The following is a 457,364-nucleotide window of genomic DNA, read 5'->3' as shown; positions in this document are numbered from 1 at the left end:
GGATTTCAACAAAAATATCTCAATTTGTGTTCCGAAGATTAACGAAGGTCTTACGGGTGTGGAACGGCATGAGGGTAAGTAATAAATGACATTATTTTCATTTTTGGGTGAACTAACCCTTTAACCTTTATATAGGCTAGCGCTTTATACCATAGACTGTAAAAAACAAACAAAAAAACAATACAAATTGTTCCAAATCAGATTCACAATAGTAAACACGAAAGGCACAAAGTGGATCCTTGTCAGGGAGCAGCGTTTTTAAATAAAGTTCGACAGGGTAAAATCGGTGAATACAATGGAATCGACTACATTACCCATAATGAGCTGAATGGCGTCATGTGACTATATCTGTGTCAGCAGCTAATGGATAAACCAGTAGATAGAAATTTCAGTGGAGGCAGTCTTTATTTCAGTTCCTCGCTGGAAAACATCTTACCTATGTTCTTCATCACGATGCGGGATTAGCGAAGAACATACACTTGAGGTGGGACATCTGCTTTATCACATCTCTTTCATATCTGGAGTGTTTATTAGCTAAACAAATTCAGTGTTGTGTGAGTCACGAGTATTCGTGTCATGACATGTTTTGTGCCTTTCTAAATTGTGTTTTTGCTCTCTTAGAGTAGTGAATGTAGAGCTCATTATGTGTATGATTGAAAGAAGTCGTGCCTTCCAATAGTAATGTCTGATCGGTGTTAGTTGCCTTGACTTGGCCCGGTGTTTTGATTTAATCTCATTGTCAATGATGGTTAAGGATAATCACATTACAGTGTGTGGTAATGTCACTGCTATAATGTCCAACAACAATGTCCTAAACTACCACCACACCACTGTATTTTCTTCGTCCTTTGACATTTAGGTTAGAGATTTAATGAAATAATCCATAATCGATACGCTATTGATCAGCTTTTAATCGAGCTGTTTTTAAAGATAAGGTTCAGACAGTGCTGCATTCTTTCTCTTGTGGACAGCATGTTTCATTTCCTCATCGCCTGTCTGTGATTTCTGCTTACTGATCAGCTGAGAAATACAATTATGTCCCGTGACTCCCAGACTTGTCAAGTGCAAACCAGTCTGTCATCAAAACTACCATGTGGACTGGTGATCTTTACGTATTGTTCTCTAGTAAGCAGAAATAAATGTCAGACAAGTCAAAAGCAAATACACTACCATTCAAAAAGACTGAAAGAAATTAATACTTTTATTGAGCAAGGATACAATAAATTGCTCAAAAGTGAAAGTAAAGACATTTATAATGTAACAAAAGATTTCTATTTCAAATAAATGCTGAACTTTCTATTCATCAAAAATATATATATATTAAAAATAAATAAATAAATAAATAAAATGTATCATGGTTTCCACAAAACTATTAAGCAGCACAACTTTCAACTGTGATAACAATAGGAAATGTTTCTCAAGCAGCAAATCAACATATTAGAATGATTTCTGAAGGATCATGTGACACTGAAGACTGGAGTAATGATGCTGAAAATTCAGCTTGGCCTTCACAGAAAATAAATTAGATTTTAAAATGTATTGAAACAGAAACCGGCTATTTTAAATTGATCAGCTGAGCAATACAATCATGTCCTATGACTCCCAGGCTTTAAAAAAGTGCAAACCACACTGTCATTTTATGATGCTCATAAACTGTTTAAGTCAATTTGTGAAAACTGCCATGTGAAATTTGTCCCTCTCTGCTCACAGATGACATTGAACACAAACCAGGACTCTCTGTAACTGTATGGACCCTGTGGAGGTGTGTTCGCACGTTTTCGCCCTCAATGGTGGCAGCTCTGACTGACAGCACAAGTGTGTTTACGTCTGCTTTTACCCTATGGTGTCCTTGTAAGTTTATCTGAGGGTGTGTGAGAAAAGCAAGCGTAATGTCGAGGGCGGACAGGGCGATTAACAGTGAAGTGGGTGATTGGGGCTACAGTGAGGATGCTGGTGAAAGGGCGTGGCTGCTGCAAAGTCCCAGCGTGGACTCCATCCAACTGCCTAACCAATCAGACAACAGAAGGGAAGGGACATCTTCACTTGGGGCTGTTTTTATTGTGGTGAATGCTGCTCTGGGAGCCGGACTTCTCAATTTTCCTGCTGCTTTCAATATGGCTGGAGGCGTCACAGCTGGAGTGACTCTTCAAATGGTGAGACAGACTTACGGACTATTGTAAATAAAACCATAAAGTGTTCACTTTGTCCTTTTTAAAGTTAAATGTCGTAAAATTCAAAGTTTGCCTTATTCTTTTGCAGTGCATGATGGTTTTCATCATCACTGGGCTGGTGATCTTGGCTTATTGTTCTCAGGTAAGCATATATATGTATCAGACACATCAAGAGAAAATACACTTCTGTTCAAAAAGAAATTAATTTTTGAAAGAAAGTATCATGAAGGATCATGTGACACTTAAGACTAGAATAATGATGCTGAAAATTCTGCTTCGTCATCACAGGAATATATTACACTTTAAATATATTTTTAAATAGAAAACAGTTATTTTAAATTGTAATATTTTTATTAATGTTTTTATTAATGTTACTGTTTTTACTGTATTTTTGATTAAATAAATGCAGCCTTGGTGAGCATATGAGATTTCATGGAGAAAAAAAAAAAAAAAACATTAAAAAAAATCTTACCAACCCCAAACTTTTGATCGGTAATGTATTTATAGGGATATAAACATTTTGGCCAATACCAATAACTAATAATTCTTTATATTTGAAAGCTGATAACTGATATATCGGGCGATAAATCTAAATCCAATTTTTTATGTAATTTTTGAGATCCTGATTACAAAAACAAAAGTCTCACCGTTAAAAGCCATGTCCCAAGCACACAATTTTAATGTTCTTGTTTTAATTTTATGTAGCCTATATGACAGACTTGCGCTTCACATGTTGCACTTAACTGTATTTTACTTTCTGAAGTGATTCCAATCATATTTCAAGCCATTAAAAACCATCATGGCGAACAGTGTGCATCTGAAATGTCTCAGCGAAAGGAAATAATCCATTATTTATCAGCTATATCAGTCAAGTTTTCTTATCAGGCCGATAACGCTAACATTAAAAATGAACATATATCAGATACCAATATGGTGGCCGATGCATCCCTAGTATTTATTTAGTTTTCTAAATAAATGGCACAAAAAAAAACCTTTAAGTAATTCGTTACAAAAAAACATGAAATTAATCATCATTAATTATTAGCTACTTCTTTAATGCATTGACAGCCCTAAACTTTGAATGTTACTTTGACAATAGGGGACCTCAAAATTACTTTCAGGTGGAACATCTGACAATGGAGTTCTCTGTTTACACTTTTCTTTTCTTTTTTAGGTGAGCAATGAAACAACTTATCAGGAGGTGATCCGAGCGGTGTGTGGGAAGGTTCTCGGTGTCATATGTGAGCTGGCCATTGCTGTTTACACTTTTGGCACCTGCATAGCCTTCCTTATTATTATAGGAGATCAGTTGGATAAGCGTAAGTATATTCACATATACAGATATGTCAAAATAGTCTGAATAGAGTTGTCTGATATTCTTTCTTTCTTGCTACAGTGATTGGTGCAATAAATCATGAATCAGAGATGACGGTTATTTCACACTGGTACACAGATCGTAAGTTCACCATCACTTTGACCTCAGTGCTGATCATTCTGCCTCTGTCCATACCCAAAGAGATTGGCTTCCAGAAGTATGCCAGGTAGAAACTGTGTAGTTTTGTTTTATACAATGCAGTGTTATATCACAGCTGTGATGAGTGCAAATGTTTTTGTTTAAACACAATTACCATTTGATTATTTAAAATGTTCCTAAGTATTTGCTGGTTAAATCATACATGCATATTTGCACTAATTGATATGTAGCACCCTGAGTGTTATCGGCACCTGGTATGTGACAATCATAATCATCATCAAGTACATCTGGCCTGACAAAGAAGTTTCTCCAGGAAACATCCCAATCAGGTCAGAAGAATATATTTTAAATGTTTTTTTGTTTTTTTGTTGTTTTTTTTGAGGGACACAATACACAATACAGAAGAAATTGTGATCACTATTATAATGTGATGTTGGTGTCTTTCAGCCCTGCATCCTGGACCGATGTGTTTAATGCTATGCCTACAATCTGCTTTGGTTTCCAGGTGTGTAAGTAGACTTTACTAAATTTTTTAGACTTTTCAAAAACTTGGGGTTGGTGAGGTTTTTTTTCCTCCTAGTGTCTTTGAAAGTAGTCTTTTTTTGCTCACCAAGGCTGCATTTATTTGATTAAAAAAAATACAGTGAAACCAGTAATGTGATATTTTATTACAATTTAAAGTTTGTAATAAATAAAAAAATATAAAATATATATTCCTGTGATGGCTAAGCTGAATTTTCAGCATCATTACTTCAGTCTTCAGTGTCACATGATCCTTCAGAAATCATTCTGATATGCTGATTTGCTGCTCAAGAAACATTTCTTATTATTAGAAATGTTGAAACATTTTTGTGGAAACTGTGATGCATTCTTTTCTGGATTCTTTGATCAATAGAAACTTAAAAAGAGCTGCATTTGTTTGAAATATAAATCTTGTAACATTTGTCACATTTGATCAATTTAATGCATCCTTGCTATATAAAAGTATTAGTTTCTTTAAAAAAAAAAAAAAAATACAGACCCCAAACTTTAAATGCTAGTGTATCTGTCTTAGTCAGTAAGTTAATGTCTGAATTCATTCTACTTTTAAAAACTAGCAACTCTTCATTCTCCTCACACTCTTTTTCCCAGTGTCATGTCAGCAGCGTTCCTGTTTTCAACAGCATGAAGAAGCCAGAAATCCGGCCTTGGTGGTCAGTTGTTACAATCAGCATGATCATCTGCCTCTTTGTGTATACAGGCACAGGTGTGTGAGCTTGATTTTGCTGAAATATTCTAATGATAAAGCAGGCCGATCAAGAGATGTAATATGAGCTGGTTATATAAGCTTTGGGCTTGTTCTTCTCCACAGGAGTCTGTGGCTTCCTGTCATTCGGCTCAAGCGTGAGTCAGGATGTATTAATGTCATATCCATCTAATGATGTTGCGGTGGCCATTGCTCGAGCCTTCATCATCATCTGTGTTGTTACCTCATATCCAATTCTGCACTTCTGTGGAAGGTAACAGGCTTTTGTGGTCTATAAACATGTGTCAATGAAAGATAATATAGTCAGTCTATAAGGATATGTATATTTGTTTGTGCTTTAGGGCAGTGCTGGAAGGTTTGTGGTTGCGTTTTAAAGGAGAGGAGGTTGAGACAGATGTGGCTAAGGAACAGAGACGGAGGATACTGCAGACACTCGTCTGGTTTTGTCTCACACTAATTCTTGCTCTCTTCATCCCTGATATTGGACGAGTCATTTCACTAATTGGTGGTTTGGCTGCATGCTTCATTTTTGTTTTTCCAGGTATTAAAATTAAAATATTCTCAGACTGTACTTTTTTTCTTTTTTTTGTATCTCATCATTCTTTCCAAACAGTGACCGTATTCATTCTTCAAATGTTTGTCTATAGGGTTGTGTTTGATTCAGGCAAAGCTTTCGGAGCATGATGTCAGATCAGCCAGGTAAACTGATTTATTACTTATTAAAGGGATAGTTCACCCAAAAATGAAAACTGTCATTAATTACTCACCCTCATGTTGTTCCAAACCTGTAACACTTCTATTCATCTTCAAAATAGAAAAGAGATGTTTAATGAAACCTGAGAGATTTCTGGCCCTCAAATGAAGGACCATTTCACCAAAAGTTTATATAGAGATTGTAAAAGTAATCCATATAAACTACACACACACATAGAGCACATCAAATACGGTAAACGGATGTTCCAACATACTTCCCTACTTTCTTGCTTGACCTTAGAGCTTCTGTTTACCACATTTGATGTGCTCTATGTACTTTAATCAATGTTTCTCTATGAATAAAAGCCTAAAGGCAGGAACACACCAAGCCGACGGTCATCTTACACAGGCGCAGAATGGACGTGCTACTTGGCCGTCGGCTGTCGAGCGTCGGTTTGGTGTGTCAGGGCAACTTTGGACCCAGACGCTGCCGACGTGAGCCAACCCTGCAGTCTGCTTTCATCGCCACTAGTTCGTCGGTGTCAGCTTGGTGTGGTGTTCCTGCCTTAAAGTTGATGATACACGGGGCAACTTTTTGAGCAATGTTGCCAAGCGATGTTGCTTGGGCACTTTCCCATTGAGAATGGTCAACAAATTTCAATTTGAAGTATCCAGATAGAAATTTGTTGACCATTCTCAATGGGAAATCTCTCAGGTTTTATTAAAAATATCTTAATTTGTGTTTCAAATATAAACAACAGACTTATGGGTTTTGGTACAACATGATGAGAGTATTTTTATCTTTGGGTGAACTAACCCTTTAAACAATATTCAGCAATGCCTAAAGTTTTGTGTATTAAATGATAAAACTGATAACCTAATTATTTCTCTGTAGTTGGAATGGAATGGTGGCCTATGGAGTCGTCATGGTTACACTTGGCGCATTCATCTTTGGCCAGACCACCACGAATGCTATCTACAAAGACATCATCAACAGCCCATAGGGGGGATTGTTGTGACCTAATGAATATATGGCTATGAACCAACAGAGACAATTAAAACATGGGAACGAAGACTGTCCAAATCATGTCTACCACTGACTTCTATTATATCTTCTTTTAAATTGCTCATATTTTAAAGCATGCAGTCCCACAGACGTCTGTACCTCTTGATGTAGTGGATCAACCACCAGCATGCAACATCAACCTTTCTGCTCTGGCTGTTTGTGAATGGAGGACTCCTGTAAAAGACGCTATATTTCTCTATTCTAAATGGATGTGGACATTATGTTAAATCCTCCAATGTTAGATCTTCCAAATATAGTCAGTTTCTTTTAAAATGTAACTTTTTGCCCATTCCCTTTTTAATTTTTATACATTTTTTTTTTCTTAAAAACTGATTTTATGATGGCCTTATATACTTGACATTGCATTGACATTGCAAATATGGTCAGTATTCATAATGTTTAACCTTAAAATCTTATTGCAAACTTTGTTTTTCTTGATTACTTGCACTGCCAAACATGTAATTCTACAGTTCCATAAGATCTGAGAAGACTGATAGTGTATGTCTGTGTGTATGTGTATATACTGTACCACTTTAGACTGGAAGTGACAATTATTTAAGAAGAATTTCAGAATATTCTTGAAGAATGTTTTTTATTTTAATTTGATGCGTTGTTGTTGTTTTAGCTAGATTTTCTAAATGTGTTTTTCATAAAGTAGTTGTTTTGGCCAAGGACGCAACAGTCTCTGGTTTTGTACATTCGCTGATACTTGAGTAAGTGTAGTGAAGACTTAATGATTGACTTGAAAACTTCAGGATTAATTTGCATTTAATTTTGTTTTAGGGGGGAATCATTGGTATTGGAAATAAGCATTTCTCTAGTAAATTCCTTTGAACCATTCTCCAAACAGTTGAATTGTGTAAGTCACATTGGTGTGCTGGTGACCCCTTTTGCACCACATGGTTCAGTTGTCAATTGTGTATGCATATTAGGAAAGTTATTATGTCATATCTCATGGATTTAATCAGTAACACTATCATGCATGTTTGCCTTTTCCACAATCATTTATTATTGTATGTTTACTGTTTCAGTGCAATGACTAAAGGGATGTTTCACGTTATACTGCTGTTGTGCTCTTTTCTTCTCTTCAACTGCAAGACACTGTTAAACTCTCATGCATTCAACTAAATACAAAAAAAAATATCAATTTAAATACACAGAAAATATAAATGGACAAATATCAAAAGCTCGGTTTAAATTAGTCTATTGTTTATACTATAGTGACAGAAACTACATTTAAAGACTTATTCATGTCATTTGGGGCAAGAGATGTCGGATTTTTCCAAGTTTCTTCTGCAACACTTCATCAGGATGAATTAGATTTATTGTGTTTTAATGATACATTTTGTGGTGAAAAGAACTCATCCAACTACAGAGCTGTAAATGATCCATGAATCTTTTTTTGTTTGTGTCTGTCTATACATCTTGATCATGCTTGGTCAGTTTGGATTGATGAATTATAAATATTGCTAAACTATACTACATTCCATGGAAAGAAGAAGTTAAACTTAAAACAAAATCCGTACTGCACTTTATTGATAGATCATGACATTGAAAATGCATAGAAATTTGAAAGGGAAGTATAAAAAAAAAAGTGAAGTATATAAAAAAAGTAAGAATAATACAGTATATAGTAACATATTTCTTGGACATTTCAAATTTTACTTTAATTAAAAGCTTTAATGCTAGTAAAAAAAAAAAAAAAAAAATATATATATATATATATATATATATATGCTGATACCTGTCCATTTCCCCATGCATAGTTTGTTGTTTTGAAGAAACGAAAAATATCTGCAAATAAAAGTACTGTTTTAAGCTATAAGAGAGATAAAGTGAAATATGTTGAAAAATATTTTTATCTTTATCTTTTTATCTTTTTTATCCTCGGTTAATGAGGGGTAGATACTAGTCTGATCTTTCTACACTCAGCTAAAGCATGTTTTTAATAAAAAATAATAATAATAATAATAATTTTAAAAAGCAATAATATTTTATACAAATCCAGTAAAGATGTCAGTGAATTTGCTATGATGGTCCTTAATACTATAATCTGATAATAATCGATAATCTGAGGTTGGAAAAACAAAATAAGGTAATAATTTACACACAGACGGCGAAAGAGTTTGGTTAGGCGGAAGTACTGAGCCTAGTTGATGTTTGTCAGCATCACCTGACGACTGTAAAAGTCATATGACCGTCAGAGGAAGGGAAACTCAAAGCCCACCAGAGCAGGTTCGCAGGAGTCTTCGGGTCTTGTGTGCAGGTCCATGATCATCAGACTATGTAAAATGTTTTCTCTGAGTTTCGTCTTCTGTCTTCTGTCCGTGTCCGTGCATGTCGTGAGCATGTATGATCCAGATGAGGTGCTGGATCTGCCGGGCATGTCTTTTAAACCCAATTACCGTCAGTGGTCAGGATATCTGAAGGCCAGTTCTGGCAAGTTTTTGCATTATTGGTGAGTTTTATTAGGCTTTTTTTGTTTGTTTGTCTGAGCTTTATCAGACCTGAACATGCAGCATGCTTTGTTTGTGATGAGGATGTGTTTAGGCGAATGGCGTTTCCGCCTTCACACCAAATAAAAAATGAAGACGTTTTAAATGCAAAATAAAAATGACATTTTAATCTTTTTGTTTGTTTGTTTGTTTTAAGTAGTTCAAGTTTTTTTTTTTTTTTTTTTTTTTTAAGTACTATTTTTATTTTTTTTAATAAAATATTTTGACGATATCATGTCCATTGAATGTACTGTGATATAAACTAAGACACAGTAGTGTATATTACCATATTCATATACCATATTATGTATTGTGCTGTTGTACATAATTGTAAATCTAAACGTTTTGGGTTTTAAACTCTTAAGTTCAGTGTGCTTACTAGTCAGCACTCCTCAGTAACGCATATCAAAGAGAATTTTTGTGTATTAATTATTGCATTAAAGATAGTGTGTATATGTTACAGGTTTGTGACGTCTCAGAGGGACCCGCTCAAGGATCCAGTCGTGCTGTGGCTGAATGGAGGTCCTGGCTGCAGCTCTTTAGATGGGTTTCTATCAGAGAATGGCCCCTTTCATGTGGGTTGATAACTACTTCCATTCATTTTAAAAATGACAATGCATTACTCGAGAGCTGATTTCTCAAAAGGACTAAGAAATACAGAGCTGTAATGTTTAGAGAGGGGAAAAAACATTTATGTAATCTCTTTTGTTGAGTTCTAAGTTTCTTTTCCATACAACGCAAAACCATAAACAGTGTGTGTGTGTGTGTGTGTGTGTGTGTGTGTGTGTTTATCTGTGGTCCTTAGGTCAATGATAATGGAGCCACCCTTTACGAGAACGAATTCAGCTGGAATAAAATTGCCAATGTTCTATATCTTGAGTCGCCTGCTGGAGTGGGTTACTCCTACTCAGATGACCAAAAATATGAAACCAATGATGATGAGGTAAGTATGTAAACATTCATTGACATTCATAGCCTGTAAAGACTTCTGAATGCCTGAAAGAATATGTACTTTTCTTTAGGTGGCGGACAATAACTACCTGGCTTTGCAAAGCTTTTTCACCAAGTTCCCAAATTTCACCCAGAATGAGTTTTTCATTTTTGGTGAGAGTTATGGAGGCATCTATGCACCCACACTCAGTCTGAGAGTTGCCACTGGAGGTCAGCTTAAAGTGAACTTTAAGGTAAGTTAAAGTATGCTTGATTCATTTATAAAATGTAATTTATTTATGTTCTAATATATGTAGAAAAATTATATTTAAAGTCATTATTTTGTCTGTTGAAAGGATTATTTTTAATTTCTCATTTATTTATTTTTTTTAATTCTTCTTTTGGTTTCTTTTGCAGGGCTTTGCTGTTGGAAATGGCATTAGTAGCTTTGCACTAAATGACCAATCATTAATCTACTTTGGTAACTATCACGGCCTGTTCGGAGAACAGTAAGCTAAATCAATTACTCCTACAGTATATGTGGCCACTCGTGTGTGCATTTATATTACAATACTGACAGTGAATATTTTGATAAATGTGTTTTTTCTGTGTTATTTTGCTTGTAGGTTGTGGAAGGATCTGAATGACAACTGCTGTCAAAATGGAGTCTGTAACTTCTACAACAATTCTAAAGAGTCCTGCTCCGTTATGGTAACGTGAATACATCCAAATGCTCATTGCTGTTGTACAACCCTGCAAATGGTTAATTAAAGTCACCATGAGATAGAGCTGCACGATTAATCGTTAAAAGATCGTAATCTCGATTCAAACACACACTCAAACTTATTCCTAAATGAGAATGATTCGGCTATATCTATTAAACCTTTGACAAAATCACACCAGAATATTCAAATCTGTGTTTGCGCTGACCCAGAGAGAGCAGTTATCATGTGTAGGTATGAAACAGCTTCACAAACAGTCTTTTGAACCACACAGTATCGTTATTTTTGTTACAATAATTCAAAATATCACAGAAGTACTGGGATCATTTGAATAAACACTGATGTCTATGGTAGCGATCAAAATAGAGATAACCTTTTGCACGTAACTTGCAGCAGGTGGCGACAAGGGACTGTTAAAAAAAATCAAATGCTGATTCATCTGGTAATGAAACCAGTGAAGTCTTTATGAGTGAGTCATTGAATCATTCGTTCAAACTGATTTTTTAAAATAATTCAGATTAATTAAATGTTTGAAATAGACTGTGGCAATAAACATTTTGTCAGAATCTGTAGTAAATTACATGTTATTTTGTTTAGTTGTCCATTCAGAATCATGGGAGAATCGCAATCTCTATTTTTCTTGTTTTTAATGGAATATTGCAATTTTTATTACAAATTATTTACTCGTGCATCATATTTTTTAAAAAATGCTTGTGCCCTTCGTAATCTTTAATGAAAATAACTTCCCCTCCCACTTGCAGCGACTTCTCTTCTCTTCTCTTGAAATCATGAGATCACAGCAATAGCAAATCACAATAATTCAATCAATTCCCAATGGACAAAATCAAGTCCCGCTCTACATTTTTTCTTGTTCGAGAAACCGTTTCAATCGGATATACGTCACAAAAAGGAATAAAAGACTATCGCAACTTCCGTTTCATGCCAACTTTGTGACTAGTCTTCTGTGTTTTGCAGGTATCGCATGCATTTAAAATAGTCTATGGCTCTGGGTTGAATACGTATGCGCTATATCTTGACTGTGCTGGTGGGGTCTTATCTCAGAGAGCCATGAAGCACCTTTTCAGAAACTTCAGGAAACATTGGGAAGCTAATCAGGTGAGGCCTGTTTGCTCTACTCATGCAGCCTTCCAACATCCACTTTAAAAAAACTAGAGAGAACAAAAAGGTGAATTGTGCACTTGTTTGTTTAGTTAGTAGGAAATACCCCGAGTGTTCAGGGAGTTCCTCCATGCATCAATAGTACTGCTCAGCTAAACTGGCTTAATCGAGGAGATGTAAGAAAGGCACTGCACATTCCTGATGTCCTACCACCATGGGACATCTGCAGGTATTCTGACGGCTGGCCTCGCTTATGGTTTCAGTGTGTGTGCATAAGATCATGTGTGCATACAGTGTTCTTCCTTTTTTATGCAGTGATGTTGTGGGAAGCCAGTATCACACCACTTACGAAACTGTGAAGGACGTCTATGAGAAGCTGCTGGCTTTGGGTCTTAGAGCTTTGGTCTATAATGGAGACACCGATATGGCTTGTAACTTCCTTGGAGACCAGTGGTTTGTAGAGCAGCTTGGACAGAAGGTACGTTTTTTTTTTTAAAGATTTTTAAGATGTTCAGCAGAATTTATAGCATCGCCTAGGGTTAATGTTGAGTTTTTCTTCTTTAAGGCAAGCACACAGTACCAGTCCTGGATTTATGATAAGCAGATTGCTGGATTCTACCAACAATTTGGCAACATCACTTTCCTCACAGTCAAGGTAAGTTTCTGGCATGTTGTTGGAGTCCATGCAGCCTGTGTTGCCCTTTTCTAAGGTGTAGTAGTACTTTACTTACTTCCAGCTTCGATAAGATCCATTGATGTGCAACCTCTGTTTGTAATCTTAATAGAGATTTCTTTGACTGTCTCTAATCAGTTGGACATTCAGGCTAAACAGTAAAAGCTCCAAACTGTTATTGTAATGATATGCCTAAAAATGTAGCTGGTTTCCATGTTATAAATTTTCTCATTAGCAATAAATGTCATAGGCTGCAAAGTAGCCTGTATACAATACCATACCATTGAGAAGTTTGGGGTCAGGAAGTTAATTTTTTATAAGTTTATATTATTATTTGAAAGAAATCAATACTTTTTTTTCATGAAATCTGTAATTTTCTGTTCCTTTTTAAATGTATTAAAACACCCACAGATGTACAGAAGCAGAAAACATCTGTGTCATGTTTGCTTTTTTTGTCACTTGAAATCAGGATTTAGCATAAAATAATGTCAAACATGTGAAATTCTCAGCTGATTTTAATAAATAGTTGTAACCTGGCTCAGAAGAAGATAGGAAACATGTCTTTCTGGCAGTTTTTCTAGTGATTTAGGGATAATACAAGACTTTATTTATCTTACAAATGGTTGTCAAAAGCAGAAATGCTACGAAATGCAAAACAGGCACTATTTTTTGGAATCAGCAACCTAAAACTAGTAAGAAACAAGTATTGGATTTCATTCATTAAATATGGTTTTGTGGTGTAATAATAGTGTTTCTTGAGCAGCAAATCAGCATATTAGAATGATTTCTGAAGGATCATGTAACACTAAGGACTGGAGTAATGATGCTGAAAATTCAGCTTTGACATCGCAGGAATAAATTACATTTTAAAATGTATTTAATTAGAAAACAAATTGTAATATTTTACAGTATTACTGTTTTACTGTATTTTTGAACAGTCTTGGTGAGCATAATAGATTACTTACAAAAACAAAACTAATCTTGCACACTCCAAACTTTTAAGTATGTGTGTGTGGGTGTGGGTATGGGTGTAAAAATTTTTACCAAAGCTGTTATGACATACAACTCTGCTTTTCCAGGGTGCAGGTCACATGGTTCCTCAGTGGGCTCCTGGTCCATCTCTACAAATGCTACAGAGTTTCCTGTCCAATAAGCCTTACTGATCTAGACCGAGACCATGTCCTGTCTTAAAGCACCAAATCTGAGTTTTTGAAGTTAACCTGGATGAATTTTAAGAAAGTGCGATTTTTATCCTTAACTTTTGAAATTTTACATGCAGCTGTAAGACAATATTCTCAGGGACTGTTGGGTGGATGTGTATTAGCATATGTTTGGAAATTTAGTTGAAAATGGTTTTTATTTTGTTAATTGTTTGAATCTTTTTTTTTTTATGCCTTTTTCCTTTAACACAGGGGTGGTTCTTATGGTGAGATTTCTAAAAACATGCACTTTTAAAAATCACATAATCAGTTATAGATACACACTAGAGTTTTTTTTTTAAACAGTATTGAAGGATATCACATTGTTTTAAAATGCTCAAATGATGTCCTTGCATTATTAGTTACTATTATGAGATTTCTGATAATTAAATGTGTGCTAAGATGCTCTTTTGTAAGTTGTCTAATAAACTACTAAGAAAAAAAAAATTAGTCTTCATTTTGTTTATACCCTTGAGACATTGAAACTGCCAAGTAAAATAAAACCAAAACTGAAAGCAAAATTATACTATTTTTAATTAATCTGTATCTATGGTTGTAAATGGTTTACAAACCCACCTGATTCTCAAATCTAAATCTAAGAATTGTTACATGGATGAGAACATAATACTACATTGGACAAAGGAATTTTCTTGAGGTGCAGTATGTGGGAATTCAACCTAAAACAAAGTTTCAAATTTTAAAGTTTTCCACATGGAATTAGAAACATAAACTGAGAAATAATAAAACCCTTTTGTAGTGTAATTTATCTGGAAAACAATGTATCTGCTAATGAACCAACTGAAAAGTATGAACATGAAAAGTATGAGCATGTACAGCACTCAATACTTAGTTGGGGCTCCTTTTGCCTGAATTACTGCAGCAATGCGGCGTGGCATGGAGTCGATCAGTCTGTGGCACTGCTCAGGTGTTATAAGAGCCCACATTGCTCTGATAGTGGCCTTCAGCTCTTTTACATTGTTGGGTCTGGCATATCGCATCTTCCTCTTCACAATACCCTATAGATTTTCTATGGGGTTAAGGTCAGGCGAGTTTGCTGGCCAATTAAGAACAGGGATACCATGGTCCTTAAACCAGGTACTGGTAGCTTTGGCACTGTGTGCAGGTGCCAAGTCCTGTTGGAAAATGAAATCTGCATCTCCATAAAGTTGGTCAGCAGCAGGAAGCATGAAGTGCTCTAAAACTTCCTGGTATACGGCTGCATTGACCTTGGACCTCAGAAAACATAGTGGACCAACACCAGCAGATGACATGGCACCCCAAACCATCACTGACTGTGGAAACTTTACACTGGACCTTAAGCAACGTGGATTGTGTGCCTCTCCTCTCTTCCCCCAGACTCTGGGACCCTGATTTCCAAAGGAAATGCAAAATTTACTTTCATCAGAGAACATAACTTTGGACCACTCAGCAGCAGTCCAGTCCTTTTTGTCTTTAGCCCAGGCGAGACGCTTCTGACGCTGTCTGTTGTTCAAGAGTGGCTTGACACAAGGAATGCGACAGCTGAAACCCATGTCTTGCATACGTCTGTGCGTAGTGGTTCTTGAAGCACTGACTCCAGCTGCAGTCCACTCTTTGTGAATCTCCCCCACATTTTTGAATGGGTTTTGTTTCACAATCCTCTCCAGGGTGTGGTTATCCCTATTGCTTGTACACTTTTTTCTACCACATCTTTTCCTTCCCTTTGCCTCTCTATTAATGTGCTTGGACACAGAGCTCTGTGAACAGCCAGCCTCTTTTGCAATGTCCTTTTGTGTCTTGCCCTCCTTGTGCAAGGTGTCAATGGTCGTCTTTTGGACAACTGTCAAGTCAGCAGTCTTCCCCATGATTGTGTAGCCTACAGAACTAGACTGAGAGACCATTTAAAGGCCTTTGCAGGTGTTTTGAGTTAATTAGCTGATTAGAGTGTGGCACCAGGAGTCTTCAATATTGAACCTTTTCACAATATTCTTATTTTCTGAGATACTGAATTTGGGATTTTCCTTAGTTAGTCAGTTATAATCATCAAAATTAAAAGAAATAAACATTTGAAATATATCAGTCTGTGTGTAATGAATGAATATAATATACAAGTTTCACTTTTTGAATGGAATTAGTGAAATAAATCAACTTTTTGATGATATTCTAATTATATGACCAGCACCTGTATAGAGAGGGAATATAAAGGTGGTATTGGATATGGAAATAGAGGACAGTTCAATGGCAAACGTGTTATCAGTTAAAAATGTCAGTAGGGGGCGGTATATGCCACTTTCACTTGGTCGTATTCACTCAAGGCAGACGAAGGAGAAAAGCATAAAGCCAACAGTCTTGCGCACGTGGTTGGCACATGTGTGGCGATGCAGCAGTAGATGAGGCTGATAAGCAGGTAACAAATTTGTTATTGTCGGTTAGGCAAAGAGTTATTTTACTAACCTGTATAGGGTGTATCGATTGTAGCGCAATTGCTATCTAATTCTATGGGAAGTGCACCGTATTTAAGCTTCCGTGTCTGTGTGTGACTGTGGGAGCTACGCTGCGGTGCAACAGTATCTCTCTTTCTCTATCGTTTGGGCTTTATCTTACTGCTGGTTCTGCCCTTGTAAAAAGAGAAACACAATATTGTATGTTCTGAATATGAGCTTGAGATACAAGCTTATGTGTTGCTTAAATTTCCAACTTTTCACTCATGTGGTGTTTTTTCTTTTTTCTTTTTTTTTTCTTTTCATGCCGAACAGCAGCTGGAAGAACACATCAATGTACAAGAAGATGGACCTTGCCCTTGGATATTTTGTCATAAATTTTATATATAATTTAATTTTTCTTTTCTTTTCTTTTGGTAGTCAGTTTACATCGTACTCAGTATGAATGCCGAGCTTTCTAGCAGCACACAATATTATAATTGGGACATTTTTAATGGTATTAAAGTGCGTTTTAAAAGCAAAATAAAAATACTAAAACACTACCACTGGAAGTGTCATGATTGCACAATAGAACAGTTGTGAAGAATTGTTAAAAGATGAATGCAATAAAGCTGCCAATCATTGTGATCAAAGTTTCACTATTAACACATTTAATGCCTATAAGAGGCTGGGGCTAGTTGTCACAAGAGCTACAGTCTCAGTAACTGGTTTATTTTTTTGTATATTGCTTTAAACACCATTAAAATTACAATTTATTTTTTTTCTGCAGGCATTGGGTAAATAAGCAAATACAATAAAACCACACTGTTTAACATCTTAGGACAAAGGTATTTTTCATAAATGTCAGTGCAAGTTGTCACGTGTGCTTTATATGTTGTAATTACATAGTTTAGTAACTTAGAATATTTGTTGGTTTAATGTCTTGTGCGTTTATACATTTGCATGTTTATATATTGTGCGTTTAAATGCGTTTGAAAAGCTAAAAAAAAAGTTTAATGGCAGGTGCTATTGGGATAGTTTACCCTGTAGTAGAGTATGATGTGATAACCTGCTACTGGGGCATGTTGTCACTGAAGGGCAACTTATGTTCAATGAACAGTTTCACAAGTCTCCCCAGGTGTGCGTAGTTGTACAGTCAGACGGTAAGGTTTCACTGACTGTGTCGCTCCATATATATATTTGAAGTCCGGCTCTCCTGCATCCTTTGGCCAGATCAGACGGAATCGTCGCAGCACTGTGACCAGGATGAGGAAGAGCTCCATGCGGGCTAGATTTTCTCCTAAGCACACACGAGATCCTAGGAAACAGAAAAGTAAATGTGCATAATACAAACACAATTTGTTCACATTCTACCACACGAATGTGCTTTCTGTTTAAACCATGTATTTTAATCATACTAATGAGCTTGTCTATATAGTGTGTGTGTAATCAAACAGCTCAGGGACCTCTGTCTGGACTGCATATAGAATTACTGATAAAATAAGCTAAATGAGTGAAATACCCACTATCTCAAAGATGTCATTGCTGTCTAATAAAACATACAGAACATACCAGCAGAAAAAGGCAAGAATGCATCAGGCTTCACAAACTCCCCCTTTTCATTCAAGAAGTTTTGAGGGTTGAATTCATGTGGAAACTTCCACTGACTTTCCTCTCTGAGAGCAGATGACAGATAGGGGATGATAACTGTTCCCTGTAAGAGCAGATGTTTTTAACAAGATTAGCAAATCTTCCTTTCATAGTAAAGATGCTGTTTAGGAGTTGCATTAATAACAGTTTGGGTGATGGACTGATTTGATAAGATTAAATAATGGATAGTTGTTTTTAGTTGCTTTTCATTTATGTCAGTTTTATGTGCCATAGTAACTCTGCAACTCTGATGTAAAAAAACAAACAAAAAAACAAAAACAAACAAAAAACAGTTGTTGCCATACAGTATATAGTAAATGCCACCTTTGGGATGCTGTAGCCCTGGAGCTGAGTGTCGGTTCTGGCGGTGTGAAACATACTAAGAGGAACAATGTCACCAACACGCTGACCCTCATGAATCACTGCTTGTACGTAAGGCATGGCATTTCTGTCCTCATATGTGACATGTTCACGAGTACCAAGGACTTCATCAATCTCCCGCTGACATTGCTCTGAAGATGTATAAATAGACATTAAAAGACTATAAAAGCTACAAATAATTCACAAAAATAAATTATAAACAGTTGAATTAAAAAATGCATTTTGCTTTTTCAATTTTTAGAAAAATAAATTCGCAATAAAACACACGTTGGGTTTTCATTCTTTATGGGGACTTTCCATAGACAATGATTTTTATACTGTACAAACTGTATATTCTATCCCCAATACTCAAACCCTACCCCTAAACACCCATCACAGAAAACTTTCTGCATTTTTAGATTTTCAAAAACCATTTTTTTTAAATTACACACACACACACACATTATCCCACAGCTATAATTTTGGAAAAATGTTAAAATGCATAAATATTTAAATATTTCATGACTAATCTTAGTCAAAAAAAAAAAAAAAAAAAAAAAGGTTTTATACATGGCAATTTCACCAACGTACAGTTGAGCTCAAAAGTTTACATACCCCTTGCAGAATATGCAAAAATGTTAATAATTTTAACAAAATAAGAAGGATCATGAAAATTGCATGTTATTTTTTATTTAGTACTGTCCTGAATAAAATATTTCACATAACAGATGTTTACATAAAGTCCACAAGACAAAATAATAGCTGAATTTATAAAAATGACCCAGTTCAAAAGTTTTTTTTTTTTTTTTGTCTTGTGGACTTTATGTAAACATCTGTTATGTGAAATAGTTTATTCAGGACAGTACTAAATAAAAAAAACATGCAATTTTTATTTTGTTAAAATTATTAACATTTTTGCAATATTCTACAAGGGGTATGTAAACTTTTGAGCTCAACCATATAAAATATATTTTTGACCTGGGTAAACTTTTGCTATGTATGATAATTTACTTTGACATGCACAAGTTTTTTTCACATTCCTTACCCTGTATATGAGTGTACTTCATCAAATAGAGTGTTAAAGTTCGGAGTGTGTTAGAGGTTGTATCAGTTCCAGCCGCAAACAGATCAAACAGCAAAGTGACCATTTGTGAGTAATCAAATGTTGTGCGTTGATCTGCTCTCTGAAAATAAAATGATATACTCACAAACCATTTTAAATCTAAGAATATTAAAACGTATATGCTGTTGATAAATGCAGGGATGGGCAGTATTTATGATACATGTATTTCAAATACAAAATAGTATTTTGTAATTTGTATTTGATAGGGTTGATGAAAATGGCTTCGTATTTTGTATCAAAATACTTTAGTGTTTTGTATTTTTGTATTTTTAAAATACTGTAAAATACTTTGTAAGAAGTCTACATGATGACATCATAAAAATGCGGCCTCTGATTGGTGCCTACTCAGTAGTTTGTAGAGACTTGTTGAGATCAGAACAGAAAATTGATCCATATGGAAGAAGGTGGTCAAGGTAAGAAACGTGCAGGCTGCCAGCTTTCCATCAGTTTTTTTGCATAAATTGCTATAATTTTTAACAGCTCATGTTAAGATTTGGTGTTCGTTTTAGTAGCCTAGGCTAAATAGTTTACCAATTTACATAATGTTCTTGAAAACTATTATACCTATATTTATGATTAACAATCAAATGATTAATTAGTTAGAAACTAGTTGCTATGAATACAGGTGCCATCAGTTCTCTTCTTATGAATGACTTGTTTGTCATTGAGTCAGTGTTGCTGATGCAAAGTAGGCCCTTCATTACCAAACACCAAGTAACTAAATTAGGATACAATTATGAGTCATTCGCAAACATTAAACTGTTGGTTACTGTAAAACCTTCATCTGGGAGATCACAGGGATATGTGAATATTTGATCTGTTAACAATATGTAGATTTTCGCCACTAGAGGTCGCTCATTCAAAACAAAGGCATAGTTTGATGACACCTTGATTTCACGGAATCATGAGAGGTGCTGTCTTCACATCTACAGCTGGTGGAAAAGAATTGGGATGGGACTCGAGCAGAAATCATGTTCACGGATGAGGTTATTAACGTTACTGTAGTATGAAGCAGAGCATGGCCGAGTGCTGTAGGAGCAGTAACAAGGCCGCTGAAGCGATTGCTAATGAGAAACAAGCGTGACACACGTCTCGACAGCAGCGGAACTTTTATTATGCCACAGTCGCTGCTTCCGCTTCTTCCGGTCATGTGCATGTGGGGTAAAGCAGCGCTGTTTTATCATATTAGATACATTTGTGTGTTGAAAGTTGTTATAGTGCTACTCTGTGCGTTCGTTCGGCGGCTGCTATGAGACACTTGTTGCACACTGCAGTAAGCTAGATCGATATTAGGCAGAGTAAAACATGGTACTCGTGGTAAATCAAGAAAACGAGATTCAAACAAAGACTTACTGTGTTGAGCTATATAACAATGATTAGTTTTCTGTCGATGAATGTATCCAAACCTGTCTAATAAAACACATAATATACTAAAGCGTCTTTGATGTTTCCATGGTTTCTACAAAATAAAACCGGAAATTGAGGGTAATGATGTCATTGATAGGCGACACATGGACACGGTCTGTGTCCTGGTTAAAATAGCTTATTTCTCTGGATTTAAACATTCTTGGGAACATTTGGGATAATGTAAGTACACAAGTCAACAAAATATATAACATTGTTCTAGTGGTTTTTGGATATTTTAATGCAAAAATCCTACATATTGTGCCTTTAACTGGTTACATATGTCAGATTTATTGCATGACTCGGGCAGAGAAAAGCTGTTGCTATCAAACATTGTTTACTTAATCAGCTGAGTCAGTGTAATGGTGAAGGGATAGATCAAATAGGCCAATTGATGGAAGGTTTGCGAAATCATGCTCCCTTGTAAAAGTATTTTTTAGTATTTTTAAAATACAAAATTACAGTAGTTTATTTTGATACATGGTGTGGCTGCTGTATTTTGTAGTTTATTTTGATACACTTAAAATTAAGGTATTTGGTATTTTATTTTAAAATACATTTTGATGTATTTTTGCCCAACCCTGGATAAATGCAATAAAAATATATAACACACAAACACTTGTGAGTATCTTACCTTCTCCATCTCCTCCAAGTAACAGTCAATCACGTCTCTGGGCTCCCCAGTAACATGTGACTTCCTGTGCTCATCCACAACTTTGAGAATGTGTTTTCTGATTGTCTCAAAATAGTGAAAAGCTTTCCAGAATGGCAGTGGGAAAATCCTTAACACTGGGGATAATTCATAGAGCTGCAATTCAAAATAAAAGCCTTTTTAAATAAATAAATAAATAAATAAATAAATAAATAAAAATGTCAAGTCACCTTATTTATACAGTAGTAAACATTTGAAGTGGATCAAAACCTTTCATCAAAGTTGTCCTAAAACCTTCTTCTTAGGAAAACTTTGATGAACTTTTTTGATCCACTTCAAATGTTGACTGCTGTTTAACACTTTATACAATACAGATTGTTTCAAAGAAGCTTTACAGTGATAAATAGGAAAATAATTAAACAGGAAAATCTGTGAATGAAATGATAAACGTGTGTACAATCGTACAATTTATTTTTGTGGCGGCTATTTAAACTAAGTGTAAACAAAAAGAGTATAAATAGCAGCTTGCTTACACAAAGTGTAAACAGATGTAATGTGCCTACTCAAGATAAAATATCTGACCAATAGTGTGCAGAGTTTGTGAAAATAGACTTTGACAACAAGGTTGGCTATTTGCATGTAAATAGATGCTGGCTTTATTTTTCATTGTATTTACCATTGCCCATGGTCCAATGGCAATCTTAGTAAGTTTTTCCATAGTTATGATCAATGTCTGGAAATATTCATCCTGATAATTGAAACGTGACCCAAAAATGATCGAGGCAATGATGTTTGAAGCAGCATGGTGGTACAGATGTTGAGGGTCAATTGACTTTCCTGGTAGAGTTGTAGAGATATAAAGACAAGAAATGTTTTCAATTCATGAATTTGAATGTTCTCTGGCAATTTTGAGATCTTAAAAAATGTCTATATGCAAACATAGGACACTGAACACGTGATTAAATGAAGATGTTATGTAATGTAAAGATTGAAGGTGTCAGTTGAGAAGACTGAATATACCAGCAGATTCCTCCAGGTGTGCACAGATATATTTGACCTCCTCCAGAATCCTCTGCTCCATACTTCTCTTTCCAAGGCCAAAGTTCCTCAGTGTGGTCAGAGCAAAGCGTCGATGTTCCCGCCAGCTGTCTCCGTAATCTGCCATGATCACCCCTAAACACACAAAACAATCAGGGAATGCAATGCACTTGTCTGTTATGTGAGTAGTAGGTTGGCTGCTTGAGTACTCTACTATTCTGTGTATGCTGCATTACCTTTGCTCCTTGTTACATGACTGACCATCATGTTCTCTGCTCTGCCAGCAAACTCCACCGCTTGTGTGATCAGTGCCTCCCTGATCATTTTCTGTCCTGTCAACACCACTGCTGGCTGCCTACCAATGTACAGTGCGTAGATTGATCCATAGCGCTGAGCAAACTGCACAAAAACATTCATGTTGAAGACCACAGACTCACAGCAGCATTTTATTGCTGTGTCATGCTGTATGAATCTGATCTCTTTTCATCAGTTAGTTTTATGTATTTAGTATTTTTAATGCAGCAGTCTCCAGTGTGTGTTTGAGACTGATGTGCTTACCTTGTCAAAGTCCTTTAACGGGTTAATGCGGTCAAATTGTAGCAAATTTCCAAAAAATGGAACAGGAGTGGGTCCAGGGGGGAAATTTTTAGGTCGCCGAATTCTGAACTGCAAGAACAGAAGAAAGGCTCCGAGACACAACAGAACCAGTGCGGTCAACATAGTTACTGATCTACTGGACAGCCCGTCTGAAACCTGCTATTTAAGGCAAACAAAGAACTGATACGCATGCACACAAAACTACTTCTTCAAACTCTGCTGAACTCTTTAAACTTTGTTGAACTGGAGTCTGGAAACATAGACTATATAGGTAAAAAGTTAAACTGTGATTAATAATATGAGTGGAGAGGTATTGATAGTCCCACCAGAGGTCAATGTCACCATGTACTCTTGATAACGTTGTTCCTGAAGGTCCATTATGTATAAATATGCCCTATAACATTGTCCAAGTTTACGGATCTATGACTGCAATTTTGCGCAGCTTTAACAAGTTCTTTATTACGTTCTGATAGTCAAAATATTCTAATGAACAAACCCAAGTTGTATTTTCAATCAAGTGTAGTTTCTTAATATGACGGAAACACTAAATGTGTGTTTTAGTGTATTATCAGGTGGTGGATAAAGTCTATGATCACATGTGCTCGTCGAAATGCACAGCAGATCTTAAACTCAATTGTCTTTTCATAGTAGCCTACAAAAAATGAAATTATGCTTATTTGTTTCTTTCCTTTCTTATTCAGTGACTCACGTCCATCGAGGCGCAACCTCAATCACAACGGGATTAAGCCCATGTTTAGTTTTCAACATCAGGTATTCTGAAGACAAAATGAACTGACAAAATTTTATAGAGCAAGCATATTTTACAAATGAACAATGATCACTCAGTTGTGATTGATGCAGTCAGTGTGGGCCCATTTTGTGCTTCATTCACACACACACACACACACACACACACACACACACACACACACACACACACACACACACACATAAAAAAAAAATAAAAAAAAAGGACTCTTGATCTTTGGCGTTATGTCTTCCTTTTTACCCCAAACATCCTTTTACTTACTGGGCAGTAGCTTGAAAAACTATTGATTTAATCATACCATAAAGTTTTTTGTCTCAAAATATATGCAGCCATTTCAAGAATCCTCATTAGCTAATTCTGCAAGATTTTAAAAATTAAGTTACACATTAGATCACCTTACCTCAAAACAATCTTTAGACATTGTAAATGACCTCTTGGATCAGGAGGACAATTATGCAATGCATAGTGACAAACAAGTGTTAGTGGTAGTTTCGTGTGTTTTAGGAGAAACAAAAATCTTAAAAGGGCCTTTAGTCCTGTTGTAGCCTATCTAAAAAATAATTGTGGTAGGCTAATTGGTATTTTGGAGGAGAAAAAATACAACCCCTTTTAAGGTCTAATAGTCTCGGTTGCTGTAAGCTATTGTTACGTTTTTATTGCTCTCAAGAATCTAAACATTTAATATTGTACAGACAATTTCAAAATAAATGCCCTAAAGTTGTTTTTGCATGAAATTAGCACGAGGTGGCGTCAAGTTCAGTTTGCTGCATCTGTGACGCATTTTCCAAGCGCCGGAAACGCGTTCGCGAACGCTGATGTGTTATTTTGCAGTATATGGTAGTTGTTTAGTATTGAATATTATTGCTTAAAAATTGAAACTGTTAGTTTTTTAGATGCCTAAAGGGAAAGGCGTTACCAGGTGAAAAGAAAACAGTCACACGAGAAGGAGAACTCAGGGAAGATGCCGGTATGATTCAAGCTTAACAACTAGCTATTCAAAAAGAAACATGATTAATAACTGTTTGCCTTTTAGGTTTATTCATATGATAATTGTAAATTATGACTGGCTAGATTGAGGTTTTCTGTGTGTCAGTGCTGTCCTGTGAAGTAATATATTTCTCGTTAGCCGAAAGGAAAAGTTGGAACCAAAGGCAAAAAACAAATCCACGAGGAAAACCAGGATACTCTAAAGTTCTATAGCAGAATCATCCTGGGAGCAAACGTAAGGCATGCATCTGTGTTTCAGTATGCCTTTTTAACTAACTAACTAGCTAACTAACTAACTAACTAACTGTCTGTCTGTCTATCCATCTTTTTTAAACAATCATCTGATTTTTGGTGTTCTTTTCAGGCTATTTATGCAGCAGTCAATTTCTTGCTCTTTTACAGCTCATCTACATTTTGGACATGGGTAAGTCACAGTATGATGTGCATATTTTGTTTTGTTGTGCTCAGTGATGTGTATGAGCAAATCCAAATTGTTGCATGCATATCTACACGTGTCAAATGAATATAGACCAGTGGTTTTCAATCTCTTAGATGCCATGGACCCCCAAAATCTAATCAGTTATTATCATTCTCATGCAAGGGGCCCCGACCCTAAAATTTATAGGGCAGGCAGCTATATATTTTCACGTATAAAGACCCAATATGTACTGTGGAAAAAATAGTATTATGTGTAAAGTATTGTTTGCAAAATTTAGTTTCTATTTTGTTACATTGTTACATTTTTTTAATACTCACTATAGTACTGTACTGTTAGATTTTTATTTATTTTTAATTACTTATTTATTTTACACTTTTTAAACTGCTTTTCTCTCAACTTTTCCACAGACCCTCTAGCACTCTCTTGCAGACCCCAGTTTGAAAAACCCTGATGTAGACAATATCCATCTCTCCATATTGGCTTAGCCTCTAGATTACCATATGTGGGGTTTTTATTCAACAGTGAGATAATGAACTGTTGGCGGTTTCCAGCTTTTTGGTAAATGTTATTCACTCATAACTCCCCTTCCAGTCTGGTGCTGAATCCCTCTTTGTCTCTTTTGTTCCAGTTCTTGCTACTGTTCGCCGTAGCGGTCTATTTTGGCAGCTACAGATCTATGTCAGCAATGGCCAAACCTGCATTTGCTGAAGATGGTAGCTTGCTGGATGGAGGGATTGACCTTAATATGGAGCAGGGCATGGCAGAGTGAGTTGGGTGTTTTATCTGTGTATTCATTTCCCCATTATATTTCCAGTTGGTGATAAATATTCCTGATGGATATATTCATAAGTGACTTTTTTCTTATATTGACATGCAGACACCTAAAGGATGTGATTATCCTTACTGCTATTGTTCAGGTCCTCAGCACTCTGTCGTCCTACTTCTGGTACTTCTGGCTCTTGGTGAGACGGTGGAATTGCTCTGATTGTAACATCATGGAAGTTTCCCAATTCTATTTTTACTGTAATCATATTATTTGCTCTCTTTACACCAGGCACCTGCAAGGGCTTTGCATTTATTGTGGGCGAACTTCCTGGGCCCCTGGTTTTCTGCTGAGTCACAGGCAGCCCCTGAAGAGAACGAGAAAAATGACAAGAAACAGAGGCGACAGGAAAGACGACAGATGAAGAGATTCTAGACACTGTGTTCAATTTTTTTTATTGCACAATTACAAAGAACATGCAATCTAAATTATTCTGAGATATTTGATAATGACGGGTTAGTCCAGACAATAGATTTCGCACTGTAAAGTGTCTTTGACTTTTTTCTCACTTGTCATCAACTGCTCCGTCCTTTTCAGCATTCTGGATTCTTTTTCTTTCTTAATGTCCGTCTTAAAATCTCTAGCTCAGGTGCGCCACAGTCACAAATCTGCCTTTGTTTTTTTTTTAATCATAAAGTGAGTTACATGTACACAATGTCTTTGCTTACTATAGTGAGCTTTCATATCAGTTGTTAATGAGGACCTCTCAACAGATGCAGCTACATGGCCAATTGCTCTTAGCAATTTAGACCTGAGGCTGTATGAGCTTCAGCAACCACATGAAATTTCACAGCACTTGAGTCCAGCTTTTAGAATTCCCTCTTTAGGCCTTTCAGAAAATCATGTGCTGAGTCTGTATCAGATCAAGTCTGTGAGATGTGGTGTTCTGCTGAAGCTACAGGTGCAGCCTGGTGGGATTGTAAGATAAGAAATTTACCTTGTGTGGAAACAAAGGACTTTCTGGTTATATACATTTTAACTGTTCAAATGAAACTATACTGTTTGTAAAAAGTTGGATGGGTTAGTATAACACACATGACATCACAGTATTGACTGGCCCCCAACGTCAGTTTAACATTTCAGTGGACTAACTGCGTCTTGACAACCTTGTAAAAATAAGTTGCTTCAGGTGAAATTTATGAATACCCAATGATTATAAATAAACTATTATAAAATGGTGAGTTTTCTTCTTAAAAGTACAACAGTGTCCCAACCTTGTTCCCGACGAAGACCCTCCCAACAGTACATTTTGGATGTCAAACACCTGACTCAACTGGTGAGCTTTTTAGTAGTGTACTTCAAGACCTGAAATGCATGTTTTAGATTGGGGGTCTTCAGCAATTAAACAAGTTGTTCTCAATCCTTTTTCTAAAAGCCCCTGGTGCTGCACATTTGTCTGACCTTCAGGTTGGGTCTTGGAGCCTCTACTAATGACCTGGATTAAATCAGATGTGTTAATTGAGGGCTACAGCAGAATCAGGATTGAGAACAACTGTGGTAGGCAGACAGTTCCAACGCGCATGCGCACTCTGAAAAATGCGTGTACACGGATCTTTTCTTTGCTCGTCCTAAACTAATCTTTTTCTCATTAGTGCTGATCTGATCTGTCTAACGGCAGACTGCAGCCATGAGAGTCGTTATTTAACCCACATTGACCGTCACCAGAACAATGAAGGTAAGAGGAACTGTTGCTAAGCTACAGATAGTTAGCAACCAATCAGAAACAACATGACAACAGCAAAATTTAAGCGTGTAAAGTAGGTCGATGTTTGTTGGTCGAGTGTGTTATCAACTTTCGTCATATAAATACATGCCAACGTTTCGTGGACTTTAAGAGCAGCAGAACAGATAAGACAATGAGGTAAATAAGGTGATTTGTTAACAGTTCAGATGAGTTCGCTAGCTACCTTGCGATGCTAGCTAAAAGTTATCCAGCAACAACAAGTTTAAGACTCTAGCTGTAACTGCTTATTATTATGGTTAGTTGTTAGAAGGCTTTTAACAGAGAAAAATAAAGACAAAGTTGATTTTATCGCTTGCGAATTGGTCATTTTCGCAAATAAACTGTTAGCTGTGGTATACAACCTCGCGTGGCAAAGTGATTTGAACTGGAAATGCCTCGACGATTTAATCGAAATCACTAGTCTAGAACAAAAGTAAGAATATGTGTTTGTTTGTGTGTGTTTTGTTAGTTAGACTAATAAGGTAAGGTTTCAGCCAGACGTAAAAGATTACCGCTTAAAACGGTGATACCTGGCTGCTCTTTGTTTATAAACGTCTTTACTTTGACCGATATCTACGCTCTCCCTATAAAACTGCTTTGACATCGAATACCTGCTTCAATTGGTGGTAAAAGGGTTTCACAAGATTAGGGTAAAATAGGAAAGATGCCCCCTTTAAGAACAAGGTGCATTTACCTTTAAATTGTAACATAAAGATATGTGTTTAGCATGTGTAGGTTGAAGATGCATCAGCCAGTGTGTCAAAGGAAAGTAAATACATTTACTAATTTAGTTGTCATAGCACGACATTTAAAATTATTAAAAGGGACCACTATTGGGGGGAAAAAAACTTTTTAAACAAATGCAAATACACTGTGACCACAAATCCCTCATTAACAAACAGACAAATAAACTTTGGTATTCAACATACTATGTTAGAGATCAGAGACAAAATTACATAAAATAACTAGGTACTTTAGCTAAATTTCAAAATTGTTGATATTCAGATGAAATGACTAAATTAAGAAGAGCCTAGCCACTCATTAAATGTTTTGAGATTTTGTGCCATCTATGGTCAAGAGAGGGGGGAAAAAAGGTTCTGAGAAAAAAAAAAAAAAACCCTCCCGGTAAAGAATAGGCTATAAATACCAAAAAAGTGTTTTGTATTTGAACCAGGCTTTTTGACATTATCAAGAATATGTAAAATGCAATTAAAGCAGGTTTTCCTTTTATGAAAATAATGACTTAAATTTTCCATTTGTATCGCTATTTGACCTGTATTTTAAGAACCAGTCATCACAAGTCAAAGGTGAAGGTTTTTTTTTTTTTTTAATCTGCATGTATTCATTATTTTTCTTAGGTTTAGCTCCTCTAATATCTGTAACTTTCTCCTAAAGCAATAAAGGCAATGTGGGCATAATACAACTATAATTGAAGCTTTAAGAAATGGACCATTCATTAACAGAACATGAGATTTATGGATGATATTGACCTTAGTGTTTGCCATGTAAATAGCCATGATGCTAACATGGCGTAAAAACGTAATAAACAATCAAACGGAACATGAGATATGTAATGCAAAAAAGTGATTTGAAAGGGACACCTTTTGTCATAGTTGTGTGTCCTGCAGTTGTTTAGAGAGTAATCTTATGTTCTTATGTACTCTGCTGTCTGTCTGTATTTGAATAAACTTTTTCATTTTGACAGATGGACAGAGAAGATAAACTAATATCGTTGAGTCCCTAACATTTATGTGTTGGTGAAATGAGCAGAGTGAGTTGACTCAATCGCACGATCATCACGATGGCTCTCACCAACACCACTATAATAGCATGGAAACTGCGTGAGTACAAAGTCCCTGGTCATGACACTGCAGAATGTTTTAAGTAGTCAAGATCTGTTTAAAGTTGTTGGAAATGTGACTGGCTTTTATTTTGTCATATGTATTGTTCAGAGGAGATTGTGGCTCACTCCAGCAATGTGTCTTCACTGGTGTTGGGGAAATCATCTGGTCGTCTACTGGCCACTGGCGGCGAAGACTGCAGAGTCAATATCTGGGCTGTCAGCAAACCAAACTGCATTATGGTAGAACCCTCTCAGTTATTTGTTTGAGAGAAATAAGTATCTCACAACCATTTAATAAAGTGTTTATTGTATGTTCTGTAGAGTCTGACGGGCCACACCAGCCCTGTGGAGTGTATCCAGTTCAACGGTTCTGAAGAGCGTGTGGTGGCTGGTTCTCAGTCCGGCTCTCTCCGGCTTTGGGATTTGGAGGCTGCTAAAAGTGAGTGGTTTGTGTTGCACCTTTTTCACTTTGGTTAACATAAAATCTAAAATAAGAAACGCTTTGTGATTGTCTTGAAACCTGTAAAGAGAAAGTCCAGGTTAAGTTGAACATCAAAATCAAGAGAAAGAAAATTAAAGTTCAAGACACCAAATTTAAAGTGGGATCCCATGTACTTGTCAAAATTAATTAAGATGCCGTGACTTATTGAGTTCATGTTGTTTTGCAAAACATGTTTGCTGTTGTAGAGGTGGGAAATGGTTATGGTTGAGGTAAGGTTATATTTAAGGGTTGGTTAAGGATAGGTGCAAGTACAATGAAAAAACACATGGACACAATCGGTGTGTTGTATCAAATGTTAATACATGATAGTTAAAGACACTTAATAAAAAGTGGGTCTGAAGTTAGACAATTTTTAGCTCATTACCACAATGTAATTTACCATACTGATAAATATAATACATTTTAATGGTCCTAAACTAGGAAAATAGTGCCTTTTCTTTAGGAATATAGGATGCAATATGATTAATTTCTTGACATGCTTTATGATATTCACCCAATCAATCTTAATTGACAAGTCATAGTTAAAAATGTGCTTGCCTATTTTTGGATTGGTGTTCTGCACACTGACGGGGCACCAGGCCAATAATTCATGTAGAGATGGATGTAGAAAAATTAATGTTGTGAAATAGCATTCCTTGTGCTTTCTGGGATGATTAAATGAACCTGTTTGGTGGGAGAGGTCCTGTAGTGACCACTTCCACTCTGAACCCTGAAGACATGCACAGGGGCCATCTGACCAGAAACACTCTTAGATGGACAAATTGTTCTAAGTATATTTGTTATCAGCAGCTGAGTTGATTTCTTTGATTTTTAAGTTCTGCGCACTTTGATGGGGCACAAGGCCAGTATCTGCAGTCTGGACTTTCACCCCATGGGAGAATACCTGGCATCTGGCTCTGTGGATAGCAATATTAAGGTCAGTTAAATGCATTTTCCTTGAAGGTCTTGAAGTTTTATAGAATAATCAAAGAATTGGAAACTGATGTTGGTTAAGATTTGATGAATGAACTTGCGCCTCAGTTTGGCTTAAGTAAATCCCAAACATTGGCTCTCATTCACTAAATGTGCGAAATATTTATAAGCACAGCAGAATTTCTCATGAAAGTTGTCCGCCTAATTCATTACGCTTGTGTATGCATATGAATTTATTCTTAACCTTGTTGTTGAGTATTCTAAATAAGAGACCATGATGTGCTCGAGGTCAGTGATTTACATAAATGCGCCCAAACCATCTCCATACAAAAAGATGGACTCTCAAAAGATGGGCTCTCGCTTCATAACATGCACAGCAAGATCCTTGAGCAACAGAAAGTGTGCCTTCCTCAAAACCAAAAACTTACATATACATAAATCATATCTTATTTAAGATGAAATATGAATGTGATAAATTTGTCTTATTTCTTTTTATTGTTCCTAAGTTTTTGTACATTTTAGAACTAATTTTAGTACCAAAATTTTTTTACAACTTATTTGTGAAAACGTTCGTACACAGATTTCACACACATTTAAGCATGGCTAGTGAATGAGACCCACTGTCTATGTAGCTATGTTTGTATGTCTTATCTTATCTATCCTAATTTAATTTTCTTGTCTTATTTTTTTTTTTTTCTAGTTGTGGGATGTGAGAAGGAAAGGATGTGTGTTCAGATACAAGGTAAGTACTAGACTAAAGTAGCATGTGTGTGTGTGTGTCTGTACAATCAGAAGCCAGGCTAATCACCCTTAACACTCAGTTGTGTCTGAGTACATGATTAATCTGTGGATTAGTGAGGTGCTCTCAATCTATCTTACTCTACTGTTTTGTGAAATGGTGTATTTTTCTCTTGTTGTAAGATTCAGCCATTGGTTTATCCCTTTTTTTTTTTTTTTTTTTTTTTTTTAAATCTCTGGATATTAATTTTGCTTAATGGCACTTAGCAAGATGTTTTCAGTTTAATGCCATTTAAAGCACTTTATTTTGTGTCTGTCTGGTACACAAGCTCTCAATGAATGTGATATGATGGACTCGTTTATTTGGTTAAAATGAATGTGTGTGTTATTTCAGGGTCACACTCAGGCTGTACGCTGTCTAGCCTTCAGTCCTGATGGGAAATGGCTTGCTTCAGCTAGTGATGACAGCACAGTAAAGGTAAGAGCTATCCTTTAAATCTCACTTTTGGAAATTGTGTTGCCTTGTTAAATAAAGAGGGAAACTTAGTAAAATTCTCATTCTGCTCTCTATCTAGCTGTGGGATCTCATAGCAGGCAAGATGATCACTGAATTCACATCGCACACATCAGCAGTCAATGTTGTGCAATTCCACCCCAATGAGTACCTGCTCGCCTCTGGGAGTGCAGATCGGTACTGAATGTTTTTGTGTGTGTGTGTGTGTGTGTGTGAATGTGAATGTGAATGAAGGTTGGTGTCGGTCTATACATAATGAGGCTTGAATTGAATGTGTTCAGTGCTGCTTTTGCCCAGATTTGTTACTTCTGGCACCTTCTGTATTTTGTATATTTGCTGCAGGACTGTTAAGCTGTGGGACCTGGAAAAATTCAACATGATTGGCTCGTCAGAGGGCGAGACGGGAGTTGTGAGGTGGTTATCAGTTTTATCAGTGTTTGTTTTTCTAGTTTGACCCTTAGCTGAATTCTCTGCCTTTTTTTTATTTTTTATTTTTTTATTGCAGAAGTATATTGTTTAATCCTGATGGTGGCTGCTTGTACAGCGGCTCAGAGAACACACTACGAGTGTATGGCTGGGAGCCTGACCGCTGCTTTGATGTAGTCCATGTAGGCTGGGGCAAAGTGTCTGACCTGGCCATCAGCAACAACCAAATGGTTTGTACTTCATACACAAAATCTTTTCTTTTTCTTTCTACTTGCAGACATGAGTGGGTGCTGTACTATTTGGTGAACTAGCATTCCTCTTGCTTTCTGGGATGATTAAATGAACCTGTTTGGTGGGAGAGGTCCTGTAGTGATCATTTCCACTCTGATGTGTGAAGACATGCACAGGGGCCATCTGACCAGAAACACTTTTTGAGAACATAGAAGATAAATGTGGTAACTATTAAAATGCCTTTCAACAATTTTCATCTGTCTCTTGAATAGATTGCGGTGTCATACAGTCAAACTAATGTGAGCTGGTATGTTGTGGATCTCAACCGAGTGAAGAAGTCAGGATCTGTGATTCAAGGGTTGATTCAGGACAAGCCGATCCCAGCTCCCACATCTGCACTTGGAACAACACTACGGCGGAATTACGAGCGGCCCACTACATCTTGCACGGGACAGGAGTGAGATTCTTTCTGTCTTTGTCTCACACCTTTACAACTTATACTTCATAAAGTGTAATGTATACATTTTCTAACTCTTCTTAATCAAACACGCCTGAATCAACTAATCAGCTCTTTAGCGGAAACTCCAAGACCAGAAAATGATGGGTCAGATAAGGGAGGCATCCGAATGTGTGCCTCCAGAAACAGGGCTGGGATACACTGGCATAAGAGACTTTCAAAAAAAAAAAAAAAAAAAAAAATGAAACGGTGCATCTTTACACCATATGATACCAGGGGCCGTATTCACAAAACGTTTCATCTTACCACTAAGAGTTCTTCTAAATAGCAGTCAGAGTTTCCTCTTAAAGCTGCTGAGACCAACTTTTACTAAGGAATAGAGAGAAGTCTTAAACTAAGAGAAATGGTGGGGTTGACCTCATTGCTATGGATGATGTTAACACACTTACTAGCTTTACCCACAGTGATTGGCTGATGGGGGAGGGGTCTCTGTCATTGATTTACTCATAGAAATATTGTAGAATGAGGTATCATGTTCCCATAATCAAATAAAGGTTTTAAAATGTAGGCTAAGTGTCACTAAACAAGTATATGTTCAGCTAATTGTAAGCCTCTTACATGTCTGCATCTTAAGAGATTGCAGAATTAAAGTGACAAATGTTTTATAAACAAAATTCCAGAGGAGTACATTCAAATTATCTATCCAATCAGCTTGAGAGAATCAAGGCATGTTCGTGTATATGTATATGTATGTATGTGAACTTGTGAAACAATTGCCACAGCTAATAGCACATTTTCTTATTTATTAAAGATTTATTTTGGGCTTTTTTTTGCTTTTTTATTATGATAGGACAGAGTAGGCAGGAAGGGATGTGGAAGAAAGAAAGGGGGACGGGATCGGGAAGGGTCACCCGAGCTGCCCGCAAGGCTATCAGAGTAGATGATGGGACATTATTTTCAACTTGACCGCAATGTTTTATTTTCCGTCATTCAATGCATATTGCCTGTACATACATGAACCTTTGTCATCGCAGATTAAAATCTGTAAGTCAAGATATTTAGGGGAGAAGTCTTCGCAGCCAAGGCTCTATGGCCTATTGCCTCAATGGTGTACGTTGTCTTTGGGCAGATTGCTGAAGTGGATTGCTGGCAACAGCCATTTTAGGATTGTTTGTGATTTGGTCTTAGTGACTCTTGTCTACCCCTAACTTTTCACAGATTTAGGAGCTAGTTTTAGTGCTAAAACGCTTTGTGAAATACTTTTAGAGCAAAAATGTAGGAGTCCTAAAATTAGGACTGACACAATTGGGACCATTATTTTTAAGAGTTTCTCCTTAATCAGCAAATTAGCTACTTTTAGCCTTAAGATGTTTTATGAATACAGCCCCAGTGCAACAACCAGCTTATGTGAGGATTTTGTCTGATATAGATGGTTTTTATATGCATTTAAACATACTTGTGTAGGATGAAGCAGAGTTCAGAGGCTGATCGCCGGAGTCCAGAAGGAGAGCGGAGGAGTCCCAGCAGTGAGGATGAGAAAGAAGACAAAGAAAGCAGTGCAGAAATCACCAACCCAGAAGATTATAAAGAGATCTTTCAGCCCCGCAGTGTCATTTGTGAGTTTTAGTTGCACAAATTAAGTTAAAAGGTTAGTTCACCCAAAAATGAAAATTCTGTTATTAATTACTGTCATGTCATTCCAAACTCTTTCTAAACTTTTGTTCATCTTCGAAACTCAAATGAAGATCTTTTTTGATGAAATCTGAGAGCTTTCTGTCCCTCCATAGACAGCTATGCAACTACGTTTTGACACTTCAAAATGTTCAGAAAGAGATTGTAAAACTAATCCATATGATTTGAGCGGTTGAGTCCAAATTTTCTGAAGAGACAATTGCTTTATATAATGGACAGATTTAATTTGGGCTTATATTCACATAAACAGAAGCTCAACCCAACCTGATTGATGCACAAGAACAAACCACTTGTGGAAGCTCACATGTGCTGCGTAACACACGAGAATGAACCTTACTGGTTCTCGCACACGTCAAACAAACATGCTTAAGCTTCCATTTACCACAACTGATGTGTGAGTTGATGAATGTTTATATTTGAATAAAAGCCTAAATTCAATATGTTCATCATATTAAGTGATCGTGTCTCTTCAGAAGTTTCAGTTGCATAGCTGTCTATGGAGGGACAGACATCTCTCAGATTTCTGAAGATGAACGAAAGTCTTACAGGTTTGGAACGACATGTGGGTGAGTAATGAATGACAGAATTTTCATTTTTGGGTGAACTAACCCGTTAAGCAATTGTTCACACATGCTGCTTCACATGCATCATGGTATAAAATTTTTCTCAAGAACAAATTTTCTCTTGTGTCTGGGCGTTTCCTTTCCCTTTTTTCCATTCTGTGCATGCAGCGCGAACGCCACCTAAAAGTACCGAACCTTTCCCAGCACCGCTAGAGCACTCTTTCTCAGAGAGTGTGCTGGAAAAACCTAGCCCAGCGGTTAAGATTGTAACTCCAGTAATAGACAGGGTAGGTTTTTCCATTTCTTAAGTGTCTTTTGACAGAGTAGGTGTATGCTGTGATTTGTGTATAATGAATGTTTGTGTATTTTCAGGCAGGACAGTTGAAAGGTCCTATTACCACCTCTACTCCAGTACAAAGAGTGGAACCGACTGTGATCGCTGCTGCTCCCCGTCCAGTTGCTGTGGTGACCACATCAGTGACCTCTCCTTCTCGTCCTGTGGTTACTACTACCAAACCTAAACCCTCTACCGGGATCATTCTCTCAACACGCAACGAGCCAATTGGCCTCAATGTAGGGAACTTCCTTTCTGTGAGTTCAATAGATGTTTAACATTACTGTCTAGCACTATTGTTTCCTTAAGATGACTCACTTTTGTATTATGCTGCATTCATGTCGTGTCAGAATTGCTGTAATTATTAGATGGAGATTCTTGGAGCTGTTCTTATGGTGATTTTCTGTTTCTATGGCAATGTTCATAACTCTAAATGGATTGCTTTGTTGATAAAGATAGCAAAATACTTCATCATACTAATTCACTTCTTGCAAAATACTGAAGAACAAAGACAGACATTTCTGTTATTATAGCCAGAGACTGCTACACTCACAGAAAGATACAACAGCTGTCACCAGGGCGGTACCCTTTTAAATGGCTTTTTGGGATATTACCTCTCATGTAGCATGTAATATAGCTGTTTGTGAATGTTTAAGGTCTGCAAAGTTTCAATAATCTCAGTTTTTGTCTCCCAAAAGAAAGAACCGATTCTGAACTGCCTGAAACAGCTCGCCTGTAATTCTAGCCTTACTTCCTGCATAAACCTACATGGCAATTATGCAAATTTGTTACAAACCCAACTTGTGGTCTTCATTGGCTGCCGGCAAACATCTACTTTGACCCGACCTCAAACACTGTAGTGGTAGCTGAGGCCTGGAAGAGTTTAGGTCGTGTTGACACATCTGTTTCTGCACTGCGACTTGGGCTTTAATTTATGCTGTAAAAATGATGCCATCATTACTGTTTGTATCACTGTGTGTACAAGTGCTGAGGAAGCCTTCGGAGCTGAAATTCAGATATGGTAATGGACGTTTCATTTCTGACACATGCTGTAAGTGGTAGACCAATCACAAAAGACTAGGTCATTTGACCGATCAGAGCATAGCAGGCTCTCGGAAAGGAGGGGTTTAGAGAGGTCTGGGGCCTCATTTATAAAACTTTCTGTAGATTGCATCATAAAAGTGTACGTACATGCAAAAGCTAGATTCTGTGTACGCACAATTTTTAAAACATGCGTACGGCAGAACCTGCGCAAAAATCCCTTTATAAATCCCAATCAGTGGAAGAGTGTGCGTAAGTGCATCTCCACCCTGTCTCCTCCCTGAAATCACCATATGTGGAGCTCACGACGGCTAGTTTTACTATGCATAACCTCATCTGCATATCATTTCCATGCATATTCCCATCCACGTGACACCTTGGTTAACACCGTCAAAGGTACAAGACATTGGAAAATATTAGATACTGACTATAAAATGCCATTTGTGCAATACACATTACATAGATAAAAATCATCCAATATCCTCTTTGTTTTAGAATAAATATATCAAAATATCCAAAAAAAAAAAAAAAATTGTATAAAATACGTCCGATTAAAGGTTTTAGAATAGAATTGATTCATTCATTTCCACTGGCCAAATAGTATTTTAATTGCTTTAAACAATTTGAATCAAATTTATCCAGTTTTACTGATAAGGTGAACATATAGGCATATTTTAGGATTTTCATAGGCTATTTTAGTGGAAACAGATCTGCCTTTTTTTTTTTTCTTGATTGCAGTGTAAATAATTGTCTGACTCAGCACGTCACTGACAAAGTATTTTAAAAAGGAAACGTGCAAAAAAAAAAAAAACGGTCTTCAAGTTGTATCCTTCAAATACAGTGGTATTTTTCATAATTGTTTAAAGATGCCTTCACATGACATCAACACATCTGTGCAGCTGCGGTTGTACAGTAAGCTATTATTGGACCTATTCAAACTGGACAACGGACCGTTCGACCACCGAATCCAGCAGTGTCTTCCATAATATCGAAGTTAAGTGTGCATCACTGATCATCGTTTTCGCTAAAATATTTTGTCATAACATGAGATCTGCAGTTTAGTTTAAAGAGGAATTATTGTGCTCTTAGCACTGTCATTAAAACAGCGTGTCACAGGAAAAGTGATCGAAAGTAGCACATCTACTATCTAAATTCATATCATTTTTGTTTAACTTCTGCATAATGACTGTGTAATGTAATGTAATTTCAGTGCTTATCGCCATTAGTGAAAGTGTAATATTAATGTAAATGTGTATATCAAAATGAGAATTTGAGTTTCCACACGAGTTTAAATCATTCTTTTATTTATTAGGGCCTGAGCACCGATGGTGTGAGGACCCTATTGGAATTTCTCGGCCAATTATTACTATTCTCCAAAATGAATCGCATGAGACATGCTCAAACTCATGAAACTTTGCACATGCATCAGAAGTGGTGAAAATTTATGTCTGTTATGGGTCTCAGAATTAGGCGTGGCAAAATGGCTCGATAGCACCACCTACAAAATTTCAACGAAGTGCCCCTTGCACCACCTTTCACGTACAGGTATGAAATTCGGTAGACACATGTAACAGCCCAATCCCTACAAAAAAGCCCCTGGGTGCAAAATCTGTAAAACCAACAGGAAGTCAGATATTTTGAATTTTCTCTGCAAAATTTTGTCAGTTTTTGCCATTTCGACACGTTGTACTTTAACAAAACTCCTCCTAGAGCTTTAATCAGATCAACATCATATTTGGTCAGTCCAGTCTAAAGGCCTTAGTGATGTTAAATTGCGAAGATCTAGAGTTTTCACTGAAGGGTGCGTCTGTGGCGGCCGGACAAAGTTCGATGTTTCGCCATGAAACAGGAAGTTGTTGTAACTCGGGCATACAATGTCCGATCTGCCCCAAACTTCACATGTTTTATTAGAGTCCTAGCCTGAAGACATCTACATGCCAATATTCAGTTACAGTCATAGCGCCACCTGTGGGCAACAGGAAATGACATGTTTTATACTGTGATTAACTCCTCATAGAGATTTAACCAGAACCACATCAAATGTTGTCAGTCTAATCTTAAGACCTTAGCGATTGATAAATTGCAAAGATCTTGACTTTTCATTGAAGGGCGTGTCCGTGGCGACCGACAAAGTTTTGCCATGAAAGGGGAATCACATTTTTGAGGGCCTAAACATGCTCAAAAACTCATGAAACTTTGAACACACATCAGAAGTGGTGAAAATTTACGTCTGATATGGGTTTCAGAATTAGGTGTGGCAAAATGGCTCAATAGCGCAACCTACAAAATTTCAATTAAATGCCCCTGACGCTACATTTCACGTACAAGTATGAAATTGCACACGTGTACACACATGTAACAGCCCAATACCTACAAAAAAGTCTCTTGGAGCAAAATCTGAAAACCAACAGGAAGTGAGATATTTTCAAATTTCTTTGCAAAATTTGTGCAGTTTTTGCCCTTTCCACATGTTGTACTTTAACAAACTCCTCCTAGAGCTTTAATCAGATCAACATCATATTTAGTCAGTCTAATCTAAAGGCCTTTGAGATGTTAAATTGCAAAGATCTAGACTTTTTGCTGAAGGGTGTCCGTGGCGGCCTGACAAAGTTCAGTGTTTTGCCATGAAACAGGAAGTTGTTGTAACTCGGGTATACAATGTTCGATCTGCCCCAAACTTCACATGTTTGATAAAAGTCCTGACCTGAAGACATCTACATGACAATATTCAGTTACAGTCATAGCACCACCTGCTGGCAACAGGAAATGGCATGCTTTGCACTGTAATTCACTCCCAGAAACACATGCCATGAAGTACCAAACATACTAGAAACGCGTTAAATCATGCAACACTTGGCTAAGTGCTAAAGTATGCGTTTAACGCCACAAAACAGGAAGTTGTTGTAACTCAGGCATACAATGTCTGATCTGCTCCAAACTTAACATGTTTGATAAGAGTCCTGACCTGAAGACATCTCTACATGGCAATATTCAGTTACATTCAAAGCGCCACCTGTTGGCAGCAGGAAGTATGGCACTTTGAAATGACTTTGCCATAATGTATTTACTCGCTTACATGCATGTCGCCCACTGTTCACTGGGCCCACAAGCCCAATGGGTGGCGGTGAGCCCGGGTGCAAGGGCCCTTTCATTGCTGCTTGCAGCTTTTAATTTAAACTGTTATTGTGAACATGTATTTATGATTAGGACTCCTAATGAGGATTTAAAGTGGTTTTCCTTCATCTGCTGTCAGTCCCTCAGCTCACCATCGGTGTCACCAAACTGCTCTCTCAAATGTTCGTACGCATGGGTCAGAGTTTGCTTACAGGTGCGCACATTTTCTGTTTGTTTTTATAAATCGCAACTTATGCGTAGAAACTGGCGTACGCCTCTTTCAGGGCCTGATTTGTGTTTGCGCAGCGGTTATAAATGAGGCCCCAGATTCTTGATCAACACTGTGTGAAAAGAGGTTATGCTGCAAAGTATATTAAAGAAATATAAATATCAAATAATTTAATTTTTTTTTTTTTTTTTTTGTGCTTGGATGCATGTAAATCTATTGTAGGAGACCTCCAAAACAAAATTAGGAACCTTAAAGGGGTAGTTCACCCAAAAATGAAAATTCTGTCATCATTTACTCCCCCTCAAGCTGTTGCAAACCTGTATAAATTTCTTTGTTCTGCTGTACACAAAGAAAGATATTTGGAAGAATGTTTGTAACCAAGCAGATCTCACCCCCCAGTCACAGCTTTTGTACAAGTATGTAAAATACTGAATGATTCTGAGCCATTTGTCTGTTTTAATAGCATGCACGAAATGCTAAAGCCAGCGTGATGGGAGATGAAGAGGCGTTAGCGCAGATCAGGAAAGGGCATGACACCATGTGCGTAATGCTGACCAGTCGATATAAAAACCTGGACACGGTACGCTCCGTCTGGGCTAGTGGGGATGTCAAGGTAAGTGCAATAGCACTCAAGCTGATGAGCTTTGATAAATTGTAGGACAGACCGATTGTAATGAGAGATCTGTTACTGGCTGATGGATACATTTACTGCTACACATCGAAAATGTATTTCTAATGTAATCTAGTAAATGCTGTAATGGGCTATTATTGAAAGCAGCGGTACACTAAAAGCAGTGTTTGCATTTCCCTTCATGTTGCCCAGACTTCCCTGGATTCAGCTGTGTCTATGAATGATCTGTCTATTGTAGTGGACATCCTTAACATAATCAACCTAAAACCGTAAGCATTCACGTACATAATCAGTCACATTAAATGCTTTTGTCCCAACTAGCTTTATTTTAGCTGAATTCATTAAAAAGTGGAGTTTTAATTATCTTTCAGATCACTGTGGAAATTGGACCTCTGTACATCCATCTTGCCACAGATTGAGGAACTGCTGCAGAGCAAGTATGAAAGGTGACTCATTCATGCTTATGACGTTGACTGTGCTGCAAAAACTTGGTTAGCTGTCTACTAAGATTTTGATCACCATGTGCATTAGGGTGTCACTAACGATTATTTTGGTAATCGAGTAATTTTGTGGGGGGGGGGGGGGGGGTTCTGTTCTGTTCTTTCTTTTGATATATTGCATGTTCAGATATTTGTATTACAAAATATTCTAAGGCCATTAAATTTGTGAAAATGATCAAAAATGCTGGTGGTGACTAGCAACTTTTCAAAAAAAAACCCTGACGGGAAAGAGTTAATGTAATGATTCGTGCAGCCTTTAAAAACAGTTTAATAATGTAGTTCATGGATTCTTGGAATGCGCCACTTCTGGTATTTTGCAGTTTTATCGACACAAGCTAATTGCAATCTAGGATTTATTTATTTATTTATTTTTTTTAAATGGAGTTCTCAAATTTAATCGAGGAATTGTTGGCCCTACTGTGCATACTACCTTTCAACTTGACTCGGGTTGGTATTTGAGGCATTATGTAAAGCTCTGAGGGACAGGCCTGTTTTTATTTTTTTATTAATAATAATAATAATAATAATAATAATAATAATAATAATAATAATAATAATAATAATAATAATGATGATAATGAAATTGTAATTATAAATTTTAGATCTTATTATTGTGCTTTATTACTTTAACTAAACAATTTTTAAATAATAAGGCATTAAATGGGAAATTGTTCTGTCACACATGGGTGAAATATTGGATTTATTTACTTTTTCTTTCTTTTTTTCTTTTTTAATGCTTCGTTAACATCAGAATCAAGTGAGCGTTATGTCACTTGTGCAGCTCATGAGGAGTGCTTGAGTGGCTGTTAATGAATTTTCTGCTTATGAAGAGCATTTCAAATCAGTCGCTTAAGAGGATCCATTTTGATTGCTTGGGCAGCAGCACATTAAGGCAGTAAACAGCGAGCCAGTTTACAAGTGTTTGAGATGGCCGTTTATCAAAGTCATAGCCATGTACAGACAACAGCGATCAAGTAACACAGGCTCACTTTTCCTTCTACAGTTATGTGCAGACTGGTTGTATGTCTTTGAAGCTGATTCTGAAACGTTTTTGGCCGTTAATCTCGGACACACTGACTGCTCCTCCATCTGTAGGGGTGGACATTACTCGAGAGGAGAGGTTAGTACCTAACAAACACTTGTGCTGTGATTTACCTTAAATCTGTCTTAATTATACACTGCTATTGATTCAACATTTTTCTGTAATGTTGGTTCGATAATTGTTGTTTCTTAACCATCCAGGGCACAATGCCTCTTTACAATACTTTTTTTTTTTTTTTTTTTTTTCTTTTTTTTTTTTTCCCATATAAATAAAGTTCTTAATGCATGGTGATAATTCAGAATCTATTATAATTTCCAGTTTGTGCACAGCAGTGACTGTTGGTTAAAAGAACTTAAACACATACTCTGAAGTTTAATTCAGCGTTCGCAGCGCTGGCTGATCTGCCGATGATCCTCAATTATTTATTTATTTATTTTCCTCCCCAAACATTCTTCACATGACCAACAGTGTAACCAAACAAATTCAATTCAAACAATTTTGTATTTTCTTTTTTTCTTTTTTCCCTCATATGACTTGAATGTGTTTTTACGGGACTGTTGTAATGTGTTTTTCAGGCATCGGAAATGTAAAGCGTGCTATAAGCAATTGAAAAATCTCAGTAATGTAGTGAAGAACCGGGCGGAGCAGGTTGGTCGTCATGGCAGCACTTTCAAAGAGCTACAACTACTTATGGCCCCATTGGACTACTGACACTGATATACACTCACAGAGACACACACACACGCCGAGAGAAACACTCCTCAATCTCCAAACACAAAGCTCAGTCAGAAAGAGTCAACAACGGGAAAAGTACCATGACTGAGCTCCGTGACTGAACAATTCACTTACGCGTGTGTGTGTGTGCGCTCAAACAAGCACACTTTTGGAGTGAAGTATTTATAGAGGCTTTTGGTGGATCATTTTTTTTTTTTTTTTAACTAATGCACAAGTTGTTTTTCTAAACACTGTCAATAATAAAGATGAACTTTCATATGAAAGAGATTCCCAAAAATATTTTTGTGGTCTTTGGACAAATCATTTGTATGCTTTATTCCAGTGCTAATAACTGCTTTTTCATTCATAGATTTACCTTGAAAGTGAATCACTTATAACTGCAAAAGAAAAACACTGTAAAGGTGCGGGGGCAAAACCCAGTTATTCCAATAGGAGCAGTTCCGTGTGAGGACAAAAGTGTCAGTCTGATTTTGCTGTGTTCATTCAAATTCTCCGCATTGGCCACCAGAAAGCTTCCTGGTTTGTAAGTGACTTCTGAGAAAGCAGTGCTGCATGGATCACTGCACTAGTGACAATGGACAGGGTTTCCCCCGTGAACTTATGCCAAATTTTTGCCAATGTGACTTTAAGCCTTAAGGTAATGAATCCAGACAGTAAAAATCAAAAATATTTTTACTCTCTAATCAAAATCAACATTGCAACACATTTCCATGCTTAAGCACATAAAGTATAAGTAATGAATAATTAGGTGTTTTAGAGACCCAAATGTCTCAATGTATCTTTAAAAGCCATTTTAAATTCTTTTTTTATGCTACTGTGAGCTTTAAAGGTTTTTTGATGTCTGCAGATATTTCAGATCAAGCTTTTTAAACCGAACACAGACTGAGTAAACAAATCAGTTGTAATGTTTTCAATCCAATATGTACTATTTAATAAGAGGCTAAAACATTGAGCTGCATAAATGTGAACAATGTACTGATGTTGGGGTTAAAAAAAAAAAAAAAAAAAAAAAAAGCCTGCAGAAATTGTCTTATTTGCCTTGAGAAGGAAAACAAATGTAAAATGCATCTTAACATGTAGTGAGGCATACTAAACACTCTGAAGTTACACAAGATAACAGCCTTCCAAATAACTTTATGGTAAGTTTGAAATGAAGAGCAAAGGTGCTTGGAAATTGTTGTTTCATAGTCATCTATAATCATGTTTTGTGATGAATGCTTTGTGTTGAGACCTTGCTTGGTCAACAGAGGAAAATAATTTTAGCTTCAATTTTTGAGCTTCAAAATAAAAATGCAAGGACAACGTTTTAGTGCAGATAGTCGTTCATGTAATAATTTTTTTTTTTTTTTTGTACACCTTTTATGGTCATTACACATAAGCTTCGTAATACAGACATGGGTAGAAAAATATACCACAACATTCCTCTGTAAGCATAACATAATCTCCATCTGCATTTAACAATAATATATATTTTGTCCAAAGTTAAGACTTGTAACATCGCCTGTAAAAGCCTAAAGCATCGCTATATTCTACATTCTGGAGAGAATAGACTTAAATGTCACTATGTACAAGGTGTAATGGTTGCTTAAGATATCACATATGTCTACATACAATACAATAAAGCATCTTGCGGTCATATACAATTCCAGCATTATGAAGAACTGCCTCTGAGAGAACTGAGAACACTTAAATGGCATCACTTTGGCACTTTTACGGCAATGAATTATCTATAGAGAGGAATGATTATATAAACAATGACATCATTCTTATATCATCCCATTTGTATTGACACCAGCCTCAACATTCAAGCAATCAAGCGTTTCGGCGCATATTGCAATGCATTAAAATAATGTGCTTGGGAAGCCATTTACATGAAGGGTGATAATGGGTCTGGGTTTTGCCCTATGTGGGTCTCTTCAGTGTACTTGCATCCAGTAAACCATCTTTGAAAAGCAGCAGAAACAAATAATTTTCCTCTATAAAAAGCATTTAGCTTTGTTACATTACCAAGGATCCACCACCTTCCCATCCTGCATTTTTTTTTTTTTGTACTTTTTTTTTTTAATTTATTTTTTTAGAAAAAGCATAGAAAATAATTCATAAGTATATGAAACAAATTCTTAGGTCCAATGCCATACAAAAATGTATGAATTAACTCTATTTTTAAATATTTGTTCATATAATTATTTAGTGTCGCTCAGATTTATATTTTAGTAGTTCACAAATAATTTCCTTATGTTTATTTCCTTGTTTTATATATTGCAACGTTTGCTAAAGGAAAAAAAAAAACATGTTTTACTATTGTAAAACTTTGTTAATCCTTGTATTTGGTCTTCCAATCCGTTCAATATGTTTAAGGAATTCGCTTGGAAGAAAAAAAGTATACAAGGCGCCATAATGCCATTAATAACTCTGCGCACACTGTATAAAACACCATTTAAGAAGATGCTGGAGTAATAGAAGGGAAATGTCTACCTTCTCCAAAACAACGTATCCCCTAAAATTCCCATGCGCCTGTTCTGATGCATCAACATGCAATGCAACCTGCATGCATTGAAATAAATCCATCTTTCCGTCCTTCAGTGTCCTCTGCTTGATAACAACTACTGATTAATGTTACATGTTGCTTTAGATGTTGCTCCAGGACCACTGCAGATGACAAATAACAAGGCATCACAAAACTAATGAACCTTTTGTCTATTCAAGCTATACATTTTCACAGACACGGGCCTAATATGTTCACTATTATGCATTTAGGTTGATTATTAGGTTACATGACTTGTGTGAACTCTGCACTTGTATCTATGTCTTTTATAGTCTAATGACTGTACAGAGGAGAGATTGAGTAATAACATCAAGCTTTCTAAGACCCTCCATAAAAATAGACTGATTAGAGCCTCACAATATTCAAGTAAACAAATTAGCTAATATTCATAGAACTCATATGCTAATATTCTTTACATTTTTTAAAAAAATACTAAAAAGACCATCCAAAATGAAACCTAAAAAAGGTGCTTATATATGTAAGCTGGGGCTAGTTTTGACTGATGGAAGATTAAAGGCTCGTTCACGCCAAGAACGATAACTATAAATATAATACTATATTAGCATCCACACCAACGCACGATATCGTTCTGTTTATTCTAAGCGCACGCTGCAGTTTTGTCGTCTGCCGCTTTAAACGTTTAAGCTCTTTGAAGCAGGATGGATGTCAGTGTTTTTATCATTCATCAGCTGGAAAACAATCGCTCTGACAGTGATTCCAACGATATCGTTTCTAGTTATCGTTATAGTTGTGGCGTGGACTCTGCTGACGATTTTTAGAACAATGTCTTTTTCATTATCGTTATCCTTGGTGTGAACGGGCCTTAATTGTTCGGTTTTAGAACTGCAACCTAATACGTCCCCTAATATGATAAATGCATTTCATCTCCGCATATCATATATCCAGCATATACAAGTCCTGACTACAGTAACAGTCAAATTCATTTGGCTCTGTTTAGTTAAAACACCCTGGATACGCTAAAAGAGTGCCCATTTCTCCCAAGCGGGAATGTGCAGAAATCGGCTTACATGGACTTTCTTTTCAATAAAAGCATTATGAGACTAAATTAGCATGTGCATATAGGCCAGCTGGCCCTCTTTGGGGTGGGACTATATGGCTGACTCCATGTTCTCGCTCCAGGCATGGTCATCCAGGTTGTAAATGAACTTGGTGCGGTTGGAAGGATTCTGTACAATGTCCTTCCCCAGGTTGTCCAGGGTGAGGTTGGAGGCGAACAGCTGGCTTGGGGTCAGATAGTCCTCACTGTTCTTAATGTACCTGGAGTAGTTCTGACGCAGACACTGCCAGGTGATGGTGTAGAGAATGAAGGCGCTGGATTTGAGAACGATGGCGATGCTGACGTAAAGGTAGCGGTAGGTGATGTTGTCGTAAAGCATGCAGGCCCCTTTAATGCCGCACACCGAGCTCCACAGTAGGCAGGTGGAGTCAATCCCAATGCCAAAGATCAGAGGTGGAGGAATGAAACCTGGGACATGGAAAACGGAGGTCAGTATAATTGTACAGTACTTGTTTTTAATACTTATTTCTAATGTACAAATAAGATTTTTACGAATATGCCTTTATGTGCTTCACAAATTTGTAGACAACAAATTTATTTAATTTAAAACATTAAAGGTTTAGTTCACCCAAAAATGTCATTAATTACTCACCCTCATGTCGTTCCAAACCCGTAAGACCTTCGTTCATCTTCGGGACACAAATTAAGATATTTTTGATGAAATCCGAGAGCTGTCTGACTCCTCCATAGACAGCAATTTAACCACCACCTTTTAAGGTCCAGAAAGGTACTAAAGACAGCGTTAAAACAGTCCACCTGACTACAGTGGTTCAACCTTAATTTATGAAGCGACGAGAATACTTTTTGTGCGCCAAAACAAAAATAACAAATCTGGTATGCGTAGAACCTGGAAGCGCTGAACGTAAACAGCGTATGAGAATAACACAAGAGAAGATATTGTTGAATAAAGTAGTTATTTTTTCTAGGGCTGCACGATTTATCGCACGATGCGAAAAATAACATTAAACGATAATCGCTTAAACGCGATTCTTAGTGCGATCATTGACAAGCTGTGCATAAAAAAATAAAGTATGGCTCCAAATGCTAATCCATCTGAAAGCACTGTTTGAGTCGCTTATAATGTACATTTGAAAAAAGCAACATGCGTCAAACATCTTTCCAAACATGAGAAGCACTTATTAACATCTTGTCCAACAAAAGACAACATTTAATAACATGTTTTTACTCCAAACTCACTTCATAACGACAGTTGAGCATCCTTCTGTGAGATGATGTGGCTTCTTACACAGAATAAGGCAATCGTGTGTTTATTACTCATGTTTAATCAAAACGTTTCAATCTTCTGTTTATTCAGCTACAGCGATATGACACGTGTTATCTTCTTCTGCGGCAGGGCATATTTAGAGTTTTTGCGCAAGAGCGCCCTCTGGCTTTCATATGAGAAGCATTTACTACTGATCACAGAGCCGTACAGCTCTGACAAGCTGCGCATAAAATAATCGCAGCCTTTGCCAAATCGCGTGCGGTCTAATCGCGATAAATCGCCCTATTATTTTTGTTTTGTTTTTGCACACAAAAAGTATTCTGGTCGTTTCATAAAATTAAGGTTGAACCACTGTAGTCACTTGGACTATTTTAATGATGTCTTTAGTAGCTTTCTGGACCTTGAAAGTGGTGGTTAAATTGCTGTCTATGGAAGAGTCAGACAGCTCTTGGATTTCTTAATCCTTATTCGTGTTCTGAAGATGAATGAAGGTCTTACGGGTTTGGAACAACATGCAGAATTTTCATTTTTGGGTGAGCTAACCCTTTAAGTAGCAAACCTATCTTCAACATTGATAATGATAAGAAATGTTTCTTCATCATCAAATCAGCATATCAGAATGATTTCTGAAGGATCATGTGACACTGAAGACTGGAGAAATGATGCTGAAAATGTTGAAAATGCAATATAATAGAAAATAGTCACTTTAAATTGTAATAATATTTCACAGTATTATTGTTTTTACTGTATTTTTGAATGAATAAATGCAGCCTTGATGAGCATAGGAGACTTTCAAAAACATAAAAAAAATCTTACCGACCCCAAACTTTTGAACAATACTGTACATGTAAGTTATATAAGCTAACTGACATCCACCAAACCATATTATAAAGATGCATGTTTAAAATACTTGGACAAACTGTAAATTGATAGCTGGAGAGATGCTGTATATGTCACGTTTCATGCAGATATCTTACCTAGCAGCCGGAGCAACAGGAAAAGAACTCCAAGGGCGTAAGACTTCAGCTCTGGGCTCACAGTTCTGCAGACACCAATGAGTTATAGTTTAGTACTAGTTCATTATGATATGCTGATGACAACCATGACTGATTAAGACTCATGAAACCATTGACATGGACCTAAATTGACTTTTTTGTGTGTGTGTGTGTGTGTGTGTTTTTGGAAGATTTGAATGGTGTCAGCAGAATTACCTGATCAGGATGATGACGGATGGAGTCTGAGCCATGGCTCCGATCATGCTGCACAAGCACACGACTGCTAGGAACGTGAGGAAGGCCTGCTGACAGCCTGGGCTGGAACACTTCCCCGGTGTGGCTGTACCGGGCCCGTCGCCTTGGGCGATGCACTTACAGCCTGTCAGATTCTGAGAAAGGGAGGGGGGAGAGCAGAGCTGAGTGCATATTTCATGATGGATCTTAAGTGCTGCTCTGGGGATTTCCAGGCGACCATCCAGAGGAAAAAAGAACCGAAGATTTGAGACAAAAGGCACTGATGTATCTAAAAGTGGGGAAAAAAAGCATTCCCAAAAGAACTCTTACACTTATGACTTTAGGAAACATTTAAGCAGATGTGTGCCTGAGTTTATTGATCTGTATGAATTGGGGAGCGTGTCTTATGAATGGTTGTGGAAGGAGACTCACGCCTCTAGTGCAGCCAGCCAGGCAGGCTGAGAGGTAGGTGATGCCGTTGGAACCGCAGACGGGGCTTAGAGAAGACGTGTAACAATTACAGCCTGACAGACATGCGGCCTCCGTCCGCTCCCATGAACCTAGACTCCTAAAAGGAGAGAACAATTATGGGATGAGCAAAGACGACACGTTCCTTTCAAATTCACAGTTTAGTGAGCTGAGTTATAAACATGATCCTCTGTAAAAATTAATGCTACAAACATCTCGGCTTAGTGCTTTTGTGTTGTGAACACAAAAGTCTTTATACTCTAAGTGATTGTATTTATTGCCAGTTGTTGTGGATCATTAAAAATTTGTTTGAGGCTTTTATGCTGTAGCGCTCTACTCACTCGTTGCCATAGGCAACAGTAACCCCGGCGACTGGGCCTGTATCACAGCCAAGGAAAAGGAAGGAGACGTAGCAGGCCGTAGAGATGATATTGACTAGCATGGCCAGACGAATAGCCCCTAATGCAGACAGATCCAACTTTTTCACCAGGAGGCCACCCAGGAAAATACCCAGACAAGCACAGGGGATTGCTGTCATACCTTTAACACAAGCATAAAAAAGACAAGCAGATTTCAGGTACGTGCAGTGATTTTATTTTAAACTGCATTTTATGACTTGGATGTTTTTGTGGACTTGCCTACCTAGGAGCTGATTGGCAGAGGACGTTGAGAGGTTGAACTGCTGTTCGAGATATTTCCCTAGGAAGGCAGCAAATCCAGCGACCACGCCGATTTCCATACAGGCAGCGAGAATGACACAGGTGAAAACCGGGTTGGACAGCAGATGCTTAGTCACCTTAGGGATAACTGAGACGACATTAAACTGATATTAAATGGATGCTCAGATGAAAATGTTGTTGAAGAGAATGTTGTAATCCAGGCGTTTTTAAACTTTTTGATGTCAAGGATCAGCAACTATGATGCCCCTTTGAGAGGTCCTCTTACTAAAATGTGAAGACAGCTGTTTATTTTTATATGTAAATATCCATTTATACTGTATAAGAAAAAAATAAGCATGACATTATTAAGACAACACATTTCTAAAATTAAATAATTCATTTATATTGTAATTAAAGCCAAAAAGTTGATTGTATTATTTTAAATTATTTATTTTACATACTGTACTTTCGCAAGGCACTATATTTTATATATACAGTGCCTTCTGAAAGTATGTAAAACTAAATAATTTAAAGCATTTTAGCATAAGATTGCAACATAGGAATATATATTTTAATTTTTTTTTAATTCAGTTTACATTATTCATTTGAGCTTTTCACAAAAGAAAAAAAAAACTTTGTGTTAATAGGTGTCTAATTCCTTTATAATTGCCTTGTGATTAATTTCTAACCATTCTTTAGAAAGCAGAATAAAATAAGGAATATACAATTGGGTTGTGCTAAAAAATATTGTTACACATATTAATATCTTGAGTTAACATGCTAAGTTTGACAGATACATTTATAAAATATAATTTTTTTTCTTCAGCATCCTCCACCATGAAGTTGGGCTTTTATTCACATATAAACATTGATCAGTAAACATAAACAAAAGCTAAAACGTGCTGTGTAATACTTGAGAATGAACCTCATTGGTTCTCGTACGTCAAGCAAACATGCTTGAGCTTCCGTTTACCACAACTAATGTGTGCGTTGATTAATGTTTATATGTGAATAAAAGCCTAAATTCAATCTGTTCATCATATAAAGTGATCGTGTCTCTTTAGAAAATTTGGACTAAACCACTCAATTCATATGGATTAGTTTTACGATCTCTTAATTAACTTTTTGAAGCATCAAAGTGGTAGTTGCATAAACTGTCAATGGAGGGACAGATATCTCTCAGATTTCATTAAAAATATCTTCATTTGTGTTTTGAAGATGAAGTCTTACGGGTTTGGAACGACATGAGGGTGAGTAAAGGATAAAAAAATGTTGACAGTTGAAGTATCCCTTTAACAGCGTTTTGAGAGATGAGTCTTGTTCTCCACACTGAAATGAAACCTAAAACTACTACAAGTAATGAACTGACAACAATGATGAATCAAACGAAATGATTATTTCATGCTTATAAAACCTCTGGGTGTTTAGACTCTCTTTCTCACCCTGCAGGTGCTGGCAGCAGGTGAGGCCAGTGCTGATCTCTGGGTCATCTGAGGCTTTGACTCCTTCATACTCCTGCACCAGCTCAGCAGGCAGCATGGCCTGTTCGCTTTCACCCCCCGGACCCTCCCCAGGCTCGTTCAGCGACTGCGGGAACCCAAACATGAAAAACGAGGAGAGGAAGAGGAAAAGGCCACATATGATAAAGCCGCCCCACCAGGCACCGATCCAGCGTGGATCGTCAGGAGTGATGTCCAGCGTGCCTGTTAGCAGTAAACAGAAATCTGATGACATATTACTGAAATAGTGTTACATTACATGCATTCACTTACAAATGCTTTTATCCAAACCCATTTACAAATGAGGAAAAATAAAAAATAAAGTGATTGATTTTTGATGCCTGTACTCACTTGTGTCAATGAAGACTGCATCAACATAAACTTTGGTGCACAGAGAGCCAAGAATAAAACCACAGGCTGGTCCAAAGACCAGTGTAGAGAATAAGATACCTGTAATGCAATACAAAAGACAGAGTCAAAATAGTTGTGTAGGAAAGTTATATTAATTCATGCAGAGTTTTGGCTACCCTTACAGAACAAAAATATATGGGAATATACTGCAAAATATAATGTAATATATTACATAATACATTTCCATGTATAGGAAACTAGTGCTTATATTTTTCTATGTACTGCAATATTTACATTGACCATGTATGGCTATATATTGATATATATAAAATATTTAGAAATGAAGACAAAAATAGCATTACATGTAATACTCAAAGTTTTAGCCTTTATTGTGTACATATATTGCACATACATGTTCCCATATAAATGTGAATGTATTGTACAAACATATATACACACACATTCACAGAATGAGTTACAGCAGATTTCTAGTTCCCAGCATGCTTTGCTTCTGATTGTTAAAGGAGAGTAAATGTTAAAACTAAGTGTTATTTCATGTGTTTTGTTCAATATTAATATAGGGGGAGATCTGTTAGTGTTTAATGTTCTATTATTTTGGAATTTAAAATGGTTTCTGGTATTCTGAGTTTTTGGGGTTACCATTGTGCTGAAGAGTAGAGCATGTGGCTAGGCTGACGATTGGCCAAACACCATTAAGACGTTCTTCAGCACAGTGATAGTCTCTTTTCTAAATATTATAGTACATGCAGGTGTGCTTGTGATATTGTTAACTAGCTTGAAAATATGAAACATTTATAATGTAAATAATTATAAAATATAAGAAATATATTACATTATTTCACTATGTTTATGTTATACTGCATGAGTAAATATATCTGCAATATATTATACAGTACCATATCACATGTGCATCTATATATTATGAAATGTATTACTGAATATAAAATGGCATACATTATGATATATTAGTAATATATGAAAAGCGGCAATTCCTTATGTATTATTCAATATATTGTAATATATTAACACAATATATGATTCTGTATATTTTTAAATATACCGTTAAATCATTTAATATATCGATCATTCATATATAGTAAAATATATTTTCTTTGCGTAAGGGTAGATTGTTGTCAATTCACCTAAATGAAGTTCATGTAAATCTTTCACAAGTTAAGTAAGACGGCACTTGGGCTAATGATCTAGATTTTTATGTAAACAGCATATTTTTAGGGAAAAGTTTTAGTTTATTATTATTATTGCAGAAGGGGAATTATAACATATTACCTTCTGAGACACAGCCTAAAGTAGCCCAAAGTAAAGAAGCTATTTCCTTAGTGATTATGTACATTTTAAATTTTCTCTGGGGAAAATAGCTAATTTGCATAATCTACATCATCACTGCAATAACTACATGAACTAGATAAAGCTGATGAGCACACACATTTCTGTGTTGATTATTATATCTTTTAGGAATAACAAAAGGGTAGTAGCCAACATATAGATTGTGCATGTACGAGTAAATATTGTACTATCAGCTGTTTTACCATTCGGTGAGTGACGCAGCATAATCATTATCAGAGAACACTAAACCACAAATAACCATAAACAACTATAAATGAACGTGTAAAAGATAATGTACAGTCAGACGCAGCTGACAGGGTGATCTTGTATCATCCTGAAGGGGTTTATTTTGTAATGACTGACTGACTGTACATTATACGGATGCATTTATTTGATCAAAAATACAGTAAAAACAGTAACATTGTGGAAAATTACAATTTAAAATATCTATTTTCTATTTTATAAATCTTTTATTTTTATATCTATTTTAATATTTTTGAAACAATTTATTCCTGTGATGACAAAGCTTTCAGAAAAAAATCTGCAAGGACATGAAATATTGGTTTGAGTTGGATTAGGGTTTAGTGGGCTGAACTTCCCTATTCTTATAGAATTAGAATGATTATTATATTGTATTATTATAAATATTGTCCTTGGTGTGAACGAGCCTTTACTATGGAAAGAATGAACCTCACCTAATTGCTGTAAAGGGAAGGGGGCAGAAAGGTCTGTAACATGACCTTCAATGTTATATTTGCTCTGATCTTTAAAAAGTGTTAGTTTTATCCATTAGCCTGGATGAAATTGATTAAGCATGTCAGTCCTAATGTTACCACTCACAGGAGAATGTAATCCTAGATCAGTTCTCTTACCCTAGAATTCTGTATGAATACAACTGCTGGATAATTCACTTTAAACAGATAGGCCTTTCTGCTTGTGCCTTTGTGAAAGACGCCAAATGCATTTCTGTTAACCAAAGCCTCTGTGATCAAACAGCTAAATGACTGATTCCATTATGCCCACCAGCAATGACTGCCTCCAAAGAGGACGTTTATGTCTGTGCTAGTTTACATTATGCATAACTGAGAGATAGGTCCAGTTTTAAAGGTTACAAAGGATTAAAACACGCAAGAGGGAGAGAGAAAGAAGCTTGCATGGGTTGCACAAACATTAATGCTCATAGACAGACAAGTCAGCTCAATGCAAAGACGTCAAACACACTGCAGAGAAGGAGACACAGCAGAAATGATGTGAAGCGTGCACACAAACAAACCCACTGACATTCACACAGAATCTTCACATCCGGACCTTGAAACTTGCATCCTTACCTGTGGAACGCTACTCAATTACAATAGTCATACACTGATAAATTTGCATGCTAGGATTATATTTCGGGAGCTTTCTTAAGACATTTAAGTCTGGGGTTGATGATTTAGTCTTTATTTGTATCAAATATATGGAGAATCATTGTCGTAGAGCGAGAGAAAGAGAGTGAGAAGAATAGAGAGAGAGTGAGAAGAATAGTGAGAAAGAGTGAGCTGCCTGAGGGATGACAGAGCAGCCAGCACACATTAACTTCACAGCAGAAATAACAGGCACTGAAGGCCATCATTGCCTCTTGTTTACCCCTTAAAAACATAGCAACAGGAGATTAAGACAGTGGTGCACTACACTAAACCAGTGGGTTTAAGCTCAATTCTTGGAAATTTCCCAAGTGAGTTCACCGCAAACCTAAACCAGCCACATACAATAACTATGCTTTTCTGTACCTTCATACAAAAGCTTTCTGTTACTAGAGAGTCCTCCAGGAAGCAGTAAAGAGCTGATGCGCAAAGCATACAACATTTTGTGGCTTATAAATCATTAATAATAATAAGTGCTGTAATTGTTTCAACGTCAGGATATTGACGGTACTGCAACACGATATGCCCTAAAATAACAACAACACTCTGTAGTGTTTCTTTAGTGCCTGACCAGCATGTTTTACAGATGTTTTACTAGGGTTCAAGTACTGCCATTTGAGGACATTTAAAATGCAGTATTTATCATTAACTTGCCTTACATTCTAAAATACAGCAAAATAGCATCTAAAACACACTGAGCGAGATATAAAATGAGCTTTTCTCAGGATACTGTGGTAACAAGCAGAAACTTTCTAGGTCCAGACTCCAGTTCACTGTTTCCTATTATTTGCTGTAGTAGACCATAGTGAATGTGTAGCATTGCCATGGCACCTGGTTCAAATGCAAAAGGGAAGCATTTAAACCAGACGCTGTTGTTCTCTCCTGAAGTGGATTAGAATAGATTAAGGCAAAAAAAGTCTGTTCAAAACAATTAATCTGTAACATTTCACAATAATGTTCTATGTTAGGTATTATATACCAACAATGAACAATACTTTTACATTCATTGGTAAATGAAAAATACTTCTGAACCATTTAATAATCTTATTTAATGTCAATTTCAACCTTTACTAATACATTATTAAAATCAAACATTGTATTTGACAACTACAACTAACAATGCACAGTTGTTGATAGCAAAGATTAATAAATACAGTAACACTTTATTTTAGGGTCTTTTAACTAGTTGCTTATTAGTATGCATATTAATAGAATATTGGCTATTTATTAGTACTTATTAAGCACATATTAATGTCTTATTCTGCATGACCTTATTCCACATTCTTAATCCTACTCAATACCTAAACTTAACAATTACCTTACTAACTATTAATAAGCAGTAAATTAGGAGTTTATTGGAAAAAGTCATAGTTAATAGTTTATATGTGTTCCCTCTACTAAAATGTTACCATAAATACTGTAACAAATGTATTGCTCATTGTTAATGTTAGTTAATGTATTGACTAGTCTTGTTGTAAAGTTTTACCCATTACCCAGAACTGAACCAATTAAATAATAATAGTTATTTTTTATTTTATTAAATTTTACTTTCAATTCAACAAAACACATATGCGTTGTGGTGCTATCATGAATGCGCGTTGGAGATTAATATTTTGTAGTTAAAGTGTTTTTTTTTTGCACAAACAAAGCACTCGTGTCGCTTCATAAAATCTAGGTTAAACTACTGGAGTCACATGGATTATTTTTATGATGTCTTTACTACCTTTCTGTGGCTTGAAAGTGGTAGTTATATAGACTGTCAATGGAGGGACAGAAAGCTCTCAGATTTCATTAAAAATATATTAATTTGTGTTCTGAAGATGAACAAAAGTCTTATGGGTTTGGAACGACATGAGGGTGAGTAATTAATTTGATGACAAAATTTTAATGTTTGGGTGAACTAACCCTTTAAACCCTAAACTGAATCAACAAAAAAAGTAAAAATTAATAATAATAATAATAATAATAATAATAATTGCTACTTTATTAAAACAACACATTAAAATTATCAGAATTAATAATAATAATAATAATAATAATAATTTATTTACCATAATAATTACTTAGCATTTTGATTATTTTAATAAAGGTTTTTAGCAATAGGTTTAATAAAATAAAATCAAAATCTATCTTTAAAATCGGTCTATAAAATCTAGATACCCCTAGTCACCCCTTCACTGTACTATTATTTCTATTACTATTCTGTTTCATTATTAAGGAAAGAGAACAAAATAATGTGTATAATGTTATATATTTGTAGTAATACATGGTAGTAAAAAAATATGTGCTACTATCACCCACAATATCTCTGATTAAGCCTTACTGATGGGGCTGGCGGTGGTACATAACACAATAACGGCTGTGTAGATCAGTCTCACCAATATAAAGGGAGGAGTCTTCACGCCTGACATGATCATCGATGTAAGACACACCCAGCGGCTGCAGGGGTGTCGCTCCAATCCCCAGAAGCATTTGAGCTCCGATCAGCAGCAGGTACATCATGTTGGTATTGGTTCTATTCCCACAGATATAACTAGGATCAGAGAGATCTGCTCGACTGTTATTGGAGCACACGTTCTGTCCCTGTCCCACAGGTCGTGACTCTCCAGACTGATATTCATACTGGTGGGTCAAGAACTCAGGCAGTGCTGACAGTAACGCTCCCAGCGCCATCACGATGCCCCCACAACCAATCAGCCGCGGCCGATGCGCCCTGGCCCCAAAGTAGCTGACGAATAAGATGAGGGCAAGGTTGCCAATCTCAAAGCTGCTGGCGATCACACCCACGTCAGCGCTCTGCAAGTTGAAGCGTCGTTCTAGCGTGGTGAGGACACTGACCTAAAATATAAAGAAACAATACACTGTTACAAAGCTGTGAGATAATGAGCAATGACCACGTGCCATTTTCAAACTGAAAATATGTTGTTTATGCTTTTAATGGCTTGGAGATCTTAAGCAACAGAATAGACTGATGAGGTTTTGTTGAGAACATGGATGCTGTGTACTGTCCTGAAGAACTCGCTTACACAATATTGAAGGTATAAATCAAATATTCATATGAGAGCTGACAGACTGTGTAGTTATTTAAGTGATTTATACATGTGCCATTCAGGTCACAACCTCACAACATATGTTGGTAACACTTTACAATAAGGTTCATTGGTTGAACATTAGTTAATGTATTAACTAACATGAACTATCCATGAGCAATACATTTGTTACTGTATTTACTAATCTTCGTTAACGTTAATTAATGAAAATTCATTTTGTTCATGTTAGTTCACAGTGCATTAACTAATGTTAACAAGATTTTAATAACGTATTAGTAAATGTTGAAATTAACATTAACAAAGATGAATAAATGCTGTATAAGTGCAGTTCATTATTAGTTCATGTTAACTAATGTATTTAACTAATGTTAACTAATGAACCTTATTGTAAAGTGTTACCCATATGTTAAATACCTCAGATAAAGCACAAGGTAGAGTAGATTTGTTCATCAGGCACTTTCATAAGTCATCACTAGGGAACATAACATATTAATCAATAGTTAATTAAAAATGATACTTGTAATAACTGGGTGCTAAGAAAACTGGAATACCGATAGCTACTTTAATAGTTAAATAATAATAAATAATTGTAAATAAAGTGGTAAATTATGTTTTTTTGCGCAAACAAAGCACTCGTGTCGCTTCATAAAATCAAGGTTAAACTACTGGAGTCACATGGATTACTTTTATGATGTCTTTACTACCTTTCTGTAGCTTGAAAGTGGTAGTTATGTAGACTGTTCATCAGGGACTTTCATAAGTCATCGCTAGGGAACATGTATCAATCAATAGTTAATTAAAAATGTTACTTGTAATAACTGGGTACCAGGAAAACTGGAATACCAGTAGCTATTTTAATAGTTAAATAATAATAAATGTAAATAAAATGGTAGATTTTGTTTTTTTTGTGCAAACAAAGCACTTGCGTCACTTCATAAAATCGAGGTTAAACTACTGGAGTCACATGGATTGCTTTTATGATGTCTTTACTACCTAATGTACGTTAATAGTTAAATAACTAAAGAATAACCACTAGTATCTTGTTACTAGTGCAACTGAAATAAGTAGGCCTACCAGCAACAACTGAAATTGATCTAGTAATTGGATGGAATCAGAAATAACCATAAAATTTAATGGCAATCCTTTCCTTTCCCCCTTTTTTTTTTTAATTAATTTACTTAACAGGGATAGTGCACATTAATAAACACTATGGTAAATGCGCCAGAGTAGGTTTTTTTCATCATCCTTGGAGAGAATGTTACAGTCACCCTAAAAACAAAACAAAACTGAAATGACAAAATTATTAAAATTATATATTACCTAAGCATGCAAAAAATGATAGGTACTCATATTATAAGTAAATATGGAATAGTTCCTTGTCTCTATGCAGTGACCAGCTGCAAAAAAATTACTAGTATGTAATGAATACTAGTGAAAAGATAGGGCCTACTAGTCACTACTGGAACAAGTACCACCATCTAATGAATAGTATTTATTGAAAAGTTAATACTGAAACTGAAAACGTACTAGTGACTATTAGATAACTTTTAGTAATTAGTACTACTAGAGTAACATAAAAATATATATATATATATTTTAAGGAATAAAACAGCTTTCCATAGAATGTCTGATCATTCTGACATATTTTTGCTTCCAACCTTATATGCATGAGTGGCTCAAGACAAAATAAGGTAATCGACCACTGGGCCACTCACTAGACTGATGATCATTTTCCATTATAGCGCCTCTAAATCATGTGGAAATAAAGCAGTCGCAATAGCGCGCGCAAGAACCCCTACCTCATGATGTTGTTTATTTATTTTGCTTTAGGGAAAAAGGTAAGCGATGCGTACCGGACACCATTCAATGTCATCCACATACATTGCGTACGTAGTATGAGCTGCCCGTGTTAACGGCTCGACTTACCAGATAGGCTCCTACAGTGCCCTGTGCCAACATTAAGGCACATTCTGATATGAGGAATATTTTGATGTTGGAGAAGCATGATGTCTTCTTCTGGCACGCGTCTGGCTCAGTGTCTGGCGTGCTTCCCTCCGCGTACATCCTCTGATGCGGACTGCAGCAAGCAGAAAGACAGGCTCGGACAGAAGGTGACCATTGAGGACGAGTGCAGATGGATCCTCAACAAGACGTGCACGGCTCCATTAATATCGCCTCCGGTTCCGGTCCGCTTTCAAATTGAGCCGTATGAATTGAATCTTGAGCGTTCTTAGTACTGTCACCTCAAAAACTGCGCACTCGCATCTGATCCGGTGATCTGAATGGTCCAAAGAAACTGACGGAAGACCAATGCAGCCTATTAATAACCATGAACATCACCGACACGCGGAAACTGCGATACAGTATTACGTGAGGCGGTTACAGTGAGTCCGCTGCTCTTCTGTGAGGAGAGTTTGCCGGTGTGGAGGACTCAGCTCATGCGTGTCCTCATCTACACAACAGCCTGCACCAAATGATGACCTCTCTCTCTCCTTTTCCTTTCTACTGCCTCTCTTTATTTCCTCCTCCTCCCACAAACACATCTTATTAGGTAGGTAGGAAGGTAGGTAGGTAGGTAGGTAGACAGATAGATAGATAGATAGATAGATAGATAGATAGATAGATAGATGGACAGAACAACAGACTTATTAATAATTTTATCAAAAAAAAAAAAAAAAAAAAAAGGGCTCAAAAAATAGCTTTTGTGTGAGACTTAGTGCAGTTGTTTCTGAATTGTCAAAGTGAATTTTATTCCCAGACTAAAAATAACCCTCAATATATGTCCCCTGAGAGCAATGTGCCAAACTAGGGATGTATGAGCTGCTGACCGAATGATCACACAGGCCTTTATTAAAGGTACAGTTCACGCCTAAATTAAACTTCTGTTATCATTTACTCGTTGTTCCAAGCCTGTATCTGTGCAGAAAATGAGATGTCAGGCAAAATGAGAGCCTCAGTCTTTTGCTTTCATTATAAGGAAAAAATGATTAAAAAAGTAAGGAAAATTAGGACAGAAATTGGTCACAGTAATTGAATAGTAACATTCTTCTTTATCTCCCCTAGTAAAAAAAAAAGAAGGTTAAATATTAATCATGTATCAGTATGGAATCATTGTCAGTATAAGCCACTGCACTGTAGTTCTATAATTAATATGTTCTTGCTGCATTTGGAATACGTAAAATAGTCCAAATACACACAATAATTCCATCAGTCCTTCGGATAAAAGACAATACTGTTGACTGCATCATGCAACAGTCATTTAGTGTGGCTATATTCACAGCAAGTGTGATTGTAGGTAATCACACAGTCTCCGTACTTCAATACTCTGAGGCAAAGACAATTTACTGCTGCCTGGAGAATGGACTCAGCAATAGCATAACAGTATATCTCAGACTGTCTTTGGAGGCAGGGTTGATTTACACACATAAACACACACACACACACACACACACACACACACATATTGACTGGTTGTTTTTTCTTTTTTTATCCATCCTACAGAGCAAGACTCACCGCTCCTTGTGTTTTCCCATCTGTCTATGGCTCTGCTGGGCTCTTACAGTGATTCATATTGAGCCAAACAGCGCTGTACTCAATTATAGCATAATAGACCCCTCTCTTTTTCCAGCACTTGCATCATCCCACCATCTTCTTGTCTTTTTCAATTAAATTAAACAATTCAGCTAGTAGGTAAAAGTACCAGTTAAAATTTATCTGGTGTTTCTGGTTATAATTCAGTTTTGTATACGTTCGATCAAGGCCATTTACTGAATTACACTATATGCTTTATTTCTCAGTTTTAAATAATACCAAACACTAATGTTCATCAGTTGATAAGATGTAATGCAAAATTAAAGGGTTAGTTCACCCAAAAATGAAATTTCTGTCATTAAGTATTCACCCTCATGTCGTCCCAAACCCATAAGACCTTTGTTCATCTTCGGAACACAAATTAAGATATTTTTGATGAAATCTGATGGTTTCTGAACCACACAAATAGGCAGCAACATCATTGCACTTTTTGAGATCCAGAAAGTTAGTAAAGACATCGATAAAATAGTCAATATGACTACAGTGGTTCAACCTTAATGTTATGAAGTGACAAAAATACTTTTTGGGCGCAAAAACAAAACAAAAATAATGACTTTATTTGATTTGAACTGTTGTCATATGCAGTTGACGTAGTAAACACAGTGCAGCGCTTCCGTGTTCCATGTCAGAACGGCAAATCATTATTAGCCGGCTCCTGCGTCAGCATCACATGCGTGTGTTCGGACGTAAACGCGGAAGCCTGCACTGCATTCACTATGTCAACTGCGTATGACAACAGTTCAAATTGTTAAATAAAGTTGTTATTTTTGTTTTGTTTTTGCGCACAAAAAATATTCTCGTCGCTTCATAACATTAAGGTTGAACCACTGTAGTCACATCGACTATTTTAACGATGTCTTTACTACCGTTCTGGATCTCAAAAGGGATAATATCGTTGCTGCCTATGTTTGGTTCATATACCCTTGGATTTCTTCAAAAATATATTAATTTGTGTTCCAAAAATGAACAAAGGTCTTACAGGTTTGGGACGACATGAGGGTGAGTACTTAATGACAGAAATTTCATTTTTGGGCGAACTAACCCTTTAATTTGCTGTAGTGGGTTGATCCATCACAATGGTGAAAAAAGGTATGAGGCAGTGGATATGAAAGTGTTGCTGCAGGAACAATCTGACACTGAATGTCAATAAAACAGACTGGTTATACTATTGTACATAGAGACCCAAGGGAACTCCACAGAAGTGGTCTCCAAAAATGACCTTTTAAACAACAATAACTATTTTCCATGCAAAAAAATCAAGTATGGTACATTTTCTAGAATGAACAATCCCACAAAATAAAAAATGCAGCATGCCGGTTATGGTGTACTGTTACTTTAGTAAGAAAGTATGTTTTATTGCATCATCCCAAGTAAAGTGTTAATAATGTAAAGTATTAATATTATGGCCATCTACTGGTCTTGGTCTTGACTACAATATTCAGCAACCTTTTATGGTCAACTTAATGGCTCCAATAATCTTTGCTCTCATTAATTTTTCGTAAGCTACATTAAAAAATTAGAGACTGACACACTCTAAACACTGCTGCTTTGTGCAAGTTTGTATTTACATTCTAAGACTTAAATTATTCAATGAATAGGCTATAGTAATTATATTTGCTAATATATAAAAACAGTAAGCTACAAATCGTCGAACGATATGATGAGTGAATTGAAGGGCGATAAAAGGCAACTTGGTGCACTTCGGGTTATTACTGGTTACTGGATCAAAATATTTTATTGATCCTAGAAACAACATTCCTGTCTGAAAATGTAGTCCTATGAAAATTTAGAAGCACCTAAACCTGATTGTAGGCCTAAACTTGACAAACTGTAAACATGTCCATGAAATCTGATTGGTTGATTGGAATGTTGTTCCAGGAACATGTTGTACTTTGTGTAATCGCGTTCACCTATGGGATCTACAGTGCAGGGGGACATCTAGTGGTCTAGTGGTGTAGTGCACTGCACTTAGTGAATGAATGCAAACATCACAAAGTTAACAACAGAAGAATCAAATTATTTATCTTTGAACAATTTCTATAAATGTGACATTGTAAGATAATCTAGTTCATTCATATTGTGCAACTGTTCGAGCTATGTTTACTTAGCTTTCAATTTTAGATTTTAGATTAAATGGATCATATAAATTTTGATCAGTTTCACTACTGGAGCTTTTATTAGTATATCATTATTACACTAGTGCTGCTTTAGACTCGCATAAAATCTGGATACTATGATTAAAACATTTATTTTAAAATGTATATATTCAATACATTGTAAGAAATAAGTCTAAATCATTGTATTGCCAAGTTTTGTTTTGTTTTTTATTTAAAAAAAATAATAAAAATTTCTAATGTGTGAATGAACTGTTTTCAAGTTTCTCACTGCTCAAGCCTGCAGAAGGGAGGAGAGAGAGAGAGAGAGAGAGAGAGAGAGAGAGAGTGTGTAACTGAAATATCTCTGACATTAAGGATGTGGTCATTAAATGTGTTACATCTTACAAGTAACAATTACGATTAGAGAGCTCTGTAATTAAATTCTTACTAATAACAATTATGGCGCTCTGTAATTGTAATTGTTACTAGAGAGCTCTTTTATCCAATTCTAGTAAAAATGCAATTACGACAAGTAACGTTGAGAACATTAAAAGCTAATCTGGCTTGCCATAAATCGCTCCACTGCTGTTCTGAATATCAGCACGAATGTGTCTGCAGGTAATCACAGGTGTACTGATTTTTGATCTGATCAATGTGTGATATTGCTTTAACAGTTTATACAAGAAGTAAATATAAGTTTCAAGTGAGTCCACAGCCATGAATCAACCATTGTGTCTCTGAGCAGCGCATTGTATGTTTCCTTCCTGAATGAATCAGTGTTTCAAATGAATCAAAGGGATAGTCCAACCAAAAATTTAAATTGTCAAATTCTGTTCCAAACCTCTTGTATGACTTTCTTTCTTCTGCTGAACAAAAAAGAAGATATTTTGAAGAATTTTGACAACTAAACAGTTTCAAACAGACTTTCACTATATGGACAAAAATACAATAAAAGTCAATGAACAGAAACTGGTTATCAACAGAGTAACATTATTTTAATTTTTGGGTGGGGTATCCCTTTAAGAGCAGTCACTTGTTCTTTGAACAAATTGGTTAAATGAATCATTAAATGACTCACTCATAAAGACAGTCACAATTTTGCACCTACTGGTGTAATGATGTATCCTGTATTCAAAATATTCACTGAAAAATCTCTACGTTCATAGCGCACGCCGACAGCCTGTTTACAGACAGTGAAAAGTAACAGCATATAATCCATATAGGAACCAATCAACACATATATAAAAGAATATAAAAATGTGTGTAATTTGAAATAGAACCAGGTGTGTTACAAATACATATATGGTTATGGAATACTGTATTCTCAGTTTTTTACGTGTTATGTGTTTTTGAAGCACTGCAAAACAACATTTATTGAACTTGAATCCATGATTGTGCAAATATTATCTCATTTATTTTCTACATTAAATTTTATTTTTTAACCACACCTACTTATATGAAATCATCAGTTCCGTAACCTATGTATCATTACTGCTACAGGTTTTCATTGAATGTTAAATTAATAAATGAGAAAATAGTACTTTGCTTTTAAATGCATGTGCAGAATCTATGTTCTTTTAGGTTTGCCATATAATTCTGAAATTATGTCAGGTTTCAATGAAATATAAAAAAAAATAGATTGTAAATTGTGAAAGTTGGTGTGGTAATGAAAGAAATCATTCAAAATCAAATAAAAATATCAATTTACAAATATATATTATTTAATAATTTCAAGAAACTGCATGACTGTTAATAATCCATTTTTAAAAATGTGAAAATGTATTTGTTTTTCTAGCAGTTCTGATATTTTTAGACTGTTGCGGTAATTCGATTTTTTACGACATGTTTTGGGAAATGTTTAAAAAGGTGTTAAATTGTCAGTAAATGTTTTTAAATTAATACTCATAAATAGTTCAGGCCTTGTTATTAATGCATGAAAAGGAAAATTGTTAATGTACATGTTTTTAAACAAACTTTCTAAATTAATTTCATATTTACAGTAAATAAATTGAAAAAGATGACAAAAGGAGACATGACAAAACCAGTGTTGGAACATTTGGATAAAAACAAAGGACTTGGATTTCATAAAGATGCTCAATGTTCACGTCCCTGAAACTGAAACCGTTTTAAGGCTGGGAGGCTTTCAGAGTGGAATCAGTAGCACTTCTGAGCTCAGCGTTTGTCCTGCTGTGGGACACATTGACCTTCCTGACAACACTCTTTCACATCACATGTGTCTCTATTGCCTCTGAGCATGATATTACTAAGCACATCACAAACCAAAAACAAAATCACACACACACACACACACACACACACACACACACACACACACACACACACTTGTATATGTGGTTTACGGGGACTCTCCATAGACGTAATGGTTTTTATACTGTACAAACTGTATATTCTATCTACACCACCCCTACACTCCTAAACCTACCCATCACAGGAAACTGTCTACAAAGTTTTGAATTACAGTTTATAGACCTTTAAATGACCCAGTCAATGACAAAAAGTGTCCTAATCAACCTGAATTCACCCTATATTTTATCTTACTTCAATCCCTTCTTTAAAATGCATTAGCAAATTAACCTTAAGCCTCCATTAGTCACGAGATAAGGGGTCCTTTGATCACATTTGGCTGTATCTTCATTAACCACGCCCCCGGTGATGCTGCTATTCATTTGGACACTGACAACTGATGGTCAGCACATTAAAATAACCACAGATCTCAAGGGTCACCAACGAACAATCACCATCTAAACAAGGGGAGAACATTAAGATAATTATTTATTTACGTTACTTGTAGCCTAATTGAAAAGTTTAGAAAAATAAATTGAGTTTATGAACTGTCATTTGAAGTAAGTAGGCCTATACAGTTTCTTTTCCCGCTTCCACGTGTTTATCAGGTCTGTACAACCGCCTCACACTGATTTAACTACTGATCTGGCCATTAAAGCACAAAAGAAGCAGCATGAACTCAACTCGTCACACCGAGGATCTTTTTCAGAAGAATTCCACCTGTAAATATGATGTCAAAAACTTTAACTCGAGCAGCACTGAAGATGTTCCTCATCCTCCTCATCTTCCGCGCTTCACCACCGCAGCTCAGGTCCGAGTGACGCTCACCCTGATCCTGTGCGCGTTGTCCGCCTGCTGCAATCTCGCCGTGCTTTACTCAGCCAACCACAACCACAGAAAACGGTCCCACGTTCGGTTGATCATCACCAATCTGGCGGTGGCGGATTTACTGGTGACGTTCATCGTCATGCCGCTGGACGCGGTGTGGAATATAACTGTGCAGTGGCTCGCGGGGGATCTCGCGTGCCGGACGCTGATGTTCCTCAAACTCGTGGCCATGTACTCGTGCGCTTTCGTGACCGTGGTGATTAGTCTGGACCGACAGGCTGCCATTCTCAATCCTCTGTCTATCAACAAAGCGAGGAGGAGAAGTAAAGTTCTGCTGAGTGTAGCATGGACCATGAGTGCCGTGTTATCCATACCACAGGTAAGTGAGGTGTACGGGGGAGAAATTTTGAGGTATGTATCGTCCCCAAGATGACCCCACAGCATTTCTCTCTCACTCTCTCTCTCTCTATATATATATAACCTAAATAGGCTGGCTGAGTTAAATCATCAAATGTGAATTAATATTGTTACTACTATGGCATATCTTCAATTAAAAATGAATGCAATTAAATATGTAGACTATGTTCATACAAATCATAGAATAAATTTACCTTTTAGATTAATCTCATTTACTGGGATTCTGCTTTGTCTGTCTTTTATTGAATTATTCAACTAAATTGTTAAACACAATTTAAAAGGAATGGAATTGTTGATTTAGTATTTTACATTGATATCATTCCTATTATATAGGCCTATATAATATTGTCATTAAAGGGTTGTTAAAGTCATTTATACATTCTGTAAAGTTTAGCCCGATTAGCTTTTTGCCCCAGGTAGAGGGTCATCTTAGTGGCCTCTTTGAATAATTTTACATTTTGTGCTATAACTAAATTAGCAAATGTTTCTATGTATTTTCCTTAATGACACATTGGCTGATACATCTTCATCCTGCACATACTAAACTTATATCTAAATATGCACAATTTAAAAGTAATTGCACCTCTATCTTACCATGTATGAAAGTGATGTTTTGGATATTCATTATTTTTTTATAATGCCTTTCCCTGCTAAAAAATGCCTAACCTTCTTTGCTGGTCTGAGCTGGTTTAAGCTGGCCTAGAAGCCCGAATAGTTGAAAAGCTAGTTTAAGCTGTTCAATTAACTGTCGTCTCATGTAAGATGTTTCAATGAGAAACAGCTATTTATTGAAACTGACTTGAGATGCTCTTTTTGAAATATGTCCTGACTTGACATTTATTAAAAAAAAAACAACTTATTAAATCTAGATTCATAAAAACCTTAATGTATTCCATTGTATGTGTGTTCTTTTTTGATGTTTATCAGCTATTATGTAATTTATGTTTATAAATATATTTATAGAATTTTTTTTTTAATTAAAATTTAAATATATAACCTACAATATACTACCATTTATAAGTTTGCACAACTGTTTACACCACTGATAATAATAAGAAATGTTTCTTGAGCAGCAAATCAGCATATTAGAATGATCTCTGAAGGATCATGTGACACTGAAGACTGGAGTAATGATGCTGAAAATTCAGCTTTGTCACCACAGGAAGAAATTATATTTTAACATATATCCAAATAGAAAAGTTATTTCAAATTGTAATAATATTAGCATGAAAAAAAATTTAAAATATGATTTACAAAATCATACCGATCATACATATAGTGTGTGTATTTATATACGATATACATTATATACATATATATATATATATATATATATATATATATATATTAAACTACTCACATATTTCAAAACAAAAGGAAAAAGTAACCTGTAACCTTGCACCAGAATATCTGTAATATCTATGCCTGTAATATCTTCTTTTTCCAGGTGTTTGTTTTCCACGTTGTGGTGATTGATTCCCCCAAGCGGTTTATCCAGTGTACGACCTACGGCAGCTTTAACTCACGCTGGCACGAGACACTTTACAACATGCTTACCTTCACCTTCCTCTTCCTCTTTCCACTCTTCATCATGATCTCCTGCTACACCAGGATACTGTTTGAGATCTCCAAGAAAATGACCGAAGACAGCTGTAAGTTTTTTTTTCTTTAAAAAAGAAAGATACCTTATTGAATCAACAGTAGTGCGTCTTGATCAGTTTGCATGTGACATTACCCTGAGGTGTTTTTGCTCTAACTGTCAAGCTAACGTCTTGCTTTTGTTGTGATCTTTGTCACATCCAGTGCTGTCTAACAAAGTGCAGCTGCGCAGGTCAAAAAACAACATCCCTAAGGCACGCATGCGCACACTGAAGATGACTGTGGTCATCGTCCTGTCATTCATGGTTTGTTGGACACCCTACTACATGCTTGGCCTGTGGTACTGGTTCTGTCCTGCTGGTCTGGAGGAAACAGTGTCCCAGTCCCTCTCACACATCCTTTTTATCTTTGGCCTATTAAATGCTTGTGTGGACCCCATCATCTACGGTCTCTTCACCATTCCACTGTGCAGAGACATGAGGCACCGACAGCGTGAACATAACGTTGTAGCTTTTGAGCTGGAGAACACTAATAACTCTTTGATGACTTCCATCAGAACTTCCACCTCCTCTCTCACTTTAAAGAGGCTGACAGTTCAGCAGACTTCTAGAGAAAAGCTAGAATGGGACGGAGAGTATGCGCACAGGATTGGAGATGATGGGCCAAAGAATGGTGTGGCTTTTACAAGTTATTCCACCTGTATAGACTAAAGGCCAAAACACGAGTTGTCTATACGTATAATAGCTTTGCATTTAATTACCATTAAAGCAGTTATGGGCACACGTGTAATATAATTACAAATTATTCAAAAATATGTTATTTACTGTAATTAGTATATTAATACTGGCTAATGAGGTAACGCTTTTGCAAACTGAGCTTTCAGATGCCCAGACAATGAGAGTCTGGGCAATGAATTTCATTATATGGACAAAATCAGTAATAATTTTATTCAGCAAGGACACATTAAATTGATCAAAAGTGACAATAAAAACTTTTACATTGTTACAAAAATATCTATTTTAAATAAATGCTTTTAAAGTTTATAGTTATCAAAAAGTCATGAAAAAGTGTATCAGGGTTTCTACAGACATATTAAGCAACACAACTGTTTTCAACATTGATAATCATAATAAATGTTTCTTAAGCAGCAAATCAGCATATTAGAATGATTTCTGAAGGATCATGTGACACTGAAGACTGGAGTAATGATGCTGAAAATTCAGCTTTGCCATCACAGGAATAAATTACATTTTAAAATATATGAAAATAGAAAAGAGTTATTTTAAATTGGAAAAATATTTTATAATGTTTTTATTGTAATTATGATCAAAGGTGCAAGATGAGCAGAGATCTTTTTTATGTGCAAAGTGATTTAAAATTGTAACTTTAAGGGTTGATATTGAGTATTCAGTGTTTTGTCTTGTGGCCTAAATGTTGAAATCACAATAAAATTAATTTGTAATCAATGGCTTGAGGGGTTTGGCACAGATCATTAAATTAATAAAACTCAATGTGGATATGGGTTGTGACTCAGATCATGTTAAGTTCCATTAACTCACAAAAACCATGTTACAGCCTCTGAACTGCCCATGGCCAGTCCAATTAAAGAAGAACAAGTAAAAATGTGACTAAAATCAGAATAAACAAAATGACATGAATAACTTGGAATGGTAGAGGTTTTTAATAAGCCTGAGGAAGAAAATAACTAGCTACATTGATTAATATTGCAGCTCAAGTTCAATTAAATCGATGTTCAGTACAAATGACACTAATTGTGAAAAGATTTGCTTGCCAGAAAAGACTTAAGTGGAGCAAAGCTAAAAGCCAGTGCCTATGGCCTGTCATATGAAATGAATAAGAACAATACAACCAGGAAATGGTGCTGACATTCAGTATAATAATGTGTGGGAGATACCATTAGCTGTGATGCTATGTACATTTTCTTCAGAACAGGCTATGAGATTGTGCAGAACAGTCAGTTTTCTATGGTCTCTGAAACTGCCCAGCCAACAAATATATTGAATTTTGTTTACTTGACCTTTTGTTAAGTAGATAACAACTACTAACTGCATTTGAGCTATAAATCAAGTCAGAATAAACAATCAAATGCACAGATTACTCATGCATATATAAACAAGTATATTAAGGCATGTGCAGATATAACACATTTGCATGTAGCAAAAACTGATGTGTACCCTCCTCACAACCCTGACCTGAAATTAACTTTCATTATATCATTTTTTAACTTTACAGAATTAGATGGTTAAAAAAAGATGTCATAAAAAATTAAAATATACTATTTTCTCTGGCTGATGGCATCAACATCACCAAAGATAAATGAATGAATGCATGCATGTTTTTGATCCACATACATACAAAAAAAAAAAAAAAAAAAAAGCTCTCTTTGTCTGTCAGCATGTTGTGTCTGGTTCTCTTCTTATTGTGTGAAGTTTCATTTAATAACATGCTTCGGTAACTGCTCCCACTGGAAAGGCAAATTTCTGTTCCTCTCTTTCCAAGAGTCAGCTCTACACACAAAGACATTGCACATATAAAGTATACTCTGCGTTTTAGGTTAGAGGCCAAATCACTGTTAAAATCGCTATGAAATTCTTTCAGTTGTGTACACACATAAAATTGTTTTTAGTTCAATCATTTAATACTGAACAGTTCACAAACCTTTCCTGGAAGTAAAAGTTGCAGGCCTCCTCCAAACCTGAAAGTGTGGCTCTGGTGTCTTTTTCAGCTACAGCAGGCGTTTTGACACGGTACAGATCCATCAGTGAACATTCTGAAAAGCTGAAAATGAAGAGAGAGCTCTCATCCTCTCCCCTATCAGTCACCTTTGCTAAAGGTGTTTTTCTGTTACCTAAAACACAAATCATGTACGTCACCACACAGTCCTTCTGTAGCTGACACTCAATAACAATATGTGCCACCTTAGATGCAATTCATCACAACTTGAACAGCATTCACACAGAACATGTTTTTGTGTTGAAAAACATGAGATGCAGGGCAATGGAACAAAAAAAGAAAAAAATCAATGTCTAGAGACGTAGGGTTCTTTTTATGTAACGGATAATCCATGGCTTGCTATGCATTAAACAGTTTTAATGCATGACGTGGAGGGAAATAACCACCCGACGCAAAAAGAGAGTTTAAAATTTTTTAACTTGATTTTTTTTAAAGTTCTTTTAACTTGACCCTTTGCGTTTTTAGAATGCTGCGTCATGCGTGAGACACTGCAAAAGACACGAGGCGCAAGCACAACATGTTCGTCAAGTGCATATTTACATAGACAAACAAAGGAAAAGCAGTGCAGTAGAATGCTGGAAAAAGTGTCAATCAAATAATAGCATAAAAGCATAATTGAATGGTCTGTTGTTTTTCAATTTACCTGTAATATACAGATTTTGTTGGATTGGCTCGAGCACATACACAGGTTCCCTGAGTGAGCTGAGCACATGAGTGTGAGGCAGATTTAAGATGAACATTGGTGCTCCATCCTCCATTTCCCATATAGATACTTGCCCATTTCTCTGCATCAACAAAACCTGTAAACAACTTCAGGAATTACCATATAGTCACATAAAAAAAAGAAGAAAAAAAGAAAACAATATGAAATCATTTAATTCGGAATCTAAAGGGTGTTTTCACACTTGAGTCCTCTTTAAAAGAACCAAACTCAGACCCCTTTCAGTGGACCAAGAGGTGAACCAAGTGAAAAAGGACCCAGTTCTCTTAACGTTCACACTGTCCCTGAAAGAGGACTCGGATCCTTTTTTGGTCCTTTTTAGGGTTAGTTCACCCAAAAATGAAAATTCTGTCATTTATTACTCACCCTCATGTTGTTCCACACCCATAAGACCTTCGTTCATCTTCGAAACATAAATTAAGATATTTTTGATGAAATCCGATGGCTCAGTGAGGCCTCCATTGCCAGCAAGACAATTAACACTTTCAAGTTAATTAATTAACACCACTAACACAATTAACACTGCTTCATGAAGCTTCAAAGCTTTACGAACCTTTTGTTTCAAATCAGTAGTTCGGAGCGTGTATCAAACTGCCAAAGTCACGTGATTTTAGTAAACGAGGCTTCGTTACGTCATAAGTGTTTCGAAATTTCAATGGTTCACCACTGGGGGGCGTGACTTTGGCAGTTTGTTACATAAAAGATCCATAAAGCTTCGAAGCTTCATTAATAAAAATAAAATCTCCCATCTCTTTGTAATACAATCTCCCATCACTAGATATTGTTGAATAAAGTCGTTATAAGTTTGAGCCACTGTAGTCACATGAACTGTTTTAAATATGTCTTTAGTAGCTTTCTGGGCATTGAAAGTGTTAATTGTCTTGCTGGCAATGGAGGCCTCACTGAGCCATTGGATTTTATCAAAAATATCTTAATTTGTGTTCAGAAAATGAACGAAGGTCGTACGGGTTTGGAACAACATGAGGGTGAGTAATAAATGACAGAATTTTCATTTTTGGGTGAACTAACCCTTTAATTAAGAATGTGGTCTCAGACCTCTTTGTGTTCATACTGTTGCTTTTTGGATCTAGTCCAGTTCAGTATTTGATGGCTGACCCTATGGCCTTCAAAATTTGATCCCATTCACTTACATTGTATGTGCTTGACTAATCAAGAAATTTGTTTGTAAAGATGATTATTATTATTAATTATTATTTTGTAAAACGACATTGCTACAAATGCTCTTGAATGAGCTGAAGTTGTTTATCTTTTGCACAAAAATATACATTTTGTTGCAATATTACTCTGTATTCTTGTACTGAAAGGCCCCTGAAAAGGACCAAGTGTGAAAACACCATAATGTGTGTCGATCACGTTATGATGTGGACTTACCTATTCGCATAACATTAGAGCAATTATTAAAACTTTACAGTTATCGTTATCATCCTTGCTGTGAATGAGCCTTAAAATAGAATTATGCGTCTAAATTGTACTATACCAGACACTTCAGGAAGGGCACAGGTACAGCAACAGAGACAGAACTGCTTGGGTCCGCGGGTCTGATGGGAGACAGTCATTGTATTTATTTATACACCATGTTCAGAATTTCTAAACCTTTTATAATAGCTGTGGATGTTTAGTACCTCTCAATAAGTGGAACAGTGCACGTGTCTTCTCCTCTGCTCGCAGTCACACTGTAGCACTCCCCACTTCTGCAGGTGAGCACTAACTGGAGTGTGGGTAAAAAGGGACCCTGAAGAAGATGAGTGACCGATAGTTGACTCTGCAAAAGAAGCTTCATCCTGCAAATGGCGCTGTCTCCTGGGATCACAATATTGGCAAATGGACACCCTGCACGACCAAAAGAGAATCAAGGGTGAGATTCTTTCTCTTAGTATAATATCCATATGGCATTGTGCTATTGTATCATTTTATCATTGAGAACCACATAATATCTATCATAAACAATATCTGAAATGACTAAACACTGAAGGAAACTTACCAAACCGTCTGTCCCATATAGTAACCAGCTGACCATCAAGCCCTAGAACAATGAACCGTGTGCAGGCACTGACAGCAGAGCAAAGGATTTCCTGAGAACTGGGCCACAGAACATCCGGTCTGGGTTCACTGTCTGATTCGGGAACAGATTCAAATATCATTTATAAACATAAACAACTGTGTCCGTGAAATGTGAATATACTGTATTTTGCATTATAAATGTATGGCTGGAGTACCTTTGTCTTTCTTCAACAGGAGATACTGTAAGAGATTATGACTGCCATTCCACCACAGGCACATGGCAATGGGAATATCTTCAAAGATAATCCGAAGAAATATCATAAATGCGCATTCTGAGAGAAGGCGTATATCTATCACTGAAAAACCTGCATGTAAAATAATCTCTGGAGTTCATGACTCACCTTTAGCTGCCTTCATTTCCCCAGGGATTGAATAAAACCCCTCATGCAGTAAGAAGTGACAAGTGCAGTTGCTGTAATAAAAAAAGACTTGACACACTGTAACAAATTTACACCACACCAAATCATTTCACATGTGCTCAGTACTGTCGTTCCCAATATGCAACTTTTTTAATTTAATCCCTTGTTTTACTTAAATCGTGGCCACATATTAACCAACTTAAAATGAGTGAATGAATTAGTACAACATGGCCATGATATACCTAAAACAAGGGAATAAATTAATCAAACATGTCCATGATTTAACTAAAACAAGGGAATGAATTAATAAAATGTGGCCACAAAATGTATTTTTTTATTTTGCATGTCATGTGTGGGGCTCCGTATTGATTTGTTGTTTACATATGAGTGCAGAAATAAGGAATTTATCTTTAGATTTATTTTTGACAAATGTTTTGTTGATTTGTAAGTATAACTCTCACTGTATGGAAAATTCTTAGTTCATGTTAACTAATGAATTGCGCCAGAACAAGATTTGTATGATTCAATGGATTGTTTGTAACATCAGGCTTATCTTATTAATATTTATGAGGCCATACTGACTTTGAAATATAACCTTTTTGGACTCTACTTAATATTCATGAGACAAATCAGATTAAGCTTGAGTTGTATGGCCATGCAGATGTGCCACACTATACATACTTTTTTACATAAATGCAAGCTAAATATGCTCACATTTATGCATTTATGACAGAAAACATTCTTTTCACTCAATTCAAGTACACATTTATTTCATATACAATTTAAATACAATTAATTTCCAAACTCCTTAGACCTTTAATTTTGAACAACACCTCTATAAACCTAGCAAATTTCTTGAGTAAAATATTTTGGTTAAAAGTGTGTTTGTGTATATATATATATATATATATATATATATATAAAGATACACAAGTACAGTACAAATACAGTACTGTGCAAAAATGCAAAATGAAAGAAGTCCAGGAGGTCACACTAAATACTGATTTTTGTTTAAAGAAGCCATTTTTTTCTGATTTTTTTTTTTACATTTTGTGTACATATTTCCTGTATTTTCTGTTTGTATCGTAATAAAGACCAAAAAATTAATATGGATGGTCATTAAACATTTTGAAGAGAATTGTGATACTTTTTGGGGGCGACTACAGTATCTATCTTCTAAATGAAGTAAAATGTGGCTTCAAAAAAACTTTAATCAAGCCTACCTGGGAACTTCCGCTTTCTGCTGTGATGGTCTCATAGAGCTGGAGCTGAGGTACTTCACGAACATTTTCCTAAATGCCACATCCTGGTTTTCCCATTGCTGACTACTAATGAGGTGATTTTGGCCTGAGCCTATTATAGTGCCTTCCTCTGTCTTCTGCAAGACCTCAGATGGACTTTTCAGAGAGGTTCCTTAAAGACAAACACTTCAGTGAAAGAAATACATAACACACTTCTAAAAGAAACATGTTTGCCGCAATGCTTTAAACTGGATACCTGCAGGGATTTCTGGAGGTTTGATCTTCATGAGTAAAACTATTGGAGACAATTTGGCTTCTGTGGCCCATGGGGATTGTGTAGCCTACAGAAGAGACAGGGCAGAATATGATGTCTCATTGCAGCAAATTAGCAAACACTGCCAGAAAAAAAGCAAACTTACACATAGGACAAACAAACAATATATTTTATCCTGAAATAAATAGATAACAGTTGTGCCTCCAAGAAAATTATGTGCATTTCGAATTGATATCAGTTTTAAAACGTTAACAGTAAACAAGAATAGATGGTTTTCCAAGTAACTTTCCAATGTAACATAACAGTTACCTGTTTTGTTTCCAGCTCTTTGAACCACACATCTTGTGGGAAGCGATAGACATCCAACCAAACAGAATCACTGGCTTCAGTGACATTGACAACATATAACAACAGCATTAATAAATCAGTGCTTTCACAAATAACTGTAACCCATATTTCAATACAAAATTTACACATCATGACTGCAGCTCCAAAGTCTCCTCTTCTAGACACTTCAAATTTTGCACAGATGTTTCTTTGGTTTATATCTTCCTGTGAGAAATATAACACAACGTAATTCATTCAAAGTCATTTAAAACCAACAGCAAACATAAAAATAACACTATTATGTACTCACAGTTTCATTGATGATTTTTATTAAATAAATATTCTCCATGTGATGCACAAAAAGCCGCGCAATACCTTATGAGACAGAGAATAATAATGTATAAATAAATACAGAAAATATAAATTGGAGAGATTTGAATGCAAACTGTCTCAGGAAATTACCCATGTCATCCACTGTGCATAAGAGGTGTGTGACGTTTCCCAGAGAGGCAAAAGAGATGCTGGTAAGCTCCACTCTTTCATTCTGCCATGTTTTTACACAGGTGAGAGTGGATGTACTGATGACTGACAGACCATGAGCATGACCCAGAAACAGGTAAAGGCCATCCTCAGAGCACACAATACAATTAGTTCTGGCTGGAAGCTAAGAACCAAAAAACAAAAAAATCTCAAGTATAAAATGGGCATTTTGGACAAATGCACCCAAAGCACATGTGCAAAGGAATATGATGGGGCTGTATGATTGTACTGCACATGTAAACATACCTTCATTTCTTTAGTAGCATTCAACACAGGAAATTGTCTTGGTGATTGTGCATCCTTCTCAATCTTCTCCTGCTTTGATATAACTTCCCATGCACTGTCAACATGGTTTTTTAACAGCTTATCGATCGTTCTTGCAGGCTCAGGCAGATTATTATCAGGCTGATGCAGATCTGTGAAATAAGTCACATCATGGTCATCTTCACAGCTGCTGTAGTCTGACGGCTCTGGGATCTCTAAACCTGGTGTGACATTCACAGCCATGTTGTGTTATTTCTGGAGGGAAAAAAAAGAATATTGAACTGAAATTCCCATTTGTCAAATCACATTTATACACATAACGTTACCTAAAAAAACGTGTCAGTCATATAAAATGGACCTGAGAAAAACATCCAAACAGTAACAGTAATATCTTCAGAAATAAAATGATAAAACCTTAAAGTACCATGTTGTTATATTTTACATGGCACTACTGTAATAGTATGTTTCTTGGCCATGTACCATAATAATACCATGGTATTTTTGGATTTGCAGGTGTACCAAGTAAACAATAATGGCGAATAAATGCGATAATCAAACTGTCCCTTTGTATATATCGAAGTTACATAGCATGGCACCGCCATAATTGTGTAGGCTATATTACTAACGTTACTGCAAGAGTAAATTACCAGGACAACAATTCGTTGTAGCAGCAAGTGAATTTTATAATTGTTTGCTAGTTTGCTATTTCACATAGTGTTGGTCGGACCTCTTGACCTCCATAAAAATGGCGATAAAACTGTTGATTTGGATGGTCAACAAGATATTTTTGTGAATACTTAACATATAATCAGACTGTAACACAACAGTGATCTGAATGAATAATAATATCATTATTAACACAAACGCTCACCGCTGACGCGCTTGTGGAGTTCTTCCGGATTGTTAGGTTGTCATGACTACAGTCAAAGAATATACACTAACAAGAAGCGACACTCAATAGAACGTTCCATTGAAACACCGGCGGCCAGCAGCGGCCCTGCGTTTCCGCCATTTTGGGGTGAAAGAGAGTCGGCAGTCCACTAGTTCCTATGGCAATATCAGCTGCTTTGTTAAAAAAAAAAAAAAAAACATACATTAAAGTTGAAATCCAACCTGAATGATGACAACACAGAATAAAATTCTATCACTACTGATCATCAAATCCTTTTTACAGTTTATTTTACAAACTTTGTGTTTAAGTCTTCCACTTTTTTTACAAAACCTTTGCTCTCTAGAAACCCAGTCAGTTTGGGTTAAAATCCTTCAAAAGGCTTATAAACACTGAATTATTACCAACATATGAAATGGTTAGGGTTAGGGTTAGGGTTAAATTAAGGACATGCATCAAAAAAATTGGGAATGTTGGACAATATATGAATATAACAGCTTGATTTTGCAGTGTTGTCAAATGTCCATTGAAGCAAAAGTGTCCAAAAGTGGGAATTATGCGATAACGGACACAGCAATGCATCATGTATTATAAGATGATTATGTTTGTAGCGTGATCCATTAAAACATACAATATACATATATTTCAATTCAGACCTAGATATTGTTACTATTACTCCACTAGGTCTGAAATATATTGTTCGCTGCAAACATGATGATCTTAAATTTATTAATAAATGTGTAAAGTTGCATAAAATGGAAATACTCAATAAAGTAGGCTAACTACGTTACCTCAGATGGTTGAATTCCACAACTGGTAAAATAAAACATATATAAGACAATACAACATTTACTGTAGGAGCCATACAATTTACTGGTGACTTAATTTAAAAAACTGTTCTATTGCGCTTCTGATTTGGCAGTGAAATTCGCCGATTTTGGGTGCGTAAGATGTGAAGGATTCTATGGTCCAGTTAGTATTTTCAGCCCATAATGGCGGCCGCGCTACCGGAGCGCCATCTAGTGGCTGTTACCCAAAAAGTATCAGAGTGTCGCCTCTTGGGTTCTAAGCTCTTTGCTACAGTACAGTCTGTGGTTGCTTTGAGTGGGGCGGTGCGTTCCGACTCCTCCGGTGTGATAAAAAAACAAAAAAAAACAAAAAAAAAAAAAACAACGTTTTTTTTTTATGATAGAGACTGACCGAACAATAAAAATACCTAGCATTTTGCATAAAAAGTTACATTTTACATTAATTACATATAGCGTCAATAATTTATTTAGAACACATAAAAATTACACTCGTGATTTTCTGTTGCTGACACGACTCTGACCAAGCAAATAAACAATACCTACAGCACCATGAAATCTGCCCCAATACATTCCTGTCAATAAATAATTCTATTCTAATACTATTATTATTGTACTGTTCAGTAAGCTTTTTTGTTTTTCAATTTTCACTCAGTAAAGCCTGAGACATAAGAGACATAACATGCAAGCACATGCTCAGCTGATTATTATAAAGGAAGATTTTAAAAGTGATCTCTCACAGATCAGGCCTATAACATTAGTTTAAAAAAAGTCCAGTGAGAGGGAGGTTTAGACATTTTATTTATTGAACAATATACCCAGTTCTGTGTAAATATAGTGGTCAGTCAGTGAAAAATATTTAATACCAAATATATTTTAGAGTTTTGTATGACAGGTAAAGACTCAAATGTACATTATAAAACTTCATTTGCACACATCATAAATCGTGATGTGATTTTGGCAACTGAAGCGAGTCTTTATAAGTGCATTAACACATTAACGCTCCAGAGAGCCCTGTTTCCTCTCAGCAATCTTCACTCTGTGTCTGGGTAATGTCTAGAACAATGGGGATCTATAATCAACACATTTTTTAAAACTGGCATTCTGAATAAGTTTAGTTGAGCTGTAAAAGGTGAATAAGCTGGAGTCTGTGCATCAAGCAGCTCCAGGTGGAAAGTGCAAGAGTATGAGGTCATTGATGTCAACAACTCTCTTTGTACAAATAAATGGATCCATTAAACATGTTAATACACACTGAAGTGAAAAAACATCTATTAGAACTCAAGTACTGAGCTTTGAGCACAGCTGATACCCTAATTTTTTTTTTGCTGAAAAAATCCCTCATACATAGAGCCTATTATTGAGTTTTTATATATAACAAAATAATATCCGGGTAATACACTTTAGAAAATAATCCAAGCAAAAAAGGGCTCAGAAAAATGGAAATATAAATAGATAACTGTAAAATATAGAGGGCTATCACATAAAATCACCAGATTTTTGGTAAACAAAGCAAAATAGTGTGCATCATTAAAATAAGTTATTCACAGATCTTTCGGTTATTTACATATACTGTAATGTTACATGAGCAGTAACAAAACAAAAATACTTCATGTTCCATCAGCTTCCATTTCAGTAGAACTTCACTCAATCAATGCTCATCTTGGAGCTCATCTCCATCAGCCTCATAAAAGGAGTGTAGATCTGTGACGGGCTGGTTCTCGCTCTAGGACTGGTGGCAGAGGACAGTTCTGGGGCTGTTGGAGATTCAGACGTGCCATCTTCATCGCTTGTGTGAACATAACTTGAAGATAGAGTTGCAGTTTGAGTGGTACTGGTTGTAGTTTCTTGTGTATGTACTACATTGGACCGCAGCATTGTGGTGTACTGGCCAGGAGTGTATTTAAGTAGACTATTGCTCAGTCTGCTAGAGGATCTCAGGGTTGATGAGACAGGGCTGGGTTGGACAGGAGCGACATACAGCAGCTCCTCGGATCTATGAAAACAGGGAGAACATGTGTGTAAAGACGTGGCTTCGAAAGCAGTTTTAAATTTCTTATGGCAAGGTGAACTTGCACTCATTACCTAACAGGCAGGTCACAGCCAACTCCAACATCCCTGGTGGCTACTTTAGTCTCAGATGCTCTCTGTACAGACATAAAATACTTCAACTTGTCTTCTAACTCATTATTCTAGGAAAAGAAGCAAAGCACAGGACAGAGTCAGACCAGAGGCAATAGGAAATTAAGTAGAGAATTGATTTCACAGATATATAAAGATGACACTGGAAAAAGACTGATTCAAATGAGATGTCTGAGAAATTTGAATGACAACCAAAGAGACTCAAAGAGTCCAGCTGACAGAAGAGCAATGGATTCTGGAATAATCACATTCAGCATGCTTATTCCAACCAATCTGCGGTTTATAGATTGGTAAAGACAAGGGAAAGGCAAAAATCACAATTTGCTGCTTGGAAAACGTTGGTTTTTACCTCACACTCCACAATGGCAATCCTGTCCAGCAGCTCAGCGATGAACATATCCTTCTGTGCAACTTTTTCTCTCAAGGTTTCAACCTGCAGAATTGTTGGTTTGTTTGTTTGTTTTATAATTAAAACAATAATGGTGTCATGATGTTTGGTTTTGGTTCATTTTGTGTACATGGATCACTCTTTATTAACAGGAGAAACAGTCTGTGTAAATCCTCACCTCCTCTATCATGGCCTTGACCTTCCTCTGTTGAGAGAACACCATGTCGTTGAGGTGCTTTATTCTCTCTCGCAGTTCTGCTGCTTCCCCTTTCAGCTGCTCGGCCCTGACAGGGAACACACGGCTTATGAGAGATACAATATATGCAATAAAATATTGAAATAAAATTATACCATTAGAATTACTGGTAGCATTTTTTTTTCTCTGAGAGGGCAATATTAAGACAATTTTAGACTAATTAGTTAACATAACTAACATAAAAATAACAAAAATTTGTAATCAATAAATTTTCACACTGAATCCCCAACATAAAGATTTTAAATGATATTTTAAATATTTTTTTAATATCATAATTTAACTAAGTACTATGGATGAAGGCGATTATCGCAGATACCAATACTGATACTGATTAATTTCGATTTCTGAGCATAAATTAAGTAACTATAGCCACATAATAACTTAAAGGGTTAGTTCACCCAAAAATGACATTTCTGTCATTAATTACTCACCCTTATGTCGTCCCAAACCTTTAACGCTGATGGTTTTAACGATGTCTTTAGTACCTTTCTGGACCTCAAAAGGTGCAATGTCGTTGCTGCCTATGTGTGGCTCAGATACCCTTGGATTTCATCAAAAATATCTTAATTTGTGTTCTGAAGATGAACGAAGGTCTTACGGGTTTGGGAAAACATGAGGGTGAGTAATTAATGACAGAAATTTCATTTTTGGGTGAACTAACCCTTTAATAACAGTATAATTGAAGGCCAGACCTTATTTATTGTTTATTAAAAAATACAGAACATTAAAAATATTATAACAACTTTTAATTTAAGTGAATCTTAAACAAGTCACATAAACCCATTATAACAAATGCCATATTTAGCTGTGCCTTTTATAAAGTGTGTTTGGTGGTGTTTCGGTCTCTGTCAATACTCCTATCAGTTATCAAGGATGTGGGAAAAAGACATTAGCATAGCTACTTTAGATGCTGCATGAATTGGTTTAACTATTTAATGCATTAAAATGCAAATATTAATTTCAGAAATTAATGTATTCTTTTTCCCAGGCCTACTTGAAATATAATTATCATTATGGTAATGGTATCTGGTTATTACAGATCTTAGGCTGTCTACTGAAACCATCCTGAATTAAGAAAACATGACATCACCACTCTACTCAGCTACAAACTCATTATAGGTATACATTAGATGTCTTACTGTTTGGCCACAGCTTTGTCTGCATGGTCAGTTTGGTCCAAACCACGCAAACGTTGTTCACATTCAACAAGTTTTTTTGTTAGGTCACCCTTCTCCTGTTATAAAGAGAGAAGTGTTGTATAAATAGTTTCCTTCAGGGGTAACAGGCAAAGACTGAGCTAACTGATATTATTTACCTGAGCCATACAGTTTAGTAGCCTTTCCACCTCTGTAATTCTTTGGTCCCTTTCAGCGATCTTTGCCTCAGCTATCTGAGCATTCCTCTCTGCCTCCTCAAGTCTCCTCATGTAGTCATCAAGCTGTGCCTGTGGACATACAGGTCATATATTTTACACTCTCGAAACGACAGTTACTTATTTGCCTCTGTCCATCAGTCAGTTACCATCATCCACACTGAAATCTTCACTATCAACACTAGGTGGCACCCTTACTTAGAAAAAACAAATGGACATTTTTCTCTCCTCCCTGGTGAATAACTACAGATGTTTCCTGTTATGAGATTGGAATCCTCATGCACTGCTAGTGAAGTATAATACAAAAGTAGCCTTTTTACGTAGTCTGTAGATAAGTCTTTAAAAAGTCACACATATAAACTAACGCATTTTTCGCATTATCATGCAGTGCAGTTCTTGCTGAACTAGCTGGACAGTAAGGCATTGTGAGAGTGTCTGTTTGTTTGGTTATATCTGTACCTGCAATGCCTCGATCTCATCTCTGTACTTCCTCTGCTGTTCCTGCAGCTGTTCCTCATATTCCCTCTGTAGCTTAGCACTCAACTCTTTCAGTGCTTGAGTCTTTGCCTCCTGAGAAGTCTCCACCTACACACACACACACACACACACACACACACACACACACACACACACACACACACACACACACACACACAAAAACAATTTAGTTGTCAAACAGCATGGATATTAACATGTAAAAAAGTGACATTAGCATTAATCTGAATGTAAAAATCTGATGTTCTTGTTTCCAATTAAGGACATTTTTTCATCTACCCTTTTCATTCCTCTCAAATTATTTTTTTAAAACTATATTTTTAATTTGAACCTAAACACTGCATAAAATTGAGTAAAATTGTACTTTTTGACATTCATTTTTAATTATATCAAATACATCATGCAGAAAATGAAAACATCCAAGTACAATGGATAATACAAAAACCCCACTGTATATATGTAAAAGTCTATATCTAAGGTTTTTGAACCATTTTAAATAACCTTTTAACAGTAAGGTTCACATAAACGGTCCTGTAGTATGACACGTTAATTTTGGAGTATTAACTACACTGTAAAAAATGATACAGTATGATCAGTAAGTCATGGCAGCTTATGTTTTTACATCAACTCATCAAAATAATTTAAGAAATTTCAACTTTTTTTTTATAAGTTATACGAGATTTAAATCAATTTTTAAATCAGTTTAATATAATTAAAGTTGAAATGACTTGTAAAACCAAGTTGACCATACATAAAAATGTAAGTGCAACTGAGTTAAAAGGTGGAACAGTGTACTATTATTCCATGTACAGAAATCTCTCAATTAATACAAGGTTTAAAAACTGTATATGTAATAATTACAAAAATGATAATCTGAAAAATCTTTTGAAGACTTTTAGATAAAATATAGAATGTCACACTCATGTCAACATATCTCCTGTTGTATATATTCCTGTTGTAATTTGTGCTCAAGTCTGTATACTAGCCAGTAGGTGTTCTCAAAAATCTACTATGTAACGTTTCACTAACAAAAGAGAGGCAAAGTCCATGGAATTATGATGTTCATACCATTAAGGGTCTGCCCGACAATAATAGCATTGTATAATAGCTGTTTGTGTGTGCTTGCAAGTGCACCTGATGTTTGAGAGAGCGGTTTTCAGCCTGTGCTGCTGCTAGTTGTCTCTCTGTTTCCTTGAGTTTCTCTTCTGTCTTCTCCATCGAGCTGCGCAGAGATCTCATCTCATCCCTGTTCCCCACACGGTTATGACAGCTTTCCAGCAATGATTTCTAAAACAGCCATCATCAACAAAAGCAGCAGCAGCTCATAAGCATTATAACAAACATATGGATGAATAAAAAGGTAGTTTCTAAAAGCATGCATTTCTGCTGGCAGTAAAGTTTTTGTATAATGTGACTTTTAAATGACCAGTTTAAGCAGTTAAATTGACCAGTTTAAGCAGTTTGACTACAAAAACAACGTCAAGAGCTTTCTCTGAACAGAACAAGCCTTTGTCAAGTGGCAATGACCGCATTGATCGTGTACCTGCAGATCAATGTTTGCTGATATAAGGGAGCTGTTCATCTGGTCAAAGCTGTCCATAGCTGCCCTTCTCGTCCTCACCTCTGACTCTAGGAAACGCTTATGAGAGTTGGCCGCCTGGTACGAACACAGTCAGCACATTGAGAACTTGTCATACCACTATACATTTTTTTTATTATTTTTTTTATCAAGTCTGACAGAGTAAGGCTTTGTGGTAGATAATATTCTTTGGTATTATTACACAGCTCTCTGGAATACTGATTGGTTAATCGTGACATCAGGTAACTGAAATAAGGCCCTAGGTCTCTCATATCACGACTTGATCTCTTTCAATTAATACAAATGCAACTACCGCCATTTTCGGTCTAGCTTAAGGCTGGAATACATGACTTTTGAAATCGATTTTATGACACTAGTCATCATGCACTTGCTGACTTTGTAGATGGTTACAAAGAATAATTGTACATAATACATGATTGAGGGTCACACACTACAAGACTTTAAGTCGTTCTGAAAACAAACTCATGCACTGTAAAACCCGATAAGTTACGATAACTCAAACCATTTGAGGAAACTGATTGCTGAAACCATTTAAGTTTTAAAACTAATAAGTTTGAGTACTGTAAACTCATATACATTGAGTTAAATTCACTTATATTTTAGTGTTGGTTTAGTCAATCATTAGAGTAAACTCAACTTAAAGATTTTAAGTTTATTTTATTCATTAATTCATTAGTTTCAATTCAGGTAACAAATCTAAGTCTTAACAACTATGTGAACCTCGTTGCAAGGAAACACATGACAAATTGAAACAATGTGTTCTAAATTGGCTCAAAACATCAAACATGTTTTGTTTTGATGGAATCAAAGTGCGAAGCTAAAAAAAAAAAAAAAAAAAGTCTGTGCCGAATGTCACTATGCAGTTTTCTGTGAAATCTGTCAACTCTGACAACCCAAAATCTGCAGACTGGCTCTGACTTTCGGCAACTAGTATTGACTCGTCCAGGCTGCAAATCGGGGCAAAAATCTGCACAAAAGTCATCTAATTTATTCCAGCCTTTACCGATTGTAGTAAAAAAATAATGTTTTGTACATTGAAATGGACTGTTTTATTTTGAATTATAAAATAATTTTTAATTATTATTACATAATATTTATTACTTTTCTAATTATAAAATAATTTCAACTCAAATATGTAATGTCCACACATATTTATTTGTTGAGTAGCTGTACAATAATGTGCAGTCAGCCTGTCACTATTGCTTTATTACAGGGCGATCAGGGAGATTGTATCACCCTAAACAGGTTTATTTTACTGGTACATTATAATCCCTTCCTTAATCCCTTGTCATGTTGCAATTTGCTCACCTTTAATTCCTGAGATAATTTTTGCACTGATTGTTGCATCCCTCCAAACTGGCCATACATCCGCTCTCTGACTTTTTCCAAAGAGTCACGTACCTTTGAGAACAGAAGGATGATTTTGAGTAGAATAAATACATTATCTGCTTGGCTGTACATTCCTCAAGAGTATCAAGTATCTGCTAATAACTAGTTAACCTTACAGTCAGCTAGGTACCAAAAAAAAAGAAAAGTCTCTGCACTTACCTCTCTGATGTACCTCATCTCATCCCTCAGGTGACTGACAGACCACTCTCGTGCTATCACTTCCTGTTGGTGGTTGGAGCCTGTGCTGTGCACCACGCCATAAACTCTGGGCCCGTGCTGAGCGAGCTGTTCACTACCGATGCCATTGGTCACAAGGTGCTGGGGGAACAGGACCACAGGGGTCAGATTTCAGCTTGTGGATGTGTTTAAAAGGAGAGAGTGTCTCTGTTGTGTTTAAAGGCGTGAAGACCAATGTCATCGCTGTGTATCTGAGTGTATGTATGCCTACTGGAGCATCCTGCTTGACAAATAAGAGCGAGATTTTGGCTGTTATGGGTATATATTTGTGATATTTAAGCATTGCTGCTGAGTGTTCACAATAAGAGGATGGGATGCAGACAGTCAGAATAGTCCTAGATGAGGGTGTCGTATTTCTGCATGCCAGTCCGAAAGAATTAAAAACCCAAGTCCTTTTTTTTTATCTGCAGTTTCACCAGTAATATGAAAAGAAACATGAAACTTGGAATGCTGTTGTGTTAACATTATCCAGTGAAAGTACATAGAGAAAATATTTCTTTCATGACAGTGACAAGGGAAAGGAAAATGCATAACAGCAAAACCCTGGGCAAACTACAAGTGAGAAGCTTTCGCTCAAGGGCAAAGTGCTAGCAATCAATGACCTTGCAATTCATTCTGATTCTGCTGCAGGATTCTGGGTTCTGGGAACTTTTCAGACTGGGTCTTTAATGTCTCTAAGATATAGTGTCTAAAGGAGTCATATTTCATGTTTTGCATGCCTTAAGAAAGCTCCTTTTGTGATATGTTTAATAAGTGAACAAGCATTTTACTGTGCAAAGAAAGCCCTGAAGCCATACTGTACAGATACTCATGCTTGCTTCGCAAACAATAAAGCACCAAACTCAAATATCTTCTGGGAAACTAGCAGCTGTGTTTTGAACTCCATCACTATCATAGATTAAATTACTCAGATTATATTACCAGGTGGTACAAAGACATTCAAACATATATAGAAAATATATGTAGCCTATTATGTTTGAAAAGCACAGAGTTATATAATGAATCCAGCAGAAAATACTGTCTATACTGTTTTCAAAAGACAATTATTATGCTCACTAAGGCTGCATTTATTTGAACAAAAATACAGTAAAAACAGAAATATTGTGAAATATCACTATTAAAATGTCTGTTTTCTAATATATTTTCAAATGTAATTTATTCCTGTAATGACAAAGCTAAATTTTCAGCATCATTACGCCAGTCTTCAGTGTCACATGATCCTTCAGAAATCATTCTAATAAACAGTTGTGCTTTTAATATTTTTTTATAGAAAACGTGATTCTTTTTTTTTTTTTTTTTCAGGATTCTTTTATGAATAGAAAGTTCAAAAAAACATTTTTTTTTTTTAATAGAAATCTTTTGTGACATTATAAATTCCTTTACTGTCACTTTTGATCAACTGAATGTGTCCTTGTTGAATAAAAATAGGCCAAAAATATTACTGACCCAAGCGTTTGAACAACTTATGATGATCATAGATTAAAATACTACAAGAATCATATGATTAGTCTTTACACAAGTGTGGTTAATAGACATTTGGGTTTGTTTGTGTTCCCTAAAGCTGTTTTACCTTGTCTTCTTGTTGAGGTGATTCTCTCCCAGGTGGTCTTTCTCTCTGCATGAGCCCATTTTTCTTTTTCCAGGAACCACTGACCAGTTTCTCCCCCTGCGATGTAACACATGCTATCTTTATGTTTTATCAAATGTTTTAGACATATTGATGCTTGGGTTGTTATTTTAACAAACCAATATTGTGTTCACACGCAGACAGCAACATAGTGTCTGCCCAGATCCGACCCACATCTGGTCCGTGTGTAATCCACATGTACCAGATGTGGGCCGGATCTGGGCCACACTATGTTGCTGTCTGGGTGTTGAGGAGAAGGCCTTATCAGACATCACAGGTTTTTGTGCAACAATTCTAAAAAGGCTCTGTCTTCCCGTTTATAAGAAACCATTTTCAATAGTTTACATGGTGCTGTTTTCACATTGTACTGAAATGAAACAACATTAATGAATTCCAGCTGAAATCACACTCAGGGTGTGGTGTTTCCCTTGCTTTTCTCAGGACATAGTTTCTTAGAACTGTAATCTCATTCATGTAATGACCACACCTCCTCAGAGCACCTCTCCAAAGCAAAGCGCAGAGCTTCAGTCTCCTCACTGACAGAGAATGAATTCTGTTTCAATTTTAAGGGCGAACATGACAACAAATCTTCATTAGCAAAAAGGATCAGATGTTGAGAATGCAGGATTAATGTTTTCCTTCTGATTCTGACTGAAGGGGAGAGATGTGTGGGAGTGCATGGAGATAAGATAAAACAATGATGCCAGTGTTGTTCATGGCTTTCTGCATGGGACTTCATAGAACTTGACAGATAATCCACAAAAACACAAGCCCATGAGAGTAAATTCCGCCTACGTCACGAGTGACCTTTCCAACATGATTACGCAATGCATGTCGCATCACAGAGCTAGTGCAAGACAAGCATTTGTGGTTAAAAACTATATAATTTTTTTTTTTTTTTTAAGAATATGACAAATTGTTTTGCTAGATAAGACCCTTATTTCTCAGCTGGGATCGTGTAGAGCCCTTTGAAGCTGCACTGAAACTGCAATTCGGACCTTCAACCCGTTGGTAAGTCCACTATACGGAGAAAAATCCTGGAATGTTTTCCTCAAAAACCATAATTTATTTTTGAAACATCTTGGATGTTTATCAGGAAATTTTATCAGGAGGGTGTAAACTCAAGTCTAGCCTCTGTGTTTTACACTATATCTGTTTGCATGCAGTGGGCGGTGTTGGTGTACAGCTGCCCACCCGGCTTTGCTGACCAGTTATGTTGTCATTGTTTGTTGTTTAGCTGATTGTTTTTATGAGTAATACTGGTCCTGGATCAGTCTAAATTTCAAGCCTTCCTGTAATCCAACAGCTGTAACTCGGGCAATCCAGGCCTCAGGTAAACTGGTATAAAAAGGAGGATAGGATTACCACACACACCCATCTTAATTTTGCAGTGGATTTTTGTCATGGGTCTTTGTTATGGCAGTAATAGAATATCTCACTTAATGTCCTCTAGTCTTCACACTTAACTATCCCGATTCCTACTGTCCTCTTCCCTCTCCTCATTTAGTCTTTCTTTGACCTTGTTTCACTTTTGTACAGTTATGTCACCAATTATGTTGTAAAGGATTACATTTAAAAAGGCTTTATATTGAAAGTCAAAGCAAAATCCGGATGTAAAACCTGACGTTTCCCAGATACTAGATACCTATAACTGGTTAATATGAACATAAAGGCTAAATAAAAGTTTAATATTCTCCAATATGTTGACAATGAAAAAAGTAGCTTTCTGTTGGCCGGCGTGACCAACTTGAACACAAATCTGTGTGGGGAAATCTTTTGCCCTCACTTGAAATTCGCAATCGCCAAATTCCCAAACTAGCCATTGGCAACCCATCAGGCAGGCCTGGGTTTTGTGTATTGATGCTGCACACAACACAAAGGCCACAGCTGGCCCTTCCCATGAGACAGACACTGATAAGGCCATCAACAGGTTTGGGTTGGCTGAGCTCCTGGATTTCTATTTCTCATGAGTATCTGGCTAACGAAAGTGCCTGATGTTCCCAAAGCAGCTCCTATCAGAGACCAAACAGGGCGGATATCAGTTGAACTTCAAGGACTAAGAGCTGCAGGGTGCAAGTTCCAGGCCAAGGTACAGATAAAAACTCTCATGTACATGCAGACACACCTCTCTTGACTTCTTCCTCAGTACACCACTGTCCGTAGAAGGCTTACAGCAGGTACTGTCAAATACACATTTTAATTTGTCACACAGACTAACTTGTATCTGTAAACAAGCTCAAAATTAACTTCACCTCCCTTGGTAAATATGTGTTTCAATTTCATAAGCTTTGTTTCATGTGACTCTGAACTTTGGGGGCAGCTCAAGGACATTTATAAGCCTAACTTGTTTCTAAACACATTATCTTGGTAAGCAAAGTGACGTTTATTTATGAAATCTTTGCATGTAGTTCCAAGAATGGGAGTAAGTGGCAAATTGTTTGTGGATTCTCATGTTTGTGTGCATATCTCCATGTGTTTTTATCAGTATAAATACGTAGCATGCTACTGAAAAGATGGTATGGACCTGTGACACACAAAGGAAGTGACGGGCCCAGAGAAAAGACACGGTCTCTGATTTATCTCTCTGAAACACTGATCCAACATTCATAGACTAAACAATGTTGAAAATTTCCCCTTTCTGAAATTCCATCTGTCACATCCTTAAAAAGTAAGGCTAAAGGTAAATCCTTTACACCATAATTGTTTTCTATTCACTTTCTGTCCCCTTTTGTCAACCATCTTCTTCTATATTTAACCAATATATCTTATATGTATTTTTGTTTTGAAGTTTTATGCTTACCAGGGCTGCATTTGATCAAAATACTGTAAAAACAGTAATATTGTGAAATATTACTTTTTTAAAATTTTAATATATTTTAAAATGTAATTCATCGCTGTGATGGCAAAGCTGAATTTTCAGCATCATTACTCCAGTCTTCAGTGTCACATGATCCTTCAGAAATCATAAAAATGTGCTGATTTGCTGCTCGAAAAAAAAAACATTTCTTGTTATTATCAATGTTGAAAGCATGATACATTTTTTAGGCTTCTTTGATAAATAGAAAGTTCAAAAGAATATAATTTATTTGAAATATAAATCTTTTGTAACAATTTAAAAGTCTTTACGATCACTTTTGATCAATTTAATGTATCCTTGATGAATAAAAGTATTAATTTCTTAAAAAAAAAAAAAAAAAACCATACTAACCACAAACTTTTGAAAGGTAGTGTATATTAATTTTTCATAGTACATGTCTATAGCTGTAGTTGCTTTGTTTGTATTCCTTACTTCGTATATAATGTGAAAAACACAAAATAAAATATTTTTAAAAAAATATTAAATATTTTAAAATTAGTAAGAATATCATGCAAATGGAAGAAAACGTTTTATACAACTTTTCCACTGATCCCCTGGAGTGCCTTCAGGGACCACTATGGGACCATAGGCCCCCGAGTTATAAACCCTATATCTAGAGTATCTCCAAATGATGTGTCATAATCTGAAAAAATCAGTCATTTATGTTATCTTGTTGAGCTTATCCTGTTATCAGGCCATCATGCCATTTGTGGGGCTATCCAAACAGACTGAAGATGTCAAAGTCAATGAAAAGAGGAAGTGTTTTATTATGATGCAAAGAGACAGCTAGCGCCAATCTGTCTGGCTGCAAGAAGTTTACTGAAAGATGCTAAAATGATACTTACAGAGTTGGCAGTTTCATTCTGAGTTTTAGCACTGTCCTCAGGCCGGAGGGTTAATCTGAGACGTCTGATTCTCCTCTGGTGGACATTCGTCACAGATATACAGACATACACACACAGCAGGATGCAAAAAAAGGAGAGACATACAAACAATGATTAGTCACAATCTGGGTTTAATTATGCAGCCAATCTGATGATTGTTATCTCAAGATTAAACACAGCAATTTCACTGAAACCAAAACAAAAACTTCAAGTCAAAGATAACACTTATCTGATACGAGAAATGTCACGCATGAAAAAGAAAAAAAAACAGGCTGCTAAGATTAATAGAATAACAATACTGTAATAAAATCTAACTGTCCTTATAAATGCTTCAGTGGTTAACCACTTCAGATGTGGCCATCTATTCGATTCAAATCAATAATTACTACAGTCAAAAATGTGGTTCTCAGCGGTTTGATGCCCTCTCCGGTGGTTAGCACCATCTGAGAGGGTGTCAGTTGATTAGCTGTAAGAATGTCTCTGAATGGCAGCTGACCACAGCAACAGCGGCTGAGCGCCAGGCCCTGATAAAATAAACATGACAGGGCCCTGCCTCCCAGGACAGTGGCTCTTATTACAGGCCCCTCTCTGAACAACACAACGCTGCCTCACACACGTCAACAGCGAACGATTAGCCTGGATATGGACGAGCCTTTAGGGCACAGTCCAGAGCATGAGAGAGGAAGAGTGAGGGACACAGAGGACTGAGAATGAACAAAACACAGACAAACATAAACACCTCTTTGAGAATCAGTTATAGTCGAACATTCACAAGGAAACAAAGTTCATAAGAGCAAGAAAACATAAGTGAGCTGTATGTACTATTCAGTTTCCTACCTCATTGAGGTCTGGTATCTCTGTAGTGGTTGTGGTGCTAATGGCACCGGCCATGCCATTTTGCAGCATATCTCCTTTTCACTGTCCAATTCACACATCCACACAAACACTAGCAACGTCTGCGCCCACCACTGCAGGCGACACACCAAAAGAGGATAAACGTGGTGTGTGTGTGTGTGTGAAAGAGAGGAAGAATGGAAAAAGTTCCCTTCAACAGCTTTGCCAGAATTCCTTCCCCCGGATGAGAACAGAGAGAGAGAGAATCAGGGGGGAAAAAAGAGGCTCAGTATTCCAATGTGCAGAGGTCAGTAGAAACACAGTCCTCCAGTGTGCAGACAACTCCAGAGTGACAGCGTCCCATATAGACTCCTCCTGACTGAGAGAGAGAGAGTGAGAGAGAGAGAGAGAGAGAGAGAGAGAGAGCTGTCAGTCTTTCAGTATCTGAGCTAGCTACGTAAGCCTTGTTTCCCATCAGACCCGTCGAGTCACATTTCACCTGTATGTGTTCTCCAGCTACCATGTACCTGTAGCCAGCTGCTTTCATAGGGTGGGGTTAATAGTACTGGGGTGGAGCCCTCTTCATTTCTACACGATAAGGTGTCACACCCTAGGTGGGTTACACTGCTTTTGATTGTAGTGTGTCTTGTGTTAATATGCTTAGAATAATAGTGGTGGATTTAAATAGAATTTAATTTAATAATTGGATCATAACAATGAGAAGTGGGAACAAAATGAAAAAAAAAATCATTGTATAATTGAAATAATGTGTTATTATTGTGATTCATGAAGTCACAACTAACATTTTTAAAGTAACAGGTAACACAAAAAAGAAAATTCTGTCATAATTTACTATCCTCATGTCATTCCAAACCTGTTTGACTTTCTTTCTCTGTGGAACATTTTTGAGAATTTTTTTTTTTCTCCATACAGTTTTGTTTTGTTTTGTTTTGTTTATTAAGATCCCCATTAGCCACTGAACCAACAGTAGCTACAGTTGAAGTCATTGGTCACCTAAAAGTGTTTGGTTTCCAACATTCTTCAAAATATCTACTCTTGTTTTTTGCAGGAGAAAAAAAAGTCATACAGGTTTGCAATTACATGAGGGTGAGTAAATGATGAGTCTAGTAGGTACTACATTCGATATAGTATAAATATGGGTATGACAGAAATTCAGACTACTACATTGACCATGTTGTCACGTGACCTACCAGCAACAGTTGCGTCGCTTCATTGCCATTTACAACTTCTCTCCTTTGGCATGGGATTGCAAAGTGTTCATTAAACGTTCACTTCAGAATCCCGCCGTAAATAGTACTTTTCACCTACTGTTTTATAAATACTATAAAAACTACTCTTCTCACATAGTGTTTTACACCAACTGTATAGTAAGGAAGTAGGCATTCATTTTTGGGTGAACTAATCTTTTAATTTGTTAAAATTCTTTTCTAATTTTGTCCAGACACCAATTGATGGCACAGACTAACAAACTGCACTGCAGACGCCTTGAACTTTGCTTGATGAAATCTTTAGTCTATGTGATTTTGTTTGCTTAACATATTTCAAAGTGCGCAAGTTGTAGGTCAATCATTAATTTAGGAAGCAGATAGTCTACAACATGATCCAATGTAATCATTAACCCTCCATATTTGTGAGATTCACCCCTTGGAAAACACATACAGGCTGTAAATCTCACGTTTAATGGCTTTTTTCAGACCTTGACTCAGTTTAATCTTCATCACAGGGATAATTGGGTCATTTTAGTGACAATCAATCTTTTGAATATGACAAAGGTCTTGACTATCTAGAAATCCACGAGCAAGACGATCAGATCAAGCTGCATGTGAAAGGTCAGAGGGATTATGTTTCATGCCTTTCATGATGGAAAATAGGATCCCTGTTGGAGTGGTATCCTACTGGAGAAGGTTTGCTAGTCCCATTCAGTCCTAATGCTCAATAAGGCACTGAAAAGGTATTATTATACAACCATTCAGCATTGTGTTCATCGCTGTTTCTGCGAGTGAACTCTGCCTACATTTTTCTGCTGTTGTTTTTATAACTCGACCACTGAATGAATGAATGAATGAACATATATATAAACTAAGCAAAAAAACAACAACAAAAAAAAACATCCCCTTTTCAGGATACACTGTATTTTAAAGATAATTTTGTAAGCTTTACATATTACAGATCTTTATTGGAAAGTGTTTAAACAATGTTTTTTATTTTTGTTCAATGAACCATAAACAATTATTGCATATGCACCTGTGGAACAGTCCTTAAGACACTAACAGTTTAATTAATGTCACAGTTCCAATAACTTAGGACATTAAAAAGACCTTTCTACTGATTGTGAAAGAAAGAAAAAAAAAAAACCCAGTTAGGACTTAAAGCAGCTGGTGGCCACACCAGATACGGACTGCTACTTCTACTTTTGATATTGACCCCCGGTCTGTTCAGGGACTAATTTTTCCGTTTCTGTTTGTCAAATGCCTATGAAATTTGTTCCGTTTATGTCTCACCTGTTGAATCTTTTTATGTTCTTACTACAAATTAAACATTTTTCTCAGAAGAGGTGAGTCGTGCACCTAATATGTAGGAGGATTGATTATGCTGTTCTCACGCCAACAATTTCTGTGTACGGCTACAGGCGGCAGGCCCATATTTGTCTTTCTTCAAAATAATATTTTATGGTTTGGATCCCTGAAATTGTTTATTTGCTGTTGTTAAGTTTAAAATCATGAAATGAAATGAAAACATGAAATGACTCCAGTCATATTAGAAAACAAACGCTGGGTGACATGACATGACCGAATGAACTGCTGACATGACAAGCAGAATAATGCCATTTATCACCGCCCTATTATCAGACACTTTCGCTCACAAAATAAATTCATTATTGCGGACAATGTGAGTATTTATTTTTCCTACTATGGTAGTAAATGGTGGGCGAGATCTGTTTGGTTACTGACATTCTTCCAAATATCTTCCTTTGTGTTCAGCAGAACAAAGAAATTAATACACGTTTGGAACTACTTGAGGGTGAGTAAATAATGACACAATTTTCATTTTTGGGTGAACTATCCCTTTAAGGCATTTTGCAGACGCTCCTATGGCAAGTGCTTTAACTTCTAGGAAATTAGGTGCTATATACAAATATAGATAAGACACTTCCTTACTACAAATTAAACATTTTTCTCAGAAGAGGTGAGTTGTGTGCCTAATATGTAGGAGGATGGATTATGCTGTTCTCACGCCTGAACGTGTTTGTGTGTTAGACATAAGCTTAAAATCATCTTCACTCACATTAAATGACTCCAGTCGTATTAGGAGATAAACGCTGGGTTATTTAACAAAGTTGGGCCACACTGAATGCGTCGTGGGGGCCTGACCAGCCGAATAATACTATTTATCACCGCCCTATTATCAGACACTTTCGCTCACAAAATGAATTCATTATTTCGGACAGTGTGTGAGTGAATTTCTTCAATGGTATTAGTACCTGAAAACAATTGAGGAATCGACTCCGAAAGCTATGCGTGTTCGACTCGAAGCGAAGCTCAGCGCACCTTCAAGTCGAACACACCTACTGACGATTTTGGACTCGACTTCCCCAATTGTTTTCAGGTACTGATGCCATCCTACTATTATAATTGAAACTTGATTCTTTTGTTTTAACGGCTGTTTCTGAATGATTGGCGTTCCAATAAATCACACAGGCCTACCTTACATAGAGACAGCGTGCAACGCGTCATAATCTGAAAACCACGCCCACCGTGGGGGAAAACAATCCAACCGTCTACATTGACTTGTATTGCGTGAGGCTGCCTCCTTGTCATTTCCGACTTATGAAAAAAAACAGAACAATGTCTAACTGGAACTACGCCCACTGGAGGGGAACGTAATCAGCGACAGGAAATATAATATATACAACTGACATTTGGATATTTGACTCAACAGTGACAAAATGTTTACTGCACACGTAGGCATACTGAGTGTCAGGATCCCAAAATGTACCCATTCTTCCTGCTGATGCTTCACTTCTTATGGCTTGTATCCACTTTTGTCTCCTTAAAGGCTGGCTTTTACGGTTCGATAGCTTATAAAAACTTAGTTCTGTTTCTTTTTAGCTTGTTTGCTGTACACCTTGTCACATATCAGTGTTTAGACATTGTTCTGTTTTTTGTTATAAGTTAGAAATGACAAGGAGGCAGCCTCACGCAATACAAAGTCAATGGAGATGGTTGGATTGTGTGTCCCCCCCCCCCCCCGGTGTGGGCGTGGCCTAAATGCGCCATGTGGGTGGGTGGGACACTCTGTTTAGTCCAGATGTAAATATCAGTTACTGCTATGATGCTTTGCTGACAAATTGTTCCTGGCTTCATGGATATTCAAGATGTCTCTATTTCTTATTGGACAAGGACGTTTTGTTTTTCTTGACCCAGCTGTTTCTTGTGACAACCCCTTTTAAAGTCAGCATGAAACAGACTTTGTGATAGTTTTTTTCTTCCCTATTGTGATGTAAAAATAAATACTGCAATATTCCTTAAAAAAAATAAGAATTGTTCATTTTGATTTCATGGTGACTTTTACAGTAGGCTGGATTTAGTGTGATAACTGTAATGTTGTATCTTTAATGCTGACCGATCTTGAATTGATTAAAAATAAAAGGAATCACGGTATTAATTTAGAAACGTGAATAAAAACTAAATCAATCCCCCGACAACCTGATTTTTTTTTTCCGCAATACTGCTCGTTGTATAGTATATGCTCGAATACTAGGTGTCAGTCTAAGTCCAGGGTGAAAAATCAACACAATATAAACAAATTACTGATTACAAATTATTTAATTTACTATTTATGTTTTATTTTGATATAGCAATAATTTGTCAGGCATGTTTAAGATTTAGACCACTGAATGCTTTACTGTCAACAGGCTCGTAAACAGTGCTCATGTAGGTACTAAAGCACACAATACCTGCATAAAATTGAATGTAACTACATCAATTATTCAAAGGAAGTATTGACTGTTTTTAAAGAACAACACATTACACCATTTTCCTGGCTGTGGAGCTTTTCCACATGAATGCTAAAACAGGATGTAGCATACGTCAGATGAATTCTCTCTCAATCTGATATGAAGATATATCTGCACAGCTATTTTGTCTTCCTTATGTGACATATTATTCAAGTTCAAACCCATCATTACTCAGTCACAGCACATTACTGGTAAACACTGTTACATCCATCCATCCAGCTCACCTCACCTACAGTTATGCCTGACTGCACCCAGTTAACAAGGAAAAGAAAAAGTGAGCTAGGAGCCTACATATACGTACCTCCCTCATTGTGTTATTTCTGTATTGTCACCTTTCTTACCTGGTCTTACTAGACAGGCTGGATTCTCTGAGGTGCAGATCAGGCACATTTCTAAGATGAGATGAGGAGTGACAACAGGAAAAGGAAGAAAAACAGAGAGTGGGAAAAAGAGACGACTAGAAAAACTGGCAGAAATACAGTCTGCAAATAAACTGTTTGTAGAGGTTATGTACAGAGAAGGGGAGTGGACTTAAACACGAAGTCACTTATTACAGAAACGTTTACATTTTTAAGGCATCTTATTCAGAGAGACAAAGTCAATCAACAAATACTAACAAATAAAAGGCATGACATTTATGATTTGACCATAGAAAGCGGTCTAAATCTGTATATTAGAAGCAATTCTGTTCTGTTACATTCTGTTGAGGTTGATTCGACCACTTAGGTTTGGTGGGTGAGCGGTAAGTTGGTGCAATTAAATTTTGCCATAATTTTTTTTTTTTTTTGGCAATTCAACACAAATGGCAAATCCTGCCTGAAATAATGGCAAAGTGCTTTGCCTTATTGTAGTGTTCCTGTGGGTTTTAACATGGATTGTGAATAGCACATGGTTGGCTGAGCTGTATTACAGAAGCTAAACATAGTCATGGATGTTATGTAATGTGGCACTAAATTCACTTTCAAACCCACACTATAAAAAAACGTAAACTAAAAACAACACATCTCAGAAGGCACCCGAAAGATCTCCATGATGTTGTAATCAACAACATGTATTTTTTAGCCAGCACTGCTGTCTTAGAATAATTGCCTTGTTGTCATTTGCCATGACCCGTACAGCAGCTTCACCTGCGGCTGACAGGTGAGTCATTACAGCAGATTGATTGTCTAACAACATCTTATTCTGTGATGTCCACACAGGAGACAAAGACTGAGCTCTGAGAACTGGTTATTTGACATTTATAAGTAACACTTAGGAACATGTTGTCTGTGACCGTAGTGTTTTAGATGAACACCCACTTGTGTTTTCTGTCACAGCAGATGTTTTTTGAGTCTGCCTACACAAAGTCAGTTTGACAAACACTACTGTTGGGGTCAGTACGTTTTTTTTTTTTAAAGGAAATGAATACTTTTATTCAGCTACGATGCATTAAAATGATCAAAAGTTAGAGTAAAGATGTTTATCTTGTTAGAAAAGATTTCTATTTCAAATAAATGCTGTTCTTTTGGACATCAAAGAATCAAAAGAATTCTGAAAAAATGTATCACGGTTTCCACAAACATATTAAGGAGCACAACTGTATTAAATTTTTCACCAAATCAGTATATTATAATGATTTCTGAAGGATCATGTGACACTGAAGACTGGAGTAATGCCATCACAGGAATAAATTACATTTTAAAATATATTAAAATAGAAAACAGTTATTTTACATTTTAGTAATATTTCATAATATTGTAAAATGTTATTAAATACTATATTTATTATTATAAAATACTTGGTGACTTCTTTTAAAAGCATAAAAAAATCATACCAACTCCAAACTTTTGAATGGTAGTGTACTTACCATTTTTACTGTGTATCTTACTACTCTGAACAGTTTAAATCAACTAAGAATCGATGGATTTCTTTTAAATTAACTTGATTGTTGGGTTTAATTAACCAGCAGTAAGCCAAGAGTAGCTCATGGGCATTTAAGGGTATAAAACAAAAGTTATAAAGGATAATGGCATTAGATAAACTCACATCAAATGCAATGAAACAAACAAGTCTCCCAGAAAAAGCCAAGATCTCTTAGAGATATAGAAAAACGTGTTGGTATGCAAATACAGAAGTAATAAAATGGTTCAAGAAGAATGCATTAAAGACAGATAAGAATGAATGTGGTGAAAACATGATAGTGAGGGGAAAATGGAAAACCACAGACAGAAACAACATAAAGGGCAAGAGAAAATCCTGTGCTCTGTTTACTCTCTCTTTGTGACTCACAAGACACAATAAGACGAGGACATCCCCCAGAATGAGAAAACAGTGATGTGAATAGATGAGTTTGAAATATGAAACGAGCTCTGGCGGCCAAACAACTTCCTGTTCTCATTCAGACCAGTGATGGTCCAGCCCCTAGAGCCTGTCTGTTAGGGGTCACTGCACACCATTAGGATTCATTAGTCTGCTCATCATAAATTTTCACTCCCGCTATAGGAACAAACATGCCCAAGATGATTGTTCAATCAAACATAACTAATCTTGTTTATCTCTAGTCTATTTATTAGTAATGTTTGATATAGTATGCATACAATTGCAATTGCTCATTCTTAGGGTAAACTTACATATGCATACTTTTTTCTGTACGTTTGGTGCACAATTGACACAAATGATTGTGTGGCTTGTTGAGGAGACGTTACTTTTCAAAGACACTGGACTTGTGGCAGTGAGATTTCTGAAAAAGCACAATTCACTATTTTTTGTATAATTTTAAAAGACTGTACAATCTGCTTGCGTTTAATGATCATGAAAGTTATGTAAGTATGTATTTTGTAAGGTTGTCTGACTACTAGATGGTGTCATTATAATCTGTTTGTTTGAGTCAGTTCCTCAATTATACTGTGATTAATGGCCAGTAGCTGAGGTCATAGTCTGAGCAACAGGGTTGTGAATTTTTAATTCAATGCCACAAGAACAAGAGGTATTACATAGTTACATTATTTACCACATTAGCTGCTAGACAAAAAAAATCAGTTACATAAACTTCAGTGCTTTGAAAACATTAGGCTACATGTTTTAGCACATTTTTTAGTTTATTCTAAAAGAGATAGGCCTAATTCAAATTAAACGATTTAGTTTGCAAATGAATAATTGCAAATAAATGCATAATGTATTGTTTTGTTTTAACATTCAAAAATGTGATGGGTGTGAACTTCGGTACTGTGTTGACATCGTTTACATTTTCAAACCTGCAGTACTTCTAACTAAACGGAAGAGGACAGTAAAGAGCTGTAAATCACCAAAACTCAACGTTCAAAAAGTAACTGGTTTCTAATATTCCTGACTAAAAATAATTTACCACAGATATAATTGTATAATAATAATAATAATAATAATAATAATAATAATACTAGTTTACCAAAGAAACCGTTTTCATCACCAAAGCACTCTGTGTGTTTGTGTGTGTGAGGAGTGGGCTTGGAATTTCAGGAATGGATCTTCACTGTACAGTCCCCACCCTGACGAGTCTTGGTTTTGCCAAGAATCTCTGCTCGTTAGGCTAAGATGCTTCTCTCACATCAGGAGGTTAGTTTGTTTTGTGCTGCAACAATAAAGATCAGACCTAAAGACAATAGCCTAGAAGATTTGTTGAGGGGCTCAGGCCTCTCCTCCGGTGCTCAGCTGTAAAGACATTCACAGCAGCACACATATGCAGTCCTCTCTCAACACTGGGGGAGGCATTTCTTTTTTTCTCTGCTCTTCCAGAAGAACTATAAAAGTTTGTTTTCTCTTTCTTAAGGCACAAGTGGACCAATATCTAGACTTGAGCAGTGGTTCTTCTCAACTTTTTGACTCCAAGGATCCCTTTTCTCAATATTTCAAGGCCCTCCAATCTATACTGATATTTACCTGTGGTACTTCTGCTGTAATAAATAAATAAAAACTTGTCAGTTTGATATTATACATCTTTATTTTTTAGGGTTTACACTTTAAGATTGTAAAATAAATAACTACATTATTTTAAATAATATTGGTGCTCCTTTTAAGTTTGCAGAGGCCCCCTGGTTGAGAAAGTCTGGACTAGAGTAATGACAAAATATGCAAGGCCAGAAACTCATTTTATACACATTAATGACACTGGTGATTTACTTCCATTATATGTTAAACTATACACCATGTACACAAATAAGAAAAGCAAGGAATGGAAAACAAACATTGAGCATCATGGGAATAACTGTTTATTTATTTTTTTTTTTATGTAGATGTTTACAAAGAGGTAGAAGCAGGATTCATTTTTGAACCTTAAAAAAGATGCACTAATGTCTAATAATAGTGCTTTTTGTTTCATTAAACAACATTTAAGCACCAGACACACAAAGAGTTCACTTCAACATACAGTGCAAATCATCACAGTGTTCTCCAAAGGGTGATTGTCAGAACAGTAATATACAATGTTTGCATAAGGAAGGACATCTCTTCCACCTCTCAAACAACAGGCACACAAATGCTTTCACATTTGAGCAGGTACATGGCAGCATCCCATTAGTGGCATAAAGGTTTAGTGAAACCAGTTCTAAATGTTTTCTTTAATACAACAGGCTCATACGATTTGATCCATAACACTGTTTTGTGTTTCAGAAAGGAATGAAAACTCCTGGAAACATAAATGTGTCAGTACAATGTAACATTTCAGATGTACAGATTGGTGCAGCCAGTTGCAACAGAGCACCTCTGCACATTTTCAAGGCGCTTATGTCTGGAATAATGTTGAAAATGAATTGAAAATTTACAGAAGTGAAAGCAGCTTCATATGAATAGAAAAATAACATTATATCTGCTTGTTCATTAAGTAAAAAAAACAAAACTGTTGGCCATAACTGTATGTTTTTATGTATAAAAATTCCCTCATACATGCTTCCCTTACTATGTATTGTATGAATTTCCTTGAAAAAGATCTGTCAGTCCTTCACATTCCGGATAGTTAAATAACAAATGGCATTTTTGCATCATTAAAAGGCAGTTTATGTCAGTGTATTTCGTGGAACTGTGAAGATGTTTAACAGTAAAAATAAAACTTGAGAAACATTGTATTTAACGCAGATATACAGTGCTATACAACTTCCAATAGGGTTGAACACATAATAGATTACTTGTACAAAAATCTACCAAAAATATATAATCATGGGAAAAAGGCATTGGGATTGGGCTCATGGTTACATGAAATTGTGGCAAAGAGTTTATAACAGAGCACAAATATATATTTCCATCTTTCTTTATATTTCCTTCACATTTTCCAATAGTGTTTTCACCGAGAGAAATTGGAGATGAAGGCAGGACTGTTGGAGCGCTTGTAGCCAGATGAAGAGCTGAAGTAGGTCTCGCCATCAGTGCTGATATCATCATCGTCTTCATCATCATCATCATCATTGGCGTTCAGGACTGGTGCAGAGTTGTTCTTACGCCTTGTGGGTTAACAAAAATGGGCATTTTTAGTTAGTCTAAAGGACGCAAGTATAATTTTCTATATATTAAAGTGTCCTATTATGCTTTTTTACATTTTCAACTTTTCTTTAGTGTGTAATGCTGCTGTTTGATCATGAAAATGGTCTGCAAAGTTACAAAGCACAAAGTCCACACCAAAGGGAGTGATTCTCTATATCAGTAAGCACAGTTTCTGAACTCCCTGAAATGCCTCGATTGTAGTCTTGAGTTTTTTCCAGGAACGTACACATCGTAATTCAACATAATTCCAACATACACTGTAATTCCTCACAAGGCATATAAAAAAAAGGAGCGAGGCCTGGTTGTGTTGCGTTAGTAGTGTGTTGAAACTCACGGTTATTTGTAAGGGGATATTGTGATATTAGTCTGACGTCTAATGTTAAACAGACAACAATTGGCTTTCATTATGTGCTTGCTCTGTATTTAATCCTTCAAATATTCTATGACACATTGGCCACGTTCACACAGCAGCAGAATACAGCTGTCTGTCCTGTATTTGAGTCCTTAATACAGTTACGTTCACACCCAGTTCAATTATTTACGGGAGTGACAACCAGAAATTTTCAGGACTCACAACTGCATTTTTGGAAAACCTGTGCTGTGAACGGAACCAGACTGGACAAGTAGTTGTCTTCTCATGTCACACAGTGCGAGAGAGACGCTTTGCGCTGCACAAATGCATGTCTACCTTGTGTTTTCATGTGTAGTTTTGATACGGAACTTACAGTGACAGAGATATGTCTCGAAAACCATAAGGATCAGAATTTGTGTGTATTGTATGGTTACTGATAAGAGAATATGTACTCGACTCCCATTGCACATTCATACAGACAGTATTCGTGATACTAAGTTGCTGTGTGAATGAGACATTTGGAGACTCAAACCTCTAAATGCGGTCGTCAGTCCCATAAACTGACAGTGTGAACGTAGCCATTGTGCCATATATACTTGGACAGACAGCGTGATTTCTACCGCACATAGTCTGTGAGATGACATTCCATCAGTGGTAATGAATTGCTTTAGCTGACATCCTGGTGTTCAGAGTTAAACCCAGATCAGCAGTACTGTATTTATCTCAGTAAGGTTTGAATCGTTACCTCATCTCACTGCGCAGTGCTTTGAGCTGACTCTGGAGTTGTTCGTTGGCCTCCTGCTGCTCTTCCAGTTCTCTCTGCAGTTTCTTCTTGTTGTGTTCCAGGCGGTCGATCTCCTCCTCCGCCTCATCCATCTGCCTCTTCAGAGCCTTCAGACGCAAGTTCAACTACACACATACACACCACAACAGAAAAGTACAATATTGAGTACAGATTCATCACAATTCAACATTGTTGCACAGTGTTGCAACATACCTAAAAAGACCCACTGAATATTATTTCCAAAATTAGTTTTTGATTTTAGTAATCCATCTGTGCAATAAAATTGACTCTTTTAGAGAAAATGCTTTCATAAAATGTGCAAAAGTGGGTTAAAAAGAAAGTTAGCTTAGAAGATTTTCTCTTTTTACGTTTTCCCCAGTGGAGGAATGTTTACTGACCTGATCTTTCTGATCCTGCAGTGAATGATGCTCTTCATCTACTTGCATCATCATCTCCTTCACTTTACGCTCTAGCCGACGATTCACCAGCTGCAGGTTAGCTCGTTCCCTATTAAATATTTAATGAAGTTAAATTTTTTTTCTTAATACCAGACATTTCACACAAATCAACTGATTTGATGTCTAGTACACCAGTTGCATTCGTTTTCTCATTTACCTCTCCTCTCCTTCTACTCTTTCCTCCAGCTCCTGGATGCGGCTCTCCAGCTGGGCCACCAATCCCTCTTTACTAGGCTTGTGAGCTCCCTCCAGATAAGCAATCCTGCTCTTCAGATCCTTATTCTTGACACAGAAAACAACAGAATGTATAATTATATGCAAAGAAGGTTACTGCTTTGCAAGTTGCAGAGGTCGAAAGCAACAGGAGCAGATGACAGTTGGTTTAAGGCATCGATCAGAGTCAGACGGGTTTGTTTTTACCTGTCTCTCCAGGGAGATTTTGTCACACTCCACATCCTGTCTGCTGGCTCTCTCCTGCATCAGCTCATTCCTCATCTGTTCCAACTGTCACACAAACAGCAACACAAACATTAATGGCAAACCTCCCTAAAGCAACACACCAACAATAACAACCTCCTCCCCAACTAAAAACATGCCAGATTGTGAATTTTTCCCTGTCTTGTCTGCTCCTTACATTTTGTTTCACACAATTTGGAAAAAGGAGCCCTAAAAGGCCATAAAAGATGTATATTTTCATGATAATTTATAATAGTTTTTAAAAACCAAATCATTTGGTGACACACTGCTGTTCAAAAGTTTATGGTCAGTATGATTTTTAAAATTTTTCAAAGAAGCCTCCTTTGCTCACAGGACTGCATTTACTTGATCAAAAACACAGTAAAAATAGTAATATTGTGAAATATTATCACAATTTAAATTTAAAATAGTTGTTTTCTATTTGAAGATATTTTAAAAATGTAATTTATTCCTGTGATGGCAAAGCTGAATTTTCACCAACCATTAAGGACCGTTCACACCAAGGATAAACGATAACAAGCAGAGTCCACAAAACTATAACAACGGCACAGAGAAACAATATTATTAGAATCACTTTCAGAACGATTTTTTTGATAAACGATAATAAATGTTAAAAACATTGACAGCCAATCAGAATCCATCCTGCTTTAAAGAGTTAGCATTTAAAGTGGCAGATGACAAAACTGCAGCGCACACTTAGAATAAACAGAACAATATCATGCGTTGGTGTGGATGCTAATATAGTTATTATCACTATAGTTATCTTTATAGTTATCATTCTTAGAGTGAACAGGCCTTTACTCTCGCCTTCAGAGTCACATGATCCTTCAGAAATCATTCTAATCTGCTGATTTGCTGCTCAAAAAACATCAATGTTGAAAACAGTTAAGCTGCTTAACATTTTTTTTGTGAAAGCTGTGATGTTTGTTTTTTTTCAGGATTCTTTGAAGTCTTTTGTAACATTGTAAATGTCTTTACTGTCAATTTTGATCAGTTTAATGGATCCTTGCTGAATAAAATATTAAATTCTTTTTAAAAAATTACACTGTCCTCAAACTTTTGAATGGTAGTGCACATAGTTTTACCTTTCTAAAGGTTTTTTTTTTCCTCACATTGGAACGTCGAAACATCATAGATGCTGATGGATAATATTTGTAGCAATAATATCACGTACAGCTGTTTACTTTTTCTATAATTCCTCCAAAACATTTACAAAGCACCTGCCTGAAATTCTCCAAACAGACGATATTTTTCATGGACTCCAGTCTTCCAAAGCATAAAATGCACAAAAGTTGTTAAAAACATAGAGAGAACTTGCCTTAAGACAGTGAAGACAGATATGAAAGAAGGGATAAAAATTGAAAAGAAGAAATAGAAATCGATCGAAGGAGAAAAGATGGCTCTTTTTGTCTGCTGCCAGGCGCTAAGAGTGGATGATATTTTATGCCAATTAGCGTGTGACAGCGGGGCTCAGGGATGAGGGATGGGTTGTGTGTGCCGCTCTACCCTGCAGGGCGCTGCGTCAGCAGAGCAGAAAACACACTGAAACTAATCAAAGCACGAAAGCGAGCGAGAGCAATACAGACAGAGAGAGAGGGAGAAAGCCAGAGAGCATGTGAGCAAAGAGCGGGAGATTACTCTCATTTAGACAGCCGCTCATGCACCTGCTGCCATGGACGCAGGTGTGCCCATCCTGACACCACCCCCCACTTCTGTAACCCACCCCGTCTCCACAGAGCCCTCTACTGTTTCCACGGAAACTCACCTCGGCCTTAGTGTAACACTATTGTGTCATTATGTTTGCCTCGATTCTCTATTTCCAGACAATTAAAAAAAGCTCACACGCTCCTCTCCTTCATAATCTATTAATCACGTCTTCAGCCCTGGTCTAGATTTGTCGCTTTTTTTAAGGGGTCTAAATGTAGTGCGACAGGTGCAATCGGACCAACGCGCCAAATTAGCTTTTGGAAACAATAAGCAAGGGGACAAATTTGGGCTACTTGTGAAGAAAGTTCAAGAAGTCATGGGTTCAACCAAATGATGCATGATCCTGAAATTAAATGGCTTGTTTTAAAAAAAAAAAAAACTTTCCTAAGTACACATAAAAGTCATAAAAAGCAATGAAGCAACACTTTAAGACTGACATTGTAGAACAGACTTTGTTTCTCAGGAAACATGTATCATCTTTGCCTCAAATTGCGAAATGTTCCCTTTACCGGCCTTATCGGTCAGGAAGGAAGACTGCTCTCCGGCCCCTTGCTTTAAACTTCTGCTTGGGCGATTCTGGACGTTTCACCAAAATGATTTCAGAGTGAGCTTTGCCACTGGCCGACTTGAGATGCCTGGCCGCTCGCATATTTTGTCTAGAGTGGAGCTTTAGAGAGAACTCTTAATTGATGCCTGAAATTCAGACAGGCACTCTTTCACCAAGAGGCAGGCTGCCAAAGAGAACGATTACGCAAGCTCTTTTTACAATGCACTCCCACTCCATCTTTCTCTCACTCTGGTGTGAATTAACTCTGAATCTTGAGTGCAACTTTTAAAAGAAGAACCCAACAGTGGATCAAGCGTTCAAGTTTAATTCCGTCACTTGTAATTTACCAGGATTGAACAGTGTGTGTGTGGCTTGTAACAAAGTACTCATGGAGAAGGAGAGCTTGAAAATACTTCAGTCTACATTATGAGACATGATTCAAAATTGTATTCATGCATTGCTTTAGTTAACTTTAAGGTAAATGCAAAAAAGCCAGCTTTTTAAGCCAGCTTTCATCTCATGTGCATAGCACAAGTAAAAACCATTTAAATGGACGAGATAGTGAGGAAAAAGTGCCCAATATTCATGTGAACCCAGGGTGCACCTCATATAGAATCCATAATATAAGATAGTTTTGGTCACTGCATAATTTCCATTTGTGTCATTTCATAGTTGTAATAATTTCACTATTTATTACTGTGAAATATTAACAACAAAAGTGAGTGTGTCAGAGGGAGCTCACTTGTTCTCTTCCTCTGTCTATTCTCTCCATCAGCATGTCTCCACTCTGTCTCTCCTCCTCCAGCTCAACCTGTACCGCAGACAGACGGTCCTATTGATAGATAAAAGCACGTTCTACATTACAACAAATTTACATTACAACAGTCAACGGTTCAATAAAAAGTTGATGACAGTAAAAAGAAGACATTAGTGCTGCACCTCCAAGACTTTAACTTGTCTGGTTTTGTCGTTTGAGTGGGCTTTGGTCTCAGCCTCGACCTCTAGTTCATAAACCTTCTGCTCCAGGTCCTTCACTCTCTGCAGCGCTTCTTCTCTGTCTGTCTGACACTGCCGCAGATCCTCCTGTACATGAGCCAGCTGAAACACACAAACACATTCACATTCTAGTCTCTGTCAAACCCTTTACATCTACTCGGATAGCTGTAAACAGGCCTGGATGAAACAAGTTTCACATTTTAAGAACTGATTTAGGGAGAAAATGTGCAGAATTCTGTAGTGTAATTTGGTAAAAAGGTGATCAGACAGAATTACACTCTTATTGGTATCTGAAAGCAATTAAATATGCCAATAAACAAATACATAAGTGGTGAGGGATTTAAAATTTTAGATAGACAAATAGACAGACAGATAGATGGACATTGCTTTTCAAAATTCATGAAGATTTTTTGATGTTTTTAAAATGTTATGCTCACCAAATCTGCATTTATTTGATAAAAAAAAAATATTGATGAATAGAAATGTCAAAAGAACAGAATTTATTTGAAATTAAATATTCAAAAACATTATAAAATTATTTGCTGATTATTTCTGCCACTTTTGGTCAATTTAATAGATCCTTGCTGAGTAAATGTATTATTTTCTTTAAAAAAAAAAAAAAAAATCGTATTGACCCCAAACTTTTGAACAGTAGTGTAAGTGTTGAAGGATTTATAATATATGATATTATAAACAATATTTATTTATAATGTATATATATCATAGGAGCAGAAGTGTGATATGGCTCTATATCAGATGATCCATGTGTATATATATATATATATATATATATATATACACACATATATACATTATATATATATATATATATATATATATATATGTATATATGTGTGTATATGTGTATATATGTGTGTATATGTGTATATATATATATATATATATATATATATATATATATATATATATATATGTGTGCATGTATATTACATCATTACCATTTAATTTGTACCATGATATTCATGGTGTGCTACATGTGTGAAATGAATCTCTCTTTTACTTGAGTTCAACTTTTTGCTGTTCTGTTGCTGCAGTTACATTTTTGGCCACAAGATGCTGCCTTTGTCAAGAGTGAACTAAACCACATGTGAAGTGTACAGTTCAAGACGAACAAATGATTTTGATCTTTACATGTGACTTTGAAGAAGAAACTGGGTAACAAATACTCAGGAAAGTAGAATAAAATGTGTTACTGTGTATACTACATGTAAGAAGCATACAGCACATTTTGGTGTGTCTGATTTGGTTTTATAGAAGCTAGCAGCAGAGGTATATCGCTCCAGAGGAAACAGCTGTAGGAGTGAGGTCATGATATGTATTGAGGAGAGTGTGTCAGAGAGGAGAACATGTGCACGATGGAATTCTGGGAGGATGAGGTGTCAGCAGGTCATCGCTCAGACCCAACACTCCCCACAGGAACACAGCATCCTTCTCTTCCTTCACACACAGCTGTGCAGAGGAGGATGTCTCACTGTTCCATCTCTTTTCTTCTTTTTACTGTTTGCTTTTCTTTGTATCTTTCTTTCTGACGCTCTCTTCCCTTCTCCGCTCATGAACCGATATTTCACAGGCAGCAGCACAGAATGACAGTCAGTCAGTGACTCGGTGAGTGCTGAAAGTGGGCCAGATTACACTCTCGTTCTCAGCTCATAAAGTGTTAATGAGATTGGGGGGATGGGTCCAGTCTCCACTGTTCCACGGGACCTCATTCACAGGGCTGACCAATAATGCCTGATTCCCATATCAAACAATAACATTCCTCAAATGCCGCAGTGCTGTGACAGGGTTAAATCGCATAACAGCAGAGGTCAAAGGTCAGTCCCACTTGGAGTTGTTGAGTACATAAACTGAAAGACAGGGACTGCGAATAGGAACTGAAGTGATTGGAAAATGTGATCTGCCAAAAGAATGTCGGCCGATGATTAATGGTGGCAAGGAACATTCCAGAGGTTTAACACTGATAGAGTTGATATGATGATATTCATCTCCAGAGAGACGGAGATCAACTGAATAACACTGAAGTTATGCAAATTATGTTTAACATGGCATATGATGAATTTTACATTAAATTATAATTCAAGCTTACTGTTATGCTTCTTCAGAAACTCATAGTTTTTGAGAAATGCAAACTTAACTTTGGCTAGATACTCTTCCTATATTTACATGATTTTTTTTGTGCTGTTGGATAAATAGACCATAAACTCTGAGCATAAGGGCTTAAACACTGACAGGCTCCTCTGTGTTTCGTTTTCAAATGTTTAGCAAAGATAATCCTACCAATAAAATTAGATTTTCCTATCTGATTTCCAAATCAAACAAACTGCATAATGTACCATGGTAATACCGTGGTTTTGGACATTTATACATGTTTTTGTAGCACTTTCCTTCTTTATATATGGCAATAAAGCTCTTTCTTTTTCTAATTTTCTGAGTAACAAAAGGACCATGGTATTACCGCCTAATATCATCAACAATAACACAACGACAGTACTGTTTTAAGGGATTATGTCAACCAAGGACTTTAACGATAACTATAACGACAACTATAAAATCTTTAATAATTATTCTGATTCGATAAGAAGAGGGAAGTCCACATCAAAACTATAACGTTAATAACACAGAGGTACAATATCATTGGAATCACTTTCAAAACTATTTTTTCCAGCTGATAAATGCTAAAAACATTGACAGCCAATTAGAATCCACCAATTTTAAAGAGATTGAGCTTTTAAGGTGGCAGACGATATAACTGGAGTGCACACTTATAGAAAACAAAATCGTCCATTAGTGTGGACACTAGTTATGGTTATGGTTATCGTTCTTGGTCTGACCGGGTCATGATAAAGCAGTTGTTGCTCAGACCAGCTGGTTTAGTCCAGTTGACTTTGTGAACTTGTGTGTGAACTTGTAGGAATGATTTGCTTTGTTTTTTAGACTTGGCTTCAGGTTGGTGGTTTTTGCTGAACTCTGTTGATATAACTGCTCTCCCCCACCCACCTCCTCCTGAAGTGTCTTGGCAGTAAGACGGGATTTCTCCAGCTCAAGTCCTCCCTCTCTTAGCTGTTTCTGCAGCTCCGCCATCTCCCTCCGGTTCTTCTCCTTATACATGTCTATCTGCTCCTGCAGCTCCTGAGTTGAGCTCTGAGATGCCTCCACTATCTCATTCATCTACACAGAAAGAGAGAGAGATATTGAAAAACTAGTAAGACAGAGGAAAACAAAATTTGTCAATTCCTCAAAAATTTATCGGCTGCAGCCCAGGTGTCTGTGACACAAATCACACTAAAGTTGTATAACCAGCTCAGGTTTTGTATTCCTCAGTGAATTCAAAAGAAAGCATGTACTGAATGCAAGATTAAAACCTATTACCGTTACATGATTAAAAAAAAAGCACATTATCATTCAGGGTTAACTCCAGTCTCTCACCTCCCGTTGAAGTTTCTCCACTGTTCGGTCCAGCAGCCTCCTCTCATCTTCAATCTCATTCTTGGTGTTTTTAAACTGCTCTTTCTGACTTTTCTCCTCCTTTAGCCGCTCCTGAAGCTCATGGTGCTCTTGAGTCATTTTGGTCAAGTTTCTCTATGGATGGCAAAGTATCAATTAACAAATTAACACATGATTTCCTTTTGGCTAATTATTAAAACAGTAATGCTACTCTGATTGTCAGGTTGATGTTAAGATAGTTTTAACACTGTGTGACCAAAATGAAACATACATTTCTGAAGCTGTAAATATGACATTATTTAGAAATATTACTTTCACCTCTTATTCACACTTTTCAAAAGTTTGGGGTCAGAAAGATCATGAAAGAATTTAATACTTTTATTCCACAATAAAAAATTGATCAAAAGTGACAGTACGACTTTTACATTGTTACAAAAATAAATTTCTGTTTCAAATACATGCTCTTCTTTTTAACTTTCTATTCATTAAAGAATCCTGAAAAAAATTATCACAGTTTCCACAAAAATATTAAGCAGCAAAACTGTTTTCAGCATTGGTAATAATGATGTTGAGCAGAAAATCTTGAGCAGAAAATCAGCATATTAAATGATTTCTGAAGGATCATTTAAAATATATTAAAATAGAAAACAGTTATTTCAAACTGTAATATTTCACAATTTCTTTAATCAAATAAATGCATCCTTGGTAAGTATAAAAGACTTCTTTCAAAAACATTTTTAAAAATTCTTACCGATCCCAAACTTTTGAACGGTAGTGTACATAAAGCAACAAAATCATAATAACACAACCAAACATGATTCGATCTCAGCTCCTGCTCAGAGTTGGGCTTCCCAGGTCTCACCTGCACATCCTCTAGGCGAGTGGTAAGCGCGTGGTTTGCACGGGTCATTTCCTCTTCCTGTTCCCTGACCTCAGCGAGAGACTCCTCCAACTGCCTTTTCTCTTTCTAGTTACAAATAAACACATTACAGATGTTTTACTTCTCTGTGTCTGCTTTTCTAGACACAGATTAAACCTTTCCCCCAGACTAAAGGGGAATAGTTAATGGGGAATCAGTGCTGATGGAATTCCAGACAGGACAATTTTAATCTTTATCTGTGGAAACTGCCTTGGGTTGATGTAACCATTAGAATGTAAATATACTAATACCAATATAAAACTAATCGATATAAATGTGTATAAATATAAGTGTGTTTCTTTTTCACACTCAAACCAAAGAGAGGATTGAAAGTACCTCCAGACGGCCAGCTCGCTCCCCCAGCCTGCTCTCCTGCAGCTTCGCTTCATCGATGATGCGGTTGAGTTTGGCCACTTCGTTCTCCAGCTCATGTGCCCTCTTGCGGAGTCTCTCCACCTCCTGAGACAGTCGGCCTGCCTGGCCTTCGGATACCTTCTTTGCTGCCTCCACTTCCTCCTTCTCCTTATTGGCTGTAACATTGTTCTAGAGAGAGAGCACAAAACAAAGAGAGAGAGTGTTACATATACGTATATTACGCACAATTATCTTGAAAATCTATATAGTTGCATTCAGTCTCCAAAATTAACACCAAATACAAGTAAAATTGGTTTTGCGATTAAATAAAACTGGCAGTTGCCCAGTAACTTTTTTAGAAACTGCAACACAACATGGTTAACACTGGACTGTAAGAACAGTAGCCTGATATAAGCAAGCAAGGTGGATGATTCAAAGTTTCACAAACTGTATACTTAAGAAAATTTCTTGGTCATAATATTGAAGGTTTATCTAAGCTTTCTTTTCTCTAGAACTTCCAGTAGCGACACATACACTACCGTTCAAAAGTTAAATTTTTTTAATGTTTTTGAAAGAAGTCTCTTATGCTCACCAAGGCTGCATTTATTAAATACAGTTAAAACAGTAATACTGTGAAATATTATTACAACTTAGAATATCAGTTTTCTATTTTGATATATTTTAAATTGTAATTTATTCCTATGATGGTAAAGCTGAATTTTCAGGATCATCACTCCAGTCTTCAGTGTCACATGATCCTTCAGAAATCATTCTAATATATTGATTTGCTGCTCAAGAAACGTATTAATCTTAATATTATTTAAGTATCATCAATGTATTATTTAAGTATTAGTTAAGTATTAATCTTAAACTTATTATTAATCTTATTATCATCAATGTCAAATACGGTTGTGCCGCTTAATATTTTTGATCAATTCAATGGATTCTTGCTGAATAAAATTATTAATTTCTTATAAAAAAAAAAACCCCAGACATTTCAATGGTAGTGCATGTGTAAAATTCCTGCATTAAGTCATCAGAACGAAATATGAGGAAGAAAAAACAAAAAACAAGCTTGCCACAATGCTGCAAGCAACACAATCACATGCACTGTTTGTCACAAATATGCAAGACAAAAAAAAAAAAAAAAAAAAATACAAAAACAAAACAAAACAAAATTATCACAGGGAACAAAAATATTTAATCAAGTCAAGTCAATGAACTCCGACAACTGAATGTGACTAATGGAAAAGTGAGTGTAGTGCAACAGGCCTCTAACCTCTGACACCCTCTTAAATGATGTGGGCCAATATAAATGCAGTGAATCACAGGCAACAGAGGTGAGGTTAAACTGAACGACCCTGTACAATTTATTAGCGTCATCCATTCAGAATCAGCTAAGCATGTCTCCTTCAGTTTCTCAATGACTCAACCTGACACATATACAGTTTCCTGATTCCTTAAGCCTTTTGACAAGTTACGGTTTCAGCAGCCGTCTCCGAACGTGAATGAATTCCTTAATTAGGCTGTGCTCTGTTGGTGGCTGCTGCTTTGTCTGGTTTGAGCTTTTGCTCGGCCAGTATTACAGAGCACTCTGCGTTCTTCTTTGCCAAGTTTGATGAATAAGCGAGACTGTCCTGTAGAGCTGCCTGTATGTGTAAATGCATTGTGCCATTTCAAACTCATTCTGCAATTTAGACACCCATGGACAAAGACACCTAAAACAACACATACAGAACTCCTTGTGAGGCTTTCAGCTAACAAACCGAGACAGCTGTCATGCAACTAAGGATCAACATATCCCGTTGATGACAGCTCAAAGATTACACACAACACGGATGGTTCCAGAACTGGATGAGCAGGTAGATCGTTTGCTATGAGAGAATGTCACCCAACTGGTTTAACCATCTACTGTGAGCAACTGTGGAAAAAGATTATAGCTAAACAAAAAGCCAAGTCCTAGTCAATGTTATTTCACTATCACTGAGATACTATTATATATTTTTTTTATTAAATTTGAAATAAGTTCTTATTAATATGTTTTCCATTTTCATTTTCATTTTGTTGTGTGTTTTTGTCATTTTTAGCTTTTCTTTTTTTTTTTTTTTAAATGTCTATATACGTTTATTATTCATTTTTACTATATATTATTTTATCACCTTTATTTTATTTCAATAAATGTAAATGTTTTTATCTGGTTTTAGTTAACTATAACAACAAAATTTGTTCTGTCTGATAAATGTTACCTGTAGTCAAAATTTTATGTTCTACAAATTTCTAATGTGCTTTTTAAAATTCACACAGGCAAATGCTTTAGATCACAATTATATATATATATATATATATATCATGCAACAGCTAAGAGACACCAGATTCTTCAGACAGTGTCTAAAATACCTGTGCCCTAATGGAGTGGAACTACAATTGAAAACCCTGTGATTGGTGAACATCCGGAAGAAAACACACAGCTCTTTGTGTGTGTTAACAAATTCATTCCAAGCCTAACACAGGAACTCATAACACAGTGACTCATTAGCAGGGTGGATTTATGTCAGTTCTGCTTGCAGTTCAAAGTCCTGAAGCCCCTCTAAGAATCTTTCCCCCTCTCTTTTTCTGCTGCCCTCACTGGTCAGTAATTCTTAACTCATTAACTACGATACCTCCCAAAATAACCATGGCCACCCACCCCAAAACAAATCCAAATGTCTGTTACGCCACACCACCACCCCTAAACTACAGAGGCCAGAAGGTGGTGCTTCGCTAATATGTACCTAGCGTAAGACAACATACTCTATGCTTGCAAAACTGCAGAAGATAACATAAACTGACAAAGTTTAGTAAGCAGTGAACTTTAAATATTAACATTTTTATCTTCAGAAAAGCTGTGGCACAACATGAGGTGGCTGTCATGATGTCTGTGTCCTTCAGAGAAGGTTACAACAGTTTAATTGTGGCAATATTCTCTTCCCTTTACTTGGAGTGAGACATTTTACCGCTGATAAGCTACAGGACATGGGAATGGTGCTGAGAAACTGTTGCATTGGGGAAACTGTTCAAACTCTTTTTTTGTATGCATACGTTCCCTTTCCCTGCATGCCCCAGTTCCCGCAGTCAGGGCTTTGAAGAGCAGAAAGAGAGAGAAAGGAAAGGGCAGAGACGAGCAATGTTTGTTTCTTGACAGAGGCATTACAAAGACTCAGAGAGATTTGAGAAAGCAGTGTGCTCTGAATGGTGCTCCAGCTTGCTCGGGCTGTTTATGTATAGTTGGGCATTAACCAGCATGGAGCATGAGAGTGTTTAAAAGCTCAAGCATAACAATGGCAGGAGAATCACAATCAGTTTATGACCTCCAAGCAAGGACACGGTGCGTCCTGAAGCTTTGCGGCCCTAAATCTTCACAGCCTAAACCATCAGTGAAACTAATAAACCTGCCTAAAGCCATCCTAAATTCACCATGATTTTCTCCTTCCCATGCAGCACAGTACTTCCAAAGAGCTAAAACTCTCTAATCCACTCTCAAATCATTCAAGTTTACATGTCAAATTTATAATCCGATGGGGTACAACATAATCTTAAAGCCATCCAAAATTTAATCACAGGTCAACCGTAGCACCAATTGGACTGCCATCGTCACACCATTTACAAATATAGCCTACTGCTATGCTCTGGAGGCAATATCTGGAAGGAGAAATAATAAGTCAATGCTTTTGCGTTTGCAATTTTTTGCATTGAAATCTATTTTTTCCTCCCCATCTCAATGTCCCTTTACGGGCATATAATATATAATTATATATAACTTTTTAAATATATATATTTATATTAATATAAATTAAAAAATTAAAAATAGAAACATTTAAAAAGGCCTCAATATTTGTCCATTGACTATGTACACTAATAATATTTAAAGACCTGTTAAAACTCTTTAGATTTAGAGAAATTTTCACTAGAAAAAAAACATGTTATTTCCCCTTAAAACACATGGCCATCATAAATGAATCAAAAGAATAACTGTTACAACAAACCATAACTGTGCAGTGTTTCAATGCCCACACAGATGAAGTGCATTTTTTCCTGAGATGATCACTGCACTGATACTTAACTGGTGCCTCAGCAGTGATTTCATTCACATTGTACTCAGAATGTGCAAAACCACAGGAAATCCTGCTTTTCTTTTGTCCAAAATTCAGCCCTGTTTTTACCTACCACAACCAAGTTTGTGTATTCACTGCAAGAGCCAAGACCAATTAGTCATCTATTCCTATGGTCAACCTTTCAATGTGACCTCTGTTTACATGCCAGGCACTTTTTTTTCTCAATAAAAGTGCTGTGACTCAACAGAAAGATAAGAATACACAACCACAGAAACATAAGCGACAGGTCATCCGAGGTACTTGAAACTTTATCAGCCAGGCACAAAGTGTTCAACCTTTGAATACCACAGCAACACCAAAGACTCAAGCTTCACTCTGGCTCCAAACAACACCGGGTCTGTTTCTGCATCCTGGTGGTATACGTTACAATAGCTTTGCTCCTAAACAAAGAGGCACATACACATGAATGTGCCGAAGCAGGACGAAATGCTAAGGACGGGCGAGAGGTGCTCAAGCTGGAAATGAAAAAGTGCTGCTTGAAAAGCACTGGCTTCTTTCCAGCTGCATAAGACGCCTGTAATAACCTCCTCTCGTCCTTCAGGGAGGGAGATAAGAAAACATACTGTATTCTTTGAATGTGGAGGGTGGCTCAAGTACACACAGATTTCAAAAGCAGAGAATGTAAGAAAGAGCAAATTAAATCTTGTGCATGACTTTTTGACCAAGCAGTTGTAGAGCCGTGCTTTGTTCACAAAGGTTAAAACTTTTGTTGTGGTGAAATGATTGTGTGTTAGAAAAGTATGTGGCCCGGGATGCATTAGGACACATTACACTACAAATGTAATCATATGAGTTTCTGGTGATCAGAGTGGCCAGGTCCCAGAACTTTTTGGAATGTGTTCTACTGCCAAAACTGCTAAGGAGGCCATTGACAAAAGTTGTTGTATTCACAAATGGTGGGGAACAGCAACACAGCAGATGTCATATAACAATGCAAACATGGCGGATGTGGTATATCATGATCATATCCCATGAGACTTATAGCAGAACCAGGGTATTTCATTCAGTTTCTATGTACTCTTCATACATGTTACAATGTTCATTTGCTTATTGTAAGCTACCAAAAGTTTGGGGTCAGTTTTAAAGAAACTAATACTTTTATCAGCAAGGACAGATAAACTTGATCAAAAGTAACAGTAAAGACCTTTATAATGTTACAAAAGATTTCTATTTTAAATAAATACTGTTCTTTTTCTTGCAATTCCTCAAAAAATGTGAAAAAAAGGAAACTGTATCACAGTTTCCACAAAAATAGCTGTACAACTGTTTTCAATCATAATATTTAGGGACTACAGATGAAAATTAGCCTGTATGGCTAAATCTGGCATATTTACATGATGGACCCAGTGCTCATGTCAATTATTGTTCATTATTCCTTTTAAAATAAAGAATAAGAAATGTTTCTTGAGCAGATCAGCATATCAGAATGATTTTTGAAGGATCATGTGACACTGAAGACTTTAGTAATTAGGGCTGCTTGATTATGGCAAAAATGGAAGGAGTTAATTTTAAATATCAGTGAAATTTCACAATTATTGATACTTCAGCAAAAACTAATTCTAGGTTAACTAATGTAAGTAACGGACCTCAAAACAGTTACAGAAGACAAGTAAACAGTCAGCAATACAAAACTGACAAATACAATTGAACAAAAATACAAATTAAATATTAAACCGTGCTTTAGGTTTTTCAGGAAGATGTTCTAACAGTGGTATTAAGATACTGTAAGTAATGGACAACAGAAATTGAATAAAGTAATCAAATGTAAAATAACACTACTAAAATTAAATATAGACTAATCCTTATTAAAAGTACAAAAGTTATTCATTCAAGAGCAGTGACTGATTTTATCTTTGTCTTTTGTTGTTTGATTAACATTAGTGATAGACTGCAGCAGATTTATTAGGCTGCTGTCACTTTAAGAGCTGCACGGATCCAGTATACTGTTACACATGCGTTTTCTTTCTCAACTGTTTACATTCACTTAAGGCCCCATTTACACTAATGCGTTTTCGTTTTGAAACATAACTTTTGCTACGGTTACGCCTATCGTTTACACTACTCCAGCGTTTTCGACCCTCGAAAACAGAAACTTTCGAAAACGCTGCAGAGCCCGTTTTAGTTTGAAAACGCCAGGGTTGCGTTTTAGTGTAACTGGACCAAAATGGAGACTTCTGAAAATGATAGCATGGCTGCCCACGTTCGCTCTGCGTATCCTTGACAACTGTGTAAACAATAACATGGAGACTGAACTTTTGTCATTTTTAGCAGCCATTGTGCAGTTAAACATTTTTTTAAAACATGCACAAGAGGCAACTGTTTACACTTGTATGCGCATGCTTAGTGTGCATGAATGGTCATGTGACATGCGTTTTTGGTCGTGTAGTGTAGAGAGAGATCAGTTCTGAAACGCTGTGGAAATGTCAGTGTAGACGTGGATCGTAGACAAAACGGCGTAATTAATGACAGAATTTTCATTTTTGGGCGAACTAAGCCTTTAAGTTTTGCTGGAGGAATGAAAGCGCACCACTGTGAAGGAAAGAATGGGATGCATTTTACCTTGATTATCTTTTCATAATTTTTTCATAATCATTGGAAGCCAAAATCGAGAAATCAATTTCGCACAGCCCTAGGAGAAATGATGCTGAAAATTCAGCTTTGCCATTACAAAAATAAATTACATTTTAAAATATATTGAAACATCAAACAGTTATATTAAATTGTAATAATTTTTCACATTATTACTGTTTTACCCTATTCTTGATCAAATAAATGCAGCCTTTGTGAGCATAAGATACTTCTTTCAAAAACATTAAAAAAAAGCGTACTGACCCTAAACTTTTGAATGGTAGTGTAAATAAATAAAACAACTCCTTCACCATGTAACTATGACACTAGAACAGAAATGAGAAGCAGGTTGGGCAAATAACTTTCCCAGCCACCTCCTTAATAAAAGCCAAATTCAAAACACAATTTATAAACACTTCAGACATACAGATGGTGTCATGAGACTGGGTGTGATTGTAACTTAAAGCGACTCATCAATTGTTTTCTACACACAAAGACACATGCCACTAACTTCAATGAACATTACAGATATCTGCCATCATGCTCCACTCTCTCTCATCTTTAAAACCACAGCCAAGAAGTTTGGACTCATTTGGAGCCCGGGTTAAATCCTTAGCTTTGTGCTTCTGTGTTTAATCCCATAAAGACTTGAGGTCTGAGGGTCGGACCCCCTCTGCTGAGCTCATGGTGGGGGGTTTGTAGGGTTTCAGGACGTTACACTTCTTGACAGCAGGGGACTTTGGCTCTGTGGGACAGTGAGAACAATGGCAGAAGAATCCAGGCCAGTGCTGGACTGAGCTCAGCCTGTAGTGAGGACCCTGCCATGGCCTAGTTACATGTGCGTCACGCGTGAGGGCTGCTGTTTATATGTAGTCTATGAACTGTCACAGTAATCGCTTATAATCATTGTCACTGTCCATCAAGACACTGAAATGCTGCCGACTGAGCTTGTTGTTATTAGGCTAAAGGGTGAGATGCAGACTAATGCAGATGCACATAATCTCTTTGAAGATCATATTTGCTTTCATATGGCTGTTCTTCACTGTTTTCGTTCTTTTTTTTTCAATGTTACACTTCCCTCTGTGCCTCTATCTCATCCTCCACTTCCCCTTTCCCACTCAGGCATCCAGCTGAATCACCACAGAGCAGGCCGGAACAGTTTGCTATCATCACCTGAGGAAACACACCACGTCCTGTGAGACTGTCGGCTCCCCAAACAACCCCAAGGAGACGGTTACCGCTCTGTATCAGCCACAGCCCACAAAACAAACAAATACAGCACAGTGACGGCGCTGCACTCAAATACACCAAAAGCTATACATCCTGATCCCAGCAACCGATGCAAGATCTGTTTTGGATTTTCAGTAGTGGTTCACTGATAGGGGTTGCTCAATGAACAGTACCTGTATAACTATTTCTATTTCAAATAAATGTTTTATTCATCATTCTATTCATCAAAGTATTCTAAAAAAAGAAAATAACCAAAAATTATGTGAAACTGTTTTCCACATTAATAATATTAAGAAAGGTTTCTGAGGAGCAAATCAGCATATAAGAATGCTTTACCAATACAGGAATATATTAAAAATATTAAAATAAAAAACAATTATTCTAAATTGTAATTTTTTTTTTTTACAACATTACTGTTTTTACATTATTTTTTGATCAAATAAATGCAGCCTTGATGACAGACTTCATTCAAAAGCAAAAAACAGTGGTAAAAAAAACTACTACCTGCCATATTTTGATATAAGAAACATTTAAATGCACCGTAAAGTAAAAAAAAAAAAAAAAAAAAATTAAAGGATTAGTTCACTTTCAAATGAAAATTACCCCCAAGCTTTACTCACCCTCAAGCCATCCTAGCTGTATATGACTTTCTTCTTTCTGGCAGTATGCGTTACCAAATGAGTATGAGCTGAAGAAAGTGTCTCCATCCACATCCATCCAATATAAACAGACCGCCTTCTGTATTTGTCAAATAGCTTATGCTTTACGTTCTATGACGTCCCTATACAACTTACGGAATTGACGTGACGCCAGTTCCGTTTTTTCCGTAATTTGAATACGGAAGGCGGTCTGGTGGAAGCCAGATATATTATTTCATAACTTGTTTAATATGGATTTTTTTTTTTACACAAACGCATCGCTTCACTTCAGAAGGCCTTTATTAACCCTCCTGAGCCGTGTGGAATATGTTTATATTGGATGAATATGGATGGAGACACTTTCTTTGGCTCATACTCGTTTGGTAATGAATACTGACATTATAAAGCTCGGATGCCTCAGGATATTTATTAATATTTCTACGATTGTGTTCATCAGAAAGATGAAAGTCATATACGCCTAGGATGGCTTGAGGGTGAGTAAAGCTTTGGATAATTTTCATTTGAAAGTGAACTAATCCTTTAATAGACTTATAATGGAAAAAAAAAGCTAAATCATGTCTAAAACAAAAGTTTGTTTTGGTCTGGTTTTTGTGAAGAAATCCAGTTACGAATAAAGGCAAATTCACACTGCACCGACTGACGCCGACCAACGCAGACAATCACCATATTCACAGTATGTCACTTCGCAGATATTCCACAACCAGACAAACAACACACTGATCTGACAAAACCCGTTGAAGTGTCAGTTGCCGGTGGTCGGCGTTTGTAGGTGCAGTGTGAATTGGCCTTAAGAAAACAGGGAAAGCTATTGGAGCAGGGAGAGAATCCATTCACAAGGATGCCCAACCGTTGAGAATCAGGAATCTCTTGATGAGGGGGGGGACACTGTGACCCTCCACTCCCTTTCTGTTCCCTCTCCTGCTACGGGGGCAGAGCAATACCTTTATATGCAGCAGTAAAAGTGGACAAAAACAAACTCAGAGTTATATTGACCATCTACATTTTTACATTGCTGGTAGCAAAAGCCTTATAGAAATATCCACACAAGGTGCACTGGGAAACCTGGGATCAGTAGTCTGAACTTGTAGAATAACAAAAGGCAAACAAATCAAACTAACCTTTTTGTATAGAGCTCCTCCCATTGTGTCATCTGTAAGACCCCTTGTCTGCACAGTGACCCACTTATTGGCCATGTGCAATTCCCCCAGCTATTTGCATATGAAACAATCCCATCATTCATTTTCAAAGAAAGAGAGAGAGACCAGCTAACCACCCCATCAGAGCCTCATTAGATTAGTGACGGCCTGCCACTGCAATTAAGCAGCGCTAAACTCCATTTAGTGCTTCACCCTTCAGTGTTCCTCCACATGGGGCCTTTCTATCAACACTATCTCCATAAAGAAGGTGCACACGATAACACTCGTTCAGCCTGGTGGCTTGGCCGCTCACTAAAATATCCAGAAAGCCAACATCTGTAATCTGTCTATTTCTCCACTTCTCAAATATCCAACAACAAAACCATCTATTATTCTTCTGACATCCGTTCGTGCAGCTATTTGAACAATAAGCACAATGAGTGCACAAACCAGGTTTACTGTGGCACCTGACCAAGATTAAACTCTTTGTCTGTTTACTATTTTAAAATGCATCTAAACTGAGACAACAATGCCTTCCTTTGGACAGGAAGTTTCTTTGTTGGAAAAAGGAAGTGAGCTAAGAGGGAGACTGAAGGAGTTCCACCTACTTGTGGACACCTTTCAGTCCTCTTTCACTCCTTCTCTTCCCGACTGTTCTGTTCTATTGAGCGCTTTCCCCTCACCCGAACAAAATCATCATGATCAACTACTTTAAGTCACTAGGAAATTAATTTCTATATATATAAAAAAAAAAAAAAAAAAAAAAAAAAGGTCCGATACTTTGTAAAAAAACAAATCAAAACATGCAAATCATAATATTGTGACATAATATTAAAGTTTAACTGAGTTTATAATTTTAAAAATATATTATGTACGTCTTAGCATATGCTATGATCGTGCATTAAAATACTTTAAACATCACATTTCCTTTGTTATATGCCACTTTTAGTGAGGACAGGAAATTAAAGGAAGATATGGAGAGGAATAGGATCAGGAAAGGTTTCTAACATCACACAAGCTGTATTTGTAAGCAGTTAAAATGTAAAAAAAAAAAAAAAAAAAAAAAACAGATATATAACCTGTTTGGCTTCCTCCACAACTGTTTGCAGCTTACGGATCTCCTTTTCATACTGCTCCCTAAGTTTATCCACCTCCTGATCGTGAGTTGCCACCTCCTCTTTCAGAGCTCCTTTAAGGGCGGTCAGCTCTCTCTCACGCCTCCTCAGCAGATCCTCCTGCTCCTCTTTGGCAAGAAGCAGATCCTGGAGGTCTAGTTTCAGTTGCATAAAGTCCTAGAGAGAACAGCACATGGTTAGAGGTTCTGTCATCAGTCTCAAGTATTAATTACTTTGAATATGTAAAGTTATGCTACAGATTACTGCAGTGTAAAATTTGCATGGGAAATATACAGCTTTCCATGAAATTTCATGAGCCACAATAGAAGTTATACACTACAGTTCAAAGGTTTGCAGTCAGTAAGATTTTTTAAATATTTTTGACCAAGGCTGCATTTATTTAATCAAAAATACATTAAAAAAGTAATATTCTGAAATATTTTTTAAAATTGAAAATATTTTTTTTTCTCCAATTTTCTATTTCAATACTTTTTAAAATGTAATTCCTTCCTGTGATGGTAAAGCTGAATTTTCAGCATCATTACTCCAGTCTTTAGCGTCACATGATCCTTCAGAAATCACTCTAATATGCTGATATCCTGCTCAAGAAACATTTCTTATTATTATCAATGTTGAAAGCAGTTGTGCTGCTTAATATTTTTGTGGAAACAGTGACACATTTTCAGGAATTTTAGATAAAGTTCAAAAGGATTTGAAATATTTTGTAACATAAATGACTTTACTGTCACAATTTAATACACCCTTGCTGAATAAAAGTATTAATTTCTTTAAAAAATAAATAAATAATCATACCGACCTCAAACTTTTGAATGGTAGCATATTTATGCAATGTATCTTTTGACATTGGTTTTGACTTTTTAAGATGATAGGTTTTGACGCTGTACCTCCATCATGGCCTCTTTGTCTGTGCTGTCTGTTTGAGATTGCTTGGCTCCGTCCAGCTCATCGTGCATCTCCGAGAGCTGGTCCTGCAGGTCTCGGATTTCAGTCTGATACTGCTCTTTCTCCATTTTTACCTGATAGAGTCTGATACACGCACAAATACACTCAGAATACCTGCATTCTGAAGAGTAACAAGAGCCAACGCAGACATGCCTGGTAATCTGCTGAGCTCATGTCCATATAAACTCCTGCCAATTCAAACCGTGATGTCACAGAGGATAATTTACACCTTATTTTGACAACCTTAGCTACGGGATGGAGAAATCCCAGAAACTAGCACATCTGATGGTAGTGTAGACTTTCACAGTGATTCACAACAGGGCCAACACCTGTATATTGTACTTTTGCTCCGAAGTTTGTTGGCTCAAAAATAAAATTAATAAGCAAAAGAAGAGCCAGGCAGACTTTACCAGCATTTTCTGCATTGATTTTGGGTGCAAAATCTGCAGAATGGATTTACAAGACAGTTTCTTACTCGTCCACTGTAGTGCGCAGGTCAGCCTCTGTTTTACTAAGCTTGTCCCGCAGTCTGCTGCACTCGGCTTGACTCTGTTCCAGCTCTCTCCTCAAATCTTTCATTCCTTCTCCCGCCTTCAGCTGAGTCTCGCTCAGATCACTGCGCTTCTGCAGGAAGAGACATAATAAGAAATGACAGTGAGGACATGAAATGACAGTAACCTTACTGAACCTTCAAAATCATTGTCTGTCTGAGAGACTGGGCGTCTTTTTTTGGATTTAAGGCCCAGTCTTTCTAATAAGCCAGTAATTGGTTAATTTGATTATTGATCTTAAGGGGTGATAGGAGTGGGATTTTTGTTCAACACGGAAGCTTCTAACAGACTGACTAAACAGACAGAGCAGGGGTCCAAGGTGCAATTGACGAGTTAAAGCAGTAGAGGTATTATTAGAGAGAGAGAGAGAGAGAGAGAGAGAGAGAGAGAGAGAGAGAGAGAGAGAGAGAGAGTGTTTTACCTTGCTTTCATTCTCAAGCTGTTTCTTAAGATCAGCAATTTCTTTTTCCAGTTCGGTTTTCTGCTCCTGAAGGGCTCTAGCCTGGGCTGCAAGGTCTGGAGCCTGAGAGAGAAACATTTATATACAACAGAGCTCTTTTCAGCACTTTATGATAAGGATTAGATACAGTTTTGCATTTTAGCAGAACAAAAACAGCAGGTTCTCAGGCATAATCTCTATTCCAATCAGAAATATTTCAAAAGAAGGGAATTTGTAATGCTTATTCATATGCTTATCTTTTCATGTACAAGATTTTATGATTTTGCAGACGTGTTTATAAAAATTGAAAATAAATTAAATAAGTAAATAAATAGAGTGAAAAAGAATAGGTTCTGGTCTGATTTTGCTTGCAAATGTTTAAACATTAGCCATGACTATGCTGTTTGCCAAGTAAATAACCCCAGCCAGCCTTTATACTTTCTCCAAGAGATAGACTAAGTCCCTCTTATAAGAGGCTCACAGTCTTAGCTGTTTGTTGAACTCAATTACAATGCCACAACAACGGCTCACTTTGTTGTCGCCTTGCACGTTTCCAGCAGCCCGTGACTTCAAGGTCTGGATTTTTTCGAACACCAGGTTGACCTTCCTCTTGGTAGTGTCATCGTTATCATTGCTCCTGCAAAACAAAACACAAGTGCTCCTAATTCACTTGGATGGTTTGAGAGTCTCTTTCTCCCAGCCAAAGTGTGTGCTGATAGTGTGTGTGTGTGGACTGGATCAGAGTATAATCCCTGACATTTCTGGGAAAAATCAGCCTGGCTCTTTGCCTGTGTGGAGAGTACAGAGTACTCAAGCTTTGATGTGTCACCTTATGACCTGCCCACCCTAATTATTGCCTTCTCTTTTAACAAGTCACATGTCTAGGAATGTGTGTCTGAGCAGGGACACGGATGCCCGCATGTTCTCAGGGCACTAGAGTGATGCATCAGGGAAAAGCACAGAACTTTGGGTTTGTGCCATGCGTATACAGCAGACTAAAGCTTATCATTACATTTCACACAGAGTGGAGAAACCAAAAGACCAGCACCGCCTCTCCTTCAAACATACACACACTTCCCACAGAGCAGACTGTTATTAACGGTTTCATGACGTAAGCTGATGCCGCCATGTCAGAACACTGACGGCGACAATATTGTTTTGCTCCAAAACAATCACCACCACCCTATGGCACGTGCCATTGAACGGTAACTAACCATTACCTCAGGACAAGTCTTGTCTGTAGGTCTGGTTAATAATGGTTGCTATTGACCAGAAGATATCTGATCCTAGATCTGCAGGGCTTCAGAAGGTTCAGAGATACTGGTGAATAATCTGCTCACCTCCCTCCACGCATCACATGAGGAATGCAGAGAGGGCGGAACATTTGACATCAAGAATATGGAGTTCAGAGAGGGCACGGTTTCAGCTATTCACTAGAGCAGGTTGGGCTGTTGGGCACCTACAGCATGCCTTTGAAGCTGTGCAGTGATCATGTAGGATTAGACGAGAGAAGGAAACAGCACTGCTTTGGGTGGAAATTTAGTCCTTCAAGTAAAATAACAGATTTTAGTTGTTGGCAATGGGCTAAAACCATTTATATTGCGTGAAGAACGGTCTAAAACATCTAGCAAGCAGCTTTTTTTGAAAGTTTATCTAAATAAATGACTTGTCATTTGATTGTTTTGAGAAATTATAGGAGGAACATTAAGAACCTGTTTTTTCCCTGAAAGAATAAAATAGATGTGTGTGGGTGGTGTTGTGAGTGGATGATTCTACTGTACACAAATGAAGAAGAAATGTAGGGGAGGTAAAATTCTTGTACTGTTATCATTTTGTGTCAGACTATGTGGAAACTACTTCAAATTCCAAGTAAAATCTCACTTCTAAGCAGTGGTGGATAAAGTACTTGAAAGCCATACTTGAGTAAAAGTATAGATATCTTACCAGAAAATGACTTTGGTAGAAGTTAAAGTCACTGTTTTAAAAAAAGTTTTAAAGTATGTGAAATTTTTTTTGTACTAAAAGTATTGTATTAAAAGTATTTTTTTGATATTAAATGTACTTAAGTATTGACAGTAAAAGTACAAGTAAATGTAACATACAAAAGGAGCAAAATACATTGGTCATTCATGTTAATTCATAGTGCATTATAACTAATGTAAGAGACAACTTTAAAATGTTAAAATGTAAATGTTGAAATTAACAACGAACAATACTTTTATTAACCTTATTTAATGTTACAAATGGACTCTTATTGTAAAGTGTTATTTCATATAAATCCAAACAGTCATGCTTAAAAATTGCCATCTTTACACACAAAGGCATAGCATAGGTCTATTATATGTATACTTTCACACATTATTAGCCTCTATTTTAGAAAACTTGATGATTATCTAATCAAAATATGTTACAGTGCCGATAAAAAAGAACTGAAATCGAATACATTTCTGATTTATGTTTCTGTCGCTGCATGATGAGGACACAGTTTAAATACGCAGCTTCGCTAGATAACGAATGCATATACTGTAGTGTACACTGTATAACATACCGTTTTGTTGTCTATGTTTTAAATCCGTTTTTGAAGTGTCCTGCTCTGTGCAGCGCGCAGCCTCACGTCACGTGTCAAAACAAACTCTACGAGGCATCAGTGTTAGTTTTTATTTCGCCTCTAGAGGTCGCTCTCGTACTGTATAATGACCGCGCACTCTTATCAGCCGCTCCAGCAACGGACGCTACCCGGAAAATGAAATCAACCGCGGTTGCGCGAGCACTTGTTTGTACGCTTGCTTACAGTCTGTGTTCTTCCGACTTTATTTTGTAGTAAGTAACGGAAATGCTTTGGGGAAATGTATCGGAGTAAAAGTATACATTTTATTTAGGAAATATAGTGAAGTAAGAGTAAAAGTTGACAGAAATTTAAAAACTCAAGCAAAGTACAGATTCTCCCAAAAAATACTCAAGTACTGTAACGAAGTATTATTACTTAGTTACATTACACCACTGCTTCTAAGAAAAAAGATTGAACACTATTGAGTAAGAAACAACCCTAGACCAATAAGGACACAAAACTAATTGCTACTGTTACAATTTGCCATTAGGATCAAACATTTTAGTGTGCCAAATTAAAGTGGTGAAACTAACATGTGGCAGAAAACAACAGAGGAAATTATATCATATAGAGGAGCCCTGCAGACCTTCATGACTGTTTGTTAAGGTCAATATATTAAATCTCTTAAATGATCAAATAATTCTAACATTGAGATAGAATAAGGCAACATTTTAAAATGTCATTTTGTGGATTTTGCTCAGAAAAAAAACTTAATCTTTATTAAACAAATATTTATGAATTAATAATTCATATTTGTTAAAAATATATATTTTTTGAACAATAATTAAAAAAAATAACGTTTTTAAAGAAATGATCAATATACAGTATGCATGCTGACATGACATTTTTAGATTTCCATAGACATCAAGTCTAAACTTTTTTAGAAAATTGTATATGAATACATTATATTATAGATTTTCCCTTTTCCTGATCATGGAATCACATTTGTAAGTGACCATTTAAAAAGCAATGAAAATTAATTATTTTAACAAAAATAAAGCAAATCTTTTTGAAATTGTGGAAATTACAAACTCCATACAAAATTATTTGTAAATTGCACTCACCCATCTTTGAGGTAACTGAATAATATCTGCTTAGCAGTCTCTTCATTTGTTTGTTGTGAAAGCTCTTGTTGACCTTTCAGAAGATCAGGTGTCACCTGAGCAAAAAAAAAAAGAGAAAAAAAAAAAGAACGAAAAGAAATACGTGTCATTATATGCATACATACATAAAAACAACTGACTGGTCCCCCATAATGGTGGGAATATATTGGAATAACAGAGGAAATCCATCCTTTCTTACCTGGGCATCCACTTCAGTGCTCGTCGATTTACCATTGACAGAAGGACGAGAAATTGATCCTGTTTTCAGACTTGACATGCACTTCATAGTCTGTGACGTTTTGGCCTCTTCATTTTTGTTCTCTACAGGTGCTACAGAGGGACGACTCTGAGGATTCTTGTACCCCAAAATAGCAGCTGAAGAGTTGGAGACTGTCCCCTGAGGAGAGCCAGGAGCACTTTTGACTTGTGTTGCATTTCTTAGGCTTATCCTGGGTCCAGTAGTGGAAGTTGGCGACATGGGGGAGGTCTTCACTCCAGCACCCTTCTGCAGGAGCAGTGACGGGCGAAGAAGATGCTCTGTAGATCTGCCCCGATTCTTGCTAACCTCATCCAAGTAGTCAGAGTCACCCCCAAGACCAAATGGCAAGGCACTATCAACACTACGGGAACGTTTGCGGTCTTCTGGGTTAAGTCGATTCCTCCGCCCTGACCGACCCCTGCGTTGTTGAGTCTCTTTGCTGTCAAACTTCTTGATAAGCTCATCCACACCTGGGATGGAACCAGTATCAATGTCACGCCCTGTGCCAGGCAAGAAAGGGATGTAGCGCCGGTTCTCATGGCGGTTGATAGTCTCTGCATAAAGCTGGTCCAACTGGTCTTCCTTTGTTGGTGTGGTAGAGTCCATAGAGGAGTTACAGGAGAAGGAAGACTGTAGCACCGGGCCACTGGAGTCCATACGCCGCAAGGGCAACACATCTGGCTCACGTCGACTTCGTTCCAGACTGGAGTTGGTGCTACTAACTGAGCTGGGAGGTCTAGAAGAGGCCTTGGTCTGGTCATTGGGGTTACTGGCTTCTGTAGATGCCTGAGGAACTGGAAGGCGTTGTGAGGGTTGAGACTGACTCTGGTAGGGCACTGGAGTCTTAAAAGGAGGCTTGACCTGAGGTTGCGCTTGAACTTGGGGTTTGACCTGAGGCTGGGCCAGAACATGTTCTTTGGTCGGACCGGTTTGAGGTTGGACATTGAACGGGAGTGTCTGGGGACGAATCTGAGGTTGGGCGTGTCCCCTGTCATCTGGAAAAGATGGTTCTGGAACTAGGCTGGAGGATCTGGCTTGGCTCACAATTGGGGAGTTGGCTCTGGGTAGGGATCCTGGGTAGGGATTTCGAGTCTCAACTACAGGTAGACTTCGAAAGCTATCGAGAGTATTGCTCTCAGGATCATATGGCTTGAGAATCTCTGGATGCTTCTGGAAGTTTAAAAGACTGGATTGCTTCTTAGGATCAGAAGTCCCATTGTGAGGACCTCCATGAAGCTTCGGAGTCATAAAATCCACATATGGGCCTTCAGAAAGATTCTTCCTGGTTCCTTTGAAATCACATTTGTCGTAATTGTTTGGGCTTTCAGAATCCATATATCCATTATTGTTTTGAGGGTCCGCATAGGGATTTGGACCTCTATCCTGGTTATTGAGGACCACATAGGGGTGTCCATCTATGCCTTGAACTCTGATACTGAGGCCGTAAGTACCATTGCTCTGGCCTCTTGTGCGGGAAGGCTGTGTATAGCCTTGAGATAGTCCAGTGTTTGGCATGCCGCTAACTCTGTAAGACTCCATCAGGAACACTGAAACAACCAAATCCCTCTTTGTGGATAAGGCTCACCCCTGAAAACAAAGCCATAATCTCATTATTACACAAGAAGTTTGTGATTGCTTACAGTATCTTTGCATCTCTAAAAGATCCTAATGAGACAAAATTGTCCGACAAAATGTAATTATGCCATATAGTTACCTTTTTCAAACCTGAATTAATGTAACTGGGCTAAATTTATGTGGCAAGACCCAAAACCAAAAAAGTCAAAGTAAAGTGTTTAGCATGATCCCCCACTACAAGCAAAGGTTGTTTGGACAAAACTGGGACCTTAAAAGCTTTTTAAACAGACCCTTTGCTCAGGTTTTGGAATTTATTCTGAGACAAATATTGATGTTGGCACGTGCTACGATCTTTGTGGTTTTTTCAATTAACTTGAGTTATATGACAACCTACAGTATTTGACGCAATTACATACAGTACAATAATGACCACTTACTTCATAAGAATGTGCCAAGCATGCAGACAGCTTCAGCCCAGCCGCAGACTTTATAATCTTAAGCACATTGACATTGCTTACTAAAGCTAAAAGAGAGTGCAATGTGGGTTATATAAACACAAACAAACACTAGCAAAAAAAAAAAAAAAAAAAAGCAAATGATGTCTCTGTACAGTATGGGGGCTGTGTTAGATAAGCAGAAGAAAAACAGAGAGGAAGTCAGATTTTGTATTCCATCGTCTTGAAACAGCTGGTGACTAAATTATATCTTTTATTGAAAATAACCAAATTACAGCAACAAAGATGTTTTCATGTAATTTGGTTCTTCAAATACAACTGATTCAAAAAGTTTGACAGTAAACAAATCAAAAACACCGAGTTGCTCTCATACTGTGATCGTCAGTGTAACCACGTGTCAATTAGCCTAATTCCAAAGAATTTCATTGACATGCAATGAGCAGCAGTATTGTGCCTCAGGAATAGCAAAAATATCACCCCACTACAGGCTTCACACCAGGCAACAGGCCATTATCAGTTTCCTCTGGACCCCACTGATAACATCCTTTCACCTCAAAGCCAACAAAAGATTGCATTGGTCATATTGATGTCTTTGTTGCAACAGCAAATGGTATGACCAAAGCATGCAGTGTATTACGGTGCATGCAACCTGTGAGATCCCCGAGGGCTTGACAATGAAGAAAACAAAGACGGCATTGGTTCATTTTCAATGGGCAAGTAAGGAATCCGTTCAGTGAAGAAAGAAGGCGACACTAGAAACTTCAGGTTGAAAGCATAAGATTGGAAGACCTAAAGTCTTGAGGCTAAAAAACTACTACAAAAGCACAAAATGAACATCATATTAAAGCAAGTCAAAAGAAAAAGTCCTTCTCATCGGCCGCCACACTCAAGAGAGCAGAAGGGACTCAAACTTTCCAGCCCCATAGAGGGGGATGAGAAAGAACAATAAGGGCGAGTTAAAAAGCGGCAAGCCCCCTTATCCATAAGGAACAGAGCTCTGGTGCTGAAAAAAAGAATATGACACAATAGCCTCTTTCAGCTCCTGTATCACATGAACTGTACTATGTGCAGAGGAACTCAATTGTGTTAATGTAGCTCCTTTCCTCTCATTGTGCCAACTGGAAATGTGTAGCTCTGACAGGGAAACTAACACAGGCTGTGCAAGCTCTTGCAGCATGGCCTCCACCTGCATTCCACCTCCAGGGAAACTCAAAACAGTTTCCTGGTGAAACGGTCTCTCACTACCAACTCGTAAACTTTGGCCCTGATCCAGACCAAAAACATGGCTACAGCTACAGTATCAACAACAAAAAAAAAAAAGTTCAACAAAGAGGTTTATGGATAATCATTCTCTAGATGACAAGAGCAACCACTATAACTCTGTCAGGAGGGATTCAGGAATACTCCGTCATCTTACAGTGAACTTTCCTTTGCTTTTACATACTGTACATCAGGCAGAGTGCATGGGTACTATTAGACTAGATTAGTTTCATATATTTTTATGTAGTTATTTACATAGTACTGATTATATTGAATAATGCAACAATTTATTTTTGGGGTTGCATTTATATGAACCATACAGCTTAAAACACGCACATGATTTAGCCAAAAGTTTGTTTTCCAATTGCTTTCTGTGCAATAATTAATGTTTTGCGAAATGAATACCAAACATCATCCCAACAGATGCTCCAAACACTAGGTGCAATTTTAATAATATAGCCTGTTTTCCCTATATAAGAACATTGCCTGTTTGGGTGCTTTTTAACTTTACTTTCAATGTTTAAGCTGACCTGTTACAATGTCGCCCAAATGCCCCTAGAAATTTCGCACACTTTTTTGTAATAAAAATGAATCCAAAAGAAGCACTTACCGCTGTCTGTCGTTTATCCCACAATATGCGTTTATTTGTTGATCAAGCTCTATAAAAAGCTATGACACAAAGAGAAAGCACCATCTCCTCTCAGCTGGTCAAAGTCACTTGTTGCACGTCTTGTTTTCAGACTAGTTTTACTTCAAACACACGGACTGTTGAAGAGCGTCAAGCCCCGCCCACATCCCCATCCCTCACTCCACCCACCCAAAGCAGCCTGATTCACGATCAGCTGATCTGCTCAACACCACTGCCGAACGGAGCTCATTTCGCATTTTAGCTGATCTCAAGACACAAAGGCGCAGCCAGAAACTGGGTGTAAACCTTTCAAGTACTTGTGCTTCCAGTATCGGTGAAATCAAGAGTTTTCATGTGATAATGAATTATAAGAGAGGACAGAGAGACTATGGGTCTTTTTCAAAATGGTGACACACCATTGATTCCCTAAGATTTTAAATACTGAAGAAACCTGAAAGGACATTCAATATCCTAACATTTAGATATATATAGGCTAGCCTAGACATAAATATTTTAAACGAATAGTTCAAAAACCTTTCATTCGTGCTAAAATCCACGTAACAGCTTTCACAGCAACCATAATCGTTATTTTGTGTTACAAAGCAGGGACTAAATCTTCTATCGGAAGGATGCGCGTCTTTAATATGAAATGGTTTGAATCTATTTTGTTTTGAACATTGCTTTATTCACTTGAATTTGTCAAGTGCCTGAAAAAGCCCCTGTTGACTTCATCTGGTGCACGCTACTTCTATGACATTTATTTATTGATTTATTTTTGTTTTCCCGGGTTAAGCATTAGAGCAAGGTACAACAAAAAGCAAAGCAAAACAAAATAATATGAAGCATAATAATAACTTGCTCATTTACTTGTGAAATTCAATAGGTTAAATAATAAAAACATGAACAAAACTTGAACCATCAACTTCTTTATGTTTAGCAATAATGTCAAGAAATACACTTACCATCTGCTTTTATGGGGGAATTCAAAGCAACATTTTTGACAATTAAAATGTGTGTTTACTGATGCTTTGGCAGAGCTAGAGAGAATCCCGTAATGGAAAGATGTACAAAACAGTAATATAAAATACACTCTCTGCGCGAACTGAACTGCTGTATTAGCTAGCATCACATACAGGTTAAATGATGGCCTGACAGCTCTTTAGACTGACAGCGCCATCTAGTGATAGAACACTGCATATGCCAAACATCCTACTGTGTGATTCATACAGTTGGACAACTGACAGAAAATAAATATATTAAGATAAAAAAAGGTGCCAGTAATGTTAATAAACTAACGATTATAATAGATCTACAGAATATCAAGTAAAATACAACAACGAATAACGTTGTAGGCTACAGACAACAAATAACTAGAGAGTAGGAAGATGCAGTGGCTAAAATAAAAGCTTTTCCAAAGTGTTCCTACTATATCTCTAAAGTTATTACAGCGAGTGAGAAAATCTGCCTCTGCTTCAACTTCCTAATATAATATGAGATAGGAAATAGGTCACCGACTAGAGGAGCATTACAGGGTGAAAACTTCTGGAACAATCATTTATCAACCATGTTTGTTTATTTATTAAGGTGCATAATTTTAGTGTCCGCAAAGGGATATCACCCAAAAATGAAAATTCTGTCTTCAATTGCTCATCCTCATGTCGTTTCCAAACAGTAAATTAGTAACAGAACTTAGTAACAGAACACATTGCATTTGTCCTTACAGACCAAGACGACTTGGATCTGTGCGAGTACTGATGACTCCACCCTTGGTTTGGGGTCTGTTTTCATTTTTATGTGGGTGCACTTGGTCTTAGCTGTGAGGACTGTGGATTTACCAGGAAACACAAAAGCAGCTCTATTTGAAAAAACCCAGCAGCTTGTTCAGCAGGGAGCGCTGTCTGTCCCAGTTTGGGAATCCGGAGGTCCTGATGTGAACAGAGATCCAGCGATGGAGGCGTTGCAGTATTTTCTACAAAAGACTTAGTACTTTCATTCATCTCGACGTCTTTACACATATTGTTGTTGTTATACTGAATGTTGTTATACAGAATTTATGTGGTCCTGTCTTGATTTTTTTTTACTTTAAGGATGTAATGCAAACCTAAACCCATTTTCACAAATAAATAAAATAAAAAATAAAAATTTTAACGAATCAGTTGTTTATATATATATATATGCATTATTAATACATAAAAAAAAAAATCAAGAACTGTCCATTTTGATTTTGTGGTGACTTTAACTTGTGGGCTTCTTCAACCCGAAGCGAGACTTAAATAGAAAAATGCGACACAAAGTAGGCCTACATCTAGCGCATATTTATTGAAAATGTATAAAGTCCCTAATTGTTTAAAAAAAAAAAAAAAAAAAAAAGTGTTTATCTGTGCACTGCACATCATCATCAAAATAGATTTGTTTAAGAGTGTACCGTTGCGAGGGCGGGATCTGTCACTCATCACAGCGATCCAACGAAACAAACAATTTCCGATTAACAAAATAAAGTCTCGCCCAAAATGTTTTCTTGTTCGAAAAGCAGTTTCACTCTTAAGTTAAAAAACGTATAGGCTACAGCTACTTCCGTTTTCAAGCCGACTTTAAAAAGAGTTTCCTTAAAGAGCGCGTCTCGAGACACGTGCGCTGTCTTCTATTCCGCTGCTGTGATTTACCTCATATTGTTACATAGGCAAAAGATTTATTTCTTTATTTACCACTGCAAACAAGCAGAGAACTGCGTGTGCGGCTCCTCATTTACGAGAGAGGCTGGTGGAATTATGAGGTTTGACTGACAGTTTGAGGATCCAATGGAGTTACGAGGTTTAATCACAAGCTCTTTTCAATTCTTTTCATTGGTTAAAGGGTTAGTTCACCCAAAAATGAAAATTCTGTCATTTATTACTCACGCTCATGCCGTTCCACACCTGTAAGACCTTCATTAATCTTCGGAACGCAAATTGAGATATTTTTGTTTAAATCCGATGGCTCCGTGAGGCCTACATAGGGAGCAATGACATTTCCTCTCTCAAGATCCATAAAGGTACTAAAAACATATTTAAATCAGTTCATGTGAGTACAGTGGTTCAATATTAATATTATAAAGCGACGAGAATATTTTTGGTGCGCCAAAAAAAACAAAATAACGAATTATTTAGTGATGGCCGATTTCAAAACACTGCTTCATGAAGCTTCGGAGCGTTATGAATCAGCGTGTCAAATCCACAGTTCGGAGTGCCAAAGTCACGTGATTTCAGCAGTTTGGCGGTTTGACACGCGATCCGAATCATGATTCGACACGCTGATTCATTACGCTCCGAATCTTCCTGAAGCAGTGTTTTGAAATCGGCCATCACTATATAAGTCGTTATTTTTGGTTTTTTTTTTGGCGCACCAAAAATATTCTCGTCGCTTTATAATATTAATATTGAACCACTGTACTCACATGAACTGATTTAAATATGTTTTTAGTACATTAATGGATCTTGAGAGAGGAAACGTCATTGCTCCCTATGTAGGCCTCACGGAGCCATCGGATTTCAACAAAAATATCTTAATTTGTGTTCCGAAGATCAATGAAGGTCTTACGGGTGTGGAACGGCACGAGGGTGAGTAATAAATGACAGAATTTTCATTTTTGGGTGAACTAACCCTTTAAATATTTGCAAAACCCACAGACAGTCGTAATCATGGTCATAAATAGAGTAAATGGGTTTTTTAAATGGGTTTTTGCTAAATCGCCTGAAATAAGGTCTGTGGTTAACAAAGCCTCTAAATATTTTCACGTTTTGATCTATGACATAAAACACACCAGTTATAACCCGCTTGTGATTTTTTTAAACCTTTATTGTGTCTTAAAAACGGCAGTTGCTAATAAATTGCTAAAATGGACTACTTCCTTTGGCGGGGACTTTAGACGTCATCATGACAAACAGGACATTTGGACAGCATTTCTCATGAAAAAGTGGATAAGCATTCATACACAGCGCAGATCATAATCAGCAAGCATGTTTTTAAATAAAGTTGTTTTTTAAATATAGTTTGAGGAAGCTTGGTGGTGGTGACGTTGATCCGCGACATTGGTGTGCTGTAGTCTGTTTATAGCCTACTGTTAGCTTTTTATATCTGACGACTTTAGGCTTCAAAATGTATAAATGTTGTGTTAACTTGTAAAGATTATCTTGATAGACAAATCGTGTCATAACCCTTTGTTAAACACAGAGCTTATTTTTTGCGATTTTCCAAATGTCTATGGGAAAAATGCATAGGCTTTCGACCGAGGGAACCCGTGTGCCGCTAACTTCCGGGTTGGCCTAGAAAAAGTACTCTATAGTGACCAATAGTAATGATTTATGGAAAAAAAGTTAAAAATGACGAAATATATGGAGATACAAGCTTCTGTCTGATAGCAACAATACTATAAATTGTATTAATTAATTTATAAGTAATCCTTACAGGTTTTTAGCATTAGGGTGAAATACACCCTAAGGGCCCTAACATACAACGTGCAAAATGCAAATGATCCACTATTTTAATGGCACTTTCCACGGATAGAGTTCAAAATAGGGCTCACAAAATAAAGCTTTTTTTTTTCTTTTCTATCAACCATGGTGTCAACGACGTGTGTAGAAAATGTAGATCATCAGCCTCAAACTAAATGTTATGAGCTGTGTATTGTCTGTTAAAACTACTAAAAATAATACGAATAAACAAATAACATAAAAAACAACGACTAGGCCTACTGTATTCCCTTAGCTTGCCTGGTTAGGGATCCAAATGAATGCTACTTTTTTGTTATTAAAATGAGTTCATAATTAAAAATATTTTTTCTTAAAGTGAACTGAATAATAATACTATAAAGTAGGCAAATTATGTATGTTTTAATTTTTGGATACTGCCTCGAGAAGGTCAAGAACTCAGAGGTTGGACAAACCAAAATATCCATTTTAAGGGGCATATATCAACATTTAAATATAGCTACTTTTATAGTTTTATCTTATGTTAGATAATAATGTATCAAGTATATTTATTAGGTCTCACAAGAAAAGAAAAAAGAAAAGAAAAGAAAAGAAAAACATCAGTAAAAGAAAGTCACAGAGGACACCAAAGTGAACTGGTTTTGTGGAATGTGACCTGGTCTTTGTTTGGCTGATTAGCACTACCTTAGCTCTGGTTTACTGTAATATAAGGAAGTGTAAATAATAGTATTGCAGTAGTAGCTATTTAGAAGAATTCAATGTAAAATCTGTTAAAGTGTAAATATAAAGCCATTAAGTATAAACCCAATAGCAATTTCACTGAAAGGAAGAGAGTCAGCAGGAACATTATGATCAAATGCATGTCAGCCTGAGAAAACCTTGATTGTGCTCCAGCAGCAGAAGCCAAGATGCTCCTGTCAGCAAGCCCACCATGACACTCCGTCTCTGGGCTGTCCTAGGCAGCCAGATCCACAGGAAGTTAGCTCGCAAACACGGTGGTCCCATGCTTATAAAACACTGCCCATTTTTCTAGTTGACTGCAAGTAAACACTCCAGGGCATGGTTTTGATAAAGGCAGGAAGGAATATGCACACAGTCGCACAAACACACACACACACACACACACACACACACACACGGAGGAAATGGGACAAAGCCTAGCCTTCCCACCCAGCCAGCGGAGTTGGAGCGTTCTCCAGATGAGGTGTCGTGTTGGAAGGCTGACAGAGTCGGAATTGGCTGAGGTCTCTCCAGCATTTAGCAACCTCTTCCCCAGTGCTGTTCCTGTCTCAGAGCAGATCTGGGGCCCAACCTGTCAGCACAGGACAAATCCAATGAGAAAGCATCTCTCACACACATGTACAGAGACGTAATTTAGGGCAGATGTGTAAGCCAGGGAGATGAGTTCTGGGATTTAGTTTAGTCTTTTAATTGGACAGCCAGGACTGATGTCATTGCATAAAAATGTACGGATGAGATGAAAAATGAGAAATAAACAGAGCGAACTGTTATTAGAGTTTCACGAGGTATTGTGGAAGTTGCATTGCGCAGAAAGACTCTGGTCGTAAACCATTCACCACTACTGGGACAAAACAGGTGCTCCCATATTTCATAACTGACATATAAATGGGAAAAACAAATAATTTAATTAAGAAGCAAAGTCAATTAAGACTGGGAATACGTGGGAATATAGACACACCCTGCAATGAAAGAGTGACAGTCAAGAGTGTTATACTCCAATGTTATTTTCCCATGATCATTCACAAGAGACGCAAAGTATGTTTGTCTTTCGGTCAAGTTAAAGACAGATGTTGAACTCCTATAACAGAATCTAAAATACTCCCAAAAGAAAAGGGTTTCATTCAGTGCAAACACAATTCTTCGGAAACAAAAGGGAAAAAAGCCAAACAGACTATTTTACAAAGGCAAAATAATACTTTTTTTCCATAACATATTGCAGTGAGAGTTTTCACACTATGCTGAAAATTAAAAATGGCTCCATAATACTTTTGAAAGAAAATTGAAAATATGAGACTGAACGCAGAGTTTGTGCAGTTCTTTAAATTGGCTTAAAGAGATAGTCCACACAAAAATGATCATTCTGTCATCATTTACTCACCCTCATGTTGTTCCAAAACTGTATGTTTGTAACCAACGTTTCGGTTCCATTTTATTTTTTGGCCATACAATAATAGGAACCAAAACGGTTTCTTTCAAAACACATTCTTGAAAATATCTTCTTTTATGTTCCACAGAAGAAAGAAAATCAGAGGTTTGGAAAACATACAGGTCATAAAGAACAAATCATAAAGAGAATACAGGTTTGGAAAAACAGTAAATGATGACAGAATTTTCATTTTCAGGTAAGCTAACCCTATAAATGTTATTTGTATATGTATGAAAATCCTTTGAAAATCCCAGCACACTGACCCGTCGCCGGGAGTTTGACTGACAGGCGATCTAACCAATCATAACGCCGAATTCATCGTTTTGTCCGACAAAGCAGTCGGGGGAGTTCGTAGATGAATGTAGATGGACTTGAACTTGAAAAATGGTGTGTACTGATTTCCTTCCGCGGTTGAAAAAAAAAAACCATTCCTTCATGTTCATTCATGTTTATGTGATGCTATAAATGAACTAGTAGTAAGAGATGATCGGCTCACGAGCAGCTTGAACTGAGGGGCTGCAGCGATCTGTCACGACCTATGGTCACGACACATTAAAGAGCCACAAAACGGTATTTAGTGTTTAAATGTCTTTAAAAAATACAAAATTCGAAACTTTGTTTCATATCAAAAGTAACCTGCTGTCTTGTCTGTCGACGTGTTGTCGTCTTTGCTCCACGATGTAGTTTTCACTGCGTGAGAACATGGTATGGCGTGAGAGCGACATTGCTTGTCAGACATAGCAACAACAGTAACTAAAGGGGCGGATCTTTATTAGTGAAATTTACATATATTTTATATATATTTTTATCCAGATTCGCTGCATTAAGACAGTTGTAGATAAAAAAAAAAAAAAAAAATGCTGAGATGATAAAAAGGCACATACAAATGAGTTAAAAAAGATGGCACATTTATTGCTACATAAATGTTATATACATATTGTGTTTTCTGTTACAGAGACAGAAAAAAAAAAAAGAATTCAACTTCTTACTGCTGGTTTTCTGATGTGCATTGACAATACCTTGAATTTTGACATGGGTACAAATCGTTCATCAACCAACAATGCAGACTGGAGACAGAAATGGAGAGCACATCCTCTGGAACATTGAGCTCGTACAATACCCCATACGTACTAGACTGCGAGCTACAATCCTACTTATGTTCTTAAGATGCTATCGATAATCTTTTTTATAATAATGGACAGGTTATGGTAAATAACCGTACATTTTTTTACTATCTAATATAGTAAAATAAAGTAAGAAACTTTTTACTCAAAACTTTTGATTTCAAAAATCTAGAAAGAGTAATATTTAGAATTCAAGAAATGTTCTTACAATATTATTGTATAAAAGACTAACTATAGTGAAAAATAAGCCAAATGTTTTTTTTTTTATCCTTTTCATAGATTTTTTTGTTATGAGGGAAAGCATCAGGGCATACAGCAAAATCTAACATATCCAACAGAGGAAAAACAGAACACAGAAAAAAAGAAAAAGGAAAAACAGGGAAAACAAAACAACAGACAAAGAGATGACTCAAAACCTCGATTCATTTTCAGCCGGCAAAAATACAAGCTCTTGAATACTGAAATGTATAACAAGGCCACAAAGACTAATGGATTTCACGATAATTTTAAGGAAGGAAACTCTCCACAAAGCAAAGAAAGAGAAAAAAAAAACACAGAAGGAAAATAATGCTGATATTCTGAAACGTATATCTTTCCTTAAGTTTTTGTTCTTTTGACTTTGTAATGGAGAGAGTGATTCATATGAGAATGTGGCAGTCTTGTTTCAATGGTGTGAACGCATGGAAGACAACAGACAGGCTAGAAAAAGAGATCCAAAGCAAGACGGTTTAAAAAAAAAAAAAAATTTTTGGTCTTAAAGAAAAAAACGCATACATTATAACATGAAAATGGTGACTGCTGCTCTCTTCAGATTAAAAAACAAAACAAATAATGGCAGAGAAAATCCTGATCCAAACTGGCTTTGTTCATCATTTCCACTGTTTGCTGATTTTGATGCTTCACAGCATTTGAATTCATAGAGCTTCTCTTTTTCGAACAGACATTGCGCTCACATTCTGCTGATCAAGTATCAAGTACTTCAATGCATGAGGGGAAAGACAAAGCCATTCTAAGTAACTTAGAACACCCTTCTATTTTCACACAACAGAAATACGCTTTACTATGAAGCCTAGAGAGATGCTTTGTATACAATTACAAATAAACATATAACATGTGGTTACTTTGAGTACTTCTTTTTTTTCTCTTTTTTAAATTGTTAATGGTTTTAGAAAAACAAAAGTACATAAAACAAAACTTCAATTCAGGCCAGGTGAATTAATGGTCTTCGTTTTAAATCCAACTCTTTTCCAACAGTGCCATGTCTCGCAGTATAACAGAGATTCCTCAGTACAGATGCCCTCGGCATAACCACGGCTGTTCGACCAAATAATGTAACGTTTGAATACAAATAAACTGTATCGGAAATACGTCTTTCTCTTTACCCTTAACACTATATGGCAAAGGAATCAAAAGGACGAGACCGCGTCCCCTTTCCCGTTTAAGACACTAAGAAATATGTAGGGAATGCTGGGGTTTTGTAACGTTCTGCTTCCCGTATCTGTACTGCTCACTAATGAGTATAAACATGTCAGCTTGTGTTTGACTTTTGACCTTTCAGTAAAGCCAGAGTTTGCCGTTCCACCATCGTCTCCACGACACAGGGAATCCGGTCAAAAACGCACAGGCTGATCCCATCATGCCTCACTCATAACTTTCTGTCTGTGACGAGGACTCTGAGCTACACTATCAACATACATCATAAAGAATTAGGTAGTTTTGGTTTCTCATGCTGTCATTTGCGGAATGAATGTACGATAAATATAAATAATATATTATTTCTTTTTTTCTTTTTTAGACACAGGGATCCTTGAGTCTTTGAACGTTCAAACACCATCAGATTCTTTCACAAAGGGTGCGGAATTTGATCTGAATATATTAATCTCATGGAGTGGATGTTTGAGCGGAGAGGCCCTTCCACAGACTGACGGGAGAGAGGCTCACGACTCTGATGTGAAGGACAAACTGCAGATCTACTGAAATGCCACCAGATTCTCATAGCAATGTCAGAATTTTCCCTTTAAACATAGACTTACAGCTCAGTAACATAATAAATAGGAAAAAAACAAACAAACAAACAAAAAAAAGGAAAGAAAAAAAATTGCTGTTACAATGCATTCGTCAATTCAGTTTAGGCACAAGGCAACTTCCACGTACAGGGTGGAGGGGGTGGCGACAGTCTCTGATTGTACAGCTGCGGCACGCGGCTTGCAGACAGCGATATGTGCTGAGGGGCTTTTATGCTTGATATTTTTTTCTCTGGTGGGCAGAAAGTTGCTTATCGATATGGGATGTCTTCACAGGGAGCTGGGCACTTGCCAGTTTTCTTCTATCTCAGGATTGCTTAACGGTGGAATTTTGCTTCGAGTGGTCTGTCTTTTCAAATTTGTGTCACAAACTGTGAGTCCTGTCCGCCCGTGGAAAGCAAGGTCACCGACTCTGTCTAACACACGCCATCGGGATCCATTTGATCTGAAAGTGAAGGAAAGATAAGGACATTGCTTATGACCCACTGTACTGACACTCAAATCGCATCCTCATGTGTATCGTATAAAAAATGTATTCCAAAATTTAGGTGAAAGGCATAGTTCACCCAAAAATGCAAGTTCTGTCAATAACTACTCACTCTCATGTCGTTCCAAACTCATAAGACTTTTGTTCATCTTTGAAACATAAATGAAGATATTTATAATGAAACTTGAGAGATTTATGGCCCTCCATTAAAAGTCCATTCCACTTCAACTTTAATGCTAATAAAAGTTTATAAAAACATCATTAACGCAATCCATATGAATTGAGCAGTTTGATCAAAGTCTTCTGAAGAGATGTGTTCGCTTTAAATGATGAACAGATTTAATTTAGGCTTTTATTCATATATAAATATTGATCAACACACATCAAATATTCTTGATATGCCTGTTTGCTATATCGGGGGCCAGATTTACTAACAGCTTGAGTCAGCGCAAACCCTCTTTTGTTGTTAAAAAACTACTGTCAGGATTCACTTAAGACGCACAGTGAAAAATTAGCGCCGAAAAGCTGCGGACACAGTTATTTTTGCAGCTGACCTTATTGCATACGCATTTGTAGGAGTTTCCCTTTCAGACGCAAAATTTATGGTAGGAGAGTATTTAAATGAATCATACAAAGTGATTTACTAAGGTTTATGCTAATCAATTTACTGGTATTTGCGGCATTTTTTACTGCCCAAAAAAGCATGTCTTAAAACAGACCCTAGATTGCGTTGGTCATTATAGAAAATGATCCGGCTGCGTCTGTGTTCTGTAAATTGCGCGTCGTCGTTAGATCATGTGCAGAACTTTCCACTCCCATTGGCACTTTTACGGGATTGCGCTCTCACGCTAATTTGCCCTGTTTAGTAAATCTGGCCCCAGATGTTCTATATGTATGTGTGTTGATCAGTGATTACTTTTGCATTGTCTTTATGAACTTTTTTGTAGTGTCAAAGTTTTTGGTGGAAAGGACTTTCAATGGAGGGACAGAAATCTCTCAGGTTACAATAAAAATATCTTTTTGTTTTGAAGATGAACAAAAGTCTTATGAGTTTGGAACAATATGAGGGTGAGTAAATGACAGAATTGTCATTTTTGGGTGAACTATTCTTTTAAGACATTGGGTGTAATCCCAATTTAAATACTGTTCCAAAAGGAAGGTAGGCAAGGATGCAGCTCACTAGGTTTTGGAACAGAGCTTGTGTCAAAGCAATAGCAAAGAAAAATCTTGCTTGTGGTGTTGTGTTTTAACCACCTGCCTGTTTTACATCTCTGTGTGGAGCTGATCGTGCTTACCTGGCTGTTCACAGATGGCCCATGGGGTTGGATGTGTCTGTGAGGCCCGGGTGCACAGGCGGGTGGGCTTGCTGGGGGTCACCTGAAACCCCTGACACCTTCTCCTCCTCCCTCCTCTTAAGGCAGGCTGCTTTGGGGTTTAGGTTCCTCTCTGCACACAGGAGAATTCACATTATCTCACAGAGAATTCACAGTTTGTAATCAATGATGAAAAAAGGAATCACAAACACCTTGATCTAGCTTTTATGGCCTTATAAAACCAGCTATTCTGAGATCTGCTGAACTGATTAACATAATTTAGCGCTGTTGCAAAGGGCCCAAGTAAAATATTACTGATAAACCCTTGTCTGACAGGGGAGATTACGTTAGAGAATCATTTTCCCTGATAATATTTAAGTAATTACGTCCTGTGTGTTTTCGATCAGCTGTTTAAAATTAGAACTAAATGCCAGATTCGGACGAGGATGCTGGATGAGGTGGATATTTACCAACAATGCACTGTATGAAAAAAAACTTGCAAATGTCTTCATTTGTTTGTCAACGATGAAGCAGCTCTATTGTGCGTATAGCTTGTGAACAACTCTGTACTGCAGTTAAAGGCAATATATCATATTTTACATTGAAAAACCATATTACTGTACATCATGAGCCCAAGATTTTATTACATTTTGAGAAAATTATTATGAACATTTTATTACATTAATAATGTAATACTTATTACATTATTTGCAGTTATTAAACATCCATAACACTGTCAAAAAATAGGTGGTCTGTTTTTTTTTTTTTTTTTTTAACACAGTTAACACATTTTTTAGATTAATCTCCTGGATTAATCACGATTAAATATTTTAATTGACTGAAAGGCCTTATATAAACATGACAATTGCATTATGCAGGACAGCGTCTGACCTCTGACTTGCTGTTCGAGGCTGAGAATGACGGCGACGGCCTGGTGAAGAATGAGCAGTTTGGTCTGGGGCTTCTCACTCTTCAAGTGCAGCTGACACATGCGGCCCAGCTCTTTGAACGCTTCGTTGATGTCCCGGACTCGCAGCCTCTCGCGAGCGTTGTTGGCCATCCTCCTCTCGCGCTCGCGCTCCGCCTTCTGCTCGGGGTTCAGGTCCTCGTCTTCATTGATACTGCTGCAGAACAATTCACAGCTGTCAGACAAGATGGAGGGAACAATGTGGCCTCAACACCTGAACACTACATCTGTATGTGCTTGATGTGACATTGGCCCTGTTTGCCCCCTGTACACATGGTATTAGGATGCGTTTTGGTCGATCAGATCACAAGTGGACGAAAGAGACAATTACCCGTCTACACCTGGTGTTTTAATCTGCGGGTAAATGTATGGGCTTCTTCAGAAGTTTTGATTTAATAGGCAAAATAATCGCACACAATTTGCATATGAACATGACTAGACACTACGGAAAAACATACAGAGAGCATCAGCTTTCGTTTCTGCTCTGATAGTCGCAAGAGCGCGCATGGTAAGTGCATGTTAGAAAACGGAAATGTTTAGAGAACATTGTGCTTAGTACATTTTTTGTCTTCAAAACCAAACTTATGGCTTCAGCCGGCAACGTTTAAATCATGTCTGACTAGCAAGCTTCCCATAATGATTGCGTCAGTAGGCGGAGAGTAGGCGGTCTTTAGCGGCTGTTCGAAGTACACTTTCGACCATATGAGCATCTACACCACGAACGCAATTCGGTCTAATGTGTTTTCGACTACCTCTGGAAGTGGTCGAAAGTGGTCAAGCTCAAAACGTTTTACACCTCGCTTACACCTGTATTTAGCGTTGTCCACTTGTGACCCGATCGACCAAAAATCATCTTAATACCAGGTGTAAACAGGGCCATTGATGTGACTTCAGGCATTAAGGAGTAAAACTTCAGGCATAAAAAGTAAATTGAAGCGGTGTTCTATACTAATATTTAATCGCACTGGCTTATCTGAACATTCACTGTCTCTAGGTTCAATGCTGAAGTGCTGAAGGACACTTTTAGAGGCAGTGCTTTGATGAGCGGTTGCCTTGCCTTGGTCGAGTGCTTCCTCGATTCTGCTTTAAATCCCTTTTATCACTCTCGTCGTCTGATTTGAGGTCGTCTGAGGAGTGGTTATCATTCATGTCATCCTTTTCTTGATTTTCCACCTTCAGGTCCAGAGGAGGAGCAACCTGACTGGCCAGAGCGCTAGCGATTCCTGTCACACGCACAACGAAAGTACACCGATTGGGTAAACACTTGTTTTATGACTTGTATATAAATCATAACTGAAGAAGCATACACGCAGACACTGGTAAATATGACCAATACATGTTAACAAGTGCCAAATGGACATTGAGCTGACAAAAACAAAACAATACTTGAAAATGAAGTGGTGCAAAAAAAGCTTCCCAACCTCTGAACGTGTCTGCCTGGTGGTTGAGCTCCGAGCTGGAGGTGGGACCAGCGCTGGCCTGCAGGCCGCCGTGGTTGTTGTTCAGGCTGACAGTCTCTTCGCGGTGAACAGAGCCCTGTCAGAACAGATAGCCATAAATACATGAGGCAGAGAACAGAGCAAAACATCAAGAGTCCCTCTGATCATGAAGCCATCTGATCAGTGCCGAGAAAACAAAAGTGATTTACATTAAATCGGGGAAGAGACAGATCTTGGACTTCAAAGCTGAGAGAGTCTCTGTGTTCCTACTGTAGAGTGTGACCTCCCCTCTGAAGAACTGAGTGGTGTTCATACTACAAAGAATGACCTTCACAGCCCCAAATTTGTGCTCAGAGAGACTCGCGGCACTTCAGTCCTGAGTTCTGACTCTGTTCCACCAAAAAGCACTCTCATGTTGTTTTCAATTTGGAAGCGTGTGTCTATACTTTGAGAGGCAGGTTGATTGTAACATAACATCGGACTTAATGCTGCACCGTTTCAGACAATATTGGATTTTAGGGGTAGTGGTAGAAGGGAAGCGGCAAACGTCAGGTCATTTAAAAACATTTAATCAACATGAAGCACATACAGTATATGTATACTGTATTGTTTGAATACTGTGTATATATACAATATGTTTTTATAGTATGCAATGTTATATAATAAGTAACTAATTAATTCATATTAACTTTCTTTTTATAAAACATAAAAACGGTAGTGTAGTGGGATGTGAAGGTCAAGTTTACACTTGATATGATCTAGACTTTTTCTTAAATGTATTATTATTTGCTATTATTGTTGTAAACAATTATTACATTAATATTTACTACATATTAAATTACTACTTTAACTATTGACAAGAATTTAGGAAGGCTGGAAAACAATAGCCTAAAACAATGTCTACGCTACTATTTAAAAGTTTGAGGTCGGTAAAATTCTTGTGATGGCAAAGCTACATTTTCAGCTAATATTATGTAGGATCCTGTATTGCAAAGGTAATGTCTGTTATTTAATTGTGAAGAAAAAGTTTTTTTGTTTTGCTGGAAGACAAGGAATGCGTATCAAGAAAGTCTCTGCATTTTGATTTCAAGCTGAGAGATTTTTTTATTTTTTATTTTTTTTAAATGGACACTACACCATTTGTCTGCATTTATATGTAGTAAAACTTTCCATCAAAACAAAATGGCTTATTCACATGTGGATATGGCAACAAACAATCTGCCCTTTCATGATGAACATCAAATGACAGTTTGACCAGCATTCATCACTGGTGGCTTCCAAACGCATCTGGATTTGATCAACATCTTGCCATGCGATTAGCGACGCAGTGGAATAGAAACCGCCGCAGCCCCCCTCTGAATCTCTTCCTTCCACCCCTGCCACAGTAGGCGGGAGCACATGTTTGCCCGCGATCTAGTTTCCTTTCTGAGCATCCGCGGGATTGGGAGTCACGGAGAAGGAAGAGAAAGGAGCAGAAACGGGGGGGGGGGGGGGGGGGGGGGGGGGGGGTCTTTTCCCCCTTTTCCTTTAGGAATGCGTTCCTAAGTCACTGTTGGCCTCTGTTAACCTCCATGCCGCTCAGGCACGAACCCCTTCCCCCAAACTCTAATCTCAGCGCCACTCTCAACAGGTGTCCAAACAACTCTTTGTCTGTGGCAGAAGAGGGGCGGAGGAGGAGGGGTGCTGACCAAAGAAGGCGGCCATTTTCCTGTCTGGGCTTGATTACCATACAGCTGAGGCGCTCAGACACACACGACTAAAGCGTCAGATTTCCTGAGTTGTTAAGAAAGACGAGGGGGGGGGGGGGGGGGGGGGGGGGGGGGGGTGATTTGGTAAGAAAAGAGTGGAGACAGAAAGAGAAAAGAGTGCGCCAAAATAAAAGCATGCTGGCTGTGCTGAATCAGGACCTTGTCTGGGTGTGTGTTTGGGTCGAGCCTGGAGCACAGAGCTCTGTTTGTGTGTGTATGAACACATAGTCCACTGACAGCAGTGTGACAGCTCCCGCGCAGATGAGGGGCTCTGTCACTCTGCTGCAATCTCCTCTCTGCCTGAATAAAATGCACCTCTGTTCATCATGACTGAAAACATAAGCCGCACCAAGCCAAAAATTTGTGAACATCACTTTTGTCACTGTTGCAAATGAGAGTAGTAAATTGTTGTTGTAAATTACAGACTTAAATGGATAGTTCACCCAAAAATTGTCATCATTTACTCACCCTCATGTTGTTCCAAACCTGTATGACTTTTCTTTCTTCTGTGGAACATAAAAGAAGATATTTTGAAAAATTTTGGAAACCAAACCATTTTGGGGACTATTGACTTTCACTGTATTGAAAAACAAAACAAAACAAAAACAAACAAACACTGTGACATTTCTCAAAATATCTTCTTTATGTTCCACAGAACATCTTACAGGTTTGGACCAACATGAGGGTGAGTAAATAATGACAACATATTCATTTTAGGGTGAAATTCGTGGTGTCTAAATCTAATTTTCAGTGACCTGCAACTTGAACACATTGAGTGCGAAATGTGTTCAAGTTGATGTGACCCAATCAAAGGCAATCAGAAGATATCTGATATACAGTTATGTCGAGCAGAATTTGATTTGGACCAATGAGATTGCAAAGAGGGTGGGGCTACTCTACACAAATAGTGATTTACAAAAAATGTTGTGCATTGCTTCTTGAAGTCAACTAGGACAAAACTCTTTAATTATATGGACTTACACAGAAAACATTTTATTTTATTGCTTTTATTAAACTGTATCATCTTATGTATTCTCTTCTCATTTGTTTTTAATACATTTTAAATCAAATTATAATTCATTTTTATTGTCAATTATATGTCTTATGCATCTGTTACACTCTGTGACTTTTTTGTGTGATTATTTTTAAAATCCTTTTTATGAATTACCATTGTGACATTGCATTGTCAATGCGAAACTGTTGCATGACATGACACAATTACAGTACGTGTTGTTATGTATGTGTATGTTATGTTATGTATGTTATGTGGAGCTGGATTTTGGACCAATGAGATTTCACAGTGGGCGGTGCTACTTGATTGCAGAAATCAAACCAACAACTGACAGCATGTCCTGATGCTTGTTACGACAAAAGTTTTAAACATGAATTTATATGTTTCACAGACAAGTCTTAAGCCTAGTCCCAGACTAAAATGCATGTTTAAGCTTTAAGTTTTAACTGAAAGCAACTTGGCAGTGTCATTGTTTTATCTTATTTTTCTAAGATAAATTTATAAAAGCTACTTGAATGCCCTAATTGGCCTAATCCTGGTTTAATCTAAGCCCTGTTTGTGAAACCGGGCCTTATTGTTTTATTGTCAGACCAGGTTAGGGCACAGTCTTGAAGTTTGTGTTTCATTTAGATTTCTAAATGTGCGTTTTATTTTTTTGGTTGTTTTTTTAGTTTGGGCTATGAAATATTATTGGCACACATAGGCCTTGTGTGAAGAGGGGAACAAACTATAAAAAAGATACTTATTTATACAAAATGATTTTTCTAATTGCACATGCTGAGTATGTCAAATTTTGTTTGACTTGAGCTGTCAATAAACAGTTCAATAAAAGCTTTTCTAAGACACAGCAGTCCAGACATTTACTGCCTGTTTGAAGCATTAAATAAAAACAGCAGATAGTTCATCAGGAAATTTCAGATCTTCACGGTCAGCTGGCCAAGGCTAAACTTTCCACTCTGTAGTGGTCATTCACAAAAACATTTTTGAGTGTTGCTTTAGTCTTTGGACAAAAACAAAGAGGTCAGTGTCAGTTCATTTGAAAGTTGAAATAAAATCCAAAGAAAGAAAAAAAAAGGCCATGATTATTTCCTATTATTGGGAAACCATTGGGAAACACCTCCCTTGCTTGTTCCATCCATTACAGCTGTGTGCAAATCTTTCTGTAGAAAGGGAGTGAATGCCGTGGGATGGTGGGGGAGATACAGAGCGTTCTAGTTTCAGCGGGTCTCACATCATGCGGGTCCCCACAGCCCCAGCGAGCTACGGTGCGGAAATGTCTTCCAGACCGGCACTGATCTAGTAGATTCTACTGTGACTGCTTTTCCCATTCAGCATGAGGAACGCAGCTCAAGGAGGGAGAACAAGCTTCAGTCCAGCCATTACGCTTATGGAAAGTATGTGGGTTTAAGTTAAACTGCTCTCAGTGGAAAATAGTTCAGTTTCAGCACATGGCCAGGCCTTCATTTTAAACAGGTGGCTTAACTCTGTTTATTAGCCTATTTTGGAGAGGCACAATGAAGAAACACACGCGTTTCTCTCCCTCTTGCCTGTAATAACTAAGAGACTTTGACCTCAAAAGAAATGAGACATTCAGGAAACTCTGAAACACATAAGCTAAAGTTTCCTTTGTGACAGTTTTCTTTACCATTTGCGCTGTTCGGTTGGTGACCAATCCAGAAGCAGGGAAACTGGTGCCGATTGCTGAAATTGGCCCGTTGTGCGCTTGTCCCAAAAGGTTGTGGATGTCGCTAGACAGGGCGGCAGTGGAGCCCACGGCGTGATTTCGCAGGACATGGATAGCATCGTCCAGCCTGTCCAGCCGGTCCTCCATCCGAGACTGGAATTAGCAATGAAGAACAAGGAGAGGTAGAGGGAGAGAAAGAGAAAGGGAAAACAACATAAGGTTAAATGAAAACAAACATCAACACAGACTTTGATGACATGGAATTACAAAATGGCAAACCTTGTAAAGCAAAGGAACATTCAAAAACAAAGTAAAAAGGAAAAAAAGAAAGAAAATATGAAAAATGTGAAGGCTGAGAAAGTTAAACATCTGCTGGAACAACAACAACAAAAAAATCTATGACAGTTTTTCACTAACTAGCCGCAATATAGTGATTTTCATGTATTAATATCATCAAAAGATCAATAAAAGATAAAATGGCAAAACACCAAAAGCACAAAACAGAAAAAGCATGACCAAATCAAAGGAAAGCTGATGGCTGAAAGGAAGAGAAGGACAGGACATGACTGTCTGAAGAGCGGGAATACCTCACAGACATCCTTTAAGAAGGACATGGCATCCTGCAGATGCTCATGAAGCTGCTGGTGCACACGATTTTTCTACAGTCAGACAGGAAGAGGAGAGACACGTACAGTGAGAGATGAGACAGAAAGACCGGCAGAGAGAAGCAAGCAGAGTTTACGAGAGATCGGCAGAGAAAGACGACAGAGCATCAAAGTGAGGCTCCAAGTGCTGAGATCTTGGTACTTGTTCATGCAAATAATTATGATGAACCATGTTTCACTTTGGCTCATTTCTTGTTTCGTGGAGAGCCGCTGATCATGGACAGTCCATAAAAATGCACTTGCAGCAGGCATACAAAGCATTAGAGTAAATATTTATCTACACACTCCATTGTGTGAATGTATGACGTGGGAAGGAAAGTGTGTGTTTCTGTAAACTGATCTCCTGTTGTGGCTCAGTTCACCAGTCAGCCCTGGAATCCCGCGGCAGTGGTTGAACGCAGCAGCTGCCAGCACCCCACCCCCATTACACACCCTAACCAATCCCGAACCACCCCACCTTCACAGACCACGGCCAATCTCCATCCACCCCGGACAAGAGAGGACAGATGGCAGGAGACACGCCCCAAGGGATGGGTATTGTTCGGTCCACACGGCCCCCTCCCTGTCCCGCTTCTGACATTTGTCAGCCAGGAATGTCCATGTAAAGCTACCCCCTGCCCTCCAGGAGCAAGTCATCTACTGACACAGTGTCCATTAAAAAGTGCTCAGTGCCAGAGGGAGGGGAGGAGGAGGGCGCTCTTACCAGAGAGTGGAGGGAGCTCTCGTAGTTCGGAGAGGAAGGTGCCTGTCCAGCTGCGCGGGGCCACTGAGTTGTACCTGTGGATGGAGGCAGGAGCTTTTTAGTCACATGACACATAACAACAAGCAGGCTTCATTACAACAACTGAAAAATGATGGTCTGAAATGAATGAGCAATGGACCAGTTTTTCCTGCACCGCACATTATCAACAAACAAACAGCGTGACTAATTGATTCTGATTCATGAAAAAATGACTCATGATTCGATTCTTTTAATTAATTCATGAGTTATCAGTTAAGGAGCACCTTTGCTGTAACAAATGTCATTTAAATAAAAAAAAAGTAAATATAATATAATATTTTTTTCATTTAGTGTGTAGTGCACATGGTACAATGGACTGATGCACATACACAATAGACTAAAACTCATTTCCTATCCTGGCTGATTCTAGCTATTCTGAATGTGGGCTGTTTTCCTCTAGGTCTCCAGACACATCATTTCCTATGACTGGGTCATATCCTGCAATGTGAGAAGGGTTTGAGGACGACCCTTACACGCATACATACACAAACCAGTGCTGAGGGACATCTCCTACTTCCTGTGATTAATGAAGTCATGACTAAAAAAGCTTGGGAGAACAATGCAGGACCCCGATAAAGGCGATGACTTGGACCCTGAGCGTCTTCCCTTGACTCTAATACTGCATGAGCTCAACAGAGGAGCTCGATATTCTAGACGTAACAGGATGAGACCACGACTCTCTCTTAGATCTCAACTCACACAAACAAACTACCGGACGGTGAGCAGAGATGTGACCAATCTCATGTCAGACTCTGTCAGGGAAAAGAAAAAACACTGTTTTGCCACATTACTCAAGTAGCAGCAAAAGATTTCATTTGGCTTGGCCACATTCTCTGCCCCAGGGATTCAATGTTTCACTTTTTTCCCTTCATAATTCACTCCATCGCAGGAAGAATTCAGTGAATGTGTTTTTGTTCTGTGGCGGTGTGTGTGAGGCTGAAAAGGACTTTAATGAGGATGTAAATGACTCTGGTCTGGTCTCGGTCTAAACGTGCTGATTCTGACTGGCCATAAATCAACACCGCTCCAAAAGAATTCACATCTGCTAATCACAAATCAAAACTCTGGTAGTGGGGGTCGCCTTCACTCCCAAGTCTACTTCACTCCAACTGGCAAACAATGCACTACAAAAAGTCTTCCGTGAAAGCTATGGTGTACAATAAAACAGGTCAAGTACCCTCAATGTAGCATGACCCAAAGGAAGCCCTTTGGCTTATTTACAATACTCAGTTTAGGAGGGAGATCAGCAGTCTCTGTCCTTCAATCCGAAACCACCAGTCACAGACCCAACCATTGACCCTAGCTGTTTTGTTGACATCAGAGATTTCCTATTTTGCCGGTTGTTATACTGTAACTGTTGTAATGGACCTGGCGTGGTCATACGTCTAGCTCTGCCTGCGTATCGAAACGGTCAGCGAATGCAAAGATAATTTAACCTATTGTGCGACAGGAAGTTGTTTAGGCAAAGACTTTCCAACCATTCATCCTCCCTAAAGCAGCTCTAATTTGAAGGAATTTGCTTCTTAAAACCGCAAAGCTCTCAGATGCAGACTTTCATTAAGGGCCTATTAAAAATTACTTTGTGGCTACGTGAAGAGAATGCAGCGTTTAATAAGGCCTCCTCGTCGGCGGCCAGTTTGACAAATGAGCGTGGGCCTGTGCGGCATTCCACACGTGGTGCCGGGGTCTAATTGGCTGGTATGGGCAACAGAGACCCGACTATGAGCGGGTCTAATGGCTGAGTTTAAGTTTAATCCGGAGAAACAGATGGATGTGCTTCGGCTTAATCATAACATCATGAAACAATGTGCACCAACGTCTAAGAACAGTCTAATCAAAAAACTTCAATATATAAAAGGCCGCAGATATCAAAGGGCCTGCTTGTGAGTGTAAATCAACTTAATGATGTGATAAAATTGCAGGCAGACAGAATGACAATAAGTGTGCCAAATGTGACTAAATACTACCAAAATACCAATATTTTAGCCAGGCCAATTAATCAGTATATATACACAACACTTCACAAGTTTGGGGCAAGTAAGTTTTTTTTTTTTTGTTTTTTTTTTTAAGAATTTGAAATTCTTTTATTCAGCATAAACATTAAATTGATAAAAGTGTTTTCAACACTGATAATAAGAAATGTTACTTGTTCGCTATATTAGAATGATTTCTGAAGGATCATGTGACATTGAAGACTGGAGAAAAGACTGCTGAAAATTCAGCTTTGCCGTCACAGGAATAAATTACATTTTAAAATATATTAGCATAGGAAACAGTTACTTTAAATTGTAATAATATTTCACAGTATTACTGTTTTTACTTTATGTTCAATCAAATAAATGCAGCCTTGGTGAACAAAAGAGACTTCTTTCAAAAGCATTAAAAAAATCTTACCAACCCCAAACATTTCAATAGTACATGAATCGATTTTTTTTTTTTTAAACCCAACATATTAAAAACATAAAAAAAATAAGCACATTATTTACTTATATAAATGTACTACATGTATATTATAATTGCTTTATGGCAAACTATTAAGGAATTCTTTAAATAATAAAGCATAAAATAAGGTGTGCCGGGATAACAGGAAGTGACATTGTGAGGTACAGGCTGCTAAGTGGAAAGGAAGGCTGTCTCTGAGCTGAGTCATCCTCTCCCTCCCTTCCTCTCAGTCAGTCATGCTAATAAATGAGGATCTTTGCAGGCCGGTCTGTCATGGGCAACAGCTGTGTGAGGAACAGGGCAACAGCTGAAGCTGAGGAGTGGGACAGACACCGACACAGCTGCCACCACTATATCAATGAACACACACACACAACTGCCCACTCACTGAAACAACATGCGGAGAAACTGCCATTTGTAGCACCTAGTATCTCTGTCTGTCCCTTTGAGCTTCAAAATATTTTTTCATCAGTCTTGTAAGACGCAGATAAAATCTTCACAGTGGTGGGTTATCTATCCACCCCTAACCAGGGCATAACTCCCTCGACACCATCTCCAATCTCATCGTCTGAGGGACAGTGTGTTTATACTCATTTCCGTGAAGAGGATGGAGTTGGCTGTGTGTGTAGCTACACCGTGTCAGTGTGACATTGAGACAAGGAAAGAGCTGACATAATGCATTGTTTGAAAGAGGGCAAAAGGCCTCTTACAGTGAAAAACACACCACACTATGACTGTTCATTAGACAAGGGCTTATTCTAGAATCTCAGATCAATGTTTTTTAACCGATCATGTTTACATATACAAGACTAGATTATTATGGTTGTCCATTAATGAAATCGAAATGAAATGATGGCCTTCTTGCTTCTTCTAAATGAAAAACCAAACAATATGTTAAGAATGTGAACTGTTGAGGGTCTGTCGAAATGTGTAAAATGAGTTTCAGCCTGTACAGTGGCCCCAAAAACAATATGACTTTTTGATGTATTACATAAACCAACAATAAAAAAAAGTGGACAGAATACAAGAAGTCCTGTGTGAGCAGCCCATGAGTATACTTTAGACTGACTAACAAACTTGTAAAATGTATTGCTGTGTAGGTCATTGATAAGATTTTGTCCAATGATATTAACAATATATCTAGCTGGGTGGCAGGCTAGATATGAACAATATATTAAATAAAACAATACTTTTATAATGTACACTACCATTCAAATGTTTGGGGTTGGTAAGATTTTAAATGTTTTTGAAAGTCTTATTTGTTCACCAAGGCTGCATTTATTCCATCAAACATACAGTAAAAGCAGCAATACTGTGAAATATTATTACAATAATAATTCTTTTTTTCTATTTTAATATATTTTAAAATGTAATATTTATTCCTGTGATGGCAAAGCTGAATTTGCAGTATCATTACTCCAGTATTCAATGTCACACAATCCTTCAAAGATCAGCTCAAGAAACATTTCTTCTTATTATCAATGTAACCGTCACATTTGATAAATTTAATGCATCCTTGTGGAATAAAAGTATTTCTTACTGACCCGAAACTTTTCAAAAGTAGTGTACATTCAATAATTTAGTCGTCTGCCACAATAATGTATTTGCATTATCCTCATTTGACGGCTTTTCTCAGTAAATATTAATAAATGCTATTATACTAGATTTGATTAATCTGCATACCATGTAATTAAATCTATTCCTGCAAATATTTTAAGCAGTTCACAGCCCTTTTAAAATATATGAATGTAAATTTAGTGGAATATGTACATTTATGTGTTTACTCCAAAAGGACACCTTTGTGATGTCACATTTATACTGAAAATGGCTTTAGGACTGATTAAAAGGAATTACAAAAGTGTTTTCAAGCACCAATTTGCTTACAGATACTTGTTATATGATCCACATATTTATACATTTTTAAGTGTGACCAAATACTTCTGAGGGCCACTGCATGACTGCCCAGTGAGGGTGTGGTATATGGAGAGAATGTGCATGTGGGGTCAGAGAGGCAGACTGGTGCTCTACCTGCCCTTCCTGTGGGGCCGCTGGCCGTCACCACTGTACCTGCTGTGGCAGCGCCCGCCTGAGCCGTCAGAGGAGAGGGAGAGCCCACTGGAGTGGAAGGGTTTGAGGGGAAACTACTGCTGGTGTGGTCAGGAGAATAAATCTGCAAACGAGAGTGAGAGAAAGAGAGAGATCAGTCAGTGAGGTAGCTTACTCAACCTTTTAAACCTGCAACTTGTCATTTCCCTCTCTGGCTTTACGGCCGCGGTTAGCATCCCTCAGTCTGTGCTCAGCCAAAATTGGCTCATCAATTCTGCTGATTTTACAAGCAGAGCAGCAGTAAAAAAAAAAATGCTCACAGAATACATATGGGCTCTTAACAGCCTATGCCGCCCTTTACAATGTCTGCAGAAAAAACAACCCCTCCTGCACTCTAAATGCTGTGTGACACCTGCAGTACAGCCAGCGTTCTCTGGCTTTCTGACACATCTGTGGTTGTTAATAAGTCAAAGCCTGGGCCCACGCCACACACCCGCTGCATGTCGCACATCACAAGTGAAACCACATGAGCACAAAAGATCAGAAACCCTGCAAGAGTGCGTGAAAACGGCTAAACAAACAGTGGAGGTAATAATTCACATTAGAGGTAGACAACATGTCCAATATCTTACAGCACGTTGACAGTATATATCACACTTGTTTTGTTATCAAATGTTTTGTATATTATTACATAACCATGCAGTAATGTCTGTTTTATTTCATTATTTTTTGTTTTGTTTTATTTTGGTTTTACTGGTGAAACCAAAACATGATTGGACGCGCAACATTAGAAGCCGTAGTAAAATCTGATATATAAAAAATTGGTTAATATATTCCTACAAGAAAACATCATGATACAGCCAGGCCCTAATTCAGATCACCCTCAAATTCTGCTTACATGGCGTCCATAACGTCACTTCTAATACATAATAGAGAGGAGATGGAATAGAGAAAAGCAGCTGGATGATGCAGAGAAAGAGAGAGAAAAGACATGGTCATTAATCTCTCTTTTTGGAGCTCATTAGAGCGAATGAGTCTGGCCCGTGGCTGTGTGGATGGGCGTCTCGGGCTCATCTTCAGTTATGGATGAGAGGTAATAAAGCCGCTCCCTGCCTGCCCAATAAACAGCGGCTGAGACAGGCACAGCCCTGCCCACATCACAATAAACAAACCAAAGCCACGAAGGAGAAAGGCCTCCAGCCTTTGCCTCATAGTGCAACACTACCCATAGTTTTTTTTTCCCCCCCCCACCTGACTGATGTTGTTTGTGCGAGCATCTTATCATTTTCAGAAATTTTGTCTGAAAAGGGATTTTTTGGTTAAGCCAAATGTCAAATGAAAGTAAACATCCAAGCCATACTCTGCATTCTGCTAAAATGGTTTTCGGTCCCATAATGGAAACCACTATGAAATATTCAGGTTTTGATCCCAATTATCTGGCAGGATTTGAGGAAAAAACAGCTCTAAAGTTGTGGGCCATCACTTGCGGGGGATCATGAAGTCCATTTGACTTAAAAACACATCAAAATGCGGATACTATCATTATTAATCTTCTTATTAAACCCTGAATGCCACACTTTTGTGTTTCAATCAACTCTGCAAATCCTGCCTGGGGCTTTAGTACATTCATCTCTCAGAGTAGACAGAGAGAGAGAGAGGAAGAGACAGAGGGGGCAAGTGATTATAGAGTGAGAGTGATATCCAGAGAGATACAAAGAAAGAAATACTCTGCGATATTAACTGATATTGAAGATTCAAACGTGTGTAATATACAAGGCTTTTATATAGCATTTTTCTTATTCAGTGCATTTATTCTTCACAAATTAAAATATCAGCATAACTATTTTAGTGAAAAGTTGACTAGAAAATGAATATGAATTTGGTTTGTCTATCTTCCCATTTAAAATGACAGAAGCACTTGAGCTGCATAAGCTCCACAAGTTCATTTAAAACCTGATGATCATGTTCTCCATCTGTACAAAGAGTCACATGATCAGTATCACATATTTCCTTATTTGATTAGTGGCATAGCGTACAGTCTGAAATAATTATTACTGCTTTGTTTTTAAGCTGTCGAAATCCTAAACCTTTTTTTCCATGTCGTCTCTACACTATTGAACCCAACTGTATGTTTCATGAGAGTTTTGTCTAGATGATTCTTAACTGTTCACCAGTAAAACACAGTATCTGATCCATCATGACGACCATCTCCTCCGCCCTCGTGCTTCAAGACCTCTTACGGTTGCTGACCTAATGAGTAAAAACCGAGCCATTTGAAGGGGTCCTGGCTGACTGCTGTATTTCTAGTGTAACACCACTCATTTTACAAACAACAAACGGATCTCCGCCCCCTCATCAGTCACGCTGCTCTCCGCCAGCGGGGGCCCAATGAGCACAAACCATCCAAAAGGAACCTAAACAAAAGTGGCACAATGGGCGGCCCGCAGAGCCGAGCCGCAGCAGTTAGGACGTTTCCCCCTCCCCTCATCCCTCCACCCCAGCCCGACCGTGTCCGTTTCACCGCAGCTTTATCATGCTAATAGAATTGAGTCTGCAAATACAAAAAGACTTAATTTGTGATTATCTTTCAGCCGCACTGTCTTGTGTTTGTTTGTGTGCCAGAGTGTGCACTCGTGGCCTCACCCACAGTATCTTATTACATTTTTTCTTCTTTTCTTTCTTTCCCCAATCAAAGAGCAGCGATTAGGCGTCTAATTTCTCAGAAGAGGAGGGCGCTACAACCGTTCCAACATCAAAAGGTTAGAAAAAGCTTGTCCTTGTCCTCGGCTGAGAGGTGAGTCTACGGCTCCAGTCCGAAACAGTGCTGAATCAGTCCAGATGTGTTCCTACTTTAAAAAAAGTCTTGTTGTGACTTACTGTAGGATAAGCAAGTCGGCAAGATTTTTTTTTGGAGTAAATAAGTCTTTAAGTTAAGCTCGGCAAGTTTTAGAGGTTATTGTAAGCTCCAGTTTCAGGGACACATTAGGAACTCGCACGAACGCCAGCACTCATTATCCAAACCAACGTATAATCCACAGGCTTTTATGTACAGCTCCTTTTCTTGTATACTGCGAGATTAAGAGCACAATTATCCGGGCTTAGGTCCAGCAACATCCACAAACAGATCCCCTGACCTTATTCAATCTCTTAACCTTCTGCACTGCTACTAATACCCAGCCTAAGAGCACAAGTCCTGTCCTTTAAAGAATTAACTGCACCATTATGATGGGTAATCTTGCCCGCATCTACAACACGAAGATCCTGAAAGCAAGTTGGACAACACCGTATACCACTGAGTAGTTAAAATAATAACGCAACATCTTTAGTCCATTTCACGGTCTTTAAAAGATGGAGGGATGTATATGGAGAGAAGTCAATCCCTGTTCTCTGAAATGGTTAATGTATAGATTAATCGGTCTGGTTGAATGGAGAAGGATCTCACCGAAGCCAGGGCTTTTCCCAGCGCGTCTCCAGTCTGAGAGCTTCCAGTGGCGTTCCCTCGGTTGGCAGCAGCTACACAAAGACCACACAGAGATACGGCATTCACATCGGAACAGAGCTGACAGAGACATTAGTGTCATGCATTTTTTATTGGCGAGCAGCAGCTGGTGCTAGGTTTGTGAACTGATCGAACTAAAAAAGTGCTGATATAAATAAGTGATAAATAACCTTCAACTTTTCAACTATCTTCAGGGATATTTAAAAAAGTGATGTGATATTTGGGTGAAGAAAATCACTGATGTATTTATTTTTATATGGCAAAACAAAATAAAAACTGTATACATATACACACATACATATACATAGGCTGCATTTATTTACAGCAAAAAACAGTAAGATATATTACTACAGGTTTAAAATAACTATTTTGTATTGTAATGAAATTATTCCTTGGAATGACTGATAAATCAAGAGTAACACTATAAATGTGATGTGTGCAGGACAGCGTACCCATGACTCCCTCTGCGGTGTTGACAGGTGGAGTGTGAGATGCGGTGACGAAGGGTGAGGTGCTGGCACTGCTGCGGTGGAAGCTGGACATGGGTGGCAGGCTAGCGTTGATGTCTGTGGGCGACACCGAGTGTGGCGGGTAGTTCTGTGACAGAGAGAGAACATGGGAACTTCAGAGGAAGAGCAACATTTTTAGCTTTCTATATACGGTTATACAACATAAAAGGGTTGTATTTGATCTGATCCCACAAAGCATTCTCACCAGGCGGTCGTGTGAGTGCAGGTTGCTGTAGTTTCCAGACTGTGGCATGTGAGATGAAGATCCTCCCAGCATTCCCCCATAGCCTGGCTGGCTGATCCCATTGGATGAGTTCCACAGCTCAGAGGAATTGTGGGCCCCATCTGATTAAACAACAAGCAATAAAATTTGAACATTAAAACATGGGAAATATCTTCATTTTCTAGTTTTAATATAAGTTACTTTGGCGAGGAAGGTTTAAATTGTGAGCGAGACCGAGGTGACATAAATTTAATAAATAATGCTGATAAACAAGGACAAACACAACACACAGTTTGATATGTGAGCCAAAGCCTGACCCCTACACTCCTTATTTTGGATAGAGGATGTCAAACAGACTGGCCTCTCTTTAAGTCTGCTTTTACACTTGAGTCTGAGCCAAGCGCTGAGCGCAGCTGAGATAACATTCAGCCAGCCGCTGCTCACTTGCTTCCGCCTCAACTTTTAAAGGAAAAATTCCTCATAGTCCGAAACACACGGCTTGAAATGGCCGTATAATTTTTATCAGTCCTGATTGGCAAAGCTGGATATGCATAGTTGGTTTACTATCTAAGTCTGTGAAGTCGGTAGCATGATAGGCAGTGACTGAAATGTAAAGAGAAGGCTTCCCAATTGTGAATAAATGAATAAATAATAATAAAAAAAGGGTTCAATGTGTGGGTTAGAGGAAGGAATGTACAAGAAGTTATTTGAAAATATTGATACTGTATAACTAAAGTAGACTGGAAGAAGATTTGACTTTAGAATTACGTATTGCAAAGAATACATATTAGAATGATGCATCATACTGTACGTGCGTCAGACCTGTTAATGAACTCGGTCCATATTACAACTCTGCATGACTAGTTGACTAGTTTCTAGGATGCATATGATGCTCTAGTTTCTGTGACATCCTAGAAACCTGTCAATGTTTACTATATTTTTATAAGGGTTATTTAGTCTTCAGCTAGTATACTCTATGCAATTACAAATGCAACTAGCTATGAAAGCTCAATTTCATGCGTTGTGCCAGATCACAATGCAATGCTATAGTGAGAATATCATCTCATATTCTCTTTCAGGTCACCCGCGCCTGAATATGCCAACTTCCCTACTATACAGTAGATAAAAACAGTACATAAAAAGAGTAGTATGTCCGAATTCACAGTATTCATAAAACAATAGGCAAAAAGTATCTAGATGACCTACTATTTCTACTGAGATTCTGAGGTGGGCATACAATGACCACGTTACTATCTCGGCGAAGTGACGCAACTGTCGTCATGACAAAGCCAACATGGCAGATGTAGTACGCTTGAATTTCATTCATACAATAGACATTCATACTATATAGAATATACTTTTTTTTTAGTTTGTTCCTTGTCAAATGTAGTATCTATTTAAACTCAGTGTGCAATCATGTAATTAAACACTGTTTAATTACATGATGGTGAAACAGTTTGTTAACAAGTTAGTTAAGATCAAAATATTTATAGCTAGCTACCTGAATGATAACACAGCTAGTTTGACAGCAAACTAGAGATACAACAGAGACAGTATCTCTATTGCCCCCTTGGGGTTTATTATCGCTACAGTAATGCAAGAATGTATGCAATATGTATGTACAACAAAACCATGTGTTTGCAGTGCTTTGGCCAAGCATTCATGTCTGCACTTGCGTATTTGGATAAAGTATGTTTCTGGCCTTAAAAACAAAAAAAAAAACTTCCTTTACAAAGTCAAAATGATAAATAATAATAAAAGTGACAAAAAATGATCGTGACTGACCGAAGAAAGTGCTTGCGAACATACTGCTGGGGGGTTTTGGGGACGGGTAAGATGGAGAGTCTCTGTTGAAGTCATCTGAGCTGGGAGATGGTGCATACACCTGCAAAAAGAAAAACAAAATCAGACATTATAATTACGAACAACTGCTTACAGACAGGTGTAAGGGAACGTAGGCTGCTGTTTTCATATCTACTATAAAACACAGCAACCACATGTCATTAAGCGTATCCTCATACCCTCATACCACAAAACCTGACTGCATAATACAACACAAACAATGCAATGCAACGCATATGGCCAATTTACAAATTCTTTGATGTAACAGATGGCTAATTTAGAAGTCTTATAAAAAAAGGGAGGATTATCTGCAGCGTAGTGTGCGCTTCAGCGCTTAATTGTAATATAATGACGTCGACATGCATGCCCGCCGAACAAAAGCATCAAAACAAATGGATTAATATGCAAGGGCGTTAGGGTGCATATGTGTTTGTGTTTATGCATGTGTATTTTAGGAGCTGTGGGGTTGGACAGGGTCAGGCCAGCGGAGCAGTGGTTACAGCTGCAGAAGTGCCCATTCCAGTAGAGGAGGATCAAAGACATGAGACTACAGCCCAGTAATGTGGCTCTCTCAGTTCATCTGCACCAGATGGGACAAAACCTCTCAGAGGGAGAGAGAAAACACTAGTATGTATGACATTAAAAAAAATGCTAGGTAAACATGTTGAAGAGAGTCTTGCTCATTATCTGCCATTAAGCAAGACAGACTCACTCAGGTCCTCCCTTTCAGGTGTCCTTGTCACCTGCCATTTAAATTCCTCCCAGCGAGGAGCTGACTGCACCGTCACAACGTCTGTAAGAACCAATCCTTGTAACGCGGAGCAGATGTGCAGCCCAATGTGTTTCAAGTTACTTCAAGTTAAACACAACCTCTCAACATCACAGCAACTTTTATTCTATAAATAAAATCACACCACATGATATAATGTTAACGCTCTGTAAGAAACACCAGATCTTTTAAACAAGGCAAAGAGGCAAAAGGGTATACAAAGTAAGACACAAGTAAATATATTGTAAATTAAATATATAAGAAAAAATATAAATATTTGTTCTGACAATAGTTGTATTACAATTCTTGGTCCCACTTTATATTAAGTGGCCTTAACTACTATGTACTTACATTTAAATTAATAATTTGATACAATGCACTTATTGTGTACATACATGTGTTTACATTGTACTTATATTTTCAAAAACCCCTGCATGTAATTATATCTGTAATTAATTTCTGTTATTACATTTATAATTACACTGTTGACCCATACCACCAAAGCTTTCCCTAACCTTACCCGTATCCCACCTCAATAGCAGCAAAAGTATTTTGCAATTCAATATGAACCCAATAAGTACATTGTACTTATTTTTTGATGTAAGTACATAGTAGTTAAGGCCACTTTATATAAAGTGGGACCCATTTCTTTACTAAATGACATAATACATCATAAAATCTGAAATTTGTCTAAATTAGTTTTACTTATTTTTAATAATTAAATTAATTAATTATTAAATTATAATTATTTACACCAAATCCAATCAATGTGACTTTTATCTTTGTTGATGCTCACAACATCTGACATTTAATAAATAAATAATATCTGTGTGCAAAGATATAAATAAAACTCTTTACTAAATGACATAATACATCATAAAACCTGAAATATGTCTAAATTAGTTTTGATTTGATTATATGTATTAATTAATTAATTATTTATTATTAATTAGTTATACTCTAGTTAAATATTGTGACCAAAACAACAAAAATTATAAAATAAAACGTACATTTATTACAAACAATATTTTTTTATTAATTTATTAATTCATAATTATTTACACTGTAGTGAAAATACTGACCAAAACAACAGAATTATAAAATAAACTGTACACTTATGACAACAAATTTGAATAAAAACTGTGCAATAATATACTAACTTTATTAAGAATAAGAAATGAATATGCAATACACTGGCAATTATTGTAGCAATTATAATCAAATATTAATTGCATTAAATTTCCATTGTCAGATCCCCCAACTCATTAATATTTCAGATGTACGCAAAGATCCCCTTCATCACACACATAAACACACGGCTGCAGCATGTCATGACACACTCTGCATTACGATCAACATCTAAAGCCTTTCAGTCAGCTTAGCCAGCTGTGTGCGGCTGGGCACCTTGCTGAGGCGGCAGTACGGGCCCATGTGATTGGCAGTGAGTCTGTTCATAAGCTGCGACGGGCTCCCGTGGGTGTGCAGGCTCACACATGTGACCCGGGCGCTGGAAGTCCCCTGGTGATCTCAGGTTAGGGCGGCGTGGGATAGGGGCCTTTGTCTCCGCCTCACGGCTCAATGGGCAGCATATGGCAGCGGATAATGCTAATTGTCCGCTTTACCCCGAGCTAACCAGCCGACCCGTTAATAAACCTTCCTAAACACCGGCGCCCCGCTCCACCACCAGGATAGAGAATGAAAGAAAGCACGAGAGAAAGAGCAAAGGAAATGCTTCCTTTGACCAGAGCTTTAATTAGGAAACTGTCAGTTATTCACGACCCTTTGATCTAAACACCCACGTTTACATTTTTTCCCTCATTGTCCTTGTTAAATATTGAATGTGGAAATTAACAGTGGAAAGAAATGAGTTATTAGGTGTATATCTAGAGTTCCCATAGTTTTTTTACCAATACATTTAATTATAATTATGAGATTATAAAATATTTTTTAAATCAATTCTAGAGACCGCAATCACAAAGAGCAATTTGCAGCCAATTTTAATATACCTAAAAAAAAAAACTATATTCACTTATACATTTTAAATAAATTTTTTAGGGCTGAATTGATTGCAGCAATCCTGTATACATTTCCAAAATCACAAAATTCATAGCAAGCTGTTATTAAAATGTAGTCATGAGCAAAAAGCAATATAAATAGTATTTTTTATTTCAATTCCTATGTGAGTAAATGGAGACGAAGGCTCACGCTGATGAGTGAAATGAGTTTTTCTCTCCTTTCTCGCCTGTCACACCTTCCTTTGATCTGAAAACCACATCCATCACAACAACACACGGAAAAACCACTAAACTGTCAACATATGGATAAGCCCAATGACAACAGTGAGAGAGGCAGGGAATAGACAGAGAGAGAGAGAAAGAAGTGATTATAGAGGGAGAAAAAAAGGCCGAACAACAGACTAACCTACAAGGACGGGCTCAGAGCAGAGGGACTGTGAGTGACAAGAAAATATCCTGCCTCTGCATGTCACTTGTTTGGAGTAGGATCGCAGCCCGAGGGCCTTCCTTTTCAACTCCCATCTAACACACTTATCAAGGCGAAAAGGCACGCTACTCGTGCACAATGAGCCCCTATTGAACACAGCAGCTCAGTCCTGAAGGGACACGTTTTGACTTTTAAAGCCAAGTCTGTCTACAAAGAGCAGACGGTAAAAGTTTGAAACTTAAAAGCATTTAGTTCCTTACAGATACAGGTGGAAGCCTTTCGAGAGGAGAAAAACAACACGATGGTCTGCTTTGAACAACTACAGACGAGCACGCTGACTCATTATGCAAAGTTTCTACCAGAACAAAAACCTTCAAAAAGGAGAGTATGTATCTGAAAAAAAAGAGCACTAAGCACTATTTTCCAGCTGAAGGCCCTCGAAATCTTAAAGGAAAAGCACCTCAGACAAACGTGAATTAAAGTGAGAACAGCAGAGAGGAAATAAAATATTTCACACGTCATAAACTGACCCAATCAAAGCCGGGGAGGCCGCTTGCCCTCCAGGGCCCGGCCATAAAATTATTGGTACCAGCCTGACATTCAAACAAATCAATGTGACTTTTATCTTTGTTGATGCTCACAGCATCTGACATTTAATAAATAAATGATATCTGTGTGCCAAGATATAAATAAAGCAACACAAGGAAGGGTTTATTGGGCATTTACCCACTGCTTTGGATCATAAAGCTCAACTCTGACCCGAGTGAGCCACATGCTCCTCATTTTCTCTTTCCTCCCAGCCTGCATTACAAGGCTGGAAATACTTAATATAAAAAGATCAAAGTGAGCTTTGTGGTGCAGGAACAAAGAGATCTGTCATAATGGCCTACGAGGAAAGCTAACTCTGGACTCTGTCAGATGACCTCAAAAGAAGTGAAAACACAAGCTGGGGTCTCACGTTTGTCCCCAGAAACAAGATTGGAAATTTAAGAAAGTTGTGCAAACATGATTGCTGCCGCTCTTGTTAAAAGCAGCATAAATAATGTGAACAACATAGAAATTTAATAAGCAAGCTCTTATTATGCGGGTAACGGATCATTCTTAAATTCAGCAAACAGATGGAGAAATCTCCAGAGCCCCACACAGACAGAGAGAAAGACATCAGGGAAATCTACTGGAAACTTTTTCCTCTCTACTGAAGTAGTGCTTTGCATTGTCTGGGGAGCAGCGACTCACTTTTAAGGAAGTAGGTGGAACATTCTAACCCCCCTCGACAACATGTTTACATAGCCATCTAACTGAGGACATACCATAGATATTGTTTTTATATAGCTAATTATATATACTACAAACTAACCATAACCTAAATAATTATAAATACAATAATATTTAAATTATATTATTATAAATTAATAATAGTAAAGTTTTTTTTCCCCAAAAATTCATATTTATGTAGTTTATCGAGATCAATTTGTCCCCAAACTATAACCAACTAAAGCCACCCACACACAACATTATCTATCTAAGGTCACACAAGACTTGATGTGCAAATGATGTAATTTTCATTATTTTTCATAATTCTTTTTCTTGGGAGGTCACTCCCAAAGGTAAGTTTTATCAGATTTTTCAATCTTCTCGGAAACTAAAGCCAGCCATGAGGTACAAGTGCAGGTTCAAGTCGCCAACTCTTCTTTCTCATTCACATTCACAGTTAATAATGTTAATTTATTTCATTTTTCTAATTATATAAATCATTTTTCACTTTGAGGTCATTCCCAAAGGGAAATTTTTGCTTCCTTTTCAGAAACTATTCAAGTAAACCCAAACATGAGGCACAAGTGCAGGTTTGAGTCGCCACCTCCTCTGTCTCACAAGCCCGTACCACCAATCCAATCATCAAGCACCTGACAAACGTTCAGCACACATGCACACGAGCGTTCACACGGACAGCCACACGCAGACAGGCAAACAGGCATCGTGAGAGGCACACAGAAATCAAAGGGCCTGTGGTGGAGAGGTTTAGGAGTCCCATCAGGATTCCTGTAGAGAGAAGAATGCCTGGCTGATTAAAAACAGATGGAGAAACAGCGATGCTGCTGCTCTGAGCTCAATCGGCAAACAGGAAAGTCAAACCTCAACAGACAGACTCTCTTCTTTAATCATTCCCAGACTCCCACTTGTTATTATTGTGAGCCCGTCTCATCGCTCAGCAAAGTGGCCGCTCAGAGCTAACGGTGAGGCGCAAGCACATCCAGCATCGTCACACACATCTACCAACACCAAATAATTATCCAAAATAAGCGCCTTTTTAATCAAGAAAATTGACATGTGTCAGTTTGCCTCTAAAAAACATTTATATTTCAGATGCTCAGTCAACACACTTTTTTTTGCTTTTAAACTCTCTACAGCAGTTAAAATCAGGGTAACAACTCACACTTGTTAAACGGCAAATTAAAGTAAATGTTGACCTAGCTCAGACTGAGGTAATGGAAACACAGTCAGCAGTCACACACACACATACATACACGAGCAAAGCCGAGAGCAATGAGACCCTCAACTCAGTTTCAACACACTGAACTGACACGGCTCACCACTCCATTAAACCCGACAGCCCACCTTGCACATGAAAAACATGTTTACTTACACACATTTCCTCTAGGGAGAGAAGGCACTCACCGATTTTCCGTTGTAGTAATACATGCTGCCCATTCCAGGCACGGGGTAGGCGCAATACATGATAAAAGCCTCAGAGATACTGGGAAAGATGTGGAGCCAGATACAGAGGATCTCTTTTCACCAACCCGCTCAGTACACATACATCCACTCGCTGCACAAGGGACTAATTCCTTCAGTGCTGGCCCCCTACACATGGATCTACTCACAGACAACTTATGCAAAGCAGGACCGTACCAACTCAGCCGGCAGCGAGGGGGGAGGGCTTATGGGAGGAGGAGGACGGACCAATACCCAGAGCTCGGCTCCCCTAAAGCCTCATAAGTGCTGAGGCAAAGAGAGGAGGGGGAGATGGAGGATAAAGAGCGAGGGAGGGGCGAAAAACAAATGAGTAAGTGGATTGACTTGTACTTTAAAAAAAGAGACAGAAAGGAAATTAGAATGGTGGATTTTTCATGCGAAAAAGGGCCGAGCAAAACACTGAAATGACGGTTATGCTCATTTACCTGTTGATTCTTGTCTGTTCTTTTACAAGCTAACAGAAAATGAAATAACTAAACTGATATCCTTTAGAGGCGCACACAAACACAGAAACAGAAACACACACTGGTCTAAATCCTGAGCTGATTAATCTTTTGTTTAGTGATTATTGTTTTTCTTTTATTGAGGGGTTAGATTGAGGGTATGGAAAGGATTTCCACACTGCATTAATAATCTTGTAAATGAAAAGAAAAAAGAAAGTTTTAGAGACAACTGTACGTATAAAATAATATAATATGAAAATGTATAACATAAAAAGTGAAAGTATAATGTTACAAAAGATTTCTATTTCAAATAAATGCTGTTTTTTAACTTTCTATTCATCAAAGAATTCTGAAAAAATGTATTAAAAATATTAAGCAGCACTACTGTTTTCTACTTTGATAATAATAAGAAATGTTTCTTGAGCATCAAATCAGCATATTAGAATGATTTCTGAAGAATCACGTGACACTGAAGACTGAAGTAATGATGCTGAAAATTCAGCTTTACCATCACAGGAATAAATTACATTTCAAAGTAGATATTAAATTATAATAATATTTCACAATATTACTGTATTTGCAATCAAATAAATGCAGTATTGGAGCATATGAGACTTTCAAAAACATACAAACAAAAATCTTTTCAACAGTAATTTTTTTTTATCTTGTTTATATTATATTATATACTGATATTAGTGTATGCTTTTGAGTTTCAGGCCATGCACTTGTTTGCTGTTAACCAAGTCTTGTGCTGAAAGTTGCGACCTGTGGCTGTTGTTTTAATAGTCCCCCACAGTGGCGTGACAGCAAACACAGAGCGCTGTTGAACACATCCAACAGCTGCAGAGGGGCCGAGCCTGACGTCAAGCACCGAAAGCAATGACGCTCCATTTCCTCAGACGTCCCCTCCTCTTGCTCGCATTGTACCCACTGCTCCCCTTCCTGGGCCTCTTGCCCATAGACCAAGGGGGCGGTAGGGTACACAACCCAAATGACAGGCGCACTGGGGGTGGGAGAAGAGAATGAGGGGATGGAAGGCAAAATGAAGGGAAATGGAAGGGTGGAAGTGGAAGCAGAAGCAAAAGACTGGACACAGTCATTGTGAATGAATGGACAGGGGTGCAAAAATAGACGGGGAGGCCGAGGTCGTCAACGTGCTGTGAACATGCTAACCTGTAGCACCATCGGTCTCTTTAAAGCCCACTCTACTCCGGGCCCTTTCATGTCTGTCACTGCAGGCTTCCCAGTCCAAACACCGTCCTCCCTCGGCCCATTCACAACATTATTGTTATGGAAAGATGAAAGGCTTCCCAGAAAACGATACTTTATTATGCTTTTCCCTCTAATTCTATTATTATTTATTCTCTTTTCTTCTCTGAGTGAGACTCTTTCAAATGTGTCCAAGGTGGTTGAAATCGACAGGCTGGTACCACTTTAAACCTGGAGCCGTTTCAATTCGATTCTTAAGGAGAGAGACGGCCATGATGGAGGAATGCTTGAAGGCTCCATAAAACAAATCCAGATAAAGAATGCACTGCTGGGAGGAAAAGAACACGGAAAAAATAATGAAAGAGACAAATGAAAAAGGACAGAAATGAAATCACAAATCACGGACACATGTCCGGAGAGTTCACAACGCATGTTTGCTTTGTTCTCGCAAGATTTCCACACAGCTGCCACACATAACTTCATTATATTGGTCACCACTGTGAATATAACGAATCGCGGATGAGTTTCGTTGGACATTTACTTGAACTTGGTTGGTTACATTCAGTTACTAGCTAAATACAACTCAATAAAGTAAAGCAACCAGAAGCGCAACAGAATGTTTTTGTCAGCCCTTATTTTAGTTAGCTCCGACCGACACAGTAACATTTGTTTGGCCTAGCATTTTTGTACTATTTTTCAGTTTTAATATATATTCTCTATAGTTTAAAAAAATGGTAATAAAATATGACAAGATCTCAGATTTAAACTGTGTCAAAAAAAAAAAAACTTAATTATGTCAGATAACACTTAAGCGAAACACGGTCAGATCAAAGTGTCTGAATAATTTTTGGTTTGACTATATACACATATATATATATATATATATATATATATATATATATATGATGAAACACACTTAGGAATATTTCTGCATACTGAAACTTTGTACTGTATTTTAGCTTTTAGTAAGGGCATAAAACTTAATGCTGGAAACGTAATGTATTACACTGAACTGTTAAGTCGCACCTGGTTAAGACAGTGTTGAGCCAACCCAGTTCTTCAACACACCGTAGACACAGGAGGTCTGGGATTCACCTGTGCTAATTGTGTGGATTATGGAGTTTAAATGTAATAGGTACTGCAGACAGTCTGTCCCACTAATCAATCTGCAAACTAGACACTTCCACATCAACATCCCCACACACATCCCACGCCTGCAAATTAGAAACATGCAGAACGCTCATCTCAGCCCATACAAGCTAATTTAACATCTTCGTGTTTCTATAAGGCCATTCATCACAACACATTAGGAGGAAAATATCTCTCCATGGGTCTCGTGGGCTTATGAGCATTCTGTTATGTGCTTGTAATGATTAATGTTTCCCTGCCTCAGGACAGCGCCTAGACAAAACACGGAAAAGATGGCATGAACATTATATTAGAATAACACCAGTATTTAGTGAGCATCTCCTCCAGACATGATAAATCCACCGGGGCCCTTTCATCAGGGTTCAGGAGAGAGCTTTAGGTTTTGAAGCCTTTTTGCATGTCTGGGCCAACATATTAGTTGAGCAACAGGTCTTCATCCAATTACAATACATCAAGTGACACGAAAGCGGCTCACCCACTTACCTGTCTTGCACCTACAGCCACAGCCCACAGTGACACCTTCTCTACATGTGACATCTGCTGTCTGCTGACCTACAACCAGCGTGTCTGGGGCTCACGTGCCGGCTGCAGTCCAGCCAGGTAAATCAAGCCAGTGCGGCTTAGATTAGCTGTGCTTTACACACATCACATCTTAAGATAATCAGTTCTGACTGTTGACAGAGCATGCTCTTAAAGTGACCACGGCTGTGAGGATGTGCATTCATGCAAAATACAAACAAAATGTATTTACGGAAATCTGAAATCTGAATGCACGTCTAACATATTTCTATGCTGTATTCTTGTACTCCAACTGTAGCTGAAAGGCACATATCTCTGCTGTTTGTGGGCTTCAGGTTTTATGGCTCTGAAGTCTGAGGTAACTTTCAGCAGCCTAAACGGATAAAGAAACCCGTTCCCTCGTCCTAAACTGATAAAGAGGTGGGCACGTCTCTGTTCAGCATCAGACATAAACCAGGAGCATCTATCTAATCACTTATCTGATGAGCTCATATCCTTTCAGACACACACAGTCATACACACACACACACATGGTTACCTACCTATTTAAATGACATACACCTACTGTTTAATAAAAATTATAAAAATGGATACTAAAATTAAAATGTAATGATGGCAAAATATCAAACTGCATGTATTTATGAGGTATAAATGTAATTTAAGTTAATGTATAAAATAATAATAAAATCAAATGTTAAAATATTGTATCTGTGCTAAACATGCAGTGTTAAAGCACCCTACTGAACTGATACTATGAAATTATAATAATAATCAAATAAACAACAATCAAAAATTAATAATCAAACATTAATTTTTAAACTGATCAACCAATCACTGTTATGACATTTAATTTTAAAATAAAAACTTTAAAATAAAAGAGTGTGTTCAATAGCATGTAAGTTTTTGCTGTGGTTTGTGAAACAAGTATTGTGAAATTTCACTACTTAAATTTTATTGTGAAAACCCTTCTCCAAATATAAACCTCTTTTTTTTTTATATAAGAAACTTTTTTTTTTTTTTTTTGAATTTTATGGTTAAAAATAAAACAATTTTATTTTTTTCACAAATATCTATTTTATTCATTTATTCATTTTATCTGTGAGGACTACATAAAGAGGGTTTTTTTTAGATGTAGTTAATTTCTTCCAGTCAATTTTGTTCCTAAAGAACAGCTTACTAAACTCAGACACACACATGCACACACACAAGCACACACTGACCCAGTGCACTGCCCTCTGGTGGCTGGATTATGACCTGATGGCCTAGAAGACAAACCTCAGAAAGACACATGGTTTCAAGTGAGACATAATGAGCCTAAATATAAGATAAGTTTGGGAGGAAGTAGAATGTCTGAAGATCAAGCGAGCTATTAAAAGCTACAGGTTACAGGATACCGTCTGAACGCGTGGGTCATGGGAGAATACAGAATGACCTGAGAGAATGAGAGCACAAGACTGAAAGCTCAGAGATATCAAACCAAACAGACCTTTTATTCTATACCTCTAGCTGTAGAATATGCTCTTTAAAACAGAGATGTGAGACCATAAAACCCAGCGCTGAGGAAACACAAAGAATAAGAGAACAGAGATTTTCTCCAGAACAAAGAGCAGTGGGCACATGAAAGACCTACATCAAACTGTACTGTTATTCTTTATAGGGCTTTAGTGGGGCCTTTTATCCCAAGGCATGTCCGACTACACAGGGTCTTCACTGCCAGGTTGTGACCTTGCATTAGAGGCAGGGGGTTCAAAGAGAGTAGGCAAAAAAGGAGGTGGAAGCAACCCAGAAGAACTACACACAAAAGCTCACTGTGGCATCGGTGACCTGCTTTAGCTTGCTTGGCCTGTAGATGGCTGTCTAGTCAAAAATGCAGGATGCATCTTCTGAATGAAGAAGCACTAGTCAAGCTGACATCCTTCAAGCTTTGGGCGCTAGTCTCGTGTCCTTGTCGCCACAGTGGATCATAACCTTCTTCTCACTTCTCTCCTGGTGCTCGTTTCCTCGCTAAGTGCAACTTCTGCCCGAGCGAGGGTGCCTGAGCTATCTGTCAAGAGCAAATGACAATCTTTTTTGTCATTCACAGCCAGCGTTCTCGCATGCAAAAGGCCCCGAAGGAAAGCAAACACTCCCTGCTGCTTTCTCTCCTTGCCTCTTTTCCTTTCCCTCTCTCTCCTCCGATCATCTCTTCTGGGCTGAACATCGGCGCCCCAGTGCAGGCATTGTCACATCAAACAGTCGTGCCCGTGACAAGGGTGTTTAAAAAAAGCCTGGCTATTTACACACATAGGCTGCAGCTCCAGGCTCTCAGCCAAGTATAAATCTCCCACAAGATGTAGTTACTCGCCCAAAGTCATGGGGCCGTCCATCAGCCTCTGACTCTTTTTCTCCCTCAGTACAAGAACGGCTGTCAGGAGGGCTGGGGTCCTTCAGCACAGGTGCCCACACAGCTGCCTGAAAGCATAGCTGCTGCTGCTGCTGCGCCAGACGCACATGCAAACTGCAGAACACGCGTCTGCCACGCTCTGAACGGCGAGCCGAGCACTCCACCTTCATCTGCTTGTAGAGATTCCTAAAAACACTAGCAGCCAATAAAACAACTATTTAGCCAGGCATCATGTGGCAAAACTGGTAAGAATCGCACTCACACAATGTCTATGGGTTGAACGATTAATAGAAATAAAACCGAAATCCTGATATGAATTAGTGTGATTTAATTAAAGACCCCCTGTGGTGAAAATCAAGTTTTTAATGTTGTTTATATGTCTATCTGGTGTTTTTAACATGCTTTAAGACAAACCATGTGCAAATTCATAAGTCAACACCATTGCTGAGTATTTTCTCTTTAAAACTGCAGTAAAATAAAGACAGTCTCAAACCTAATCACTGGTGTTTCTGACATCACAAACTACCTTGTAACCAATCACGTCAACATGCCGGCAGGCTTTAGCATATCATTAACTGACCGTGCAAGGGAGTCTCAAAAGAAGGTTATCACGGTATATTTTTCTGTTGATATGGAAAATTGTGTACATTTAGCAATATGGCGGGTGTATGATGCATATTACGATGTTATGATGAACTATATGCTTTTCTCCACTGACATTAAGGTGCTCAAAGCGTTTGTAAGGATACTGATTGTTAGAAGACAGCTGTCTGACTCGTGAATGTGAACATGGTTTGTGTAACATTAGCAACACATAATTAGCTGTTTGATAACGTAGTCAAGCAAAACGCTAATTATATTAATTACCGTTATGTGTCCGAAGCGATAATTGTGTAGCGTTTACCTCATTAAGTTGACCAAGTGGATCTGGTCTGAGCTGGTGTGAGCGAGTGGAGGCGGGGCTAATTATCATATTCATAGATCCGTGTATATTACATGAGGCAAGGGTGTAGAGATACATTCAAGCTATTTTAAGGCATTAAGAATTTTTTTTTTCCACAGGAAAAAAACGTTTAAATATGTAATTTTGATGATCAAAGATGAATTTTAAGGGATACGATTATTGACTACAGGGGGACTTTAAATAAATATATACACCAGGGTTATTATTTTTAACAAAACCGTAAAAAATGTTCATTACTTAAAATAAAATAAACATTAACTGAAACTTAAACTTATTTTATTTCAGCTATTTGCAAAGACACAATGTACAAGTTGATGTATTAAAATAACTAAAACTAAAAACTATGTAGACATTTAAAAATGACAAAAAAATGACAGACAACAATTATCTAAAATTAAAACTGAATACATAAAATTAAATCTAATTTGAAATATTAATAAATAGTATAATAGTATTTCAATGATACTTAAATAACACTGATGTACACTGCACATTTTACAGTGAAACGTGGCAATTTGTTCATTTATACGCAAAAAGCCCATGATAAGTGTTTTTCAGCCAAAAAAAAGTTTCATAGTTTAACATTTGAAAATAAATGAATCAAGACGAAAATTTTAGTATTGTAATTTTTACTTGTTGTACAGTAAAATAGCATTATTATTCATTTTATTGTATGCTTGATTTTTTTATTTTACAGTGAAATATTATTATTACAATAGTAGTGTATATATGTATATGTAATAAAAATCATAACAATTATAATTATTATTATTATATAAATCACAATATGACTTTTTTGGCCAAATCTCATTTTAAACTGCAATCGCTATTTAAAAAAAAAAAAAAAAAAAAAAAAAATTAAACAGACTTTTTTCTTAGTTCACAAAACGTTCAGACCTACTTATGTCTAATCTTCAAGTGTTTAAAGACTGAATAATAAACATCCGCTATCTTTCTTTAAACCATTTCCCGCAGTTCAAGGGTTAACAAGGTTCCCTCGGCTTCAAGCAAGTACACAAATCAAACACGGTTATAAATATTTGTACGTTCTCAATCTGCTGCCATGTCTTATTTGGGGCTTTCTGTCGTAAAGCATGCCCTCGGTGCTCTAAAATGGAGCGGATGTTATTCCATAAATATTTACAATCCATACGTAAACTATGCCGATCCATCAGTCGTGTTGCGTTTAAAAAAAAGTGATGAGCTGGTAAGAGGTAAATAGTTAAAGTATTTTTAGGTGAGTTGGGGGTTGTATTCCCCACAGAGGATCTGATGATGGGAAGCATTGTGTTCATTTTGTTTATCAAGCAGCTCTACGGGCCTCTAGTGGGGCTCGTCTGCTTACACAAGCAAAAGCTTTCAGAGGCATCTGCAGCTGCAAGCCCACTGTACAGGTACCCTGCAGACTGCATGTGCGCACACACACACAGCTGCCCCAGCAACCCTACGTAGCTCTGCAGGTGCACCTGTGCCGCCGTGGCTACCAGCACCCAGATTTACGTCTTTGGTTTTACGTCTAGCCCTTCAAAATCTCTCGACCAATTGTGACGATTGTCACCAAATGCCGGTCCACACTAAACGGGTTTCCATCCATCCATTTTTTTACACAAATTTTGGGATATTGCATGGATGGAAACATGAGAATACAATTTCCACAGTGCACCAAAAAACTACAACAATAATACATTAACAATAATAAATGCCTTATTTACATAAAAAAGTCAAGTGACTGTGTTATGTGTACAGTAACTGGGTTTATATTAAATTTAGTGGGATATTGCATAAAAGCACATAAAAATCACATTAACTTCCTTCATGCGCATCAAAACATTCACATGATTTTGCCTCAAGTCATATTACTGAAGAATTCACTCAGATTACTACTACTACTACTACTACTACTACTACTATTTTTCTAACCATGCATAAAGTGCTTGTGTGAGGGTTTTTATCATTTATAACTTCTGGAGAGAAATAGTAAAGACACTAGAGAAGTATGAAAAGTGTTGACCGTTTTTTTTTTTTTGTGAATGCTATCAAATAGAATATTGAAAGGTTTTGCGTTTGGCCGTACTCATGCTAAGCGCTCGGGTCAAAACTGAAGGATACTTTGGGCTTTGGTAATAAGGCGTCTGCCACCAATCGCTAATAAAGTTTTTTTTTTTAGTTTATATAACTCCTGACCAAATTATATAAATAAAGTCTAATGAATAAAAGAGTTTTTTTCTATGTACTCTAAATCTGTTACTTTTAATTAAAGGCACACTATGTAAATTTTCGCCGCTAGAGGTTGCTTATTCAAAACAAAGGCGTAGCTTTGATGATGCCTTGATTTCGCGGAATCACGGGAGGTGTTGTCTTCACGTCTACAGCCGGTGGAAAAAAATCGGGCCGGGACTCGGGCAGAAATCATGTTCATGGATGAGATTATTAACGTTACTGTAGTATGAAGCAGAGCAGGGCTGAGTGATGTGGGAGCTGAACGAGGCCGCTGGAGCGATTGATAATGAGAGACGAGCATGACACACGTCTCAAGAGTAGCAGACCTTTTATTATGCCGCAGTCGCCGCTTCTTCAAGCGAATGTGGGGTAAAGCAGCGCTGTTTTTCATATTAGATACATTTGTGTTTTGAAAGTTGTTACTTTGCGTTCGCTCTGCAGCTACTATGAGACACTAAATGCACATTGCAGTAAGCTAGATCGATATTGGACATGGTAAAACATGGTACTCGCTGTAAATCAAGAAAACAAGATTTAAACAATAAGACTTAGTGTGTTGAGCTATATAACACGATTAGTTTTCTGTTGATAAATGTATCCATCCAAACAGTTGCTCACCTGTCTAATAAAACATGTAATATATTAAAGCGTCTTTGGTGTTTCCATGGTTTGTACAAAATAAAACCGGAAACCGACGCACGGACACGGTCCGTGTCCTGGTTAAAATAGCTTATTTCTCCGGATTTAAACGTTCTTGGAAACATTTGGGATAATGTAAGTACACAAGTCAACAAAATATATGAAATTGTTCTAGTGTTTTTTGCATATTTGAATCCAACAATCTTACATATTGTGCCTTTAAACTGCCATAGTGATCACAAATTCAATTTGCAATTTCATTACATAGGTACTGACACACAAGTTCATCTGTTGCGAGAGTGATTTTGAAGAGAATTCAGCCTTTCTTACAAGAGCAGAGTTCTATATTCCCGGCGTGCACAGTCACTGCTCTACCCTGCGCTGAATTGAGCTGCTTTGAGTTATGAGTCACACAAGTGCACCTGCGGCCATGTGTTAAGTACTGACAAATAAAAGCTCTATGTCCATTTACACAACAAAGAGATGTACCCCACGAGGCCACCAATCTTTCCTCAACCCCCTTACCACCCCACCTCTCTGTCTTTTTCGGTCTTCCCTTGTTTTTTCCTTTGGCATTAGTAGTGAAAAGTATCTCGCTCCCCGTTTCCCCCGAGTCCCATATCAACTGGAGCAACTCTGTTCCAGACAAGCTACGATTCAAACACAAATTTAAAGACAAAAGTGCGTTGCGCAACTTTTTATTCATGTCTCGTAGAAGAGTCGCGCTTGATTTCTCGCCTGCGTTGCGTGCGATTATTGAGAGCTCACGAAGACTAATCCTGCTGCCACGCGGCCCTCAATGGCCTTGTTTTGTTCTACAGGAGGAATCCGAATCCTGCTGTATTAACGTGAGGGGATCTCTGTGCTAAAGCCATGGCACCCATTCACTGCAGCCAGCACTGTGGTTTGAGGGCAAATCTAAAAGGAGGCTTTCACTATCTGCCCTCCGTTTTCTTACAATTTATGCATATAGAAAGGGTGGGAGGGAGTTGGGCGAATGGGGGTCACAGGCGGAGTCAAGCTGTGCTCCACACTTCCTCTGAATCCTAATGTCTGGTGCTCCACCGGGATTATCGCCCATGGAAATTTTCCCCCAATTCCACATTATTAATCTCTGTCTGTCCTCCTGTTCTGGCTACATAATGACTAATTAAACATCAAAAGAGCTGTGGCGGGGATGCGGCATGACAGCTCGTGTCCCTGAGCCCTTGTTCCCGCGGGAGAGGGGAGGAGAGGGAGGTGAGCGCTGATGGGGCGGCCTCACAAATCAATCAACCATCGTTACCGCGCACCTACACCCGCCGTGCTCCAAACGGTGGATTCGCAAACACAACAGAGCTGATTTGTGAGGCAGGTTTGGCCTCCCGTGTACATGCGCTCGACATACGCACAGGTACGTGCTGCCACCATGTCAGAGGACGACTTTGATAAGACGAAATTCAAAAATGTGTGTGCCGCTGTACCAACGGTTTTCATTAAACTCTTCTGTTGTGTCTGCTTGTGTGCTAGCATCTATTTTTAAAGCAAAGCGATGGCAGGAAGATGAAATGATGCTGTACTCACAGATGTAGGCAGGCCAGGAGGGGGCTTGCGCACTTTCTTTGTTTGCAGAGGATCTGTGGAGAGAATACAAAAACAACTTTGAGACATTTGAGGGGAAAAAAGAATAAACAAGCATGAGGAGGCACTCAGTCAGATGTCTCTTTGATTACAGGTTTACAAAGACAAATATAAGAGCATTGGTGTGGTAGAAATCGAGGAATTCTTAAATTCAGGGTAAAAAAAAAAAGCATATTTCTATTAATGTCCATTGGTGTTTATTATAAAAACATAATAATTACGCTATTGTCATGTTTTTTCATTGAGGGTATTAGACAGGCACTGACCCATTGAAGCGGAGTCCTGAAGGGTGCGTCTTCGTGGATTGGAGCCAGTAAAAGAGTAGAACTGAGTGGGCGACTTCCCAGAGGTGGTGACGGGCCCTGGGCTCGCCAGCCCCATGTCCGACCTCAGACCAGTCTGTAAAGACAAAAGAAGACAGTTCAGGGCTGAAAGTCAAAAGTATATACACTAATGTAAATAAACAAAAAAGTGAATGTTTGTTTTTCAAATTAAAAAATACAGTAAACAGTAATTAAGGATTTACCAATGTTAAAATTCTGCCAATACAGACAAGCAGATAATTATTTTGACATGACCGACAACCCATAAATAGCCGATATTAAAATTATATATACCTACTGCTTTGTCAAATAAGCTGAATAAAATGACAAAAACTAAAATCATTTACATACTACAACTGAATTTAGGCATCACAACATTATAATGTACAGTATATTTTTTTTTAGCTTGCATCAAAATTGTATTTGGGTCATTGACAAATAAGGTTTTTAAAAGTGTAAAAAAAACATAATTGAAATAATTATTTTGAAGTTTTTATTAAGTGTTAACAATAAGATTATGTGGTTTTTATAATCAATTAACACTGCTTTTGTCATTTTTTACAATATGGACAAAATTTGTCACCAAAAAAAGTCATTCGGTTTAACCAAAATTTCAGTTTTGGTTATACCGAACAGGAAGAGTGAAATTTATTTTATTTGCACCATGTTAATATATGATGTTATAAAATTATACCAGAATAAAAATATATTTGAAATGGCTGTATTGGCCTTTGGACGGTTAAACCAAATGACCTTTTGACACTTCAAAATCTTTAAAATACCTTTATATGTAGCAAAATATAATTTTGGATTCAATAAAAGAGATCTAGTTGTACTACCTTACACACTTTGGATGTCATATCTTTGTTTTTTATTATTATTAAGGCCTTTGGACAAAAAAAAAATGACCCGTCACATCATTGACCCATTTATAAATAATTATAAGCTTTATATATATATATATATATATATATATATATATATATATATATATATATACACATACATACATACACACACACACACACACACACACACAGTTGTCTTCTCTGTGATTTTAGTTTGTGTCATGTTAAATGGTGCAGTATAGTAGTCAACAGCCACTCTAATGCATGCTGGGTCTCCCAGTATGAGTCCTGTTACCTGATTCTTTCTATTCTCCGTTACTCTTTCATCCCCCTCCCCACACTGCTCTTTAACTCAGCAGATGATTAGGCTAATTGGGCTTTTTCTCTAATTGGCCTCTTAACCCAGTTTGGCGGGACGAGTGACAGAGTGGATGTTGGTCAAGGGTGTGATAGCCTCAGGGAAAACCATTTACAAACCTGAAGTCTACGCTAATCTCCTGGTCATCAGACGCAGGTTTTGGGGCCACTGTCTCTGCTCTCTCCTCACATAATTGGCTGTCCGTCGACAGTCTAGTGGCCCTGTCAACTTCATGGGCTCTATACCGGGTGTTTTGTCAAGTTAAGCCGGCACAGTTTTTTACAGGGTAGCTGACAGTTCCTGAGATCAGACAGATGGTTTAATGAGGCTTGAGCCAGCCACTGTCGTATACCCCCCTCCCCTGTTGGGTCTCTCATTCTTCACTCTTGTGGGCCCGCTGCTCCTTTAAGTGAGGATGTGTCCCTGGCTATGTGTGGATATGCCCTGGGGCCGTGATCAGGCCTGATCAATAGCAGTTCACCGTGAGCAGAAGGGGGGGGAATCACTAGGTCAGACTGATTGGATCGATTTCTCCTTGGACTTCACTGAGCTGCTGGCACTCTCACATCAATAACTGCACAATTGTGTTCAGTAAAGAGAGAAAAGAGCAGAAAAACTCAGGTTTTTATTTTTCCTTTAACAAGGTCTGATTGTGTCCTTCTGTGGAGCAAAACCTTCATTCATAGACCAATATCTGAAAATATCATACAATATCTGAAATGATCATACATTTGTCATCATGTTGCATATTTTAATCTGTGATGCTTTTTTACTTTTAAATACTTTTAATTACAAATTATATTAATAAAATTTAGAACCATGATATGTTTATATATCATGTTTCTAAATTGTATTAATCTTTTGTGTGATTTTTTTTTTATTATTTATAATTATTTAAAATAATAATATATTAAATATGTTCTTTTTTATTTTATATTAAATGTTATTTTTTATAGTTTATTAAATATGTAATTTTTTATTTGTCAGATCACTCTGTTTTATACAGTTCTTAAATATGAACACATCGTACACAAGAAAATATATCCAATATCAAAGTCGGATAGAAGTCATAATCAAAGCCCTGGTCGTGGCTACAGAAGAAAGCGCTTAAAAATAGCTGCTCCTCCTTAAATTTAGCCTATTAAAACAAGGGCCATCAGATCGTGTGAAAATCAGGTTGGTTTCTCCTTTACTGCAGGAGGAATGAGGGGGAAAACGAGCTCTCCAAAGTGACAGGCTGTCAGGGAGGTGGCATCATTGACATTGACATGGCAAAACAGAATGACTAGTGTTGCCTTTATTCAATGATATGAAATCCTCACAGCAATATTATCTTCTTACTTTTAGCCGCAATGCAAAAACAAGACGGGGAAGCGCTGGGGTCAGATGAAAGACCGATGGAATACTAATTTACCACTCGCGAGAGAGTGAATTTAAGGGGGATTTACTGGGGTTTATTATAGTGATGTGAAATTAGTCGAATCCTATTTAAAGATTACATTCAGAGAACTGGTGATTCCATGAAACTAAAGGGGATTAGAGAGATCTTTGTTAAATTGAATATAGAATGAATGAGAAATTTACATTTTCTGAAGAAAAACAATGCTAGGCCGTTGGTAAACAGTTGCTGAGTAAAAAAGCCTTTAGTCATACTCAGGTTTCTAGATAGGTCTTGGGTCTATGGGATATTTTTCATCTGCCAGGTAAAAAATCTTAAGTCTGATTGCTGAGAAAAGTAATAATACACCTCTCCTCAACAAACCGCATGATTTGACGTATCATTCATGTCCATTTTGGGATGAGTTACATAGCGAGTTTTAATACTTACGGTTTGGACTGTGTTCAAATCCCTAATACTAAGTATGAGCGATCGCAACAGCGATATACTGACAAAAGCCCTGTTCATTTCCCACCAGGGTATGAGTGTTTGTGTGTGAACATGGCCGTGTGTTAGCGGGTGAGAGGAAAATGACTGCCCACCGTGGTTTAGCCTTTAAAACAAGTACTCAGCTTACATGACAGTCTGGTCAATCTTGCGGATACTGAGAAGTAGTGTTCATTATAAGAGCACTTGACAGAATCACAGGGGCTTCTGAGCCCGCTCACATCTGAACAATCATCTTCCTGAGTGAAATGTCAGGCAGATTGGTGGAGATAATAGCAGTCATCTGTCAACCGCATCCTGCCGCAACAACCAGAATAATCCTCCACACAGGGGACGGGTGGAGAGCTTACCTATAGCCACCGTGCCGCTGAATGCAGCTCTCTACCGCTCGCCTCTTATCGCTTCACTATTTTCGCATTTGGATCATGGCATTTCCTGCTACAAGGTTAAAGATTGCAACAGTAGTGCAGCCTTCAGTGAGGTATTGTTAAAGATATTGCAAAGCATAGGAAAGCAATGAATGAATAAACTGTATTATTTTATAATGTAAAAAACTGTTAAATGGTCAATGAAGCTCCTCTTTCCTGATCTAGTGTTGTCAAAAGTACAGACTTCGGTACCAAGTAGGTACTGAAATTTTAAAAATGTGACAATACCAGCATTTCCCCCTAGCATTTTGAGCGGATTCTTAACCACCTCCGATAGGCCACTGTGTTCACGCGCTCAACAGATATGTCTGTGATTGGCTACAGTGATCAACACTTCAAAAACACGTTGTAAATAGACATCTTTGACGCTCTTCACTGAGCGCTTACACAGATACACTCGGAAGCGTTTGAAAACAGGTGTCTATCAGCGGATCCTAGACGCTACCATGATCATTTTAGCCAATCACAGACATATCTGTTGAGTGCATCATTTTGAGCACTGAGCGGATTCTTAACCACCTCTGATTGGCCATTGCGTAATGGTCAATCAGAGGTGGTTAAGAATCCGCTCAGTGCTCAAAATGCTAAGGGGAATTGCTGGTATCGTCACATTTTTAAAATTTCAGTACTGACTTGGTACCGAAGTTGGTACTTTTGACAACACTACACTGATCATGCAGTCACTCTAAAAAGAATTGGCTCATAGAAGCCATTCACAAAAAAATGGTCATTTGTTTAAGAATCAAACTACACTGTTTGTGCTGTGTGATTCTGATTCACTATGAAGAACCACCTCCTAAAGGGATAATTCACAGAAAAATTAAAACTCTATGATTGTATACTTTACAGCGAAACACAAAATAAGATATTTTGAAAAATGTTGATAACCAAACAGTGCTGACCATTACCTATTTTATGGACAAAAAACACAGACATTTCTCAATTCTTTTCTGTTCTGCAGAAGAAATAAAATCATACAGATTTGGAATGACATGAGGGTGAGTAAATGATGATTAATATTTGGGTGAACTATTCCTTTAAGAATCATTTGTTTGGGCATCTGACTATATTGGTAGCACTGAATAGTTTTGATTCACTAAAAAACTGGTTCATAAGAGTCATTTGTTTGTGAATGAAGCGACACAGTTTGTGTTGTATGTTGCTGATTCACTAACTTGTAAAAGTTGTTCAAGAAGTGAACTACGTTTTTGTTTTGTTTTTTTGTTTCACTAAAAAAAGTTAGTTCACCAGCGTCAATGGTTTGGGAATCTGACTACAATGTTCACAATGTGTTTCTAATTCAATATGAAGAACTGGTTCATAAGAGTCACTCGTTTTGAAATCTACACTGGTTGGTATGCGTGTTGTGCTGTAGATTTAGTAGCAGTGTTGCAATGCCTCTGTATAATATTGCAGAAAACACAGAGTATTGTTGTATGGTGTTTGGTCCACATCAGCGAAATAATGCACATGCGAGAATCGCTAATGGTTCTAAATAAGCTGTTCTCGCTTCCCAAGCCTATGTGAAATCCAGAGTTTTTTAGATGAATTACTTGTTAGTAAAAGAAAGCAGCCAATGAGAAGCTTGGCAGGCAGAGATACAGGGGCCACAGCTGGCTGAGACAGTTTGAATATTTAACTCAATAAAAAGTGTACAGTTCCACATCAGGTTCAAATGATGCAATAATACCTTGCTGAGGGAGAGGTTTAGCCTGCGAATGATGACAAACCTCATAAAACGACAGGCTGTTTGGTTTTGTGAAAATCCTGTAACCGCTTCCCATCACTGCCAAACACTTGATAGATTACTACTGCAGATATTTCCATTCTTGGCACTCGCTGTACAAATAGGGCCTTTTATTAGGTTCCGCAATGTGCATTGCTCAATTTTCGAAGCAGACTGGGTTATTAGGCGCCCGATTCGCGTATTAAAAACACTGCTTCTCCGATAATCTCTGCACCTGATAGTCATCTGTTTATACGCACGCGGCAGACGCGGTGGCCGTATTAACACGCGGGGTACAGAATATTAATGCAGCCACCCTGCAGCCCGCATTCTTCCCACATTCGCTCAGGAACCGAACGGCTTTTTCACTCTTCCTGTTTTTCTTCAGCGACTAGACAAACTGAGTCTCTGCCAGGCTCTGATCTGTGCAGCTGCAGGCCAGCATAAATTCCCCAGTTCCCACACAAAATGTCTGAACTGGCATTCCCTTTCAGAAAGCTCTTTTATGAATGAGCGAACGCGCCAGAGAGCTAGCAGTGTTTTCATTCGTTCTGACTAGCGCCATTCACTGCTCGCAAACCGCACAGTGCTTTAAAAGGTGTGCTTGTGTGTTGCTCTTCTCCTGAGATGGTTGCAGCGCTCAGAGGACAAGGTTATTAAAGGGTCATTCAGGTCGAGGGCTGCGCTGACCTCACACTTAAGCTGGAGAGGAGTCTTCCTCTAATATCGTCTCTTGGCATTGGTATTAAATCTAATCTTAAAGCCAAGACCCTGCATGCTAACTAAATCCTTCTGCTAATAACCAGACACTGTAAAAAATGACTGTAATTTTAACTGTAAAAGACTATAAAAATGCTACATTAAAAACTGTAACAGATCTAATCTTGCATTTAATGTACAGTAATTTTACATTAAAATACTGTTTTTGTGTACTATTTTTGGAAGTTAAAAAGAACAAATCATCTTATAATTTATAGTGAAAAGGCGTAAACTGACCTTCCCAGAATTCCATGTGTGACACTTCAAATTTGGTGTTTTTTCATTTTAATAATAAACTTTCTACTTAGTTTTTCTTATCAGTTAAGTGCATTTTGTTTTATCTTCTGATGATAAATCAATAGCTGTTTTTCCACCGTCTGGCCAAACATCGTTCTTGTTGCTTAACCGCTCCATTCCGTGCCGATCTGGCCAAGCTGATACGGATATGGTTTCATTTAACACTGTGGGGCTGATAACGGAGCTCCTTGCAATGTAATACAAATGAGTCAGTTTTGCCTTGGTAACGCAAGAGTTTACAGATGGTATGAGATGTAAATAGTGAATGCATTATGGAGGATGATCAGATATTTCTTTTTTTATTTTATTATTAACTTCTGTTTACTTTGCTCAAATAGCACGCTTGGGTATATACAGAGAAACTGGTAGCCAGGCAACAGACAAGTGACCAATCCTAAGTGGCGACGTCACTACAAACATTCTACCAGCACAATTGGCTAATTCCGGGCTGAGAAAGGTTTGGTAAGGCCAAAGTATACTTCGGCCGTCTGGGTTCATACACCGTCCGCATGACGTAATTTCCATCATCCGGAGGGCTCGCGGGTGGCCACACAACCCGTCCACGCACAGCACAAATTTTGAGACCGTGCAGACGGTGCGCGTGCAACAGGGCATGCGCAAGCAGGACAGAAGAGTCCACTAGGTGGCAATATGCACACTACTGAGCACAGTGTGCAGTCGAATAAGAGTGTGAAAAGAGCGATACAAAAACAAGACGAGTAAACTTAGAAGCATTTCCTTCTCCATCATTTTTGATTCTTGTTCTCTTGGTGTATCTTCTGAACTATGTTGCAATGGTGGATGCACTATTTTTCTTCTCTGATCCTGCCCAGAGAATGTCCTGTTGATGACACGATGTCTGTTAAGAGTATAGAAAAAATTGTACTGCGCATGTGTCGAACTCGGTCATTCACGCGCATCCGTGCTTGAGTATACTTTGAAGGATGCCCGGGTACACTTCACTTTCCGCGCCCGGATGAGTTCGACACATGCACAGTGCAATTGTTTCTATACTCTTACCAGACATCGTGTCATCAACGGGACATTCGCTAAAAATAGTGCATCCACCATTGCAACATAGTTCAGATACACCAAGAGAACAAGAATCAAAAACGATGGAGAAGGATATGCTTCTAAGTTTACTCGTCTTGTTTTTGTGTCGCTCTTTTCACACTCTTCTTCGACGACTGCACGCTGTGCTCAGTAGTGTGCGTATTGCCACCTAGTGGACTCTTCTTGTCCTTGTCTGCGCGGTCTCGAAATTTGTGCTGCACGCGGACGGGGTGTGCGGCCGTCCGTGAGCCCTCCGGATGACGAAAATTAAATCATGCCGTGCCGAACCAAGCTCAAGTGGTAATTTAAAGCCGGGGACACACCTACGATTGTAAGACTGATTATGAATGTAATTTGATACTTACAACTGATCATGCTCAAACGCACCAAGTCAGAGCCAGCTGCGTTCAGTCGGTGTTTAAATTCTGTGTGTAAGTATTTAAATCTGCTTCAGTCAAAGGAAACAGTCTTTGTGTGTTGAGCTCAGTCTTAGAATGTTTCAGCTAGTCATTAAGTGTGTCCCTGGCTTAACTCGAACCATTCTTAGTACTGTTTGGCCTGACGTTGGAAAAGCGGCTAATATTTATTGAATTATTTCAGTGTTGTGTGTTACCATGATGCTGTGTACACCTTCTATATATTAGCATTTCCCTCATCTCCCCCCCCCACCTTCTTATTATGGTGTTTGTCAGCAGTGTTGGGGAAAGTTACGTTTAAAAGTAATGCATTACAATATTGCGTTACTCCCTAAAAAAGTAACTAATTGCTTTACTTAGTTACTTTTTATGAAAAGTAATGCTTTACATTACTTTTGCGTTACTTTTTCTCACCTGGGCTGGGCTTGCTTGTTTGTTTTTTAATATCAAAAAAGTTGTATTTTTGGCAAATGAATGTTGAATGAATTTTGGAGGCTGAATGTTTTCGTGCAAGTGAGATGAGTAAATGCATGTTCAGATTTACTCTAGAACTACAATAACCATCATGTTTACCCAGCGAACACAACACCTCTGCACTTTATTTCTCTCAAAGTAAAGTGTAACATACTAGTTACTTAAAGTAATCTGATAATGTAACTCAAGTTACTTGTAATGCGTTATCCCCAACACTGTTTGCCAGTATACAGTGTTAAAAAACACATTTTAGTAGCAGTATGGCCTTGCTAATTCAGCAGAAAAGGGCTGTTGGATTTACCTGTTTAAAATGTTTTTGATTGTTTTATTTTTATTTTACCATTTAAAATTTACAGATTGTTCTGTAAATATATTTACATTTTTACTATATTTTTACAGAATTATTCTTGCAACCACAGCTGCCAATTTTTTTTTCTGTAAATTCGACAAAATTTTTACAGTGCAAGTATAGCACTAATATGCAACACAATCTACCGAAGACTGCACTAGCATAGAAGAGAGTTTATATCTTGGTTTCCCAGTAGTCATTACAACAGGTTGGAGAGGGGGCGAACAAAATGTAAACAGAGCGAAAGCACAAGCAACAGTCGATTAAAAAATGTAGAGGGAAAATGTAAAGGGTGGGGGGTCTCCAAGTATACTCTCTGACTGACGTCAACCATGTCAGAGAGAATGAACGGGCAGGAGAGAGGGAGAGCGGGAGCGGGGTGGTGTGCTCACACAATCCTGTCTTTGTTTGGAACATCTGTGTGGCTGAGGGAGGGGAGCAGGGCTGGGCTCTGTGACCCTGCTTTAATGGAAGTGCTGAAAGTCATGTTTCTGTGTGCTGAAGGCCTGCTCCCTACACACAACACATTCATAAACACTCCCTCTAAATCACAGAGCTGAGTCATATTAAAAGCTATTAAAAAGCATTCAGATTAAAAGCATCCAGACTCCACAAAACACTCTTTCAACATTGTCTGATGAGAAAAACTGACCGGAAACTATAAACAAGGTTCCCATATCTTTAGACCAAAGGATTTCCCAGAATTTTTGATGACTTTTCCCAGTTATTTGAGGTTAGTAGATGATTTTGGTACCACTTTACACTTTTTTTGTTAACTATCAATTAGCCATGTGTTGGAGTATTTGGCATGTTCACTTTCAGCACTTAGTAGTTGTGATGAATCATGGGCTAAGTGAGAAACCTGCAAGATTCACACAAAAGCATAAACTACATAAAATATGTTATTAAAAGTGAAGTTGTGGTTGTTACCTGGCATCCAGAGACGCCTGGCTCTCTCCCATAGCCAGAGAATGGAGGCCTCTCAGACTTGCCTATGGATAAACAAAGACACATACAATCAGAACAGCACCACACACATTAAACAAAAACAATAATCATGTGAAAAACAGGAAGTTTTAAAAACAATAACTGCCAAAACTCACACATTATGTGTGAGTTTTGGCATTTGAAGACTTCAAAAGGTCAGAAAAGCCTGAATTATATTTCATATTTCATCCATAAGGTGTGTATGGGCATGCAGCGCATGTCTGACAGTAAACTACAGGGTCAGTAGGGTCTCAGTCAACGATACTAATCCATCTCGATCCTTTTCCTGTCACAGAAACGGCCCGTGAGCTTTCAAAGGGCAAATAAAAAGTGCACAGCACACAGCCGTATGAATCATGCACTTCACAATATCTAAACTCAGCAGTTTCAAGCTCTCTGTGAGAAAAAACACAAGACTCCTAAAGGAAAATGATAAACAACTCTAAAAACATCATATATTATACTTGTCAGACTTTCAAACATTAGAACAAACACAGCAGTGAAGCTAAATTCTGTTTACTCCAGGGAAAAGGTAAATATTTTTGTAACTTAAATTGGGATACCGAAAGTATTTGTGCTACACCTTTAGCCCTACGCGCTTCAGGTTCGGTTCTGCTGCGCTCAGACGCATAAAGCCACGTGTTTGCGAGCGTGTGAGTTCCTGCGCTGGCGTAGCCTCCCGAAACAGCCGTAATCAGGTACAGTGGTTTAACTGAAAACGCTGCTTCCCCTTGTGGTGTAAACTGATCTCAATCGACGTGATATAACATTTGAGAGTTTGCACTCCTGCAAAGGAAGAGGGAGTATAGTTGTGGGTAAACTATTGTGTTCCCTCCCCCTCAGTCACCACAAAAGAATAAAACATCTGTCTTTCAGCGACTTTAAAGGTTAGGAGGCTTTTTTTCCTCATCCTGACTTCCTGGGCTGCTACTCAGCTAGGTTTAGGTTTCTGACTTTGTGGCGTACACAAACTCGCACACAGGCAGCCTTTCCTCTACAGATGCACTCGTGTCCAGCATTGAAATATTCATTTACAGCATGTGTTTTGTCACACACTCTGTGTCCACGCTGAATAATTTATAAGACCGCATTGTTGTTTTAGATCCTGGCAGAGCTGGAAGCGCTACTTATGAAAAACATCCTCCCTCGGTCTGGGTCTCTCCGTTGCAGCGAGCAGTTGCATGCATGGTTTGGCATGCTCTCGTGCAGTGTAACCCAGCCATGCGCTGTAACATGTCGAGGGACCTTAATGCGATCAGCGCCGTAACCTCAGCCACTAAGGAGGAGTCCCAGAGGATCTGAACGGTAAACATGCATTTAACTGTCTAGCATGCCAGAGTGAACGGACGATCTGTGCTAACAGCAATGGAAGAGCCAAACAAAGAGAAGCACCTATGCACCTGACTGCACACACACCCACATACTGTCAGAGTCATAAATTATAACAAGTCAATGAGCTTTTTTTCAGTGAGCTTACAATGACATCTTTAAGTCACCCACATATATCACTATAAAATATATATACATATATATATAGTTATTAAATGTTATATAAACTATACATATACAAAATAAACTACATTTTCTTATTTTCAGTTTATTTTTAATTAATTCATTTTATAATTTACTATATATATATATATATATATATATATATATATATGAATATATTATATACATACACAAATAAAATGTGTGAGTGTGTGTATGTGTGTATATAGGAGGAGGAGGAGGAGCGGATGAAAATAAGTGTGAAAAAAAGAACCGGATGAGGGGAACAGAAAATTAAGAATGACTCCGAGAGCTGTGGAGGAAGAGGAGACCCATGGGGGCCTGATATTCAGAGAGAAAGTGAGAGAACGAGAGCGAGTGGTGGAAAATTATTGGGCGTGCATTCAAAACACAGAGCGTTCCAAAAGCTGAAAGCATCCAAAGGCGAAGAAAGGCAAAGCAAGGGGGGGGGGGGGGGGAAGTCTCTCGGAATGTTAAAAATCAACAATGTAAGACAGCTCTTCCACTGCTATAGCAATTTGTTTAAGTGTTACTGGCGAGTGTTTGTGCCAAGCAGGCTGCTGGCTGCGGCGCTGATGTTTGAGGAAGCAGTGCCAGCTAGCGCAGCTGTGCGGCCACTGCCCCCACCCTCAAACACACACCCCTTCCTTTCCTATACACTCTCGGCCAAGACACTTTTGGAGACAGAAAGAGAGAGAGAGAGTTCAGAGAATATGCAAGACAGCAGGTGAGAGGAGAGTGTGTGAGTGTGAGAGGAAGTGACATTGAGTACATGTGTGAGAAGAGTCACTAGGGGGAATTTCTCCAGAAATGAACTGCAAGAAGTGGGCGTCAAGGCAGCTGATTAGCCACGTCCTCTACAGCCCGGCAAGGCCCTTTCTCCTCCTTTTATCTCATCACGCCCTCCTCCTCCTCCTCTTAGCTGAAGCGATGACAGACGGACGAAGGGGGGTTGGCCTGATCAATACCCTCCTCGCTGCTTCTCCTGGCCTCCCCTTTCTGCTCGCCAACCCCGCACCACGACACATCATACATTATAGAAGTGGGATCTGACTGCGGATGATGAATGTTCCGGCCTCGTCGGGCTTTAAGGGAAGGGGTGGTGCTGGGGTGGCTGACGCGGGGAACGGCAGCAGCACCACCGCACGGGGAAGCGTGGAGGTTAGCCACCGTGCTATAGGTTATCAATGCCCCTGCTGACTCATAGCTAATGAGTGTTCTAGTCGCACAATCTATCAAACAGGTGACTGGGGAGCCTGGAGGAGCAGGGGATGTTTACAGGGAACGGCCATAACAGAATGAAACTGATGATGTTATGAACTTTGATGAGAAAAGGCTATTCCAGGAAAACCATGGGATCACTGAAGACTGAAGACAAGTCAGCTAGAGATGTGTTTAATGTTTGGGCAAGTAGCTGATATAATAAGGATCAGTGCTGCTGTAACAAGGAGTCTGCTCATTTACATAGACGTTCAAAAAACTAGGAGAGTTGGAGCATGTGACCTTGTCAGTCAGCAGGGGAGCGTTAACGGCCCTACCAACTCGACTCCCTGCCGAGATAACAGCTCCTGCAACTCTCCACATGGCCTCTGGGAACAACAAATACCCTGGAATTTCTTGGTGGCTCTTGGCTCTATATTGGTACCATATTAGCGATATTAAGGTACATGTGTGTGTTTTCCCAAGATTCCGCTGGGCTTTTTTCTGTTTTTGCGGCCTAAAATGACTGAATTTGTGGTGGCTTTTCTCAAAATTTCACAATCAACACAACCACTTCGTATTCTCTTCATCAACAAACTCAAAGTGAAATCAGTGATTTTAAAAGCACAGAATGTACGATTTTTTTAATAAAATATCCAATAAAATGTTATATATTTTGTTGATGTGTAGTTGTTGATGTAGAGTACTTTAGCATGTAGCATGTGTGCTATTGTTAACTAGCAGTTATCTGCAAGAGGTTTGAGTTAAATTGACGTTTCTAGTTAACTCATGTAAATTTTTATTTTAAGAAACTTTTTTTTTTGTGGACTCAAATGAATTAAGTTCACAGTACTAATATACTCACATTACTAACAGTATAAATATTAAATGGCAATTGACCAATTTAAGACAATCGGTTTACACAAATGAAATGTCTTAACAGGTTTTAATTCAGTGCACGGTATTACAATAACGAACTGTAAACTCACTACCCTTGTTTTGTTTTTACAGTTGTGCTGTGTTTTTAGTATAATTGTAGTTGATTATTTACAGTACTCTTGTTAATTTACAGGCTTGCTGGCAACCAAAATTGCCAGTAAGTTGCAGTGAATTTTTTAAGTAAATTTTTTACAGTGTAAATTATCCCCAATGTTTTCAACAATTGTCAAGTGGTTAACATAGCATAATCAGAAAGAGCTTTATGTGTAGTAACAGTAATACAGCATTTTACACACCATACAATGTATTTCAAAATTGCATTCCATTTAGCAACACCACTCTTCCAGTTTTTATTAATATGATATTCTAATATCGATCTAGCTTACTGCAATGTGTAACAAGTCTCATATCAGCCACCGAGCAAATGCACAGAGTAACGTTATAACATTACTTTCAACACACTCAAATGTATTTTTGTATGATTGTTTTGACCAAGTTAAACAGCACTGCGTAAACCCACAATATTAATTCGTCAAATAAAGTGAACTGTATGAGTAGTAACGCGACATTTGCAGCTATTTCATTAGAATGAAATAAAACAATGTGAATTTAAGTGACCAAATGTAACTGTAACAAAGTTCAAGTTCGGGGAAGGAGACAGACGTAACTTTAATCGTAAAATAAACATAAACAACAACACAAAAGACCAAAAATTAAAATTCTGTCATCATTTACTCATCCTAACATTGTCACAAACCTCCTGTATGACTTTCTTATTTCTGTGGAGAATAAAAAATATATTTTGAAGAATATTTTAACATTGGACCCCATTGACTTGCATTGAATGGGAGGGGGGAAAAAAGCAAAATATAGTATTTTGTGTTCCACAGAATAAAGTCATAGGTTTGGAACAAAATAAGGGTAAGTAAATCATGACACAATTTTCATTTTTGGGTGAACTATCCCTTTAAATGAGTTTCATGTTGATTTTGCTTCCAAAATGCTTTACATGAAACCGTGAGAAATGTCAGAGGCAGTTGTTTTACTGATCACACCTCTACCATTTTTGAGTGTGAAAGACCCTGCAAGTGAAGATTTCAATTTCAACAACAACAGTTAACAACAACAACAGTAGTTATGAAATGGCCTACTGTTATCGAGATGTATTGAGTTGGTAAGTGAACAGCTGGTTTAACAGTTGCAGCTCTTATAGGCCAATCAAGACACTAGGCACAGACTAGTTCTGTCACCAATATGTCACTGAACAAGGCACTTAACTATTGGATTGTACAGGTGCACTCTCCCTGTTCATGCTTTTGATGCCTATGAGCTTTCAAATAGAATAGTACGCCTGACATACGATTTCGCACTCACAACCTTTATAACAAATAAAAAAAGATGTTTACACTAATGCTCAGACCTGTTGAGATCATCAAGACCAAGAGAGCAATATACATTGGAAAAAGAAAATGACCACGTCTTCTGTTGGCTATCTCTCACCACAGGCCTGTGTTATCGCAACCAAGCTCTTAAAACAGTCTTCATATCAGCCCTCCTTGATTTGCGCTGAGTAGAGAGAGAGAAAATAAAGCAATAGTCTTCTGCGGCATCACATGGCAATGCTTGTCAGCAACGGTGTTTTTCACCCTGTCTCTCAGGGGAAAACAGGGGCTGTACTGGAGGAGTGATGGATGGAAGCGAAAATGAATTCATCAATTTCCCCGTGAGGAACTGCGAGAAGCAACAAGGAGACGTCCAGGTGTTGACATGCGTGTCTGTGTGGTGTGCGCCTGACATCACGTGTTTATGCACACACACCTGTAGGCAGAGTACATGTTGCAGACCATGACGTTACACAAATGCGGTAGCTTTATTACAGTGGTAAAAATGTTTGCGATTTCAGCAATCAAACTAGTAGTATATCGTTTATACAATCTGAATAAAATTTTGTTATATTAAAATTTTCGTTAACTGAAATAAAAATAAAAATTAAAACTTGTATAAACAATAATAACGATATATAAAATCAATAATTCTATCCACCTTATTCCTACGCCCCATGACACACCCATGACCAATTATGGGTGTAACTTCCATTAAGCTGTAAACAATCAGTAAAAAGCTCGCTCTATGAATGCAAAAATACGTTTGTTTTTTTTTTGTTTTGTTTTTTAAAGTGGGTACAATGAGATGACATTATTCTACTCACCCTTCAACCATCGAACATTAAAAGGACATTTAAAAGTGTGAAAGTATCAACGAAATGCAACGAAAAAAAAGAAAATAATCATGAGGAACAGAATGCAGCGACTGAAAAGAGCTCTTGCCATAGATATTCTTGTTATAACATGTCACGTTAAAATACCAACTGTTACGTTATTCTCATGATAAAAAAATGAAGGGAAATTGACAGCTCATTCAGTCAAACTGACGGATAAACTTGATTTGTAAGGCAACCATTTGATTTGAAATTATTCATTTCAGTCTTTTATAATGGAAGTTCCCCAAACCGGAAGTGCAAACCCATAATACAAAGGAATAAGGTGGATAAATCAAATTCATACTAAAATTTGTGTATTGTGTTTGGCCATTGAATCACACTCAAAATCCAAGTGTAGGGAGGTAGAGAGAGTTTGCATAACTGTATAAAAGAGTACAAAAATAACTTTTTGTACTACTATTAATCAGTATTTCCTGCAGACTGGGGTGTCCCATACTGCTGAACTAACTTCTTTTCAGGTGCGGGTAAAGTTTACCTCTCCTTTCCTCTGACATGATTTTGTATGGCAGTAGTAAATACACACTGCACCATTGTCTTTTTTCCATTTTATGACGGGTGGTAACCAGCGTTAAAGTGCAATATTGCCAACTACAATGCTCGAGTGTCAACCAGATAGTTACTGGAGGTGCTGGATTATTTACGACACTACTGAATGTGTAATATTAGTATAATATCAATATTTCATGATTTAAATATTATGGTTGTTGTCAAAGCCAGTATATTGCAACTCCCCTAAAACTAAAGCAAAAATGTATTTTGGTTTTTAAATACGTGATATATTATATAACTTGAAACCTTTACAACCCACCTACCTAAAACAAGACAATACCATTTTCAAGAAAATACTAACACAGCAAAGACAGCAATAACACAGATAAGACAGAAATGTAACACGGATAATGCTGTTATTATCACTTTTAAATGATACCAGTTATCGTACATCAACCGTGGAACTGTGAAAATAAAATACAAATAAAAATGAAAAATCTGTTAAATTAAGTCAATACTGAAATCCGTTGTAACAACTAAAGAAAAAACACGCCTATATATCAAAACAATGAAGCTGCATGATTTTTTTATTAACCCGCCAACCAAAAGATCTGAATGATCAAATATTAATGAACAGTTTTGGAGCTCTTGACCGAACCCCCTGCAAATCGGTATGTTTTAACACTACATCAGCTCACTTTGAATAAACCAGCCCAGAGATTTGTTTAACAGTCACTGGAGTATGTAAATACCATTGAGCACTTTTCACAAGTGCCAACACAAGAGAGGGGCGCGTCGAGTTCTGTCGAGGGGGTTAATAAGGGATGTATAAATAGGCCGGCAATATTAAATATTGAGATTACATTCAGAGGCATGGAACAATTAAAATGTGACTGTGTAGAGAGGCTCCCAGGGAGGCTCCCTATTGATCACAGTTCTGCCAGGCAAGACCAGAGCTCTTGTTTTGATACTCAGATAGGTAGTGATCTAAGCATCTCAAGGGATCAATTGAAAAGCGCAGCCACAAAAACAGCCAATTAGTAGCCACACTCCACAGCCTCCCTCTCTCTCTCTCTATCTCTCCACCCCTCCCGCTCACTCTCTTCCTCTCGTTCTAGTACATTCCAAAGGCCTCGCTTGTTTATTTTCTCCACGCAGACTCGGTTTCTAAACACACCAAAATACTTTTATACGGTACACAACAAGGAGCTCGATACCTTGGACCGGGTAACGCCAAATGCAAATGAACCTCTCATGCCCTTCTTTCCCTGTAAGACCATCCACGTTCCCCTGTCTGAATTCCATGTTCTGAGTTCTGGAACCCTGGTGCAATTCATTATCCCTGTCAAGTTAATGTTCCGTGTTGAGCCATATGGTGAGGCTAACACGCGCAATAAAGGAAATTCCTTCAACTTGTTATAATCAGCACATTGGGCTGTCCAAAAACTGACATAAACAGCTTTATTGTGTTTGCTGCATTTTCTCTTAAAATTCCTGACAAAAACAGGAAAGCAAGCAGGAAAGGAGAGCGGGGGGCTGGGGCTAAACTTGGAGGCCAGCAAAAGGAGGGAGGGAGAGTGAGGTAAAGAAAAAGAAAGCTCTACATCTGTCTAAAGTTTGTGTCGGCAAGAACCTTGAGCTATCAGTGCAGAGTCCTGAACGCTCGATGCCCACACACGAACACAAGCAAACACACACAAACACTCACAGACATCACAATGCCAAACAAAGCAGCACACCCACTCGCTGACTGGCTCTGTGGCTTTTAAAATGGATCCTTTTGTTTCCTCTTCTGGAGTGTTTGTGTATCTCTCTGTTGTTTCTGAAGCTTTTTTGATGTTAAGACGAGTTCTTTTTGACAGTCGCCAAGGATGGGGCCTGAATCCAAGGGACCCGCCCGCCCTCTCCGGACCCTCCTTCGCACGATGCCACCCGAGAAGGTAGAAAGGGGGTGGAGGGGTCTGTTCTTTGCCAGCGAAATGCACATAGGGGCACAATCTCAAACACACGCTACCCCTGAGCTCAGCATCAATTTCTGTTAATTACAGTCTTGTCAGCAGTGGCATTATTCAAACAGCTAGCGCAAATGTTAATGAGCTCTTATTTGCATATTTATTTTTTTCTTTGTTGAAATGTCATTGATTATTATGTTCTACGATGATGAATGCCTCTGCTGATGCACTCTGATATGTAATTAGTCATTAGATGGAATGAATAGATCAATTAAAAGGAGGGAGAAAGGACAGGATTAAGGACGAATCAGAAGAAAGATGGAAGACTAAAGAGGAATTATGGGAGTGGAGAATGAGGCTGCCGTCTTAAGGTGAGTCATCTCTCTAAAATAGGAGCGTTTCTCATCGGCGTCTCATATGTTTAAGACAGGAGTTTTCAACCTTTTCACGCCCAGGACCCCCTTGCAAAGATGGAGCAGTAGCCTGTTACATGCTGCATAAAACTAAAAATTGTTGCATTTTAGATCTAGCATATAATAACAACAACATTTATATTCATACTTTGAAAATCAATCATTAAAGGGATAGTTCACCCAAAAATGAAAATTTGATGTTTATCTGCTTACCTCCAGGGCATCCAAGATGTAGGTGACTTTGTTTCTTCAGTAGAACACAAATGATGATTTTTAACTCCAACCGTTGCGGTCTGTCAGTCGTATAATGCATGTCAATGTTAACTCCATCTACAAGAGTCAAAAAAAAACATGCACAGACAAATCCAAATTAAACCCTGCAGCTCGTGACGACACATTGATGTCCTAAGACACGAAACGATCAGTTTGTGCTAGAAACCGAACAGTATTTATATCATTTTTCACCTCTAAAACACCACTATGTCCAACTGCCTTGAGCATCCGGTGTGTGAGGTCTGAACGCGCTCTGATGACGGAAGTGATGTCTCACGCTTATACTTCAATGAGTGCGAGACATCACTTTCATCATCAGAGCGCGTTCAGACCTCACCAACCGGATGCGCAAGGCAGTTGGAAATAGTGGTGTTTTAGAGGTGAAAAATGATATAAATACTGTTCGGTTTCTCACACAAACCGATCGTTTCGTGTCTTAGGACATCAATGTGTCGTCACGAGCCACAGGGTTTAATTTGGATTTGTCTGTGCATGTTTTTTTTGACTCTTGTAGATGGAGTTAACATTGACATGCATTATACGACTGACAGACCGCAACGGTTGGAGTTAAAAATCATCATTTGTGTTCTACTGAAGAAACAAAGTCACCTACATCTTGGATGCCCTGGGGGTAAGCAGATAAACATCAAATTTTCATTTTTGGGTGAACTATCCCTTTAAGTATAGACATATGTGACCTGTGCTAGCAAAATGAGCTGCAATGAGCAATTTTCTGAAAATGAGTAATTGTTATTTTCACAATCTCTATATAAAATACAATATCTACTGTATAAAAACCTTCAAAATGATGTCTGATTTGTTGGAATCCAACAAAAAATTACTACACCTGAGCTACACCAGTTTAAAGTCGATAGAGTCAGCAAAGTCAATTTTGAGAAAAATCGAGTTAAAGTTTTCTGAAGGTTCCAAAACAAAATCACCTAGAAACCATACCTTAAAATCCCTGTTAATAACACCTAATTTGGCACATACCTCGACAAAACCAAATATAACCCTAATCCTATAGGAAAATATATATATTCAACTATTTTTTCCCAATATTTTACATCAGTATTTTTTTAAGTACTGTAATTCTGTTTATATGTGTAAATCGGGATTGCTCGCTGTCTGAGGCGTCTTCGTGCGCACGCTTCAGATCTGTCAGATTTGTTTACATCAGCATGAGTTTGAAAATCACATTTCTTTGGTTCAGAGTCATGCCATCAAAAATTCGCTATAAATATTCACAAAGTTGGAATGCTGCGCATTAAAACGATACCAAACTTGGACTAATGAGGAAGTTGCTGAGGGGAAGCACGAGTGGTAAAGCGAGCAGAGAAAAGCATTTTTTGGACTTGTTTTGCCTGTAGCTCGTAATTAGCCCGTGTGCATTCTGACTCATTTTTCCAGCACAGGTCACATATACTTGTATATTTTTAATTTTACTTAACATTATCCTCTATAACTATAATAATGAAATTAAAACGTATAATGATTTTCTAAATAAGTAAACAACAAAAATAAAATTTTTATAAAACAAATTTTTTTTTTTTTTGGTCAGTTATAGCGTAAAGATGACCTTTGAGGAACCCACATGTAAACATCCTTGCTTTGACTCTTTCTTTTCTTGTTGAGAACAGCCCATCCAGAATCTCACAGGTTTGCAGGATCTTCTGACTCACCAGATGGGAAAAAAGGACCTGTGTGTGGACTTGTCAACAAACGCAGCAGCTGGATTTGTCCTAAACACCCCCACCTCAAAAAGTCAATGGGACGGACCAGGTCTGCGCAATGTGATTTTCTATTGCTACTGGGGGGAAAAAGAGGGGAAAATGTTTTCTTTTGACCTCTGCGGTCCCAAACTTAGCCACCCTCTCCAGCCAATGCCCGCTACTCCCTGATATGAGACGGCGAGAGAGAGAGAGAGAGAGAGAGAGAGAGAGAGAGAGAAATGCATTACTGCAGACCAGATGGGAACATTCCACATGACCAAACCAATCAATCACCTTGGTGGGACGCAGGTGCGCCACAGCCGTGCAGCAACACACCATTTCACAGTCTATCGGCCACAAACACATGGTCACCAATCAATGGCCCCCTGAGGATGCGCGCTTCTCCCCTACCCCACTGGTTCATGGCTGATGACTTCATAATCACACATCCCTCTCCCTCTCTTCCCTCCTCTTCTCGCTCTCCACCCTCGGCGGAGGAGTGTGATGAGCTATCTAATAACCCTTTCTTTCACGCACCCACCGCAGATCTTGCCACGTTGGACGATGACTCCCCTCAAGCTAACCCACGCAAACTCACGTGTTCGTGAGATAGTCGCTCGTGGCCGGAGCCGATGCCGTGCGTCGAGAATGCGATGGAAAAACAGGAGGGCGGGGCGTTCTTTTATGTCCCAGGATGGATATCGCATCATCTGAGCCACATCAAAGGCGCTGCAGCCGGCTGGTATCAGATGCCAAGCAACTGTTAAACAATGGGGCCTCACTGGAAGGATGGAGAAGGATGAATGCAGGAGGGGAATTTTGATCCCACTCGGGCGGTGCTGCCGGCGTACTCTCAAACTCACACGCAAGCATGCCAAAATCCTGTTTAAAGACACATTTCGGTAGCTGAGAGACTCAGATATCAGAGAACAGGCATATGTCAGAAGCAATGAAAGAGTTGTCAGTATTAAAACATTTCTCTTTTCATACTGCAGAAGTGTTTAGCAACACTTCTCAAGGTTCTGTCAGAGAGAAATCGTGTCACAGAGAAGGAAGCGTGTGAACACAATTCACTCTGTATGTGTGAAAGTGTGTCCAGGGCTTGGACGGCGCCAACCCACAGGGATATTTTAATACCGCTGGTGGAGATGACAGTGTACTCACCAAATTATGCAATGTTATAGGTGCTGTGTTGTGACATCAACAGGTCAAAGCACAGAATATAACAGCTGGAGCATTGTATTGTCCAATCAGAAGCCAGGACTGGTACTATCCATTTTATAATATACTCCTGTTCAAAAGTTTGGGGTCAGAAAGATTTTTTTTTTTTTTTTTTAAGAAATGAATATTCTTTTTTAGCAAGGGTGCACATTTGAACTGTACCAAAATATGCAACTTTCTATTCATCAATGCTTCTAAAGCAACAAATTAGCATATTAGAATGATTTCTGAAGGATCATGTGACACTAAAGACTAGAGTAATGATGCTGAAAATACAGCTTTACCATCACAGGAATAAATTACATTTTAAAATATATCAAGTTAGAAAACTTATTTTTTTATCAAATAAATGCAGCCTTGGTGAGCACAACAGACTTACAAAAAGTCTTACAGACCCCAAACGTTTGAATAGTATAGTACTTTTTTTTTTGCCAGCAATTAAGATACAACTAAAGGTAATTAAACATATAACATGACATTTAACTGTCATATTAATCAGCCTGACTGATACTCTATTGTTACTCCCTGCTTTATTAAAGGCCAAAATTTGTTGACATGAAGCTGAAGGATATCTTAATTAAAGAGCATTATAGCATCTATAGTGCTGTATATGTGTGATTATTGTGAAGGTTTAAAGCTGAAGGTTGAATTTGTTATCCTTCACAAACAATGACAGCCCCTTGGATTCTATACACTGTATGTGTATATGTAGATAATGCTGGAGCGCTCCTGCATTGAGAGTCTTACACACAGGCACTCATTCAGAGGATTCATCTCTCCTCTCTGGATTAGATGTGGGGGAGGATGGGTTATTTCTAGGCAGACTGACTGCGCGCTCACCACCTGAGACCCCGAGCCAGGTGTGTGTGTGCAAGTAAGTGTGTGTATATGTAAGAGCAGCACCTGTGGGGCACAGCAGGAGCTCGGCTACACACAGGTGGGAGCCAGAAGCCCTACTGTCCATCCCATGAGCCCCCTCTCATTTCAACAGGTCGTTCAGTAATTATACTCAACACAGCCCATTAGCCATCAGCCTTCAGAAGAACATATGCTCCAACATTGCTCCACACCGCATGCCTACGCGTGAAAGACTGTGGGGGAGATCGTCTTCCAATGGACACGGTGCCTGAAAATACCTCTAAACGGCATTTTCTACACTGAAATGCTCAGTAGCTATGATATGGTGGCAGTGATGTAAATATTCACAAAATAATAAGGAAAACACATATTAAACATATTACATCTCTGGGTAATTTAGATAAGGCAATAATTATTATGGCCAATAACTGATAAATGTCGGATATTAAAAATCAACGTTATTTTAACTTTAAAAAAAAAAAAAAAAAAAAAAAGACAAATAAATACACTAGAAATAAAATTATTAGTTTAAAAGTGCACCCTAAAAAACGCTGGGTTGAGCCTGTTGGGTCATTTTGTTGGGTTAATTTTTCCATGGTTGGGTAGTTTTTGTGTAACCCAGCTGTTCGGTTAGAGGCTGGTCAATCTCACTGACAGTTGAAACAATACACCCCTCCCCACCCGCCTTCCGACGCAACAACCCAGTGGTGGCTTAGTTTACTACACCAACCCAGCTGTTGGGTTACACAGAGTGCGGGCTTTTTGCATCAGGAGAGAGCAGAAGTCAACGCTGCCGAATTGGTGATTTACTTCAGGTTTGTATACATTTTATTTAGTCTATGAAGTCTTTGCAGTGCTGTTAATCATTTTATTTAATGCAATGCAACATACAGGGATGAGATGTCAGTCAGCTGAATGTGTCAGTCAGCATCGGTCGTCTCGCATGATAGAAACGTCTTTTTCCTTTAATAAACTGATTTTTATTCGTTATAATACTGAATATTATTAATTTGGGAGTTCTCAGAGCTCTGTAATGTTTGTTTATGTGCAGGTAATAAGGAGCCTGTCATGATATCTTTCGGTTATGAGAGACGCGGAGCAGCGGTCTGAGGTTCGCAGCTCCCCCGCCAAACAGCGGCCATCACCGGCTTAGATTTCGGCAACACACCGCTGCGCTTGCAACAGGAATACAGTATATGTGGAAAATAGAAGAAAACTAATCAAAGTGGAGAGAAGAGAGAACTTTGAAAACTGGCTGCAGTGAGTTCTGGACATAGTGCTTTTAGTCCGTTCGTTGGCATGAGAAAAAATAAGCAAAATATGGTCAAATTTGTTTTCAAACACAAGTTATTAAATATTTAACTTTTAAAAAGTAATTTCGTTTAACAGTATAAGCTGTATAATTGAGTTGTCATTCTTTTCTGCACTTTTTCATGTTGTTTTAACTCTTGTTGATATTTTGTGCATTCCTGGGTGTTCCAGCTTATTAATAAATGTTCACCTTTTGATTATTACTGTTGCCTGTGTTGTTACTCAAGTAATTCTGTGTGAGATTTTAGTTTTAAGAGTATTCTGGGTTCATTTTAAGCCAGCAATATAGTAATTTTGAATCAATAGTTGAGTTTAATAAAAACAACCTAGCATGTTGGGTCGAACATTTAACCCAGCCAGCTGGGTAAAAACAAGCCAACACTGGGTTTGTCCAATTTTGACTCAGCGGTGGGTTGCCAAACAACCCAAATCGGGTTGTTTTTAACCCAGCATTTTTTAAGTGTAAATTTAAGCATCACAACAGTATAATGTACAGTATAAAAACTTCACTAAAGATTTACATTTAACAGTGTTAAATCATTAGTCTTTTTAAAGATTCGTTTTAATAGAGCATTATATTAACTAAGGTAATCTAAATGCACAATTAAATATTCAAAATACCTACCTACATATATATCCAATTTAGACTGATATGATAAATTAAAGAATCTGTAATATCAGATAATAATAATCAATATGGTACTGATATTATATTGTGCATCCCTTGCCTCAACGTCTCAAAGAAGCGACTCTTGCTGCTTTTCAGAGTTTGTGATGTAGAAGATAAAAATAACAAAAAAATTCACGGAATAGACTACAGAGTAAATTAAGAAAGATTTATCGAACTGAATTTATTTTATTGTTTTTATTGCATTTTTCATCACTGTTTTTCATTTGTATTGATGCTTTAGCAATATGTTTTGTTAAACAATCTTTATTGGAAAGTACTTTGAAACTGAAAGCTGAAAGAGAGTGAGACAGAAAAAGAAAGAGAGAGAGAGAGAGAGAGAGAGAGAGAAAGAAAGAAAGAAAGAAAGAAAGACAGAAGTCTGGTAAAGTCATTGACAGCAGCAGGGTTCTCTGGGTCCAGACTGCATTTGTTTCACTGGCAGAATTCCTTCCTAATGAATCACTGATTTTCAACTTTGCATTTTTATTTAACTATCACTAACATTTTCATTGGCATGAGCTGCTTCTGAGTACCAATCGACAGAACTGGGGAGGTGGGAAAAAAGATGGATAAAGACAGTGGACACATCAAAAAGCAAGAGAGAGATTAAAAATGGTGATAAAAGAGTGGAAAAAAGGGGGTTAAAGAGAGGAGGGGACATGAGAAAGGATGATGGGTGGAGTCATTGAGAATACAGGAAAACACAAGCAATACACCAAGAGGGGAAACGAATGAAGGAAAGCAGCAAAGAAACATGAAGGAGAGAGAAAGAAAGCCCAGAATCATGCATACACACTCCAATAAAGACCGAAAGCAGATTTGGGTGTTGTTTTGTTCAGGCTTCGCTATGCATGTAACGGGATTGGATTAAATTATGCCAGCTAATGATACAGTCATCAGAGCTCAAAGTGCCACATGCTGCTTGTGTTACTGAGTAAATCCAACTGTGCTGCACATGGATGCAGAATGTAGGCGTCGCCTTTTCATGTGTCATTCAGCATTATTGAGATATCTGGCACATTTTTGGATACCATTATGGGCTGTAATGAGTATGAGTAGTGGGCAACAAGATATCAAAGATAAAAGAATCAAACTATTCTAAGGCCTGAAACATTTTCTACATAAGTACGTGGACATAAACACTTCCAGCTATGCAAGCTTAAATTTCATGCATTGCATTCTGAAATGTCTCAGAACGCAGGTATGAGTTGTATTCTCATGGGCTCAATCAAAGACTTTAGATATACAAAGACGGTGCAATCATATTACTTATGAATGGGAGAAAGTGCAACATGGCAGATTAAGTCCCATATTCTAAATAAAAGAGCCAATCGCAGATTGGTAAAGTCATCGCGCCACTGCAGCTGCCATTAGAAGCTCTGCTATAGAAACAATCACTGTTTTGATACCCAGGCTGCACATGCGCATTGGCAGATCTAGCCTGAAAAATAAGCAAATTTTTTGTCAGATTTTGTTGCTGATTTTAAATATGTTATTTAATTGTGAGTTCGCCAAGCAGTTTTTGACATATCAGGAATCCCCCATTCAAGTAAATAGGACTTGGTCTTAGATGCCCGAAATAGCTGCCCGGAGGCATTGCAAATATGGCTGCAGAGTGATCAGACTTTCCTTGAAAGTGCCTTTGGCGCAATACAGGGAAAGAAAAATTACAGGGTTCACACACCATTTGACCGATGAATTTCCATTCATTTTCCAGTCGTTTGTGATGACAGGATAATTTTTTTGGAGATTATAGAGATTGAACGCAAGAAGAAAAATACTGTAAAATATTAATGCAATTTAAAATAACTGTTTTCTATTTCTATACGTTTTAAACATTTATTTATTCCTATGATACCAAATTCTTCAGTCTCACACGATCCTTCAGAAATTATATGCTGATATGATGTACAAGAAACATTATTTTTATTATCACTGCTTTCATTAGCCTATCACTTCATATGCTGCTAAATATTTTTTAAGGGAAACAGTGATGAATTTTTCAGGATTTTTTGATGAATAAAAAGTCCAAAAGAACAGCAGTTACTTGATATAGATTTTTTCTTTTTTTTTTGTAACAATGCAAAAGTCTTCAGTGTCATTTTTGATCAAATTAATGCATACTTGCTGAATAAAGTATTAAAGTAAAAAAAAAAGTAAAAAAACCAAAAAAAAAACAAAGATAATGTATATAATCCACAGAATTCTAAAATTATTTTCATATAAACAAATATATATTCAATATTTACATAATCAATATGAATAAAAAAAAAAAAACATTAAAAATCTATATTAACTACAGAAATGCCCATGAATTCTTGGGATTTTGTTCATTTCTATGACTTTTCCGGGCCTGGAAATCACAATTTTAAGATTCTCTGATATTTCCAGGTTTTTGCATCACCATGAGAATTATGAAGTTAGTTAAACTGTTGACATGCATACAGCAAGCAACCGGATTCATAATACACTGGCTTTAACATAGATACCGCCACAGTAGCACATGTACAATGGGGGCACATACTTTCAATGGATAGCTGAGAATTTGCGCCGCTGTGCGTACGTAGCAAATATTTCAGGCTTAAACTTTCAGTGTGGCATTAATATTTGTGTTGTTTTGTTGTCATGATTTTTCCCGCTTGTGCGTTTGATAACAGAACTCTATAGACGGCGCAGACACATTGTAGACAGATTAGCTCAGGCGGTAATTTCGGTGACCCCCAGTGGCCTGTGACAGCAGGCTCCCAGGACCTCTCTATCAGCAGGGCTCTATCAGCTCTGAGCTCTCTTGGCCCTCTGCGAACAGCCCTGCAGACATGAGCGCACCAGGCCCCAGCTGATCTCTGCAGCTGGCCGGCCCGCCTGCCTGCCTGCCCGCTCTCCTCACCCCCTCCGCACAGAGGCCCGGGCCTGGGGAAGCCGGGGCGGATGACGGGTGGATGGATAGATGAACGGATGGAAGGAAGGGAGGAGGGGCGCTGGTAGAAGTAGAAGCGAAGGAGAGGGATTTGTGGCCTTTCAGGCCGTCTTGGGCTCTTCACGCTTGGTTGAGCGCAGTAACAGATAAGCGCACCCTGGAGCTCTGCATAATGACCAGCTACATCCACTACACTTCACACTAGTGCCACCAGACTCCCACACCACTACAGATGTCTGCTCTGAGCCTGTGTCAGCACACATTGCTTCCAGCATCTTAAACACTCTTGTGTCTGAGCGGCTAAAGTTGAGGCTGCTCAAATGTCATGTACAGTGCCTTGTTTAAGTATTCACAACCTTTACTAATTCACAAGAGCCATTCACAAAGGACGTGTTCTTACATTCAAAAACAGCTTGATGCAGGGCAGTAAAGCATCTTAAAATCAGCGCTCATGGCGTGAGATGCTGAAAAACGGTGAGTCGCACTATGTCGCAACAAAGACGTCTTTATAGTGCATGCTTATATATAGGCCTGCAACAATTAATCAATAAAACAAATTTATTTATCGCTTCTCATTGTTGCGTCAGGTCTAGTGTTGACAGTCAAATTGCTTGTCGCTGGAATCTTTACTCCATTACTCCAGAATCAAAGTTTGGAGTAATGGCTGCTAAAGATTTAGCTTTGCCATCATAGAAATACATTCTATTTTAAAATACTTTGTTAGAAACAATATTTTGAATTATAATAATATTTTATAATGTTAATGTTTTTACTTGATTTTTGATCAAATAAATTCTGCATTGGTGAGCATAAGAGACAAAAACATTAAAAAAATCTTACTGACCCCAAACTTTTGATTGGTAGTGTAAGTGAGCACAAAGGGAGGGTCATGATGACATAATTGGAGGAGTAGGTGGAAGACAGACATGCTTAAGAGAGTGCATTAATGGGCAAATGAGTGACAGGCAGGAGGAGGATAAAATGGAGGTACACAGGGAGGAGGTGGAGAGAGAGTGTTCTCGACTGCACCTGCGGCCCTGCTGTGCTGTGTAGCTGCTCTACGGGATCGTGCACCTGAGCAGCACCTGGTCACAATCATAGTGCCAGCCAGAGGAGTGGAGGCCCTCAGAGGCCCCACACACACACACCTGCCTCCACCGCTACACACCAGGGTGCCAGAGCACAGCATACATGCTCAGCCTTAAGGAATAATTAAAAAGCAAATAAATAAATAAATCACATGCAGTATGAGATACGTACAGATAAGCCGAGCACTGGGACAAATCTTTTTTTCATTCCCTCGGCTGAACAAAAGGATAGCGAGATGCATCTTGGCATCTCTGTGCTGCTCCTCTTGTGCACACAGAAGAAAAAAAAAAAAAAAAACACACCCCGGGTACAAAACGCTCTGCACACTTTGCATTGTCACTAAATGACTGCATAATTTCATTTCCTGGAAAGCCATTAGGTTTCATCAAAGGAGATGAGAAACAGATGAGAACAATTCTAATATGCATGGAGAATTCATTTAGCGGCGCGGCATGCACGGGAGCGCCACGCTAACACCACACGCACTGCAGGCAGAAAGTTGGGATGCAAATTTCAGAAATTAGTGTGCCGTTCCACAATTATTTTGCACATGGCGTAAGCGCACCGTGAGAGATTAAATGACTGCAAACCACCTGTGTGACACACTCAAAAACAATGAGCTACTCCAGGCATGCAGTCAAAACTGCAGTATATAGAGTGATATGAACCGAATATATAATTCCACTAAAGGAAATGGACTGCCTAAGAGTTATACTGTGGTTTTAGACACAAACTTTTGCACAAAAGAAGGCTGTGATTCCCTCATTCAAAAATGTTTCAAACAGAGATGCACTGATATTAAAATTTGAGTGTTACTGATAAACTTATAATAAAAGTCATTAACCAATAAATGTCTGAGATTAAAATTCTATACTATTTTAACTAAATAAATAAAACACTAAAAATTCAAATCAATTATTATTAATGCTGCAAGTGATTTTAGGCACCAAAACATTATAATAACATTATAATGGATATTCATTTTGAGATTTTCTATAGATTAAACTTAAAAGTATTAAGTAATATTGATTAATAATTAATAACACACTGTTAAAAAAAATCCCTTACAGCAGCCACTATTTAGAATAAATGCTATTATTTTGAATTTTCTATTCATTAAAGAATGCATAAAAGTTTCCACAAAAATATTAAGCAGCAAATTTGTTTTCAACACTGTTAAGAATAAGAAACGTCACTTGAGCAGCAAATTAGGATATCAGAAGGATTTCTGAAGGATCATGTGACACTGAAGACTGGAGCAAATGATGCTGAAAATTCAGCTTTGCCATCCCAGGAATAAATTACATTTTAAAATATATTAAAATATAACATAACATAACATATAATTCTGATTCTCTTATATGTGATTACTGAATTTAAAACATTTATTTTACACAATATTTACTTAAATTTTACTCAAAATTATTTGAAAACAAGAACTGAGCAATTTAAAGAGTTATTGTGGTGTGATAACTAATCACTAGTAAAGCAGTCTGAGAATCTGAGACACCTTTCACACAGTTCACCTTGGCGTTCTGTTGCTAAGGCTACACCATTTGGGACGACGAGAACAACAGCAACACTTCAACAGTATCTATTGCCGTCTTCGTACAGCGCTCCTGTGAGAGGACCATTTAGGTGCCACTAGGGTGAGAGGTGGCAGACCAGCCATGATCGTCTCTGGGGAAGAGACAGAAACGGATATATGACCCGGGGGAGCATTCGTGAACCTTCTAATGTCCCAGGTGAGGAACGCAAGCTCCTGGATTACATTAGGCCAACTAATAGATTTTATCTAGCAGGCGATATCAGACGGGTGCAATCACTAGACGTGTCTTCTGAGATCAGCTCTGACGTACACAGCTAAATAAAGATGAGTACAGAAGGCCAAGTCTTACTGAATCACTTCAGTAGTGAGCAGGGCTGTATATGTGTGTGTGTGTGTGTGTGTGTGTGTGTGCGCGTTGATGCTGCTAATAATAAGCAGATTAGAACAGAGAGGATGTGCGGCAGGCCACAGGAACGTGAGTGCATCCACAAGACAGTCAGCATTGTTAAAAATATAGACAGGCACATGGATTGAAATGCTGGCGAGTGACAAACACACAGTCATATGCGCGCACACACACACACACAGAAAGAGAGAGAGGGAGAGGGAGAGGGAGAGAGAGAGAGAGAGAGAGAGAGAGAGAGAGAGAGAGAGAGAGAGAGAGAGAGAGAGAGAGAGAGAGAGAGAGAGAGAGTGTGTCTCGCTTAAGGTAATTAAATAAAATGGACTAATCTAAACCAGCTGAAATCTTTCATGAGTGGCTTGCGGAAGAACAGAACAGCAAAAAAAGAGAATTTCTCAGATACAAGGAAGTCCGGAAATGTCCTTGTAATATCTTCTGTCTCTCTTTGATACTCAGTCATCAGTGTGACTGAAAGCAGAAATCCAGAATTCCACAATAAGATGGTAACTTCACTGACTTCATCAGACGTCCTCTTCTCTCTCATCTCAAACTTTCATCTCAGCAGAGTGTGTAAAGTCAAAATTCCAATCCATGTCATCTTGAAATAAAACTAGGAGGCTTTATGAAAAAAAGACAGTAAAAAAGATGGCAAATGCTACAGATGAATGTAATAGCTGCAGGAGGGCGCTTTGACTGGTTGAAGTAAAGTGTGATCATTATAAAGGGTCACGAAGCACTAAAAGTCACTGATGACATTTTCTGTGCTGATTTTGAGGGAAAATGTGGAGAATCCTGCTTAATGGATTTAAATTTGCAATGTAGTAAAAGTAGCAACAGATCTTTTCTTCCATATTGTGACGTACATCCGATTGAAACGGATTATCAAAAAAGAAAAAGAAAAAATGTAGGACGGCGACATGGGTCTATCCATTGGTTGTTGATTGGATGGAGGCAGATGTGAATGTGATCTTGCATTTGATTGTGAGTGATTGGAGAAGTCCAGCATACGTCATCAGAGACTTTTTAGTTTCACCAGAAAATTGAGTTGTAACGTTCTGATTAAAAAGTATGTGGTAAAAAAAATAAAATAAACATGCATGGATGAATTGTTCACAATCCTTAAAGTCGGCATTAAACAGAAGTTGGGGTAGTCTTTTCCTCCCTATTGTGATGTATATCTGAGTGAAACAGCTTCTCAAACCAGAAAAAAAATGTAGGGCGGGACTTGATTTTGTCCATCAGGTAATGATTGGATCATTGGATCGTTGTGGTTTGCTATTGCTGCGATCTCATGTGAGTGATCAGAATTATCGATTTTGATTTGGTGACATTAAGATGCATTTAGAAAATAGGGTGATTTCATACTCCATGTGTTTTTTTGTCCATTTAGTCTGTTTGCTCCTAAAAGTTGACTAAATTACTTTAAATTCTAGCAGATTTAAAGTTTATAGTCTTGCTCTTAGTAATATTAAATATTAAAAATGTATCCTGTTTTGTCAAGACGCAGGAACACAAGAAAAATGCAGTCGTCAAATAATTTCATAGGGTCTTCAAATATGACACACAAATCTCAAAGTACTACACTCATTTTGGTATGTGAAAAAAAGTAGTGAAGCGCAAAAATAAATCTTTTACCAAAACCGCACTTTACAGGTGACACGTGACAAATAAAAACAGTAGTAGAAAAGTTCTTTGGCAACAAGTCATATCTCATCTCTCTGTATTTCAACTATATTTCTCTCTATATTTTTTCATATTACTGCTTTAGCATCCTTGTTGGCCATGATGAAGTGCGTCCACCCTACTGAGATGTTTCCCTGTTGTAGCTTATCCAAGTTGTGTGCACGAAATAGACATGCTGACATGATCAAAACTCACCATCGGAGAAGCGTTTATTAAACGTCACTGTTTCGTCAATGGTTTCGGCCATCTAAAACTAATTCAGTCAAAAGCGAAAATTCTGTTTTTCCGAAATTTTAATGCATTTCTAAAAAAAATTCAAAGTAGGGTTGGGTCGATAGATGATGCCATTGTCCATCACTGATGGCTGACAGACATCACATTGCCGGCATCGTGATTCTCCCCTTCCCCCCCACCCCTGCAACAGGCCCACAAAAAAAGGAGTGAAGGAGAGTGAATCCCCTAAATTATCATTACATGCGTGTACAGAACACGACTCGCTCTCGAAAATGCGATGATTGACAGCTTGGAAACCATAGCGACGTTCTGGCGTCTCTCGTGTTTGGTATCTGTTATCGGGACCAATACAGTGACAAAACACTCATTATTTTCAGCAATTTAACTAAACACACTAACACAGTCGACGGAGGTGTCGTGTTTTGTTTATGCTTGTACAGCCTGTTTCACACAGAGAGCGCTCTTTGTGTGTTGCCATGATCACTCATTATAAGCGTTTTCGGGCTTGTTGTTTAAGCTCGTTTCATAAAGCGAACGGGTTTATGGAGTTATTAAAGTGTGCAGACATGAATCGCGATATTTTAGTGTTATTTTCAGCATAAAGCATTTGGATTTATTTCAGTTTATTATGGGCTTATTCTTGTTCGCTGATTTTTCTAGCAAGATCTGGCAACTCGAATGAGTCAGGGCTCGTGCTTTCCCTGTGATTCACCGCGCATACAGAAGAGAGACATCTCCGATGAACATTAAAAAACATCATTAACAACTAGTTGTTCGGTTTGGTTCCGTACACACTGCATAGAATTTCTGTAAATGCGGTTGTATTTTTCGGAAGTTAATTCGGTTGTAGAATGCGGTTGTCACTCCTGTATTTTACTAAACTGTGTGTGTACAGAACGCGATTAAGCACTAAAAGGTGAACTGACAACCGAATTTAGCTGCAGTGTGTACGTGGCCTATATCACCCAGTACAATGCATTTTTTTCTGATTAGGTAATAACAACAATGAAGTTGTACCCGATCACAATACAAATTACATTCAAAACGGTTCAATGAACAAAATTTAAACAGTAAAGGTTTTATTGTGCAAAAAAACGTGAAACGAATTATAGGCTACTAGATGTTTTACACAAACTAAACCACTGATATTTAAATGCTGGACCGCAAGACAGAACATTAGCACCATTTTACTGTTTCTAGTTGAAGTGAGCAGCGCATCAAAACAGTGGATCACACCACCAGCACCGGATCGTTTGTGTTAATATTTCAGCGCTATATACTCTAGTAGTTTCATCTAAAGCCAAAAGTGCTTCATTCAAGCCCTTTCATCTCCATGTGCATTCTCTCTTTCTCCAGACGAGTGCCACGTTAATGGTGCGCATCCACTGGCGCGGAGCAGAGCGAGCGTTTTTATTTAATTCCAATGGAATTTGAGCTTAACACTCAAATGTGAATGTAAAGCTCCCCCCGATGTCATCATCCATTGCGATGTTTCACGGCAGACGTCATATGATGCCAATTTGGTAGACATCGCCCAACCCTATTTCAAAGTAGTCAAAATGCGCACACAAAGACGACAGCTGTATGCATCGTTGGAGTTTTAATTCTGCAGGTTTCCATGGAGTCCTGCAGCCGCAGATTCCGTTTGGCCCTGTCTTTGACCATTTAACGAAATGCTTTCGGGAAAAAAAGGTTGACTGGAAATGAGCGTGACCTGACAGACCAGCACTAAACTCCAACGGTGGTGAGCATTTTGCCAGGAAACACAGCTTCCTGAGATCATGTATGTGCATTATTCCCATCTAACGCAAATCACAAGCTTCCCCTGAGCTTCAGAGCAACAAGCTTCACCTTAGATTTCAGGAAGTTTACAGCAAAACACATGTATAACTGATTGCGGCATTTTTTTCCCATGAAAATTCAATTTAAAACTCATGTACCATGTTTTGTTGTCGACCGTTTCATCAAGTCTAAAGCCAGACCAGCTCTGTCTGTGCCAACTGTTACCCATGGAGTTTGGAATGTCAACAAAGTACTAAACTAATTTGTCTTTTGTGATGGTAATCTGTTTGACCAGTAAATACTGGCTGCGCTGAAGAAGCAGGATTCTCTACGTGCATGCAGATTTCTTCTTAATCTAAAGCTGCATTAAGCCTTATTAAATATTGCTTAAAACTTCAACATAGAGTCATCATTATGCAACACGCTCCAGCCTCACATTACAAGCGGACACACACGAACACACACACGCAGACTGTGCGCCACGGTTGGCTGATCAATGTTATTTCAAATTGATTATAGGGTTAAATTGTGGTACAAATTATGTTTAGGCTTCTGAAAATGGAACAGAAATAGAGCTGAATTTATATAGGACAAGGTTTGTGATTATGCATTACTCAATGTATTCAGTTGCCGCGTCAGAGGATTGTGTACAGCGCAGGACGGTTTTAGCCGTCACAGTGTGGGTGCCACGTGCAGGCCGAGAGACGAGGAGGATGCTGGGTAAGAGGATTGAAACAGGGCGCCGGCACGTGCGCCCCAGACTGACTGACCTCTGACCTCGACACTGACACAGACCCTCTCATGGGCTTTCTTCAGGCATACACACAGACACATGGAGAAATATACACCTACACATTCACTCACCCCAGTGGTCTAAATGCACCACATATGAAGATGATGCAACAAAGCGAAATATCTATCCATTCATACACAAACCTCTAAGGAAATGCACAGTAAAGGTGGATAGAAATCACATTTTGCACCTAACATCTGATATGTAAGCTCAAATCCATTACAAACGCAGCAGAACAGAGTGTGACCTTTAAAATGGATCTCCATTATTCAGAACAAGCAGCGGTTACTCTAATTAAAATGTTATGTCAAATAAACAGTCATTACCAGCCATCTGCCTAGCACTATAAACTGTAACATGTTCATTATCATACACAATAGCTGACCCCAGGTAACCCCAAGCTGCTCTCAACATGTCATACTTCACTTAGAGAGCGCATGGAACCAGGTCAACACATGCAGCCCCCACAGGCATATTTAAGACTACTAAATGAAGCGTTCAAATTAAACTGCTTAATGGGATAATGGTTTATAAAAGCAAATCTGAGGCATTTCTTATGTTAACGGCATAGACAAACAAGGCTGCATAGATTTTACAGTTTAAATGAAGCTACATTTTATATGTTACTTATTTAGGTGTCTGATTTAAAAAGCAAGATTCGTGAAGGTTTTATCAGCCGCAAACAGTTTGAAAAGATAAACAAACAAGTGACAGCCTATTATTTCTATTTCCTTCAAGAAACTGCAGACCACCGGGATTTGTCTCAAGATAATCCACTTAGATTACCACGGCTCTGTTTTTAAACGGCACACGCAGGAAAAAAAAAAATGGGTCACATAAACCCACGAGTAACTCATAGGCCAGGGTTCCCTCAGAAATGCCATTCGTGTGATGGTAATGCTTAATTGTATTACATTCACATTCGAGCTCTTCCTTTTTCATTGGTGAGTAATAACCTTTCAGAGATGATTTAATGAGGTTGCTCCGGAATGGGTAATTCCATGTAAATCCCAGATATTACTGCTGAAATTCAATTTGATAAGACTCGGTCTTCTCGTCCAATCCCAGCAAGATAGCGCAGGCAATTTAGCCGTGCAATCAGATTGTCTAATTCCCTGACACATCATTGTTCCAGATCATTTCCATATTTTGCTACTTATAGGCATAATTAGTGCTGCATCAACAGGACAGAGGAAAACCAAACATCCTCCCTACCTCCACCGCGCACAAACACACACCCGCACACACATACACAGATCAATTGGCATAGAGATAACATTTTGTTTCGGTGGGCTTCGTGCAGTAGCACCCATCCGTAAACTTGCCACCTTACATGGCAACCGGTCTCCAGGGTGATGCTACAAAGAGCCGGGGTTCAGCAGCCCATAAAGCTGTCATGTGCATGCACATCACAATAGCGGCAGACACAGAGACCTCAGATCTAACAACATCCATCAATCACGTTCAAGGGATAAATAGCCCATTGTGACTCTAATCAAGCCATTTCACCTGATAAATATCTAAGAAAATGCTACTAAATAGCATTTTTTATAATTAACAATCATTTCTTGAATGTTAATATATATAATGTACAATTTAAAGGCTAGAGCACCTAAACTGTCTCAATAGGCTGCACAAACAAATGAATAAACAAATGACACCCTGCTAATTAAAACTAAAAATGTGCTGTAAAATACCTGTAATATACTGAATTTCAGAAAGATAGCACTGTAACAGAAAATAGTTACAGATACAGTAATAGATGCAATAAAATGTTGCACTTCACAATGACAAAATAATCCACAACATCAACATGTTCCAAAATTACACAACATAAATAAGCGTGTGCAATTTTCAGTATCTGCACTGCACGTCATCTTGATGCTGAATAATGTGTATTATGCTTTGTGTCTGTGGAGTCAGCAAACAAGCAGTAAAAACAAGGGGCCAAACAAGCACAAACTCACAAACTGATACAGATGGAAAATTATTTGAAACATTTTTGGAAGCAAAAGAGGAAGTGGAGCGAGTTTAGTAGAGTTTCACACACCTCTTCGGAAAGAGGGGAGAGATTTGAGCGAGCCCGTGGCTGAAGGGGTTTGTGAGTGTAAAATAATCTTTGGCCCATCTGTTTGTTTCACTACCACTCCTGAAACCCCTCCTTCTCTCTCTCTCGCTCTCTCCCTTCCTTCCCTTCCCTTCTCACTATCCTCTGCAAAAATACAGTGTGCCATTGGAAGAAGCCAGTAGCTTTTCTGCTAGCTAGAAGACAGTCTTTTGTGATGGAAAACTGTACTGATGGTGTGACTTCCACCCTGGGGGAGGGTCAACTCCTGAAGACAGTCACACCGCAGGAAGATTCAGAAATTGGGGACAGATGTGAGAGCAGCAGCAAAAAAATAAATGTATTATATATATATATATATATATAAAATATTATATATAAATGATTATATGTAATATAATGTATAATATTACATTATTATATATTAATATTATTGGTCGGTGCAGTCAATTCATGAACAAATAACTAATTAATGAATAGATTAAAAAAGACACATCTGTGTGAACCATTCTGAAAAATTCTTCAGGGAATCTGTCTGGACGATCACTGAATATGACTCACTCACTGAATGGCAAGTTGTCATGATTTTCATGTCCAACTTAAAAAGAACCATGAATATTTTCTTATATAATAAATATTAAATAATTGTTTAATGTATATGTTTAAAAAAGTAATATATAACCATTCAAAAGTTTAGGGTCAGTATAGGGCTGGGCGATTTTTCAGATTTTTTTCGAATTTAATGTTTTGCCTCGATTTTATAACTTTTTAAATCGAGAAATCACGATTTAATTTTGAATAAAAATGTTAGCAAGCGTTACAATTAGACATGTTGACAATACAGCAATGATAACCATATTAGGAGAAGAAAATGATCCGACCTCATTGTGGCGCCGGCGCACCTGATTAACCGCTCTCATGTGACGCTCTATGAACGTAGAACACATCACTATTCTTAAGCGGCTGTTCATTCAGAAATGCTTTATTGCGTTATAAAAATGAGATGCAGGCAGTGGAATGAGAAAAAAAGGCAAAGATATTAAACGCGAGTTGAGCTTTTTTATTTTTTAACTTGACCACCCTGTTTTTAGAATGCCGTTTCATGAGTGAGATGCTGCAAAAGACACGAGACACAATGGAATGGCACTTGGAATGGAACTTTTTTTTAACCAGATTGTTAATAAAGAGAATGTTATATATTGTAATTAAGTTTTTAAATTGACTAGTTAAACAGTAAAAAAAAAAAAAAAAAAAAAAAAAAAAAAAAATCGAAATCGTGAATCGGTCAATCTTTCTGAAAAAAAAAAAAAAAAAATCGAGATTTTAGTTTTTTTGCCATCTCACCCAGCCCTAGGTCAGTAATAAAAAAAAAAAAAACTTTTATTCAGCAAGGATACATTAAATTATTCAAAAGCGACAGTAAAGACATTTATAGGCCTTTTAAGATATGTTTTGATATTTTATGATTTTTATGTTTTGATGTTATGATATTTTAAGATATTAAGGCTTAAGACTTGTCTGATGATACTCAAGACTGGAGTAATGATGCTGAAAATTCAGCTTTACCATCACAGGAATAAATGACACATTGCAATAGAAAATAGTTATTTGAAATTGTAATAATATTTCACAATATTACTGTTTTTACTGTATTTTGATCACATGAATGCAGCCGACTCAAAACGTACTTTTAATCTTTTATAGTAAAATTATAAAGTATATATAGACAACATGCATTTTTGTATGTATATACACAACACCCTCACCCATCTCTGGCACTTCCTGTGGTGACTGCCTTCAGAGAGAAACGCCTGTTCGGTCCACACATTGCTAAATGGATTGATGACAGAAAGACGGGTGTGAAAGAGAGACAGGGTCAGAATCGCCTTGGATACTCACCCATTATGCTGGAGCTCATGAAAGGTGTTGGGGACAATCCTTCATGGGACACTAATCGACTGTCACTCAAGTGATCAGCATAATGAGTGCTGTCTTCAAACCCCTGGGGGAAAGAGATCACAGCATTAAACACATTATTAGCTGGACCTGCTAATTGAGTGCTATGACACTCCTCTAATTACTGGGGGAAAAGAGGGGAGCACGAATGGTCAACTGTCCCCCGAAACGATCAATATTTCTCCACTCTTCTCATTAAAAAGCACTTTCTTCAAAGTCTTTGATGAATTTCATTAAAAGGGCAAACAAAAGCCCCGAAGAGAAGATAGCGCTTGTACTGCGATTGTGTAATTGTAATAAAGTTAATGGGGCACAAACAATAACAAACAAGAGCTATTTGCATTTATCAACAAAAGTCATGTCGCATTAAAATGGTTTGTTTGATCCCATTCTCTTCAATGTTAACACACCGCCATTCTAAATTGTGATATAACAATAATTAATAAATAATAACACATTATTTTTATAAGATTTATAAGCATTAAAAATGATTGAGTGCATTGTGTTTTGCTTATTATTAAGATCAGCGTCACATCTAGCACACATCTTTAGATATGCTGCTAGAAGTTTCTAGCTCGGTTGTGAATGCCGTTGCTAGGCAACATTTTGGTTCTGTGTGGCAATCCTACTTTTTGTCGTCCTTCATTCATGATAAGATTTCTATGTTGCACATTATTAAAAAAATGCTAGACTGGTAAAAATTTTTGCGCATGCAAAACGGCGGTACAATGCATAAAAAATGACATAAAACTGATGAAGTGACACGTTTACTAGAGCTCGACACAGATCATGTCTTTATGCCAAAAGCCTGCTTGTACTTAAAAAAGTAGAATAAATAAGTCAGGTTCTCTTCTCAGCAGCTGAGGTTCTGCCCTTTCATGACCGTTATCAGCTTTGGGGGGCTTAGGTCTAAATATCGGTCACAGTGTGGGCCTTTAAAACTCAGAGTCCCCCCCAATAAAAGATACTCTGTGGCTGTGTTAATCCTGGAGCCGGTGAAAATCCGCCTGGCGCTACAGTCAAATGTGTCCCCCAAACCATATTAACTCTCTCCTGAGGGGCCTACAGCTGCCGGATGTCCATTACGTTTGGGCTTTTCCTTCTCTGCTTTCAAAAAAAAAAAAAAAAAGTATATATATATATATATATATATATATATATACATATATATCTCTCACAGACTATTACTATCAGTGTTTTTTTTGTTTCTGTTTTCCAAATGGATGGCGATTGAGTAATTTCAAAGGCAGTGGAGTGTTGTGTGGGGCAGAATCGATGCGGAGAGGTTCCCTATCGTGTCCCTGCCGTTTGTGTTAATAACGCTATGAACTGCCTGACTAATAGCTTCTCCCCTGAAGAGACACAGTGGGAGGGGGTGGGAGGCAAAAACAAGCCCCCGAAGTGCACTGTGCTCCCCAGCAATTTGGTAAGCATGATTTAGTAAGCTTTCCAACTAAAGGACAGTGCACAGATGCAAGAAAGTGTAGGCAAACACAATTAAAAGAATAGTTCACCCAAAAACAAAAATTCGGTCATCAGTAACCCACCCTTAAGTTGTTCCAAACCCATAAGACTTTCGTTTATCTTCAGAACACAAATTAAGATATTTTTAATGAAAATCAGAAATTTTATTTTTAATAAAATCAGTTTAATCCAAGTAGAGGTGGGGAATACAATCAAAATTTTATTTCACAATAAAGATATATATCACAATATACAATAGTCATTAAGGCCCCAGTATAATCACGGCAAAGTTTTTTTTCATTCTTCGTTTAGGGGTAAAATAAAGTTGGACCAGCGATATACTGTTAGCGAACATCTGATGCCGCCCACACTGCTGAGAGCGACGGTTAGATGAATATGTAAATATGTGCACCGTGCTTTCCTCTCCATAACAAAATTAACACACAACAAAACTGAGAAAACAGCAAGCAATTTTTTTTTTAATAAAGCATCTAATCACAGCACAGTGGATATGTTTGCATGAGCTCTGCAATTTGGCACTATATTAAAGTCATGTCACGTTTATTTATAAAACAATTTATAAAATGGATTGCTTAAAATCAAGCAGATTTACCATATTAAACATGAAAAACAGTGTCAGTGTCTCGTTTCATCAGAAGTACAACTGCATTTTCTATAAAGAGGCTCTCCAGTGTGTTTATGTTTTTACTCACGGATGTCTGACCTCCACGACTCATGAGGAGAAATGAAATGGAAAAGATTTCAGCGTGAAAGAAGGCGAAGCCTCCGCGTACACCTACCTATTATGTAATCACCACGGACCAATGGTAGTTACTTTACTGTTATTTTATTTTTGTAATTTAAAATAAGAACAAAGAAGCAAATTACAAACAATAGGTCAAATAAAATAGACAAAGATGCAAACTAAAAAAACCTAAGCTTTTCAGGTACAGTAAGTTTATTTAATTTAGTACAGAAATTGAACGTCAAATGTGCAAGCACCACATTGAGTTCACGGCTTATGTCATGCATGTCCCGCTTTTTATTTTCTCATTCATGAATGTTTCTTTATCACTCTTTGTCAATAACTTTAAATAGTACTGTGCTATGCAGAAATATTTAGATACCGCGATATCAACGATATAGCAAAATCTCTAACCATAGACCCTTTATATCGTTGTCACAATATATATCCGCCATTCTGCCCAGCCCTAAATCCAAATCTTCATTTTTTTATATTATGAACAGATTTAATTTAGGCTTTTATTCACATATAAGCATTGATCAATGCACATACATAGAGCACAACCTGTTTATAGGTTTGGAATGATATGAGGATGAGTAAATTTTTGTCTGAACTATCCCTTTAACCTCTTTATCATCCTTATTTTCCTTCCTGGCCTTTCAGGCTGCCCAATGGCAGCTGCCAGAGTTTCAGAAAAGGACAGTGGATGGGAAGATGAGACATTGAGGAGATTGGTGAGAGCATTAGATCATCAATCACTGCTGCCTTGTGATCCCTGAATGTGTGGCTTGCTGTGCATGCTTTCATTGTCACCGGCGAATGGTTAGTCTGGTCTAAATAACTACCACATTGCAACCCAGCACTCTGTTCAGGAAAACATTTCTTATATGCTCTTTCGCATCCCAGGTGAATGCTCTGGTGCCGTTTTAAGGCGTTGGGGATGGGTGATAGTGGCGTGATGGACGGGAGCGAGGCATTACGGGACAGCGGGGTGCGCGACAGAGGTGGTGCATGCGGGTTGGGCTGTCAGATGGGAGGCCTGAAGCCACGGCTGCCCAGGATGTGATGCTTGGCCGTGGGCCAAGGTCAGCTAGCCGGGGCTCCAGTCTGTTCACAGTCCACTAATCACACGCGTACAGAGAGGGAGAAGAAGAGAGAGAGTCGCTCTTGTGAAAACGAGCCTGCTTAAAATGGTTCACGGTTTCCGTGTGAGAGAACAAGGGAAACGTTAGTCGATAGGATTCTGTATTCTTTGTAGGTAACACAGAAATACAGAAAAGTCATAGCCTCTATTTAGTTATCTGATAGGAGATCTGAGTGCAGTAAGACTGTGAAAAAGTAATGTGACGGATGAAGATGCTGATTAAATCTTTAGCAGGCACTTCACAGCAACCGGCTGCAGCTCTGTTGAAGCTCTTGTGGCTTTTTAAGGGTAAACCACAAAAGACTGTGGTATAGATTCTCACGATAAGATCAAAACTCAGACAATAGCTTTCTCACTTTGTTGTTTGCCATGAGCAATGGACACTGCTGAGATTCAATTAATATCAAGAAGTAAGTCTGAACAGTAACTTGTGAGTGTTACAGCTGGAATACATTACACAACTTTTAAAATTTGTTTTTTAAACGCAAGTCATCATACACTTGCCGACTTTGTGAATAATTACAGAACTGTGCATCATACACTTAATGACTGAGGGTCACACACTACCACACTTTAAAGTCGTTCTGAACACAACAAACTCACGCAGAAACATGCACTTTATTGCTAAGAGACGGGTGACAAATGAAAACAATGTGTTCTAAAATCGTCTCAAAATGACAAACATGGTTGATATTCTCCAAATAGATGGATTTATAGTCTGAAGTTTAAAGTCTGTGCCCATCATACACCATGTGATTTTCTGACTTTTAGCAATAAGCACAGACAATGTGCCGCCAGCCACGAAGCAAGTGTTTTTTGGTAGTTTCAGCCCGACGCAGTTATCATTTTCACATCCTGTGCCACGTTGTTTAAATAGCAAATGCATTTGCGCCCATGGGTATGCTGGTCTGAAAACGAGGTGAAAACGAGCCGAAAGTCTGAGGCCCCCCGAAGGGGCTTATGGGGTGGGGTGGGGACGTTAATCTTAAAACGTTAAAACGTTTCAAACGGAAATCTTTCCGTTTTAAACCAAGAAGGGGAGCCAATGGATATCACACAAGAAGCAACGTGCAAACTTTGCACAAGAGTTATGCCGGTAAAAGCTTAATCTCGGTCAGTAGGCTATTCAAAGTGAAAGTAAAAAGTGACGGAGCTGCCTGACGCTGCATTAACGGAGCATATTCTCTCAGAGACGAATTTCAACATAATATGCTGATAACGGTATATAACTGTCTTAATTTATTTCATTATTTCTCTTGTGGCCATACATATAGTGAAACAAATGAGAATAATAGTATTTATCGTGTTAAACAGTTTGTTTTTTTAAAGTCGGTGCTTGAAGTAGCTCTTAATTTTCATTGATGACTGCAGTCAGTGTTAGGAAATATTATAGACTGTTAATAATTTTAATTATAGGCCTATAATTCATTGTATAATAGACCTAAAAAAAATGTTTAAAAGATTTTCAAAGATGAGCTAATAGCCTAATCTTTTATTATCCTCACAGAACGTCAGTTAGGCCTATGCGGTGATGCGCTATGAAAATTATTGCGGGGCAAATTTATTATAATATTAATTTAATAATAAAAGTAGCCTAACCTAACAGTAATAATAATAGATTAGAAGAATGTAACAGGCCTACATTAATTGGAAATGCCAAATCCTCTTAATATTGCCAATATTTGATGCTTTTGACAATATCTCTGGCTATCGTCAATACGTGATCATCATCTGTTGACGCAACCCAGGTTATCGCGGGGACCCCCCCGCAGTGCGTGCCCTGCGGGCCCGTCCGCTATGCCACTGGTGCCTATAGGCAGGTGCGCAACGCGCATACACTCTGCTTATTACACACACAGGGATTTGGCATGTTTGTGTGCGCAGCAGCACACAAACATGCCAAATATTAAAAATAAAAGAATTAACAATGTAAAAGATTATTATTGTGCGCATAAAGATAAAAATGCTTTGGTTTATACCATGCACTGAGTGCGCAGACCAAGTGCACTTGCGTCGTGCGCTTTAGACCATGCGCTTAGATCGTTAAAATAGGGCCCAATAACCGTTTAACACACACACTTTGTGATTTTAATTCTGTTCGAATTGAAGACATCTGTGTTTTTCTTACACACTCTCTGTAAAAATTATGGAGCAAATTACCTGCTGGTTTTCGTCTAACTCTCGGGTCCTGTGAGAAATCTAATCCTGTCCGGATAGGCACATCTATGATTACCATATATAATTTTTTTCACAGTGCTTTTCCTCATTTAATTTGACCTTCATCAAAAACCATAACTAAACAAAAATGTCTTGTTGTGCTGCCTGGTGCACATTCATTATGCACTGTATGTGAGTAAAACAACAGTTGGTGGTCTGAGTACTGCTGACATCCAATCTGATAAAAAAAGAAAATTAAATCAATCCAGAGAGTCAGAACCATGAACAGTTCAGAATGGCCCCTATATACAGGAATGATCCTCATTTTAATACATTCCCTTTAATATCTTGCCTTAATTATGTGCACTGCCATTCAAAAGTTTAGGGTCTGTAAGATGTAAATGTTTCTGGAGGGTCTCTTATGCTCACGAAGGCTGCACTTATTTGATCAAAAATGCAGTAAAAACAGTAATATTGTGAACATTGTATTATTTAACTGTTTTCTATTTGAAAATACTTTAAAATGTAATTTCTTCCTGTGATGGCAAAGCTGAATTTTCAGCATCATTACTCCAGTCTTTAGTGTCACATGATCCTTCAGAAATAATTCTAATATGCTGATTTGCTGCTCAAGGAACATTCCTTATTATTATCAATGATCAAAACGCTTCAGTGAAGCCATGATGTATATTTTTAAATATATATAATTAAATATAATCTTACTGACCCCAAACTTTTGAACACTGGTGTACATAAAGAATATCACATATGCAGTATTGTTTATTTCAACAGGTTCTGTGATGCATATACATAATAAAATAACAGATGAACTCTGTTAATAATGTTAAACTAATCCTGTCTGAATAGTGCCAAACTCAAGATTAGAGGAAATCTCACCATTCTCTGACCTAAAACGTGCCATGTGCACACAAATTCATCACTATAAATGGTAAAGTTATGGCCATTTGCACAAATAAGTGCTGCAAATTTTCTTTGCTGAAGGCACTGGCTTGGAAATTATGATGATTATATTGTAGGTCAAATGCTTGGGAAATGACAATCACTTATGTTAATTTCTCTTTGGAAACCCAAGCACTCAAACACACACAGTATTATAGTATAGTTAAACACTTTGATTGTGATTATATGATGCGTGTGTGTGCGTGTGCGTAGACACTGTACGGAGGTGCAAACAGCTGTCTTCTGATCCCATCCCCAGCAATGTCACAACCACTAATTTCCATGCACCTAGAGCAAAGATATCTCATGCGTCTCCGTCTTATAATTCAAATCAGGCCATGGGCGCAGCCATCGCCTATAGATGTGCTGAGGGGAAGGGCATCGGAAATAAACAAGACAATGTGGTGTGAGAGCCTCTGACATTTGACTGATTTCTGATAGGAAGTGACAGGAGATTGACATGAAATGAAATTCATACAGGGCACCCTGAACACACCACCGTGGAAAATACAAACAAACAAATAGGAAGCGAGAGTACTTCACACTCTGCACTGGGGTTGCACAGCAAAATAAAAATCACAACCACAGCTGATTTTTTTATTCTTCTCATTTTGATGAGGTGAATTTCATTTGCATGCATGAAAATCAATCTGAGCTTATGGTATGTCTGAAATGCATCAATGCTTCCTGCACCAACTGCGTTCAGCCACACATGCCGAGCCTGGAAAAACTTCAACCATTTGTTATTTGTCATGAATACTCCTAATATAATCATAACGTCAAGTAGGCTGCATGTGCACTTTGATCTGTATCTTCTAACAAACTAAATAAACCAAAACATTTCCATTTTTTTTTTTTTTGCAGGACCAAAAGATATTTTCTTTGCTGTGTTCTTTGAGTGGAGCAGCTGCTATGTAATGCTTTTCAATAGTCATTAAGAAAAAATTAAAGAACAGCCAGAGAGGAGGGGGGGTTGAGTGAATTTCTTTCAATTTGAAAAAAACCCCCACAATAACAACAATTAATTGTGGATTTAAACTTTATTTAAACTTGACAAATCTGAGGTAGACTATTCAAAACATTTATAATGATAAAATATTTTTTCTACATTAAAATATGCATGAGTAAACTTAAGTAAAATGCTTTTCAGGCTTTTTTCCTTAACAAAATAAATATGTTAATAGAATAATTTCTTAGTTTCTGCATGCTAACGGGTGATATGGTTTCAAATTCTGAAACAGGTTTGTGTTGCCTGACTTTGAATGGCACGTATAATCGGCACAGTTTGCATTGCAGGGTGCAACATTAATAATATTACGTTACGTCTCTTAGAAATGCACATTTGACAGTAGCTTGAGTTGACAGTTATTGAAAACCTCATTTTGAGTTGACAACCTCATTTTTATTGTAAAATTTTAATAGAGCACGCTTTGTGAAACATGCTGTACAAACATAAACAAAACACAAAAAACTACACTACACAAAACACTAAACTGTGTTTAGTTAAATTGCTGAAAATAACGAGTGTTTTGTCACTGTAATTTTACTTTGGCCACAATAACGGATACCAAACACGCGAGACGCAAGAACGGTATTTATTTTAAAATTAAGTTATAAAAGATGGTTGTTATAAATATGAATTACCTTATAATTTATGGTGAAAATACAGTGTTCAAAAGTTTGGGGTCACTCAGATTTTATTTTTAAAGAAATAAATCCATTTATTCAGAAAAGATCATAAAATTGATCAAAAATGACTGCAAAGAAACTGTTACAGTGTTTCCACAAAAAATATTAAGCTTCACAACTGTTTTCAACATTGATAATAATAGGAAATGCTTCTTGAGCATCAAATCAGCATATTAGAATGATTTCTGAACATCATGTGACACTGAAGACTGGAGTAATGGTCCTGAAAATTCAGCTTTGCATCACAGGAATGAATTACATATTAAAATATATTCAAATAGAAAACGGTTATTTTAAATTGTAACAATATTGCTGTTTTTACAGTATTTTTGATCAAATAATTGCAGCCTGGGTGAGCTTAAGAGACTTCTTTAAAACATTAAAACATCTTACAGACCCTAAACTTTTGAACGGTAATGTTCTACTTTACTGTATCTTGCTAAGTATATGTATTGTCTTAAATTTTAAGATAGCTTGTGTTTTTAATTATGGTGAAAAATATTCCCAGAAGCCCCTGTGTGAAACATCATCACATTTGATTACATTTTATTTAAACCGTTATGTTTCTTCTTATCAGTTATCAACTGCATATGTAAAGTGAGCACATCTACCAACATAATCTTACAGATGTGGTGTCTTTCTAAATGAATTTTGGAGGAAATGGACTCATCTCTCAATAGTGATATTATTATAGTAATAGAAATCCTGTAAGCAAATCAGACACTACGGTTTCATTTTGCTGAGGACAGATAACTCTGGACAAATGGCAATGCACCGCACTGGTGTCATTGCATTAGCTGTCGTGTGCATGTATGTGGCGAGTGAGTTGAGGTGAGGCGAGGCGAGGCAAAACCGGTCTTACCCTAGAGGACTCATAGGACGGGCTGGACTGGCCACCTGAGGCCCATGATGCCTGGCTTGTCCTCTCATCCATACCTGTCCAAAACACAGATTCACAACTCCATCAAAAACATGCCCACCCAATACAACCTTAACACAGCGACAACCACAGACAAAGAGTGCAATAAAAAAAAATATTGTTCATCAGGTTGCTTTAAATAAAAATAAATGATTTTTGTATTATTATTTGGGCTGTTAATTTAGCATAAATTTAGTATATTATATTAAAAATAATGAAATAAAAAGAACTAAATCAACCATGTACACTGATCCATATGTCTGTGTGAACGGAATTATGTTTAGTTCTTTTAGTTGGCATATAAACGGTGGGTTGGGGGAGGGCGGGGGGGGGTGCTCTGTCACTATAGTTAATAAATGAAGAGTTTGTATTTTTAGGAAGAAAAACATGCCTCAAAAATTGTGTTCTTTGCACTTCAAATAAAGCAGCTAAAAGAACACTACTGTAAACTGTTAACTAAAACTAAAACGTAAAAAAATAATAATAATAAAGTATAAATTCTAGATGAAAAGCCTAAACTTAAATTAGAAAATGTTGCCATGGCAAACAAATTAAATAAATAGTTTTAAGCTGTTACTAAACGGTTTAATCTATTACAATAAAAAAAAAAACTGAAATAAAAATAAATTACATTTAAAAAATAATAAAAATGACAAAAGCAAAAACTGAAATGAAGACTGAAAATATAAAAATAAAATACCATACTAGTATATAAATAATACTAAAATATACTGTTCTATTTTGCTACTTTAATTAAAGGTGCTGTGTTCCCTCACAGTAAACCAACATTACTGATGACTGCATTCATGAGACTGATCAACTTCAGCAAACTTAAATCTAATGAATCGTTTTGATGATAAAACACTAGAGAATAATACACCTGGGGAAACTTTAAATGGTCACAGTGCAGCGTTCTGCTGTATTCTGCTGCATTTCAGTGGAACAAAATCATCTCATGTATTATTTACTAATGCATTCAGTGACTGACAATTAAATTGCATGTATTTTCTAAAATGAAAACGGGGGAGGGGTCAGTATTTCCCATCGTCATTCTCTACTGGACTTATGAAAACGCTTTCCAGGGCCAATGGTTGACACTACAGTACACGTGAGGAGTGGAAATGTTGAGCTCATGGCGAGCAGTCGTGTCCAGCACGGCTCTCTTGGCAGGAGTAAAGAAAAGAGTGCAGCGGAGCCGTTAATCCGCTACACTTCCCTTCAAATGCTGCACTTTACAAGCCGGCCATGGCGCGTCATTTATTTTGCTTCGCATAAATCACTTTCAAAAATGCATCGCTCTCTTTCCCGCGCTGACGAGCTTGTGCCGGTGCAGCCGGGCCGCTCCGAGTTGTCAGTGATGTATTGCCGAAGCTCATCAAAATAGCTGAGCGCTGAAAGTTTGATAAACCTCATATTTTACAATGCCTCTTGTTCCAAAAGACAGCCACAGAAAACACAGAAACGAATAAATAAATAAAAACGTAAAGTTGACGCAATTGACTTGATTCAACATCTGGTACGTGATGAACAAAAACAATATCTGGCTTTGAAAATTACATTTCGCTGAGGCTGTTGGGTAAAGATATATGATTGCTGGCTTCTTCAGGCTGTTTGAGCCAATATTGTTGTGCAGGTAACAACATTCCGCTCTTCAGTCTCATGTATGAGCCTCAAAATTGCAGAGGAAGAAAACATCAATATCTCTCCACACTATTGATAATCCATGTTTGTCATTTCAACAATTCTTTTTTTATCTGATTCCAGCCCATTATAACATGCAACAGGATTCAAATGAGAGTAAACAATCACGAGGAATTATGGTGGTCTTAAACACTAACACTGAGCAGAGGGTTAAAAAGCATATCAAATAAATTTAGCGTTTTTTCATAATAATTGTACTGCATGGCTAAGCGTGATATAAATTGAAATCACAATCAACTGAACATTTGCATACAGTGAACAAACTATTTACAGAGAGAGAGAGAAAGTTCGATTGCCGTTTGCTGATCTATTTGTACATCCATACATGCACACCTCCCGTTCTTTACTATCCATTCATCCATCATTCGTCTTTCTTTTGATCTATCATTTCTTTTTTATTTCATCATCCTTTTTCTTTCCTTCTATCTATAAGGCATTTTTCCAACTATACCTTGTTCTCTCGTTCTCCCTTTCTATCTCTTTTTATTCTTTCTTTTTCTTTCTCTTTCTTTCTTTTTCTTTCTTTCTTTCCCCATCCATCTATCCTTCTTTCTTACTATATCTATCCATCCATGCATCCATCCATCATCTATCCTTCTTTCTTACTATATCCATCCTTTTTTATCCAACCATCCATCCATCCATCCATCCATCCATCCCTTTATCTCTTTCCCTACATACATCAATTCATGCATCCATCGTTCTTTTTCCCTTTCTTTTAATTTATTCACCCATCTTTCTTTTTATATCCATCATTCCTTTTTCTATCATCTATTCATCTTTCTTTCCTTCCCCATCCATCAATCAATCCATCCATCTATCCTTCCTTCTCACTATATCCATCCATCCATGCATCCATCTATCCATGCATCATCCATCCATCCATACTTCTTTCTTACTATATCCATCCTTTTTTCTATCCATCCATCCATCCATCCATCTTTTATCTCCTTCCCTACATACATCAATTCATGCATTCATCCTTCTTTTTTCCCTTTCCTTTAATTTATCTACTCATCTTTCTTTTTATATCCATCCTTCCTTATTTCTATCATCTATTTTTCTTTCTTTTTCCCATCCATCATCTTTTTCTATTAATCCTTCCTTCTCTTTTCATTTCTTTGAATCCGTCTTTATTTTTTCTATTAATCCGTCCATACATCCTTTTTTCCACCTTCCATCTATCCTTCCTTCTTTTTTCCACTCATCAATCCTTCTATCTTCACATTTCTATTAATCCATTCACTCACCCATCTTTTTATATATCCACCATTACTTATTTCTATCATCCATCCATCTCTTTATTTTTGATATATTCTTCCTTATTTTTTGCTTTCAATCCATCCATCCATCCATCCATCCATCCATCCTTCTCTCTTTATATCATCCTTTCTTCTTTTTCTTTCCCTTTCTTCAAGTCTTTTTTTCCATTCATCTGTCCTTCTTTCTATCTCTTTCTATCAATCAATCCATCTATCCAATATATCTTATACACAATTTCTTCTCTCACATGATTAAAACAGGCACATTTTTTATCTTCAAGTTAAAAAAAGGCTAGAGAGAGAAAGTGAGTTCCTCATTTTCCTTAACACAAGGTCTAACACACATAATCAGTGTGTGTGTGTGTGTGGTCTGATCTAATGCCAGAGACAGTGTACAGACCAGAGCCGTGTGTGTATCAGAGTAGGTCAGTCACCACAGGGGCCTTTAAAACTCAGACTGGGGTTTTTCTCTCCTTTAACACAACCCGTACAAAATTAGGACTGTACTTCACTAAAATAGCATGTTTCTGGATAATGTTTGGTAATATGAAGGAAAAATTTTCTGACACAATATTAGGTAAATAGAGTCATATTTTAGTGCACATGTTAAGACTTATAGAAAAGAAAAAAAAAAAGTAAATAAATGGGAAACAAGAGCAAACACTAGATTATGAGGCAGAGACTGGGAGGTGTAACTCATTCAGCGCCGGAGCTGGAATGTGTAAAAGGGGAGACATGTGTTTAGTATTTGCAACAGAGGAAATGACCTCACAGGGAAGTTCCTCTCTGAGGACCATTGAGGAATTTCGTATATATATGTTTACAACACTATCATCAGTTGTATTCCTGCAAAAATTATCAAATCAGAATGTCTATCAAACAAACAAATAACCTTGCTCATATGAGAAACGCTGGGTATAACAAGCTAACTCTGACAGGTCTCATACAGAGAGACTGTGTGTGTGTGTGTGTGTGTGTGTGTGTGTGTGTGTGTGTGTGCGCATGTGCGTGTGTGCATGTGCGTGTGTGTGAGAGAGAGAGAGAGAGAGAGAGAGAGAGAGAAACAGCCACCTCCTTTCTGTGGTTTAGTGTGTTATGAGTCAGCTGCTCAATTTAACCATCTGCCAAATCACTGAGGACCGATGTCATGAGATGTTCTACGTCAAGGTCAGTGATTGAAAAAACTTGCCATTTCCCGAACGGCTAATTTACAACTGCTCTTTTTACTTGAGCCAGTCTAACAGTGCAGGGCTTCACCTGCTTCTATAGCTTTTCTTAACAGCCATTCATCACTTTTATACCAGTAGTCTGCCCTACAATCCATGTGTGAGAGGTTTATAAAACATACACTCTTCCCACTCGACTTGTGTGAAACATTACTGCTGCAGAGCCGGCGGCCAATTCGCAGCAGCTCACACAACCAATACGCTCATTTATTCACAATCCCCAGTTCTCAGCTGTACATACAGTACGATTTCCTTTGAATGATTTCCTGAAGGCCAAATATTCCGAAAGGACTTTGAACCTGACATTAGTGATCGCAAAATACTTTGACTAATCAAATTGGCTTTTACCCTTTTAGCTAATGCAGAACCCATCTGTCCTGGAATAAACAGGTTCTACCTATAAATGGAATTTGAGATTTACTTTTAATCTCTATTGTGATGTATATGAGTAAAATCTGAAATTGATTAGATGGTTGTGGTTTGCTATTGCTGTGATGTCATGTGAGTGACAGGTTGTCCCACCCTCACGCCGGTAAACACGTAATCAGAAAAGAGATGTTGTTGCAAGAGGGAGGGAAAGTTATTTTGATTAAAGATTATGAAGGCACATGAATTTTTAGGAAAAAAAAATTATATGCAGGGATAAATCAATTATAATAAATTACAAACCATGGTTTGTTGATGGTCCAAGGTGGTCTAACAGCCTTAAAGGGATAGTTCACCCAAAAATGAAAATTCTGTCATTATGTATTTACCCTTGTTTTCATCAAAAAAAAAACCCCCCAAAAAAAACAAAAACAAAAAAACCCAGTTTTGTTCATACAATGAAAGACAAAGGGATCCAAAACAGCACTGGTCCCCACTGACTTTAAATGCATGGACAAATTAACATCAAAAAAAAGTCTTGGAATGTCTTGGAGGCGAGTAAATAATGACAGAATTTTCATTTTTGGGTGAACCATCGCTTTAACCGGTTTGACCAAAATTGTCAAAGAGGTCAAAACAGCCAAATCAAACATCTAGACCGACTATACTGCTTTGCATAGGACTGCATTAGAAGAGCAAATGTAGAAATTAAGTGTAATTTTATGTTTTTCATTAAAGAGAAAGTTTTTTTTTAATGTTCAGTTATTATAATGGAAATTTAGAAGAGCATTTGAGTTTTGTGGTTACCATTGTGGCTACATGATGACCATGATGTGTATTGCTTCACTGAGAAATAGCTGTGCTAATGCCAGTACTGAGACAGTCTCTTCTAATTTGTTCATTCCACATGTTACATGTAAGGAATAACTGACGACGGGTCTTTGAATTCTTAGAAAATAATGCACACCCGAGGTGGTAATGGGAAGCGGAGTGGCCGTTATACCTTGGGTGTGCATTATTTTCTAAGAATTCAACAGCCCGGAGTCAATTATTCTGCTTATACTACGGTTACCATACCTCAAGACACTGTTCAGATGGTATATTTCAAGACATTTGTCAGGTTTTTGTCCTTAAAACACTCTTGTGTGTGGGACTAATTTCTTACACATCTCATCCAAAGCCTCCGTTGCTAATTCCAAAACATAATTTCAGAACTAGTAACGGAGGCTTGAGCCTCGATAGCAGAATAATACAGTTGATACAGTTATTAACGCAGTAGAGAGAGAGAGAGAGAGAGAGAGAGAGAGAGAGAGAGAGAGAGAGAGAGAGAGAGAGAGAATAAGCATATGTGAATTAGCCTACCTGAGCCTGTGCGTCTCTCACGGCAGCAGTGTTTCTACTAACAGCAGAACTATAAGTTTATCTACCTCAAGAACCGCACAGTTATTACCTCGCTGGTGAGAGATGTCATGTAGTTTTTAAGTTGCTAAACTATTTTACCGATTAATTCGTCAGAGCAGCGCTGACAAAACCTTTCTGTGCGAGTGTGTGTCCGTACTAAAGAGTACGTGTGTACGTTTGAAAGAGAGAGAGAGAAAGCAGGAGAGAGTATGTGCTTTCAGGACACAATTAAATGTATTTTGTGATAAAAAACCAAGACAATAGTTTGTCATTTTCATCCTATTGTTTACTATATTTATTTGCTTGGTCAGGGTCGTTGTGGGTTTGGTTTCTTTTTTTGTGGTTATAGGCTTTAGGACCTATTGAGATAACTGAAATCATTTGGTGAAGTGATATGGAACTGCAATGCGGTCAAGACCTGCCTAGAACTATGTTAGCCATGCATTTCCCTGAAAATAATTGCAATGGTGGTCAACCAATCAGATTCGAGCATTCAACAGCCCCGTAGTATAAGTAATAATAGTACACATGATTGTCTTTAGCACACTAACATGTTGCCAGTTATCTAACACAGGAACATGAATGCATTAAGTTGGTTCAAAAAAACATTAACTGTTTAAATGAACTTGTTTTAGTCTTGCTGTATGGATCTAAACTAATTGCATGGAAAAGTTTTCTTTAATTAAGTTAATTAAACAAACTACTTTTTCGAGTATAGAATCTGCTAGGAGCTACCGCCAGATCCTGTTTCATCTGGAATCTTCAGCAGGGTATGCACTAATTGCACATGTATAATCATGTATGCTGGAGTTCTAAAATCAAGGCCTCTGATAGACTCTCAGCTCACTTTTCTCCAGCATCGACAGCTATACGTGCATCATATAGCTCATCTTTATAATTATTTCTGAGGCGTAATTTTTTATGCTTAATTATGAAAATTAGCTCCAAAATAAATGCAAATTATGCACGCATAGGCATCCCGACCTAACTGCTGTGGATTCTGCGCTCGAGCACGATGCCAAAGAGCATTCATTTACATGCAGCTCCCATCCAGAGACGGATTTAAATATGGATTTAACTTGGCACAGGCTTTGCCTTGTGAGCAAATCTTTGTCTTTCCTGTTTTAGTGTCTGGCAACCGTGAGAGATTCTTCTTTAACATTGTTTTACTTCTGCATTTCCAGACTAATCAAGACTTTTTCTCTAATTTGCTTTCATGGAATTACTGGGGATTTTAAGAGTGTCTTTGTCCTGCGTGTCAGCTTTAATGAGGAAAAAAAGCATGACGAAAACCGTCAGTAATGCACGGCGGTGTTAATAACAAAAAGACTAGTCAAGTGAACGGTTTTGCATTGGGGCAAAAAGGCATAGTGGCAATACAGTTGGGAAGGGAGGTCTGGTATTTACAGTAGGCTAAAGTTATACAGATATAGCAGGGATTTAAAACCCATCGGAGGCTAATCGGCCAAAATATTTGAGAAGTTTTGCATTATAATCAAGCATGTGCAACAAGCATGAAGAGACTTGTATAAGAGAATACATAACTACGCTCCTATGAATATCTGTTCACGATTAAAAAAAAATGACAAGACAAAAAAGGCAATAAAGTGGTTTTGTTTAAAAAAAAAAACAACAACAACAACAACACACTAAACTACTCCCTCCCCCCAATAATTACTTTTAATGAATTTTTTTTTCATTAGGATATCAGAACAATTGTTTCACCCTGTAATATATTCTATTTTATATCCCTAAAATTTGAAATTTTATTTAAAAATATATATTAAAAAAAAAAGTAAGTGCAAGTGATATAATCAAGTCATTGTATGATGAACTGATGAATTTAATTTTTCGTGCATTTCTGAAATAAATAGATTCAGATTCCTGTCATTAACCCACATGTGCATAATTATTTTTGCCCAGTTATTGGACGCCCATGTCATGTCCTTCATATCAACCGAACTGATCGCTCATCACATCAAATGCTGCATATAGGAACACAACCTTCACTAAGAGGCAAATATTTCTCTTGGCACAGTCTGGCTCTCTTCTGGATTTTAATTGTCGAACAGGTGTCCACACCCCTCCACAACAGACGCACAGTGAGGGGGGTAGAAACAAGGGCAATGTACCAATTGTTCCAGAAGCAAGTGGCTCACTTATGTGCTCTGGCAACGAGGTGGCTGGAAAAAAAGAAACACATTCATTATTTCAATTGACCATTGCCTGCCACTGCTGCGAAAACAAGCGCCCCAGACGTGACATCACAAAGCCCAAGGTCTGAGTCGTTCGGTGGAATTTGCTTCATGCCAAATTGCCACGGAAACCAAACATTCCCCTTACAGGCCAGACTGCCACTGCATCGGGGTTCAGCGGCAAAGCTGCAATCAATACAGAGCCGTGGGGAGGAAGCGCAGAGCGGATAAATGATGTGAGCGCAGTGCCTTGAGAGGTACAGCTTCCCTCACTGGCCTCATCAGGAGGGGCAATGAAATCCCAGGACTGAGTCGTGCTCCGGAGAGAGAGACGACCGCTCAGCTCTCATTAGTGTGACTGATACCATACAACAGAACGACACTTACTCATCTGAAATAAGATAAGACCGACCGACGGGTACCGCAACTAAAGGACGTGGCTAAAAAATATTCAGAGGAAAGGAAAACAATTATAAAACCTCAAAGCTTGATAAATCTCCAAAACCTTGATATGCAAAATTACATGGGTGTAGATTTGGCTATGAACGGACAGGATATATATCCTGATTTTGTATTGTGGAAATTCAGCTGGATAAAAATTGGATCAGAGATCTAGTTACACTAGGGGTCTCTTCAAAAACTAATACAGTGATAAATCACATTTCTACCCCTTACCCCTTCCTTTTCCCCTACCCCTCTGTTTTGGGCGTTCATGTGAAGGGGTAGGAGTGTCTCAATTCTCTTTTGGTTGGAGGGGTAGGGGTAAGAGCCAAATAGCCCTTCAAATGAAGTTTTTCCGGGATCCCACTTCAAACGAAGGGGTATGAGAACCGCACGTCTGGTATCAATGCATTGTTTTCTTGTGGTTATGTCCATGAATACATGAACATGATGTAAAGAAGTGGTGCCGGCAGTGGCTAAACAAGCCAAAATAAATTAATTTAAAGCAAAACTGCAAGTAAAGCGCCATTGTTCTCACTCAACCTACCTCTCTCATTAGCACGAATCCATGTTTCTATATTCGCGATGTATTTGGATGCTAAACTATTGTTTATTACGTAAAGTAGGCTTTGTACTTCACGCATGTTCCAGTATCGACAGAAAAAAAAATCTTCACATGAGCAAAGATGTGCTTGGCAACACCACAGTGGAGCGGTGCTCACGTTAAACGGCACAGATTGTACTTCAGAGTATTTAAAATGAGCAATGTAACTTTCAATATGTTTGACTGACTGTAGCTTATTTTATTTTGATGGCATGCGACCATAGACTGTAAAAAAATATGGACGTAGTGTAGGGCTGGGCGATACAGCTAAAACATTTATCACAATATAATGTTTCATATTGTTCGGTATCGATAATTATTTAATAAACTTTTTTTTAAAAAAAGGACAGCTGAAAAAAAAGTTTGAGTAATTTAACCAATGCATTTTTAATTAAGGCAAACAACAAATAATTTTAAATAAAAAATAAATGTAAACAAATTATTTTATATATATATTTTTATATTTATATGAAGATTAAATAATAAGCATTTAAGAAACTTAGAGCTGCACAGTTCTGGATAAGCTTTTTTGTTTTGTCAAACTAAGATCACGATTCTGAATGGGTTGGGTTTGTCCATATTTGACCCAAACATGGGTTGAAACAACCCATCATTTTTTAAAGCGTAGGCTATTCACATGTGCATCTGTATGATTTTAAAATATCTCCAACCAGTGTCAAAACCAAACCTACACTGTTGCATTTGGGGATATACTGCAGTTTGACAACATAAGAGAAATGCTGGTTGCGTAAAAGGCAGTATGAAGCACAGTGGTAGTGACAAGGGAGTTTGTCATGGCTGGAAAAGCGTCTTCATTAGACCGGCCTCCTCGCTTCTAACTGCAGCGAGTCATATCACGCTGTCTGTCACACATGGAGGACACTGAAGAATCACACCAACACAACAGCCTCTCTGAACACAACAACGTGTCACTGAATCTCACACACACACACTTCTGACACGTTCATGGCATAGAGATTAAATGATTGTGAGGAGATAGAGAGATCAACATGAGAATAGGTCACGCCAGCTTGAAATTAAAATTTAAAATATTGTGAAAGCGGGAGGAGGGCTGTAAAGTGCCAGGGCTTGTTTTCCTACATGCAAACAAGGAGTTGTTTTGAGATTTTCAACAATCTGGTTATGTGCATCAAGGAGAGACTATTTGACTCTCAAAATAGCCCCACCCCTGATTAGAAGGGGCGTGTCACTGAGGTAGATGCCCTGCCTATATATTATCTACATCTCATATAATACGGCCACTTTAGAATAGTGCTAATTTTAACACGCGAGTAAAGTATGTTAATGTATGTGCGTCTTTTAATGTTTTATTAATATTAATATTAATATTATTATTAAAATACAATTTATTTCACTAACGTTCAAAAGTGTGTAGTTAGTAAGATTTTTCCAAAATAAATACTTTTATTCAGCAAGGACACATTAGATTGATCAAACATGACAGCAAAGACTTTAACATTGTTACAAAAAAAAAAATCTACAATAAATGATGTTCTTTTGAACTTTATATTCATTCATGACGGTATTCACAGGGGAAAAAATTACATCATTTTATAATATGTTAAAAGAAATGTTAAATTGTAATAATATTTCACAGTATTACTGATTAATAAATCACAGGTCCGTTCTCATGCTGAATCAGTAACTGCTCTGCTGGATTCAGTGAGTTTTTTTCTAGTGAAGGATTTGTTAGGCTCTCTCAAACTTGGGAGTCTTTCCTACTCATTAAAAATAACCAGCTCATAAGAGAAATTTGTTTGCGAATCAGACCATGCTAGTCACACTGAATGTTTGTTTTTTGCTAGTCAGTTCTGTTGCTTTTTGAATGCAGTTCATGAAGACAGCTCAATAGAATAATGTATTTTCTTGCCATTATTTCACAGTATAGACCGTTTTTTTTTTTTTTTTTTTTTTTTTTTTTTAAATCACATGCAATTCACACCGCAAACTTGTGTTCATTCAAGCAAAATAGGATTTCTCCAGAAAACATTGGTTTAAAAGCAACACATGGTATCACCCTTACAGGAATAGCTCACTCAAAAATGAAAATTATGTCATCATTCACTCAGTGGAAATATTCAACGTCTGCAGAAGCAAGAAAGCCAAACAAGTTTGGAACAACATGAGGGTGAGTAAATTATGACTTTTGGGGTGAACTATCCCTTTAGTAAAAGTCTAAACCTGATGTCTTACAATTTATTGTTTTGTCCTTTTAACACTAATACACTTTAAAATCTAGCCTGAATAAAAGCAGCAAGGGGACTCGTATGAAGCAAATTACACCCCAGTTACTCATTTGTTCCAAAATGCCAATTACCGATTTGGACTGACTCATTTGTGGCCTACATTAGTTTGCATATTCCCAGTCACATACACCGAGTGCCGACAACCAGCACTTATTCTGGCATGCCCTTCAACTCAGATAGCACACGTTATCTGAGATCTAGCCAAACAGAGAAAGGCTATGGAAAATGATCACCAGCCAGATATTTAAGGAGCGCTTGATCCCTTTTTGTCTAAAGAATCCCAGATATTAAAAGAGCCTGTGAGCACTCTTATAGGTGTGAATGAAATATATATATATATATATATATATATATATATATATATATATATTTGTGCTGTCAAAATTAGCACGTTAACGCATGCGATTAATTTTTAATAAAAATATTTAACGCAATTAACGCAGCATCCGTTTTTTCCATCATAATTTGGCTAGCGTTACATTATATGATCACGCTCTTATTCCCGGTAATTATTTTTTAACAATTCAAGCACCACAAGACAAACGGGAACGCGCTGTCTGTGAATAAGTTCACTTAAACATAGCTTTCAGTTATACTGTAATGTTGAATGTCTATAATTAATGTTTTTTTTAAAAAAAAATCTATTTCATAGAGACATCAGTACCAGTGATAATGTCCTTCATTAAAAAGATGCCATTAAACAAATATTTAAAATATACTGTCTTTAAGTTGTTTCTACATTAATTTGGATTTAATTTGATTAATTACAGAAAAAATGTGTGATTAATTAGTTAATTTTTTAATCGATTGACAGCACTAATATATATAATATATATATATATTATAGTGCTTAACAAATTTATTTGTGATTACCAAATTACATATTTTATGTTTCTGTAATGGTTAATCCACACCAGTATGTGTAAGCTCTTTACTCACAGTAGTTATAATTATTTATAATTATATTACATATAATTATTGTTGGGATTTAATGGATTCAAAGACAGATCGCACAAAAGTTTCATCCAAAGCAAGTGTTTGGGAACAACTAGAAACTATTTGGAAATAAATAACAACAGAGACTGTGGAAAATACATAAAAACAATGCCAGCAAGAATGCACAATGCATATATACACTCCTACTGTTCTGTGTTAGCCACTCTATCTGTTGCTGCTTGGCTACCTCATTTACCCAGCATGCCCGCTGAGCACGCTTCACTCCGCCCCTCAAATTCCTATCAATAAAGAGTGCTACAGCTCATAATGCAGTGCCTTTGAAAAAAGGCAGGGGTTTAAATGTTTCTTTTACCTATCTCTCCCTTCCCCCTCCGTTCCATCCAGCAGAGGGGCCGTTAAGGGGTCCGGGCAGCACGGTTGTGCTGGATTTGTCTGGCCATGCCCAGTTCAGATGCATTAATCTAAACTCTCATTCTCTGCAATTTCCACACTTCCTTCCTGTGCTGCGGCCCGCACCATATGTTCCCAATCGCAAACGGAGGAAAGGTGCTTCTTCCTCCAACCTTGAGCCTCATCCGAGGAACTAAGGCACACAAGCCAAATAGATGAGAAATTTATCTTCCTCATAAAAAAGGGCCAGACTGCTGTGGGGCTTGCGGAGTAAATCCAAGAGATTTCCCTTCCTCTAACACATAATTAAATTGAGTTGTGTTAGAGCACACATTAAACAGCATATCTCTCCCTCTTCCCCCTCCTTGCGTTTCATAGGACAATGTGCAGCGCTAACTGAACTGAACGGTCTTCTCAAAGGAGCCTGATAACAAATCAAAACCATGATGCTTCAGCCCAGGGATGTGCGGTATGACGTTATAGAAATCTGTCGATCAGTTGAGATTTTTGCATTTGTGGTCGACTGATATGTTTTGTTTTTTTTATGGCAAATGCCGATACCGACGACTAGAGAACTTGGCCAATGCATATAATAATAAAATTTAATGGTAGCAAATAATTGCTTAAATTAAGTAAACTTGGATTTTGCACAACATTTACACATTCTACTAAAATATTTTACAAGAGAACCCCAAATGAACCCCAAAAGAACTGATATATAGTCACACATATGTGTATCGCCTATTTTACTAGGGTTTTTTTTTTTTTTTTCAAATGTTCATAAGTTATTTGTACAGTATTCTGGTTGTGTTACATACAAAACATTTTTAAGACGAAAGTCCGTTAAGAATACGGGGGTCGGCAACATTATTAATATTTTTTAAAATATGTGTTTTATGCCTACAAAGGCTGTATTTATTTGATAATAAACTAAATAAACAGTAATGTTGTTTAAAATAACGGTTTTCTATTTTAATATATTTTGAAATGTAAATTCTTCCTGTGATGGCAAAGCTGAATTTTCAGCATCATTACTCCAGTCCTCCATCACGTGATCCTGCAGAAATCATTTGAATATGCCGATTTGCTGCTCAATAAACATTATACTATTATCATTGTTGAAAACAGTTGTGCTGCTTAATGTTCTTCTGGAAAACATGATACATTTTTTTTTCAGGATTCTTTGATGAATAGAAAGTTTAAAAGAACAGTATTTATTTAAAATAGAGATATTTTTGGAACAATCTTACTGATCTCAAACTTTTCAATGATATATAACAAATTACTCATACCATGATATACCTACCCCAGGCACTTAAAAAGGGAATGAGAGAGCGAGAAAGACAGAGGGCTGTATGTAAAGTGCTATTTTATCAGACGAAAAGTGCCTATGATTACTGCTGATTCTCAAGCATGCGCTGGATGCATCTAACACGCTGTGCACAAAAGGATTACGCTGTCACACCCCCGGGTGCTTGCAATCAAGGCGGTGTTTATTGCATCAGGAAGATTTATTTTTATTGAGCTGCTCATTAGCAGGGTTTAATCAGAGCCCTATCTTATGACTGTTCTAGCACTGATATCGCATCGCTCATCAGCCGGGCCCGAGAAAAAGCAAACAAACTCAATCCTTCCTGCTCCGCAACTTTCAGCCTCTTCTCCATCACATACAAGGATGACACCATGAATATGAATGAATCACGTAGATATGCAACGGCATGTGAATATTACTGGAAAATATATTCCGCAAATGCAGGCACGTGCTCCGACGCAACGCCAAAAGAAGGCCATTACTGAGGGAATATAAACATAGGCTAATTGGAAAAACATGCCTCTAACTATATTTTTACAAAACTCAAAAAACGTATACATAAAATTCACTGCAGTTTACAGCTAAAAATACTGTTAGTGGCAGTAAAACGCCAAAAACTTTTATTCCTTTTCACACAAATCATGATTACAGGGGCTGATTATCAATTAATAAAGACTAGTGCTGTCAATCGATTAAAAAAAAAATTAATTAATCGCACATTTTTTCTGTAATTAATCGAGATTAAAAACATTGGAGTTTTTAGTATTTTCACAGTTACTCTCCAAATTAATGTAGAAACAACTTAAAGACAGTATATTTTAAATATTTGTTTAATGGCATCTTTTTATGAAAGAAGGCCAGTATCACTGATACTAATACTGGTACTGATGTCTTTATGAAATAGATTTTTTTAAACATTAATTATAGACATTCACCATTACAGTATAACTAAAAGCTCTCAATTTCAACATTTATTAGGCAACATTTATTGTGGCCTTCCTACCTGTTAGACAGAATATGCAGAAATTGAATAAAGTTATCAAATACTTTACAGTTTTCACTGCATAAATTATAAATTAAATATAGATGAATCCTTATTAACGCTACAATTTTCTCTGTTACCTTTGTTCTTTGATTAACATTAACGATAGACATCACAGCAACTGGTTTATTAGGCTGCTGTGACAATAGGCAACATTGGGGGGGGGGCAAGGGGGGGAAGATACCCCCCGATGTGAACCGTCAGCTCCACTACAATTTGGAGCAGTTAAGGCCCGGGTATACATCATTTTCCACGTTCCACTCCGAGCCTTTCAAAGATACTCCTTTGCCCGTGAGCGGCGAAAGATGCGTTCGGCGCATGCGCACTATCTAGTGGTCTTTTCAAGCGCTCAATTCACTCGCACATTCGCTGTTTTCACAAAAATCCGGCTGCACGCACTAAACTGAAAAAATGAATCGCATGCATTATCGCTGCTTTGTTTATGGTTTGTATGCATGCAGTCTTAGTTTTGCTTTCCCTTTTTGAATGACGAATATAGACAAATATATCTGCTTAAATAGACAGTTATCTCCGTTATACGCAGGCGCAGAACATGCATGCTAGTTGACAGTTGGCTGAAGTTCAAGCACCTATTTTTTACCCGACACAGCCGACTAGCCGTTGCCGCTAGTTCTTTGACATCGTGTTGGTGTGTCCCGTTATTTTCAAATGCTTCATTTCCAAAGTGCCGCTATACATACAACAATCAACACAATAAAACACTGACAACTTCACGTTCATCTGATAAGAAGCAACGTAATATCATTTTGCAAAAATATTGATCTTGGAATTGGGGAATATGCTCCGTAATGGCAATAATTAAAGCGAATAAGTAAAATCCTCATTCTCGCACAATGGATCAGGATAAGCCGTCACAGAAGGGCACTCAGACGTCATTCTCCCCTGGGGTCCGCTGGAGGAGCACAGGGTTCTGCTAGGGCTGGCAGGGCAGGGGAGCTCACGGCAGCCAAGCCTAACAGACAGCACTGCCAAACCACAACCACGGCCTCATACCTCTTCTGTCTTCCACAAGAAAACCACCACTCCTGGTCATCCTTCTTCACGTCAAGACAGAGTCAAGGGTACTCTGACAAAAAGAAAAACACTTATCCTCCATGAAGAGGAATAAAAGGAAACGACAGCGTGATATTAATGATGTAATAAACTGATTGATAGCCAATAGGAGCTTATGACCGCTGCCCTCAGAGATCCCATCTGTCACCGGGAGAACCGAGCCAAAATGACACGGGCTACATAACACATGCTTGCTTTCTATCGATTAACTCTCTCTGGCCCTGAGCAGGGGAAAACACACGGACACTTAATCGCAAGGTAAAAAGAAGTGTCTCACCACTGCCAAGAGCGCTTCGGCCCACTATCACAATCTTTCTCCGACAACCATCAACACACGGCGCATTTATCATCATTATGACTGGAAGCCGTGGTTCTTAAAGCCGAATCTAGTGTCAAGTTTCGAAGTACTGCATGAAATAAGGCTAAAGCAGAAATCCACAAACAGAATAACATTACTGTAGTTCATTCGATTTGACACTAGGACTTGTAAATGTGACAATTTTCATACATTAAAGGAAAACAATGTCATCACCGTAATTACCATGGTAACAAACAAGCGCAAGGCTCCACAATGCAAATCGGAGAGCTTTGCAAAAGCTTTAGCCAGAGTACATCATCTTTAATTTATTACTCCAAATCCTTCAAAAGACAAATTAAAAACGAGGAACAAATCAGTGGTACACACTAATCCTCAAGTCTTTTTCAAGAGAAGAGATTGAACTTCAATTTGATTGGTATTTTGCACAGTAGGATAGAGAAGGGGAAAAAAATCATTTCAGACTCCAGTCCTAAAAATACCAGGCCACGTTAAGTGCAAATGTGCTCGTGACTAAATATATACATAGAGGGAGGCTGAGCTGGCTACTACAGAGGATTAGGACCCACACTACAATGTTCTTGCCATCAGCGTTTTGTGTATCTAAAATGGAAATCCTGATAGAAGTATCAGGGCACGGGTCACGTACAGCCCAGTACTTGTTCACTGACTCTGCCCGTCACACGCAGCGAGTTTGGAGTGTATATTGGTGACCCCATCAACAGTGCTATGTTCTTTACATGACGAACTAGTTGTTTATTGGCCGAGTGCGAGTCGGTGTGAAGGAGCATCTTATTTTGGCCCACTTCACCACCTGCGCAGCAGGGCTGGACCCGGCCGAACCACTCGAACCTGGCTCTTATCGCTCAAAGTGGTGAAAGTTTTTCAGTGAACATGCGAGGGCTGGAGAAGTGATGTTTAATGAACAGAGGAGATAGATAGACGGTAGCCTTGAACACAACAGAAGCCTTTTGCACTCACAGGGATACAGAAGGCATTTCTGACATATTTGAGAGATCGATAAAATGTATTTATACAGAAGTTTCTGAGTAATGGTGCAGACAGTCATAAATACCTGAAATGATGCATGTTTTAAAGGGATAGTTCACACAAAAACAAAAATTATTTACTCACCATCATGCCGTTCCAAACCTGTATGACTGTCTTTCTTCTGTAGAACAGAAAAGATACTTTGAAGAATGTTGGTGACCAAACAGTTTAGGTGACCATTGACGTCTATTTGTACAATATATATATTTTTATGTCATACAGGTTTGGAAGGACATTTCTATTATAAAGGACTATTTATATATAAAATATTTACATAAAATAATAAAAAAAATTAAAAAAATATTTTTAATAATAATAATAACAGAATAGATGTAAATATAGCATGACAGGAAATTATTGTGGAGAGAGGGGAATGTAAAGTAATTTGCTAGGAAGTAATTTTGCATTAACTGGATGAGCATCACAGCTCAACATCTAACTGCTGTGCCACCGGTCTGAAATTAAATGGACAAAAAAGATCTGATACTCTCTCATTTTTAATAAGGTTTTTTTTAAATATTCAAAGAGGACACATAACTTCAATCCCTGTGGATCACGCTGAGTGGACCAAATGGGCCAGTTCTTACAGTCCGCGCTGTGCCATCTCCTCAGAGAGCTCAGAAAACCACAGGGACACTGAGAGATCAAAAAGGTCATTATGCACCCACTCATGCCAAATATCTGCTCTCTTATTCTCAGTCGAAGTCTGCTCACACTCAGAAACAGTCCTGCTGGTGCGCACCGGGCCAGGCGGAGTGTGAACGGCTGCAGGCTGTTGGGGCATCAGAGCAAGATGACCCTCAGAACAGGTTTGTGGGGTTAAAAGAACAAAAACTGGGCAATTTCACTCTAAAAAGTAATTCAGTGGCTTTTTAAATACTACAATAATAAATTAAAATCTCTGAATATGACTTGAATTGGACCAAAAAAATGCCAAAAAACAAATCCAAAAGTTAACTTAACTTTAAAATTTAAATCTAATATTTTTTTTACATTTAATTCTTAAATGATTTGAGTTAACTTGTTGGGTATTTGTACTAAATGTAGTTATTTGGACGTACTTCAATTTTTTATTTACATTTACTCAATTCATGAGGTATATTTCAATGATTTCACAGCTTTTAATTTTTTTTAAGTGTAAAAATGGTTCAGCAAAGAAATTGAGCTCATCATAATTTAAGTTCTTAGAGTGTACTAGATGAACATAATTGAAAGTGTGACAAACAACGAAAAGAAAAAAGAGATCATGATAGTAACAACAATTCATATCATGGACAAGCATCATGATTCGGAAATAACTGCTGTTTTGATTAGTACTGATGGGCATGTTGGGAGACATTATGGATGCACCTGCAAAATATTTCTGGTGCCTACGAGAGTCCTGGGCGAATACTTTAAAATTGAATTCTGAGGTACGGTTTAAGCTCGCAGCACCCTAATCTTGTTTCCACATACAGTAGGACTTGGGTCAGATATGTAATGAAATTGGAATGTGATGGAAAGTTGATCTCTCATAAAGAAAGGATGATGTGGCTCCGCCCACAGCCCTTCAGCTCCGACGGGGATTAATAACTCCAGGGATTTCCCCCTCCAACTCTCAATATCAAAACCCCCTTTCACAGTTACTCATCTCTGCCCAAATAAAACAGCAGTCCAGAATTTCACAACCTAGCCTCTTGCTGACTATAACAGTTGTTGAAATGCAAGCCTTTTAATTTGCTATTGCCATAAATAGGCTATTATGAGTCCGCAGCATCTGTTGAAGATGATGAAAGAAGACGGGAAGGGTACGGTTAAAGACGTCTTCTGCTGAGACTCTCACCATCAGCTCAACTGCTGCTAGAACACTGACATCAGCGCGAGTTCGGCCTGAGGCTAAATCACTGGTGGATGCAGCCACGACTGTCAACATGCATTTACTAACTAACACACAAAAAAGAAAAACACAATAGTGATAAAAAATGTTTGTCTACATAATCGTGATTAAAAATGCAATAACTTGCTCTTCCTCTGAAATGACTTTCCTTTTCCACTTTGAAGACAATAGCCAAACTTGTTTCAGCCGCTCCCCTCCAACCACCTGTCTGCTGCTAGCTGTGACCAAAAAACATAGCACACACATAGATGGCAAGGAGGTGCGTTTTTCTCACAAAATCCTGTTCCCCACCCCTAAACCAAGCTTGATGTGGCCCCGCTGGCAAAGTAAATTTGCGCACTTTGAAGGAGGAATATCAGACAGGCAGCATTTTCATAAGCCATTACATTGACTGAATAATTCCCCAAAAAAATTGAGGCTACAGAAAACAAGCTTTGCTCAAGTATTTCATGTACTACTAGTGTTAAATGTGCCGGTACTTCAAGTCGGTACTGAAATTTGAAAAATGTAACAATACCAGCAATTTATCGGTACCAGTATACCAGTAACCTACCCGCTGACATATGTCTGCTAAAAAAAAACACCCATGCATACCCTGTGAAAAGCATTAACGGTTTTTATTCACAACTTGTTGAGCAGATGAATGCAATGGCCAATCAGAAGTGTTGAAGTTATTCAGAACTTGCTCAATACCACTCAAAATGCCTGAGTTTTTGGCAGCGTGAGTGCACTGACCGAGTTCTGGATGCTTGTGAATCTTTTCATTATAACCTGCAACAAAGTATAAACACAATGTAAATAAGAGATTGAATGTGCAATGTAGAAAGATTTATTGATTTTAACGGGAGTTTTCACAACTCAATTATTGAGCTTAAGCTGAACTGAGGTGATTTACAGCTTCAGTGATTATAAAGGAAGTGCTATTGACTAGCTTTCAGTAAACAGCTCATTCATAATTTGAATAAAGTTTTATTTTTCATGCTGCTAAGTATACACTACAAAGTTTCAGGAGTAACAACAGTATTTAAATGCAGGATTAAATCCAAAATCGTGATGATTGACATAGTAAACATACGGGGAAAAATCTGATATATCAAAATTTATCTGAGCAAGTCTTGGAGTGTAAATGCAGACTTTTAGACCTGCAACTTGTTCTTTGTTCTTAATTTTTTTTACTAACTTTTCACTTGACCTTTTTTTTGAATATTTTATTTTAGAGGGGTTTTTTTTTTCCAAAAATAAACACAGAACAGACAAAGCAACCACACAAGCAAAAAAAAAAAAAAAAAAAAAAAAAATTATGTTAAATTATATTAATAATGTTAAAATAATAATAATAAATGTTTAGTTCAACAACTTGACCTTTTTAAAGCAATATTTACTTAAAACATTTTTAAAGGCTACATGCTGTTTTAAAGGGGTGGTTCATTATGATTTCACATTTTTAACTTAGTGTGTTAGTGTGTAATGTTGCTGTTAGAGCACAAACAACATCTGCAAAAGTTACGACGCTCAAAGTACAATGCAAAGGGAGATATTTTCATTTAAATAATTCTCTGTTTAAGGACTACAACAAATGGCTGGTAGGGACTACAACGAGCTTCTTCCCAGGTTGGTGACATCACTAACCCTAAAATGTACATAAACCCTGCCCTCGAGAACACGCAACAAAGGGCTGAGGCCATGTTATTGCAATACAGTACATAACACAAATGCAATAGCATGTCATAAAAGCAAGATGTCAACATAAGTTATAACTGTAATTAAACTAAACTATACCTATCTTCATGCAGCATATATTCTCTGGCTCTGTAAGCATCTTACAACAGTTCCCACACGAGCGATTTATAGATTATCATGACAGAATATGCTAATCAATGACTTTAAGATATCCCACATCAGCTACATAAATTAAGCAACTAACCATTCAGAAACATACTGTTGCATTCTACATGTTGTCACTTCTTCTTGAGTTTCTCCATCATTGTCCGATTTGAACATAAAAGGCTGAACAGTTTCTGACATTTTCAGTGAGTCTCCGTGAGGTAATTAGCGCTGCTAACTCGAGCTCTTGAAACCCCGCCCTCTGCTTAGGAGCAGCAGCTCATTTGCATTTAAAGGGACACACACAAAAATTGAGCGTTTTTGCTCACCCTCAAAAAGTGACAAATTTAACATGCTATAAAAAATTATCTGTGGGGTATTTTGAGCTAAAACTTCACATACACACTCTGGGGACATCAGAGACTTATTTTACATCTTGTAAAAATGGCATTATACCACCTCTTTAATGTATACCCTACATGTAATTAATTACTATTATCATTAATAAAATAATTAATCATTAAATTAAATTATTTTTAATTTTTAAATAGTTAAATAGTTAGTTGCTACATTACCGAAATTGGTACACAGAACCTTGAAACTTTACTGGTATTGGTACTGACTACTGAACTGTTGGTATCATGAAAACACTATGCGCTATAATGTTTTTAACAAATATAGGTTGAATGGATAGGCTCATGATGCAAATGAGCAGCTGGCCCCCATTCCCTCCTCTTTCCACTTGTCTTGTCATATAATTAGATAAAACTTTTAAAAATATCAGAAGAACAATTACGCTACAGATATTGAAAGAAAAAAAAACAGTTTAAAGATGTGTCCTTCAGAAAGATATATGAGAACCTCTACAAACCTTAGAGTGAAGTATAGTGTTATTCAGAATGATGTTCTGCCAATGCTTCAGTTTGAGGTCTAATTTTAAAAGAGAAATTGTAGGCTGCTGGCTTCCACTACCCCCACAACAAAGGATTTCAATCAAAAATAAAAGGAAAAACTGCAAAAAATATGCAAATAGCCTTGGCAAATCAAATGGCCTACATGACTTAGAGTTGGTTTTCCAGGCATCTATAAAGGTTAGTTGAACACCACAGAGGATCTTTGACAAAACTTACTATTGTTTCTGAATAAAGCTTGTGGGCACTTACAAATGTTAATTAAAAAAATATAACTTTTTACTCATCACAAAGCACAAAAGAAACTGATTTATAGAAATCTTGTGTATTGTTTTCCAGTTGTCATTGTTTTGTTGTAACTTCCAATGACACACCTGAGACATTCAGCAAACTGCTCCAGAACAGATGTGAAAGTTTACAACATCTCGTCTTTGTTTCAAACACAGCTGTCCTCCACAAGACACTTATTTATTCATCACAGCCAGAATAAACTCAGCTTTCTCAAATATATTGAAAGAATAACCATAATCTAAATATGCCCTAGTTTAATTTCCATTCTTTGAACTCACATCAAAGTTGTTGTTTTTCCCCCCTTCTAAAATCCAAATCAATCACCAAAAATGCCAACAAATCCGCTGTTGGGGGGAGATTTGCTAAAACGCTGGAAAAGATTCACATGCCGTGCCAAGTAACCTGCCTTCAAAGGGCCTTGATTGCTATGGCAACAGTATGATCTTCCATAACCAAGCCATGAGGTGACCTGAGGTACATACAAGAGATGTCCAAAAACCCTCCCAGAATTCTCCCTGCCGTGGCAGCACCAGCCTGCCAGAGGAAGCCGCTACTCTGACGGCATCACATGCGCAACGTGGCCCAATGGTTCACAGAGCAAGCAGCAGGTTAGCTAAAAATAAACAGCCTCCCGTCAGAGAGAAGGGGTCCTTCACTTAAACACACTAAAGGTTTTTAAAAGACTTTTGACAACCACAAAAATAAGGTATTTTTGCATAATAATATTTTCCCACAGTTGATATAATTCTGCCGAAACAGTTTCAGTTAAATCCAGCGAGCTTGGTGTTAAAACTAAATGTTTCTGAAAGTGCTGGGGTGGATTAAAATGACTAATAAAAAAAGAGATATGAATGTAGAAACATCAGAAACAGAAGCTGGCTGAGGGAGTCTCAGGAGACAATGCCTTCCGGAGTTCAGAAACATAACAGGTTTGTTTCTTTACCAGAAACTACTGAAAGCCAGTTTGGTGGTTATAGATGTGAAGAGTATTTGTAATAATAATCCATTCTGAAACAAACGCATGCTTAAATGGAAGAGACTCCCGTCATTGTTTTAAACAAAACTCACAAATCCGCTGAGAAGCCTTTGATGATAAGCTTTGCTCAAGTGAGGTTTTGTCACCTTTAATATCTTCATTATACAGCAGGGCAGTTTTTATTTTTCTTGCCTGAAATTATCTTAATATTTGAGGCTCTTTTGGAGTTCAGAGACTTTTTACAGAGAGGATATAAAACTGAATACTAATCATACAGATTCTTCCCCTCTCATTAATTATTAATCAGCAGATAAAGCCTTTTACTAATCCACAGACAATAAAGAGAGTGATGTCTGAGGTCTACTCTCAGCTCACTCAGATGACTTCAGGTACAAGTTCAAAAGCCCAAAGCGAAGCCAAACTCCAGAGAGCAGGAGAAAAAAAACAAATCTGGAAATCTAAAATCTAAATTCTAAATAAATAAAATAATAAAGAAATAAATGAATCCAGAATTTTTCTCATGTTTAATAAACAACTTATTTTTAAGAAGTAGTGAATTCAGATTATACAAAGGAATTACATTTCAAATTTGTGACGGATAATACATGCACTGTATACAAAAGTTTTTTTTTTAAATGTTTTTGGAAAAAAAGTCTGTTATTTTTCACCATGGCTGCATTTGTTTGATCTAAAATACAATAAAAAGAGCAATAATGTGAAATATTATTACAATTTAAAATAACTGTTTTCTGTTTTAATCTCTCTTAAATCTATTCCTGTGATGGCAAGGCTGAATTTTCAGCATCGTTACTCTGAATTCTGAATTTATTCTAATATGCTGATTTGCTGCTCACTTAACATTTCTTATTATCATCAATGCTGAAAACAAATGTGCTGTTGTTTATCGTTGTTTTGATTCTTCAAAAACATTTATTTGAATAAAAATCTTTTGTAACATGTCTTTACTGGCACTTTTAATCAATTTAAATGTGTCCTCACTGAATACAAGTATTCATTTCTTTAAAAAAAAAAACGTACTGACCCCAAACTTTTGAATGGTAGTGTATACTGTACATTTGCAACCATTTAATACAATTTATGAACTGATTTGACCTGCAATTAGTTGAACTGTTGCCTCACACATGAAGAGGCGCTGGGTGGGGTCTAACAGAGGAAGAGTTGTGTTTGCAGAAATATCCTCTGATGGCACTATTCCACTATTGTTTTAAATGCTTCTTGGTGGGTCCGTTTCAACAGCTTTTTTCTGGAAAAAGCAAAGGACATTTATCTTTGCACAATACAGCATGCCTGTATAACACAGTGGCTACGACATGAGAAATAACAGTGTTGGAAACAACAAAAGAGAATTTTGTTATCAGACAGGTGATACATGCCTCGCCGAGCTGTGGATGAAACAGAGGGCATATCACAGCATTCCCACACAAGGGCTGCTCTTTACAAAGGTCTGACAGATTAGCAAGAAACATGACCAAACACTTACTGCACATTTCCACTGTCAAATCCTCTTACTACACATGCCAATTACTGATATGGACATTTTAAAGGAGTAGTCAATACGGGTTCAATACGAGTTGAGGTTACGTGATATAATTTGTGGTGTAATGCTGATTTCCATAAATTATTTCATTTTTTTTTTTTTTTTTTTAAGGTGCAAAAATCAAGGTTACAGTGAGGCAGTTCCAATGAAATGTTTTTTTGGAGGAATTTTTAAGTTTATTCTTCTGTTAAAACTAGTATTTGAGCTATAAAGTTGCTTTCATCATGCATTTGTTTTAAGGTTTTAGTTCCGTTGTCATGGCAACAAAGTTGTAAACAGGATATAACTTTACACAGAAAGAGTTAAGCTGCGTCCGAAGTCACATACTGTCTGAGGCCCCGTTTATACTAGTGCGTTTTCGTTTTAAAATGCATAAGTTTTGCTGTATACGGTTACGCTTGTCGTTTACACTACTCCGGCATTTTCGAACCTCGAAAACGGAGACTTTTGAAAACACTGCAGACCCCGTTTTAGTTTGAAAACACCGGGGGTCATGTTTCAGTATAAACGGAGACTTTTGAAAACGATGGCGTGGCTGCCCGTGTTCGCTCTGAGTATCTTTGACGACCGTGTAAACAATAACACGGAGACTGAACTGCAATCTTTTTGCTGGCTTTGTTGTCATTTTTAGCAGCCATTGTGCAGTTAAACGCTGCATTTTTTTAATACTGCAGCTGCCTACATGCGCAAGAGGCAACCGTTTACACTTGTATGCGCATGCCCAGTGTGCATGAACGGTCACGTGTGTAGACGGAGATTTGTGGAAATGCTAGTGTAGACAAGGATCGTTTTCATTTTAAACCACCGTTTTAAAACAAAAACGCACCAGTGTAAACGGGGCCTGAGTAGGTAATACATTTGAATTTAAATTTACTTCACGACCGTTGAAAAAGTACATTCTATATAGTACGAATGCGTGTAGTATGTGTAGTATGTACTTTTCGCCTACTGTTTTTCGAAAAATATGATTTCGGACATACTATATAGTGCATAAGTATGTGAATTGGGACGCACCTAGTAAGTGATTTTTTTCACACTATAAACATGTTATAGTGTTCACGTTTTGTTGCTATACTATTGAAGCAGTGGGTATTATGCTTACAAATTGGCCTAATTCACTTCCACCTTACTGTAACCAAGCTTTCATTATGCCACAAATGCTGTTCTGTTTGTTTGTCTGTTTTTTTAATGCTATGCCAGCTTCTGTGGCTATTTTAATGGCGAGAAAATGTATGGTAAAACTATATCAGGTTTTTTTTACAATCTATTTTTGCTAAAAATTCTAAATTAAAAAAAGGGTTCTCACAGTGTACAAATGCTGTTCTGAACAGGGAATATTCCTTTAAATTCTTTATTCTCAGGATTCTACTCTTACTGGCCTGCTTATCCACTTTATTTTTCAACGTGGAAGTAAGCTGTTTTCTGTGAATGTGTGCGACTTCTGATTCATTAGCCACTATAGGGAAATATTAAGAAAAGTAACAAATGGCAAAACTGTTTGCGCTACAAACCAGTGTGTTTATAATTAAGACAATACATTAAAATAATATGTTAAGAAATACCAGTTTGCAATATCAAGCAGCATAAGAAGCTGTCTTGTACAGCTAAAAATAACTGGAAGCAAATGACACCGGAAGCCAGACACATACAATTTAGAAATGGCCGCGCCCACTCTTACCTGAAAAATAAGGTGGATATTTCTTCCCCTGATATAGTTCACCTAATAATCAGAATGTCTATATTGAATTATCTAGCATAGATGGATACAGCAAAATGGCTTCTCTCTACTATCTTGATGCTCCGCACACACAAATCTCTGACAGTGCTGGAAATAACGCCCCACAGCGTTTCCAAAACGTCTCTGAAACACTGCTGTTTTGAGTAAGTTGTGTCAGGAGCAACAAATAAACAAGAGATGTTTTTATCACTTAAAAACATCACAGCACATCAAAGCCAAAGACTGATTACAAGATCACATGTGTGTAAACTTTTCATTTATTATTGTTTGATTTTGGCTGATGTGAGCCAACAAGATCAGGTTATTTTACAAAACATTCTGAAAAGGTTTACAAAACGTCTTGCAGTCTTGGCTGTGCTGCTATTCAGTAATCCACTAAAAGTGTGTCCTCTAGATAGCAGATGAGTGTAACAAGGGCTCTGCTTTGTTGCTTTACATAAAACAAGCATTGAGATGGAATAATGCTTGATTGTTTTCTCCTTCTACGGCACATTAGACAATAGATGATCTTTACAGCAACGTGTAGTCACCTATGACAGGATTCTTAGATAAAGAGACTATCGCATACATGCATCTGAACCTATGGAATGAAAAGCTAAAGAACTGTCTGCTTATATAAATAAATATATATAGCAGTAAGGAAATTATAATACATATTATATATATATATATATATGTGTGTGTGTGTATGTATATGTAAGTGTGTCTTATATATATATATATATATATATATATATATATATATATAAAAATGTGTGTGTTCACTGATCAATATTTATGTTAAAGGGTTAATTCACCCAAAAATGAAAATTCTGTCATTTATTACTCACCCTTGTGTAGTTCCACATCCATAAGACCTTCGTTCATCTTCAGAACACAAATGAAGATATTTTTAATGAAATCGGAGAGCTTTCTGTCCATCCATTGATAGCCTACGCAACTACTGCTTTCAAGGTCCAGAAATGTAGTAAAGACATCATTAAAGTACTCCATGTGACTCCAGTGGTTTAACCTCAATTTTATGAAGCAACGTGAGTGCTTTGTTTGCGCAAAAAAACATAATTTACCACTTTATTTATAAAAATATTGATCTGCAATGTGCATTCACAAGAGCACAGTGCATGCGTGTTGTGGTCAGACTTGCACGTCAACACAATGCACATGTCAAGTCAAGTCACCTTTATTTATATAGCGCTTTTTACAATGTAGATTGTGTCAAAGCAGCTTTACAGTGACAACTGGTGTATAATTTTCTCTTAAAGAAAATGGTGTCAATGCAGGCAGACGCACATGCTCTAGAGTTCACGAGAACACCACGACGCATGCGTTTTGTGTTCACGCGAGAGTTGACATTGTTGCGTGAACACGCTTTGGATAATATTTTGTAAATAAAGTGGTAAATTATGTTTTTTGCGCAAACAAAGCACTTGTGCCACTTCATAAAATAGAGGTTAAACCACTGAAGTCACATGGATTACTTTAATGATGTCTGTCCTACGGTTCTGGACCTTGAAAGTGGTAGTTGCGTTGGATCTCTATGGAATGACAGAAAGCTCTCAGATTTCATTAAAAATATCTTCATTTGTGTTCCGAAGATGAACGAAGGTCTTGCGGATGCGGAACGACACAAGGTTGAGTAATTAATGACAGAATTTTTGGGTGAACTAACCCTTTAAAACAACTGAGCACTTAGATAACGTGTTTAGGAGGCTGAAGAGGATAGCGCACACTCTCATAGGAAAAGCATGATGAATCAGCTAGGGAAAAAATCATAAACAAAATCACATTTTGTTCAGCTTCAATTTTAGACAGAACTACATTTCACCTTTCATTCACAAGACGGTCTAAATGTGGAGTCCAAGGAATCAAAAACAAAAATGTACGGAATGACTGTAAAAAAAAATAATAATTAAACTACCAGCCACGACAAGTTAACAACAGTGCCTTTCATTTCGTCAGTGTAATTATAACAGTGGATGTATCTGATTTCAAAGTCCATTACTTGCATTTACTGAACCCTTTTCTACCTGCTTCTTATTAATCAAGACAAATCAAAAACATCTTGGGATGAAATTCATTACTATAATCAACTGCAACAAAGCTTCACTGAGAATGAAGAGGAGGTGACTGGACAGTCTGAGAGGAAGACAATCTTTCATTAAAGGATTTCCACAGGAAGTCCTACCTGATGTGCTGAACTGGCTGCTTCCAAGAGTGGTCGGCCTATTTTTCCCACTGTTTACAGGTGGAGAAAACATCTATGGGAAGACACAATGTTTCATGTTTAATGAATTCAAAAGTATTTTAAAAGCATTTCCATTATATTAAATATGAATATTTTGTTGATCCCAAAGTAGCTATATATATATATATATATATATATATATATATATATAGTAATACTTCATATCTAATCATGCATATCTTAGAAGTGACTGACTGAACGAATGACAAAAGTTGGAAGAGAGTAATAATTGATGTGTCTTACCGCGCTAAAATCCAGCAGATCACTCAGCTCCTTATCCGTCCCGATAGCGGCAATCCGCTGCTGAGGGTTCATCCTTACGATCCTTTACTAAATCTACAAAACACAAACATCATTCCCCTCAATCTGAGAGCCTGATGTGTGCTGAAGCTTCATGCTAGCCAGCACAGCTTATGCAAATGACATCGGTGAACATCCGCAGCTTGACAGATTTGCTAAACATCCCCATCTTCAGTCTTAACATAACTTTGCGCTGTTCCAGTACCTTTGTAAAAAAAACAGGACAATCGAAGGACCTGGTTGTCGTTGATCAAAACCTATGTGTTATCCTTTAAATAGTTATAAAAAGCTCCTGAAAGACAGAAGCAAGACCTCCTTTCCCCAGCTTCGTATTATTGACAGCTTTAGATGAGGTTACGGTATTTCTTTCTGTTAATAATAGCAATCGCATGACATGAGGTGACACGATGGAAAGAGGTTTTATTTTAATGTAAGAGAGCAGGCCTAATAAGGTTTTTGGGATTGACCAAACGTGGACATGTTGAGAAAGACGCTGCGCTCAATGGTGTCACACACATGGACCCGCAGCATCATTTTTCAACTGCACGCGTTTGATTCCTCAATGTATCAAAAGTCACGAGCTCACAATGAACGCACACGCGCTGTCAAAACATCTGCCGCTACACACTTTTGTTGTTGTTGCTTTACAGGAGAATGGTTACTTTACAAACAACGCTGCTGCTGTTGTTGTTGTTCGAAATTGCCAGTTAACGTTACCTATTCGTAATAATGGTGCGACCATGAAACGATTAACCGAAAATTGACCATAAGCACTGACATAACACACATTTTGACATGGACAATGAACAGTTCGGTGTCAAGCTGAAGTGTTTAAGCGAATGCCGACCCCTTTCGCTCCATTTCGGCTCCCGTCTTTTCTTCTATCCCAACTTCTTTCACCCAGTCCGAAACCTCTCAGAAACTCTGTGCAATATTTTACCTTTTCTGCTGTCAAAAATCCAACTAGGGCGATCGGGTGTGCCGGTGACGGCGTAGGTTTCCTTGTTTCGAGTCGGAAAGATAATGAAATCGGTATCTTTTGCGAATTAATTTTGCAAATATCCACTATGTAACTTGCGAGTTTCCCTTAGGCAGACATTTTTGCTTGGCGATAACCGAAGCACAACGATGACGTTAGAAATTGTGTCCTTCCGCCAGCGCCGTAGACTTGAGCGTTCTTCAACGGTGCGGATGAATATCATGTGTGGCGAATCATACAACCTTGCTAGGGGAGTAAAGGACCACTGGAGCACCTCCTAAAATCAGTTTGGTTTACCACCCAACTCTGTTCACATAAATGTGGGCTTCGCTTGGTATGCGTTTTATTAGTATTGGGAGAAATTGAGCATATTTGAAGCATGGAATACATAATTTCAGCTTCATTAAGTGTTCTGCTGAAACAAGTGCAGAGAAGACCGTTTGAACTATTGCTCACTCTTCCAAAACTATGCATTGCTATTCCTCCTTTCAAACCTTATATAACTAGACCTAACTTTGATCACCACACATTTTATTTTCTTTCTTCATCATCTGAACTGGAATTCTCTATGTGCCACTGCATGCACAAGAATAAACACAGTCAGCCACAACAGTTCAACCAATGGAACATCAAGAATAGGCTATATAAAAATATAAAAAAATATATAAATAATAGTGCAAAATATAGTATACGTATAGGTTTATTTATAAGTTATGAAATATAATAAGATATGAAAAACAATAAAAAGTATGATTGTTTGCAATAATATTATTGTTGTTATTAATTTTTGGATTCATGTGTTTTATAAAATAGAATAATATTCTAATTTTCAGATTCTATATTAGTGAATATGTAAAACAGTCTTTCTGTGTTGTCAATATAAGCGTAGCCTACTTAAAAAAACAAAGTGTGCTGTAAAATCAACAGCAACTTACTGGCAACAAATAGCACATTCCTCAGTACTAACTACAGTGCATGACTTGAGCTACAATAAATTATGATAGCTGTTTGTATGCTGTAAATTACAATGTGCTTAATATTTAAGGCAAAACAATGATATCCAGGATTTTCAGTGATATCCAAAATAGTGATATTGAGTAAAATTATAAAGTAGGATACTTCATAAAGAACAGAGAGAACAGGGGGAAAATGTTACTAATCTTTACATACATTCAAACATTAACCAACTTTAAACAAGTTAATTAACAGATATTTATCTTTCAAAAAACTACAAAAAGAATGTCACAGACTAATTGTATGTCCAGAACAAAGGGCTGCACAGAGTTTAATGTCACTAAGCCAAAACAGCTTACCAATGCCATCCAAAAAGCCTCCTGAAACTCTCTTTCTTCCTAACTTTCTGAATGAAAGAATATGATGTAGCCTGTCATCTGTTGGTGATGATGACATTCATTATTAATAAAGGGCATGCATCCAAACCATCACAATACTCATAGTGCCACCTGTTGGTCAAAATAAACAAAAGCGAGACAAGACTGTTAAAGTTGCTACTTGTCAAATTGAACTCTTACAGAACTGAATTATATATTATCTTTATGATTCTGTTTAGTTGCTCCAAGCTACGAAACTTTTTCTGACGTTATTCTAATGTTATTGGTTGTTTTTAAGGTAACATCCATTAGTTTCCTTGAAATATTTCTAAATTTGATGTTATTTTTGTATACGTATCATGTTGCAAGTTTTAAAATCTAAAACTATACTAAAGGACATGTTCTGTAATGTATACGTAGACGGCGTTTGTCTTTGTTTTGGCCTAGTTTTCATAGTCTGACTCATTCATGTATTAGTTACTTTCCATCTCAGCACACAATTACCTTGTGTTCTGTATTTTTAATGTTGTCATAAACTGAGACATTTTAAAGAGGCAAAAAAAAAAGAAAAGAAAAGAAAAGAGTCTTGGTTCTGTGGGAGACGTGAGGCTCCTGGTTTCTCAACAATAGCCCCTCTGATTTCCCATGAGCCTCTGCGCTTCATGCCGCTGTGAGCGTGTCTATCTGAACCAACACTGATGTTGTATGTAAATATTTCGAGATTTTAAAAGGTAAGGTTGAGTTTCGATTTTTAATAAGCAATGTTTGACTACGTGTTATCATAATAAACCCAGTTGAACATTTTCTGTGTGGTTTGCCGTTTCTCTTTGCAGCCGCTTGCTATTTTTCTTGCTTTTAGCCTGTTAGCATCCAGACAGCCGACCTGTCTGCTAATAGATTTCTGAATAATGTGCTAAATAGAGAGTCTGTGTGTGCATAACTCTGATTTCTTAGCATTTGTGCAGTTCTTTCTTAACTGCATTTTGATTCTAAGTAATATCTTGGAGTAAAACGTTGGAAATCTGAATTAGCATTTTAGCCGGTCTGTGTCTGCAGTAACAGTCGATTATAGTCTCGTGCCTGCTAGAGGTAGATCACAGGTTTTGCACCACTCTAGTTGGGCTAATAAACTTAACATTACTTAAGTTTAGATAACTATATTCTATGTCCTGTGTGCAGCAGAGATAAATGAATTTAAACTCATTTCACTATCTTTATAGCATCTTAGTTTTACTGGACTCTCAAGCATTAGGTAGCTTTTGTTGAGGTGTAATTGCGCTGGTATGTTTTGATGTAATTTGTCGGTAGTTGATGTGGTTATGTTAACCACATAACATTGCCCTGATATCTTTTGTTTCTTCTCAGATGTCTGAGCTGTTTATGGAATGCGAAGAGGAGGAGTTGGAGCCGTGGCAGAAGGCAATTCCTGAAATCAATCTAATAGATCTGGATGATGATGAGGATGATGATGAACCAATATTTGTAGGTGAAATCTGTAGCTCCAAGCCTGCTGCCAATACAAGACCAGGTACAGTTAAGTTTTTGGCATACTGACACCCCTGTTCTGGCCTTGTCCTTGTGATGTGATCATTGTGTTTCTTCTGATCTTCAGGTGCCGTTAACCAACAGAACCAGCGAAATGTCCCGGTTCAAAAACCTTCGATGTTGGCATCATCTCAGAAGACTCCCCAAGCCCCGCCAAACCCTGCTAGGGTGGCTACAGGTCCTACACTCATGGTCAGAGGTGCAGCCCCATCAGGAGGCAACCCCATCCTCATCCCTCTCAACACAACTCTAGGACCTCCAACAGCCCCTCAGCCCATCATCATTAACAATCAGGTAACTCTTTGCTGCTTTTTGAACTTTTCCAGGTAAAATCTGTAATGTAAATCTGTGATTTGTGCTGAACATATTTAAATTTGACCAACTATTAATAATCATCCATGAATTTGATTTTATTAATGTGTTTTCATAGGTTGGGATGTTTGATCAGGGTACTGAATCTTTCTTTATTAATTTAAATCACTTAATTATCATATAATCATTATCACTTCACCAGGGTTACATTGTGGCGTCACCACAGAATCTCAACAGCAACACCTCGTTCATCGGCTCTTTGGGCTCACAGTATCCACCAGGAACCACTTTCACTGTTGTGCCAGGTATCAGTGTGTCTATGTAGTTGTTGTTTTTTTCCACACTACTAAGGCGAGGCGGGGTGTTTGATATAATTGAAATTGCATTTAAAAATGTCCATAAATCTGATCACCAATTTCAATGTCTTAAAAAACTAATACTAGCCTAACCAACATAAAATAAAAACAAAAACTAATTACAAGCAATAGGACAAAATAAAAACTATGATAAAACAAAGACACAAAATAGACCTACCTAAAAATTCAAGCTAGAAATTAAAAACTACAATAGAAATAGACAAAAGCACTAGATGGGCAAATACTACATAAATTGTATAAAGCAATGAAATGTACAAAACACTGCATAGTCTTCACTGTGTAGATTAAACTTAAATTTATTCTTATTAAAGTAAAAAAAAAGTGATTCAGTCAAGAGCAATGAGAGATTGTTTGATTAACATTAATGACACAGATAGCAGCTGTTGTCACTTTAAGAATGAATGCATGGATCTAATATACTGAAAAGCATGCATTTTCTTTCTCAACTGTTTAAGTTCACTTAAAGGATTAGTTCACTTTCAAATGAAAATTAGCCCAAGTTTTACTCACCCTCAAGCCATCCTAGGTGTATATGACTTTCTTCTTTCAGTAACTTGAATACGTAACGCGGTCTGGCGGAAGCTAGATATTTGACTTCATAACTTATATAACTTATAACTTAAATATGGATATTATTTTACACAAATGCATCGCTTTGCTTCAGAAGGCCTTTATTAACCCAAGGAGCTGTGTGGAATACATGTTTATGATGGATGGATGTGGATGGAGACACTTTCTTCAGTTCATACTTGTGACCCCTGTTCACTGCCATTATAAGGCTTGGATGCATCAGGATATTTATGAAAATGAAAGAATAAAGTCATATACACCTAGGATGGCTTGAGGGTGAGTAAAGCTTGGGCTAATTTTCATTTGAAAGTGAACTAATCCTTTAAGACATAAACAACTGTTTTTACGAGGATACTCGCAAAGCCGGGCATTTTGATATGTAAGTGTGTGTATTTGACAATTCAAGCCCAATAAGGCACCAAAAAGAACTCCGTTAAGTACTCACGTGCTGTATGAGCATCAGCATATACCAAAATGAGTTGTCTTTTGCTGTTTACTGCGCTTGAACGGTTTAAAACCACTTGTTTTTAAATCGCAAGGCTTAAAATGCATTCAAATGATAAATTTTTGTGGCGGTGCACCGCAACTTCACTTGAACCACGATAGAGATGCAGCTACCACTTTGACGCTTCAATAAAACTGATCCATTTGAATTGAGTGGTTTAGTCCAAATTTTCTGAAGAGGCTGGTTTGCCTAATATGATGAACATACTGAATTTAGGCTTTTATTAAAAGGTTAGTTTACCCAAAAATGAAAATTGTCATTAAGTGTTGGGCAACAACGTCTGCTCTCGGATCAACATAACACGCATTTGTCTTTGTGATCTCATGAACGTGCATTGGAGATTAATATTTTGTAAATAAAGTGGTAAATTGTTTATTCCCCAAACAAAGCACTCACGTCGCTTCATAAAATTGAGATTAAACCACTGGAGTCGCATAAATTATGATTTTTTTTATGATGTCTTTACAACATTTCTGAGGCTTGAAAGTGGTAGTTATGTAGACTGTCAATGGAGGGACAGAAAGCTCTTAGATTTAATTAAGAAGATCTTCATTGTGTTCCAAAGATGAACTAAAGTCTTACGGGTTTGGAACAACGTGAGGGTGAGTAATTAATGGCAGAATTTACATTTTTGGGTGAATGAACCCTTTAACATAAATATTGATCAGTGAACATGAACAGAAGCTTAACCATACTTGCTTGACGTGTGAGAACCTAACTCTTTGGTTCTTGCGGAAGCTCAAACATGATGCGTAACACACGAGAATGAACCTCATTGGTTCTCGCACATCAAGCAAACATGCTTAAGCTTCCATTTACCGCAACTGGTATGTGCGTTGATCAATGTTTATATGTGAATAAAAGCCTAAATTCAATCTGTTCATCATATAAAGCGACCGAGTCTCTTCAGAAAATTAGGACTAAACCGCTCAATTCATATGGATTAGTTCAATCTCTTTATGAGCTTTTTGGAGCGTCAAAGTGTTATTTGATTGGACTGTCAATGGAGGGACAGAAATCTCTCAGATTTAATTCAAAATATCTTCATTTGTGTTCCAAAGATGAACAAATGTCTTGCGGGTAAATGATAACAGAATTTTCATTTTTGGGTGAACTAACCCTTTAATGTTCTTGAAAAGGGTCTCTGACTTTGAATGTGATATTCAAGATATCAAAGATATCAGATCTGGGGCCGTATTCACAAAACATTTTATCTTACCACTAAGAGTTCTCCTAAATGGCAGTAAAAGGTCTTAGCTAAGAGTTTTCTCTTAACCTATTCACAAAACCGCTGAGACCAACTTTTACTAAGGAATAGAGAGAAGTCTTAAGCTAAGAAAAAGGGCGGGGTTGATCTTGTTGCTATGAACTATGACCACAGTGATTGGCTGATGGGGAGGAGTCTCTGTCAGCGATTTGATCATAGAAATATTGTAGAATGAGGTATCATGTTGCCATATACAAATAAAGGTTTTAAAATGTAGGCTAAGTGTCACTAATTAAACTAGTATATGTTCAGCTAATTGTTCACCTCTTACATGTTTGCATCTCGAGAGATTGCAGAATTCAAGTGACAAATTATGTTTTATAAACAAAGTTTTGGAGGAACACATTCAAACGGTCTATCTAATCAGCTTGAGTGGAGGTATATATACACAGACGAGAGCCGACTTACATAGTTACCTCGACAGTTTTCTGCATCCCTCCGCCAACCCGTTCCTCACTCTCGGCTGGCTGGGGATACGAGGAGAACTCTAGATTTGGGCAAAATTCCAAGCTCTGAGCCCTCGATCCCCTTGGACAGCAAGCCAAATACGCTTATTATATATAATGTTTTACTCTGTTTGATCATTTGTAAGTGTGAACTAGTGAAAACAACTGCCACAGGTAATCAAGCTTTATTATTTATTTATTAAAGATTTATTTTTGGCGTTTTATCGTAGATTCCAATCTATAAATCAAAATATGTATTGCATTTATGAAGAAAAGGCTCAGCACCCAAGGCTCTATCGCTGTTGTCTCAATGGTGTACAGTGTCTTTGGGCAGATTGCTAAGGCGGACTGGAACCAACAATCATTTTAGGACTGTTTTTGACTTTGTCTTAGTGACTTTGGAGTCCTCTTGACTACTCCTAGCGGTTCACAGATTTAGGAGCTAGTTTTAGCGCTAAAATGCTTTGTGAAGTACTCAGAGCAAAAATTTAGGAGTCCTAAAATTAGGACTGACGCCCATTATTTTTAAGAGTTTCTCCTAAATCGGCAAGTTAGGAGCTACTTTTGGCCTTAAGATGTTTTGTGAATTCGGCCCCTGAGCATTAAATCAGAACTGAGCACTAGCACCGTGTCTACACCGGACACGGTGTTAGGCTTGCTGTGTGAATGTAGCCTTATGTTCACCAAGATAAAAAATACAGTAAAAACTGTAATATTGTGAAACATGATTACAATTTAACATGTTTTCTTTTTGAATATATTTTAAAATGTAATTTTGTGATGGCAAAGCTGAAAGTTCAGCATCATTACTCCAGTCTTCACTGACACATGATCCTACAGAAAAAAAAAATTCTAATATGCTGATTTGGTGCTCAATACACATTTCTTATCAAAGTTGAAATTAGTTGTTCTGCTTTTTTTATGGAAACCGTGATAGATTCAGAATTTTTTGATGAATGCTAATGAGGTGAATTGGTATGTGATACTTTCTTTATTTTGTGTTTGTTTCCCAAGCAGCTGGCCAGCAGATAGTGCCACAGGTCAGTGCTGCACCAAAGCCAGGGGTCATTCACAGGCCTCAAGTGCAGCTCATCCAGGACAATGTGGTGACCTTATCCAACGTACAAGCCCCAGCTAACCTTTCTCCTCAATCCCACACTACTTCAGTCTCTCAAAACACACCAGGCATCTCCCCAACCGTAGTTAAACAAAAAACTTTATCCCTGCAACCTATGAACAGCAGAGGTAAGTGTGTGTGTGTGTGTGTGTGTGTGTGTGTGTGTTTGGAGTAAGGCTGTGAAAAGTGTTTCTAATGTCTTAGCTGTATTAGAGTTTCTAGGTTAGTTTATTATTTACCAAAATGAAAGGATGTAAATTACCATCCACCCACCCACCATAATTTTTGGATGATTGAGCCACTGCAATTAAAGAGATAGTTCACCCAAAAATGAAAATTACCCCATGATTTACTCACCCTCAAGCCATCCTAGATGTATATGACATTCTTCTTCCAGACGAATATAATCAGAGTTAGATTAAATAATGTCCAGGCTAATCCATGCTTTATACTGGGAGTGGATGGTGCCCCAATTTCTAAAGACAGAAAAAATGCACTCATCCATTATAAAAGAAGTCCACACGGCTCCGGGGGGTTAATAAAGACTTTCTGAAGCGAAGCAATTCGTTTGTGTAAGAAAGATATCCATATTTCAAATTTTATAAACTGTAATCTCTTGCTTCCGCTAACTGTCATATGTGCGTTCACAAGAGAGTGGTGTCCCAGCTTGTGACATAAGATGCATTGCGCAGCGTGAGCTCCGGTGAGAATATGCTAGTCTCGTGAGAACCAAGTTGTGTACAGCAAAGGAAATCCACGTGAAGAAGCGAATTATTTGAGCTATACTCTATATTTTATTAGTGTTAAAATGCTGATTTCTTGTGAATATCCGGGTTGCTTCAACAAAGCTAAAGTATGTCACAATTTTATTTATCCATGTGGAGAAACCATCCACAAAGATGAAATTTATCTATGCACTTAGCTACAATTCAATAAAAAAAACTATAAAAATATACCAAAATCAACTAGAAAATCTAGAGGCCTTTTTGGTATTTTTGAAAGAGTTTTTTTTTTTTTTTTGTGAATAGAGGCTTGATTAGTTATTTGTTTTTTTTTTTTTTTTATGACCCACAGATAATGGCACAGTGATAAATGACATAAACAACAGTGTGAGCAAAAGGGGTAAGCTTGACATGGATAGGTTTTTGTCCATTATGTATTACAAGATTTCCAGAAGCAACAATCTGTTCATCTTTTAATCTTTCCCCCCCCCTTCTTTGACAGCTGTAGAAAATTTCTCCTACACAAAGAAATGTCCCAAGTGTCAAGATGTGTTTGGCTTTCAGTTTTTAAAAAGTCATATGAAGGTTGGTTTGTTTACTATCTTCTTTTGTTTCCTGTATTAACCGCTTTGAGTTTAATCAGTTTCAAGCTTCAAAAAGTTCATTAAGACATTGTAAAAGTAATTCATATGAATCAAACAGTTTAATCCAAGTATTCTGAAGAGACAAACACTTTATGACACTGGTATTGTTCATTTGGCGGTCACACTTGTGGTGTTCGTGGTCAAAAGTGAACGAACACCTGAAATATAACTTTTTTTTATTTTCAGTAAAATTAATGTAATATATTTTTGTTCAGTAATATATTTTTTTATTTTTTTATATTTCAAGAAAATCTCATGGTACTAATTCTTAATATTTTTGCAAAAATATTAATTAGTACCATACGTTTTAACATTAGATGTTAAATTGATGCTAAATCCACTGTTTTGTATATAACTGTTCTATAGTCTATACAGTATTTAATGCAGTTACATTAGAAGTAACTGTAATTAAATTACAGAAAAATTAAAAGTAATCCCTTACTTTTTCAAGGTAAAAGTAATTAAATTACAATAATTTATTTAGTAATATATTACACCCAACACTGATTGCAGTATTGAGATGACACTCTCCTTCCCCTCCTCTTCTTTAGCTTTGCTGCCCTGAATTGGATTCTGTATTCCCCTCAACATCAAAGCCTGACAAACAAGCTGTCTCACCCAAAGTCATTGAGACTGAAAAAGGCAAACTGATCATGCTGGTTTCAGACTTCTACTATGGGAAATGTGAAGGGGATTCATCTCTGATTTCCAAGTTCAAGTCCTACACTAGCTTCAAGTGCAACAGCTGTTTAAAAATGCTCAAGAACAATATCAGGTATAGTTATATATTTTGTACAGTATATTTGTTTGAATGTTAAAGTTATGCAAAAAACAAAAAAATAAACATTGTAACACCATTACATGTTATTGAAATATCATTTATAATCAGTCAATGGCCAAGTCTGGTGCTAAGGTCTCTATAGACCTTAGTCCCGGTCGATGTTATTTAATTTTTCACAGATGAAAACGTTTGAAGTAACCCAAGGTTTTTTTTTTTTTTAAATCAGATTTTTTTTTTTTTTGTATAATTGTTTTGGTATGCGTGGGAGCAATGAGACGCATGCGGGTTAGAGGGAACATTGCTCATGAGAGTCATTAGCTACAGGAGATGGAGAGAGCAATAGTTAGAGAGCGAGAGAGAGAGGGAGACTGGGGGAATCCGCCATTCTCAGACCCCATCACTGGATTCCCACTCAGATGGATGACATTATCAGACCCCCGTTCTCTCTAGGGGCCCTAGATGAATAATGGAAGGTAGTTTGGCTGCTATAAGAACTGTTCTTGTGATTAAATAACTTTACTCAGCCACGGCATGAGAAAAGCCTCAGTAAGCTCCTTTTAATGGGGAGGCGCGTTTGCAGCGCACCCCAAGTTCTGGCGGCGGGGGTCACAGTTCAGCTGCATAAAAATCCCTATTAGGGGAGCTGAGGTTGCAGAACACGCTGACTGAAAAATTGGCTGCTCAACGTCAGGGCAGAGAGGATAGAGGCAGCCTGAACAACACATCATTAAACAAAGAAGCAGTGCAGTATAATTGCTGGTATGATAATGGCTATTATGCACAGTTAGAATGTGAACTTTAAGTAGAATATTTGCTAATTTGTCTCTCGAAAACCCTTGGGAGCTCAAATGCTTCTTGAGTACACGCGCACAGGCCTCGCACTGTTCAAAGGTGACTTTTAATAGCGTATGTTTGTAATTTGGCTAATTATATTAAACTGTGCATGAGTTTTATTTTGTATTCCCAAAGGATGCTGAACATTAGCTACTTTAACTTTGGCATTTTCTCTTCCCTTCAGACATGTTTGATGAATTACGGTTTATGATGAGTTGGTAGTTCATGTACTGCTCATTTTTTTTTATCTCGTAAATCTAGTGTAATCTTTAGACAAAGCTGAGGTATGACCTGTTTCAAAAACAGGATGAGAACTTTGGTTGCAACATCTGAAACGGCACGATTTTCGGAGGATGCTATGGGTCTATTTTTAGATGCTTTTCGAAAAACAAAAGGAAACTCCACTCCTGAGAGTGCAGACACTTTGTGGTGGTTTACCTGTTTGAATGCTGTACATCTGTTTGACATTCACTGTCTTGCACATCAAAGGCTTTCCTGTTTAATCGTCACACCTTTGTCAATGGTGGTCCCGCTTGTCAAACTGAGTTCTCCCCAGACAGCAGCTGTTTGTGGAGCAGGGCATTTACCTTAAAGAGTATCATTAATGTCACAGGTTGCAGGTGTACCCAATGCCTTCACACTCTTACTGTCTCTTGAGGCATGCTGCAAGCCAATTTGGAACAACTCAGTTTTGGTTGCGAGTGTCACACCTACTGACTTTTTTTTGCACACACACTTAGAATAAGAATGGAAGAGAGGTGACAGACTTAATTGAAACTTGCCAAAATCAGTGTTGGAGTGCTGCACAAACATAAACGTTTGTAATAGACTGAATTGGGTTTTATTTCATTGTGTGACTTTACTCTGTGTTTGTATGTCTATCCTTTTGGGGCTTGCTGTAGCTTCAGTTATTTTATTAGTCATTTAATAAAGAAAAATAATACACAATCACCATCCATAAACAGTGTTTGTGGTATGTGGCTTTGCATGGCTGAGCAAAATGTCGGGGTCATTGCCACTGTGAGTAATAATTTTAAATGTGTCAGAAATTGTCAGAGTCGACAGGGCCAATAATTTTCCAAGGAGTTTGTCACTGGGGCTGTTAACGCCCACCCACTGAGAGATGTGGCCCTCTGATTCATCAACTGCTATGTAAATGAAGGCCACAGCTGAAAATTAGCCTTTATCTGGACTGCTTCACTTCATTTTCGCTCGTTCTCTCTTTGTAATGCCATCCTTTGCTCCTCGTCATCTGTTCTTTTCCCTCTCACTCAGGTTCATGAACCACATGAAACATCACCTGGAATTGGAGAAGCAGAACAGTGAGAGCTGGGAGAGTCACACTACATGTCAGCACTGTTACCGACAGTATTCAACTCCCTTTCAACTGCAATGTCACATAGAGAGTGCCCACAGTCCCTTTGAGTCCACCAGTAAGTCACAACACTGAAGTCTTTTCCCTTGTAAGTGGGTGGTTCTGGCCAGAATAAAGGCCCGTTCACACAAAGAGCGATAATTATAAGAATAACTATATTAGTGTCCACACCAACAATGTTCATCAGCTGTAAAAAAAAAAGTTTGATTCCAATTATAGCATTCATCTGTGTTGTTATTATAGTTGTGGTGTGGACTTCCCAATTCTCATAGAATTAAAACGATTCTTGAAACTTCATAGTTATCATTCTTGGTGTGAACAGGCCTTAAGCCACATTGTGGACCAGTCTGACAGTATGAGAGAAGGAAGTACTAATCATTTAACTAACACTTGTGCTACAAAATTACATTTCTCCATCATTCTCTGTGGATGAACGAGAATGATAAAATACATAAAGCATCAATTTCACACCAAATGTAGTCTTTTGCACTAACAAAGCTTAAAAAAAACTGCAAAAATCACATCATAATTACGATTTTCAAACTTAAGTAGGAACTTTCCTGGAAGACTTGAGGTTATGTTAAAATAGTCATTGATGGTGTAATTGGAATGATAATATTTCACCAGAGGTTGATGGTTTTGATATATTTTAAGTGTAGTGTTATCTTTTCTTTCCCCAGCCAACTGTAAAATATGTGAATTGGCTTTCGAGACGGAGCAAGTGCTTCTAGAGCACATGAGGGACAATCACAAACCTGGAGAGATGCCCTATGCCTGTCAGGTAAAGCTTCATCAGTGCTCTGTGTAATTTGTATTTCGAATACTTGGTTCTCACTTTGTTTTTGCTCTCTTGAAGGTTTGTAACTACAGGTCCTCCTTCTTCTCTGATGTGGATAACCATTTCCGCACAGTTCATGAAAACACTAAAGACCTGCTTTGTCCCTTTTGCTTGAAAGTCCTTCGCAGTGGCCATATGTACATGCAACACTACATGAGACATCAAGTGAGTGTATAACCTCATATGTGTATTTCTATTTGCGTTTTGCATGGATATGGAAGTGGATTTATGTCCTCCTTGTTTAATAATTTAAACCAAAGACTGTGTACATGAGTCTTTTTGACATGTTCTTGGACAAGACATCATCTGTTTCTTTGTCTGTGGGTTTGGAGCTTGAGACTTCACCGATCCAAAGTCAGCACAATGTGCAACTCATTTGTGTGCTGCCCTATTGGCTCTCACTCTAAGGTTGGATTGATTTGGTTGTCTGCCGAACACCTTGGTGCAATATATAACAGGCTGACAGTGGTGGCTTACTCTATTCACCTTCTTGGTTATTCCTTGTGGGCTTCTCCCTGGCAACAGCAAACCAGATTAACCGCGAGTCATATCGGCCAAGAGCAAGATTTGTAACCAAAACAATAGAGCACGTGGTGGTGGAATGATGCGGATTAGAGACATGTCTGCTAAGTTAAACTTGAGTTTATGGCATTTTCCTCAAATAACAGTATAAAACACGGCCTGAAACTATATAGTGCATAATTTTTTAGAAAAGTCTGATCTTTATTTTTTTTAATGTTTAATTTTTTTATCAGTACATATTAATAAACATAAATTAAATTGATTTTTGTGTATGGTCTATGTTGTATTTTCTAGAAAAAGGGGATTCAAAGATGTGGAAAGTGCAGATTAAATTTCCTCACCTACAAGGAAAAAGTGGAACACAAAACACACTTCCATCGAACCTATAGGAAGCCAAGAAAACTTGAAGGATTGCCTCCAGGAACCAAGGTCTGAGTAAAACCAAAACTTTTAAAATTGAAAGTTAAAAAAACTATATCATCTAGATTCTAGACTATAATATAAACTATACTGTATAATAGACATTATAATCACAGATGATTTGGAATTATACTTTTCATTAGTCCTTCTCATTAGCATTATTTTTTCTCTTTAGGTGACAATTCGGGCCTCAGTTTCTGGTGCGCCAATGTGTTCTGATGCTTCAAGCAAATCCTACATCATACCCACAAGTCCTGAAACAGCCAAACAACCTGTCAGAACACCAGCAAACACTACCAAACCAAACATAAATGGAGGAAGAGCAAAGACTACAAACCAATTCAGCTTCAACCGAACCATCCATAATAATGAGCTTAAACGTTTGAAGTGAGGATTCTTAAGCCTAATGTATACTTCAGTTTTGACGCAAACGCTCAGTGCATGTTTACAACAGCAATGTTGTTCGCTCTCTTCCATTTCTTATTCGACTGTGAAACAATGGTCTGGGGCAGTGTTGCCACCTTGTGGACCAACTAATTGATGCAATTTTTTTTTTTTTTTTTTTTATTTAAAGGGATAGCTCACTCAAAAATATAAATTATCCCAAGATTTACTCACCCTCAAGCCATCCTAGGTGTATATGACGATCTTCTTTCAGATGAACACAGTCGGAGTTATAGTAAAAAATATCCTTGCTCTTCCAAGCTTTATAATGAACGGTGCTCACGATTTTGAAGCCCAAAAAAGTGCATCATTACATCATAAAAGTAATCGATACGACTCCAGAGGGTTAATAAATGCCTTCTGAAGCGATGTGTTTTTGTAAGAAAAATATATCCATATTTAAAACTTTGTAAACTAAAATAACTAGCTTCTGGCAGACGGCCGTACGCACGTCGACTTACGCCAAAAGAGTAACTTCTGATGCGATGTATGACGTAGGATGTAGGAGTACCGTAAGCTTAGACGGCTCTTGCGGTTCAAACAAATAGGGCTGGGCAACAAACTCAAGCTCTTCTTTTATATCGAAATTCTCCAACATTTCTCTTTAAAAATTATCGTTGTAGACTTCTAATTTGTGACCAGTGTTTTGCTCTGTACTCTGCGCTTCAGTGTTCATCAATGCGTCAGGTCGATTTGCATAGGCCGTCTGCCGGAAGCTAGTTATTACAGATTATAAAGATTTAAATATGGATTTTTTTTTTTTCGCTTCACTTCAGAAGGCCTTTATCAACCCCCAGAAGCTGTGGATATCTTTTATGATGTAATGATGCACTTTTTTGGACTTCAAAATCAAGAGCGCCATTATAAAGCTTGGAAGAGCCAGGATATGTTATAATATAATTCCGATTGTATTTGTCTGAAAGAAGTTAGTCATATACACCTAGGATGGCTTGAGGGTGAGTAAATCATGGGATAATTTTCATTTTTGGGTGAACTATCCCTTTAAGGCACGTGCAATTTGGGAACGTACATACATACTATGCTGATGATGAAATTTACACATACCCTAGCATACTCATAACAACCAAAGTATAATAAATGTGTTATACTAAAATTAAGAGCCTGTATGCTAAAAAGTATGTTAATGAGTATTTATTCTTTACAGACTTCCATTTGGAGGAAATAAGTGTGTCGAGTGTCTCTCCGAGGTTATGGACCCTTACGTTCATTATCCTTTATCGCTAAAGTGCACTATATGCAAGTTTAGATCAAGTTGCCAGAAGGCATTCAAACAGCATATGGTCAGGTAAGGGGAGAACATGAATGAATGAATGAATGAACAGTTCCAGATGACTGTGATCAGATCTTTTGATAGTGGTGGTCTTCTCATCTGCAGGTTTCACAACAGTTCTTCAAAAGTACGGTTTGTAAAAGCAAGGAAGCCTCCACGTGGTTTGCGGTAAGTTTTGATATAATATATCATACTTTACTGTGATAGAGGGGTTTTTTTTGGATGTGAACTTGCAGAAAGTGATTTTTTTTTTCTCTCTCTCTCTTTTGTTCAAGGAGCCTAACACTGGTGTGTCTCAAGTGTGATTTTCTGGCAGACGCCTCTGGTGCTGACCAGATGACCGAACATTTGCTCAACAGGCCGAACCACTCCTGCCAGGTCATCATGGAGCCAGGTATGACGCTTGACCCTCAACTCACTGCAGAAATATTGCTTTTCTCTTTGTGATGTCTGATTGTCTTACTTGCATACTATTTTCATTTCTTTAAAGTTGCTAATGGAGGATCAGAAGTAAAAAGGTGAGAAAGTTGTTTGTAGTATCAGTTATTAGTATCATTTTCAGTTGTTTATTGCATGTAATTAAGATATGTTAAAGGTTTTAAGAAATTAAAAATCATGTTTATTTTTAAAGCTTGTGTCTGTTTTAAAAAGTTAGTGGTGGTGTTCTCAATGTTCTGTTCTAATTGTTAAACGCATGATGTATTGGTGTACAATGACACCATATGCTTATTTGTATTTTTGTTAAATGTAGAGGTTAGAGCTGTGAAAAGAGGAGAGTAAAAATAGACTGGGAAGTGTAGCTTGCCTGATTGTGACAAATTACCTTTTCTGATGAAACAGGGGTATGAATACAGACCCCCTGACCTATGAATTGTTTGGAAATATCATTTGTTATAAAAAATGATCTCCTATTTTTTCATTAGTGTAATTGGGATCCCTATTAAGTGGTATTCGGGAGACCTTGCTTAAATTAAAATAGGAGTTTTGCCATTAATTAAAGCTGAAGAACACATTCTTAATAATGTGGACCACAGAGAAATGCTTATGAGTGGCTGTGAAAGGGAAGTGGGAGAATATTTGCATTACTTTTTTTTTCTGTCTCTTTCTAATTGAAAAATTTTAAAACAGAAGAATCACTTACTTGTATACTTAGACATTTTCCATTAGGTTCTATTTCATGAGTCTTATTTGTTTTTTTCCTGTGTAGTTTGCTAAGACTTATGTTGGGCAGTTGAGTCCTTGAATTTAATGAATTCTGTAATGAAAATTTTTCCTCCCAAAATCAAATAATAAAAAAAAGATTTGCTTGCCCCCAACTTGTCATTACCGTAATTAAAAAATAAAAATCAGTACTGTAATGCAGAGGAAAAATGGTAATGTATATTAGGATGATAGTATATTAGTGCTGTAATTCCTCTAATTTCTTATTGAAATAAATCATTGTATTAAACTTTTTTCATTGCACTAATCAAATGAGAATCACCATTGGGAATAATGAAAATGACAACTCTCAAATAAAACCTACATATGCATTGCAGTAATAAAAATGTAGGGGGTAATTGTCATGAAAATATCACAAAGCTTAATCTTGCAAATGATCAAAAAAACATTCTTTATTGTATTAATACAAAACATTTTTTTTTTTTGTATTTTTTTCCCTCTTTATTGTAACAAAAAAAAAACTGATAGTAATATTGTGAATCAGTCAGGTGATATTACAGCTCATAATTATTAATGGAGCATTGTGTGTCATTCTGTTCATGTTCCTTTGCTTTTCTGTTGTTCTTGCACTTCATAATTCAGGCCACTGGAAACCCACGATGACTCCAAACAACTCCTTCCCATTAAATCAGATTCTGAGGCTAGAGATGAGACCGAACCCATTGAGATCAGTGATGTACAAGCTATACCAAACAAGAACGACGTAATGGAGGATGGATCAGAGGTTCTTGGAGCTGACAAAAGTGAGCCAGACGAGGGGAATGATGACACAATAGGGGCCACGCTCAATGATGTCTCTGAGGAGGAATCACCCAAGAGCCTTTCCCTTCACTCACCCTCTGAGGCACCTGTTAGCCCCATTTCTGCCCTCCCAGATGAAGGTGGCATAACTCCCTCTGATTTTCTTTGCAAAACTGATGGAATAGAGTCTGTGAACACAGACTCGCAACTGGAACCTCTCACTCCATCCAAGGTCCTTGAGGACAACGCCACTGAGAACTCACAAGTGGAGAGGGATGGTTAACTGCAACCCATTACTAAAAAGACTGAGGATCCCTTGAAACATCGCAAGACTCTAGAAGCAGCAGAGTTTCTCGCTGACTCGCTCTTCGTCCCATTTTTTTTTTATATAAAATATACATTAATAGGAACATTTCTTGTATCCAAAATGAGATGAAATCAATACTGTGCTAAAACATGACTTTAAAATCTTGTACTGTGTGAGTACAATATTTCTGTACTTATGTAATGTTTGTAAAGAAGCGCCCTCTAGATTGAAATTGAGTTGCAAAGGCAGCAATGTGAATGTTCTTCTATACATATGATTATTTTCAAGTCCTTCTGCCTGCAGTTTTGGTGTCCATTTGGACTCTACAGATGATCACACAAAACACACAGACATGAAACTAACGAACTTGGAGCTGATTCCCACATCTGCCTTTTCACGTGGTGGTTTTCACAGGACTAAGAGCAAGTTCAACAATTTCTCAGTATACTGTACTTAGGAATGATATTATGCGTCCTGATCATTTTTTTTAGATTGTGTTTCATGTATTGTTATATGTACTTGATCTGGATAGGACACTGCATTGAGAATCATTGATTGAGACTGAAAACATTGTAGAAATTCATTTGTCTTAATCGGTATTAAACTTTTATAACATTCACTACAGCTCTGCTATTAAATAGAGACTGTGATTCACAGTATTATCTCAGCCTTTCTACTGGAGACAATGTCTTGTTTTCTTATAAGGGCTTGATTTGGTGAAGAGCACCCTCTTGTGGATTCATGCTGTGTAGTTCAATAAACAATAGTGACGAGAAGAATCATTTATGCGAATCGGTTCTTTTGAAGTTCTTTTCAAAGAACCGGTTAAAAAGATTCAGTGATTCTTTTATCTCATGCGCTCTCTTCAAGGCATATTACAGGGATTTTCAAACCTTCGTTGTTCTTCGCTAGTATTGTACGTTTTCGGATCTCTCTTTAAACAGTTGATAAGTAGAGTAACGTTCCTCTGTGACCTGAGCTGGATGTTCAATAAGTGAAACAGAAAGATGTGCAGTGCTGGCTTGGGGAGGCTCCAGAAAGAGTTTGAAAACCCCAAAAGTTCCAAAATGTTCCCTTAACCACATGTAAGCACGTATTGCCGTTTATTATGTTTTTCTTTGTAGAGTAGCCTAGGTTCTAGAAATAAGAGTGTTTATTGTTATTTCATACTTTAGCTCAAAAATTATTTAAAACCTAAATGTGCAGTATTTAAGCAATTAGCCTACTGAAAGTTTTCTATTTCTCGCAAAAATGGTTTAACATTTGTAACTTTTCTGCTATTAGTCTATTAAAGTAGCCTTTATATAAAACTATTAAAGTCTCCATTAATGTTTTGTAGCTTTTATTACTTGTATTATGTTATAGGCCTACTAAAGCTTTTCTAAGTTAGTGTGCTCCAAAACAATAAAAGGCAAAATTCACGTTTAGAATATACATGCTTTCAGTATTTACAGCCTCTATTTACCACCAACACGGATAAACAATTTTGACGACATTCTGCACTTCTCATTCTCACCCAAACTTATTGTTTCAGTCAGGAATACAAATACGTCATAGCACCCCTCATCAAGCCTCTTGGGACTACTAATCTACATTATTATATGTCATTATAGAGCTCAGTATTTGGGACCCGCTGATACCGTCACCTCACTTATATTCGGTTATCGGTTGATAACGAGTTGGACTTCCATGCAAGTTGAGGTTCTATGAGTTTGGTTCGATTCAGTGCGATCGTTCAGACCGGATTTGTGAACCGATTCATCAAAAAGATCCGATTTAAAAACAAGAAACGCGCATCAAGAACAATAACAACTTTATAAACACAGTCTCTGTGTTTTTATTTTATTTTGAAGTACAAAAAATCGTTAGCTATGCACATGTTATAAAATATCATTCATAAGCGCATCATATATGTCTTTTATTTGAAAACTATAACGGAAATGACGTTCACGTCAACATGGCGACGCACACATGCGCCTATGTGTATATGTAGCGCTTTACAGTAACCTTGTAACTGTCATCTAGTGGTTTGCGAAAATGGATTAGCCACATGAACATAATTAGGACACGTTATTGTGAAAAATGTCAAGACTCTCGACTGAAGTTGTCATGAAATGTTAGAATGACTCCTATGACAACTGCGTGCTTATCTGTTAATAGAGGAGTGATGGTTTCGTATTTTGCTAGCTGTTAAAGATATTTTTGCCATTTATGAAAACTTATATCAGAGTATGTGGAGCCTAAGTTATTTAAAAGTCATAGATCGGGGACATTTGCTGTCTCAAGGACTTCGTAGCAACTGCATCACGCGTATTAGAAAAGGCTTGTTTCTATTAAGCAGAAACAAATCTTTTGCAACTCAAATACAATCTGCTTCAAAACCACCCTGGAGAGTATTGTTTTTTGGAAGTGATGATTTTGCACTGGAATCATTGAAACAGCTTCATGTATCCCGGTAATGATGTCCAGTTTTTTTATTGCATATATTTTTGTTAATAACCCTACTGCGTTATGTTATTAGTTTTCTTTTCATTTTTCTAGAGATGACACAAAAGCTGAAATCATAGATTCTCTTGAGGTCGTGACACTGTCCAGAGATACTCCAGTCAGAAAGTATGCAGAGCAGCACAGACTTCCACTTCACCATTGGCCAGATGTGGACTTAAGTGCACAGTTTGATGTTGGTGTGGTGGTGTCATTTGGTTGTTTAATCAAGGAGAACATCATCAACAAAATGCCACAGTAAGTAATGAGGGTTCAGGGAAAGAGCATGACTAAATAGAATGGTTGCATTGTCTGTAGTCATTGTGTGATGTTTTAACAGCATGGTCTCGGCTCATAATTTGTGTTTGCTTTTTTGTTTATTTATGTTAGTGGGATCCTGAATGTGCACCCTAGTCTGTTGCCACGCTGGCGGGGACCTGCTCCAGTCTTTCATACGATTTTACATGGTGACAGTGTCACAGGAGTGACTATCATGCAAATAAGACCTAAGAGGTAAAGGCCTTGTACAGTAATTGTTCATGGCAGGACCAATATGAAAGTTACATAAAGATGCTCAAAATTTCTGTATATATCCCCTTCAAAGTTTCAAGTCTTTTATTTTATGGCTTTCATTAAATCAGATTTGATGTGGGCCCTATTCTTCATCAAGAGCTGTATGAGATTCCAAAGAACTGCACTGCGGATGAGCTTGGAGCTACTTTGGCAGTTGTGGGTTCCAGAATGGTAATTTCCACCGATTAACATATTTTAGTTTCCATAATTAAAGGGATAGTTCACCCAAAAATGAAAATTTTGTCATCACTTACTCAGCCTGAAGTTGTTCCAAACGTGTATGAGTTTCTTTCTTCTGTTAAAAAACAAAAGATTTTTAAAATAACGTTGGTGATCGAACAGTTGATGGTAGCCATTGACTTTCATAGTAGGAAAAAATACTATTGATGTCAATGGCTAACGTCAACTGTTTGATTACCAACATTATGTAAAAAAAATCTTCTTTTGTTTTTTAACATAAGAAAGAAACTCATACACGTTTGGAACAGCATGAGGGTGAGTAAATGATGATAAAATTGTAATTTTTGGATGAACTATCCCTTTAAAAATGTCTTGTGTTTATAGTATATAGTATGAAGTTGTTTATAGTATAAATATTTAAAATTAGTACGACTAACACTACCGTTCAAAAAGTTTGTGTTCAGTAAGATTAAAAAATACTTTTTTTCAGCAGAGACACAATAAATTGATCAAAAGTGACAGTAAAGTATTATAAAATATTTCTACAAAGTGCTGTTCTTTTGAGCTTTCTATTTATCAGACAATCCTGAAAAAATGTATCACGGTTACTTTCTACAAAAATATCTAGCAGCACTGCTTTCAACTTTGATAATAATGAGAAAATGTTTTTGGAGCACTAAATCAGCATATTAACATGATTTTTGAAGGATCATGTGACACTGAAGACTGGAGTAATGATGCTGAAATTGTAGCTTTGCCATCACAAAATTACATTTTAAAATATATTCAGATAGAAAACAGATATTTTAAATAGTAATAATATTTCACAATATTATCTGTTGATTACAGTATTTATGATTAAGTAAATGCAGCCTTGGTGAGCATAAGTGACAAAAAAAAACAAAAAACAAATTTTGGACCCAAAACTTTTGAACGGTAGTGTACATTGCATTCATATATCATTTATACTCTTCTCAGTTCTCAGTTCTGGAAAACAACTCTGCTAGTGTTGTGCTCTACTGTCTGAGCTGCAGGAATGATTCAATTATTTACAATTTGTCATTGGGTTTGGTTATGCACTCTGCTTTTGCGACAGTAACACTGTTTGGCATTGATTCATACAAATTGTTTTAAAACTTCTGTCTCATATTTAAATCAACAGTTGATGGACATTCTAAAACATCTTCCTGAAAGGATAGCGAACAGAAAGGAGCAGCCTAAGGAGGGTGCATCATTTGGTAAGTGTGTTCATGAGGTAATGACCAAAGCAGAGCCTCAGCAAATTTTGGACCAGTTAAGCACTCATAAGATCACAGTGTGAGAATAATGTTAAAACAAATTAAATACGTTAAACAACCATCTATATTATTGTCTTCAGCACCCAAAATCAGTTCCAGAATGGCCTGGATAACATGGGAAGAGCACAGCTGTGACTACATTGATCGTCTCTTTCGAGCTATTGGATCTCGGGTAGGACTAAAAGAGATCCTAAAAAAGGTACATTTACATCAGTTGCTTAAATAAATGTTAAACACAGTGCTTATTTTTCCTCAATCAGATTCCTTTGAAAACAATGTGGATGGGCAATCCCATCAAACTTCTGGACTTTGTTGGCAAATGCAACGTGTTGTTTACAGGTAACCAGAGTTGCTTATTTTGTGATTGTGGTATTGGCTGTGACTAAGCATTTTCACACCTGGCTCGTTTGGAGCTTTTGTTTCAGAAACATGGCGCGTTTTCTCCCTTATTTTGGTTAGATTTGGTATATATGAACACAACAGTTGAATTCAGATACGCACCAAAATAATTGGTCCAGCATCGACTGAATGAGTTGGTCTTGGTCTGAATGAGCCAGATTGAAAACTCTAGAGCTGTTCTCTTGTGGTGCATTCTGACCCAACAGACCAACAAACCAAGCTGTATACTAATTCTGTGGTTGAGCACATTACTTTTTGCACTTAAAAACCAAACAGCACCTCATCATCTTAAAATGTCATAGTTCTTCTTCAAAACAGGAGTAATGCAATGTTAATTATTTATGTAATTTAATTTATATGTATCTTGATGGATGAACACTTTGAGCATAATTCCGGAACATAAACAGGTGCGCTTGCACCAATGAGAGATCAGTTTTACGCACATGTGACTTGCTTGAACACATTTTGGGTACGCTGTGCAATTTTGCCTTACAAAAGCGAACTGAATCAAGGAGAGAATGGAACATTGTAACAATTTAAGTCCCTGTTTCGGAACAAAGCACACAATCTACAGGTCTGAAAACACCGTAACTAACCGTTTGTCTACCAGAAAGAGTAATATAAGTGATCACACTTTTTTTCGTCTTTCTTTGCAGCTGCTCCATATTTATCTGCAGTACCAGGGTCTTTCCATTATCAGAAAGAATCCAATATCCTACTTGTTCGCTGCAAGGTATGCATGTGGAGTTTGGAAATGTTACCACACGCATGTCCGCTGGCACAGAAGGAAAAACATTCAATACTAATCAAACAGCCAGAGGCCTGCCACTTTGGTGGTGTGGATATACATTGTTCATTGAGTTTTTCCCCTTCAGCTTTTCCCATATTTTTAATGATCTCACTGTTCTGCTCTCAATCCCCTTCTGTCCAGTTTCCATAGAAAATTCATTTGAAAGCAGTGCACTACTCATGATGCACTCCCTCTGTGCCAGTGGACACATAGAGTTAAAATTAAGGTATATAACTGTATACAATCAGGGCTGTTGTCAAGGGGAGTTGGGGAGACAACCAGACCTTGTGATGAGGGAGGCCAAGTAAAGACAGCTTTACACCGCTGAGTATATCGGGGGACAGCCCACACTTTTTATTAATGAATGAATTTGCTTTTATTTTTATATTTTCAGTTTTAGTTTTAGAAATGGTATGTGCTTTTCATTTTTAGTTTGTTTTAATATTGCCATTTAGCTTTATTTATTTGTAGTAATTTTAGTACTTTTAACGTAAATTTTTTTTATAGTTAGTGGACAAGGCCAAGTGTTTCCTCAAGTTTTTCAACTAATATTTATATTTTATTTTAACCTATTTTCAGTGAGCTTTAGTTAACAATAACAACACCGAATGTACCAGATGTACTATTATGTTACACTGTATTTTACTATTATATTCAGTTCTAAATATCAATATTTATATCAAAAGAACAGTGTTACCATTCAAACAGACATAGGTTTGCCCACATTTACAGCAACAGTATGTAACAATTAGCACTGTGTATGTTGTCTTTTTCTCCACATATATTTTTAGGATGGCTGGGTTGGATTCAAAGCTGTGAAATTCAAGAAAAGGCTGTCAGCAGCAGATTTCTTTAATGGATATCTCCATCAGAGCGTGCTGAAGAAATATCCCTCCTCAAACACCTGTCTGTTCAGAGTTATAAAGACACAAGTTTGCCAGGAGGACAGGACAATAATATGCTGCTACAAAATAACACTTCACTTTGAAGCCTGGCTTTATTGCAATAACGAAATGAATAATCGTATATATCCAACTCTGTCATGTTATTGAAAACACTTCTGTCTGTTTTAGGACAATGTTGTATTTAGTAATGGGCTGTATGTGTGCGGGTCTGCACATTTGTATAGCCGTGTCGTGAGCGAATGTCAATACAGTAAAATTATTTTTGAGAGGTTAATTTGAATGGTTGTTTTATTTGATTCATATTCACTAACCAGCTACACAAGAATTCCCTGTGATTGTTTTTGATCTAAAATGCAACAGTTTCAACAGGAGAAAACGCTAATTATTATTCCAAAACTTGAGGCGAAGTGAGTCCCGCTGCTGCCACGTAAGTCCCGCCCTTTAATCGCCTCATACGTAAAGCACGGAGGTCTGTCAGCAAGTCCTGCTCTCTCATTGGCTGAAACCATTGTTTATTTTTGCGTACAAAGTAAAGTTCGGTTTCATTTACAACCTGTCAAATCCGAGGACAGCTGTGAAACCATCAACACCGCCTCGCATTTCACGTAGTAAGTCATCACTGGAAAATACCGTTTATGTTCGCATTATTGCACGAAACTAAAGAGCTTTAATATTGCCGAAAAGTAGCTTCCACTGTCATTCAATTTTCATAATTGCTGAAGAAAAGTGTCTTGTTTACGTTGAGCTAACGAATAGCCGAGTTGCTAGCTAGCGAGCCTACACAACCTACTCACGTCTTCTCTTGCATATTTATAAATGGAAAGCGGCAAGAAATTATATAAAGTGTATTTCCCCCCGTTGTGCTGTTTGGGGTTTCATTACGCTGTTATGTAATGGGTTTGTTCTCTCGTGTTATTTTAATGGGAAATGCAGTGCAGCGTTCATTGGTATAGACTATAGAGCTTTGAAACCGTTACCTAGTAACCTGATACGTAGACTGTGCTGTCACCGTTACACATGTGTAATACGATGTTTTCAGGTAGTAGCCAAACAAACACGCTTTATGTGTAATGTGAAATTTTGGTAGACTTTGACCTTCCTCCTAAACTGATCAACATACGTGTCAGCTTCAGTAATAATTGCATAGAGAGTGTATAGGATGTGTTATGTAGAAATACAGCTTATGCAGGGCTTATGGCCAAGTTGTGCTAGAATTTCTCGAGCAATTGAACAGGTGTAAATAGGGGATTTTGATCGTCTAATACTTCTAAACTTTTAATACGTTGTGTAGCTGAGGGATAATCGTGTTAAGTATGGAACCAGCTTTACCCAAAATAACACGTATGCCAAGAATGGATCCAAACTGTGGTCAGTTGGAAATAACGGAATTCATTTGTCTTTTTCATGTTATGTTCGCAAGTGTCTTGATGCATGCTTTTAGCAAGCTTATAGTTTGGAGCTATTCGGGATCTTTTCTATATCCATTCACTATTCAGGATCTATTCAGGATCTATAACTATTCAGAAAACTATTTGTATTCTTGAAGTCTGTTGATATGAGGTTTCCTGCATACTTATCATCAGGCTTATTAGATCTAATTATTTTACAGGATTATTCACCCGTTCAGAATTATACAGGCTTGCTACTACCTTCATCATGTTACCTAGTTGTTTCAGTAAAAAAAAAAAAAAAAGTATGACTTGAAAGCATTTTATTAAAATGAGATTGGGGTGTTGCAGTGTGTGACACAAATGTATTTTAAATCCATGAGAACAGAGCTCTGTGGTTAGTCTGGACTGAAGAATCTGCTGACCTGAGAGCAGGAGCTGTAACATGAGTGCCAGCATGATAATTAAGCAATATGACACAAGCAGAAGTGCTGTTGTTTTGAATATTCAAAAAGTCCAGTTCATATATGAGCCAAAATCTGCTATGGGATAATTAAAAGTAACAAATCATGTAAAAAAGTATAATCTCTTATTGGAAAATTAAACAACATTTTATCAAACTTTGTTAACTGCCTTAATCTCTGAAACAACTGGAGAGATGGAGGCATGGCGGTGCCACATCCGGTTGTCATTTGCATGTGCCAGTGGATAGTGACGTGCCACTAAAACTTGTGACGTGCTGATGGATTGTGTCATGTGCCACTGAAATTGCTGCGGAGCATGTTGCCGTATGTGTTGGCACCTCCAATAACTTATAGTGAAACATGCCGCTGTCTGCCGGAGCGTTATGTAAATAATGTAACATACGCACTTAATGACAGAAAGACATTTATTAATAATATATTGCTTTCATACATAGGGTTTATTACATCCCGGAGTTAATTTTAATTACAACAACCATTAGGGTTCTAGGATTGAGAGTTCATCTATGTCATTTAGATTTATAAAAGATATTTAGATTGGTGGCCACAAATAAAAAAGTGAAACGTTCTTAATAAAGTGGTACCAACCAGCTAATCAGGTATTTCATATTGTAAACTAGCATTAGAGACAATGCCACAAACCTTTATAAAGTGACTCCCACCATTTTGAAATGCATTATGAAAACTAGCACCAACCATTCAGAAGTGTGCTGGACCTTGACATTAGCTCTTCACAATGCAAAGTAATGTATTTACTATATTAAACTGGATTATAATGTGACTACAGCAAGTCATATACTTTAACAAAACATTCAGGCATCTCCAGAAGTAAAAGATGTACATACTGTTAAAAAATTGTATTATTATTACATAATTCCATAAAATTATTTGTGAAATATTAAATCCATAGATGAGAACCACTAACCACATATTCAATTATAGGCCTATCTATATTTATTTTGTTCAATATAATGTTTCACTTATATTGACACCTTTAGCATGCATGCAGCATCATGCAAAAATAATGGTTTACAGTAACGGATGCGACTGTTAATGCGGTATATTCGTATGAGACTTATGATAGATTTATTTTGTGTGTTTCTGTCAGTATAGCTGCTCAACTCATCTGTCAGTCACTACTGGAGGTGCCACAACATAAGGTGACATGTTCCGCAACATTGTCAGTGGCACATGATGCAATCCATCGGCACATGTCATAAGTTTTAGTGTAACATGCCACTATGCGCTGGCACATGACAATGAAAACCGGACATGCCACCGGATGTGCCACTAAGCACTGCGGCATGTGCCAATGGATTCTATGCATAAGATTCCATGCCACTTAATGTTAAAGGATTAGTTCACCAAAAAATGAAATTTCTGTCATTAATTACTCACCCTCATGTCGTTCCAAACTCGGAAGACCTTCGTTCATCTTTGGAACACAAATTAAGGTCTTTTTGATGAAATCCGAGAGGTCCACATTCAAGGTCCAGAAAGGTATCAAAGACATTGTTAAAATAGTCAACGTGACTACAGTGGTTCAACCTTAATGTTATGAAGCGACGAGAATACATTTTGTGCGCAAAAACAAAGCAAAAATGACAACTTTATTCAACAATTACGTCTCTCCCCTGTCAGTCTCCTACAGTTTACGTTATTTAGACAGTGCTTCCGTGTTTACGTCAGAACGCCGACTCAGTATTGGCCGATGCTGTTCATGTGAGCAGCACGATGCATGCGTGTGATGCTGACACTGGAGCCGGCCAATAATGAGTCTGCGTTCTGACATAGTACACAGAAGCTCTGCACTGTCTAAATAATGTCAACAGTGTAGAAGAAGGAGAGATGCAATTGTTACCAGCACTATGTGCAAAAAAGTTAAAGGATTAGTTGACTTCAGAATTGAAATTTCCTGATAATTTACTCACCCCCATGTCATCCAAGGTGTTTGTCTTTCTTTGTTCAGTCGAAAAGAAATTAAGGTTTTTGAGGAAAACATTCCAGGATTTTTCTCTATATAGTCTATATAAATTGTAGTTACAATGCAGCTTCAAAGGGCTCTACACAATCCCAGACAATAAATAAGGGTCTTATCTAGTGAAACGATCTGTTATTTTCTAAAAAAAAAAAAAAAAGAAAAAAAAAAGATAGGCCTATACTTTTTAACCACAAATGCTCATCTTGCACTGCTCTGCGATGCGCCACGCATTACGTAAGTGGAAGTACCGAGCAAGTGTTTACAAAACAAACGTGCAAAGACTAAGTCAAACGGCCTTTACAAAAAAAAGGTAATAACAACGATGTCGGACAATTTTGAAGTTGGAGGAGAAAATGAGATTTTTAGCAATACCGCAGTACTTCCGCCTACATCACGCGTGACCTTTCCAACATGATTACGTAATGTGTGGCATATCGCATATAAGACCCTTCGCAGATAAGACCCTTATTCCTCGGCTGGGATCATGTAGAGCCCTTTGAAGCTGCATTGAAACTGCAATTTGGGCCTTCAACCCGTTGAACCCTGTTGAAGTCCACTATACGGAGAAAAATCCTGGAATGTTTTCTTTAAAAACCTTTAATTTCTTTTCGACTGAAGAAAGAAAGACATAAACATCTTGGATGACATGGGGGTGAGTAAAGTAAATTATCAGGAAATTTTAATTTTGAAGTGAACTAATCCTTTAACATACAGCCCTGCATATGGATTACTTTTACAATGTCTTTATGAGCATTTTTAACCATCAGAGATTTCAGTGGATGGGACAAAAATCTCTCAGGCTTCATTAAAAATAACTTAATTTCTGTTTTTCGAAGATGAACGAAAGTCGTATGAGTTTGGAACAGCACTGAGGTTGAGATATCATATTGATAACAGAATTTTTTTATTTTTGGGTGAACTATCCCTTTTTTTGAACAAGGACTACATTTAGTGAACATCAACCAGTCCTCAACCAATCAGCCAATCTTCAAACATCAGCCCTTTCACAAAGATCACAATTTATGTGTGCACCTACTGACTGGATCATTTATTGATCCATCCTGTTTGTTTGTTTATTTATTTTTGTAGGAAAGAAGATGTTTTATTACATCCTTCAGTTCCTTCTTCAAGGACCTTAAGACACGTGGAGAAAGATCCCTTCTCAAAGATCTCTGAAAAGCATCAACATTAGAAAGAATGAATTTGTGTTATCAGTCCATCACTTCACATCCTTCCCAATAACTACTTACTTCCACTTTGGCAGGCCTCATTCAGCCTCTCCTTCACCTCACTAACTCGCACTCACACACTCTGCCGGTGACCCCACCACTGCTCCTGCAGGCTGGGTACGGAGCTGGTCTGGCCGCGTGCCCCTCCAGCTCTGCGTGTTAGTGTGAGATGGGGCGGCAGGAAGCAGAGGGTCGCTGCCCCTGTGGACTGTAATGTCAGAGCCCAGCAGCCCCGGCGAGAGCCAGCGCGGCGCTCCCAGATTCTTCGTGGGCTGCGCGGAGGATGAGAGCGAGGGCCTGGACGACTTCGCCAGCATGAGGACAGACATGGAGCTGTACGAAGACGACCTGGAGGATGATTCGGTACGGATTGTGTTCGACTGAGTTTCTGATCTAATGGAGAGATTTTGCCTTCATGTACCTAGGGATTTAATAGTTTGAGAACAGAAGCATGTAATTCTTTACCATTGGTTAGCATATTTCTATGTAACATTAAAGACTTCTTATAAGACTCCTAACCACAGAAGCAGGAACTATGGTAGCAACACATCAGACATCAAATATTTGCTCTTTTGTTCCCTATTACCAACTGAAAGTTTACTGAAAGTATACCTTTTAAAAGATGCTACCACATGTAAACATCTACAGTACATGTGCATGCTTATCTAAGAACATTATTCAGATTTTTGTCCACAAAACTTCTTGTGTGCAGAACTATAAAAGTGTTTTTTTTTTTCTTTCTTTTTTTTCCCTTTCAAATAATTGTGAATTTATGTGTCACAATTGTGACTTTATTTCTTATTTTACACAATCTCAGTTACCTGTTTTACTTTTTACTCTGAAGTGGAAACACGCTTCCAACATGGAAGTAAGCTATTCTCCTTGAATGTTCAAGTATGGGGTTGGTTGGGATTTTTTTTTTTTTTTTTTTAGTTTTTAAAGAAGTCTCTTATACTCACCGAGGCTGCATTTATCAAAAATACAGAAAAAAACAGTAAATTTTATTATAATTTAAAATAATGTTTTCTATTTTAATATATTTTAAAATGTAATTTATTCCTGTAATGGTAAAGCTGAATTTTCAACAGCCATTTCTCCAGTCTTAAGTGTCACATAAAATCATACTAATATGCTGATTTGCTTCTTATTATTCAGTGGTGAACTGAATATTGTGGATTTTTTCAGAATGGACAGTTCAAAAGAACAGCTTTTATTTGATTTTGATTTCAAGTCATTCTTGTAATTATTTATAAACTTTTGCAAACCACTTTGTTTTCTTCTAACATCTGTACATATAAGTATGTTTAGGTAGATGTATATCTCATTTAAATCCTTGGTTTTTCCCTTAAGCCTCCAGAGCGTCAGATCGTGGTGGGGATTTGCTGTATGATGAAGAAATCTAAGTCTAAACCCATGACTCAGATCTTGGAGCGTCTTTGCAAGTTTGAGTACATCACAGTGGTCATCTTTCCAGAGGACGTCATACTCAATGAGCCGGTGGAAAAGTGGCCACTCTGTGACTGCCTGATCTCATTTCACTCTAAAGGTATGTTTTGTACCTGTGCCCTTTTGAGCTGGTTGTAGATAAGGTTTCTCCACTGAAGTCTTAACCACTCAATGAAATCATGAAGCAGCTTTGTTGAAGGGGTCTCCTGTTCAGTTACCTAACATTATTGCATCATCAGCTAATCTAATGAGACACAAAAAATGTGCAGTCACTTTAGTGAATTTTTGCATACAAAAAGGTCTGTTCTCCAATGTCAATAGTGTAATGATGTAGAGTATGAAGCGCAGCAAATTTGGGCGACCAACTTGAACCTGTTGCAAGATCTGTGTAAGGAAATCTTCTGCCCTCACATGAAATTCCAGATCACGTTGATTTCTATTAAATTGACTGGATTCCGCCCAGAAAAATTTGCTGAACAACAGTAAATGTGAAAACACCCTAAGTTGTTTACCAGTGTGTTGTGTCTTTGACAAGTCATTTTTATATTATCATGCCCATATACCAACAGTACTATTTTCTTTTGAATTAGGCTTCCCCTTGGATAAGGCAGTGAGTTACGCAAAGCTCCGTAACCCACTGCTCATCAATGATCTTAATATGCAGTATTACATACAGGATAGGTATTACCATATTCTTCATTAACCACAGTTTTGCATATTTATTTACTCTTTATTTACATACATTTCAGCATCCTGTATGATACCTGAATAAGGCTTTTTCTGTCCATTGTTAATCATATCTTTAGGAGGGAGGTGTATCGTATCCTGCAGGAGGAGGGGATAGATCTGCCACGCTATGCCGTGTTAAACCGCGACCCTGACAAACCTGATGGTCAGTCAAAGTTTTTTCTTTTTTTTTTTCTTTTCTTTTTTTTTCAAAAAATACAAACAGTATTTTTGAGTATCCAAAGTTTTTTTTCTGAACATATAAAAACTTTTAAAGAGTTGTCTTTTTAAAGAGTTATTTGCTTGCTTATTTCTTCATCATATAACAGTAAAGTAGAAATCTTAGCAAAGTGTCCTGCTTTGTCTCTGCTCTGTTTTATTTTAGTCTCTGAGTAAATATAGCTCCTCATGTAGAGCAATTTTAAGTGTTTCACAGGCCAAGGATACAAATATTGCACCGAGGTCCGTGATGTGACCATCTGGTATCCTCTGAGCCATTATGTTCTTGGCAGCTATGACAGTTCCCTGAGGACCTGAATAAATTTATCCTCCTCTAAAACAAATGACAATCAAAGTGCTATATTTATCCAGCTATAAATCCACATTACAGTCATGTCTCAGATGATGACTGTGTTATCTGTCTATCTGCTCAGATAATGTTTCTATTCACTGGAACCCTGTTTTGACTGGACTTTTCTTTCCTGTTTTGACACAGAGTGTAACCTGGTTGAGGGAGAAGACCAAGTTGAAGTTAACGGCGAAGTCTTTCTAAAACCATTCGTAGAGAAGCCTGTTTCTGCCGAGGACCATAATGTGTACATCTACTACCCAACTTCAGCTGGGGGAGGCAGCCAACGCCTCTTCAGGAAGGTCTTTTTACAGTGGCTCCCTATTATCTGTTCCATAGAGCTTGAGCTGCATCCTCTCAGTCATACAAGCACAGCAAACAGAGAAGAGCATGCTGACATTTGTTTTAGTCTTCTCCGTCAGCTGTCCAAAAAAATACAGAATTGCAGAGTTTATCCTACAGGCAGTGTTGGGGAGTAACTAGCTTAATGTTAGCAATGCTACTAACTTGTTTGCAAAGCTACTAAGTTTGTTTTAGCAGTTCATTCATTTAAAACCACTGATTTACCAACCAGAGTTATAGGGTGCTGCAGGAAAGTCCTCAAAACATGGAAATGAGTTAGCATTTTTGACTTCCAGTTCCATTGTCCTGAAGTCAATGGAACTGGAAGGTTAAATGCCTAAATTAAGGTTTGTGGTTAACACAAGATATTTTCATGCTTTATTCTACAGCAAAAAATATTTTAGTAATACTACTTTTGGAATTTTATTTTTAAGCTTTTACGTATCTTGAAAAAGGCAGTTGCTAACAAGTGGCTAAATGGAAATATACAGGTTGTCTGGGATCATGCTGAACAGGGAAACTATTTAGGTTTCAAATTTCATAAAAGTTATTTGTGAATATTATCTTGATGAACAAAACGTGTAAGGATCATAAACTTTTGTTGGTTACAGAGCTTATTTTCTGTACTAATACAAATGCCATTGGAAAAACCCTGGCTTTTTGCAAAGGGAACCGAATAATGCTAACTTATGAGTTGGCCTACAAAATTACATCATCCCTGCACTCTTGCTCTGTAGTCGCTGAATTTTACATATTCTATTTTGTAGAAAAATACATTGTTAAAGCTGAAGTATTTTCTTTTTTTTTTTCTAAACAACTTTACTATCCCAGTTTAATACGCAGGGGTAGTTTTATAAGCAAGCCGTCTGTATCCCTGAAAGGTTTAACAGTGTGGCTCTAACAAAACTTCACTGTTTTTTTGAGCATCTTGACCAGCCTGGAACAGTAACACTGGCCCAACTAATGCCATGTGTTTGGGGCAGAACATCTGTTTGTTCAACCAATTTCATTTGGGGCAATGTTCATGAAACTTATTTAAAAGCAATGATTCTAGCTATTCCATTTGGTAAGAGTAGTGTCACAGAAATTACACTTTTTACTTCAGCTTTAAATTCAAATGTTTATTTGATTCAGATTAGGGTGTATTTTAAGTTTTATTAGTTGTATTTAATATACATGTATTTGTTCAAGTTTGATACTGTTACCTTAATTGTGAATTGTTAAATTGTATATTGTTTAAAAAAAACACCCCTCAAAATACCTTCACTTGTAGTTATGGTTTTGTAACTTGTAGTGTAGCTAACTTTACTGGAGTTTATTTGCTTAAATTTATGCGTATCTTGTACCTTTGTAAGCTACAGTTTCAAAGTAGCTTTCCTAGAACTGCCTACAGTAATATGAACAATAGTTTATTAGAAAACTGTATACATAACTGAATATGTTGCACGATGGCAACTTCGTAACATTTGAGTGTGAATGTGTCTCTGTTTCAGATTGGGAGCAGAAGCAGTGTTTACTCTCCGGAGAGCAGTGTGAGGAAAACTGGCTCCTATATCTATGAAGAGTTCATGCCAACCGATGGCACTGATGTGAAGGTACTAAATAATTTACTGTCTTTTCTACCCAGAGATTGCATTAACCTGTTCCTCTTGATCTATATAGAGCAAAGTTTTGTTTTCTTACATGATAATTTCAATTGTAAATTTGCTATTTTTAGAGAAGCAGCAGCATTATTTTGTGTGTGATTTTGTTACAGGTGTACACAGTAGGGCCAGATTACGCTCACGCAGAAGCTCGTAAGTCCCCTGCTCTTGACGGGAAAGTTGAGCGAGACAGTGAAGGCAAAGAAATTCGCTACCCAGTCATGCTCACTGCCATGGAGAAGCTTGTGGCCCGTAAAGTGTGTCTGGCGTTCAAGGTCAGATGAGCTGTTCGTTTCTTGCTTTCAAGAATGAAAGTATTAATGTACAAGAAAGAATGTGCAGAATCAAAATGTTTCTAGGGTTTAAGTCATTTCTTTCCAGGTCAGCTACCTGTTCATGCTGATTTTTGTTCTCAAATACTCTTTACACTGTAGCAAACAGTGTGTGGATTCGACCTCCTCCGAGCCAACGGCCATTCGTATGTGTGTGATGTCAACGGATTTAGCTTTGTGAAGAATTCCATGAAATACTATGACGACTGTGCTAAGATACTGGGGTAAAACCTAATGATCATCAGATAAAGATTCAAAATGTTTGTATTTCAAACATATTAACATATAGTTCCAAAATGCTTAACAGGATAAGTTTGGCTTGTTCTTTCTTTCAGAAATATTGTGATGAGGGAGCTGGCTCCTCAGTTCCAAATCCCCTGGTCCATACCTACAGAGGCAGAGGACATTCCTATTGTACCCACTACATCAGGCACCATGTACTTATTACATGCTATACTCACATCTTGCCATTTGACTTATTAAAGTAATGTAAACTATCCATTAATGATAGTAAAATTCATCTTTCCACTTGAAATTTTGTTGTCTAATGCAACAACATTCATATATTTTTTTAGGTGTCCACTCTTAAGTGACCGATTATGATATTGCATCAGAATGACTCAGAATGACGGACTGACTTTTTTTTTTTAATAATTATTCGTTAGGATGGAGCTGCGCTGCGTGATCGCTGTGATCCGTCATGGAGATCGTACACCAAAGCAGAAGATGAAGATGGAAGTGCGAAATCCCATGTGTGTTCTTGCCACCTGCACAACAGACTTAATAAATTAAAGCATGTATGATAGATCCAAATAACAAAAATATGGTGCTTTTTTCTTTCTTCTAGGTTTTTTGAGCTTTTTGAAAAATACGGTGGATATAAAACGGGCAAGCTGAAGCTAAAGAAACCCAAACAACTCCAGGTAACAATTTTTAAAAATATATATATTTATTGAACATTTTCCAACTTTAACAGAAAGCACAACACAAATTTGAACCCCAATCAAGAAAAAAAAGTCGGCGGAAGTAATTAGTTCCATCAAAATGTTGTGCCAGCCCAATATAGTTTGAGTCTTATCCACGTCAGCAATATGTTTTTCCTACCTGCAAAAGTAAGAAGACTATACAGTCTTTTTTCTTTTGATAAAATCAAAGCTTTGTCAGACAGATCAAGGATCAAAATAAAGGATCCAATACCAACACCTTATCAAAGATATTAGTCATTTCAGAAACTATCTTGGAAACAATTTTGTAAAATCTATTATTATTATTATCATCATTATTGTTACTATTATTCTTATTGTTGTTATTATTATTGTTATTATATTTTTTATATATTTTTGCTGAATTTAAACCAGTGGTTCTCAACCCTAGAATTTATCTTAATCTACATAGGCACTCCTATTTTCTGTAAATGCAAAAAAGAAACTAAAATAATCATAATTAAAATTAAAATAATTGCATTTTAGGATACCAAAAGTTTTATGAGCTGAATGTCCTTCAGGACTCCCACTTTTTTTAAACAATGTATTTACATGACTCGTCCGGTCATTTATTATTTACTTGCTAAGGATTTTTAAAAATATTTTTAACTTTAATGTATAATGTATATTCATTATAAAAATACCCAATCCATTTTAAGATTCATTTACATGACTTTTCTAGGTCCACAATCACAGGGTTCCTTATATATCCAGGTTTCCCAAGACTCTGGGAATCCTGGTTCTTCAAAGGAAACAAAACCTTGTTGAGGGGGTAAATTAAAATAAGAAATACCTTGGTTTTGGTTATTTTTAAACTTATTTTAACACCTGTTGTGTCTTATTTTACATAATTTTATTTCATCTTGAGGCCCCCTCAGAAGTTTGCTGAGCCCTCATAGTGGGCCCCAGCCCACTGTTTGAGAACCACTCATTTAAACCTTGAATTTATTGTTAAAACCTGCTGTGCTACTCCATATCTGTGTTTCCACAGGAAGTTCTGGACATTACCAGGACACTCTTGGCAGACATAGGTCAGCATACTGACTGTGAAATTGAGGAGAAGAAGTCCAAGCTTGAACAACTGAAGACTGTTCTAGAAATGTATGTTAATGTAAGATGTTAACTGGGCCATGCTAACTGGCACACTTGCAGTCATCATTGGTGGCCTCTTTTCAGTCTTTTGACAAATGACATATTTTCCAGATAAATGGCTTGTTTAAATTTTTACTAGCTCAGGTGTTATATAAAATAATACATTAATTTCCATCAAATTCTTAAATGCTTTCTTACAGAAAAGCACAATTAAAAATACAATAATGTTTCTAGTGTATCTAAGGAGACATGTAACATGTCTTAAAGGAGATTTAGTTAAAGGATGTTGTATATGAACACTATGTTCAGCAATATTCCCAACATCCAGTATTTTTAGAATCTCAATAGTAAGATTCGTCATATGACACAATGAAACCACAGTGTCCCCTTTCACAACTTGACAAGCATCACTCATTCAGCAATGGCATAGATGCACTGGATGGATTTCAGAGCAGCTGTTCTGGCAGGTCCTTCTGGCTATGTTAATATAGATGTCAGTCAAGAACAGTGAGGTGGAAAGTAAACTTCTTTGTGGCCTGTAGACACCCTAATTACACTATTGTCCCTGTTCTGTTCTATTATTTTTTCAGGTATGGCCATTTCTCTGGAATCAATAGGAAAGTGCAGCTAACCTACCTTCCTCATGGACAGCCCAAAACATCCAGCGAGGAGGAAGGTACAAGGATTTTTGATCGAGAAACACAGTCGTGTTTGGCTTTAATCATGTCGTGCATTATGGTGCTGATATTTGTTGTGTGCAGATACCCGTAAGGAGGGCCCCTCTATACTACTGGTGCTGAAGTGGGGGGGAGAGCTGACTCCAGCTGGCAGAGTTCAGGCTGAAGAACTCGGCAGGGCTTTCCGCTGCATGTATCCTGGAGGTCAAGGTAAAAAATAAAAACTCCTGTTTGTCAATCTCTTAAGGTTGAGGACACAGACATTCGTCACTGGTTGTGCCCATTTCAAACTTTAGATAAGGGGTTCTCAACTCTGGCCCTCGAGGCCAACTTTCCTGCAGAAAGCCTTTAGCTCCAACCTAAACTCATCTACCTGCAACTTTCTAGTAATCCTGAAGACCTTGATTAGCTTGTTCAGGTGTGTTTGATTAGGGTTGGAGCGAAACTGCGGACCTCCAGGGCCAGAGTTGAGAACCCCTTTAGATGTTCTTCACCATGAGATTTTGAGTCTGCTAGACTCCACAAACTCTCCACAAATCTCTTGCTTTCTTTCTAATCCAACATTACACCTAAAACTAATTAATTAACATTCAGATTAATGATGTGACTCAATGTTGGATGACATTTTAATAATGTTCATTAATCAGTCACCTACAAACATTATTTAATGCTTTATAAATCAGTACTTTCAAATGAACTTTCAAATATAAATATATGAATCACAGTTAAATAACTGACTTACAGTAGAGAAATGACTAATTAAACTAAAATTTCTGAGTGCTGTAAGGAGTCCTAAAACCTGGAAATTAGTTAGCATTTTTGAACTTTGTCCAGATGTCAGTGGGCTGTTTTGAATGTGTTTTTGGTTAAATGCCTGTGGTTAACACAAGCTCATTATATTTTTCATGTTTTATTCTATGACATAAAATACATCTGTAATACCCCACTCGTGAATTTTTTTAAGCTTTACAGTACGTGTCTTGAAAAAGGCATTTGATGACGTTGATGTCATGCAACTGTGGTGTAGCCTAACTTCAGCTTTTTACTTCTGCAGATTGTATTTTGGCTTCTATATTTATAAACCTTGAATTAATTTATGAAGATTATCTTGATGAACAAAATGTGTAAGAATTATAAACTTTTGTTTGTCACAGAGCTTATTTTCTGCATTAATCAAAAAGCTAATGGATGTTGAGGGAACCAGGGTGATGCTAACTTCTGGGTTGGCCTACAAAAATACAGCATCTCTGCAGCACTCTATTAACCAAAGATCTGTGAAGCATTTATTATAAGATTTTTCCTTGATGTTCTTGACGTTTATAAAATGTAAGCTATTATAAAGTGTTACCCAATTTTGGGATAAAACCCAGTGACTATTCAGCAGTCTTCTTATTATATACTTCCCATTTTCTTGTTTGTTCTTAGCTATAATTTCTGCTTTTTTTTCTGTGTAGCGGTATATTTCGTGCCATTAAAGTGTCACAAAACCATGTTGTTCCTAAGACTATATTTTGACTATAGTCTTCTGATACTTTTGTCTGAGGAACAGACTTAAATTTTAATCATTGTTCACGGATATCTTTCATTCTTCTTTATCTTGCAAATTACATTTGTGGTTACATTTTGCTTACTGATTGGTTGTGTGACATGGAACAACCAATTGTGTTTACTGTCAGTGACATCAGACTTGGTTCAACATATCTGAGGTTGCCAAATTTGAGTGAATGAGATTTTAAAGAAAAATTTTTGGACATGTTAACTTTCACATGTTAACCTTCAGAATTATACTCAGTGGTGAACAAAGTATACAAATCAAGTACTTAAGTAAAAGTACAGATATCCAATTAAAATATTACTCCAGTTAAAGCATTAACTATACCTTTTCAATTTTACTCAAGTAAATCTACAAAATTATTTGATTTTTAATGTACTTAAACATTCACCAATGAGTTACTTTTATTTATTATTATTTATTTATTTATTTTGAAAATGTATATACTCCATCCCCCTTCTGATAGTTCAAGTGTGCAATCAAGTGAAAATAACAAAATATAGCATATAGTATATAAAAATGAGAAAAAACAAAATGAGTATTGGCAAATATAAGCATACAGTATAAAAACAGATGTGACAGGGCAAAATGTTTACATTTTAAGAAGAAAGCTATGCAAAAATACCAGTTTTATATCATTTGAAACTGCTACGGCAGCGGGAAACATGCATGGGCATTAATTTGCAATATTTTAACATTTATACATTTTGTTTTTTACTAAAACCTTCCCCGTTTAGACGGTAATACACAAACATGGACATTTCCACATTCAAGCATTTCATACAGCTCGCTAGTCAGACTTGTGACTCAAAATTCAGTGAATTGTTAACTGGAGACTCGCTCTGACCAGATCTTTTGAATCAGTGACTTGTTGACTCGAGAAACAGATGTAATCGATTTGGTCAAATTTCCTTTTTTGACTGATTTAGCAGGCTCATTGAAAAGAATCAGCTCGTTCACAAATCGGACGCAGCTCTGAACGGGTGATGATTTCTTTAGTTCAAATAATGAGGAACAACATATTTTTATAAAGAGTAGTTGAGTAAAAAGTACAATTCTGTCAAGACCACTATTGTTGAAGATGATTAACAAGTGCATAGAGGTTCTGTTCTGGGCAAGAACTCTCTGCGCATCCATGCAGCCTAGCATGGGTAAGAGCAGGGAGAGCAGCGATAACCCCCTAGGTTAAACAGAACAGAACCAACATAAATGTATTGCAGATATTATTAATGTTTAATAATTTAATGTACAACATAATTTGAGAAATTAGTCTGATTCAAAGGGGAATCAGAAGGCCAAATCCTGACTGGACAAGAGGAGGAGCTGGGGATGGAGGAGGTTAATTAGCTCCTAGGAAACGTGATAGCTGTTGATAATGCTGAAGGACCTTATATACGGATGCTGTGATAGGCGTCGTCACCTGAGAGTCAGCTGATGCGAGCTTGACCGACGTGACCTGCCAGAACTAACGCTTGGATTATTATGCTTTAGAATGTAGTGAAGTAAAAGTAAAGGTTTCCCAAAATAAAGATACTCTGATAAAGTACATCCACCACTGCTTATACTAGAAGTGTTCATCCCTGTTCAGAGACACACTATCCTGCAGAGTTTCATTCCAGCCTAGTCCAACACCCATGCCCTGAATTGTCAGTTAAAACCTTGATTAGGGTTGGAGCTAAACCCGGAAAGACAGTGGGTTTTCAGGAACAGGGTTGATTACCCTTGTTCTATATGGCTTTTTAGTCTCACTAAGCTTTGATCTTTGAATGTTATGTTCTTGTCTACTTATAGGGGATTACGCTGGCTTTCCAGGCTGTGGCCTGCTCAGGCTACATAGCACCTACCGGCATGATCTCAAGATCTATGCCTCTGATGAGGGCAGGGTGCAAATGACTGCTGCTGCCTTTGCAAAGGTCCTCAGCCACAACAAATACAAGTCATCTAAGGTTTAAAGATATAAAGTTATCAGAGGATGTTAAGCTGGTGTTTGTTGTCCGCCTCGCAGGGTCTCTTGGCACTGGAAGGGGAACTGACACCCATCCTGGTCCAGATGGTAAAGAGCGCAAATATGAACGGCCTGCTGGATAACGATATTGAATCCCTCAGCGGCTGTCAGCAGAGGGTTAAGGCCAGACTTCATGAGATCATGCAGAAAGATCAAATCTTCAGAGAAGAAGACTTTGACAGGGTAAATCAGAGCGTCAGACATCTTTTGAACTATGGGGTGTATTTCAGCCCCTCCGCTGACTTAATATGAAAAGCACATCTGTGTCCACTTAATCTCTTTTGTTTCTCCAGCTGGCTCCAACATGCAGCAGCTCTCTGGTGAACTCTATGAAGGCTGTGGAGAATCCAGTGAGTACGTGTGATCAAGTCTACACCCTTGTCCAGAGCCTCACCTCACAGATCCGCAAAAGACTTGAAGACCCCAAATCAGCAGGTGATTGCTTTGTGCTCACATAAAAAAAAAAGACAAACACTCTTTAAAAGGCCATACAGAGAAACTTGTGAAAGTACGACATGAGTAAATGAGTTTAAGCTGCCTCTCTCAGATTTACAGCTGTACCACAGCGAGACACTGGAGATGATGCTGCAGCGATGGTCTAAGTTGGAAAGGGACTTCCGCATGAAGAGTGGCCGCTACGACATCAGCAAAATTCCTGACATTTATGACTGTGTCAAGTATGATGTGCAGCACAATAGCTCCCTGGGCCTGGAGGACACAGTAGAACTCTTTAAGCTCTCTCGAGCACTAGCCGACATTGTCATACCTCAGGTGTGTGAGGAAATTCTGAAACATGAACCTATACAGCTTGTCCTCAGCTAAAGATTTCTTCTTCTACAGCTGCTTTAGCAGCAGGCTTGTCAGAATACCAATATTTCACTAGTTATTTTCACTAGCATTAGCTATTACTTTCTTCAGGGAAATTTATTTTATTTTATTTTATTCACATATCACCTAGCCCTCGAGACCACAACAAAAACTAAATCTAAAAAAAAAAAAAAAAAACTATTTTTAAACCCTTCTAAGTACTTCTTGACACTTTTTTTTTTGGCTAATAGCAGTGTTATTTTAGTATCATTGATACTAAAATACAATTTTTTATATATATAATTAAATTAGATTTTATTTTTATATTTGTAGTTTTCATTTTAATTTTAAAGTTGTAGTAATTTCATTGTGTTTTTGTCTATGTAGGTTTTACTTAGTTTTAGTTATTTTAGTCCTTTAACTAAATGTAGTACAAAATATTGATAATCTTGGGTACTGTAATGTACTCTTCTACGTAATAAAAGATTGTTGTTTTTTTTCCTCCCAAAACGTCTTCACCCAGTATTCCACACAAGGCCAGGATCTGCTATTGTACCTCTGATTGAAAACTTCTTCTTTTTTTTCTTTTTTTTTAGGAGTACGGCATTAATAAGATGGAAAAGCTGGATATTGCATATGCCTACTGTCTGCCTTTAGTGAAGAAGATTCAACTGGACCTTCAGAGGACACATGAGGACGAGTCTGTAAACAAGCTGCATCCTCTGTGAGTGCCCTGTTTTTTACTCTCATCTCTCCTTTTTCTTTAATTTGGTCTCTCCTATTGACCATGAGAGATTTGTCCATATCTTTTGTGTCCTAGATATTCACGTGGAGTGCTGTCACCAGGCAGGCATGTCCGAACTCGGCTGTATTTCACAAGTGAGAGTCACGTCCACTCCCTGCTTAGCATCTTTCGCTATGGCGGCTTATTGGATGTAAGTATTATAGCACATTATAAAGATAAATTATAGGAAAATAGACAATCAAAGTGACGCACACATAAGCTGTGTACCAAAACCTATTGAGCTACCTTCTGTCTATTGTATTTCATGAACATGCTTAACACGTGCACTTTGTAATAATGCCAAATTAAGTTATACTTTAAAGTACATTTTAAATCATTATGTTTTAATAATATTTTGTCATGCTTTAAAGAAGTACAGTTATTTGATATGTTGACCATCATATTAAAGTATGCAAAGTACTTGATTATACTTTTGTTTTTCAATATTAAACTTAAAATTAACATATTTTAAATGTACTGAATTGCAACTTCATCACTACAGGTTTACAAGTTTCAATAGAAATTACATTTTGGTTTATCTGACTTGTGCTGCAGCCTGAATCATAACCACACCATGTTGGTTTGTTTGGCCAGAGGAGAAATGGCCACCCTATTGAGCCTGCTTTGTCCCAAGGATTTTTTTCACCATTTCTGTCACCAATGGTGTTTGGTTTCCTTGCCTCTGTCGCCTATGGCTTGCTTAGTTTGGGACACATTCAGCCAGCAGAGCAAATATTGAACCAGGCACAACAAGCTCACTGTTCACGGTACTTTGAAATATAGGAAGAAAAATATAAATATTGAATTGGGGTGGGGGTTTATATAAATGTATCTCTAAAGGGAACTGACTGTCTTCAGAAAAGTTTCGATGGTGTTTCTTTTCCTCTTGCTTCCGTATAAGGTAGTCTTTGTAAGTGCAGCGCTGCTTTGTGTACAGCAGTAACCAAAGAAACTGCTGTGGTTCATAAGCGCCATCTACTGTCAGAGGGTGAATTTGCATTTCATTCAGTCCGTCTGCTTTTTTTGTTTTGTGCAAGTGTCTTATGTAGCGTAATTTCACAAATCTGAAGTCAGACTGTTCTGTTTTTGCTTTAAATCTTGAAATTATACAATCAAATTCAAATCAAAAACAACTGCTCATGCTACATGTGTGTAGCATCTTTGTTTGGATTGTGTTTAAAATGCAGTGGTTGCCTCTAATTTCAAATGGCTACAGATATTTTTGCCTGTTATAGAGCAAATAAACAATAAATAAATTTAAATCAGCAACCGGTATCGAAACCAGCCAATTTGCCTGTAAAACAAACAAACAAACAAAAAATGACATCACTGATGACATCACTGTTTTCTGTGGAGCTGCTTTATAGCTGAATTGAACTCATTTTATATTTGATGATCTTTACACAGTTATTGAACAAAACATTAACACTGAACTGACTTCAGCTGAACAATAACACTATTTTCTTTTAAGAGCTGCTTTACAGCAGGATTGAATTCTGTTTGCATCATTGAATCATTGTTTTCTTGTTACTGTGAAGCTGCTATAAAGCGCTCTATAAATAAAGGTGACTTTATTTAAAAAGCAGGACACCTTAACCATGTTTCAAATACAATAGAAGTAATTATGAAATTACCTATAGAGATGTACTTAAGACCTACTTAAAGGGTTAGTTCACCCAAAAATTAAATTTCTGTCATTAATTACTCACCCTCATGTCGTTCCACACCCGTAAGACCATTGATCATCTTCGGAAAACAAATTAAAATATTGTTGATGAATTCCAAGAGGTTTTTTTTTTATCCCCCATAGAAAGCAACGTAATTACCGTCATAAGGTCCAGAAAAGTAGAAAAGACGTCATTATGAAGACAATGTTATGAAGCAATGAAAATACTTTTTGTGCGCAAAAACAAAACAAAAATAACAACTTATTCAACAATTTCTTCTCTACTCCTACAAAGTTGATGTTGTTAACGCAGTGCAGTGCTTCTGTGTTTACATCCGAACGCCGGCTTAGTATTGGCCGATGCTGTTCACGGAACACAGAAGCACTGCACTGCGTTAACTACGTCAACTGTGTAGGAGTAGAGAAGAAATTGTTGAATAAGTCATTATTTTTGTTTTGTTTTTACGCACAAAAAGTATTCTCGTCGCTTCATAACATTAAGGTTGAACCACTCTAGTCACATTGACTATATTGACGATATCTTTACTACTTTTCTGGACCTTCAATGACAGTAATTACGTTGCTTTATATGGGGGATAAAAAACCTCTTCATCAAAAATATCTTAATTTAAGTTCCAAAGATGAACAAAGGACTTTTGAACGAGTTTTAGAATGACATGAGGGTGAGTAATTAATGACAGAAATTTCATTTTGGGTGATCTAACCCTTTAAGTGTGTCAAAAATGCACTCTAATATTCAGCTAATTGCATTTAATGAAAATTTAAACTATTATCCATTTTCATTTAATTGCAATTAACATGTACTTAAGCATCTGAAAATATTACATTCAGTTTGCATATTCTTTTAAAGTATATTATTTCCATAAGTACTCTTTTTAAAAATCATGTATGCTTAAGTGTACTTAATTTTCACAAGGGTAAAGTAGTACAAAATCTAGAGCAAAAAATACAAATGCAAAAAAATAAGAGAGAAAAATAACACTTTTTTTTTTAGCAAGCACCTTTGATTGTGGTTTTAGTTAACTGTTAAAGAATACATGATGTTTCAGGAGGAGAAGGACCAACAGTGGAAGAGAGCCATGGATTATCTAAGTGCAGTGTCTGAGCTCAACTACATGACCCAGATTGTCATTATGCTCTACGAAGACAACAACAAGGTACATCTTGCTCTTGCTGTCTTTTCTGCTCCACTGAGGTACAGAATAAACATAAGTGAACTGTCATAACTGAGCTGTCCAATGTTTTGTTTGAGTGGGGACTGTGTAGTCTCAAAAGAGTTTTTCAAAGAAATGTGACAATTTTGTTAACTCAGGACCCATCCTCTGAAGAGCGCTTCCATGTGGAACTGCATTTCAGCCCTGGGGTCAAAGTATCTGAGGAAGAGAGCGCTCCGATGGGATTTGGCTTCCGTCCAGCCTCTGCTGAAGTATACAGACTTTCGTTTGTTCCATTTTCTCATCATGTATTGGATTAGATTGTTGTTCAGCTAATAATAGCTATGCTTGTTTTCTAAATTTTCCACGTCTGTGTTTGTGTGTGTTGCCATAGAATGACCAAAAGCAAACAGACCCTGGTAGTTTGGAAAACCTTGCACGAGATGAGCCTGACCGCGCCTTGCCCCTTTCTGAGGCCATCAGCACCCAGAGGAAATCCCCTCTGATCCGGAATCGCAAGACTGGCTCCATGGAGGTATCACAGCCGCCATCACACTCAGCCACCTACTATGCCAACCATTGTACAGTGTGCTTTAATAAATCTCTGTGGTGTCAAATTCTCTGAATCAGGCTGGGTTTTATGTACCATAATTCAACAGTTCCATTTGTGTCTGTGCACAGGTCCTGTCAGAAAGCTCATCCTCTAAAGGGGGCAGCTATCGCCTCTTCCCCTCCTGCTCACGTCAGTCTCCAGAGATGAAGCAGAGCGGATTAGGTTAGTATCGTGTGTCTGCCCCTCACTCAGCCTCAACAACTGCTGTTTATCTCTTCTCCTTGACAGGAACACACCCTCTCAATCCAAGGCAACACTATATTGCATGTTATTTCGGGTGTAAAAACCATTAGCTGACCACTTGCATTGACATTACCAAGGAAATTGGTATAAACACACTTCAGATACAGACAGAGATGTTTGTTTCGTGCTGGTGGGATGCTGCTGTTCATTTTTAGACATTTTGGAGTGATCATTCTGTGTTTTGCATTATTTAAAATGAGTGCTTTATTTAGTGCTGTGGTCTCTGATGACAGTTTAGTTGATTATTTATGCACAAAGATGTTGCCTATAAAAGAAAGTGCCTTGGATTTGCAACAATTTTGAAACTTTAAAGTTTTGCATGATAAAAAAACACATTTGACAAGGGTGTAAATGAGCAAAATAATCCTGCATGCAGTCCGACATATTTCAAACCTATCTGTAGATTTGAAGTTAATTTGTGTAATTTACTATCAATGACGTGAACGCTAATGTTCACTAATATACTCATCTGGTGTTTTGTTGAATTTTTTTTTTTTTTTTTTTCATAATATCTCCTAATAGATGTAATTTATATACTTATATGAATTTATATGATTTTTTTCCCCTGACCAGAACGTTGCTTCTGTCTTTTGTTAATTAGATTTTGCTCTACTGGTCTGACATTGATGTTCGCCAAACCGTAATGGTTTTGGCATGAGTCATATATTATGACTTTATAATCCTCTCACTCTCTCTGCAGTAACTGTTGTGTTTTGATTAATAAGTGCATGTGGTTGGTGTGCACACTAAATCCATGATCTAACCCCCTCTGCAGGCTCTCAGTGCGCTGGTCTCTTCAGCACCACCGTCTTGGGGGGCTCCTCTAGTGCCCCCAACCTTCAGGACTACGCACGCACACACCGCAAAAAATTCTCCTCGGGCAGTTTGACCTATAAAGACGGTATGTGCTCAGTCCAGCTCCTTCTCTCATAGAGATAATAACAGTTTACAATGCAGGAACTCTAGGTAAAGGGCACTTCCTGTAAAGTTTAGGAATAAGAACTCTCGTTGCATTAGATCCATCATACATCTTGCTGTCATATTCACCATTTCACGTCTGGTTCATTTTCATGGTCTTAAATGTGTGGTGTCCAAAAGCTCATGGAGTCTGCTGTGCCATTCATTGTCTTTCAGAAATTATGTATTTGTTTCTTGTCATTCATCATATTTTGTGAGCAGTGTTTTATTCATTTAATTGGAAGCACATATTTTTATGTACCGCTGCAGGAATCCAAAAAAGTTTGAAGCAAAAACATGGTAAGAATGTAGATTTTGTGAACAGCAAATTATTACCCATTAAATGGGTATTGAAATTATTACTAAATTTGATAAATGACCATTAGCTTTGGATTTCAGTACTCTTTGGAGTGCTCTTACATACCGATTCCTTCCAGAATGTTCAGTTTTTACGCTGGTGGTGAAACCCTTTGTCCACAAGGTGTCAGTGTGACATTGTTTGGAGTTTTCCCTGTTTTAGTTCCCATTTCCTGTGTCCTGTTTTCTTTACTGCCGTTTTGCAATTATAACTTTACTCTCTCATTTGTTACTATCGTATACACAAGCTTGTTCATTTAGCTTCATTTTAAACCTCTGGCTGGTTTCTAGGACTGGCCATTGAACACAATCCCCAGTCTCTTTGTCTTCACTGTTGTGTGTGGTTGTGTCTTGTGAAGGCATTTGCTGTTACGCTACAGGCTCTCAGAGCTGCTTAAATTACAGAGGTGAGGGGCTGATTTGACCGTCTCAAGCTTTTCATGCTTCTGTCCACCATTTTGTTTGTTCTGAGAGATGACGTCTGATAAGATGGCATCTGTATTTATAGTAGAGAAGTGCCCATAAAGTGACAAGCCCAAAATATTACTGCTAAAGCGTTATAAATAGATCCACTCATTCACTGTGGCGACTCTGTGAAGACATTTAAGCAGTTAGGATAAAGATCTGTCCTCTGATTGTCATTTTCTTTTTTTTATTTACTTACATAGTTTTTTTTTTTCACTACCTGAGCTAGAAATAGCCTCATTGAACCTATCTGTGAGATTAACACCCTCATAATAAGAAACATTCTCACTCTTTAGCTAAAAGTCTAAATCACATTGAGACACTAAACGCTGCTCTTCCTGCTTCCTGTCCCAGTGTTTCTGAGTCTGTATCCTGCTGTAGTCACAGTAGAAACCCAGCCCTTCACTCCTCACCCTATTATCCAGTCTCACACCTTCAGCTCTGTAACACCATCCCCATCCTGTACAGGTGAACTGTAAAAATATGGTAACTCAGGTGACCTTTTTTATTTCCTCAGAGTTGTTGTCTATGCCGGCAGTAAAGCGATTTTCTGTGTCGTTTGCAAAGCATCCGACTAATGGTACGTCTGCTTCTCTTCAAGTATATTTCCACTTTCTCCACCTCCCTTCGTTTTGCATGTCAATGGAAACCTCTTTTCATTTCGGAAATTTATGTTGGTTTTATTTTCTTTCACGTGATTTCTGCCATGTTTCCTTCGACTTCTCCAGTTTCATCATCTTTTTAAACATTCAACCAGCCTCTTACCCTTCCCACACACACCACTATCGCTATCTTAAAAACCTCTTGCGGACAACTCTCACTCTCACCCAGTTACTCAATGTTAATCAGTTTACGGATGACTGTTTGTGTGGATGAGTTTAAGCACGTGTTTGTGTTTCCTGTGCTTGTATGTGCACAAGTCTGTGGGGCGGTGGGTGTATTACACTGCAAAAAATATCATGTTCTTAATCAGTATTTTTGTCTTGTTTTACATTTGGGAAGCAAAATTACATAATATGCACTACCGTTTGAACAGTAGTGTATGTCAGAGAGAATATATTGAATTAAGTTATTAAAAAACAATTAGCCAATTTACTAAGAAAAATGAAGTGAGAATATAATATATTCTCTGAAATCAAGTTATATTATTTTATGCCATATTGTAAAGTAATTGAATTTAGCTTGTGATAAGAGTGTTTCTACGGAAACAATAACAAAAATACTGAGACACTAAGATAATGATTTTTTTTTTTTCAAGTGTAAAATTATAAATAGCTATTCAAAATATATATAATAAATATATATATCAAAATATATATATATAAACCTTTCCCCTGTTAGCAATTCTCATCGCTCTGGTATTAATGGACAGTGTTTTTCACTGTTTTGACAGTATTTAATAGCAGACAGTGATTGCTCACAGGGAAGTGGTTCACCTGACTCTTTTACCCCATTAATCTTCTCTCCATTTTGATTTAAATTCAATGTGGTTGTGCACTGTAATTATGTTAAATGTTGTGAATGTTGAGTTACAAAGCCAAGGAGTATTTTACCCTGTTTCCCTTTGATTCTTCATGGGAGGCAGCTTAAAATCTCAGCGCTTTCTACAGTCTGTCTACAGAAAAAGAGGCCAAGATATTTTGAAATGCCAAAAACGACAAAGACTAGCATTTCTTTCGAATTGAAATCTTCAGTCAATGCGAGTAAAATAACCTACCACACTTGCAGAAACAGATGAACTCCCAGCCAGTGTGTTTTGTGGTTCTCAACACTTAATTTATAGACACGTGCTGTGCGTAATCTGCATGTTGATGTTATGTTGGTTAAGAGGATCAGTGTATTTCTCTCTTGGGAAAAGAATCGCCTTGCATATGTTGTGATATGTCCGAGGATGTCTGGAGATGTTGTCTAGCATAAACAAACCTGAATGGAGGTGATAACAAAGGTCAAGAACAATAGAAAAGAACTGCTTGTAAATTGATGTGAATTACTGCAGTGTGTTATGTAGGTGTATTTAGAATTGGACACAGTGCTGTATGTGTTCAGTACATCTCATGCAAAGCTTAAGATGGTCCCTGATCCACCTACACAATCCCCTTCCCTTGCCAGATCCCACACTCTCTACCCACCACACATGCCCAGCCATCCAGCTCTCAAGCCTTTCACATAGGAGCCTTTCGTCCAACCTGTTTTATGTCTCTGTAGTTAATAAGAATACTCGCTTGCCTTCATGTCAAATGAGTAAACAAATTCAATTCATTCAGCCTAATTATTATACTTTTGTGTTTTCACAGTAAGTGTGTGTCAGGTGGGTATCAAATGTCCCCACAAGAATAGTTAAACCTGCAATCATCTATGTTGTGGGCACCTCCCAATAGTGCACTTGATGAAATAGCTTAATAAAGAGATCGTATAATGTTTCAATTAAAATCCCCAAATGCCAAAAGGTTACTGTAACGAGTAGTGTTGGGAGTAGCAAATATAATTTACTGACTTAATATAAAAACAGCTGAAGTAAATAGAAAATCCACACTATGATATGAAAACAAATGTGTGTCTGTGTGTGTTGGAACCATTGATCTAATGAGAAAGACTATGAACCTAATAAAACGTAAGTATGCATTCAGGCCGCTGAGCCTGATTTTTCTTTGCCTCAGCTCTTAAGTAGATTGTTTTTATAAACAGCATTCATTTGCAACATTTAAAACAAGCAGAATAATTTGTTTTGTAATATTTTAAATTATTGAAATAAATTGAAATGAGTAGTCATTTATTTATTTATTTAAAAAAAAAAAATCAAATATTCAAATAGAATAAAAGGGAAGATTTGTTAACAATATTAATAGCAATCAGTAACATTACCAACAATCTATGTTAAAGGTCTGTAAAAGTTGCCTTTACGTTAGCGCTTAAAAGTTTGGGGTCAGTAAAAGATTTTAAATATTTTTAAAAGAAGTCTCGTATGCTCATCAAGGCTGCATTTATTTGATCAAAAATACAGTAAAAACAGTAATATTACAATTTAAAATAATTATTTTCTATTTTAATATATTATAAAATGTAATTTATTCATGTGTGGCAAAGCTGAATTTTCAGCATCATTACTCCAGTCTTCAGTGTCACATGATCCTTCAGAAATCATTCTAATATGCTGATTTGCTGCTTAAGAAACATTTATTATCAGTGTTGAAAACATTTGTGCTTCTTACTGTTTTTGTCGAAACAGTGATATATTTTTTCAGGAATGTTTGATGCATAGAAAGTTCAAAAGAAATAGAAATCTTTTGTAATATTACACATTTCTTAACTGTCAGTTTTGGTCAATTTAATGCATCCTTGCTGAAGTATTAATTTCTTTTAAAAAGTTTTTGCGTATATTTTTTTTGTAATGATGTGACCTTCTCATTGTGTAGTCTAGTTGGGGTGTGATGTTTGACTCCATTGAGCACTGTATTCACTTTAGGCACACAGGATGACACTTCTTCCATGGCGGTTAAACCACCACTATGGTGGTCTGGCTCAGGTAATGATAGATCTTTATTCCACTGCAGCTTTAATCCGATCAGCTCGATTGAGTTAATCGACTGGGCCTAACTACACAGTGTCCGTATGCACGCTCAAGAACTCACAGTGTGAGGAAATATAGATTTGCTTAGAAGTTCTAGATGTCAGTGTGGGCATGTAGACCATGTCTGTGTATAGCTTAATGAGTTGTTCCTTGAATCCCTTGTGGTCTTGTGCCTTAAGTGATGAATGTTGACTCCAGGAGATGGTCCTGTTTCCTTTGCACTCTGTGTGCACTCTGTACATCATTATTTGTGGATGCAGGCGGTGGACTACAATGGACTTAAGTGCTGCTGTGTGTTTGCTTGGGATCATCTGCTGGTGACCAGTTGCTCAGGCCCTTGTTTGGGTGTGTTTAAATGTGGAGAAGTGCTGTCAGACCTATTGTGGAGAGTTTTCCTGATAGCATGCTAAGTAATGAAACGGTAATCTCTGTACCCATGAGGACCCCATACCCGTCTGCTTTCCAACCCCTACTCCCCACTCTTCTCTTCCCTGCTCTGCCTCTTCTTCCTCAGAACCCCTGGAAGAGCACCAGGTAGCCCAGCTGCTGAGGCGCTTTTCCAACGACCCCAATATTGGCCACCCGTTCTGCATGGACAGTGCTTTTGCCCACCACCTCCATCAATGCTCCTACCATCTCCGCCTCTTCCGCAACTGGTTAATCTCTGGCCAGGACCCGCTAGAGTACCTTTACGGTCAGCCCTGCGGAGGTCCCTCCTTGCCCCGCTGTGCCGTGACTGCAGTAATGGCCGCTACCACAGCCGCCTCAGCTTTGCTCTAGCGCCTCTGCTGTTTGAAGCATGCTTGTGTTATTGGGAAAAGCAGCTTGCATTGATACAGCTCTCGTTTTTTTTTTTTTTTTTTTTTTTTTAGATTGTGAATATTTTTTAGGGCTATTAGGAAAAATAAAAAATTATGATTAATCTTGTGCTTTGGTCTTAAAGTAATTAATCTAAAATGTTGAATTTGCAAAGATATGTTCCTGTAAAAAAAACACTGCCGTTCAAATGTTTGGGGTCAGTAAAATTTTTTTTTAAAGAAATTAATACATTTATTCAGCAAGGACACATTAAAGGGTTAGTTCACCCCAAAATGAAAATTCTGTTATTAATTACTCACCCTCATGTCACTCCAAACTCGTAAGACTTTTATTCATCTTCGGAACACAAATGAATATCTTTTTGATTAAATCTGAGAGATATCTGTCCCTCCATTGACTGCCTTTGCAAAAACCATTTTGATGCTTCAAAAAGTTCATAAAGAGATCGTAAAACTAGTCCATATGAATTGAGCGGTTTAGTCCAAATTTTCTAAAGAGACTCGATTGCTTTTTATGATGAACAGATTTAATTTAGGCTTTTACTCACATGTGTCACGATCTGTCCAGTCTAGGGTTGGAGAGATCGGTGACAAGAGATAAAACTGAAATAATAAGGGACTTTAAGTTACGACAATTCTCTCCTGTCCCAGCTCACAATAACCACAAAGTTTTTAGAATCGTAAGGCTTTTCTTTATTTTCTTGTTTGCAAAACAATTAACGGAAGCATACCTTCGGAAGGGGGTTCAGGCCAAAACAACAAACAAAAGGGGAACCTAATCTGAAGCTGCGTAACACGAGAATGAACCTCATTGGTTACGCAGCACGTTTGAGCTTCCGCAAGAGGTTTGTTCTTGTGCATCATTCAGGTTCGGTTGAGCTTCTACTTATGTTCACTGATCAATGTTAAAAGCCAAAATTAAATCTGTTCGTCATCAGCGATCGAGTCTTGTCAGAAAATTTGGACTAAACTGCTCGATTCATATGGATTAGTTTTACGATCTCTTAATGAAATTTTTGAAGCGTCAAAAGTAGTTGTTGCAAAGGCTGTCCATAGATGGATAGATATTTCTCAGATTTCATTAAAAATATCTTAATTTGTGTTCCGAAGATGAACGAAGGTCTTATGGGTGTGGAACGACATGAGGGTGAGTAATTAATGACAGAATTTTCATTTTTGGGTGAACTAATCCTTTAAGACTTTCACATTGTTACAAAAGGTTCTTTTGAACTTTCTGTTCATCAAAGAAAATCTCAAGAGTATTACAGTTTCCACAAAAATATTAAGAAATATTAAGGATCATGTGATGCTGAAGACTAAGAAATGGCTATTGAAAATTCAGCTTTGCCATCACAGGAATAAATTACTTTTTAAAATATATCCCAAAAAAGTAAAAAAAAAAAAAAAAAAAAAAAAACAGGTATTTTTACTGTTTTTGTTGTATATTTGACCAAAGAAATTTAGCCTTGGTGAGCATAAGAAATGTCTTTAAGATGCATTAAAAAAAAAAAAAAAAAAAAAAAAAAAATCTTACTGACCCCAGACTATTAAATGGTAGTGTAAAGAAAATGAACTAAATAACATGCAAAAATATTTTACTTCGCAAGCCCACCACTGTGTCAGTAATATATTTTAGAATTTTTGTACTTTGATGATAAATTAATTCCACCATACAAAAGATTGTAATTGACTTTTATTAACGGTCCCAAATGGATTTAATTAATATTACCTGTGCTGGTACTGGTTGCAAACTATTCAAACCAGTGTTTAAAAAGAGGACAGAACAGATTGAAATGTGTTTTAATGTTTAGAGAAGAGGATGGAGAAGCATTAGGTGTGCTGTTTGCTGGGGTGTGTTGTGTGGCAGAAGCATGCCAGTGGCATCTGATTGCAACTGTGTCAGCTTACAGTCGCATTGACTTTCTGACGTATCAAAGTAACAGTGACTGACTTGCATGGTAGTGGCATATGTTTTGCATGCCACAGGCCTCTGGGGATTTGAAAAAAGAAATACTGTAATTTCTGTTCCAAATTATTATTAATGCATTACACTTTCAATAATTATTTAAACCACTTTTACTTCATACATAATCATACTCTTGCTTTTTTTTTTTTTTTTTTTATTTACATTCTCAATAATCCAGGGTCATTTTCATAAGTAATAGTCATAAGTGATGATTTGTCATGAAATACATGTCTCCTTTTATAAAATTCATGCACTGATTACATGATGATCCGTAGGTGCAGTTTTCACATTCATTTCTGTTTTTATTCCTGTCTCTGCCAGCTCCCTCCTAATTTATGTGTGTTGCTTTTATCTACATTAAGAGTTTGGTTATTCAACTTAAAGAAGTGCATAGAGACTAACAATTAATTAACAATGGAACTTTTTTTTGTTTTACTTGAAGCTGTGTGCGTGAGTGTGGCTACATTACTGTCAGATTATGTATTAGCCTTCATTTTTGAATGTAGATTTAGATTTCCTATGTAATAGGAATGAATGAATGGTAAGAGGATGAGGTGTGTTTGTTTGTGTGCATGTACGTCTGAATGTTTCCCGCCTGTGACTCTGTCTGTGGTTCTGTCACTAACAAGGGTTTGGCAGTAGGTGGAATGACTATTGACATTGGTTCAGTGGTTATAGACTGTTGAGTTTTTCTGGGTGTACACCGATGTCTGAATTGAGGACTGTTTTCTCTCATCACTTCTCTCATTTGCAGGTTTTGAAGGCTGCTCTATGGTGCCCTCCATCTACCCCCTTGAGACCCTCCACAACTCGCTCTCACTAAAACAAGTCAATGAGTTCCTGACGGCCGTGTGTGAAAATGCAGGAGATTCCCACACCAGGACAACCAGAGGTTGTCTACCAATCTACATAAATTTGAGTAACCCAAGAAATGACAAATAACATGGCATACATTTAGGTCAATTTTAGGTCACTCTCAGTTCTTTTGATACTCCAATATAATGCGCTTGTGTCCTAATATAATGTAAAATAATGCAATATAATGTGTGCTTGTCTCCTCTTCTGTAGCTATCTCAGCCATGTTTGACTCCCAGAACCAGCCCACAGGGGACACTTACATGCCTCACAGAGTGCTGTCCTCCTCTGTTTCAATGCGCCAGCGCTCTGATCGGCCACCCTGGTGTGAGTACTGGTCCCTAAGCTACTTCACATCATACTCCCATTGTACTAACATGTGTTAAATATGATGGATGGACCAAATGTTCAAATGATGTTTAAATGTTAACATTTCTCTTCTCTTGTCATTGTCCCATTTCAAGCTTAATTTTCATGTATGTTGGGATATAATTATGCAAGGTAATAGGGTTAACAGTAAAAAGGTCGAGAGTGTTATTTGACAAGCCTTGTGCTCAAGATTGTGCTTCTTACAATGAGAATTTACTGTTGATTTCTACAAATACTGTATACACTTTTCAATGATCAGTTCTTTCCTATACAAAGTCACGGCAACAGTGCTGACATTTTAAACTAAACAAAAAGGTGATAAAGTTGAGGATATAACTTGTCCTTGAAGCCCCTTGTAAAAAAGAAGTGTGCTTAGTTGTATTGAATGTGCACTTGTAGTGTTTTTCAAATCTTAACAGTGTGAGTTTAAAAAACTATACTTGCAGATAATACAATATTAATGGAATAAAATTCCACTTAATGCTACTTTTAAAAAGTGCATTTTGTTTTACTTTAAAGTACATTTTAAATCATGATTTATAATCTTTTGTCGTTCTTTAAAGAACGTGTTTTGACGTGTTGACTAACATATTTTAACTGTAGTGTGATTTTACATTTTAAGTTAATATATTTTAAATGTACTAACAGCTTCATTATTACTAATTTGTAAGTTTCCATAGAAATGACATTATATATAATTTAGTTTATCATAAATGCTTGTTAGTACATTCAGCAGGACACTTAAACCACTTTAACCAAGACAATAGAAGTAATTATGAAATTACTTAAGTCCAATATAAGTGTCAAAAAAGCACACTAATATTCAGTTGCATTTAATATAAATATAATATATCACTATAATACATTTTCATTTCTTTGCAGTTGACATGCAGTTAAGAGTACTAAAACATTACATTTAGTTTGTACTCTTTATTATTTTAATGTTTATTATTTTTGTATCAAGTACTTACTTTAATTGTATGTTTAAAGTTACTTCTTTTTTACAAAGAAAAAGATAACACTGTCCAACTAAATTTGAGTCACAACTCGAATTCATTTTTATAATACAATATGTCAACTAAAATCCACAAAAATAAAAAAATAGAAAGAATAAGGACAAATGCTAGCTTTTAATTATCATATATTTTTAAATTAATACATCAAGGAGAAGAGAAAACACTGGGTTGAGCAGGCAAAAAAGGCATCCTCATTATGATAGAAATAGTAAAAAACATTCCAAAGTAGAATAAAGTTACTGGATTTTTCTTGATGCATTTAGAACAACATCTATAGTAACACATAGGAAAAGCTGGCATCAAATATTCATTGCTGAAGTCATTTTTTACACATACATATGTATGGGAGACACAAATGGCACCTGTTTTGCAGAATAAGCCAAATAATTGTGTATGTGTGCGTGCGTGTGTATTTCTCTGTGCAGACAGCAGTGGTCCCTCAAGTACAGTGTCAAGCGCCGGCCCCTCGTCTCCCACCACGGCTGACACCTCTCCACGCTTCAGCTTCAGTGAGAAGATCACCCTCACGCCGCAGAGCAGCGAGGAAATCCACCCGGCCCCTCACAATAACAGCCACTGTGTGTCCTCCACGTCTGAAACCAGCCTCCCCTCTGAAGACCCCCACCCCTCCATACCATCTCCCATCCTGGAGAAACCCAGTGAAATGGCAGTTGATGGCACAGACTCTGCAGGCCAGTGTCTGACAGAGAGCACCTGCCATGATGAAGTGTCAAATCCGGCCCCCGCAGAGCCCACTCCTCCCTACTCGCTCTTGGCAGACAGTTCGCCAACAGAGTCCTTTTGCGGGCTGCCCAGCTCCCTGCCTGTGCTTCTCGAGCTCCGCGAGAGCAGCTCAGAGGCCGGCTCCAGCGCCCAGACCCCACTCACGCCTGAAGAGCCGGACGAGTTCTTTGATACACAGGAAACAGTTGATGTGTGGAGAGGGAGCCCGGGGACCCTGCCCCACCCTGGCACTCCACTGGAGGTGGGAGCTCCACATGTGCCTGAGCCATGAAGGAAACGTAGACTGAGCAGCTCCCTCATACGTGAGTCCTTCACCCCATCTCAGCATGCTCTCGCTGTAGTGCCTCAGATCTTCATAAAGTCCCAAACAAATCAAAGTGGGATTCGCCTAAGTCATTTAAGGGAAGATGAAGAAATGGAGGCCCTCCCTGCGATTGTCACCCTTTGAACTTGAAGCTCCTGTTAAAAATCTTAATAAACTCTCCATGTGTTTAATTCTGTAGTGTTATTCAGAGATGCTTCCTGTGTAACATCACTCTAGTCCTACGGCCAGTGATCAAACATAAGCTGTTAGACACACTGAAACATTTTTATGTGCACATAATATCTTCCTTGTCTCCAAATGACTGCATTTTTTCTTCATTAGCTGGTCTGGAAGATATTTTTCAAAGGGATGTGATATTTGATACTAGCTTGTGTTTGCTCAAGTACTTAGTCAAGCTGAACTATTGAATAATGAACTTAAACAGCTAAATGCATATTAAAGGGTTAGTTCCCCCAAAAATGAAAATTCTGTCCTCATGATGATAACTCATCCTCATGTCATTCCAAACCCATAAGACTTTCGTTCATCTTCGAAACACAAATGAAGATATTTTTATGAAACCTGAGCGATTTCTCCCCTTCGCTGAAAACTTTGATGCTTTAAAAAGTTCATAAAGACTCTGTAAAAGTAATCCATATGTGTGAATCGAACAGATCTTTGAGTATTCTGAAGAAACGTGATCAATTTACACGATGAACCGATTTAATTTAGGCTTTTATACACATATAAACATTGATCAATGCACACACATAGAGCACATCAAATATGGTAAACGGACACTTAAGCTGTATTTGCGTGAAATTTCATTGGTTCTGGCACGTTAAGCAAGCATGTTTGAGCTTCCGTTTACCATTTTTAATATGCTCTATGTATGCGTATTGATCAATGTTTATATGTAAACGAAAGCCTAAATTAAATCTGTTCATCATATAAAGAAATCATGTCTTTTCAGAAAACTTCTCTTACAATGTGGAATGGGCTTTCAATGGAGGGACATCTCTTAAGTTTAATTAAAAATATCTTTGTGTTCCGAAGATGAACAAAAGTCCTATGGGTTTAGAATGACAGGAGAGTGAGTAAATGATGACAGAATGTTAATTTTTGAGTGAACTATTCCTATAAATTAACGCTACCGTTTTATTACTGTTTGCCAAAGCTTGCTATACCACTGTCATAATTTATTAAATCATTATAAAATACATATATATATTTAGTCTATATATATATATATATATATATATATATAAATATTTATTGACTAATATGCAGCTTACTTTTAACAATGAGACTGCAATTGAAAAAGTCTCATTTTTTTTATATTTTAGTTTTTATTTTTGTAAAACATACAGTGCTCTCACGGTTTTAAATAATGAAGTAGTGGTCTTCATTTCAAATACATTTCTCTTGCTTCACCTTTTTGCCAACGAAATACTTTTTTGTAACGTGACCCTCCTGTTTGAAATCAAATGAAGGGTGCCATGTACTGAGATTACCATGACACACAATTTTTTTTGTCTGCTTACTGTTTCAGTGTACAGTAAAAAAGAGAGAAAGATGCTGCTTTTCAGAAGCATATACTGTACTGTTTTTCTTTTGATCTGAACCTGTTCAGGATAAAAACATTAAGTAAACCTTGGATAGTGGACGTTGTTTACTGAGCATGCAGAATGTGTGTGTAAAAGTAACTGACTCTCACTGATGTAGGACCAGCTTGTAAGGCCTCTAGAATCTAGAGACGAGCATTTCACTTCCAGCCTCCAGCAGCGTCTGTGAATTATTCCACTGCGCTCGGAGTAGAGTGAAGCACACTGAACCCACTGACAACTGTTTCTGTAATCACTGACATATTAAAGCATCTGCCTCTGATAGATTCAACTCAAATGTGTCGTACTGTTGGTGCTGTATGCCGTCTGTGCAGTAGTATTAAATGGCACTTTGATTTATAGTGTTTTAAATAAAATAGGCATTGTCTATAGAAAATGATTGTCTTTTTATAATTTATTTATGTGTGAATTGCACTGATCAGATATAAAAATCAAGGTTTCTCTGTATTGAACAAGTGGACCTTATTTCTCTTGAATGTTAATTTCCCTCACTAAAGTCTGACATTTCCATATTTTCAATACATAATTTACTGTCTCAATAGGTGTACACTTGCATAAGCATCATTATCTCTAACTGTTATTCATCCTCGTTGGCATGACAGCGAGGTTCTTATCATTCATCACCTGGAGGGTTTTCATTTTGTTAACTGCAACCGAAACACATCTTCAACAAGACTAAGTATACAATCATCATAGTATCACACATTTAGTAATACACCTCAAATTCAAGTCCCACCAGCGAACAGAATCCAAAATGTATGTATTTCCATATGATTAGGATCACTGAACAGTAGGGCATTGTTGGCATTGCCCGCTGCTGTGCCAAGCACTGCGTTCTGTTTTCTTCAACACAAGGCTGTTGTTCATTTCCATGCTTTTCTCTCAGAAACAGACAGGGAGGGGAAGAAAAGATAATAGGCATGTGACCCAGACAGTGATGTCATCGTCATGTGAATTCGGCTCGCTTTTCTGTGGAGAGGCTGCCACATCTCAACACTGGAAAAGTGTTGCTATACACTGATCCCCTATTTCCTCAAACCCTTGAATCACCTATAATGTGTGAATGTGTTAGAAAAATTCTAGAACATTCTTTGATTTAACAGTATTCAAGCTGTTTACAGCAGTAAATGAATCAAAATGAGTCTTTTCAGGCTTGAAATCAAAATAAAGTATTCATTTCTTTTAGTTTATGTGGAGACAATATCTCAAACTCTATTGCATATAATACATAAAACCACTGAAAAATCATTGTACTTGTTGTACAAATCATTGTACAATCATTTCATTGTGAAATGATTGTACTATATTTTAGTTTGATAATGTTTTTTATTTAATTTTTTAAGGGATATTATAGTATTAAATTATATGTACGCTGTAGTAGATGACACTTGGCAAATTACTGCTGAAGTGAAATGCACAAAAATACTATTTTCTATTTCTATTTTTACTATTTTCAATTTTTATATGAAATATATATTTTCAAAAACACATTTTACTCTAAAACTGCAAGAAAATCAAAGCCATAAATCAAAACAAGTTGTGTTCCAAATTTGAGCTTGATATCTCAAAAAATGGGCTTTCAGTAAGATTTTGTTTGGCTGCAGTACCAAACGTTTTCAATAGATGAAATTCGTCATTTTTGACCACAAGGAGCACAAGTGTGACTATTTTTTTCAGGACCATTTAACCTTTTTGAATCATGTCCATGATTTTTTTGTGTGTTGTTCACATAGCAAGTGCCAAAACCTTTACCAAGTTTTGTACCATTCTGATTAAGTAAAAAAAAACTAAAAACGTAAAAGAGCACCAGAGGGTTAAATAAACATTATAAAACGGATAGTTCCGGCTCTTGATTCTGATTGGTTGAGCCGTGTTCAAAGCCGTTGTAAAATTCCCGAAAACATAAAGCTGACGCATTACATAAGTATCCATGCGCCACTGAGTATGTTGCTGCATCTGTCTTAGCAACCACTCTTAGCAACGTAAACATATGTTTGTTCATTGAAGCTTACCATTATGTAGAAGAGAGATATCGAGTGACCAAGTTCAGATTTAGCATTTTCCTTCAGGTCAGTCCTATGTTCATAATAATAAATTCGTTTGAATATCCGCTGCGATCTTGTCCTTTGAACATTTAATGGGTTTTCCCGTGCGCTGCTGACACTGACAGCATTAGTCAAAGCATTTGCTCTTGTTCCGTGTTCACAACAAGTTTCGCTATAAAAGTCTTTGCGACTGCGTGACTCGCTCATAAAGACAACCTTTGCCGCCATCTAATGGCATAATAAATGTGACTTCTGTTGCTGTTCACGCTCAGGGACTATTTTTTTTTTTTCCAGCGGAAGGAAGCTTTTTAATGATTTTACTTCATGAGAGTTGCATTGATACATATTTTTTGGCAATATGCCTCGTGAAGCTGTGGTTTACAGTGAATTTATAACAGCTAAGGGGGTTTTAGGCACTCCGCTCTGCATCAAAACTAACAACGCCCCTAAGCTGTTATAAATTCACTGTAAACCACAGCTTCTTGAGGCTTATTGCTTTATTAACTGAAATAAATAAAAACTTATTTCAACTAGTTGCCAAGGAAACATTTAACTTGATGTACTACAGTAACAAAAACTAAAACCAAAACCAAAAATAATAAAAACTATGTAGGCATATTAAAAAAGCAATAAAAATTGCCAAAACATGACAAAATGACTAAAACTTACTATTAAACTGAAAACTAATATTTGGCATATGTACTTTTTATTTATTTTTTTTACATAAAAATAAATCCAGAATAAAAGTGTAGGTTACACTTCATTTCGATGATCCACTTTATACATTCTACTAACTTTAAGTAACTTTGCAACTATATGTCAATTATCTCTCATTAGAGGGCTCAGATAAGTAGAATAGGTTGACATGTAGTTGCAAAGTTGCTTATAGTCAGTAAAATGTCTAAAGTGGACCACTGAAATAAAGTTACCAAAGTATATACTAACATTTGATTTTCATGGGAGACATTCCATGTTTCTTTGACAGCTGACTCAAGGAAAGGCAAAAAACTTGATATTTCTCATTAACATATTTTATTAGTGATTATCAGGTTTACCTTTCTACAACATATTTGTAGACACTCATTTAAAGAGCTTAAAAGAAAGATACAGAGTATTGCACATAAAAAAGAGAGAAATAAAAGCAAAGTAATGAAAACATGGAAAATTAAAAACAAATCCAAGTCTACATTTTTTTAACAACACTGCACGCTGGAAATGATAGCGCGGCCTGGTTATATGTGCCTTTCAGTACAATTGAGACAATTATTGTTTAAATATGTTTAAAATAGTACTTTATTTAATATAGCTATGAACTATTACATACAAGTTCGAACTTAAGATCACATGCATTAAACAGCTAGGCTCAATGGAATGATATATTTCAGTTTTGATGCTACTGAGATGGCAAACTCAATATTGCAACTAAGGGATGTTTTGCACAGCACATGACTATTTTATTTTCAAACTTTTTTTGAAACATTTAGTCTTCATCTTCGAAAAAATAAATAAATAAATAAATCACACAAGACACTTACAAATCTTGAATATAAAATGTGATCAGTGATCTAGTCACTTGATCTGGCAGTCTGCAGTCTGGTACTTGTATGTGTTTGTTTATATCTGTAGTACTGCGAAGTCACATCTGGGTTTCACCATGTCACGCAGAACATCTCTGCAGCACAGCCAAATAACCAGTAGCTCAAAAGTTACAGCACCTTAAAAACATTAGAGGCAAGCATTAACTGTGTATCCTCATTCATTGTTCCTCAGAGAAATATAAAGGATTATGCTGAACCATACAGTATTCTGTCATTTTGTCTAGATGTAAATATGGTTTATCAAAACTGTGCACTTTTCTCCAAAGATGAAGGTCAACAATCAAATCTTATAGACCAATAAATGAGACTATGTAAATCAGAATTATAAAAACTAAAATCTTGTGTACAGTATGAAGATTACAGATTAAATTTTGATCCAAATGGAACTGAAAAAAAGTTTTCACCTACAAGCTTCCTTCTTTAACATAGGAATTAATTGAGCCAAGCACCTAAAAGCATAGCAGTATTCAAATGCATGTTCAGGCTGTTCCCTCATGGTAATATACATGCAGTGCATACTTTTACAAGGTTTCCTATTCATCAGTCAATGATACAACCTCACTATTCCTTTCATCTCTGATCCTGCTCAGTGACGAGAGCAGTGGTATCATTTAATCAGTTATTTTTAAGCCTTACATATTTAAAAACGCAACGTTCGCAATTCTTCGCATGTTTTCTGTCCATCACTTCTAATTCTGACCAGAAAGACATCAAAATAAACAGGAAGTAGTGAACTTGCCAGTCTTTGAAACATTGGTCAAGAATTTACTTTTATATTTCATGTCATCAATATCCTCGTCCTTTACTGATTGCAAAACAACAGCTCTTGCAGTAACGGTTAAGATAAAGGTTCATGTCCCATATAAAAGCCACAATTTGCTTTAAATAACTTTAAACACACATTAACATTTCTGGAATAGGTTTAAGTGCAGTATCCGTATCTCACTTCTTTCATTTAACCCTATGCAAAAACATGGAAAAAACTTTCATACATAGTGTATTCATTGAATACCATGCATTTCCATTGCCGGCAACTTTGGCTTGCATATTCTCAGTCATCATTTCTTCCCATTCCTTTACAGTAAGCAATTTTGTCTTATATACATTATATAACCAATAGAAATCAAGGGGAAATCATTACAAGGTTTTTCTTCAAAATTGAATGAAATCAGGAATAAAACATACTTCTGAACATCATAAACACTAAAAATAATCATAAACTCTTTGAACATACATTTTATACATCATTTAATGACAAAATAAGATTTGATTCCAATACTTCCACTCCGTTATTTAAGTGTTGACAATAAACCTACCATCTAAACATTATTCTTCATTCAATTGTTTTTCAGCATTAATTTACAAACAGAATTTTGTCCAGATCATAGCGATATTTAATTATGATTATTAATTAAATGTTGTTGCTGATGCTGTCATTCTACTATACAAATTCAAAGCATTAATCTCTGAGTCAGGAATGTAAAGTAATTTTGTGCAAAGCACATAAGCTGCAGCACGACTCCATGTCCAGCATATACATTTTTATTTTTTAAATCTCATAATCTTATTTGTTAACTAGATTTTTATTTGTGAAATACTAGCACCCAGGTGGTTGTTAAACTCTCTGCTGAGTTATATAGCCTCAATTGCCATTTGCACAGTAGGTATCTGAATGTGGGATAACTTTATTAATAGAAGATTATTTTACATATCGAGTGTATGTTTGTGCTATGAAAGTCTATGAAGCCATTGTGTATATATCAGAGCCTCAAAGCAACAGTTTCTTTGAGATAAGAAAGTATACATTAACTAATCGGATGAAAGCTGGGGAATCTCATCCGGTTGAAATGCAGTATTTGGTGACTTTCTGGTGCTATTGTTCAAAAATAAGTCAAGAGGTATACTTGTGCTTTAGTTAAATATCATTGTAAACAAGGCTATATATATCAACTTTGATACTGTATTAAGCACACTCGTTTGGTAACCTTGTTCAGTATAAAACTACGACTGGGAATGTGACCATGAAAACTAGTTTAAACAAGCCCTGGCCCAAAATCTAAGGGTTAAGAATTTACAGCAAGAAATGTATTACAGTATGTATGTATGTATTGTACAACATAAAGGGAAAAGCCACCCTGAAAAGTACATAGTGAAAGGCACGTCTTCCTTCTATTCTCCTGCACTCTAGTAACTTTCATCACTAGGAAATAATAATCAATGTTTATACTATTTGTTTGGGGTTTTTGGGCAATAGATAATATGTGCTGTTTTAAATCTTGGAAAGTTAAAAAGAAAAAGGTTAAGAATTTTACACTGAGTAAACTACAATTAAGGCTGTAATGGACCATTTGAGAGTAAAGATGTGAACCTGGGAGCCATGTTGAATTTAGAACTCTATTTTGCAGGCAGGGAATGACTCGTCCTGCATCACAACTGTGCTGCTGCTGGCCAGGACCATGATGTTCAGCTCCTGTTGCTTCTCATGGGTCTGCTGATACCACTCACGGGTCACTTCTGTGTCATGAGTAGGTATCAATGTTACCTACAAATAGAATAGAGTAAATAGTATAGCATTGTAATAGTAATAGCATAGTGGCTGACTTCATTGAACCCCCTCCCCCAGTTAGCATCCATAAAATATCCATCAAATTAATCAGCAAATTACAAACTTCCAGTGTTGACATCTACAGAGAGACATGCAGAGAGAGCAATTAACAAATATTATACCTGCAGATTGGATCCCCACTGAGCCTTTCCTTCTAGCAAGGCATCTAGTACAGTACGGCTCGGTTCTCCACTGCTGGAGTCGTTTCCACTCACTACATAATAAGCAGAACGAACACGTTTGAAAAACTCCTGGTCCACATTTTTAGCACTGCAGTGGTTGGGAATGTAGGCCAGATCCACATAGATAGGAGGACCGGGGGGCACAGCTGCACTGAATTTTGCAGAACTTGAACCTGTTAAGAAACAATTAAAATGCACAAAATCTCGCTGTCAGTGTGATGTTGGCATCTTGATTTGCATATAGAAAATGTTTGTACATACCTGCACTGTTCTTATAGCCATTAACAAGGCCTTTGCCTGTGTTGTGGCTTGACCTTGACAGATCATCATCCATGTCCTTCTTTCTAAGAGGGGTGGTCTGAGTGGGTGTTTCCTTGGATGGGGATTTCTTCTGCCTGACATCAGTCTTCCGAGCAGGAGATGAGGATTTTGTCTTACCTAATTTACGTAAACCCTTTGTTTTGGTATCTTTCTTGATTGGTTTGTCTGTTATGCTTGACAGAGCCTCGGGATCAACCATACATACATCTGGGTGAGGGGAATAAGGAGCAGGGTCCATCATTGGTGATGGGAAAGGATCATGGTTTTTATTAGGTGACCTAGATGAGTAATGCTTCCCCCCATAAGCTCCAGATGATTTATCTACAGGCAGGTAATCTGCATCCTCATCAGAGTCATTGTTTCTTTCTGCTGTGGTCGATGGGCACTCTTCTGTGCCTGGTAGAACATCAGAATCTGACTGGGAATGCAATGGCTCACTGACAGAGGTTGGAGGGGTATCCTCCCCACTGGCACTAATCCCAGCAGCCATGGCTCCAGAGAGGTGTTGCAATTCGCTGTCCTCGCCATGATGACTGTGAGAGTGGTGGCGAGGTTGTTTATGGGATCTTGTCTTCCCAGAAGGTTGCTGTTGATCAGAAGATTGGCTTCTCTGTTCTTCATTTTCTTCATCGCTTGAAAGTTGACATAAGCTTGGGTTGATAAATGATGGAGATGTGTCTCCTCTTCTCTGCTTGTACTCACAGGAGGAATAGCCTGGGGAAGCTGTGGATGAATGTTGACGGATACCAACATCTGAAGGATAGTCAGAGTCGTCATCGTGTCTGCTTGGATCGCCTGCATAATGAGAGGGTTGGAAAGGTTGGTCTGTGGATGAGAGGGAAAGAGGACGGGCTGGGTGCTCCGGCTCAGTCTCTTCTTCTTCTTCTTCATACTCATCTTCATGTCGATAATGAGGAGGGGATGCCCCTGGGTGGATGTCTTGTTGCTGCTGCATTTCCCATTCACCTGGACTCCTAATTTTCTTTACATCAAATTCTTGGCCTTTCGTCTCTGTTTTTGACAAGCCTATCCCCACCTTGCTGGTTCCACCAAAAGCCTCTGGTGCACTCAAACTAACTTCTGCAGGCCCATTTGCTGTGTCTGGTTTTCTGGGCTCAGGGAAAGAGGAAGGATATGAGGTAAGCGCATCTGAGATAGTGGCTCCCAAGCCAGAAGATATGTCCTTTGTTATTGTCTCACCCAAGGAAAAAGTGGCTTCTCTCTTGTCTGCTTGAGCTGTAACTGTAGGTCTTTGGTACTGAAGTTTATCCTGTTCAGTTTCGTACATATAATCATCCTCCTCTTCACTGCTCTCTGTGTCTTCATAGTACTGTTTTTCAGGGCACTCAAATTCAAGTGTAGATGAAGCACCATACAGATGTTCAGGCATGGTGTCTTTCTGTGTGGTCGGAGGGATTGAGGAATAAGGTCCAGTTGCACCAAATTCAGCTTGTAATCTTGAGTCCTCATCCCACTCCGGTTTATAAAAGCACTGACTTTGTGGGCCTTGATCTGAAATATTGCTTGTAGAATAAGCAGGATCTTTCTTGTCACCTATACAAGTACCAGCATGTGGAGGGAAAGGCTTGACCTCCTCAAAGGGTGATAACGGCGAGAATCTCGCAAGACTAGAGGTGGATTCAGCAGTAGTGGTCGCAGGAGTCAGCTTCTCGGACACTTCTAAATATTCATCCTTAACCTGCCCACCAGAACTGGAAAAGGGTGAATCAATTACTGGTGAATGTTCATCTTTGAAAGATGAGTACTCAAATGCAGTACTGGCTGGAGTCTCCAACTCCTCCCCAAACTGGCGGCTAGTGGACAGAGATGCTGAAGCTGATGAAGAATGACTGTAAGAAGAGGAAGAAGAGTATGCTGTGGCTGACATAGTTGTGTAACTGAAGCCCAACGAAACAGGGTCTGCTGTTTTTTTCTCTGCTGCATCTGGTGTCTTTTGCTTGTCAAACTCAGTATCTTTGCCATCATACTGAGTAGAGGATTTATCTTCAGCAGACTTTGTTGAGAGAGGTAAATATGACTTGTCAAATTTCTCATCATTTTCTTCAAACTCATTTTTCTGCTCACTTGAAGAATGTCCAAATCCAGAGGAGATTGTAATTTGACTTTCAGTAGGAAAAGATGAGGCATCACCTTTAGCAGTTTTAAATGAGTCCTTGGGGCCCTCACGGCTTATAGTGGATTCAAATGTTGATGAATCTAGAGATTTCCCGTAAGTATCAGAGCCAAAGCTGTACTCATGTGTAATGGTGTCTTTCTTTTCATCCTGGAATTGAGTAGGTACAGTGCTGATAGCACTAGTCAGTGGGCACTGGGCACCTTTCTCTGTATCACTATCACTTACATGCTCTCCATACTCCTCATCCTCATCATCTTCCTCTTCCTCTTCCTCGTCCTCGTCATCTTCATCCTCTCCATCAGCGAACATCTTCATGTCTCCAGCTACTACTTCTTTTAATTGTACTTCGCTAAATGTAGATTCACCTAACATAGAACTCGTACTTTTAGCACTGTAATCAGAGATGAAGCTGTCAGCTGCATAATGGGCTGATTGTGATGCGCCAACCTCTTCCATCCCACTGAAATCTGGCTTTTCAAATTGAACTGAAAAGGGGTCTCTCTTTGCTGAAACAGGTGAGGTTTTCTCAATTGTCTTTTCTTCAACTTTATTTATTTTCTCAGAGAATGTTTCTTCAGATGTATCTCTAAACTGTGGTGTCCCATAGACACTATATGAAGCTGATGACATTTCCTTTTCATCTGATGCTTTAAGGTCAGAAATCTTGCTGGTGGGAGATTCTAGGGAATCTTCCTTTTCTGTTTTCTTTGGAGTAACATCACTATCATCAAAAGTGTGCTCAGCTGGCAGATTTGGAGAGTAGGAATCCACTGAACTTGACTTACTGTCATATACATCAGAATATGTAAAGCTTTTCCCAACATAGGGTGTATCTTGCCTAACCACCCTCTCAAATTCCCCTTTGAGGCCTTTCTCACACTCTGGGAAGGAATACAAGTTGAAGTGGACACTTTTATCGCTGTCTTTAGAGATCAAGTTTGGGTCATCTATCTCTGAAAATGACACATCTGTTTTGCCTGGGCTTGCTGACATGGAATCTAACTTGTCCTGTGGACCTTTTACGCTTGAGTAAGTACCATCCTCAATTTCACTTTCATCTTCCTCGCCTGAGCTGAGCATCTGAGATTTGTGCTCATGGCCCAAGTAGGTCACATTTTGTGGTTTATCTTCCTTATCAACAGATTCTTTCTTATTTTCAGGCAGCTTTTCCTCTTTTAGGGGTGTTGCCTCTTGGGAATATTCTTCATCAAGAAAAGTGCATTCCCTCTCCTCTTTGTATTTAGCTTTACCACACACTTTATAGCTTTCCTTTCCATAATAATCATCTTTCTCTTCATCTTCGTCCTCTTCAGAGTCATATATTGCGGTTTTAGTGCTGGAGAACCCCTTTTCAAAAGGGACCACAACATCATCAATTATTTTCACAGACTTTTTGTCAGCAGAAGCATCTTGGGTCAAGCACCTCTGAGAGTCAAAAGTCTCCTTGTCTAGTTTTTCCTCTTTGTCTGTAATCAGTGGCTTTTGTGACCTTTCCTCAGTGGGAGAGTAACTACTGCTGGTCGGTCCTGATTGTGTAGGTGAGGCAAACCTCACAGTGCTGTCGTCTGGGCTGAGGCATCTTTCTTCACTCTCTGAGATAATATTCGTCTCTGAGGTGCCAGGCAAATTTGGTGAGAAGGACAAACTTTTATCAGTGGTTCCCAATTTAGATTCATCCTTAGAGAATGAGAGTCCCTTTTCATCTTTTTCTTGTGTGCCAACATACATCTCGGGAGGAGAAATAGGTGCAGCTGATGAAGGAAAGTTATCAGAAGCTTTTTCATTGTCTTGGAGCATGGCAGCAGATGCGTAACCCTCATGGATCTTTCCAAGTGGCATATCAACATTTGGTGTCTGGTCCTCATCCTCTTCCTCATCATCTTCATCCTCATAATTTGTGGGAACTGTGGCCTTCACTGTAGTTTCTGGCACAATGGGTTGATATTCCTCTGAAGGAGGTGATTTAAAACACTTGTCCTCCTCTAAGGAAGAAGTTGGAGAAATAGTTCCAGCAGAGTGGAGGTACTCCTTTCCTTGAGTGGCATCTGTCTGTACGGACGATGGTATACTATTTATAGTATCTAAGAGTAAAGAGCTTTTTCCTGCGTCTTCAGTAGGTGGTGCTGTCACAGATGCTATAGACTGATCTTCAGTAACAGATGTTGCAAAAGATGATAATTTGTCATATTCAGTGATGGAGGTTGCTGATGATATATGCTCTTCTTCAGCCAATGGAGCCGCAATTATATTGGATGCATAAGCTGACAGGACTGGCTCCTGGTCTACTGCAAAACCCTTTGATGATAACTCAGAAGCAACATATATGGTTGGTGGTTTCATGCCATGGATAGTGTCAAAAGTCCCTGGTTCATCAGGAACTGAGATGTCATAAGAGCCGACATCATATTGAAGATGTGGGATTCTCTCCTCGGTCTCCTCATTAATCTCCTCATCAGAGATGGTCTGCTCTGTCTCAGAGTAACCTGGAATGGTCTCATCTTGGATGAAAGAAACATGCTCTGCAGCACCCAGAGGTTTGGCAGATTTGATGTCACTTTGTTTTGTCTCCCAGTCCTTTCCAAGTTTTTCTTTCCTAGCCTCGTCGGACTTGTACTTAAGCTCCTCCGCATGTGCTATATCCTCTGCTTCCTCTAGCTCTGCTTTCTCAATCACATCCTCATCTTCTTCACTGTCACTCTTTTTGGGTTTCATTTCAAACTCTATATCTTCTTTTGCCTTTTCTTGCCATTTTTTATCTTCACTCATCTCCACAAAGTCAGATGCTTTAGCACTTTTCAGTTTTGTGGAATAGTCATCCTCTATGTCATCTTCTGTAGCAGCACCTTCATCCTCAAATCTATCAGTGGTTTTAGAGGGGTGTTTATTTGCGTTTACTCCATATGGTCCCTTTTCCTCATGAGGGGACTCTGTCTCAACATCAGTTGTAGTTATTCCCTCATCAGGAGATTCAATGTGAGGGACAACAGTGTCCACTGCAGACTGAAGATTTGGGAGAATTTTGCTCTCTGTTGGCTTGGAAAGCTCTTCTTCCAGTCGCAAAGCTTCAAAATCCTTGGTAAGATCCTCTGGAGAGGAGACTAAGGACCTTTCACTCTCCCGTTTCTCCACTGAAGCTTTCTTAGCAGCTGGCCTGTTTTCTTGCTCCTTTGCAGCTTTGGTTTTTTCTGTTTTAGGCTTCACTTGAACCTTTGCTTTGTTCAGAGTCTTCCTGACCTCAGGGGTGAAAGGCTTTAAGTCAGGTTTTGTGATTTTTCTCAACTCTGGCTTAATTTTTTCTTTTTCTTTTTTCTTATCCTCCTTACTTTTGAGTTCTTTTTTAACTATGTCTTCTTTTTTTACATCTGCCTTTTCTTTCTTTGTGTCTTTCTTTTCCTGATCTTTCTTTTCCTCCATCTTAGATGCCTTCTCCTTGATATGTTTTTTAGGAGATTTTTCTCTCTGCAGTTTCTTTTTCTCTTGCTTGAGTGAATCGGGTGACGCCATCTTAGGTTTCAGTGGTTTGGGAGTTTTAACAGTCTCTTTCATTTTCTTCTCTTTCTTTTCAACTTTGTTCTCATTTACAGATTCACTCTTTGACTCAATATCTTCATTTGCCTCTTTCTTGCTTGCTTTTGTAGTGGAAGACATTTTAGGGGATGATTTGAGACTTTCTTTGCTATCAGTTCTCAGCTTCATTTTAGTTTGTTTAATCAGTGGAGGTGGAGCTCCAGATGACATGTCTTTTTGAGTGGCTACTGGATATCGCAAGAAATCGAGATGCCTCAGCTTTTCCAGCCCCTCAAATATTTTGTTTTGTGGGGCATTTCCAGGAAATAGCACTCTTACAATCTTTTCAGTTGGACTGGCAGGTACCCATACAACCAGAGCTGTCACTGATGTGAGGTAAGGAACAGAAATCTCCCCCTCTTTGCCATTGGACAGGACAATGCCAGTTTTAGCTTTACTATTACCAGCCCACTTCTGCATGAAGAATTGCATTTCCTTACTGTCCTTGAGAGGATTTAGAATATACATGTCTAGTTTCCCAACACCCAACTTGTGAAAGAGTGTTAAAGGCTCAATTGTGTTGCTTACAACTCTATATAGAGGCTCAGGTTTGATGCCTAGTTTGTGAAGGTACTGCAATGTGAGAGAGGCCTCCTCAATGCTCCTTTTTGATTTCAGCGTGGATTCGGGCATCTTCAGCTTTTCTGGAACATTAAAGAACACAACACCAAGCTCTGGTGAGATCAGGTTTTTCATCCAGTCTCCATAGGTATTTGAACCACGGCTCTTCTCTTCCTCCTGCTCTGCAATTTTTCTCTGTAACAGTCCATTTATGCCAGGAAGATTATCAGCTCCTATGTGGGTAAGGAGAACAGAATCAATCCTATCCAAATGTCTGACCAGCTTCCAGAAGCAAGACTTTCTGTCTGATCCACCATCAATCAAAATATTAAAGCCATTGACAGCAAACAAAGCAGAGTCGCCCCGTCCTCCAGGAAAGATATAACAGCATGGCTTGGACAACTTGAGGAACCCTCCTGAGGTTGGTGGTTCCAGGAGCTCAAAAGGAGAGGGAACATCCACTGTCTCAGAGACATATTCTGTGAACTCGCTCACACCTTCCATCTCAGGCAGCACAGGCTCAGGGTTCAGTCTGTACTTCAGTAAGCTCTGCTCCTGTATGTACCCTAGGGAGCTCCAGCCCCCCTCTCCTTTACAGGACACAGTCAAACAGGCTTGCTGACCTGTGGATGGCTGGTTTAAGAGTTCTTTAATCTACAAAGAAAGAAAGAAAAAATGTTTCTTAAAGTTCAATTTAAAAAAAATCAATAAAAAGTAAATGATTAAGTGCTGTGTGAAGTATTATGGGATTAGTAATGGTGCAATAGCTACTTACTCTACGACTTGAGAGAATGTCAGATAATTTTTTCCAACCAAACACTCCACTTTGCAAGGTAATGTCACCAGTCTGTTCAGTACTTTGCCCACTTAAGACTAATAACTTATGTCCTGCTGAGTCGCAGAGCAGTGTTCTGAACTAGAAAAGAAAGAGACTGCATTTATTGTTATATTTAGCAATTAAAAGATAACTGATATCTTGAAATTGATATCTTAGATGCTTATGTGGTGCATACAAATAAAAAAGAACTTAGAGAGGGGTGGGGGGACACAATTGCTTATTTACAATTACCTCTATAGCAATATTCTCCTCAGAAGGATTCACCAACACAACAGTCTCCAGGACATCACTCTTGTATTGCAAAAGTCTCTGTCCTAAAAAAAAAAATGTTTTTGTTGTAAACACCAAATGTTTAAAAATTTTGGAAAAATCTGTATATTTCTATCCTATTTCATGTCATATATACATAATTAGGGCATATTTATTATTTATTTATTTATTTACAATACAATTTATTTTGAAGAATCGTACATCTAATATTGAGACATTAGAGATAAAGGATGCACCCTACTGGAATGATGCAATTACTGCCTCCATGCATTTAATTACTGTTTATTCACTTTTCTTTGTCTCTTCCTGCTCCTGTGCAAGAGTACACTAATCCTGTGGAAGCAGTCTTCTCAATTCCATGCAATCAAAACAATATTGCAAAGCTCCTGCAAGCAAATCTATTGGCTGTTGCCATGGGGATGGTGAATTGGCTATTGCCGCCAGCTGCGTTACACTGACCCAGTCTTAGTGCTGCGCGACGCATTGCAGCATTTCTAAAAAGGGTGAAAAAATCCTCTCTCTAGCTGAAAATGTAAATCCAGCATCACACAGTTGAAACACACACACAAAAAATTGTGACCCTGTGCATTATAAGGCTATAATAAGCACACATCTCTCATTGGCTGTTAAAACACAACACTGCTTTAGATCTTTCTATAGGGTATCTATAGGGTCGTTTTCACAGCAGTGAGATAGGAACAAGGGCGTGTGAACTTAAATAGCACACTGACGATTTGACTGGGCTCCTCACACACTCTCAGTAGCTTAATGTACTTAACATGTGATGAGATTGAAAAAGCTTTGATAAATTTACATTTTAAAGCATGGCAAGTCTGTCTAATCAAAAAATTAATGAAAGAGTGTGAATGAGATAGATAATTTTCTTGCATAACATCGAATTGTTAATAACGGTATTATTCTGTCAGATCATACAATGGACTCTGGATGGTAGCAGTGGACTACAAATAGTGCTAACCCAGTTTAACCTTCAGACTCTAACAGCATATTTTCATTGTTTATCTAAACCTTTTAAGAAATTGTAGTTTGTTATATTCAACTCCAAATAATTCTGGTCCTTTATATGCTAGGTTTTTTTGATATTTGACATCATTATGACCTTAATATATCCTTCAGAACCAACAAGATGCTTTGGGACAGCTGTCAACATGACCTTCAGTTGTGCTTTCACTTTGAGATGGAGAACAGATAACATTATGAGCAGCTAAATCAGGCTGCACGGTCTTCTGTGACATTGAGCATACACACAACTTCACCTTACTACCATTCTAAAGAAATGCATTTGTAAATTCTACTGTGATTCATGTCAGATACAAGAATTTGGAAGTGGTTTGTGCTTTTATAAGAACATTATATTTTATTTATTATATTTTTATTTAGGAATCTTCTTATATGTTTAGTTCATTTGCACTGAAATTATCTAATTTGTAAGTTAATAATAAATGGTACGATATTAGATTCCATAGGCAAAAATATCTATATTTTTATTTCCATACTCATTTCTTCAGATAAATACAGAAACTCTCCACTGGGCATGTAGCACTAGGACCCAGATAACTACTGATGTTTGTGCACTTGAAAACATGCTGAAGCAATCTACCCACAACATTAAACTCCTCCTCCTTAGTCATTTTGTTGTGGAGCAAACAATTCAATTAAGCTCTTTGCACAAACAGTTAACCAGCATGGGTTATTCTGTGAGTTATTGGCTTGCACTTAATAAGGTTAAGAATAGAGTCAAATAATCAGGTCACTACACTGGACGTGTGCTCTGCTTATGATCTGATGATGATATGAAATTCTGTTATTTCAGTACCAGAAAACAAATAAATTGTTAACATGAAAAAAAAAAATAATCATTTCAGAGTAACTTATATCCATAAGTGATTTATATGCACTCAAATCATGTACACAGTTACAGTAATATTTAGCAACTCAGCAGATGGTTTCTAAAAATAGCTAATTCAATATCACTCAACTGTGAATGTAAAACGCTGACAAATGGGGTCAAATGTATTTTACACTTGCTAAGACTAATTTGGTAAAGGTCAGTCTTAGATTTGACAGCAATCCAGAGAACATCTTTACTCTGTGCATTTTAAGCTTCACAAGCAATTTTGGCTTTTAGGATTAAATGATAATCACAAGTGATCCAGGCGACTGACACACGCTTTCACTGGGAAGAAATTAGTGGAACTGACTGATTGCCTCACAGGCTTAAATAGTTTTAAAGTCACACTTAATATCTGCCTTTGAGCTCACAATGCCTCCAAAATCTTTATTCCGAAATCACAAATTAGCTAATTTTGGAACAGTGACACATGCATTTGTGTAAAAAGATCATACTTTCAAAGTAGATATGGCAATATGAGTGACATCTGAGGTCTAATTTAGCTTTTCCACCAGATAAACATTACTCCTGACAGCTGAAACTATACTTGCAAAACTGGCTCTTCACTCATCGGGAAAATGAGGTGTAAATGTGATCGCCTCTTGGCTGAATGTTTCCACACTTCATTATCATTAAAGTGAATCAAAAGTTTTTACATTTTAAAAATGTCCAGCTGTTGTTGGATGACCATTTTAATCATGTCAAGACCTTGAACACAACAGGGATAACCGCTGAATTTCTGCATGAGAGAAGTATTACATTTGTTGAGCCAGTGTTATCTCATTCTATCTTTGCCCTGTCCTTGATCACTGTTCAGCTGTCTCTGAATCACACTGTGTGTGATACGTAGAGACAGGAAGAGAGAGAGAGGAGGTGTGTAACACTTTTTAAACCGTTATCTAGGGGTAGTGATTCAACCAGCAGCTGTAATCTTATTAAAGCCACTTAATCGTATCCATAGCAGTGAAATTCTGAACACTACGCGGGAACTGTCCTATCCGTGCCTTTGAAACCACTGCAACACGTTTATTTTAATCAAATATCTTGTTAACAAGCAGGGGAGATAGAGTCCCCTTATAGAAAAGCAAGACAAGTGTTGAGCTCTCATTCATATGTATGTGCTCTTGCGGTGTAATGGACCCCATTATGCTGTAAACAGCTGGAGCGAATGAATGCGGAATATGAGTTGAGTTTATACAAATGGCTCATTTAAATGCAATAATGGACTAAAAGGGATAAATTGTACAAAGCACAGAGGGGCACTGGCCTTAAAGTGCCCATTTTGGAAATTATTTGTTACATGTGAATTAACTGAAAGCTTCAAGGCACCATTTAAAATGATACAAAAGTAATTTGCATTCATAATCGCTTTTGAGGATTAATGACCAGGGACAAAAACAGTGCTTGTGATTTTAGTCCTGCCATGCTCTTTTAACAATAATGATAACACAGGTGTTATCATTATTGTTAAAAGGACTGGTTACTCATCCTGTTCCAAACCTCTATTACTTTCTTCTATGAAACAAAAAAAGATGTTCATGTTTTCCCCAGAGATGATCTTTGTTTCATTCAATTAAATTCTGTCTAACATCTAATGTGTTCCACAATAATTCACATTTGAAACAGTATAAGCATGAGTAGCCTAAATGATGACTGGATTTTCATGGTGAACTATCCCTTTAAGATGCAATTGTTTACTATGAACAAAGATCACAGTCCATCACTCTGGTTCTGCTTCACAGAGATAGCTAATTAACTATTTTGAGATTTATGTCTGGCCTGTGGAAACGGCGCACATTTTTTCATCTCACACGGTGACGAGTATTCTACGCGAGCGCGCGCGCGCGCTACTGTCACAGGTTCCTCAGATGCCCTGCTGCATCCCATAATAGTCAGAATCACAATTAAGATCTGGGTCACGGTGAAATAATAATGTGTTTCCACCAAATTTGCGGATTCGTTGAGTTAAATTTTAGCTCTGTGATCAAAAATGTAAATTTAGCAACTGTAGCGGCTTATGAAAATGAGCTGAAATAGAAAACAAATCTAGCAAAAGTGAAGAAACAAATCATAGACTACATAAATTTAATTTTCACCCTCATATTTCTAACTCAAAATAATTTCTCTTATGTTGTCGAAGATTTTTGCTTATCGCCTTAGCATCTTAGATTCCTCGTACAGTGCTATATCATGTACTTTCATTCACTCTCACTGATGGCACAATCGTACACGCTTTAAAACGGCTTGGGTTTTTGCGACCTTTAGACAAATCCGTGAACAAGCCAGAACCGATACAGACCTAGACAGTCCGTATAAGAGGTTGACACGATACTAGATCAGCAATACTGCACATTTCATGAATGAATAACCTCGGTCAGAGATCAAGATATTCGAACCATATGCCAATAATCAAACATCTGAAGAATTATATGACAGATTAGACCTACCGTTGCTGATGCTGAGCTGTGCGTATCGTGCGTCGAGAGCGCGCACACAGACACGCGAGTGCGCGAGAGGGAGTGGGTGTGGCCTATGAGCCTGAATTCACATACATACTACGAGTAAGTATGACACTTGAAGAATGAGAAATATGCAACAATGTGATCACATTTCAGCCGATTTAATTCGACCTTGTATATATAAGTCTTTTATAAATAAGATTTGGGTTGAACCGAGGTAAAGGTGGCTAATAACAGCAATAAACTGGGGTTTGAGTTTGAGGAAGCATTTGAAGGCGTTCCACTTTACCAGTATTCACCCTAGTTTTACATCCAATAGCTACTAAAACATTTTTAAAAAATATTCATAAATATTTTGCATCAGGAAATACCTTTACCATGACCCACCCCAAGACTGGTCAGTTTAGTAACATCAATTAGCATCTCTGAGTAGGCCTACTCTGAAAAGCTCTCTCTATATAAAATGTACCATTATTATTACAAAGATTGGCCATTTTTAATTAAATTAACTATCATTATTCTAGTGTTGGTTTATTATATTTTGCTACCTGATCAATTATACCAAAATAATATATTAATAATAATAACAATAAACAAATAGGCTACTGGACTCTCGGTCGTCTTGAAGATCAAAACACAGACTGGCTGGAGTTTACACATTAAAATTTAATCTGACATTTCTAATAAATCACATTCAATATTGTAAGCTAGCTTTTCAACATATCAAGTGGCTCTGTTAACAAAACCTTACTATTATCTAAAAGAATGAGGAAGCAAAAATGACCACTTAGCATCATATCAACATGATGCATGTCATTTTTTTTTTTTTTTTTTTTTGACATTCTATAGTATTGTTTATGTTCAACACGAACATAAGCAATTTTATATTTTTCAGGCTAGGTGCTGTGCTTGTCAAGAATGACAAGGATGGGCCATTTAGCAGTTTATGTACAGCTGATCCCAGACCGACAGCTGCAGGGCAAGACTGCCAAAATCTGCCCCGTTAACTGCACTCCATCAGCATTCTCTCGCAGACCGCCTGCCTGACTCTGACCACCTCTCTGACAGTGAGCCGGCAAAGAATTGTGGATGCTGTCCACTCTGGAGATTAAAACTAACAGGAAAAAAGGACTAATATTACTGCATACTGCATTAAAAACAAAACCAAATGAGGAAAATCATGATTTACCTAATTCCACTTGAAAAATGGTTTTAATAGAGGGATTGCGTTTTTAATAGCCGGAGGTGATGAATGCTGCCACAGAAAGGGTTTGCATTTGTTAATTCTAATTTAAATTGACGCTATTACAAGATTATAAATAGACCCTTCCAGACATATCCTAAGCAACTGTTCAAAGCAGCAGTCTGGCTGCCACACCCTTGCTGCTAGACAGCTTGTGTCCATTTCTTGAATTATCTCAGTTATTTCATCCATTCAATATAGTCCCCTGATAACAGCTTGCTCTTGCAAAATGGTGATGCATTAGCACATTACCACAGAGTTAAAGCCTCTTCTGTAGAATTCTGTAGATGGAAAGCTTGATTTATAATGCTTCTTCAAGCACTCCAAATGTCTTTCTATGGTCAAAATTCTTTACAGACACTATTTAACGCTCTACTAGACCCTAGCAGTAGGGAATCGTGGTTTTGCTGACTATAACAATAACCCCCTCATTTTTCCTAAGACCTTTGGTCCAGAGTGTGGGCGTGGGCTCAGGTTTCACTGTGGTGCAAGATCCAGCCCTGCAATCAATGCCCCCATCAAGCAGACTGGAGTCGCCTGAGCAGCATGCTGACGTTCAGTGTTCATGTGCAGACTGCAGGGGTATAAAAGAGCAGAATCAATAGCCCATCCTGAATTATTAATCAGCACTAGAAAACACACCGGACCTATGTAAAATCCCTCTCTGCTTCGGGTTCATAAGTGAAGAGATTTATACCTTTATACTCTGATGTCTGTCTAAGACAAGATTTGCATTTCCTGCGCTAACACTGAGGTGAGATAATCACAAATCAACGCTTCACTTAACAGCTTGAGTTTCAGGGCTGTTTGTGAAAATCAGCTCCATGTAGTCTACCTATAGTTTGTAGTTAAAGAGAAATTATGGTATAAATAGCTTCTACTGTGAACTAATCACATATCATATAACACAATAAAATCTTCATAAACAAATGTAAAAGCTATAGGGTTGAGTATATGGCGTCTCCTTGTCTTTCAATCATTGCAGAGGGAGTTGCAGTTGCACCTCTGATGATAGACTCATCACTCATTTTTCTCCGCCTTGTCAATTTCCTCTGTTTATTGACTTAATTATCCTCCGAGCATCACATAGAATCTCATGCAATTAAGTCCCAACTGCATATTTGGAGGCTTTTACAACCTAACATGCTAAACATAAGGGCTATTACAGTGGCGAGCTGTGGTCGGAGTCATTACCGTGCGGCATGTTGCTGAAAAATCTAAATGAATTGAACAATGCCTGAGACAGCTGGGGCCATGGTGACCATTCCAGCCTCCTCCCCACCGCCTCTAGGGAAGTAAAGGGATCTGTAACGATTGTTCAAGGACCCATCCATCTGTGTCGGTTGTAAAATCCCTGGCTGAAGTTTCAGGCGGCAACCACTCATATGGGAATAGCAACACATATGGGAATTCTAGATTACTCTTTCATCATAATATTTATTTCAGAGTCAATGCAGTAATTTTATCATTTTTTATATATATGTAAGAAAATATAATTTAACAAAATATAGGTGAATTCAGGTTGATTGGGAGACTTTTTGCCACTGAGATGACTATGAAAAAGTGTCCAACCTGAATTCACCCATAACTTTTGTCTAATAACCAACTTTGCATTGTTTCGTTTTTTTATTATCATTAAATGCACTGGTCTAAAAAATGCCTGATCTCTCTTCACTTGTACTGAGTTTGTTCAGTCGACATGCTGCCAGAGATTCCTTTCATGTCTCATCTCTTGCAGTTTTCCTCTTGAGACAGAGGTCATATGGGAATTCAACAGAAGTGCTTAGAAGCACAATTCTCAGTCTCCTGCTTAGAACTTTCTTTTCAAAACGAATCTAATTATATATATTTTTAAAAAGATACTAACAGCCTCATGACATGAGTCAATGTTAGATTCCTGCTCTGTTTTACTTTGTGTAAGTATGGAATGTGGAATGGCATAAGTCCAATAAAAGAGCAATATCTATCTATCTATCTATCTATCTGTCTGTCTGTCTGTCTGTCTATCTATCACAGTATATCTGGCATATTTTTTAATTCACACATTTATTAGGATGCATTTTCCTCTTACAAATAAAAGAACAAAGTCAAAACTGCTCTTATTCATGTGCTTAAAACCTTGCATTAACTAAAAGTCACTCTGTTTTGTGCTCTGACATTTACAAGCAGTCAGCCATAATGACACTGCACTCACATCCTGATCAGTATTCCAAGCACAGCTGCAGGAGTGGCAGACCAGCCGTACTGAGCATGCTCAGTCCTCATCCATCATCTTCCACTGCTGGCTAAAACAATGCAAGCGATTTTTGTACAGAACAGAGCAGCAGAGTGTCTGCCACCTGTCAGAGACCAAGGTGAAGTGGAGGGAGCGGTTCTGTGTGGAGTGAGAAGAGGGAGCTGCTCCTCTGCTCTCATTACAGAAACAACATGCACCACAAACAAAACCAAGTCCGTCTGCAAATATGATGGCAGGATATGGACTAATACATTTCCCCACTGACACATACTGCTGTACTATGAAAAAACATTTTCATATTTTTTTTAAGAATATGGATATTATAATAAGTATCTATGGAATAATGGAATGTATACAAGAAATTGAACCCTTGAAACATTGTGTGGGTGGTGAAAGAGTCAATTAAGTGCTTTTATGTGCAACAGTGTGCCAAGCATTTTTTTTTTTCTTGTCAAGTGCCGGGACGGCCATGCTTTTCATGGTTTGTGAGATAACTGGATGTAATATCCAATTTGTAGCATAATAATCAATAGGGGAATTCCTTATTGATAAAAGTTAGTTTCTAAGCATTGAATGATACTAAACAACACTAGCAGAAAAATCCCAGCTTACAAAGGCAACAACATTGCTGTCAAAAAGGTCAGACCCCATGAAGAAAACAAAGAAATTCTTATTTTCAAGATGCTCTGAGCTGAAAAAGCAGCAGCTTTTGCCTGCAAGCCAGAATTAGAAGTTATAGTAGTAGACAGAAGGAGTTCACAGTGGGGTCAGTCCACGTCTGGACTAGGGCAAACTCTGTTACTGAATGGATGCAGGGATTCTATATAATTCACTGAATTACAAATAAATAAGCCAGATTTACAACCTAAATACATTCAGTTTACCACCAATGTATACCCAACTGAAAGCTTCTAAAAGAAAACATTCCTCTGTTGTACTTCAGTGTGGTTTCTGTCAAAAGTTAGCAAACTGCTTCAAATACGCTTTGTTTAAGTTTTTGTTCAGATTCCTCAGGAATCACAGTAAGGAAAATAAATGACCCAGTCAACGATGTGGAAAAAAATGACCTGATTTGTTCAGCTGGTCAGCCTGTTGTTATTGCTAAAACTATTTGTTAACTGAAATAAAGCTAAAAAAAAAAAATGTATATATATATATATATATATATAAAATTCAAAATATTAATACATTTTATAATAGTATATAAATGTACAAAAATGATTCCTGTTCTGCATGTGTGGGAGCTTTCTTAGTGTGCTCATAAATATCATAACACTCAGTCTCAGCTCATTCTGTCGGACTTGTAGCAACACTGATTCCCCTATAACGACCAAGTTCAAACAGCATTTGGACCCACTAAGTTTCCTTGGTCCCAAATACTGTTTGAACTGGTCTTTTGAGGTTGACGGACCATAGAGATCAGTGGATTGGCACTTTGCTGGCTCTCTACAAAGTCTGCCCTCGAGAGTGAGAAAAAGCTTTTCTGGCTTCAAAGCATTTTTGTCTCTCAGTGGTAGAGCATTATGTCACTTTATCTGTCCTGCCCTTATTCAGACTGCTAATTGCATCTTTCACTTGAGTGCACATAGCAGAATAGCATTTGGCCTTGCAGGGCTTGGGGAAATAATTAAAAAAGGTTGTCTTAATGATAACTTAATAGTAGGCCACTGTTCATTACTTTTTTTTTTTTACATATCAGCAGTGTTGTCATTGAGAGGTTAATATTTTGAAAAAAATCTTATTTTTATATTTCAAATTTTAATTTTTTATTAAAGCTTTAGTAATTTTGCCATTTTTTATTAGTTTTCTTTCTTTCTTTCTTTTTTCCTTTCTTTCCTGCTTTTAATATGTCTATGCCTTGTCTGTAAAACCAGGTGCAAGTTATTTAGTACAGCATTTGTTTTATGGTTTTAGTTAGTCCCCCTGTGGTGAAAATCAAGTTTTAATGTTGTTTATATGTCTATGTGGTGTTTTTAATATGCTTTAAGAAAACTATATGCAAATTCATAAGTCAACACCATTGCTGAGTATTTTCTCCTTAAATCTGTGAAAAAAAAGACAGTCTCAAACCCGTGGTTTGAAATCGCTGGTGTTTCTGTCGTCACAAACTACCTTGTAACCAATCACGTCAACATGCCGGCGGGCTTTAGCATATCATTAACAGTGAGCAGGTTATCCCAGTATATTTTTCTGTTGATATGAAAATCGTGTAGAATAAGCAATATGGTGGGTTGATGATGTATATTACAATATTATGATGAACTATATGCCTTTCTCCATTAACGTTCTGAGTTGTTCAAAGCACATTTGTAAGGATACTGATTGTTAGAAGGCAGCTGTCTGAATCTGAGATGAAGAACGGGAACATGGTTTGTAACATTAGCAACACATTATTAGCTGTTTGATAACAAAGTCAAACAAAAGGCTAATCATATTATTTACCGTTATGTGTCCGATGTTGTAAAAAGTGATACTATTGTGCAGCTTTTACCTCGGTAAAGTTGACCAAGTGAGTGGAGGCGGGGCTAATTAGCATATTCATAGATCTGTGTATATTAAATGAGGCAAGGTTGTAGAGTTATATTCAAGCTATTTTAAGGCATTAAGAAATTTTTATTTTTTACAGGAAAAAACTTTTAAATATGTCATTTTGGTGATCAAAGATGAGTTTTATGGGATTACAATTATTGACTACAAAGGGACTTTAACTATAATGGTACTCTTTCCCCTGGTTTCACAGATAAGGCTTAAGCCCTAGAATAAAAAAAGTGTTTGAGCTATTTTAAAGGGATAGTTCACCCAAAAATGATTTTTTTTTTTCATCATTTACTCACCCTCAGTTGATCTAAACTTGTATGAGAAGATATTTTAAAGAATGTTGGTAATCAGTTGACGGTAGCCATTGACTTTCATAGTATTTTCGTCAACTGTTTGATTACTAACTTAAAATATCTTCTTTTGTGTTCAACAGAAGAAACTCATACAGATTTGGAACAACATGAGGGTGAGTAAATTATGACAAATTTTTCATTTTTGGCTATATATATATATATATATATATACACACACAGTATATGATGACCTTACATGCAGGTGGATAAAAGACAGCTCACAAAACCTAGATTCTCTTGCATTTAAACCTCAGCATGGTGCTGAAATGGTTAAAGTATCCCACCAGCAAGCACTCTGATCTACACACACCATAAGCCCATTATAGACTCCACTATACACTGATAGGGTCTCGCATGGACTGCTTTTCTACTGAATAGAAAGAGGAGAAGGAAATCATTTAGAAGATATATTATATAAGATATCTACCAATACAAGAATAATAGAGGAGGGACTGATGATTAATTCATTCTGCGATAGATGGGGAGTCAGCAGTCACATATGAGGAACCATATGGTTGGAGGCAGGCTAACAGAGGATTTAGATTGCAGCCGTGACATACATCATCACAGAATGGAGAGATTAATAAAGACAAGTTAAATAAGTGACAAAGCGAAGAGTGATAAGAGTGACCATGCAGTGCATGCAATCTTGTGCATGCAAGTATGTGTGTGGGTGCTGGTATGCCATGCTGCAGAGGAAGTAAATTTAGATTTAATGCTTTATCCTCTTTAGCTTCATATCTGCTGATGGTTGCAGTGTGCAGCATAGCATGATGTTATCAGCTGTGCTGCTCAGAAATGCCAACACTTCAGATACAGACAGAAAATAACAAATGTTAGATAAATAATGTTTATGTTTTTTTGAATTAACCACATACTGAAAAAAAAAAAATTTTTATAACTCAAGTTCAAACTTTATCAGCCTACCATGATTTATTCTTATTCATACTTAAACCCCAGGTTTTACAGACAAGGCTTAAGCTAGTCCCAGACTAAAATGCATGTTTGAGCTGTTTTAACTGAAAGCAACTTGGACTGACAAAATGCACACCAGTAATGTTCCTTTCTAAGGCATGTTTATAAAAGCTACTTTCATGTCCTAATTGAACTAAGGCCTACACCTTCCTTAATCTAAGTCCTGTCTGTGAAACCAGGCCACGGTATAACAGGGGCTTGTAATAAAACTGACAAATTGAACATATATTTACAGTAAAACTGTCAAGTTGTCCTGTAGTTCTGTGAGTGTCTCTATTCCACATGCGTTTCAGAGATTTCAGTTTGTGTGTTGCTTGGGAACATGCAAACCTTGATGCTTTTATTTCTCGTGGAACAACAGTCAATGGTTTTGCTTAATTATGAATTATGAACATCCCTAAAACACAAGAACAGATAACATGGGCAAACATCCACACTCCAAAATGCATGTACCCTGCTGAACAATTTATAACATGTCAATACTGCAAACGGAGCAACACTGACTTGAGAAGTAGAATATTTATGAGGGAATTAAACAAGGTGCAATAAACAAATGCACTCCGTAATCCAATGTGCATTTACAAAATACAGCCATTTCATTGGCTGTGAGAGCTCAGGTGGGTTTGGCAGGGTCTTACATCAATGCAATCTAATCTTTCTCCCTGTGATTTCACATAACTGTTGTTTCACACTCACCTTCTCATAATCTATTAGCTGTCAAATGGCAGGAAGCTTCCTGCGTTCAAAATACTGTAATTCTGGCAGAGTAAACAGAATCTGAATCTCACAACATCAAAGGTTTCTTAAACATTTAAGTGTTCAGTTTTGTATGATTTCAAAACAAACAAAAAGGCTAAAAAAGCTAAAAAAATAAATAAATAAAAACATGGCTATCGGACATCATGTAATATGCTGTTTGTTAAAATAATAAAATTAATCATTATAATTTAAAAAAAAAGTTTTTTCCAATCATTTTTCAAAAGCTCATACATCATCTTTAATAACTGACCTTTGACCTCTGATGAGAACTGGGCAGAGTGTCTTGCTTCAAAGAGCTTCAGTTCCTTGTTCAAGTCACAAATGGTCAAATCAACATCCCATGACAGAATCCCTGTTAGATGCACATTTATTAAATCAACAAATAAACAATGCTAAAATGTCTCAAGATCAACAATATCCTCAATATACAGAGATTTAAAATGTATTACTCATACAATTTCTAAAAATATATACACAATGATATAATCTGCATGAAAATGTCATCTACATACGCATACATACATACATACATACTTTGTACATTGTAAAAACATGCAGTGAAATTTACAGTAAAAACCGGCAGCTGTGGTTGCCAGAAATTTACCGTAAAAAATATGGTAACATTTTAGGTTATACAGATTCGACTTAAATTTACAGTAAAAATATAATATAATATAATGTTAGCATACCAATATAATATTAATATACTAATCACTGAAGTCTGTTTTGTACCTTTGTAATACACTGACAACCACCAAAAAACAGGTGATGATGAGAGAATCACATGATGAATCAAAGATCAAAAGCAGCTTTTCCACGAACTGAGAAAGTAAACACTAACACAAAGAAGGCGCACACAGTGTCATGCACACAAACACAAAACACCATCATGGTAACACACATAAACATTCATTTAACAACATTAGATGTAACATAAAACGCTAATGTACATTACAGATAAGAAAAAAATAAGAAGAAACAGTTATTTAAACGAAAATGCATCAAATGTGAAGTGTCACGCAGGGAATTCTGGGAATGCCAATTTACGGTTTTTCACTGTGAATTATACAATGACTTGTTAAAACTACATTAAATTGCATTAAATGTAAGGTTAGATATATTACAGTTATTCATCACCGTATATAGTAAGGAAATTTACAGTTAACCAATTAACAGTCTTTTACCGTTAAAATCACGATCATTTTTCACAGTGGATGCTCAGTTATGAACAGCTTCATGCGGTGCTGCACTGAATAAAGTGTGCGTGGTCCATGTGTGACTACTGAACTCTTCATGCTGACCCATAGGAAACCTAAAAGCTGGCGACTCACCCTTTTTAATGTGCTCTTTCACTGAATCAAGCTGGCGATCTGTTGAAATTTCTCCGATCACAATGAGAATATAGTATCGCGTCTGGCAGAAAGGAGGACCGACACACCGCTGCTGTCCAAGGTGCTGAATAATCTCTCTCTTCTCCGGAGGACCTATCGCAGCATCTCCAAGCGGCATTTCCATAGTAACCGAATCTGGAGCTGAGGGAGTTCTTGCATTTCCATGACAACTACAGCCATCAGCCCACTCAGTGGGGCGGGATTAGAGGAGGCTCGGAAAACACGTCCTTCTATTGGTTACCGGCTGCCAACAGATGCTTACATTTCATCATGACAACTTTGCTAACCTATCAGTATTGTATTCTGAGACACCTGGGGGAAATAGTTGTTTACGCTTCATCTGCAATTGACTTTAAATTATGCGGATTTAATCCAGAATAATTTGATGTTCAAACACTGATGATCGCAAACTATTACTGAAAGACAAGCACAGTCAAGATTTTATCTGATTATAATCATAAATTAGTGACCAATAATCAAGGACGAAGTCAAGATTTGTTCATCTGATTTGTGACAGGAGATAATCAGAAATTATGCTCATCAGTGTGTTTTGAATAATTGAAATATCTTGGAAATATCCTAGTCTTTAGTCCAACTGTTTAGTATTAGAAAAAAAGATGCAAGTTCTCTCTACGGTAACTTTAACGTCATTTTGGGAGGATTAATCTTAAAGGGATAGTTTACCCAAAAATGAAAATTCTGGTTATGAAATCAAATGAAAATTTGGTTACTGACATTCTTAAGAATATCTTCCTTTGTGTTCAGCAGAAAAAAGAAATTCATACAGGTTTGGAACAACTTGAGGGTGAGTAAATGATGAAAAAAATTGTGATCTATCCCTTTAAGATGTGAGTTTTGTAATTCACATGGTAGCCTATATGATCCAAAGATTATTTTCCATTAAGCATGAATAATGAATGACATATAAGAATGACCGTGTACAACGTTTATCCATTGCAGATGAAATATAATCTTCTTACAGGGTTTAGTCATGGTTTGGGTTAGTAGTATGGATTTTTACTGGCTGATATCTGATGTATAACATTTCCACAGCGTCTCTAGTCGTGAGTCAGCATTTTTAAGAGATTTACTGCAAAGTCCTTAATGCAGGTACTGGAACATGAGGAGAAGGATTGTATACTGCCCTCTGCTGTTTATTTCAATGCACAAACATTACATTGCGCTCACTGGTTTTATAGGACCCATTCTATAAGAAAAATAAAAACAAACACGTTCAGATTGTTTAAATATACAAAGACACGCAAACAATACTTTCATAAGAGAACATAAGAAACTTTCCAGTAACCTTGACAGTGAACCATCAAAAAATGGAAATATGTTATCAAATGAGATTAGAAATGTAGGCTACTTTGACCAAAATATTAATATGTAAGTCTAACCTGTATGTTCAAATATGCATAGACAAACATAGGCTACTTAAAAATGTGTATTGATATTGTGCATTACATTAATATTGATTGAAGTTGCACTACACAAACAAGGATATACAAACATTACTTTCTTTTTACAAGTGACAACGCTCTCATTTTTTTTTTTTTTTTTAACCAATGTTTGTATTATTATTTCTAAAAGGTTCAAAAATCTCTTCAGCTAGCTGTTATATTAATTACTATAATCTTGATATTTAAGTAAATTTATGATCTCATTTCAATTTAAAAAATAACTGTAAAAAACAATGAAACAAAATTTACACAGTAAAATACCGTTTTCCACTGAAACAGTAATATACCATAAAAGCAATGCATTCTGTGTAATATTTGTCGCTTCTTGAAAACGAAAAATAGCCTAATATTACCCAGAATGCATTGTAATATACAGAATGCATTGTAATATATACTAAAAAAAACAGTGCATTCTGGGTAATATTTGTCGTTGTCGAGAAAGTATTGGTTACTTTCTCGAAAACGACAAATATTATTACCCAGAATGCATTGTTTTATGGTATATTGGCCTACTGTTTCAATGGTGTTTTACTGTTTTACTGTGTAAATTTGTTTCGTTTTTTTTATAGTTATTTTTTAGAGTGTTGATAACTTTAAATTATCAACTTAAAGTTATCAATAACTTTTAAATTTTTTGAAAAAATGTATTGTTTTCTTATCAAATTCATACTGATAATTTTTATGGAATGCTCTTGATATTTACTATCGATTGAGGCATGGCTCCTTCAGTGTCATATTTTAATTTCAGTCTCAAGTATTTAAGTTTGAAGCACTTGTCTTGGCAGTGCTTCTTTGGTTGTTGGGATAGAGATAAATGTAGTAGTATAGATATATACTTATATATTCTCCCACTTTTTTACTGAAGAATTATAGTATACAGTGACCAGATTTAACAACTTCTTCATCTTTGCTCCTCATTGGTGGTCCTAATGTGTGTCCGCTTTTACACATGGCCTATCTCTTCACTCACAGATACACCCCATGCCTGTTTGCGTTGACTATTATTGACCCTTATTGTCATCTTTTGTAGATGATCATTGCATTTGTTCTACAGGGTAAACTGAGCATGGTTTGTGTATTCTCATCTACATGGTAATTGCCAGTAATGTGACCTGTGTGTGCTGTAACGTTGTTTGTTAGTGTCTGCTAAAAACAAATTCATTTTTCCCGTATCCTTTCTTAACATTTACTGTTTTACATGTAAAAAAAAAGTTTTATCCATAATATGTAATAGTACTATTGTTAGTGTTTCATTTTTGATAACCTTTCAAAGGTAAATTGAAAATCTAACAGACACGTTTACATAAATAAAATCACTATCGTTTGGCTCTGCTTTTTGAAATATGTTAGTTCCTAATAATTACCATGCGCGCGCATATCAAAAGATGCCAAGGCACCGTCAAGTGACACCCATGATGTATCCCACACACACCCCATCATCTTCATAGAGATAATCGACTCGCACAACCTTTCCTTTCTTCCTGCTTTCTTCCAGAAACAGACAAGCCTGCGGTTTAGCACAGGATCAGTTTCTCAGGTAATGGGCTCATTTTTGTAAGCTGTCGCCATCGCTGTGACTTGCATTTTGTGTTTCCAGCGCGATGCTTTCTGACTGGTGGACGAAGTGATTTAATAAGCTGTTATAAAGGCGTTGTTAGTGCAATATAACAATGGTTCCCAGTGTCGACAGGCTAACGCGTCGTTGTGTGTATTACCCGATGCCTTCGAGCTCGAGACGACAGGGAAACGTTAGCTGTCATGTGCTTGATAAGAAATGTGGTGTTTGGGGGATAGCCTACGTAGCTAAAAATATTATTTCGAAAATGTCACTAAAACTGTAGTAAGCAGCCATCAATCACTGGTATCGACATTATGTCATCTCATGTGTTTGCAGCCGCTAAACCAATGAAATGCATGATGCGATGCAACACAACACATGATCAACACACAACTGAAACAGGTTTATGGGTCATTCTCACTGATCAATGTAAATATTATATAGATCAGTGGTCATTCTATGAACTGGTGGCGATTTAAACGCTGTCAGACAAACACTTTGCTTATTATGCCATCACAAACTAAAACAATACATTTTAAGATATGCTGGAATGTAGTTATGACAGTTTTGCAGTTTAATCCTTGTGCTCAATTTAGTGAAATTAAGGTGCTTCTTAGTTTGACTTCAGATATTGCTATCATATAGTTCATAACTTATATGAAAATAGTATGTAGCTAGTTTTTATAGCCTATGTTGTTTTTTGATTTAAAGCAAACAAAAAAGCAAATTGGCTAATAAAGCAAGAAGCAATTGATAAAAAAAAAAACATGAGAACAGACTAGAAAAGACAACTTCATGATGAAAAAAGTTAGGCTTCTGGATTTTGTTGATGTATTTAAAAATACATAATATGAATTTATTATTTTTTACTATGCCTATATGTCACTAGTGACATAGGCCTATTAAAAGATAATCAATTCATTGAAAGTTATTTTTAAAACGTGAGGGTAACAATGGCACCCATTTTTTCAATGATCTTTAAAAAAATAGATGTTTTTCACAGACCTAAAGATAGCTAAAGAACCAGCTCCCATGTTATTTACCTGAGTTTGTTTCATTTATTAATATAGGCTACATATTATTGGCAATGCAATAATAATATTAGCTTAAATCTCAAAGCTGATGTCTCAGATCAAACAATAATGACGCAATTTTTCAACTATATTGCCACTGATTAAGTTCTTGTAGGTCATATGTTGATATATTTGTTTTATTGGGACTCTGCTTTAGTGGTCTTGTTTTGATGTAGTATCTTGCGATGAATCAATAGCGGTCGTATGAATGACTACAGCAAGTTGCAACAAGCCCCTTAAGTTAAGAAACTCCTTTTAAATAATAACCTTACAGTTATAAGTACATTTTTTAAAGTAAGGATTTTGCAGCTGGGCACTGGTAAATAAAACACAAAGATCCACTGCGGCCTTTAAACATCTGCGCAGTTCCAACTCTTATCTGTAGTCTGACTACAAAGCCCCGCCTCAAGCTTCTCTCTCAGCCAATCAAAACAGGTTTTCTTGCTGTTCGGTTGAGACAAGAACTATTGCAGCCAATCAACGGCGAGTATTCCTGCAGGGTTTTTACCGCGAAGGAAAAGCTTTCGCTAAGGTTAGGCTGTGAAAGTGTACAGAAGTTCTGTATATTCCCTGTAAAATGTTGCGCGTCCACTGAGATGGATTAACATCTACCAGGGATCCAGCAAGTAAGATCACAATTTTCTTCCGCTGTGTTTTACAGGAAGGGCTGATTTCTTTTCTGACTATAGCTGCAATGCTTCCTTGGTACATGCAGCTCCGAGATAAAGCTGTGGAAAGGCTTTTTGTGTAATTAATACACGTGTGTCTTTGAGGTTTAGCAAATCGTTTCTGCGTTTTCTGGTGTTTCTTTAGTTTTTGCATTGATTGTACTCTTGGAATTGTTTGCATGGACTTTACTTTTGGAATTTTACTGTCGACGTTTTGTGCGTCAGCAGGCAGGAAATCATTAAAGATATTAATTTCTATAAATTAAATTGTGCTTTTATGTAAAATAACTTGGTAAGCGTCCAAGACACACCAAAGTATTCTACAGTAAACAACTAAAACACCTTAAATGCGCAGACTTTTTTTTTTTTTTTTTTTTGCTAATCGTGTTTTGCACACAGAACTGAACAATACTTTGGAAATAACATCAAAGTACCGTACACTCTCATGAGATGACTCCATGCACACAGACCAAGGAGAAGCTGTTTTATTCTACGTGGAGCGACCCGCCCCCTTATGGGCGCCGCCATGTTTACATCACATGACCAGGCACAATTACAAAAAAGAGAGCAAGATTTGAAGGAAATCAGGATAGTACTAAATTACTAAATATTTTGACATAGAGTAGCATATTTTTTGTCTTTCTGCTTTTTTTTAATGTCACAAAATCATTAAAAAAAAAAAAAAAAAAGCACATTACCAACTTTTGTCTTGCTAAAAGTTGAGTTGCTACTATTAATAACAATAAAGGTTATACAGCTGTTTTAGCATTGGTACAGGGTGCTTTACAAAGTATAAATATGGAAGTACATCTAAACAAACACCCCTGCCAAACACATGACCCTATCTAGTTTACATTATGAAATCATGTATTTACATATATCAGTCGGTTTAACTGGAAGTCATCTCTTTGTTTTAATCCTCTTCTTTAATCTCTTTGTATGTAGACATCTGCTAACCCTGTCCCATCCTTATGGATCCTGGTGAGAGTGATCTTGATTCAAGTTTTCCTCAGACAGAAAACCCCTGCCTCATAGTTGAGGACTCCCAGCCTGACAGTGTAGCCTTGGAGGACGACCCTGACACCAGCTACTGTGCCCTTCTCGCCCGTCGCCTCTCTAACCTGCAGCCCACTTCACAAAGCCCAGTGTTGGTGAGGCATCACAGGCTATGGTGTGATCTAAGTTCTTTATTTTCCTAAAAACTCTGAAAGTTTATTGTGAGTCACCATGTCTTTGCAGGAGCTGATTTCTTCCCCTGCTAAAAGTCATTGTTTACAAACTGACATTCAAATTGATAAGAGCGACAATTCAGCCCACCCAGGTAAGTAATTTACTTCATGGACCAAAACATTCACTTATTATTTGTTTACAATTCATACTGATAAAAGGGTTTTCGATTTGTTTCAGACAATTTGCAGTCTAACCTGGGTTCAGCAGCTACAGAGCATAGTCAAGTTTTTGAAGTTTGCTCTCTTCCTATTTCAAAAAGGTACTAGGAATATGAGGCTGATGTCAAGCTGCCTTGACGCCTTTTACATTTTCAAGCAGAGAGAAATATTACATTCTAAAAATCTTTAATTTTTGTTTTATCTGCTATCTTTGTTTGTGCAGAAGTGTTAAAGAGCACATGGAGTCTGAGGCCAACTCCACCACACACTGTACAGAAACATATGGTAAGATGTTAAACAGTATATGCATGTCAGTGTTATCTTAGTATTATTTGTATACTATTATATTTATTTATATTAATTTATTTTAATATTCTCAGATTTCACTTTAATTAGCTTTTTTTTTTTTGTGTATTTTTGTCATGTGATTTTGTCATTTTTATTAGTTTAAAATATTTCTATTTCAGTTATAGTTTTAGTAATTTTAAACTTAAAAGTAAACTTATTACAGTTTGTTGCCAAAGCAAAATTTCTAATTTTAATTTTTTTAAAGTTTTTTTAAACTAATATTTATATTTTATTTCAATTACGTTATTTTAATAGTTTTGGTTTTAGCGTGTATCAGGTAGTGTCACCATGGCCATTAACTTCAGTGTATGCTCCTTCCAATACAGTGCTTTACTAATAAAATGCTTGGCTGAATAAATGAATGATTGTGTTGATCTGATGGCAGAGGAGATGTCTCAGCTCGGTCTTTTGGAGCTGTCGGAGAGCCAGGGTGTCTTTGAGGAAGATGAGCGGGATGGAGCTCCTGCAAGTCAAAAAGCCAGCCAAAAGCCAGCCAGCCAATGTATGTTTACATTTTGCTGCAACCACTTGATCTGCTGCCGTTTAGTTAATTTTTTTTTAATGGGTTTCTTTTAATTTTCTTTGTCAGGTGGATTGAAGAGTTCAGAAAGGACATCATCCAATCAGGATGGAAATTCTGCAGGGCAAGAGTTTTTTTTTTTTTTTTTAAAGCAATAGTGCTGCACAATGAATTGAAAACAAAAGCAAGATTATGATTACGGCTTTCATGATTATCTAATTGTAAAAAGTATCAACACTTGTCCGTTGTGTGCATTAATGCATTGCTGAATCGGAGGCTTTAAATTAGCTTTCACTAAGTCTGAGAAAGTTGTAAGCAGTCTGGGAAATACCAAGGGAAGTTTTTGTCATAATTGATCATTTGCCCAGTTTTTTCAGTTTGACATTTCTAATTTTCCTGATGATATTGTAGGTCAGAGGTCAGTTCAAGCTGTTCTTCGAAGCCTCAGGACGGGGAAAGCAGAAAGCTCAGTATTCAGGCTATACTGCACTCTCAGTTACCGGACAGTCAAGAAGATGAAGAGGATGTACTTGTTTCCTCTCAGGATGACATGTTTGAAAAGGAAAGAAATGGTGTGTAGACTCAAATTATGCCACTTTTTGTTTTCATTATGTGTTCTTGACTAATTTTGGTTTTTGTTTATTGTTATTGAATCGTGTTCACTATAACAGGCACCAAGGCAGACAGCAGTGTTTCAGAGCTTGACAAAGAACACTTGGCAACATCCACACCTGCACAGAGTCTTCGCTTGCTTCATCTGTCTGGACAGGGGACACTTGTACAGGAGAGTCTTTCACAGTAAGTGGTTATTCTTAGAATGATTTATTGATACTTTTTTTTTTTTTTGGTTGGAGGGTAAAATTAAGAATCTGTGCTATTTAAAGAATATTAAAGGATTAGTTCTCTTCAGAATTAAAATTTCCTGATAATTTACTCGCCCCCATGTCATCCAAGATGTTTATTTCTTTCTTTCTTCAGTCAAAAAAAAATTTAAGGTTTTTGAGGAAAACATTCCAGGATGTTTCTCCATATAGTGGACTTCACTGTGGTACAACGGGTTGAAGGTCCAAATTGGTACTTCTGCCTACGTCATGCATGACCTTTCCAGTGTGATGACGTAATGCGTTGCGCATCACAAAGCTAGTGCGAGACGAGCATTTGTGGTTAAAAAGTATATACATTTTTATTTATTTTTTAATTTATTTTTTAAAAAATGACCAATTGTTTTGCCAGACAAGACCCTTATTCCTTGGCTGGGATTGTGTAGAGCCATTTGAAGCTGCATTTAAACTGCAATTTGGACCTTTAACCTATTGTACCCCAGTAAAGTCCATTATATGGAGTAAAATCCTGGAATGTTTTCCTCAAAAATCTTAATTTCTTTTTGATTGAAGAAAGAAAGACATAAACATCTTGGATGACATGGGGGTGAGTAAATTATCAGGAAATTTTAATTATGAAGTGAACTAATCCTTTAAATAATGACATGATATTCTAATATCTGACATAGCATATATGCTACATAATCTCACTTGACTGTTTTACTTAAAGCAATAGTTCACCCACAAATTAAAACATTATAATGTCCTCACTGTTAAGGGTGTACAGATAAGAATTTTCTCTATGTACAGTGAAAAATGTTAATTATGGCATGTAGTAATTGTCCATTTTCCTTCATAATTTTAGGCAATCTGTTGACTTTGTGGCTGCCACTCAGGACAATTTAAGCCAAACACCTTATATTGTCCCAAATTCACCCACAGAAAAAGAACAGAGTAAGTGTGTTTCACATACAGATAAGGCTTATGTGGTGTAAATGGTTTTTTAAATGCATTCTTAATTCCTGTTCCTTTTAGATTATAATGAAGCTGCTGAATCCCCAATGGACACATCAGCCCCCCCTGAGGACCAGCCACAAGGGAGAGAGGAGGAGCCGATGGACATGGACCCCTGCCCCAAACCACAACCCACAGCCTCCACTCCAGTGTCCCAGAATACCCCTGGATTTGTTCTGGAGAAAAGCCTCTCTGTCCCCAGCCAGCCTGAATTCTCACATGTAGGCATCAATTATTCAGAGTAAAGGTGCGGTCACATTAACCGTTGTTTGGCTAATTTGCGGGAAAAATCCAGACATTTCAGTAGGAATCCACACAATTGGGAATTTCTCTGTGAGTGCAAACGATTTCCCCACGCAGGTTTCACAACGGGTTCAAGTTGGTCATGTGGATTTTCCAGGTTGACCACCTTTGGTTTGAAAGTTTCTTCTGTGTGAACTGTGCTTTACACATCTAAGCTTTTATAGTCAATGGACCTATTTTGCCGAAATTTCACTAATATGAGCGCACCTTACCTTTGTGTTCAGTTCATAAAGTTTTAATTAAATATCTCTTGCACATTACTTTGTTTACAATGTACTTTCCATGTTCTCTCAATGTAGGATGTGTTTATTTCCACTCCAAGTCTTGAGCCTGGAAACAATAGTCAAGGGACTGAGAGCTCAAAGAGGAAGTTGTCTCACCAAAACAGCCCATCAGCAACCGAGTCAGCATCGCCCAAGCAGAGCGGTCCAGCGGAGCAGCTAAAAAAGGCAGCTTCAGGCAGCTTTTCACAACCCTCTGAGGGTACTGTGGGCTGTCAGTTGGAACTCAGCAGTGAAAACAGCAGTTTTACTCAGAAGACACAGTTGTTCATGGTGGAGGATGATAGCCAAGCCACACAGATCGAGGGAGAGGAAGGAACTGTTGATGCTGACAAGAGTAGCTCAAGCCCTAAACACCATTCCCAAACTGCAAGCAAGAATGCTATGGATTCTGATCCCGGTAAAACATCAAATTCTCAAAGTCTTTCCAAGGTGCCTGACTCAAAATGTACAAGTGCTTTACCTGAAAAAGCAGAAGACTGTAACCCCTCTCAAAAGCTCTCACAGGCTGTTAATATAGGGAACCAGAATATAAGTGCTACTCCACTTGCGACTCCGTCCCAGCTTTCTGTTGGTGCAGACTGTGTTTCAGACACCCCTAATCCACCACAGACAAATAAAACCACAGTCTCTGGCTGTTCTCAAGTCTCACCATCAGCTGACAGACCTGCAACCCCTGTTCCTGTCCCCCAGCAGTCTCAGTCTCAGTCTGTCTTGACTGTGTCGTCCCAAAAGAACACAGAGAATGAAAAAGAATGTGCTGTTCAAAGCCAGAGACTCAGTCAACCCATGACACACAGCCACAGTGTTACTACAGACAGTGTTAAAAATGCTGAAGAGGAGGAACAGATGGATGAAGATGAGATCCAGAGTACTGTAAAGGGTGATGCCACTAAAGTCAACCTGGCTTTGTCTGAGAGTCAGGTGCTTTCTCCAGAACCCATGGAGGAGGAGAATGGGGAGGAGAAGAAGGAAACGTCTCAGTGTGTACCCAGCAGAGATCACCACTCCTCCAGCAAAGAGGAGAGCTTCAGCGTCATGGTGCTAGAAGAGAGCCAGAGGGTCTCTCAGGAGAAAGTAAAGGATAGGAGGTCACAGCCATTCATAAGCTCCTCTCAACCTGTGAGAGGCTCCATGCAGGACAAACATGAGGCCGTGGTAAAGATCTCAGGGTCTCAGCCACTGGGATCAACTGAGGTTTCACCTTTACAGCTTGAGAGAACTAAGCCCCAGAGCACACAGCCCAGTGATTCAGGACAGAACAAAGTGAACTCTGACAATGTCTCCAACAAAAGTCTGAGTGACAGCTCTGGAGGTGGGATTAAACTGCAAACAAATGATCTATTATCCCTGCTGATTATGTAACCCGTCTTCAGTAAATCCAACTAGCTGTTTTCTTTTCCGTTCTTTCCTGTCCAGAGCTTCCGTTTCACTTTACATTGCCCAAAGATGGCGAGCTGATCCGCCCAGCAGTGAGTGCAACTCCTCCACAGATTAGTCAGCTGAAAAAGACACCAAGGCACAGCACTCCTATTGGTGGGTGTCCCTTTCTTTTCGTTGCATAACATTTGGATAGATGTGTTTGAATATCAGTATGCTGAGCTGATGCTGCACACCCCTCCCTCTTAACATTTGTGTTCTTGTTGTGTTTTCGTTTTCTTCATGCCCTTGTGATGTTTTGCAGAGATGACCTCGTTCTCAGAGCCGTCAGAGGCCGACGTTACCAGGGAGACGACAATGGCAACCAGTGAGATTTCCGTAGAGGAGAGTAGAGAGGGTGAAGAGCCAGCCTCGGTGGAGCAAGATGGGAAACTGAGTCTCAGGATGAAATTGGTGACCCCAGTGGAAGAGGGCAGCTCGGGCTCAGAACATTTCAGCCTGCAGAGTAAAAGCCATTTTTTGTTGTTGTTGTTTCATTTTCACTCATATTCTCACACCAAAAACACATTATTATAATTATTTTATTACAGTTATGAATTTTAATTATATTGTTTTATAGTTTTATTATATTTAATTTATACTTATTTTAATAATATAACAATATAAATTATAGTATAATAAGACAAAAATCATATATATTAAAAATCATTTGCGTATGTATTTAAATATATATGTTGGTTTCTGTTGTTTAAAACAGAATTTATTCATAACATCTGAACAGTATATAACTGTTTTAAATAATTAAATACAAATATATATTTAATAATATTATAAATATTATTATTAATATTATTAAATATAATACAATTAAATTATATTTTATTATAATGTATAATCTTTATTTTTGTTATTTCATTTATTTTTTTTATTTTTTTAATTAAAATATATATATATATACAGTAGTCAACATTTGAAGTGGATCAAAAAAGTTAATCAAAGTTGTCCTAAGAACTAAGTTGTCCTAAGAAGAAGGTTTTGGGACAACTTTGATGAAAGGTTTTGATCCACTTCAAATGTTGACTACTACTCTTCAGATGTAATTAATTCTAAGGTATTTTTAATGTAGTGTAAAGTCAGTAAATAATATAATTATTTAATTACAGTTATGAATTTTAATTATATTGTTTTATATTTGTATCATATTTAATTTATATTCTATATTTTAATGACTTATTTTAATAATATAATATAAAATATAGTATAATAAGACAAAAATTCTATTTATTATAATATAAAATGTGTTTAATTATATATTTTGGTTAAAACAGAATTTATTCGTTACATCTAAACAGTATATAACTATTTTAAATAATTAACAAATATAAATATTAATATATAAATGTTATTTTGTTATAATATATAATCTTTTATTAATTCTTTTCTTTTTTTCTTTTTAATATTTTTAATTATACAATATATTACAATAAAATACAATTGATTTTTTTACATTAAGCTTTTGTAATTATTATTTATATACTCTTCAGATGTAATAATTTCTAAGGTATTTTTAATGTAGTATAAGTCAGTAAATACTTGTACTGTTTTCAAGTGTCCTACCGCTTAACCCATTAAGCTTGATTTTAATGCTTCCCCAGAACCACCATTAACAGATGAGGAAGGATCTGTCTCCAAGGCTACCACTGTTGCCATGGCTGTAACCAGGTAACCTGCAGTGGTTGCTATGCAGAAGCTTATCAGTGGGATGGATTCATTTTTCGGCTGTCACTCACTGCTGCTGATTCACTGCCTTACTCTTTTTAACAATTTGCAGTACAGATCCTTAATAATATCTCAACACTGGGCTTCATTTCATTTAAATACTGGACAAAACTGCAGATTTTAGTGTTCATTGTTGGGACATGATGTGACATATTTCCCTGTTTTTTTTTTCTGTCATTCAGTTCTTCTGTGTTTAGTCGTGTTCGGGAGGCCCACAGGCAGGTCCAGGTAGAGGATGATGCAGAGTCCAGTGATCCTCCCCTCAGGTACTGCACTACTCTGAAATGACAATAATGTCACTTTTAAATCACCTCTTCCTGTTCATTGGAGATAAAAGTATATTTGTTTATGCAGTCCAATTTCCAAGTAGAGTCATGCTGGATTGCCAGCTATCTTGAATTATATGTTCTCACAAGGCTCTACAATGAGCACTTGTGACTGAAAATTAGTGTGTGCGCGAATATAAAAATTATTTTGATGCACTGTGCGAGTGACATCTGACCACTGAGCGTACTGAGATACTGACAACGTATATAATAACATCAGGATGTTGTTGTTATTAATCCCTAATGCATGTTTTGTGCCATGTAGAAAGCCCTGTTAATTATAATGTTGTGGTACTCAATGTGAATTTAAGGCATGGTGCGTCAATACATATTGTAAAATAGATGATTTAAAATTGGGAGTGGGGGTCTGTGATGAGTCACAGGGAATGAAATGAGAACCACGGCTTTTGTGTTGTCAAAAAAAAGAGGGTGAAGCGCAGCACTGTGTTCCTCATAGATGCAAACTCCTCACCTTTCAGTGACAACTCACCTTTTTGAGATCAAAGTAAGTCCCCTATGGGATTTGCACAGATCCAATGAGAATGTGTTTTTATAAGGGGGGTGGGGGATGTTTCAGTAAGTACTGTACAGTGCTTACTTTACTCTGTACTTTAAAAACTGACAATAAAGGGTAATATTTTATGTATGTGAGGTCTGAGATGTGGGACCGGTGAAGAGAGAGAGGGCAAACAGGTTGCAGTTCAGCTCAGTATTGCCATCTAATCAGCCAATATTGTCTTAAATAGAGCCTGCATAGCACTTCATCTTTTATAACATGAGGTTTTGACCAAATGTATTCAATCTTGATTTTGGTAAAATGTTGCAACAATATGTTGTTGTTGTTTTTTTGTGAAAAAATACAGTTTTGGACATACAAGGTAATAAAAATCCCTTAAAGTAACTACAAATGAGCATGTAAAGCAAATATCTAAAAAGAAGCTTTAAGCATATCTTGGTTCTCCTCCAAAATTAAAGGCCTGTGGTTTAATAGTTAAAAATAAGAAAAAAAGAACACTTGTAAGAAAAGAAAGTTTAAGAAAGAAAAAGAAAATTTGTATTTTGAATTTGAACTGTTGAACTGTTTTTCTATAAAATATTAATTCTATAAATAAATATTAAATGCTACATTTATTTTACAGTACAGTAGTAGTATTATAGTAATATAATAATAATAACATATAGTCATATTGAGCTACATAATGTAGATGTATAGAATCTAGGGTGGGTTTTTCCTGTAGCCTCATGCTAAAGTTGACAGTAAATCATCATTTTAAGGCTTATATTTAAAACATTTTCTCCCATTTTTCTCTGTGTATTTGTCACCATTGATGAGTTTGCAGCCCTTTATCAGTCAAAATATTAGGCCTACTGTTACATTGTGACGCACATAATATTAATTCAATATAATATTTGTATCTGACTAATGAAAATTATCAGTAGTGAAAGTGTAATCAATATATATTTGTTGCTCAGATGTTCATAAGGTGATCAGTGCTGCTGTTGGAGGGGTATGAGTGCTAATAAACAGTGTAAGCATAAAGCCCTTTCTCAAGTCACTAGACTCTGCATAATAATAGTCTTTGGCACAACTGACCTTGAATTCTTTTTTTTCTTGAGGTTATAAATAGAGTTCCCTTGGTGTTTGATATCTTTAGAAACTTAAAGTAGGTTTGATAATGCCTCTCCTCCCTGGTCAGGGCTGTATAGAGCCGTACAACAGAGCATGACCCATTTCCACAGCTCAAGGTTGGGAGTTTTTTGTTTGTTTTGTCCTTTGTCTTTGGCCTGCGTTCTTTAAGCTGTTCATCTGGTCATCTAAGATTATTGTTAAGAAACCATCAGTTGATTTAAACATTGTCATTACATTATTGTGTAGGCCTGCATGAATGATCAAAATAAAACTGAAATCACGATATGGCCTTTAAATTGCAAAGGCTACAATTTAATTAAATATATGCGCTGCGTGTTTCAGAGTGAAGTGCAGCACTGTGTTCTTTTACATGCAAGGAGCTCATGATCCACCATTTTTAGTGTCTCAAAGTGGCTTGGTTTTTATTTAGTAATAATAATAATAACAATAATTATTATTATTTAATAATAATTATAAATTATTATTTTATAGTCATATTGATATATAATCACACAAGTGTTGGTCAAATTGTGCAGCCCTTAAACAAGCTCAGCAAGCTTTTTTTATCAGGAAAAATCACAATTATGTTTTTGTCCCCAAATTCAGCAGCCATATTATTATGTGCAAGTGACTTCAGAAGTCAATATATTGTTCTTTTCTATCTCTAAGTGAAACATTAAAATGATTAAAGTCATGTGCACTGTACTAAACAAATTTACTCTGTTTAAACTCCTGCCTTTACTTGCTTTTCTTTCCACTTCTCCAACAGGCAGCCGAGCCAACCATTCAGTCCCACCAACACTAATGACTCAGGACTGTCTCCCAACTGCCCAAAAGAGACAGCGGGCAGCAGAACCTCCGGCCGAGTCACAGAAGCTATATCTCTGCATCCTGGTGGTACAGGAGCAAACTCTGAACCTTTGGTCAGTTCTTTGTCCTCCCCTGCCAGAGAACAAGAGGTCCTCAGCACTTCTGACAGACCTCGAACACCCGTCCGACAGAGAGCCGTGTCACAGCAAACTAGTGTGGATATCAGCTCGACTACAAGCCCACCCAGAAAAGTAAGAATGTGGTTGGTTATTTTAGGATAAATGTAATGATAAAGTGCTTTAACATGTGCCATATGTTTTATTTTCCCCCTTTGTCTCTTTTGGTTTGTCAGAAAGCTGTGTCTCAGCAGACTAGTTTTGATTTGTCTGGACCACATAACCTGTCTGGAAGGGTAAAAGTCTTCACTATATGGATATAATGACTTTTTGTAAACATGTTAGGCATTACAAAGAAAGAATAGCTGTGGCAAGCAATCCAGTGTTATTTAGTATTATTAAATATAAAAGGATGTATCTTTTTTTTTTTTTTATGTCTCTTTAAATTTGATCTCACTCTTATAGGGAGAACCAAGCACACCCACCAGAACCCAGCCTGGTCCAGCTTTGCGCAGACATATTCGCACCATTCAGGAAGTTCGAACAACGGTCACTCGCATCATTACAGATGTCTACTATGAAGATGGCAGAGAAGTTGACCGCAAGGTTACCCAGGTAAGATAGATGCGTTGCCTTGGTTAAAACTGAACTGATAGTAAAAATAGTTTTGGTTCAGGCATGATTAATTTATTCCATGAGCAAAAGTTTCTGATAATAGGGAGGTTACTGGGTAGTGTTTGGAGTTTGTAAGAATGTTCCTAAGTACAATTCTTGAAAAATTTTAAAGATTCTCAAATATTTTCTTATGAAAATTTGGTTATTTTTTTTAAGTTTACTATAATAATGATAATGAGTGTACACACTATTTCCAGCTTGGTGGGAGTCCAGCGCTTGCTGTTAAATTTTTTTTAATGTGCCTGTCTGTATTTTAATTAGTTATTTTTAAAGATCCTGTCTTACCATTGAGTGCTCTGTTGTGTTGATTGAGTGAATGCATCCTGTATCTGTATGTGTGTGTTACTAGAGGAAAGGCATCCTGTGTATGTGTGCTCTATTTGCTAAGTGCTCAGTAAAAAGTTACGTCACGCATAATAATGACCAATCACTGTTTGTGATCATTGGTTTTAATTTCCAAGTACTCGTGCACATCCTAGCAGTACTATATATTTGTAGGTAGTGTCATGTTGTAATATTGTTCTAAAGATAAAAACTTAAGAAGATTATGAATCTTACATTTAAAAGGTTTTATTAATCTGAATGACTTATTTAAAAAACGGTTTGAATGAATGATTCAATGACTCGCTCATTAAGACTTCACTTGTTTCATTACTGGATGAATCAGCGTTTTTGAACAAATCTCTGGAATGGCTGCGTCCAAGATCGCATACTCTTGAGTAGGTATTTATTTTAAATACTTACTTCACGACTGTTAAAAACTATCTTCTATATATTATGAACATGTGTAGTATGAATGTAATCTGTACTAAATTTGCCTTGTTGTCATTATCATGTGACCTACCAGAGTCAGTTGCGTTGCTCCACTGCTGTTCATAAATCCTCTCCTGTGGCCTAATGGGATAGTAAAGTGTCCATCGTATGCCCATTTCATAATCTTGGCGGAAGTAACATGTCATCCGAGTACTTTTCGCCTACTCTTTTATGAGTACTGTGAATTCGGACATACTCGTTTTGTCACATACTGTTTTTCGCCTACTGTATAGTAGTACTTTTTGCCACCTAGTGGCGTAACGATGTGATCGATACAATTGTTATTTGAAGCGTCAAGCGTCAACTTTGCTGCACCCATGGTACGGCAGAAAAGTTCCTTGATTATTACGCCGGAATGAGAGTATAGTTCCTAGCCATATCGGCCTAGAAAAATCGCAATTTTTCATTTTCCGTCGGTCTTAGTACACAATGTAACTACAGAAGAGTCAAGTTTTAAACAGGAAAAATATCGAAACTCTTTGGTCATTTTTGAGCGAGATGCTAACGGTCTAATCAGATTCAATGAACTATGCTAAGCTATGCTAAAAGTGGTACCGCCAGACCCGGAGAATGGAATCGAATGGATGGATTCAAAAACGGTAAAACTCAACTGTTTAACTCTAGGGGAGTTGGAAAATGAGCCTATTTTCAAAAAAAGTGGAGTGTTCCTTTAAAAAGTGATCTGCTCTAATTTGATCATTTTCATAGACATCAGTGTTTATATCGAACTATTTATCCCACTTTTTCTGTGATAATATAAATATTTGTAACACAGAAGTAACGATACTGTGTGGTTAAAAATACTATTTGTGAAGCTGTTTCATACATTTACATGATATTTGCTTTCTCTGGGTTAGTGGCTGCACTAACGTAAATCTGAATGTTCTGCTGTGATTTTGTCAAAGGTTTACTAAAAGGTTAAGGAATGAGATTGCGTGGGTGTTTAAATTGAAATTGCAATCTTTTAATGATTAATCATGCAGCTCTAATTCTTAAGTTTTAAAATAATAAGAAAATAGCAGTTAAGAATAGTTTTATTCGTAATGTTTCGTGATTCCGGCCCCTGCTGCATGTAAAATAAATCTGATTTTAGGAAGCTACTGATATGGCTGGAGTCTTGATATTAAACATATTTAAGAATTACTTTTTATTTCTTTAGTGGTAAATGTTTTTTAATGAGAAAAATATTACTGAGCGTGCCTTCAATGATTGGTTCTCAGTCTCAGTCCTATGAATGACTTGCATGTAAAAAAAAAAAACATTGTCAAATGTCTTAAGGACATTTTAAGCTGTTAAACTAACCACTACTGTATGTTTTCTCTAAGGAGTCAGAGGAACCTGTGGTGGACCGCTGCGTCATAGATAATGACATCTCCCCATCCCGCACAGGAAGCTCCATGACATCAGGAGACCTGGCTGATGTCAGTTCACTCTCCTCAAAGGCCCCATCACACCACAGCTCCAGTGGGACAAGCAGCGGGGGCCTGGGCCTGGGCCCCATCAGAATGCCAGATTTCCTCATGCCTGCCAGCCGAGGGGCCAAATCTGGCCGGTAAGAAGTTGTTCTGTTTCCGTTTCCTTTACTAACACTCTGCGGTTAACACACGAGTCTCGGAAACGGTCACACTTGTAGGGCAGTAGTTGTGTAGAATGTCTTGCATGCGTTTGATTGTCAAAATGCTTCCTTCAAGCATGTTTTCACCTTCTCGTTATTAGACACAGTATGATATTAGTATCCCCTCATGGCTGCTGCTCCCATACACATTTGGTTGAGGGCGTTTCATCTGAGCGCATCCTCTCCTTGTGTGTGTTTGAACCCCAGGTGGGGCGGGCGGCAGCAGCCGAGGACCCACACTGTGGTGGTGGGGTCAGTGGTGACGGATGCACGGGGGTCTCGGGTCACCACCCAGCTGAGCCCCCGTGGCCGTGCCCGGCGAGGAAGGCCTCCTTCCCGCGGCCCGCTGTCCAGGTGAGGTGCTCCTGGGTAGGCTGGCAGGGTCTAAGACACTTTTTGTACCCACAGTTAGCCACTAATTTATAGGCACTTCATAAAACTACTGTTTTTAATCATCTTGCATGACTCTTGCTCTTTTTTTCCCCCAAAATGTCTCAGTAGTATTATAGTAGTATTACCTCAGCTCTCCTTTGTGGATCATGGATAAGCTCTCTGTTAGTTTGTATATTTAATGGTTGTTGCGATGCTCATGGTGTCACAATCTTCTCTTTTTATTGCTCTCTCCATCCACTGCTAATATTGACTCTTAGAGGTGGCAGGACAGGGCAGAGAGGTGGTGCCCATGTCCAGGGTACATCATCTTCAGAAGAGGAGCCCTTTGCCCAAAGACATGCCCAAGCGCCAGGCAGCCCGGTAGAGCCCAGTGCTACAAGCCGCTCTGATTCTCTTAACACCACTTCCCCGGATAACAGCACTGGGTCCAGTTTTGTTGGGTTGCGTGTGCTGGCCAAGTGGTCATCCAACTCTTATTTCTATTCTGGGAGTATTACTCGAGACCTTGGAGAGAACCGTTTCCGCCTTCTATTCGATGACAACCAGGAGTGTGAAGTACAAGGAAAGGACATCTTGCTCTGCGACCCCATTCCTCTGGAGACGGAGGTCACTGCCTTGACAGAAGAGGAGTACTTCAATATAGGTAAGCAGGACTAAAAAACTATTATGAACCATTACATTTATACCATGATGTATTCATATACTAGGCATGTAAAAGTTCAAATTACTCACAGTTCAGTTTGTATCATGGTTTTAGGTCACGGTTTTGATACGGTTCAGTATGTGCTAGGTTCAGGGGAAAAAAGGACTTTTGTCAAATAAAAATAAAGATAATAAGAACAAATAATCGAACTACAAGCAATAGCAAATATATACAATAGAGCAAAGATACAAATGAAATAAACAATGCTTTTCGGGTTTTTCAGGTGGAACTAAGAATAGTTTTCAGGTACAGAAATTGAATAAAGTAAACAAATGTAAAATAACACTGCATAGTCTTCACTGTGTAAATTAAATATAGATGAATCCTTATTTAAGTAACAAAAGTTATTCAGTCAAGAGCAGTGAGTAATTTTTTTTTTTTTTCTGTCTGATATACATGCGTTGTCTGTCTTGACTGTTTACGTACACTTGAGACATAACCAACTATGTTTACTAAGATGCTCGCCAAAACAGGCATGTTGACATAATTTTGTGTGAATTTGTCCGTTCAAGTGCAAGAAGACGTGAAGGAGAACTCAATTTAGTACTCGCATGCTGTCTGAGACGCTGCTTTCTGTGTGCGCAATTCGGATGTGTGCGAAAATTGTCTTTCACAGCATATTGACCTTGAATGGTCAAATATACAAATGAGTATTCACATAAACATTGTTGGTTATGTCTTAAGTAAACAGTTGGGGGGGAAATCTGATGTGTAACATTAAATTAGATCTGTGCATTAGGTCTTAATATAAGAAACCTGCTGCTGTCTATGTCATTAATGTTAATCAAACAACAAAAGAAAAGAGGGAATCACTGACTGCTCTTGACTGAATAACTTTGTGGCTTTAATAATCAGTTTATTTATAATTAATACACTAAAGACTATGCAGTGACTTTTTACATTTGATTCAATTTCTGTATTTTTAAATGCGTTTGTTAAATGGATATAAAATGAAAAAATGTAAAGCACCTGGTAACTTCATTTGTTTCTTATATTTGTTCTACTGTTTGTTATTTGCATCTTTGTTCTTATTTTTAATAACAAAAATAACTTGTGATTATTAATATAATAATTTATTATTAAAAGAATTGGAAGAAAAGATGCATTGATCGTGATGCATCGATAATCACTTTATAATCAAATCGTTGCCCTCTAAATCGTAATCAAATCTGTGAAAGATTGAAGTGAAGTGAAGAATCGCACCTCTTCTTAATCTTTAATTTTTCTGTGCTTTACTCTGTCTCTGATCAGGTTTGGTGAAAGGTCATAAGACTCAAGACTCTGAGTTCCTTTACTGTGTGGAGAAAGATGGTCAGAGTAAGTGGTACAGCAGAACATCTGTGATTCTCAGCATGGAGCAAGGCAACCGTCTGAGGGAGCAGTATGGACTGGGGCCCTACGAACCGTCTACACCCCAAACCATGGCATCTGATATCAGCCTTGGTGAGTTTTCTGCTGGACTGTTCTGGAAACAAACATCTATTATAATATAATGAAATTCCTGCAATTTACTTACACATCCATGCTAACTAGCCAAACTTACCAAACCTTTTTGGTATGCCTACTGCTAAATGTTTTTGTAGCACAAGTTGAAACCGCACCAGTTTTGTCACATTTGCTGTCAATGCTTCATTTTGTCCTCAGATAACTTGGTAGAAGGAAAGAGGAGACGCAGAGGGAACTTGAGTGGACCAGGGACCCCTACCCGCAGCTCCAGCAACAGCCCGAGAAACCCAGGGCCTTCTGGGAAACGAAAGCTCATCAGTGGCACAGAGGACGAAAGGACTCCTGCGAAGAGAGGACGCAGGGGGGGAGGGGCCAGAGTGGGTACGGTGCCCCTTGTAGACAGACTTTATTAATTCAACAATATGAAGCAAATCATTTGCTCCATTTTAGCAGAATGTTATATTATATGCCTGATTTTATTGCATAATTTGGACTTTTACTGTTATGGGTTTTAGCAATATTTTATTCATTTTAATGTCTATGAAATATGTTTTATATTATCAGTAAATGTATTTTTAAATGAACTCAAACACATGAATGACAAACCATATGAGTGCCTTTCTCTTCAGTGTTCTCGTTTTTGTATGTAACCGACTGGTTTTACAATATAAAACATCTGATAAACCACATGAAGGTGTGATCAAATACTGTTTTTGATGTTTAATGAAGTGCAGATCTCCAGGTCTAAACAGCAACTGGTATGTGGCATAACATACTTTTTTTCTTTTGTGTGGGTGAGCACTCAACATGGGAGTGGGAGATGGGAGTGGTGTCTGTTTTTAATTCCTCACAGTTCATTATCCTTTATGGGCTCTTTGTTGCACAGCCAGTCTCAACAGTCAGGTTCAAAGTACTGTTTAGGTTGTTTCTTACCTATTTATTTATTTTTTTGTTTCACTTTAACAGGGCAGCGTCTTGCTGCTTGTAACACATCTGGGAGTGGCGCAGACCTGCCCCCTGACCCCAATGACCTGGTGGCGACACATGGACCTCTGCCTGAAAACTCCTCTCTCTTCATGGGATTTGTCTTCATGCTGACGACATCCTCTGAAAGCGACAGGGACTCAAACCACCAGACCAGCGATGAGGATGAAGGTGAGGGTAGAACAAATAAAGACTGCATATTTTGAGCGTTCAATGTTTTTAAGGCTCTATTATTTTGCTGGTGATTTAAAGTTAAACATCATACAACATGGAGCAGTAGATGCTTTGACATGGACCCTGATAATCCGATTGTAATTGGACTTGTAGCAGAGTCGGTGGGGGAAGAAGTCACATGTAACCACGTCCAATTTGAAACTTGTGACATAAACACGCACATCAACTTGATCGCTTTATTTAGCATTCATGTAAACACTATGTTCGGATTCATCAATGAAATCATTCTGAACAAAAAGTGTCGCTTGTAGCTAATGATTTTAAGACATTACTGTTTATTATGGAATGTGGAAAAAATGGCTTGATTATTTTTAACTAGAATTTGCAGTACGTTCATACACTACCATTCAAAAGTTTGGGGTCAAAAAGACACCCAGAAATTTAGTTTTTTGGAAAGAAATGTATACTTTTATTCAGCAGGGATAAATTAATTTGATCAAAAGTGTAAATACATTTATAATGTTACAAAAGATTTCTATTTCAAATAAATGCTGCTTTTTTGAACTGAAGATTGGAGAAAACTTGGTTGTGTGTATATAAACGTAGTCTATATATAAATGCACACCAACAATTTGTCCTCTATTGAACTGATATGTCTCCCATATGTTATGTGGATTGTAATATTTTATGTACAGCTCTCTATATATAGCTGTATCATCACCCTGGTCTAGTCCAGAATCTTTCTTTTTTTGTATTGGACTGTGATGATGTAGTTTGTCTCTTGGTAGAGAGTGTGCAGAGAGCCCCATATAACAAGCTCTATACAGTGAGACAGCTGGAGGCAGGAGGAGGAATGATCCTGCTTGACTTTAATGAAGAACAGGTAAGCTCATATTCAAAACAACTCCTCTCTCTCCTGCAAGAGCTGCACAACATACTTTTTGCTGTGTGTGCATGTTTTATGTATGTGTGCTTTCTGCGTTGCCAGTGTAAAGCAGCCTATCAGAGCTTGCTGATTGCCGACCAGCACTGTCGGACCAGGAAGTACCTGCTGTGTGTGGCAGGTGGAGTTCCCTGTGTGTCTCAGATGTGGGTGAGGGACTGCTGCCAGGAGAAGAAGCTGCTCAACTATAGGAACTACCTACTTCCTGCTGGTCTGGGGCCAGAGGGGCACATTGTGGAGTGGTAAGAGCTTGTCTTGTTTGGATATGACTCATTTTCTAATCTAATATAACTTGGGCTTTGTTCACACTGCACAGCATTAAATAAATAGTGTAAATAAGTTAATTCGTACACAGCTGTAGACAGTACTGCCCTTTGTGTATGACTGAACATGTCCTAAATGATGGGAAAAATTGACTGGAAATCTAATCGAATTCAGACTGAATTGCTTTTTCAAAAAAGGCATTATAATTACATTTTAAACCACAACCCTTTGACAGCCCCAGATTATGGTTTCATGAAATGATCATCTCAAACTCAAAATATCATTAAAAACTTTAAAAATCTTTTAAACTCAGTTATAGGGATTCATGGACTTGTTTATTTCTCTGTATTGATCTGGATGTGTAATTGTTTGATTTTCTTTTATCTATTATTGCACTTCTATGTGTATATATTTTGCTTGGAGTGTGAGAAAGGTTTATAAATATATATATATATATTTTTTTAATACATATAGACTCGATTTGGATTGGGTTTGTAAAATTCAGATGCTTTTTTTTTTTTTTTTTTTTTGCTGAATACAACAAAAAAGCATATTTTTTACTGCCTGTCTGAACAAAGCCTTAGGTGCTTTCATTTTCTTTCGTGAATAAATGTTTTCTTGTGTTCTGTCCTCAGGCATCCTCGTTGTAACCCTTTTAAAGCGCTGAAGGTGATGCTGATATCAGAAGATCGTGTGGATTTGTGGACCTCTTTGCTTTCCATGGGTGGTGCAGCAAAAGTTCATCACCATAAAGAAAACGAAGACATGTCTGGTGGGTAACAGTACCTTTAGTTCATTAGCAAACTGTAGAGAGCTTTAAATGTACACTATGTAACTTTTGGCGCACTAGTGGTTAATAGACAAAACTGCATGCATCTCGTGGAAGAGCACTGTAGCTGGACCTACTTCTCTCTGTCTCTGTGTCTCAAGTCACCCAGGTACTACAGGGCTACTCTACATTGGTTGTTGTCCCACCAGGTCTAAAATAGTCTGAATATAGACACTTATTGTAGGCATACCGTAGTGATTCAGGACAAGACAAAAACATGGTTTGAAAGATGGATTCATGATGTACTCGCTCATTGTATTCTTCTTCATCTTAACGTATTTTCTGCTAGTGCAGAGCCTGCTCTTCAGATCATGGCATACCATTTTGCAGGAGCGCACTGTTTGGGTGTAATTTGGCGAACAGTGTACTTGACCATGCAAAATGGCATGCCGTGACCAAAAGAGCAGACTCTGCACCAGCAATGTACTCTCATTATATAAATTGAACAAAAGTTACATAGTGTACCTTTAAGTATGCACAAAAAAGCTGGCGGCAAAGTGATTAGACAAAACACAGAATAACGTGATGTCAATTTTGTCATTTTGTCAACAGACATTTCAAACATGAAACTTGACCTGGCAGTGACGGCATCTGCATGTCCTTCTGAGGAACTGAAACATGTGGCCCCGGACATGCCTGTTGTCTCTCTGGAGTGGCTGATTCAGAGCTTGATCTGTGGAAAGTGCCTCAGCTATGACAGCAATTCTGAATTCTGTCACAACCCATCTACGTAAACCACCGTCCTCTGGTGTCTTCTCACGTGTCTTTTAAATGTCCTCTGTTTTAGTGCATGCATTTTACTGTACATAGTTTTTATTAAATAAAGAAATCGTGATTGTTTCACTTGTCCGTTTTATTTCATAACAGATTACAAAGCACATTGTATTTACAGATTAAGTGTTCACGTTCAAGGAATAGTTTTACTTTTGTAAAATAGCACAGGATAGTTGATAGTGCAGAAAAAGCAGGACACAAGCACTGACATTGACAAGAGCACCTATCGTATATTAATTTAATGTACAAATCAACAAAAGTATTGTAGTAGGCATGTTTTAAGCTGAAATGCACCGTTGTGTGAGGTTTGCTTCTGAGATCTTCAGGCTCCGTTTTATAGCCCAAAACTGTAGGACAACAAAGCAACATGTTACATTTTTGCATTAATCAGCTTACTAAAGCACTACATCACTCATGCCTACCTTCCTAGCGTGCCTCCTGCCTGTGTGTAGTATTTGTTGTAGTCAAGTCGTAACAGCAGTTGTGCCAAGTCAGAGTTTATCTGGTGGTTACGCACGCTGGAAAGAATCTTGAAGAGCAAGAATGACTGACGACTAAATCCCTGTAAAGTAAAAGTACAGTAATGACTATTAAAGCTCATTTCTGCCTGCTTTTACAAACATGCCTTAGAAAAAAAAAAAGAAAAAGAAAAAAAAAACATACTGGTGTGAATCTTGAGACAAAACAATGGCACGGACATATTGTAAGATATGTCAGTGCAAGTTGCTTTCAGTTCAAACAACCCAAACATGCTTTTTAGTCTGGGACTATCTTAAGCCTTGTCTGTAAAACCAGTCATAAAGTCTTGAGTTTGGAAGATTATGAAATTATTCCAAATGCAAGATCGTATTTATGAAAGACCATTTCTGCCACATAAGATGTTGTTTTCGGTAAATTATAATTATGACCTAAGGTTTTTTTTGTCATAATTAATTTTGGCCTTTCAAGTAATAAGATAAAAATGTAAAGTCAAAATTTAGATTTTTAATAATGTCATAAGTGACTTAGTAACTTTTTCACTTAGTATCTTATTTCAACTTTGTGATAATTGACTTTATCTCAATTTTTTTTTTTTGGTCATGATTTACCAAAGCATAACTTTTTTTTTTTTCTTATGTGGCAGAAATTTTCTTCCATCAATACAATCTTGCATTAGGAATAATTTAAAAATCGATTCACAAAAGCTACCTTCACAAGAATATCTAGCTGGGCTGTTCCTCTTTCATCCAGAGGCCCAAGATTCTGACTGACCAGGGAACAAAAGTTGTGACACAGGTCCAGAATTTCATTCAAACAGTGAAAAACCTGGGAGAGAAATAAAATGAATATTTAACCAAAAGCAGAACACAGAATCTGGGATACACAGAGGTTTGTTCTGGACACTCACAGGCTTGAGCAATATGAAAGACTGTGCAAGAAGATTGCTGAGGAAATGGTCATGGGCCAATCGAATGCTCTCAAAGTCTCGTGTGGAGTTGATCTGTTGTAAGAGCTGTGAAAACTGAGACTCCAAAACGTCCACCTAAAGAACAATGCAAGAAAGGCCAAAATAATTCTATTCCATATTAAAACCCAAACAGTATGCAAGATTAGTATGTATAAGTATGATGAAAATATTTGGTGACCAGATATTACACTTTCTCTAAAATGGATCGATTTCAAATAAATGCTGTTCTTTTATAAGCAGCACAAATTTTTTCATCATTGATAAAAATAAGAAATGTTTCTTGAGCAGCAAATCAGTATATTAGAATGATTTCTGAAGGATCATGTGACACTGAAGACTGGAGTAATGATGCTGAAAATTCAGCTTTGCATCACAGGAATAAATTATATTCTGTAATACTATTTCACAACATTAAACATGTTTTACTGTAATTTTGTATATCAAATAAATGCAGCCTAACAGACTTCTTTCAAAAACATTACCTAATTTATCGACCCCAAACCTTTTAACAGTGCATGCATTTTCACATCACCAGCAAAATACTTTTAACAGTGTGTAGGATGCAAATCGGGACACAGCCAAAGAGATGACTGAAGTTGTAACCTGAAGGTAATACTGAAGGTTGTCCACTAGGAAGGCCATATGGTTGCGAAGTCTCCATTTAACTGCATCCGTCTGGTTTGATTTAAGATGTTTTCGCTGCATCTGTAAGGCCCAGCAGTGCTGCAGCTCGGACTGGACACGACGCACACTCAGCAGGTAACGAAACACTACATTATACCTGAAGTGAAGCAAGGGTTAACTGCTGTGGTGTTCATACTGTTGATTAATGGAATAATATTAAATGGCTAATATGAAACAATGGCCTACTTCTCCAACACAGCAGGGGTGAAAAGAATATGTAGGGGCCATTGAACCTTGTAAGCCAATCCCAATGCTGCCCAGCCAGTGGGCGGAGCCTCACGAGGAGAACTCTCCTGTGGAGGAGTGGTGCCCTCTCGATTCCCAGAAGCCTCTGCAAGCACAATTATCCAATGATGTAAAGTATTTGATATGCCAAGACAGGGTTTGGCGAGGGCTAAACATGCTAGTCAGTAGACAATACCTTTGCTTTCTTTCCCTTGGTAGTCAATGGTGAGATGCAGGAGGGGCAAAAGATTGTCATCATCTAGCAGCACTTTATGAGCTGCTTGCTGAAATGCCACATTGACATCTGAAACAAATATAGCATATTCAGAGGAATAATGAAGAGGATGAAAGAATTTAAAGAGGGTGATTTGATTTCATGCTTTTTATGAAAAACATAATACCATGTTCAGTAACGGCAGATGGTGGGGTTTTCAGCATATGTTGAGCAAGGTCAATAAAGACCTGGTACAGTTCACCTCGTCCCAACAAGTAAAAGTCCTTTATGATCTAAAACAACAACAAATCATTCATTGCGAAAGCAAAAGTGCACCAGCAAAAGTGTACCATCAACAAATTTCTCTATTTACCTTAAGCTGCCCCAAAAGATCAGATTCCTCTACCATCAAAGTCCATAAGTGCTGCAAGAAAGACAAACACAATTTCATCTGGGCACCTGCTGATATTTTGGTAGAGCTATTAGTGTGGGTGAATTTCATGAAAATATGCTCATATTTCACCTTGAAAAAAGGTACATTTTGTATACAAGTTTCCATGAGTTTTCCAAGCGTGAAATCACAATGTTAAAATGTCATGAACTAAACCAATCAGCTATGAGGTGAAGCAAAACTGATTTGAAGCAAAGAAGTATTTGAAAATCAGACAGAAATACAAAGGTTCTTGACTGTATACTTAACAGCTTTAGTGAGGGAAAGAACTACAATCCCATGAAGCATTGCAAACAGCATAATCGAATTAAAAACAATGGAGAAATATAAAACTACTCATTTAAAAATTTTGATTTGATATATATATATATATATATATATAGTAGTTTTATATTTCTCCATTTTCTCCTTTTTTTTTTTTTTTTTTTCAAAATATGCATATAAATACAAATATTTAAGTATTTTGAGAGTGTATGAAGGCAGACTCAATCATGTTTCATGGGAGTGGGCGGTGCTAAAGAGCTCTTTTGGCACAATGTTGCTTTTTTCCACTCTGATTTGTGTAATTTTCTGTACAGCATAATGGTAATGTAGTTTTTCACCAGGAATTCTGCTATTACACATGATTATTTTAAAAATAAAAGTAAATACCACCGATTAACAACCTAGTAACAACAGTAGGTCTGTCTTTAAAGCTTTATAAGTTATTGTTAAAAATCAATTCCCCTATGGAGAGAATAAACAGTATTTACTTCCGCAACCCGACTGTAGCACTCTATAAGAATGGGGGGTTCTTATGAAAATAATGTCACAATGTCAAAAATATGAATGGCTTAAAAATAGGCTTCATTTATCTCTTGATTATGGGTTGAATACGACCCAGAGATGTAATAGACATGTTTCGTGGGATTCACCTTTGTATATCAAATTAGTTACTGGACCAACCTCAGCAACTGTGCTCCGAATGCCATCCACAAGATTCTCAAAGTCCACCAGACTAAAGAGAGGTTGCTGTTTGAGTCTGTGGAGCTCTGCTGCAAACATGTCCTCCTGATGCTTCAGTATAGACCCTGAGCAACCACATGAGGGCAGCGTTACGAAACAAACCATCACAAACACACCCGAAAAACAGACGCAAAATTCTCATTCACTCACCAGCTCGGGATGGGCTCTGGTTGTGATTTTCAAACATTTGCACTGACTCCCCAACAAAGAGGATTTTTTCAGCTACTCGAACAGGGATGTATGAGGGAAGCATCTCCACACGCAAGGAGAACTGCTGCAGTGAAGGTGCGAGCATGTTCTCTTCCTCAATCAGTCTCTACAGCAGGACATGAACAGAATGAACAGAAGGCAGAAATTCCAGAAAATGTATAAAATGTTATAATAAATCACAGCCAGTAAAAAACTGCCAAATTTGGAATCATGTACAAGCAGACCCAGTTTGGCTGAAAAAGATTGTTAAATAATGCTAAATAATGTTTTATTATTATTATTATTATTATATTTATTAATTATTTTCCTTTTTTGTAATAGAAATTTTTTTTATATATATATATATATATATATATATATATATATATATATATATATATATATATATATATATATATAAAAATAAAAGTGGTAACACTTTACATAAGGTTCCATTAGTTAACTTTGGTTAATGCATTAACTAACATTTACTAACTATGAGTAATACATTTGTTAGTGTTACGGTCTGTGCCTCGGGTGTGCTTCTCTTTTTGCATGTGATGTCATGACACCTGTTTTAACTCTCTGTCTGAGTGTGTGTTTGTTTAGGTCCGCCCTTGTGCACCTAAGTCTCATTGCCTGCGCTTCTTGATTGAGTATAAATGGCGCTGAAGCGGAGCATGGTAGGGCAGAGGAAATATTCACCAGCAAACAAGCTTTTATTTGCATTCCTTTTTCAAGTTTTTTTGTTGATTTATTGTTAATATTGGTTGCCTCTGTTAAGTTGGAACTTTCAAATATTGTTATTTGTTTTTGGTTCGTTCTTTGTTGTGAAACTATTTAGAATTATTTTCATTTGTTTCTCCGTTATGATACTTGATTTCTTTTGCATTTGTTAATTTTGTTTTTCTAATAAATATTTAAACATCACATTTTGGTTTCATATGTCCTTTTTATGTTGCTTGCACCTTCTTTTGATGAATTTGAATAGGGGATCATAACATACAGTATTTATCTTTGTTAAAGTTAGTTCATTGTTAGTTCATGTTAGCTCAGGTTCATTATAAATAATATGAACAGATACAGCTTTTGATTTTTATTATGTAGTAGTAAATGTTGATATTAAAATAAACTAAAATTAATAAACGTAGTATTCATTGTCATGTTAACTAATATAGTTAACTAATGTTAACAAACGGAACCTTTTTGTAAAGTGTTACTGTAATTTTAAATTAAAATTGAAAATTAAATAATTAAAATAAGTATTTATTAATATTATATCTCAAATTCCAGAAAAGTTGGGACATTTTGTAAAATGCAATAAAATCAAGAATCTATGATTTGTTAATTCTCTTTAACCTTTATTTAACTGAAAAAAAAGTACAAAGAAAAATGTTCAGTGTTTTCACTGACCAAATTAATTGTATTTTTGTAAATATAAATTTTGATTTTGATGGCTGCAACACTCCAAAAAACTTGTTAACCTCTGTGTCACCTTTCCTTTTAATTACACGTTTTAATTGTTTGGGAGTTAGGGATACTAATTGCTGCTGTTTTGCAAGTGGAATTTTATCTCACCTGATAAAAGACAGCTGCTCAACAGTCTGTGGTCATTTTACAAAATGCCTGCTTTTTTGTAATTATGGTTGTAATTTATTTAATATGAAATATTAAATAGTAATATGTGACCCGTGCTGGCAAAATGAGTCGCAATGAGCAAATTTTCAAAAATGAGTTATTGATATTATATATATATATATATATATATATATATATATTTTTTTTCAACTTTTCCCATGATTCCACAATTGTTTGATTAACATTAATGAAACAGACAGCCTATATATTAAGACCTACTGTAGCAAACGGATCTAATATAATGTTACACATCAGATGTTTTCCCCCCAACAGTTAACCAAACATAAACAGATAATGTTTGCATGAATACTCGCCAAGACAGATTTTTTTGAAATAATGTAATTCTGTGTATATATGTATAATCGGGATTGCGCGCTGTCTGAGGCGTCTTTGTGCACGCTCTTCGGATCTGTCAGTCAGAGCGAGTAAGATCGTTTTGTTTACGTCAGCATGAGTTTGAAAATTTACATTTCATTGGTTCAGGCTCATGCTATCGAGAATTCGCTATGAATATTCACAAAGTTGGAATGCTGCGCTTTACAACGATACCAAACTTGTGCTGAGGGGAAGCGCCAGTTGTCGAGAAGCGAGCAGAGAAAAACAGCATTTTTCATGGTCAAAGGAAAGGTACTCCTCTCAGAAAACGTACAAATAAAGATACTTTTAGATGTTTAATTGCTATTTGGAGCATTGGGATCGCTAGGCGAGGGCTTAATGAACTCATTTTTGTGAAAACCTCAAATTTGACCAAAATTGACATTTTTCACTTGTTTTGCCTGTAGCTCGTAATTAGCGCATTCCGACTCATGTCGCCAGGACGGGTCACACACATATATATATATATATATATATATATATATATATACACATTGCTAAGATAAAAACTGATCAGTAGATGTTTTGCTAGGCCACCCCATCAAGTATTTCATACATTTTTAGGCCTTGAAAACTGGAGTTGGATTATGGCTGTATAATTTTCCATCTTTTTTGTGTGTAAAAAATATTTCTGTAAAGAAAACTTTTACATGACATTATATATTTAAATTAATAAAAACGATAAAAAATAAATACAAATATTATTTCGAAAAGAATTTATTGTTTGTGGTGCGGCCATTGAAAATATTCTCAGGGCAAGTAAAAAAAAAAAAAAAAAAAAAAAAAAACTGAACTATTGGGCTAAAAAAAAATTGTTGAGCCCTGGACCTCCTTGCGTACATCTATATGGAAGTTTACATTTGTGACCCTGGACCACAAAACCAGTCATAAGTAGCAGGGTATATTTTTAGCAATAGCCAACAATACATTGTAAATTATCAATTTTTCTTTTATGCCAAAAATCATTAGGATGTTAAGTAAAGATCATGTTCCATGAAGATATTTTGTGAATTTCCTACCGTAAATATATCAAAAATGTATTTTTGTGAGTGGTGTCTTGTGAGTTTTGTGAGAAGTCCTTGCTAAGGACTTCATTTGGACAACTTTAAAGGCGATTTTCTCAATATTTAGATTTTTTTGCACCCTCAGATTCCAGATTTTCAAATAGTTTTATCTCAGCCAAATATTGTCCTTTCAGATGATATATAAATCTCAATTTCAAAAAATGTACCCTTATGACTGGTTTTGTGGTCCAGGGTCACATTTAGAGGCTAAGAAATCAGACACATGACCCAGCCTGAATCACATAATCTCAGGAAGTGCTGTTCAGGTATTTAATTGCTCACCAAATCCTGCAGCTCACGGAGCTGTTTTCCACTCAGCCCTCCGATACCCAGGTCCTCCTCTTCTTCCTCCTGTGCAGCTGTGGCTCCGCCAGCACTGGGGCCCTGCTTGACAAAAAACTCCTCACTCTGATCCAGCAGCAACCCGTGCAGCATCCACGCAGCCAGCTGCTTATACATCACGCCATGGCACACTGCAAGAATCCTGCAAAACAGACACTACCATTAGAGGAGTAAAAATAGAATTCTCTGTCTTACGTTCAAACGCCACGTGCATTAGGGGTTTTTAGCAGGGTTTTTGAGAGCTTACTTCTCTAAGGCCATCCTGACAGGAGGCAGTCCTCCACAGCTGTGCTTGTACACAGTCTCTAGGATCTGGCAGCCATGAATCTGTTGAAACAAGAAGAAAGTTTCAGAAGGTTATTATTTTCAACCATGCACTCTTCTAATCATTTACACAAACAGGTGGCACCCATCAAGTTACCAACCTTCTGAGACTTCATGGTCTCCACAACAACCATCACAGATGGGAAGAGAAGCTGAAACTGAACAACAGAATAAACTGAAAGTTAGACATATACTCAGTGTCCATATTACAAATCTGGGACTTATTTTGATTTAATTTAAATCTATTATTTTTTAAAATAATGTAAAATATACTGGTCAAAGGTTTGGGGTTAGGTAGATTTTTAAAATATCTTATGCTCACAAAAACTACTTTTATTTGATCAAAAATACAATAAAAATAGTAATCTTGTGAAATATTATTACTTTGATGGCAAAGTTGAATTTTCAGCATCATTACTCCAGTCTTCAGTGTGACATGATCCTTTAGAAATCATTCTAATATGCTGATTTGCTGCTCAAGAAACATTTCCTATTATCATCAATGATGAAAATAGTTTTGTTTAATATTTTTGTGGAAACCGTGATACATTTTTCCCAGGATTTTTGATTCAAACTAACAGCATTTATTTGAAACAGATTTTTTTTGTAACATTATAAATGTCTACAGTCACTTATGATTAATGTAAAAGTATGGATTTAAAGTATTAATTTCTTTAAATACTAGTATATAAAAAAAAAAATCTTACTGACCCCAAACTTTTGAAATGTAGTATAAGATAATTCCACATATTTCAGGCGATGGGGTCTACAGGTAAATATTCAAGTTTTCTCTTTACCTGTTCCAGCATGTAGTTTACATGAGAAATAGAGAGGTGTGGATCACCAAGAAACTGCAGGAAAAATTAAAAAATTGTTTAATATTATCTGCAAACAGCCATAAAAGCACCATAAGGACTTCAAATGTAAACTCCAAATATGCAACCTCTTTTTCAAGGTCCAGTAAAGCCTGTCGATAGGGCTGCAGCATAGAGTTCAGCCCAGTGCAGAACGCACGCAGATAAATGCCATGAAGCCCAGACTGACTCGGCTGGCTCGAGTAGTGCTCCTGTGAAACATGGAGAAGAAATCACACTTCAGTCTTGATCTGATCAAGTCAAACACAAAATGAATGCATATGCTCTGATTACCTGTTGGTGGACATGACCCGTGTGTTGCTCTATGAATTCTGTAAAGCGCACGTAGTCAGTGCCCATTTTACAGAGCCGATTGAGGACACTGGTTTCACTGGGGTGGAGGAATGGAAGGTCCTGGGACACCTGTGATCAACAACACTTGATGCATCTTATTTTATACTGGCATACCAACAGAGTGCTGTTTTTATGGACATGGTATTTTTGAAGTGCTTTAGAATGCCATGGTATTACCATGTTTTGGGCATGCACCATGGTAATACCTTTTTATGGAGTATTTTATCATGGTATTCTGTGAAGTACCATGTAAACGCAATGCCACATTAAGGGATAATTTTATAAATGTATTCATAAATGTGAAACAAAAACTACTGGCGTGTTAATTAAAAAATATTTTCCTGTTTCCGTACAGCTATGATGCAATTTATCCATTCTGTAACAGAGATATTATTAGCTGCATCACTGACGGAATACTGCATAAAATACCTGCAATCCATTCCGTTTATTCCAAGTGAATATGGTCCCAGGATATCCACTGAGAGCCAGAAGCAACTCATGGATCATTTTACCGACGCTGCTAGTCAGAAAGCTTATCCAAATAAAACACACGATAATAAAAATACAGGTTGTACGTTCTCATCATTAATATTTTTGCACCGCCAAAACACCCGTCGCATGTTGATGACGCAGATCTCGATCGCGACAGGGGAAGTGCTCAGCCAGCTGCTCTACAATTACATTTAACATAACAGTTTTACTACATACAGCTGATGAGGACTCAAACTCATCTGCGGAGAATATATTTAGAGGTAAACAGTGCTTATTTTCTCTTAATAATCTTTTTTTGTGTGTTTTGCTATTTCATTATTTTTCATATATATGATTGGCTGTATAGCGACTGCTTGGACTCATGAAATGAAATTGAAGTTGAGATTGGAGTCATGTAAATCCCCACAGGGTGAGCAAAGTGGTCATTTAAATGCATTACTAAAATGCTTTGGTAATTATATCGTGATAACTTGATAAATAATAATTTGTGCAATCACGTATGAAAACAAGCCTTAAACTACTGTTGACTTAACACTAAGCATTCTTACCTAAATAAATATACATACTGATGTTTATGTATGAGCTGTCCTGTCTGCAGATTTAGATATCTTGCCAACCACTGATAAACTGTTTGTTTGTCTGTCGCTGGGAAACATGTCTAGAATCTCAGCCCTCAAGCCTGAAACTGTGTGGGACACTTGCTTTTTATGAACTTCTCAAACTAACTTTTGATTGTTTTGCATGTTTTCAGTGATGGCGGCGGGGAGAGGAGCAGATATCGTCTCTGAGTTCCTCAGTCAGAATCCACACCTGGTGAACTGGGTGGAATCTTTAAGAGGACACTGTGAGACAAATAAACAATGGCATGCTAGGAGAGAGTTTGTCCTGCGCAATATGGAGGCCTTTCCTACAATCCAACCTGGGACCCCAAGTCCTAGTTTAGACAGACTACTGTCTCTGTCTATGGTTTGGGCCAACCACGTGTTTTTGGGCTGTCGGTAATTGTCATTTTATCATGGACTTTGTTCATTTGTGGTTGTTTTTTTGTTTTCATTAACTTAATGCATTTCGTATAACTTAAGTTCTAAATGGGTCAGTGACTTTTATCTAATTTTGTCAGATTTATTCATGTATTCTGAAATATGCTACCCAAAAGTTTGGGTTCAGAAAGGCTATTTATTTATTTATTTATTTATGTTTTTATTTAAAGAAATTAATACTTTTATTCCGCAAAGATGCATTAAAATTCTTAAAAAGTGACACTGTAAAGACCTTTATAATGGCAAAAAAGATTTCTATTTCAAATAAATGCTATTCTTTTGAAATTTATATTCATTAAAGAATCCTGAACTTTTTTTTCATGTTTTTTCAGAAAAATATTAAGCAGCACAACCATTTTCAACATTGATAATAATAGGAAATAAGAAGTAATGGCTACTGGAAATTCAACTTTGCCATCACTGGAATAAATTGCATTTTAGAATATATTAAAATAGAAATTTATTTTAAATGTATTATTCATTTATTTAAATTTAATATTTCATAAAATTTTTACTGTATTTTTGATCAAATAAATGCAGCTTTGGTTTAAAAAATCATTTTTTACCCCAAACTTCTGAACAGTAGTGTACAATAAAATGTCTTTATATAAAATGTCTTTAAAAGCACCTCTTCTGTGATAAGCATGTTTTACCTTTCTGTATTAAAATTCATTTTAAAGTTTTTTTGGGGGACATAAAATAGAAAATGTGAAGGTGAAAGAACTGTCCTGATATCGTAATGAAGATTAAAATAACATTCTTGAAAATAAAGAATAGTCTGACATAATCTTTTATTATTATCTAAAAAAAAATTAGTGGAGCATTTTTGTTATTAGTATTAATAATATTTGAAAAATGCCCGCCAAACGAAAGTCATGTCACACTTCTAATACATTTCTAATAACTTGTCACACGTGTTTTAAACTTGATTTTTAAAAGATTCCTTTTCCTCTTTTTATTGAGAGCTCTATTATTTGTCATTGACCCTAATGCAGATATCCACAGCCTGTAATGGACAAAGTAAATGAAATGGCAGAAGGAATCACTGTGATTGAGGCCCCTGAGCGAAAGACCAGAGATGAAATCATGGGAAAAACAAAAAGACCTGCAGTTTCAGGTAAATGGACTGTCTTTAATGTGTATCATTGAATTAATATCAAATCCTCAATTAATGAGGAGCCAATATAATCAGTTAGAAATTATTGTCCTATTTTATATTAGGTGTCTTTAACTACTGTGTACCAACATTTAAACATTTAATCATTTGATACAATGCACTTATTGTGTACAGACATGTTTTTACATCGTACTTTTATTTTAAACAATACCTGCATGTAGTTACAGCTGTAATTAATTTCTGTAATTACATTTATAATTACACTATTGAGCCTACCCTTAACCCACCCTTAAACCTACCTCTAAACCGGTACCTAACCTTACCCGTATCCCACCTCAATAGCAGCAAAAGTGTTTTGCAATACAACATAAACACAATAAGTACATTGTACTTTTTTCTTTTTTGATGCAAGTACATAGTAGTTAAGGACACCTAATATAAAGTGTGACCCATATTATAAATACCTCGGTACAGTGCTTGACCATGAGCTTAAATGGGACATGCTGACCGATTATATAAGTATGAAGACACAACAGAGTATTCTTAAAGAAATTACCTTCCTTTAATCCTTTAATGTCCACAACAGAATGCTTCTGATGTTTTATGGTGCTTTTATTGAAAGTGTCATGGCATTCTGTATTATTTAATGGTATGGTAATGCTACCGAAGTACAGAAGAAATCAGTAATGATAGTGGTAACAATGGCAAGTAAATTGCTAGGGACTACGTCACCTAGTATAGATGGTATTTATAAAGAGTGATTGTTAAATAAGGCAAACAATATTGTGAGTGATAAGAGGCATACTCTGGCCGTGCGTGCGTGTGTGTTTTTTATGGGGGCAAATAAAAACTAACTAATGTACATTAACCTTCAAAGGTTTGGAGTCATAAGTTGTTTTTTTTAAAAGAAGTCTCTTCTGCTCACCAAGACTGCATTTGCCTAACCAAAAATACAGTAAAAATCATAATATTGTGAAATATTATTACAATTTTAAAAATAACAGTTTTCTATTTGAATATACAGTATCTCACAGAAGTAAGTACACCCCTCACATTTTTGTAAATATTTTATTATATCTTTTCATGTGACAACACTGAAGAAATGACACTTTGCTACAATGTAAAGTAGTGAGTGTACAGCTTGTATAACAGTGTAAATTTGCTGTCCCCTCAAAATAACTCAACACACAGCCATTAATGTCTAAACTGCTGGCCACAAAAGTGAGTACACCCCTAAGTAAAAATGTCCAAATTGGGCCCAAAGTGTCAATATTTTGTGTGGCCACCATTATTTTCCAGCACTGCCTTAACCCTCTTGGGCATGGAGTTCACCAGAGCTTCACAGGTTGCCACTGGAGTCCTCTTCCACTCCTCCATGACGACATCACGGAGCTGGTGGATGTTAGAGACCTTGCGCTCCTTCACCTTCTGTTTGAGGATGCCCCACAGATGCTCAATAGGGTTTAGGTACCCTCAGCTTCTTTAGCAAGTCAGTGGTCATCTTGGAGGTGTGTTTGGGGTTGTTATCATGTTGGAATACTGCCCTGCGGCCCAGTCTCCGAAGGGAGGGGATCATACTCTGCTTCAGTATGTCACAGTACATGTTGGCATTCATGGTTCCCTCAATGAACTGTAGCTCCCCAGTGCCGGCAGCACTCATGCAGCCCCAGACCATGACACTCCCACCACTATGCTTGACTGTAGGCAAGACACACTTGTCTTTGTACTCCTCACCTGGTTGCCGCCACACACGCTTGACACCATCTGAACCAAATAAGTTTATCTTGGTCTCATCAGACCAGAGGACATGGTTCCAGTAATGTCCTTAGTCTGCTTGTCTTCAGCAAACTGTTTGCGGGCTTTCTTGTGCATCATCTTTAGAAGAAGCTTCCTTCTGGGACGACAGTCATGCAGACCAATTTGATGCAGTGTGCGGTGTATGGTCTGAGCACTGACAGGCTGACCCCCCTCCCCTTCAACCTCTGCAGCAATGCTGGCAGCACTCATACGTCTATTTCCCAAACACAACCTCTGGATATGACGCTGAGCACATGCACTCAACTTTTTTGGTCGACCATGGCGAGGCCTGTTCTGAGTGGAACCTGACCTGTTAAACCGCTGTATGGTCTTGGCCACCAAGCTGCAGCTCAGTTTCAGGGTCTTGGCAATCTTCTTATAGCCTACGCCATCTTTATGTAGAGCAACAATTATTTTTTCCAGATCCTCAGAGAGTTCTTTGCCATGAGGTGCCATGTTGAACTTCCAGTGACCAGTATGTGAGAGTGAGAGCGATAACACCAAATTTAACACACCTGCTCCCCATTCACACCTGAGACCTTGTAACACTAACGAGTCACATGACACCGGGGAGAGAAAATGGCTAATTGGGCCCAATTTGGACATTTTCACTTAGGGGTGTACTCACTTTTGTGGCCAGCGGTTTAGACATTAATGGCTGTGTGTTGAGTTATTTTGAGGGGACAGCAAATTTACATTGTTATACAAGCTGTACACTCACTACTTTACTTTGTAGTAAAGTGTAATTTCTTCAGTGTTGTCACATGAAAAGATATAATAAAATATTTACAAAAATGTGAGGGGTGTACTCACTTCTGTGAGATACTGTATGTTAACATGTAATATATTTCTGTGATCAAAGCTGAATTACTCCAGTCTTCAGTGTCACATGATCCTTCAGAAATCTAATCTAAATTCTAATGTGCTGATTTGCTGCTCAAGAAACATTTACTAGTATTATCAATGTTGAAAACTGTTGTGCTGCTTAATATTTTTTGTGGAAAATGTTTATCTGGATTTTTCGATGAATAGAAAGTTCAAAAGATCAACATTTATTTGAAACAGAAGTATTTTGTAACATTATAAATGTCTTTGTTGGCACTTTTGATCAATTTAATGTGTCCTTGCTGAATAAAAGTATTACTTTCTTTAAAAAAATTGAAATCTTACTGAGCACAAACTTTTGAACAGTAGTATAATAGCTGAGCTTTTTTTCTGTATTTTGCAGCACTGGATGCTGATTACCAGGGTAAGAAGGCTAAACCTAATGAGACAGATGTTAAAGCTCATGCGAAGAGTGTTGGGCGTCCAGCTGCCAGTACTCTGAAATCAGGCCCTCCACCAGGGGCTCCCGCAGAACACCAGCCCTTTTTTAATCGACTCTACAAGGCAGTTGCTTGGAAGCTTGTGTCTGCTGGCGGCTTTGGCCCCAACCTGGAACACTTCGAAATCTTGCGCAGTTGTGTGGAGTCATGCAAGGCCAGTCTAAGCTGTGTGTTCGTACCTCTCAAAGACATTCCTGACCTGCCTGTGGTACGTACCCAAAAAGAAGGCCAGGTGTGTGAACTGCGCTGCCGCAATGTCTACATTGGTACGGGCTACGGGCGTGATGATTGCGCCGCCAGGGCAATGGCCTCTAAAGAAGCACTCAAAGTTTTTCAAGGGCATAAAGTGACAGTGAAAGTTTGCCGCCGCAGGTTTCGAGGACGAGACGTCGACGATTTGGTTCTGTTGGATGAACAGTCCAGGAGCCAAGTTTTCCCTCCAGCTCTCAGCTATCCTTTTCAGGAAGATCAGTAGAGCTCCATTCTGCCACAGTGATATAAAAGATATAAAGCCGTGAAGACGTTCCTCGCTGCCGTTCCAAAGATTTTCATTTGTTCGGTTTTCAGTTATGGTCATTCAGAAGGACCGGTAGGTTTATTTAGTTGTTTGTAAAAGGTATCTAAAAAACGAGTGCCAGTCAGTTTTGTGGCTTGTGAAAGGCTTACTCTTTTGCTTTAGAGTCTTGTTTATGGTTTGTGGTTGTGAAGTTGAGATGATTTAGATTTTCATGTTTTTGAACATTCATAACTGCAGTTGTAGATCTGTCTGACCTATGAAATATGTTGGCAGTTTAAAAAGCTGCTATTTTAATTAGTAAAAATGTCAATAACTTTTGTTTTATTTATTTCTGAAACATTACATTGAGGATATACAGTTTGCAGTTGACAGTGATTGGATTTGTCCATGTCCAATATTCAAAAGAATAATATTAAAATAAAAGAATAAATCCTGAATTAATTCATGAATGTTAACAACATTTGAACAGTCGATGGTTAAACTGATTTAAGATCGTTAAAACAATAATAAAAAATCTTATTGTTAGCTTGATATCTAGATTTCGTGACACTATATTTTCCCCCTGCTTCACATGTATATTGGACAATTTTTATTTATTAAACATTTTAACCACTTTCTTGGTCATACACTGTGACAAAGTATGGTAACGTTGTTGCTGTTGTTGTGGACCTTTGGGCAGATTTTTTGAATGTCAAATAAAAACCGCCATGTTGAATGTTGAAGGCTTGTTGAAGCAGAATTATCAATAAAGTGTAAATGTTTGGTTTAATGTATCTTAGTCTCATAAACTAGTAAGTATACTTGAGGTTTAACTGGGGTCCAGTGTTCATACTGGGGTTCATATGTTCCTTCTATCCCTCTGTTTTTTGTTTTGTAGTGACATTTTAAAAATAAAAATTCTTAGTGCTCACTATCTTATCAAAATAAAATTCATTATGGCTCCAAGCACCAGAGGTATTTTATTCATTACCACAGGTATTTGTACTGTTTTTCTGCCTTAAAAGTGTCTCAACATCAGAGACCGTAAGCCGCAGAGATCTCAGACTTAATGGGGTGGTTCCAAATCCATATTACACCATTTAAACATTATTAAATAAAGTACATAAACCGTACCTGATATTATCATTGCCAGACTTTGTGTTGCTGTTCCAACCTGGTTAGAACAAAAACTCAGATTGATATGGAAAAGATACCTTTTATCGCGTGTCGTCGCGTCGCGTCGCGTCTGGTTAGGACACGGTGTTATCCTGGAATATGGCCATGATGTGTCTTCCTACATGGTTGTTTAAGAAATGAAAAGCTACACACTCCATCAGTTAAGGCTAGAAGAACCCTTGCCAAACATGCTAGAAACTGCAATAAACACTGCAATAATGATCCAGAGAGTCTATCCTAATGATCCTTAATACCTAGCCTATTTGTGAGTTGCCAGACATGACTGAATATATTGCTGTATAATTAAAATGAGGAAACAATTTTGGATTTGCAAAATTTTGAGTTGCAATTAAATGTAACTGTTTAACATGAGTCCGCATACACTGATGACATATCATATCAGTAAAAAAAAAATTAAGTTTAACAGTAAAAGTGAGTCATTTGTCTATTGTGACTCAGTGTTACTTTTGACAGCAAATTTTGATTTAGCTTTAGTCATAGTCTTTTGACTAAAATGCCATTTAGTTTTAGTCATATTTTAGTCATCAGAAATTGTTTTAGTTTTAGTCGACTAAATATCATAAGATTTTAGTCGACTAAATCTACAGTAGATTTAGTCAACTAAAATCTAATTTAGTTAAATTGTAATGCATTAAGCATTTCTCTAACAATACACAGATCCAATACACTGATATAGGTACATCTGATATTCCCCAAACTGTTTATGTTCACCCAACTGTACTTTGCTCACCAAAGCAGACGTTTTTTGACCGTTCAAGTGCAAAAAGACACGAAAGAGCAAAATTCAGTACTTTTCAGGGATTGACTTATCATTGAGGTACTATTATAGTTTTCATTTAAAATTTGTATTAGATTTGATTTTTAGTTTTTCTGCTTTCATTGTAATTTTAGTTAAACGTTTTAGTAATTTTTTTGTGTGTTTATGTCTTTTAGTTTTTGCTTTTAAATGTCTATACATTTTTATTTCTGTTTGTTATTTTAATACCTCAGGTTAAGCTAAAGCTTAGAAACTAGATGAAATAAAGTTTAAATTTTTTATATATTTGTTTTTTTATTTCAGTTAACGTTTATTTCAAGTAATGAAGATTTCTTTGGTTTTGGTTTAGTTAACTATAATAACCCTTATACTTGTAAAATATATTGAATAATGTGTCAAATAATGTTCTTAGTCTTTCCTTCCTCTGACAAAAGATACAGTAGTTTACTATTAATTAAATAGAAATTAAATTAAATACAGCTTATTGTGTAAACAAAATAACAATAATAAAATAATAATTATAAACCATCCCGAAATACACCGTGACTCTTATTCTGAAATGTCTGCAGTCACTGTAGCAGGCTGCTCATGAGGGTGATAAAATATGCATTCTTACAACCGTCTAAAACATACTACCATATAAACATCGTGTAGTAAACATTCTCATAATTCATCAACATTAGCTTATAAGCAATCGCTTGGCATAAATGTGCGCTGTTCATTGATTGCGAAGCAGTCTGAAGTACTGCTGCGCGAGCCTGTTGAGCGCCGCGCTTTTCCCGCGGTTAGATCAGCACGTTACACTTCAAATGTGCGCATCTTCCACACAGGACAGCAGTCCTGACTGGATATCGTCCCAAATCGTTCCTCTTTCATTTTCGTCTCGTTTTTATTCGTTGACGAAAATTAGAGTAGATTCATAGTTTTAGTCATTCAAAACGCATTTTTATCTAGTCATCGTTTCGTTTTCGTCCGTGAAAAAATGTCGTTGACGAAAATTATGACGAAATTTTTCGTCAACGAAATTAACACTGATTGTGACAACAGATTATATTGCTCTTTCATCAAACCCTTTCAATGAAGATTCAAGATAGACTTTGCTGTAAAAATTACATAATATTTGAAAAGATTGGAGCTGATGATTAGCTACCTCTTGCAGCTATATTTTAAAATATATAAAACACTTTTTTTTACAGGATGTAATCTGCCTCTAGTTTATAATACTTGTGTATTTATTTGTTTGCCTTGAGAGATGGATCAATTCCTGTTTACATGACATGAAAATGTTCAAAACTGGCAAAGAGCAATTTTTGTACACAAACTAGGGATATCACTAGATTCAGCCTAAATGTTTTTTTGCGTAACAATTATTTGTGTAGATTCCATATCAAGCACTGTAGTAGTTTTATTGTGTTTATATCACCTCAGAGGTCATTTTTAATCACTTGTAAGAGCAGCTGATTGTTACCTAAAGTAAATGACAACTTTATTACACATCACATACTGCTTTGCTCATATTTACCACATAATCAATTAGCTTCCTCTCTATGCAGCAACCTGAATGCAATTACACAATCAAATGAATAATGAAAAATCATTATGAGATCTGAATATTAAATGGCTTGAATGTGTACAGAGGTTTGATTGGTGTTATATAAAATTAATCCGCAATCAACATCTATTTTTATGCAGAGATGTGTTTGTACTTTCTCAGTGCCAGCGAGCAACAGCACACACGTATTTCTCATTCTTCTGCTGGCACTCTGTAAAATATTAACAAACATAAATGAACCTAACAAGGAGTGAAAGCACCCATTTGAGTGCCGACTTTGATTGACATCCGAGGGAATTTGGGTGTGTTTTTCTGCTTGGTTGCATGCTGGACTCATCCTCTCAGGCAGAGCTAATCATGGGACAGCCTGTACTAACTGCACTTTTCCTCATTCTCTCCTATGAGTCAGAGGCTTTTGTAATACAGAAATGTCACATATTTTGAACCCAGCTGTTGAAATCATTCATGCTGATGGAATGAGATGTGTGAGACGAATTGAAGAAATTACAAGGAACGTAAAACCGGGGTGATGTGTTTTATAGAAAAACTTTATTATTGTTCAGTTAACGTGTTACATTCAAAATCAAGACTTAAGTAATTTCAGAAAGAAAAGCTTAAATACACAAATTTGACATATTGTTTATATCTTAGTGTGTAAATGTCTTTTAGCCATTAAATCGACTATCCTAACTATAATTCTATATTTTCCTGCAACCAACAATTTCACTAATGTTTATCATAATTTAGAATGTTTTAATCAATTTAATTATTACAACATCATCTTTTTCTTATTCTTTTCTATAATCTTTTAACATTTTACAACATGTTTTGTCATTTCTATTTCATTTTGAGTTTTCAATTATTTGATTTTAACTCAATTTTTCTTCTGTAATTCAAAGTGGTTGAAAAAGTGCCACTTTTTCAACATTGCCACTTTGATTTTACTTAAGGGCAATTAAATATAAGCATTATTATTTTAGTAAGTTGATATTTCTTACAGTGCATGATGTTTTGTCATGTGTATTGAGGTGTAAGTCAGGTTACATTATACCAGAGGAAACACACAGACTGCCTTAGAAAACAAAAGTCCACAATTTATTCAGGTTTAGTTACACATCAAGAGCAGCAAATAATTAAACAATCTTTCAGATTCATCTGTTCTTCTCGTAGCACTTCATAATCATAAAAATAGAAATCACATAATGTATAAATATCTGTAATACCATGTGTATATTTCCAATCCACAATCCATCTTTATTATTACAAACACTTCAGCAAAAAGTAATTGCAAAACGCTCCACGTGGACAGTCACACATTTTGCCGATTCTTGACCCTTTTCTGATGGCGCATTGCTCCCCAACGTCGCACTGATGTGAAAACAAATAGTCATTGTTAGATAACTCATTGTCAGCGTTTTGGGAATAAATGTAAACAGTAAATGTGTGATTTGAATCCAGACAAAACCCATTTTATTATAATTGAAGTAAAGTATTAAGTATCAAATAGCGAAACACAAAAATATCTTAAAAATTCTGTTTTGTGTTACTCACTGTAGGAACGCGCCCAAACTTCTTTTCCCAAAGTGAGATGCGTTTACTCTGCAGTTTCTCCAGAACGTCATGTAAAGCCCCCAGCTGTAAACAGTGATTAATTAATCAAAAGTAACTGTCATTAAGAAGAAGGGAGCAACATTTGTTTTCTTTATGCGCCGAGAATTACGCAATACTTACGAGCTGCTTTTCGTTTGTCAGATTCGGGTCCTTTGGGTAAAACTCTCTCAAAGCTCTCGTTTCTAAGTCAGATTCGTTGTCAAAGTCCATTTCAGCACCTTGAATGCAGGAGAGCAGCACAGCGCATGCCATCGCTGTCGTCCAGAGTTTGGAGCTCTCCATTGTCACAGCCAAGATTGAACGCGTCCTCTGCACTGAGATTCAAGTGAACACTCGCTTCCCGCGGTCCAATCACCTTATATCTGCTCCAGTGACACACCACTCACTTCTGTCCTTCTTTTGCTCCACCTTACACATTGATTTTTGTCCATGCGTAAAAAAGGACGCAGACGATGACTCATTGCGTAAAACTGCCGTGTTTATGTCCAAAACAAGTCAGAAATACGCCTGAAGGGGATTTAGGCTGGTATTTTTGTTTTTTTATAATTATTTTTTCTCACAAATTATAATTATGATTCTGTTTTTGATTGTTTTAGCGAAAGTTGAAACAGATTGCAGACGTACATTGGAGATGGACAGATGGAGCCAGGTGTCACACTGTTTACATCAGGTTTATTTCTGAAATCAGTTCTATGTAGCCACATATCTTAAATATTTTTAAAGTACTTCCACCATTATTGCACAGAAAAGAAGATACAGTTCATTTAACACGTTGATTTTTTTAAGCATGTTTAAACTACTTTTAATGGTAAAATTATGAAATAGCACACAAAAATTAAACCATTCTGGTTTTCTGGTCTCCCATCCTGGCCAGCTGAAAAGTGCTTTAGAACCAAAGTATATGACTGAATCTGGTTTGTGTTAATAAATAAATAAATAAAACAGCAAAATGTGACATTTAAAACAAGTGTGACTATTTGCCTGAGAAGACATTTCAACCTTTCAGCCTAGTCTAAATCTATGCTAATGTGGTTTTATTCACTAAAAATATTATGGTAATAAGTTAAATTAGTATAATTAACTAATGGAAACCAACATACAAATCCACCAATCTCATACAAATCCCTATGTGACAACCTAGATATATATATATATATATATATATATATATATATATATATATATATACACTGTGTTTCAAATTATTATGCAAGTGATGTATCAGTAGGATTTCAGTACAATAAACATTCAGATTTTATTTTTTCTTTGAAAGTGTTTGTTTGTTTATTTATCCATGTCTTTTTAGATAACTGGTATCAATCTCAGACAAAATAATTTGCCAGGTCTATTTAGGTAAATGGGAACCCTACTTAGAGGTCGTTCCACATTATTAAGCAAGTCACAGTTCTCATGCAATATGGGGAGGAAGAAAGATCTTTTTGAAGATGAAAAGCATGAAATGGTGCAATGTTGTGCAAAAGGCATGAAAACAAGTAATATTGTGTGAAAACTGAATGCAGATTATTGAACTATCAAAAGATTTGTGAGTGATTATATATTTATGAGAAACAGCAAACTACAGCAAACAGGTATTTGAAGCTGCTGGTGTCTCTGGAGTCTTGAGAAGCTCTCCATGCAGGCAGTTATATGCAAAATTGCATTTTAGCTACCACTAACCAAACCTCACAAAGAGAAACATTTACAGTGGGTGTAGAAATACATTTTCAAACAGTTTTATTGCTGTGGTGTTTTTTTGCAGCATGGGATAGTGCATAGTGCATTGTATTTCAGAAGGCACTATCCTTCTTTTTATACCATAGCTGAAAATGGCCAGTTATGAACTCCACATATCTTGCTGAAGTCATTTTAATACCCTCAGAGACCCTAAAGGGACCTTCCATCTCACTTCCCAATATTCCAGCCCAAATGATCACCTGCCAGCTCCCTGCTGACGTCGCAGTCTTGTTGGAACGTGGTAGCCATTCACCAACCATCCAGAAATCCATCCATTTAGACCATCCATTGTAGTACGGCATTAGTCAGTGAATAAAACTATTTAAAAATGAGTCTTCATGTATTTCTAAACCCACTGTAAATGTTTTTCTTTGTGAGCTTTGGTTTGGAGTGGCTGAAATGCATCTTTACACACAACTGCCAGTCTGCATGGAGAGCTTCTCAAGACTCCAGAGACACCAGCAGCTTCAAATACCTGTTTGCTGCTCAACACTGGCTTTTTTTTTTTTTTATAGCTGCCCTTTTAATACAATTAATTTTTTTTTACAGAAACTTTCCTAATAAGCCTTTATCTGACCGAGTTCTGCTGTGCTCTAAATCACTCACAAATCTTATGATACTTCAATAATCTCCATTCAGTTTTCACACAATATTAGTTGTTTTCATGCCTTTTGCACAACATTGCACTATTTCATGCTTTCATCTTCAGAAAGATCTTTCTTCCTCCCCATATTGCATGAGAACTGTGACTTGCTTAATAATGTGGAACAACCTCTAAGTAGGGTTTCCATAGACCTGGCAAATTATTTTGTCTGAGATTGATACCAGTTATGTAAAAAGACATGGATAAATAAACAAACAAACACTTTCTTAGAAAAACTAAAATCTGAATGTTTATTGTACTGAAATCCTACTGATACGTCACTTGCATAATAATTTGGAACACAGTGTGTATATATATATATTCAAATTATATATTATATAACAACATTAATGTAATCCCACACTAGTTTAGCATGACCATAATAGTTATTTTTAGTAATGGAAAAATATACGCATTGTGATAAAGATGATGAAGCTTAAGTGTTCCTCCATACCAGCTGTCCTACTTGCATTCATCTCTAGTTTGTCAGCTTTTTGTGAAGCATGCCTTTATTGAACATCCAAAAGGAACATCAATAGCTTGCCAGAAATAAAACCTGCAAAAGACCGGGACATACTAAAGAAACTGAATGATCCTCCATTCTTAATGCTATTTTTCTTAAATACAATGTCCTACACACAAGAAGGGAGTAAGTTAATACATTTTCTCTGGCCAACAAATTAATTTGCCACATGTCACCATAGAAGATGTTTGTCAGTTTTTAGGCACAGAAAATGTTATTTTGTTGTTTCCTGCTGATTAATGCGAAGCCAAGCCTCACTTTGATCCGGTCTCAGTTTCTTCATGAGGATCATTTGTCGGTTAGAGGCAGGAATCAAACCAGGTCCGTCTGACTGCTCTGTGGGCTGCATGAGTCATATCATTCCAATTACTACATGTATTATTGCCTGACAGAAACTTTTCCCTCTGCACGGTTACCTGTTTATTAATACGACCACTGTCAGGGTAGTTTTGCTCACCACTCACGTCAAATGAGCTGTATTTTCATTTCCTTCCAAGAAAAATTATTCAATTTTGTGCAGGCAGATAGTTCATATGCATAAGTACGCATGTCAGTAATTTAACACCAGCAAAATGTTTCACTTTTCACGGTCATTATTCACATAACATTTCTCCACACTGCTAAAATAAGGTCCTGAGGGTGTCATTCCTGTCAAAACAGTGTAGACCATTTTTGAAAAGATGATTACCGGATAGGACAGGATTGCCATAGGGTGTCAAATCCAGACCAAGTGTTAGAATGGCTGAGAGGAACATAACCGAAAATACACACTGGCAGTTGCAGTAACTTGAACATACGCATTGCTACTATTGTGCATGCAGACTTCATTCAAAATTTGACTTGACAGTTTGTAAATGGTAGTTTGGTGTAATCTTTCAATGTGGTAAAGGTTCGCCACCCACTAATAGGACTTGGCTCTGATTTAATTTGGGGAAATAACATATCTTCTGCCAAACAGCCTATATCCTCAACAAAGGAAGTCTGACATCTTTTAATAATAAACTCTCACCTTTAAGTTCCCATTAAGATTATTGGCCTCTAGAAAAGCTTCCTGAGTCACTGAAGAGGGTTGTTTGTATATGCAGCGAAGAGAAAGAGAATGTCCTTTGAAGGCAAATCTCAAAGACGAAGCAGGAGTGTTGTGTGGGAGAGATCGGAATTCATTATCTTCCTGACTTATCTAAGTATTCCTCCGAACTCTAAGATCCTGGCACATTTGTTTGGTTCAAAGATGTTTGTTTTCTCTATTCGCTGGCATTTCGATGACCTCCCACCTTTTTTCTACCTTATGAATCCTCTCGAGAGAGTCGAGTTACTTGAGCTGGAAAGATCTTGCGTTGAAATTGATTTTGTGTGGGTGTGTGATTTCCCTGTTCCTTCAGGTGATCAAGTTAAGTGCATTACAACCTTATTGCCTCTCTAATGTTGAAAAATTAAAAGTGACATACTTGTGTGACATCTATTTGGTGGAATTAAAGGATTAGTTTACCCAAAAATGAAATTTCTGTCATTTATTACCCACCCTCATGTCGTTCCAAACCCGTAAGACCTTCGTTCATCTTCGGAACATAAATTAAGATATTTTTGATGAAATCCAAGGTTTTTTTTTTTATCTCCCATAGAAAGCAATGATATTACCACATTCAAGGTCCAGAGAAGTAGTAAAGACATTGTTAAAATAGTCAACGTGACTACAGTGGTTCAACCTTAATGTTATGAAGCGACGAGAATACTTTTTTGTGCGCAAAAACAAAACAAAAATAACGACTTTATTCAACAATTTCTTCTCTACCCTTTCAGTCTCCTACGTATTTGATGCAGTGCAGCGCTTCCATGTTTACGTCCGAATACTGGCTCAGTATTGGCCGACGCTGTTTACATGAGCAGCACAATGAATGATGCAGGAGCAGGGGCCGGCCAATACAGAGTCGGCGTTCTGACATAGAACACAGAAGTTCTGCAATGTGTCTTCAACATAAACTGCGTAGGAGACTAACAGAGTAGAGAGGAAATTGTTGAATAAAGTTGTTATTTTTTTGTTTTTGTGCACAAAATGTATTCTCGTCGCTTCATAACATTAAGGTTGAACCACTGTAGTCATGTTGACCATTTTAATGATGTCTTTACTGCCTTTCTGCACCTTGAATGTGATAATTTTGTTGCCTTCTATGGGAGATAAAAAAATCATCAAAAATACCTTAATTTGTGTTCTGAAGATGAACAAATGTCTTACAGGTTTGGAACAACATGAGGGTTGGTAATTAATGACAGAAATTTCATTTTGGGGTGAACTAACCCTTGTTCTATTTTCCTACCATGAAGATATGTTCAGATAAGACTCTTATTAATCTACTGATCACAGCATTTATATAAAGAAGAACATCTGATCCCAAATTCCTTTAATTTTTCTTGATTCTCAATAAATTTCCATCACTCTGGAATAAATTACTGAATTTATTTTGGAGCATATCTCTTCGGGGGTTTTTGTATGTGTGTGTGTGTGTGTGTGTGTGTGTGTGTGTGTGTGTTTTATTATTTTTTTATTATTATTATTTTTCAATCATCAGCAGTTGTTATTATACAAAACAATCTTAAGATGATCTGAATGCCTGAAAATAGTTTGGAAGAAGAAAAAAAAGAATGAATAATTATTATACATTATTGTTTAATAATATCAGGCCCCATTTACACTAGTGCATTTTTGTTTTAAAATGGTGTTTTAAAATGAAAACAATCCTCGTCTACACTGGCGATTCCACAGCGTCTCAGAAACGATCTCCGTCTACACTGGCGATTCCACAGCATTTCAGAAACGATCTCCGTCTACACATGGCTGAAAACGCACACTGGGTATGCGCATAGAAGTGTAAACAGTTGCCTCTTGCACATTTTGGCAGCTGCAGTATTAAAAAAATGCAGAGTTTAACTGCACAATGGCTGCTAAAAATGACAACAAAGCCAGCAAATATTGCAGTTCAGTCTCCATGTTATTGTTTACATGGTCGTCAAGATTACGCAGAGCGAACGTGGGCAGCCACGCCGTCGTTTTCAAAAGTCTCCATTTCGAAAACACTGGCGTAATGTGAACGACAGGCGTAACCGTAGCAAAACTTATGCGTTTTAAAACAAAAATGCACTATTGTAAACGGGGCCTCGGTCTGTAATAGAGGAGATTTTTCACTAAATCCACACTATCACTAATACAGCTTCAGAGTGGTATTTGTAGCTAAGTGTATCCCATCATTCATCACATTCAGGAACATGTGCCCTGAAATTGCAAGAATTTGAGGAAAACTTTTCAGTTGTGGTCAAGTGCAAAGACTGTAAGTGTGGCCCTCTGCCCCAATACCTACAGTTATTGAATCGTTCCCTCAATAGATTCATTCAAAAACACTGATTCATTCAGGAACAAAACACCACTGTGTAACTATATTGTTGGCAAATCAGAAATAGACAATGTATTCTATCTAAAATATACTCAATATAACCTCTTGTTTGTTGAACTAAAGGCAGTCAGAGCCGTGATGATATTGTGAACAGCAATCTTACTTCTGTGATATTGCTTAATCAAAAATGGTTAATAAAAGCTTTCCTGTAGCGCAGGGTCATGGGTTTGATTCCTAGGGAAAGCAAAAACTGATAAAAATGTATACCTTGAATGTAATGTAAGTTGCTTTGGATAAAAGTATCTGCCAAATGCATAAATGTGAATGCAAAAGGATAACAAATGTAGTTTCAGGAGCTTCAGCATAGCAACAGGGGGACTCGCTAACCCAGAGAGAGGAAGAGCTGTGTCTGAACTGTCAATTACTTGGAGGGCTCTAACACGTTACCAGAACGCCAGAGGTCCCTTGTTAGTGCCAGACCTTCATTTTTCAAGGCACAACACAGACTCCCCATTATGTCAGAGGGAGGGAGTCAACACTGAGACCAAATGCCCAAGCCAAACAGTCGAGCTTCAGACAGTCTTTAGATCCTAAAACCCCAAAACGAAGCTGATAAACGGGACCAGAGTCGGTTAATCCAGCTGTGAAGTGGCCAGTGGGTAATATTAGATGTCAGCATGGAGAGAGACACAGAATCAGGTCACTTTATTGTGCAGCAAAGATTATCTCATGTGTCAGTGACAGCCACACTCCAGTCCACTGATTGCATTATTAAGATAACAGCAGCGGATGTGCATGTTAGTACGCTCCCTTAACAGATGTATCCATCAATGTCCTGGGTATCCTACAAGATGTGACAAGCTCAAGATCTGTCAAATAAAAGCATCACCATGTACTAAGGATAAGAATGCCTACAGCTGTTATTAATATGCATGCTGTAGTTACAGCAGAAAGAGCCTATTTGTATTGAGCTGACCCGTCTCACCTCTATCAGAAACACTGGCTAGAGAGCAAATGAGATGGTCAAGCACAAAGCAAAAGAGCACTGTTTCGTGGTCTAGATGAGGTAAAGAATGATAAACAAGAGCCAAACAGGAGGATCAAATATGAACGAGCTTGTATGATTGCAAAGTCTGTCTTTGGCCTGTCAAAACTTAGGAGAAGATTAAAGGGAAAAAAGTACACAGAGCAAAGCAAAGGGTACAATAGGCTTCTTTAAATAACACTGCGCAACGTTCTGTTCCTGAGGGTTCGGTAGGGGATCTTGTTCGCAGATGTAATCATCTGTCTTTTAATATTTTTTCATTCTTCCTGTTTAAGTTGATGAATAATATACCATCCCATTTACATCTTTACTCCTGATGCCTTTGAAGCATGAACAAGAATCATTTTCTTTAATGGGAGTGACATTTGTTTTGTTAAAACGTTTGACATTGTCACATGCATACTGCATTAGTTTTATTTGTTCCACCAAATCGTATTAATTTAAATTAAAAGACAGAAAGTGAAAGCTTTTCTATATCCACTGCCTTCTGCTTGAGGCAAAAAGCATCAGTGATATATTCACAAAATTGTTAAGGCTGTCCGCACATACCGGGGTCCACGGTCTGTGTTGTGCGTCATTGTGAGGTAATTAGGGGTCTCTGAAAAATCTCCTTCAACTCTTCCCTGCCTACAAAGCTTTATTTATTCTGATGAGGAGTTGCTTATCTCCGTAATTGCACTGTATAGCTCTCGTGTGTGTGGTGTTAAGCTTTATAATATTGCTTAACGACTCCACTTCCATTCCACCCACTCTCTTCAAATCCATTTTTAGACAAAAGCTTAACATCTTTAAGCTAATGCCAACATAACAGAATAAAGCGGGCTGAGGAGGACAGAAAATGCCAAGAAATTCAAAGGAAGAACTTTGGGTGACTTCTCTGGCAAATATTAAGAGAGGAATTCTTCTCTCCAAGAAAACTGCTGTGTCAGAGACATTTTATAATCACTGACATAAAATTTTATAATAATAATTATTATTTATATATTTTTATAAAGAATTTTTAAAAGAATTACTGGCACATTACAATACGGTTTCATTTGTTAACATTAACTAGTGTTAATGTTGATTTCTACATTTACTAATACTATTTTTAAAACCAAAAATTGTATCTGTTAACATTAGTTAATGCACTGTGAACTAACATGAACAAACAATGCACAACTGTGTTTTTATTAACTAACATTAACTTAACATTATATTCATATTCAAGGTTAAAGGATAGTCCACCCAAAAATGAAAATTCTGTCATCATTTACTCAACCTCATGTCATTTCAAACTTTCGTTCATCTTCAGAACTCAAATAAAGATATTTTTAATAAAATCTGAGCAATTTCTGTACCTCTGTTGAAAGCTATGCAACTACCACTTTGACTCTTCAAAAAGTTCATAAAGAGATTGTCGCTTTATATGATGAACAGATTGAATTTAGACTTTTATTCACATATAAACATTCATCAACACACATCAGTTGTGGTAAACAGAAGCTCAAGCATGTTTGGTTGATGTGCGAGAACCAATGAGGTTCATTTTCGTGTTAAGCAGCATGTTTGAGCTTCCACAAGAACCAATGAGGTTTCTTCTCACACGTGAAGCAGGTTTGGTTGAGCTTCTATTTATGTTTGCTGATCAATGTTTATATGTTAATAGAAGCCCAAATTAAATCTGTTCAACATATAAAGTGATCAAGTCTCTTCAGAAAATTTGGACTAAACCAATCAAATTCATATGGATTAGTTTTACGATCTCTTTATGAACTTTTTGAAGCGTCAAAGTGGTAGTTATGTAACTGTCAATGAAGGCACTGAAAGATCTCAGATTTCATCAAAAATATCTTCATTTGTGTTCCAAAGATGAACAAAAGTCTTACGGGTTTGGATGGACATGAGGGTGAGTAATTAATGACCGAATTTTCATTTTTGGTTGAAGTAACCCTTTAATGCTGTAAAACTATTTCTCATAGTTAGTTTGTGTTAAACGCATGTCTACAAATGAGACCTTATTGTAAAGTGTTACTGAATTTTATGATAATAATAAATGTTACATTTATAATATATATATATATGGTGAGCATTGCATATTGCACATATTAATGTGTTTGTTTATATATACATATATAATTTATATGTTTCCCTCGCATTACATGCATTAACAGATTCTCTGACCCAGCAACTTCTGTGGATGGGGAGAAGTTACATAACAACGTCTGTCTTGTAGTCTGTGGTGTATTTTTAACCTTCTTAATAAATAAACATTTTGAGTAAAACAGTAGTGTAATGTTTTAAGTGTTCAGTACAAAAGATTTTCTTTCAGACAGAACCAGTGAGCCTCTGGAGCCTCTTCTGAAAGCAAAGTTCCTGTCATTTTCACAGCAGCAGCCAAGAAGAAATCAGGACAGGTTTGGGAGGCTCGTCAGAGAGGGAAGATGACCTGCAGGATACAAAGAGGACAGAATGATGAGTGTCAGCCGAGAAGCCTTTAGATAGATTGCAGATATCTCCCTAAGTGACTCAAGGAAGCTGTTCATTAACCCACCACACAAGTGTCACATAAAGCAACATGTCCTCTCCGACACTAAATTGAGTTTCCATCATCCAATGAGCATTTATTTGAAAAACAAGCACTTCATCATTTTGCCAGCCTCCTCCACCAGCTCCACAGAAGCATAATTACACAGCATAAATAATTAAAGAAGTGAGCTGCTGATTATTGCAGACTTAATGACTCACTCCGTCTCTCACTAACTGCTTCCTTCCACTGAGGACTGACAAAGCCATTGGAAGAGATGAGTACAGCGGTGTTATCTTTCCTGGTAGAATGTCTCTCTTCTGATGTTTGCTATTTCTTAATTATACGTTTTATGGAATTCTGAGACGGATATCAGATCTCAGCTGTATTTGCTTTTCACTCGTTTAATGACATTTTGGGTATTGGGAAAATTCTAAATCAAAATTTGGATGACTTGAAAACAATTCCTTCCTCAACCCTAGTCTTATTAAGGGTCAGACAAAAATCTCATTATGTTCTTGGCTTATAAAGGAGGCTGTTAATTAAGGAGGCTGAAATTATTGGTGAGCATTTTAAACATGAATGACTTAGTAAAATGGACTAAACTGTACATTAAATAAAATAAGTAAGGGTAGACTCAGCGTTTACAATTAGTAAACAAACAATGCCACCTAGTGTTCAATGAAAATAACAAATGGATACAAAATAAAAACAATGCTTTTTAAAATTATCATTATGAGGAAAAACGACTTCACTAAACGTTATTTATCTTGAATAAAGTAATAAGGGGAACAATATTTTGAAAAATATAAACCACCAGCACAATGTCACGTTACAGCAAATAAATACAAAACGTTCCATTCTTCTACCACACCCACATAAGCTCTTAAGGTCAATGAAATCAAAATGGACAATTCCTTTATTTGATGGAACAGTATTTATTATAGCTAAATGATTTTTTCGTGAACATCGTTAATTTAAAAAAATCATGTGACTTCGTAATCTTTAATCAAAATAACTTCCCCTCCCACTTGCAACGACCTCTTCTCTTCTCTTCTCTTCTCTTCTCTTCTCTTCTCTTCTCTTCTCTTCTCTTGAATTAATTGTAATTTTATGGCTTCAAACAGAATGGTCAGGCAGAATATCTCTTCATTGTCAGAGATACAAATCAGGAATCCTTTCCAAAAACAGGTGAGCACAGCTGTAGCTGAAGAGAAAAGCAGACATGGACAAAAATTGGCTTCAAAAGGAAAAGAGGTGAGGGTGATCACACTTTCGAGCACACTTTCTCCTACTGCCATTCATTTCATAACACAAGAGTGAAATACTTTGAAAAACTTTTCCACTTCATTCCACATGTCAGAAAAACTGTCTAAAAAGATCAAATGCAGGTGTTACTGAGGGTGGACAGTCATCACGCATCTGTCACAGCAGGACTCAAATGAGCTGAACACCCTCAGAACCCAATTACCGCTCTGATCTTCATATTCAACAGATACCCATGCCAGAATATTTTTAGTTATCTGTAACAGAATGTTCTTAATGTTCATTACTGTCTTGCTGAAAGTTTATTTTATTACATTTTAATGTCAATTATTATTGTATATTTTTATTAGGCTATTAATTATATAACCCATATTATTATATCTATAAAGAATATATTATACTCAATAATACTCAATTATTGTTATATTATTGTTATACTATTATACATTTATATTATACTATTATACTTATTATACTCAATAAAGAATCTATATTTAGAGCAGGTACTACTAGCACACCACAGCTGAAACCCTTTCACTGCAAAGTGTCTGCAAAGAACCCAAACGCAAATAAAAACTGTTGTATTTACAAAATATTCAATGAGAACTTGAGAGAACCTGCCATTTTCATTGAACTGTTGTGTTATAGGTCTCCCATTTCTTAGCGAATGCAGTGTATTATACATGATGTTGGCTTCTATGTGGCAACAAAATGCATATACATGTAACTGAAGAATCAAAGAATGTACTTTTGCAGTCCCCTTGTTGGTTTTGAATCATTTTCATGTTGTATTATACAGCCTGTGGTAACTTAACTAAGAAACTGTGCAGTAATAGAAATATTGATGCTGAGGTCTGGCTCACAGGTAGTTTAGTAATATTACAGACATATTTTCCAACACTAAAGCTCATAATAAAAGTGATGAAAACATTACAAAATATTTTAATTTCTTTTTGACCACACTGCAAACATGCCTCTCTAAAGACAGTAATTGTATCACTTGGAGCATTTAATCATGTTATGAGCCACAAACATGCTGAAAACAAATAATCACCCCAGTCATTATGGGTTCATTTAAACAACATAATTAGCATGTCAGATTAAATCAAAGAGCAAGTCTTACTGTTTATGTTAAATGTCTTATACAATCAAACTGTAAATGTAGGCCATAAATGAATAAAATCTCATTTCCAAATAAGATAAATATAACATAACAACCAGCTTTCTCAACATGTGCCCTGAATTAATATTAATTTCGTTCATTGTTCATTGACTTAAACGTACATTTAAATATATTAAAGGCATATATTAATGTCAAGTCCTGAAAAAATCCTTCGCAGGAAAACTGAGGTATGAAACAACACCATGTGCAGCATAATATTATTCAGTGAAACATTGGAACAATTAATAATTCAGTGGTTTGGCCTCATGACTAACAGGTTAAACATATTTATTTAGAGGTCATTAAAGTGCCAGAGTGTGTGCGTATAACACAGGACACCTAAATAATGCACCACTATATCTCAAGGGGACACTAAACTGACCAATTTCAAGAAATGGACCAGAAAGTTGCACTCTCAACTACCAATATATCGACTGTGCTCTTTCTCAGGGGAAACATTCACACTGCAGTCTTGTTATAGAAAGTCATACAGCTAAATGCAAGAATGTAATGTGGAAATGACGACATCCAGCATTGAAGAACAGCTCATAATCTTTAATCATTCATCAGGCTCAAATGAAGGCCTATCCAATTCATATCTCTTTTTATTTACTTTTACATCCTATTTCACAGCTGGGGCTTTCATAATAACTGCGTTTGGTTGCATCCCATTCAGTAGATTTTATATACAAAATTTAATGTGTTGTATTCTGGCCTTAATTGTGACAGGTGTCAGCACAGAAAACATATTTTGTATATTTCAGCAGGATAATGAAAGTCAGATTGTACCATCTTATATCTGGCATGTGATACACCTTACACAATATGCTTTTTATTGCTACCTCAGAGGACATTGTTTTTTCTCTAGATCAATGGGTACAGGGCCTAGATCAAACAGATAACTTTACTATTGAACCCCTGGGTTTTAGCCTGATTGACTGTAATCAAGAGGTACTAAACCCAAACATAATGACCTGCATGCCCTCATGAATTAAGATTCTGTGGATACAGCATCATTTTATCGTCTTGGCAGAAAGCATTCAGGAATAACTTCACTGTTCCTCCTAAAGGCAATGAAACTACAGGAACTTTAAATTAGTAATTTTCTAGTTCATTGACTTTAAACATCTGATGTGCATCTGTAGCCAATGATTCACATTTTGCAATTTATACTTCTCATTTTCTGTAGACTAAATTATTGCATATATTCCTGCAAATCGATTTGGGATGGGGGTTGCATGTTCCAATCAAGTTCACAGTGAGAATATGAATTACATTTCCCATAATGGCTTGCCAATTTGTGAACTATACCCCCACTCCTGTTACTGTGTCTGAAGAGAAACATCTCTGTTTTTGTGTGTGTGTGTGTGTGTGTGTGTATATATATATATATATATATATATACATGAATGTAATAACATTGTAATAACTGGTCTGAACATTTGGTGCTTCCTTATTTATTTTTTGTTATTGACATTTTAATCAGGCTACTTGTCTGGTTGGCGAAGTTGACCATCTTTCACTTACCACTGCTGGTATTGTGATGAATTGGTGTATAAGGTTTTAGTACACTTAAGAAACCACTATACCCTCAGAAACTACTAACCTATTTCAGAATTGGAACTAGTCTAATTTTTTGTTGTTAAGGTTGTATTAAACAAATGCATAATTCATGAAGACAATAAGATGTGCTGAAGAATAATAATGTTTATTGATAACACAAGACAACCAAAAAATATAAATAAACACATAAAACCCATGCTTTGTTTGTCATGCTGCGTTTTGATGAATACTTGTCATAGACCTTGTACAAGTGATTCAGAAAACAGATTTCCACCCTCTGCGTCTTTCAGGTCATCATTTGTGCATGACATTATGCGTCAAGAAAGGATGATGGATTCGCTTCTTTTTAATGATTCAGATGCATTTTAGAAGAAATGAGTTACAGTTGGATCCTCTGACACATTCACACAATTTTCCAAAGCGTGGACCAAATCTCATGGCGCAGCGGGACCCCACAGCACACTACAGAGAGAGACAGAGAGAAAGAATTTCATGATCAGATGTTAAGACCTTTGCAACGAATGACTTATAGTATGAAGAAAATAAAGGTGAGAAAAAAATTGAGAAAAATTTACCTGTGGAATGCCACGTTTTTCTGAAGTTGGTAAATTTGTCTGATATCTCCCCAAAAGTGCTGTCATTGCCTCAACCTATGCAAAAACAAGCACCCATAATCAACTGAATAGCCTGTTTTTCTTTAATTGAGATATGAATGAAATTAGGCTACTTTTACAAACAAGTTTGACACTTCACCAACCAATTATACAGTTTTTGGTTCACAGATACAGGCTAATTGGCCACATATGTCTCGCAATATAAAAAGATATCACGCTACAAAGAAATATAAACAAAGCTATAAAAAGGCGTTTATTTCGCGAATACTCACCAATTCTTTCTCCGTTTCCTGCTGGGACAGTTGTGTGTCATCTGAGGATAGTTCTTGGGAAGTTTGTCCAGAGCACAGGACGATAAAGAGGCCGAGTATGATCAGTCCAGACAGTATCTCTGAGCTCGCCATGGTCCTCGGTCCAGTCAACTGCCCGGGTCACAGGACACTGAGTTGTGGAGAGTCGGGTAACTTAGTAAACACGGTCTATTTAACAGTTCTTTGGCTGTTTTATAAACTGATATGCCCCGCCCTGACTTCGGTTAACGGATTATATCGTGTCAGCTATTGGGCAAAACATATCTATTTTGCTGACGCTGAGATTGGAGCACAAACAAGCGGTTTATTGCATGTTCAATAGATAATTCTCCTGTCGTAAATGCAGGCATATATTGCAGCTGTAATAAGCCCACATCAATTATGAAATGAGTTCAATTCAGATAAAACAGCTCTGCAGAAAACAGTGATGTCATCATCCAGTTATCATCCAATAGTGCCAATAGTCAAATCAGTAATATTGCTGAATATTATGTATTGCTGAATATAATTTTATGTGTCCCCAACTGAGCAAGCCAAAGGCGACAGTGGCAAATCAGGTGGCATCAGGTGACAGAAATGGGAAAAAAAAAAACGTTGGGAGAAACCAGGCTCAGTTGGGGGGCCAGTTCTCCTCTCCTATTATTATTATAGGCTACCTATATCATTTATTATATTAATCTCACCACAGTGCTAGTTAAAATGAACCATTGAATGCAGTGATTATAATTTACAAATTCACCATTTTTTTTTTTTAACGTAACTATAATTTAACTAAAACTATACTGTTTTCCTGCTGCTCTTTGGAAGTTTGCTGAGGCCCCCTGCTGGAGAATCACTGGTATAGAGTGCAGTGGCAGACGATGACCTGTGTTGCCAGTAGACGGCGCTGCAGTCACAGTTAAAAGTTTTGAAGTGATTTTCTTAAAATGGGTGTTTCCTGAAACGCATACTTCAGGATTTAGGAAGGAACACGCCCATGACATCAGTGGGTTTTCAAGAAAAAAAAAAGTCGCTGAAACTGTGCAGCGAAGTAAGAAGGGGGCCAGAGGTGCCTTCTCAAGGTCTAAATATAAATCTTAAAAGGATACAGATCTGCATTGAGAACTCAGAAGGAAACAGGATTAACTTTTTGAGAAGACATGTCAACTTCTGAAGATATAGACGGTTTCCGACCTAGATATGGGTGTAAGTATTAATGCGTTTTCATTACGCGTTCTTCTGAGACATGTTGAAAAGTTTGTTACAAGAAAAACTAATCATTTTCATTTTATGCAAATGCTTTAATTCAAAAAGAGTACAATTCAGTTGATTTTAGATTATTTTAATAAAGTTGCTCATGTTTTTAATGCACAAGTTTACTTCGGCATGGTAAACAACTTCCGCATTATAATACTGTATGTGTGCTAGGGCACAACCGAGCGGGATCACCTGGACAGCTTTTTTTGAGCAACCAAACATGTTGTTTTTTGCGTAATTTTACATAAATCACCGGCATTCAATTCTCTCTGCTGAACTGCTGAATCATATAAATTGAACATGAAATGAAATGGCGTATATACTGTTTGCATACCTTTAATTTAGACAAGATCGTTTGAAAAACAGTTTTATTAAGTAGTCAGTGGTTTGGATCTATCCCATAACGACGCTCTCTCTCATCTATGAGTGTTGTCTTTATTATAAGCAGAAAACCAATCACCATAAACGCCCCAATGAAGGTCAGGCGTGACTCTCAGTGACTCGAGTACTGGAAAAAGCGTCATGTATCGCGCGCTATTATTTATCTTCCCCCCCCGGCATGAGCGAAACCAAACTGACTAATTATGGAGTTACTTTGCTGCCGTAAAAGCGGTTCACTGTTTCTGGTACTAATACAGTTTCAATGATCTCTTTCACTAGCAGACAGCTTTTCGAAACCACTCACTTTTCTAAGCTTGAAATACACAGTATTTTACTTCAGTGGTGTGATTCATATCAGTTGAATCTTTTGAATCCATTTACTAAAGGATTCATTTAGATTTTCTTACTGATTCGTCCAGTGAGGCTTTACGGCGGTTGGTGGAGACGAGTCTTTTTATGTGTTATGAGTGAGTCATCGAATCATTCACTCATCGATTCGATGAGTGAAACCAAAAAAAACATTTGGTTTACTGAAACAAGGGTTTAAATAAACTGCACGATTTTAATCAAACTATAACAATTTAAAATTGTAGAAAATAAAGTAGACTAAGTAAGGAATTTAATGCCCAATTTCACAGACCGGGATTAGATTAAGCCAGGATTAGGCCTTAGTTCAATTAGGGCATTTAAGTAGTTTTTATAAACGTGCATTAGACAAAAAAAATCATTACTGGTGTGCATCTTGACAAAACAATGGCACTGACATATTATAAGAACTTGCTTTCAGTTAAAACAGCTCAAACATGCATTTTAGTCTAGGACTACCTTAAGCCTTGTCTGTGAAACTGGAGGTAAGTCATCATCATACTACGTGACTTTAATTCTGTAAAGAACATTCAGAATTATTCTGCCCCCTTTGCTTCTTATTTATTTATTTATTTATTTATTTATCTGAGTTTCACATTCTCATTCAGACTGAAAACACTGACTCGCCCTATGTAAGACTTATTCAGCAAGTAGTTTGTTTCAGTTATTAATGATCAGAGCTATGAAGTTCTGAACATTAACACTGACATATTTTAAGGTATGTCACTGCAAGTTGCTTTCAGCCTTTTCTAGAATGCTTTTGGTTTGTGCTATTCGTCTTTTAAGGCACTTCAAAAGGGAGAGACTTCAGTGCATGGAAATGAATGAAAATGATTTGTTCAGAAACCGATTGGTTCACAAACGAAATGCCAAATTTGACATATATTTTCTTATAGCAACTTTTAAAACTAGTTATTACTTAAAGGTAGGGTAACGTAACAGTTCAAAGGAGGCTTGAGTTTAGCTCTGAACAACAATTATTTGGTGGTTGAGTCGTGTAATTTTATTATCTTCTAGACTTTGTTTTTATCTGTATGCAATGGAAAAATGCCATTAATAGTCTTGTTTTTGGAAAACCTTTAGTGCAGTACCTAAAACAGCCACTGAAGAATGGTATAACAGTTCCTTAAGAATATCCTCGTCATATCATAGTTCTGTTCACGTCTGAACATGCAGACATCATTTTGAATTGGGTTTCTTTGCAGGTTTGTTGCAGGGTAAAGGATTGTTTTGAAGTTTCATAATTCAAAATCAAAGACGTCAATACTATTATGGTTCTCTCACTCTTATTTAAAGTTTAATATTCACAGTTTAGGATCTACTCACTGACTGCTAGGGATGTGAATCCCCTCAGATGAAAGCCGTTCTCAGAGTTAGAGCCTTGCAGCCTGATTTATTCCCTTAAATGTTTATTTTCCAACAGAAGTTTGACTTACAAATGCATCTTATACATCAAATAGGTCCACAGTGGATCATAACAGTTCAGACCATATTGAGTACAACTCTAGAGACTGAAATTAGACGTTTTTCAAATCTTTGGCCATATTTAATTTTTGACAGGAGTGAAAACTAGGGATTTCACAGCGTCATTTTCATTCGCATAAAATTCAATATGGTGTCTGTCCTGACTAAGGTTTTTATAGATAAATGTGTTTTTCCATAGTTTCCTCCTTTTTTTTTTTCTGTCTGAAGAATGTGCAGCCATTTATAATTAGATTTATCTTCTTTTTGCACATGACATTAAACCTCATTAAATGATTTCAGTATGTGGAATAATCACAGATCTTAAGGTTGCTAGAGGTGAGGCACGTAAGTCATGTTATATATTACAAAGTTTGCATAAACTGCTGAAACAGTTTGGTTAGAGTGGAGCAGTTTATTTACATTTTATTCTAACTGTTTGAGGGCGACTGTATTTAAGTGATTTGATTATGTACAGTGTGTGAGAGAAATATATCTATACACTATTGTTTAAACGTTTGGGGTTGGTAACTGCCACTGCCACTTTTGAGCAACTTAAAGCATCCTTGCTGAATAAAAGTAAAAATTTTTTTCAAAAGAAAACTGACCCCAAGCTTTTGAACAGTAGTGTATACAGTAAGTGTGTTTCATTCTCATGTTTGGTATGTTTGCCCCCCTCATTTCAGCTGTTCTGGACGGTGTGGAGCGGCTCACTGCTGAGGAGATGGATGAGCGGCGTCAACAGAACATGGCCTATGAATACCTGTGCCACTTGGAGGAGGCTAAACGGTAAGAGCCCAAATCTCCATTTCAGCCCTTCAGCAGTCATGTTATTTCTTGACAGTTAACACAGAGTGTTTCGGTTAAAATAGCTGTTTAGCTTTCAGTTGGTGGTTGTTTAATGTCTCTGTGATGAATACTTGTCACATGATTGTGGGTTTCTTCCTGCATGTCCCAGCAAGACCCACTACAGTGAATTTCTAAGTAACCCAGATTCTCCATGAAGGTCTGGATTTTATGTCAGTTATATTTCAGTGGCTCAGACTTTAAGAGTTACGTCACCCCCGAAAAATTGCCATGATTTTCTCACCTTCATGTCATTCATTCCAAACCGGTATGACTTTCTTTTTTCTGTGGAACATAAAAGATATTTTGATGAATATTTCAGCTGTTTTTGTCCACATAGTGAAAGTCAATGGGGCTCCAAAACTTCGCTGAACCCCAAATATTTTCATTATATGTACAAAGTAAGCTGAAACATTCTTAAAAGTATCTTCTTTTGTGTAATGCATAAAGAAGGTCAAACAGGTTTACAACGACGTAAGGGTGAGAAAATAATGATAGAATTTTCATTTTTGGGTGAAGCGTTTCAACGAGTTTGTGGTAAATGAGATCTGAGAGCATAATACACTACTGTTGGAAAGTGTGGGGTTGGTAATATTCATGTTTTTCAAAGAAGTTTCTAATGCTCGCCAGGGCTGCATTTATTTGATCAAAAATACAGTAAAAACAGTAATAATGTGAAATATTATTACAATTTAAAATAACTGTTTTCTATTTTAATATATTTTAAAATGTAGTTTATTTCTGTGATGACACATCTGAATTTTCAGCATCATTATTGCAATCTTCAGTGTCACATGATCCTTCAGAAATCATTCTAATATGCTGATTTGGTACATTTCTTATTATTGTGAGTGTTGAAAGCTGCTGTTTATATTTTTTTTTTTGTAAGCAAAAATTCTAGGATTTTGTTGATGAATAGAAAGTTCAATAGAGCAGCATTTATTTGAAATAGAAATCTTTTGTAACTTTATAAATGTCTTTACTGCCACTTTTGATCAGTTTAATGCACCCCATGAAAAAAAGTCAATTTCTTAAAAAACCCCTACATATTACGGACTCCAACATTTTGAATGGTTGGGCAGATTTGTACATTTTTGTACAATATTTGACTAGTGCTTGTCCATGTCAGGGTGTTTTTATGCGTTGCTAATGTGTTGTAAATGATTTTAAGCATGTTGCTGTGTGCTTCCAAGGTACTCTACATCATTTGTAGGTCCAGTTAGGTGGCTTAGAAAGAAATGACATACCTCTCCTCATCAAGCCACGCATTCTGAGGTACCACAAAAGGTGTGTGATGAATTAAACGCCAAAGTTTAACACTTGGGGCTTAGGGTAGAAGTTTATTTAAGTCTCTGATCTGCTGTATCTATATTTTTTTTGGATCTTTTGGAGATTTTGGAGACTATGGCCTGTCAGTGCATTCATTACATGCACACAAAGACACATCAGTGGTGCAAGAGGAAGTGAGTCAGTCCCTGTTGATTTCAGTATCTCACTCTGTAGCTATGACAACATGAGGTTGTCATAGAGACTGGTTCCGGTGTCTGCGTGTTTGAGGGAATGAGTGCGTGACATAGTGGGAGAGAAAGAAACTCCAGTGTATACATAAGTGAGCAGATAAGGTCAAAAGAGTCAAAGTCTGTGCCATTTATACTGCTGTTTATTCTCTGTTCAGGTGTTCTCCTTTGTCCCGCTGTGGCATCTGAAATTTACAGTACATCTGCACTTTAATAAATCAACTAAAACTCCAACTTTGTTGCTTTTCTCGACGTCATCCATCAGGCTTTTGCCTGGAGGACGGGAGAAAGTTTCTTTCTCAGACCTTATTGAGCTGACAGCATTTGCCCTTGGGCTTCATCTCTGGAATGCTTGGAGTTTGCAGCGAGAGTGACGTATTGCAGTCTATGGTATGATGGGAATTTTGTAGGTTTATATGCAGTGTCTGAAAGCGAAAGGTTGTGAATTTGTGTTAGTTGTTAGAATACCACAGTGCATTTCCAAATGAGCTTTTATCGTTCGTTTATTTCCATACCACAGTCTACTTTAAAGCATGAAGGCCTGCTCTGTATGATGATTTGCTCAAATGAATTGTGAAATTGTCTCTGAGCAATGCAATGCAAATTCTGCTCCTACTTTATCCATTCTTATCTCCATCCGTGACTATCCAACCACTGTGCCATTTCTTATTTTGCACTCTTAAAAAGAGAATGGATCTAACAGTACTAGAATAGGTTCTTTGTCTTTGTCTTATATTTGTTCTTTGAACTCTAACAATATGGATAATCTCTGTCACATATTTGCTTAGTAAAGAAGAGGATAGATGTATCCTTAACTGCTCACTCTTACATGTTTTGTTAAAATTATATAAAAAAAAAAACTACATTATTATTAGGAACCAGTTACAGTTTGAAAGATTTAAACCAAACTTACAATTTTGAAAGTTAAAATTTGTAGACATTTTAAGAAGGACATCAAGTACCTGTTTGTTTACAGTCTGTGTAGTTGGATGGTTGAGCTCCAGAAAATCAATATTGAGGTTTTGAAAGAATTCTGACAGTTACAGATTATTATTATTATTATTTTGTTTATAACTAACATGAAGAACCATTTCAGCATAAAAGGGTTCTTTAAGGCAATATGGTTCTAAGAGTGAATGATGTCATCTGGAAATTTAAATAGCATGAGTGCAACAGAAGGAAACTGCTGTAATCGTGGGTGTAAACAAGGTCAGGAAGATGCATGAAGGTCAGGCACAAGTTCACAGTTTTGCAGACAGAGCTAGTAATGGATTACCTTGTGGGGATTCAGCGATTTTTTTTGGTTACCTAGCATTCCAGACCCTTTTCTTTTGTTTGTTTGTTTACATTTTATTTTTAAATTTAAATTTTCTTGAAATGTTTTACAAAACAATATAAAGTAGCACATTTCTAAGAACTAGGCATGTGTGCTTTAAACTAGATTTTTAAAAGCTTTTTTACTTTCCTTTATCGTTAACACTCTTATTTGTCATTGACCTTACAGGTCAACATTACTCAGCTGAAGTGCAAAGCATCTTCTCTATGTGAAAATGGCTGTGTCATGATGAGGTCTACCGGCAGCTTGCCATCGTTTTTGGAGCGTTATACAAACCTCTCATTTCGCCTGCTGTTAATTGTAGGTTTTTGTTCTGTAAATGCGAGAGAGAGATCGATGTTGAAGAGGGAAAGAGAAGTGTGAGAGAGGATTGTGAGAATGTAACCAATTGTGCGCATATCTCTGCAGCATGGTTCACCGCTGCTATTACTGGCATTCACACTGGGATGTGTGAATGTTTTGTTCAGCTCTTCAGAACTGGTCCTTTCTAAATTACACCCCGCCCGTCTCATAACTTTGTGAAGGTGTAGCCTATGCTAGATTCCTCTGTTACTATGCATAGTAGTGTGTATACATGTTATGCTAGTATCACATCCTTTTTTTCCTTGAGAAAAATGTTTAGATAAGATACATTAATATTTAGATCTCTTTTATGGCCATTACAGCATCTTACATGCTTAAATTAATGATTTGTTTCAAAGCATTGTTAATTTATGCCCCTATCACACCGATAGCGGTTTTATTGCTGGAGGTTGCCAGGTCAGTTCAGACCTTCAGTTGAAGGATATCGCTTTTAGCCTCAGATAAAAATTCTAAAATTCCTTTAGAGCTCATTGGATTCAAGTTATTTTCATCATCCATTTGAAAAAAAAAATATTACACATTAATAAACTGTATATATAAATTATTTAATTTACAAGTGTCATGTTTGTGATTTTTTTTTTTTTATTCATCATGCAGGGTATAGTTTTTGACCATTAAATTCAGTTTGTGATTTTATGACTTCAGTTTCTTCTTTATTTATTCAAAACAGAAGTAACTTAATAACTGCTTTTCCACTGTTGGGCCAGTGCGAGCCAGGGATTGCAATGGGCCGGGCGGGGCTAATAGCCACAGACCTGTAGCACTGAGCCCAAAATCGCACTGTGTTTCCACCGTCAGGCCAGAAACTTATTTACCATTATTTCACAAAAGAAAGAGGCCACGCGCACTTATTCAGTCGGTCTGTTTCTGTTTATTTCACAGGACATCACAAGACAACACTGGAGCTTTAGCAACAGAGGAGCTCCCAAATGAAAAAAACAGAATTATATATTTTATGTCCTATCCGGAGCTAAATATGAATATCAGACAGTCCGGTATAAAGAGACAAGACACATTGACAGTGTAACCAAATACATAAACAATTGTGATTATATGATTTGTCTGATTTTCTTCAAGCGGTGTCTTGTATTTACTATATTTTACTATGTTAATGGCTGCCTTATATGGTGATCAGAATCCACATCGGATTGCAAACGGAAGTTATTTCAAACACTCGCTGCTGTCTGAAAGTTAGTTTTGAGCTAAAATTATTTTAAATGTCTTTTATGCTTATGTTAGCTGGTAGTTATATATGATCCACGGGGCTGACCCTCTCCTGACTCAGAGAAACTCCGCCTTTGTTCATAACCACTCCTCAAGCCCGAGCTGGCCCGCTTTGGACCAAGGTATTCGGCAGGCCAAAAAAACCTGGCCGCTGGCCCCGAGGAAGCCCAGACGAAGCCCCGACGAGGCACACTCTAGCCCCAGAAGTGACAGTGGAAACACGACTGTCACTAGCATGATTTTAGTCATAGGAACACATTTTGGGGGGACTAAATTAGCTTCTAATTCAGAGTAGAGTCTAACCCAGCACATTAGGAACTACCAGTGACTTAAGTGTACATTAATTGGCCGAACTCATGCCATTCAAAACACCGGTATCTGCAATTTTTAAAAAGCTGTGTACTGTAAGGTGCTTTCAACGTGCACTGAAGGCCGCACTGAAATGAGCACCACAGCAGACTTCTTTCCGACAGTCAAATTGGCGTTACGTCGCGAAAGTGCAGACTTTTAGGAAGACATTTGGCACAGGGCCATAGTCTTTTTTGGGATTTTACGTCATCCCTGCAGCACTCCATTGCAAATCAGACACCTCATTCCGTACTCGCTTATTCTGTACTCGCTCAAGTTCAAGGCAGCAATCCAAAAGAGTGAGTCTAATCACCATACATGTTCACTTCAAGATTGGCCACTCTGCTGATATGATCTTATCACTTCCACTCCTTGCACACATGAGTTATTGCAGATGCACAATCAAGTTATCTTATCAGCAAGGCTTATCTGCGTAATTTTTTCATATCGAACCAATACATTACATTTTAAGCCTTTATTGGCCGATTCTGATGACGTTTCAATAATATTGTGCATCCCTAAAGTTAAACTTTTGTCAATTCTGTGGCATTGCTGGACATGCCCACATCACTTTGCCACAGGTGCTGTTGCTCACGTCTTTGGGAAAAGCCAGCTTTCATTGAAAAGAATTTACTTTGCTGCAGATCACTGCCAGTGTGAATGGCGTTTAGGCTGCTTTTTAAACTACCATCACAAAATACTAAGAACTGAATAGGTTGAAGATATTTTCCACTTTTTAATTATTTATTTATTTTTTCCACAAATGAAATTGAGGCAGACTGAGAAAGGTCAGTTTTAATGATAGTTTGCTAGTCTGTCCAAATGTTTTATTAAATTCACTTCTAAAAACAGTGCCCTGTTCCTCTTATTACAAAAAAACACTTTCATGCAATTTCCTGTTGAGCTACAGGCGGTCTTAAATATGCTCTCAGAGTGAGGTAGAGAAACCCCTCATCTGTGTGTGTTTGTGTATGTGGCTGTCTGTAGGGAATAGAGCTGTAATCATTGTAACAATACAGAGGATGTGGGGAACTGTGCAATACACTGCCCATTGTTTGCATCTTTTAAAAATATTAACACACAATATAATTTATAGTTGGCATGAAATGAAAATTAATATATTTTGTAAATGCATCTCATAGATGTTATTGTGAACTATTTATTCATGCATGTTTCATTTTTTTCCGACCTCATATATTTGAAGTAGGGGTGGAAATCTTTAGATTTAGTTTCAGTTCAGGAGTCCTGATCCAAAAGGATTCCCAATGCATTTCAGTTTTTCTGCAGAAGTGTAGGGTCCATTTTTCGGTGTATAAGCTGCTGTTAATTTCTGTAAATCACATGGCAATGGCGGTGAGGCGGTAAATGCCAGCAGTGAATGGAGAGAAAATGAATGCCTTTGGTGTGAGGGAGGAGAACCAAGGACACTTCACTCTCTATAACTTTATAACGTTGCAGAAGTTAATTATACAGAAACATGAGGTCATTGTTCATTATGTGATTTGCTTTAGTACGGCTCTCATTCACTCACACACAAGACAGCCTCTCCCTTGTTTGAACAGGAAAGAGTCCACGCCCCTGTGTTTGTCTGCCCTACCCTTCATTACCCACTGCTTTTTTTCCTCAAGCCCTTCACAGGTGCTCTTCCCAGGAAAATGGCAGCGTCCACTTGGCTCTGGCTTTGAGAAATGAGCCTTAGTCATCGTTTTAATGATGACTGTTTGACTTGTCAATCTCAGGTTACTTTAGTTTATTTCTTGGACACATATTTGGTTTTGGACTTCAAAGGGTTGCTTCATCCAACATTTTCTGTGAGAATATGTGGGAGTGAGATTATTTGTCCTATGTATGACTTTTTTTTCACTTGAAACACAGAAATACTGTACAGGGTCTCTTGACCCCTGGATCACAGCTGTGATACCAATGAAACAAGCACACAGTAAGTCCATTGTCACACACTAAAGTGAGGAAGGGGAGACTGCTCCTTTTAAAACCACAGACCCATTTTGATGCCTCCGCTTGTCTGTAATGTTTGGGAAATTGGATATGTTGGCTGCAAGGTCCATTTCCTCTACTAATGCTTATAATGGCTCCAAAAGTGGGATATGAGGCACTTAAAACAATTAAATGTCATTGCATTAGATAACTAAAATAAGTGACACTTGTATTGATATTTTAAGAAATATAGCACAAACACTTTTCAAGTAAAATTTAACGAACAGAAGATCGGTTGGATTTTACATGCACTGTGAACCCGAATAAGTTGGGCTAACTCAAAAAATTTAAGGGTAATCAGTTACATAAAATTTTGAGTTATGATGTTCCCAATTTTAAGTAAGCAGAACTATTAAGTTTTGAGTTTGTTGTACTCATGCATGTTAATTGCTCCTAACTTGAAGTACTGAGTTAGCTAACTCATACATTTTGATAGCAATTAATATAAAAGATTTAGTTAATTAACTTTTTTAGTTTGAGTTCTTGCAAATCAAATGAGTTATAATGTATGTGGACACTTTCTGGTCATCAAGCGTAAGTTAATCTTGTTTAGGGGTGGGTGAAAGTCCGACTCGATTACGTCATTGGCAGTGCTTCATGTGAGCAGGCGGAGCTAAAGAGCTATTTTAGTGCATGTTGCTTTCTTCGACTCTTTGATTGGTGTAAATTTTTTGTACACCATCATGGGTAATGTAGTTTTTCACCAGGAATTCCGCTGTTAAACACGATTATTTAAAAAAATATGCTGAAATAACGCAGGCTGATGGCTTCATCAGAAACAAATACCATGGGTTAACGACCTTGTAGCTCACAGTAGGTCTGTCTTTAAAGGTTTATATGTTATTGTTCAAAATCAATTTTCCTATGGAGAAAATGAATGGAGTTTTTACTTCAGTAACCCAACAGTTGTGCTCTATACAGTGTATGTATGATGTGTCAACAGTTCTTAAATGAATATAAAAGATATAACCTTTAAACTAGAAAAAGACCCAGTTGAAGACTTGACAAAAAAGAAGCAGTTCATAGGGGTGTTTCGGGATGAAAGAGTTTCAGACAGCGGCTTCCTGTTGAGAGGTGATTCAGCTCAGTCTGTGAGTGTCTGTGGCACCTGATCATGGAGGTCCTGCACTGAATTCCTCCTCTGCAGCTGAGCATGTAATGGAGCACTTGGCTACTGCACGCTGAAATGCTCTCCTTCTCGTGCCAGGGCTTTTCCTGTCATTATCTTTCTACCATAATCCAATCTTTTTTGATACATTTTTAATGTTTATATGAGACAAAATGTAGTTCTTTTAGTTTTTGCTGTCAGAATGCTGCTGAGAAAGTTTGGAAGAAAGTAGGTGAGCCTGTGCCTTTCTCAGTTTAAACAGATATTTTAATATGGTCAGATAAGCTCCACCACTGATTTGCCTGTTCTCTGTCCATCTGAACTGGTCCAGACAAAGGTGTACAGCTGGTTGTTTCATGGCACACCTTGTTTATGGTGAGAAAAATATTGCTCATTGTGTTTACCTTTTGTGGTCTTTTGGAACAAGCAAACAATTCTAAGACTATTTGTTGTTCAATTATGTGCGAACATTCTGGACAAAGTTGAGCTACAGTCACATTCTTTAGGTCTGGTCTTGGTCAAAATAATACTGGTATGTTTTCATATGAACTAAAGTTTTTACATTACATTGTAGAAGACAAGTTAGCTTAATCTTACTTCAACCCAAAGTCCAAGTAAACCTACATTTGCTCAGAGAGGAAACAAATGACAAAAATTAAAATTGTCATCATTTACTCACCCTCATGTCGTTAATAAAGACTTTGGTTAATCTTCGAAACACACATTCATTTTAAAGATTTATTTTTGCTATTTTTGCCTTTATTTTGAAAGGATAGTATAGAGACCTGACAGGAAATGAAGTAGGAGAGATATAGCTCTTCATTGAAAACAAAACGTAAAAGATCCAAAAAGGTGATAAAGACATCATTATCATTTTTAAAGATGTTGTGATAAAGACGGTGATAAAGTTAATAAAAGATTTGTGAAGAGATACGATAACTTTATATAATGATCAGATTTAATTTAGGCTTTTATTTATATCTAAACAATGATCGACACATACATGTATGGCAAACTCATGCGTGTCACATACTATGATAGACCTCGTTGGTTTCCATGCATCACGCACTCCCAAGAACCCAGGAGGTTTATTCTAGCACATCACTGTATGGTAAACACGAAAGCTTGTGCATGTGTGATGCGCTGTATGTATATACGTATGTATACAAGTGAATAAAAGCTTAAATGAAATCTTTTCATCATATAAAGCAATCGTATCGCTTCTCAAGACTGATTAAACCGCTTAATTCATATGGATTTATTTTAAGTAGCATTTACCTTTTATAACCTTTTGGATCTTTTTAAGTTTTGGTTACCTGGACTTTCAATAGAGGGACGGAAACCTCTCAGGTATTAACAAAAATATCTTAATTTGTGTTTTGAAGATGAACGAAAGTCTTATGGGCTTGGAATGACATAAGAGTGAGTAAATGACAGAATTTTCATTTTTAGTTGACATATGCCTTTTAAGACCTAAGGGAACTTTTAAACCTTTTAAAGGATCATTTGTTTAACTTCTCCTTTGTGTATTACTGAAAAAAAGTCTCGCTCACTTTTTTTTTTTTAATTATTATTATTTTTTTTTTATACATCATACAGCTTTTGCAGGGGAAACTTATGAGCAGAATTGTAACTGCCTGTACATTTACAAATGCTGGAGCAGTAGTGTTATGGGCTCCCTCTAAAGGCTCCGCCCCCTCGTTCAGTGCTCGGCTTTGACTGGTGGAGTAACTGTCTAGGAGTTTGCCTTTGAAGTTTTTTTTGTATGAGTGAGGAAGTGACTGTTTGTGGTCTGCAGCTGTGAGGTGGCTCAAGAACCATACGTGTAAAGTGCAGTTAATGCATTGAGACTTGTTGAGTCCCAGTCAAAATTATGATTACTAACACATTTACTGATAAGTGATTCACAGTTAGGTTCATAAATATTTCTTTTTTTTTTTTCTTTTTTTTTGTGGCTGTGCCTTTAAGACTCCTATATAATGCCCCCTCTTCTCATATGACATGTGGAACAGGGCTTACTGATGGGTTACAGATGCATTGTCGTTTCTCTTGTAGTAGTTTTTAACTGCCCCATCCTTTAATGACAGTCTCTTTGCAAAGTAGGGGTGTAACGGTTCAAATTTATCATGGTTCGGTTTGTATCATGGTTTTAAGGGTCACAGTTTCGGTATGGTTCGGTATGTGCTAGGTTTAGAAAAAATGTCAAATAAAAATAAAGACAATAAGAACAAATAATCAATCTACAAGCAATAGCACAAATAAATACAATAGAGCAAAGATACAAATAAATTAAATAGTGCTTTTCATGTTTTTCAGGTACAGAAATGAATAATCAATGTTGTTTGTCATGAAAATGTGGAGGGTCATGTGTTAAAATGTTTAATTTTCTGACTTCATAGATCTATAATATGTTTTTTTTTTTTTTGGACTGGAGAGGAAGATTTCAGTTCTTAAAGTCACAGTAATGTTTCATAGTACTTCTAACTAAGGCTGGGCGATATAGGTAAAAATGTATATCAATATTTTGATAATATGGCTAGATATTTTTGCATTTGCTCTTAAAAAATAGGAAAAAGGGGATATTCCCTTTCCCCCATGCAAAATATAGAACAGCTAATGTTACAAAGTACAAATTGGGGAAAAAAAAAAAAAAGCCTTTGTGTGTCTTGAGAGACAGTGAGCTCACTCTCATCTCTTCTCTTCCTATTGGAATGACCTGTGAACTGTGTGCAGATTTAGTCTTCCTGTGTCACACTGAAAGGAAGTCAGATGTTGTAGATAATGTTGCACTTTCTCAGCTACAGTCTCAGTTATTATTGGCTTAAGTTTGAGATGTCACCACACTGTATGGTGTATTGTTAATAGTAGAATTCAGATTTTTGTTTGTTTGTTTGTTTGTTTCATTCTTGGGCCCCATTAATAGCATTGACTTGGGTGTGTGTCCTGTGTGTGTATGTGTGTGTGCGAGTTCAGGCGTCTCTCTTTTGAAGAACCATTGCAGTTTTTCAGATGAGAAAGAGAATGAAAGAAAGGTTGTTGTGCGGCTGTGAATGTGTGTCCTGTGTGGGCATTCACAGGTCAGTTAGAGAGCGTTTCAGTTGCTCTGGTTTAACCACTGCAATAATGATACCTGCGTTCTCTTTCATGGAATAGTTTAGACAGAAAAATAGACAATAGAGTATCAATTGGCCTTTAAATTTCTTGGTTTATCTGGCAGACGTACTAAACAAAGTATGTAAATATTATATATACACTACCGTTCAAAAGTTTGGAAACATACTATTTTGAATGAAGTCTCTTATGCTCATCAAGCCTGCATTCATTTGAACAAAAAATAAATATAGAAAAAACAGTAATATTTTGAAATATTATTACAATTTAAAATAATGATTTTCTATTTTAATATACTTTAAAATATAATTTTATGCAGAGCTGAATTTTCATCAGCCATTACTCCAGTCTTCAGTGTCATTGACGAGTGCTGACCCGCAGTTTGGCCATTTCTAATTATTGGAGGAGACTTGTCCCCCTCAGCCACAATGTAATTTCCACCACGTTGTAGATTATGTATTGTGTTTAATAGCATTTGGTGAAATAAAATGACATTTTAAGCAAGAAATAAAATGTAAATGTATAAAAGAAAAATCCTTTGTGCTGCTATGGCTAATTTCATAGCTAGCATTTTATGTGAACACAATATTTTCACACATTTTGCATAATTTGACAAAATTACATCTTGAAAATGCACTTAATAAAAATTGTCTTTTTATATAGGCTAACATTCTCATATTTGTCTGCTACAGATTAAAGTACATGGAATTCAGATGAAAAGCTTGAATTTGTGTTATATATAAACTGAAACAAGGGAACCTGCTGAGACCCACCAGTTTTGTCTTATTAACATGATTGCAAATCAAACCATAAACCAGATGTTTGTTGTGTAAATCCTTTCATTTTTACACAGAGAAGGTTTCCATGACTCTTTGTAAATGAAACTTTTCTTTCAGTGATGATGATGTCACATCATCAGCCAAGGCTGCTGGCATCCAGTATGATGTTGAGCACAGTCACGATACATTGAGCACAGTCACTGCTCTGTGAAGTTTTGAAGCTAGAAATGGAAAGTGTTCTACAGTCCTTCATTCATGGGCCGACGATGAACACTGTTTGTTGTAGAACAAGTGGGACGGTGTGTGATTGACCGGGGAGATTCCATGCCAGATCAAATTTGGGATTAGGATGTTGACTGGAGTACATGGGATGATGACTGGAAGGAGACAGTCAACAGTCAGAGCCAGTCAGATGTGATGTGCCTACTGCTTAAGATCTCCTATAACAGCGAAGCATTCTGTGAATGCTCGGACGAGTGGCGTGACATATATTCTGCTGGCTCCTTCACTGACAAGCTAGAAAGCATGAAAATAGATGGAAAGAAGGCAGTGGAGACCCCATATACATTAATGAACTGCAGGCAAAGATGGATACCGCTTGTTTCCTTTGCCACCTGTAATGTCCACCGGCATGTCAAAGCCACCTTTAAACGCTGGGACGAGTGGGATGACATTTATGCTGCTGGATCTTTCAGTGACAAGCTGGAAAGCAAGTCAGTGGATAGAAAGAAGGCAGTGGATAAACCCTGCAGGTTCAAAAGGCATCTGACCCTATGTGGCAAATATGGACCCCGAAGATTTCCTTTGCAACCTCCAATGAATGTCCACAGGCATGCCAAAGTCAGCTTTGAACGCTAAGATGAATGGAGTGAGATGACCAACTGAGATGGAGAGAGGCAGCACCACAGCTGTGGCTGGCTGAGCTCAATGAGCCTAATTGAAGCATTAAAAAAATCTTCCTTTGTCTTGACATTTTAAAGAATGAATAAATGAAAGAACATTTATTTCCCTCCTTCACCCAGGTTTAATCAAAAAATGGAGCTTCAACAAAACTTTTTTTAACTTTTTGCTCTAACCTGTGAAGCTGATTAAGTGTGTCAATAGTGTGTGAACATTAAATCTAGATATGAATTAAATCAGACTAGATTAAAATTACCCCTGACAGTAACAAAAATCACCTGTAACAGCATTACCTAGAGAGATGAACTGGCAGATGTAAATTGTTCAGATTATTATTTGATCAGCAACTCATTTCTGCAGGATATCATGCAGGTAACTTGCAATGACCTTGCATTGGTACTTTTTGTCATACGTCTCTTGACACTTTTATCATATTGTGTGAATGCGATGTGTCTTTCATTAAAATGATCCTGTATCGATGACTCCTGGATCCCACCTGTGCTTTGGACTTTCTCATGAACACCCATGACCTTATATTATAATTTGAACTGTTTTTTAAAAGTACACAGTCATTCTTAATTGTATGAATATGTCAAAAATGGCTTTTCTCTGAGTCGTCACACCCAGTATGAGCCTGTATTTTCAATTCAAATCATCAAAAAGTCAAGTAGTTTGCATCACCGAAAATTACTGTGGGGTGTTTAACATTTCTATTACAAAACGGTTACCATAAAACATATTTCATATGACCTGCACTATTTCACCATTAAACCTGAATGCTGAAATACTCACTTGTCTTCTGTGAACACTAGTAAAGCCTGCCTTTTTTGATTTGATTGGCCAGCTGAAACATTTTGACATCGACGAGTGCTGCTAGACTGCTGAATCAGACCAGACTAAAAATGTTTTGTCATCCAACAAACAAAGCAGTGTGTGTGTGTGTGTAACGGAGTGCAGCAGAGCAGCATCAAAACATTGGCACATTTTGGCCATTTCTAATTATTGGGGGGAACTTGTTTTTGGTGGTTTCACAGCCCTGTTGTTATCATGGACACTTCAAAATACTTATAATTCTAATGATAATTTTATATAGCTTATTATCCGAATTGTTTTGATTTTTATAATGCACCTTAGCTTCTTTTTCATCAGCCCGGTTACCCCTGTACACAAAGCAGTGCTGCGAAACATTCTGTTTCTGATACCCACTTGACACATTGATGGAAGGAAGTCAAGTAGTATTTGAATGTTTTTAAATAGCCATTCAGATTTTTGTATTTGCTATGTTTATCAAACATCACCATGTGCTTAAATACTGTACATTTTATTTGTTTTCAAACATAGACATTTTTACATTTTAATCTGGACTAAAGCATTCCTGCTCAAAAAAATATATCTAGATACTGGTTGAAAATGTTCAGATTCTTTATAGTCGCGTTTTCTTTTTCACTTTTTATACTAGTGTTCTTTTGCACAAAGTAAATTCCTCCATACAAAGATATTGTATGGCTTTAGGATATTTGGAAGACATTGTGTAATTGCTTATATTTTTGGGGCTAAATAGCCCCTAGACACATTCTGCTTTCATTGTATGAACAGTCTTCAGAAATTCTCCTTTTGTGTTCTTCAGAGAAAGTGATTCAGTTTTTGAGCATCATGATGTTTTCATCTTTGGGTAACTATGCCTTTAAGAAACGGGTACAGCGAGTCTGCTGCTTTTCTAGAACAAACAGAATTAACCTTTGCAAAGCAGACAACTAGCATTATGTAAATTACATGGAAAATCCATAGAAAATTTGCATAATCTATTGTTACCTCATCCATCTGACCTGCAAGTAGACGACAACCTTAGCAGAGCAAGACATTTTGGTCTCCATCTCAGTTCCTGGTTTTATGTTTAGCATCTGTTCCAGATGTTCAATATTTGAAGTATGTTGTCAGGTTGTGTTGTTTCTGTTTTAAAGCATTTCTTGGCCGCCTTGGAATGTTTTTGTGTTGGCCTCAGCAGGTTGAAATGTATAGGAGAATGTTGTCAATGTGATGCATATGATGTAACCAGTTGGTATGTGGTATTTTGTTGGTCTTCTTTGGACAAAACCCTCTTGTAATAAAGCCTCGTAACAAATGAAAAAGATAACAGGGTGTGCTTTAATGTGCTTATTTTTTCATAGCATGAGTACCGTTTTTTTTTTTTTTTTTTTTTTTTATTATTATATTTGACTTTGTAATTGAGTAGCCAAGAGCTTTAAACTATATAAAGGTATTCAAATATGTTTGAATATTTTGCGAAGCTCTACAAATGCACTATAATAAAGCAGCCTATAACACGATGACTCCTACAGCACGTCTACGTTCACACTGCATCTAAATGTGGCCCAAATCTTATTTTTTTTTGCCCACATGTGACATATCTGTTTTCCCAATGACAGTGTGAACAGTAGAAACCACATGGAATCTGATCTTTTCAATTCCAATTTGTGCCACTTCCATGTGGTACTAAATCCAATACAGATCAGATGTTTTGTAATGCGACCGCAGTGTGAACAGTCATATTGGAATTCATGCGATTTTTACATCACTCGATCAACATTTGCACAATTTTGCGCTCATGGGAGTCTATTCAAAGATTTTACACACCCACGTTATCGAGACAGTTGTGAAAGGTAGTCAGTAGAAGGGCAGTGATGTGTCAGAACTTGTATTACAGAGAAAGCTTTATAATACAAGCACAACATGAGGGCTCGTATCATAAGTTTCAAAACTCTGCTTTCTTTTGTCCCATCATTGTTTATTTTTCAAATTGCCTGTGCATAATTTCACTGGCTTCCGCGGCAGATCACACTGTAAATAAACATGTAATTGCTTACTTTAATGCCCTCTGTGTTTACTTCCGTATGACAGCGCGCTGTGTATGTTGCCAAATCTGCGATTTCCCGCAGAATTGGGTTACTTTTTCACTGTTGCTGCAGGTTGTTTTGCAAATCTCTGGGTTGAAGCGACCGCAACGACAGAACGCGATTGGGTTAGTTTTGAAAAATCGGAATTGAGCATTAAGTCTCGCAGTGTGAACATAGTCTTTGTAACTTGCATCATGTACAAAAGAGTGCATTGCCTTGCTGAATACGCCCTGTCTCTTTGTTTTAGATGGATTGAAGCATGTTTAAATGAGGATCTTCCACCCACCACCGAGCTGGAGGAGGGCCTGAGGAACGGCGTGTATCTGGCCAAGCTGGGAAACTTCTTCGCTCCCAAAGTGGTCTCTCTCAAAAGGATCTATGACCGCGAACAAACACGTTATAAGGTAAGACTTAAGTTTAAAACCATTTGCACAAGCACTGATATGGACATAGCAGAAGGTTTGGATTCACTTGTTGCTGCTTTGTTCCATTTGTAGGCCACTGGTCTCCATTTCAGACACACAGACAACATCATCCAATGGCTGAATGCAATGACAGATAAGGGCCTTCCTAAGGTGAGGAGTGTAGGTGGTGAACACGTGTCTGCATGGTTCTGTCATTAGCAGTCTTTCTTTGGATTTATTGAGTCACTAACATGACATAGCTTGCCAATGATCTCCTTTCCCATGTTTGGAAACAGTGCTGCATTCAATCTCTCATCAAAGTACATGTACTTGTCTTTCCCTGTCAGATTTTCTATCCTGAGACAACAGACATCTACGACAGGAAGAACATGCCACGCTGCATCTATTGCATACATGCTCTCAGGTACTGTTTCAACATTCATAATAATAGTAAATGTTTCTTAAGCACCGAATCAGCATATTAGAATGATTTCTGAAGGATCATGTGACACTGAAGACTGGAGTAATGATGCTGAAAATTCAGCTTTGTCATCACAGGAATAAATTACATTTTAACATATATTACAATTCAAAAGTTATTTTAAATTGTAATATTATTTTACAATATTACTGTTTTTACTGTATTTTTGTCAGCCTTGGTGAGATTTCTTTCAGAAACATTTAAAAAATCATACTGGACCCAAACTTTTGAACAGCACCATATATATTTCTGTTTTTTTGAATCATTTAGTTAGTCTGTTCATTCTCACACTTCCTGTTCAAATGACCTATATTATAACTCATTTTAGTGAACTAGTACTTTCAGTGTTTCATGTAAATGAACCAGTTCACTTTAGAGCAAAATCACTTATAAATCAGGCAGTTTTTTAGTGTTATTAGTTGTGTTGAGTGATATTTTATTGTTTTGTTATTTCATGTGTTTAATTGAATACTGTTACCAGTATTGAGTTTTGTTTTAATTGCAGAAAAATACCTATAAATAACTAGTTAAACTGTTTAAAATTAGCTTCTCTTCTCTAACTTAAAGATATGCATATTCAGACCTGAACTTTTTTTTTTGTTTGTTTTTTTTGTTTGTTTGTTAAATTATGTTAATCATGCCTAGAAGTGCAAGGGAATGACGCTGTAGATTTGATCTGCATCTACATGTTCTCATCCTGGAATTAACGAGTCAGAATTAATGAGGAAACCTGTTCTGGTTGCTGCTGAGGCAACTTAACATGAGGCTAGAGAATCCTGCCGTTTGTAACTCTCACATTCCTGCTCAAAGCAGAATTGACGCTGGGCCCAAAGGCCATAAATCTGGCCTTCAGAAACAGGAAATAACAGTATTCAGGGGGCGAGAATTTGGCAGGGGCCTGGCGTGGGGTGAGGGGTACTGAATCCAGTTGTGGGTCTTTGTAGGGAGTATTAATGACGGGATGTAGGTTAAACTTGAAAGTCATGCAGATAACATCTGACCCTCTTTCCAGTAGTGCCTTTTCCTGCACACACCTGTGGAATAGGATAGCTCTCCTCTGGGAAATTAGTTTCTCATGATCTCTTTCTGTTTTCTCTACAGCCTCTACCTGTTTAAACTTGGCCTTGCGCCCCAGATTACAGACCTGTATGGCAAGGTTGCCTTCACAGGTGAGTCAGCTTGCTGTGGTACCAAAAGCTTGAGTTTATACAATAACAGCTGGAAAAGGCCCTGCTCCTGGGAGCTGTGGTCAATGTGAAAATCATTATCAATTGTATGAGCGTTTCCTGCCATTTTGGCTGGCCCAAACTGCCTGCCAAGTCCATGGATGGAAAACATTATTTACTAGACCTATTGAGAACAATGTCCAGCCAATCACATTAAAGCGAGGAAAAATGCACTGCCAAGATTACCTTCCAAAAGGTTACCATGCTTATTAAAGCATGACTTTGCAATATTTATCCTGAGCCTGCCCAGAGACTTATTTTATAAAATAATGAAAACAAACGGAATACTTTCCACTGAGACAAATAATCCCAATTTTTTGTTATTTATGTGCTGAGTTTTTTTTTTTGTCTTTTCAGAGGAGGAGATTAACAACATGAAGATTGAACTGGAGAAATACAACATTCAAATGCCAGCATTCAGCAAAATTGGTGGGATTTTAGCAAACGAGCTGTCAGTGGATGAAGCAGCCTGTGAGTATTGTTTCTGCTTTTAAAGTCGAATTCCTCTTGGCTCTTTGGCACAACTCCTTCGCTTGTAAACATAAACAACTAGACCTAACTTGTACAGCCAAGAGTTTAACAACACAGTAATTACGATCTGTTTTACATGGATTTGAACCCAAAAGAACTGCATTATCTTCTGTTGCAATGATTCAGTGCATGCCGCTGTGATCGCCATCAATGATGCCATTGACCATGGAGTCCCTGAGGGCACTCTAGCTGCCATGAGAAACCCAAACGCCATGTTACTGCAGCTGGATGAAAGCGCTGCCCAGCACTACCAGGACACCTTGTTCCAGGCCAAGACTGAGAAAGTGGCCAACTCCCGAAAGAGAGTACGAACTGCACTCTACAGTTCCTATTAAAAGATTTGTAATTTTTGGGTAACTGAGGTTGTATTTTAATATATGCACACACTATCTCTGTCAAAAAGCCTATCAGCCTGTCTAGCTAGACAGGATTTTAAAGGGTTAGATCACCCAAAAATGAAATTTCTGTCATTAATTACTCGCCCTCATGCCGTTTCAAACCCGTAAGACCTTTGTTCATCTTCAGAACACAAATTAAGATATTTTTGATGAAATCCAAGAGGTTTCTGATCCCCCATAGAAAGCAACATAATTACCACATTCAAGGTCCAGAAAGGTAGTAAAGGGATTGTTAAAATAGTCCATGTGACTGCAGTGGTTCAACCTTAATGTTATGAAGTGACGAGAATACTTTTTGTGCGCAAAAATAACTACTTTATTCAACAATTTCTTCTCTTTCCTGTCATTCTGCTACGTTGTTTAAGTTGTAGACACAGTGCAGCGCTTCCAGGTTCTACGTCTGAATAAAGTAGTTACTTTTGTTTTGTTTTTGTGCAAAAAAGTATTCTTGTCACTTCATAACATTAAGGTTGAACCACTGTAGTCACGTTGACTGTTTTAACGATGTTTTTACTACTTCTCTGGACCTTGAATGTGGTCATTTCATTGCTTTCTATGGGGGATAAGAAAAAAAAACCTCTTGGATTTCATCAAAAATATCTTAATTTGTGTTCCGAAGATAAACAAAGGTCTTATGGGTTTGGAACAACATGAGGGTGAGTAATTAATGACAGAAATTTCATTTTTGAGTGGAATAACTCTTTAAAGCATCAGAAGTGTGATGTGAAGGTTGTTCTGAATAGAAGGTGGCATAATTATATAAAATACAGGGATGTTTATAATTAATATTTTTCCAAACTCTGTCCATTATCTTGGATAAACTTTGCTGAAATATCAAATGCCAGATTATGTTTTGGAATTAACTGTGAACGTTAGTGCACTTTTTGTGTGATACATTCAGCTAAAAAATATTGATAATCAGTGTAATTTTAGTATTATTATTTATATTTATTATTTATATACTATTGATAGTATTTATTTTATTTTTATTTTTCAGTTTTTATTTTAATTAAAGTTTTAGTAATTTTTTTATTTATTTATTTATTATTATTTTTTTTTTTAATATTTCCATCTAGCAATTTATTTTTATTTCAGTTTTAGTAATTTTAGTACTTCAACTTCAGCTTATTTTATTTCAGTTAGTTGCCAAGGCGACATTTCTAATTTATTCAAATTTCATTTATTTTTTTTCATCTAATTTTCATACAGTAGTCAACATTTGAAGTGGATCAAGACCTTTCATCAAAGTTGTCCTAAAACCTTCTTCTTAGGACAACTTTGATGAACGTATTTTATTCCAGTTAACGAAAACTATTTTTAATATTTTAGGTTTAGTTAACAATAACAACACGGTTGAGAATGTATCCATTGTGTCATAATATGACGATAAAGATTTGAATGAAATGAATATTTCTTTGGTATAGATTGGAGAGAATGCTGAGGCTGAAAGGGATGCTTACGATGAGCTGCTTACACATGCTGAAATCCAGGGAAACATCAACAAAGTCAATTGTATGTACCTCACCCATGTCTACGTCCAGCTCTTTGTGTTCTTCTGAAGTGAATGATCAATGATGTGATCTGAGTTCTGTTTTTGTGCATTTTCAGTGTCCAAAGCCTTGAATTCAGCAGAACAGGCCCTGCTGAGTGGTGATGAGGACAAGCTGTATGATACTCTCCGTTCCCCTGCGTTAGGCCTGCAGTCAGTGCAGGCTCCGAACAAGGGATGGTACTTCAAACAGCTGCTGGCCGATCGAGAGCAGAAGGAACAGGTAACAGGCTCTGCTAATCACAATGGTTTGCCACTCATAGTGTGGTACACTTTTGTACTGCAGTTCGATGTTGTATAATGCTGCCTTTAGAATTCTAAATATTGAATGAATGCATATGCATTGTGTGCTGGCCCTTTTTAAGAGTTCTGTAATTCGAATCAGTCAGACTGCTCTCAGAGACCCTCATCACTGCACGTCTGTGACAAAGCCTAGAGCTCAACAGAAATATATGCTGTTCACGGTAACCATGATAACAGCAATAAGAGTTTATTCAGCAATAGCTGATGTGGCATAAAAATATCCTGCAATAACAGCACTGAGACGTCTTCTCTCAAATGCTTAGTTATTAGTGATTTGTGTTACTTAACACTAAACAAAACCCTAAAAAGTATAAACAAATTGTAGATATCACGAAATGCACATTTTTGTCTGCAAGAAAGTACATTTATTTTAACAAAAATATAGTAAAAAAAATAAATTTGTGAAATATTATCAGTTTAGATTCAATTATTTATTTTTTTATATATATTATGTATAGTTTATTAATATATATTACTTTAATCTTTAGTAATCAGTAATTGTCAGTAATTTTCCTTCAGAAATCATTCTAATATGCTGATTTGTTGCTCAAGAAACATTTCTTATTATCAATGTTGAAAACAGTTTTAATATAACTGCTTAATATTTTTGTGGAAACCGTGAAACATTTTCTCAGGATTCTTTTATGAATAGAAAGTTCAAAAAGAACAGCATTTATTTGAAATGGAAATCTTTTGTAACATGCTTCCTTGATGAATAAAAATATTCATTTCTTTTAAAAAAATCTTACTGACTCAAGCTTAGAGCTGCAGTGTATGGCTTAATGTTTTAAAAGTGACTGGAAAAGGTTTAAAAAAAAAAAACATTAGCAGTAAATATTAATATCACTGTCAGATTTACATTGGCCTCTATTTATGATGTTAAAATATTGGTTATCTGTATTGGCCTCAGATTTCCTAATCATTGCACCCCTATTAATGAAATAACAATTCTTTACTGTATCACAACTGATTCGTGATACAAACCAAACTGAAAAATATGAACTGTTACCTCTAAATTATATTATCTCATCATTTTGGCTTTTGCCATTCTTCCTCGTGCCTAGAATGCCCCAGGAGAGCCGCTGATAAAGGAGGAGTTACAGAGTGGCGTGGATGCAGCCAATTCGCATGCAGCGGACTATCAAAAATGTGTGTACTTTTTTATGTATCGATATATTATTTTTAAACTCATGAAATATTTTGTATGTTCAGAGAACTGTACATCAGAGACGCCAGTGTTTTCTTTGTCTCTCTTTTATGTGTTCATGTTTGCTGTCCTACAGCTGTCACTCTGCGAAAAGAACAATGAGATGTGTTTGTGTGTGTGTGTGTGTGTTTGTCTCAGTGCTGCGGGCGGTGGAGAGGATTAATGCTGCCATCAGAAAAGGTGTAGCAGAGGAAACAGTGAATGAACTGATGAACCCAGATGCCAAGCTGCCGCAGGTTTACCCTAGTGCTGCAGATCTGTACCAGAGAGAACTCGCCAGCCTGCAACAGCAGAGCGCAGAGGTTAAAACACACTCACATCCACACAATCTCTTCTCACTCTAGTGCGTTATTTTGCTGTAACCATATTTCTAATGAGACAATAAATAACTGTCTCCAGAACCAAGAGAGCTGCCTACAGCCTACACAGCATCCTAATGGTCATGGCTACTAATAAGTGATCCATTTGGAATGCTCTACAAAGGCACCAGTTCTTTATTTCAGTAGAGTTTAGCAATAGCATCTTGGCATATCTAATGTATTATGTATTATGTTTACAAGCAAGCTGTTTAGAAGTCCTGAAATGAAAACAAAACAAACTTAGTTTTGGCCTGATTTTTGAAAGTGAAAAAAGTGACTTGACGTGTAGCCAAGTATGGTGTCCGATACTCAGAATTTGTGCTCTGCATTTCACCCATCCACGCGCACACACACACACACAGCAGTGAGTATTGAACATACACACACTCCGTGAACACACACCTGGAGTAGTTTTGTTTGAAATGACGTCACACCAGTATGTTCTTTGAATTCGTTTGAAGTATATTGGGGCCTTAATAAGAGCATTAAGCAAAAAAATACATAGCACACCCAAATATTCGGTAAAATAAAAAACTCACACTGAACCATTTTTATCAATACTTTCTATCAAGACAAGGGGGTCGCAATACTATAGCATTGACGATGATTGTGACATTTAAAAAATTAAATATTGATATTGAGTTAATTCTACACATTCGATAATATCGTAAATAATCCAGCACCAATCTGGTTGATTCTCTAACATAAGTGGCGATATTGCCACCCGTCACAAAATAGAAAAAAAGAAGGCAACGACGCGATGTGTGGCTACTACTGCCATACAAGATCATGTTAGTGTAAATGACAGATGAAAGTGAGACACACTTCCCATGCCTGAAAAAAAAAAATTAGCTTGCCAGTTTTTTTTTGAATTCCGTAAAAAAAAAAAGGAACTACAGAACCCAGTCTGCAGAAGTGCTGATCATCAGTTGTTGTTTTTTTTGTGCGCTTTTGCACAATTTGCCAAGCTAGTGCCACAATACTGTAAAAAGACTCTCTCCTCCACTCTGCACAGTTTTACTTTGAGGGTTTATTGGCCAAAAAAAGAGAAAACACAAAATAAACAAAGTTAAATGATGAATTTGATAGCATTGACTGATAGCATTATTATTATTATTTATTTTTTATTTTTTTCAAAAATTATTGTGATAATATCGTTATTGTGAATTATTTCTTAGTGGAAATCTGATACAATGACAGACGTTGAATAGCCATTGACATTTCTTTCGCCATGTCCAGCATCTTTTTTTTTTTCCACTTGTCACAATGAATTATGGGATTGCCTTCTCTGTGAAAGATACATGCGATTCTGGCTTAGAATATGGTCAAAATTAGGCTTCTCTAGGAGGCAGCATATTTAACTTGTATTTAACTTCGCCTTTGTAAGCAGCTCACTAGGTTTTAGAACAGAACAATTATTTACATGCAGTTTACATAAGTTGATGATCTGTAACCTTTTAGTTTTTAGTTTCATGCTTTGCTTGACTGCACAGGGCTCCTTGTCACACCCCGAGCTGTTGGTTGCCGTGGAGATGCTGTCCTCAGTGGTGCTGATAAACGAGGCACTAGATGTAGGGGACAGGGCAGCGGTGTGGAAACAGCTCAGCAGTACCAACACTGGCCTCAGCAATGTAGAGGACGAGTACGCCCAGAGGTGAGAATGAGGTGTATGGTTAAAGTCAATGTGCAACTGAAAACTGGTCCTATTTACTTAAATACACATTCCTGGACTTAATGTGCACAATTTTTTTAGTGGTGTTATTCTTGGCCTTTCATCAAAATACAGCAACTTGCGTATCTTGATGAAACATCACTCTTATATGTGATTAATCGCGATTAAAACACTTACGTTTTTATACTAAGGGTACGTTTACACGACAACAATGTACTAAAAACTCAAGTTTTTTTTTTTTGTACAGATGACAACGTTATCAAAACTATCCCCGTTCACATAGATCCGCGAAAATGACTGTAAAAACGCTGTTTTACGCATGCCAGACAAGTAGTTGGCGATGTCACTTTTAAAGAAAGACTACGCGCCTGCGCATACGCATTCTTTTACAGAGCACTTGTGCCAAACGCGCATGCCTATCCATCTTATTTTTACAGTTTACGGCACTTTGATATTCTTCTTGTCATTTCCCTATAGCGGCTAATAAATCGGAAGTCTCGCACATTCACAGAAAACACGTTTAAAAATAAGGTGGATAGACTAAACATGTAATACGCATGTGCATGCCGTCACCGTTTTCAGAGATTCGCGTTTTTGCAGTTTACACAGAGATGACAACGGTATCGTTTTCAAAAACTTGAACTTTTAAACCCATTTTTAAAAGTTTGCATTTTCAGGCCACCAAAATGCTGTTGTTGTATACTGTAAATGAACGGCCAAAATGCATAAAAGTTTTCCGTTTTTAGTTGAAAACGGTGTCGTGTAAACAGCCCCTAATACAGCTACTGATGTCTCAATGAAATTGATCTTTTTTTAAATTTTAAACCGTTATAGCCATTCAACATTACAGTATAACTAAAAGTTATCAATTTTAATATTTATTATGCTTCAAAAAATATAACAACTTTCTACCTGTCTATACAGAAACTGAATAAAGTTATCAAACAGTCTGCACTGCATAAATTATTAAATAAATATAGATTAATCCTATTAAAGCTACAAAATTTCTTTAGTCAAGAGCAGTAAGTAACTTTCTCTGTTGCTTTTGTTCTTTGATTAACATTAATGACAGACATCACAGCAGCTGGTTTATTAGGCTACTGTGACTTCAAGACCTGCTGCTGCCGAATATGACGCAGATCTTAAATGCATCCTATTTTCTCATAACTCTTTAAGTTCATTTTTAACTCATTTAAGACTGCTCTTACGAGAATACTCAACAAAACGTACATTTTGGCATAATTCTGTGTGTTATTGTTGGTTTCACACTACAGGACTCACAGTCCAGTGTAGATAATTGACTTGATAAATATCTCTTGGTCATTGGCGATTCATTGGTGCTTCTCTCTAATCTCTCAGTGTCTTTGATAATTCAAACAGAGATTATCACTCACGTGAACAAGCACAGAATTGCCAATTTTAGGCTTTTGTCTGTGATCTCCATTACCTGTAGCTGAAAATCAGTGCTAAAAACATGACACGTGTATGGGCGACATTACTTGGCCTCTGGAATGACTTTTCCTTTCAGCTGACTGCCACAGTCTTCATGGGCCATTGGATTATGTCAACCATTAGCCTAATAGCTATTTAGGCATGTTTTAGCTAACTCATATTCAAGTCTGACTCTATTCTTGTATGGAACACCTACTTTTTACAATCAAATTAGTTTGCGATGGATAAAATTAGGTCCCACCCTACTTTCGTTTTTGTTTTGCTCATAAATATGCCAAACCACGGAAGTAAAATAGGTTGTGAATGAGTTTCATTTTGATTAGAGAAGATGCCAAATAGTTCTGGTTTCAGACACTGCTTGTTGTTTCCCTGCAGGTATATAGATGAGCTAATACGTCTGAAGGCAGCTGCACGCGAGGAGGGCAGTGACTATCTTACCTGGAATGACATCCAGGCCTGTGTGGACCAGGTCAACGGTACTGTTCAAGAAGAGCATGAAAGTGAGTATGACATTCATCCTCATTATGAGCAGAGGAAAATTCAGATTGTTCTTCATTATGAACGGTGTATGTGTCGTTTTGCAATTTTAGGGATTGCTGCTATTGGTCTGATTAATGAGGCTCTGGATGAGGGCGACCTACAGAAGACAATGGCTGCTTTACAGAACTCAGCTGCCAAGCTAACAGATATAGATCCATCTTTGGCCCAGCATTACTATGATATACTGCAGGAGGCAAGGAGAGAGAAGGCCCACGTACGTACTCTTATACAAACCCATAACAGTAACACAGCCCAAACATTGTCAGTAAATATCAAGACTTTGTGTCTTGTTTTGAACCGTTCAGCATGCTGGGTCACTCCCATTGCTTTCATCCTCTGATATCCGGTTCCATTTTTTTGTCTAGTTTTTGTTTCCTCCAAACCCTAATGGAAAGTTTGTCACACTTGCTGAACACACAATAGTGTTTTCTCCCATTCTTTATAACCTGAGATGGGTTTACAGTGCTAACTATACTGATGTTAGTGAAAAGAAATTGCCATCAAGTGCGTGTTATGTCATACAGTGACGTCAAAGGCAGCTAGTTTGTGTTCATAGAACACATATAAACATAATTCATTTTCAGAATTCAGTTTTAAATCTGAAAATGTAAGGATTTCTTTTTTTTTTTTTTTTTAATCTAGCTCTCCAGCCGTATTCTGCTGCTGTTTGAAGATAGCCGTAGTTAAAGTGATCTGGTGAGGGGCTTTGTTCTTAGTCATTTAATGAGTTTGGCTTATTTGGTGAACAGCTGATGGAGTCCACGTTCTGAATATAGGGCTGCATGATTTGAGAAAAAAAAAATATTGAACTATTTTTTTTTTTTATAAAATTTTTTTATGTAATTATTTATTATTAAGCACCAGGTTTGTTGTGCTTGACAATACTAATATAAATGACTTTATTTTCAAACATTAAATCAGATTTTTATTTCAGCTGAGACCCCCTGAAGCTTCTCTTCTGTTGACAACAGCGGTTTATAAGTGCTTCTCATTACAAGGTTTGGAAGATTCCCAAATGCATCTTAGCGACTCGAACTCACAAAACTTACAGAGATGGAGTTCATGTGGAGCAGTATTTATTGCTAACCGAGTCGCTCTGATACACTGAAAACACCAGATCATGAGCTGCTTGTGTATAAAAGAACACAGTGCGGCACTTATCCCTGATACAGTGCATATATTTATGTAATTAAATCACACTACGCCATATTGCGAATATTACTATTTCATTTCGATTAACTGTGTACCCGTCTGGAAAGTCTTTTTCTCTCTTTCTCTCTATTTCCCTCTAAAAATGCATCATGTGGGTTTTCAGTCTAAGCTTCTCATGACTCAAGTCTAATGACATCATTTGAGCTCATACAGTCTCATTCCTCACCCCCGTATTTTGTCTGGCTATTAATTGACAGCTTCCCTCTTCTTTTCAATGGAAACCCCCCTTACATTTTCAAATGACTGTAATATGTACAAATGACTTGATTCAGGTTCATCTCTCTTTATCTTTTGAGAAAAGTCATCCATCCTTCAGATGAGATGGTAAACCGAGGTCCTGACTCTCTGTGGTCATTAGGGGTAACCCTGGTGTTCCGGCCAAATTCCCTCCATTTGCCTTTATCAATCATGGCCTCCTATAATCCCTATCCTTTGAACTGGCTCTATCACTCTCTCTCCTCTCCACCTATAGCCGGTGTGTGGTGAGCGCACTGGCACTGTTGCTCGCATCATCCAAGTGGATGCTGCGCACTCAACCAACACCAGCACTTTGGATGTACAGTAGTAAAGTGCTATATAAATGCTTCATTCATAAGGTTTCTGTCTGAATGATAATAGGACATTTTGGTTCTGATCTGAGGCTGAGGACGTGAAGTAGTTAGGTATTTAGTTTTGTTTTTGGTCACGCCCCATGTTTCCTGTGGACGTGAAGCTGAAACCTCAGGGACACAGATGAATGGGCACATGGTTTACCACAGCAGTGTGCCACTGTGGTTCAGAGCTGAACTGAAGCTTCTGAGGCAAAGAATAGTCGTTTAGAGGCATTATGGACAACAAATCCCAAATCTGTTTGATTTGCCTATTTGGAGGCAATTCTTACGAGTTTAAGTAGTGATATTTATGCTTTATGTCACTAACCAATCTTTTAATAGCGGGTCGCATGACAAACATAAATTTTTTTTTTTTTGGACTCATAATAGCTGCTGAACCCATGCTGCCAAAAACAAAAAAAACATGGCTGGAAAAACAAAGTGTTTCCTTTAACTATGATTTGCCCAAGCATCGGAAATAACAAGGCTGATTACTTTTTCCTCTGCCTTAAAAGGGCAAAATTCTGGTCCTGTTAGCTGGTGTAGCTAAATAAAGGATTTTTAACACTGACATCACTCCTTACACTAGGCTTACACTAGTTTGGGTCACTATGAAGTGTAAAGCACAGATAAAACCAGATCTGCTCAACTGACAGGAAGTGGTTAGGAAGGAAGTTTGATGATTTGTTTTTTTAACTTCTGCAATTTTAAATGATCCCCAACAAGCAAGGATCGCAAAAGATTGAGTGATGTGTGACCTGACAGAGAGTAGCAATTCTTTTTAATTGACATCAATTATCAAAATTTTTGTGAAAAATATGAATCTTAATATAAATCACTGTCCTCTAATTTATATATATAATTTTTTACAATATAATTATTATATGCATTTTTGTTTGATATAATATTGAGAGAGAACTTTGTTATATGCACTTTTGAGTTTTTATATGCACAATATTTGTACATAAAAATTATTAATATGGATTTTAGTAGTACATCACAATTTGTATAACATCATGTGCTAAATTTTCCTACTTAACATTTTTGGATGACCTTTACCAAAGTGTAGCTGGAATAGAAGTTGTTCCTTTTTTTTATCATTCTGTGTGGTAAACAGGCCCAGAAGAGATGGTAATGTAATCTTGGACATTACACCACACCCTTTTTCACTTCCTTAGTTACAGTTGGCAGACTTTATTCAGATATTCAGATTCTGATCATTTCTACTCCACCCCACTGGGACACATTAAGTTTTATTTGCACTCTAATCCAGCAGGCATTCGTTTTATACAGCTGCTGAAATGCAACACATTGAAGCGGAGCCTTATCAACCCAGAAGGAACAACGTTTTCCTCTGTTGCACAGTTTGCCACACCCTCGGTTTGGTGCGCTGCTGTACGTTTGCAAAAAAGGCGGGTGGACTACATAGAGGCGCCTTTGCATTCAGCAAATCAGAGAGCAGCAAATCGTGCTCAGGAAACTGAGCTGAGCATGCGGTCAGGACTACTATGAGAGGGCAACTGCGCCACCTGGTGGTGGTAGAAATGAACCCCTCCATTAGCATGTGTTTATCCTATAACGCCCTACAAATGATAATAGAAGCAGATGTGATTAATCCAGTGGAGAAAATATTACAGATACCCCTACAAATGTAGACTATTACAGCCAAAGAACATGATCTGATGAAATCAGTCAGCTCAGTCTTGTTCGTGGTTCTCCTCAGCACTTTCAGAAGGACATTGTGCTATTTTCCTAAAAGGCAAAGTGTAATTGTTTATATAATTTTGGCAGTTGTATTGTTGAATAATGAAACGCTATTTCTCTCTACCAGTTCTCACAGCATTTGTTGTTACTAGTGTTTTTTTGTTTTTTGCTTGTTTTGTTTTGTTTTTTACGTCCATTATACTATACCCATTGACAGTCAAAACATTTTTGTTAATGGAATTAAAGTGACAGTTTACCCCAAAATGAAAATACTGTCATAAGTGACTCACTCTCAATTTGTTTCAAACCTGTACAATTTTTTTCCACTGCAGAACACAGATGTTTTGAAAAATGTTTCAACTGTTTTTGTTCATACAGTAGAAAAACAACACTGGACCCCATCGACTTTCAATGTATGAACCATAAACATTTTTCAAAATATCTTGTTCCTGAGGAAAAAAGAAAGTCGTACAGGTTTGGAACAACGTGAGGGTGAGTAAATAATGACAGTACAGTATTTTCATTTTTGGGTGGACTGTTTGTTTAATGTCTGTCCTCTCATTGCAGAAGGTTTGACTGACACCTAGTGCCTATATGAGTCTTATTCCTAACCAACTACAAGTGGAAACCTAGTTGGAATTGTTTAATCATTTTTAAAACAGCAATTCTGTTTGGTGGCAAAGAACTTTCTTCACCTTTAAACAGAGTTCCCATTATCCTGAAAAACCTGCAATTTCAAAAGTTGATTTCCAGGTTTAGATAAGTCATGGAAATAACTATAGTCAATATAAATGCTTATAGTTCTTAATATTTTTTCAGCTAGAAATTACCCATTATAAATCCTTATTCAGTCATCAAAATAACAGCAAATGTCAAATAATAGAAATGAATTTTCCACAAAGTGTGGGAACCTTGTATAAATTCAGTTTTACTAGAGTGACCATAACACATCTTAACGCTTTGAAATGGTTATTCATTGGTGACTGACTCCTTGTTTTTTTTGTTGTTTTTTTTTCCCCTGTCTTTCCAGGAATGCGGAGATCCTTCCGCAGTGCTTTGGCTAGATGAGATCCAGGATGCGATCTTGAGAGCCAACAAGGACTCAGAAGAAGCTCTGCAGTGTAATAATCCTCATTTAAATCTTAGCTTTAATAAAAATATGAACAACGATTCTTTTCTTTGAATAATCTGTTTTTCTAAAGAATGATCTTCTTGTCCACCTTCAGTCTCTCAGGCAATTCAGGCCATTAATGAGGCTGTGGATAACAAGGACTCTTCTCAAACACTGGCAGCCCTGCGTTCATCTTCTGCTGGTCTGTATGGAGTCACATCTGAATGTGCTCAGACCTACCAGGATGACCTGTTTCGAATTAAAGAGGAAAAGAATAAGGAAGGTGAGATGGGTTTTTGTGTTTATTCTGTGATATTTGGTACATAAATATATGGTAATATTTACAAGTAACATTTCTTTTTTTCTACTTATGTTCTCAGTTAAAATAATTCATTTTAAACTATTTGGTGATAAATATTCTTATCACAACATATCATAAATGTACACATTGTGACTGAGAGAGTAATAGAGGTTTTTGGTAGGGGATAATGGCAGTGAATGGATGAAACATTGGGTGAAGGGAGGACACAACTACTACTATAACCTCAAGACTGGACAAGGCACCTGGGATGAGCCTGCAGAGTTTGTTCCAACCAACACTCAGCTCAACAAAGAGGAAATACAGGTAAATCTTCATCTGATAATCATACATATAGCGTGTGTATGTATATATACAATACCGTTCTGCCGTTCTATCCAAAAGTATCTTCTGCTCTCCAAGGCTGCATTTATTTGATCAAAAATAGTGAAATATTTTTATGATTTAAAATAACTATTTTCTATTTGAATATATTTTATAATGCAATTTATTCCTGTGTTTGCAAAGTTGTATTTTCAGCATCATTACTCCAGTCTTCAGTGTCACATGATCCTTCAGAAATCATTCTAATATGCTGATTTGCTGCTTAAGAAACATTTATTATTATTATTATTATTATTATCAATGTTGAAAACAGTTGTGTACATTTTTTTTTTTTCAGGATTCTTTGATGAATAGAAAGTTCAAGGAATAAATTACTTATCAGTTATTTTAAATTGTAAAAATATATCACAGTATTACTGTTTTTGCTGTATTTTGGATCAAATAAATGCAGCCTTGGTGAGCATAAGAGACTTCTTTTAAATACATTTAAAAATCGTATCAATCAAAATCTTTTTAATGATTGCGTGTGTGTGTGTGTGTGTGTGTGTGTGTGTGTGTGTGTGTGTGTACGTACACACATGTATAAAACATAAATATATATGTTTTCTCTTCCTGATTCACATACTGTCTGTGTCTTTATAGTCTGTTGTGTCAGGAGTAACCTCAGCATATAACCGAGAGCAACTGTGGTTGGCCAACGAGAGTCTGATTGCCAAGCTGCAAGCCCGGTGCCGTGGTTTTCTGGTGCGACGTGGAATGAAAGACCGTATTGGGTTCTTGAAGTCTCAGGAGCCATCTGTTACCTGCATACAGGTAATTTTCCTCTTGCTTCCTTCAGTTAAGACTTCAGGACATTAATGCAAAGAATATTTAATAATATCTGAGTCTTTGCCATCATGACCATCTGGTTCTGTTTGCTTTATAGGCACACTGGAGAGGCTTTAAGGAAAGAAAGAAGTACAATGACAGGAAGCAGTACTTGAAGGATCACTCTCAAGATGCTGTCAAGGTAAGATAATGAGAATCAGCATGAGAAATTCTGATGGAATTAAAGAGCCATGCTTCTTGCATCATAAAATGTCAGGATTATACTCGTACTGTATGCTATACACTGCATGGCCTAAAAAATTTTTTGGGTTTGGACCCTTTATTTCAGATTAGATAAATCTTAATATGGTCAAATTTGAGTGTGGGTAAATATATGATTTTTCTTTCTTTTGTAGATTCAATCATTGGTCAGGATGCACCAAGCTCGCAAAAAATACAAAGATCGCCTTCAGTACTTCAAAGACCATGTGAGTTCAAACCAAATAACTTGTATATTTTTATATTTAATATAATCTGATATCTGACCACACAGTGATTAGTCTTTAATGTTCTCCCATCAATTGTCTCATTTCAGATAAATGATGTGGTGAAAATTCAGGCATTCATTCGAGCCAACAAAGCAAGAGATGACTACAAAACTCTCAGTAAGCATTTCATGTACTTCCTTCAAATTCTGTTTCACATCCTCTCACTTACAATATACCACAAAATCTATGAAGATAACTCTTTTGAAGGCGTGAATTTGTTATTTCTATATACTGTTGAAATTTTGAAGATGCTATGAAATGAATTATTGACTGCATTTCTTTTCTGTGTTGGCATTTGTTTTAAGGCATTTTTTATGGTGATACTAAAAGCAGAATTCACCCAAAAATGAATTTTCGGTCATTTACTCACTCTCATGTCATTCCAAACCTGTATGACATTATTTCTTCTATAGAACATAAAAGAAAGTATTTTGACAAATGTTTTCAAATGTTTTTTTTTTTTTTTTTTCATACAATGGAAGTCAAATGTTTGGTTACATTCTTCAAAATGTCAATGTTATATTATTTCATTCAGGTTTGGAATGATATGAGGGGGAATAAATAACAAAATATTCATTTTTGGGTAAACTATCCCTTTAAGGGGGGGACACTCAAAAGAACATTTGATTGGACAAAAATCAGAGTGTAGAATGAGTCATCAAAATATTTATTCTGTTGTCCCAGAATAAAAAGACTGTAAATTTTAAATGTGTATACCTGCAAACTGTTTCCAACAAAAAAAACACAAAACTCCAAATCCTGTTTTTAACAGTCAACGCAGATGATCCTCCAATGGCAGTCGTTCGTAAGTTTGTCCACCTGCTGGATCACAGTGACCAGGACTTCCAGGAAGAGCTGGATCTGATGCGGCTAAGAGAGGAGGTGATCACCAACATCCGCTCCAACCAGCAGCTGGAGAACGACCTTAATCTGATGGACATTAAGATTGGCCTGCTGGTGAAAAACAAGATCACCCTTCAGGAGGTGGTCTCTCACAGCAAGAAGCTCACCAAGAAGAACAAGGGTGAGCTGTCCAACCTCATGATGATGAATAAGCAGAAGGGAGGCCTGAAGGCCCTCAGTAAAGAGAAGAGAGAGAAGCTGGAGGCATATCAGTTCCTCTTTTACCTGTTACAGGTAAACCTCATCAACTCTAATCCAACAATTGTTTGAAAATCAGTGTCTCAGCAGGCCTGTTCATTTTCCTCTCTGTTTTCCTCAGACAAATCCAACCTATCTGGCCAAGCTGATCTTTCAGATGCCACAGAACAAGTCAACCAAGTTCATGGATTCTGTGATTTTCACATTGTACAACTACGCTTCCAATCAGCGTGAGGAGTACCTCTTGCTTAATCTCTTCAAAACGGCCCTGCAGGAGGAAATCAAGTAGGAACTGAATGATATTCCATAAATGATACACTCTTTAAATATTTATCAAGATGCATTTGCACTCTTTTACGATCTCTCAGTGATATTTATCTTGTAAATTCAGATCAAAAGTGGACCAAATCCAGGAGATTGTCACAGGAAACCCTACAGTCATTAAGATGGTGGTGAGCTTTAACAGAGGAGCCCGAGGTCAGAACGCCCTTCGGCAGATCCTGGCTCCCGTCGTGAAGGAAATCATGGATGACAAGACTCTCAACATTAAAACTGACCCAGTTGACATATACAAGAGCTGGGTGAACCAGATGGAGAGTCAAACAGGAGAGGCCAGGTGTGTTCCTCAACCTTTTTCACTTGAAGGCCTCCCAATATTTTAAGGCCCCCCTCCATATACCCTAAGATATTTTTGTTGATACATTGAATTAATTAATGTGGTAAAAACATTTTTTTAATACAAACCCCATTTCCAGAAAAGTTGGGACATTTTGTAAAATGCAATCACATCAGGAATCTGTGATTTGTTAATTATTTAGCTGACAAAAGTACAAAGAAAATATTTCTGATGTTTTCACTGACCAACTTAAATGTATTTTGTAAATATAAACACATTTTGATTTTGATGGCTGCAACACACTCCAAAATTGTTGGAACAGAAGCATAATAAAAGTGTAAAGTTTATAGAATCTCCAGGTTAAACTGTTTTGAAACAGTCCACAATTATCAGGTAAATTGGTAATTGGTCAGACTATCATGATTGCGTTTAAAAGGAGCATCTCAGTCCTTGCCAGCAAAGATGGGTCATGGCTTATCACTTTGTGCCAAATTTCATGAGATAATTGTCAGACAAATCAAAAATCACATTTGTCAATGCAAAATTGCAAAGAATTTAGGACTTTCACCATCTACCATGCATAATATTGTGAAAAAACTTCAGGGAATCCAGACAAATTTCAGTACGCATAGGTCAAGGCAGGAGACCTCAGTTGAATGTGCCTGGCCTTTGATCCCTCGGATGGCACTGCATGAGAAACTGTCATGCTGCTGTGTTAAATACAGCCATATGGGTTTTTGAGTACTATGGAAAACCAGTGTCACTGAACACAGTCTGCCGCTGCATCAAGAAATGCAACTTGAATCTATGTTACACATAGATAAATCTATACATCAATTCTATGCAGAGATGCCAGTGAGTTCTCTGGGCCCAAGCTCATCTCATATGGTCCAAAAGACAGTGGAAATGTGTGCTGTGGTCAGATTAGTCCACGATTAAGCTTGTTTCTGGGGAAAAAAGTGACCATCCAGACTTTCATCAGCAACAAGTGCAAAAGAAAATCTGTCATGGTATATGGGTGCATCAGTGCAAACGGCATGGGTGACTCGCATATGTGTGAAGATACCATTGACGTGGAGGCACATATTGGGATTGTACAGAGACATATACTGCCCTCAGGATGACATCTTTCATGGGAAGTCCATGGTTATTAGATCAAGACAATGTTAGGTCTCATTCTGCATGTGCTACAACAGCATGATTTCGTAGACACGTGGATGTGACTGACTGGCCATCAGATCTGACTCCTGTTGAAAATGTATGGCCCATCATGAAAAGTTTAAGTTAAAAAAGTTCTTAAGTTTTGTATCAAGCGAGATTGGGCAAAAATTTTGCTTGCAAAACTTCACCAATTAGTATCCTCAATTCCCAAAGATTAAAAAATGTAATTAAAAGGAAAGGTAATGTGACACAGTGGTAAACGTGGCTCCATCCCAACTTTTTTGGAGTGTGTTGCAGCCATCAAAACCAAAATTTGTTTATATTTACAAAATACAATTAATTTGGTCAGTGAAAACATTTGAAATCTTTTCTTTGTACTTATGTCAATTAAATAAAGGTAAAACAGAATTAACAAATCAAAGATTCTTGATTTTATTCACAAAACGTCCCAACTTTTCTGGAAATGGGGTTTGTATATTAAATTATTTATCTATAATTTGTTTTGTTATTCCGGAGGTTATGTTTTGTATTCCAGAACTGTGTGTTCTTCAATAATAACAGTAGTTATTGAAGAAAATAAAAGACATATGATTTCTTCACATTTTAATTTAGGGTTAAATTTTATTTTTATATTCTAATAATAATCATTTATTAATTTTAATAATTAAGTATACTGAGTCCCCCTAATTCTGTTTTGCAGTAAATTGCCGTATGATGTGACTCCAGAGCAGGCAATGAGTCACGAGGAGGTTCGAACCCGCCTGGAAGCCTCCATCAAGAACATGAGGACGGTCACAGACAAATTTCTTTCGGCCATAGTTGTTTCTGTGGATAAAATCCCGTAAGTTTACACATCTGCCACTGGTAGATTGTTTGTGTGTGTGTGTTTGTGTGTCAGCACCTAATATCCACCACCGGAATTTCCCCCCTGAGACCAACAAATTCCATGTCTTACATCTATATTTAGATGTACCTACCAATAATGAATAAATGAGTTCTTGAATATATGAAAATGACTTTTAGCAAGACCAAATTTGAATATTCAAATACATGTCGGCTACATGAGCTGTTTCATTGTTCATGCTTGTGTACAAGTCAGTGTAATACCACTGTTAAAGAGTGGCACTGTGCCGCAGCTGAATCATATTTTTCTGAGCTTTCAGTCTGAAATAAACCTAATGATTTAAAAAAGGTAGTGTACCACAAACAAAAAACAAAAAAAACAGTCTTTATATTGCCTTTTCTTCACTGATTGAACTTAAAACAAATGACATACAGCGAACAACTCTTTATGAAGCTGTTCCTTTAATGGGTCATTAAAAACTAATGATCTCATTCACTGAATCCAGAGCACAGTTAACAATTATGAATTAATTGTGATGCAGTTTTTAATTAACTGATTCATTGAACTCTAACTCATCATAACATTCATTTTTGATCGAAAATGATCCAAGAACTGTTGAACGATGTTAAGTGTACTAGCCCTTTATTCATCACTTTATGAAATCAGTACTACTGACTGAATGTTCTTATAACAGTTGTAGACCTAGTTAAAGTTACATTCACTACATATATTTTGGAATAAGTGATATTTAAACTAAAGCAACATTCAAATATATTACAAACACAGAATTCTGTAGGAAACACTGGTGTAAGTCTCTGTATGTTTGATTGATTGTGTTCCCCTGCAGATATGGCATGCGATTCATTGCCAAGACGCTGAAGGACACACTTAATGAAAGGTTCCCTGATGCCACAGAGGATGAGCTTTTGAAGGTTTGTTACATCACAGCTGCTAGAAATCAAAGCAACATTTGGCTGATGTAATTGCACACTTTAGTCTCCAAACCAAGACAGCCTTTATTCAGATGTCTTAAACACTCTGATTACCTCTTTGCTAAACTGGCACCCGCTGCTGTCCCACTGTGAAACAATCTTAAGCATTTCTCTGCTCTTGTGCTTCTCTTCTATTGTGATACACCAGTCTCCTTACTCTGAATACTAAATGTGGTTTCCATCTCTTTCCTTTTCTCCTGGAAAGAGATTCCTCCTCCTTTCTATCTATCTGTCCCACACTTGCTCTGTCTCTCTCTTTCTCTATGCCCTGACTCAAGCTCTCCTCTTGGCCCTTGCTTATACCCTTTTCAAGAGGTTTTTGATGAGCACCCAGCCCAGGTGAGCCACATCTTTCTTATTCTTGCCTTGCTGCTTCTCTTTTTTTCCTCAGTATTTTTGTTTACCCCCTTGTGGAAGCAAAAGATCTTCAATTGCACAAATGTAGAAACATAGATAATATGTTTTTAAAAATTCCACAGTTGTTGTACTTGCTTGAAAAGAAGAACATACCCATCCTTATTATTATTTTTTTAAGATTGTGGGCAACCTGCTGTACTACCGCTACATGAACCCAGCCATTGTGGCTCCCGATGCCTTTGACATCATTGATTTATCTGCTGGAGGTCAGCTGACCACAGAACAGAGGCGAAACCTGGGATCAATTGCCAAAATGTTGCAGCATGCCGCCTCCAACAAGATGTTCCTTGGAGACAACGCTCATCTGAACCCCATCAATGAATATCTCTCCAACTCCTACCAGAAATTTAGGTACTACAAGTGACATCAAAGTGCTTCTGTTTGTTTCTTCATTTTTAGCAGCTTAATTCACATTCAATCCATACTGATGCAAGAACTTTTCTGTTGCCCAGACGTTTCTTTTTGGCCGCTTGTGACGTCCCTTCTTTGGAAGACAAGTTCAATGTGGATCAATACTCTGACCTGGTCACCTTGACCAAGCCCGTTATCTACATTTCCATTGGGGAGATCATCAACACTCACACGGTAAAATATGAGACTAAAGGTGCAGTCGCATTTATCGTTTCTCGGCGAAATTTCAAATTCAAAATCCAGTCATTTCAAGAGGAATCCGTGTGAGAGGGAGTTTCGAGTTAGGGCGAAACATTTCCACCAGTTGCATTGGGTTAAAATTGTTCATGAAACTTAAATGTATTCACTAACAGAAAGCTTACTGGTTTGAAAATTACCTCTGTGACCGGTGCTTCAAGCATTGCCACACTATTGATAATGGACACTTTTCCCCTTGAATTTAGCTAAAGTGACCGCACCTTTATGTAAGAGATCACATCCAGTATAGTTGGTTTTCAGGATTGAATATGTTGTGTGATATCTTCTTTAGCTCTTGCTGGATCACCAAGATGCTATCGCACCAGACCACAATGATCCCATCCATGAGTTGCTAGATGACCTGGGAGAGGTGCCCACCATTGAGTCTTTAATAGGTGAGCCTCTGAGAAATGATTTAATGTGTCAGGACGCTGAGGTCCTGCTGAGTCAGGGTGATTGATTGTCGTTCTCTCACAGGTGAGAGCCCACTGCCCGCTGATGATCCCAGTAAGGAAATGATGGGTAAGACAGAAGTCTCTCTCACCCTCACCAACAAATTTGATGTTCCTGATGAGGCCAATGCAGAAATGGATGCCAAGACTCTCCTTCTCAAGTAAGGACAATGCCTTACTCAATTGTTCTGTTACAAAACTTAGTGAGGTATCTTCAAAGGCAGTTCCAAAAGATATGATGCCTCCTAAGATACTTCATTTGACCAAATCCTTCTCAGAGAAGACAATTTGATAATGCAATGTGGCAAGCTCACTGAAAAAAATAAATAAAACAATTAAATCCAAGATGGCTCACTGGGTTCTGCAACTGATGTTTTTACTTGTTAATGCAGTTTTGCTAGTATTTAACATGAATCTTTGTCCATTCACCCTGCTTATTTAGCACCAAGAGGCTCATAGTAGATGTGATCAGGTTTCAGCCAGGAGAGACACTTACTGAGATCCTGGAGACTGTAGCTTCACCAGAGCAGGTAATTTAATAGCAGGTATTTCAGAATGAAAAAGAAACTCCATCAAAGCAGTGTTGTGTTCAAGTTGGCATTTTTATTTGAAACAGGAAGCCGAGTACCAGCGTGCCATGCAGCGACGAGCCATTCGTGATGCCAAGACCCCAGAGAAGATGAAGCAAGCCAAACCAGTTGTGGATGACAGTCTTACCTTGCAAGGCAAGAAGGACAAGATCAAGAGCAACTTGCAGAGACTAGGAGAGTTGGGTAAAGTTCACCCTGAGAAGAAATACCAGGACCTTATCAATGACATTGCCAAGGTACTGTTCCTATGTCCTCTGCATCCTGGGATTTTCAGACTGTACTTGAATTATTTCAAATTCACCTTTTCATTTTATACTAAGGCCTCTTGATTCATTTGTTGATGATTTTTGTAGGACATCCGGAACCAGAGGCGATATCGTCAGAGGCGAAAGGCAGAATTGGTGAAGCTTCAGCAGACCAATGCTGCTCTGAACTCCAAGACAAATTTCTACAATGTGCAGATTGACTACTACAATCAATACATCAAGACCTGCATGGACAATTTAGCCAGCAAGGGCAAGTGAGTGATGAGTGTTTGGAGTATTTACTGTCCAGTTTAGTTCATGTCATTATCTCTGATTGGATAATTGCTGTTAAGCTCTTGGCTTACGGTCATGGAAAATGCCATTGCTTCACACAGAGTTTCTAAGAAACCTGGAGACAATAAGGCGAAGAAGAGCAAGCAGGTATCGCAGAAGTACACAGCAGCCCGTCTGCATGAGAAGGGAGTGCTCATTGACATTGAGGATCTGCAGACAAATCAGTGAGTTTGTGTATTTGGGTTGATATATATTTATATCTTATAGTACTATTTGTTTATATATCAGCATTTCCTCCTGTTGTCCTTGATAATAATATGCTTTATCTTTTACAGGTATAAGAATGTAATTTTCGAGATCTCACCATCTGAGATTGTGGGCGTGTTTGAGGTGAAAGCTAAGCTTATGGGAGTCCATTTGGAGACATTAATGTTAGAATACCAGGTGAAAGTTCTTCTCTTGATATTTTTTTCATCTATTGTAGTCGGAAGGAATGTTTGTTTGTTTTTTTTTGTTTTTTTGTAACTACTAATGGCCCATTCACACCAAAAGATAACTATCTATAAAGTTTCAATCACTGTTCTAATTCTATAAGAAACAACACTATAACAGTACCAACACAGAAGAATGATATCGTTAGAATAAATCTCAGAACTATTTTTTTCCCGGCTGATGAATGATAAAAAACAGCCAATTATAATCCAACAGGCCGTAAAGAGCTTGAGCATTTAAAGCAGCAGATGACAGAACTGCAGTGCACGCTTATAATAAACAGAATGTTTTTATCTGCTGGTGTGGATGCTAATGTAGTTATATCTATAGTTACTTTTATACTTATCATTCTTGGTGTGAATGGGGCTTAACTGTATATGTCATTTTTGTCCTCTTTAATATCAGGACCTGCTCCAGTTGCAGTACGAGGGGGTGGCAGTGATGAAGCTGTTCGATCGAGCTACTGTAAATGTTAACCTCCTTATTTTCCTGCTTAACAAGAAATTCTATGGCAAATAGAGACTCAGAGGGACTTGACAGACTGTTGAACACAAAGTGAAGCCCAGACCACATGCATCTTTACAGTTTAAATCTTTTCTGCACTACTCTGAGTATGCCTTTGTACCTTTCTCGAAGGATGTACATTATCAAAATTGTCATAGACCACCAACTCGCATCTTCCAGATAAGTAATGGTTGACACTTTTTTTTTATTTTTTTTTATTGAGATTATCAGTGTCCAAAAGAGTATCAATAGTGTTTGCTTTGATCTTTTGCAAACTGTCCTTGCATGAGCTTTGAAAACTGTATATGTTATATGTAAAATGAGCATTTTTATTGCCTAATCTATTCTTTGGGAGAAACAAATTTGTTTCTTAGTATCCCTATCGTATAGGAAAGTGATGAGTGTTATAGCCACATTCCTCGAATTGTTACCAAAATATATTTATCAGAGCAATTTTTTTGTTTGATTATTTGTAAAAAAAAAAAAAAAAAAAACCCCAGCTATGAATAGGTTCATTGGCTGGTCAAAAATGAGGACTTAATGGGAAATCCTTTTTTTTTTTTTTTTTTTGAGCATTTGGAAACCGCATGCTGGATGAGTTTACTTCCCTCTAATTTTTGCAGCCTTATGTCCATTTTTTTTTTTTTTTTTTTAAAGGTGCCTTAACTTAAATAAACCGTTGGGAAAATTTGTAGAGAAGCATTACACATAGTGCTTAAAATATCAGTCCATCTCACTGTCTATTGTTAGTTAATGTCTCTTATAAAGAAATAAATAAAGAAAGAAAAAAAAGGAAAAGTTGAATGATGATTACATATTTTGACTGATTAGTAATGCTGGTTTATACACTCATTATGTTCAGAAAATGCAGTAATGACATAACAGATTTATTATTACATTTAAAGATGTACAGACATATTTTCTTTTAATTTTCTTCCAGAACCATTGCAAATATCAAGTTGGTAATAAATTCAGTCCATTACAAACAAAAGGATTCAGGTTTTAGAGCAGAACATCAAACTTGTGTAACTCTGTTGTCTAACTGGGATGCTCTCAGTTGCTGTACTTTTGAAAACAAAGTGCTACACTGTTTTCTATTCAAATGTTTTATAAAGCTGTATGAAGGTGTGTATTTTTTTTCACATGTTCATCCAATATGGAATGGTTGAAATGTCTTAATGTAACAGTTGTAACAGTCGTTATGCTAATGTTACCAGTAGCACTTTAAAGGTAGTTCACAAAGATGCTGCATGAATGAATGACACAGGATGATAAATTTCACTGTCCAGTGTTTCATATGGCAGAAAGTAATGTAACCTGATATTCTTTGACCTCAGTGTATGGTTCAAAGTTCTTGCTTGAATATCTACTCGATGTAATTTTGTTTGTTTGTTTTTTCATAAATTGCAGATAGCTCATGCAGTCAGTTGTTAGCTGTTTCACCGCAAAAACTATTAATAAAATGTAAAAATGAAAACCACAGTGATGGAGAGAATGATGTACTGTATTTGCTTTTGTTCAGAAGCCCAAACACAATAAGATCATCATTCAGTTTTAATATTTGAAAGGCGCAAATAATTAGGCTTAGATATTCATTTAATTTTGCTGTATACATTGTATAGATGCTGTGTTGTGTTATATAATATAATATAATATAATATATAATATAATATAATATAATATAGGGATCTGGAAACTCTAAGATAATAAATGAGATTTTTGAAAAAGCATGTAATGTAAATGGTACTGTAATGCATCTCCAATACTGAAGCCCTGTCAACACTGACAGATTTAATCACTAGGAGTTTCTATTTAAATCAGGAGAAAAGTATAAAAGCCTCTTTGAATAGTTTTAACAATTTGAATTCATGAAAAATGATTTAAATTTTTTTTTTTTACTGTATTTTCCAGTGTTGTTATTGTTAACTAAAATTAAAATTATTTAAAAAAAAAACTGCGTCAACTGAAATGAAAGAAAATATAAAGATTTGATTAAAAAAAATTAAAATAGTACAATGAAAATTAGTAATGTTACTTTGGCAACTAACTGAAATAAAACAAGTTAAAGGGTTAGTTCACCCAAAAATGAAAATAATGTAATTTATTACTCACCCTCATGGCGTTCCACACCCGTAAGACCTTCGTTAATCTTTGGAACACAAATTAAGATATTTTTGTTGAAATCCGATGGCTCAGTGAGGCCTCCATAGCCAGCAATGACATTTCCTCTCTCAAGATCCATTAATGTACTAAAAACATATTTAAATCAGTTCATGTGAGTACAGTGGTTCAATATTAATATTATAAAGCGACGAGAATATTTTTGGTGCTCCAAAAAAACAAAACAATGACTTATTATAGTAATGGCCGATTTCAAAACACTGCTTCAGGAAGCATTGGAGCGTTATGAATCAGCGGTTCGGAGCGCCAAAGTCACGTGATTTCAGCGGTTTGACACGCGATCCGAATCATGATTTGATACGCTGATTCATAACGCTCCGAAGCTTCATGAAGCAGTGTTTTGAAATCGGCCATCACTATAATAAGTCATTGTTTTGTTTTTTTGGCGCACCAAAAATATTCTCATCGCTTTATAATATTAATATTGAACCACTGTACTCACATGAACTGATTTAAATATGTTTTTAGTACATTAATGGATCTTGAGAGAGGAAATGTCATTGCTGGCTATGGAGGCCTCACTGAGCCATCGGATTTCAACAAAAATATCTTAATTTGTGTTCCGAAGATTAACAAAGGTCTTACGAGTGTGGAACGCCATGAGGGTGAGTAATAAATGACATTATTTTCATTTTTGGGTGAACTAACCCTTTAAAGAATTAAAAATAAAAACTGAAAAATATAAATTAAAGCTATAAAGAATTTGCACAGAACAAAATTACTAAAACTTAAAATAAAAACTAAAAGAAAATATTAAAAAATATTCAAAATATAAGTGTACAGCTATGTTCGAAATATTAAGCAAATGTTGAATTCCAATTCTGCTTTTCACAGAATCAAATCGAAGTAATGACAGTATAGTCATGATTTTTATGATCACAAACTCGAGTCACCCAAAGACTCACTATGTGGCTATGTAAAACTGGCGTCCAACTTTTTGACATTTTTACAAAAAAATGCAAAATATCCATTTTTATTTCCAAGATGCTAAAGATATGTCACTTAAATACACATCTTAAAAGGGGTCCTAATTAGGACATTGACTGCAAAGCAGTTAATAATGGAGTTATATTTACAGCACAGGGAGTAGAGAAGAGTGCTACAGTATGCTTACAGGACATCCTTGACAGGTAGTACTAGTAAAACTACTTGACTAGTATTCAGAGACTGAGTAGAGGATGTTGGGATGATTCGTTGGTGCTCACATCTTCTAACCCCAAGTCCTGGAGTTGATGATGACCATTTAAGTCACTTTGATATTACATGCCGAGGTATATATTATATCGTCACTCAATTAGGGGTGGTAAGAAACTATAGGAAGCCAAGGGTTGCTAACCGAGGATCTCAAACTCTTGCATACAGTTTTTCTTCTCTGCGAATGCACACACACATATTTTATTGATTTGATTTATTATTTTTGATTTCATTATCTTATTTGTTTTTTTTTTTTCTGTGAATTTCTCTTCTGTAAAGCACTTTTTAAACACCGTTTTAAAATGTGCTATATAAATAAAGCTTTTACTTACTAAAAAGATCATTCTCACATGCTCCTCTCTATCTGAGCGTGACAAGACACTGTGGGCAGCAGTGGCGATATCATCCTCCTTTTATCTCTTGTGCCCATAATCCTGGGCTTCTTAGAACTGGCACAATGGAGGTTTTCTTATAGGTTCTATAGACTGAACAAAAGTTGCATATATCTGAAAAGAAAAATAGCAGCTGATCTGCACATGCCTTCACAACAAAGCTGGGGGTGACATTACAGCCAGGAGCCTTGAGTAAATATGATGAATGGAGGAAGATTGGTGAATCAGTGGTACGGTCCTGAACAAAGAATCAATGTAGTTTGTCAGGAAAAAAGGCAGACTGTTTTGAATGTTGCAGTCATATTATTTTTCTGAGATCTTATGTGGATTTAAATATCAATTAATGTGTTTGGGCATCTGACATAGTTTAGTGTCTGTTTTAACATTTACCAGTTGCTTGGAGTTAATGTTGTAATAAAAATTCAGTAATACTGTTTTTATAATTAAAATAACTGTTTTCTACTTTTAATGTATTTTAAAATGTAATTTATTCCTGTGGTGGTAAAGCTAAATTTTCAGCAT

The 457,364-nt window shown here is 37.2% G+C and overlaps 21 protein-coding genes and 2 long non-coding RNA genes across 56 annotated transcripts; 13 read left to right on the top strand and 10 right to left on the bottom strand.

The window, feature by feature from the left end:
* Window positions 1-311: 311 nt before the first annotated feature.
* On the top strand, window positions 312-7,710 carry slc38a7 (solute carrier family 38 member 7). Its single transcript, XM_051898966.1, has 12 exons — window positions 312-484; window positions 1,711-2,153; window positions 2,260-2,313; window positions 3,346-3,490; window positions 3,568-3,712; window positions 3,876-3,974; window positions 4,093-4,150; window positions 4,777-4,891; window positions 4,997-5,144; window positions 5,233-5,432; window positions 5,539-5,590; window positions 6,480-7,710. The coding sequence occupies exons 2-12, from the start codon at window positions 1,890-1,892 to the stop codon at window positions 6,586-6,588; spliced, it is 1,389 nt and encodes a 462-aa protein (XP_051754926.1). The 5' UTR covers window positions 312-484; window positions 1,711-1,889; the 3' UTR covers window positions 6,589-7,710.
* Window positions 7,711-8,795: 1,085 nt separating this feature from the next.
* si:ch211-122f10.4 (cathepsin A-like) lies at window positions 8,796-14,235 on the top strand. Its single transcript, XM_051898965.1, has 11 exons — window positions 8,796-9,108; window positions 9,609-9,720; window positions 9,951-10,088; window positions 10,168-10,329; window positions 10,493-10,584; window positions 10,702-10,786; window positions 11,773-11,913; window positions 12,009-12,145; window positions 12,232-12,394; window positions 12,482-12,571; window positions 13,669-14,235. Exons 1-11 carry the CDS (start codon window positions 8,921-8,923, stop codon window positions 13,750-13,752), a joined length of 1,392 nt encoding a protein of 463 aa, XP_051754925.1. The 5' UTR covers window positions 8,796-8,920; the 3' UTR covers window positions 13,753-14,235.
* A 2,337-nt stretch (window positions 14,236-16,572) lies between these two features.
* Window positions 16,573-23,159, bottom strand: LOC127515383 (cytochrome P450 2F2-like). Its single transcript, XM_051898963.1, has 9 exons — window positions 22,973-23,159; window positions 22,651-22,813; window positions 22,397-22,549; window positions 22,053-22,213; window positions 21,359-21,532; window positions 19,243-19,381; window positions 18,162-18,349; window positions 17,760-17,901; window positions 16,573-17,505 (listed from the first exon to the last, which is right to left on the bottom strand). The coding sequence occupies exons 1-9, from the start codon at window positions 23,132-23,134 to the stop codon at window positions 17,297-17,299; spliced, it is 1,491 nt and encodes a 496-aa protein (XP_051754923.1). The 5' UTR covers window positions 23,135-23,159; the 3' UTR covers window positions 16,573-17,296.
* A 1,370-nt stretch (window positions 23,160-24,529) lies between these two features.
* On the top strand, window positions 24,530-27,206 carry tmem208 (transmembrane protein 208). Its single transcript, XM_051901644.1, has 6 exons — window positions 24,530-24,747; window positions 24,907-25,002; window positions 25,132-25,191; window positions 25,835-25,971; window positions 26,084-26,168; window positions 26,261-27,206. The coding sequence occupies exons 1-6, from the start codon at window positions 24,742-24,744 to the stop codon at window positions 26,402-26,404; spliced, it is 528 nt and encodes a 175-aa protein (XP_051757604.1). The 5' UTR covers window positions 24,530-24,741; the 3' UTR covers window positions 26,405-27,206.
* A 320-nt stretch (window positions 27,207-27,526) lies between these two features.
* Window positions 27,527-43,535, top strand: katnb1 (katanin p80 (WD repeat containing) subunit B 1). 6 transcript variants are annotated; one of them, XM_051901637.1, is made up of 20 exons: window positions 27,527-27,704; window positions 29,458-29,593; window positions 29,705-29,835; window positions 29,917-30,034; window positions 30,913-31,013; window positions 31,710-31,751; window positions 32,142-32,225; window positions 32,323-32,438; window positions 32,604-32,675; window positions 32,767-32,917; window positions 33,191-33,375; window positions 34,840-34,991; window positions 35,799-35,917; window positions 36,003-36,221; window positions 40,259-40,333; window positions 40,812-40,961; window positions 41,172-41,248; window positions 41,351-41,416; window positions 42,483-42,599; window positions 43,097-43,535. In XM_051901637.1, the coding sequence occupies exons 2-20, from the start codon at window positions 29,554-29,556 to the stop codon at window positions 43,230-43,232; spliced, it is 2,151 nt and encodes a 716-aa protein (XP_051757597.1). In that variant the 5' UTR covers window positions 27,527-27,704; window positions 29,458-29,553; the 3' UTR covers window positions 43,233-43,535. The 6 variants fall into 6 exon arrangements, with proteins under 6 accessions (XP_051757597.1, XP_051757600.1, XP_051757595.1 ...); XM_051901640.1 differs by having other exon boundaries at window positions 27,529-27,704; window positions 36,003-36,203; window positions 41,351-41,425; XM_051901635.1 differs by having other exon boundaries at window positions 27,529-27,704; window positions 41,351-41,425.
* Window positions 43,536-45,291: 1,756 nt separating this feature from the next.
* Window positions 45,292-60,963, bottom strand: slco3a1b (solute carrier organic anion transporter family member 3A1b). The gene is made up of 10 exons (XM_051901643.1): window positions 60,055-60,963; window positions 57,457-57,916; window positions 52,311-52,409; window positions 51,903-52,163; window positions 50,444-50,608; window positions 50,143-50,341; window positions 49,766-49,901; window positions 49,316-49,488; window positions 49,082-49,146; window positions 45,292-47,287 (listed from the first exon to the last, which is right to left on the bottom strand). Exons 1-10 carry the CDS (start codon window positions 60,190-60,192, stop codon window positions 46,911-46,913), a joined length of 2,073 nt encoding a protein of 690 aa, XP_051757603.1. The 5' UTR covers window positions 60,193-60,963; the 3' UTR covers window positions 45,292-46,910.
* A 5,460-nt stretch (window positions 60,964-66,423) lies between these two features.
* gnrhr2 (gonadotropin releasing hormone receptor 2) lies at window positions 66,424-70,479 on the top strand. Its single transcript, XM_051901634.1, has 3 exons — window positions 66,424-67,326; window positions 68,812-69,016; window positions 69,168-70,479. The coding sequence occupies exons 1-3, from the start codon at window positions 66,793-66,795 to the stop codon at window positions 69,671-69,673; spliced, it is 1,245 nt and encodes a 414-aa protein (XP_051757594.1). The 5' UTR covers window positions 66,424-66,792; the 3' UTR covers window positions 69,674-70,479.
* Window positions 70,480-70,621: 142 nt separating this feature from the next.
* wdr93 (WD repeat domain 93) lies at window positions 70,622-79,872 on the bottom strand. 3 transcript variants are annotated; one of them, XM_051901631.1, is made up of 16 exons: window positions 78,397-79,872; window positions 77,508-77,780; window positions 77,184-77,385; window positions 77,032-77,096; window positions 76,868-76,946; window positions 76,704-76,777; window positions 76,377-76,461; window positions 76,103-76,292; window positions 74,862-74,932; window positions 74,676-74,753; window positions 74,441-74,572; window positions 74,082-74,289; window positions 73,937-73,997; window positions 72,361-72,517; window positions 71,643-71,832; window positions 70,622-71,491 (listed from the first exon to the last, which is right to left on the bottom strand). In XM_051901631.1, the coding sequence occupies exons 2-16, from the start codon at window positions 77,766-77,768 to the stop codon at window positions 71,416-71,418; spliced, it is 1,929 nt and encodes a 642-aa protein (XP_051757591.1). In that variant the 5' UTR covers window positions 77,769-77,780; window positions 78,397-79,872; the 3' UTR covers window positions 70,622-71,415. The 3 variants fall into 3 exon arrangements, 2 of the variants coding, with proteins under 2 accessions (XP_051757591.1, XP_051757590.1); XR_007931081.1 differs by having other exon boundaries at window positions 71,643-71,762; window positions 76,704-76,946; XM_051901630.1 differs by having other exon boundaries at window positions 76,704-76,946.
* Window positions 79,873-80,003: 131 nt separating this feature from the next.
* On the bottom strand, window positions 80,004-96,885 carry myzap (myocardial zonula adherens protein). 2 transcript variants are annotated; one of them, XM_051901632.1, is made up of 15 exons: window positions 96,804-96,885; window positions 93,305-93,680; window positions 92,429-92,503; window positions 88,670-88,765; window positions 87,022-87,180; window positions 86,782-86,874; window positions 85,417-85,530; window positions 85,008-85,160; window positions 83,838-83,963; window positions 83,322-83,450; window positions 83,146-83,240; window positions 81,929-82,034; window positions 81,712-81,795; window positions 81,306-81,412; window positions 80,004-81,216 (listed from the first exon to the last, which is right to left on the bottom strand). In XM_051901632.1, the coding sequence occupies exons 2-15, from the start codon at window positions 93,371-93,373 to the stop codon at window positions 80,868-80,870; spliced, it is 1,755 nt and encodes a 584-aa protein (XP_051757592.1). In that variant the 5' UTR covers window positions 93,374-93,680; window positions 96,804-96,885; the 3' UTR covers window positions 80,004-80,867. The 2 variants fall into 2 exon arrangements, with proteins under 2 accessions (XP_051757592.1, XP_051757593.1); XM_051901633.1 differs by having other exon boundaries at window positions 81,306-81,367.
* Window positions 96,886-102,546: 5,661 nt separating this feature from the next.
* Window positions 102,547-134,727, bottom strand: cgnl1 (cingulin-like 1). 2 transcript variants are annotated; one of them, XM_051901629.1, is made up of 20 exons: window positions 134,568-134,711; window positions 132,680-132,765; window positions 130,608-132,254; window positions 130,370-130,464; window positions 127,229-127,334; window positions 126,680-126,781; window positions 126,183-126,331; window positions 125,650-125,791; window positions 124,709-124,921; window positions 113,868-114,074; window positions 113,475-113,579; window positions 112,595-112,747; window positions 112,166-112,336; window positions 109,091-109,249; window positions 108,894-108,983; window positions 105,841-105,924; window positions 105,578-105,702; window positions 105,361-105,469; window positions 104,924-105,087; window positions 102,547-103,786 (listed from the first exon to the last, which is right to left on the bottom strand). In XM_051901629.1, exons 3-20 carry the CDS (start codon window positions 132,204-132,206, stop codon window positions 103,630-103,632), a joined length of 3,930 nt encoding a protein of 1,309 aa, XP_051757589.1. In that variant the 5' UTR covers window positions 132,207-132,254; window positions 132,680-132,765; window positions 134,568-134,711; the 3' UTR covers window positions 102,547-103,629. The 2 variants fall into 2 exon arrangements, with proteins under 2 accessions (XP_051757589.1, XP_051757588.1); XM_051901628.1 differs by lacking the exon at window positions 132,680-132,765 and having other exon boundaries at window positions 134,568-134,727.
* Window positions 134,728-142,109: 7,382 nt separating this feature from the next.
* Window positions 142,110-260,897, bottom strand: tcf12 (transcription factor 12). 12 transcript variants are annotated; one of them, XM_051899199.1, is made up of 21 exons: window positions 260,681-260,883; window positions 259,684-259,776; window positions 259,381-259,453; window positions 230,361-230,434; window positions 221,283-221,385; window positions 191,981-192,042; window positions 182,401-182,533; window positions 182,078-182,130; window positions 164,967-165,066; window positions 163,164-163,303; window positions 162,902-163,046; window positions 162,393-162,463; window positions 158,933-159,074; window positions 154,385-154,458; window positions 153,604-153,675; window positions 152,978-153,169; window positions 148,555-148,669; window positions 148,191-148,356; window positions 147,058-147,290; window positions 146,149-146,299; window positions 142,110-144,811 (listed from the first exon to the last, which is right to left on the bottom strand). In XM_051899199.1, exons 2-20 carry the CDS (start codon window positions 259,753-259,755, stop codon window positions 146,157-146,159), a joined length of 2,163 nt encoding a protein of 720 aa, XP_051755159.1. In that variant the 5' UTR covers window positions 259,756-259,776; window positions 260,681-260,883; the 3' UTR covers window positions 142,110-144,811; window positions 146,149-146,156. The 12 variants fall into 12 exon arrangements, 11 of the variants coding, with proteins under 11 accessions (XP_051755159.1, XP_051755162.1, XP_051755165.1 ...); XM_051899202.1 differs by having other exon boundaries at window positions 158,972-159,074; XM_051899205.1 differs by lacking the exon at window positions 260,681-260,883 and adding an exon at window positions 255,013-255,163.
* LOC127515501 (uncharacterized) lies at window positions 171,196-182,009 on the top strand. Its single transcript, XR_007930827.1, has 3 exons — window positions 171,196-171,298; window positions 174,290-174,389; window positions 174,607-182,009. It is a non-coding gene; the product is annotated as an uncharacterized LOC127515501 (long non-coding RNA).
* On the top strand, window positions 197,520-205,391 carry LOC127515502 (uncharacterized). The gene is made up of 3 exons (XR_007930828.1): window positions 197,520-200,398; window positions 200,657-200,781; window positions 202,737-205,391. It is a non-coding gene; the product is annotated as an uncharacterized LOC127515502 (long non-coding RNA).
* Window positions 260,898-262,625: 1,728 nt separating the features above from the next.
* On the top strand, window positions 262,626-278,996 carry znf280d (zinc finger protein 280D). 2 transcript variants are annotated; one of them, XM_051900438.1, is made up of 18 exons: window positions 262,626-262,781; window positions 263,416-263,578; window positions 263,663-263,889; window positions 264,110-264,212; window positions 268,090-268,317; window positions 269,264-269,311; window positions 269,414-269,496; window positions 270,107-270,330; window positions 272,446-272,603; window positions 273,226-273,326; window positions 273,402-273,548; window positions 274,200-274,334; window positions 274,501-274,712; window positions 275,935-276,075; window positions 276,166-276,228; window positions 276,336-276,454; window positions 276,551-276,578; window positions 277,864-278,996. In XM_051900438.1, exons 2-18 carry the CDS (start codon window positions 263,416-263,418, stop codon window positions 278,303-278,305), a joined length of 2,622 nt encoding a protein of 873 aa, XP_051756398.1. In that variant the 5' UTR covers window positions 262,626-262,781; the 3' UTR covers window positions 278,306-278,996. The 2 variants fall into 2 exon arrangements, with proteins under 2 accessions (XP_051756398.1, XP_051756397.1); XM_051900437.1 differs by having other exon boundaries at window positions 268,087-268,317.
* Window positions 278,997-280,261: 1,265 nt separating this feature from the next.
* On the top strand, window positions 280,262-285,238 carry mtfmt (mitochondrial methionyl-tRNA formyltransferase). The gene is given in 10 exon segments (XM_051900439.1): window positions 280,262-280,784; window positions 280,871-281,071; window positions 281,204-281,326; window positions 281,455-281,557; window positions 282,729-282,804; window positions 282,945-283,036; window positions 283,125-283,203; window positions 283,920-283,996; window positions 284,845-284,959; window positions 284,962-285,238. Coding segments are annotated over 10 exon segments (1,170 nt in total). The 5' UTR covers window positions 280,262-280,560; the 3' UTR covers window positions 285,042-285,238.
* Window positions 285,239-285,416: 178 nt separating this feature from the next.
* ppip5k1a (diphosphoinositol pentakisphosphate kinase 1a) lies at window positions 285,417-320,112 on the top strand. 7 transcript variants are annotated; one of them, XM_051899856.1, is made up of 32 exons: window positions 285,417-285,566; window positions 290,074-290,401; window positions 291,389-291,584; window positions 292,075-292,165; window positions 292,291-292,376; window positions 292,926-293,080; window positions 294,614-294,715; window positions 294,877-295,038; window positions 295,198-295,319; window positions 295,431-295,532; window positions 295,761-295,847; window positions 295,943-296,018; window positions 297,070-297,179; window positions 297,761-297,846; window positions 297,932-298,057; window positions 301,191-301,312; window positions 301,405-301,587; window positions 301,698-301,839; window positions 301,952-302,175; window positions 302,808-302,935; window positions 303,032-303,146; window positions 305,732-305,839; window positions 305,995-306,108; window positions 306,231-306,371; window positions 306,518-306,611; window positions 307,468-307,593; window positions 307,920-307,949; window positions 308,989-309,051; window positions 312,554-312,733; window positions 315,578-315,715; window positions 315,892-316,005; window positions 317,489-320,112. In XM_051899856.1, the coding sequence occupies exons 2-32, from the start codon at window positions 290,252-290,254 to the stop codon at window positions 318,076-318,078; spliced, it is 4,263 nt and encodes a 1,420-aa protein (XP_051755816.1). In that variant the 5' UTR covers window positions 285,417-285,566; window positions 290,074-290,251; the 3' UTR covers window positions 318,079-320,112. The 7 variants fall into 7 exon arrangements, with proteins under 7 accessions (XP_051755816.1, XP_051755815.1, XP_051755817.1 ...); XM_051899855.1 differs by having other exon boundaries at window positions 285,420-285,566; window positions 289,899-290,401; XM_051899857.1 differs by lacking the exons at window positions 285,417-285,566; window positions 307,920-307,949 and having other exon boundaries at window positions 289,904-290,401.
* Window positions 320,113-322,790: 2,678 nt separating this feature from the next.
* Window positions 322,791-347,858, bottom strand: map1aa (microtubule-associated protein 1Aa). Of its 4 annotated transcripts, none has more exons than XM_051900940.1 (8): window positions 347,664-347,858; window positions 346,583-346,684; window positions 333,822-333,904; window positions 333,528-333,668; window positions 326,428-333,406; window positions 326,107-326,339; window positions 325,725-325,921; window positions 322,791-323,496 (listed from the first exon to the last, which is right to left on the bottom strand). In XM_051900940.1, the coding sequence occupies exons 1-7, from the start codon at window positions 347,845-347,847 to the stop codon at window positions 325,766-325,768; spliced, it is 7,878 nt and encodes a 2,625-aa protein (XP_051756900.1). In that variant the 5' UTR covers window positions 347,848-347,858; the 3' UTR covers window positions 322,791-323,496; window positions 325,725-325,765. The 4 variants fall into 4 exon arrangements, with proteins under 4 accessions (XP_051756900.1, XP_051756899.1, XP_051756898.1 ...); XM_051900939.1 differs by having other exon boundaries at window positions 325,748-325,921; XM_051900938.1 differs by lacking the exon at window positions 322,791-323,496 and having other exon boundaries at window positions 324,012-325,921.
* Window positions 347,859-350,563: 2,705 nt separating this feature from the next.
* Window positions 350,564-372,880, top strand: tp53bp1 (tumor protein p53 binding protein, 1). Of its 3 annotated transcripts, none has more exons than XM_051899344.1 (29): window positions 350,564-350,723; window positions 353,431-353,636; window positions 353,725-353,806; window positions 353,893-353,974; window positions 354,097-354,158; window positions 354,607-354,723; window positions 354,811-354,865; window positions 355,153-355,313; window positions 355,413-355,539; window positions 356,428-356,516; window positions 356,598-356,797; window positions 357,179-358,475; window positions 358,580-358,696; window positions 358,845-359,045; window positions 360,196-360,262; window positions 360,502-360,585; window positions 363,045-363,336; window positions 363,438-363,497; window positions 363,667-363,816; window positions 366,015-366,241; window positions 366,512-366,658; window positions 366,955-367,340; window positions 368,652-368,843; window positions 369,045-369,227; window positions 369,813-370,001; window positions 370,793-370,887; window positions 370,993-371,189; window positions 371,847-371,983; window positions 372,593-372,880. In XM_051899344.1, exons 2-29 carry the CDS (start codon window positions 353,457-353,459, stop codon window positions 372,772-372,774), a joined length of 5,358 nt encoding a protein of 1,785 aa, XP_051755304.1. In that variant the 5' UTR covers window positions 350,564-350,723; window positions 353,431-353,456; the 3' UTR covers window positions 372,775-372,880. The 3 variants fall into 3 exon arrangements, with proteins under 3 accessions (XP_051755304.1, XP_051755303.1, XP_051755305.1); XM_051899343.1 differs by lacking the exon at window positions 350,564-350,723 and adding an exon at window positions 352,286-352,443; XM_051899345.1 differs by lacking the exons at window positions 350,564-350,723; window positions 366,512-366,658 and adding an exon at window positions 352,286-352,443.
* On the bottom strand, window positions 372,876-382,597 carry tubgcp4 (tubulin, gamma complex associated protein 4). The gene is made up of 18 exons (XM_051899346.1): window positions 382,410-382,597; window positions 381,921-382,049; window positions 381,716-381,838; window positions 381,570-381,623; window positions 380,874-380,930; window positions 380,696-380,775; window positions 380,389-380,590; window positions 376,991-377,156; window positions 376,781-376,905; window positions 375,758-375,808; window positions 375,572-375,677; window positions 375,367-375,474; window positions 375,132-375,276; window positions 374,865-375,042; window positions 374,202-374,336; window positions 374,003-374,119; window positions 373,237-373,376; window positions 372,876-373,161 (listed from the first exon to the last, which is right to left on the bottom strand). Exons 1-18 carry the CDS (start codon window positions 382,485-382,487, stop codon window positions 373,149-373,151), a joined length of 2,007 nt encoding a protein of 668 aa, XP_051755306.1. The 5' UTR covers window positions 382,488-382,597; the 3' UTR covers window positions 372,876-373,148.
* Window positions 382,585-389,214, top strand: cdkn2aip (CDKN2A interacting protein). Of its 2 annotated transcripts, XM_051899347.1 has the most exons (5): window positions 382,596-382,732; window positions 382,819-382,881; window positions 383,224-383,470; window positions 384,508-384,629; window positions 387,655-389,214. In XM_051899347.1, exons 2-5 carry the CDS (start codon window positions 382,839-382,841, stop codon window positions 388,224-388,226), a joined length of 984 nt encoding a protein of 327 aa, XP_051755307.1. In that variant the 5' UTR covers window positions 382,596-382,732; window positions 382,819-382,838; the 3' UTR covers window positions 388,227-389,214. The 2 variants fall into 2 exon arrangements, with proteins under 2 accessions (XP_051755308.1, XP_051755307.1); XM_051899348.1 differs by lacking the exon at window positions 382,819-382,881 and having other exon boundaries at window positions 382,585-382,732.
* Window positions 389,215-392,822: 3,608 nt separating this feature from the next.
* Window positions 392,823-393,684, bottom strand: cart3 (cocaine- and amphetamine-regulated transcript 3). The gene is made up of 3 exons (XM_051900023.1): window positions 393,485-393,684; window positions 393,305-393,388; window positions 392,823-393,121 (listed from the first exon to the last, which is right to left on the bottom strand). The coding sequence occupies exons 1-3, from the start codon at window positions 393,644-393,646 to the stop codon at window positions 393,014-393,016; spliced, it is 354 nt and encodes a 117-aa protein (XP_051755983.1). The 5' UTR covers window positions 393,647-393,684; the 3' UTR covers window positions 392,823-393,013.
* A 13,632-nt stretch (window positions 393,685-407,316) lies between these two features.
* Window positions 407,317-408,316, bottom strand: cartl (cocaine- and amphetamine-regulated transcript-like). The gene is made up of 3 exons (XM_051900200.1): window positions 408,079-408,316; window positions 407,768-407,842; window positions 407,317-407,654 (listed from the first exon to the last, which is right to left on the bottom strand). Exons 1-3 carry the CDS (start codon window positions 408,208-408,210, stop codon window positions 407,547-407,549), a joined length of 315 nt encoding a protein of 104 aa, XP_051756160.1. The 5' UTR covers window positions 408,211-408,316; the 3' UTR covers window positions 407,317-407,546.
* Window positions 408,317-409,088: 772 nt separating this feature from the next.
* iqgap1 (IQ motif containing GTPase activating protein 1) lies at window positions 409,089-454,557 on the top strand. Its single transcript, XM_051899863.1, has 37 exons — window positions 409,089-409,302; window positions 412,248-412,350; window positions 428,230-428,386; window positions 428,480-428,557; window positions 428,734-428,810; window positions 429,969-430,036; window positions 430,451-430,564; window positions 430,751-430,929; window positions 432,447-432,534; window positions 432,631-432,794; window positions 433,939-434,023; window positions 434,220-434,383; window positions 435,934-436,094; window positions 437,940-438,064; window positions 438,155-438,318; window positions 442,641-442,731; window positions 442,837-443,004; window positions 443,204-443,346; window positions 444,007-444,177; window positions 444,290-444,373; window positions 444,588-444,659; window positions 444,767-444,836; window positions 445,492-445,856; window positions 445,942-446,105; window positions 446,212-446,436; window positions 448,298-448,438; window positions 449,289-449,373; window positions 449,969-450,201; window positions 450,303-450,435; window positions 450,791-450,893; window positions 450,976-451,111; window positions 451,393-451,480; window positions 451,567-451,776; window positions 451,894-452,060; window positions 452,181-452,303; window positions 452,415-452,523; window positions 452,977-454,557. Exons 1-37 carry the CDS (start codon window positions 409,257-409,259, stop codon window positions 453,088-453,090), a joined length of 4,968 nt encoding a protein of 1,655 aa, XP_051755823.1. The 5' UTR covers window positions 409,089-409,256; the 3' UTR covers window positions 453,091-454,557.
* Window positions 454,558-457,364: the final 2,807 nt, after the last annotated feature.

This window comes from Ctenopharyngodon idella, chromosome 7 (genome assembly GCF_019924925.1).
Source record: "Ctenopharyngodon idella isolate HZGC_01 chromosome 7, HZGC01, whole genome shotgun sequence".
Taxonomy (NCBI): Eukaryota; Metazoa; Chordata; class Actinopteri; order Cypriniformes; family Xenocyprididae; genus Ctenopharyngodon; species Ctenopharyngodon idella.
The sequence above is the reverse complement of the archived record's forward strand: the minus strand, read 5'-3'. Positions and strand labels throughout refer to the sequence as shown.

Excerpts from the sequence above, each read along its gene's own strand:
- slc38a7 (XM_051898966.1), top strand. The coding sequence starts at position 1,890 with ATGTCGAGGGCGGACAGGGCGATTAACAGTGAAGTGGGTGATTGGGGC. Across the intron at positions 3,491-3,567 it reads AGGAGATCAGTTGGATAAGC|TGATTGGTGCAATAAATCAT; the intron begins GTAAGTATATTC and ends TTCTTGCTACAG. Across the intron at positions 5,591-6,479 it reads CATGATGTCAGATCAGCCAG|TTGGAATGGAATGGTGGCCT; the intron begins GTAAACTGATTT and ends ATTTCTCTGTAG.
- si:ch211-122f10.4 (XM_051898965.1), top strand. The coding sequence starts at position 8,921 with ATGATCATCAGACTATGTAAAATGTTTTCTCTGAGTTTCGTCTTCTGT. Across the intron at positions 9,721-9,950 it reads CAGAGAATGGCCCCTTTCAT|GTCAATGATAATGGAGCCAC; the intron begins GTGGGTTGATAA and ends TGTGGTCCTTAG. Across the intron at positions 12,572-13,668 it reads TCACTTTCCTCACAGTCAAG|GGTGCAGGTCACATGGTTCC; the intron begins GTAAGTTTCTGG and ends CTGCTTTTCCAG.
- LOC127515383 (XM_051898963.1), bottom strand. The coding sequence starts at position 23,134 with ATGTTGACCGCACTGGTTCTGTTGTGTCTCGGAGCCTTTCTTCTGTTC. Across the intron at positions 22,550-22,650 it reads TCATGTAACAAGGAGCAAAG|GGGTGATCATGGCAGATTAC; the intron begins GTAATGCAGCAT and ends TTGTGTGTTTAG. Across the intron at positions 22,214-22,396 it reads ACACCTGGAGGAATCTGCTG|GAAAGTCAATTGACCCTCAA; the intron begins GTATATTCAGTC and ends CAACTCTACCAG.
- tmem208 (XM_051901644.1), top strand. Across the intron at positions 25,003-25,131 it reads GAATCATCCTGGGAGCAAAC|GCTATTTATGCAGCAGTCAA; the intron begins GTAAGGCATGCA and ends TGTTCTTTTCAG. Across the intron at positions 25,972-26,083 it reads ATGGAGCAGGGCATGGCAGA|ACACCTAAAGGATGTGATTA; the intron begins GTGAGTTGGGTG and ends ATTGACATGCAG.
- katnb1 (XM_051901635.1), top strand. The coding sequence starts at position 29,554 with ATGGCTCTCACCAACACCACTATAATAGCATGGAAACTGC. Across the intron at positions 32,676-32,766 it reads GGCGAGACGGGAGTTGTGAG|AAGTATATTGTTTAATCCTG; the intron begins GTGGTTATCAGT and ends TTTTTATTGCAG. Across the intron at positions 40,334-40,811 it reads GGGTCAGAGTTTGCTTACAG|CATGCACGAAATGCTAAAGC; the intron begins GTGCGCACATTT and ends CTGTTTTAATAG.
- slco3a1b (XM_051901643.1), bottom strand. The coding sequence starts at position 60,192 with ATGTACGCGGAGGGAAGCACGCCAGACACTGAGCCAGACGCGTGCCAG. Across the intron at positions 49,902-50,142 it reads ACTGTTGCCTATGGCAACGA|GAGTCTAGGTTCATGGGAGC; the intron begins GTGAGTAGAGCG and ends CTCTCCTTTTAG. Across the intron at positions 49,489-49,765 it reads TGGCTGGCTGCACTAGAGGC|AATCTGACAGGCTGTAAGTG; the intron begins GTGAGTCTCCTT and ends TCCCTTTCTCAG.
- gnrhr2 (XM_051901634.1), top strand. The coding sequence starts at position 66,793 with ATGAACTCAACTCGTCACACCGAGGATCTTTTTCAGAAGAATTCCACC. Across the intron at positions 67,327-68,811 it reads CCGTGTTATCCATACCACAG|GTGTTTGTTTTCCACGTTGT; the intron begins GTAAGTGAGGTG and ends TTCTTTTTCCAG. Across the intron at positions 69,017-69,167 it reads GAAAATGACCGAAGACAGCT|TGCTGTCTAACAAAGTGCAG; the intron begins GTAAGTTTTTTT and ends TGTCACATCCAG.
- wdr93 (XM_051901630.1), bottom strand. The coding sequence starts at position 77,768 with ATGGCTGTGAATGTCACACCAGGTTTAGAGATCCCAGAGCCGTCAGAC. Across the intron at positions 71,833-72,360 it reads ACAAAATCTGTATATTACAG|GTAACAGAAAAACACCTTTA; the intron begins GTAAATTGAAAA and ends TTTGTGTTTTAG. Across the intron at positions 71,492-71,642 it reads AACTTTTACTTCCAGGAAAG|AGCTGACTCTTGGAAAGAGA; the intron begins GTTTGTGAACTG and ends CTTTGTGTGTAG.
- myzap (XM_051901632.1), bottom strand. The coding sequence starts at position 93,373 with ATGCTGCAAAATGGCATGGCCGGTGCCATTAGCACCACAACCACTACA. Across the intron at positions 88,766-92,428 it reads AGAATGAAACTGCCAACTCT|GGGGAGAAACTGGTCAGTGG; the intron begins GTAAGTATCATT and ends GTTACATCGCAG. Across the intron at positions 85,161-85,416 it reads CAGCAAACATTGATCTGCAG|AAATCATTGCTGGAAAGCTG; the intron begins GTACACGATCAA and ends TGGCTGTTTTAG.
- cgnl1 (XM_051901628.1), bottom strand. The coding sequence starts at position 132,206 with ATGGAGTCTTACAGAGTTAGCGGCATGCCAAACACTGGACTATCTCAA. Across the intron at positions 113,580-113,867 it reads AGCGAGCTGGCCGTCTGGAG|AAAGAGAAAAGGCAGTTGGA; the intron begins GTACTTTCAATC and ends ATTTGTAACTAG. Across the intron at positions 105,088-105,360 it reads TGCAGGATCAGAAAGATCAG|TTGAACTTGCGTCTGAAGGC; the intron begins GTCAGTAAACAT and ends GTATGTGTGTAG.
- tcf12 (XM_051899199.1), bottom strand. The coding sequence starts at position 259,755 with ATGAACCCTCAGCAGCGGATTGCCGCTATCGGGACGGATAAGGAGCTG. Across the intron at positions 230,435-259,380 it reads CAGCCAGTTCAGCACATCAG|GTATGGATGAGAGGACAAGC; the intron begins GTAGGACTTCCT and ends TGTTTTGGACAG. Across the intron at positions 148,357-148,554 it reads CCAGGCAGACACGTTCAGAG|GAATCGCTAGCGCTCTGGCC; the intron begins GTTGGGAAGCTT and ends TGCGTGTGACAG.
- znf280d (XM_051900437.1), top strand. The coding sequence starts at position 263,416 with ATGTCTGAGCTGTTTATGGAATGCGAAGAGGAGGAGTTGGAGCCGTGG. Across the intron at positions 263,890-264,109 it reads CCATCATCATTAACAATCAG|GGTTACATTGTGGCGTCACC; the intron begins GTAACTCTTTGC and ends TCACTTCACCAG. Across the intron at positions 274,335-274,500 it reads GATTGCCTCCAGGAACCAAG|GTGACAATTCGGGCCTCAGT; the intron begins GTCTGAGTAAAA and ends TTTTCTCTTTAG.
- ppip5k1a (XM_051899856.1), top strand. The coding sequence starts at position 290,252 with ATGTCAGAGCCCAGCAGCCCCGGCGAGAGCCAGCGCGGCGCTCCCAGA. Across the intron at positions 302,176-302,807 it reads CCGACATTGTCATACCTCAG|GAGTACGGCATTAATAAGAT; the intron begins GTGTGTGAGGAA and ends CTTTTTTTTTAG. Across the intron at positions 302,936-303,031 it reads GTAAACAAGCTGCATCCTCT|ATATTCACGTGGAGTGCTGT; the intron begins GTGAGTGCCCTG and ends TTTGTGTCCTAG.
- map1aa (XM_051900940.1), bottom strand. The coding sequence starts at position 347,847 with ATGGAAATGCCGCTTGGAGATGCTGCGATAGGTCCTCCGGAGAAGAGA. Across the intron at positions 333,905-346,582 it reads GTTCTCATCAGAGGTCAAAG|GACAGAGACTTTTGCAATAC; the intron begins GTCAGTTATTAA and ends TTTTTTTTTTAG. Across the intron at positions 326,340-326,427 it reads TGGCTATAAGAACAGTGCAG|GTTCAAGTTCTGCAAAATTC; the intron begins GTATGTACAAAC and ends GTTTCTTAACAG.
- tp53bp1 (XM_051899344.1), top strand. The coding sequence starts at position 353,457 with ATGGATCCTGGTGAGAGTGATCTTGATTCAAGTTTTCCTCAGACAGAA. Across the intron at positions 354,159-354,606 it reads ACACTGTACAGAAACATATG|AGGAGATGTCTCAGCTCGGT; the intron begins GTAAGATGTTAA and ends ATCTGATGGCAG. Across the intron at positions 358,476-358,579 it reads TCTGAGTGACAGCTCTGGAG|AGCTTCCGTTTCACTTTACA; the intron begins GTGGGATTAAAC and ends TTTCCTGTCCAG.
- tubgcp4 (XM_051899346.1), bottom strand. The coding sequence starts at position 382,487 with ATGATCCATGAGTTGCTTCTGGCTCTCAGTGGATATCCTGGGACCATA. Across the intron at positions 382,050-382,409 it reads ATAAACGGAATGGATTGCAG|GTGTCCCAGGACCTTCCATT; the intron begins GTATTTTATGCA and ends TGTTGATCACAG. Across the intron at positions 373,377-374,002 it reads AGCTAGATATTCTTGTGAAG|GGATTTAGTCGTCAGTCATT; the intron begins GTAGCTTTTGTG and ends TTTACTTTACAG.
- cdkn2aip (XM_051899347.1), top strand. The coding sequence starts at position 382,839 with ATGAAATTGAAGTTGAGATTGGAGTCATGTAAATCCCCACAGG. Across the intron at positions 382,882-383,223 it reads GTCATGTAAATCCCCACAGG|TGATGGCGGCGGGGAGAGGA; the intron begins GTGAGCAAAGTG and ends GCATGTTTTCAG. Across the intron at positions 384,630-387,654 it reads AAAAAGACCTGCAGTTTCAG|CACTGGATGCTGATTACCAG; the intron begins GTAAATGGACTG and ends TGTATTTTGCAG.
- cart3 (XM_051900023.1), bottom strand. The coding sequence starts at position 393,646 with ATGGAGAGCTCCAAACTCTGGACGACAGCGATGGCATGCGCTGTGCTG. Across the intron at positions 393,389-393,484 it reads TGACAAACGAAAAGCAGCTC|CTGGGGGCTTTACATGACGT; the intron begins GTAAGTATTGCG and ends CACTGTTTACAG. Across the intron at positions 393,122-393,304 it reads AGTTTGGGCGCGTTCCTACA|TGCGACGTTGGGGAGCAATG; the intron begins GTGAGTAACACA and ends TTTTCACATCAG.
- cartl (XM_051900200.1), bottom strand. The coding sequence starts at position 408,210 with ATGGCGAGCTCAGAGATACTGTCTGGACTGATCATACTCGGCCTCTTT. Across the intron at positions 407,843-408,078 it reads AGGAAACGGAGAAAGAATTG|GTTGAGGCAATGACAGCACT; the intron begins GTGAGTATTCGC and ends GTTTTTGCATAG. Across the intron at positions 407,655-407,767 it reads AAAAACGTGGCATTCCACAG|TGTGCTGTGGGGTCCCGCTG; the intron begins GTAAATTTTTCT and ends CTCTCTCTGTAG.
- iqgap1 (XM_051899863.1), top strand. The coding sequence starts at position 409,257 with ATGTCAACTTCTGAAGATATAGACGGTTTCCGACCTAGATATGGGT. Across the intron at positions 446,106-446,211 it reads GCCCTGCAGGAGGAAATCAA|ATCAAAAGTGGACCAAATCC; the intron begins GTAGGAACTGAA and ends TTGTAAATTCAG. Across the intron at positions 451,777-451,893 it reads TTATCAATGACATTGCCAAG|GACATCCGGAACCAGAGGCG; the intron begins GTACTGTTCCTA and ends TGATTTTTGTAG.